Here is a 442,535-nt window from a genome sequence, read left to right as displayed (position 1 = left end):
ATGTGTCAGTTTGCTTTCCAAGTGCTTACTGCTGATGAGCAGCTTCAAGGTTCTTCTGCTGCCTCCCCCATCTCATGGCTCTTCATCTTTGAACTGGACTTGGACCAGACACTGCTTCAGACAGAAGACTGTCCTTTACAAAGCAGGGCACTTGGCCAGCCTATTATGTTCAGAGGGCTTATGATAGCTCCTTGCACAGGGAAGCTTGGAAGACCCAGGACCTGAGTCCTCTGACAATCAAGTAGTATTCTTGTGAATAGAGCTGTCAATCCTGTGCTCTCTTATTCATGTGTTTGTTCATTATTTAAAAATAATAATAACAACAAATTTAGCAAAGAAAGAACAACAGAGAAAGCGGGGAAGGGAGTGGACATAAAAAAATTAACCAGTTCACATTGAGAATAGAATCATAGAATCATAGAATCATAGAATCATAGAATCATAGAGTTGGAAGAGACCACAAGGGCCATCCAGTCCAACCCCCTGCCAAGCAGGAAACACCATCAAAGCATTCCTGACAGATGGCTGTCAAGCCTCTGCTTAAAGACCTCCAAAGAAGGAGACTCCACCACACTCCTTGGCAGCAAATTCCACTGCCGAACAGCTCTTACTGTCAGGAAGTTCTTCCTAATGTTTAGGTGGAATTTTCTTTCTTGTAGTTTGAATCCGTTGCTCCGTGTCCGCTTCTCTGGAGCAGCAGAAAACAACCTTTCTCCCTCCTTTATATGACATCCTTTTATATATTTGAACATGGTTATCATATCACCCCTTAACCTTCTCTTCTCCAGGCTAAACATACCCAGCTCCCTAAGCCGTTCCTCATAAGGCATCGTTTCCAGGCCTTTGACCATTTTGGTTGCCCTCTTCTGGACACGTTCCAGCTTATCAGTATCCTTCTTGAACTGTGGTGCCCAGAACTGGACACAATACTCCAGGTGAGGTCTGACCAGAGCAGAATACAGTGGTACTATTACTTCCCTTGATCTAGATGCTATACTCCTATTGATGCAGCCCAGAATTGCATTGGCTTTTTTAGCTGCTGCATCACACTGCTGACTCATGTCAAGTTTGTGGTCAACCAAAACTCCTAGATCCTTTTCACATGTACTGCTCTCAAGCCAGGTGTCTCCCATCCTGTATCTGTGCCTTTCATTTTTTTTGCCCAAGTGTAGCACTTTACATTTCTCCTTGTTAAAATTCATCTTGTTTGCTTTGGCCCAGTTGTCTAATCTGTTAAGGTCATTCTGAAGTGTGATCCTGTCCTCTGGACAGTAGACATCAATGCATCCATTTTAATTTAAACATACAAATCGATATAAGCCACCCAGAAAGGAATTAACATGAAATGGATGTTCATAAGAAATGTGTTTGAGGGTAGCCAAGGCAGCGAGGACCTCAGAGTACTGCATAATGGATCGTGGGTGTTTTCTCCTTCCAGAACTGAAGGACAAATCTCTTGCAAGAGCTTGTTGTCCTGTTCTTAGTCCTTGTGCTGCAAGAATGTACAGTAATTTAAAAATTCATCAGCATCATCAAATGTCAAGAATTTCACCAGTACAAAATCAATATGGACAACAACTTCAGACCAAAAAAGGATATATTGGTGGACAAGACTTCTCCAGGGTTACAGCTCAAACATCTGCCTTCCTGTTAAGTTTCAAGTCTAAGGACACATTATGTATACAGTAGATTTGAAAGCAATTTCCCATTATTTTTTGTTATATAAAACACAGTCTATTCATACTCTTCTGTGGTCAGGAACAAACCCACACTACTGATGCAATCTGGGATGTTTGTTTCCCTGCTCACCCAATACTGGAGAAATGGCAAAGGCGGGGGTGTCGGTGTCGAATAGTCAACCACATGCACAGAGAGATCTTTTTACTTTGTGCAACCAACATCACATTCCCTAGTGGCTGCTGAATGAAACACTGACCTGTTCCTGAACTATAATTGTGATCAGATGTTATCTCTTCTCATTCAAAAGTATCTGGCATGAAATAAGCAAAAACTCCACCAGGTGACCTTGATTCGCTTGTCACATCGACATCTACACCACACATTTAAAGCACATGGTTTTCCCCAAAAGGTTCCTGGGAACTGTAGTTTGTTAAGGGTGTTGGGAATTATAGCTCTGTGGGGAGTAAACTACAGTTCTCGGGGTTTTGGGAGGGTAGTCATGATGTTTGCTGCGGATGTGATAAAAGAGGATAGACTATGTCTGGTCTTTTTTGAACATTTGTTCTAATTTGTTTGCTGTGAGGTTATAGCAGACTTGAGAACTCATCCTGATTTGCTAGCACAGTGTTTATACATCTTCATGTTCATCATTTGCAGTTTGCAGTGGGTTTCCACATCACTTTCCAACCAGCAAAATTTTAAAAATGGGGTTTTTTGGCGCCTAAATTTCTGCTATGCACTTCAATGCTATCTGCAAAACACTAGCAATCTGAAAATGATCCAGGACCATGAGCCAGGACTGTCTGACCAAGAAGCTGACTTTGGGAACTCAAGTGGCAGATCTTAGGGCTCCTTACCATATCACTCATTATTTCAGTCATTATTATATTATTTTCTGAACCAGAGGGGACAACTGGATTTTCTGCCTCAAGCACCAGACTGTCTTGGTCCAGCTTTGCAACAGAGCTTTTTTACTTTCTTCCACCAACACAGTGCTATTACTGTGCTTAGAACATGAGCAAGAATGAGTCATCCGTCGCTACATAGGGTTAAAGTCACTTCCGTTTTCCGTTGCCATGGGGAACTCAGTGTCCTAGAAATTTGTCCTTTCTCCCACTCAAATGTGTAGGAGTCAAAAGCCCAGCAGAGCCAAAACTTTTCATTATTATTATTATTATTATTATTATTATTATTATTATTATTATTGCCTCCCCTGCCCCCCCCCAAATAAGCAAACTCTCTTTCTGGCCTTGCAATGCCATGGGACGGTTCCAAGAACCATCAAATTAATGGTGTCATTCCCCTCAGCTTGCAAAAATTCTTTTAAGCAGAGTTTAAGTAAATATTTGAAACAAAGCAATGTAAAACATTCGGCTTAATTTTAGTACTTAAACTGGTCAGGGAATTGTGGGGGTGGAGTGGGGACACAAGGATATATAACTGCTTTTCCAGTATTCTGGGTGCCAGTTGTTCCATTGGGATTGGTAGGGAAGGGAGGTCAAGAGTGGGCGGGGCCACAGCCAGTGAGAGGCGGAGCCACAGCCAACAACAGGTGAGTTTGGTTTCCTCCCTCCTGATTTCCAGGAGAGCAGAACTGAGACTAAGGAGGAAGATGTTACCTCTAGACAGGCCAAGTCAAAGGACAGGCAGGTTGGAGGTCTGGCTGGTGGCAGAGTGAGGTTAGTAACACGGCACCCCCACTGCTGGGCACTGGCGGGAGACGTAATGCAAGCAATACCAAGATGTGAAACTTATGTCAATCAGCTAAATGTGCATTACGACATCACAATATAGAGAAGGGATAGCTCAATTGGTAGAGCACGAGACTCTTAATCTCAGAGTCATGTGTTCAAGCCCTACGTGGGGCAAAAAGATTCCTGCATTGCAAGGGGGTTGAGCTAGATGACCCCCCACGTTCCCTTCCAACTCTACAATTCTACAATTCTAAGCACCACGCAAAACTTTAAATTCATGAGGATCCTGCTGGATGTAGAGGGCTGCAGGAGGAGGATATACATCTCAAATGCATTGATGCAGTGACACCTAGTGTTCTTCTTAAATATTTCCGCATTTTATAAGCCTCCTGTGAAAGGGATGCTAGATAAACCGGAGCTGAAATTGATAATACTCTGAGCTAGGGTAAGATCACAACGCCGTGGTTTTTATTTTGGGGCAATGGATTGATTCTGGTTCAGATTCAGAGGTTGCCAGGGAGGACTTCCAAACTGGGCTGGGTCTCTCGCCAATGGCCCATTCATACATACAGTGGTGTTGAGTCACTTCCAAACGTGGCAGGCTCGCATGCTGCCGCCACGGGATCATTCCCTCTATTTCCAGGCTTCAGGGAAAGAGTGCTGCAGTTGATGTAGCCAAAACAGCACCACCCATGCACCCAAGAGAGGTACCCGCAGACTCCAGGAAGCACCAAGGTTTGCAAAAGCACAAAGGATCTTCCAGGGAGAGCAGTGGTCAGCAAGACTGAACATGTTGTATCAGAAGGGGTATCGGAAAACAGGGACGGAGGGGGAATGGGATGGGAGTTTCTGACTAAATGTCAGGAATAATTTTCTGATGGTTAAGAGCTATTCAACAGTGCAATAAACTCCCTCGTGAGGTTGTGGAGTCTCCTGCCTTGCAGGTTTTTAAGCAGAGGCTGGGTGGCCACCTGTCGTGGATGCTTTAGTTGAGATTCCTGCATTTCAGAGGGTTGGACTAGATGATCCTTGTGTCCCTTCCAACTCTAAGATTCTATGGTTCCCAGACTAACTCAATTCAGTAACCATACTGATCCAACTGGGGGCAACAGCTGCAGCCACCAGATACTAGTACAAGTTATTTTTTTCTCATTTAAAAAACCCTCGTGCAGTAGGTATCTGCGATCTCTCATCTCTATTGATGTCCCTGGTTGCTGTAACCTCCACTGGAGGCAAGGTGTGTTTCAGAGCAAAGCAAGGGCTAAATCCTTGCCAGCTCCCTGTATGAAAGTCTCCAGGTGTCTGGGAACGGAGCTCAGCCCTCTGATGACTGAAACTAGAAGGGGAACACAGAAGGAGAGAATCATCCCGGCAGGAGGAAGCCCGGTTGAATCCTCACTGCCAATACAAAGATTACTCTGACAAACACAAAGCAACACATAGGCTAACAGTAGGCTAACAATATTTATATGACACTATTGAACTGTTTTTTAATTCACAATCAGAAAACATACAATATGTACCGTACATGGAGTCACAAACTAATATGAGTCAAGTAGATATTCTATGAAAAGAAATGATCAGATTAGTATCTGACCGTAAAGAATCACTGAATATTGAGGCTAAACGCCTTCCAAAGTTAATATCCTATACAGATTTTTGCCAAGAGTGAGCTGGAGCGAGATGGTGCTATAAGCACAGCAACACAGAAGAATGATGGTAGGTGCTCCAAACACAGCAACAGCAACAGCAACAGCAACAGCACAGTCCTTTCAGGATAATAGACTGTTTCAATAAATGTTCTTCGCCAGCTGGCAATAATATAAAATAAAATCCATTACAATAAAATACAGTGATTGAAATGACATACCTGCATATTCTATAACGGGTTGTGATACAATAACTGATACATTACCAAGTCAAATGCCCACAAAGGTACACCAAATAACTGTGGATCAGCTGTCACTCAAAAGTGAATGATATTAGGTACAGTATTAAAAATTTGTATCCCACTCCTTCTCCCAAAAGGAGCCCAGAGAGGCAAACACACAAATCGCAAAACAATTAAAACAAAACAATGAAAAGACATTGGGGGGAATTGCATCTAGGTGCCATAACACTTGAATATTGCGCAGAATCATATAATTGGAAGACACCCTTAGGCTCATCCAGTCCAACCCCCTACAATGCAAGAATATGCCGCGGTCCATTACAGGGATTGAATCTGTAGCCTTGGCATTATGAGTACCACGCTCTAACCAACTCAGCTATCGGTGAGTGGATCCCTTGATAATATGGTACAGTGGTACCTTGGTTCTCAAACACCTTGGTTCCCAAACGTCGAAAACCCAGAAGTAAGTTTTCGAAAGCTGAACGTCCGATGTGGCTGTCGGCTACTGTTTCTGGGATGCCTGCAAGAATCGGAAGCTGTGCCTTGGTTTTCGAACATTTCGGAAGTCAAATGCACTTCCGGAACGGATTAAGTTTGGCGCTTTTGTTTTTGCTATTTATTTTGTGTTTTTGTTTTTGAGGCTGGAACCCAGTCAGCTACTGAATGATTGTGTGTGTTAAAAGCCCCCCATCCAAACAATTACTATCATCAGTGCAGGTAAGGATTTTTTTTAAAAAAAATATCATCTACAACACTGTCTTATTTATTTTAAAAGTACAATACATTGATTTGTGGTCTCATTAGATAGTAAAATTATGTTAAATTGCTATTTTAGGACTTGTTTTTTAAAAGTCTGGAATGGATTAATCCTTTTTTGCATTACTTTCTATGGGAAAGCGTGCCTTGGTTTTGGAATGCTTTGGTTTTGGAACAGACTTCCGGAACGGATTAAATTTGAGAACCAAGGTATCACTGTATCTGCAAGAAGGTCTCACCTGCAATATACAGTGATCAGCTGGCTACATTATGGGTGAAATGATATTTCAGGCTCCTGATCCCCAGTTGTATCACTTTCTTTACACCAAAACCATTACCTTGAACTTAGCCCAAGAGCTAATTAGCAGCCAGTGCAATTGTTTCAGAGGCAGTAAACATAGTGGTGATATCCTGGCCCAGTGAGCAGTTAAGCTGCCACATATTGCAGTAGCTGCAGCTTCTGGGCCAGCCTCAAGGGCAGCCCCACACACAGTGCATTGCAGTCGTCCAGCCTGGAGGCTGCCAGCGCATGGATGACTAGTGGTCAGGCTATATGGGACGTCAAAATATACTTGGAGTCGAGAGTGAATTTCATGCTCTTTATTCAGCTTATGGTAGCAAAGGAGAAGAAGAGAAGAATGGCTCTTTTCCCGAAACGTCTGCTTATATACATTATTTACACAATGGGCCTTGTGTGATTGGCTACTTCAGGGCTGCACCTGTAGGCCAATCAGGTTGCAGATTCACTTTTGCCAGCAGCCTGATTGGCTGCTCCTGCAGGCCAATCAGGTTGCGGATTCACTTCTGCCAGCAGCCTGACTGGCTGCTCCTGTAGGCCAATCAGGTTGCGGATTCACTTCCACCTGGAGCTGGATTGGGTGGCTCCTGCGAACCAATCAGACTGCTGCATTTTGGATCCTATTGTTCTAGGATTCAGCTTAGTACATAACAGACGTGCAAAGTCATACTATGTGACCGGATCTTCTCTCCTGCTTACCTCCCCAGTGAAGGCATGAAATTACATTTCCAATCTGCATGTGACATTTCTGCATCTTTCAAAGGGGTTGTGGCCTCTTGAGTCTCTGGCCTGCCTAGATGAGCGTGTGTGCAGTCTTGTGTAAAAGATCTGCTTCTAACAGAGTCGCTAAAGTTATCATTTTCCGCATGGATCGCTTTACCAATTGAAGAGAGGAGAATTTATGATTAAGTCTGAAGAGGACAAAACGCGCTTTTGCGAGTGCACGAGTGCGTGAACATTGCCGGAAACGGCAGGGGCTTGCTAAGTGTCGTTTAATTAAGACCAGGACTTTTGCACCACCCATTTGACTGACAAGGACAAAGCTATATTTGTGGGTTTTGATATGCTATGGTGAGAAGAAACAACTAATAATGTAGGAAGAAAGCTAGACTACCCAACATTTGCATAGAAATCTTCATGTTGTGGGCGCCATTGAACAGTTAAAGCACACAATCAAAGCAAATGACTTCCCCCCCAAGAATCCTGGGAACTGTAGTTTGTTAAGGGTGCTGGGAATTGTAGCTTTGTGAGGGGCAAACTACAGCTCCCAGGATTCTTGGGGTGGGGAGGTATGCGCTTTAAATATATGCGGTGCGTGAAGCATTGGGAGATAAAATCCCAGTAGACCAGGGGCATGCATTCTGTGGCCCTCTAAATGTTTTGGAACTATAATTCCCATCGTTGGACAAATTCACGGAGCATAGGCCTATGGAAGGGAGCAACACATGGCTGGAGTTGCTAGGCCTTTGGGCTGATCTAACTGGGCTCTTATGTTGTCAGAAGCAGAACAAGAGATCTGTAAATTAGGATCTACCACAGGCATGCGAGAGGGACCTGTGGCCTTAGAATAGAATCATAGAATCATAGGGTTGGAAGAGACCCCAAGGGCCATCCAGTCCAACCCCCTGCCAAGCAGGAAACACCATCAAAGCATTCCTGACAGATGGCTGTCAAGCCTCTGCTTAAAGACCTCCAAAGAAGGAGACTCCACCACACTCCTTGGTAGCAAATTCCACTGCCGAACAGCTCTTACTGTCAGGAAGTTCTTCCTAATGTTTAGGTGGAATCTTCTTTCTTGTAGTTTGAATCCGTTGCTCCGTGTCCGCTTCTCTGGAGCAGCAGAAAACAACCTTTCTCCCTCCTCTATATGACATCCTTTTATATATTTGAACATGGCTATCATATCACCCCTTAACCTTCTCTTCTCCAGGCTAAACATACCCAGCTCCCTAAGCCGTTCCTCATAAGGCATCGTTTCCAGGCCTTTGACCATTTTGGTTGCCCTCTTCTGGACACGTTCCAGCTTATCAGTATCCTTCTTGAACTGTGGTGCCTTCCAGAAGTTTGTAGGACTACAGCTCCCATCATGGGCCGACGCATGGGAGTTAACAGTCCAGCAACACAGATTCCTTAAGCCTTGAGATACTTTTAACCCAAGAACTGAACCTGAGCCCTCAGAGAGCAACCCCTTCCGGCCCCCATCACTGTTCCAACCTGTCCGCTCCAGGTAGCGTGGCCAGAAAGCAAGGATGATGGGATTTGTAGTCCAGCTACACCTGGAGGGTCTGCATCCCTTCTGCAGGCTGGCCCAGGGGATGACACTAGCCTGCTCCTTCTCAAAAGCAGGGGCGGTGGAGCGTTTTCCCAACACAAGACCCACATTTCAAGTAAGCTCCGGCTTACTTGAATCCAGGCCAAGCCCAAGCCCTAGAGCTTCTGAGCAGAACCGCAGGCAGACGGGGCTCTTGAGAGAGAATTTCAGGAACTACAGCTTATCTCTGCTGCGGCGCCTGCCATAATTCTCCGCTTTGCAGCAATGAGATGTTTACAGAAGCCTTGTTCTCTGTTTCTCGTGCTGGCTGAGGCTGATGGGAACTGTAGTCCAAAACATCTGGCGAGTGCCATGCCAGGGAAAGCTGCTCTAGATGAATTTTGATGTTGGCCCAAATAGAGATGCAACACTTCTGGAAATTTTGAAGCCATGGAAAAATATGTCCCGTCCCCCCCATTCTGCCCCCTGGCTTTCACATCTCTAAGGCCCAAAGAAGAATGCTTCATGTATTGAGCAGAGACAGCCGACGGTAAACATAAAACACGAGAAAGCAACATTCTCTCTGAGGCTCCCTTAACCAAGCTTTTATATTTAATAACGACAAGCGAGTGCTAGCTCAAGCTGAGAACATACTTTCATTTCCCTGCTTTTCTGTCAGTCAGTATTATTGGCTTATTTGGATACATAGGATGTTGGTTTTTCATCTTAGCTCCGCAGAGCATAATTGGAAACAATGGCTGTGACTCAGCCAGAGTGTCAATAACTCTGTGTACACCAGGAAGTGGTCACTCCTCATGGGAAAATGGGCAAAAAGGTTTACACAATAAATCAGCCAAGTTAAGGATGATTGTGTCTTAAGTTCATTGCTTTTCACTAATAATCTTAAATTATTTGTAACTCAAGACTGAACACATGGTCCAAACATCCTGATTCTATTAATGTTACGATTTCCATTTCCATTTGGGATTTTTGTTAACCCTTATTTGAGCCAAGCTGGAATGATAGTATTTCTGATGGTGCTCTGCTGCCTGAGGATCTTTTTAATCATCACCTAAATGACGTGGGGTTTTTTGGGGGGGGGGGTTGCAGTTGCAGTTTGAAAACAAAACCAGATTTTACAAAAAAACACTTCGAATGCAACCCATCTAGGTATTAGCAGAGTGACTGGGATAAAGTAGGTGGGGTGCGGGGAGAAAAGAAACTGATAATACTTCACTGAGGTAAACTGAACAAAAACAGCATATAACATGCGGAGGAATAAACCAAAAGTTTTTTCTTTCTTAGGTCAGGGCTACACAGGAAGAAAACTAGTTCAGAACCACTCCCCCCCCCCACCGCAAATCCTCCAGCTGTTAAATCTCAACTGTCTTCCTCACTGACAGCTAATTCCCAACTGACCAGAATCTCATGCCAATAGCCTGCTGTCAGCCAAACCAATAGCAGAATTACCCCCAAGTTACAGACTAGATGGTCCTTGCTGTTGTACTTCTAGACCCACCTTGAGCTGCCCATGGGGGGGTCCCTATAGGGAGTACTCCTAAACACACCCCTATTTCTATTTCCCAGCAGACCTCAAGTATGCATATGTTAATGCCAAACATGCCACAATGAGCGTGGCCCTTGCCGTGATTGTGAGGGTTTTCCACACCTCGTGTGTGGAGAAGCTTTTCGGTACTCAACTTAACCCCACATGGATGAATTCAGCAGCTTCCTTGCCTCCAGATCCCTGTGTGCATGGATAACCTGGAAGGGGAGCGTGGCATTGAATACTCTGTGAAGGGCAAAGAGAAGCCACACTTTCACTGAATTATCTGGCAGCAAAAACATCCTGGCTGAGGGTCAGTGGAAGGGGACAACACCATATCCTCCAACATTTCTCCAAAGAAAATAGGGGCGTCCTATTCAGTTCTTTTTTTCTGGGGGGATGCAGGGGGACGCATACCCCTAAACATTTTGTGAATCTAAGTTTGGCCTCATTGAGGGGCAGTATTTCAATATTTAAAGTTCCGTATAGTTAAAGCTATGGTTTTCCCAGTAGTGATGTATGGAAGTGAGAGCTGGAGCATAAAGAAGGCTGATCGCCGAAGAATTGATGCTTTTGAATTATGGTGCTGGAGGAGACTCTCGAGAGTCCCATGGACTGCAAGAAGATCAAACCTGTCCATTCTGAAGGAAATCAGCCCTGAGTGCTCACTGGAAGGACAGATCATGAAGCTGAGGCTCCAATACTTTGGCCAACTCATGAGAAGAGAAGAATCTTTGGAAAAGACCCCGATGTTGGGAAAGATTGAGGGCACTAGGAGAAGGGGACGACAGAGGACAAGATGGTTGGACGGTGTTCTCGAAGCTACGAACATGAGTTTGACCAAACTGCGGGAGGCAGTGCAAGACAGGAGTGCCTGGCGTGCTATGGTCCATGGGATCACGAAGAGCCGGGCACGACTAAACGACTAAACAACAACAACATTTCAATATGAGTAGGAAAATGGGAGTAACCCTAAATATTTTTTTAGAAAAAAAGCACAGGTTCTATATACAACAACAACAACAACAACAACAACAACAACAACAACAACAACAACCCATCTGATTGGGATGCCCAGCCACTCTGGTTGGCTTCCAACATATAATGTTTAAAACATTAAACATTAAAAAAACTTCCCTATACAGGGCTGCCTTCAGATGTCTTCCAAAAGTTGTATAGTTACTTATCTCCTTGGCTCAGGTGTGTGTGTGTGTGTGTTACATAACTCTAAACCCTCCAACATTTCTCTGATGAAAATAGGGACGCCCTAAAGAAAAGCGGGATATTCCGGGAACAAATCAGAAACCGGAGCGGCTTCTGTAAATCCGGGACTGTCCCTGGAAAATAGGGACACTTGGAGGGTTTGCTACACTCTCTGTGGGAATCCCCACCCCACCCCCAGACACAAAGTTGTGCGCAAGGGATGGATCATATTCTTTATAGGGTGTACTAAGAGGCTTTGCTGTCCGAATCTTTTTCAATGCCTTGGGTGTGTTTCATTAAAGGAAGCAAACAACGAGAAAGTATCGTGACTACCGTCTCCAAGACGCTTGGTGTGCCCAGGCTCCTATTGCAAAACCTTGGTGCAAGCAGAGAGCGAGAAGCTCATAATGAACGCAGGCTGCCTTTTTGTGGTGACTGGAAGAATGCTGATTTCCTTTGGGATTCTAAGCATCGTCTCTGGAATTATTGCCTTCTTCCCTGTTCTGTCCTATAAACCGTGGTTTGCTGGATGGAGCGTTCGCATTGCTTCTCCCATCTGGAGCGGAGCTTTGGTAGGCAGAACTGAATTATATCTAAATTTATATAGCTGTATGACTGGGAAAGGTTAGTAATGTTGCTGCTGATCAGCCTCGTTGCTGACATATAATCTGGAACCTTTTAAGGTTCTGGAATTTCTAGAATGGGTGAAAGAAATCCTTGCCGAGTGTAATCTACATGGCTGGTAGCCATTGATAGGCCTCTATCACAAGATGAGGCACATACAATTTGAATGGCTATGTCCATGAACCTTGGGGGGGGCTGGCCCCCTCAAATATTTTCTTGGGGGCAATGGGAGCTCGCCCCCCCCATAATTTGGCTCCTATGTGAGAGAGGGTGAATGCACATAGCTACAGACATCTCCCCTGAATTTTCCATATCGATTTGAAATATCCCACCCAATCGCCAACCTCTGGACTATACTTCTACTAGTGGAATTCAGCCCGTTTAAAAATGGGCGCTAGAACGCTGCTCTGTGCAGCGCCGGCATGGGACGGAGCTTCAGAGGTCTCCGAAGCCCCGTCTCATGCCGGCGCTGCGTGCCGAGGCGGCGGGGGGGAGGAGCGCTTCTCCCCCCCGCCTCCTCGCCGCGCACCTCCCGCATGAGACGGGGCTTCGGAGAAGGTCTCCGAAGCCCCGTCCCATGTCAGCGCTGCTTGGTGAGGCGGCGGGGGGGAGCGCTTCTCCTCCCCCCCCCGCCGCCTCGCCGCGCTCGCCAAGCCAGTCCCCGAGCCAAAGTGCGGCGCGGCGGGTGCTTTTCGCCGTTTGCCTCCCCCTTCGCTCCGGGAAGGCAAACGGCGAAAAGCCCCCGCCGCGCCGCACTTCGGCTCGGGGACTGGCTTAGTGGCGGCGGGAAAAAGGGGAGGAATTCCTTCCCTTCTTCCCGCCGCCGCCAAGCCAAAGCTGGCTTCCCTCGGCGCCCGCTGCCGCTTCGGCTTCCTCGGGGAAGGCAAGCAGGCGGGCTGTCTACCTGCTTGTGTTCGCCGAGGAAGCGCAGTCCCATGCCGGCGGTGCGCAGCAAAGCTGCCGGAGGGGCGCTTCTTTCCCCCGCTGCCTCACCGCGCACCTCCAGCATGAGACTGGGCTTCGGAGCGGCAGTTGGCGGAGCGGCGGTTGGCCGTTGTCCCTCCGTCCAATCCCTGTGTCTCTGGGGGACATGCGCAGTGACCCAGGGACACACGGGACAGCTTGGACGCAGGGACAACTTGGACTTTATTATATAGGATGTTATTTTGGAAGCCTTTGGCCTGGACTGAATGTTCTCTGACTGCGCAAGCATACGGGAAAGAATCGCGGCTGTACAATATGACATCGTATGCAAGAGCTCCATGGTTGTGCAGCCGGTTGTTGCGACAGGAAGTGCAGGATCAGGGCAATCCATTGCACAGCCAGCCACAAGAACCAAACTGGCTTCTTTCGCACAAGCCATTTTTGCTGAGGGCAACTAGGACACCGTTAAGGGCTTTGAAGCAGTCTTGGATCCCTCCTCTCCCTTTGTGTTTAGAGATGAAAACAAAATGTTAGGGCTCGAGGGGAGAAAAAGCAACAACATTATCCGTAAACAAGTGCGCAGTTTTGCAAAGTTTGGGATAGAAAACAAGGTTGCTGGGCAGCACATTTGCAGCAAAGTTGAAATTGATCATGTAACAGTTGAAACTCCCCGGCTGGAGTTGGCCCACTTCTGAGGATGAACTAATCCCTCCTGGCTCTGTTTCTCCCTGTTCCCTCCACCACATGTGTAAATTGAGGGAGTCTCGCTTGGAAAAAGCAGATGGGAAAAGAGGTTTGGCCACTCTTGCCTCCTACATTGACTCGTCCCAGTGTTGCTGTGTTATTTGTTCTGGCTAGAACCCCTCTTGGACCCTGTGCAACCTTTCTTCCTTTCTTTCTGCCTGATGAATTTTGCCAACCGTTCCCCACAACTCCAGATTAGCCTTCCCCAACCTGGCGCCCTCCAGATGTTTTGGACTACAGCATCCATCAGCCCCAGCCAGCACAGTTTCTCCAGATGTTTCTGCTTTCGTTCCTGGGAACTCTCTACACTAGTACATGGTGCCAAGACCTCAATTTCAGGCTCCTTTTGCTTAAGAACTCTCTTCAAACTTCTGTTCTCAGAGGGAAGGGCTGGGGAAGTTGTGCTCCACACTGTGTGTTATGGAGTTCCACAGGGGTCTGTATTGCCCTTGCATGCTTTATTTATTAAATTTATATCCTGCCCTGCATCCCAAGAGAGCTCAGGGGGAGAGGGCAAGCAGCAAGCAATACTACAGTTAAATTGTTTTTAAAGCATATTTAATACGATTCCAATACAGATGCAGTCTGGGAAGATCTCAGCTTAAAAAGCTTCTTGAAAGAGGAAACTGCTTGAAACTGTTGGGGAACTTCATCCAAAGGCTTGGGCTGCAGGGGCGGGGTGGTGGCGGCGGGGGTGGGAATCAGTCAATTTTCAGTTTCTCATTTTTCCAATCTGAAACTCTGTTCTCTGCATTTTTCCAGCAATTCAGGGTTTGCTTGCTTTAAGAAAAAATGTTCGCAAAGATTCTTCAACCATTTTGGTGCAAATTTCTTTTCCTAAACATATTTTTGTACTCAGTTTAAACAAACCTACGCATTTTTTGCAAGCAATTTCTCCTAACGTCATGCATTTTTCGTATGCAATTTTCACTAGCATGTTCACTTTCATGCACATTATCCACTAGTAAATGCATTTCTGTAAACATTATTTGGCTGGAGAACTGCATCGCAAAATCTGGGAATGCAGGAAACCTTTGCCCAACATGGGGCTCAAACCCACGACCCTGAAATTAAGAGTCTCATGCTTTGCCAACTGAGCTATCCTTTATGCCAGCTTTGTGTGCATAGGATTTACTCCCTTAAACAGGATCTATCTGTCCTATAGTAGTAGCCTATAGAAGGGCTTTCTTAAAAATAGAATGAATTATTTTTCATCAGCTTCTGTCTTTGCATGCTACATATAGTGGATTTGTGATTTTTTTTAAGGAGTCTGTTTTGCAAAGTCCTTTGGAGAGAACAAAGGCCTATTAACATTACTAACTTTATTATGTGTAACCATATGTTTTCCCCTCTGTCTGTCTACAGGCTGTTATTGCAGGTGTACTCATTGCTCTGGCTGAGAAACAATGGACCCAGAGATACCTGGTAAATTTATGTGGTTATTCTATACAGTGCCACATTTTAGGCAGCAGGCAGGCAGAGTTAATCCAGGCATAGGCTCTCGAGAGGAAGAAAAGGCACACAGCTGTAGCCTTAAGCTACAGATCAGATAAAGAATACAGGGTTTAAAGCAGGCACACTTTAAAACATTCTACCAGATTTACAAGACTGAGCAGGATCCAGAGATATTTCCTGACTTGAAAGAAGGGAATGTTGTTAGAACCAATAAAATCCATCAAACTAGTGGAACCTTCTTATTTTTAAAAAAATTATTTTTCAGTTTCCTTGATATATGGAAAGTGCATAAATAATAACCCCATCCTCGCAAAATGATCCTTATGGGTTTTTTGCAGGTTTAGGTACATCTCTTGTTCTGCCATAACAAAAGGTGGTTGTTGTTTTGAAGAAAGAGGTTATACCTTACTTTACCCCCAACAAATGCCCCATAAACAATGCATATGTTGTTGTTTTGCAGTGCTACCCTCCCCTGCCATTTATTGTTAATGTTTACTGATTTGCTTTAATTAGTATTGCTGTCATAAAGGCTTTTTAGTATCCTTTTTTTAAAATAAACTATAAACTGCCTTCAGGAAGCAGAGCTGGGGCAGACTTCCTCTGAGACCCTGGTTAAGTTAGAGGAGTCAATAAAGAAGGTTGTGTACACACCATAACTTTAAAGCACATACGAAGCAAATTTTTCTCCTTCAAAGAATTCTAGGCTCTAGAGTTTGCTAAGGATTTCTGGGAATTGTGAGGGGGTAAACCGCAGTGCCCAGACTTCTTTGAGGGCAGCCAGCATTGTGATAATAATAATAATAATAATAATAATAATAATAATAATAATAATAATAATAATAATAATAATTTATTATTTATACCCCGCCCATCTGGCCGGGTTCCCCCAGCCACTCTGGGCGGCTTCCAACAAAACAAAAATTCTAAAATACAGAAATCCATCAAACATTAAAAGCTTCCCTAAACAGGGCTGCCTTGAGATGCCTTCTAAAGGTCTGGTAATTGTTGTTCTCTTTGACCTCTAGTGGGAGGGCATTCCACAGGGTGGGTGCCACTACCGAGAAGGCCCTCTGCATGGTTCCCTGTAACTTGGCTTCTCGTAGTGAGGGAACCGCCAGAAGGCCCTCGGAGCTGGACCTCAGTATCCGGGCAGAACGATGGGGGTGGAGACGCTCCTTCAGGTATACCGGACCGAGGCCGTTTAGGGCTTTAAAGGTCAACACCAACACTTTGAATTGTGCTTGGAAACGTACTGGGAGCCAATGTAGGTCTTTCAGGACCGGTGTTATGTGGTCTCGGCAGCCGCTCCCAGTCACCAGTCTAGCTTCCGGGTCACCTTCAAAGGTAGCCCCACGTAGAGCGCACTGCAGTAGTCCAAGCGGGAGATAACTAGAGCATGCACCACTCTGGAGAGACAGTCAGTGGGCAGGTAGGGACTCAGCCTGCGTTCCAGATGGAGCTGATAAACAGCTGCCTTGGACACAGAGTTGACCTGTGCCTCCATGGACAGCTGTGAGTCTAAACTGACTCCCAGGCTGCGTACCTGGTCTTTCAGGGGCACAGTTACCCCATTCAGGACCAGGGAGTCCTCCACACCCGCCCGCCTCCTGTCCCCCACAAACAGTACTTCTGTCTTGTCAGGATTCAAATGTGCCTTAAAAGTATAGTCCGTACACAGTCTAAGAGAGATGGTTTGCAGCATTATACTGTTCTAGGATCGCAGTAAGATTGCTACAAAGGAGTCTGGGTTTGTAGGGGGGAAAGGTTAGGGCAGATTCACACCATTCCTCAGTCTAAAGCACGTAATATATCTCTGCCATTAGCCAGATATGACAAGATGCTTCTGTTTCCATTCCAGTGGGAAGCCGCTTTCACCTTTGGCATCTTGAACATCATCAGCTCTCCGGTTCAAGGTGCCATCGCCTTTGCATCCCTCCTTCTTGGACCTTATTGCTACTACTCTTTTGCTGGAGTTTCGGGTACGAACTACCTCGGTTATGCTGTCCTTTTGCCCTTTCCTTATGGCAAGTATTCTTCCCTGTGCAAGGACCCTGCGGGCTACGAGTGGTACCACCTGGCGCTGCAGGTACTAGACGCTTGCTCCAGTCTTGCCATGCTCTCGGCATCCTTGGCCATTGTGATCAAACTCACAGCAAGGCTGCTCCAGTTTGGACACTTAAATGTGAGTATTACTCAGTGGCAGGGAAGTAATGATTAAGAGCAGCATATAAGTATTCTTATTTGTTTGTTTCGTTTATTCCATTTAATGCTCATCTTTTATTTCATTGCATTTATATCCTTTCTCCATGGAGCTTTCGGTTTCCCCCTTTCCCCACAACAACCCTGTGAGGTAGGTTAGGCTGAGAAGCAGTGATTGGCCCAAGCTTCGTGGTGGAGCAAGGATTTGAACCCTGGCCTCCAAGGAGCTCAAGGTGGCATACTTCTTCTTTGTTTTATCCTCACAACAACCCTGCGAAGTAGATTAGGCTGAGAGATTGTGACAGGCCCAACGTCAAGCAGAAGTTTCCCAGGTTCTGGCCCAACACACTAACCACTACGCTACATTCAGGGCCGTCTTAAGCGCCCCGGCGCCGTGGAGCAACGGATCCCTCCGGCGCCCCCCCGCCCCGTTTCCCAGCGCGGTGGGTGGGTGGGTGGGCGGGCGCCGCTGCGCAGCGGGCGGGCAGGCACAGCACGGTTGCCGTGGGTGCAGCTGCGCGGCGAACCGGCGGACCGGCCAGCCAGCGGGTGGGAGCAGCTCGCGGCGCCCTCCTGGCGGGCCGGCGCCGTGGTGCCCTGCGCCACCCAGCCTGGCCGTAGGGCCGGCCCTGGCTACATTGGAAGTTGTTTGTTCGGATTTTATCCTGGTCATTGGGCCTGCAAAACATTGTGACCCAGCATACCAGGCACTGCCCACTAACGGTGTATCATCTCCATACAGGGAGAAGCTAACAAGGAAAGACAACCGAGCTGAGCTGCCACATCACATGGGTTTCAGGCTGCATTTATAGCCTGGAGGACGTCAGGGGCTGCCAGCATTAGAAGCAGAAAGGTATCATTCTTGTAGGTTGCTGTCTTGTGTGGCGATCTCTCTCCTACAGGGTTGGACTATCCCCTGAAAGCTAAAGGATTCCTAGGCTTCAAATTGACATTGCCAACCCAAGCTTCCCATTGGCTCCCACTGACCTGGAAGGGCTATAAACACCTCCAGGACATGACACACAGAGGTGGAAGGGACCACGTGGAGCATTCTAGTCCAGCCCCCTGTAATGCAGAAATCTTTCACCCAACGTGGGGCTCAAACCCACAACTTTGAGATGAAAGGTCTCATGCTTGACAGTGGATCTCAAGTTGCGAAGGGCTGGTCTAATGTTACCGGAACTGAATCATCTTTGGTTGGCTGTTAGTATGCAAATCCCTTAACAGCTTGTGACCACTTTGCACATAATAATCGTTCCACAGTTGTACGAAATCAATCTTTTAGCAGCAGCTACACTGTGGAACTCCCTGCCCTTTGACACCAAGCCAGTGCCTTTGCTATTCTCTTTCCAGTACTTGCTTAAAAACTTTTTTGTTTAGGCAAGCTGATCCAATCATGTAGAAGTTACATGGGTTTCAGTCTGTTTTTAGTTCATTGCTGATTTTAACTGGTTTTTTTAAAAAAAACAAACAAACACACACACATTTGAAAATACCTATTTTTAACTGTCTTCCGTTGATAATTTTAACAGTGTGGTTTTTTTTTGTTTGTTTGTTTTTTGTAAACTGCTTCGATGTTTTATTACAATCAAGTGGTGTATAATTTTTGTTAAAAAAATAAAATACCGGTAGAAATAAACATGGGGTCCAGTGTTCTGGGACTACTTCTGCTAAAATGTGCCGCAACTTAACTGTATCTTTTGTGTGTGTGACGATGAATGGCTTTTGGCAAATTAATCTGACTAATTGACAGGTCCCTCTGCTGCCAAATCCTCAGGATTGTGCTCTAAGTTAACTTAGGGAATGGCCACACACTCCTCCTGGCTTGCTGAAATCACTGCACCTGAGATTTGAAGATCTCTTCTTTGTCTAGCAGCCCTTTAACTGAACCTGGGAATGCTGGCCAAACCCCAGATCTAGTTTGGCCACTATCTCCTGGGGCAAAAGAAGACTGAATTCACTTTATTTGTTAGGATGCCCTTATTAAATAGGAAAACAAGGCAAAACACTATTGCTTCCATTTATCTGGGGCATGTGGAGGAAGAAAAGCTTGACGAGGACACTTTTGAGTTAAAGAGATGGGCGTTTGGAAACGAGGACGGGAAATCTGCAGTGCAGAAAAGCAGGCAGCTGTTTACATCTCCCAGAGGCCTTATTTATATTGTTCCTAAATTTTCTGTCCTCTCTGGTCTCATCAGAGGACCTCAGCTGACACTTTGCCATTACCAGGGTCACTGGTTTCTCCTCTGCCCCCCCCTTTTCCTGCTCCAGCTGCAGGATTAACCCTCTGCCTCTCTCGTCGCCGGCCATGCAATGTGAACCCTGCGGCCGCCGCTCCTGCCCTTGAAGCCAAGCGCTGGGCTTAAGTGCCTTGAAAGGCAGGATACTCCATCTCTCACATGACTGAGCATCAGGTTGCCAAACAGCCTGTGATGAGATGAGGCGCTCAGGAGGAGCTCGAGAACTTAACTGCAGCAGATGGTTTGTACTGCGGCTGCTATCTGCCCTATCAGCTGGTTGGGGGCTGATCTGGACCTAGACGGTGCCAGGTTCACTGGGGGTGGTGGTAGTGCTGAAGCAGTGAGCCGCTGTTGCTTACTGGAAGGGAGATGAGGAAGAGAGGCGGGGTGGTGCAAATGCACCAGTGCTGCTTAGCTGGAGAGAGAGGGGTGGTGCAAACAGGCAGCAGCAATGCATCTGCTGGGCAGCTAGCACGGCAATTGCTGAGCAACCTCTGGGAAATGTCAGAGGCAATGGCATGGGGCTACATAACCCAGCATCCTCCGCAGAAAAATTATGATATGAATGTCTATTTCTGCAGCGTGGGAAGGTCTCTTCCAGATGTTAATTGCTTTCATTTTGGCAACAGGGATGCTGGGAGATGTCGCCCCAGCCCCTTCCCCATACGGAAACAGCAACTTAAAAGGGTCCGTCGCAGCCTTTCTGCTGTTGCAATCCCATACCCTAAATGCCCCCTGTTTTTATCCGAGGAATGTTGGAGGGTACTCTAGCCCCGACTTTGAGCTCTTCCTGGGCACACCCCATCTCAGGAGACCTGTTGATTCCCACCCCATAAGTGCAAGCTGCCGTGCTCGGTGTCTTATTGATGAGCCAGGATCAGATCTCTTCCTGCTGCCGGGTGCGACAAGGGTTAAAGCAGCCGCATTTCACCACCCAGCCTGTGTAGCGACTGCCACTGAATTGAGTTAACGCACATCGCAACTCGACACCGAGATGCCAGGGCAAAGGTCAACATTGGGCTCTCTGGAGCACGTTAGTGACCTGGTGCTGTCTCGGCTTGCAGGGGGGAAATCAACACAGTAATGAAGGTTTTGCACTCCACTTGAGCTCTTGCTGAAGCCCTTGCTCAAGCCATAGCTGCCAAGTTATCCCTTTTTTAAAGGGATTTTCCCTTATGCTGAATAGGCTTCCTCGCGAGAAAAGGGAAAACTTGGCAGCTATGGCTCAAGCTATCTGGAATGATGGACTCAAAGGGGTGGCATCTGAGTGCATCTCCTCCACCTTTTCCAGCTCAGGGTGCAAGATGAGTTGCTCCAAAACCCATCTTTATGCTCCAGAGGGTCAACAATGTGCATAGCTGCCAAGTTTTCCCTTTTCTCGCGAGGAAGCCTATTCAGCATAATGGAAAATCCCTTTAAAAAAAGGATAACTTGGCAGCTATGACAATGTGCTTGCATTGTGGTGGCTCAGGCAAGAGAGAAAATGGAGCCACTTACGATAGATTTAATAATATATTAGCGAAGAAGCGAGACACTTTCACGGGGCCTTGCGATGTAACCTGCTTATGAGGGTTTGGAGGCTAAACTGCATGGCATGCATTTAGTTGCAGCTCGACATGCACATGTTTTTGTTTTGTAGATGTTACTCAATAAAAAAGATTGAGGGGGCCCAAGCAGCCTCGGCTCCCTGGAGCCGGCACCTGGGACACGGACCCATTGTTTGCCATCACCAGTTCCCAGGCTCCTGTTGCTTCCTACCTCCCTTCTCAGTTGGCCTGTGATCTTACCCTCCAACATTTCTCCGATGAAAATAGGGATGGGCTAAGGAAAATCAGGACATTCCGGGATCAAATCAGATTCTGTGATCTACACCTGTGTGTTCTCACTCCACTGAGTTTTTAAAGGTCAGATTTTCTGAGCTCAGGAAAGAAGGAAGCCGAGGAGAGGGCAAAATGAGAAGGGAATGTTTTGTTTACAGTGCCATCCAGATGCACCGGAATAGCCTCCACACTGATCTATGATTGCCAGAGTTCCCTGGCAAGAAAGGGGTTGGTTGTTAAATCACCCTATACACTGCAGCTCTCTTAAGAGGGACATGGGTCTCATAAGCAGTCTCAGCACCTGTAAATAGGTGAGTTCCTCTGTCTTGATCTTACTCTGTTTCCCAACACCCACTCCGTGAGGGTTGGCGAACCTGCACCTGATTTCATGCCACTCTTAGCCTAATTTCATGCAAGTGGGGAAAGTCCAGGTGGGAGAGAAAGATGACAAGTAGGGTTGCCAGACTCAATAGATTGCCCTGCTCTCTTTTGAGTCTGGAAACCTTAAAGAGAAACCAGCAGACCCTTTGTTTAATTTCCAAGCAGGGCCATTAAGGCGAACTAGGCAGTTGCCTAGGGCGCCAAAATGGAGGGGGCGCTGGTGTGTCTCCCCACTCGCAAACGCTCTCTCTGCCACCGCCGCTTTCACTCCTGCTGCTGCTTGCTGCTGCAGAAGCGCTTTCCTGCAATGCCCTGCAGGGGGCGCCGCACGATGGAGCCAGAAATCAGGGTGTGTGTGTGTGCTCAAACCAATCAATCGAAGCAGACGGGGGAACCTGAGCACGCGCACACCCAGTTGTTAGGCAGACGGGTTTTAAAAAAGGAAAGGAAAAAAGAGTGAGCGGCCTTCGGGGCAGTGGAGGACACGCTCCACACTCCAGGCTCCTCCCCTCACGTGCCTCCTTGGCCAATCACCGAGCAGGAAGGCAGGGGGGGGCACCAGAAGGTGATCTTGCCTAGGGCGCAAAAAAACCCTAGCACCGGCCCTGTCAAGCAAAGGGTCTGCTGGTTTCTCTTTAAGGTTTCCAGACTCAAAAGAGAGCAGGGCAATTAAAGGCACAGAAGTCCTGTCCTCTATTGAGTCTGGCAACCCTAATGACAAGAGTGGGAAAATTCTGCAACAAGCCAATACAGAGGGAGCAATGGGAAGATTTGGGAAAGCTCTCTGAAAGCGATCAATTCAGACTTCTGGCGAGGAGTAGAAAATGGAGTTGGGGTGGAAAGCTGAAATGGATGGTGTGATGGGAAATTATCACATCATATCTGTGGCAAAAGTGATCTGTCTCCAGACAGTCTCGTGCGGGGTGGGGGGAGAGAAAAAGTGGTGCCCCCCTCGAGAGAGATATTACCCTTGAGCAGAAAGCAGGTTTCTTATGCCCTATGTGGTTCTCCAAGGATGGAAGTTATCATCACACTAATATGCATAGGGGAAATTACTTTAAAAGACCAACTTGATCATCTCCGAGGGAGTCCAGCACACCCAATGGCTGCAGCGTCTTTCAAATTAATCTGCACAGAGGTGGGGAGGGAGGGGGAATGACTGCACAAGTATAGCCCAACAAACTCGTAAATCCCTCACCAATACGAGGTTCCCTTGGAAGGGGCTCTCAGCTTCCACACAAGGCAAGAGACACGTCAGAATGCTTTGGAAAAACCAAAATAACGATAGGCCAACAGCATGCAGATGACACTGACCAAAAAAAAAAAAAAGCGTCTGTGAAAAGCAGAGGGTGAACTTTTATGGCCGTGTGTGTACAGACCCTTAGGAACAGGGTGAGGTGCAGCTGGTGGGTGTACCTTTCAAAAGCAGGCTGTTCCCCCTCCTTCTTTTTCACCTGTCAACCACATGCTGCAAGTACAGTTTAATCTAAATATATGGCTCTGACCTTTTCAAGATCACAAGCTGTTGCTGCGCAAAGATCAAAGCTTCTGGAGTTTTGAAGTGGCGAGGCATCTCATTTCTATTGTTTGTCCAAGCTAACACACCTCTGTTGTGCACGCCGAGACCGTTCACACACCTACGGCAGCCCCCCAGGTGAGCATCCCACCCTCTAGGGTTGCATGTGTGTGTCTTTTGTGTGTGGCGAGTGTGTGCGTTGCAGGGTTGCTGCTGAGCCAGGGGGCCTAATCCGGCCTGCTGCTCGGTTTAATCTGGCTCCTGTGGCAGTATATGTCCTGGGGTAAAAAAAGCTCAACAACTTTGGTCGGCCCTCACGCATGTTCACTTCATCAAATCTGGCTCTCTTTGAAAAAAGTTTGGGTGTGATCTCTGAAAACATGGGGACTGTCTGGGTACTCTCCAAGCATTTACGTTTGTGAGCTGCCAAAACTATGCAACCATCATAATACGTATTTATTCAAGAGGGCCAAAGGTAGAACGGGAATAAGGTGTGAAAGGGTGGTTTAGTTCCAACTGGGGTTGTTAGGCCTTTAACTCCAGCAATCAATAAAGGAAAGTTTAACAGTTTAACAACGTATTTCTTTTCAGTGATTGTACTGAGCAGGATGCGAGGGTTTGCCCCAAGAGGCATCTTGTTGTTGTTGTTTAGTCGTTTAGTCGTGTCCGACTCTTCGTGACCCCATGGACCATAGCACGCCAGGCACTCCTGTCTTGCACTGCCTCCCGCAGTTTGGTCAAACTCATGTTCGTAGCTTCGAGAACACTGTCCAACCATCTCGTCCAATAAGAGGCATCTTATTGATATTTAAAATAAATTGTTTTTCTTCATAAGCAGCTAAAGGCAACAGGCATGGGGCTTTCCCAGTTTACCCCCCCCCCAACACCCCTGTGAGGTAGACTAGGCTGAGAGTGAGCGACTGGCCCAAGGTCATCCAGCAAACGTCACGAGTGAAGGGATATCCCCTGATCCTAAATAGCAAGTGGCTTTGTATATAAGCATTCACACGTCATTCCTATTCCTTTGCCCCATATATTGGATTGGCAGAATTGTGACCCATGTGTGTGTTTTTAATAAAGAATTCAGCAGCATATAATGAATTTTACGTAAGGGCCTTGAAGATAATGAGAAAAGTATCCACATGAGGACAACGTGAGGCTACCTCTTTATCCCTGCCAACAAATGTTTGCTGTCCGGACGGTAAAGCCCATCTGAGCCTTCTGTAAATGTATGTCCCTGTTCCATTTAAATTCCATTTGCTTCTACATTGAAGTCTCGGAGCACAAGAAGTGATTCCCCCCCCCCCCCCGGATTATTTTACTACCTAAAAGAGTTCCAAAGGAGAAATGTTGTTGTCCACTGCATCGGCAATACACACAAAAATGTGCCCAAGACTGCAAGTTTGGTATTTTGGGTGGGGTGGGGGTCAGGGATTCAATTCATTTTGCATTTAAAGCTGGTTCTATGAAATCTGAACTTTCTGAAGCAAGGTGGGAACAGAAACACAGACAAATTCGTACTTATCTGAATTTTGCGGTGCAGTTCTCCAACCAAAATGAAAACATTAAATGGCCTAAAATATTAAATGGCCTAAAATAGCCTTTATTCCTCTGGTCTTGTTAGCTAATCTCTACCAACCTCTCTCCAATGACTACCAGTCTCTTTTGTCCATGAACAAGCATTCGCTTTTGTCCTATGCTGGCGAATGCTGAAACATTAATCCTTGAGGCCAGAGATAGTAATACTGTAACCTAAAAAAAACAAAACACCATCCTTATTAAAGACCCTCATTCAACCTTTTCCCTCTCTGAGACACCTGCTAATGATTTATTATTGACAAACTAGTTCCTGCCTTGACTCAACATCAAACTTTCCTCCGACAGCCCGTCCGTCGCAAGAATTTGTTCATCTGCTCTCATCTTTTGCCTGCAGGGCGATTGAGTTTAAAGTTGAACCACATGAAAGAAGGTAGCATTTATCAGCATTTACGGTGATATATACGCATGCATATATGTCTAATATGTTCCCCCCCCCCAAAAAAATGCAATTTTTGTGTAGCTTGTCTGATACTTAACTGAGAGCTAAGAACCTAAGAACAATTCTGTATGCGTGCAACGTGGGGAGGTGGGGAGCCGGTGGAAATGCACGAAAAAGATAATAATACAATGAAGTCATCGACGCTGGGGGGGGGGGTGAAATTCCTTCACAATGATCAAAGGTTTTTAAGGCTGTCTGCTAATGGCAACACTTTCCTAAAACAAAACAGAAAAATCCCTTTGAAGAAGACAACAGCTGAGTGAAGAAGAAGGCTCCAGTGAATGTGGTTCTTATAATATGCAGCTGCAGCCAGGGAGGGGGGCAGGGGGGGAGGGAGGGAGAAGCAGCAGCAAGCATGGCGCACCCTTGAAATATCAAAGCTTTTGCCGGGCATTGTGGCTAAGCCTGATCCAATTCTACAGAAAGGTGCTTGCAATTAAGGTGACTTCACTCCACCAAAAATAACCCCTAGTCATAGACTCCGTATGCCAGCTGTTTTAGAGATCAAAAGGAAACGCAGCTGAATCATGTCTTGCGCTTTTTGAGATACGAGAAACAGGGGGTAAAGGTGGGGACACTTAGATGACCGACTTTAGCTAAGTTTTACCCTGTTTCAGTTTGGAGCAGGGGGAGTTGGGGGGAGGGGGAAGCCTTGATAATAAAGAAACTCTTCATTGCTTAAGAGCACCGTCTGGTAGTTCCAAAACGACTGTTTGGCATCAGGTCTGGTAGATAAATGTTTATCTTGGCGCTATGAGGTGGATCTGTAATTTTAAGGCCTAGCGGCTTGATCACCCAGATCAAGAATTCAGGGCACCATATCACATGGAAACTATGGGGAAGCTCGTGGCAATTTCCCCCTTTTGTTTGCGAACCGTAACGTGTGAAGCCTACCAAGCAGCAACAGCTTTGCTAACCATAAACTCTCCGTGTGCTTTGGGCTCCTTCAAATGACCTGCTTATTGATTATTTTTATAATGATTACATTTGTATCCCACCTTCCCTCCAAGGAGCTCAAGTCTGTGTTCATGATTTCCCCCCTCTTTTGTTGTCACAACAACCCTGCCAGGTGGGGTGGCCTACAAAATTGTGACTGGCCCAGGGCCATGCAGTGAGCTTTCTGGTTGTGGGGATTGGAACCCTGGTCTCTCAGGTCCTAGTCCAATTCTCTAACCACTGTACTACACAGCTCTACACCACACTGCTTATTGATTATTCATCCTGACTGGGTTCCACAAAGTTTATGTGGATGTAAGATGATATCCTGTCCTTATTGAGCATTCCTTCTGATTTGTTTACAGGGAGGTTACACCACAAAAAGCCTTCCTCGTAATCTGCTAGTAGGGTGTTTATACATCTTCCTATTAATCATTTGCTTATTCCACACTGTTCAATGCATTTGCCTATCACTTCCCTGACCACAAAAAGGAGGTTTCTTTTTTAAAAAAAAAAAAGATTTGTTGCGCTACAACAGCAGACAGCTTTAATCCACAAAAATTGCACAAACCTCAATTTCCCGGTATGCACTTGAATTTCTCTGGCAAAATACTGAAAGTCTGGAGGTACCCGTTCAGTTTTTCAAACCCACGAGAACATTCCTTCTTTGTTCCCCTGGTTCTCTTTCCAAAGCTGATATCGTATACTTCCTCAAAAGCGCAGATTACCACACTAAATAATACTGATAACGCTAATAAAATGGCTCCATATTTAGGGGCCATTGGAGACAAATGGTTACAGTCTGCATGTGAGCCTTCAGAGGCTACCTCATGTTGGACCCTCCAAGTGAAGAAGAAGAGTTTGGATTAGATATCCAGCTTTATCACTACCCGAAGGAGTCTCAAAGCAGCTAACATTCTCCTTTCCCTTCCTCCTCCACAACAAACACTCTGTGAGGTGAGTGGGGCTGAGAGACTTCAGAGAAGTGTGACTAGCCCAAGGTCACCCAGCAGCTGCATGTGGAGGAACGGGGAAGCGAACCTGGTTCACCAGATTACGAGTCTACCACTCTTAACCACTACACCACACTGGCTCTGTGTCCTTATTTACAGTCCCGGATTTACGTTGTGCTTTCCCATAGGATGTCCTTATTTTCATTGGAGAAATGTTGGGATGCCCACATTTTCATCAGAGAAAGGTTGGGGTGTCCCTGTTTTCATCAGAGAAATGTTGGCGGATATGGAAAAGGGATTCAGAATAAGATGGACTGTTATCTGATCAACCGAGCAATTATTCTGTTCATTTCTTTTGGCGTGGGGCGGACAGACCTCATGCTTGTCAGATCTATTTGGTCTTTTACTGGACTTCGAAGCCCATCAAGCGAAGTCCAATGCAAAATGGCGACTCCAGGGTTGAGCCAGTGACCTGCTAGACTCCATATGCCATCCATGGGGGAGAGGCTGTGGCTCAGTGGTAGAGTGTCTGTCCTGCATTTGTCAGGTCCCAGGTTAAACTCCCCAGGTAGGGCTGGGAAGAACTTCTCATGAGGTGACATCTACTTGAGGGGTGTGTGTAAATGAATGATTCTGCTTTGTTTTGATGCAAGGCTTTGCATACAACCACGACCTCAAAGGAATCTCGTCTTTCTGCAACCCTTTTCAATCTGGGTAGGAAATGTAAGTTGTTCTGTTTTTGCATATTACCCTCTCTGGCTAAAAGCACAGATAATTTAGATGCATGGGAAGTCATAAATGTAATGAAATATCACTGTCAAATGCCTAAAATTGGAGGAGGTTCCTTGGCAAGCAATCTGCTGGGGATGGTAAAAACAGATAGGCGGAGAATTATATTTATTTACTTAAGGCTAGAGAAATATCAGGTTTCACTTGTAAACATGCAGAAATACCTTCAGGTGTTGAAAGGTTCTCATAGAATGATAGTTAAATAAACAGCTTGTAAAAATAATAACAATAATGAAATAAGCTAGGAATTAAACAGCCTGGAGGTGGTCGGTGGGCCCATTTCACAAATTCACCACAAAACAGTCAGATAAATAGGTTGTCTCTCTTGATTCCAGAGTGGAAAAGGGGTTTTTCCCATTTTAATAAGCCTGCAGGGATATCAGACAATTATAGTTCATCAAGAACTTCTCAGCATTATTTTCTGCTTTAATTGGCATGTGTTACTATCAGACTATCAGAGAACACATTGCTACTGACAAGAGTTTTCCAGAAATGGCCCCTGGGGTTAAAATAAGCAACACAAATCCTCAAAGCTTAAATTTCCACAGAAATTCCACCATGTTTTGGTCTCTCTCCTAGAGCTACGGTTCAGTCGCTAACCTCTGACATGAAATTCCGATTAAAGAGAAGAAATGTCCAAGGTTTAGCCATGTCTTTTTTCCCCCTCCCTCCCAACCTCTAATTTAAAGAAGATAAACTGAACTAGCCTTGCAGTTTAATTTTATTGTCTTGTTTTCTGTGCGTTACGCTTTGGGCTAATTTATAATTATTTAGCATCTACAAATGAGCAACAACCTCTTGTTTTCTTTTCTCTGAGAGAAAAGGTCAATTTATATTAGGTCAACACACTCCTTAACGTACACACTGTGCCTTTAAGGCACTTTCGAAAGACATTTACCCCCTCAGAGGATTCTGTGCATTGTAGTTTGCCCCTCACAAAATTACAGTTCCCAGCAGCCCTTAAGAAACTACAGTACCCAGAATTCTTTGAGGGGGGAAATGCGCTTCGAATGTGCATTAATGTGTACACAGCCCCCAAAATGTGCAGGTCCTAAGAGAAGCCATGAAACTCGCTGCATAATCTTGGTGTCCACAGTAATCTGTCTCAGGGGGTTGAGAGGATAACATGAAGACCCTGTGTGGAAAATAATAATAAATTAGGGCCACCGTGTGAGGTATACATCAACAAATGTGCTCACATGATTTCATCCTGATAAAGATTTGGGAGGCAAGCATGATAGGAATTCTAAAGTCAAAATAATGGTTGGAATACATTACATTAAGTGGGCAATCTTTTAATACTTGTATAAAACTATTTCAAAAAGTAAATACCAGGACACCACAAAATTGAAGACCCGGAAGTTGGTGAGGTTTTTTTAAAATACAAAAATGCCAAAAAACAACCCACAATTTTTCTTTTCGATAGACTCGCCAGGACAAAGCGCCACCTTTCGGAAATTCATCAATTCTGCCTTTGATATCCCGGTAATGTCTGAGAAAGGATATTACTGCCTGCCTAGGAATATTTTCATAGAGTCTCAATATTTAGGCTCTTAATTATATTAGGTTAGCAGAAAACAACGGAAGTATTTAGAAAATTTGTTAACTGTCAGTTGATTTTTGTTACTGTACACATATACAGGGGTAGCTAACATGGTGCCCTCCAGTGTTGTGGACTACAACTCCCATCAACCCTGGGCAGCTTGGCTAATGGTCATGGGTGATGGAAGCTGTAGTCCACGACATCCTGAGGGCACCATTTCGGATACTCTTAATATAGAGACACATGCAGATATATTAAACAGAGTACCGTAGCCTCCAAAACACTTCAGTCTTTTTGCCATACGTTTGTTTGGTCAGGGTGCTGAACACTGGATGAGGGCCTGCAGGAAGCCACGATTTGCCACGATGGGTTGGTTGCTTCTGTTCATAATAATAATAATAATAAATTATTACTATTCTCAGCAAAGTTCATCTCAGCCCTAAGGGTTGATCTATAAATGTGTGGCAGCTGCATGATTGTAAGCATTGCTGCAAACTCTGGTATGCTGCAGTCATGGAGGGGGGAAATCCAATTCATTTTTAAACAAAAGTTTCATTGTAGTTTACATTTGTTGACCCCAGTTTTAAAAGACACGGTGCTTTTATGTAGGGTTTTTCTTTTTCTTTTGCCTTCTAAAACACCACCAAGTTAAAATGTGATTATTATTTTTTGGAGAGGAGGCTATTGGGTTGTTGTTTTTCTTTTTATTAGGTATTTTGCTGTTTATATCTTGATTTTATTCTGTGAACCGCCCTGAGACCCCCAGGTATAGGGCTGTATATAAATTCAATTAATAATAATAATAATAATTTGACAATTTAGGGTTGATGCGGATGTGACACTGGAGAGCCATGATCTCCCAACTTTAAAAATAAGTAATAATAATAAAAGCAGTTGGTACTGTGGGAGACTGAGCTGGATTGGGGCAAAAGTGATGGTGGGGTTAAATCAGGCAACCCCAAACTTCGGCCCTCCAGGTGTTTTGGACTACAATTCCCATCATCCCTGACCACTGGTCCTCTTAGCTAGGGATCATGGGAGTTGTAGGTCAAAACATCTGGAGGGCCGAAGTTTGGGGATGCCTGGGTTAAATCCTCCCCCTCCCCATGCCATTACCTTGATTGAAACTGCCCTTCCCATCAAGCTGTGAGTAGCTCAAAGTTAGGACTGATTAGGAGCTTTAGGAGAGGAGTGATCTTGACCAGGAAAATGACAAAGAAAGTGAGGCTTAACCCCCTCCCCACTCCCCAGTCTTGATCCAATCACCCACCTTCGCAACAGTTTAAAGTTTCATTTAAAGGGGGGAAATTGAATCATGGATTTCCCTGCAACATGTCCATCATGACCCTCTGGATCTACCCTAAGACCACCCACCCCCACCATGGCTGCCTTGAAGTTTAAAGTTTAGCTGAGAAGGGTGGAATTGAATCACAGGTTTAGCTTTGAAGGAGGGGATTTAATCACAGGTGCCCTACTTTGTGTCCATTCTGAACCTAAACATTCACCCAAATAGTAAGGGAGGGAGGGTAAACAAGTTTACAGATAGTGGGAGGAAAAAATAAACTTATATTCGGGACAAGGGGAAGTAAGGACTTTTGGGTGGGGGTGGGGGGAGAGAAAGATAAAAACAAGCGTCATGCAAGTTGGTCTGATAATTGTTCTGTTTGTTCATGTTGAACAGTTAAGCTGATTATCTCCGAGTTAAACAAAGGTCCTCCGGTATATGATGTCCATCTTCTTGTTTTCTCTGTAAGAGTCCTCTGATAGTGTGGTCAGATAGCACTGATCTGAGGGGTGTTGGTGTTGGTAACTGGCTGACTCAAGAGACAATGGAGTGTGCCTCCGGGGGCAAGCCTAGGCAGTGTGTATGGAGGTCCTGGGCTGCCCAGATGACAAGACCCCACTCTCAGCCTTGCTAATGCCGTCCAAAGGAAAGAGCAATATGTTTGGCACCAGTTTAGCTGCAGGAGTTGCCGGAAGGAGGCGTACAAGGTGCCATCCAACTGCCTTAGGGACTCTACTCTGGATTTGTAGATTTCCTTAGCCTTTTCTTTTCCTGAATATATCTCGCAAGGCAGCAGAGGTTTAAGATTGGGGTCTTCCTTCTGTTAGATGAGCTATGTTCCCAGGTTGATGAGCCCCATCTGCCCCTCACTTCCCTCTACAGCACTTGCAGAAACCACCTTGTGGACTGTTGGATCCACTTTTGGTCTTGTCCACTCAACCCGCCAGAGCCTGTATTCGCCTGCAGGGAAAATCCCTAACTCACCGAGGGTTTGAGACCCATCGGCTGCCCTCACCTGGTTTAGCCGGCCAGTCAAAGCTGTTTCCTGGGTATGGCTGATGTTGCATGCTATCAGCTTCTAGGAGCCACAGGTGAGAGCTGAGTGTGGAGCAGGACCAAAGGTGGACAGACTACCTCAGAAGGGGCGCAACATGTCCCCATCCAGAGGTACTACCCCTAACAGATATACAATATGGACACAAATCAATGAGCTGTACATTCAGAATGATTCAGATGCACTACTCAATAAGTATACAGTTTGGGTACCTGAGCACACTGCAGATGAACTGTACAAATCAACAAGTGTACACAGAGACTTGTACGTGTGTAGAGACAGCTTGAACCTGTGTTTCCGTATAACGTGTGAAGAAGCTCTAGGGAATCAGCAATTTAACCTGTCAAGTTTTGGCGGGCTAATTCCTTTCGCAGTTAGGCTTGCACACAGTCTACATTTGTCATGACCTGTTCATTGAAATTCCTGCATTGCAGGGGGTTGGGCTAGATGACTTTCAGGATCCCTTCCAACTCTATGATTCTTATGGGATTGAAGTATAGTCTTTTGGAGAGATTGCAAGGCTTAGGAAACCAAGCTGATCATGAACAAAAGCCAGAATTGCGAAACTACTGGGCGGTTCTGAGATCATATATAATGTTCTTTAAACTGTCTGCCACATCAACAGGATGGAAAATTTCTCTTGCCCTTTCTGTGTAGAATTTGAGGCCAGGGCTTTCGACGGGGAGTTTTTGCTGCATTAAGCACAGTCCTCAAGCCAAAGGTTGATGGTTTAATAGGACAGAGAACTGTTTTCCTCGGTTGCTTTGCATTCCCCTCCCCTCTTATTGTTTGCAGTGTCAGGTTTTCTAAGTGGTTGGATAGTTTATCCAGGAATATAGGGAGCAGCCTTATATTAGGTTAGGGCATTGCTTACAAACAGGGTTTGCTGACTCAGAGTTTTAAATTCCTGCTAATGAAGAACAGAACCAATATTATTCCCTAAGTGCAGTTTAGCTTCTTTGCAACGTCCACACTAAAAGCTGACATATCTCTTGAGGTCTTGCGTCCAACACAATCTGCCGCCTGGCTTTCTGGGGTCTTAAAGATTGCCGCTTGTTAAGAACATAGGAGTAGCTTGCTGGATCATGCTAACGGCCCATCTTGTCCAGCATTCTGCTCTCACAGCAGGCAACCAGGCTCTTGTAGGAAATCAAGGAACAGAAAATGAGCACAAGAGCACTCTTCCCTCCTGTGGCTTCCAGCACTGCGGGCTCCAACCATGGAGGCAGAACATAGTCATCATATCTAGAAGCCATTGATAGCCCTATCCTCAAATTTGTCTAGTCCTTTTTTAAAGCCATCCGAAGTTGGTGGTCATCACTGCCTCCTGGGGGAGCGAATTCCATCATTCGACTACGCTCTGCCAAAATCTCCCAACATTCAGCTTCATTGGATTGAATTCTAGTGGTATGGGATAAGGAGAAAAACATTTCTCTGTCCTCGTTGCACAGAAGCTAAGCTGCACTTAGGGGGGGGCGGGGATACCGGTTCTGCCATCACTATTTTTGGCTGGGATTCAATCACTTCGCTCCAAATTCAGGTTGCACAATGGCAGCTGACTAGGAGGTCTTGAACAAACAAACCCAACTTCTGCAAGAGACTGGGTGTTGTTGTTTTTTTGCGATGAGAAGGAAAATGCACTGGAAAGCATGGGATGGAATGTGCAACATGCTAGATGCAACAGTGGCTAACCTCCCTGTAAACAAATCGAGATGTGAATGCTCACTAAATAGGCAACTTGCAAAGCAGTTGGGATGAATGTTTGACAAACAGACTGTCTAACCATTTGTGTGTGTGTGTGTGTGTGTGTGTGTGTGTGTGTGTGTGTTTGTTCTAAACAGCTCAGGTAGCAGAACTTTGCCACAGAATCACAGAACTGCAGTGCTGGAAGGTACCCCAAGGGTCATCCAATCAACCCCTTGCAATACAGGAATGGGAAGAAACAATGGGAGCTGCCTTATACTAGGTCAGACTAGTCATGCATCTAGCCTAATATTGTCTACTCTGACTAGCAGTGGTTCTCCAGGGTCTTAGGCAGAGGTCATTCCCCATTTTTATTGTATTTGCAGATTTATAAACTGCCTAAGTTACCAGAGTGGTTTGCAATAAAAAAGTAAGATAGAAATGTAAATGATTACAAGCCCATGAAACTAAAAGGAAATAAATCCATTTCTACAATAGCATGATTATCATTCCTTTAAAACAGGCATCCCCCAACTTCGGCCCTCCAGATGTTTTGGCCTACAACTCCCATGATCCCTTGCTAACACGACCAGTGGTCAGGGAAGATGGGAACTGTAGTCCAAAACATCTGGAGGGCCGAAGTTTGGGGGTGCCTGCTTTAAAAGAATGGGTCACACCTGGAAAGCCTCCCTCATTGATGGGAAACCTGTGGCCTTTCAGACATCTCCAGACCCCTCAACTCCAACCAGTGTGGCCAATGTCAGGGATGACGGAGTGCTGCAGGTCTCCCAGCGCTGTGCTACTTGATATTTGCAGGGACTGAGAGGCGGGAGGACATTTCCAGGTGACCTGTTTATCAAAGCATTCATCCTGATTGCAAGAAGGTTAGACAAAACTGGCTATTCGGCAAGCGCCTTTATTTGTTTGGGGGCAGGGATTAGACACCGTTGCATCAAACAATGCTATCCCACACTTTCCAGTGCAACCCCCCCCTGCTCCACTATCCTTATCTCAAAAAAAAGCCAATCTTTCCAGGAAGCAGGTTCGTTGCACGACAAGACCTTTCAATCAACTGTAATTTTGCAACCTGAATTTTCCAGCACGTGATTGAATCCGACTTGAAAAAACAGCAACAGCAGGGAAGTGCCCTGAGCCTGGGGCTGTCTGTAAGCAAGGCCTTTAGCTAATGTTGCTCCAGTCCCCACACAAGGGGAGAGGGTTGCGTGGAATACTAGTGGGTGTTACCAAAAATGTCTTAAATGGATAGTCACATTACAGAGCTCCTTCAGGGTGGTACCTAGGCCTAGGGACATTTTGGGTCATATTCATAGAATCATTTTGGGTCATATTCATAGAATATGGGTCATTTTGGGTCATATTCATAGAATCATAGAGTTGGAAGGGACCCCAAGGGTCATCTCATGTAATCCAAGCCGCTGAAATGCAGGAATCTCAGCTAGAGCATCCATGACAGGTGGACAGCCACCCTCTGCTTACAAACCTCCAAGAAAAGAGAGTCTGCCACCTCTTGTGGGAGACTGTTCCACTGTTGAACAAGCTCTTACTCTCAGAAGGTTCTTCCTGATGTTTAGTCAGAATCTCCTTTCTTGTAACTTGATGCCCATTGGCTGCAAGAGCAGGAGAAAACAAGTGGATTCCCTCTTCCATGGGACAGCCCTTCAGATATTTGAAGGTGGCTATCATATCTCCTCTCAGTCTCCTCATTTTCCAGACTAAGCATATCCAGTTCCTTCAATCGTTCCTCATAAGGCTTGGTTTCCAGAGCCTTCATAGAATCATAGAGTTGGAAGATACCTCAAGGGCCATCCAGTCCAACCCCCTGCCAAGCAGAAAACACCATCAAAGCATTCCTGACTGATGGCTGTCAAACCTCCGCTTAAAGACCTCCAAAGAAGGAGACTCCATCACACTCCTTGGCAGCAAATTCCACTGTCGAACAGCTCTTACTGTCAACTTAGCATCACTCAGAGTAGGCTCATTTAAATTAATAGACCTAACTTCGTCATGGTTTTTCATTCCAACGGGGCTACTCTGAGAAAACGTTTGCTGAACGCCACATTTTTGCTGCGTGAGGCCCCTTCTCGTTCCACATATAGAATCCAGCTGGACTGGCAGTGGGACAGTGAGTCGCCTCCACTGTACCAAGACGCAGCAGGTTAGGTTAGGAGGTGGAGGTAAAGTCTGTTTCCTGAGGTAGCTGTTTCACGTTGCCTAATGGTTGGGCCGGCCTGGAGCACTACTTTGCTTTATGTGTGCTTTATGATCCCAATACCATGGAAAAGATGTTAGCTGTCCCCCTTGCCAAAATACTTACAGTAGAAAATGTGTGTGTGTGTGTGTGTGTGTGTGTGTGTGTGTGTGTGAGAGAGAGAGAGAGAGAGAGAGAGAGAGAGAGAGAGAGAGAGAGAGAGAGAGAGAGAGAGATCCTACCCTCTGCATCCCTCTTTACAGCATGGTTTTGTTTTCGAAGCAGCAAATTAATTGAACCCCAGTGAGGATTAATCACCCACCCTTCCGCCCCAATGCATGTTGGCTGTGAATTAGAGAAACAGAAGTGGCATTGGAAAGGTCTTTAAACGTTTTAATTGTGGAAAATTAATTAAGGTGCCTTACCCTGTGGGCTGTTTGTTTGGATTCAGCGCAGCTGATCGAGAGATATTACCAGCTGATGGCGGGTTAGCATCCTGCTGGACCGCTTCCTGTGAGTCACTTCTGTGGCACCAGGGTGGGCATAAAAGCCGGGGCTGTTCCTTTCAACATCAATCCTGCTTTGTGGATAAAGGGACGCTTCAAACTTCAGGCCTGCTAATTTGCAGCATTAAATCGGAAAGCCCGGCTCAGACATACACATGAGTAAACAAACACAACTTTGCAGCTTTGTGACGCCAATGGCAAAACTAATATTATTTCCTAAAGCTTAGCTTACCGTTAAAAAACCCCCGAAACACCCAGAAACCTAGTAGCAACCAACAAAATGCTGCTTGTGTATTATTTAAACAAGCTTTAATCAGAAAGTGTTCAGGGTGTGTTAGACCTGGAAGTTGTTGCTGTTCTTCTTTAAAAAAAAATCCTGATGAGAAGAGATCGACAACGGCATCTTTCATGGGTTAACAAGGGTTAACTGTTCCCAAACTGCTGCTGCAGGTCCCAGACCCAGCCTATGTATATTTTCCTTATTTAGTGTTACACTTATACACCAACTTCTCTCAAGAATCTAAAGGTGGCGTACATGCTTTGTGCCTCCTCCCTATCTTATCCCAACAACCCTGTGAGGAAGTTTAGGACAAGAGAGGGTATCTGGCTCAATGTCTCCTAGTGAGCTTCATGGTTGAGTGCAGATGTGAACTCGGTTCACCCAGGCTCAACACTCAAACCCATGGGTAGGCAAGCTAAGGCCCAGGGGCCAGATCCAGCCCAGTTGCCATCTAGACCCGGCCCGCGGACAGTCCAGGAATCGCCGAGTGGATCAGCATGGATCTGATCGTTCGGGCTGCGCTAGTGCACATGTTCAGCATCACCTCCTCCCTCCCTCCCTCCTGGCTTCTGCCTGCCCTGCCTAGAGCCGAGAGGAAGGGGGCTGGCCTTTGTTGGTGCCAGCAGCAGCAGGGTTAGCGCTCGAGTGCCCGCCAATGTAAGCAGGCTCAATTCAGGCTTTGTTGCTGCCAGCCTTTCGCTCGCAAGACACAGGTAAGCAGCCACTGGGGATCGGCCGGTGCTGTGGAGAAGGAAGGGAAGAGTCTTGGGGGGGGGTGGCTTATCTGAGTAGAATGTGTCCTTTTATTTAAAATGCATCTCTGGGTTATTTGTGGGGATTCGTTCATTCTTTTCTTTTTCAAAATATAGTCTGACCCCCCACAAGGTCTGAGGGACAGTGGGCTGGCTCCCTGCCGAAAAAGTTTGCCGACTTCTGCTCTAACCGCTACACCGCATGAAATGAGAAGGGGTTTGGGAAAGAAGGAATTCAGGAAAATGGCTGCCTATTTGCTATACAGTGGAACCTTGGTTTACGAACACCTCAGTTTACGAATTTTCAGTTTACGAACGCCGCGGACCCATCTGGAACAGATTAATTCACTTTCCATTACTTTCAATGGGAAAGTTTGCTTCAGTTTATAAATGCTTCAGTTTATGAACAGACTTCCGGAATCAATTACACCCATGCTTCGGGTTAAGTACGCTTCAGGTTGAGTACTCCGCGGACCCGTCTGGAACGGATTAATCCACTTTCCATTACTTTCAATGGGAAAGTTCACTTCAGTTTATGAACGCTTCAGTTTAAGTACTCCCATGCTAGCTTCAGCAGAACCTGACTGCATCACTACATTCATTGAAAGCATGGAAATACTCCCAGAGCGGCTGATAAGTCTACCTTGCACATTCAGGCCACATATTACTGAATTTCAGTGGCGCCACTCATTTGGCTTAGGGCTGAAGTGTCAACTTTAGCTGCTGTCCGTTTAGGTGCCGGGAAGTTAAGTATCCAGGTCATGGCTACTTTTCCTTCCTTTCCTTGATTGTTCTCTTGCTGACTAGTAGTAAAATCTCTGCTGTTAAGTGAACAGGAAAAGCTACACTGCTTCTTCTTTCAATTTATAAGCTCCTCCAATGTTCAAGGAGCAACAATCCCGTAGGAAACGTTGGCTGTTTCGCCTTCAGCGCACACAGAGACAATGAGCTGAGAGCAGGCCCAGCACCAGAGCTCAGCCAGGTCGGGAAGTAGCTCTGCTCTGCCAGGTCTCGTGAAACTTTGGCGAGACCTTGCTGGAAACTTCTTGAGCTTCATAGCTGCCCCCATGTTGGTAATATAAGTGTGGCAGTGGCACAGCAGCAAGGGGGTTGGGGCAGCAGTAGGTGGGGAGGGTGGCATGTGTCTGTTGCACCTCAAACAGCGAAATAGGAAAAAACCTGTTCAGTTTCTGTTAATTGGTTCTCATGGGAAACTTACAGATTCTTGCTTCATACAATTAACTCAAGGCAGTGTCAATTTACTCTTGGCAGAAAGCCAAGGTCTGCCTGGCCTGGAAACTACTCTCTGATTGGTTAATGACCAGCACTGAACTCTGTTATCTAGGAATGCTAGCACAGTTGTTTCTGGTTGGGTGTTAGGAGTAGGAGTGCTGCGTATGGTTGGAGAGAGAGAGACAGAGAGGATTTATTTTGCTTTGCTTTGTATGCAGAAACTCTGCTGCTTTTATTTTCTTTTAATAAATCCTGTAAATAGTTATTCTGCGTCTAGCCGACTAGTCATTTCCACCTCAACTAGCTTCTGCGCTGTGCAGGAAAACTCTGCTACGTTAGGGTAAAGCCACTAGAGCTATGCCTGACACTTCAAAATTCTAAGAAAACCACCCCTGATCCAGAGCTATTTCAGTTGTGGAGTGGAGGGGCTGCCACTTCTTAATGGGAATCAAGCTTGGCTGTCATCTGTGGTAGCTGTCCGCCATGTTTAATGATCCAGAATGCGATACCATACCCTCCAACATTTCTCCGATGGAAAATAGGGACGTCCTATTCCATAATTGGGACGCGCATGGCACTGTGGGTTAAACCACAGAGCCTAGGGCTTGCCGATCAGAAGGTCGGCAGTTCGAATCCCCGCGATGGGGTGAGCTCCCGTTCCTCGGTCTCAGATCCTGCCAACCTGGCAGTTCAAAAGCACGTCAAAGTGCAAGTAGATAAATAGGTACCGCTACAGCGGGAAGGTAAACGGTGTTTCCGTGCGCTGCTCTGGTTCGCCAGTAGCGGCTTTGTCATGCTGGCCACATGACCCGGAAGCTGTACACCGGCTCCCTCGGCCAATAACGCGAGATGAGCGGCGCAACCCCAGAGTCAGTCACGACTGGACCTAGTGGTCAGGGGTCTCTTTACCTTATTCCATAATAAAACACGAACTATTAAAACAAAACCGACAACTTCCTTATACAGGGCTGCCTTCAGTGTCTTCTAAAAGCCGGCTGATTGGGATTCATTCCCACAGATCTCTAGAGTGGGTGGTGTGCCTGCTATTATTCTGCCAGGATCAGGAAGCCGGGTTTTAGGAAACAGCTCTTTTTGCGCCTTGAGGCTTCAGCAAAAGTTAGCTTCTCCTAGTGCAGGGGTGGGGGAGGAAAAGTTGGCCAGGCCCAGACGCTGACAGATTTATCATTCCTGTCAGTGATGATAATGGGGTGATTACTGCCCAAAAAAAGACATGTATAGATTCTGAAGGATTCTGAAGGGCGACATCCATGTCCGTTTCATGGACTACAAATCTTAGGGAGGAAGCAGGCAGGCAGGCTGTGCATCATAACTAAGTAAGTGTTTGAAAGACCCACCTTTGTGCGGCTTCAGATCTTGCACAGGGGCCTCTCAAGAGTCCAGATTTATTAAGCCCTCATCCTGTAAAGAAAGGTAAAAGACCCCGGGATAGTTAAGTCCAGTCAAAGGCGACTATGGGGTTGCGGCGCTCATCTCGCTTTCAGGCCGAGGGAGTCGGCGTTTGTCCACAGGCAGCTTTCTGGATCATGTGGCCAGCATGACTAGACCGCTTCTAGACCGCTTCTGGCGCATGGAAATGCCATTTACCTTCCTTCCGCAGCGGTACCTATTTATCTACTTGCACTGGTGTGCTTTCGAACTGCTAGGTTGACAGGAGCTGGGGCAGAGCAATGGGAGCTCACTCCGCCACAGGGATTCAAACCGCCAAACTTCTGATCAGCAAGCACAAGATGCTAAGTGGTTTAGACCACAGCGCTACCTGCGTCCCTTCCTCATCCTGTATCACCAGCATAAAGTTTGGCCTTCCTTGTGCCTTCGTTCTCATTTGATTTCAGGGCGGTTATACGACAACGAGCATTCATCCTGCATTTATCATCGGTTGTTTGTGGGTTGTACAGACACCTTCCAGGTAATCATCTGTTCATCCCACACTTTCTAAGACTTGAATTTTTTTCCCCAAGTGGATTTGTTGCACGACAAAGCACTTTAATCCACTTCAAATGTATGGTGTGTGATTGAATCACTCCCACAAAATACTGACAGTCTGTTTGCTTGTCCTCTTTTTCTGCATCTGTGAATGGCCTTGGCATAGTTTTCCCTCTGAGTGGGCATCCACAAAGGTATAGGCTTACCTGAGCATGCACACTTTTCTTTTTTCAAAAACGAAGAAGCTCAAAAGCAACAGCAAAAGAATGGACCCCAAATGAGTGGTGGTTAATTCTAAACTGGTCTTTTCCTATTTTGTGAAGGGAACAAGCAGTTTCTCCACCTTGCAAAAGTAGAAAGTTTAGCTTTGGTTTGCCCACCAGAATCATCTTCCTTTAGCAGGGACCAAATTTAAAATTATGACTATGGCTTCACATGACTGTCTAATGTGCACATGAGCTCTCCCATTCTTCTTCTTCTTCTTCTTCTTCTTCTTCTTCTTCTTCTTCTTCTTCTTCTTCTTCCTCTTCCTCTTCCTCTTCCTCTTCTTCTTCTTCTTCTTCTTCATTCTTCTTCTACCCCACCCATCTGGCTGGGTATATTTTAAAAAAAGTCAAACATTAAAAACTTCCCAATACAGGCCTGCCTTCAGATGTCTTCTAAAAGTTGTGTAGTTCTTTATCTCCTTGACATTTGATGGGAGGGCGTTGCACAAGGAGGGGGGCACCACTGCTGAGAAGGCCCTGGTGGAGCAACTCCACACAGTACGGTATATTTATGCAAAGCTTTCCTGGTATTACAATGAATAGGGAGTCCCTCATACATGGGGGGACTCCATGTTCATGCTGGAGCTTCTGCACATGCCAAGGAGCTCCTGCACCAGTGTTTTCAACTTTACATCTTCAATTGCATATTTTTGGGAGGCTGTATTTCGGAGGCTGTATTTGCTGTCCCGGCTTCATTTCCTTCCTCAAGAGTTGCTTCTAGCGCTTATCTTTCAAGTATGTCAAGCCAATGTGACAGACTCCAGGTATAGGAATGAGAGATTACGCAAGTGCTTGTTGCTAAGTGTGCCAGTGTTCCTAAGACACCGTAGAATCTAAGAAGGGGGCATGGGGATTTTTAATTGAAAAGACGAGCTTTATCTCCCTGGGAGTCACATAGACATAATGCAAATGTTTGCCTATCTGGCTCTCGCTCCTTCACAAAGCCCTCCTGGTTTCAATGGGACAGATAACAGCACTGTGCGAAAAATGGCAGTTTCCTGGAGAATTCGTGGCAGGCAGGCAAACCAAGGTCAAAGCAGTCACACAGACAGCCCAGAGCCTCTGGATTTTGGGGAGGGCAAAAGTAAATTGGAAAAGGACAATGGTGGGTAAAATGGAGAGCAGCTAAAGGGCAAACGGGTACTGCTCCATCTCAAAAACCAAACCTAGCGTCACCTGAGTGCTTTTTAATAATGATGTCAGTCCATATGCTAATACTGTCTCCATTCAGATGCCATGTCGCAGGCTCATGAGAGTCTCTGACAACAATGAATCCTGTGTTTCTAAAAGTTCAGGGGTCAGCAATTTATTGGGGTGTGTGTGTGTGAATACAACAAAATCCACATTTGGTAAGTAGCTCCCCCCAAAAAGAAACTCCCCAATTGGTGCATGGGATGGCCGGTCATTGGAGCAAATGGTTTATTATGGTCAGAATTCATGTGACCATTTATGGAACGTACTTTCAGTATCTGCTAAGGTCCATTGGCTAGTTGGGTTACAGCGTGCTCTTCCAAGTTTGAACTGTGAGAAAAATCGAGCAGATTGAACTAAAGCTATCTAAACGCGGAGTGCATTCAGAGGTTTTCTGCATTCGTTTTCCTGGTTATAATGCTAGTTATTAATGTCCTGTTCTCTAACGTTACTTTCCTGCCGTGTTATGGAACTATGGCTTTCCGGCCTCCTATGCCGGCACGTCACACAGGATAGTGTGGGACAACCATGAACGTTAGTGCGCAATGTCACTGGTCCCCCACCCTCTCTGCCCATGTGTGCTTCTGTTCCCCCATGATAACAGCAGGAAAGAATTGTATACAGGTGTGCCAAGCGGAGAGTTTTCAACTTTCATCACTTTACTCTTTGCAGCCAGTAATTGCTGCCAAAGGGGCCCAAACCAAGTACTGAGTACATATGCATGCTTCTACTTTTCAGAGGTCCAATGTTGTTCTATTTGCAATCCTTGTTTTATTGATTTCATTTAATATTTTAATTTTCTGAGATTGTGAATTTGGGGTTTTCTTCAGCCGTACGCCATAATCATCACAATTACAACAAATAAAGGCTTGACATATCTCGCTTTGCATGTCACGAGTCTATCTCCTATATTGGTTTCACCTTTTAAGTTGAATTACTGATATAAATGAACTTTTCGACGATATTCTAATTTTTCGAGTTTCACCTGTAGGTCAAAACTAGTACTTTGAATTGGGCCTGGAAACTGATTGGTAGCCAATGCAGTTGGAGTACTTATGAGATTCCCAGCAACTTGTATTCGGAGCTATGCCACCTCCAACAGTAGAGGAATGCAGGCAACGTGTAGTTTTCACAGAGTCTTCTTGTACTGTGCTTTTGTTTTTGTTTCCCCCACACACAAAGGCTTCCCTTTTTATGTTGATTCTTCTTCTGCTGTTAACAATCAGCACAGAAGGTACCAATGGCTTAATTTTGGAGCTTTGTAGTTTGTCATGCAGTAGTTTGTCATGTTTTAATGTCGGTGTTGGAATCCTGGATGCAGCCTTGGTAGTGGCGCCCGTCCTGTGGAACGCCCTCCCATCAGATGTCAAAGAGATAAACAACTACCTGACATTTAGAAAACATCTGAAGGCAGCCCTGTTTAGAGAAGTTTTTAATGTGTGACATTTTAATGTATTTTAATCTTTGTTGGAAGCTGCCTAGAGTGGCTGGGGAAGCCCAGCCAGATGGGCGGGGAACAAATAAATTATTATTATTATTATTATTATTATTATTATTATTATTATTATTCTATCCTTTAGACTGGAATTAAGGCTAACATGCCTAGGAAAACAAGCGGGCAGGAACCACACAGTATGCCCATTTATGCTTTCCCCCAATTGTTGTTTAACAGCAGGTTCACCTTAAGTCCTTAGTACTCTCCCAGTCCAATTTTGCGTAGGCTAAGTGATACTCTGGTTGCACAGGGGCAAGAGCATAACACAAGAACATAAGGAGAGCTCTGCTGGATCAGGCCCAAGGCCTATCTGGTCCAGCAACCTGTTCCCACAGTGGTTAACCAGATGCTGATGGGATGCCTGAATGCAGGGGGCATGTTCATGTTATACCCCTGCCAGGGAGTGCCAGGGCTGGAGTTAGGCGTAGGCCATCAACAAAGCAATAACTCACCCAAGGCCAGGAAACTTAACTCTTTGTTCAAGGAAACAACCACAGATCAGGCCTTGTAGTCTCGACAATTCTTTCCAGGAGATCGTGCCCTGATGAAGCAATGGGTTCCCACCCTCCCAGTGTCCACAAGGACTCTTCCTCTCCAGGGTCTTTCCCATGCAGTCTCAGGCTGCCACCCCCTGCCCTGCCTATTTCATTTCTCTTTGAGTTCTAGGAGACCAGGGAAGAGGGAAGGTGGTCACAACAGGAGGGGGAGACTCCCTGGGTTCTTCACTCTGCCTCTTGGCCAACCTCCCCTCCAGCCTCTGCTTCAGCCTCAGAGTCTGAACTGCTGTCTGCCACAACCTCTTCCTGCTCACTAAACCCTGTCACCTCTTCTGCTGCTGACATCACCTCCTCCCGGCCTGCTCCCTCTTCTCCGCTGACCATTTGTTGTCGTCCCATCACCAACCCCCCCGGTTCTGAGCCTTCTCCTCCTGGGGGTACCCTAGAGGGTTCTGCAGCTGCTGCCTCCCACCACTCTTTGGCATCCAGCCAGTTCATGACAGGGAGGCCTGCCTGGCACCAGGCAAATATGTTTTTGTTTTATCGAGCGTTTGGGCAACACCAATGATATTTATATGTATTTTTATTAACAAAATATAGATACCACTTGCTTGCAATAAAACCTCTATAAACAGGTTGCAAGAAATACATAAATTATCCATGAAAACAGTTCCAAACAATTAAAATCAACAGCAAAGTAATTCTATTGTATTGTTAAATCTGCTTTAAATGGGTTTGTGTGATTTTCATTATTGCACCTTTCACTCAGTTGAAAATCACTTTCAGATTTTATTTTATTTTTTTAGTGTGAAGTGATACATGAATTGCACAAACCTGACCTGACCATAGCCCAAACCCTAAATATATTTCCTCTGCATTGAACTGCTGAGTTCAATGGGGCTCGCTGCCTGGTGATTACGCTTTGCACTGCAGCCTTAGACAGGCTGTAAGTTGCTGCTAGAGTAGGAATAAATCAGAAATCGTAAAAGCAATATGTTACCCCATCTATTGCTATCCTGAGAGAGTCCTTGGGAATTCACTTTATTGATTCCAGCTGATTAACAGATCAGTGTCTTCCGCCTGATGCTTCTCGGAAGTCCGATGTATGAATTCTCATGTGCAGCCTAGTCTCAAATGAGGCATGCCCGGGAGCTGAACAGAATAAGGGTTCAGAAGTTGACCTGCAAAGGGGGTATTTGCATTACAAACTTTGTGGTTGTGAGATTTTAATAGACCCAGAGGGAAATATCAGACGATTCTGACATTTACTACTAGACGTCAAAGCCAGCAGTTCCCCCAATAAATGTCCAAATGTCATCCTCATTTCTGGCTAAATGACATTTACTGGGCTATGGGTGTACATGTCAAAAACAAAGCTTTGCGGTACAAGGATTTCTGACCCTTGTCACTAGGTCTATTACAATGTTAACGCTGACTGTTAAATGTCAACGCTGAACAAATTTCTGACACCGTAACTAAAGAGTTTGTTTTGTTTTTACAAGGTTGGCTTTATTTTCTTTAACATTTTGAAGTGTATATTTACCTAGAACATAGTTGCATATCTACATCATCTAGGAATTTTGGGACAGATGAAGAAGAATGTAGCTTTTAAAAAGAACAGAAGCTCTATTTTGTTTGTAAAAGGCTGGTCACTTCCCTGCTTGAGGAGATAATATCCTATTGAATAAAGAAACCCCATTACTAATAGGAAATATCTGTTCTAGAACAACCAGAGAAAAGAAATAAAATAACCCTGCTTTCAAATATGAGACACTTGGGTTGCAAACACACGACCAGTGTTTTTTTTTTTCTGGGGGGACGCAGGGGTATGCATACCCCTAAAGATTTTGTGAATCTTTGTACTTTTGGCCATTTGCTGTATTTATTTTCCCCCAATTCGAACTATAAAATGGTGATTTTCTTGAGTCAAAATGAGAGTACCCCTAAACATTTTTTAAAGAAAAAAGCACTGCACACGACTACATGTTTAAGGCACATTCCCCAACCCCCCCCCCAAATCATGGGAACTGTAGTTTACTCCCACAGAGCTACAGTTCCCAGCATCCTTAACAAATTACAGCTCCCAGGATTCTTTGGGGGAATATACTTTAGATGTGCCTTATGATGTAGCCCTGACTTAGGCAATGTGGATGAAATGCGTATTTAGGGAAAGCCTGTGCTTGGGGAAACAGAGAATTTCAGAAAGAACAAATTAGCATTGGACGGTGCAGGACGTGACATGGAGCGGTCCTTTTTCTGCTTTGGTTTTGGGTTACAGGAAGCCAAATAAGCTACGATACCATTTCTTTAGGCAGCTGGGCCTTGCCCCCGAGGCCAAGACTGGCACTGCCAATTTCCTTATTGAGTGCTAGGTTTCTGGGCCAAGAATGGGTTTGTTTTTCTTAAGCAATTTCTCTTCCTCTCTTGATCCAGCCTCTGACGGGTCTCGAAAATATTTGGCAGTTCCCCCCCCCCACTTAGTATGTTTCTCTGTTCTGGACTATAGGGCTGTAGTTCTGTTGGGTGAAGCTGCACAGATGCATAGCCCAGCCTTGGCAGAAGCAAAGTGCAGGGAGAGAGGAGAGCTTGGCATTAGGAGGGCTGGACAGTCACCTTTCAGCTCATCCACTCACGGAACGTCTAAACAACCCAGAAACTTAAGCAAGTAAATAATAGTGCCAATCCCTAGAATCACAGAATTGTAGAGTTGGAAGGGACCCCAAGGGCCATCCAGTCCAACCCCCTGCAATGCAGGAACCTCAGCTAAAGCATCCATGACAGATGGACACCCAACCTCTGCTTAAAAACTTCCAAGGAAAGAGAGTCCACAACCTCCCAAGGGAGTTTGTTTCACTGCCGAACAGCTCTCCCCTGTTTTGTTTTGTTCTATTCCATTCACTTTCCTTCTAGATGAATGACAACGGATGTCTGTCCACACAGTCAAATCATTAACCACATGGTATTATCATAGTAAATGCGGGAAAAGAAATTATTATTATTATTAATCTGCCAATGTAGGTACATTGGCTAATGAATAATAATAATAATAATAATTTATTTATTTATTTATACCCAGCCCATCTGGCTGGGTTTCCTCAGCCACTCAGAATATGAAAAACACGATAAAACTTCAAATGTTAAAAACTTCCCTAAACAGGGCTTCCTTCAGATGTCTTCTAAAAGTCCGATTGTTGTTTATTTCCTTGACATCTGATGGGAGGGCGTTCCACACGGTGGGCGCCACTACCAAGAAGGCCCTCTGCCTGGTTCCCTGTAACCTCACTTCTTGCAGTGAGGCAACTGCCAGAAGGCCCTTGGAGCTGGACCTCAGTGTCCGGGCTGAACGATGGGGGTGGAGACGCTCTTTCAGGTATATGTAGTATGTTGGAGATAACTGGAAGAACTAGGGTTTTGCTGCAGCAGATGTGGAAATGTTGGTATGCGTCTCCTGGTGTGTCTCTCCTAACAGAAGGGACATTCTGTAATAACCAAGCATTTCCTGGGAATAAGTTGATCTGTGGTTTCAATTCGGTATGTGGTTTCCATTTTGTGTTGTGCTTGTATAATTATTACAAAACGTTTGGATACTTCCCCCCAGGAAATTTCAGTATATAAGTCTCTCTCTCTCTCTCTCTCTCTCTCTCTCACACACACACACACACACACACACTCACACATAGGCACCTTGCATGCTCCTCCCTGGTCAAGAGTGTACGGTATTTTTTGTTTGTAAATCATTCTTCTCCAACATGGGTGTGCTGGCTGAGATTGATGGGAACTGTAATCCCAGATGTCTGGAGGGTGCCTGGTTGTCAATGGTTGCTGTAGTAAGATGCATACCTGCCAAGTTCCGGCCTGAGAAATAAGGGACTGGACCGGAAGTAGCAGACCGGAAGTAGCGCTGCTGCCATTTTGGAACTGGGCGGAGCATGCTCAGAAGTGACTTTTGATGCTGCTCTGCCCTGTTCCAAAATGGCCGTCGCACCAGAAGTCGCGCTGCAGCCATTTTGGAACTGGGCAAAGCAGCATTAAAAGTCGCTTCTGAGCATGCTCTGCCCAGTTCCAAAATGGCCGCCGCGCCAGAATAAACCGGGAAAAAACAAAAAAAAATCCGTTTTTTTCGGCTGGGAACAGCCGGAAAAACGGGGGTTTCCCGGGGAATACGGGAGACTTGGCAGCTATTGTAAGATGGTAGTTGGAACAACTACTGGGAAGGGCATCTCGGAGGCAGCATTGCAGTCCGGTGATGAAGTACGTGAGAGGAGGCAGGTACAGCAGCCCGGAAAGAACAGGCTGGCGTGAAGCACTCAAAGGAGACTTGTGTGCGAAGGCAAGGTGTCTCAGCTCTATGTCCATATTTCACTAGAGCACGGGTGTCAAACACAAGGCCCGGGGGCCAAATCCGGCCCGCCAGACCTCGTCATGTGGCCCGCCGAGCGCCCCAGCCAGCGGGACCCAGCAGTGGGACCTTGCTGCTGAAGCGCCGCGCCAACAAAGCGCCGACAAACAGCTGGGGCCGGGAAAATGCTTTTTGGCCCTGGGTCACTTCGCGCTCTTTTCTGGCGCTGAATCAAGGCGGCGACCCCCCCTCCCTTTCTTCCTCTCTCTCGTTCTTATTCTTTCTTTCCCTCTCCTTCCTTCCTTCTTTATCTCTGTCTTCTCTCCCTCTTTCTTTTTCTTTCCTTCTTTATTCCTTCTTTCCTACTCTTCTTTCTCTCACCTCTTTCCTTCCTCTCTCCCTCCTGCTCCCTCTTTTCTTTCTTTCTTTCTTTCTTTCTTTCTTTCTTTCTTTCTTTCTTTCTTTCTTCCTTACTTCCTTCCTTTCTTCCTTCCGTCCTTCCCAACTTTCTTCCTCTCCCTCATTCTTATTCTTTCTTTCCCTCTACTTCCTTCCTTCTTTCTCTCTTTTCGTCTTCTCTCCCTCTTTCTTTTTCTTTCCTTCTTTATTCTCTTCCTTATTTCCTACTCTTCTTTCTCTCCCTTCTTTCCTTCCTTCCTTCCTTCCTTCCTTCCTTCCTTCCTTCCTTCCTTCCTTCCTTCCTTCCTTCCTCTCTCCCTCCCACTCCCTCTTTCCTTCCTTCCTTCCTTCCTTCCTTCCTTCCTTCCTTCCTTCCTTCCTTCCTTCCTTCCTTCCTTCCTCCCTCCCTCCCTCCCTCCCTCCCTCCCTCTCCCTCTCCCTCTCCCTCTCCCTCTCCCTCTCCCTCTCCCTCTCCTCAGAAACATAGGATGCTGCTTTATACTTCTGGCCCTTAAACCCTGGAACCAGGAGAGCAGCTTCAGTGAGTCAACCTCAGCTAGTCCCTTTGGTGAAGGGTGGTGGGTCACTGGCAGAACATCTGTCCTGCATGCAGAAGGATCCCAGCATCTCCAGGTACTAGTAGCTCTGCAAAGGTCCTGCATGAAACCCTAGCGAGCCTCCACCACCCAGTGCAGTTACCAAAAATCATTTCTCAATAAATTGTACAATAATTGTACATTTGAATATCTATCTGCCATTATTCTGACTATGTTTCTTCTTTCAGAGCTAGTTATTACTTACATTATTACAAAAAACAGTAATAATTGAATGCAGTGACAATAATTTATGATAATAAAGAGTGGACACATAGTCCTACAGATACAACCGGCCCTTTGAGGGTGACCAAACTGCTGATGCGGCCCCCAATGAATTTGAGTTTGACACCCCTGCACTAGAGCCTCCTGCTTTTAGTCTGTCTGCACTTGTATACTGCCTTTTTTCGTAGAAAATAAAAGTTCAGGCCAAAACCAGAAAGTGCAGAGCTATGCAAAATATACTAAAATAACAGGACGGAATATTTGAGGACACAAATGAAAAGTTTGCTTTGGATTCGCTTCAGATTGTTGGTATGAGGAATCGGGGTCAATGCTTACTTTATCCAAGCTGGCTTTGCCTCCTCCGAACCGATTCTGGCTTTGGTGGTCTTGCTTAGGAGGAGAAATGTATTACGTTGCCAGCACTACTCTATCAATTCTCCCAGCTGCCATTTCTCCTCCTGTCGTGACCTGTGGCATGTATTGTGTGTCTCTGTATTCCAGTAAACCTTAGAAAACAACAGGCACAGTTTCCGATTGCTTTGTGACAGTGATGGGGAATCTGTGTCCTAATCGCCACACCCAGCTAATAATAATAATAATAATAATAATAATAATAATAATAATAATAATAATAATTTATTATTTATACCCCGCCCATCTGGCCGGGTTCCCCCAGCCACTCTGGGCGGCTTCCAAAAAAACAGAAATTCTAAAATACAGAAATCCATCAGACATTAAAAGCTTCCCTAAACAGGGCTGCCTTGAGATGCCTTCTAAAGGTCTGGTAATTGTTCTCTTTGACCTCTAGTGGGAGGGCATTCCACAGGGTGGGTGCCACTACCGAGAAGGCCCTCTGCCTGGTTCCCTGTAACTTGGCTTCTCGTAATGAGGGAACCGCCAGAAGGCCCTCGGAGCTGGACCTCAGTGTCCGGGCAGAACAATGGGGGTGGAGACGCTCCTTCAGGTATACCTAAGCTAAGAAGTTGCAGGGCTCAGCCAGCACAGGCCATGGTCAGGGATAATGGGAGTTGTACTCCAACAACACCTGCAGAGCCACAGGTCCCCCTCATCCCTGTTTTATAAGCATAGATTGGAAAACACTAAGCACAGATTGCAGCTGTAAACGCTTCGGCACCAATTGGAACATGGCAGTTTGGGGACAGTAGACTTAGTAGCTGATGCTACCCAAGTGTCAAAGAGCAAGCTGGCAGTCAACCGCACCCTTCAAGTTGGAGTTAAATCTTTATTAGCAAAAGCTACATGAGCTCCTTAAGTTGCTTTGCCTGGCTGGAAGGTGTTCTGGAGCGGTTTGCCTAGATTGAGAGATGTGGGTGTTTAGAAAGCTCTGACCTTTGCAAGGCTAGAACATTGCACAAAGGACAGGCCAGTCATCTGTGCACTTTCTCTCTAGCCCAATCCACTGTTACCTGTGACTACACCCACCATTTGAAGGGGCGCGGGTGGCGCTGTGATCTAAACCACAGAGCCTAGGGCTTGCCGATCAGAAGGTTGGCGGTTCGAATCCCTGCGACGGAGTGAGCTCCAGTTGCTCAGTCCCTGCTGCTGCCTACCTAGCAGTTCGAAAGCACATCAAAGTGCAAGTAGATAAATAGGTACCGCTCTGGCGGGAAGGTAAACAGTGTTTCCGTGCACTGCTCTGGTTTGCCGGAAGCGGCTTAGTCATGCTGGCCACATGACCTGGAAGCTGTACGCCAACTCCCTCGGCCAATAGAACAAGATGAGCACTGCAACCCCAGAGTCGTCCGTGGCTGGACCTAACGGTCAGGGGTCCCTTGGCCTTTACACCCACCATTGGCATGCAGGATCCAGAAGGTTGCTGCCCTCAAGGGAATGAAAACCTTAGGTACAGCAGTTTATCTCATCCCATGCCCATATGATGTTCTCGTCCGTAGAGCCATTTCTCTCTTTCAGCTGAGAAGTTCTGGCTTATTTCCACACTTGTAAGTTTCTTGTTGAGTGTAATATCCTGCATCCCATTCCAGTCACAAAGACCGGGCGGCGGCTTTGGATGCCTGAGGGCCATATTCTCACAAGGGTGGCCTTCTGGGGTTGGGCTGGGGGGAGAAATTAGATTCAATTCTCACTTAAAAGCCAAGTCTACCAGATTTGCGCTTTCCAAAGGAAGATGAGAACTGGAACACAGTCACCCTTAGAAATTCACAGCTATGCAAATTTTGCAGCGGAGTTCTCCAACCAATATCTACAGAAATACACAGATGAGGGGGAGTGTGCTTAAAAATGAATACAGTAGTGAAACTGATGTGCAAAAAAATGTGTTATTTTAGGACTGTGTTGTTTGCAAAAATGTGTGCCTTCGTCAAAAATGTGTTCATCAGATCACCTGGAATTTTTGTCAAGATTTTTTTAACACCACACATTGGTGCGGAATTGGGGGGGCCTGAATTTAAGGTTGGAAAAACGGGAAACAGAGATGGCCACAATGAATAGGTTCTTCCATTCCTCATAGTGGGATATTTCACTCTCCCCACCAACTGACCCTCCTCTCTCTCTCACACACCCATTTTTGCATGAACATCCCACAGAGCATTTCCACTCCCCCCCCCCCGCTGTCACCGCTGCTTTCACTCAGGATAAGGGCTGGCTTCTCCTCCCAAAGCTTGGTAGCAGTCGCACTGGCAGGGGAAATAGGGAGATTCTGGGGTCAAATCAGAAACCAGGATGGCTTTCATAATTCCAGGACTGTCCCTGGAAAATAAGGGCACTTGGGGGGGTATGCATTTTCCACTGCCCACTTGCTTCTGGAATGTCCTGCATAGCTAGGACTTGGGTCTTGCCTTTCGAAAACGAAAAGCGAAATGATTCGGGTTTCACGTTCTGCCTCAAATTCCACATTGTGCCACCCCGTTTCTGTATTCTGCAAATCCACCTTGGTTAACTTACCCAAATGTATGCCGGACGTTGATAATATCTCATTCAATGTTTTGTTGCCGTTGTGGAACCTGAATGTGGGTGTAGTCGTTCTAACGCTTGCTAGATATTTATCTGCATTGGCTTTGTTTTATCCATGTGTTTGTGCTTTCCCCTGAGCCTTTGAGGTGGACTTGGCTACAGATCAAAACGGTCAGTCCTGTTTAAACGTACGCCAGTTTAAGAGTACACATTGGCTAGCATGGAGCATGAGATCTACACACACACACATTCTGCAAAGGATGTGTGTTTGTGTTTGTGCATGTCTTTTATTGGGGTGATTTACAACAAGCCAGGTGGGAACCTCGTAAGGACCCGACACACCTAAAATATCTAAGATTAGTAGGAGCTAGGACAGGCCCTCTCCTTTGAAGCAGTATGGGGATTGTGTTTTTAAACGACTATAAAGAGCAGTGAAGATGAGACATTAGCCTTGTCCTCCATCCCGAGTACTTAAAAGAAGCGTGTGAGGGGCTGGGGGAGCATTTCCTGGTGTCTTAATGACAATATGCTCTCTGGACATCTGAGCCCAGCTGGATCCTAACTGCCAGGACATGTCTAGCTGGGGGAGGGGGGGTGCAATCCATTGCTGGTATGAAAACGCAGAAATACAAAGCGGAGAGAACTAATTACTTCTGTTTTGAGGAGTTAAAAGTTGAACGGCCGCGTTGCTATAGTGACACTGTTCTGTTTACAATACGTTCTTGCCTTTTCCCGAGCAGTTATCAAGGCAGCAACTAACAAGAAACAGGACTCCCATCTCCCACGTTCCACTGGGTCTATATAGAATTTTCAAGTTGGTTATCTGTGCAAGATTCTCTCCCACATGTCCGAAATGTGTTGCTACGGATCATTGTTGGTGGCACCCATGGGTGTTGCTGTATTTTTGGAGGGGTGTGAGTGAGGAGGACTTTTTCTTTTTCTTTTTTAAGTCTCTAATGCGGTATTTCAGTTTGTAAAAATTTTAATGGAAGAGGAAATACAGTAAGCCCCACAACTTGTACGCATTTAACTTGTGTGTGTTCAGCTTCATGTGTGTGGCAAATAAAATAAAATAAAAAGAGGGCAGAAAGGGGGTGGGGTTTATAGGGGAAATGACTTTGGCAATCCCAAAAGTCATTGAACCCAATGGGTTTGGACTATACACAATTTTGGCTTTAGGTGTGATACCTGGAACATAAGGGACCCAGGTGGCGCTGTGGGTTAAACCACTGAGCCTAGGCTTGCTGATCAGAAGGTCAGCGGTTCGAATCCCTGTGACGGGGTGAGCTCCCGTTGCTCGGTCCCAGCTCCTGCCAACCTAGCAGTTCGAAAGCACATCAAAATGCAAGTAGATAAATAGGAACCGCTACAGCGGGAAGGTAAACGGCGTTTCCGTGTGCTGCTCTGGTTTGCCAGAAGCGGCTTTGTCATGCTGGCCACATGACCTGGAAGCTGTACGCTGCCCTCGGCCAATAATGCAAGATAAGCGCGCAACCCCAGAGTCGGTCACGACTGGACCTAATGGTCAGGGGTCCCTTTACCTTTACCTGGAACATAACCCTTGTGTGAGTTGTGGGTTTACTGTATTTCTTAATTTGTATGTGTACATGTTTGTTTGTTTGTTTGTTTGTTTGTTTGTTTGTATATAAAATTAAACAAAAGGACTAGAAGGTGTGATTATCCCAAACAAGTAGGACTGAACATGGGTGTCGCGTGGCTGTGCATAAATTGATATAGGCATCTCCCAAACATGCCTACGGCGTGGTAGCATATGCAAAAGACTCACTGCACATGGTACATATTTATTTTGTTTGAAGTATATGCTTCCATTTAGCCCTCATAAGGTGGAAGAAGACAACTGAAGGAGATCCAGCTGAGATGTGAATGGCTGGAAACATTAGGATCCAGAATTGTAAGGCAGTGCCAAGTATAGTGGTACCTCGGGTTACAAACACTTCGGGTTATAGACTCCACTAACCCGGAAGTAGTACCTCGGGTTAAGAACTTTGCCTCAGAATGAGAACAGAAATCATGCACCGGCCACGCAGCGGCAGCGGGAGGCCCCACTAGCTAAAGTGGTACCTCAGATTAAGAACGATTTCAGGTTAAGAACGGACCTCCGGAACGAATCAAGTTCATAACCAGAGGTACCACTGTATCAGGAATCGGTGACCTAAAAAAACATGGTTAAGCTGCTTGAGAGGTTCCAGAAGAACCAATAAAGTTGCCCTCCTTCCAGTTCCTAGCACAAGCCTTCCACCTGGCTTGCTCCGGATCTTGTTTTCACAGTGCTTCTGGCTTGGCTGGAACCAAGAATGAACCCCAAACTCCAAATCAGCAAAGTATTATATGAGAATCTCTCTCTCTCTCTCTCTCTCTCTCTCTCTCTCTCTCTCTCTCTCTCTGTGTGTGTGTGTGTGTGTGTGTGTTTGTGTGAGTGTGATTAGGCCTCACATTTGATACACACCATTTGTCATACCCCCCTATCTCCAACATTCCTCAGATGAAAATAGGGACATTCCTCACTCCGCCCCCCCCAACTCTCCCTTCTTGATCCCCCATATTTCGTGTCCCTCGCACTCTGCAGAGCATTTCCTATCAAAAGAAGGACCATCGCTTGGGACAAGTGTCAGCTCATACTTCTCCCTCAGCTTGGCAGCAACGGCACTGGCAGGGAAACAGTGGCATTCCGGAACCAAATCAGAAGCTGGGGTGGCTTTTGTGATTCTGGGACTGTCCCTGGAGAATCGGGGCAATTGGAGGTTATGCTTTTACCTGGCTGGAATGTAGCCTTGTGTAGGAAGGCAAGAGTCACACCTGTTGCTTCACTGTTTTGGCTCTGGCCCCACCCACTTTGGACCCTGAATGGTTGGCAAAATGGGAATGCGATCTTCAAGCTGAAAAAGACTCCCTATACCTGACCCTACAACCCACTCTCATTTGTGCAAAGATACCAGCAATGTTCAGGGGATATGCTTCTAAGTTACTATGCTTCGTATTGCTGCTTCAGACCTCATGACAGAATGCAGGAAAGGAAATTCTCTCGGAAACACTGGCCACCAGCCATCTAGGCATTTCGCAGATCACAGTCAGTACCTTGAACTAAGCCTTTGGCTATGCACCTATCTATATATTTATTAGGTCCCAAATGCAAAATCACATGTGCTTGAAATCCAAGCTGCAGTCAGGGAATTCAGGGTGTGATTCAGGAATCTCATCGGTCCAAGACTGGAATGCAATGCAGTAACTTGCTCAAGGACTGCGTGTGCTCAGAATCATTTTCAGGCATGGAGAGGAATAGACAGGGCCCAAGCACTGGGCAGGGGTTTGCCTGGACTTTAAGCCCACTACAAAAAAAGAACAAATCGAGATATTAATTTGTGGATCATCTTTGACAATGTTTACTTAGTCCCCCATATCCATACGGACTGTCCAGACCTTGTCAGAGCTTGCGAGATTCCAAAGTATGAGTGGCAAATCCAAACCTGAGCTACACATCAAAAATCTGGCACAACCAGGCACTCAAATCAGTGATGTTTACGGGGTGGGAGGACCATACTATTGAGTTCTGCCTGCGCTGGATTTTATGTGCGGAAGCCAAACCCAGGCATCTTATCCACGCAGAGAGGGTTGGTGTGAGGAAGACTGGTAGCTCCTGCTCTGTTCCACAGCAAACCCCGAAGAGTTCATCCAAACTGCCCTATGGGAACAAAACAAGGAATATGTTGAACAGTGAGATGCTTGTCTAGGCCTTTGTTCAATATGACTTATAGGCATGTCCAGTATACCTGAAGGAGCGTCTCCACCCCATTGTTCTGCCCGGACACTGAGGTCCAGCACCGAGGGCCTTCTGGCAGTTCCCTCGTTGCGAGAAGCCAAGTTGCAGGGAACCAGGCAGAGGGCCTTCTCGGTGGTGGCGCCCGCCATGTGGAACGCCCTCTCATCAGATGTCAAAGAGAAAAATAGCTACCAGATTTTTAAAAGACATCTGAAGGCAGCCCTGTTTAGGGAGGCTTTTAATGTTTAATAGATTATTTTATTTTATTTTTCTGTTGGAAGCCGCCCAGAGTGGCTGGGGAAACCCAGCCAGATGGGCGGGGTATAAATAATAAGTTGTTGTTGTTGTTGTTGTGAGACACAGAGTGTCTCCCTGTGCAACATGATGTCTCAGGGACTATGAGTTTCCAGGTTCCTTAGTTCCTGCTAACATTTCCTCTACGCAGGCACTAGGCCCTATAATAAATATAAATATAAATGAATTAAGCCTCTGGTCTCCAGAGCGCATTGAAAAAAAGAGCACTCGATCCCAGTGATTGAGGATGGTGCTTAAAAGACTTTTGCCATTTGTGTGTAGTTAATATATATATGCATTCTGCACTGCCTTTTTTGGGGGGGGGGATGAGGAATAAATACCCATCAGCCAGCCAGAAGGAGTGGTTTCTATGAAGGAAACTGAAGGACACCAAACTATCCTCCGTTTCTCAAGACAGGCAAAGACTTGTGTAGAAGGGGAGAAGGGGTGCAGAGAAACCATGCTTTGACATTGGCAACGGAGAGGCAGACGCCACCAAACAGCTTGTTTTGTTGTCTTGCACGATAAGGCCAAGTAACAAGTCATAAAAAAGACTTGTTTTTTTAATGTGCTTAGCAATTTAGAATGTTATGGCTTTGTATTTTTAGAAGGGTTCGCTGGTTTAAATTATCTCCTTGTAAACTGCCTTGAGAGTTCAGCTGGGAAGTTTTCGGTTTTTTAAAATTGAGAACTAAGCAGGCACACATCAGCCCCTGCGATTGTCAGAACACCAGCCTGGAAAGGGTCCCCTGTTCACGGTCCTTTCCACTATGGTGAGAGGGAAGGATTGAACACCTCTTTAAATTATATGACTTCTAAATCTGCATCTGTACATATGAATTAGCATGTGCCGATCTCACACAAATTTGTGTCCTCTTCTGGTGACTGCCCTGACCTCAGGTGAGCGATAAGTCAGTCTTTGCTTACCTGCTGGCTGTGGCTGATGGGAGCTATGGGCCAAAACAGCTGTTCTCTTGTTGGATATGTAAATGCACTCAGCGCAGTTGCTTTCTACATCCGCAACGAAGAAAGCTTCGTGATGCTTTTACTGGATTTAATTACCAGTACTTGTTGAATCCTGCCAGTTGTCTTAAAGTCCCCTTGGCCATAGAGATACTTGTGACATTTTCATGAAAATGTTGGACTTTATGGAACTGGCAGAATTGACAGGAAGACTCCGAGATCCAGCAGATGAAAGAATAGAGGAAGATTGGAGAAAATTCAAATTATATCTAGGGAACTATTTTTGAGAGTTGAAAGTTTGAATATCTAGGGGAACACAGAAGTTAAGGCAATAGGGAGAAAAGAGGAGATTATAAAGCAGGAAAACTGAGCTATAAATAAAAAGAAGGGATTAAGAAGAATTAAGAAAAATATAGGATGATGAAAATTAAAAGTAACGAAATAGAAACTGTTATGGATGAATCTAGAATGAAAATCAGATAGAAGGGATTTGGGGAAGCAAAAGGGACAATGAGTTAAAATGAGGATGTAAGATGATGTTGTGTTTTTTTACTTGTATTGTTGTGTTTTTGTCTTTTTTGTGGTTTATGTTTTGTTGAGATAAAATTGTTATGTTTTTATGTTAAAAAAACTTTTTAATAAAAATTATTTTTTTAAAAAAGAGATACTTGTGACTGGCTGTTTCCTCACCTGCGGCAGCTTGTGGCTGCATTTATGAGACTTGAGTGTTGTTCCTTGCGCCACAGCAGTGGTATGTGGTTGTATTTCTGAGCCTCAGTTGTGGGAACATTTCGCATCGGTGAAAGCAAACCTGTCGGCATGCTAAAGTAGTAAATGGCATAGCAATAACCTTTACTTTTCCAAAATGTTACTAATGTATGGCCTCAACCCACATGGATTTTTGAAGGTGTGTTGATTACACTCCTGGTTTTTAAAATGCTGCCCTCTGGATGCCCAGAGAGTTGCTTTGTTCCTGCCAAATTGCACCAACCTTCTGGCTTTACTAGCAGTTGTGGGCAAACCAATACATGGTGAGGAGTCTTTAAAAAATGGCCATATCCTGAATTTAGCTCTAGGTTTTGTAGTTCTGAATTGTTTTATTTATGATTGCACATTATTTATTTATTTATTTATTTATTTCCCCCCAAAGAGCTCAAGATTGCATCCATAGTTCTCCTTTCCCCCATCTTATTCTCACAATTAACATGTGAAGTTAGGTTGAGAAAGTGGTGACTATCCCAAAGGCGCCAATTGAGCCCCATGGATGAGTGGGGATTTGAACCCTGGTCTCCCATGTCCTGTTGTCTTTGTCCATGGAGTTTTCTTGGCAGGGATACTGGAGTGGCTTGCCAGTTCCTTCTCCAGGTGGATCACGTTTAGTCAAAACTCTCCACTATGACCTGTCCATCTTGGGTGGCCCTGCATGGCATAGCTCATAGCTTCTCTGAGTTATTCAAGCCCCTTCGCCATGACAAGGCATTGATCCATGAAGGGGATCACTGGTCCCACTGGTCCAATGGCCACTGGTCCCATCACCTCCTGGCAAATAGAAGGGGAAGAAATGGAGGCAGTGAGAGATTTTACTTTCCTGGGCTCCTTGATCACTGCAGATGGTGACAGCAATCACGAAATTAAAAGACGCCTGCTTCTTGGGAGAAAAGCAATGACAAACCTAGACAGCATCTTAAAAAGCAGAGACATCACCTTGCCGACAAGGGTCCGTATAGTTAAAGCTATGGTTTTCCCAGTAGTGATGTATGGAAGTGAGAGCTGGACCATAAAGAAGGCTGATCGCCGAAGAATTGATACTTTTGAATTATGATGCTGGAGGAGACTCTTGAGAGTCCCATGGACTGCAAGAAGATCAAACCTATCCCTTCTGAAGGAAATCAGCCCAGAGTGCTCACTGGAAGGACAGATCGTGAAGCTGAGGCTCCAATACTTTGGCCACCTCATGAGAAGAGAAGAATCCTTGGAAAAGACCCTGATGTTGGGAAAGATGGAGGGCACTAGGAGAAGGGGACGACAGAGGATGAGATGGTTGGACAGTGTTCTCGAAGCTACGAACATGAGGTTGACGAAACTGCGGGAGGCAGTGCAAGACAGGAGTGCTTGGCGTGCTATGGTCCATGGGGTCACGAAGAGTCGGACACGACTAAACGACTAAACAACAACAACAACTCCCATGTCCTAGTCTCACATCCTAACCACTGGTTTTTTGAGGGGGAATACAGTAGTAGGAATTCTACATTGTTCCATGTTGCTTCCACATTTTGTACAGATCTGCTTGCACATGCAGCCGCTTTGTTCCTCACTTCACACTAGCCAGCAAACTAACCAAGAAGGCCTCCGTTAAGCATCCGAACTACCATACGTTGAACTGCTTTGGAAGAAACCAGGATATCAAGCCAATTTCAAACCATGGTTTAATGTCCTTGCTTGCTCTGGAGCTGTTAACCATTCTTTCTTGGTTTGGAGGAAACAAGGAGCTATAGAAAAGTGAAATACTTTTGTTTGCCTGCTTGAGCGAAGGGCCAGCCTGCCTGCATGGGGAAAGCTTCAGACATTGTCAGTTTTTTAAAAAAATAAATAAATGAAAGGGAGCCATTTCATAAAAGGAATGTTGTTTTCCTTCAGAGATAGGGCTGTTTCACCAGGTGCTATAGCTAATTACCTGAAAATAATGAGCTGCTGTCTAGGAAGAGGAAGCGACAGCAGAGCGGCTCCAATTAACTGATAAAAAACCAAGGTCAGGGTGAAGCAATGGGAAAGGAATCCCAGAAACACTGGGATTTTCGAGTCCACAGAAAAGGCGAGAAAGTGAAGGACCTTTTCCTCCAAATATGAGCGGTTCACTGCTATTTGCTGCATGGTGTCAATAGCCCCAAGGAGTGGACAAGGTAGTAAACAAGATCATGGGATAATCATAAATTGCACCTGCCCATCTCAAGACACTGCAGGTCAAGCGAAGGAACTCCCTTCATTCAACCAGTGGCGAGTAGTGACTAGTGGGGTGCCACAGGGTTCTGTCTTCGGCCCAGTCTTATTCAACATCTTTATCAATGACTTGGATGATGGGCTTGAGGGCATCCTGAGCAAGTTTGCAGATGACACCAAATTGGGAGGGGTGGCTAATACCCCAGAGGACAGGATCACACTTCAGAATGACCTTAACAGATTAGACAACTGGGCCAAAGCAAACAAGATGAATTTTAACAGGGAGAAATGTAAAGTACTACACTTGGGCAAAAAAAAAAAAAAATGAAAGGCACAAATACAGGATGGGTGACACCTGGCTTGAGAGCAGTACATGTGAAAAGGATCTAGGAGTCCTGGTAGACCACAAACTTGACATGAGTCAACAGTGTGATGCAGCAGCTAAAAAAGCCAATGCAATTCTGGGCTGCATCAATAGAAGTATAGCGGCTAGATCAAGGGAAGTAATAGTACCACTGTATTCTGCTCTGGTCAGACCTCACCTGGAGTACTGTGTCCAGTTCTGGGCACCACAGTTCAAGAAGGATACTGACAAGCTGGAACATGTCCAGAGGAGGGCAACCAAAATGGTCAAAGGCCTGGAAACGATGCCTTATGAGGAACGGCTTAGGGAGCTGGGTATGTTTAGCCTGGAGAAGAGAAGGTTAAGGGGTGATATGATAGCCATGTTCAAATATATAAAGTGATGTCCTATAGAGGAGGGTGAAAGGTTGTTTTCTGCTGCTCCAGAGAAGCGGACACGGAGCAATGGATTCAAACTACAAGAAAGAAGATTCCACCTAAACATTAGGAAGAACTTCCTGACAGTAAGAGCTGTTCGACAGTGGAATTTGCTGCCAAGGAGTGTGGTGGCGTCTCCTTCTTTGGAGGTCTTTAAGCAGAGGCTTGACAGGCATATGTCAAGAATGCTTTGATGGTGCTTCCTGCTTGGCAGGGGGTTGGACTGGATGGCCCTTGTGGTCTCTTCCAACTCTATGATTCTATGATTCTATGAATGCTTCATGAACTCACAATAGAAATGAGGAACCTCAGACCTGAGGGCTAAATATGGGCCTCGGGATTTCCCTCAGGCTAATTACCCTCCCTAGCTCCGCCCACTCTCCCTAGGCCACACCCTTCCTTGGCCCTGCATTCAGAACCTCCCTGAATGTTTTTGCCTGGCTGGAGTGTGTCCTCGGTCTCTGATAAAGCCATTTGCTTCTCTGGATGGGTAGGGAGCATAGCTGCCAAGTTTTCCCTTTTCTCGCGAGGAAGCCTATTTAGCATGAGGGAATTTCCCTTAAAAAAAGGGAGAACTTGGCAGCTATGGTAGGGAGGGGTGCACGAGTTTGTGTAAAACTAGTCTGCCGTACCCATTGTTTTGCCCTTTGCCTCTGGCCCCAGCCACCCCTGGCATGTGGTTTCCGGATGTTTGCCTAGCAAGAAGGCTGAAAATTTTTATCCACCCTTGAACTACAATGGGTCTTGGTTTCGCCTGTGTAAACTGCTCCAGAAAATCTAGTTTCTTAGTACCCTCTCTGTCCACACTGATAACAGTGACCATACGCCAATCTAGCCTCCAGACAGGATCCCTGAGCTTAGTGCCTGTAGCTTGTGGGCTATCTTCGCCCCCAGAACGCTCGATCTGGGGTTCTTTGGGGTGCAGCGTCGCTCCCGCTGCTCCCCCCCTCGCAAAGTCAGGTCGCCTCGGAGCTCGAGACGGACCCCGCCAGACGGCGCTGGCGCTGGACCGGAAGCCCCGTAGTGCCTGTAGCTTGTGCCTATAGCATAGCAGGCATGATAACAAGCTTTTGGTATTAATAGTAGGCCTGCCCAAGCCAGATTCTTCACATTGTCTGCCAGTTATTGTTGGCGGTGTATATCTGTCTTCCTTTCTGCACCTAAACAGGGCACAAAAGCAATGCTTGGATATGCACAGTCCACACTGCTATGCTGGACCTGAGGCATTCTGCACTAGACGTGAGCTAGACTGTGCTAGACCTGAGCCTCAGACGATGAGGTTCCTCGTTCTCAACCACCCGCATCCCTAACAGAGTTATCATATAACCAGATATTACTCAAGGCGCTAGATTCTTTTTAATGGAGATAGTCCACACACTCAAGCCCCCAAGCAGTGGTGTTATTACTATTATTATTTTATTCAACTTTAATTAGTCACCGTTTTTTTCCCTTTACAAAAGTTACTCAAAGTGACTTACAGCAATAAATAAATTACGCATGTATTAAAAGCTTCAGAAAGCAAAACAAAGAAAAATCTAAAGCTCATATTTTTATAAGGCAGTGTCTAAAACATCCCAAAACGGATCTTCATGTGTTAATTGGCCCTCCATGTGAAGTAGCAAATGACTCAGTTTGCAGTTAACACTTCGTTAAAACCAACAGGGAAAGTTCACACTTCCTCTGGGGTTGAGGGGGGGTAGGCATAGCCTGCTTTAACTTCGGTGACCTCTGACACAACTGCAGCGGTTGGCATTTTATAATCCTAAAATTCTGTGAGATTTTTTTGGGGGGGGGAGGTGGTGTGGGGTTGTGTATTTCAAAAATTAAGAACGCCACCACGTGTAGCCGATAACCCAGCTTTCAAACAATGGCTATCCTTTTGTTCTTTGAACTGCAGAGGCCTGAGCCGCTTTGTTCCTTTCTGGTTTTTTCCCCTATGGCATGCTGTAATCCGAAGGATGTGACTTAAGTGGATGAGAAAGGGGAAGGAGAGAATGTGCCGATTGCCCTAGGACAGGGAGCTGGAACGTATTATCTTCAGGTCCAGTTGCAGCCTTATGAAGCTAGTCTCTCCTCTCTTTTTTCCTCAAGCTGGAATTCCAACCATGGACCAGCAGTTGCAGAAAATTAGGCACATAGAGCTAACATGTTGAAAGCTTTGTCTGCATGCAGCTTTTCCAGGTAGTCTATACAAATGGGGCATTATGAAATACAAGCAAGTGGTACTTCCTTCCACTTAAAATGTTGCCTATCCAAGGTATGCTTACCCAGAAGTAAGTGTGCATAGGATTACGGCATCAAGGATTTGAATGGGCAAACGTAAGAATCCCATGTACAGTCAAACCTCAGTTTGCGACCGCCTCCGTTTGCGACTGCTTCGGTTTCCAACCACCGCGGACCCGGAAGTGTTTACATCCGGGTTCCGCGGCGCTCAGATGCGCAGAAGTGATCTGTGCAGCTTGCGCATGTGCAGAAGCGCTCTGCGCAGCACGTGCATGCGCAGAAGCGCTCTATTGGTGCTTCGCGCATGCGCAGAAGCATGCCTCGGGGAGCAACGTTCTCAGGGAGCGACCAGCTCCCCGGAACCAATTGTGGTTGTAAACGGAGGTATGACTGTACATAACTCTAAATAATATGAGAAAGCTTTGTTAATTTACAGAAATCAGGGAGGTAGAAAGATTGATTTATACCGTTGTGCAAATTAACTGAAACAAAGCATGTTTTCTATCTTACTTGTTGCGTGTTCACACCCAGAGACCTCCCCCCTAAATAAATTCACACTTGACTCAAATTTTAGTTTGGGTTTTTGGCAGAATTTAGGCCACAACTTTATTGATTACAGAAAGTGAGTGGTTGCATAGGCTCTGGTTTGACTAGCTCCCTGCACACTTGCAGGTAGCACTCACCCAGGGTTCCAGCATAGGTCAGCCAAGGGTGAACACCTGGATAGGTAAAAAGTCGGAAACAGACTATGTCCGCCACCCAGACATAGTATACAAGAAGACTTTACATTAGGGGAAAAATTATGCAAATGTGTGCATCATGTGTGCTTCATTTTTTAAAAAAATGCAAACTGATGAGTAAATGTGCAGAACTAAAGATAAGCCTAGAAAAATTAGAAATGGGGAGAAACTGAAATGGACCAATTTGCCCATCCCTAGTGCTGAAGGTGTCACAATCTGACTTGGTATAAGGCATCTCCCACTGTTCCCTCATGTGGAAGTGGAAACCTTGCCTGCAAGCTCCTTGGATCCTGTCCCAGGGGTAATGCGACACATGCACAAGCTCTGCACATGAGCGCTCTCCGCTTTTAAACACATGCCGCTCGTAGGAAGAACCCAGCCCAACAGAGCCGTCGAGTCAGCAAAGCTGCCCTCCCAAAACACAGATCTTGTCCATAATCAAATTTAATCCTTAAGGATAGATAAGCCTCTGCAATCCCTTTTTACAACGAGGCGCATGAACCACTGCCGCTGCGGTTTATGTGAACTCTTCAATCTGTAGCGGATTACTTCCCACAATAATGACAGGGCTGATATTGTGCTTGTTATCTGCCCAGCGCTTGGGAGAGGTCTGTGATTAGGAGGTTGCATGACAAGATAAACAATGGTGTGTGGCATTTGTTTGATAGCTTTCAAACTTGCCACTTTGCAGAGAGAGGATGAGCTTTATAGCCTGGAGGAGACATTGCCAGCATGTTTGCAGAGGAGGTAAAAATTCCCCTGCTGCTCTTTCAGCTTACTGGGATTCGTTGCCAGAGGCTGCTCAGAAAGAGGGACTTGAAGAATCGGGTGAGGAAATACAGTAAACGGCATTTAGTTTTTAGAGGGTTATTTAAAAACACCTTTGTTAAAAAAAGTGTGTGTATGGATGCATACATCTTCCTTAAGAAATTATGTTTATTGCACATTCATGGCCATCTGTGTCCATGATGATATTGGGATGACCACATGTGACCCCACTTTTGATACTGTTTACACCTAAAACGTTTTTGGGGTGGTCACGCTGCTTCATTTCCAACCAGTGCACATCCCATAACTTCTTGCTGAAATTCCGCAACTTTTGTTATGCCACAAATGTTCGGGTTTTATTTTTGCCCCGCTTTTGTTGTGCTATAGCCCTTCCACACGGCAATAATGTGGTAGCATTGAGGAAGCATCGCAGAACAAACGAAAGCAGAAGAAACCCACCACTAATGGACCATTATTGTGGTCAAGAGCAGGTTGGAGAACATACCTGCAATAACACACCTGTCTGGAGGGGCCCTAAATTTCTACTTGCAGGCTTTGGTCTTCATCAAAGAAGCTCCTGCAAGGGTAGTGTACCTTGCCTTTGAGACTGCTGTTTAGAAGACAATGAATGAATTGATGGTAATAACAATCATCCTCTTAAAATAAGCAGCAAGCCCCATTGAATACAGCAGACCCTCCAAGTGTCCCTATTTTCCAGGAACAGTCCAGGATCTACAGAAGCCATCCCAGTTTCTGATTTGATCCCAGAATATCCTGCTTTTGCTTAGGACATCCCTATTTTCACTGGATAAATGCTGGAGGATATGGAGTTTAGCAGCCCCCGAGACCAGGAGATAAGAAACTATACAACCTTTAGATGACATCTGAAGATAGCCCTGTATAGGGAAGTTTTTAAATGATTAATGTTTTATTATATTTTTTAATATGTTGGAAAATGACTGGGGCAACCCAGTCAGATAAGATAGGTGGGGTGTATATTATTATTATTATTATTATTATTATTACTACTACTACTACTACTACTACTACTACTACTATTATGGGGAGCAATTATTTTTCATTTTCTGTTGCATGAGATTTTTCAACTGTTCTTATATGTTTCTTCAATGCTGATTTCATATCTGAAGTCAGTTTTGTTTTGTAAGCTCTAGGGTTTTTTTTGCAATTCATGTTTTTCACTTTTCACCTGAATATTCGTTTTTCACAATGCACGAATTAAATATTTTATTAAACACATAGCCAAAGTAGTACAATATGATTATAAAGACTTATATAGCATTGAACATGACATATATAGCATTGAAAATGATATGTATATCTATGCACAGTTGGAGGTATGCAAAAAATGTATTCCCTTGGGATACAATATATACAAGCTGTTGTTATTCAGGTAAGAATTTGCGCTTGTATTTGAAAACATTTACCTTCAGTATTTAAGGCCTTCACGAACTGTTTCATCAAGCTATCTTCTTTCATGTCTTCTATGTCAAATACGGACAGCTATACGTTCAGTAAAGCTTCATTCGCCCACATAAAGGCAAAAGGCCTTGAGGTCAATATTGGTTTATGAGATCCTGAACCGTAATAATCTGCAAGATCTCATCCTTACCTCCTATGTTGCTTTTCAAACTCCAAATTAATTCTTTTAAATCCATCTCAGAATCAAATCCAGAATTCCTCCTTCCATGTCACAATCAACCAAAAAGATGGCTTGTTGAAACAGTTCGTGAAGGCATTCAATATTACTGAAGGTAAATGTTTTCAACATATACGGTAGTTGCAGCTTTTCCCGCTTTGTCTTTCGAGAAGATCAAAGCAGGTGTGTTCGATGGACCTCAAATTTGTGCCCTTGTTCGAGATGTGGAATTTGTCAGGAAGATGAATGGCAAAGAGAAGAAAGCGTGGCAGTCTTTCGTGGCAGTTATCAAAAACTTCCTTGGCAACAAAAAAGTAGACAACTATGAGGTTGTGGTTGGAAAAATGTTGTTGGCTTTCCACAATCTTGGGTATATGAGTTTGAAGCTCCATTTCCTGAACAGTCACCTAGATCAATTCCCCAAAAACCTTGGCAGTCAGTGTATGAACAGGGAGAGCGCTTTTATCAAGACCTGAAGACAATGGAAGAGCGTTATCAAGGGCGACGGGACAAAACTATGATGTCAGACTACTGCTGGACCATCAAACAAGAATCCCCTGTGCAAGTCCACAAACGCAAGAGCTACAAGCGCAAATTCTTACCTGAATAACAACAGCTTGTATATACTGTATCCCAAGGAAATACATTTTTTTTTGCATACCTCCAACTGTACATAGATATACATGTCATTTTCAATGCTATACATGTCATTTTCAATGCTATTTAAGTCACTTACATTTATAATCATATTGTACTACTTTGGCTATGTGTTTAATAAAACATTTAATTATTGCATTGTGAAAAACGAATATTCAGGTGAAAAACATGAATTGCAAAAAAACCCCTAAAGCTTACAGAACAAAACGGACTTCAGATATGAAATCAGCACGTTGAAATTAGGTTAGAACAACTGCAGGTGTCAATGCAACAAAATTTTTGTTCCCCAGTGATGATTATTATTATTGAATAGGACTTCCCTATTTTCATCAGAGAAATGTTGGAAGGTATGATACAGTGTGGCTTACTTTTGAGTAGACATACATAGCCTTGCGCTGCACGTGTGTGATGCTTATATTTCCTGGTATTATATCCGCCACTTTGAATTTTATCGGGTTTAGATGCCGATATTCCTACAGGTCTATTTCATTTGCAAATTTTAAAATCTATATTGTTTTAGTATCATGTACAATTTTACACCTTCTTTTTTAGTCCTTTCTCAGAAAAAGTGTTAACAACAACACCGTTCAGGCCCAGCCCAGGACGTTTTGCTGCCTGGGGCAAAGGACAAGATGGCATCTCTCAGCCATAATTCAACCAGACTGGGGCAACTTCCTCCACTATGCCTGAGGCCAGCAAACTGGCTTAAGAGGTACAGAGGACCAGTGGAGAATAGTGAGGGGAACTGCTGCCACCCCTTAGCATCTGCCTCCTGAGGCAGCTACTGCCCTTTGCCCAATGGCAGGGCCAGTCCTGATTACACCTAGTATTCTCGATCTAGCATTGTAAGGACAGTAAGTCTGGTTTTATTACTGTAAACTGTTTGGTGAACAAGCATAGGTAAACAGCATTCTACAGCTGTTGCAATATAGACAAATGAACCCGACGTTTTTCTTTCTTTCTTGTTCTTTCAAAAGCAGCATTTTTTTTTGTCTCTCACTAGAGCATATATTTGTGCAGGTGAAGACTGATGCAAGTCCTTCCAAAAGATACTACATCACCCTGTTTATTCACAGGTCGGGTGCAGTTCAAATTGCCCAAGCAGACAACCTCAACTTTGCCACTGACCTTAAATGTGACCTGAATGAAAGATAGTGACCTGAGTTAAGTATATAATCATGCCCTGTTGACTTATGGCATAGGGCAGGCATTGAAGGTTTTATTCCTATGCACTGTGTCCAAGCACCTTGATGGAATTTTGAAACTCCAGCTCTGTGCGCTGTATCACCCAAAAAGAGGTCCTCCCAGCCTCTGGAAAAAAAACCCCAGCTAATTCATGAGCCTTGTTTCAGAGAAGAGAGGACTTGCTTCCTTGGCAGAGCCAGCGTGGTGCATTGGATTGCAAGTTTAGATGAGATGTTAGCCTAGTTTGGGGACTGACTCTTCCATGATCGCCCTGATGGACAACTCCTATTATGAGAGAGTAACCGTGTGACTCTATTCCCTCAATGGCTTTTGATGCCATTGACCTGGCCTGACTGTTTAGGATGGATATTGGAAGCATGGCTGGGGCAGTGGGAAGATCCCCACTCATGTCCTAATCAGGATTCCCTTGTATTTTCTCATTGATGCAATTTAACATTTATATCTTCTTGTGATTTGTGTGGAAATGGTTCAGTTTGGCTGTGTATTTTTTGATGTTTTATTTATGGTTTGTGTTCCCCCCCCCCCCCCATGTTGTAAGCCGCCCTGAGCATGATTTGAACTGTGGAAATGCTAATAGTATAATAATAATTTTATTATTTGTACCTCACCCCTATTATTTGTACCCTGTCCCTCACTGTAAGAAGTGAGGTTACAGAGAACCAGGCAGGGGGCCTTCTCCGTAGTGGCGCCCGCCCTGTGGAACGCCCTCCCGTCAGGTGTCAAGGAAATAAACAACTCTCTGACTTCTAGAAGACAGCTGAAGGCAGCTCTGTATAGGCAAGCTTTTCAATGTGTAATGTTTTATTATAAAATAAAAAATTCCTTCCAGTAGCACCTTAGAGACCAACTAAGTTTGTCATAGGTATGAGCTTTGAAGGGTGGTGGGAATGGGTGATTGGCTGATAGGAGTGGTAAACCTGTTGATGACTGTTAACGACTGCAATTGGTCTTGCAGGAAAAAGCAAGGGCTGAGGTGCTAAAGAAAGCTTGATCATGTATAATGAGATAAGAATCCAGTGTCCTTATTCAGACCAGGTCTCTCCATGGTTTTAAGCTTGGTAATGAGTTGTAATTCAGCAACTTTCTTTAGCACCTCAGCCCTTGCTTTTTCCTGCAAGACCAATTGCAGTCGTTCACAGTCATCAACAGGTTTACCACTCCTACCGGTATCGGCCAATCACCCATTCCCACCACCCTTCTGAGTAATACCCCTCCCCACCCTCTGACTATACATAAGGGTCTGGTGACTTCTGTTTCAGTGTATCTGAAGAAGTGTGTGTGCACACGAAAGCTCATACCTATGACAAACTTAGTTGGTCTCTAAGGTGCTACTGGAAGGATTTTTTTTATTTTGTTTTGACTGCATCAGACCAACACGGCTACCTACCTGTAACTATGTTTTATTGTGTTTTTATATATGTTGGAAGCCACCCAGTGTGGACGGGGTATAAATAAATTATTATTATTATTATTATTATTATTATTATTATTATTATTAAGCTGGGCATTTCATGACACCAGTCGCATGTTGCGGAATACTCTTCCAGGAGAGATCGCGTAAACAACATCTGATTGGAGCTGCAGAGAGGCTCACACCACTGAGCTCAATCTCCTAGTTGCTAGGGAAGGGAATGTTCACCGAAAAGTCTTTGCTGCAGGTAGCTCGGCTCTGAGACTGCATCACCAATTTTTCCAGCACCCTCTGAGCCCCTAGCAGGATTGCCAGAAGGGGTGTGTGCTTTTTGTAGCTTAAGAAAGCTTTGTCCAGAGGCAAGTCCCTTCTCGGCTTCACCCAAATCACCATCTTTTTGGTACAGTCGGGTATTCCAAATGGTTACTAATTTATGTTCACAGTTGATTGTGCCGAGTGTGCATGGTACAGGTTCGAGGCCCTGTTGTTGAAATATGGCAAGAAGTTAGCAGCTAATCTCCACGGTGAGAATGGCGCCTGCCGTGCCATGAGGCAATTGACGTAATGTGCTTTTCCACTGAAAATTGAAATATAAGGTGCTGCTGAGGAACGAAATGTTAATTTCGGCCTGAAGCAGGTTGTAACAGTATAAGGCCAAGGAAATATAAGGCAATGTTCTACTGATGAGTCCTAATGAAAAATAAGTGGTACAGTATGTGGCTGTGTTTATAGGATTTGATTGTTTCCCCTTTACGATAATTCTATATGAGATAATATTTCACAATCTGGCTCCAGTCACTAAAGGTGCATTTATAGCTCAAGGAACAGGGCAGAGAACAACATTTCTGTATTATTGGTTGTCATAATAAAACTTTATGGATCGATAGTGCCTAACGATGGTCTTCATTTTATTCATTATGTGTGCATATTACTCATCAGGGTCATATACAGGCATGGCTGACTCTCAAGTTTGAAAGGCAATTGGAAAAACTCCATCTGGTGGGAAGGTTCTTACCTCAGCAGGTCTTACTTTATTGTGGTTGTAAGAAACAATAACAGCACCACAGGGTGCAGGTAGCGCTTCTGAATCCCCCCCCCTTCTAAAAATACCCATGCAAAAAGAAAACTAGTACATCAGGGAGTTACTAGATCCCAGCACCCACTGTGCTGGCTTTCTACTTGCAGGGACTTTTTCAACTATGTGATCACTCACCTGCTGTCTGAATGGATACAGTCCACTCTGCCATCTTTGCGATACTCCATGTAATTTTTCTGCATAGAGGCAGCTGCAGATTTTGCAGAAATGATTGCACAGCCACATGCATAGACCAGCATACTTACTAAGGAGCAAACCCCATTAAGCACAGCAATACTTTCTTTGGAGTAAATAATAATAATAATTTTATAATTTATACCCCACCCATCTGGCTGTGTTTCCCCAGCCACTCTGGGCGGCTCCCAAAAGAACACTAAAAACAGAACAAAGCTTCAAACATTAAAAACTTCCCTAAATATGGCTGCCTTCAGTTGTCTTCTAAAAGTCAGATAGTTGTTTATTTCCTTGACATCTGCTGGGAGGGCGTTCCACAGGGCGGGTGCCACTACCGAGAAGGCCCTCTGCCTGGTTCCCTGTAGCTTCACTTCTCACAGTGAGGGAACTGCCAGAAGGCCCTTGGCGCTAGACCTCAGTGTCCGGGCTGAACGATGGGGGTGGAGACGCTCCTTAAATGCGCTGTTAAGAGGCCTTGAGTGGTGACCACCGACTCCAGTTCTCTTGAAGAAAGAGAACTCTGGTCCATCACTAGAAACAACCATGCTTCGTGTTTTCATTTATGTAAGGAATGCAGTGCTATACCAGATCCACTGAATGCCAGTCCAACACCTGAAGTTCTCCCTCATAATCTAATACCTTGCTCTGTCTTTGCTTTTCCCCTTCAGGAGATCTGGTACCTTTTCCCTGGGAACTAATAAATATTACTTCAAAGTCTTTCAGTGCATTTTGAAAAACAAATGTTTAGGATTCCTCCATGCTAGAGACCCAGAAACCCTTTATCTGTTGCACCTCCTACAAATCCAGGCCCGTCTTAACCACATCGAGAGCCGTGGCGCAAAGGTCCCTCCGCTGCCGCCCCCAACTCACTGTGGACGCAGAGGAGGGACATGGAATGGGCGGGGCGGGCGCTGAGGGTGGGCTGGGCTCAGGGGAGCCGCAGCGGGTGGGCCGGGCTGCCTGGTTGTCCTCTGGGGCGCCGGCGCCTCCTTCTCCTGCGCGGAGGCCTCTGCTGGGGGGGGGCGGTGCAGCGCAACGCCTGGCCTCTTGTCCTCCTCAGGCCGGGACTCGAACCCGCGGCAGGCGGGCAGGCGGGCGGGCGGCAAGGAGCAGGGTTCAGATCTCTGCTGAGGCCTGCGCTTGCCCCTCCAGCAAGTCTTTATTGAGCATTCTGATTGGTTTGTGGGGAGTTTATATGACAATGATCGTCTGTCCTTTTTTGATTGTGCAGTGTTTATATGTCTTCCCCTTAATCATTCATTCATCCCACACTTTTCAGTGTACTTTCCTGTCACTTCCCTAACCGCAAAAAAGCCTTCTTTTAATGTAGATTTGTTGCACCAGGGTAACAGAGTGCCTTAACCCACTTAAATTGCAGAAATCTAAATTTCCGGTGCGCCCTTCAATCTCTGCCACAAAATACTGACAGTCTGGAGGCGATGTCAGAACGGCAGTAATGGAAAGGTGAAAGGGAGTCAAGGGAAAGTTAGAGAAGGAGGTATGAGATGGCATAAATTTGCAAGGTGTGCAGAGCTGAAGGTTAATTCAAGGTCTTCACCGAGGAGACTTGTACACCTTGAGCTTCTGAAGCCTGTTAGTATTGCTTACATCCCCAGAAACTGAACTTCCAAAACATGTGGGAGGACATGCTATAGAGCCAGCGCGAGTCCTGTGGTCCAGGAACATCCTGATCTCTTCCTATTATCCTGTTTTCTTTGGTTTTACAGGAGGGAGAAAAAAGGGCATAATTATACGCGCATCTATAAAGGGTTTTATATAAATGCAATCGGCAACAAGGAATGTAATACAACAAGCATAGGAGGATTTTGACCCGCTCCCCTTGCAGAATACAAAAAGTTGACTTTATGTTATTTGTTTTAGACCAGCTTTTCAACTTGTTTTCCAACAACAACAAAAATCAAAGGGGGGGGGGAGGTTAGATTCTCAGATAAGTTGCACATCTTTGACTTCAGCAATACGCTAAATCTTAGTTTAGCCTTTCTTTTCCTTTTTGCTGTTTGCTTTGCCATCTGCACCAGTATCCAATCAAGGCAGCACTGTGGGTCCATTATCTTTCAAGGTAGGCCTCTGAAATGTGTGTGTTGGCCTCCTAGCATCTGTGCTTGCCATCCAAACATGAGCGCAGCCAACGCTCGCTCACAAAAGTTGCCTTTCCCTTGGAAGTCAAAAGTGCCTCCAATGCAAACGGCTCACCTAATTATTACTTTAAGCCTCAGAGGCATAAGCGGAGAAAATTCGTTCAGCCCAACGAGGCGAATGTTCTCTCTAAAAATACTTTGTGACTCGATCCAAGGTGGCTTTGCATGCATCTCTTTTAACGCTGGATTAAGTCATGTTGAACCTAGGCCAGTAAACACTCGGCACTATTTATCTGAGCGCAGACCAGGAGTTCAGCGTGAATACTCCCTCAATGTGGGATCGCAGAGCAAATGTTCCAGAAATAATTGGGGAGAAGGAGAAAAGAAGGGCCCCTGAAAGGCATGCCTTTATGCCAGCTGCCTTTTCCTCATTATAAACTTTGCGATAGCAGCAGTCCTTTAAAAAAAAACAAAAAAACTAAACGCTGAGTTTATGAACCTAGTGTCTCCTTGTCTGGTGATAAGGAGAGGTCTCGAGAAACTTTGCTAATGATTTCTGGGACATTGAGCTTTCCCTCCAAACGAGACACCCAAACAAGTTCCTAGGAGTCTAAATAAGATAAATGGTTTGATCTGATTTCTGTTTGGTAGGAATATTCCTCTTGCCAATGAAATTAGTTTGTGGTTTTTGTGTGTGTGTGTGTTTTTTAAAAAATTGTACCCCGAGGAACCCTTTTCAGTGGGCTGCCATACTTCCAGTTTTTCTAAGACATTATTGGAATTTCAAAGGCGGAATCGAAGTTTGGGGAGAATTTCTGAAAGGCGGTGCTTTGTCCTGGATCTTAGGCAAGTCAATCGAAAAAAATATGTTTTTGTAAAAAACAACAACAACAACAACCAAAAACCAACTCAACAACTTTCGGGTTTTCCTTAAGAAAGCTTAGCAATTTCGGTGGTGTCCTTAAAAAAGCTACTTTTCAAAACACTTTTGTAAAGAATGTTGCTCTGCGAATTAGAATGCACCCTAAGAATGCTTCTCTAAGCTATGGATTGCAGGGAAAGATTGGGCACCTTACCAACATTACTATTTATTTATTTTAAAGCATAAATAAATATTTATTTTATCATCACTTTTTATTCATTTCAAAACATTTATAAAATGCTGGATTATTATTATTTTTATTTTAAAAAAATCTAAGCAGTGCGCAACATAAAAACAATAAACAAAAGAGATGGAGAAGTTTCGCCGCACAAGCTTTGTGAAACTTTTTTTTGCAAGTGATTAATAAATGAGGATAATATTCCTGCTGGTAGCTCTTCTCCCTTTAAATAGAGCTAAGCATCCCATTGGGCCTTTCCTCGGCTTGTTCTTTGCTGTTGGTCTCAAGGGCGGGGACTAGATGGCTTAACACTGTTTTAAAAATAGGCCGATGTAACACATTTCACGGCAGTGTAATTTGGCCCTTCGACACCAAAGCAATACCAAAAAAATATTAAAAAAAATAGGACAGCTAATGCCAAATGCAAACTATCTCAGGGCCAAGATGTCTGGAAACTAGCTGTCAAAAATGCAGTCCCTCATAAGGCAAGGAAACTTTTCTTGGCCTAAACTAAGGAAAAGTGTCTAATTCTGCTCTAACCCAAACATCGTTTTCAAGAAAATACGTTACAGAGACCTGTCTGGTCTTCCTTCAAAGTGCCACCAGCCAAGTCAGAGAACAGTGGTTGATATTTGTCTGTTGGTGAAAACTTGTGTGCCCCCGGGATTTGGCATAGGAGAATGGTAAAGTGCTGCTATATACAATGTGCTCGGCACTCTAGTTATCCCGAATTTAGCTCCCCTAAATATAACTTGAAAGCATTCCTGAAAAATTAAAGGCTCAGAACGGTTGGCAGACGCAGAGCTGACAGAGTTCGCCCGCGCTTCTTCGTACGTCGGACCCCAAACTACATGCTGCAGTGCAACACACACGTAATGATAAGCATGCAGCTAAGGATAGCTTTTTACAGCAGGGAAAGCTGCAGCCGGTGAGGTCAATTGGGAACAGAGAAGGGGTGGGAGGGAGAGCATGTAATGTTTTCCTAGCATCAAGCATCCTCTCAGTGGAGAACGCGGTGCTGCTTGGCTGCCCGAGGCGGCACCCCCTGGGGGCGGGGCATTGCTCTGCAGCACACATGCGTCCTGACGCATGTGTTGTGACATCACGACACACAACGCACACGCCAGGATGAACGGTGCATGCGCAGTCTGTCCAGGCTGGTGCTGCTCCTCCTGTGGCAACTTTACAATCCACAGAGCAAACGGCAACTCATAAGGCTGCCCCGTCCATGCTACTTTTCACACGCAGCAGCCTTACGAGTTGCCACTTGCTCGGTGGATTGTAAGGTTGCCGCGGGAGCAGCAGCATCAGCCCAGATGGACTGCACATGTCCACACATGCGCAGTCTGTCCGGGTTGGCGCTGCTGCTCTGCTCGCCAGCAACCCGCTCCGTAGCGCATTCTGCTTCTTCCTGCTCGGGCGGAGGAGGCGAGGGGTGGGCCAGGGGCTGGGGGCCCCCGCGCACTGCCCCTGCCAGTATGGAGCTAGGGGCGGCCTGCCCCCTTCGCCCCTCCCTTGCTACATGCCTGCATCCTCCCTACCCCCCTTTAGCTTTCTTTGGGGCAGGGGGTAGGGTTGTCATACGTCTGGAAATTCCTGGAAATAGCCGGAAAACGGCAGTCAGAAGCAGTGTCTGGGTGGAAATTGCTGGAATGTACTGGGGAAAAAAATATGGTGCTGGAGGAGACTCTTGAGAGTCCCATGGACTGCAAGAAGATCAAACCTATCCATTCTGAAGAAAATCAGCCCTGAGTGCTCACTGGAAGGACAGATTGTGAAGCTGAGGCTCCAATACTTTGGCCACCTCATGAGAAGAGAAGAATCCTTGGAAAAGACCCTGATGTTGGGAAAGATTGAGGGCACTAGGAGAAGGGGACGACAGAGGATGAGATGTTTGGACAGTGTTCTCGAAGCTACGAACATGAGTTTGACCAAACTGTGGGAGGCAGTGCAAGACAGGAGTGCCTGGCATGCTATGGTCCATGGGGTCACGAAGAGTCAGACACGACTAAACGACTAAACAACAACAACTGGAAAATCCAGATGCATGGCAACCCATGTCAGAAGTCTAGATTTTGCCGAACATCCTCAAAAATGGTTCAAAAACAATATATATAATTTTTTTATCTTTTATTTTTTGCAAAACTAAATTTTGGCAACCTTAGGCAGGGGGAATTCAGTGCACGCTTTTCCTGCTCTAAAAGGGGCACCCAACCATCCTTACATGCCTTTTTATGTATTTTTCTGTTTGAATGCCATGGTGACATAACACGTCTCTCAATAGAAGTGTCCCTTTTAGAGCCCCATGCTGCTGTGGATCAGGAAGTTTTCCACTTGTCAGTATTCAGTCAGTATGCATTTCCCTTCCGAGTGGCCTAGTATTTGCAGAAAGGTTTCTGAATACTGACAAGAGGAAAACTTCCTCATCCAGAGTAGCATGTGGTAATGCCAACCTTGCTGTGATTTCAACAAATCTGGCACCCTCGGTGGCTCAGAGAATAATTGTTGAGTTGGTATAGAAATCCCTTTGTCCTTTTGGATCTGGCTAGCGGGGAAAAGATAGCAAATGAAAACATTATTAAATAATGTCATATGCAGAGCAATTATGAAAGTATAGGGGGAAGGTGCAGGTTTCAACTTGTGCTTCTGCAATCTCTTCACTATGATTTAATGTTGCCAGAAATCATTCTGATTTGGACTGTGGATTTATGAATACAGACCCTCCAAGGGTCCCTATTTTCCAAGGACTGTCCCGGATTTACAGAAGCCGCCCCAATTTCTGATTTGATCTCATAAGGTTGCACTTTTCCTTAGGACGTCCCTATTTTCATTGGAGAAATGTTGGAGGGTATGGAGTTATCTGACCCCCAGCTGTCTGAAGCCAATCCTATATAGAGGTGTTTTTTTTAAAAAAAAAAGTTTAATGTATTATTATTATTTATATATACAGTGGTACCTTGGTTTTCGAACATCTCAGAAGTCGAATGTTTCAGTTTTCGATCCCTTAACACCCAGAAGTAAATCCTTCAGTTTTTGAACCATTTATGAAAATCAAATATGCTACGCAGCTTCTGTACAGTGGTACCTCGCAAGACGAATGCCCTGCAAGATGAATTTTTCGCAAGACGAATGCGTCTTGCGATCTGATGGTGACTCGTGAGACCAATTCGTTTTGTGAAAAATTCATCTTGCAAATCGCGGTTTCCCATAGGAATGCATTGAGATTTAATTAATGCGTTCCTATGGGCAAAAAAAAAAAAGAAATTTCAATGCATTCCTATGGGAAACCGCGATTTCCAAGACGCATTTTTCGCAAAATGAATTGACTCGTGGAACGAATTAAATTCGTCTTGTGAGGCACCACTGTATTGAGTTTTCCATAAGTGGTACCTTGAAAACCGAGGTACCACTGTATATATGTTTGAAGCTGCCCAGAGTGGCTAGGGCAACCAAGTGTGACAGGCATAGGCAACCTTCGGCCCTCCAGGTGTTTTGGCCTACAACTCCCATGATCCCTAGCAAACAGGACTAGTGGCCAGGGATGATGGGAATTGTAGTCCAAAAAATCTGGAGGGCCAGAGTTTGCCTATGCCTGAAGTGTGGGGTATAAATAGTAAAACTATCATTATGGAATGGGGTGTCCCTATTATCATCAGGGAAATGTTGGAGGGTATGTGACCAGAAACAGGTTAAGAATAATGCAGGAATAACGTATGCTGAATAGGGAGGTCATATGTCCTATCTTGTAGATCAGGCATGTCCCACAGGTAGATCGTGATCTACTGGTAGATCACGGGGTTTTCCTGGTAGATCCTGGTTGGTCTCTAGCCCCCCAGCAATCTCCTTAGAAAAAAACAAAAAAAAAAACCTTTGGCTTTCTAAGAAAGCTCCACAACTTTGCCTTTCTCCAAAAAGCTCCACAACTTTGGTTTTATGGGCATACCTGGGGGGCAGGGGGCAGCTGCCCCCCTAGAAGCTTAAAAGGGGGAAAAAGAGACAGCACGCGGCGCACGCTTTTGTCCTTCTCGGTCAGGTACACAATCTTGCTGCAGCGGACACAGCATAAGACCCCAGTGGAAGGCAGGCAGACCCCAGCAGGCAGACCCCAGCGGAAGGCAGCGGTGAGAGTTGCCCCCGGCTGCCTGGGAAAGGCTGGAAAGCTGTGTCTGTGGCAAGGCTTGTAACGCTGCAGAAGCGAGCGGGAGGAGGAAGAGGAAGAGGGCAGGAGTGAGGGAAAGCGAGAGAGAGAGTGCACACACCAGCCTACCATCGGCGCACGCTCTTTTTTTCCAGGGTAAAAAGAGCAGAGGCCGGCGGGGAAGAGTTGCGGAGAACTTGGATGTTGACCACGCCTCCTGGGAGGATCCCGGCCACGTCATCGCCAGCCAGCCAATTGGGTGGCTGGGGGTGGCGGGGGCGTGGCTTGCCTCCCCCCCCCAGTTTTGATCCTGGGTACATCCATGTTTGGTTTCCTAAAAAAGCTCAACAACTTTTGCTTCCCCCAAAAAGCTCAAAAACTTTGGGTAGATCACTGCTAGTTTTTTTTGTTAACAACAATGGGTAGATCACTGCCAGTTTTTAAATACTGTGGGTACATTGTGGTCTATTGGGAGTTGGACATCTCTTTTGATAGAGGACAGTCCTCTCTTTGAAGGTATCCTCTGTTTCAAAGGCTGTCCAGTCCTAATCTAGTTTGAAGATAAAGAGACATAGGAATGGAAGTTACCCACCTCCATTCAGCAGACTGAGCAGGCACACAGGTCACCATCTTCCCCACTACAGTGAAATACATAGTATTTCTATTTACAGCAATTATTTCTTCTGCATTAGCGTGTGTGTGTGTGTGTGTGTTACCATATGCAATTTTAGTTTGCCTTCTCTTCTGATGATGCTTACCTCTTTGTAATTGAAGTGCAAGTGACCTCCAATTTAGTTTGAATATATATAAGATTGAGTACTAATTCTCTTTGATCAGTATTTACTAGAGTTGGGCAGAACTAGAAATATTTTTAGAACATGAATAACCTTCGAAAATATTTTGTTAAGCAGCAAAATCACAGAAAGTTGCACTGTCAGAAATTTGTGTGGTTATTCTAAAGTTAAAGATTCCCGATTATAGATATAAAAAAAATCAGAAGAGAAGCGTAATATGAAAATATATTTAATTATTTTTAAAGATGTATACCCTTCATTTCACCTTATCTGGATCTCGAAGCAGCTTACAAAGAATAAACATGTACATATTATAATAATGCACAAACATTCATAAAGTGACTATAAATCAGTTGTTAGATGCAAAGTCAAAGGAAAGTTTCATTAAGATAATGTATTTGAGGTATGGCACCCTTAAAATTATTTTAAAATACACACATTAGCCAATTAATGTTATTGGGAATGCAAAGAACAGAGAGCAGGTTTAAAGCACACCACTGAGCCTAGGGCTTGCTGATCAGAAGGTCGGCGGTTCGAATCCCTGTGACGGGGTGAGCTCCCATTGCTTGGTCCCAGCTCCTGCCAACCTAGCAGTTTGAAAGCACCTCAAAATGCAAGTAGATAAATAGGAACCGCTACAGCGGGAAGGTAAACGGCGTTTCCATGTGCTGCTCTGGTTTGCAGAAACGGCTTTGTCATGCTGGCCCCATGACCTGGAAGCTATACGCCGGCTCCTTCGGCCAATAATGCGAGATGAGCGCGCAACCCCAGAGTCGGTCACGACTGGACCTAATGGTCAGGGGTCCCTTTACCTTTACCTTTTACTGGTAATGTAAGCCTGAGGGTTATAGTCAAAGCAGTCTTAATTAATTGAATGTTCCAACTAATTACGACAGAACCTTTTCTCCTACTGCAATGCACTCCCTAAATTCCAAATATGCCCAAAGATTGAGCTTCATTATCTACAAACCCTGAAATCTGGGATCCTTTCCAAACTGGCGCCAAATTTTTCAGTTGTTTTGCAGAGCAAGCCCCGTGTTTTGGGGAGAAATCCCCTTGTGCTAGAGCTAATTTTTGCACTAGTGCAAAAGGTTAGGTGAATACAGCCCATAATTTTTTGGAAACATTACTAATCAGACTACAGGACAAATTGTAACTTTAAACCCTGAAGTCCTGTTGTTGCTGAGACTGTTTCAACCACCTATATAAAAAAAGGAAATCAAAGAATATTCGTAAACTGACGTCTCACTGGTTACATATTGACTGCAAAACACTGGAAGAAATAAAGTTTACCTGCATAGGACAAATAGCTTTAAAGTGCCCAGTAAACTATTACGGTATTTAAAAATAGCCTATAATAAAGATTTAGGTAAAGGGTAAAGGGGCCCCTGACCATCAGGTCCAGTCGTGTCCAACTCTGGGGTTGCGGCGCTCATCTCGCTCTATAGGCCGAGGGAGCCGGCGTTTGTCCGCAGACAGCTTCCGGGTCATGTGGCCAGCATGACAAAGCTGCTTCTGGCGAACCAGAGCAGCGCATGGAAACATCGTTTACCTTCCCGCCTATTTATCTACTTGCACTTTGATGTGCTTTCAAACTGCTAGGTGGGCAGGAGCTGGGACCGAGCAACGGGAGCTCACCCTGTTGCAGGGATTCAAACCGCCAACCTTCTGATCGGCAAGCACTAGGCTCTGTGGTTTAACCCACAGCACCACCTGGGTCCCATAATAAAGATTTAGTATGTTGTAATTCCTTTTTCTGGTGAAACAAATTGTGCTGCCTTCTTTTTTGTTATTTTATGAAAATTGCACAAATAATTAAATACAAAAAAAACGGATCTGGCAGATGCTCACCTTTAGACCTGTCATCCTTTCATCAACAAGCATTATGGCTTCTGGCAACATCTGCAACTTCACTATGTTTTAAAACATTTGGTGCGAAACCATCTCTTGTTACTTTGCCAAATCTCATAATATAAAGCACAGCCTGGAATGAGATAAGCATGCATACATATTAAGCACTTGTTTATACAGCTTTAAGACTACAACACCCATGTGAGGTGCAACTGCGAGAGAATACTCCCAAGTTAGAATCACTGTGGGTGGAAGCAGCTATATGGCTGCTAAATCTACAATGTACTACATAATGGAGGAGCGAAAACACATGTAAAAATTCTAGCTCATTTGGAAGAGACTCAGCTAGCCTGAGTCTCTTAATCTCAGGGCCATGGGTTTGAGGTCCATGTTGGGCAAAAGATTCCTGCATTGCAGGGGGCTGGACTAGATGACCCTCATGGTGCCTTCCAACTCTACAATTCTGTGATTCATTGATTCTAATGAATTTATAAAATAAAATTTTTATTGTGAAATGAATAACTTGAATTAAAGGAAAGAATGAAAGTGCATCATTTGTACATCCATGTATATATTTGCAGTCAGGAAGGCTAGGCTAGAAACACTTTTTTGTCAGTATTCAGAAACACTTATTATATCCAAATCAGGCATTGAAAAACTCAACAGTTTTGGGGCAACCCTGATAATACGCTATAGACTGCCAGGTTGCTGATCCCTCCCATAAGAAGACCAGGAAAGCATTTTTAAAAACTGTTCCAGTTCACTCTAGAGAAATAAATTGGTATTTTGTTAGATGTATTTTTTAAAGCCCACTTTTCCTTCAGCTTCTGTGGTGGAACATAGAAATTAATTTTAGCAACCTCCTTATGCTACCGGTACATAGAATCATAGAATCATAGAGTTGGAAGAGACCTCAAGGGCCATCCAGTCCAACCCCCTGCCAAGCAGGAAACACCATCAAAGCATTCTTGACATATGCCTGTCAAGCCTCTGCTTAAAGACCTCCAAAGAAGGAGACTCCACCACACTCCTTGGTAGCAAATTCCACTGCTGAACAGCTCTTACTGTCAGGAAGTTCTTCCTAATGTTTAGGTGGAATCTTCTTTCTTGTAGTTTGAATCCATTGCTCCGTGTCCGCTTCTCTGGAGCAGCAGAAAACAATATTTCTCCCTCCTCCATATGAGATCCTTTCATATATTTGAACATGGCTATCATATCACTCCTTAACCTTCTCTTCTCCAGGCTAAACATACCCAGCTCCCTAAGCCGTTCCTCATAAGGCATTGTTTCCAGGCCTTTGACCATTTTGGTTGCCCTTTTCTGGACACGTTCCAGCTTGTCAATATCCTTCTTGAACTGTGGTGCCCAGAACTGAACACAGTACTCCAGGTGAGGTCTGACCAGAGCAGAATACAGTGGTACTATTACTTCCCTTGATCTAGATGCTATACTCCTATTGATGCAGCCCATAACTAGCAGGAAATCAACTGGCGCACCTTTTGAATATCTGCTAGAAAGAAAGTGGCAACAATAATAATTCACATTAAACAAATTCAAAATAAGAATTGTTCTGCAGTTCTGCATGTCTTTGGTTTTGCCTCTTCACTGTGGCTTTTTCTATTAAGATGTACAGGCCAAGGCTTTTTGTTTCATAGAATCAATAAAGCAGGTATTTAGCTAAGCTCCATCCTCTGGGCCACACTGCAATATCAATATCAATATCAATATAAATATCAACAATATTCTTCAAGAAAGAAAGAAAAATGTTCCAAAGAACTAGGTTTGACATTTATGCAAATACAGAAACTACCCAAAAGTTGACATTTCTTCAAAGCTAGCTTTCTCCTCTTGTTTTGACTGCAGGTCTTGAAAACACACATTTGACATTTCCATAGACATCAAAACAATTTCCCCTTCCCTCAGAACTGCCAGAGCTGTTTTGGCTGATCAGAACACTACACGTCCACCTTGAATTTCATATCGCTTGGTGGCAATTCTAAATGTTGAACATATCATATCATCCAACGAGATCAGCACCACTTTTATAAGACTGGTAATTTTACTCCGTTTTCAGGGAGATGACAAAACTGTTGATGGAAAAATCCAGAGATGCTTTAGAAAACCAAAAACCCTCGCACAATGAAAAGATATTTTTGAACATCTCCAATTGCTTTTTCTGTGTCATACTTGGTGAGTCAGACTTCAAGATAATCTCCGGACAGTTAATTCAGTGATATACTTAAGCTCTGCCCTTCTAGAAAAGGATATTGGCGCTTAGTCAGCCTTTGTTGTTGAAGACTGAAATAGTCTTTAACCTTGGAACAGTTAAATGGCAGGTGGAATATTCAATTACCCTCCAGATGTACCTCAACCCTGATACAGAGGATATGCACTCCTGTGAGAATTTGGATAGCTTATAATTTCAATTACCAGGTTAGCATCTATATTCAGATCTCTTAATTTGAAGTAAATCAGCTCACAGTTATATATGGATGTATACATTTCCAGAACTCGAGTGAAGCTTTCTCATACTTTTAAAGGTCTCTACCTTTAAAAGGGACACGGGTGGTGCTGTGGTCTAAACCACAGAGCCTAGGGCTTGCCGATCAGAAGGTCAGTGGTTAAAATCCCCGTGACAGGGTGAGCTCCCGTTGTTCGGTCCCACCTCCTGCCCACCTAGCAGTTCGAAAGCACGTCAAAGTGCAAGTAGATAAATAGGTACCACTCTGGCGGGAAGGTAAACGGCATTTCCGTACATGGCTCTGGTTCACCAGAAGCGGCTTAGTCATGCTGGTCACATGACCCGGAAGTTGTCTGCAGACAAACACCGGCTCCCTCGGCCTATAGAGCGAGATGAGCACGCAACCCCAGAGTCGTCCGCAACTGGACCTAATGGTCAGGGATACCTTTACCTTTTACCATAGACACTTGGCTCACACCAGATTACTGACGTCTGGTCTACATTGATTGACAGTGCCTCTGCAAAGTTTCAGAGGGGTGTCTTTCCCTGTCCTACTCTGGAATGCAAGGGAAGAGCAAAGAAAAGGAGGACATGGATATTTTCTTGCACCTGAAGGCTCTTTGGCATAGATGCTACCAGGAAAGTCATGTGTGGGCACATTTGTTGTTGTTGTTTAGTCGTTTAGTCATGTCTGATTCTTCGTGACGCCATGGACCATAGCACGCCAGGCACTCCTGTCTTCCACTGCCTCCTGCAGTTGGTCAAACTCATGTTTGTAGCTTCAAGAACACTGTCCAACCATCTCGTCCTCTGTTGTCCCCTTCTCCTTGTGCCCTCCATCTTTCCCAACATCAGGGTCTTTTCCAGGGAGTCTTCTCTTCTCATGAGGTGGCCAAAGTATTGGAGCCTCAGCTTCAGGATTTGTCCTTCCAGTGAGCACTTGAGGCTGATTTCCTTCAGAATGGATAGGTTCAATCTTCTTGCAGTCCATGGGACTCTCAAGAGTCTCCTCCAGCACCAAAATTCAAAAGCATCAATTCTTCGGCGATCAGCCTTCTTTATGGTCCAGCTCTCACTTCCATACATCACTACTGGGAAAACCATAGCTTTAACTATACAGTGGTACCTCGGTTTATGAACACAATTGGTTCCGGAAGTCTGTTCATAAACTGAAGCGTTCATAAACTGTACGGACCTTTGTTGGCAAGGTGATGTCTCTGCTTTTTAAGATGTTGTCTAGGTTTGTCATTGCTTTTCTCCCAAGAAGCAGGCGTCTTTTAATTTCGTGACTGCTGTCACCATCTGCAGTGATCAAGGAGCCAGAGAAAGAATAGTTTCTGTCTCATGCGTCAATTTCACCCTCCTTTTCTGTTCTTGGACGCACAAAGAAGCCTATGCAATTTCCCTGCCTGGGATAGCCTCGTCCAATGTTTTGGACTACAGCTTCATCCTTCGTGTGGATGGGCCATGCTGGTTTGGGTTGATTGGAGTTGTAGGCCAAAACATTTGGAGAGTCCTAGGTTGAAGATACCCAGTAAAGGAAGATGGGTGGTTTGGGTTCATATCGAGAATGTCAGGAGCTAGCCAGAGTATGAGTTGCGTTTGCAGAATCAAGATTGGGGAAGGCAGCTCTTGTCATTGTTAGGTCTGAAATCAGGTCCAGACAGGTAGCAACTGGGATCAGGTCCAGGTGTCTCCCGCAGACAGCTTTCATGTTGGTTGAAAGTGGATTGGCCATCTTTCAGTTTGCTTAAGGCCCTTTCCCTGGAGTAAACAAGACGAAAGTTAACAATCCACTGGGGTGGGGAGACGGGGGGGTTACAGTAGATGCAGGAGGGGGGCCCACTGTGCAGGTGGATTCTAACAGGACAGCTGTTTCCTGAAATGTTCCATTAAAAATATATATTTAAAAACACATGCAGTAAGCGGGGCACGCGGGGGGGAGGGGATTAAGCGAAGCCTTTTAAAAAAGAAGAAGTATGTGCTTTGTTGCAGAAATCCCTTGTATAGTGATGGAAATGCTTGGAAGGAAAACCGCCCTGGGGTATAAAGCGTTGCTCAACTACTGGATTGTCTGAAAGAACCTGACCAAGACTGAAAGAGGTTTCCAGCTCCACTGAGCTAAAGCTGTTGCACTAACAAACATTCGTAGCCAATGTTTGCAGAAGCCAAGATAATAGTTTCTCTGGAACTATTAATTTCCTTCTTCCTTGATTTTTTGGAGGATTATCAGAATTAAATCTCATAGCTGAGGGAGACATTGTAAAGAGTCTGAGAAGTGCTTGTTGTTTCTGCTTTAAGTTTCCTGTAAGTACATAGGCTCGGGCCAATTCTGGCTATTAGTTAACATAACTTGCATTTGTTATCTTTCATAACACACACACACACACACACTGATATTGTGTGGTGGTTTTAGCCAAAGTGAAGCTTTGCACTGCTAGTGCTGGTAGATATTTTATCAAACTTATTTTATCGTGCCTTTCTTTCACTAGCAGAGCTAAAAAATAAAAATAAATTCAGAATGATTTCTTAAAGGACGGGTCAAAAAGGACAGAATGTTACAAGGAACCTTTTTTTGAAAGCATCGGGGGAAATCAGCAAATTCAATTCACGCTCAAGATAGGCAAATCCCCAAAGGCAGATGTTTGCTATGCAGGTGAAATTATACAACTGTGGGGCCCGGTGGGCCTCCCAAGGTAGAGCTTACGCAACAAGGAGATTGACACCACAGACAAAGAGGTAGAAATGTTAAGGACCATTCTCATTCTAGTTTGCCTTTGGCTAGTGGAACTGAGCTCCATTTTCCATTGTCTCCCACTCTTCCTTCACTTGCAGAAGCCTTAGGTTGCATGCAATCTTGCACAAATGTGGGCTGCTTTCAGATATGGGGTTTATAGTGTTTGTTTTCCTGATTGTAATGCTAGTACTCCTGTTCAATTTCTAACATTCCTTTTGCACTGCAGAACAGTCGCACGCCCTTGTCTATCATCCATCCAGGCAAGCCAAAGGCACATAAGAGTGTGAACTGGAACCTTTTTGCATGCAAAGCAGATGTTCTTCCATAGAGAAGCAGCCCTTGACTATCCAAGCTCTCCCTGATTTGGAATGTTCTTACGGACTCTTTTGCAGGGCCGTCTTAAGGTCACCTAGTGCAGGGATCCCTCGGGTGCCCCCCCTCTTAAAAAAAGGAAAGCTCTTACCTGGCGTGCCGGGCGACGGGGGCGGGGGCGCCTGTCCGATGCCGGATTGAGTAGGGGAGGGGGCGCCGCTGCTGCGCACGGCCTTCCTCCCTTCTCCCAGCGGGCCGGTTTGCCTGGGCAGGCCGCGCCGCGACTCCGGCGCTTGCTGGAGTCATTTCCTTCCTGCCAACAGGGCGCTGCATTTCATTGGTAGAGGTGCTGCCATATGGCGTCGCCTCTACCAATGAAACGCAGCGCCGGGGTGAGGGATGACCTTGGCGCTGCAGAGCGGAATAGAGTCCTAGTGCCCCTGTTCCACTCGCTTACCTCCCTGCTCTCCCGGCGTGGCTGGTGGAGGGAAAAGGGAGGCCGCCATGCAGCTCCCCCACTTGCTGGGGCGCCCCTCAGCACCCCTCAGCGCCCCCTAATCGCCCAGGCACCCTGGCGCAACGCGCCACTAGAATCAATGGGCGAGCCGGGCCTGCTCTTTTGCATTGCAGCAGGGGAGCAACAACTGGCAGTGTGCGGCTTCTGGTGCCTCTTGCATCTGGAACCTGATTCCTAGTGTGTCCTGTGAGCAGCTGCACCAGGTCTCAGGAACCAGCCACAAGCCTCAAGTATGTCCCGTCGTGGCAGAAAAAGAGCATTTATTTTTTTATAGCAGCATCGGAAACATCCATGCTGCTACAAGATTTAATCTCTGCAACAAAAAACAAAAAACTCTACTCTTGCACAATATAAAACCTTACTCAACAGGAAGAAATATGAATTAGAATATGATAGGCAAAATTGGAGTGAAGAGATAGGGGTACAGATAACAACAAATGATATATGGGAGTCAAGTATAAAATCAACAGAAATAGCATCTATGGATCTAAGACTAAGACATATTCAACAGAAAATAATATTCACAGTCCACCATTCAAAAGCTGAAATGTTCAACTTCTGAAGCACTCAACAACCGAGCTTCCATTCCACTGTAATGAGTACCGACATTTCCAGTGAATTCAATTCTGTGATATGAATGCCTTTCTACCTTCTCCTGACCAGGCAGAGTCAATGACTATGAGCCTCCTTCCACATGTTAATGGGAGGAGATTTGTAGATATCCAAATATCTATTCCCACCCCAAATTTGCAGTGTTACTATTGTTTTGCTGTTGATTCGGTTTAATTTAATGCTTATGTTGAACTGACCCATTAAACCCTCAATGCATGTAACCCTCTATACATCCTTGTCTTGAGCAGGATCTAACCTGCCCTGGATCTACACGGATCCTCTAAACAAAGGCAATGTTAGAAATATCTGTCAAGGTAGGATATATTGCAATTTGTATCTTAGCTCTGTAAGGTTTAAGCTGTGCTCAGGAGACAAAAATGAACATGGCAAATTATTAGGGATGGGGGGGGGGACGAGCAGTGTCGTCCTTTCATGTCTGGATGAAGCACAAATGTTTCCCAGTAACAAGGATAAAGTTTCAGTGAGGACACTTCAAACTAGGAATAATTTGTTCCCCTACTATGTTTCTTGACTGATGCGGCGCTATAAATTGCACTGAATTGCCATGCAAATTATTGGAGTGGTTTATGGCTTGTGTGACGTTCGTTGCTTGAAGATTATTTGCATGTGATTATTACATGTATTCTTGGATCGCTCCTTTACGATCCCAGACTAATCCCGGATTCCTGAACTGTATTGCTGAGGAACAGTTTGCCATCAGAATTTAGGCATGCCAGCTAGAGCAGCCTTTCCTAATCTGGTGGCTTCCAAATATTTTGCAGTCCCAGCCAACATGGCAGATGTTTTGGACCCTACTTCCCATTGGCTAACAGGATGTGCAGTCCGAAACATCTGGAAAGTATCAGGTTGTGGAAGGGTGAGCTAAAGGAAAGTGCAGTTATATGTCTGGTTTGGTCATAGAGTTACCATTTGCTGTCTTTTCATGACATCCAAAATAGGCTGCTTGAAGCAGCTGCTGTGCTCTGGCTAATGGTAGGGCTGGCTCTTTATTCCACCTTACTATGCAGCCAAAACATTGTGCATGGAAATTCTGCAGATGACTATCTTGCAACTGTTGTATTTTTGACTTTCCTCCTACCTTAAAGTGAGGTCTCAGAATGGTTGACTTTTTGTTTCCCCACCCCCCACATATTTTGATTGCCACATATTTTGGGAAACGGTGTGTGTGTGTGTGTGTGTGTGTGAATGATTTGTGAGGGTTCTTTTTTGTATTCTATGTTTTTATGTTGTATTCTTATGTTGTGAAGTGCTCTGAGATCTATGGATGAAGGACGGTATACAAATTTAATAAATAAATAAGAATCTTCCCCCACTTTTGTGAGCTGCCTTTTACATGTGTCAATCACCTGAGGTAATTCTAACAACAAATGATCGACAGGTGTTCCTGCCCACCTGGCAGTGTTGGGGCAAGTGGGTGAGGGGAAACAAAGATCTTGCCCATTGGCCCCGAAAGGTCCACCACCACCCCCGTCTTATAGGCTGATTCACCATAGCTCAGTTGGTTAGAGAATAGTGCTGATAATGCCAAGGTTGCAGATTCGATGCCTGTATGGGACGGCTGCATATTCCTGCATTGCAGGGGGGTTATACTAGATAATCCTTCCATTCCATTTCTACAATTCTATGACACTGTGATAATGAAAAACAATATTATTTATTATCTCCATTTTACAGATGGAAGAGTTGAGGTCGCATTGTGAGTTCAAGACAGAGATGAGATCTGAACTGTGTATTTCCTGTCGCACATCTAAAGGGCTCCTTGACCCCAAAACACTTTTGGTTTGTTGTTCTTCCAGATATCGTGTCTCTCCAGTATGCAGTTTTCTTAGTGATCGCTGTAGGGGACTGTAAGACTGTTCTGAGTGTCTAGAACAGGCTTTCTCAACCTTGGCCCTACAGATGTTTTGAGGACTACAATTCCCAGCATCCCTGAGTACTGGTCCTGCTAGCTAGGGATCATAGGAGTTGTAGGCCAAACACATCTGGAGGGCCAGTGTTGAGGAAGCCTGGTCTAGAAGTTCTATCTGAATTACCGTATTTTCCTGTCTATAAGACGCCCCCATGTATAAGATGCCCCCTATTTTGTGGACTCAGGTTTAAGAAAATGGGGGTAGATGTATCCATGTATCCAGACGCCCCCTAATTTTTGACATTAGTTTTTAGGGAAAGAACCTAGTCTTGTACACAGAAAAATATGGTATGCAGCTATTGCGAGGGGTGTCGGGTGTGGGTTTGGAGGGATACAAACCAAAGCAAGCAGGGTAGTCATTTTTCTTCCTGGGTGAGTGCTCCGGTGCACCTAACACAAGGGTGGAGGACCATTGTCAACCCAAGGGCCACATTCTCTTCTGAGCAAGCTTCCAGGGGCCACATCAACAGTGGGCAGAGCAAATAATGCGAATGTTACCTTTGTTTCTTCATACTCAGTCATTCCTCTCCATCCTCTATCCAGGCAAGTTAAGAAGTGTGATCAGAGATCGCATAGGGCAAGTTCTAGCCTGGCAATAACATCCTAGGAAGGTTCAAATTGGGGCTGGTGAGGGGGTGCCCTGGGAAGAGTTTCGAGGCCCAGAGAGAGAGGCCTGGCCTCTGGGCCTCAGGTTCCCCATCTCTGATCTAACAGCAAGCAGGAATTCAGCATCTTCATATCAGGGGAAAAAGCCTTTACCTAATACCTTATACAGTCATACCTCGGTTTAAGTACACCTCGGTTTGAGTATTTTCAGTTTAAGTACTCCGCGGACCCGTCTGGAACAGATTAATCCACTTTTCATTACTTTCAATGGGAAAGTTCGCTTCAGGTTAAGTACACTTCAGTTCAAGTACTCCACGGACTGTCTGGAACAGATTAATCCACTTTCCATTACTTTCAATGGGAAAGTTCGCTTCAGGTTAAGTACGCTTCAGGTTGAGTACTCTGTGGACCGTCTGGAACAGATTAATCCACTTTCCATTACTTTCAATGGGAAAGTTCGCTTCAGGTTAAGTACGCTTCAGGTTGAGTACTCTGTGGACCGTCTGGAACAGATTAATCCACTTTCCATTACTTTCAATGGGAAAGTTTGCTTCAGGTTAAGTACGCTTCAGGTTAAGCATAGACTTCTGGAACAAATTGTGTTTGTAAACCGAGGTACCACTGTACCTGTGAAAGGCGTAAGACTACAGCTGAAATAAATATATTTAAGTAATCCTTGAACAAGAGAAAGGATGGAGGAGATACATTTGCCTATGTGGGGAGTAAGTGCATTAAAAATGGCCAGAACTGCAGGGGGGCGTGTTTGGATAAAATTATATTGAACCATTGTTTAAAATTAGCAGAGGTTGTTAAGCTTCTCTGTAGTTTTCCTTGTTTGCATCTCGTCGCCTTCCCTCTCGACTGAATTTCTAACGGCAAAGAAAAGACAAATGGAGAAAGTCGCAGAGTGCCGGAGGGGAAACGGTGAGGATATAAATGCCTAATTATGAATTTCCTGAATGTACAATATTACCAGGAGCAACTGGATAAGATTAGTATTACAGTACAGTTTTCATCTCCAGCTGTTTCATGGAAACAAAGCTTGGGGGGGGGGGGGAATATGACTAGGCTGTGGTGAGCACACTTCTGGAAACTTGTGTTTATATTTAACCAGGCAAGCAATTGTCATTTATTTCTGCTGTGACGTGATGTGCAGGCTCCTAGCTTGTCCCTTATGGGATCCTGTAGAGAGTCAGTACAGAATGTGGAAATTAAGCTGGTGGAAGCTGTTCTTTCCTGTCCCTAAAAAGGTTCACAGCATTCTTACGCCAAGATCCTATACTGTACTTCTGATGGGGGAGGTTGCCTGAACTTAAATCTTCTGTGCAGAGAAGCAAAAAGCAAATCTATAGTGCTAAAGGAATGTGGCCTACATGTGGTCAGAACAAAATTAAAATAAAGATTTGCTAGGCACGGAACCCTGAGGTTTCAAGATTGACAGCTATGCTAACTTGTTCACAGACCAGTCAGAATTGCTGGTTGTTACAGAATTGCTACACAACATGGTGGATCTTTCCATTCCAAGGCACAGAGGCCGACCAGTTGACTCTCGCCTTGACACCGATGACTAGCGTTGCCAGGTCGGGGACATCCCAGACCCTGAGATTTCGGGGCCCAAACCTGAGGCCTAGGAACGGCTCCTGGTGGTGATGTGCAAGACAAGTAGAGATTGTAATCTTAACATTCAAAGTGAGGGCAAGAGGAAACAGGGGAAGAGCATGCAGTTGTTTCACCTGTATACCCTTAAATAATAAATTCAAAATATACAGGTGTCTCAAAATAACTATTTCAGTCACCTCATTAAATAAGCTGCTAATTCCTTCCTCTATCTTGTATATTATTTGCTATCTATTTGCCTAGCACAATTTGTTCTCTCTCTCTCTCTCTCTGTGTGTGTGTGTGTGTGTGTGTGTGTGGAGATGTGTGTTGCTAGGGAGAACTAATAAATGTAATTGGCCACCAGCATAAAAATAAATGGGGGGGGTGCTTTAAAAGTAATGACAGGAATGAAGGCAGTTTCATTGCAGGGCTAATTTGATTTTTGCTGGATATTGAAGTGTTGTTGAGTTAGATGTTGCATTTACCCACCCAATGAGTCTTTTCCTTTTCCAGCCAAGGCTCAAGGCTGATTCATACCGTTCTTTCCGTGTCCTACCTCTGCAGGGCTTAGTCACCATGACAATTTTGGATTCCACCGCAAGATATTCGTCATCTGGAGTCTGTGCACTCCATCTAGTCACATCTACCTTTTGCTCAACTTCATCACTGCTAGGATGCACTGGAAATGGACTCGATAAGGTAATAGAGCACTTTTAGGATGATTCTGTATATATTTTTTACATGTGCGAGCCTTTTCAATGTGTTTCATGGGCCTTACTTCCTACTATGGCAGCCTTACAAATGCTTAGTGTTGTACAGTATTCTGGTCCGATGCTAGGATAAAGCCACAAGGCTAGAAGCTCATAGGCAGCTCCAAGTCAGCAACTTGCTGTGGCAAAGTTTGGGAGTGGACTGATGCCTTTTCAGCTTATGTCTCTAGACCACCTCCTCCAGGCTCCACCCCCTTGAGAGAACTTTTGTGCCTTAAAGGGCCAGCTCTGGCCTGACGACAGCATTCCTCCTCTGTTCTATAGCCTCCGGCCTGATACGCTCCCTCTGCCAGGGGACTGCTGAAGTGTGGTGGGAGGCATCTGTTTCTTTGGGGAGAGATGTCTGTGAAGGTCTAGTCTCCGGCCCTATAGGCCCTGGGAAGGTCCTCTGGGGTGTGCTGTCCAACTGCCTCAGGTGCAACGGTCGTCTTGGTCATCAGCTCTGAGCCCTGAACCTGAGCTTTTTCTCCCTTGCGTGCAGCTGCAGCTGCCAACTCAGTGCTCGATTCAGCGGTCACGACATTTGGGAAACGGAGGATTGACCAGGAGCACAATTTGACGCAAAGGGCACAAATACTCATATTGCACGAAAAATAATAGATGTGTCTCAACATCCATGAAATATACTCGGAGTCGCAGTTCCTAAATAGATGGAACTGGCCATCAGTCTTGGAAATATGCTCCCAGAAGAAGAAGAATATGTACAGTGGTACCTCGACTTACAAAGGCGATCCGTTCCGCGGCGCTCTTCATAAGTCGAAACCTTCGGTTGTCAAAGCGTCCATTTTGTGCATGCGCAGACCCTGAAAAGACTTCCAGGTTTGCCAACTTTGTAAGTCGAAACCTTCGGAAGTCGAGGCATTCGGATATCGAGGTACCACTGTAAATAGCAATCCTCTTGCTGCTACCGAAGTGCCTGGAACAGAGTTGGGGAACCTGTGGCGCTCCATATCTTGCTCTGGGGAGGGCCTTAGCTCTGTTTTGTAGGCATAAGGTCCTTGGTTCAATTCCTGGCATCTCCAGGTAGGGACGTGACAGGCTCCCATCTCAAAACCCCACTGCCAGTCCGTATAGGCAGTTCTGAGCTAGATAGACCAGTGGCCTGTCGCAGTAGAGGGCAGACTCTCGTGTTCCTATGATTTCCTATCAGCCCTTGCTAGTGTTACTGATGGTGTGGGATGATGGGAGCTGTAGTCCAGCAATGCCTGGAGGCCCACTGACCAAAACTCTAGAGCAGCCACTTGCTGAACAGCATTTTCAGACTTCCTGCCTCCACTTGCAATACTCCTTCCGCCAGAAGGATTTTATGGATCCTTTACCATTCTCACGAAAGGATGCAGCCAGAGTTCTATAACTCTCCATGCCAGAGACTCATCCAGCTTGGGTCTTTTTTTATATATAACAGTATAAGCACCATGGCGTTGCATGCAACTTGCAATGGAAAGTTGCTTCATAGCCCAGTTCGGATATTTACCTAGTTGTCGATTCTCATCTCAGCTGCACATGGGTTCGGTTTCCACCTGTCTGTGGCAAATATGATTAAAGCCAGGGCTTTTTTCCCCAGCTGGAACTCAGTTCTGCCACCTCTCATTGTAAGAGAACGAGAGGTGTTCGTGGTGAGTTCCGGGACCTCTTTTTTTCTAGAAAAGTAGCACAGATCAAAAGCAGACTTGCAATAAATTGCATTTTAAAGGTTTGTAGTGCTTTGGTTCATGGTGGCATAAGATTGTTGTTGTTGTTGTTGTTGGTTTTTAAAGTCTGGAAACTGCACATCCCAAGGAGAGTAAAAGGCAGCACCTCAGCTGATTAAAATGTTCCCTTCATCCTTTCAGTGAATCAGAAACCATGTGAGGGGAAGTTGCAAAAGTGCACTAAGTGCTAACGTTCTAATTGCGCTAGAAAACCAGGACAAGGCTATACCGGGAGAGTAGAGATTGTTCATTCAGTGGTGACATAATTTTCTTTCATGCTGACAAATTGGGCAGTTCACATTGAGACGGAGTAAAATAGCAGTCGTTTGCCCCTTCAAAACCCCTCAGAGGGTTAGAGAGGTTTGTGTGGAAACTAGCCTAGGATACAAAGGTAGAATTAGACGTCCAGTGTGCCTGCTCATGCTTGCGTCGGGGGACCCACACACCACTGGCATGTGGCCCTTGGAACATAGCCCAGAAGGGAATGTATGTGGCCCTCAGGGCGAAAGAAGTTGACCACCTGTTTTAAGAGCACTTGTTGCAGTTGCTTTACATGCTTTACATGTAGGAAACTCACCGTAGCATGTCGAAAGCCAATTTCCTCTTTGCATACACAAAGGCTTTTATTGTGTGTGATTTCGGCAGCTCGTTTCTAGAGCCACTTAATTGCATAGCTGCCAAGTTATCCCTTTTTTTCAGGGATTTTCCATTATGCTGAATAGGCTTCCTCGCGAGAAAAGGGAAAACTTGGCAGCTATGTTAATTGTTTATAAGAAGGGTCCCCCGAGTAGGTAGAAGCAGCAAGTGGCCGCGATGTGCAGAGGTTCTCCTCAAGCATTAGGTCTGAAACACAAGGGGAGGATAACCCCCACCCCTTAAAATGACTGACTGGCACACAGGAGGAGAGGCCTACCGGATCAGACTGAAGCTCCATTCTTTCCAGCAACTTGTTTTCCAAAATGGCCAACCAGGAGCCAGCCGCAAACATATTTCCTCTGCACTCCATACAATCAGGGACCTGTGGGCCAGAAGTGGACTAATGAGATGCAATACCTTCTCTGGCCATTGTGTGGGTGGCACTGCAGCACAGCAGATCTCAGGCCAATGGCTCCCTCTCCCCAACATCTTGCCCCGGTGATGTAGTGAGTAAGACCCTGGGACTATGCTGGTTGAAATCCCTATGCACCCGCCCTGCCCCGTGCCTTCCATATAGGGCTGATCAGCTGGCCCAGGAGTGTCTAATCCTGTTTCAAGTAATCTAAACTAGTGACCGCCACCACATCTTTGTGAGTTCCATAAACTGGTTACACATCTTGTGAAGAAGTGCTTGCTTTTGGCTTACGCCAGTCAGTTTCTTTGGGTGCCCTGGGATCTAGTACTGCAAGGGAGAAGAACTTCGCTCTATCACCTTTCTTCACCTGCACATAATTTTCATGGAACTGCAAAGAGGGAATGCAAAATCCTATACTGTAGTGGATTAACTAGATCTGTAGTGATGAGATGCTCCTATTGAGTACCAATCTGAAATATTTAAACTGATTTTAGCCACACCACACACACACACACACACACACACAGAGAGAGAGAGAGAGAGAGAATTTGGTGGGGCTTATTCTCGGGTAAATGGGATTAGGATTGCAGCCTAAGTAACCCATAATTTTTATAGACTGCATTCCTGTATGTACTTAACTAGGAATAAGCCACGTTGAAACTCACTGGGATTCACTTCTGGATAAATGTGTATAGGGTTGCACTTTTTGGCAGTGTATACATTAGTTCATTGGTTCTCAAAGGATATGATGTTCCTCATTGGTGTGGCAGGTGAGGAAGATTCAAGGACAATTTTTAAAAAAAACAGTTAAACATTTTGTTATAGTATAGTATCTATCTATCTATCTATCTATCTATCTATCTATCTATCTATCTCAGGGGTCAGCAAACTTTTCCAGCAGGGGGCCGGTCCACTGTCCCTCAGACTTTGTGGGGGGGCGGACTATAGTTTGGGGGAAAAATATGAACGAATTCCTATGCCCCACAAATAACCCAGAGATGCATCTATATATATAAAAATGTAAAAATCGTGAAATTCCGTTCGACACTTTTCTCCGTAACCGCTTGACTGATCGTCCTGAAATTTTGACACAACGATCCAGGCCACTCCTAGAGTGTTGTTGGGGGCAAAAATCCCTCAAATCGCACACCTGCCCAGGTACAGATCTGCTTTTCCACCAAGTCAAACAGCGCCCTCAAGTGGCGTAGTACCCTCCTCCACCCCCTCCCTTCCTGAGAAATCTAAGCCACACCCACAAACCAAATGACATCATCATCAACCAAGCAACTGAAATACACCAAGGCAGCCATTTTATCTAGGCCTTTGTTTTAGGCCCCTGACAGGCTGCCAGGCCTCCACTAGGCCCGGGGAGGGGGATAACCCACAGCAACACACTTGGGGGCACGGCAAGGGGTTTTACTTTACCATTTAGCAACACTACCCCCACCAAAAAAAAAAACCTCATCAGGAGGGCTTTAAACTGACTTATGTGGGGGAGGGAGACAGTGGTCCTGAAGGTAGGAGTCTATCAAATGCTGAAGATGATCATCCAAATGTCAAGGACCAAATGGAGCAAGCAGCATGCAGACCTAGTGGTGGGACGAAAATATCCTTAAATAAGAGACATGGGGGAATGATCAACGGTCTTCAATGTCTGTATACTAATGCACAGAGCATGGGAAATAAACAAGATGAACTTGAGCTCTTGGTACAGCAAACTAAATATGACATAATAGGCATCACTGAAACCTGGTGGGATGAGTCTCATGACTGGAATGTAGTAATAGAGGGGTACAATCTATTTAAGAGAAATAGACCAAACAGGAAAGGAGGAGGAGTAGCTTTATATGTTAGGGATATGTATTGTGAAGAGATCCAGGATTTAAAACTTCAAAGCCAAATTGAGAGTATCTGGGTCAAAATTAAGGGAGAGAAAAACAACAGTGATCTCATTGTGGGAGTTTACTATAGATCCCCAAGCCAAACTGAGGACACAGATGATGCCTTCCTGGAACAGATGGCCAAGCATTCCAAAGGAAGTGAGATAGTAGTAATGGGGGATTTCAACTATCCTGATATTTGTTGGATGTCAAACTCAGCCAAGAGCATAAGGTCGAACAGATTCCTCACTGGCCTTGCAGACAACTTCATTGTCCAGAAAGTGGGAGAAGCAACAAGAGGATCAGCCATTTTAGATCTGGTCCTAACCAATAGTGATGACTTGGTTAGTGGGGTAGAAGTGGCAGGATCATTAGGTGGGAGTGACCATGCTCTTCTGGAGTTTATTATCCAGCGGAAAGGAGCAACCAAGCATACTAAGGTCCAAATTCTAGACTTTAAGAAAGCCAACTTCAGAAAACTTAGGGAAACGCTGGGTGAAATCCCATGGACAGTAATACTAAAAGGGAAGGGAGTTTATGATGGTTGGGAGTTTGTTAAAAGGGAGATATTAAAAGCACAACTTCAGGCAATACCAATGAGACGGAAACATGGAAGGTGCCTAAAGAAGCCAGGCTGGCTATCTAAAGAACTTTTGACTGAGTTAAGATTTAAAAGGGATATGTACAAAAAATGGAAAAGGGGGGAAATCTCCAGAGAGGAATTCAAACATATAGCCAGCCCGTGTAGAGACAAAGTCAGAAAAGCTAAAGCACAGAATGAACTCAGGCTCGCTAGAGAGGTTAAAAGCAACAAAAAGGGCTTTTATGGGTATGTCCGTAGCAAAAGGAAAAACAAGGAAACAGTGGGGTCACTCAGAGGAGAAGATGGTGAAATGCAAACAGGGGACAGAGAAAGGGCAGAACTCCTCAATGCCTTCTTTGCCTCAGTCTTCTCCAAGAAAGAAAACAACGCCCGACCTGAAGAATATGGAGCAGATGATTCAGCAGGGGAAACACAGCCCAGAATAAGTAAGGAGGTAGTACAAGAATACTTGGCTAGTTTAGATGTATTCAAGTCTCCAGGGCCAGATGAACTACATCCAAGAGTATTAAAAGAACTGGCAGAGGTGATTTCAGAACCACTGGCAATAATCTTTGAAAATTCCTGGAGAACAGGCGAAGTTCCAGCAGACTGGAGGAGGGCAAATGTTGTCCCTATTTTCAAAAAGGGGAAAAGAGAGGACCCAAACAATTACCGCCCAGTCAGCCTGACATCAATACCAGGAAAGATTCTAGAGCAGATCATTAAGCAAACAGTCTGTAAGCACCTAGAAAGAAACTCTGTGATCACTAAAAGTCAGCATGGGTTCCTGAAAAATAAGTCATGTCAGACTAATCTGATCTCATTTTTTGACAGAATTACAAGCCTGGTAGATGAAGGGAACGCTGTGGATGTAGCCTATATTGATTTCAGCAAGGCCTTTGACAAGGTGCCCCATGATATTCTTGTAAAGAAGCTGGTAAAATGTGGGCTAGACAATGCTACCATTCAGTGGATTTGTAACTGGCTTACTGACCGAACCCAAAGGGTGCTCATCAATGGCTCCTCCTCATCCTGGAGAGTAGTGACTAGTGGGGTGCCACAGGGTTCTGTCTTGGGCCCAGTCTTGTTCAACATCTTTATTAATGACTTGGATGATGGGCTTGAGGGCATCCTGAGCAAGTTTGCAGATGACACCAAATTGGGAGGGATGGCTAACACCCCAGAGGACAGGATCACACTTCAGAATGACCTTAACAGATTAGACAACTGGGCCAAAGCAAACAAGATGAATTTTAACAAGGAGAAATGTAAAGTACTACACTTGGGCAAAAAAAATGAAAGGCACAAATACAGGATGGGAGACACCTGGCTTGAGAGCAGTACATGTGAAAAGGATCTAGGAGTCTTGGTAGACCACAAACTTGACATGAGTCAGCAGTGTGATGCAGCAGCTAAAAAAGCCAATGCAATTCTGGGCTGCATCAATAGGAGTATAGCATCTAGATCAAGGGAAGTAATAGTACCACTGTATTCTGCTCTGGTCAGACCTCACCTGGAGTACTGTGTCCAGTTCTGGGCACCACAGTTCAAGAAGGATACTGATAAGCTGGAACGTGTCCAGAAGAGGGCAACCAAAATGGTCAAAGGCCTGGAAACGATGCCTTATGAGGAACGGCTTAGGGAGCTGGGTATGTTTAGCCTGGAGAAGAGAAGGTTAAGGGGTGATATGATAACCATGTTCAAATATATAAAAGGATGTCATATAGAGGAGGGAGAAAGGTTGTTTTCTGCTGCTCCAGAGAAGCGGACACGGAGCAACGGATTCAAACTACAAGAAAGAAAATTCCACCTAAACATTAGGAAGAACTTCCTGACAGTAAGAGCTGTTCGGCAGTGGAATTTGCTGCCAAGGAGTGTGGTGGAGTCTCCTTCTTTGGAGGTCTTTAAGCAGAGGCTTGACAGCCATCTGTCAGGAATGCTTTGATGGTGTTTCCTGCTTGGCAGGGGGTTGGACTGGATGGCCCTTGTGGTCTCTTCCATCTCTATGATTCTATGATTCTATGAAAACCCACCAAAGAACCAACATTGCCAAGTGAAGGTCGGGGCCTGCCGGGGGGGGGGGGGGTTGCCACAGGACGCAGCACGGCCTTTGATTTATGTAGGCCCCTACACTGCAAGGGGTTTTACCATTTAGCACCACTACCCCCAAAAAATCCACAAGACAAAAATAAATATGACTTATTTTATGGGTATGTCTTATTTTAGGAGAAACAACTGATTGTAAGCCTCTGTGTCTTTTTTTATTATTAAAAAACAACAACAACCATTCACTTTCTCTCCCCAGTTTAAGTCCTCAGATATTTGCAGGGCACACACCCCACCCCATTTACAATTCCCTACCTTCCCCTTGCCACTTCCTGGGTTTTTTTTATGGAACTGAACAACTCGGGTACTTCAGAATGCGCATTCTGTTGCCAGGCCCTTGCAGGGCCAGACAGAGGCCCGGTCCAGGTAGATAAGATAATGTGTCCCTGTTTTTAACCCTTTTGTTACTTTTTTCATTTTACTGATTGTGAATATGCTGACCGAGGCCCCCTTTGGATTCGGAGGCCCGCGCCAAGTGGCCCATATGATCCCCCTCCTTCTGTCTGGGACTGTCTGTTGCTACAGGGCTGTGGGGCTTTGCTATTTGCCCCCCCTCCCCGGGTTGGGATTCTTTAAGTAGTTCTCTGGGTCCCAGGGCACATCATCACCCCGATCCTTAATCTAAACATATAGAAATGTTCACGATGCGTGCGCAGGGGCCAATGTATGGAGATGCAGGGGGGAGGGGACAACAGAGGGCTCAGACAAAAGTAAATACTGGGAAATGGAACCCAGAAACTTCTCCAAGGATGGGGGCCAATGTAGGAAGATACCAGGGGTAGGGGCCAACACTCCCCAGGAACAACAGAGGGTTCAGACAAAAGTGCATGCTGGGAAATAGAACCCAGAACCTAACAGTTCCTTTTCGAGGGTGGGGGCCAAGGTATGGAGATACAGGGGGGAGGGGCCAACACTCCCCAGGGACAACAGAGGGAAGGGTATCCTACGGAAACACAGGGATGAGCCGGGGTGGAGGGAGGAGGGGCAGGATACGTCATGGATCGGGACAGGGTGGGGGGGAATCACAGGAAAGAACCACAGCAATGCGTGGCCGGGTCAGCTAGTTTTAAATAAAAGGACACATTCTACTCATGTAAAAACATGCTGGTTCCTGGACCGTCCACGGGCCGGATTTAGAAGGCGATTGGGCCGCATCCGGCCCCCGGGCCTTAGTTTGGGAATGCCTGATCTATCTGCGCTCTCTCTCTCTCTCTCACACACACAACCAGAAATAATATCCATGCCTTCAAGAGCATGGGCTATTATTCTACAATTCCCCACATCATGTTGTTGTGAACAGGGATTTTCAACTCTGACAAATACGAAAGTTCAGAGAAGAGAAAGACTTATTTGTGTTAATGAGGAGATGAGAGCTTGTTTGTCTCACATTAGACCTAATATAAATGAGATTACCTGGCAAAAGCAAGCTCACACCTCTCATTGAGTCTGTCTGTATCAATACTTAAGGTACATATATGCAAGAGGCTTGTTCTTAATTATATTTTAGGAATGATTCACGTACTTATGTGGCTGCACTGTTACATACTTTATGGATGATCATGGGTTATATACCCATGATCATGATCATATTATAAAGTAGTTGTGTTCTATGTTTTAAACCAAGCACTGCAGGGAGTTTGTTTGCTTTCATTTCCTAGTGTATTTCTTATCAATAAAATATTCAATGTGGCGTGGGCAAATTTTTATTCTGAAGTGTGGCCCAGAGAAAAAAGTTTTGAGAAACACTGCATAAAGTGCAGTGAGGTCATTTTAACACCTCACTACTTTTCAATTTAAATGGATGCGGGTGGCGCTGTGGGTTAAACCACAGAGCCTAGGGCTTGCTGATCAGAAGGTCAGTGATTCGAATCCCTGCGACGGGGTGAGCTCCCGTTGTTCGGTCCCAGCCCCTGCCAACCTAGGAGTTCGAAAGCATGTCAAAGTGCAAGTAGATAAATAGGTACCGCTCCAGCAGGAAGGTAAATGGTGTTTCCATGTGCTGCTCTGGTTCGCCAGAAGTGGCTTAGTCATGCTGGCCACATGACCCGGAAGCTGTACGCCAGCTCCCTCGGTCAGTAAAGCGAGATGAGCACCGCAACCCCAGAGTCGTCTACGCCTGGACCTAATGGTCAGGGGTCCCTTTACCTTTTACTTTTCAAACCACATTTTGCATGCTGCTGTACACACCAGAGAGAGGATGGGGATGTCTTCGCCCAATGTGCATTACCCTGCACCTGTAACAAACTCCAATGCACAAAAATGTCATCTGTGCATGTACAATGGCTGTGGCAAAGGTACACACCTTAGCTTGACTGCTAAGGGAATGTGGCTTATGATTTCCGACCAGATGGAAGCTGTTTTGAGGGGAAAGGCATCAAACGGCAGTCTTTCTCCTACAGGATAGATAGAGATTGCGGCTAACATCACGGCTACAACACCAGTAGGAGTGCACTGCAGCCAGAGCTTACCTTCCAAGTTCTGGACTGCAGAATCCGGGACCGGCAGCCATTTGACACCGGAAGTTGCGTCGATGTAACTTCCGGTGTCGCTTTGCCCTTCTATGGGCACCCAAAATGGCCGCCGCCGGCTTCGAAAATCGCTTGTGCGCATGTCAGGAAGTGCTCCGACGCTACTTCCGGTGTCGCTCCGCCCATCTATGGGCACCAAAATGGCCGCCGCAAACACCGGAAGTGACGTCTATGCACTTCCGGACATGCGTACATGCGGCTTTTGAAGCTGGCGGTGGCCATCTTTGGTGCCCATAGAAGGGCAAATCGGAAAGAAAAAAAATGGCCGCCGGCAGGAGAAAATAACGGAGAAAAACGGGAGACGAAGTGATACGGGGGACCACCGGGAAAAGGTAAGTAAAAAAGGGGTTTCCCCGGGGAAAACGGGAGACTTGGCAGCTATGAGCCAGAGTAAAGGGTAATGTGTATAGAGGCTTAATTATTCTTTTCTGTTCCTCTAGTGCAGGCACCCCCAAACTTCGGCCCTCCAGATGTTTTGGACTACAGTTCCCATCATCCCTCACCACTAGTCCTGTTAGCTAGGAATCAAGGGAGTTGTATGCCAAAACATCTGGAGGGCCGCAGTTTGGGGATGCCTGCTCTAGTCCCTTTACAAGTCTTTATTGGCCTTGTGGTAGGCCCAGCTGCCCATTTTATGATCCAGCAGAACTTTACGTTTTTTTGTGTTTGTATACAAAGAAAAACCCACTTCATGATAAGGTATTTTCAAGTTTACTTTAAAATTCAGCTTAATCTTCATTTGGTGGAATGAGTGCCAGCCATCTCCTCAGCATTCGAGGGACTGGGAAGTACCCAAATGCTTCAAAACATCTTTTTTTTTGGGAGGGGGGGGTTCTCCATAATTAATACAAAAATGTTCCAAAAAAAAAGTGAGTTACGAAATTTCTCGATTTCCCACCTACTCTGCTACGCAGAGCGATGGGCAAGGAGCAAAACAAAACAACAAAGTCAAGGGGCTTGTACAACACAACATCTGCTTCCTCTCCTCCTGTCACCCCTTGCCCCAAACTCTAGATCCCCCCACAACCCTTGGGAGCTGATTTTTAAAAGCACACAGGGGGGGGGGTGAAAAGCAAAGGAAGGCAAAGTTCCATTTCGTAAGAGGAAGGCAGCCCAAATAAATTACCAAACGATGCTTGTATGAAGTGATGGTGAAAAATGCCAACGTAATTTACCCGCGGAAAGCTACACTTGGGCACTGCACAGGAGTGGTTGGGGCACTGGTGTGCTGCCATGAGGTGGGGGCAAGGTGGGGCCACCCCATTTTGACAGCCATTCCATATTTGCTTTGCCAGTGTGTCTGTGCAGTCCCTTACTTTGTCACCTTCCTTTCCCGCCCTGTTCCTGTAAGCAACAGCAACCCTGCTGGTGGGAGGATGGCAGTGCAGCAGCCCTCCTTTGCCCTGGATGTTTCTGGTCCTGCAGTAAGCTTGACAAAGAACATTCAAAATGTATACAACATTTGGAGCAAATAAAAAAGGCAATGAAATCCGGCGCAGTTTCTTATTATGAGGAAATGAAAGCTAAGTCCCTGCTAGGACATCTTCAACCATGGTTTGATAACCGGCTGACCGAACTACACACCTCGTTTAAAAGCTATAGTGGAATCAGCAGTAAAATGGCAGGATATCACTCACAACCCTTTCAATATTTGCAAATGAGACGTACGCCTAATTGGTTAGTGACAAAACATGGCTCAATACAAGAGATAATAGGGTTTGAAAGCTTAATTTCTAAAAGGCAGACACAAAAGCTGTTGAGCAAATTATACGGTATGCTATAATACAGGCACTTCCAGGATTGCATGCCAGAACAAGCGGGATATTGGGGATTGGAAATAGACCCAGAGGTATGGAAATGGCCGTGGCAACATGTTTCCCAACAAACTTCAAGCACAGATCTTTTCTGATGGCATTTTTTCACCTTCAGGGGGTTAACTGGGTATACACAGAATCAAAAAAGGTTTTGTTTTATGCACCCCGATCTCTGAGCAGTGAGAGACCATGGGGGTTTGTGTCCTTACCTGGCGGTGTCTTTACAATATACGGTTTTGTTTAAACGGATACGCATCCAGAGCACAGAATGGAAGGGCTCACACATTAACACTCTTTAACAAATTCTGCCTCCCCATCAGGTTCCCAGGGAATCCCCACAGAGGCAGGTTGAGAGCAGCATGACCCACTGAGTGCTGAGCCTAGCAGGCACTGCAGGGCACCACAACTATGACAACTATGAATTGAGCCAAACGGAAGATGAGAGGTGGGGTGCGCACCAAATTTTGGATTCACACAGAGTACTGCTGAGATTTGAAAGACCAAAGTCCTCCCCTGATCCCCAGGGCATAGATTTGGGTCCACCACAGAGCAAGACAAGACCCCATGACTCCAGCTTCCAGCATCAGCCAAAAACTCTCTCAAACATCGCCCCCTTGGGCCTATTGATCTCATCCTAGGATGTCATGACATCCAGCCAGGTGAGAAAGTGGGGGAAATGCCCATCCCCTTCTTGAAGATCGCCATCACTTAGTTGTTGCTATGGCAACGCATGGCCCACCCCTTTAGTCATGCAAATAGGGTCCTTAAAAAAGTAAAGGACCCCGACAGTTAAGTCCAGTCGCGGACAACTCTGGGATTCCTGCGCTCATCTTGCTTTACTGGCCGAGGGAGCTGACATTTGTCCACAGACAGTTTTTCCGGGTCATGTGGCCAGCATGACTAAGCTGCTTCTGGTGAACCAGAGCAGCGCACGGAAACGCCATTTGCCTTCCCGCCAGAGTGGTACCTGTTTATCTACTTGCACTTTGACGTGCATTCGAACTGCTAGGTTGGCAGGAGCTACCGTAGGACCGAGCTCACCCCATCGCGGGGATTCGAACCGCCACCCTTCCGATCAGCAAGCCCTAGGCTCAGTGGCTTAGACCACAGCACCACCCGCGTCCCAATAGGGTCCTTAGCTGAGCGATTAATAAGGCATTTAGTCAAATAAAGGAACTGGTTGGACTAGTTCAGCCTCTGCTGCTATGAGATTCTAAACCCCAAGAATACAGAATCACATGCCTGCAAGGGTCCCACAGTTATCCTCCTGAGTAACCCCCCTGCACAGACAGCCTATAATAGTTTTTAGGAGATGCCGAAGAGCATGTGGCAATATGGCCCTTATATTGTGGTCCTGCCCCAAACCCAAGTCTTTTCGGACAGTTGCAATCACCAAAACCAAAGGTAAAACAATATATGATATGTCTGCCAGATAGTATTGCTGGAAAATGGAGGAATTGCAATCCATTTATTAACAGCAGCATCTGTGATCATCTGTTTCAAATGGAAAAAGTAAGAACCACCCTAGATTATTGAATTTTGAAGAGTTGGGAGTTAGTGAATATTGTAAGATTAACTAATATGCTGTGAGTAAAGGAAAACGTTGTTTTTTTTAAAAAAATAGAGTGTGTGATATATCGTCATAATAGAATGCACTAGTGTGCTCTCAGTGTTGGGATGTGTGCTTGAATTATAAAAAGAAATATGTTTTATATTATGACCTTTCTTCATTTTTTATGGTATAATGCATTTATGTGGTAAAACATAAGTCACTTGAAAACTTTTTTAGGTAGCAAGTGATTAATAAGTAATAACAATATATTCAACCATATACACCATCGGGAACATTATAAATATGGTTTTCAGGAAGAATTTCATGGTAATTGTAGAGGGGAATGTAAAAAGACAAGTAAAAAGTTTATAGGGGTTTCAGAGTTTCTAGGGAGGCATTGATTTTTGGTTTGAGGCCTGCACCTTAAAGAAACCCAACTCACCATCTTGGACCCCTAAAATTAATCTGCGGTATTCCTAGACCATCCACGCATACTTTTCTGCATGTAATTGTGTAATTATAAAAAAAGTTTGTAACAAATTAAAACTTTTAAAATATATGTTTAACAACAACCAAATTTTAAATACCTTAAAGGTTGCTTCTCTGTCATACCCCACATGCAGACAAAAAAAAGGTGCAGAAGAAAAAGAAAAGAAGAAGAAAAAAAGGAAGAAATAACGAGGAAGGATGGAAGAAACAAAGGGAGAGATAAGGCAGCCATATCAAATATTCTGATATTATCAGGACTTTTTTCAGCCAGAACTCACCAGAACTGAGTTCTGGCACCTCTCAGGTGGGTGCCCTTGCCATTATAAGAGAACAAGGGTGGCGTTCATGGTGAGTTCTGACACCTCTTTTTCTAGAAAAAATAGCACTGGATAAAACTTATTGTAATTTGATGCCAACAGGGCACATGTATAAATTGTGCCAAGCCAAATTTTCAATCTCTTCCCTTTGTAAATTATGTAATCTGAAGGAAAGGTGAATGCTGGAAAATCTGCCTGTTGTGTAAGTGGCTTATTTTTTCTTTCTTTTGCCAGGCAAAAGGAAGAGAAAAGTCAGCTGCACACAAGTCACTGTGACCTCGCTCTCTGAGTAATGGAGGTCATATAATCCCCGCCCTCCAGCCTGGGTTCTGGGATTTCATCCAGAGACTTCTTAAAAGTTTTTTATGTGACGGCTAGAAACTTACTCCTTTCTTTATCCTGTGATTAATTCGAAACTTCAGAAAACTTGCTCAGTTAACAATTTGATATATGAAAAGAGGAGGAAGCTGAGGTTTTGAGAATGTTTTTGATTTCTGTGTCGAGTTCCGTGCTTGTGCTAACAACAGACACATGGAGGATATGTAGTCCTTTGATCTAGGTGCTGCTCTGCGGTTTTGCTGCATTGGTGCTAGATAGGACATATCAATAGGTGAGACAAAATACTTCAATTGCTTATCTTCTGTTGGGGGGGGGGGAAGCATGCAAATTTTTGAATTGCATGGCGGGCTGTTCCTCAGGCCAGAGTTAAAATATTCCTGCGTTCACTTTCACATGCTGACACCTTCCACAACACTCATTTTTAAAAACAACAACAAATTTAAAATAAAGATCTGTGCGATTATATCCTTTGCCTGAGGGGCACCCAAGCCATGTGAGTCGGTCGCAGCAAAACAACAACAAAGGATATTGCAGTACTAATAAATACAAGATGGCGTGAAACCTTTGCATTACTATGGCATGAGATTTTGTGGGTTCTGGTATCCTTCTACATGAGATCCATCTCACTCAAAGTACGCATGCCCTCCAGAAAGGGTTCTGCGTAGTGGATTTGGAAATGGCAACCCAAACTGGTTTCGAAACCTTTTGAAATACCCATTTTCATATGGCTCCCAGTTGTTTGCATGGGATGAGAGTGTGGACAGACTTCCATTGTGTCAGACCAATGTAACAGCTGCTTCATATTATTTTGTTGGTGGATGTTACAGGCCTCCTGGACACTGTTTCGAATGCCAAGGCACAGCTGGGATGTGCTGGGATAAGAGGGCTACTCCTAAGCATGTTCAGAGTGCCTTTTCCAGGAAACGGTCCCAGTCCCACCCCCCACACATCTGGGAGCAGCAGGGGTGACTTCTCAGGGCAGCTTTCTGATTTATTATTTAAAAGAGTATGTTTGAAAACAAACAAACAAATGTTGCAGGTTTTTTTCAATTTCAAAGGAAAAAACTATATAAAGGAGCATTGCAGACATTCCATATATACTGAGTCATTTTTAAACGCAATTCTGTATCCATTTACACGGGAGTAATCTGCATTGAACTCAGGACTTACTTCTGAGTAGAGGTGTATAGGATGGCATTGTTAAAAAAAACTTAGGGTTTTTTAAAAAATAAAATAAAGAGTGCTCCCCAAATCATACTTCCAGTAGAGAATAAACTGTTTCTTTGAACATAGTTAAAGAACAGGCATAATTAAGATTGCGGTGTTACACACACAAAACTCTTGTGTTATTTTGGAAGAAATGACCAACTTGGTTTTCAACATGCAGTTGTTGGGGCAATTATTCTGTATCCTCCTCGTTCTGTCTCCAGCATGGATGGGCGGGTGAGATTAATGTTAGGGCACAGCATAACTAAACCGTATTAATTGATTTTGTTTTATGTGCCCTGGGGGGGATTATTGCGGGGTAGCAAACCGCAAACGGGGTGTGGGGGTGTGGCGGATGAATGGGAGAGGAATGAATTAGCGCATCCTGGGAGAATGCGGGAGGGGGCGTGTGTTCAGAGGCCTCCTTCCTCTTCTTCGCAGTCTGATCCAATGCACGCTTGTACTGTACAGACTGAGGAACCCCCCTCAAAAAAGGAAAAAAGAGTGCATTGGTACGCAGCTCGGACCTGTGCGCTCTTACTCGAGGGTGCATAGCATTTCAAGCCCATCCTATGAATGCTTCCTTGGACGCCCTTCCCCAAGTTCAGTAAGGCTCTGCAAAGTGTGTGCCAGTAGGGTTTACTCTTAAGCAAAGTGTGTTGGAGATGGCAGTCTGGGTAGACTCGCTTGCTCCTAGCATCATCTTGCTATAATTTTTTTAACTCCTCAGTCTTGCTGGAGGGGAAAAAAAAGAAATAAAGGGAGCACTCCGTGCTTTATTTTTTAACGCAAGGCGGTTAATAAATTTGCAAAGTGCCTCTTTTCTCTCTCTCTCTCTCCCCACCCTCTCCCTTTCCTCCTCCAGGCTCTGGTTTTTCTGCGCCCGCCTCCCTCCTCAGCTGATTTCTTTTTTTCCCTCCCCCTCTCCTTTCCCACAGTAGCTTCTAATCCAGACTGTATGGTATGTGGGCTGGTCACAAATCCCCATGTGGTCCGACATCATTGACATGGCGGAATCCCCCACCAAACCCTACTGGTAGTTATTCCAGCTCGCTCGCCTGCCCGCCCAGCCATCCAGCCCGGGGATTTACCGGACTTGCCCGCCTGCCTGCCCGCCTCCCTCTTCCGAAGAACGAGCAGGGCCATTCTCTCCAAGACAGCACCCCCGAGCCCCCGTTTCCAACACAAGGTAAGCGAAAAGGCTGCTCTCGTTAGGCGTCTTTCTCTCCTCCCCACCCCACCCCCATATCAAACCCCCCCAGGCTAGAAAATTTCAAGCGAGAGGCGGATTTCGCTCCCCTCCCGCCCCGGTTTGCAAATGCAAATAAAAGATTCGCTCCGGGGCTTGTATTCTGATTGCAGTTTTTTTTAAAAAAGGACGCCGAGTTTAATATACAGTAACTCGGAAATACTGGAGCTTCTCCCCCCCCCCCCATACCTCTCTGCCTTTTACTATTCTGAGTGTTTTTTTTCCCTACGCCCCCCCCCACGCCGTTTCCCAATCCGGATTCCTTTTGTTTCCGAAGTGGAAACTCCCCGAGTGTGAACGGTGGGTGTGCTCAAAAGGATGCGTCTAGCCTGGGTTTGCCTTGGGGGTCCTTGGGGATCGGGATCGGGAAGGCGGTGGGGAGTAAAGTGGGGCGGCAAAGGTTCCCTGGAGAGAAGGGGCAATGAGACATCTCCGGAAAGTTTTGGGTTTTATCTCTCTCTTCCGATTTCCAGTTTTCTCCTTGCCCGGCGCCTTTAGGATCTCTCCGATCCGTGCGCCCCTCTCTCCCCCGCCGCCTCATTGCCCAATTACTCCTCGTTTAAGTTACACCACTATTTTCCCCAGTACTTTCGGGTCCTTGCCTACGCAAACTCCCTGGAAGGAGCAATGAGGGACTCAAGGCTTGCTCAGTTCTTCTTTTTTTAGGGGAATGGTGATAAATGTTTGGGGAGGGGGGGAAGCCGAAGAAGAGAATGTGAAGTCGGCTCTATTTTGGAGAGGGGGGGAAGAATGCGTTTCTCTCCGGGTGCTCTTGGTTGGGCACCGATTTCCTCGCCGTTGCAAATTCAGAGTGGCAGGAGAAGTCCCTTCCTTCTCTCGCTCCCCCCCCCCCGCCCATTTCCTGGAATTTGGCTTGGGAACGAGGCCTTGGATGCAAAGGGTTAGTGGCAGAGACGCGGGCGCCTGATATATATATTTTGTGGGTCTGGTTGCGTGGAATGGAGGAGGGAAGAAAACGGTTTGCTGCTGGTGCCGGAGCCCATCTGTAAGGGAGCCAGCCTGAGCGCTAGAGCTGCAATACGATTTCTCGTGTGTGTGCATTTTTATTTTTTTTTACTGGGAAGGCGAGAGAGGGAGACAGACACACCATCATAACCTAGCAATCCAGACAGGCTCCTCGCCGCTGCCTTTTCTGCCCGGCTGCCCGCCCTTTTGCTTGGGCGCACTTCCTATCTTGTGCTTTACACAGAGGCTTCTATCTCCGGCCTCCCGGCTTGCCCTCAATCCACATCAAACTTAAAGGATCGCATTATTTAAAATATTTTTTTTTAAAAAAAGCAACAAAGCAACGCAGGTTTCAGTGCAAAGAAAGCAACAACACACCCAACACCGTTGGGAAGTGTAAAAATGGGGTTTCCCTTGTTTCCATATGGGATCTTATCTGTGTGTGAATGCAAACTGTACCCCACCCTGCCAACGACCCTGGGGGTTGTGTTGCGCGGGGAGGGCCAGACGGGGGAATGGAATCCGGCCCGCGCAAAGGCGAAGGTTTGGCCCGGGGTTCCCCTGCTGCGCGCCAGCGTCGCGCACTGCCTAGCAGCCCCCTTCTGGATGATGCCTTGGAGGGAGGAGGGATTGATGCCCTTCAGGTGGAGGCAAACCAGCTAGCGCTGCTGCTCCTTCCTGTCGTTGCGACGCAGCCGGAGGCTTACCCCCCATGTTTGTTATTAATTTTTGCACGTTGGGAAGGCGAGCCGAAGCCTTTCCAAAATGTCTGGATCCAGGGGGCACGTTGGAGAAAAGAGACCGAGACACACGCAGACGTCTCTCCTCCAGCCCGTCCTCCCACGAGGCCCCTCCCCTCCCTCGCTGACGCCACTGGCAAACGGAGGGGGGGCGGAGAAAGGGGGGAAATTAAAAAAAAAAATAATCTGGAAACTTTTTATTTCCCGTGCCAGACGCTCTCTTCTCCTACCCACCCCCTTCGAACAAAATGGCACATTACCAGGAAATGGAACGCTGGAAGAAGGAGGGAGGAGGAGGAGAAAAAACTTTGTGAAGCAAAACTCTTGCTTCTCCCTCCCTCCCCATCCTTTAAAACATTTCACTTAATTAGATCTTACTTTTATTTATTTTTGCCCCTCTGATGATGTGCTCTGCCATTCCGTCAAAGGGAAATTCACTCGGACCGAGGCCAACGAGTGTTTTTTTTTTTTTTGGGGGGGGGGAAGCGCTTTCTCTGAAGGCAGAATCTTTTAATTGCTCCCCTTCTCTCTCTCATTTTTCTTTTCTTTTCCGCCAGCAGTTATCTTCTGGCGTTTGTTCAGTTGAGATCTTGTCTGTGGGATGGAAGGGGAAGGCTGTAGCAAAGGAGGGGGTGGAGGAGGAGGAGGAGGAAGAGAAGACTCAAGTGTCAAGAATGTGCTTCTTAAAAAAAACTTGTGGGGGGAGGGCCCCCCTGTTTGAAACCTGGGGAAACTGGTGTTTGAAACTGATTTCTCTGGCTGCAGAAGTGTCAGACCATTGAGTTTTGCAGTCTTTGGCATTTTCAGACCTAGGACCCACCTATAAACCCATTTCTTTTGTTTTTTACAGTATATTTTTGTATAGGAGTGCTGGTGCTGTTGTGACTCACCTGGCATCAGGCTTTCAGTTGGAAGGGCCAGCTCATTTCTACATCTTTCTGGGGTTGCAGGTTGGAGATTTTTTTTGGGGGGGGCATTGAACCCATAGCTTTCTGGATGCAAAGTATGCACTGTGCCAATCCTATAACGGTTCCCCAACCATCTCCTTTGTATCCTGTCTGCTCAGAACTGATCTCTCATGTAGAAGTGGTACAGTAATTGTAGGTGCAGCTAGGAATGTTTGGAATTTTTACCACTGATTTCCTTCCTACCCGAGAGGCCTCTGCTGAGTGCCTCTGTTGAGTGTGCTTCAGGGCTTGCAATTCCTCACTGGTTAGCCTCACTGTCGATCTGCGCACTAGGGGATTCGCTTAAAAGATCTGTTGCCCCGTAGGCCTGGAAGTGAATTCAAATCCTGACTTTGCTGAGTGACTATGGGGATAAGTTAATCTCTCTGCCTCAGATTCGCCAAGCGTAACAGCGATATATGCCCAGCGAGATAAAACAAGGAGGAGTGTGGAAACCGCTGCTAAATGGACCGTATTTCTTCGGACAGAGCATCTTTGTCAAACCTCCTGTTCATTTCAGAGGGGTATGGGAACTGCAGTTGCCACAAGAAGCAGGAAATGGAGGGAATCTGGGATGAAGTATAGCCCAAAAGGCAAAGGCAAAGTTTTTTCCTCAGGTGATGTTGGGCACCATCCGTTTAAAACACAGTTATATCACTTTAGCAGTCACGGCTTCCTCCAAATAATCCTGGGAACTGTAGTTTGCCCCTTGCAGAGCTATGTCCCGGCGCCCTTAGCCAACTACAGTTCCCATGATTCTTTGAGGGAACCTATGAGTGATAAAATGACACTGCTTTAAATGTGTAGTGACCACCGGTTCTTGATGTTAGTGGGGTGTTTGTGGCCTGACTTTTTTCTTATGGTTTTGGTCTTCATACTGTTGCTGGGCGAGGGGGCAGCTGCATTACTGAATGTTCCTTCATATGAAAAATACTGTAAATAAATCCTGTTTTACAGCTATATGAAGGCACGAGGCCTGTGAGACATGGATTCTCTCTACCAGGTTCTCCCTTTCGACCCAGTTTCCTCTTAGGTGGAGTCAGCAAACTTTTTCAGCAGGGGGCTGGTCCACTGTCCCTCAGACTTTGCGGGGGGACGGACTATATTTGGGGGGGAAAAATGAACTACGGTAATTCCTATGCCCCACAAATAACCCAGAGATGCATTTTAAATAAAAGGACACATTCTACTCATGTAAAAACACGCCGATTCCTGGACCGTCCAGGGGCCGGATTTAGAAGGCGATTGGGCTGGATCTGGCCCCCGGGCCTTAGTTTGCCTACCTATGCTCTTAGGCAGGCATAGGCAAACGTGGCCCTCCAGATGTTTTTGGGGACTACAACTCCCATCATCCCTGACCACTGGTCCTGTTAGCTACGGATGATGGGAGTTGTAGTCCCAAAACATCTGGAGGGCCGAGTTTGCCTATGCCTGCTCTTAGGCCTTGTTACAACCCTCCTGTAGAAAACTGGCATGTGGTGAAGGGTTCTAGCCTAATATTCAGTGCTAATGTCTGTTTTCCTCTTTGTAGGAAGAATTGGGGATAGGAAATGGACATTCATTTTCTTTGGCAGGGAGAAGACTGTTTTGTGGATTATTAATATTATTTTTTCCAAAAAGGTGGATTCTTGGGGTGGGGGGGGACTTGCAGATTAGTCAGCTCTTGTGTGGATCCCAGGGAGCATATTTGTGGGAGGCAGACAGGAGGTGTTTTGATTAAAATACCTGTAATAATAAGTGGCATCTTGTCATCGTTAGAATATTCTCCCATAATACTTGTGGGTGGTTGCGTCGCGGAATCCTTCCTGCAATGGTGCTGTTGCTGAATTTATTTTGCACGGGGCAGAAAAAAACTCCAATTTAGTCCACTAAAGCTTGCAATCTAAGGGAACTTTTCCAATTATTCATTAGGGAGTTCATTTTTTTAACTTGCCATAAGGGCATACCATCCCTTGTCGTATGCGTAGCTTCTGAGATAACAAGGCCAAGTGAAATGGGGTTTGTGGGTCTCATCCTCTCCCTTGCTTTTCTCTCTCCTGGGGGCTGTTCAATGTAAACAAGTAGCTGAAAGGATACAGGACAGAGACAAGGCCAAAGAGGTTAACAAGGCTTGAGTGTGTATTTATATCTTATGAAGTAGTAATCAAAGGCTAGGGGGGGAAAATCCAGGCACCTAAAAATGTGGTGCCTATGGTAGAAATTATCTCTTCCCCACACCTTGGTCATCATTCCTTGACTGAATGCATTCCATTTCAATTTCCCTTCATGTTTTGCTGCAAAGGGAAGATTACTTTGCCATTTATTGAACATATGAAGCTTTAAAGAAAGACCACTGGTGCATCTATCTCGGCATTGCCTACTGGGATTTCAGCCAAGGGACATTCCCACCCCTACCTGAAGATTGAAGCCAGGATCTTCTGCATGCACAGCTGACGTCCAGCCACTGAGCTACTGCCAATAAGAACTGTTTTGCTGCACTCAGCAAATTTCAAAACCCCTCTCAGGGCTCTGGTTTGTGGGAAAGCCATGTTAATTTCAGAAGATAACAGCCAGCCTTTCCTCCTTGTCGTATGGACAATGCACAGATTAGAAATTGATGGCTAAAGATAATGGACCCTAGTTTGATTTGCTTTTAAGTGATTTGCTTTTAATTTTTACACCACAGCTCCGCTAGCAATTTAAAACAAGCTTTCCCAGTCTTGGGCTATAAAGTGCATGATTATGAAAGGGAATCGGACGTCTGCTTCAAAAAAAAAAAGGAAAAAAAAAGCCTGTCTTTTGCACCTGCAGCTTGTGTGACTGTTGTGTTCCTGAGGCAATTAAATATCTGGCACGATAGCTTTTCATTCTTTAAATCAGGGGTCGGCAACTTAAGGCCCAGGGGCCACAAGCGGCCCACAGGGGTCGTTTAAGCAGCCCACGAGCTGCCCCCAAACAGAGCTGCCCGCTTCGAAAGTCCCCGCTCACTGCGTTAAACCGCCGCAGCGTGGCACGGGGACTTCCACGGCACCGGAAATCGCATCTGCGCACATGCAGACGCCGAAAATCGTGTGTGTGTGTGTGCGATCCGGCCCACGGAGGGATCTCCGCTGGAGTGAACTGGCCCAGGCAAGGTAAAATTTGGCGACCCCTGCTTTAAATACAGTGGCTCAGTTTGCACGACTCAGCTCAAGTAGGCAGGCTCCTGGAGAGGAGATTGTGGCGGTTTTGCAGCTCCTTTGGTGCTACTGCTATTCCTCTACACCACAGTTTGGCACAGTGTGTCATCCAAGTTTGTGGTTTGTCTCGATCCAGACGAACCATGAGCTGTAAACCGAGGTTTGTTCTTAACGCATCAGTGACTTAGACCTGCAGGAGGCAACTTCCTATGTTTTTTAAAAGCAGAAGAGGAATTCCCTGCATCACAGAATTCAACTTGAATTTGGATTGCTTTAGCACAGTATCTGCTTACTTATAATGGTTAGGTTTTTCTGGCTAAATAATTATGGAGATAGTGGAATCATGGAAGTCTTTCCTCTCCCAAGAGAACAAGATGGCTTCTGACCGTATTTTCTGGGCAGTGTTGCTGATGTTTCTCCTTGCCTGTGCCATCATCGTCTTCTTGGTCACAGTTCTCTCCTGGCAAAAAGCTACGGAGAGCAATCCAGACGTTCTATGCATAATCAGTCCAATAACTGGTGTGGTTGGATAGCTTGCGCTTCGAACATAGCTCATGTCTGGTCTCTCATGGAAACTGAATCACTTGCCATTTTTAAAATGGGTGAGCTCATCCACCGATCTGAGGTCATTGCTGGGATAGTGATGAGACGTTTCTTTTATAAAGTTTTCCAAGCCCATACCTGAAATGTTTATAGGCTGAACTGCATGCATAACTGTCCTGCTTTATGGAGGCCAGATGAATGGTGGCGTTTGGTGAAATTTGGAGTATTGTATTTACTCGAACGTAATGCACCATCGAATCTAATGCGCACCTTGGTTTTCAAAACCTTGAAACAAAAAAGGAAGAATTTGGTAGTGAATGTAAATGTGCCATCTAACCACACCCTAATTTTCGTGACATAATTTGGGCAAAAAAGTGCGCATGATGTTCAAGTAAATACAGTAGTTTTGTGGGCCCACCCGAGGGGCACTTTTTTGAGGCTCATATTCTTACTTGGTATTTTAGAACTGGGGTTTCCTCTTGGCACATCTTACAGCGGGGCAAAGGAGTCTTGTAGCAGGGCTGCCATCTAGCTGGGATTGGTCAGTTTCTTCGAATGTCTATTTTTAGCATCTACTTAATGAAGCCATTATTTTAGTGTGCCAGCACATGATCTCTGGAACTCCCTGCCTGTTGTCCTTAAGTAGGCACCCTCGCTGTACTGTTTTATAGGCCTGCTGAATACTTCTTTGTTTCAGCGGGCCTGTGTGGACATGCAATTCAGGCTTTACCTTTGTTTTCCATGATGGTTTTTATGCATATTTGATTTTTATTTTCTTGTGTTTCAGTCATGTTTTGCATACAGTTGGACTTGTACACCGCTTGTTGATATTTTTTTAGCAAGTATTTTATAAATGTGCTGAGTAAGTAAGCAAATAAACGAATAGCATCACATGACGCAGAGTTGGCGGAAGCTATGTGCAAGGAGGCATCCATAATGAATAACCCGCCTGTTCTTTGCAGACACCATCCTTCATTAATCCAGTGACCTTTTTCAGAGGTTGCCATAAGTAGATGGCAGGCCTCCTCCTTCTCTATTCTGCTGATTTATAAAGGTGTGTGTGGGGGGAACAGCCCCCCGCAAAGTCAGTTGCCATAGTGAAGCTTTTGCTCTCGTAGTTGTTTTGTAAGCTAGCACAGTTTGCCAGAGATAAGTTATACCATTCATTTAAAGATGGGTCTGTGCTCCCCCACCCCCAAAGGATTCTGCCATTAGCTGGTCAGGATGCCCGGGATAAAAAGGTAAAGGGACCCCTGACCATTAGGTCCAGTCGTGACCGACTCTGGGGTTGCGCGCTCATCTCGCATTATTGGCCGAGGGAGCCGGCGTATAGCTTCCAGGTCATGTGGCCAGCATGACAAAGCCGCTTCTGGCAAACCAGAGCAGCACATGGAAACGCCATTTACCTTCCCGCTGTAGCGGTTCCTATTTATCTACTTGCATTTTGACGTGCTTTCGAACTGCTAGGTGTTTTTTTCTTATTCCTTTAAAAAAAGTTGCTAGGCCTGGTTGATCCAGAGATACAAGACAGAACGTTCAGGTAGTATTCTACCCAATTTTTTCCATTGAGAAATTTGCCCACTTCCGTCTCCCAGTTGATAAGGGAAACCACAGCTATGACATGCGAGTTAAGCAATAACGTTCTGTGTCTATTTGCAAAAACACAGGAAAGGATGAGAAGGACAATTCAGTTGTCAGTCACTGCTGGCATGGCCAGCACAGATCAAGGATGGTGGGAGATCCTAAGAGCTACAACTTTCTCATCCCTGATGGAAGGGATTGGAGATGCCCAACAGACTTCGCCAGAGAACTATGTGCACAGAGAACATGCATGCCTTCTACAACATGCAGAGATGCCTCTGCAGATGAGTTGATGCTGAAAGAAGAAAATCTGAAAACCCACTGGCTATATATGCTCAGTTTTGAGAGTTGGAGTGAACTGTTTGTTTTTTAACATTAAGTGGTTAAAATGCATGTTCTCAGTTTAGGGCATATTTTGTGGATATTGAAGATTTTGATATGTTGCCTTTTGCACCATGAGAAATACTGGGTTGTGGTTATTTGGAAGAGAAGTTCCAATGAGGGGAGTAGAAGGGGGGAATGTTCCAGGTTTGAGGAACCACAGCAGTAACAGAACACTGCAAACTCCTACTCAAAATTCATAGGAATTCATGAGTCATTGTTCTGGTAGCTTGTAGCTTGGCATCCATGATCCTAAACTCATGACTTGGATGTGGAATTCATTTATTTCAGTAAAGCTTGTGGTTGTGCTGTGATCTGTGTGGAAAGTAAGATCTGAAAAGATGTTGCTTGCATCAGGAAATGCCTATCAAGGTATTGATAGGAGACTTCGCTGGGGAGAGGTCTCATTAAATTCTTATTAGAAACCTAAACATTTAACGGAGTAAATGGGTTGTTTAATTGTACCTATTACGTGATTAATGCTTTTCCCTCTGTAAACATTTGCCTTGCCATTTTGGCATTACCCAGTTGTTCGTAATTGTGCAAAATGAGCATTGTGTAATGCTTATTTTTCTTAATTTGTGCCAAAGTCATTTTGAAAGTTAAAAGCCTAAACTAGATATAACTTTTAAGTTAAGTGGCAGGTTCATAGAGAAGGTAAAGGCGGGGGTTCCAAAATATGAAAGCCTGCAAAAGTTTTGCCATTCTTTCAGTATGGGACTAGAACTTGCTGAACAAAAACCACAATTTACCTTGGAATTTCCTCTCCCTCTAACAGAGCAGAAATTGCGAATGAGCTGTGTTGGATATCTCCATCCCAGCAATAATGTACGGTTGTGAAAAACCTTGACAGAAATCCTGGCACTTATTTTTTCAAGGTCTCTCTCACGTTGTACCAGCTATATAGAATTCTTTCAAATAGGAGTCTAGTGTATCAAAAGCTTGCTTGTTTATGGCTGAGGTTTAGTGTCACTCTGTGATCTGCCCCTGGAGACCAAAGGTATGTGGGAAGAGAGGAGCTTTTCAAACAACAAAGGGGGAATAGGAGCTGATAGATATACAATGATAACAGGCCATCTACAGGCAGGAATGTCCCTCTATTTGAAAACAGATAAAGTCTTTCAACATTCTCTCTTTCTTACTCCCCGAAATTTGGTGGATGGCCTTTTCTTCTTCTTCTTAAGAAGCTGCTGTCTATGTGCCTTATGTGCGAGAGCAATAAATTCTACTGGATAGCGAGAAAGAAAGATGGCTTTAAAGTGCATTTGTTCTTGAATTTGTACTAACACCGCCCAGGAGAAAACATTCAAGCAGTAGCTGAAAGCACATTTTATATGGAAGTCGGTTCTATTGTAAACAGTGAGTTCTGTGCCGGGCATCACCTCCCAGGAACTCCTTCCAAATTAAACCTGCATGCAAGCTGCGTTCATTTCAAGGGGGTTTTCGGTGCTGGAGATATTCTTGGTGGGTTGCTTTTGTTGTTATTGATAGCAATGGTTTTCCAGCTTTTCTGGGGAAAGTTGGGGGTTCCTGGTTGGTCTTGCGAACAAGATCCTGCAAAAGACAGGAAAAGACAGAATGCAATTTGCAGGGGGAGATGGGCACATTCTGATGAAGAACCAGTATAAGACTGCCCAACATGCAATGAAGGGTGTGCTCGGTCCTAGAATATCCTCTAAAGCACCCAGGTGCTGAAATCGTTCCTTGGCAAACGGGGGTCTGAATGGCGCAGCTCAAGGCTTTTAAATGTTGGTCTTAGAAAGTGGGAGGGCTGTCTGCTTCAGGCAGCAAAATGCTTCAAGAAGGGGCAAAGCTTAAGTGATTGGTTTAAATAGAATCCGGATGTGTATCAGTGATGTAGGTTTAATGGGAATTGGTGGGGTGTACAGTTGATTGCAGTTGGAGCAAACAAAGTGTGTGTAAACGGAGTCGGTGAAGTCCGGTGGGAAGAACCGTGCAGTTTGCTGCCTTCTGCAGGGAAGCAGAGTTTTCTAAGGACATTGCACTGAAGGCAACGATCTGCAAGGATGAATTGCTAACCTTTGTAGTGTCAGAGGTTTTTTAAAGATTAGAAGGAGCTGCTGTTCCAGTGGTGTTTGTTCTGTGATTTTGCTAATAGGGTGTCTGAAACGGTGTCCATTGAAGCTAAAGCCCCAACAAGCATCAATGTGTCTTTGCTGTATTAGATTAATAGGACTATGCTTGTGACATATGGGCTAATCTTCAAGTAGCAGCATTATGGTATAAATTGGAAAATGTCGCATAATAATTTAAAATGAATGCCACTTCGCAGTTTATTTAAATTTATGTACAGTTTATATTGGAAGCTGCTCAGAGGGGTTGGGAGATGGGTGGGGTATAAAATTGTATTAATTCCTTCTGGTACTGGATGCAGTTCTGTGTTTCTGAAAGCCTCTTAAAGCTAGTCAGCACTCAAATTTCAGTTCTGCGATCCACTTCCGGAGCTCTCAGGACCCAACAGGTGGGTCTTTGTCCCACTGTGAGGGAATTCCTTGTACCAGGTTGGGCTGTGTATGGAAACGAGACATGAATGAGGGTAACATCGTAATGCAGACATCCAGAATACTGTACACCAGAACAGTGGAATGCTTCTTTCAGGCCTGTTTTCGGTGGGGACGGGACAAGGAAGGCTTTTTAAGGTCACTCAAGCACCCATGGATGTCATATTGGCTATCCCTATCCTATAAGCTCCTTTGGGCCTCCGGAGTTGGAGAGAATATATGTTTACCTGAGTCTGTAGTATAGCAGCCGTTGTTTTCTTGGCAAGCTGGGCAGATTTTGCTGGCTCGTTCCCACTGCCTAGGAACTGCTTTTGGACAAAAACCGACAAGAATTTGATTTTGGCAGTGCTGCAGATCTGAAAGAAATGGGGGGTGGGGTGGGGTATATGTGCTCGGGTGCACACACTTTAACCACCACAGCAAAGTGACATTTACTCGCTTCTGGGAGGGGGGGGCAAAAAGCGAGGGTCAGTAACATGCCAAGGTTTCTGAATTAAAATGCAATGGTAAACCATGGTTTGGTGGTGAGACTCTGCAGTCGTCGTCATGGGATTGCTGTTTAGGTGGAATGGGGAAATGGCAGGGGGAGAAAGGGGGAAGAGCCCTACCCTAGAAGCTCATCGTATAACAAGGCAGATAAAAATAGATTTCTAGATCAGGTAAAGGTGCTGTTGGTATCAAGGCCTAGAGAGATTTGGACCAGTGACCTTTAGCTGCAGTTAATAGAACAGACACATTGCACACACCTGAAGTCCACCTGCTATGGCTTATGGTCGGCCGAGCTGCAGAAATGGCATGATGTGGGCTGTCTTTTCCGTGATGCCTTTTGGTAGTCTTCCAAAGTAGACGTGCTCAAATGGTAACTCATTGTGCATTTTGCAAGCTGCTTCAGGAAGAATGTCTCTTAAATCCCATTATAGCGCTGTTAAATTACAGTACTGTGCTCTGCAGACTCCCTTGGCTCCTGCAGCTGCATATTTCGAGGGAACATGAGCAGTGGAGGAAAAGTCCTGTATTGGGGAAGCTTCTTGCACTGAACATAAATTTTTGAACCCTCCACTTTAGATGAGCAGGAGTTTCAGGAAAAGCGCCCCACGTTCTGATTGGGAATAGTAGATCCACTGGGGATTGCATTCTGTGGTTCTAAAGCTATAGAGCAGGAATGTCACACCAATCACTCGCCTTGCTTCATGCCTTCCCTGCATGTTCAAATCATAGAATTGTAGGGTGGGGAAGGACTCCGAGGGTCATCTAGTCTGACCCCCTGTGTCCTTGAACTTTGATAATGCCTCAAGGTTGCATGGATGGAGAGAGGGTTGTAGACACTAGCCTAGACTCATAATCCCAAGGTCATGGGTTCAAGCCACACATTGGGCAAAAGATTCCTGCATTGCAGGGGTTGGACTAGTTGACCCTCAGTGTCCCTTCCAACTTTACAAGTCTGCGATTGTCAGTAATGCTCAGATTCGTTGTTGCTCCGCCTTCTTTTTGCGTCTTGCCCGCCCACGACTGGAATATGCTGCCTGGAAGGTGGCCCTCGGGGCGAAAAGGGGTTCTCTGGCACAGTTAGTTCAGGAGATTTTTCTGAGTGAAACAGTTGGAAAACCCATCTGTTGGGACAACACTTTGCGACTCTTAGCAAAAGGTGAGAGGTTTGTTTGCTGGGGGGGTCAGATGACAACAGCAAGATTTTCATATGCTAGTTTCCACTGAGTCATCTGTAGAGTTCAGGAGGGGAGTGCTTGCAATCTGGTGTCATGCACAGGCAAGACGATTAGGAAATACTTTGTTTTTAAAAGCCAGCCGCCCTCCTCCTCCTCCTCCTCCTCCTCCTCCTCCTCCTCCTCCTCCTCCTCCTCCTCCTCCTCTTCTTCTTCTTCTTCTTCTTCTTCTTCTTCTTCTTCTTCTTCTTCTTCTTCTTCTTCTTCTTCTTCTTCTTCTTCTTCTTCTTCTTCTTCTTCTTCTTCTCCTCCTCCTCCTCCTCCTCCTCCTCCTCCTCCTCCTCCTCCTCCTCCTCCTCCTCCTCCCAAGGAAGCTCTTGCATGTTATAGTTGTGTAGCCGTGGAAGGTGTTCTCTCGGAATAAAGAGCTCCTTGCTTTTAAAATTCCGCCGTGAGAGCTGGTGAAATGACAAGGAGGAGGTCTCTGTGGGATGATTGTTTTTTTTCACCCACTGCCAACCGTTTCTTGTCTAAGATTTATGCCTGTAGTACGTACTAGCACAATTCTGTATGTCTATTTCTAAGAGAGTCCCACTGTGTTCAGAGTGACTTACTTCCCTGGTCAGCATGCATAGGATTGCAACCTCACTGTTCTTAAACTTGTCTTCCATCCTGTCCAGTAGGCTCAAGGCAGCATGCTTTGTTTTAAAATATCATTGCCCAAGTCACACAGAGAGGGTCTATAACCAACCCTTCTGTTCCTTCTCTGCCTTGGGTATATATGCTTTAGGGCTGGTTCCAGCTTTGCAATACAGTGGTACAGTACCTTGGTTTGCATATGTTTTGGATTACAACCCTTTTTTTTTTTTTTGAATTATGAAGAATTTTTGGAGGCTCCATTGGCGAAAGTGTGCCTTGGGTTACAACCTGTTTTGGTTTACAAACGGACCTCCAGAACGGATTATTTTCGTAAAACAAGGTATCACTGTACTTTACTTGCCGTTGATTAGTTCAGAATCATTTAAATATCCTATCGGCCATTACAGCCACCTTTTTTTTTTAATTGCAAAATCTCTGTATCATTACAGGGTCCCGGCCGCGGGATCACATTCATCCAGTGCTTTACCAGCTGCACTGGCTCCCGGTGGAGTACAGGATCAGGTTTAAGGTGCTGGTTTTGACCTTTAAAGCCCTATGCGACTTGGGACCCTCGTACCTACGGGACCGCCGCTCCTGGTATGCCCCGCGGAGGACCTTAAGGTCCACAAATAATAATATTCTGGAGATCCCGAGTCATAAGATGGCTAGATTGGCCTCTACTAGAGCCAGGGCCTTTTCAGTACTGGCCCCAACCTGGTGGAACGCTCTTTCCCAGGAGACCAGGGCCCTGCGGGATTTGTCATCTTTCCGCAGGGCCTGCAAGACAGAGCTGTTCCGCCTGGCCTTTGGGTTAGGCTCAGCCTGACCCCTGTGTTTTTCTCCCTCATGGCTTGGATTTATGGCCTACTTGAAATGAGGCTGCACTTTAAATTTTAATACTGTATTTTAATCTGTATTTTAATTAATTGTTTTTATGTTTTATTGTGGTTCTGTTGGTGTCAGCCGCCCTGAGCCCGGTTTTTGACTGGGGAGGGCGGGGTATAAATAAAAATTTATTATTATTATTTATGATTTGTTTTGGTATGTGGTGTATGCTTTGATTTGTATTGTTTGGTTTATATGGCTGATTTGTATGCTTATTTTAAATTTGTTTAAATATGTTTCTACTGAAGTCAGGGCCTTTTCGGTGTTGGCCCCCATACATATATATATGTATATATATGAATCTAAAAAACAAGCAAAAGAGCTGCCTGGAACAAATGAAATTAATTTAACGTACAAAAATGCCTGGGCAATAATAGGTAGGTTTTCATCTGTTGCCAAAAAGTAAGCGACATTGGCACCAGTTGTACCTTCTTGGGGGAGGGAATTCCAAGATCAGAGGGCCTGTCTTGGGTAGAAACATAATGTGCTTCTACTAAAGGCGATAATTGGATGGGGTCTCCCAGGTATTAGATAAAACGCAATACAAGAAAATACAGCAATAATAAGAAGCCGTCTATCCAGCCCTAGCTACTGTGGTAACACTGCTGATCTCCACCTGTCAGTTTATTGGGAGGAATTTAAACTTCGTAGTGCTTCATGGCTAACGCGGCATTAGAATAATTACTCCCATGTACCTTTGTAAAGGTGTTAGTCACTTGCAGGACTAAATCAGGGGCAGATGATTCAGCAACAGGCCTTATCTATGTTCCCTGCAGCTTGCTTTCCTTCCCCCCCCGAAAGAACCAGGATTCCTGCTTTGCAGGGGGTTGGACTAGATGACCCTTGGGTCCCTTCCAACTCTAGGATTCTATGAAAAGCATGAGGTTTCGGGGTGGGTGGTGTCACGCAGGGTTCTCCCATTTGAATGCTACAAGCGACTGACAGAATAAACCTCAAAGGTCAGCAGGGGTTGTGTCATCATTATATCTTGAGCAGTTCCTTCTAGGAAAGGAACTTGCCCCTGAGGAAGACATCCACTCAGTGGACTGGGCCTCAAGTCAGCTGCGTTGTTCCTTAAAGTCTGTATAGAGTTTTGTGGCATCTAAAAGTCCCCTGAAAGATTTGTTGTAGTGCAAGCTCACTTCGTCAGATGGTCTTCTCTTCTGCACAAAAATAAACCTGGGAGGTTTTTATCAAGAATCTCTCAAGAGCAGCAGACCAGGGCTGCGTATACACCATACATTTAAAGCACCTCTCCACAAGAGAGTCCTGGGAACCCTAGTTTGCCTCGCGTGGAACTACAACTCCCAGCGCCCTTAACAAACCACTTTCCCTACATTATTTGGGGAGGCGGATTCTTTAAATATATATTGTGTACGCACCCTAGCAGTACGACCTCTCTGGAAACATTTAATATTTCTTGGGCACCATCTGAGGGTCCTGTTTTCTCCTGTTCCCTGGACCGGTTCCTCTCCTTCTCATTCAACTTGGCTTCTGTGCTATCCTTGCTTCTGTTCTAATAACCGCACAGACGGCCTGTTTCCTGAGGCGGAGAGACAAAAAGTGATAAGGAGAGGAGCTTTACCTGATAAACGGTAGCCAGGCCAGGCCAAACCTTTGTGGACCGGATGTGGGCAGAGGTGCTTGTGTCTCTGAGCGCCACGACTGTTCTCGATTGCAATCTCTTTACGACACAATAGCCTGCGCTTTTAAGTTTCTGTGCAGTGCGGCAAACATCGCGGTAGAAGCTGGGCAGTCGAAACCTCCGCAGCCGCATGCTCTAAAGTTGGGATATCGAAAGTGTCCCCCTGTTTTTTCCAAATAGGAAGTGGGGGTATGCTGCCGTGTCATAAAATGTGCTGCCTTGAGGCAGGCCACCCTCACCTTTCCTAATAACAGGGACATACACCCCCTTGCTCAAAAATGTTAAGGCCCATTTGTTTTCGCACAAACCGCAGCGTGCAACTTTGGGGATTCGCTTCCTGAAGTGCTCTGTCCACCCGGCTGCTTTTCTGCTCTGCCCACGCAGCCTCGTCCCCGATTTCAGCCAGCTCCTTGTGCAAGCTGCAAATTCTGCAGAACTGTTTACCAATCCACTCTGGCCTGCCCACTTGCTGAAATCTGCAAAAAACGTTATAAGTCATGGACACTCGGGGAGGGGGAAGACCCTGACTCGTGATGCCTCCGATCAGATGTGTAGCCCTGCAAACTGTAAAAAAGAATAATAATTTGATTTTGTGTGTGTGCGCTCGTTTGCACACCAATATTGATGTGCAGGAAGAAGCAGGGGGGCGGGGTGTTGGCTCAGGAAAAGAAAAGAAAGGGGGAGAAAATAGGGAGGAGGAGAAGAAGCAATAGCTCAAGGGAGTGCTGGGCTACAGCCCTTCCTGGAAAAGACGGATATGACCACAGCAATCCTTCCAGATTAGATTACTGTTAACGAAAACAATGCAGTATCCACTTTGCAGTTAAGAAAGACAATCCTATTAAAATGCCAGAAAGTTCAAAACTGTGAAGAATCCCCAGGAGGAGAGGCACTTAGAAAAATGACTCAAACGGCACCAGAGTATATATTGTGTTAAGAATCTCAGCCGACATTAAGATGTATGTTGTTCATCCCCAATACTATTATTAAATAGAATCATGGAATTGTAGCCTGGGAATAGATCCTGAGGGTCATCCATCCAGACTAGAGAATGAGACTTCTCTTTAATAGGCTCCTGTCTTTGGAACACTTGCCCCAGAGAAGCATGCCTGGCGCAAACATCATCGTGCAATATGGTGGCTGCTTGTGACCTGCCGAGCCAAATGCAGTGGCCTAAGTTGAAGAGGACAGCAAAAACCCAAACATTACTTTCACTCTTCCTGCCTGCAAATGCTGTGAGTAAGAGAGTGGGGTGGGTGGAAAGGGGGCGCTTTGAAGGCGACAATACATGGTTCAGCTTGGCGTGTCACAAGTTGTGCATGCATGCTTGTGTGTGCTAGGTGCTGTAAACTGTGGCTGAACAAAATATATCGGTCCCATTTGGAAGAGAACACTGGTTGGGAGTGAATGCCCAGTTTAAGCTGGAGAGAGGGGATTGCATGGTAGGCTGCTTTTAGTCACCTTGTCTCTGTGCTTGTGTGCTACGCACATGCATTTAGCAGGTTGAAATTTGATATATAATAAATGCATTTAGTGCCAAGGTGATATTATGATGCCACCCCGTGCTGTATTGTGCAATCCTGTTGGGGACAATTTAGCTTACTGTGCAAATAGCAGCAGATGTTCCTTCTGAGGCATGAACCATGCTGTGTTAATAGGTATTCTATTAGATGTTAGTGGAGCAGTGGAACAAAACTCTTATTGCATTAGGGCATTAAATCATTTTAACAGGAGAGGAGCTCATGGTTAAATCTGTTTTTGTCAGCGTTCAGTATGTTGCGGCTTCATTCACAAAAGCCTACATACAGTAGTTTTCTAATGGTACAGTACATATGGGGTCGGGGCTGGTTGATCCTCAGTGATAATACAATAATGTTCTTCCTTTTACTTTCTTTATTAAAGTCAGGGAGGGGGCCTGCAGCAAAACAAGCCCCACAGGATTTCGCCACCACTGTTCTTAACTGGGCAAAACGTCATCACGTGTTTAACTTAACACTGTATGTGTGTGTTTGTATGTGTGCAATCTGAAACGCTAGGTAAATACCAGTAATAATTCCCTATGTAACCTTAAACTTGCAGGTACAACACATTTATTTTCAATATTTATAGGCTGCCTTTCCTGAACCAAGCCAACTTAAAATGGCAAGCTTGTGATAGAAGCAGAATCTCAGTAGCTTTACATTATTAAACATAAAAATGTTTCCTATGAATAATCATTTATCGCTAAACAATTTGCCATATGCTATAGGAGATACTTAAAAATGCATATGTGTTGCTGCTTCGAAAGCAGAGAAATTCCTAGCGGATACATCTGTTTTCCCTTGCCACCAAAAATTCATCTCCGCGCCAGTTTTTCTGTATAAGGAACTCTGGAATGGGGCAGCCGCTGATAAGTTCTTTGCGGGCTTATCATAAAAAGGACAAAACAACAAAAGGGATGAGTTCAGTTTCCAACCCCGCAAATATAAAACTTCAACTTAAAACAGTACAGTATATCCGGAAGAACCACCCAGAACAGCAGAGGGCAGGTGACTGCCAGGTCCAGGGGGGCCTTTTTCTCAGGCTGTCTACTCTGTTCAGCAGCTGGAATCCATCAATCAATTATTGTTTATAGCCAAAAGGCCTTTACAATGGATGACGGAGAATAAAAGAAAACTTTCACCTAAAATCATAACACGTAACCTGTAGCAGTTGACAACACAAAAAGAAATCTACAAATTTAAGACTTGAGATTGGAGTGCATTCACATAGCTGGAACGGAGCTTTTTGGCTGCCACTGTGAATTTGGCTACCTGGTGTGTAATATACAGATGTTCATCTGCTTCTGCTAGGAGTTTCACTGTCACTTCCTGTGCAAATTGACCTGGAAGCCAATTAAGAGTTGGCAATATAAATTTTCCTCTGGGCGTTGCATACAGGGGGGATATCAGCAGGTAGTGTGTGAGGTCCTCTTACCTGATTGCATCCATGTATACATTTGCGATCCGTATGGGCAATTCCCCAGTGTCTCCCCTCTCCATATGCCAAGAACACCTGTTGAAATCTTAGTTCTACAAAGGCCCCTCATAGTTGGGAAGGTCAGAGTCTCAAGGTAAAGGAGTCTTGAGCGATGGGTCTTCATTTGGGGGTAGCAAGTAGAGTAGCAGGCATCAATGATGGATGCTCTTGTCTTGGTTGGCATCCTGATCAAAAATCCAATTTCTAAGGTCACATGGGCTAAGGGCTAAGTCGTTCTCCATTTGGAGATTATAAGCCCTAATCTTAACCAGGGTGGATAAAAACCAGTGGTTTAAAAAAATAAATAAAATCGGATTTTTAAAATTTAAATCGGATTTCTAAAATAAAATGCTTTTGGAGGAAAAATCTTTCTAAAGAAAGTTTTCTATTTAAGTTACATTATAGTCCAAAGGGTATTCATCAGGAAATAAGGATTCGTTTTAAGTTTTTCATGTGTGCTAAAACTTAGTCTATTTTTTTTTAAAAAAAGGTTCAACCGCATCAGTTAACAAACATGGATACATATGCTATACTATGTTTTAGTTAAATAAATTGTTTAAATTGTTATTAAGGAAATGATTATTTTTCTCCTTCCAATAAAGTACAGCAGAAAAGTTGTTCAAATATAAACAGTCAGCTTATTAAACCTCACAATCGTTCCATAATTATCTGTCTATGTATTTCTAACAGTATAACCAAATCAGTAATTTTTGATATAACTGTAAAAACTACTGAAAATTTACTATTCCAAAAATGAAACCTTCACCTGGTTGTAAATATTAAGATTATGCCAGCAAGAATGCGTCTTTCTGTAAAAATAAATAAATAAATCAAGTCTTACTGACTAGTAATTTAAATTGTGATTTAAATCAATTTGATCTAAATCAAATCCACCATGAAGCTTATCTTGGCACTTTTGTGCCCAGCCCCCTGTCCTTAGTTGCTCTAACCAACACAGCTTAGTAAGAGTAGGATCCTTGGAAGCATTTAACCTGCACTCGTATCTGAGATAGGCTAGATCAGGGGTAGGCAACCTAAGGCCCGTGGGCCGGATGCGGCCCAATCACCTTTTTAATCTGGCCCGTGGACGGTCCGGGAATCAGCATGTTTTTACATGAGTAGAATGTGCCCTTTTATTTAAAATGCATCTCTGGGTTATTTGTGGGGCATAGGAATTTGTTCATTCACCCCCCCCCCCAAAATAATTATAGTCCGGCCCACCACATGGTCTGAGGGACAGTGAACCGGCCCACAGCTGAAAAAGGTTGCTGACCCCTGGGCTAGATCAATTCTGGCTGCTCGCGAGGGAAGGGCCAACTCTGCTCTGATTTGGGTAGCCGGTGTCCTGCAGGTAAAACAAATGGTTCACCTTCAATGAACAACAAATAGCTTTGCGTTAATCAGGGCCGTCTTAAGCATACCTGGCGCTGTGCTGCGACGTATCCCTCCGGCGCCCCCGCCCCGTTTGTCAGCCTGGCATGCGGGCGCAGCGCGGCTGCCGCCTGGAGGACCAGAGCCCTGTGCAACCCAGCCTGGCCGTAGGGCTGGCCCTGGGCTAGGGGGCACTGCCCGACCCCTGTTGCGACGCCCCGGCGCGCGGCGGAGGCGGCCCCAGGCCCGCGCGCCTCCGGAGAGCCTAGAGACAGCCCTGGCGTTAATGTTTTTTTCTTTTTTAAAAAATGGAGTTTTGCAACATTTCCGTGCCTGTTAATTCTGTGAGTGATTGCAGTCAAAACCACGCACACAAATTTATCGTCCTGTATGACAGCGATAAATTGTGCACGCAAAATTGTGCCTCAGAGCTGTAAAATGGGCTACAATAAATGGGCTCTATTCAAAAACTCGGGGAATAGAAGAGAATAGATACCAAAGCTGTTGGCATACTGGTAACTGTCTTACTGTCTTGCTTGGATATAGTTGAGCATAAAGTTGGTATCTATGTGCTAGGCCACAAACTCTTTCAGTAGGCTTCGCTTTTTGCTGACTTGACCTGTTTATTAATACTAACTGTGATAACCAGCAGTTCATGACTTCTTCTCCAATACCTTGTTTGTGCTTGTTAAGTAAACCTGAGAATGCTTCTTGTGACTCACTTCAAACAGATTCCGTGAGCTAAGAGACACAGCAAATGGCCTAGGCCTTCTTGATAAGGCAGTGCACTTTTCTGGAAATGTAGCCTTGGAAGGAGGAAAAGAAAGAAAGGTCTGGTAAACCTGATTTCCTATTTTTTTGTTTAAAATGCACTTTGAAGTGCAGGGCATCCTGACAGCCAAGTTTCTTTTCTCTCTCTCTCTGGTTTCATGTTTTCCCCTCCCAAAGTGATCTCAGCAGGATCATCAAGGTCTGCTAAATTGCTTGGCGCAGCAGACAGGAAATGGATCTGTTTGTATAAGTTATGCAACCCTGCTGGGGGAAAAAAGGAGCTTTGGGTAACAACCAAAGGGGATGAGTCTGATAGTTTAAGCAGCAGTTAATGTGGTTCGGAATAATAACCTTAAGAGGCGCAAATGAGAGAGAAGTTGTTGAAAATCACTTGCACCATCGCAGCTGCTTCTAAACTGTGAATTGGCTTTCAGCTTAGGTAACTTATGGGCTTCTTTGGAAAACAGTCTGTATAATGCTATTTGGCATTCAAAGCTCTGAAATTTGGGTTATTGACAACAGTTACGTAACAGGGGTTCTGGTTCTGGATGCATTTGGGTGCCAACTAACCAGGAAAGCAGATTTGCCTGTTCCTGTGACTTTGCTTGGTCTATAAGAACAGGGGCGGCTAACTTTGGCCCTCCAAATGTTGGACTGAAACTCCCACCCCCCCTGACCATTGGCCATGCTGGCTGAGGGCTGGTGGTGGTCACAAACAGCATCTGGATGGCCACAGGTAGCTACTGCTGCTGTGCTTAGCAGGTGAGGCTTTTTACAGCATGCAGGAAAGTGTCCATTAATTGGCCCCTGACAATGTCATCATAGGCAACCCTGGGTGGGAGAGCAGAGAGAGAAACTTGAGTTTGTGTGTGCAGAGGAGAGGTGTCAAGATTTGCAAGGCCTGCTCTTGGGTATCTTCAAGATAATGCTGGAATTTCTTCGAGCTTTAGGTGTCCTTAATAACTATAGATTCTAGGTCAGGCATAGGCAACCTTGGCTCTCCAGATGTTTTGGAACTACAACTCCCATGATCCCTGACCACTGGCCCTGTTAGCTAGGGATCATGGGAGTTGTAGTTCCAAAACATCTGGAGAGCCAAGGTTGCCTATGCCTGTTCTAGGTGTTCTAGGGCAGTGTTTCCCAACCTTGTGCCTCCAGATGTTTTGGGACTACAACTCCCATCATCCCTAGCTAGCAAGACCAGTGGTCAGGAATGATGGGAATTTTAGTCCAAAAACAGCTGGAGGCACAAGGTTGGGAAACACTGTTCTAGAGGAATGAATTATTCCCTCATCACCTCTGATAGGCTTCGTAAATGACAATCTTTCTTAATTACGCACAGTCGCTGTGAGGTTACATAAGGTGTAGGCTTATTTTCTGCCTGTGGCCGAAGGGGCTCATCCTATTTTGCAGATAGGGTTCAGTCACATCTCGGCAAACTCAGGTTGTGCAGCAAATCTGCTTTTTTTTTTATAAAAAAAGAGGAAAACACAAGAATTTTTGAAGTAAGGAAAGTAATGAGAAATTGTACCAGAAAGCATGGGATAACAATTGCTTGAGACGGCTTTGTAATGCTGTCAACAAATTGTACTGAATGTATGCTCAGCAAATAGGCAACACAATATAAACTTCTCACAAAGTTTGTGCAAACAAATTGGGATGACTGGTCAATAAGCAAGTCATCTGGAAGCAACTTCAAGCTCTGGTAAAAGTTCCTGCGTAAGAGTTTCGTTTTCCTCCAGTTACCGTGCTATTGCACAATTTTTCTGACGCTGACCAAAATCTATTGTTTGTACAGTGCCTATCTGAGCTGACTGTTCTGTTCCTTCATTCATCCGTCCTTCCTTCCTTAAGCTTATTTGTGAGCTTCTGTTGTTGTTTTTTCACCATGTGATTTTAAAGAGAAAGGTCATTGCCCTTCAGAAAGGAGGGGGAAGAAGTAACCCTTCGTGAGCATTCCTTCAGCTTTTATAAATTGAGGAAAAGAGAATAGGAAGCTAAGAAGACTGAAATTAGAGGTTCCTTGCAGGGTGGAAAAAAGTTCTGCTATGCTGCTTAACTCCATATCTAATAAGGGAGTTTTTGCCTGCACATAGTTTGATCTGCGTTTCTTACAAACTGCTACACTATTCAATTTATTGAATGCAAAAAACACTTGTGGGATCTTAGAATTGCCCACTACTACCATACATTCACCACCGCTGTTACCCCGCCCCCCCAAGGTCCTCCAAACTTAACTGTGAAATGGGATGCAGCAAAGACATGATGCTCCCCAGCCGAGCATCACAGTCCCATTACGAAGAGCACGCAGGACTACATATCCCATCATGCCTGGTGGGAACGAGATTCTAATGGAGTTCATTTCCTCGGGAATTGCGAGGAATGGAATTGCGTTCCTCTCCCCTTGCTCCAAGTTGGTCCTTGAGGGAGAGACACACACAAACACACAGTGGCTTGAGGTATGAGATGAGCAAGGGCACCCCTAACACACACACACACACACACACACACACACACACACACACACTTGATACTCCCAACTCTGCCATTTTGAATTGGGTTCCTTTCTCCTGACTGTTGGAAGAGCCCTGAATATCTGGTATAAAAAGGTGGTCAGCCATAGCCAGTTGCAGAACGTGGCTTGGAGGGGGCCATAGTTGACTTGTTTGAGCTCCATGAGAGAAACAGCCAAGCAGGAGTTTTGAGGAGAACGTAGAGCTCTGCTAGGGTGTCATCGCTGCAGAAAACTTGCTTCTCGCCTCCTCGCTAATTGCGGTAACGAATGCAGCCTCTGGTTCTCCTCCTGCTGTGCCGAGCGCCCCACTGTTTCCCTTTGAATGGAATTGGCGAGGTGCGGAAGGAACAGGTCACATGAAATTCTAGCAGCGCAGTAGGGAAGGCGTGGGTCTGTCCGGCACCGAGTCACGAAGAAGGGAACCACGCTGTTAAAAGAGCAACATTTCGTTTATCCACCTCCGCCCCGCTCCCCGAAAACTGTATTTCACAACACTTCTAATTCGTTCAGCTTGATTCTTTTTCTATTTTCAGTTGCGTCAAACCATGTTTTCAGGTTATTCTTCCATCCTTTGATTTATTTCCCCTTTTTGGACTGCAACGTGATCTGAGCCTGCTCTTATACTCTGGGCAAATATTAATAGAATTATGTAATACACACAAGTCAATAATGTGTTGACGCTCCACAAAGTGGCTGATAAATAGGACTAAAGACTTGTATGCATAACAGCCAGCCTGGGTATTTGTGTGTGTGTCCCCGGGTTATAATTTAAGAGCTGAGCTGTAGCAGGACAGGCATCTAATCCAGTATCCGGTTGCCAGCAGTGTCCAGCCAGCTCCTTCCAGGAACCACATAAACAGATGCCCACTTGTGCTGCAATCAGTGCGTATGGCTGTTAACCAGAAGGTTGCTGATTCGAGCCCGCCCTGGGATGGCTCTCATCCCTGCACCAGAGCACTGGCATAGGAACTTTTGCCATTGTGAAAGCAGCTTACTCCAGTTGTGGGATAAGTTCGCCCAGGAACTTTTGACTCTTTCAGAGGCTGCTAAGGGACCCCTGACCATTAGGTCCAGTCGTGACCGACTCTGGGGTTGCGCACTCATCTCGCATTATTGGCCAAGGGAGCCGGCATATAGCTTCCAGGTCATGTGGCCAGCATGACAAAGCCGCTTCTGGCAAACCAGAGCAGCACATGGAAACGCCGTTTACCTTCCCGCTGTAGCGGCTCCTATTTATCTACTTGCATTTTGACGTGCTTTTGAACTGCTAGGTTGGCAGGAGCTGGGACCAAGCAACGGGAGCTCACCCCGTCACAGGGATTCGAACTGCCGACCTTCTGATCAGCAAGCCCTAGGCTCAGTGGGTCCCAGAGGCTGCTATATGATGCCTATTTAGCGGACAGCCAAACTCTATATAATAATGTCTTAATTTCTTCAGCCTCGGAAATAGGCAACCTAGGTGGTACCATTAAACAGACTGAACCAAGCTGGATGTGCTATAAAGGCATCCTGATTAATTGGGAGCTCTTGAATATCTTCTGGTGTCCATTTTTAGACAGCCTTTTTGTCCAGGATTGCAGATATGGGTGCAATTTGGACTTGCTAGGCTAGGAAAGAGCCACATGAGAGGAGCACAAAGCAGTAAGCCAGCTGATTTCATAGCTGAAAAGCTCTGGGACTCAACTGGCATGAGAGAGCATCTTTAGTCAGCTAAGCTGGTGTTAGTAGATTCCTCCTCAGTCTGTTTTGATTAGAGCAATGCCCTGTGATCTGTTTTCCCATATTCTCACGCTCTCTGTTTACAGCCTGGCTTTTGGCTATCTTCTCTCAACGCCCCTCTGTGTTGCTGCTCCAGCTTCTTGGGCTGGAGGAGGAACTCGAAGCGACTTACTCTCTGCTCCTGTAGCCATTGGCTTTCTCCTCTTCCCCATCCTCTTGGGGAATAGGGAAATTCGGCACCAAAGAGCAGAAATGTCCCACCCGCCATCTTTTCACATGGGGCAGGGGAGCAAAAAGGGCGGAGGGGATGTATGTATGTGCCTTTTTTGTGTGCTGATTCATTGCTCCTTGCTCTCCGTTTGCCAACTGCCTAGTGAAACTTCCAGGCGTCCAGTTTTGGCTGCAGGCCAACCTCAGGGGTGGGTGTCACGGCCAAGAATCTTACCTCTTGAGCTTCCTTGCATTTCCTTTTAAGCAGATACCAGTGGGGCACCAAAAAGTCTCAGTTATGGGAGATGCCCATTTGCAAAAGCGGCTTCGGTGTTGCAGAAGGAGTTGTCCTTCCTCACATCTGTTAAAAGGAAGACTCTGCTGCTGTCTGGAATTTTTGACTGGCTCTTGTTTTGAGGAAATTTATTGCTTTTTGCAAGAGGGACGCTTACTGCTGTTTGCTTCTGAGCTAAAAGCAAGATTTTGCACCACAAACCATATCCTCTCAAATAATGTGGCCTAGTTCATTCTTACAGTGCTTCTTGGAGCTTGAATGTGTATTTAGACTGAGCTTCTAGGCTGCTTCTGTTTCTGTATTTACAATGGGAATCACAAAGTAGTCTGGGAGGGTTTTATGCATAAGCTGTTGCTCAAGCATTCTGCCTAGTGCTTGAAGAGTCTCTTTTCTCCCTTCGCTCTCCCAGGCTATCCATCATTCCTCTCCCCCCTCACTGTTTACATCCAATTTGCATACACTATTCTTCCAGTTTAAGGACCAGCTGTCTCTATTTACAGCACTACAAATATTACTGGTGGTTTGAACAATATTGGGGCAAGCTGCTTCAGCATATTTGGTTCCCCAGTAGACACCAACAAGTTGACTTGGCCAAAGCAGATAATCTTGACTCTTACTTGTCCTTCCCTTTTATCATCTTTACTGTTCTTCATTGCCACCCCGCTGCAGGTTCTTTGGAAGAGCTTCTGAGTGTTTCAGTATTGACAAGGACAAACAACTTGTGCAGAAATTTCGCTAACCGTTTAAGGTGTGAAGGCCCCAGGACTAGAGTCAGCAATTAATATAACAACTGGAGAATATACGCCAAAGTAGTAAACTTGCGCATTTGAGGGCTTTAACAGTATTCGGCAAAGTTTTTAACCCGAGGGAAAAACATATATTTCTTTTACCCCCTCCTAATGTGGTAGGGGGAACGCGGTCCTGAAAGAAACTGTTATCAATGGTGGCAGTGAGCCGAGTGTTCGGTTTTTTTAAAAAAATAAAATGCTGTGTTAACCAGGAGACAGACTCATGAATTTAATTTCCCACAGGTCTGCTTTGTGGACACTTTATGTAGCAATAACAACAGTCTTGTAACACCTTAAAAATTAGCACATTTATCGTGGCACAAGCTTTCATGGATCAGAGTCCCCCTAAAGCTTGTGCTGCAATAAAGTTGATTAGTCTATTAAGGTGGCACAAGACTCTGTTTTTGCATGAAGCAGGCTAGCACAGCTGTCTCTCTGGAAGGCACTAACAGGGACTGTGTAACCCATCTGATGATTTGCCTTGTGTTGGGACTTTTTAGTTTAGAGAAAAGGCTAGTAAGAGGCAACACGACCAAAGTTTATAAAACAATGCAAGGCATGGGAAAAGTGGATGAATGCTAATGCCCCCCTCAGTCCCGCCTCGTAACGTTAGAACTCGTGGACATTAGCACTTGAATATTGGAGGAATATTGGAGACCCAGGTGGTGCTGTGGTTAAACCACTGAGCCTAGGGCTTGCCGATCAGAAGATCGGCGGTACGAATCCCTGTGACGGGGTGAGCTCCCGTTGCTTGGTCCCAGCTCCTGCCAACCTAGCAGTTCGAAAGCACGTCAAAATGCAAGTAGATAAATAGGAACCGCTACAGCGGGAAGGTAAACGGCGTTTCCATTGTGCTGCTCTGGTTCGCCAGAAGCGGCTTTGTCATGCTGGCCACATGACCTGGAAGCTATACGCCGGCTCCCTCGGCCAATAATGCGAGATGAGCGCGCAACCCCAGAGTCGGTCACGACTGGACCTAATGGTCAGGGGTCCCTTTACCTTTACCTTATTGGAGGATTTAGGGGACGGAAAAGAAAGTAGTTCTTCACGAGGCACGTGGTTAAACTGTGGAACTCACTGCCACAGGAAGCTGTGACAGCCACCAACTTGTGTGGCTTTAAACAATTAAGAGTATAGATAATATGAGGCATTGGGGGAGGGGGAACCCAACAGCAAACATTTTTAAGAACATAAAAAGAGCTGCTCATTTAGTTTTAGTTCAGCATCCTGTTCTCACGGCAGCCAGCCAGATGTCTATGAGATGCAAACCCAAAATGCAGCGCCTAGAACGATGCCATAGGAGACAGGCTCCAGGATTAAGTAATTGGAGCCTTCTACGCTGATTGTTAACAGCAGCAGCAGCACAGAATCGATGATGGATGCGAAGAAAAGGCATGTGTGGAAAAGAAACCACAACACAAGGAGACTCTCTGAAATTTGCACAATGCCCCTATTCCTCCTCCACGGTTGGAGACAGTATGGCTATGAATATAATTTGCTGGGAATCACACAAGGTAGTAGTGGTGGTGGTGGTGGTGGGGAAGTACTCTTGCATTCAGGTACTGCTTGAAGGATTTCCAAATGGCATCTGGTTGGCCACTGTGAGAACAGGATGCTGGAATAGACGGGCCACTGGCTTGATGCAGCAAACTCTGCTTATGTGGCACACGGTGACAAATGTGGTGAGATTAGACCACAGGGAGCTGGCGTCTGTGCCATGTAGATAGCCAGGCAGTGGGACTGGTAAGATATGGAAGCTATTTCTTTGGGATGCTTCTACAACAGGAGAGAAAAACAAACATAGTGGTGTGTGTGTGTGTGTGTGTGTGTGTGTGTGTGTGTGTGTGTGTATTTAAAGCAAAGGTGTTTTGCGAAAAATTCGTCTAGTGAATCCCATAGGAATGCATTGATTTTTTTTTTGCCCATAGGAACACATTAATTGAATTTCAATGTATTTCTATGGGAAACCGCGATTCGCTAGACGAATTTTTCACAAAACGAATTCGTCTTGCGAGGCAACCTCCGCTCGGAAAATCTCTTCGTTAAGCGAAAAATTCGTCTTGCAGGGCATTCGTCTAGCGAGGCACCACTGTAGTTTCTTTTGATATTCATTCCCCCCCCCTAAAATGCACTCTTGGAAAAGTTTATTTGGGAAACCATTTCAGCGGTCTTAACTACCAGGCTGGATTTAGTTGACTTGCCTTCAAGTATGAAACTTTGCAGAGATGTGCTTCAGACAAACTCTTTCCTTCCATGTGAAGAAGAAAGAAGAAGAAGAAGAAGAAGAAGAAGAAGAAGAAGAAGAAGAAGAAGAAGAAGAGGAAGAAGAGGAAGAAGAAGAGCTAAAAACTTTACTTCCTTGAAGTGTGTTGAACTAATTAAAGAGAAATTCCAGAAGATCAACTGTTGTCTTCTTCCCTACAGAGCTGAAATTCCTTAGCTGTCCAGTGAGATCGACAAGACGGACTTTCAAGTCTTGTGGGTTTCCTTTCAGTGGGATCAGCATATTTTGCAGCAATTAAATGCACCTTGCATAATTATTTCAGGATTGATTCCTCATTGGCAAACTTTGCTTCTGCTAGTTGAATGATGGAGTATGGGAACCCAACGGATGCATGCTCAACACTTTGTTTCCAAAAAAGAAAAAAATAATATTTTTTCTGTAAGCCTAACCTAGAGCCCAGCCGTCACTTGCCCTCCCTTCTAATTCTTGCCCTTGCTCTGTTCCTGCAAAGTGGGGGCTTGTGTATGATTTTATCAACTACGAATATCAGTATTGCCTGATGCCACCAATTTGCTTTATTTGAAAGATAATTTCGTTTCACATTCCATCTCCTTTGCTCTGCATCCCGTTGCCTTCAAATGGTCAAAAAAGAAACCATTTGAAGATCCAGCACAGCCCTAACATTGGTATCAGAATAAATCATTTTTAAAACCATCCGCTGTTTAAAGTGCAGCTTGTTTCAGGTCAGATAACTAGTGTCTGTGCAGACTGTGGGTGGATGTTTTTGTAATGAGTGTTAACAGTGCAATTCTGTCCACTTCTACTCAGAAAGAATTCAGCACACAGCTTACTCCCAAGTAAGTCTTTAAAGGATTGCAGCCCTAGCACATTTCTTTGATGTCTTTCTAACGATGCTTTAAATACACGACTGTTGTCTGACTGATGTATTGATAACATGAATTTTTCTCACCGGTCATAGGTTGACACTAACCTCAGATGTTGGTTGTTCTTCATATAATGCAGTTCCCCCCCCCCAAAAAAATCACTCAAATTTCAAATGCCTAAAATGATATCTGAGTACCCTTATGATAAAAATTCTTTCTGACTAAAAAAGCATGCCAAAATGTTAATTTGGCACAATGTTACGCAATTATTCCACTGGCTTGTAATAAAGAATGACACTTTGTGTAACAGAGGAAATCTCTGTGAAAGACAAAAAACATATTATGTTAACCAATTGTGTTGAACTAATTGGCCCGAACAGTGAGCAGTTGTCTTTAATTCCTGCCCGTACTAACTTTTCTGATGTTCCACTGCTGGCTGTTGCTGAGTGGCGGAGATGCCAGCTTTCTAGGAATCCCTTGCCTGCATTTATTATGCAATTTTGCTCCCCGTGCTTAATATTCACCTTCTGCTTGCGGACAGGTAAAGGTAAAGGGATCCCTTACCATTAGGTCCAGTCGTGGATGGCTCTGGGGTTGCGTTGCTCATCTCGCGTTATTGGCCAAGGGAGCTTCCATTTCATGTGGCCAGCATGACAAAGCTGCTTCTGGCGAACCAGAGCAGCTCACGGAAACACCGTTTACCTTCCCGCTGTAGCAGTACCTATTTATCTACTTGCACTTTGAGGTGCCTTCGAACTGCTTCGGGGACCCCTGAGGTAGGGTCTCAGCCTGCGTACCAGATGGAGCTGATAGACAGCTGTAATGGGCTATACATTATAAAGTAGATTAGCCTTAATACAAAAGTGGTGGAGTGGACCCTTCTTGTCAGAGGGAGAAAAAGTACACCTACATTTTTCTTACTAATAAATATAGACCTATTTTTGGAACCCTGAGGAGACGTCCCATTTATTTCAAATCAAGATGCTTTTGTGTAAAGGTAGTTTGGCCGACAGCCCCTCTACTGTGATCTTTGCAAATTAAAAATAAATATATAAACCTGCAAGTCCCACTGAAACGGCTGCTTCCGAGCGGAAGCATCAAGGACTCGTGTGACAGCCTATTCATCTCCGCCGCAATACTGTGTTAACTGTTCCCCCCCGCCGGTTTGCATTTTTACAAAATTTATCATTTTAAAGCTTTGAAAACGTTCAGCATGTGCAAGAGAGCGCCGAAGCCTATAAATAATATCATTTTCTGCCCGGACGCTGTATGCTGTAAAGGCAGTGCAGTGAACTATTCTTATGCAAATTGTCTGCCAGCCATATGTTGGTGTCAGTTTCGGAAAGACACACTGCAAAAATGCATCTAAAAATACATTAATAACGACAACCGTTCCTAGTGTCGGCCAGGATCACATCCCATACAGTACTTGTAAAATGCTAGCTTCTATATATAAAGCTGTTTGAGCCCTCGTGGCTGTGTCAGAATTAAGGCAAGAGAACAAACTAAAATTTGGGGTTTCTGTAGCCCAAAGTGCACCGATCATTTAGAGGGGTCCTTCAACTGAAAGCCTCCTTTACATCACCCTTCGAACTCATGATGTGGAATATTTCTTAGGAGTCAGCGGTTGCACAATGCCTGCATATCTGTGTTGTGAAAATGTCTGGCTAATAGGCTTTTTAACATTCCTGGAATAACAAAAGCGGCGTTTTTAATGCCAAGGCGGTAAGCGGGAAAAGCGTGAATAACGCTCAGGCTTTGTGGCAGCCCATGCGGAGTGCAGTGTGTTTCTTAATCCAGAAATGAGTCTGCACTGGAAGAAGGCAGAGCACTTCCTCTCTCTTCCTTAGCTGACACAGAGTGAGCCCTGAGTCGCATGACTGCCTCATCCTGTAGCAGCTGTGGTTTTCAGAGTCTGTTGACATCCGGGCATGTCAGCCCATAGAGAGGTGCGCATGCAAGGTTTGGCACAGACTGGGCTTTCTTGTGCCGCGCTATACCTGTCCTGCGTTTGAGTGGCTGCATGCACAAAGGTGATCTGTACCTGGCACATGGCAATCTTGCTGTGAGATGCCCCCAAATCCTAGGTGGGCAAGTTTCTTATGCTTCCGTTGAACTTGAATCGAAAGACTTTTAAAAAAATCTGGACCTCCCAAGTCTTCCTGTTTGTTTGCTTACTTGCTTTTTTTTATGATTACCTACTTTCAGAGCTGAAATGTGTTTCTCAGCATGTAGGATTTGATAGCTGAAAATGGGCCGTAAGGTTCTTGGCTCTGGCATAAACTCTTTGCCAACCTGGTGCCCTCCAGCTGTTTTGGATTAGGGCTGCAATTCCCACAATCCCTGGCCAGCATGGGGCTGGTCACATGATTTAAACCACTTGCTCTCTCTACCTCTGTTTCCCCACCCACCCACCAGCAGTATGGTAAGGATAAAACTCACCTTGTTTAGGCCTGCCTGCCGTGATAGCTGACACTGGCTGCGGTCACATCCACACAATGCGTTTAAAACACCATTATTCCACCTCAACCATTAGAGCAGGCACCCCCAAACTTCGGCCCTCCAGATGTTTTGGACTACAATTCCCATTATCCCTGACCACTGGTCCTCTTAACTAGGGATCATGGGAGTTGTAGGCCAAAGCATCTGGAGGGCCACAGTTTGGGGATGCCTGCGTTAGAGTCTTGGGAATTGTAGTTTGTTGAAGGGTAACGACCCACCAAGCTACAGTTCCCAGCACCCTTAACAAACTGCATCTACTGGGATTCACCGTGAGCGCTACAGTGGTGGTAAAGGACCTCTGACCTTTAGGTCCAGTCGCGGACGACTCTGGGGTTGCGGCACTCATCTCGCGTTATTGGCCGAGGGAGCTGGCGTACAGCTTCCAGGTCATGTGACCAGCATGACTAAGCCGCTTCTGGCGAACCAGAGCAGCGCACGGAAACGCCGTTTACCTTCCCGGCCTGGAGTGGTACCTATTTATCTACTTGCACTTTGATGTGCTTTCGAACTGCTAGGTGGGCAGGAGCAGGGACCAAGCAACGGGAGCTCACACCGTCGTGGGGATTCAAACCGCCGACCTTCTGATTGGTAAGGCCTAGGCTCAGTGGTTTAACCCACAGCGCCACCCACGTCCCTTACAGTGGTTATAATAGTGCTTTAAATGCATTGTGTGGGTGTGGTTCATGAAAAGCTTTTAGAGTTGTCAGAGTGATTTTTTTATATATATAAATGCCAAGTATGATGATGAGCGCTTGTCACATTTCTTCCCTCCACATCATTTGTGGTCTCCACTGCTGTCAAAATATTGCTGTTAAACCCCTTGGGGGCAAGGGCCTGTCTGTCTTGCTTTGTTGCTTTCCAAAATGCTTTGCGATGCGATTGTGCCCTGTGAATGCAGGCGCTGATACGATTGAGTTTGCTGTGATTGAGACCCGTCAGGCTTCTCGAATCAAGCTGCCAAAGTCTACTGCATAATTTGCTTCTCAGGCAGCGGTGGGAAAGCCATATTTTGGCTTTTATTTACTTACCAGTACCTTGGGCATTTGGGTGGCTTACAACAAGGTTAGAAGCAAACTGAAAACAAACATGTAAACAGGCCAGCAGCAAAAATGCATAACTGCAGCATGAAAAGGAGCAAAGATGAAAAGGTTAGGACTGGATCAGGTTGAGAAGACCCAGCATCTAATTGACAATAGAGCATCATCATCATCCATCTACAGCCCTTCACCTGTAAATCTCAGGGTGGTTCACGACATAATAGTACAACAAAATAAGGCTATGTGAGCTGTTCTCAGGAAAGCATTCTGTAGTTGGGGTGCCACCACCGAGAAGATCCTTTCGCCCTAAAGGGACATGTGCCTTGTTCCATGCGGCACCCAAAGAACAGTTTCAGAAGGAGATCGTAAGGATTGGCTTAGATACATCTGTAGAAGGTGCCCTTCAGCTAAGTTCTGTTTCAGATGCAGGCTATCATTTGTAGTAGCCATAGATGACGCAGTTCAAATATGACAACAAACTATGTTTAGCATGGACCAGGAAGGGGTTTTTTTTTGCAGGGAGAGGGCGGGGAGGGGGGGGGACATACCAGGACTCAGGCATGTCCCAGATAGCCAGACCGTGACTGAATCGGACCAATAAAGCGTTTTGGGGATGTGACACTGCCCTCTAAAGCAGATTGCCTTTCTGTGCTCAAACTCGAGGAAGTATTCTTGTGAAGCTTTAGAACTGCTGTAGCTCTGTGGTTAATTTTTGGCATCTGTGGTGAAGAGGAAAAGGTGTCTGACAAGACCCTGGAGAGCTGCTGCCAGTCAGTGTAAACAATACTGAGCTAGATTGGACGATAGACTGACTTAGTGGGAAGGCAGCTTCTCACCTCTGTTCTTAACATGTGTGTGTTTTTGAGAAATATATTTAAGGTGGCGGAGGAAGGAAACGATTTCCTAAATACTAGGCATACAGAACTTGGCAGATGCCTTCAGCTATTAAAACCAGAGGCACATGAAATCTCCCTGCCTCCCAGTACCACCTTTTCATTTTATGATGGGGACCGACTGGATAATAAAAATGACTTTTCCGTCTCTTCTACACTTTCCCTGACTGACTTGCTTAATTTAAGGTCTTTTTGGTCAACCCCTCTCCTCGTGAGATACAAAGAGGACCTCAGATCCTGCCCCCCTCTCCTGCCTTGAGCCACCAAATGACAAATGAGCTTTGTGACCCTGTCACTTCCACTTGTGTTCGACAACAAAAACCAACTTCCTGATTTCCAAAAAACCATTCTAAGTCTGGAACGGCCTCCACGCTATTTCCTGTGTGTGCAGGGGGAGGAACAATTTTGAAGTTACAACAGCGGGAGGAGGAGGAGGAGGAAGGATGTTGGCATCATACCGAGCTTTTGTGAACGAGACTAGGGTGGACCACTTCAGGTTGCAGGTGACTCAATGCCGTCCTTTAGAATAAAACTGGGTACGTAATGGAGGAATTTGACCATTCTAAGGGAGAACATTTCTTCCTTCTGTGCCGGCTAGAAAGTCCACTAGCCAATGTTGCATAGGGGTCGTTGTTGAACTAGGAGTGGATTTAAGCCATAAGTTCACTGAGCAACCTTAGGCTAGTCACTATCCGCCGGACTAATATTATCTTCTAGGGTGGTTGTGAGCAGTGTTAGAAACTCGAGGTATATAAGCTGGGCGCCAAATGGCTCCTTAAACCAAGGCTGCAGTTGCCAAAATGGGATGTCTAGTTGCCATTTTGGAGCAAGACGGCTCTAAATTTTTATTTTTCGAAAGAGAGACTGGCTTTGGTTGATTCTCAGTTAAACTTCTGGCTAGTTCAGATGACCACCTTGAACTAGGTTAAAAGCTTAGAGAACTTAAAAAGGAAAAGTCGCTTGATCCAGGGACAGTCAGCATATACTGTATATGGAGACACAGACCATTCATAATGTCAGAATCGGGGTGGGGTTGATTTAAATTAAATTGATTTAAATCACTAGTCATTAAGACTTGATTTAAATCATTTTTTACAGAAAGACTCATTCTTGCTGGTGTAATCTTAATATTTACAACCAGATAAAGGTTTCATATTTGGAATAACATAGACAGATACAGTCGTACCTCGGCTCCCGAACACCTTGGGCGTCAAACGCTCCTGCTCCCAAACGATTGAAAACTAGAAGTCAGTGTTCCAGTTTTCAAATGTTCTTTTGGAAGCTGAACGTCCGATGGGGCTTCTGCGGCTTCCAATTGGCTGCAGGAAGCTTCTGCAGCCAATCGGAAGCCACGCTTTGGAAGTCAAATGTTTTGGAAGTCGAATGGACTTCCGGAACAGATTCTGTTTGACTTCCGAGGTACGACTGTAGTTATGAAATTATTGTGAAGTTTAATAAGTTAACTGTTTATATTTGGACAACTTTTTTGCTGTACTTTATTGGAAGGAGAAAAATAATCATTTCCTTAATAATGATTTAAATAATTTATTTAACTAAAACAATAACGTTGTAGCATATGTATCCATGTTTGTTAACCGATGTGGTTAAACAACAACAATAATAAAAATTAGACTGAGTTTTAGCACACATGAAACACTTAAAACAAATCCTTATTTCCTGATGAATAGCCTTGAACTATAATGTAACTTAAATAGAAAACTATCTTTAGAAAGATGTTTCCGCCAAAAGCATTTTGTTTTAAAAATCCAATTCAATTTTTTTAAAAAAATCTGATGTAAATAAAAAATCGATTTAAAAAAAATCATAGATATTTATCAACCCTGGTTAGAATATTATTCACAAGTGAATAATTTCATTAATCGTTACAACGATTAACAATAACGTTCACCACTCCTGCTCAGACTGCACAGAAAAAGCATTTTGGTTTCTGAAACTCATTCCAATTGTGCAGATAAAATATAATGGATTGAATTCTACAGGTTGTGGTATTAATGTGTGAAAACAGTCCGGGTGCAAGGATCCCCAGCCAGGCATCTACCAGATGGTGGAGACGTCAGGCGCCAGCCTGGCTCCCAAGCATCTCCACTCGGTTGCAAGTGGTTGAAACCCAGCTGTAAAATGCGCCTGGCGCCTGGCTAATTTCAAACACCGATTGTGAGGATAAGAGGTCATGTTGGGGAAGAGCTATGTTCACCATTTCTGAACTGCTTGGAGGAGAGAGGAGATAAAGAATGAACAAGGAAGTGTTGGGAGAGGGAACTGAATGCTGTGTCTCAAAACAAAACCCCAGAACCAAATTATCCCTCACCCCACCAGTTTATTTAAGAAATGTAGGATCTTGCTTCTATGTTTTGATGCTGGATTTTTCTGGTATTTTATAGTTAAGATGTAGGATTTAACTCCGGCCTCAGTTGAATGTCCAAATGGATATACACAGCGCAAAGCGTTTGGCTGATACGCCTTTGGAGTGTGTCAGGAGATAATACCACCCAAAATGTAACCCGGAGGCCTGACATGAGGCAGCTCAGCTGGGATTCCGCTTGTTGTCATATAAAGGAGATCCTTAGCACGAGCAATTGTAGGGCACATAATTTCAATGAGAAACCTAACCTCTTCAGAAGATTTATGAGGAGGAGTGTCAAGGCTTGTTAGGAACACTTGCGAATGTCCCTCAAATTCTATAACTCTGCTTGTTTATGAACTTAACAGTTCTGCTTTGCATACTGTTGGCGGTACTTTCCGAATCAGTGGTATAAATAGCTTTCTTCCATTTTGGGCTTTTACATACACATCCTCTCCTGCTTTTGGGGTGCAAAACTGGTTATGGTGAAGATTTTAAAAATACAGACCAAAAAGTTTATAACCACATGCTTTCCCCGGCCATCAAAATAGTGCCAAATTAAACTATTATTTCTGAACAATGACCAGTCTTTGGTTTTGGGGGGGCGGGGCGGGGCGGCGGCTCCAAAATGCTTTTACCAGATGCTTGTGCAGTATGTTTTGGTGAATGGAAGGTGGCGTTAAAAAAAGCTACTCAGAGCTGCTTGTAGAAAGTGGTGATTTGAGGTGGTACTAGGTTTCTGGCTTGGTTGATTTCCCTTGTTGTGTCTGAGTGGCTGGAAGTGTTTATCTTCCTAAGTGATCCGCCGTCACCTAGAGTGTTTTGATATTTGAAAATTCCAAAATGGATGGCCATCTGTCATGGATGATTTAGCTGAGATTCCTGCATTGCAGGGGGTTGGACTCCATGACCCCAGGGTCCCTTCCAACTCATTCTTAAATTCTTTGATTCTAATGTTTATCTTGAGCAGGTCTTCTTCAATTAGTGCTTGCTCTGGTTTTGACATATGCCCCATGGCAAAAATGTAAAGGGCTCAGATGCTTTGGTGGGACTTGGTGCCTAAAAAGTGCACCCCGTGCGCCCAAAATGACACAAAAAGGAGGTTGTATGAGCAGACTTAACAGAAGCATAAGCAAAGAAAAACCAAAAACCCTTTAGGAAGAATTCTAAGATGTGGCCGTGGAATCCTGGTTGGCAGCTGGGACCCTGAGCAGCAGCACTCCCCGCTGCAACATTTTGTTGCAGGGCTCTTGTGTAATATGATGGGCTGAAAACCTCCTCCCCCCATGCCAGTGTTTCTTTTGTAAGCAAGTCTGCTTGAGATCTTGGTTGCAGTGGGTGTTTAAGAACATACAGGTGAAAGGAGCGCTCCCTGCCAGTGGTTTTGGGGAGGGAGTGTGGGTCAGTGGCATGCAGAAGGTTCTAGGTTTGTCTTACATCTCCAAATTCTCTGTCTAGAACCTAGGAGAGCAGCATTGAACAAACACCATCCGGGGGGGGGGGGGCAGGCCTAAAAAACCACAACTGTACAAAACATGGAACTTCAATAAAATAGTTTGAATGACCTGCTGGCTGTTGACAACACCACATCAATGGTCTGACTTTGGTAAAAGGCAGTTTCCTATGTTAAACATTTTAAAAAACGTGCAACTTTTTTGTGCACAAATTCCTATGCCCCACAAATAACTCAAGAGATGCATTTTAAATAAAAGGACACATTCTACTCATGTAACAACACGCTGATTCACGGACCGTCCATGGTCCGGATTGAGAAGGCAATTGGGCCGCATCTGGCCCCCGGGCCCTAGGTTGCCTACCCCAGCCATAGAGGTTGTGGGCACACATTCTGCATCTGAAGAAGTGTGCATGCACACGAAAGCTCATACCAAAATAAAAACTTAGTTGGTCTTTAAGGTGCTACTGAAGGAATTTTTTTTATTTTACTTCGATCCAGACCATCACGGCTACCTACCTGCATCTGAACAGAGCAAGTTAGTACCTGCTCCTCCTAGAGTCTTGAAAATGAGAAATGGTAGTTAGATGCGCAACTCCCAGCTGCGGTATAAATATCTCGGGGAAACACAACTTTGGCTTTATTGGTATTTCACACAGGAACCGAGTGAAGCGTGACTGATTTCAGGTGGTTGGCATTTGAGTAATCTGATTATGAATCGCAGCCTTGGCCTTACTGATGCTGCAAAGCTGCTGGAACATGAAGCGGCGGGAGTGTTGGGGGAATGACTACAACCCTACGACTTTAGAAACCATGTGATGGGGCTTAGGTGGAGCTCTGCTTCATCTGTAAATGAACAGCTTCCCAAATGGGACAGCCATTTAAGCTAGATAAGAAACTGTGAACCGGGATAGGGGTTTGCTATTTATAATTGTGGTTAAAAAGGGCTATCACCTGGTAACATTCTTGGGCTATGTGTTCCTCTATTCTGATCTTTCGCGTTTCTGCTCAGTTTAGAAATGCAAGGGAAACCAAACCAACCCCACCCAGGAGTCATTAGACCAGCCATCTCTAAACTGGTGTTTTGAAGTAAGTTTTTTGAACTACAACCTGGGTTTGAAGGTAGCTGGGAGCCCCCAAAACATATGGAGGGCTCCAGTTTAGGGAATACTATGTTAGATCAGTGAGTGTTTCGTCTCTGTCTTGATGTAAACCAGGCATAGGCAAACCATGGCCCTCCAGATGTTTGGGACTACAATTCCCATCATCCCTGACCACTGGTCCTTTTAGCTAGGGATGATAGGAATTGTAGTCCCAAACATCTGGAGGGCCGGAGTTTGCCTATGTCTGACGAAAGCACTATCTGCACCATCCCTTTCAAAGAGCCCTGGGAGCTGAAATTTTGTTAAGAGTTGTTGGGACACCCCTATTACCCTCCCAGAACCAGTGTTCGAAACGCCCATTGTTCTAGGTGCATTTTGCAACAGGGAATTTAGCACAAGCAGTTTCTGAGCTTTGCGCCTAAGATTTCAGATTAAAGCTGCAGAGTGAAAGGAAAGGAGGACCTTTTTCCTGCCTCCCCACTTCCAGCTACTCTCTGAAGACTGGAGAAGAGACCCCCTTAAGAATATTAGAGGGGTGGGCAGGGGAAGGACTAGACCAGGTGAAAAACGAACATAATATTTTAGCTGCAGTTCATTCACTTTCAGCTTTGTATTCTTGTTATTAAAAAATTGTGCCTAGGTAAAGGACCCCTGGACAGTTAAGTCCAGTCAAAGGTAACTATGGAGTGTGGTGCTCATCTCGCTTTTCCAGCTGAGGAAGCCGGCATTTGTCCACAGACAGCTTTCTGGGTCATGTGGCCAGCGTGACTAAACTGCTTCTGGCACAACAGAACACCGTGATGGAAGCCAGAGCGCACAGAAACACTGTTTACCTTCCCACCACAGTGGTACCTGTTTATCTGCTTGCACAGGTGTGCTTTCAGACTGCTAGGTTTGCAGAAGCCGGGACAGAGCAAAGGGAGCCCACCCCGTCGCTTGGATTTTAACCGCCGACCTTCCGATTGGCAAGTCCAAGAGGCTCAGTGGTTTAGACCACAGAGCCACCTGCTCCCCCTCTGTGCCTTAACATTCCATAACCTAGATTTAAGGTGCCATTTAGCTCCTAGCTTTCATATCTGTGGATCTGTGGAAAGGAGTAGGGCCTCCTAACAATTCTCTCAAAGCACCCTGAACAAACTACAGCTGCCAGAATTCTTTGGGATAAGGCACAACTGCTTAAAGTGACATGGCACTGCTTTTAATTAATTAAGTCATCACCTGTGGTAATGACTACTCTGCTCCGCAGCATCTTAATAGGAGGTGAGGGGGGGGGGGAACCCTTTGCAGCATGAACTGTTGTCTTACCTGACCCAACTCCCTCCTTCCAACCCCTCATTATGGGGTGGTTGTTGGAGCAACCGTGCAGCTTTGAAGTCCTTATTACTGACCGCAGACTCGCGAACCGTGGACCAGGCTTACCCCTGTTACCCCTTCACCTTGTGAGAGCCCTGAACTGTGTTTGGCTCTTCCCTTGCTGCTGAGTCAGGATTCCTCACCTCCTTTAATAAAGCACCCTTCCTTTGCTTGTATGCACCTGCTGTCGTGTATTGAGCAGGAGCCGGGAACTTTCTGCCTAGAGCACAGATCGACTCTACCGCTGAGCTACAATGGAGGCCCTGTTTTTCCTAAGCGCTTAGAACCATAGAGTTGCAAGGGACACCAAAGGTCCTCTAGTCCAACCCCCTGCAATGCAATATTTTGACCAACATGGGGCTCGAACCCATGACTCTGAGATGAAGATTCTCACGCTCTACCAATGGAGCAATCGCAGCTTCCTCAACTTTGCCATTCGTATCAGTTTGTGGGCTGTGCTTGCACACGTGTGTGTGTGTGTGTGGGAAATCTTGCTTGCTTTTTTCCATCTCTAGCAACTCATGTGGATGAGCAGCCTACAGAAAAGCAGAGAACAATATTTCTAATACAGTGGCTGCTCATTTACGCGGCTTGCTTTAAAAACAACAACAACCCCATAATCCTGCAGTTACGATTCGGAACCGTTTTAAACTGGATGTGCCATTTCTAAGCAGTTAGCATCCTGAATATAGCCCCTCCCCTCCCACCCCATTGGGCCTGTTTCCAAATCTGGCTTCTTTGGCGCCCTCTCAATTGATTTCTCTGCTTTGCACTTTTTTTCTCATGGCAATAAAGGACAGGAAGCTGCTTCGGGGGTAAGGATGTCTTAATAAAGGCCTTTAATCCCCTTGAACGCAGATGGACCTTGTTAAGGTTACTCCATTGCTCATTAAGAAACATGAGCTGGTAGCTGCTGGGGGGGGGGAGGCGAGAGCTGTGAAGTCATCAGTTTTAAGCGAACAACAAAGGAGCTCGAAGGCTTCAATGGAAAGCACGTCTAATGAGTTCACAAGATCAGCTGATGAGTCATGCACACGGGAAGACATGACGCCAGAACTACAGCATCTGAATTAATTACACACACACACACACACACACACACACCACACACACACACCCCTCTCCCAAGTACTTCAAATGCAGCACGATGATGTTTTGTTTTTGCCTGTAAGCAGGGCAGTGTGGATGCTGCTGTTTAGCCGGAGCTTAACGGAGTATGAAAGGTGGCGATGGGTAGACAGCCTGAGAATCTTTGCTTATTATTATTATTTTTAAAAAGGAAATAATAATAAGGTTTCAAAGTGGGTGACGGCTGCCATGAAACTTCAGAAGCACTTCCACTGAATGCCAGCTGCCGGCCGGACACCACAGAGATCTTCTGCTCTCAGGTCCAGCTTGCCCATGGCATCTGGCTGATTTCCTGTGGGCGCACCTGGTTGGCTACCACGAAAACAGGGTGCTGGGCTAGATGGGCCTTTGGCCTGACCCCGCAGGGCTCCTCTTCTGCTGTTATGGCCGGAAGCCCAAGCTGAGTTTGAGGAAGCTGAGGCAGGGCGCTCGCTTCTTTGGGAGCTGCGTGCTGTGTAACAATTTCCTTATATTTCCCTTGGCTGCCTTGGTGCACATTCTCTTGGCTTTGCAAATGGTTTGCTGCTAATGAAATGCTAGCCAGATATGGGACCTCCGACACTGCAATGTCGTGTCGTGTCTGTCTGTCTGTCCTACATTTTAGTGAAAACACTTGCTCCTGTTCCTTTACAAAGTGGTGCAGAATGAATTGCAGCCAATTATGTAAGCAAAATGTGCACTCGTCAGTAGCCAAAGGAACTGAATCCGACATGTTGGAAGTACCCTTTGGCGGGGGGTAGGCAGAGGGGAATTCGGAAATGCTGAGGTTGCATTTCCGAGACTGGCATGCAGTTGTTAACATGCTGAAACAGAACCCTAGCATTGAAGAAAACGTTGGCGCTGTTCCGGGAGCTACCCAAAGTTGTGATACTGGACTTGGTTCTCCTTGAAACAGTGCATGGCATGTTGAGTTTGGCTGTTGGGCTTGGGCTTGACAAAGAGGGAAGAAACAGGGTGTTGGGTGCAGAATTGTGGGAACCTGGGTCTCCCCTTTTCCACCCTGACTGCAGTGGAAGCTGGCGAGGGCTTGGATCAGCCAAAGTTTCAGAGATACCACCAGTGAGTTGTCTGGGTGGACTTTTGGTGACTGGTGGGAAGCTGGATCATTGGGGAGAGGGATGCCCCGGCCTGTTCCAGCTGGGCCTGGCATTGGAAAAGCTTTTGGATAGCTTTGTTATGTGTTTAATTACAGTGGTACCTCTACTTACGAATGTTTCTACTTACGAATGTTTCTACTTACAAATGGAGCTCCGTCCGCCATCTTGGATGTGGTTTAGATAGGATTTTTTCTACTTACGAATTTTTCTCCCAATGCATTCCTATGGGATTCGACTTACAATTTTTTCCGACTTACAAATGTGTGTTCGGAACGCATTAAATTCGTAAGTAGAGGTACCACTGTAATGGGAACTTCAGGGTGGTGTTGAGGTGAAGTGGATGCAAAGCACTATTTTTCCTATTGAAGAAAGAAAAGGCACATCTTCCAACATCTTAGCTGAGACTTTTTCCCTCTGTCCTCCCCAAGTTATCTTAATGTTGGCAGTAACCTTTCACCCTTAATAGCCCCCCACCCAAAAAATAAATAAACAAAAAAAAATCAAACCTGCAGCCAGCAGTTCCCATAAAGTGCCTTTCGAGCGTTTGATGCCGCAGTAAGAAATATGTGCAATTCTGAGCGCTGAGGCCTGTTTTTGTTTTCTGTTTTCTCTTTCGAGGCAATGGAAAAAAGTGGCTCAGAATTCATTCAGCATGAGCGCATTTCCTTAGCGAGAGAGAGAGAGGGGATCCGCGCAGCTGTCTGCAGAGGCCTGGAGGGCTTCCCTGGAATATGAGGCAGTGCTTGCAACTCCATCAACAGGGCTTTTTTTAAAAAAAAAGCAGGCTTTTTTTCGGACGGGGTGGGGGGTTGGTGGTGACTCCAGGATTCACTGGAAAGAATTTGCCAGCCTCCCCCCCCCCATGTGTTTGAGGAAACAAATGGATATTGAGGGTTTTTGAGAATAGCAGCCTTTCATTTCGTTCGACGGCGGCTTCATTTTTTAGCTGGCTGCGCGCTGAGGTCATCGGAGAAAGCTTGGGCCTTGATCCGGGCTCCGAAGCGCAGCGCGTTGTTGGTGCCCATGTGCAGCGGCCAGGAAACATGAAAGGTACTAAATGATGCTCTTCCTCTTGCTCAGCTGATGCTTTTCCCCTCCTGGATACACCTGCCAGGTGTTGCTGCAGCAGAGGCTGCTGTGTTAGGGTCGGAGGAGAAATGCCACCCCATCAACTTTGTCCTGTCCCCAGAAACCTCCCTTCTTATTTATAAGCAGCCCAGTTGGCAGAACCAGCCACCAACTTCTTAGTCCCTAGTGTCACACCCATTAGGGCTGGGAACACTTAACGCTGCTGTCCCAAGAGCCATGCAGTTTTATTTCACATTTCCAGGCTTTCACATTTCTGAAGACACCCCTCCTCTCCAGAGATGATCAAGGGCACGGGTCAGCAAACTTTTCCAGCAGGGGGCCAGTCCACTGTCCCTCAGACCTTGTGGGGGGGCGGACTATTTTTTTGGGGGGGGAAATGAACAAATTCCTATGCCCCACAAATAACCCAGAGATGCATTTTAAATAAAAGCATACATTCTACTCATGTAAAAACACCAGGCAGGCCCCACAAATAACCCAGAGATGCATTTTAAATAAAAGGACACATTCTACTCGTGTAAAAACATGCTGATTCCCGGACCATCCATGGCCCAGATTGAAAAGGCGATTGGGCCGCATCCAGCCCCCAGGCCTTAGTTTGCCTACCCATGATCAAGGGTCTGGAAACTCAGCCTTACAAGGAACCAGGGTGGATTTGATTTAAATAAATTTTCAGAGTAGTTTTTACAGTTACAGTATATTAAAAATTACTGATTTGGTTATACTGTTAGAAATACAGTACATAGACAGATAATTATGAAATTATTGTGAGGTTTAATAAGTTGACTGTTTATATTTGGACAACTTTTCTGCTGTACTTTATTGGAAGCAGAAAAACAATCATTTCCTTAGTAAAAATTTAAACAATTTGTTATTATTGGCGAGACAGTCTGCGGGCAGGTAGGGTCTCAGCCTGCGTACCAGATGGAGCTGATAAACAGCTGCCCTGGATACAGAATTGACCTGCGCCTCCATGGACAGCTGTGAGTCCAAAATGACTCCCAGGCTGCGCACCTGGTCCTTCAGGGGCACAGTTACCCCATTCAGGACCAGGGAGTCCTCCACACCTGCCCGCCTCCTGTCTCCTGTCTTTCACAAACAGTACTTCTGTCTTGTCAGGATTCAACCTCAATCTGTTAGCCGCCATCCAACCTCCAACCACCTCCAGACACTCACACAGGACCTTCACCGCCTTCACTGGTTCTGATTTGAAAGAGAGGTAGAGCTGGGTATCGTCCGCATACTGATGAACACCCAGCCCAAACCCCCTGATGATCTCTCCCAGCGGCTGCATGTAGATGTTAAAAAGCATGGGGGAGAGGACAGAACCCTGAGGCACCCCACAAGTGAGAGCCCAGGGGTCTGAACACTCATCCCCCCCCCACCACTTTCTTAACACGGCCCAGGAGGAAGGAGCGGAACCACTGTATAACAGTGCCCCCAGCTCCCAACCCCTCTAGACGGTCCAGAAGGATGTTATGGTCGATGGTGTCAAAAGCCGCTGAGAGATCCAGCAGAACTAGGAAACAGCTCTCACCTTTGTCCCTAGCCTGCCGGAGATCATTGACCAGTGCGACCAAGGCAGTTTCAGTCCCATGATGAGGCCTGAATCCTGACTGGAAGGGATCCAAAAAATAACATTATAGCATATGTATCCATGTTTGTTAACTGATGTGGTTAAACTTTTTTTAAAAAACAAAACTAAACCCCAACTTAGACTGAGTTTCAGCACACATGAAAAACTTAAATCCTTATTTCCTGATGAATAGTCTTTGGACTATAATGTAACTTAAATAGAAAACTGTCTTTAGAAAGATTTTTTTCCTCCAATAGCATTTTATTTTAAAAATCTGATTTAAATTAAAAAACCCGATTTAAATAAAAAAAACCAATTTAAATATTTTTTAAAAAAATCTGACTTCACTACAGCCTCCTGAACTTGTTTGTATTCCTGAGTCTCCTTTACTAGTAAAGATTTCTTTGATTCATTGATGTGTTGGGTTCAGTGCCAAGGGAGAACAGCTTGACAGCCATGTTACGAAGAAATCACTGGATACCACTACTGTGCACGAACTTCTCTCTACCCCCCCCCCATGTGCTGTAAAATCATTTCAGGTGTGCCATTCGGTATTTAACACTAATGGGCCTGTGTTTTAACTTGGCACCCGAAGCAACAAACAGCTTTTGACTTGAAGGCAGCTGCCTAGCTTTTGGACTAAATGTTGCTGCGGAAGTGTAACCACCGTGGGGGGGGGGGAGGCAGTGGCATCAATCTGGAGATGAGGAGGTCTCAATTCTTCTGGAGCAGAGCTTCCTCGAACTGGCCCACGGCAGTTCCATTGATTGGTGTGGGGATTCTGTGCTTCCCCCCCCCCCCCGCGGCGCCAATTTTTTTCTCACCGCGGGGACCGACTTCCTGGTCGGAAGAGCGCTGGAAGTAGCTAGACCACACGCATGGGCGTGCACACTCTGGCCCACCGAGAGGTCTGCTGGGGAGTGGAGCGGCCTGGCCTCAAAAAAGGTTGCCAACCCCTGTTCTAGAGGACAATCCGTTGCAAAACGCATTAAAGCTTTTATGCAAGAGTGGTTCTCATTTCCAGTTCTTCCAAGAAAAACCAGTTATTGGAAAAAGCCAAGTCATTATTTTGTGACGATGCAGAAGACGAAACGGTTTTGGTTTTCCATGAAAGAGTTGTCTTAACTCTGTGTTGGACAATGCATTCTATTTTGTGCACCTTTGTGCATTTATTTGAGGTGTCCTCTCCTGTCATCCCGATACAGTCAGTCAGTTATTGGTTTCGAAGGAGGCGTGGCACCTTGGGTCTTCCTTGCATGTTGAACCTCTCATAGGAACATAGAAGCTGTCTTATAGCAAGTCATTCCTCCAGTCCACCTAGCTTAGTATTGTCTATACTGACTGGCAGCAGCTCCCCGGGGTTTCAAAGAGGGAATGTTGGGGATTGAACCTGGGACTTCTCTTGCTGAGCTTCAGCCCTTCTCACTTCCCTCGCTATTGATTGCCCTGGGGATCTTGCAAACCTTAGCCATGCTTCCTCCGGTCCGGTCCTCTAACAATTCATTCCCATATAACTAGTTCTTGTTTGCTGTTCTGGGTGCTAACGTCTTAATTAAAATCGGCGCTTTCGGGGTCCGGCGCGAAAACTTTACTATACAAATGTTCCATGGGTCCCCTGATGTCAATTACATATCCTGGATTTTTCTGAGGTGGGGAAAAAAACAAAACACGGAACAGGGAACCCTTTGTGCTGTTTCACCGAAATAATGTTACTGTCAGGATGTGAACAAGGTGTTAATCCTATGTCTGTGGGAGATGATAAACTGATTTTTTTAAAAAATAAAAAACCCCAAACTTCCAATCTCTCTCTACTAGAGTTGCTGAAATGCCTTTGACTGTTTCCTCATTAGAAACATGGGTTCCTTTTCTGTTCACCTTGAAAGTTCCCAGTGCCGAAGTCAGAATTTGAGGGCAATTTTTCCACGCACAAAGAGACCATTCATGGTTCGGTAACCAGTAACTACTGGGGGGGAAATAGCCCCCAGTGATGCCGAGTGGGCATACGGATTGAGGAGCATCTGTTTCTTCTGGCTGCTTGCCACTCGGTAGATTTTCAGCTAACCCAACAGTGCTTGGTTGTGTGTGGAAACACCCCTCTCTCTCTCCCCCCCCTTAAACCTCCAGTGGAGTTGGTTTTCTAGTTAAATGTCACCCATTAAATAGGTGTGCTACTTAATCACTGCAGGCAGAGCTGCACACACATTCAAATTTTCATTTTATTTTATTGCAACAAGCCAGTCTTCCTCTCGAATTCTCCATTGCACTGATTATCAGCACCTTGGAAGCCTCTGAGCCAAAGGGCTTTTGAATTAAGCATGCTTCCGATAATAGTTTTTAAAAGGTGAGAGTTATACTTGCAAATTCTATCCTTGAGCTGGGGCTTACAGAGGAGATGTTAACTTGCCTAAGGCTACTTTATCTGCTGGAGTGTTAGGACTGCGGGCCCCGCCAACACAATTTCTTGCTTGTTCTTTTTCCTTTTTAATATTTTGTTGATTTTATTAAAAATAAAAATAAAATGGCAACTTCCGTATTTTAGGCTGGGGCTAAAGCAGGATGCTAGATCCAAAAAAAGGGGTATTAATTTGCTGCCTGGGCTTCTCTCCTGATGAATCACTTTGCACCAGAAGTTATTTCTGGTGTGCAGTGTCCCAGAAATCAACACGAGAAAACCAAACTTCTTTGCTTTTTGATTGCAACACGCTAAAGCAGCACAAGGAGCTGTTTTAATCCTTCCTTTTTTCTTCCTCTCGGCCCTGAAAGGCATTCGTTTATGTTTCAGCCCGAAATCCAGGCAATTAGGGCCCACAAATGCAGCTCAACATTTCCACTGGGTGAGGAATTCCTCCAGCCAGTGGCCAGAGGTGCTCCATTCTAGGGGATGCCCCGAAATCTCTCTGTGAATGGCTATTGTGGGATGCCTGGCTTGAATGAGAGACTTGTGTGAAGTGCTTTCCCACAATAATACAATGTGCCAATCACTGTCAGTGTGACTACAGCCATAGGTCAGGTTAGCAGCCAGCAATGTAAAAGAGTTTTTCCACACTGAGAGAAGAACAATTGCGCTGCGGAAAAATTGTGCTGTTGATCTTAGTAAATTTTACTTCTTTTAAAAAGAAGTGGTATTAAATATATATTGGGGGGGGGGCAAAATTATACACTCTTTCAGATTTGTGTCTGAAATTTTTATGTCAAAAAAAAAATAAAAAAAAATCCTTCCAGTAGCACCTTAGAAACCAACTAAGTTTCTCATTGTTATGAGCTTTCGTGTGCATGCACACTTCTTCAGATACACTGAAACAGAAGTCACCAGATCCCCACATATAGTGAGAGGGTGGGGAGGGGCACCACTCAAAAGGGCGGTGGGGAACCCGGACTGCTTATGACTGCATTTGGTCTTAACAGGAATTTTTATGTGTTTGCCACAACAGATGATTTGCACAATAAAAGCTTTTTAAAAATTTTTTTGACCTGTTCCCTGCCCAGAGAGCATTTCCAGGGTTTGGAAAGTGTGATAATCATGTGTAGGATTGTACAGCAGTCATGAAATTAAAAGACGCCTGCTTCTTGGGAGAAAAGCAATGACAAACCTAGACAGCATCTTAAAAAGCAGAGACATCACCTTGCCGACAAAGGTCCGTATAGTTAAAGCTATGGTTTTCCCAGTAGTGATGTATGGAAGTGAGAGCTGGACCATAAAGAAGGCTGGTCGCCGAAGAATGGATGCTTTTGAATTATGGTGCTGGAGGAGACTCTTGAGAGTCCCATGGACTGCAAGAAGATCAAACCTATCCATTCTTCAGGAAATCAGCCCTGAGTGCTCCCTGGAAGGACAGATCGTGAAGCTGAGGCTCCAATACTTTGGCCACCTCATGAGAAGAGAAGAATCCTTGGAAAAGACCCTGATGTTGGGAAAGATTGAGGGCACTAGGAGAAGGGGACGACAGAGGATGAGATGGTTGGACAGTGTTCTCGAAGCTACGAACATGAGTTTGACCAAACTGCGGGAGGCAGTGCAAGACAGGAGTGCCTGGCGTGCTCTGGTCCATGGGGTCACAAAGAGTCGGACACGACTAAACGACTAAACAACAACAACAACAGGATTGTACATAATTTGTGCACATGGCTAAAGAAGCCATAACTGCTTCTCCACCCCCCACTCCCAAAGTGATAAATGAAGAAGCAGATTAGCCTGGAATCGGATGTTTCTAGCTCAGGTTGGGAAGAGGAACCACATTTTCCGCAAGCAACCCAGCATATTCAGGACTTACTTAGTGTTCTGCATCTGCTTTAGAATGAAAATTCCCCTTTAAATGCAGCATGATGAGAATGCAGGGCCCCCACTGCATATTAGGCAAATTGAGAGAAAATATGCATAGGATATTGTGCCAGAACAGACATTCCACATGAATCCATTATAATTTTTTACCCTCTTCTTTTTGCTTAAATGCAGCTGCTGAGGCTGTAGTGTTGAAAGGAAGAACCATCACCCAGGGGGAGGAGCGAGTGGCTTATTAACTCTCCTCGGTGTTCTTTGCCAACACAAAAATTATGCCCCCAAAGCTGCTTTTACCTTTCCTGGGGATAAGATACAGGTACAGCGTGTCTCCTCTTCAGGGAAATAAAAACAGTTGGTGAGGGGCTGTTTGTGTATTCAGCAGCAAAGGATTATGAGTAAAGGTTTAAGAAACTTCTTCTCCTGTACAGTCGTACCTTGGTTCACGAACACCTTGCGAGTCACATGTTTTGGCTCCCGGACGCTGCAAAACCGCAAGTGAGTGTTCCGGTTTGCGAACGTTTTTTGGAAGCTGAACTTCCGATGCGGTTTCCGCCGTTTCCAATTGAGTGCAGAAAGTTCCTGCAGCCAATCGGAAGCTGCTCCTTGGTTTTCAAACGTTTTCAGAAGTCAAACAGACTTCCGGAACGGATTCCGTTCGAGAACTAAGGTACGACTGTACTCCCTTCCCTGGTTGCAGCTCCAGTGACTGTTTTGGGGTGTGCAAGCAAAAAGGCTGTAAAAATATCATGGAACTATGAACATATTACAATTGCATGTAATACTGCTGTTTCCCTTGTGTGCTATTGTGTGCTATTCAATTCCCTGTGTGACGTTGACTTGGTTCACACATAATTCTAGGCCAAACTGTGGCTTAGCGCGAATAGGCAAGCACGTGGAGACACAGAGCAGAAATCACAACTGCAACTGCACAACTGCAAACGCAGGCTGTGTAGCCAAGGTTTTTTCTTTGTTTTCCGCTTGTGGTTTGTTTGAGGGGCACAAACCATTAGGATGGCCTCACATGTCATGCTAAGGCAAACCATATCTCTGTAGGAACAGGAGAGGAGCAAAACAGCCATAATTTTAGCTTTGGTTTGCTTAGCATTTTGTATGAACTGGGCCAACATAGTACCATGGCTACGGTAACCCGGAAGCCGGAAGGGGGGTGGTATAATGTATAATAATAATAATAATAATAATAATAATAATAATAATACCAGTGAGTCTGAATTGACCACCAGATTGATGTTTGCTCCTGTTAGGAAATACTAAAAATGCTTATTCCTCTGTTCTTTGGGTAAGATTTACCCGTTGTTCAACTATTTATTATAAAGTCCGGAGTGCCTCCTGTGCATTTTACATGTCAAAAGGTTTATATGCCACTTGTTGAAAACTATTGCTGCTTTTTGGGACCCAGGTGGCGCTGTGGGTTAAACCACAGAGTCTAGGGCTTGCTGATCAGAAGGTTGGTGGTTCGAATCCCTGCAACGGGGCGAGCTCCCGTTGTTCGGTCCCAGCTCCTGCCCACCAAGCAGTTCGAAAGCACATCAAAGTGCAAGTAGATAAATAGGGACCGCTCCAGCGGGAAGGTAAACGGCGTTTCCGTGCACTGCTCTGGTTCGCCAGAAGCAGCTTTGTCATACTGGCCACATGACCCGGAAGCTGTCTGCTGACAAACGCCGGCTCCCTTGGCCTATAGAGCGAGATGAGCGCCGCAACCCCAGAGTCGGACACGACTGGACCTGATGGTCAGGAGAACCTTTACCTTTTTATTGCTGCTTTAAATTTTTTTGTTTTTACTGCTCTGTGGTTAGGCAACAGAAACTCAGGTTCGAAGAGAGCCCTTCTCTGAATGAGTCAAGATTCCCCAAGTAGCACTGGGTACTTGCTGTCTTGATTATTGGATCTTGTCGAAGGTGTCCTCCTGATTAATTTGGTCTGCCTCATGAAACAGGACACTCTTGTTTAATGCCACTTAAAACTAATCTCCTCATTCCTGAGATTCCCTTTGTCTGGTGTGCTTGCTAACTGTACCTTGCATGTCCTGAGCTACTCTAACAGCGGCAGAATTTATTGGAATGTCAGCTTTCCTCCTAATTACTTTGACCTTTGTGAACTAAACTCATGGGAATGTCAAGACACAGAACGGAGCTAAGCTGCAAAATGAAAAGGGAGCAGGGCAAAGCTCCAAAGTGGTGCCGTAAACTTTGCTTTCAAATAAGAGAAAATGGGAGGTCGGCAGCTGGAAGCCCCAGCACCCAATCTGCCCCTTCAAGTGTTTTGCTCTAGTTGGTAGAGGCAAAATAATTGTGTAAGGAGAATGGTGGCTGTGGCAAGAATACCTGCTAGCGATCCACTGTGTAGGAAGGAAGGAGGGGAATGACGCTGACTCTCTTCAACGTGAGTCAAGCACACTTGGTGGGTTGGCACCCGTCTGTCTTGGGAGGCAGTGGAGAAGTGCTCCTTTGGGGGTGAAGAAGCATCCATTGGGGGGTGAAGGGAGCTGTTGGAAGCTTGCAGGGCCTGCCGTGGCTGTAGAGACCGATGCGGGAGAGACATGTTTTGTTGCAGCCAGGGAAGATGGAGGCGTCCGATTGTGCTGCTGCAGATGTAGCATAGCGCTTCTTATCTCTATTGAAATACACTTAGATGGCTTGAAAAGGGGCTTGCTTGCTTGCTTGGGGCTGCTGCTCCCATTTGTCTTGCTTACCAACTCCACCTACCTGCAGAACTCTCCTCCCTTGGCACCTTGCCTATTCTGTCCCAGGTTGCCCCAACCTTCTCTTCTCACAGCTTGGCCAACCCATGCTCTCACCCTGCTGCTGCCATCACTGGCAGGAAAAAGAAGCCTGCTTTAAAAAAAATCAAATAAAAAACCAAAAACTTATTTTTAATTAGTTCATTTTATAAAATTTATATATCGCTTGATTGCAAGGGGGGGGGAACCCTCAAAGCAGTCCACACAGAAGATAAAACAATAATGTTATCACTTTTTAAAAAATCCAATTTGAAACACACAGAAAGTTTTAATACCACAATAAAATAAACAAAAACGTTTTTGGCAGCTTTCAGGCTAAAAGAGTAGTCAAATTCACAAGGGCCTAAAAAGGAGTCCTACTTTAATCAGGCGAACACACTATATAGCCCAGCATCCAGTTCTCACAACCAGATAGATGACAATGGGGAGCCTGCCAGCCAGACATGAACACAAAGGTATTTGCTTGCTCATAATACCCATCAAATAATATACAGCCCCCAGTATTAGAGGGACTGTTGTGACTCAGACATTGGTAGATATCGTTCATGAACATCTCTCAGGATTTGCTGCGTCAGTGTACGATTAAATAGCACGATCCTTTGACTATCATCTGCCTTGTGCATTGTTTGCACATAATTCCTAAATGTTGTCATGAATGGGTCCTGTTGAAGTCTGATATGTTGTATTATTGACAGTTCATAATGTAGAATGGATTCATCCAGTCCAGTCATCATGCGAAAGGCTGGACTGGATGAATCCCAAGCCGGAATTAAGATTGCCGGAAGAAATATCAACAACCTCAGATATGCTGATGACACAACCTTGATGGCAGAAAGTGAGGAGGAATTAAAGAACCTTTTAATGAGGGTGAAAGAGGAGAGCGCAAAATATGGTCTGAAGCTCAACATCAAAAAAACTAAGATCATGGCCACTGGCCCCATCACAGAAGGGGAAGAAATGGAGGCAGTGAGAAGTTTTACTTTCTTGGGTTCCATGATCACTGCAGATGGTGACAGCAGTCAACGAAATTAAATGACGCCTGCTTCTTGGAAGAAAAGCAATGACGAACCTAGACAGCATCTTAAAAAGCAGAGACGTCACCTTGCCAACAAAGGTCCATATAGTTAAAGCTATGGTTTCCCCATAAGTGATGTATAGAAGTGAGAGCTGGACCATAAAGAAGGCTGATCGCCGAAGAATTGATGCATTTGAATTGTGGTGCTGGAGGAGACTCTTGAGAGTCCCATGGACTGCAACAAGATCAAACCTATCTATTCTGAAGGAAATCAGCCCTGAAAGGACAGATTCTGAAGCTGAGGTTCCAATACCTCATGAGAAGAGAAGACTCCCTGGAAAAGACCCTGATGTTGGGAAAGATTGAGGGCACTAGGAGAAGGGGACGACAGAGGACGAGATGCTTGGACAGTGTTCTTGAAGCTACCAACATGAGTCTGACCAAACTGCGGGAGGCAGTGCAAGACAGGAGTGCCTGATGTGCTCTGGTCCATGGTGTCACGAAGAGTTGGACAGGACTAAATGACTAAACAACAACAACAACAACAAATGCAGAAATGCATCCTTTGTTTCTTGTAACGCTCCCTCTGGGGAGCGGGTGGTCGTAATTTACAAATAAATCAATAGATATTTTGTCACCACTTCAGTTTCCCTGATTACCTTTGAGTTTCAGCAGAATAAAAGCATCCACAAATTTAGATATGGTTGACCTTCTGTATGGAGTCCTGGATATTTGTTTTTCCTAAAAAGCCAAGTAGCATTTGTCTGAAGTTGCTGGTTTTATGGTGTGTGTTTGTGTGTGTGGATTGTTTGTTTGTTTTTTAAATAAAAAAGAAGTGTCATCTGAAGAAAAATGGTAGCTTTTCAGCAAGATGTTCTTTATGCTAATTGCTGCAGTTTACAGAAGACAAACCCTTTTGTGTGGGATTGTTACAAATAAAGTGGTTTTGTTTGGATGCTTTCAGATTAATCTGCCGTGCTTGCAATTAGGTATACAAAGAGTTCTTCTAGGGTTAAGGAGGCTTTGAAGTAGATGTGATGCAACTATGCTAATGAATGCACATCAGACAAGAAGACAAATTCCAGGCTCTTTTGTGCCTTCACCATCCAGCTGTGTACACACCTCTAGTCACCCATGCCTTATCAAGAGCTTTTTTTTTCTACATGAACCATTATCACCGCTCCTCCCTGCACTCAAAACAGCAAGCTGTGGCACGAATCTGTCTTCCATGCAGATGTGCTCTTTGTTGCTAAATTAGGACTTTCTTTTTCTCTTGTTAGATTTTTGATGAAACAAGTGGCAAAAAAAAACCCTTCCTGTATCTGCATTCATGGGGAAACTTAATTTTCATAGAATCATAGAGTTGGAAGAGACCACAAGGGCCATCCAGTCCAACCCCCTGCCACAAGGGCCATCCAGTCCAACCCCCTGACCACAAGGGCCATCCAGTCCAACCCCCTGCCGAGCAGGAAACACCATCAAAGCATTCTTGACATATGGCTGTCAAGCCTCTGCTTAAAGACCTCCAAAGCAGGAGACTCCACCACACTCCTTGGTAGCAAATTCCACTGCCGAACAGCTCTTACTGTCAGGAAGTTCTTCCTAATGTTTAGGTAATTTTATGAGATGTTAATACAGTGGTACCTTGGTTTGCAACCGTTTTGGATTACAACTGTTTTGGATTACAACCACGTCAAACCCTGAAGTGTGTGTCCCTTTTTTTGGATTACAACTCATTTTTGGGGGATTACAACCAATTTTTTTGGAGGCCCCATTGGCAAAAGCGCGCCTTGGGTTACAACCTGTTTTGGTTTACAACTGGACCTCCGGAACGGATTATTTTTGTAAAACAAGGTATCACTGTATACAGATCTTACTTTCTGACCAGCCCTTTGACCTGGGAATTCCACCCAAAACAGGCTCAGAGTTTTGCAGACCTGTTGGGTGCCCGTTTTAGTTGGTGTATGTTTTTCAGCATTAGCCTCAGTTCTCTGTAGTAAATTCCTAATTCTGCAAGTGAGAAGCAGCAGCAGCATAATTTCAATAATAATAATAATATTAATAGTAATAATTAATTATTTATACCCCGCCCATCTGGCTGGGTTTCCCCAGCCACTCTGGGCGGCTTCCAGCAAAATAGTAAAATACAATACCATCAAATATTAAAAGCTTCCCTAAACAGGGAGTAAATTACCGCTGTTTAGTATAGGATCAATAACATGCCTGGCTGTTGATTGTAAGGCTGAGCATCTCTGCCGTTGTCGAGATGTCACAGGCTGGGCGCAGACATCCTGTCTCTTAAAAATTAATGGTGACCGTTGACCCCTGTGAATCACATTGTCTGTTTATTGTATTTAGGAAGCTCTTTGCCGCCCAGTCAGCAGTGCCTTGTAGGTGGTTTATGAAGGATGAAGTGGTTCGTACAGAGGGAATGGTCTTATTCTGTCACGTTGCCATGTGACTCAGTTCTTGTCTCCGTCTATCTTAACGGGATCTATTTCTAGCAACTTTGGGTGTGTCAGGAAGTCTCCATGCATCTACAATGCGTTTTGGGTACCAAAATGTTAATCAAGAGGCTTGCTATTTAAAGGCAAGAGCCTCCTTGGGCTAGGAAACTCAGCTCAGTTGTTTTATTTATAGCGGGCAGTTTGTGTCCATTGTCAGATGAGTCTGTAAAGAATTTTTTTCTGAGGACAAACATCTAGATGGCAAGCAGTTCCAGGTTCTGACCTTGTTGAGTTTTGGAAGGGTTAAACAGAATTGTACATGCCCCCTGCCCCAAATTCAGATCGAGGTTGTGCTTCTGTTTTCACAATCCAAATACCTCCCTTCCTTTGGAGATTTAATTTGGATTCATGTTGAGTTGCATAAATTGTTATTAATAGCTTTTCCAGTCAAAATTCGGACATGGAAGTGAGGAACATGTTTTGGCATGCATTAAGAGTCAAGACGTTTGTTTTTCTAGGGAACTTAAATTCTTATGTATGGTATATTATGGGACTTGAAACATCCTTGCAACTCCTAACATAAGCTAACACTTGACTCATTCATTCAGGTTAACTGGCCATAGATGGACATTTCTTAGATAAATGCCGCTCTAGTCTGTTGGGTGACTTGTCTTTCCCCATACGGATCTAATAAATATATAGTGGTTGTTGACATCTTGAGTTAATTTCAGAGTTCCACCCACAAAAAAGGCACACAATTTAACTAAAGAGCTGTAGGATATTGCATTATCAATTTGACACACAGGTTGAATACAGTGAGGGTCAAATGGCAAGAGGATTGGTTTAGGATGGTTCCAACTTTCAAAAAGTTGGAAGCATATCTTGACTTCCTGGGTCTACAGCTTAAGTTTAGCAATATTATGAAAATCCCCCCCCCCCATGCCATGGATTTAAGTGAGTTAAGACATATGAGGATTAATTGAAAATTAGTATTTCTCATACACTTCCAGTCAAGCACAAGGAATGCACCTAAAATCTGAAAGTGAAATTTGTTTCAGTCTTTTGTAAGTATTTTGCAGCTTTGGTCTGGTCTGGTCTGTTTTGTTTCCCTGCTACCCCAAAATGCAGTGGAAAATGTAATCTGCCCCTAGAGACTCAGCTACTTCCCTGCATTTTTAATTTTGTTGTTCCCAAACTTGCCCTGTAATTGACAATGCTGTTAAGCAGATTTAGTTTAGCTTTCGCCCAGAGAGCGTAATGATGGCTGGATTTGTGTCCCACAGGTGAAGTATTTAACATAGCCGTATCTTGTCAGTCTTTTAACCTCCTAGAATCTCCTTAATGAACTTCTATAGGAAGCCAGAAGTAAATTGGGAATTCATGTGGTTTTGACTGACAGACCTTTAGAAGGAGAGAAAGAGAGAGACCTATTTTTTTTGCAGACGCTTCCATCAATCATGCAAAGGAGAGGGCTATCATGAGCATGCCAAGCGGTTCTTGAATATGTTATTAGTGAATGCCTACGGTAATTTATTTTTCTAAAGTTGGGCAAATAATGGAATCATCCACTTCCACACCATCCCTGGAAAACCGTATTTTAACATGTCAAAAGAAAAATAACTCATGAATGTAAAAACAGAACAAAAGCCTAACATGAGTAATCTGCGGTTTTGCAAGAGGGACTTGTAAAAGCAAGGCTGTAGGATAGACTTCTCTTGTCCTTTGTGCCTCTTAAAGTGGGAAATTGTGGATGTGGGGAATATAGAAAATGTAAATGACTGGAGCCTCCTTGTGGGCCTTTGATAGATGGGTCGAGTGAAGGTGATTGACACTTGAGCGAGGAAATGTTTGTTTATGTTTTGGGGCAGAGAGGAACCAGTGAAAGATATGAGGTGCTCTCAGATTAAGGAAAATAAAAATGCAAGTTCCATTCTGCAGACTTTGAATACCACTTTCAAAAATGCTTGATTTCTGTCTGCTTCAAAGAATTCTGTATTACCCTCTAACTCTGCAATCTTGCCAATGTTGATTCAGTCACTGCTTCTATGTTGGATAAATGCCTGGTTGTTCGGGGTCAATGTGTCGTCTTTTGATTGGTTTCATGTCTTAACTTCTCATTCCATGCAGCACCTGTTCTTAAGACACACTTCCTGGTTCCAATCTTTTTACCCCAGTGCAAAGATTACTGCGGTGTATTGTGGCAGCTTAACCACGGTGGGCCTGTTATTCAAGGAGGAAATAAATTGTGTAGTCTAGGGAAATAGTCTTGATCTCTAGAAGCTACTACTGGATCATGCACTGCAGGAGAAGAGACCAGAGGTGGCTTGATAGGTTACGTTCAGGCACTAGGTGCTGGAAGTATATAAAGTGCTTTTTCTGGTTCTTTGTCGAAGTATCTATTTCCTTAACCTGTGGAAGGACTTCATTTGTGTTCTGCGGTGTATTTGCTAGAGAGTCAGGATTATTGCCTTGTAAACCAGTGTGAAGGCACAATTAACATTGAATTTATAAGACCTGTTCTTGAAATGTTGCCAGAAGTTCTCTTTGATAGTTCCAGAAGTGTTGGCTAGGGTGTCAGCCTGAGAACACTGCATTGCCTGGTGTCATCCAGGAGGTCTGGTTTTCTAAATATTGGAAATACTTGCCAGGGCATGCTTAAAAGTTCTCTCCTACCCCACATTCCTTGTGGCTCTGTAAATAATCTATATTGTGCGCCCTCCTTTTTTAGGGGGGTGCACCCAGTTTGAAAACGAAAGGCTGATGTGCTTCCCCAAGAGCCATCTAACTCCTCTCTGCTTGAACTGTTATTTAATGATCACCACTGATAAATTTGTACTTTGGGAAGGGTTAGCTGGCATTTTATTTAATTTTGTTTCGGTTACGGTTGAGACGTTTGTAAAATCATGTTTGTACTTCGTTCTGTGCATTTGAAACGTTGCAACCTGCCCGAAACCTCGGGATAAGAGTATGGGTGCAAACTTTTAAATCTAACCCCCTCCCCCGCATGCTTTGCAAATGTTTTTCAAGGCAAGCTGCCATGTCTGAATGCAAAGTATATAAATGATAAAAAGTTTGGCAGCAATTACATTGAACATACCCGGACCTTGTCTTTGCTATCTGAAGACAGTTTCCAGGTATCCCTGCTGAGCGTGGCCTGTAGGTTGGTTGCAAGGGAAAGGGCCTTTTCAGTGCCGTCCCCCCCAGCCTGACTATGGAATGCTTTCCCCAGAAAAGCCCACCAGACATCAACATTAACATTTTCAGTGCTGGCTTAAGACCTCTGTTCTCCCAGACTTTTGAGAGATTATGATAATCATACTTACTGCATCTGTGTGTGAGAGTGTTGGAGGGGGTGGTATTTTATTGTTAAACTTGGTGGTTTGTGTATAAGTTGCCTAGAGATGTTTTGTATTACGATCCAAACTGAATTATTACTATTATTATTATTAATTTTAAGTATTCTTGTTTATATCACACACACACACACACACACACACAAACAAACAAACAAACAAACACACACACACAGGACAGAGAAGCTTTACTTAAGGGATAAGATGCATGCAACATTTTATGACATGGTGCTACTATCTTAATAACCACTCATACGTTAAATTGCATAAAAATTATTAATATATAAATGTTTCTCTGAGACAATGTCTGCCGAAAGTCGGTTTAAATTTTATGTTTTAATTTAGAAAAAAAATCGAAAGCTTGAAAATTCTCCCAAACTGCTTTGAAAAGGACCATATAAATATATATTTTAAAATGGTGGGTGATTAACAGAGCTATATAGTTCCACCTTATGCATGCAGGAATCAGAACACACTGTTCCCCCATCTAATTTGAAACCATTCCGGACCTGTCTTAGCTTTGCAAATGTGCTAGCAGTTTTACATGATGTACTTGTCCGAGAGGCTAAAAGGGTCCTCTGAGCCTAGGCTTTGGGTCATTCAGAAGTCTGGGTAGTATCAGGGGCGGTGTGTGTATGTGTGTGTGTGTGTGTGTGTGAGAGAGAGAGAGAGAGAGAGAGAGAGAGAGAGAGAGAGAGAGAGAGAGATCAATTCACCTGTTGATTATCTGATGCAGGAACAACAACAACAAAATCTGCCCACAGATCTTGCACAAGTGATAAAATCTTATTGGTACTGAAGTAAGAATGAAATTCTCAAATGTTATTACTCAAGATTTATATATGTGTGTGTTTTTCTTTGATGTTTAGGAGGCCCGCTGAGGAAAATTCTCCATGAATGTACGTCACAATGATGATGACCGACCAAATCCCACTGGAGTTGCCATCGTTGCTGAATGGGGAGGTAGCTATGATGCCTCACTTAGTCAATGGAGATGGGACTCAGCAGGTCAGTAACTTCCGAAAGTGACCGAGTTGTTGAAGAGCCAATTGACTTATTTTGAATGTGCATGGCTTCAAAGGATCGAGAGAATCTTTCTCTTTGTCTTATGCGCAGTTCATGCCCATGTTAAGAAATAAAACCTGTCCTCGTTTTAGTAAGAGACTCAAACATATGAACTCTGAGGCTCGTGAATGAAATAATATAGCATATGACTCACTTAAGGTATGCCACTTTGTCCACATTACCTTGTGGGTAAGATTACCTTGTGCTGCAGTGGCCTCCTTTTTTTTGGGGGGGGGGGAGGTCGGGATATAGGATTAGGAAATAAAAACAAATAATGGTTGTGCTTACTATTTTTAGTTCTTTAATTTGTATTACAGTGGTGCCTCGCTTAACGAATGCCCTGCTTAACGAAATTTCCGCTTAACGAAAGGATTTTTCGAGTGGAGCTTGCCTCGCTAGAAGAATGTGTTTTACGAAAAATTGGTCTAGCGAATCGCGGTTTCCCATAGGAATGCATTGAAATTCAATTAATGCGTTCCTGTGGGCAAAAAAAATTTCAATTTTTTTTTCAATGCATTCCTATGGGATTCGCTAGATGAATTTTTTGCTATGAGAAAAGACCCGTGGAATGAATTAATTTCGTCTAGCAAGGCACCACTGTATAAACATTTCGCCTCCTTGCTCATATTTTCTTTAAATACCTTGGAGTGCATAAACTGCAGCACTCTGTTGCGGCGTAGCATCTATCTGTGTGTGTTTGGAAGCAAGTTCCACTAAGTAAAATGGAACTCCCCAATGAGAGTAGGTAGCACTGCATGTTTAGCATTCATGTGTTTCTTTTATTCCACTGTTTTTCTGTGATGGAATTCAAGGCACTGCACATAATGTTTCTTTTATTTTATTTTTTGGGTGGAGGGGCAGGTTCCCATCCAAGCCTGTACCTGTTTTTAGCCAGGTTGCTGCATCACGAACCTTCAGACCATAGAAGTGTTGCACCATTAGTGTTGCACACCAGGAGAGAACATTATAAGTTTTTCCTGATTTACACGTGTAAATGGCCAGTTTTGTGAGTGAGTGGGGGTGGGCGGGGAGGCTTAAACACAGCAGGGTTAAAATAGTCATGAGGGTGGATAGAGGCGGGGGAGGAAGAAAATGAGCATTATTCTCATTTTGGAACATCTGCATTGAGTGCCTCTCTTTATGCAAGCAGTTTGCCAGTCAGACAATGGCAGATGGTCATTTTTCATTATCCAGAGAGGATCAAAGAGGACCCTTTGTGTCTGACGTCAAACTTTGCTTCACAGTCCCTGACTAGAATACTACCTTGTACTGCATAAACATAAATTAGGAGGATGAACAGCAGAATCTTCTGTACCAGTGAAGCAGCGCCTTGTGAATAAGCCTAGACCCATCCTACAAATCTCCCACCTAGTGATGGAATGGTAGTCGTCAGCCTTTTCAGGACCCAGCTCCTTATTTATGTGAATGTGTTGTTTTTTTAAAAAATAAAATAAAAGTAACCCAAAATCCTATCTTCCTGGAAGTGTCCAGTGGAAACTTAGTTGGTTAGCACTCAACAATTATTTTTCAAAGAAACAAAACTTATTATTAAAAAAACCTAATAATCTGTATGTGTTTAAATGAATCTAGATGGTGTAGAAACTAGATTATATTAAAATGCATGGGGGAAAACATAAAATAATCAATTTTTTTTTGGGGGGGTGTTCTGGCCGTAGACTGAGAAGAACATGTTTATAGTTAGAATTACAGCATGGTAGAGTTGGAAGGGACCCCCAAGGGTCATTTAGGCCAACCCTTTGCACTGCAGGAACGCGGGTGGCACTGTGGTCTAAACCACTGAGCCTCTTGTGCTTGCCGAGCAGAACGTCAGCGGTTCAAATCCCTGCGACGGGGTGAGCTCCCATTGCTCTGTCCCAGCTTCTGCCAACCTAGCAGTTCAAAAGCATGCCAGTGCAAGCAGATCAATAGGTACCACTGTGGCGGGAAGCATTTCCTTGCACTCTGGATTCCGTTACGGTGTCCTGTTGCACCAGAAGTGGTTTAGTCATGCTTACCTTTAACCTTACTTCAGGAATCACAACTAAAGCATCACCCAACCTCTGCTTAAAAACCTCCAAGGAATTGAAGTCCACCACCTTCCGAGGGAGTCCATCCCACTGTCGGAACAGCTCTTACCATCATAAAGTTCTTCCTGAAGCTTTTTTCATACCAGTAGGGTTTCCCCAGGCAGCGGCATTTAGCAGTTCTGCTACTTGTTTTAACTAGAGAGGCCAGCAACCGAATGTGGTTCTTTCTTGTATGCAAAGCTCATGCTCTACTGCTGAGTCACGGCCCAGCATTCTGGTCTCTGTCACTTTGCTCATTTCCTGACCTTCTGCAGCTGCTCATTGCATATGGTCCAGGGCCCTTTCCCCCCTTCTCCTAGCATCAGATGGCTTTTCAACCAAGGCAACATCCTGGTTTCTAGTTAAATGGATGTTGCTCCAAACATAATCTAGAGGCTTGCCAATTAAAACAACCCAATACTTGCTCATCAGATGGGGAAATAGCCAAAATATAAGCTAAGTTATATGGGACGCGGGTATCGCTATGGCTTAAACCACAGAGCCTAGGGCTTGCCGATCAGAAGGTTGGCGGTTCGAATCCCCACAATGGGGTGAGCTCCCATTGCTCGGTCCTAGCTCCTGCCAACCTAGCAGTTCGAAAGCATGTCAAAGTGCAAGTAGATAAATAGGTACCGCTACAGCGGGAAGGTAAACGGTGTTTCCGTGTGCTGCTCTGGTTCGCCAGAAGCAGCTTTGTCATGCTGGCCACATGACCTGGAAGCTGTACGCCGGCTCCCTCGGCCAATAACACAAGATGAGCGCTGCAACCCCAGAGTCGGTCATGACTGGATCTAATGGTCTGGGGTCCCTTTACCTTTACCTCTAAGCTAAGTTATGCAGATAGCAGAGAAGAACCTCTTTCCATGCATGCACTTATATATGTACACACACACACACACACACACACACACACACACACACACACACACGTTATTAGGGCGAACCTGCAATCTGTTCTGTATTGTAAATGGAACAAACTGACTGTAATGGAGAATACAATGATGAAGTCTAATTCTAACAAGCCTCAGCCACTGTGCTTGAGATGTTCCCCAGAACTGAGTCAATCCAGAGGAGTTCGCAGGTAATAGGGGATGAGATTAAAAACCCAATGTAGTTGAATGCAGACATTAAGTACAATTCCATTATAACACAGTACAGTGGTACCTTGGTACTTGAATGGCTCGGCTCCTGAACAAATTGGCTCCCGAACGCTGTAAATCCAGAAGTAAGTGTTCCGGTTTGCGAATGTTTTCCAGAAGCCGAATGTCCAACAGGGCTTCCATGGCTTCCGATTGAGTGCAGGAAGCTCTTGCAGCCAACCGGAAGCCGTGCCTTGGTTTTTGAATGGTTCCGGGAGTTGGATTAAGTTTGAGAACCAAGGTACCCCTGTATCCTGGGGAAATGTCCTTGGGTTAGGTCTGTTGTGTGCTCAAAACACACCTGCTTAGAAAGGTTTCAAGCTCCACCTGTTTCAAAGCCCAAGATTTCTGGTTACAGAGTCGTGTGTTTTAAGTTCTCCGTTTCACATGAGTTCAGGTGTTGTCCCTGGCATGATTGACAGGTGTGTGTAAGTGAGAAGTGGGACCCTGCTTACTGATCCCGCCTCCCTTGCCATCCATGCATTTGGGAGGGCGCACATGTCTGAGGAGGGGGGCCTGGTTTATGCACACAGGCTCCCCCTGTGATTTATAACTCTGTACAACCAGGGTCCAAATCATGGGGTCACCTACCTGCACAGAGAAACTCTGGGCATAGCAGGCTCTGCGGATGAGCCCTCCATAGCGATGGATTAGGAAGCCAGAAACCACTCTGTAAATTACATGGAGGGTATAGTTTTTTTAAAACTACAGGTTGCATGATGTTCAAAATCAGTGTTCAAAGTTAGTCAGGCACCAGGTGCATTTTGCCCAACATGGTGGTTTTTCTCTCTGTCGTGTTCACTTTCTTGAACGCATTGTGGTTTTTAGGGGGGTTCTGGTATGGAGTAACATTCAGTGCAGGCTAAAGTTGTACAGTCATACCTCGGTTTAAGTACACTTCGGTTTGAGTATTTTCAGTTTAAGTACTCTGCGGACCTGTCTGGAACAGATTAATCCACTTTCCATTACTTTCAATGGGAAAGTTTGCTTCAGGTTAAGTACGCTTCAGGTTAAGTACAGACTTCCGGAACCAATTACACTCATACCTCGGGTTAAGTACGCTTCAGGTTAAGTACAGACTTCCGGAACCAATTACACTCATACCTTGGGTTAAGTATGCTTCAGGTTAAGTACTCCGCGGACCCATCTGGAACGGATTAACCCACTTTCCATTACTTTCAATGGGAAAGTTCACTTCAGGTTAAGTACGCTTCCGGAACCAATTGTGTACTTAAACCGAGGTACCATCGTATAGCCCAGAATCTGGTTTACTCACTCATGCGCTGTGTGTGAGAAAGAAACCACGGGGTTTGAGGCTTGGGGAAGATTCAGTAGTTGTTGTTTCTTTAATCCTTTGCCGCTTTACCCATCTCTCAAGCCCCCGGGTGCCTTCAGATGAGACAAAATCTTTAGATCACTTAGGTGTGGCCTAACGAGCTTGAATAGCTGATCAGGTGCTTAAGGGTTGGCTGTCCTCTGATGGTTGCAACCACTGGAATGCAATACCCAGTGCAGCACAAGAGAAAGGAACACAGCCAGCTAGGAGGGCATATTTATTTATTTGCAATTTGAACTTGGGCAGGACATGCAGATGGAGATCTGGGAGACTGTAACTGGCAGAGGAATTCCAACAGGAAACGTAACACATACAACACACTTGAATATTTGTGGCGCACTCACACCTGAAAGCTCTTTCCAGAGTATCAAGTGAATCTGTGTAGGTTGAAGGGGTGTGTGTGTGTGTGTGTGTGTGTGTGTGTCTGTCTGTCTGTCTGTCTGTCTGTCTGTTTCTGGAGCCCACGGCCACGTCATCCTCCCAACTAGTTCATTGCATCCACATTGGAAAACTGCAGAGGTCTTTTAAGGTCTTGCTGGAAGGAAGATAAGCATCCGTACACAATAAGCCTTAATTTCCTTCTGTTGCCGCAGCATTCTTTCCTTAATTTTTAAGTGAACACTCCATCTTTTTGGGCTAATTATAACGTTCAGTAAACAATGAATTCCCTTTTAGAAAGAGCGAGAAGGAACAAAAATAAATAAATAAATAAATAAATAACCGCTTCGGCTCCCTATCTCGGAAAGTTAACTTTGAGCCCCAAAAAGTAGTTCCAGGATGCAAAATATTGTTTTGGAAGACTTGGGAAATAAATCTTCCAAGTGAGCTTGCTTACCACCAAGGCAATTCTCGGTCGCTGTGTATAAACAAAAGGGAGCACAATGCGCCCCGACATTATTTGTCCCAGATGGAGTTCTAAACTTGGCTCCTTCTGCCGCGCTGATGTCATGGTGTAGCAGCAAAACTCTGGAGTTAAAAGACGTGCATTGCATCCATTTTATTCCTGTGTGATTGGTGTGGGAGGGGAAGGCTCAGGGGGTGTTGGGTGGAAAATTTGTTTCATGGTTTCCCCTCCCTTCTCTGTTCTTGTGGAGGATGGTGGTAAGGAATGTGGGGCTCATGCCAAGGAAGAAACAGCGTTGAATAGTGGGGTGTTCTTGGTTTTGTTTCCCCCCTCTCCGTGTACCTGTATATAGCTTAAGAGGAACCGAGAAAGGGCTTTCTTGGGTAGTTGATGTGTCTGAATAGCAGAGGGGAGGAGCGGGTTGTCAATCCTCCCTTGCAGAGCTTAAAGCAAGACACACACATTCTTGCTTTTTTCCAGAATCTTACTCAGAGCACAGCTTTGTGGGGTTTTCTCCTGGATTTCACAGTGCAGCAAACCAGAATTCCAGGATGTATACAAGGAGCCTTGTTTTAGACCAGGCCAGGCCCGTGGGTGGGTTAAGAGAGACCCGTCCCTTCATGTTTCCAGACAGGGTCCTCTTCAGCAGCGCTCTTGGAATGGCCGCAGTTTTCTTCCCTTCAAAGTCTCTTGCTGCCCAGATCTTAGGCCTGGAGAGCCTCCAGTTCTGGATTCCTGAGGCCAGGTGGCTTGAACAAAGTTGGAACAAGGCTGGCATCCGAACCTGGCATCCTTGGACACTGGCCAGGGTCTCAGTGACCTGACACAATTCACTGCTCTGCTACATTCTTTCGGGAGGGGAAAGCCCCCTTAAATGATTTTCTCGCCTAGCTAGGCTAGTTCCAGCCACCATTTGAATTTCTGACAGGGCTCCCAATCTGGGATTATTCTAGGGCAATGTAAGGAATTTCCATTCGTAGTTGGACCCAGTTACTCAGTTCAGCCCAGAGTGCTGCTGCTACTACCAGGTATGCCTGCCTGGGCCTACCAGTTTTCCCACAGCCCCCTCAAAGCAAAAGCTGACTCTGAGCCGAAGCCTGAAATAAAGCAAGCCAAAAGTCCGGCTCTAATTGACCAGGGAGAAGACCAGGCTCCTCATATTTATAGGACACACCCTATAAATGACTTGAAAATATTGGCTCAGCAATTGCTTCTGACTCCCACTAGTTACTAGGAGCAGCAAAATGCTTTCTCTTTCCTCAAATCAAACTCTTGAGGCCTTTGGTCTCCGCTGACTTAGATTTGCAGATTTGAACTTGGATATGCAGATCATCTCAGTTTGGGGTTCAGGAGGTAACTTGAGGACCACCTCTCTCCATATGAGCGGACCCGCACTCCGCAATCCTCATCTGAGACCCTTCTTTGTGTGTCTTCTCCACGAGAGGCCCAGAGGGCAGCAACGCAAGGACAGGCCTTCTCTGTGGTGGCTCCCCATTTGTGGAATGCTCTCCTCAGGGAAGCTCACCTGGGGCCTTCATTACATATCTTTAGGTACCAAGCAAACACATTCCTCTTCTCCCAGGCCTTTGGCATAATGAAACAATCTACGGCCTTTCAAGCTGTGGAGGGTATTGCTTTTGTTTCATACAGTATTATGTTATGTGTGGCCCTGTGATCCCCAGATAAAGGGCAGTATATAAATTTAATAAATGAATAAAAGTAATTAACAAGAACCACCCCTTGAGCTACCATTTTGCGCTGGGTTCTGGTTGGTGGACCTGGGTCTCTGTTAAAAATCACAACAGTTAAACAGGTGCTGTGATCCTGAGGTCCGCCTAGATCTGTTTATTGAGCATTTATTTTCAACCAGTGGGTCAGCTCCCCCCCCAAGTGAGCTGCGCTTTGACTCAAGGTGGGTCAAGCAGTGAAATCGCTACCCTTTTAAGAAAACAAGCGCCTTTGTGACACGTCTAGCCTGGCGCATTGCGCTTCCCGTGGAAATAAAAGACTTTTAAATAATGATTGAAACCTCCTGGGATGCTCTGAGCAGACCATGTTTATAGTTGAAGCTGCTTCCCACGTGCCTATGGGAAGCCCGCAAGCAGGACTCGAGGGCAAAAGTGACTGTTGTATAGAGCCATTTTCTTCCTTAAAAGAGAAGTTGGCTGGAAATGAAATTCAGTAGTAGGAGCCTTCGGTCCCTGCAGCAGTTGGGTAGCAGAATGAATTTTCACTCCTGACAAGCTGCATCTACAAATATTCCATCTATTAAAGGCACAGGAGGCCTGGTGATCCTTACAGGGTATGGTTTAAAGTTTAATATTGGGTCCCATGCCAGAGATGAGAGAAGCCAAAGGCCGCTGGTTAGAGAAACCTTATCCAACGCAACTTGTGCTGCTTATGCTCTCATGGACTAGCACCGAGTGATACCTGGTTTTCAGCATCACAATATATATCACCAGCTAAACATCGCGATCATATCACAATGTCTGAAATAAGGATGGAACTATGTAGAGGCAAACAGTAGGGTTGGGTGATAATCTGGTTTTCAGCTTCATGATATATCACCATAAAGCAGGGGTCAGGAAACTTTTTCAGCAGGGGGCCGGTTCACCGTCCCTCAGACCTTGTGGGGGGCCGGACTATATTTTGAAAAAAATAATGAACAAATTCCTGTGCCCCACAAATAACCCAGAGATGCATTTTAAATAAAAGCACACATTCTACTCATGTAAAAACACCAGGCAGACCCCACAAATTACCCAGAGATGCTTTTAAAATAAAAGGACACATTCAATTCATGTAAAAACATGCTGATTCCCAGACCGTCCACGGTCTGGATTTAGAAAGCGATTGGGCCGGATCCAGCCCCCGGGCCTTAGTTTGTCTACCCATGCCATAAAGCATCGTGATATATCACGATGTCTAAAATAAGGATGGAGCTGGCTTTCAACTTCCAGCCCCTTTTTATGTCTATATTTTAGTTTATTGCCTCAGCGAGGAGCCGTATTTGGGTGGCTGATCTTACGGATATTTTGTGTGCTCTTTATTGTTTGATTATTTTTAGCTGAATGATAACCTGCGGTTATGAGGTCATACAACGCCACTGGGAATAAAGTAAACGAGATAAGGGTAGACCACCCACAATAGGCCACCCACAGTGGCAGAGATTGGCGGTAGCATGCACCAAAACCTGACCAGTTAGCAATCAATGTCTGCAGTAATGGAGAGAGAGGAGACTTCATTGCCCCGCCAGGTCATCTCGCCCCACCCCAAAATTGGAACAGGAAGCCAAAGTCCTACTACCTGTGTTAGATAAGGTCTGGTCTGAGACAGAACCACGGTTGCCGTGGAATTCTAAGCTGCCCCAGGCAAGATGGCTTCTGCGTGGATTTATAAAATGCCAAAATAGATAGGGAAACTGTTGGCACACCCCACAGCCTAACAGAATCCTAATCCTGTTTTTGAGAGCCAGACAATAGTTGCAGATACTTGAAACTGGCGGATTGCTAAATGGACAGGAGGATAGAATTCTTCCCGCCTACAGTGCCAAGTTGGTCCTTGCCAACCGTAATGATATATGGAAGGTTTTTTGTTTTTTTGTTTTTGGCGTGTTTGTTCTTGTTTAAACATGACAGTTCCTGCATTCTAGGTTTTGCCTTTTCCTAGTGTTCACAAGAAGCGGAACCTGCCCACCAAGTTCTGTGGGCCTCAGCAAAACGGACTGTTGGGGAGATGGACAAAACTTTTATCCCTGTGCAGCCAAGAGGCAGGAATCGCTAGGAACTTGATGCAGCCTTTCGTTGCTCATTCCAGCGATGCTCATTCCAGCGATGAACCAGAACCTTGTACGTTCCCCTGCATGTGACTACCAAGTTAATCCTGTGGGAATGTGGTTGCAGCGGAGCAACATCTTCTTCCACCTGTCCATGGCCCAGTCTCTGCTGAAAGAGGCGTGTGTGTGTGTGTGTGTGTGTGTGTGTGTGTGTGTGTAGGTAGGCTGCATTTTATCCTCATGCAGAGCACACATATGCATTGCCCTCCTTTGAGGCCCTTATAGCAATTAAATATATAAATAAATACGGTACCTGCCACCATACATGCTCTGGCAGTTGCAGCTAGAGATGTGAAGGCCCGGAAAAAAACGGAAAAATTTGGGAAAAACCCGTCGTCGCGCCCCCCCCCCCCCGTTTTTTTCCTGAAGCCTTTTTTGTTTTTTTCCGAAAAATTGGGGGGGGGGGGAAATAGATTATGGAATGTTTTATTTTAACATGATGAATAAAATATTTTAAGATAAGGGGTTCAAATATTTTATAGATCATTTTTAAAAAATACGCATGGTATCAGATTATTCTAATTTCTGTGAGGACAAGCAAGTCCTAGGTTACAAACTGAACTCTCCAATGCAAGAACAAAATACATTTCTTCCTTTAGGAGGTGCTGTTGTCACTAGAAAAGAAAAAGGTTTCAGTTTTGTTTTTGCATGCGTGTGGCATGCATTGGTTCTGTTCCTCTTCACTAGGCCTCAAAGCACTGGAAGATCATTACACCTCAGAAAATGATTCTGATTAAATTTCATGCCCATTCATTGAAACTTAGTCCCACTTCCTTCTTCCGTTCTTTATATGAGAATGTTTTTTTAAAAATACTGTGAAGAGGAAATATGAATAATTGTTACTTCTGGATTTTTAAAAATTCTTTTGTGGAGTTTTTTTTGTTCCACATAAACTAGTAAACAGTTCAGGAGATTGTTGCTCCATTTGTTACAAATGTTATTTTAAAAGTAAATTCTGTTTGCAGTAATTGTTTGGATACACTATATTTTTAAGGAGGAACATCTAGTCCAACCCCCTGCAATGCGGGAATCTCAGCTAAAGCATCCTTGACACATGGCCACCCAACCTCTGCTTAAGAACCTCCAAGGAAGGAGATTCCACAACCTCCCGAGGGAGTCTGTTCCATTGTCAATGGCTTTTACAGTCAGAAAGTTCATCCTGATGATGTTTAGTTGGAGTCTCCTTGTTTGTAACTTGAAGCCATTGCTTCAAGTCCTACCATCCAGAGCAAGAGAAAAAAACAAGCTTGCTCCTCCCTTCACGTGACAGTCCTTGAGATATTTGAGGATGGCTATCCTCTCATTCCCCTCTTTTCCAGGTTTGTTTTGGGAATGGTCTGGGAACAGTAAATGTAAGCCCGCCAGCTCAGAGCCGCAGTATACAGAGAGGTTACTGGCTGAATCCAGGGACTTGCACTACCAGTACTCAGTAGCCACAACTCAAGTCCGGTAGGAACTGAAAAGCTATGGTTTGAGTGTGCATCATCTCAGGAGCATGAATTGCTGGTTAACCTGTAGTCAGCAATACACGGCAAGAGATTTACCCTAAGTTGAGGTCTCTTCCTTGTCCCCGATTAGTGTTCTAGCCTTCCTTTCACAGGAAGCAGTGGAAAAATTCCACAGTTGGGACTGTGGTTGGCTGATTATAGCGTTGGAGCAAAATCGCGTTCCATTTTTCCGTTCAGAAATGGGCTGCTTTAGCTTTTGGGAATACTGCAGTTTCATGGCAGAGCAGCAGAGTTTTCAAGTGATCGGGGGGGGGGGGGAAAGGATGCCTCCAAAGGAAATCTGAAGGCATAATATATCTTTTTTCTTCTAAACTGCTTTTGTGTTTAATAGAATGTTGCAATACTAAAGTGGAGAATTGGAAATGGCTGTCTCAGTGGCAGCAGCGCCACAAAAATGAAAGAGGGTAAGCTTTGCCAGAAACTTGCTTCCTGAGCTGCCGTGGTTGTTGGAAATGGCTGCTTGGAAAAACTTGCCTCTGGTATCTCCCAGCTGCTGTGTGATGTGTTGGAAATAGCATGCAACCTTCATAACTGGATCCGTAGGAGCTAATTTGTAGGAGCCGACATCCCTTTGGCCCCCCAAAAATAAAATATTCAAGGTACCCATGACCTACCTGCAAAGTTGATGGGCATTGCCATTCAAATGAGGTGTGTGTGCTGCATCTTGTGATTGATTATGTGGGGGCAAGGCTTACCTGTCCATCCGTCGTTGTCCCCCGAATAGTTCAAGTTGACACCGCTGTCTGGAGGTGTGTCGCATTCCCATGAAATCAGTTCTGGATTTATTTGTTCAACCCACTTGGTGAAAGGGGATGCAAATAGGCTTAGAACAGTGGTTCCCAACAGGTGGTCCGTGGACCTCCAGGGGTCCGCGAGCTATGCCAGAGGGGTCCGCAAGATGCTATTAGAATAAAAAATATATTAAATATATTTCGTATGATAACAGATTTTTTGTTTTGTCCGCTTCCTGCATGAGCAGAGTCTAGCGCAAAACTAGAATTAGATAGAGGCAGTAGTTCTGCTGTATGCCGTTAGGTGGCGCTTTACAAACACTACTGTTTTGCAAAGAGGCAGCGTGCGCATTCTACTAACGCTCACCTCCCCAAGATGCTTTGCACGCGTCGGCTTCATTTGTGCGCTACTGCGCAGGTACCCTGTCTTCTCCATTCCCCTCCCCCCTCCCTGGCGCGTGCTGCCTCTTTGCAAAACAGTAGTGTTTGTAAACAAAGCGTTGTTTTTCGCGGAAGCTACAGTTCGCGTAGTTAAAAATGGACCGTTGGTTAAAAAGTGGTTCGTTAAAATCACAAAGGCCTACAGATGAAGAGGAAGAACTGTAAAAAACGTATAAATATGAAATATAAAAAGACTCTTAATTTGGCTCTCACTTTTTAATTTTAGGATTAGGAATTAATGGGGGTCCTTGTCACAATAGCAGCTCGATGAGGGGTCCTCGAGAAAATTTTGTTGGGAACCCCTGGCTTAGAACATGCTCTGTGAGCATGGGCCATGGTGCGTCAGGATCCCTCTGGGTTACCCTATCTGGCAGTGGGGCAAATCTCTTGATTGTTCTGTGCAAACAAGAAACATGGCAGCAGATGTGCATCTCGGTTTCTTGGTAGGCTTCTGTATCTGAAAAACCCCCATCCATGAGCAGTTAATCCTATGGTAAACAGGAGCAGGAATGAAACGGGCTTTTGTCTTGACTTGCTTAGATGCGATTTGTTGAGCGAAAAACATTCACACCCTGGTGCACAATAAACAAGGGAGCACAGACCCTGTTAGGTTAGAAAAATGTTGGGATCATACCTTTGTGAGGATGGTTCTCTTAAGAAAATAAAATCCTCCCTTTTTTGCCAAATGAAACTTTGATTCTACTGTAATAATCAAGCAGTGACATGTCTGTTAATGGGCTATTTCAAGCCACAGATGGAAGGATAGGATGTTTGAATATTTTAATCTGTAGAATCATAGAATCATAGAGTTGGAAGAGACCACAAGGGCCATCCAGTTCAACCCCCTGCCAAGCAGGAAACACAATCAAAGCATTCCTGACAGATGGCTGTCAAGCCTCCGCTTAAAGACCTCCAAAGAAGGAGACTCCACCACACTCCTTGGCAGCAAATTCCACTGCCGAACAGCCCTTACTGTCAGGAAGTTCTTCCTAATGTTTAGGTGGAATCTTCTTTCTTGTAGCTTGAATCCATTGCTCCGTGTCTGTGAACATGGCTATCATATCACCCCTTAACCTTCTCTTCTCCAGGCTAAACATACCCAGCTGCCCAAGCCGTTCCTCATAAGGCATTGTTTCCAGGCCTTTGACCATTTTGGTTGCCCTCCTCTGGACACATTCCAGCTTGTCAGTATCCTTCTTGAACTGTGGTGCCCAGAATTGGACACAGTATTCCCGGTGTGGTCTGACCAAGGCAGAATAGAGTGGTACTATTACTTCCCTTGATCTGGATACTATACTATAGATTTATCTGTTGATGGATGGCCGTCCTGCCTCGGCCCCGGACACATTGACCAAGTGCCTGGAAGCTGTTGCTGGATGGCTACGTGGGAGTCGGCTGAAGCTAAATCCTTCGAAGACAGAGGTCCTCTGGCTGGGTCGGGATGACATGGGGCGGGGGGGGGGCAACTTCCATCTTTTGCTGGGGCCCAATTAGTGTCAGCCCCTTCTGTCAAGAGCTTGGGGGTAACCTTGGATGCCTCCCTTTCCATGGAGGCACAGGTTGCAACCACAGCCAAGGTGGCATTTTTCCATCTCCGCCGCATTAAGCAGTTGGTCCCCTATCTCTCTCAACCTGATCTGGCCACAGTGATCCATGCGATGGTCACCTCTAGGCTTGATTATTGTAACTCGCTCTACGCGGGGCTGCCCTTGAAACTGACCCAGAAACTCCAGCGGGTGCAGAATGCCGCGGCGAGGCTCCTTACGGGGTCCCGGCCACGGGATCATATTCATCCAGTGCTTTACCAACTGCACTGGCTCCCGGTGGAGTACAGGATCAGGTTCAAGGTGCTGGTTTTGACCTTTAAAGCCTTATGCGGCTTAGGACCCTCGTACCTACGGGACTGCCTCTCCCGGTATGACCCACAGAGGACATTACGGTCCACAAATAATAACATATTGGAGATCCCGAGTCACAAGGTGGCTAGGCTGGCCTCGACCAGGACCAGGGCCTTCTCAGTACTGGCCCCGACCTGGTGGAACGTTCTGTCTCAGGAGACTAGGGCCCTGCGGGATTTGTCATCTTTTCGTAGGGCCTGCAAGACAGAGCTGTTTCGTTTGGCCTTCGGACTGACGCAGTCTGACCCCACGGTTACCCTCCCCTAAGGTTTTATTTTATAATGGTTTTATCTTATTCGTAGATTTTTAATTTTAAAATTGAATTTTAACATTGTATTAATCTGTTGTTTTAACTGAATTGTTTCTTTTATTTGAATCATAGAATCATAGAATCATAGAGTTGGAAGAGACCACAAGGGCCATCCAGTCCAACCCCCTGCCAAGCAGGAAACACCATCAAAGCATTCCTGACAGAATTTGTGTTGATATTATTTGTTGTTAGCCGCCCTGAGCCCGGTCTTGACTGGGAAGGGCGGGGTATAAATAAAAATTATTATTATTATTATTATTATTATTATTATTATTATTATTACTTCTGCAACATAGAATGGCATTTGGTTGTATCCCACCAAGTCCTACTTTAGTTTTTTTTTTTGGTGCCGGATCCCACTGTCAACTCGAGTTAAGCTTATGGTCTACTAAGACCCCTAGATCCTTTTCAAATGTACTACTGGCAATCCAAGTGTCCCCCATCTTATATTTGTGCAGCTGGTTCTTTCTGCCTAAGTGTATTAGAACCTTACATTTGTCTCTGTTGAAATCCATTTTGTTAGTTTTCCCCAATTCTCCACTCTGCTACGGTCAATTCGAGTTCCAACTCTGTCTTTAGATACTGTGTACTTCAACCACCAGTCAAGGACGACACTGCAGTGCCACCACTTCAGGTGGTTGGAGAAGGTATTGCAGCTGTCAACCAACCCAGTTTTTTTTTATAAAACTGTTTGAGCCATACTCCATTCCTCCCTGATGGTTTTGAGCTCTGAGGACAGGCAGACTGTATAAATAGTGTTCTTCCCAACAGTGGTGAAATGGATTGACTGGAATTCTGAACACCAGCACTGCGCACTGCAACATTTTATTCCATGTCACCCTCTTTTTAAAATAATAATAATAATAATAATAATAATAATAATAATAATAAATTAAGAAAAGGCTTAAGTGTAATAGAATCCTCCAGTATCTTAGATTCCTTGCATCAGAACTGCTTGATGCGAAAACACATTACTGTCACATCAATGCTGGCTGTCAGGGAAGTGACTCTCTCCTCCCCAGCTGTTAGATTGCAGTGAAGGAATGGAATCAGCAAAGGTCTTCTCCCTGACCTCACTAAAACAAATAAGCTGTCTTTTCTTGATGGAACATAGCTGGCATTGCATCGCAGGGACGACTGGAGACTTGCGAAGGATGACAATGATTTGTGTGCGCGCACACCTTTCTGTGTGAAACTGCTAGAAGTGGAGATTGAGCATTCGGATGCTGGAACTGAGGGCTTGAGGTGGCTTGCTAAATTACTGCCTGGTTGCCATAGTGACTCAGCAGGCCCGAATCACACAAGAAGTAAAAAAGCTTTTGCAAAGGGCGTGGAAGGCCTTTTCTTCTTCTTCCTCCTCCTCCTCCTCCTCCTCCTCCTCCTCCTCCTCCTCCTCCTCCTCCTCCTCCTCCTCCTCCTCCTCCTCCTCCTCCTCCTCTTCTTCTTCTTCTTCTTCTTCTTCTTCTTCTTCGACTGCTCCCTTTGCACCCGGCCAGTTTCTGCGACTTCCAAGGACGGCAGTAGGCGAGAGCGCTCCTGAGCATGTGCAGAATGCATTCCCTTCACCATTGAAGGGTGGAGGAGGAAAACGCTTCTGGGTGACATCGTTTGAACCGGCACATCGAATGCCAAATGGGAACGTTGAAGTTTCCTCTTTGGAGATCGGAGCCCTGGCCTTCACATCTAAAACGTCCTGTGGCTTGAAAGTTATTGAAATGCTATACAACTTTAAAATAACATGCGTGTCTTTAAGGAGCGACATGTGTTTTGATCTCCCCGGCTCCCTCGCTTTGTTTTCAATGGTATGCTTTATTTTGAGGAAGCTATGACCCTTGTGAATAATGCATAGAAGTTTGGAGGCTGGAAGGCAGATGTCTTTCACTGCTGATGGAGTCGAGGTCACAGATGGACTGGCCTGGCTTTTGTCAGTTTATTTTTATCTCTTCTGGGACTTTGATTGTGGTGTCTTTACTGTCCCTGTCTGCCCTGATCAGTGTCTTTAAGAAAGGCTCGTTGCAAACCTCGCATAATTGGCCATGTTAGCATTTCCTCTCCCTCTCTCCCTTTCTAGAACTTGTAATTTTAACACTGACAGTGGGTTCGTGCAGAAATGTTCTCCCCTCCCCCCCAAAAAGCTTAGATATGCAATTCTGTAATTTCTTAACGTGCGCCGATCTTAATTTCCAAACATCTTATTGATGTTCTGAAACGGGGTCTTTTGCCTTGATTATCAGTGGAAAGATCATCAAGCTTAACGCTAAACATAGCATGGTACCTTGCAGTAACGCCATAGTCTCAGAAGGACTTCAGGAATTTTGACTGGAGGGGTTGGTGCTCTCTCTCATTCTTGAGCATCGTGGAACCAACGTGGCATTGTGCGTTGAGCTGAAGATCAGAAACGGGGGCTGTCTGGGAATCAGGCCTGGAGGCGGCTCAAAACCATTGATGGGTTTCCTGTATAAAGGCTTTGGAAACGGCTGTACCTTTTTGGGAAGATGCTGGAACTAAAAGGCTATTGGAGATGCCTGGCTGCTGCCAAAAACAGCAGTCCTGTGCCATTGGTCTCTCTGTCTGCTAACGTTGCTGCGAACGGCGGCGTATACACACCATCCATTCATGCAGCTAAGTGACAAAATGCTCTGTGTGATGTCACTCCGGTTTGGAGTTCCCCCAGCTGCACTTTAATCGGTTGCTACATAGAATTGTAGAATTGGAGACAATGAGAAAGGTCATCTAGTGCCCTATCTCCCTGGAGTTTTTTGGGCTGTGTTGTGGTGAGGAGAACGTAAAGGTCTTCCTCTGTCCCCAGGTGCCATTTATTCCCCTCGGGGGCTTGAAAATGGCAAGGACAACTAGAGGGCGAAACCTGGCTCACTCTTGTGGGATTACTGTCCGTTTGCCCATTTAGTGCAGATGGTCCATTTCTCCATTACTGCAACCGTGTCCCCATTGCCTGCAACCAAATCTTTTAACTAGAAATGCAGGGAACTGGACCTGGGGGCTTTCTGCATACTTCTCTGTAGTATTAATGCTTTGCTTCCTACCCCTCCATAGAAGTGAATGGCAATCATTTTGGTTTGCAAAAGGGAAATGAGGTAGATGAATGAATCATAGAATCATAGAGTTGGAAGAGACCACAAGGGCCATCCAGTCCAACCCCCTGCCAAGCAGGAAACACCATCAAAGCATTCTTGACATATGCCTGTCAAGCCTCTGCTTAAAGACCTCCAAAGAAGGAGACTCCACCACACTCCTTGGTAGCAAATTCCACTGCCGAACAGCTCTTACTGTCAGGAAGTTCTTCCTAATGTTTAGGTGGAATCTTCTTTCTTGAAGTTTGAATCCATTGCTCCGTGTCCACTTCTCTGGAGCAGCAGAAAACAATCTTTCTCCCTCCTCCATATGAGATCCTTTCATATATTTGAACTTGGCTATCATATCACCCCTTAACCTTCTCTTCTCCAGGCTAAACATACCCAGCTCCCTAAGCTGTTCCTCATAAGGCATCGTTTCCAGGCCTTTGACCAATTTGGTTGCTCTCTTTTGGACACGTTCCAGCTTGTCAGTGCATTTTGCAGATTCCACAGGACAGAAGCTGAGCCTGTGTCATGGACTGGCTGGATGTAGAGGAGTGGGGAGGGGGCAGCAGCTAGGGAACCCCCAGGGGAAGAAGGCTCAGAGCCAGGGAATTGGTGGTGGGATGGCCATGAGTGATAAGAGGGAGCAGACTGGGAGGAAGGGGAGGAGGTGTCAGAAGCCGAATAGGTGACAGGGTTTAGTGAGCAGGAAGAGGCTGGGGCAGAGAGCAGTCAAGAATCAGAGGCAGTAGCAGAGGGGGCCAAAGCGACAGAGATGAGGCAGGCGGCTGAAGAAGCCAGGGGGTCTCCCCTTCCTGCTGCGACCAGCTTCCCTCCCCCTGGTCTCCCAGAACACGAAGAGGAATGAAGAGGGTGGAGCAAAGAGAGACAAGATGAAGGCACCTCAGGTTGCTGGGGATGGAGCCTTAGACCTACTGGGAAGACCTACTGGGAAGATCACTAGGCCTGAGCTGCTTTGGTTTCTTCGAGTAAAGAGTTAGCTTCACCAACATTGGGTGTGTTATGGGGTAATGTTGAACTGGCTCCCCCAGATTTTGTGATGCACCCCCCTTTTTCAAGTACCCACATTCTGTTATCTGATCCTTCAACTCTACAGGATCATTTGCTTCGGACTCTGTAAACTTTTGTGCCATTAAGATATGACCCTTTCAGACACTGGTGACTAAAATAAACCTAGACAGCCTCACACTGCGCTCAGGATACTGCTGCTTGCGAAGATGTGCAATGTAAACAGTAGCTATAGATAGCTCTTTCCTCCTTGTTTGTGTTTGGAAGCCCTTAATACAGGAAGATGCCACGTCTTTTGAAAACGGCTTTTCATGTCAGATGTTCTTGTGTGCAATGAAAAGGGCGACAGCTGTGACTTGGGTGGTGGTGGTAACCCTCTCTAGCATTGCCATGTCGGAAAGCAGTGGACACAGAATGGATTCCCGCCCCCCCCCCGCCCCAGTTTTTTTTTTAAAAAAATCAGATTAAATAAAGAGAACAAAAACTTACGCATGCGTTAACTTAGCATGACTATAACTCAACAAATGCTGTAGCGTGTTTTCTTTGGAAGCTTTCAGTCTAGGTTAACTGAGAGATCATGTTTGCAGTCTCTGAGAGCAATAATCATGTTCTATGCCACTGAAGCAAAACTAACAGTGTTCCATGTTTTTAGTCATTCTAATCATTTTTTGTAGGCAAGACATCACCTTGCCAACAAAGGTCCGTATAGTTAAAGCTATGGTTTTCCCAGTAGTGATGTATGGAAGTGAGAGCTGGACCATAAAGAAGGCTGATCGCCGAAGAATTGATGCTTTTGAATTATGGTGCTGGAGGAGTCCCATGGACTGCAAGAAGATCAAACCTATCCATTCTTAAGGAAATCAGCCCTGAGTGTTCACTGGAAGGACAGATCGTGAAGCTGAGGCTTCAATACTTTGGCCACCTCATGAGATGAGAAGACTCCTTGGAAAAGACCCTGATGTTGGGAAAGATTGAGGGCACTAGGAGAAGGGGACGACAGAGGACGAGATGGTTGGACAGTGTTCTCGAAGCTACAAACATGAGTTTGACCAAACTGCGGGAGGCAGTGCAAGACAGGAGTGCCTGGCATGCTATGATCCATGGGGTCACGAAGAGTTGGACACGACTAAACAACAACAACAACAACAAATGCCACTGAAGCAAAACTAACAGTGTTCCATGTTTTTAGTCATTCTAATCATTTTTCAAAATCTGCGTTTAATGGGCCTGGAGCAACAACATGCGCCCTGCCTCTTCCACACACCAGTTTTGTGTGCTGACAGTTTTGTAGTGAACAATATAACCAAGCGTTATGAAACAGGTTAATGCACCTTAAGGAGATAGTGTGCCCCACTAAATCGTGCAAATAATTGCTCGTATATTTGGGGGGGGGAAGAGAGAAAGATTTGGGGTGTTTTATGATGCATAAAATTGCCTCTGGGCGTGCTAAATGTGATCGGGGTGTGCTCCCAGGCACCTGCACACCGCCCATTGGCAATCTTCCCTTGTGTTCATTGAATTACAAGATTACTAATGGGTGGTACTGAGAGGAATGAGCTTGCACGAGATCACCCTTCCACGAACAGGAAAAATTGCAGGTTGTGGTTTGCGATGATGGAAGCGGAGGCGTGATCTCTTTTGATGTTATGCCGCTCGTGCAAGCAGGTCATTTGAGTGAGTAGGGGCTGCTGCAAAAATACATTCTGCAGCAGCCCCCCCCGCCCCCCACTCCCAATAGCATACTGTTGCATGTACTGTATGTTCAATAGTGCCATCGAAGTGCATTGCTCTCTACAAAATGTAAGAGGGCCAGTCCCCTGCCCTAAAGAGCTGGCAGTCTAGAATTGGGCACAGGTGAGACTGCAGAAGAAGAGAGGAGGAAGATGATAGCAAAGCAGACCTGGGTGGAGTGTGCATTTATTTAGTTAGGTATACAGTACCTTCCTTTCTTTGGCCTTTCTGGCCTAAGGGATTGCGCCAAAGGTTTTATGCTGCTAGAGGAGGGAAGGTCGCAGGGCAGGGATGGAACAGGATACAGGAAAAAAAGTAAAGAATTGGGTGGAAAGGTTACAGAGGCTGTTACGATGTGGATGAGGAGTATTTGCCGATCCAGGAACAGACAAAACGGCAGTGTTGGGATTTAAGGAGCAATATTGCCGGGGTCTGGTCTTTAATGAAATTTCTCTCCATTCCCCAGTCTTTCTTTACACTACTGTATTATTTGTTATTGCATAGTACCATTGCTTCCCTGGCTTGTTTTCTGCTTAGCATCAGTTAAAAAAAAAACATCTCCCCCCCCCTTTCAAATGTTTGGTCTTGGCTTGCCTTACTGCAGATTTATATTTTAGCTTGACGGAACATGTGCGTTTTTATTTCAGGCGAGATTTTTGTATTCTAACACCATCTATTCTGTTGTTCAGTCATGCCGGCTTTCTTTTGTATCAATTATTGTTATGTCATGCATTTTTGAATTTTTATATTGTAACTCCCCCTGACCCTCAGATGAAGGGCTATATAGAAATTTAATAATATATATATATAATTCCAGGACTTCTCTAGTTTATAGCTGTTGGCCTCCCAAATGTTTTGGGCTACAACTCCCTTCATCCCAGATCATCCGCCATGTTGGCTGGGGCTGATGGGATTTGGAGTCCCAACAACACATTGAGGGTTTCAGGTTGGGAAACAATGATCTAGTTAAGTCCCCCAGTCTCCCACCCCTTTCAAATATCTTGTTTCATGCCTATGTTCCGGAGAGAATGCATACAATTCATGGATATGTTCTTTATAAGATTTTGACACCAGGTTCTTTATTTTGGCAGGTCATTTTTGTCCAAGTTAATCCAGGTGAAACTTTTACAATAAGGGGAGAAGATGGGACTCTTCAGTGCATTCAAGGTAAGGAAGCCTTTATTAAGAGAACATTCCTGGTTGGAATGTGGAAAATACATTTCTGTCCAGTTAATATCCTTGGCCGATCACCCGTGGATTCGTTGCTTTTGCTCTATCCTTTCACCAATGAAAATAAAGCAGTGTTCACGAAGGTGCAACTGACAGCCTTAAATATTTTCAGTTTGCCAAACTTTTAGAGGAAGCATGGATGACTTGCAGTTCGGCTTCGCAGCCCTCAAAGACGCTATTTTATTTGGAGCTGGGCCACTGCTCCACCCCTTAGATAGGTGCATGAACTTTGAGAAGGTCCTATTGTCTTTGGCTATTGACCATGGTGGCTGGGCTGCTGGACTTCCTTGAGGCTAGCCCAGAAGCTGCAGTAGGTGCAAGATGTGAAGGGTCAACTACTCACTAGGATGGACTAACCCCATGATATTACACCAGCGCTGAAAGAATTGCATGGGGTACCAGTTAGCTACTGGGCTGGTACTGGTGCTCAAAGTGCTATGCAGCGTGGGACCAGGCTGCCTAAAAAGTCACCCTGTTTTGCAGGAGAGGCCATCCTGCAGATGCCATCCTATCAGAAGGTCTACTTAGCACAGCATCAAATTTGGGCCTTTAGTTGGGGTGGCACCAACCTACCTTTAGAACTCCCCCCTCCCCATTGCATACCAGACGTGCTCCTTCTCCGCTGTCTTTTTGGAGTCTGCTCCATGCATTCCTCCTTCAACGAATCTTCCGGAATCTTTACCTCACTCAATAGCTGCCTTGGATTTGAACTGATTTTGTGCTGTTCACCTGTTTTTTATATACTGTATGTATCTGTTTTATGTATGTTGCATCGCAGATCACTTTGAGGTACCTTGTGGGAAGAGATGCATAAATGAAGCAACAACAACGGGAACATCTTGAAGGACAAAATGTTTCCCAGCCCCCGTTCTTGTTCATTTGGGCAGAAGTTGGGGGTCTTTGAGCAGAGAGTGGGCAGCCATTTTTTGGAGGGCTTCCAGGCAGAAGGTTGACTTAAAAGGCCCCCCCCCAACTCCTTGACTACATAGGAACTGCCATATTTATGGTGAGGAAGGAGGTAATGCGGTGGAATGGCTAGAGTGCAAGTCTTTAGCCTGGGAGACCTGGGTTCAAATTCCTCTTCGTTGTGAAACTTAACTGTGCCAGTCACTCTCTGCCAAATGGAATCACTGTTCTGGTTTGTAGTGAGGGTAACATGGGTGGTTCAGATACATACATTATGTGCCTGCGGACCTCCTCTCGTCATATAAGCCATGCCAGACTCTTGTGATCATCACCCGAGGCTCTTCTTTGTGTGCTTCTTCCACGTAAGGTGTGGAGGTTGGCAAAATGAGAACGGGGCCTTCTCTGTAGTGGCTCCCCATTTGTGGAATGTTCTCCCTAGGGAGGTACTCCTGGCGCTTCATTATGTAATTTTTAGGCACCAGGCGACAACGTTCCACTTCAACCAGGCCCTTGGCTGATGGATATTCTGCAGCCTTTTAAATGCATCTGTGGGAAGTGGGGAAGGTTATTGCTTTGTTGCCACTTACGTTCTTGTATTTTATTCTGTGAAACGCCCAAAGATCTTGTGATAAAGGGAAGGATAAAAGGATAATAAAATCCTCATCTTACCCAGTTTAGCATACAGGAGGTGGGCATTTGATGTGGCAACTTCAGGTGGATGCCCCCCAGCTGTGACAGTCCGGAATCGCAAGTCCTATCAAACCTCTGCCTTTAATAATATCACACATTGTCCCTAAAGAGAGGCGAGGAAAACCAGTAAGCAAAATGTCGGGTTAGATTTTCTTCACTTTGGCTACATCTGAGGTGTTGGATCAATATATAATTCATGCCTAATGCTGAAGAAAAGCGCATTTGTGCTTCTTTCTGTAATGGCGAAACTTTCCCAAGCGAAGCTCACACCTTCACCACTTTCATTTAAAATTAAAATTAAAATGCTCCCTGTAACGTTGCCAGTTTTGGGGAAAGGTTGGTGCTCGCACTCATGCATAACTCTGTGTGAGTCATTCATGGTAAATAAGTCTACCCAGGGGCTATGGTGCTTTATACTTTATTTTTCCCCTCCTTGCTTGAAGCCAGTGATCATGAAAGCAAGAGAGCTAATCATTTGAGCTCAGTATTAAGAAAGAAGCAATTCATTCGTGACCTGCAGTCGAATAAGCTCATCAAACGATTTCCATTTGTGGTGTGCGTGTGTTTCCACCTCACCCTCCCTCCTTATAAAGTAGAAATGAAAAGCAGCTAATTGAGATGGCTTGGACTTGTGACTTACCTATTGATATCCGATGTTCAGGATCCATGGCCCCAGGCCCTAGTTGTAGCTCCAGGCATTGCAAGTTGCCAGAGTTTTCAGTACGGTGGTACCTCGGTTTAAGTACACCATTGGTTCCGGAAGTCTGTACAGTGGTACCTCTACTTACGAATAACTCTACTTACGAATGTTTCTACCTACGAATGGAGCTCCGTCCGCCGTGTTGGATGCGGTTTAGATAGGATTTTTTCTACTTACGAATTTTTAGATAGGGTTGCTTCGACTTATGAATTTTTTCTCCCAATGCATTCCTATGGGATTCGACTTACAATTTTTTTCTACTTACGAATGTGCGTTCGGAACGCATTAAATTCGTAAGTAGAGGTACCACTGTACTTAACCTGAAGGGAACTTTCCCATTGAAAGTAATGGAAAATGGATTAATCCGTTCCAGGTGGTCCGCGGAGTACTCAATCTGAAGCGTACTTAACCTGAAGGGAACTTTCCCATTGAAAGTAATGGAAAGTGGATTAATCCGTTCCAGATGGTCCGCGGAGTACTTAAACTGAAGCGTACTTAACCTGAAGGGAACTTCCCCATTGAAAGTAATGGAAAGTGGATTAATCCGTTCCAGATGGTGCGCGGAGTACTCAACCTGAAGCGTACTTAACCCGAATTATGAGTGTAATTGGTTCTGGAAGTCCGTACTTAACCTGAAGCGTACATAACCTGAAGCGAACTTTCCCATTGAAAGTAATGGAAAGTGGATTAATCCGTTCCAGATGGGTCCGCGGAGTACTTAAACTGAAAGCACTCAAACCGAAGCGTACTTAAACCGAAGTATGACTGTATTAAGGCACTTGAGTGTGGCTTCATAGGAGAACTGACCTGCAGCTCATAAGATGCAGGAGATCTGCTGTTTCAGCATCCTTGATTAGTCACCACTGCTTAAAAGCCTCTAACAATTATTGTTATTATTTATTAAATATGCACACCGCCCTCTATCCCCCCCAGGTCTCAAGGTGGTTCACAACATATATAAAAATCACAATATAAATAATAAAACCAAAAACAACCCAATACTCCCCCTACCCCCCCCCCCAAGAAAAACACACCACATTTTAAAAGGGCGTTGGATTTCAGCCAGCCCAAAGGTCTGGGAGATGAGGGATGTTTTTTTCCTGGTGTCTAAAGGTGTGTAATGCAGGAGCCAGGCGAGCCTCCCTGGGGAGAGCGTTCCACAAACGGGGAGCCACTGCAAAAAAGGCCCTGTCTCATGTTGCCACCCTCCAGAACTCTCATGGAGGAGGCACACGAAGAAGGGCCTCAGAAGGTGATCTCAGGGTCTGGGTGGGTTCATATGGAGAGAGGCGGTCCTTGAGGTACGGTATTACTGTTTAAGGCTTTCTGGGTCAATACAAGCACTTCGAATTGGGCCTGGAAACTAATTGGTAGCTAGTGCAGTTGGACAAAGGAGAGTACACCGCCTCCCTAGGCAGTTTGTTATGCTGTTGACCAGGCCATACACTGAAGAAAATCTTCTCAACATTTTGTTAGAAGTTCCCTTCCTTGTAATTGTAATTTGAACCGGTGTGTTCTGGTGCAGCATTTGAACACTGATCCAGGGCTCTTAATTCCCATGGCTGCTGCCCATTTTAGACAGTCACAGCAACATTTTTGAAATGCTGTTAATTGCCTAACAGTGAAGTCCAGGCATGGGTTTTTTTGGGGGGGGGGGAGGAAAGGCCAAGCCCCTACCTAATTGCAGAGCTCTCGCCACCCCGAGCTCTGGCCCCCTGTACGTAGCTCTAAATAAAAACGTCCATGTGCGCACATTCCATTTATGCACATGTGTTTAAGATTATGACATTTCTGTATAGAGTATTTTTATTGAGTCTTTCTCGGTATTCTTTTCAGCTCTCGGTCTTGAAAAGCCAGTGACATTCTCCGATCAGTCAGATCCCGGTCTCAGTTGGTAGTCTGGCTGTAGTGTTGATTGAATTTTAATGGAAAACATTTGTGTTAGCGTTTTGAGTTTCGGCGCTCCCCTCCGTTCTAAACACTCGTACCCTTCAAGAAGAAAGGCGACGGTGTGTTGAAATATGGGCACAACGGGTTGCCTTTTGGCTAGCTGCAGGCTGGCCTGACTGGCCGCCACCCAAGCGTGTGCCATTTTTGTTTTATTTTTAAACCTGGCACTAGAACCAGACAAAATGGCTGATGGAGATAGAGATAAATGAAAGTTTTAATGCACGTGTCCCATTTATAGCCTACCTGCCTTAACATGAAACTCACGGCGGTGCATATATAGGGTTATAGGTTATTATGTGCGCTTCGCTGTTGAGCGAAAACTTCCACCCCATTCCGTGCTATGCACAATCATGGTTCTGGCTTATGTCAACACAATGCTAAAACTAACTAGGGTTGGTGATTCACCATCAATCACTTTCCAGTCCCTTACCTCTGCACCTGTCCCTAGTAACTTAGCAGCCGGAAAGAGGAAACAGGATGCCTGTATAATTGTGCTTCAGGGGTCGTTAACACCAAGCAAAGAGCAGTAGCTCTTTATCCCTTGCCAAGGATGATATCTATTGTTGCAGAATTGGGCAGTGTTCTGCCCTCCTATTTTGGATCCTGTCTATCTGTGAGGCTTGTAGGTTCTTGTCAAGTGTGCTAAAGGTGTCCTTTACAACATAGGGGGATTCCCTCCCCCTCATAAATGATTACACAGCCGGAGTTTCCGGAGTACAGTAAAGCGCAAGTCGTAAAATATCTGCCATGTGTCATTTTCCTGTACATGAAAGTGAATCCAGAAGCTTATATGTTTTTAGTGCCTTACTGGGTTTTTCCTTCTTCTTAAGTGCACATCTTTTGAAAGGGGATTTGCTTCCCTGAAAACCTCAAGGAGAGTTTATGGTTAACTTTTAGGGAGAGGCTTTTGTCAGTCTTATCTTGTTTCACTCCCCTGTTTCCTCCACAAAATCAGAGTACAGTGGTAACTTGGTCGTCAAACGGCTTAGCTCCTGAACAAATCGGCTCCTGAACGCCGCAAACCCGGAAGTCAGTGTTCCGGTTTGTGAACGTTTTTTGGAAGCCGAACGTTCGACGCGGCTTCTGCGGCTTTCGATTGAATGAAGGAAGCTCCTGCAGCCCATTGGAAGCCGCACCTTGGTTTTTGAACGGTTCCGGGAGTCAAAACAGACTCCTGGAACGGATTAAATTTGACAACCAAGGTACCACTGTAAATGCAAAAAGGTTCTCAAGCTAGGAGGTGTCATCTTGTCCTGCTGCTGCCACCTATAGCCATCCTTGCTCCTCCCAGTTATTCAAATTAACCCCCCCCCCAATACCTTTGGATTAACAATGGTGACAATGATGAGATGATCCCTCCCTCTCCTCCCTCCCCTTTCCATGGTCACCCCAAGCAGTGTGCCCTCAAACAAGCCAGAACATCCAGAGTTCATTGCACTGGCCATTATTTTGGGTGATGATGGATTGGAGAGCGGGGGAGCAGAGTTGGAGGGGAAGCCAAAGAGCCAAGAAGTTGTCACCTTTACTCTTCCTTCTTAAGAGAAGCAGTATGTTTTGACTGTTAGGGTGTGGCAGGACGAGTTTGTGGTGGTAGAGGTGGACAAGGCATGTGGGGCATCCTCTTCCAAGTGCCCTCATCCTGGTCACCGTGGAAGAGGAATCTCATGTGTCGGAAAACTCACCTGCAGTTTGGGCTCTTCCAAACTCCATGACTTCTCCTCTGAGCCCAGTTCGGCCCACACAATCGCTAATCAACTTGCTGGGTTTTTCTGCTTGAGGCGCTTCATAATAGTTCCAATAAATTATTCTGCAAACTAGCACACACAATATAGGTTGAGGTCAGATCCATGGTTGTAATGAAGAATGTGATATCCCAGGACAGAAATGAGCAGAACATATGAAGTAGATGATAGCTTATATTAATAAGAAATGTATTGAACAAATGGTGACAAGATGAATCACCCGTACCTCTGTAACGCATAAGGAACAATGCTGCCTAGCAATGATAATATTGATTTTCTTATAGAAGCTCAAGTACATAGTAACCACATTCTGCACAGAAGGATTTCTCCTGCCCCCCGCTTCCCGATTTTGGTAGAATTGCCAACTTTATAGCTGGCCTAGGGCCTTAGTGGTGAAATTGCATCTCTCCAAACATAAGAAGCTTCACCTGCTAATTTCTTGCCCAGCTGGAAGAGAGGTTGATGGGTGGGGAGGGGAAATTCTTGTCTCTCCCCCCCCACAAGAAGCAATTGGTGAATGATTCAGAAGACACCCTCCCTAGTGTATTAGACCTAGCAAACCGGTCCTCTCCTATTCCCCCCCTTTAAATTCCAGCTACCCCAACTTGTGCATGCTATTGAAGCTCAGTGGGGCATTGAGGTGCATCGCCAAATGCCATTGATGTGCTCAACATTCCTGGCATATTCTGATGGCCAGCTGGTTTCAGGACAATGTCAGTACCTGCCAGTAGAGCAGTAGCTGAAGTGAAAGTCTCCTGGTGGCTAATATACTCACGCATTTGATGGGCAGTGTCTGATGAAAATCACATTATTGGCCTATTCAAAACCTTTGCCAAATTCTTTCAGAACGTAATACTGCACCCCAGGCTTGCAACAGGCCATGCAGTTATACAGGTGTAATAATAATGAATTATTCCACTGCACAATAAGGATAACAACAACAACAACAACTATTATTATTATTATTATTATTATTATTATTATTATTATTATTACCTCGCCCATCTGGCTGGGTTTCCCCAACTACTCTGGACGGCTTCCAACAAAATATTTAAAATACAATAAAACATCAGACATTAAAAACTTCCCTAAACAGGGCTGCCTTCAGATGTCTTCTAAAAGTCAGATAGTTATTTATTTCCTTGACTTCTGATGGGAGGGCGTTCCACAGGGCGGGCACCACTTCCGAGTAGGCCCTCTGCCTGGTTCCCTGTAGCTTCACTTCTCGCAGTGAGGGAACTGCCAGAAGGCCCTTGGAGCTGGACCTCAGTGTCTGGGCTGAATGATGGGGGGGGTGGAGATGCTCCTTCAGGTATACTGGACTGAGGCCATTGAGGGCTTGAAAGGTCAGCAGCAACACTTTGAATTGTGCTTGGAAACATACTGGGAGCCAACGTAGGTCTTTCAGGATCGGTGTTATGTGGTCTCGGCGACCACTTGCAGTCACATACTTTCAGGATAGTTAAAGAGGGCATGAAGCCATTAACCATTGGATGATGTGAGCCCAGCAGAGACCCTTTCTACACCAGGACCAAGTCTTCTTGGGGATGTAGTCCTAAGCAGGCAGCAAACTCCACCTAAGGCTTAAATTCTGGCAGGAGACAGCCATCCATTTCACTCTCCCTTATGGATTGTTTGCTTTCTGCTTGGACTGACCATGTGTGAAGGAACAGGATGCCTGTAAAATGAGTAGAGGAGATAAGTTTGGTAGATCTCAGCTGCATCCGGCAAAATCTCCTCTATTCTACTGTTTAGCGCCTGTGTGTATGAGCGAAAGGATCACTTATATCTTCGTTTAATATGCTGACATACTATTGACCAAACTTGTCCTTTTGTCTCTAAAGCAGTCGGACAATATTAAATTTTCACTCCTTTCTTTTACCCTGCCGCTCTGGCTCTGATGTTGTTTTTGAAGGCGGATAGTCAGACATAAAAGTTCCTTGCAACTACCTGAGACGTTCTCCTCATGAAGTATTTTTCGTCTTGTTGCTGCCTCAACACATAAATAACCTAGCATAAAAACCATTCTTGATTCCTTGGCTCTACTCATTGATTCCATTACAGCGAAAAGAAGCCTTGCACTGATTTTTCACTAGGATTTTATTACGGGTTTCCAGAGAGAGGTGGGGAGAGGGAGAGGTGGGAGGGATGGGTAATAGTCTGAAGAAAATGGAGCCTCGTTTATCTAAATAGCCTTGGAACATCAAGAGAATTTGGATTAGCTGCATACAGCGAAGACTTTCTCTTTGCCTTTGATTGCATTCCCATCTTACCAAAAACAAGCAGTTCATTTGCTAAACTTGGAAAAGCAACACCTGTCCAGTTTATCATTTGTCATCTTGGTGATTGCCTGATTTGCCAGTGCAATTCAATTTTTGTCGATCCTTTTGTTGATCAAACTTTACACTGTATCAGATGCCTGGTCTCCAAAGCTACCTTGGAGGTCTGGAGCCCCGTCCAAACAACATGTGATTGTATTTGTCCTGTGCTCCTATCCAAATGGTCATACTGTGTTAGCCAAAATATTTATGTCTGTTCTGTTTGCAGACTCCATATGATTCTTTGTGGGTTTCTTTTTTTAACCGGGCTTGTGTGGTTTTGTTCTTTTTGGTAAATTATCTTTTCTAGCATTTTAAAATTCCTTGATTTTCTTCAGCTGGGTCAGCCTCATTGGAATAATCACATCAGGACATTACCTTATTAAAACACACACATAGTTGCCGCGCACTATTAATTACACATCGTTCTTGCTGGGTTTAAATATTTTTGTGAGATTTGCCCACAGATTGACTTTAGCTTGGGGTGGACCAACCACTGTATTAGCAAGAAGGTTTATACAACATTATGTTACGTAGATATTGCATTACATTGCAGGGTTAGACTTTCCAGTAGTATTCGTCTGCCACTTTCCTATTCTTTCCCAGCGTTTCCACACCAAGTAAACCTGAAATTACAAATCTGCAAGACTGTCAGTTTTTTTTTTCTTATCTACTAAAAGCACATTAGTGAAACCTGGTTGGAGCAGCTCCTTTTGCGACTAGGCAACGGCGTTAATGATTGAACAAGGTGATCTGCTGGGTAGCTGCTTTCCGGTGGGGCTGAATTATGCTTGAATTCTGGTTTTGACATTCTATTTATTTATCAGATGTTGAAGAATAGTCCTTTGAAGATGAACATGGATGTTCAACATGTGCCTAGTTCGAGATGGGCAGCATTACAACATTTCCTTATGCATTGTGGCTTTTTTAAAAAAATAGTAGTACCTTAGCAGTTGCCAGTGTGATCCACAATGAAACTTGAAATATAGGCTAGCTTGCAAATGCGACACATGCATACAGAAGGATGTTTTTTCTTGCCATGAGGATACATTACTTTGTCTCTCTATCTCTCTCCCGTCCCCCTTTTCAAGGCTTAAATTTAAGCCTGGCAAACTACCGTAATCACACTCATTGCTTGAAGCAATTGCCCAGTGCTAAAGGTAAAGGTAGGTTAGGTCCAGTCGTGGATGACTGTGGGGTTGCGCGCTCATCTCGCTCTATAGGCTGAGGGAGCCAGCGTTTGTCCACAGACAGCTTCCGGGTCATGTGGCCAACATGACTAAGCCGCTTCTGGCGAACCAGAGCAGTGCACAGAAACACCGTTTTACCGTCCCGCCGGAGCGGTACCTATTTATCTACTTGCACTTTGGGGTGTGCTTTCGAACTGCTAGGTTGGCAGGAGCTGGGACTGAGCAATGGGAGCTCACCCCATTGTAGAGATTCAAACTGCCGACCTTCTGATCGGCAAGCCCTAGGCTCAGTGGTTTAGACCACAGCGCCACCCTATGCCCAGTGCTAGTTAGCTTTAAAAAAAAAAAAAAGCTGCGAAGTTTGATTTGGCTTATATTAATCTTTTCCAAATATCTCTGCTTGGCTGCTGTACAGTATATATTCGAAGACTGGGTTGGGGGGGGGGAGGAATGGATATTCTCTGTGTGAATGGAAATGTTTTTGGAACTCTGGAATATGGAAACTTCGAGCATAAAGTTGACGTGAAACCATAGATTATTCTGTATGTACCTAGTAGCGACCAGCACATTCATCGCATCGGGCTCCTTTCCAGGACGTTTGCAGCTTTTTTTCATTTGTGGAAAGTAGGAGGAGGAGGAGAGCAGGACTTTGTGCTGCATGTGCTGTACACTGACTGCTCCAGACAGTCATGTATGTGACCTGGCAATCAGCATGATTTCCTGCTGACGTGGCTTCCCACAACTGGAGCAGAACAGAGCAGCTACAGTGCGCTGCTGCAGAGGAGAAGGGCAAAAGAATTAATCACTCACAGGATGAGAAATAAATTTAAGACTCCACAAACTTTCCGGTCGTCCAGGTTTAACGGGCCGGTCAACACGAAGGCACCTTCTTTTTTCCCTTTGTTTGCGCATGGTGTGTGTGTGCGCATGCGTGCACAATCAAGTGGGGGGGGGGTGTTTGCTTAATAAATGCACTCCCTCCTGCCAACGATTTTTCGGTCGTTGTGGTGACCTGCCATTAGGAGATAAATTTGGAATGGAATTTCCCCTACTGTTTGATTTGGACAATACGGTCCATTAGCCCTTGAGTCATCCTCAGTTTAGTGTTATTTTCTTCTTCCTGTCGCAAGATGTCGCAGAGATTCAGGCAGCGTAGCCTGGGCTCCTGACTTTGCACTAGTAGTATTTTTAGTAGTACTATTGGAATCATCGTTATTTGGATACTGATTAACGCCAAAATAGACTTCTGCCCATCGGAGGAGCAGCTTGCAAACGGGAGGGGGCTTCCAGCCTGAGCTCTGCAGTTTTGCACCGCTGTGTCGTGCGAATCCACATCCGGGTAGTTCAGGGAGAGACTCCTCTAAAACCTTGCAGAGCTGCTGCCAGTCAGCATAGGCGACATTGAGCTAGCAAGACCCCAATAGGATGGATTCAGTGAAAGGCAGCTTCCTATGCAAAACTAGCAGTGCAGGGCCCCTCCCAACAGAAAGGTTAGCAGATTCCACGAAGGCAATTTGTAGGACCTCTTCTGCAGATATTAACCTGTGCTAGAAATTAGCCAGGCACATTTTTGCGACTGGTGTGGGTCCAATTGCGGCCATGTGGCGTCCCCGCAATTGCCCCCATGTGGCGCCTCTGCTTAAAGACCTCCAAAGAAGGAGACTCCACCACACTCCTTGGCAGCAAATTCCACTGCCGAACAGCTCTTACTGTCTTACTCTTAATTGTTGGTGGTGCCAAGAGTTCCAGTAGCTTCTGGGAGATATCGATTCCTGCATCCCCCAATCACTCTTCCATCTTCCTGGTCTTCATATAGGTACTGTATACAGATCACATGTTGGGGAGAACAGTCTCTTTGTGTAAATATTTCTGCTGCCTAATAAATACTTCCTTTGCCAATAACACAGAATTACAGTCAGAACCCACTTGGATGACTCAACTTAAGGTTTTGGTGTTGGTTGTTTGTTTTTTCAGATGCTCTGTGTACTCTTTTTGAACACAGACAAGCATTTCTGAGTTCTGAGTTCACAGTGCACTTTAGGCAAATGCATGGTCCAAACCGAGTTGATCCACAGGATTACGGCGAAACCCTTGGTTTAAGTGCTTTGCTGGTTGAGTGCCAAAGGCGCCCAGGACCTTACAGGATGAGACCCTTGGAAAAGCAAATGAAGATTGTAAATTAGCTAGGCCTGCTGTGCTCGAGTCTTCTGTTCTTTAGATTAAGGTAGATCTCAGCTTGTATTATAATACCGAGTGAGCTGACATCAGCTTTTGCTCAAAAGAGAGTATCTTTATCCAGACATAGGGGGCAGTTCGGTCTCTGCGGTGGGCCCCCTCTAGAAAGCTTGAACCATATGGCGCTGGCTTATTTGTCAAAGAACCTGCTGTCCACTCGGATTTAGTTAAAACCATCAAATTACAGTAAGCAAAGACCTCAAGTTAGGGTGGAATAAATAGTTTGGGTCAGTAGTCTATTTGTGTTTTAAGCTAGTCACTAGTTTAGACATTCCAGTGCAGTAAACCTTTTATCATGGGGATTGTATGGTGTGTTCTGGAGAAGGGGCAGCGTCTTGGCAGAGAAGCTCTCTAGGCCTAGCCTTGCAAGCTCTGCAAACTATTGCAGTCGTCCTGTGATGTCGGGATTTGGGTAGGATTCCTGCATCATTTTACCAAAGGTTGAAGGCAGCTGCCTCGTCAAGGCAAGCGCTCATATTCTCCCCTACCAAATAGTAACAACAACTGCTAACTTCAGCACTCGTATGTCTTCCATTGTGCCTCTTCTTGGGGCCTATTTTTGCATTCAGATAACACAATCCACATAGCTGTTTTATTCTTATGTAGATGAGTGTTAATTTCGGGGTGAAAAATTGGGTTCAACCAGCTACTTAACCCCCTGCCTCTTCCCACCACCACTGCCACCCCTTCCAAAGGCAGGAAGGGTAAAATTATCTCCTGCTGATTATGATGCAAGACTCGTGGGAGATGCATTTGTAAATTTATTTATTTGGTTTTTCAGATTCAAGTTTTACAATCCCATATCTAACATACATAATAAAAACATGATTCCAAAGAATCTCATAGACTTCCCTCCTCCCCTTTGTGGGTCCTGTTGTTAGTCATTTCCTCCTGCATCCTTTATAGTAATCCAAATCTTTTACATCTCCATTATGTCCTAAATTCACCATTAAACTACAAGTGTTATTCCAGCCCCGCTAACGATTTTAACTGTTTGCAATGCTTTTTAAGATAAATTATAAATTTCCCCCATTCCTTATTAAAATTTTGGTCTTCCCGATTTCTGATTCTTCCGGTCATTTTTGCCATTTGGCATAACCCATCAACTTAATCTGCCATTCTTCCCTGGTCAGGACTTTATCTTCTTTCCATCTCTGGGCCAGTAACATCTGCACAGCCGTGGTTGCATACATAAATAATCTTTTCTGCTCCATTGGGATTTCGGCATCTAGAAAGTGGGGGGTGCATTTGGACTTGTAGGCCGCCTTGTAGGCCTTGAGTTTTGCAGCTGAAAGCCTCTTGTGGTTATCTTTTTTAATTTATTTTAATGTTACAATCCGTTTGTGCAAACATATGGTTTTTGCCAGGGCACGGTGTTCATGGAGCAGTTACTGAACCAGTCAGAATGCCAAAGCAGTCAACTTACGATGGGTGTCATCATGACATTGGCAAGTCAGAATGGCTGTGTCTGTATTCATCTTGCTGCAGCGGCTGCTTAACCTGATTCGCTTGGAGAGCCCCCTGAATTGGTAGCTTGTGGTGGGCCTGGAGGAGTCCACATGGGGATAAATACTGTGCTCAGTGGTAATGGTAAAGGTAAAGGTAAAGGAACCCCTGACTGTTAGGTCCAGTCATGACCGACTCTGGGGTTACGACGCTCATCTCACTTTACTGGCTGAGGGAGCCAGCGTACAGCTTCCGGGTCATGTGGCCAGCATGACTAAGCCGCTTCTGGCGAACCAGAGCCATGCACAGAAACACCGTTTACCTTCCCGCCGGAGTGGTACCTATTTATATACCGGTAGGTTTTATTTCAGTTCCGGTGAGAAAAAGAGACTAGGCCAAGATTTCGTGGGAAAGATATCTGAAGAAGGTGGTATGTATGCACTGTGGAAGTGAGACACACACACACACAAACAACACATTCTCACCTAACAAAGTGGGTGAGGGAGAAAGCCTGGGTGCCCTTCCCATCATGTTTAATGGATTGCAGGGCAACACAAACTGGTAGGAACACAAAGCCTTTAGCTAAAATGAGCTCTCCGTGTTGGTGTTTCTGTCTCTGCCAAACTCAAATCTATTTCTGGGTTCAGCTAACACATTCATTCCAGACATGATTTATCACTGAAGCTCATAAAAATAAAGGCGGGAAACACACTATATATGTGTGTGTGGAAATGGACTCAATTGTACCAGAAAACAGTTTTAAAATATTCTGCCTAAGGGGGATGCTTCTTTTTTCTGATTCCAAAGCCTTTGCTTCAGATTTTGGATGTGGTCACTGAGCGTTTCATATTTCATAGGCACATATTGTATAATATTGTGGGCTTTTCTGAAATTTTAAAATTATAGTGAGTTGCGTTTTTTTTTAAAAAAAGAAACTGTTGGTGGTGTTTAGTTTAGAACATAATAAGGGTTTGCTGGATCAGTGGCCCTTCTGGTCCATCACCTGATTCCTAGGTGCCTATGGGAAGCCCAGCAGAAGACATTGGGTGCAATAATGCTCTTGTAATTCCCAGAACACTGTCTCTTGACCAGGAGACAGAGCACAGCCATTGTGGTTCATTTAAGTCAGGGTGGCTTAAATCAGCAGGAAGAAAAGGCTGGTACAAAATAATGGATTTAAATCAACTTTTCCACTGGTACTATTTTATTCGTTTCCCCATTCAGTGGTGCAAATTTGTCCACCGAACTATGTTAAATTATAACTGACTAGAGTGATTTGTGCTACTTCGTTTGTACAACCAGGCCTTGAGACTATCGCACTGTACATCTTGCATATTTTCATTTTTTTCACCTGGAGAGGGAATGTCTTTAAAATATTCTGCCTTGGGGGTTTTCTTAGATCTAGCAGCTGTTGGAGTTTATGAGGTAAAGTATGGAAAGATAGGAACTCACAAACAGTGCTATTGTGTATTCTGCTCTTTGTAGCAGTTCTCCTTTTTGATTCAATCAGGCCTTAGATTACTGCAGGTCTATCCTAGAGTATGACTGTTGGATACAAGCAAATGCCATTCTAGGCTGCATCAACAGAAGTTTAGTGTCCAAATCACGGGAAGTAATAGTACCACTCTATTCTGCCTTGGTCCGACCACCCTTGGAGTACTGTGTCCAGTTCTGGGCACCACAATTTAAGAAGAATATAGACCAGGCACCCCCAAACTTTGGCCCTCCAGATGTTTTGGACTACAATTCCCATCTTCCCCAACCACTGGTCCTGTTAGCTAGGGATCATGGAAGTTGTAGGCCAAAACATCTGGAGGGCCGCAGTTTGGGGATGCCTGATATAGACAATCTGGGACGTGTGCAGAGGAGGGCAACCAAGATGATCAAGGGTCTGGAAACTAAGCCTTATGAGGAACGGTTGAGGGAGTTTGGTATGTTTAGCCTCGAAAAGAGGAGGCTGAGAGGAGGTAGGATCTTCAAACATCTGAAGGGCTGTTACATGGAGGAAGCTTGTTTTCTCCTGCTCTGAAGGCTAGGACCCAAACCAATGGATTCAAGTTAGGAGATTCTGACCAAACATCAGGAAGAACTTTCTGACAGTAAGAGCAGGTTGTGGACTCTCCTTCCTTGGAGGCTTTAAAGCAGAGGTTGGATGGCCACCTGCCATGGATGTTTTAGCTGAGAATCTTGCCTTCCTGGACTCTAGGGTCCCTTCCAACTATGACTATGATTCTGCAATTTTTACCCTCTGTGAGTTCAGTTTGACTCAACTCCCAAGTAATGCAGAATTACAGCTGTTTACTGCACCGGCTTCTAAAAGATGCTAACTCAGCATAGAGCTGTGAATCTGGCACAATCTTTTTCTGAATGATGACTCGTACGTTTGAATTTTGCCAACTTCTCCTCCCCTTTTAAACTATATATTAAAAAAATCCATAAGTAGCAAGAAGCATTTTTATTTCCCCTGGGACGAAATGACCTACATTTTGAACGTTTTAATCATTCAGCTGCCAAGTTGAATATATTTAATTGGTGACTAATGAGTTTGTAGAATTGTGAAATGAAAGAGAGAGAGAGAGAAAGCAGCAGAACCTGAAACCTATTTGGGCTAAGCTAAAAGGTTACTTTACTTGTGCATGAATATCGAGTAGCATGGGGTATATAAAGTAGGAGAATATCATATAATTTTCTTGGCTCCCTCCCCTCCCCCTTCCTAAAATAGCTGGTATAGACTTTGCCATCCTGTTAGGTGGTGCCTGCTGCATTTAGGTCTAGAGAATTATAAAATTACTGTGTTTACTTCTGGCGCCTATGTGTAGGAGGCCAGGAGGATGTTGACTGGGAAAAGGGCTGGAACTGCCACCGCAAGCAGCATTGTCTTTTTGCACTTTGTGTAAAATGTCTGCATGTTCAACTTTTGAGAGATGCCTTTCATTTGCAGTAGGGAATGTGGGGCCCCCAAAATATGGGCCATTTACAGAGGGAACTTCTCTATTTGAAAGTGTCATTTGTTTGGCATGCTGCCCAGTCCAAGTTCTGTTTTAAGATATTGTAGGGAGAGCCAGGTACCTTGAACCTGCCCATCAGGAGTTAGCACCTGGGCAACAGACAGGATTGTATTTCCTGTTACTTCTATGCATATGCAAATCTGCATTCTTTTTTGGTTTATTTTGCTTGCATTTCCTCTCCTGTTGGCAATATGGAAACAGCCACCTTACTACAAAACAACTTTTGCTTTACTTTAAACAGCAATAACTGGAAGTTAAATGCGCAAATTATTTCCAAAGGGCAAATATGCCTACGGTAATTGACAGAAGCAGGAACCACAGACAGGGGGTTTGAATTCTTCCCATTTCTTGGAGTGTTTCAAGCAAACTTTCTGTGACAAATTTATCGTCTGAAGACGTTGCCATGATTCTGCCTATATCCCTGGTGCATTTGACTCCTCATATTTAAAACTCTTGAATTTTATAAGCTGTTCTGCTCTGCCATTTTCCTCTGTTTTCTGAAATAGTGCTTTTATTTTGTTGTCTGTATGTAATTTCGTTAAGCAATTTTTGAGCGATTTGGAGAGACAGGGTAATAAACAAACAAACCCTGCCTCCGCCTGAGCAGCAGTTAGGTGCCATATTTGCAGAGGCAAGGAATTGCAATAACAAATGCATGTTGCAGAGTTGTGATTATGTGCTGAGCTCGCAGCCAGAACGCAAAAGTTTCAGCTGTTTCCCTGCAGGTGCTGAAGTGGTGTTTCTGTTTTGCATATCCTTTTAGTCCCTATATCCAATTGTAACAGAATCAATGCATATTCTTCCACAATGTACTCTTGCCTCCAATTCCCCCCTTCCTATTTCAAATTTTAGGTAGTAATCTCCTCAGGGCAAGGACTTGTCCTATACTTGTGAAGTCGCCTTTACAGTGGTACCTCTGGTTGCGAACAGGATCCGTTCCGGAGGCCTGTTCGCAACATGAAAAGGCCGCATCCTGAAGTGCCGTGTCTGCGCACGCGCGTGACGCAATTCGGCACTTCTGCACATGTGCATAGTGCGATTCAGTGTTTCTGCGCATGCACGCGTGCCGAACCTGGAAGTAACCCATTCCGGGACGTCCAGGTTTGGTGTGTCCGTAACCTGAAAAGACGTAACCCGCATCAGACGTAACATGAGGTATGACCAGTGGGGACCAGTATGAATGGGGCCATAATAAGATAAATACAGTGGTACCTCGGTTTACAAACACAATTGGTTCCGGAAATCTGTACTTAACCTGAAGAGTACTTAACCTGAAGCAAACTTTCCCATTGAAAGTAATGGAAAGCGGATTAATCCATTCCAGACAGGTCCGCAGAATACTTTTTCAGCAGGGGCCCAGTCCACTGCCCCTCAGACCTTGTGGGCGGCTGGACTATATTTTTTGGGGGGGGGGGAATGAACGAATTCCTATGCCCCGCAAATAACCCAGAGATGCATTTTAAATAAAAGGACACATTCTACTCATACAAAAACACACTGATTCCCGGACCGCCCGCGGGCCGGGTTTAGAAGGCGATAGGGCCGCATCCGGCCCCCGGGCCTTAGTTTGCCTACCCGTGCTATAAGATAATGGCTGTCATTAAGAAGGAAAAAGAAGGGATTTCCACAAATAGATCCTTTGGGGATGAAACCTTGCTCATGATGTCCATGTGACTCTGGGATAGTTTGTGGGCTTTGCCCTCACCCAGCCATGTTCCAAATCAGGGGTGTACGTAGCGAAAGTAAGGTAAACATAAATGGTCAGGATTAGGACCTACCACAGCCATGTGTAACTAGCCCTTGGGACCCTCAGCATGTACAACCCCCTGTATGTTTCAGGGGAAGCTTAGTACACTGGGGAAATGAAATGCTGGATATTAGTTTCTTATTCGGTAAAAAACAAGTACAAGGAGGGGAAAGAGCCAAATGGACTATTTTGGAAAGTTTCTCCCCCTAGATATTATAGCGTAGAATCTGTTTTATTTACTATGAGCTAGATTAAATTAATGAAGAATTACAACTGGTTAATCATGTTTAACCAGTATACAGTGGTGCCTCGACTTACCAATTTAATCCGTTCCGAAGGCACCTTCGTAAGTCGAAAAAGACGAAAAACGCCATTGGAAACGCGATTTCCCATAGGAATGCATTGGAAACGGAAAAATTCGTAAGTCGAAAAATCCCTATCTGAAACCGCCGCAGTTTTCCCCCGGATGTCGAAAAATTCGGTTGTCGAGTCATTCGTAAGTCGAGGTGCCACTGTAGCTAATTACTTAAGGGAGTAGAAAGGTGTCCGATGGAATTGCCGTGTTTTGTGTTGTGCTACTTTCAGTACGGAAATTTAGTAAATAAAATGAATGAATGAATAAAAACAGCTTGGCCCGCGGGAAAGGGAGCTTCCTTCCTTCTCATTACCAGCCATCTCACTGCAGAAAAGACTAATACGGGTTTTCAGGCTCTTCTCTTTGGAGACGTTTTCTTTCCTATCCTTTGCCCTTGTTGTCCTTGGCCTCCCCTGCCATCTCTTTCGGCTGTGGTGACCTCCCCTCCCCCCAATGTGATGTTATCAAGGCCTTCTACTAACATGATGACATTGTGGACGCCTCTAAACAGAACCATATGCATCGTCACAGCCAATTGGATTCAAATAGACGTGTTGGCAAATGAGGTCAAGGGTGGTAGGTTCCAAGAGAGCCAAAGAACGGAAAGGTGCTGATGTCATTGAACAGCTTGAACACGGAGAGGTTTCTCTGTACGTCTTTCCTCTATTTCTCCTCCTCCCCCCAGAAATAATTTGTTTGGCTGCATCAGATGTGCAGATTTTGAGGAGGATGCGGAAAGTCCTAGGTATATAAACCCAGCTCTTTGCTCAGCACTGTTTCCTAGCCTTTTCCCGGAGTATTTTCCCTGTGGTACCCATGCTTCGTTTGAGCCAAATAAGCAATCGCGTTTTCATTTACTTTTGCTTATGCTTTGAATAGTGATGCTAATTTTTTTTTATTAAAAGTCTTTTCTTCATTTCACTTTGAATAGGAACCCATAGGTTATTCCGTTGGTTCCCAGGGATAATGGTCTCAGAATGAGCAGTAACTAATGACGTTTGTTCCTCTGTTGTGTTAGTAGGAAAATTAACTTCCAGAAAATTAATTGCAGGCATGGTTCAGAGGGTTCAGATGTGCTTGCTGTTGAATCTGGAGTACTTATCAGATAATGGCTTTATTGAGCTACAAGCTAGATGCACAGAGATAAGCCCCGTTTCATTCTGTGGAAAAAACAAAACAAACGGAAGCAGGCCCTGCTGTAGTAGTACATACACATACTATAATAACGACAATTGCTTGCAATTAGAGGATAATTCACATAATTTGTTGCTTTGATCTCTACTTAACAGTTCAATTGTCTTTGGGACTTAAATAAACATTTTAGCTTGATTGCCTGGTATCCCCACATGGGAACACACAGGGGGAATTGTAGGTCAGGGTGCAAACTTGAATCAAATGGTTCAGTGTTGATGGGAGCAGGTGGGGATTTTATTAGCACTGGGCTTTTTCTCCTTAGAACCACGTGATTACAAAATATCAGGAAGAACCTGTTAAATGTCAGCTTTTAAAGTACCATTGGTTTCGAAATATAATTGTACTGGACCTCAAGAGTGCTATTTCAGATTTCAGTGCTATACTTGTGCAGGAGATTCGTGACGACATGGTTCAAAGGGGCTTATTCGTGGATATATTGAAGTTTAAATTGTCCCCATACAGAGTATTTGTTCCCTTCACTTTTTATGTAGCTCATAGTAACTGGAGATGACGTTGCTCCTCAGGAGTGATCAAATGTTGTTTGAAATACCTGGAAGAGGAACATCAGTTGTGGAACATCCATTAAGGGCTCCCCACTGACTTCTACACAAGCCAGACTTCCGTGCTACACCCATGTAAGATTTGAGTTCTACCCACAACAGGGATGGGAAAATTGTGGCACTCCAGGTGTTTTTGGACTACAGCTTCCATCTTCCTTGACCAGTGACTGTGCTGCTTTGGGCTGATGGGAGTTGGGCTCCAGTATCATCCGGGTAGTGCAAATTCTAGAACAAAGGCCTAATGATTTTCAGCGTTCCTGTATTGAAAGTCTAAGTTTCTCTTAATATCTCTGGAAACTCCCAAGCATTGCCCATCTTTCCATAGATGGTCAGCCCCAGATATATTGGTGCTAAAGGGATCAATCCACAGCATTCCTCTCAATAATTAAGCTGGTTGTAATTAATTTAGACTTATCTCTTGTGAAAGACTCGTTGACGCAAACGGGAGTAGGGCAAAACATGCATGATGCCCCAGTGGATCACATTGCTCTGTGTCCCATTCTGCTCCTCTTCATGATATCAAAAATCTGGTGCCTGAGGTAGCCACCTCACGTTGCTTTGTGAGAAGGCCATCACTATCTCAGTATGCTAATTGTTGCTTGCCTGTAGAGAACGTTTATCTTACCCCAAGGCCTTTTAAAATGGAACCAGCCCAGAAGCGAAAATCCACAAAGTGAAGCAGGTCTGTGTGTATTTCATATCACAACTGTTTGCAGAATATTTTTAAGGTCAAAATGTTCTGTTGAGCAAAGAGTTAGCTCAGGCTTCCCAGCCCTCACGATCAATTTACTGTGTTTCATTCTGCCCTGGCAGATTAAAATTTAAAAGTTTGCAGAAGTTGAAAAGAAGAGCCTTCAGTTTGTAACGGTAGAAATCAGTCCTAAATCATGGGTATTTTTTTGTAGCAAAAGAACAGACCTTCCAGTTGAGTTGGTGGGTGTTTTTTTTTGTGGGGTTTTCTGTCAGCATTTGTGAGAAATTAGTTATTGCGTCAACTGTGTGTATGAGGAATTACTTAATACGAAGTCAGCACTTTGCAAAAGTTGACCATTAGAACATTGCACATATGGTGGGCGGGGTGGGGGAGAACCCACCAGCAACAGTAATAACAACCCTGCCCTCTTGGAAAAATGCACTTCGTACGCCATGCCAAGATTCTTTGGATGGGAAACTATAAGGAATGCATTCCATCGCAAAACTAAGCCGCCCTATTTTACTGAGGGAAAACTATAACTGAGCAGAGGAATCCCTTGAAGTGGGGCTTGTTTATGAGGGTGGGTATTTCTTAAATCTTGACCGTGTTTTGGAATATGGCAAAAAGCGATGGGGAAGATGTTTCGGTTGCTTCTTCTGTATCTGGGTGTTCAGAAAGCCTTTGAAAAGATCCCTCTTCCCTACCCTATTCAGCGCCTACCGAAAGAAGTCGAGGGAGGTGGCAATGGGAGAGCTGCTCTTTGTGGGTTATTATTATTATTATTATTATTATTATTATTATTATTATTATTATTATTTACAAAACAGCAGCCTTGGGGAAGCAATTCAGATGAGGGGTCTCTGGGTCTGGGGAGATGTGGGGGTTATATCACCCTTGGTATTGGCAATCTGAATTTGCCTGGAGAAAAATATCCAAATCTTGGGGCTTCTTTCAAATTGAGACGGAAGTCGAAACACACTGAATGGTCCCCAGAGTGTTTGCTTCTATTTGCAGCAGGGGCCTAAAGTGACATCTTTTGTACCCCTAACTTGGAAAAAGAAGCTAATGATGAGTCATGAATTTCCTGGCTTCCTGATCAAGGCAAAATAATTGGAAACAACTCCGTGGGCTGGCCAACTAAGAGAAGGATGTTTCTCTGGGAAAATGCTTTTAATGCCACCCACTTCTTGGAGATGTTATGGCTAGGTTTTGTTAGAACGTTCCCAATAGGGAAAAGACCATGAAAATAACTGATAATGGGGAACTTTGTGGGTTTAACTGGGTGATTAGATAGCCAGTTGTATCCACAAACTAAGATGTGTGTTTCTAACGTGATGTTTGACACCCCTGAATGTTTTGATATTGTTAGAACTTGGTATTTCACAGTGTAGTGGAATGCAGACCATGGGAATCCATGGGGAATTGCAGCTGGGTTAGAGAGTGTTCTGTGTCCCATAAGGGCTAGCCTGATGCCTCTGGGAAGGTGAGCTTGCACCTTGGACCACAGTCTGAGAACAACATCTTCATTTTCATTTTTTCAAATGCACTGGAAAATTCACAGCCCGCTTTTCAACAGTTTCAGTTTTCAGAAGTGCTATTGGCAGAGTGGTGAGCAGCAGATACGAACTCCCGGTCAAGGGAAAGCAACAAGGACCAAATTTAACGCACGCTGCTAATGGCTGTTCCTGGATTGCATGCAATCTATCGGCTGCCCGTGCATTGGTCACCTCCTGGTTGAATTACTGCAATGCGCTGCATGTGGGCCAACTCTTGAGTTTGGTCTGGCAGCTGCAGCAGAATATGGCTTAGTGGGGGCCCCACCACTGCCAACACAAAAGGTCTTGCTTGTGGGATCTGCAATAGCGGTCAGTTTGCTACTGGGCCAAGTTCAGGGTTTTGGTGCTAAACATGTATGACCCTATTTTATTTTGCACCTTGCCTTGTGGAGGTGCTGCGTGCTGATTAACACCCAAGTAATAGTAGTAGCAGTAGCAGCAGCAGCAGCAGTAATAAAAACACAAATTATGTACTTGTCTCTCTGTATTCCTGTTCCATTTTACGATGTTCACAAATGAAATGGAAGGAAGCTGCAGTGTATACGTGTGCAGAAATGGGCTCGGTTAGCTCCTTCCCCTTCCAGCAATAATGCTTATTTGTTATCTTTCCTGCACTTTGTCATTTCACGGTAGCAGATAAGTCATGGAAGCCTAAATGTCACCTTTGCATGGAGAGAGTGAGATAAAATGAAGGACATTTCATGTTATCGCTGACATTTAGACGAACATGTTTGTGAATCAGGCCAAGAGTCCCGTTTGTAACCTCCAGGGTTGTTGATTCAGGTTTGATTTTTGAAAATTACCTCTCCCTTTTAATGGTTGTTTTCAGTGTGTGCAAACAAGAATGACAGTAACTGTGTCATATTGCCCCATTGGCAAGGCACCTGTATTCTAAGAACAGCACTGTACAGATCCTAGAGGTGTCTATGTTTGAAACGTTTAATAATCCCATCTCTATAGTCTATAGCTCTGTGTCCTGTGCTATGTAACAAAATGGTTTGCTTAGAGCAGGGTTTCCCAGACTTGGGCCTCCAGCTGTTTTGGAACTACAATTCCCATCATCCCTGATCACTGGTCCTGCCAGCTTCGGTTGATGGGAGTTGTAGTCCAAAAAAGAGTTGGAGACCCAAGTTTGGGAAGCCTTAGTTTAGAGGAAGGATAGCATTTGGGCGGGTGGGAGAGCAACATCTGTATGTCACATGGAAGAGCTTGGAGAATGGATGTAATATAAATGAAACAGATGAAATGGAACACGTTTAGAATTTAAAGCCACTTTTAAAATTCTTGTTTAAACATAATATAAAAGAAGAGTTCAATCAGTGGTTTAGAGAAATATGCAGCAATATGGGAAACAAAAACTCATAGGTGTCGTTGAACTTTTCCATTCCCAATATGTTTCCTTCCTTCCTTCCTTCCTTCCTTCCTTCCTTCCTTCCTTCCTTCCTTCCTTCCTTCCTTCCTTCCTTCCTTCCTTCCTTCCTTCCCCTGTTCCACCTCATCAGTCTTTTAGAAAGTTGAAGAAGTCTAATGAGTGATCTTAGCAAAACAGAGATGCTCTTCCTCCTTTCCCTGCTAAAGTGGCAGGCCATTCTGAAGGAAGGACCTTGAAACCTTCTCCAGACTTGGAACCAGACTCCTTTGAATAAGGAAGGGAGGGCTATGGAACCATGGGACAAGTCAGCTGGTGGGCACACTCACTGATGGGTTGGGCCAGAACCAATGATGGGCGTTTTCCAGATCGTAAAACTGTGTCTGTATGTATATATGTATTCCACACACTCTTTATGCTGCTCATCTCTGAGGGCCACATGAAACTAAGTCAAGGGTCACATGCAGGTTCTCCACCCCAAGGATATATAGACCCCAAAAGACTTTCCAAGTCTCTTTGTGGACTTGGTGTGAGTATGTAATTTGTCTTGGAATGTGGTCCTATATCATAATGCCAGTACTGTAGTCCTATATCATAATGCCAGTACTGTAGTCTTCAGCCTTTTCATACCCAGGACCCTCCTTCAACCCATAGGTGCATTTGGTGAACCATCTTCTTCTTCTTTACCATGTATTTTTACATGGTGGTAGTGCTGCTGCAGCAACCCACCTGAGATCAGACCATTGTGGCCTGACAGTGGCTCCCTCCCCACCAACAGAAGACCATGCCATAACAGTTGCGTATCATGAGCATACCTCATCAGTGGGATTTAGTGTTTATGTTGTCAGATAAAGGTTCATATCCACACTCGGCCATGAAGCTAACTTGGGCCAATCATACACATGCAGCCTAACATCACTAGGTTGTGGGTTTTTGTTGTTGTTTAGTCGTTTAGTCGTGTCCGACTCTTCGTGACCCCATGGACCATAGCACGCCAGGCACTCCTGTCTTGCACTGCCTCCCGCAGTTTGGTCAAACTCATGTTCGTAGCTTCGAGAACACTGTCCAACCATCTTGTCCTCTGTCGTCCCCTTCTCCTAGTGCCCTCAATCTTTCCCAACATCAGGGTCTTTTCCAAGGATTCTTCTCTTCTCATGAGGTGGCCAAAGTATTGGAGCCTCAGCTTCACGATCTGTCCTTCCAGGGAGCACTCAGGGCTGATTTTCTTAAGAATGGATAGGTTTGATCTTCTAGCAGTCCATGGGACTCTCAAGAGTCTCCTCCAACACCATAATTCAAAAGCATCAATTCTTCGGCGATCAGCCTTCTTTATGGTCCAGCTCTCACTTCCATACATCACTACTGGGAAAACCATAGCTTTAACTATACGGACCTTTGTCGGCAAAGTGATGTCTCTGCTTTTTAAGATGCTGTCTAGGTTTGTCATTGCTTTTCTCCCAAGAAGCAGGCGTCTTTTAATTTCGTGACTGCTGTCACCATCTGCAGTGATCAAGGAGCCCAAGAAGGTGAAATCTCTCACTGCCTCCATTTCTTCCCCTTCTATTTGCCAGGAGGTGATGGGACCAGTGGCCATGATCTTGGTTTTTTTGATGTTGAGCTTCAGACCATATTTTGCGCTCTCCTCTTTCACCCTCATTAAAAGGTTCTTTAATTCCTCCTCGCTTTCTGCCATCAAGGTTGTGTCATCTGCATATCTGAGGTTGTTGATATTTCTTCCGGCAATCTTAATTCCTGCTTGGGATTCATCTAGTCCAGCCTTTCGCATGATGAATTCTGCATATAAGTTAAATAAGCAGGGAGACAATATACAACCTTGTCGTACTCCTTTCCCAATTTTGAACCAATCAGTTGTTCCATATCCAGTTCTAACTGTAGCTTCTTGTCCCACATAGAGATTTCTCAGGAGACAGATGAGGTGATCAGGCACTCCCATTTCTTTAAGAACTTGCCATAGTTTGCTGTGGTCGACACAGTCAAAGGCTTTTGCATAGTCAATGAAGCAGAAGTAGACGTTTTTCTGGAACTCTCTAGCTTTCTCCATAATCCAGGTTGTGGGTGGTTGGGTCCAAAACCAGTTTGAAGTCCATATTGTGAAATCAGTTCAGAATTTTTGATCTGGCAGTATATTGTGAATGACAAATGTGTGCACGCAAAAATCACAATATGAGAAAAACCGTGTAGCCAGCCAGCGCCTCTACATAGCTCATATATCAGTATACAGTGGTACCTTGGTACTCAAATGAATTGGCTCCTGAACAAATCCGGCTCCCGAACGCCGCAAACCCGGAAGTAAGCGCTCCGGTTTGCGAACATTTTTTGGAAGCCGAATGTCTGACGCAGCTTCCGCTTGAGTGCAGGAAGCTCCTGCAGCCAATCGGATTTTTGAATGGTTTCGGGAACAGGTGAAGTTCGAGAACCAAGGTACCACTGTATTGCAATGTTTAGCTGGTGATGTATTGCAATGTTGAAAACCAAATATTGCCCAGCCCTAGTGGGTGGGTAGGGGAGAGTCAACCATATACACTGCCTTTATCTCCTTGGAGAAAAAGGCAGGATATACAGTAAATGAAATAAAAGAATAAAACTCTTTGGTGATGAGCCTGTGACCTCTGATCCTCTGGAAATCAGTTGTGGATTGTTTCCTGCAATTCCCCACAGGGCAAGCTGACTACTCAAAAAGGCATTACTGGGGAAGAGGGCAAAAATGGGCAGCCATTTTGTAGACATATCCCGGGCGACGCAGCTGCGTCCTATTGGCCGCTTGAGAAAAAAATAGCTCTCGACTCAAGTTGGCCATTGCCTTCTTGCACGTCGCATAAAACAAGAATGCTTTGCACAGATCTGGTATTGTTTTAGCGGCGGCAATCACGTGACCCATAATATTGTACCATATCTACCGTAAGACGATACCACTTGTTGCATTTTGGTCTCTGAAGAAAGAGGCTTTTCGAAGTCCTCTGCCGGCAGAGAGACAACCATCTGGAACGGTGACACAAAGGGCTTCTGTGCTCGGTTTTGTACAGCTCTACAAAGGGTGTAAGCTGAGCCGTGGGTTGGGGACAGTCCTCCGAAATGGGTCTTGTCTTGGGTTGCAATTCAGGTATGTCGGAGGGCGGAGGGATGCATTGCCCACTGAAGTCTACGAGTTCAAGGTTGAAACATAATTAACATTTCGACTTGGGAGCTGAATATGTTGAGTAGGAATTCGTGGAGGTTTTAATGAAAAATGGAGTGACATTTCCACACCTCGGCTAATCCCAGCTCCCCTAAACCTGTTAATAGACAAGAGGGTTCCCCCCTCCTGTTTGATGACAGATGCAGTTTCTTTTAAGTTCCTATCTGATTTTTTTTTTATCACTGTGACCAGAAAAGATACACGATGGCGACGTTGGTTCACTTTAGCCGCTCCAAAAGGAAAATTACCACTCACTTGGTACTTACCACACTAAAGCAAATAAGATCATAAATGGTTTACTTGAAGGTTGTTCCCCCCTCAAATTTTTTTTTTTTGCTTTGATTTTATTTGGGGGTGGGGAGCAGGACATAAAAAGTTTCCCTACAAATGTAAGAACTTGTTTCACATTAAAGGTTGGTCTGTTCAGCCTGATATTGTCTTTTAGGGCAATGGCTCTCCAGGATTAAAATGACTGCCGGTGGCTTTTCAGGTAAGAAGCTATTGGGTCATTTGAATTGGGAGATGCAGGGATTGAACCTGGAGGCTTCCTCACCTATTTATTTGGTTGTAAGTTGTTCTAAATTGTTTTTAAGGTTGTGCTTTGATGCTGTAACCTGAAGGGGTGGGCAGTAGATAGATTGATAGCTTAGTTTGAGGGAGCTGACTCTGCCTACAATTTGAGTGCCCGATCTTGGCTACCCTAACAACTTCAGTACTTCCTCCTTCGCTCAGCTGCTTGGCGCGTGGTGCTGACAATGTCAAGGTCGCAGGTTTGATTCCTGTATGGGACAGCTGTGTATTCCTGCCTTGCAGAAGGTTGGGCTAGAGCAAGCATGGCCAAACTTGGCCCTCCAGCTGTTTTGGGACTACAGTTCCCGTCATCTCTGACCACTGGTCCTGTTAGCTAAGGATGATGGGAGTTGTAGTCCCTAAACAGCTGGAGGGCCACGTTTGGCCATGCCTGGGCTAGAGGATCCTCAGGGTCTCTTCCAGCTCTGTGATTCCATGATTCCTTGCATTCCGCCCAACATAGAGCCAGGCTAGCAGCTTTCAAGATCCGTGGCTGCCCTGGTGGCCCAGAAGAGAGCAAAGTGAGCTGCCAGATTCCCTCCGTTCAGAATGCTTCTCGGCGTTTCACTAAAGGAAGGGAGAACATTCTTTTCCTTTTGGAAAAGTGGCATCTCCCTTGATAAAACACATTGCAGCTGAATAGGAGAGGTGTGGCATAGCTTTGTCTGCAATTGGTTTGCTTTTTGCGAAAACGTTGCGACACCGAACAAAACAGCTGTATTCATTACTAATAGAGGCATTTTGACAAAACACCAGCATGGATCTCCCCCCCTCCCCACAAGGAACAGATGTGTAAAGTATGTTTGCCATTTCTCCCTTCCTCTCTAGCTCCTCGCCCCCCTTCCCTTTTTGCTTATTTATTTATTATTATTTTACTGGATACAGCTGCGAGCAGTGTCGTTCTTTTCAGAATAGTGTGGTTGTGGTGTTCGCAGTATAGCTGTCAAGAAGGATAAATTTGTGATAACAGTTTGATGGGATAATTATGCTGTGACTCCGGGTGATCTGTCAGCTGAAAAACCTTAAGAGAAAATGTTTCTGGCTTGGCACTGCCTTCTCGTTTGTTATGTATATGAATGCATGCATGCATGCAAATGCAAGCACCATATTCTGTTTCTGACACATCCGAATCATTGGTCACGATTGCCAACCGGTAAAAGAATGATTTAATGTTGTTTACGGTGTGTGGCATGCATCAAAAAATGCCCCGCGGAAATGGAATGTGGGGCTTAACGGTTTGTGATTATTGCAGAATACCAGCTTTTCCCTCTGAAGAGTTCGTGGGAAAGCATTTTGGGCAGACACTCGGTTTCTCATCCCCAAACCTTAATATAGAATTTCTGCCCCCCCCGCCCCATCTATTAAAATTATCATTTTATTATTTGTACCCTGCCCATCCGACTGGGCTGCCCAAGCCACTCTGGGCAGGTTTCGGCATATACAGAAACATAATCAAACATTTAAAACTTCCTTATACAGGGCTGCCTTCAGGTGTCTTCTAAAGGTTGTATAGTTACTTATCTTGACATCAGATGGAGCGCGTTCCACAGGGAAGGTGCCTCTACCGAGACTGGTTCCCTGTAACCTCATTCCTCACAGTGAGGGAACCGCCAGAAGGCTATCGGAGGTGGACCCCAGCATCTGGGCTGAACAATGGGGGTGGAGACGCTCCCTTAGGTATACTGGGCTGAGGCCATTTAGGGCTTTAAAGGTCAGCACCAACACTTTGAATTGTGCTCAGAGTCAGAGCAAATGTAGGTAGCCCTGTGTGAGAATATGCCATTGTTTTTGGCTATAAGGTGCCTCAGTTTTGGGTTGCTAACTGAGGATGGTATTGAGACAGAAGTAGATTGACTAAGGAAAGAACTACATATAATGGGAGTTAAGGGGCTGCTGTGGAAAATATATATATTTGTGGCTATTCCTTTCCCTCACACTTCTAATGTGTAGTTACCCCCAGGTTGTGATGATATGTTAAGCGTTTCCATTTGCTACCACAAGTAGGAAACCTGGCATCAGGACCGGTAATGGGCACTCCAATTTTATGAGAGAAAGGGGAAGAAATAATTCATTTGGTGGTGCTTTAGCAAGGATTTTGTTTTCTGCAGCGTATATTTTTAAAAGCTGCAGCCCGCGTCCCATTTGAAAACCTACCTTCTTAAAAAATAGGTTCATTCAGTTAAAAAATAGCTTTTAGAGGTTGGTTTTTTTTTAAAAAAAAAACTTATAAAAATTCAGTGTATTGAAGCTCGCTTGGTTTCCAGTGTTTCTGGGGTCATCTGCTTCCCAGCTGTGTCTCCAGCCAAACAATTGCTCAACTTTTATATCCTACATTTTGGGAAGGGCCTCTCCTTTTGTATATCCTTGTTTATCCTTCAAACCCAAGAGGGAAGGGGAATGTGAGACGTTAAGAAGTGTCTTTCAGCACACAACTGGATGTCCCTCATAAAGTTCTGCAAGCAGAGATGCATTCTGGAGGAGAGAAGAACACAGGATTAAGTGCTTCCAAGGCAGAATAGCTACCAATTCAAATCCTCACAAGAATGAAGAGAGCACAGTGATGAATTGTGCTGTGTCGTTGTGGTTGTTGTTGTTGTTGTTTTGTAATATGAAAACACACTTTGCTGCTCCTTCTAGAGGCTGAGCTTTTAGGCTAGAGAATCAGCAATCCCAACTTCTTTTGGACAAACCTCTAGTGATAATTTGTAGTATGATTCATAGCTTTTTGGACAAAGATAGCTAGAAGGGGAAGAAATGGAGGCAGTGAGAGATTTTACTTTCTTGGGCTCCTTGATCACTGCAGATGGTGACAGCAGTCACGAAATTAAAAGACGCCTGCTTCTTGGGAGAAAAGCAATGACAAACCTAGACAACATCTTAAAAAGCAGAGACATCACCTTGCCGACAAAGGTCCGTATAGTTAAAGCTATGGTTTTCCCAGTAGTGATGTATGGAAGTGAGAGCTGGACCATAAAGAAGGCTGATCGCCAAAGAATTGATGCTTTTGAATTATGGTGCTGGAGGAGACTCTTGAGAGTCCCATGGACTGCAGGAAGATCAAACCTATTCATTCTTTAAGGAAATCAGCCCTGAGTGCTCACTGGAAGGACAGATCGTGAAGCTGAGGCTCCAATACTTTGGCCACCTCATGAGAAGACAAGACTCCCTGGAAAAGACCCTGATGCTGGGAAAGATTGAGGGCACTAGGAGAAGGGGACGACAGAGGACGAGATGGTTGGACAGTGTTCTCGAAGCTACGAACATGAGTTTGACCAAACTGCGGGAGGCAGTGGAAGACAGGAGTGCCTGGCGTGCTCTGGTCCATGGGGTCACGAAGAGTCGGACACGACTAAACGACTAAACAACAACAAGCTTGGCAACAGTGGTCCACACACTGCTAACCTCTAGGCTTGTTTTACTCTTATGCATTTCACACGGAGCACTTTGTAGAGTGCCGGAAGCTGCAGCTAGCACAAAACGCTACTGCCTTGTCCTCTCCGGGGCAACCTGTCAACAGCACGCAACACCTCCGTCCAAAGTGTTGCGCTTGAACATTGCTGATGGTCTCAGCAGACCACTTAGGGATGGTTCTGCCATTGTAGCGTGCTGTGCTGTGGACGCTGCGTAATTTTTAATTGCATTGCCTCATTTCTTAGCATTGTATTTTGCCGTGTTACAATTTGCATTCCGTAGAGTTAAAATTGTAATGCAACGAAATACAGCATAAGAGATAAAGGAAGCAATAAAAATGCAATTAAGAATCAACATGAGAATTTAATGCAGGCATGCCATGGAACACCTGAGCAAAGCTTACAGGCCACTGGTGGTCTATGGTGTCTTAGGGACTGGCCAAAGGTGGAGGTAGCTGACGTGGAAGATGAAGGAAAGAGAAATAGGAACATGATTATAAGCAGGAAGCAAAGGAGGGACACTTATAGCATTCATACCTGCTATTCTTGCATTTTATGGTGGAGCATAATCAGTCACTTCAATCACTGAACCACACTGCCAATCATAATAGAGACTTAAGAGACAGTCAAGGTCTCTTTGCATGTTAAAATGCAATTTGTGTGTCTCTTGAGTCCTTAATGCTAAATAAGTGATGAGAGTCCAGTTTTGAAACTTAGTTGAGGATAGGTGAGATAATAACATGTAAATGGGATGTTGAATACCATTTGCTGGGGAGAAGGTTGTCATCTTTGTGGAGTCCTTTCCAGGTTCCCAGAAGCATCAGGTTGGCCACCGTGGGGAATAGGATGCTGGCTTAGATGTACCACGTTAAGATACATGGGGGGATTTGGGGAAGTCACCCAATGAGGTTAAGAAAAAGTAGAAAATTGCAAGAATTATTGTGTGTTGTGTGTTGTTTTCTTTGTTTTTGTTCGTTTGTTTGTGTTCTTATAAAATGAATAAAAATTATTTTTTTTTTTAAAAAAAATAGATGTACCATGTTCTGTATCCATCAAGACTCTTACAATCTTTGGCTCCAGCTGCCTGCCTTCATTCCTTAACTAGCTAATAGTTCTGCATAATCAATTGGGAAGACTCATTACATTGATAACATATGCAAACTGGTTTTATTAAACAACAGTGCCCTCCACGAAGTTGTTTTCTCTAGAATTCTCATAACTGTTGTCCTAAAAGCAGCTGTTTCAAAATTGAAATGCAAGACACTATTACTGTAGGGAATTAGCTCTGTAGGGTTGCATAGGAAAAAATGTGGTGACCAAAGTAGAAATGAAGCCTTCTGAACAGAAAAACAGCAAAAAACACACACAGTGTAGATCAGTGTGTTATAAGGGGAACGCTTCTGCAAAACAATATTTTAATCTCTGTTCAACCAGAGCCATGGGTTCTTTCATGCATCAAGCGGCATGTGTGCTGCGCACATGGGAACCTACAGATGTGCACCTCCTAAGGATTGACCCAGGGTTGTGGCAGGTCCTAGAAAGTAGAGATAAATCACTTCTTTTCCTTCTCTCCCTCTCGCCTCCCTCCTCATCCATTCCCTTCCTTCCCATTTTAGACTTTCCTTTCAATATTCCAGTCTTTCTTCTCTGGTTCCCCTTTCTTACTTGGCCTGTTTCTTAATCAGAGCTCAGCAAGTTGGGTCATTAATGTTCTTCCGCATTTTGGGAACTTCAAGGGTCCCCCAAAATGAACCGCTTGGGAAGAGGGAAGGTGGAGATGGCAGCCATTGTGTCCAGTCCTCCTGCTCCAGTCAGAAACAACACTCCCTTTTTTAAAAATAAAAAAGTTCTGTATATATAAAAAAATGAAAAGTCAATTTGTTTCCCTGGAAAGCAAATTGAATCTCCACTTTCTCCTGTGAATTTTAGCTCAGAATTAGGTAGCGGTATAGAATCTGCTGTGAAATGCTTACAGAAGACATATTGATTACCAAAAATGTAAATGATTGTGGTCTGTCTCAGGAGAAAATGCATTCCAAGTAGACCGGCCTTTGAATACCAGACATTCAGTTAACGCTTGTGGTTTTTGAACTACCTTTGATTATTTTTTCATTGCAGGAAGCTCATTACAATTTTTTTTTCCAAAAAAAAGCCACAGTTGCATGCCAATAAATGCTTATTAAATAGAGACGGACCCACGCTATTGGAGCAAGTAGCCTGGCAAATAAACATAAAGATTGTTGGCAGGATGCTGCCATTTACCTCTTATTTGGTTGTCAGCAACTGGGATTTTCATGAATTCTGTACTGAAAGCCAAGAGAGAAGGTGTTTGGCCAAGCCCATAGGAATGTTACTCGAATTCCCCATATTTTAAAACTGCTAGATGGTCATTTTGTTTAGACTCAGACTGTGAGGAATCTTTTCTCCCCTCAGCCCTTCATTTCCTGAACTAAAAATCCTCCTTGGATCTCTGTGTCTTGTACTCCCTCGCTCTGCCACCAGATCTTTCAAGGCTCCCAAGTCCCGCAAGATGTTTGCTGCGTCCAGCCGGCCAGCTCTGTCACTGACTCAGCTATAGAAATGGACAGGCAATTCCTGAGCTCACCTTGAAATGTACCGTATATTCTGGCGTATAAGACGACTTTTTTACCCAGGAAAATCTTCTCAAAAGTTGGGGGTCGTCTTATATGCCGGGTGCTGAGGAGGGAGACCCGAAAGCCCCGTGCGTCCCTTCGGCTCTCCCTCCTCCCTTCTCCCTGCACGGAAAGAAAGCGGCAGCCCCTTACACGCGAGTAAGCGGCTGCCACTTTCTTTCCGTGCAGGGAGGAGGAGGAGGGAGAGCCGAAAGCCCCGTGTGTCCCTTCTCCCTGCATGGAAAGAAAGCAGCAGCCACTTACTCGCGAGTATATCCCAAACTCTATATTTTAACTGGAAAAGTTGGGGGTCGTCTTATATGCCCAGTTGACTTATACACCGGAAGTTGAGATTGGGGGGAAATGTGTGCGTAGCCTTTGTCTCCTCGAGGGTCCCCAAAAATGAACCCCTTGGGAAGAGGGAAGGTAGATGAGGCAGCAGCATCTTAAGGCACTCAAGGCCCTGTGGGGCAAGGGCAAGGGGATATAGCTGGAGTAGTAGCTATATGATCATGCTAATTGGATATTGGACCAGCGGGGCATTCCTGTTTGCAAGCAGCCTTCCCCCCAAATGCTCAACATACTGTATCTCTCCCTAGCAGTCTTCCAGATAAGAACATGAGAAGAGCCTGCTGGATCAGGCCAATGGCCCATCTAGTCCAGCATCCCGTTCTCACAGTGCCCGACCAGATGCGTATGGGAAACTTGTAAGCGGGGCAAAAGCACTCTCTCCCCTTCTGTGGTTTCCAGCAACTACAGTTCAGAAGCTTACTTCCTCCAGCTGTGGAGGCAGAGCCTAGTAGACATCGGCAGGCTTCTCCTTCATAAATATGTTGAATCTTCTTTCAAAACCGTCTTGAGTTGATGGCCATCACTGCCTCCTTGGGGAGCGAGTTACATACTTTAACAATGTTTTATTGCCTTTGGTTTTTAGAATGGTGGTGGAGGTAGGGAGTTTAGGTGAGTGGCCACATAGACATCAGTGACCCAGGTGGTTCCATGGTAGAAAGGTAAAGGGGCCCCTGACCATCAGGTCCAGTCGTGTCCGACTCTGGGGTTGCGGCGCTCATCTCGCTCTATAGGCCGAGGGAGCCAGCGTTTGTCCGCAGACAGCTTCCGGGTCGTGTGGCCAGCATGACTAAGCCGCTTTTGGCGAACCAGAGCAGCACACGGAAACGCAGTTTACCTTCCCGCCGGAGCGGTCCCTATTTATCTACTTGCACTTTGATGTGCTTTCAAACTGCTAGGTGGGCAGGAGCTGGGACCGAGCAACGGGAGCTCACCCCGTTGCAGGGATTCGAACCGCCAACCTTCTGATCAGCAAGCCCTAGACTCTGTGGTTTAACCCACAGTGCCACCTGGGTCCCTTCCATGGTAGAATGTCAGGCATATAAACACAACATGTCAGCCCTGCGGATAAGAAGAATTTTCTTTTAAAAAAAAATCTGTTCAGAAGAAAGTACTTCCTTTCATCCGTCCAGATTTCTTCCAACATTCAGCTTCCCCCGTTGTCCATGAATTGTCGTGCTATGAGAGAGGGAGCAAAACGTTTCTCTGTCCGCTTTCAGTATGCCATGCATTGTTTTTTAATAAACGATTGCCATGCCACCTCTTGCTGATTCTTAACTTTTTTTCTTTTCCTTCTCTATATGCATATTCCAGGCATGGCTGGCGTATGGTTGTTTTCAAAGTCACTAAGCAGCTGTTCCCGGAATAATCCCCCCCCCCTAAGAAGCTAAATGGGAATCTGTTGTTGTAGTTAACTTGCTGTATATTATTTAAAGGGCGGTGGCCCGGGGTGCGGGTGGGGGTGGTTAGAGATTGTCAAATTTATTGAATTTAAAGAGTTTAGCCAAAAATGCCCCTATATAATGGCTTACAAAAACCAGTTGTAAGATGTTCCCAGCTGTTGGGCTGATAGTTTAAAAAGACTCAAGGAAAAGGGGGTGGAATGGAGGAGGGGCAAAGCGAGCTTATGCACTATAGTTGATTATGACACATTTGTGTGGTTCTGTCTTCAAAGGTTCTGCATGTCTAGGAGTGCACCACCTCCACATAAAAAAAACAACCGCCCCATCTTATCCCCTATCAGAACTAGAAGTAGAGCCAGGGACAATGTGCAGAACAGGTTTACTCCTGCCATACAGTGCTTTCCTCCCAACAGTTGACTGAAGTTGGAATTCCCAATCCATGGTGCTTAGTTGTCCATTTTATGGTGGTTTATTTGTTTGTGCTAACTTTTCTTTTTTGAACATTTTTTAATAGAGACTCTAGTGTGGCTGAAGCAAGATGTGTAGCCCTAAGGGATAGCTCAGTTGGTAGAGCAAGAGATGATGATGATGATGATGATGATAATAATAATAATAATAATAATAATAATAATAATAATAAAAAATGTTTATTATTTATACCCCGCCCATCTGGCTGGGTTTCCCCAGCCACTCTGGGCAGCTCCCAACAGAATATTAAAAACACGATAAAGCATCAAACCTTAAAAACTTCCCTAAACAGGGCTGCCTTCAGATGTCTTCTAAAAGTCAGATGATTGTTTATCTCCTTAACATCTGATGGGAAGGCCCTCTGCCTTGTTCTCTATAACTTTGCCTGGTTCTTAACCTCAGGGCTGTGGGCTCGAGCCCCACGTTGGATGAAAGGTTCCTGCATTTAAAGGGGGTTGTACTAGATGATCGCTATGGGCCCTTCCAACTCTGTGATTCTATGTGGATTCTATTCTTAAGGAGTGTCCGTGCGAACAAGGGAGAGGTGAATGGTGTGCATGATCTGGGTGTGTCCGTTAGCATAGGTTCTACACGGAAACAGAGCTGCAATGACAAACAAATGCAGATTCCCGTAGGTCTCCACCAGTCCGCTTGTCTGGCTGCTTTTCTTTTTACTTTCTTGGAATGATTAAGGATTGGAGGTAGTGGTCAACTTGGGAGGGTTCTCTCCTCTTTCCCGTTCTTAAAGCACTTAGAAGGACTCTTGGATTATTAGAGAGCCTTCACTTCCCTATGAGAAGTCTATGAAAGGAATTTCATTGCGGCTTGCAGCAGCTTGAGATCAAGTTCTGGTGCTCACAATATAAGTGGCGATTCCATTTTGGGGAATAGCATACCCAATCTGGAGCGGGGAGGATGGGGGTCCGAATCACTGAGTCTACGGCAAGTCCTCTCCAGGTGCTTTCCACCTGATGTGCTCCAAACCTTTAGATTCCTTGCATACTTGGCACGAGTCTAATGGAACAGTTGCTGCCAGAAAAAGTAATTATCAGATAGCAAATTGCCTTAGAAATGGGCTGTTGAAGCCACATGTAACATAAGCCTGTTTTCGAAAGTGGGTTAGTATGATACCACTGTAAACATCAAATTACTGGGATTACTTTGCACATTCTTCTTCTTTTGGGGGGCTTAGAAAGGGCCCAGAGATAAAATTCTTGAAACCTGGCTTCCATTTAGTATAATCTTAAATAATCTTTAATATAGAGAATGCTATAATCTCTTCCACATTTGCAGATTTTCCCGTTTATTACAAAAGCCACTTTGTCCATATGGACAAACACATTGGTCACGGTTAATTACGAAACCTATTGCAGATCGTGAAATTTAGTGGTTTTAAAATGTGGATTAAAGTATTGAGACTTTGCTAAAGCTTTTTTTTAAAAAAGCATAGAAGTATTTCGAGCATTTAGTCTACCCTATTGAGAGTAGAGGAAATAAAAAAAATTCCAGGTTGAGTTCCGATTCATAGGTGTCTTCGAACCAGCAAGCAAGTTAATCCTAGAGCTTTAGTGAAAGAGTTCTATTGTGTTGCTAAGCAACACTTTGCATTATGTTGCTGGGTTGTCATGACGAAAGAATGGCCGCTCTCCGTCCTTTGCAGACTACGGAGAATCTATTACTCATCTCCAGGGAGCCACAAAGGCTTTTCATTTCATATCTAACTTTCCTTCAGAAATGACAATCTGGTTTCCTTAATTGTCCTTTTCATGAAATGGTTTCTGTATGCCAGCATTGTAGGTATCCATTGGCATTCTGTGTCCCAACTTGAGGGTCATGCATTTATTCTGAATTTATTTGCGTAGATGATCTAGTTTGTCTAAAAACCCCAACAACTTTAAAAATAAATAAATCATGGGTGGTGTACAATAAAACAATTCAAACCTCAAAATATTACGGAGCAATCCTAACTACGCTAATCCAGCGTAGTTCACACCAGCAGAATTTATGGCAGTGCGAGTTACCCCTTATTCAAATCTCCATTCAAGAGGAGTTTGACTTATAACACACCCTTTTTGCAGGCTTTTCCCACCTGCCGGGTTGCTAGGTCATGCTGAAGCTGAAAGGTGCGTGGAACAATTGTCTTCTTTCTTCTTCTTAGCGATCACTCATAGCCGAGTAAGATTGTCTTCCATGAACACGGTCTTAATAGTGAGTCTGTAAGTGACTGTGGAGGCCAGTTCTGGATCCACACGTTCTTCCACAGTGGGGACATAGGTTTCCGGGTGGGAGTTGATCACGGTGAGGGTTTGCCAAATCTGCCTTCCTCTTAGCACATTTCTCCCTTTCATCCTGAGTCTGAGCATCTTCAAAGCCCACCTTGCCTCATCTCATCCCTGCCATGTCCCTGGCACGTCCATTTTTGGGGATTTAACTTCTGCTGGCTGAGCCTCAGCTGACCTGGGGTGATGGTTTCATTGTTGTGATCGCCTTGAGTGAGTCCTTGCTCAGCTGGATGAGTCCACAGGTCCCTGAATCCAAACTCTCTTATACCGACAGATCTTGCATTTGGATTGTGCTGTAAATAGTATCACCTACATAAGTGGGTTGGCATTCTAAACATTTCATGGATCCCTTTGCATGTTGAGCTCTCCATATGGTAGATGCAGCACGACTGATACTTGTTTCCTTGAGTTTTGTTAGATATAAAATTATAAAGTAAAATATGAAAGGGAGGGGAGAGACAGGGCGTTTTTTTATCTAGAAACAAAATCCTGATACAGTGGTACCTCGACTTACGAACGACTCGACAACCGAATTTTTCGACTTACGAATGGGGCAAATGGCCACACGCTTATGAATTTCTTGACATCCGAACGGAAACCGCAGCGGTTTTAGATAGGGTTTTTTCCGACTTACGAATTTTTAGATGGGGTTGCTTCGACTTACAATCGCGTTTCCAATGGCGCTTTTCGACTTACAAATTTTTCGACCTACCAAGGTGCCTTCGGAACGGATTAAATTCGTAAGTCCACTGTAATCCATTCATTCACTCAATTTCTCTAACAATTGCATTCAGTGCTTTAAGATTATTTACTTGTGTTTTATCTTGTGTTTTATTCTGTGAACTGCCCTGAGATCTTTTGATGAAGGGCTGTATATGATTGGTTGAGAGTAAGGTTCCCTGTTTATCAAGGAGGTAAAGGAAATTACGCCGAATTCTCACAAAACATTTTTTTTATTTAAAAAAGCCATTATTTTGATCCATTGCTAGCCATTGTTTTGTAGAGGTGGATGCTGAAGAAATCAAGTTCTGGAGAATAACCTTACTTTTCCTCTAGAGCACCTGCAGTGAGGGTGAATGGTCTCGGACCCCGATTTGTCTCTTCCAAACGGAGGTGAAGGCAGAACAAGATTTGTGTGAAACTTTCCATCACACCAAAGCTGTGAAATTGCTGTGTGTGGATAGCTGGCCACATTTAGCCTGGTGAACAGCAGGGGCAGAACCAGAAACCAGAAACTCTGTGTGCTCTGCTGCCTTCTGGGGCAGAACCAGAACCAGAAACTCTGTGTGCTCTGCTGCCTTTGAACGATTTACGTAGGAGGTAAAAAAAAAAAGATTCCTATGCTTCAAACCGACTCTGCCAATTTCATGTCGCCCATTGTCTGCCTCTGATCTGGAAGGGCTTGTAAAGGCTTCTGAGACAGGACGGGAGCCTGTCTGGGGCATAGGAAGTTGACTTATACTGAATCAGGCCACTGTCCCAGCTAGCTCAGTAGTGTTGACACGAACAGACAGCAGGTCAGACAGCAGACAATCCTAGCCCTGCCTAGAGATGCCAGGAGAAGAAATCATGGCTTCTCTTATGGCTTGTAATGCTGGTTCCAACTAGCATTTATGGATTAAAGCACCTGATTCTGCATTCCACTGGTAGCATGTGGTGTCCATATTTAGTATAAAGCAGTGTTGCAGTGCAATTAAATAGGATTACAGTGTACCTATTTTTTAAGGTAAAGGTAAAGGACCCCTGACCGTTAAGTCCAGTCGTGAACGACTCTGGGGTTGTGGTGCTCATCTCGCTTTACTGGCCGAGGGAGCTGGCGTTTGTCCGCAGACAGCTTTCCGGGTCATGTGGCCAGCATGACTAAGCCGCTTCTGGCGAAACCAGAGCAGGGCACGGAAACGCCGTTTACCTTCCTGCCGGAGTAGTGCCTGTTTATGTACTTGCACTTTAACATGCTTTCAAACTGCTAGGTTGGCAGGAGCTGGGACTGAGCAAACGGGAGCTCACCCCGTTGCGGGGATTCGAACCACCGACCTTCCGGTCGGCAAGCCCTAGGCTCAGTGGTTTAGGCCACAGCGCCACCCGCGTCCCTATTTTTTTTAAGGTAATATTTGCTTTAAAACGAAGGTAGTAAAAAGGCAGGGAAAGGGTGCAGGGAGCTTTTGGTGGGAATGCTGAGGATGTTTTGTTCTCTTTTGAGGGGTTTTATCCTAAGGAATGACAACAGAAATGTTTTCCACTGTCTGAAGTATCTTTTCATCCTGCTATTCAGGAGATGGGTGGGGGGAAGTGTGTTGCTTTTGGATTGCGAAGTCCAGGTGAAATCTTGAAGCTTCCCATGAAGAGTTCTACAAAGCCACCTTTTTATGTAATCTAATATAGTTTGTGTTTTAACATGTTTTCAAAAGGTCATTTTCTAGTGCAAATGATGTCAGTGTATAGCCTAGTTTGTTTAAACAGAGTGCTGAAGTCATCCTGAAGAAAACCTGGCTTACGTTGCCATCTTAATTCACGTGAGTTGTTTCAACAGCATTCCATGGTTCCAGTGGAAATTTGTATTTTGCCGTTTGGCCAAGAATATGCTTAAAACTCCACATTTTTATGGGAACTTTCTTTCGCTCACTTTGGTGCTATTTTTTGACACTTGGAATATACACTTTTTTAAAAAAACAAACCTTCCAGGAACTGATTGAAGCCTGCAAGAAGAGTGACAACAATTGAAGTTCTACTCAGTCTTAAGATATATAAACTAGGGTTGTGGAGAATATTATCCACATCAGAATTTCAGGCAGAAGCTGGTGATTTTGCTGGGTTAGGCCCACAAATTGATTGTGTGAAGGTTCACTTTTTTGCCGCTCATTTTCTGCTGGTTCCCTGGCATGCTGTTTATTTCTCCATCCATAATTAGTCAGATGAGTGGTACCCAGTCAGAGATTGGGATTGTTAACAGAATGGATTTGCAGCACTGTGTAGCCAATCCAGTTTGGTTATCCCGAGGGCAAGTGAAAGCAGGGTAAGTGAGGGCAGTGTAAGTGCAGAGGGGAAAAAACCATTGAGGGGGTTTTAGGAAGCTTTTTCACTGTGCCCGTCTTGTGGGTATTGAATCCCACTCCTCTTAGTTTTTATTGTAGTGGACAGCCTGTTCATAATGGCAAATAATGGTGGAAGAGGAAGTATTTTTTTGCACACATCTTGACCCCCTTTCTCCTTTGCTGCGTTGGTTCATTCTATAGTCTTCATAACTGTTCTGCCACCAACCTGATATTAAGTGGGCAAGCTATTTTAAGAGCAAGCCATTCTCAAGCATAGTAATTCCCCTGGTAGCCTAAATCTGTGTTGTGTCTGTGCCACTTGGTGCTTCTGTTTGTTGCCTGTTTTGCCACCAACTCCAGCTGCGGTTTTATCTCCTTGTCTTATAACTCCTTGTACCACAAATCAAGAAACGCAACTTGCCTCTTAAAAGCAGTGTGGTTTCAATGAATCAAAACTCAAACTATCAGAAATCAGATAAAAATAAAACTTTTGGTCACTATTTTAGTTTATAAATTTATGTACTACATGTCATGGAAAATAATTTGAGGCTTTTTATTTGTTCTGCCAATCTGAAGGAAACCAGTGGCCTACACTGGAGTAAGAGTGAAAATTGCAGCAAAGACTGAAGACTGCTATTCAGATTTCATGCATATTATTATCCGAAAATCTTAACCACATTACTTGCACGTTGTTGTTGTTGTTGTTGAAACCCAAAACATAGTAATAAAGAAAAACAACCACACACACACACACAGTTTAAAGGCCATAGATTGTTTAAGAGGAAGCTTTTCACCCTGGCGCCTAAAGATATGTGATTTCCACAGTATTTTCCCATCTGTTTTTAGGTTTTTATCGCCCTAAAACATAGTCCTTAAAACGTGAGCGAGAAAGGGGCCTGGTGAAAGATGTGGGCTTTATTGAACTGTAACTTTCCGATTAAAGGCTTTTTTGTGCTACCTTGAAGCCCGTCCCGGTGGGTTACTGGAGGCGCACAGTGTCTGGTTCTCGTTGCTGTGGACTCACAGGAATCTTGGTGTTTGCCGAGTGGATGGCTGCACTTACTGTCCAAACAGATCTGTGTTTGCGAACTGTGAGCATATTGCTGTCTTCTGTGAGGCGCTCCACCATGACTTGAATGGCTCCTCTTGTTCTCAGGGCCTGAGACTAAAATATTTCAGACTTTACTAAGCCATTCACAGTCTTGCGAAACCCTTAAAACACACACACACCGAACAAGAATGGAAAGATTGCTTCTCTCTGGTCTTCTGGGTTGAGACTTCCTAACGTCGAGGGTGGTGTGCCTCTCGTCAGCCAATATGAGGCAAGAAACTTTTGACAAATGCGCTCTGATGATGATACAGTTTGATCGCTAACATGCTGTCATCCTTTTAAGGAGATACTCCAAAGTAAGTTTTTCCACGGATGGTAGGTTAGCATTTGCCAACTTCTTAGCTAATTGGGTGGTAAATTTATCCAAATGAAACTATACAGTACTATATTTCATTCTCATTTTTATTTTGAGGGCACATTGCTTCCAGGGATTTCTGGAAAAGGCAGTATGATTGGGTACTAGAATATACTTCAGTCAGCTAAGGTTACAAAATCTACCTGTTTGGTATGAAAGGGTAGAGAATTGTCAGTCTGTCTGCAACACACACACACACACACACACACACCCTGTTTCTCTGCATTCAGTTACAGTGGTGCCTCGCTTAACGAATGCCCTGCTTAACGAAATTTCCGCTTAACGAAAGGATTTTTCGAGCGGAGGTTGCCTCGCTAGACGAATTTGTTTTATGGAAAATTCGTCTAGCGAATCGCGGTTTCCCATAGGAATGCACGGAAATTCAATTAATGCGTTCCTATGGGCAAAAAAAAAAGTAAAAAAAAATTCAATGCATTCCTATGGGATTCGCTAGACGAATTTTTTGTTATAAGAAAAGACCCGTGGAACGAATTAAATTCATCTAGCGAGGCACCACTGTATTTGCTGAAGACTTCAAACACCAATGTGAGCAGCTGGAATTGGGCTCAGAAATAAACTGCATCTGCTTTACAACACAAGTTATACGTTCGTTCTAGATGTTATTGTTCAATAATCTGGCCATTGCATTCTGGGCTAATTACAGCTTCTGAACAGTCTTCAAGGGGAGCTCCATGTAAAGCACACTGCAGTAGTCCAACCTAGAGGTTACCAGAAGCACGGAGAACAGAACACAAGTCATGTTTTCAAAATGGGGTTGTAGCTGGTGAAGCAGCCATGGCTCACACATGAAAACCATAGCTTCCAAAACACATGGCTCTCTAGGAATACCATGAACCTGCAACACTGCTCCTTCTCAGACCCACGAACTCAGAACACTTCAGTCGTAACTGGATTCGTCTTAAATTTATTGGCCCCTTTGCAACCCAGCACTTCCTCCAAGTGCCAGTCCAGCACATGAGCTTCGTGATATGGAGAGGGACAGCTCCTAACAGCTTTATATAGATGTCAAATAACATGGAGAACAAGATGGAACCCTATGGGATACCACAGGATAACTTTCATAGCTCTGAACAGTAGCCTGCCATGACTGCTCTCTGGACACAGTCCTGAAGATAGGAGTAGAACCAGTACGAAACTGTGGCCCAAATCCCTACCTTAAGAAGTTGCTCTAGGAGGAAACTGGCCAACTGTATCAAAAGCCACCGAGAAGCCAAGGAGGAGAACACGGAAAGTCACACTCTCCCCACAAGTGTCTTAAGGAAGTTTTGGTGCCAAGCTTGAAGCTGGACTGAAATGGGTAGAGATAACCAGTTTCCTCCGACTGTGTCTGAAACTGAGCTGCAACCATTGTTTCAAGCACCGTGCCCCCAAAGCACATGTTTGTCACTGGGCAATAGTTCTTGAGTGCTTTTGCATACAGGGATGGTCCATTTAAGGTGGGAGAACACCACCTCCATCAGGGCAGGCAGAATCTCCTGCTCCTGTAATGAGGCATTAATCACTCCCTGGATATATATAGCCAGTGATGCCACTTGAATTAGCTCAAATAAGGCAAAATGGGCAAGGCTCCAGAGCCCAGGTGGTTGGCCTGCAATCACCCTCAGGCTGGACCAGAAAGTGCTCTGGATACCTCTGTAGCATTTGTTCTAACTAGTCTCATTCCTTCCCAATCTGAGCAATTTTATCCCCAAAGTCCTAGCAAACTTGTCATTGCAGAGCGTCAGAGCAGTGCCCTGCTGGCTAGATGACAAAAGCCGATTCTCTGCTTGGAAGAGTTTTATTTATTAAATTTGTATACCGCCCTTTATCCGAAGATTGCAGCGCAGTTCACAACATAAAAATACAGAATATGAACACAAAATGCATAATAAAGCAACAACTCCACTCTCATGAGCATATTTTAAAGGCCATAGGATGTTAATCAGACAAAGGCCTAGTGGAAGAGAAATGTTTTCGCCTGGGGTCTAAAGATACGTAATGAAGGTGCCAGGCAAGCCTTCCTGGGGAGTGCATTCCACAATCAAGGAGCCACTGCAGAAAAGGCCCTTTCTCCTGTTGCTCTCATGAAGGAAGCGCTCGAAGAAGGGCCTCAGGTGATGGTTGCAGGGTCTGGGTTGGTTCATATGGGAGAGACGACCCTTGAGATATTGTGGTCCTGAGCCTTTTAAGGCTTCATAGGTCAAAACCGGGACTTTTAATTGGGCCAGACTGCTATTTGTGGATGCTGTGGTGGTGAAAAAAGTAAGCTTTTCTTGCAGTCATCAGCACCTCATGGCAGGTGCAGTAATGTTCTTTGAGCCATGTTTGATCATATTCACATTGGGATTTATGCCACTGCACTTTAGCTGTTGAACTTCCTGCTTCATTGCATGCTGGTCGCTATAGTATTAAGATGATATGCACACTTATCATCGAGGACATCTCTCAGTTCCATCCCAAGAGAAGAATCTCGGCAGGAATGTCGACCGTGTCATCTGGGAAGCTCCTCAGAACATTGAGGAATCTCTCAGACCCCATAAGTCTCTGGGGGCAGACCATCGTAATGGATCCCGCACGCCTACCAAGTGGGGTAGATGCTCCCAAGCCAAACCTCTCCAGGAAATAAACCGTCCATCCCAACAAACCCCACAACCAATTTATATTCTCAGACTCCCCCCCCCCCCATACACACACAATTCCCGCAGAAGAGGAGTATTACTTGGATGTGTTTTCAACACAGTGCTTTGCTAGAGCTCCAAACTATATTTAGCTAGCAAGATTATTCAGCCGCTTTCAAAAAATAGAGCAGTTCTTCACAAATAGAATGACATTCCTGTAAACGTAGGTGTAAATAGAGGTGAATTACAGAAATAGTCGTGTCTCTCCCCCCCCCCCCAAGAGTATTGCTTTCCTGCTTTACATGTTTCGTTTTTCCTTCTTCTGTGCAAGCTGATTCTCACAGATGTGCCGCTCAGAGGTGGGAAAACAGAAGTGAGGGGGAGTTATCCGAATCCCTCCAAAGCCATGGAGGAAATTGGTTTTAAAACTGGGATTAGCAGACACTTGAATCCTCTGTCCTGGTCTCCAGGATCACAGTTCTTCCCATGGTAGTGAAGGAAAACAAGGACGAACTTGTTGCATCGTATTTGCTGGAAGAAGTCACTGTGCAAACAACTCTATTGTTTCTATAGTAACAGATGATTGAGAAAAGATCATGGTTAAGCTCACTGAAGTGTTGTTGTTTTTTTAAAAGGGGGGGGGAACTGATCTACAGTTAAGTGGAGAGGCACTGAAATATTTGCCTGAAATTTCACATGCCTCCCACCCCCTTTCTTGCATCAAAAGTTGATTGTCCCATCTGTACGCACAATTTTATAGACATTTCACAGCGCATTATAAAATGTAGCAGACTTTAATTCATTTTCTAAGGTTCCCATAGCATCTCTGACTAAAAAAAATGTAACTGGTATACTTACTTGCGTAATGTAACTTCAAAACGCCTGTCTGTTGGATGGATTTGGGAGTTCAGACATAAAATCCAGACAAGTTGTTTGATTTTGCACTCAGCATTTTTTAAATACTACATTTAAATGCAGGTGTGTGTTCATGTCAATAGTGAGGAATTTTTTAAAAAGTCCAGCTCACATACACCAAAAAATAAGTACCAATTTATAATAAATTAATTTCTAATATAAATTTATATAAAAAAACAAAAACCAGACTTTGTTTGCATAGCAAGGGATGTCGTAGTACCTTGGTACCTTCTGCCTTGGTCAGACCTCACCTGGAGTACTATGTCCAGTTCTGGTCACCACATTTCAAGAAGGATATTGAAAAGGTGGAATGTGTGCAGAGGAGGGTGACCAAGGTGATAAAGGGTCTGGAAATGATGCCTGATGAGGAACAGTCGAGGGGATTGGGTATGTTTAGTCTAGATAAGAGGAGACTGAGAGAAGATCTCTCAGCTTGTTTTCTCCTGCTCCCGAGGCTAGGACCTGAACCAATCGATTAAAGCTACAGGAAAGGAGATTCCGATTAAACATCAGGAAGAACTTTCTGGTGGAACAGACTCGCTTGAGAGATGGTGGACTCTCCTTCCTTGGAGGTTTTTCAGCAGAGGTTGGATGGCCATCTGTCATGGATGCTTTAGTTGAGATTCCTGCATTGCAGGGGGTTGAAATAGATGGGGTCCCTTCAAACTCTACGATTCTATGAACCTATTAACTTTTGCATGCAGAAGGTCCCATGTTCAATCTATAGCCTCTCCAGTTAGCATTGGGGCAAGACTCCTGTTTGATGAAACACTGGATCACTGCTTGCCAATCAACTGCTACTTGGTGACTCCAGATGCCAACATTTGTTGAGGGCAGTTGCGCTTGTCTGATTTTGTCTTTCTTAAATCCTGCCACATCACAATTCCTTTCTCCAGAGGATCAAGGTTGCTAGATGGAGATGTGTCTTAGAATAACAAACCCATCCTTTTTTTTTTCTGTGCGTACTCCAGCGGCCACCAAACAGCTGTCCATATTTCTGCAGGATGTTTGTAAAAACATTTGGAAGCAGCCGCTGGAGAACGTGGAGGATCGATGCTGATAAAAACTTGGATGGCTAGTTGTGAAGCAGGGAGGGAGGGAGCAGAAAGTTCTTCCTGCATTTCTGAGCAGAAACAATTGTGAAATTCATATGTAGCACAGCTGGAGGAGCCTTGGAAGCCATAACATCTGCGGCTGCAGAACACTAAATTGTTTGTTTCAGTTTTGAATCTTGGCTTTACAGTTCTTCTCTCTCTCTCTCTCCACCTCAACCCCAGGCCTTACAGTAAATCGCCTTCGCGTTGCAACATGCAAGATGGGTTCTAAAAACTGTGTGCAGAGTTTTGAGGGACGTGAGAAAATGGTCATTCAGTGCATCCATAACATCCATTTTCGTGTTCTTGTAACCTTTATACCTCGCCTTTTATTCTAAGGGGGTGTAAATGCGACAATGCCGTTCTACTTTAATAACGGCCCTGGGAGGCAGGTTAAGTTGAGAGAGGCAGAGAAGAGATGCTGAGACTTGCCCTCGTCAATTTAATGGTCCAACAGGGATCTGAACTCGCGTCTTCCTGATCCATGCCCAGCACTTCATCCCAGGGGTGGTTGATGTGGTGCCGTCCAGATGTTTTGGACTGCAGCTCCCATCACCCTCGGCATAACTAATGGTCACGGATAATGGAAATTGTCCAGAGCATCTGGAAGCCACCATGTTGACTCCCCTAGCGTTATCCACTGCCACACACAGACTCTCTACAGATCATCTCCCCAGTGTGGTTGTTTTTTGTAACAGGAAATAGGTTATTTTGGTCTATGACAACAAATTATCTTTATGAGATTGCTCTCTGTGGGTAGGTGACCCAAGCACTACTATAAAATCTCCAAACTGCTTTGTTTTTTCCCAAGAGGGAAGACAAAGGAACCCAGTTGCCCATTCTAATCCTAAATTCAAAGGAAGGCATCTACAGGCAACATTACTTTACTCATCAAAAGGTACATTTTAAACGAGTTCTTGGTGGCTGGCAGCTAGAAAAGGAATACAGTGGTACCTTACGAACGACTCGACAACCAAATTTTTCGACTTACGAATGGGGCAAATGGCCGTACACTTATGAATTTCTCGACATCCGAACGGAAACCGTGGCGGTTTTAGATAGGGTTTTTTCGACTTACAAATTTTTAGATGGGGTTGCTCCGACTTACGAATTTTTCTGTTTCCCATGCATTCCTACGGGAAATCGCGTTTCCAATGGCGCTTTTCGACTTACGAATTTTTTTACCTACAAAACTGCCTTCGGAATGGATTAAATTAGTAAGTCGAGGCAGCACTGTATAAATATAAAATGCCTGCTTTTTTTAAAAAAAATGTTATCTGGCATCAAGACCATCTTAAACAGTTTTATGTAGCAGTGAAATCATACCTAGCACATAGCTGGAAATCTCCCAAGCAACCTTCTAAACAGAAGCGGCTCGATAAAACTCGGGAGACGTGAGGATATTGAACAAAATAAGCAAGAATGACAAAGAAAGAATTCCAATATTTTAAAAGGCACTGTGGCACCGTGGTTTCCATTTTCCAGCCTCTTCAAGCTTTTGACCACAGTCCAATCAAATACAGATGCATTCTTCTCCCTGCTTTCCTGACTGTGATTCAGTTACACATCCATACTCTCAGCAAACTTCACCTCAGGCTGTCTTAACTATCCCACAAGCCAATCCAAGCAGTTTCATTTCCCCATTGCAGTTAATTAGTGATCTTGTTGTATTGATGTGTGGTGGTCTGCCTGTCTTGTTGCCTGTACTCCCAACTGAATTTCAAAATAAAAACTTCGTTTTATCAAATAAACAAAAAGTAAGCCGTAAAACCACTTGAACCGGGGCGGGGGGGAATCAAGATGTTGGCTCTGCCCAAAAGCTTAGCAAAGAGAAAATATCTTAATAGGTATCTTTTTAAAGTTTATATGAGCCAGGGGAAGGATGCAGGTATAATGGCCTGGTTTGCATGTCCCAATAAGCCAAACCATGGTTTAGTGTGAATACAATGTCTATCGGAGAGAGAATTGCGGCCATTTTGCTCCTCCCCTCGTTGCTCTGCTGAGCGGAGCCATGTTTGACTTAGTGTGTCATCTGAATCCAAGCTAATGACTTTGCTTTTCTGGATAAACTACAAGCCATAAACCTTGCTTACAGCTTGTGATTAGACGGGAGAGAGCTAAACCTGGGTTAGGATGACATGCTTCAGCCAAGCCATGGCTTAACTCAGAACAGCAGCAGAATGACTGGGTTAGGAGCAAAACAACTGCAACATCTCCTCTCCCAGAGTCTCTGTATTTGCACTAAACCAAAATTATTTCCCCCCTCTTCCATGCCAGCAAGGAAATAATTCTAACAATGATGGACGAATTGCCTTTTACAGGTGATTTACATACCACAAGCACAGCTGAAAATAGTTTTTTTAAACGGTACAAAAAACAGAGAGGTTTCAAAACAGTACAAAATAAACACCTTTCGCCCAGAAGGATGCTAGCCTTTCAGCAGGCTTTAGAGAGAGGGAGAGAAAATTCCCCTGCAGGCATACTAAGTTTTTGTGATCTTGTTTAAAAGACTGGGATAGCAACCACTTTTCAGAATGCGTTTCTCTGCAGGTTTTGTCATCAGACATTTTTTTTTCCAGGGTCAGAGCAAGGCCTTGCCTCCGGGCTGATTAGTCTATAGCAGCTCAAAACCAACATGGTCTGCGGAAGGGAAGCACTGGAGAGTCTTTACGGGCATGTGACTATAATTGACATAAAACAACCCCCGGCTCATTCAGTAGGTTAAGGATGAATGTGCATTCCACGCATATCTGTTGGGAATACAAACATAAAATGCAGACGCTATGTAATGCATGAATACTTGATAGGTGCTCCAAGACTGTGATAGTGCTCATGTGACTTCCCACTAAGTGTGACTTCTCACCACCACCACTACTCCAAAATCTTAATTCTGAGTGTCAAGTTTCAGCCTAAAATCTATCCCATAATCAACAGGCTGCTAGTTTCAATTCACTGAGAAATGTTTTGGCTTTTGTGTGTTGGTGGATTAATTTGATGTAGCTGGTTTTTTGGTTGTTGTTTTTTTAAGATACTTCCATGGACTTCCCTCTTTTTTTTAAAACAATAGTTAACCTGATTTCTTTAGCAGCATTCACTGTCCTAGTTAGCTGATTTTAGACAGATGTTTATCTCTTGTCTTACAGTCTAGACAGATGTGATTTACAAAGTGTAGCCCAGCTGGTAAATTGCCCTGGGATCTGCAGCCTCATTTTCGATGCATAGAATATTGTGAAATAAATACTTCTTTTGCAAGTGCTTTTGCAGCAGCGGAGGCTGAGCCAGCAAAGGTTTATTGTAGCAGCTGAAGATGTCTTTTGCTTTATTCTTAAAAGTTGTCAACGCAGGTTCTATTTTCCAGTTGCAAAAGTATAGGGAACTGGTCGGTGGGGGAGGATATTTATCCCATCAAATCTCTTATCAGAAAAATCAGTTCCCAACATTCCATCATGCCGTAGGTTGTGACCAAGATGCAGAAACTGGGATGGAGCTATGCAAATAGGATTTGTTTCTCACTGGCATGGATCGCCACTGCACCAGGATTAGGAAAGCCAATTCAGCTCCAACGTGCCCTTTAAGACTGGAAACATATGAAGCAACAACAGCGTGGTTATCAGACAGACGGCTGTTCCATGCAGCCCCAGTGCCATCCATTCCGAGTTGCGGCAGCTCCTCAGCATCGCAGACAGATGGCTTCTCCCAACTGCATTCGCTGAAATCCTTTTTTAAAAGCTGCCCTGGCCTGCTGTTTTATCTGCGACCTTCTGCATGAAACATGTGCATTCTGCCACTAAGCTCTGACCCGCTGGCAGAGGAACAGGGGTGCGGCGGGAGCGGGCCGCCCCCGGCACCACTATTCCTGTAGGATGCCATCGCAGCGCCCCCCCCCCCCCCCCCGGACACGCGCCACACACTCCCCCATGTGCTGGGAGCCATGCCCCCACAGGTGGCGCACCATGCCCCCTGCGGTGCCAGCCACGCCCACGCCTGCTCTCCGCCCCCGGTAGCGGAGATTACATGTGACCTGAAACAAAGAAAATCTCATATTCTCAAGAGTGTCGTCCTGTGCTTGGAATACTGACATAACTTGTCAAATATACATGAAGTGTATATTTGAAATAATAATAATAATAATAATAATAATAATAATAATAATAATAATAATAGTTATTTATCCGTACCCCACCCATCTGGGTTGCCCCAGCTGCTCTTGGAAGATGCATAAATAGACCAGTTAGTTGCTCAAATGGGACCAGTAAGTATATTTTCTTGATCAAAAGCAAAAGGAACATTTTATAGTCTCCAGCTTGCTTTTGAGGTCAGCTAGACCTTGGCTGCGATCCCAAGTTTTGTGTCCCTGCCACAACCCCCCCTTCCAATTTTCACATGAGGACTGTCTGTCCCAGAATTGCTTTTTCTGCATGAGGTAAACTCTCTACTTGCTTTCTTAGGCCATCTTTGGCTTCCTGCTTCATCACTTTTGATCATCTGTTTTGGTGGAGCGTGCAAAGAGAGGCAGACTGACTTCACCATATCGAAGGCCAGCTTCCTGCTGTTTGTACCCTGTCATGTGGAAGAAAGAGCAGCACTTATGACATAATCCTTTTGGGTGCAGTCTGCCGAACCACACACACCGAAGACAATTAATTGATTCTGCTAGTTACACCAGTGGCTTCCAGGCTTCCTTCTGTCGCAGAACCCTTTCCATTCGTGGTTGCCGGGGACCTCCTGCATATTGGAGCGGACTCTGGAGCTTGTTCCACAGCACATTGTTTGCACGTCTTTTGAACTCTCAAAGACACCCTGTGAGTGGACTTAGAATGCATCCAGTGTTCTGTGGTTGTGTCTTGCACGGAGCTTTCCCGGTGGTGGACAAAGGGTGCATTCAGACACGGGGAATAGTGCGCTAGTTTCCTTGATTGCAGTACTAGCATTTCTGCCTGATCTTCTCAGGCTGCTTTCACACAGCAGATGCTCTTCCAATGAATAATAATAATAATAATTTATTATTTATACCCTTTCCACCTGGCTGGGTTTCCCCAGCCACTCTGGGCGGCTTACAACAGAAAAATGAAATAAAATAATTAAACATTAAAAGCCTCCCTAAACAGGGCTGCCTTCAGATGTCTTCTAAAAGTCTGGTAGCTGTTTTTCTCTTTGACATCTGATGGGAGGGCATTCCACAGGGCAGGCGCCACCACCGAGAAGGCCCTCTGCCTGGTTCCCTGCAACTTGGCTTCTCGCAATGAGGGAACCGTCAGAAGGCCCTCGGTACTGGACCTCAGTGTCCGGGCAGAACGATGAGGGTGGAGATGCTCCTTCAGGTATACTGGGCCAAGGCCATTTAGGGCTTTAAAAGTCCTGGGTATGAAGTTGGAGAACGAGTGCAGCGTAGCATTCTTATAGTTTCTTATGACACACTCTGTTCTGCCCACGAACTACGAAGCACAGAAGCAAAAGGGAACTTTAAAGGGCTTGGGCCGTCCCGATTTGGGTTGTACTGGGTTTTGAGCTTCTCAGGGCTCTATGTTTAGCACCATGAGAAAGTTAAGTTGATGGTGCAATGATGGTCCAAGCCACCACAATCGCTTTGTTACTCTACAGATCAGGTTTTTGACAAGTGAAACAGCTGGTGGCAGGAAAAGCTTTGCCAATTGTGGGAGGGTGAATCAGAAGACATTTGGGTTCTATTCCGTATGTCCCGAAGCAGACTGATGTGGCTAATTGAAATGTAAAAGAGACCACATGGTTGCCCATATTGTATTTTATGTTGTGTAGGACTGGGTGATATATCAATATATCGTCCCAAACTGGTCCATATTGTGATACAGTGGTACCTCAGGTTAAGTACTTACTGTAATTGGTTCCGGAAGTCTGTTCTTAACCTGAAGCGCACTTTCCCATTGAAAGAAATGGAAAAGTGGATTGATCCATTCCAGACGATGAAAAATACCCCCTAAAACAGCAATTTAACATGACCATTGATCCATAAAATGAAGGCAATAAACAATGTACTGTACTACTATAAAATAAATAAGACAGTATTGTAGATGGGGGGAAAAATAACATTCCCCCCCCCTTACATCCACTGATGATAGTCATTGTTTGGATGGGGGGCTTTTATCCATTTCTGCAATCACACAATCAACCAGTAGCTGAACTGGGCTCCACACAACCCCCAAAACAAGGCAGAGTGCCCCAGAAGTCCCCCAAATGAAGGAGCAAAGGCACAGGGCAGACTCACAGAAACAAATCCCAAAATCCCTTGCAGAATCCCAAATTTTTTCCCCTCCCACAGGGTAGGTGGGCTTACCTGGTTAGGTGCCACCCATCTTGCTACAGCTGGGGGGGGGCAAGGGTTTGTAAAGGGCTTTTCGGCCCAGACTCGTATTTGCTGTCTTAACAGCTTCGGTGCTCTTGGTCTTTGTTAGGTTAAGTGTTCCTTACCTAACCTTGGGGCTGGGATGCGACCTGCTGGGCATCCTGCGGATGTCGGGGCTTGGCTCCGAGCAGCGGCAAGGCCTCTGAGAGCTCGGAAAACTCACTTCCGGGTTAAAAACGTTCGTAACCCGGAAAAACCGTAACTCGAGGCGTTCGTAACCAGAAGTACCATAATTGGTTTAATAATTTTTGACCCAGCAATACATTGCGAATCATGATGTGTGTTGTTAGGGCTGGGCTATATATTGTCCAAAACTGGTTTGAAGTCAATCTTATGATATTGGTTTCATAATTTTTGACCTGCTAATATTGTGTGTGTGTGTGTGTGTGTGTGTGTGTGTGATGCAAAAATCACAATGTGGGGTAAACCGTGAAGCCAGCCCAATGACTCCACCCTTATTTCAGACATTGTGTTATATCGGTATATCACTATGCTTAGCTAGTGATATATAATGATGTTGAAAACCATGTATCTCTCAGCCATAATGCTGATTGCTGGTGAGGAGTTAAAAAGAGCGGAAAGCTAATTTAGGTATGTTTTAGGGTGGAACTTAAAATTAATTGTAACATTGTAATGGCAGGCATTAGAATGGTCTTTTACAAATAAGTTTCTATAGAAGGAAATAAACTGGGAAAGACTTAGAATAGCAATGTACAGTAACCCAGATAACAGAAGGCTGGGGGAGAATTTGGTAGAGGATGCCCACACAATGCTAGCAGCAGTAGTAAAGAAAGTTAGCAAAAGGGATTTAATTAATGTGTACAAGGAAATTATATGATCCCTGCTCTCCCCCCCCCAAAAAAATAATAATAATGTGTCTTTGTTACAGTCCTTTCAAAAAAAGGAGAGGTTGGGGATTAAAGCTGGGAAGGTGATTAATTAGACAGAATTTCCTGAAACAAGACATGACTTCATTCTAGAAGAGAAAAGAAAAATAGGCAAGGGATATGACCACTCTCACTGCTGCAGAATTGAGATTGCTTCTGGAAAATGATGGAAATCTGAGGATGTGATCGCCTTGGCTGGATTTCATCTGCGCATTCGCTCAGCCAGGCTGTGTTGTGCTAATAAGGGCACTGCCAGAATGTGTTATTTGCTGCTGCTGTTGTTTTAGTGCTTTTAAATGTGTGAAATGCCTCACAATCCTATTAACTTATTCTTCCTCACAGCAATCCCGTGAGAGAGTTGGGGGTAGCCTGATGCAAATTGGGTACCTTGCAAGATACAGAGATCGCCATTGTTTTAGGAGGCTTTTTTTAAGAGAAAGAGAGAGAGATTGCTCATATTTATGGAAGTAGTTTATGTCTGTCAGTGCCTGTATCCTATTGCCGCTAAATGGACCTTCCATATGCATAGGGTGTCTGTGTATAAGCATACATACATAATACATACATACATACATACATACATACATACATACATTATCTATTTGGGATGAATATGATAAGACCGTTCCTTTCATGTCCACTATTTGAAACAGAATGGTCCAACTGATCCAGCAATTCATATGTCCACAGTAGAGGATGTGCTTTAATAAATAATAATAATAATAATAATAATAATAATAATTTATTTATACCCCACCCATCTGGCCGGGCCTCCCCAGCCACTCTGGGCGGCTTCCAACAGAAATATTAAAATACAATAATTTATTAAACATTAAAAGCTTCCCTAAACAGTAGTTTTATAGAAAAGGGAATTCTGGCATTTCCAAATTACATTGGCGAGAATGGACAGAATCACTCCTCTCCTTGACAAGCAGCACATCTCAAAATGCACAATCAACAATATGAAGTATAGGGCCGGGTGATATACTGTCAGTCGGTCAGTCAATGTTTATTACAGCAAACAGCCAGCATTAGGCGATATATTGATATCTCACCAAAAACTGGTTTGAAGTCCATATCATAAAAGTGGTTTCATAATTTTTGACATGGCAATATATTGTGAATCATGGTGTGTGTGTGTGTGTGTGCGTGTGCGTGCTCCATGCAAAAAAATGTGGGGAAAACCATGAAGCCAACCAATGCCCCAGCCTGCATGGCCATTGACTGAAGTTAATGGGAGTCCAGCAACTTCTGGAAATCCACAGGTTCCCCATCCCTGATTTAAAGAAACCACAGGCGGGTGATTAGCTCATGTGAAATCATCTGACTGGGAGATGGCAACGTATACCCTTTCAAGAAAAGTATGCCCAAGTGTGCCATGACTTAACATTGCAGACCCTGAGGCTATGCTCCTTGCACTTAATTATGCACCTGGGGGCCATGCCTTGAACATTTCTGATGCCACCAAATCAAGGGGGTGGGTGGTGGAATAGATATGGAGACCAATAACTCCCAACATTGTATATATCATGGAATTTTGCTGTAGGAGCTCAGAAATAAGAACAAGCGTATTCCTATGCATGAATGGAACCGAATTATCAGGTAAATGTGTATTAGATTGCATCCTAAATTTGGAAATATGTTTGTCGTTGAACACCTTGGCTTTGGCGAAATGCTGTAAACCTAATTTAATTTTAGTGCTATATATACAGTAAAAGTAACTAGGCTTGAGGTTTCTGGCCACATTCCAGGTTGACCCCAAAACAGGATGGGGCTTGGTCCTCTAGGACAGTGTTTCCCAACCAGTGTGCCTCCAGATGTTTTGGGACTACAACTCCCATCATCCCTAGCTAGCAAGACCAGTGGTCAGGAATGATGGGAGTTGTAGTCCCAAAACATCTGGAGGCACACTGGTTGAGAAACTGCTCTAGGATCTCTGCACCTTGTCTTGTCTTTCCTCCACGGTTGTGGAGGTAAGAACTTGAAATGAATGCTCTGGGGTGGGGAGGTGGGAGAGGGGAGATAGCCAGCCTGTACCCCCTTTCCCATGAAATGAGCCAACATTTACATGACTTAATGGGCACAAAGTTCCCCAACAGAGTTGGGGAGAAGATCAGCACGGAGATGGATCTAGGAGCCTTGGTAGACCATGAGTCAACAGTGTGATGCAGCAGCTAAAAAAGCCAATGCAATTCTGAGCTGCATCAATAGGAGTATAGCATCTAGATCAAGGGAAGTAATAGTACCACTGTATTCTGCTCTGGTCAGACCTCACCTGGAGTACTGTGTCCAGTTCTGGGCACCACAGTTCAAGAAGGATACTGACAAGCTGGAACGTGTCCAGAAGAGGGCAATCAAAATGGTCAAAGGCCTGGAAATGATGCCTTATGAGGAACGGCTTAGGGAGCTGGGTATGTTTAGCCTGGAGAAGAGAAGGTTAAGGGGTGATATGATAGCCATGTTCAAATATATAAAAGGATGTCATATGGAAGAGGGTGAAAGGTTGTTTTCTGCTGCTCCAGAGAAGCGGACACAGAGCAATGGATTCAAGCTACAAGAAAGAAGATTCCACCTAAACATTAGGAAGAACTTCCTGACAGTAATAACTGTGCAACATTGGAATTTGCTGCCAAGGAGTGTGGTGGAGTCTCCTTCTTTGGAGGTCTTTAAGCGGAGGCTTGACAGCCATCTGTCAGGAATGCTTTGATGGTGTTTCCTGCTTGGCAGGGGGTTGGACTGGATGACCCTTGTGGTCTCTTCCAATTCTATGATTCTATGAGATTTCATCCCTTTCCTGGCCGGCTTTCATCCCTTCCTGATGGATAAATCTGATCTAATTCCTTGGGGAGCACAAGAGAATTGGATACAACTTTTAGAAGACATCTGTAGGCAGCCCTTAATGTTTGATATTTTAATATGTTTTTATATTTGTTGGAAGCCACCCACAGTGGCTGGCGTGTGGTACAAACAAACAAACAAATTACAAATTGCTCCTTCCTTACAAATTGTTCCTAAGTGCTAAGTTCTGTCCATTCAGGAAACGACTCTCGCCATTGATATTTGTAAATTCTTACTGTCTTCTTGCAAGCCATTGCAAGCCATCTTTGGCATATACAGGTGAAACTTGGAAAATTAGAAAATCGTCGAAAAGTGCATTTATTTCAGTAACGCAACTTAAAAGGTAAAACCAATATATGAGATAGATGCATGACATGCAAATCAAGATACTGGTATATGTCAAGCCTTTATTTGTTGTAATTGGAATTATTTGCCGTTAGGCGGGTGAATTATAAATGGAATGTAATTAATGAAATGTAATAGCGATGTTTATTTTTGTTTATTTTTGTATTGTTGTAACTATTTGTTTTATTACTGTGGAATTTCCAAAAGAAAGCATTTGTAAAAATTAAAAGAAAAATAAAAAAATAAAAAGTGGCATTACTGAAATGCACTTTTCGACGATATTCTAATTTTCCAAGTTTCACCTGTGTGTGTGTGTGTGTGTGTGTGTGTGTGTATGCATGTGCAAAGCAGAGTTATTTTTTAAAATATATATATAGTCAAAACCCACGGTAAAACAACAGTATATAAAATTGCAATGTTTCTTTCTGTGAGTTTAGCATTCATTTATGTGGGTCGTGTTGCCAAGGCCAGTCTTTTAATAGATCCACTGAGTTGTCCCAGGCAGGAGACGGTTTCTAGGTCTAACACACAGTCCCCACTTCCAAGTTGTTTTGATAGCGGCAACGGGAGACGAGAAGTGAAATGTATGCTAAAGTCATTTGCCTAGCCCTGAAATAGAGGCAGCGAAGAAAACATCATATAGCAGTAAATCATTCACCTGTCCAACATTCTTTAAAGCCCTTTCCCCAAATGACTTTAACAGTCTGAGGGGTCACACCTGAGGTTAAGAGTCTGCTTGTGCAGAGCACTTCTGACGATGAAATGCAATTTTTAAAAACATTGGATCCGAGGCATTTACAGACAGTGGAGTCTGTTGCGTGTGAGAGTTCGGTTTCATCCCGAATGGCGGCTGTTACTTTATAGACGGATTGACAGATGCTTCTCAGACAGGTTCTATGTTGTTGTTTAGTCGTTTAGTCGTGTCCGACTCTTCGTGACCCCATGGACCAGAGCACGCCAGGTTCTATAACGGGGCCAATTTGAGTGTCAAAGCAGTTAGTGCCTGCTTAGGTGTGAGAACTTAATGCAGAATCACTTCTAATTCTCAAATTGCAGGGCATGTGTGTTAATTTTGAGGAGATTTTGACATATCTGATAGGGACTTGTTAATAAGGAGCAGTGCTATATTTCTATACTCATCATGAACGCCTCCCTTGTTCTTTTTGAATGGCAATGGCACCCACCTGAGAGGTTCCGGCTGGGGGAAAAAGCCCGCATAAGGACGTATTTTAACGATAGATGAAACATGATTGGGGATGGATGTGTAGCCCAGGACAGCTTTTGAGAAGCTGATGAATTAAATGCTACACTCTTCCAGCTAGAGAAAGCCACACTTGCAGGCCTAACCATGTCTACTCAGAATAAGACTCAATTCAATGAGGCATTGGGGGGCAGGGTTGCAGCCTAAATTCCATATAAACTAATGGTGCGTGTCTGACTTTAATTCCCATTGCTTCTAATGGGTCCTCTAATTAGGGACGGCTAATTTTAACTTGATGGAGACCAGAAGCTTTTAACAACTGTTTCAAGGTGGCGTGTGTTTTGTCTGTGAGTACCTGTGTCGCTCCTCTTTGCCTCAGTTTAGGACAAGCCTTGTAAATAAATGCATCTGCAAAAGTTATGACCTATGTACTCCCAGCTGTACTTATAGGAAACATGGGAGGCTGCCTCACATTGAGTCAAACCATTGGTCCATCAAGCTCAATATTGACTACTGGCTGGTCGTGTTTCTCCAGGATTTGAAACGGGACATTCACAGCCCTACCTGGAGACTCCAGGATTGAACCCGAGACATTCTGCATGCAAAACAGATACTTCTATCACTGAGCAATGACACAGCCTGTCTCATGATAGAATGCAAGAAGGAGAGACTTTATTTCTGATGTTGTGACCAAGGCGTTTTGGTCATGATAACTAGAACGCCACCAATTTGTAATTTAGGTTCGTGGAAAGCCTGCCTCTTGATGGTGAAATTTCCAGACCTGGAATTTTAGACGTCCTGCAGCATTTCAGTTAGAACCATTGTAGAAGTAAGACATATGGTGCCTTTAAACCATTCCCTGTATGGTTTCCTATTTTCCATTTTACCTAGATTTATGTAGCTCGGCACCCTAATGCTTATGGCACAGGAGCTGCTGTATTTGCATTTGATACTTCAGAAAGGAACTTTCGACATCCAAGGTTGGAGTTTTGAGTGGAAACTTTTAAGTCTCTTGCTTATATAACCACATTCCTCGGTTAATCCAAACTGCTGAGGTAATGAGTTTCGTGGTCTTCATATGTTCCTGAGGTAGTTCTTCACATATGTAAAAACTGAACGCAATCGGAAACTTTTGGAAGGGAAAGTTTCATCTAGGCCAGTGGGTTACAAACTGGAGATCCTTGTGTACGGCTACTTGCTTTGCTCCTTTACTGTACTGTACCTGTTTGCTCAATAGGTGTCAATGCAGATGCCACACGTAGGCTTGGAATTAAGCAGCAACCAGCTCACTTGCCCAGGGACAATAATTTTGTGCCGAGTATTCCGCCAAGCTGGAATTTGCATGCTCAGACCTTCCCCCAGTATTATCCATCTGATTTTGTGAGATTGTGTGTGTTGTTGTGATAGCTAATGTGTGCCTGCAGACCTTTGTGAATGCCAGTCAGTGTGTGTGGATCACTAAGCAGTTTCAAGAACTGACGTAGCACAACGGCTAAGAGACTAAGGTGCAAATTTGGAAAGTTTGATCTCACTAGGTTGCTTTGAGTGAGCCAGTGTTTTTCAGCCTCATCCCCCCCCACAACCCCCATTTGTAAGAGGGGGTACAATAATACTGACCTACTGCATGGGGTTCTAAGGATTCCAGCATTATATATGTGAATCCCTTTACAAACTCTAAAGTGATTTATAAATCGTAAAATATTTGCTAGATTATTATTTACTAAGGGTGGCTTGTTGTGAACTTAGACCTCCAGAAGAATGAGTATGACCACTTCTAGGGTATAGTGCCAGGCTACTGCCTTCTTGAAGGCCTTCTGTTGCACCCAGCCTAGTGCCATCCAGATGTTTGGGGCCAAGGGGTGGTGTAGACCAAAACATCTGGAGGGCACTGGCTTGTGGGAGTCTGGTGTAGATTTTGAGGGGCATGGTAGAAGAGCTGGTAGTGTTGCATTTTGGCTGAGGAGACTTGCTCAATTCGCTGCCCAGCCATGAAACTTACTGTCTGGCCTTTGGAAGTCAACATGTGTCAGGTTTGACCTGGAGGTAAAAAATAGTGTGATTTCAAGTATGCCACCCTAAGCTGCTTGTGGGAAACAAATGTAATAAATCACTTGTTCACAAAATTGGCACTGGTGTTTGCTGATTATAATTCTAGAATAGTGACTGTAGATTGAATATGTTTAGAAGTTCTAATAAAAACACCAGTTACAGTGGTGCCTTGGTTTACGAACTAAATCCGTTCCCGGAGTCCGTTCTTAAACCAAAGTGTTCTTTCCCATAGCAGTGGTGGACTCAATTTACAAATGGAACACACTCAACAGGAAGCGGTACATGTTCTGCCTCCAAGGCATGGACGTAGGCAGGGGGCAGGAGGGGGCAATTGCCCCCCCCTAGAAGCAAAGGCTGAGGGGCGCAGTGTGGCAGCCCCAGGCTCCCGCTCCTGGCGCGAAGCTCCAGAGTCGCGCAGAGAACGCGAGCCTGGGGCCGCCTCCTCCGAAGACCTGGGAGGCGCAGGCCACGTGGCCCCGCCCACATTTCCGCTGTGGCCCCTCCCGCCCCTTGCCCCCGCCCCTTGCCCCCCCTAATTTTGATCCTGGCTACGCCCCTGTTCCAAGGCCAAGTTCACAAACCAAAACCCCTACTTCCGGGTTTGCAGCGTTCTTAATCCAAGTAAACCAAGCAGTTCATAAACTAAGCAACCGGAGTAATATGGCTGCACCCACTTTTGCCTGGAAACACGTTTATATTATTACTTTCACTTTATGTTTATATATTCAAATAAACAAACAAAAACCTTCCAGTCAGATTGTTTCACTTTAAATGTTTATAAGGTGCACTCGTGGAACATGTTATATCTCTCCCAAGGGGACTGGTGTTGCTCAAGGGTTATGTAAATATGCCAGGAAGCCCAACTGCATGAGTGGAAGTTCTTAAACATTCCTGGAGTGATGTGTGAGGAGCAATTGAGGTGGTATCAGTTGTGCGCTTCCAGGGAGACAATGTTTGGCATGTTGATATCAAAACTGGTTCTACAGATGTCCTACAGGACACATGAACATAAAGCATATCTTAATCGTTTGGTTTTCCCTCTTTCTGTCTTAACAGGACCCGCAGAGGTTCCCATGATGTCGCCAAATGGATCTATTCCTCCCATACATGTGCCTCCAGGTTATATATCACAGGTATGCTTTTATTCAGCAAGAGAATTCGGGTACTGGCAGGGATGTGTCAGTTCAAACATTTGCACGGAATTCAACATCCCGCCTTCTCTCTCTCTTTTTGTGCGCAAGCTTCTAGCCCTCATGGCGGCGACCTGATCCCACCTATGAAGGCACCAGTAGGGTTCTAGGCGACAAAATTGTGTACTTCTTCTCCCTGCCTCCAGCTCGAAATGCCTCTTGTTGAGTCCCTCCTGCTCATAGCTGCCAAGTTATCCCTTTTTTAAAGGGATTTTCCATTATGCTGAATAGGCTTCCTCGCGAGAAAAGGGAAAACTTGGCAGCTATGCTCCTGCTGGCTGGTCAAAGCCACCCTCCCATGGAACTTTGCAGGAGGAATTGGGAAGAAGGTTGGGAGATCTGCTTCCTCCTCTCTGACAGATAGAGGCAGAAGGGGAAGATCTCTTCCAACTATCCCTGGATCATCTATTTGGACGTCCCCATCTGATCTTCCTCCCTCCTCCCTCCTCTTGCATCTAGGGCTGCTCTACATTACCACGAAGAGTAAGCATTGTGAAATTAGCCCTTTAACATCTGAATATAGCAGCTGACCGTGTAGTCATAGGAAAAGCTATATATTGTCTCTCCCCCCCCCCCACATTCTCCCCGTTGAATTGAAACATACTTCCCGCCATGTGGAAAACGAATGTTCTGTTTTTTCAAATGACTTCATACCAAGTAACAGCTTGAAGCACGTAGTAGTCACTTGGTGTAGCTTTTCTGTTGTTGTTTGTTGGTGCTGATGTTATAATAGCTGTGTTCGCCTTATTTGCTCTTACCCGGGCTCAGCGATGTCAGTAATTAATAGGACTATTGAGTGATTATTTAATTTGCCTTCTGTTTGTTTTGGCACTGGCATGACAAGGATGTAAAGGAAATAAGAGCATTCCAGCTTGCAAACGAAAACATATTTTGACTTCGGTTTGGTCGGCCCTCGGAAGGCTGCGTCTCGAGAGCCGGGCAGAAAGCAGATACCCCTGTGGATAAATAACAAGGCCTATTAGGTGAAAGCTATAAAACCCACCCCACCCCATTTTGTTACACCAACCTTTCGGTCTACGGAGTTTTAGCCTCAAACGTTACCTTTGCTGCCCACTGATTGAAGCTCTGGATCAAAGCCACCTAGGTCCTGGAAAAATGATCCGCAGACATTTGTGGTGCGAGTTGGGCTTCATTGACAATCAGCAGGTGAACAGCTTTAAAGCAGAAAGGGGCACAATGTTTATGGGGTTGCAGGATGGGGACTCCTCTTCCGGCTGCTCTGCGATCCCGCCCAATCCTTCGCTTCTTCCTTGTAGATCCCCCTTCCCTCAACTCCCACTGTTTCTGAAACACAAAGAAGAATGGAAAAGCCTCCTCATAGAATCATAGAGTTGGAAGAGACCACAAGGGCCATCCAGTCCAACCCCCTGCCAAGCAGGAAACACCATCAAAGCATTCCTGACAGATGGCTGTCAAGCCTCCGTTTAAAGACCTCCAAAGAAGGAGACTCCACCACACTCCTTGGCAGCAAATTCCACTGCCGAACAGCTCTTACTGTCAGGAAGTTCTTCCTAATGTTTAGGTGGAATCTTTCTTGTAGTTTGAATCCATTGCTCCGTGTCCGCTTCTCTGGAGCAGCAGAAAGCAACCTTTCACCCTCTTCCATATGACATCCTTTTATATATTTGAACATGGCTATCATATCACCCCTTAACCTTCTCTTCTCCAGGCTAAACATACCCAGCTCCCTAAGCCGTTCCTCATAAGGCATCGTTTCCTCTGTCTCTTTCCAGCCTTCCCTTTGTTTCTCCTCACTGCTGAAGCCTTAGTTTTGTAAGCTACTTGCAGCTGACAATTTGTTTCTTACTGCCCATTCTGTAAAACATCCCGTACTTTGATAGTGATACACACACACACACAGAGAGAGAGAGAGAGAGAGAGAGAGAGAGAGAGAGTGGTACCTTGGTTTTCGAACGTCTCCGTTGAGAAACGTTTCGGCTTTTGAACGCCGTAAACCCAGAAGTAAATGCTTTGGTTTTCAAACATGCCTCGGAAGTCGAACAGGCCACATGGCTTCCGCTGACTGCAAGATCCTGAGGTCTAGCTGTCGGCTGTTGAGTTTTTGGATTTTGAACATTTCAGAACTCGGAATGGTCTTCCGGAATGGATTACGTTCGAAAACCGAGGTACAGGTACCACTGTATGCTTAATTTGCAACCCAGAAGTTTGAAAACATACGCCACAGGCGGTCAGTACAGAGCCCCTTCTATTGGTTGTGTTTTCTTTGCTTGCTGAGGTGCTGGGCTTCTCATTGCATTTCTCTTCTGAGGCAAGGGAACTGGTTTTTTTGTGTGTGTGTTCTGGTTTGCTCAAGTCCGTTTGCTGCGTGGCCACAGTGTGGATGTCTTCCCTTGGCTTGATTACTTGGCTATATGAGGTGGTGTCAACTTTGGAGTGCTTTGCTGAATTGCTTTATGTAGGGCAGGAGTGGAGAACCTCGGGGCCAGATGTTGCCCTCAAACTTCTCTCTGACCCTTGGGCCTCTCTCCAAGCCACGCCCCATCTCCCCAGACCACACCCCCTCGCTGTTGTACCACAATTGCACGCACCCCTGTTGTCTTTACCTGGCTAAAATGGGCCTTTGAATTCTGATAATGCCTTTTGCTCATCTGGGTAGAGCATAAAGAGGAAGGGGTGGGTGTGTTCATACGTAGAAACTAGCCTACTGTGGAAAGACAAATTTTACATATGAGTTTGAATGGTCATCAGTCGTGGATGCTTTAGCTGAGGTTCCTGCAGGGGGTTGAACTAGATGACCCTTGAGGTCCCTTCCAACTCTACAATTCTATGATTCCTCGCTCCTCCTACTTTTACCTCTGGCCCCACCAGCAAGTGGCCTTCATAAGGTTGCCCAGAAGTGAATGTGGCTATGAATAAGTTGGCCTATGTTTTACCTATTCTTGAACATTCACTGAAAGTTGGGGGTGGGGTGGAGGGCTACACTTTTCAAAGCTGGCTGAAGTATTCATGAAAAGTGATTCCTTTTTTCTTGGCCCAGCTCTGTTTCCAACACAGTCCAGAAAACCTTGTTCTCTTGGGACGGACAGTGGGAGGAACTCATAGCTTATATAGACTCAAAAGTGCTGGGCTGTGTGAACCTGTAAAGTCAGACAGAACATTATCTAAGCCTGAAGGAAACGCAGATATGATTTCTTTATGATGTCTTGGGTAAATCTATTCAAATGCGCGAATGTATTGAGTCTCCGTTAATTCCCAAGGTCACAATGAAAATACAATTTACCTTTTATAAACATGACTATAAACTTTAAATCTCCCCATAGAGAACTTTCCCCCCCAAACATACCCAGAGTCAGAAGTAATATACCGTTATTTGTCAAAAACGTTAGGCATAACCTAGCCAAAACTAAGTTCTTGGCGATTGTTTTCAGTGGGGAGAGCTAAGCACGAACGTAAGAAGATCTCTACTAAATCAGGCCAATTGCCCACTTAGTCCAACACTTTCTTTTTACAGTGGCCAAGGAGATGCCCATTATGGGACATGAACCCTATTAACACACACACACACCCAACTAAAACTTGGAACTAGGCGCTTTCTGCAGTACAAAGTAGATGTCAGGCACATCTTGTGTGCTTCAAGGACATGCGGAAGGTGACTGAGCTGATTTAATTATTAAAAAGAGGTGTCGGGGTCAGCTCTGGCTCCAGGATAAAGGGGTATTCTCATGTAGGATATCCACAGATGGGCAGTCCATTTGAATATAGAAAACTGCCTCGTGCAGAGTCATGCCATCTATTACAGGGGTAGCCAGTGTGGTTCCCTCCTGATGTTTCATAATACAACTCCTATCAGCCCCAAACATGGATCATGGATGATGGGAGTTATAGTCCATAACAAATGTGGAGCACCGTGTTGACTGCCCTTGAATTATTGCGTACTTGGGATTGGCAGGGACTCCCCAGATTTAAGTCATCCCCTGCTACCTGCTCCTTTGAACTAGAGATGCCAGGGGTTAGACATGGGTCTTTCTTCATGCAAAGTATGCATTTGACCACTGATCTATGGCTCCTCCTTCCTCCTTTGCTGCCATCACCTTCTGCCTCTAGGCCTAGTTTCCATCACTACCCAGAGAGTGAGGGCAGCTCACTCTTCCCCCCTCCCATTGTGATTCACTCGGGAAGGACAGTTAAGCCAGCATCAATTGCAAGAAATAGCAGTGATGGAGGTATGGTGGACCAAAGCAGGTCCCCATTTGAGATGTTAGCTATGGTAGATCCCCAATTATACCAACCTATAATGCCGCCTTTGGTCAAGAGAAGGGAGCTAAAGCCACCGCAAATCTGGCCAACCTCCTCTTCCCCCAAGTACTGAAATAAGAGAGGCCCCATCTGTATTGGCATTCCGCCGGCTTTTGAAGGCATAACTATTTACACAAGGTTTCCCTTGATCTCTCAACTAGAGTCGCCGGTTTTAATTGCTGTTTGGGACTGCTTTATTGCATAATCTAAGAATGAATGTTTCCATTTTAGTGTGTGTGTGTGTGTGTGTGTGTGTGTGTCATTGGTTCTTTTCATACTTGTAAACCACTTAAGCCTGTTTTGAAATTAAGCTGTGTATATATTAATGAATAATACCTTCATCTCCCACAGTTGCTTCCCACATGGCATATTGGAAAGGGGCTATTGGGAGCTTAGCTGCAAATGGTGGTTGGGGAGCCTGCACTCTCTACCTGCGGTGCCCCTTCTTGCTTTTAAAAACAGATACTACCCCCCACTTTGTACAGTCATGATGGTGGCAATTCCGTGTTTAAACATATCTGCTGCTGCTGCTGCTGCTGCTATGCCCAGTTCAGAACTGTGTTCGATCCTAATTTATTGTTTGCCCGTTACAGCTCCTTTATCCAAAACGGTGGATTCTTAACACTTTTGGTTTCTTTTTTTACTTGTTGCAAATAAACAATGCATTATTCACCATTAGCTCTGTCCATGCTGTTCGGTGTTCATGAATAAGGGAAGGTTTGTCCATTCAAAGGGGCCACCGGTGCACGCATTTCGGTTTTCCTTTGATCTCCATTCAAAATTCCATTGATAAAGCAATTACGGAATGCCTTGCTATAATTAGTGTGGCTGCCTGAGTGTCTGCTTTGAATGACGTCACCACCAAAAGTGCTGGCGCTTGGATATGGACATTATTCTTACTAACCATGAAAAGCTTTTTATTATTATTAATGGGAGTAAAATCTGTGCATCTTAAAATTATTTCACCTGCGAATTGCATCCATTATATCAACCTTGCTGCCTCCTTTTTTTCTTTTCAGGTAATAGAAGACAACACGGGTGTTCGCAGGGTGGTGGTCACACCTCAGTCTCCGGAGTGCTACCCTCCCAGCTACCCTTCTGCCATTTCTCCAACCCACCACTTACCCCCGTATCTTACTCACCACCCGCATTTCATACATAACTCCCATACGGCTTTCTACCCGCCGGTGACTGGGCCTGGAGACATGCCACCCCAGTTTTTCCCTCAGCATCATCTCCCCCCTACAATCTACGGAGAGCAAGGTAAGAGGACACTGGTGTGGGGTTTCTAGCCTAGCAGAAGCAGCTCGCTGGGTGCGATGCTAGCCTCCCAACAGGTGGGTCGCTGTTGCTCACAGGGAGATGGGCACACTGCAAACACACTGGCAGAGCCAATCCACCACCCCTGCCAATGTGTTTCCACCATGCTGCTCTCCTTTCTGCGTCACCCTCTCCTTCCCTATAAGCAACGGCCACATAACTTTTGGGAATCAAGCATCATGACTCTGCCCTACCCTGTGAGCCTCTTCAAACCATCTAGACTGTGTATTTTGCTGTTTTTCCCCAGCATGATCGTATTTTGCACTTATTTTTTTAAAAAAGAAACAAAATGTGTACAATACGAAGCGGATTGAAGTTGCATGTGTATTACGAGGAAGGGATTTTTTTTTTAAAAAAAATGTCCGCAGTATTTGCTCCATTATCAATACCAGGCTTTGAAGTTGTACAAGTCAGGACCTGCTGTAAAATGTTGCAGTTTGCCCCTTCAGCTATAAGAGGAGCAGCGTTCGAAACTCCCGTTGTCCTAGGCGCATTTTGCGACAGGGTTTTTCATTAGCACAAGCAGTTCCTGAGCTCTGGGCGCAGTGCTGCGCCTAAGATTTCAGATTAAAACTGCAGAGTGGAAGGAAAGGGGACCTTTTCCTGCCTCCCCACTTCCACCTACTCTCTGAAGACTGGAGAAGAGACCCACTTAAGAATATTAGGGGTGTGGGCAGGGGAAGGACTAGACAAGGTGAAAAACGAACATAATACTTTAGCTGCAGTTCATTCATTTTCAGCTTTGCATTCTTGTTATTAAAAAGTGTGCCTAGACATTCTGTTGTTGCGCCCATAACCTAGGTTTAAGGTGCCATGTAGCTCCTAGCTTTCATATCTCAGTTTCTCACACTGAAGAGGAGTGCTGCTCCTTGCGACTCCAGTCATCTTAGAGCTTTGTCGCACTGTTAGGGGCTCGCTGGCTGGGAGGGACTTCAGGAGATTTGCTTTCGAGGAAGCATTAGGGAGAAATTTCTAATTATAAGACTAGGGGAGTTGGAGGCAAGATGCCTCTGGATACTAGTTGCCTGAGAGTTGCTGTTGGGTATCTGGTTCGGGGTTGTGAGAAAAGACTGGCCTTTGGCACAGCTTTTCATAAACGGGGAATCGCTTTTCTTGCAGGCCTTCAGAAAGAGGCTGGGTAAGCATCTGAGGGACCAAGGCTTCCTACCATCCGGGCGAGGGGTGGTGGTGGTTGTGCTTGTCCGGTGCATTTGAGTTTAGCCAGCTGCAGTCAGGTTAGCAAAGAAAATTAGATCTGACAAGCCTTGCCCTGCAGGCAAGGACCACTGTCAGAAAGAAGCAAACACGAACCCCCGTTTTGTCGCTAATGAATAGAGACAAAGCACCTTTATCCCTCATGTCATGTTAAGTCATGCTGGTGGCTTCTCAAAAATGGAAAAGACGAGAGGTGTCATTTATTTATTTTGCAAAAAAAACCCCACACAACTCCCAACAACCGTCTTTTGCCTTCTTCTCGAAAAGAATGTGCAGTGGGTCGCTGTGAAACTGTCTCATGGTCCCTGAGGGTAACAGGGCCATCCTTATTGTGTGTGAGAGATTTGAGCAGTTTCTTGCATCAGAGATGCTTCTCTTCATGTGTGCTGCGAAGGGAGATCCTTCCCCATTTATGATAGGTCACCAGAATGGAAGACATGCAGCTGAAAGCAATTGAGAGCAGAATTGTTTCTGATAGGTGTGGTTGATCTGCGTCATACCCAAATGGTAGAATTCAAAACAGAAGCAGGGACTTTGCAGTGAGTTTCTCAACATAGGAAGCTGCCTTATACCAAGTCAGACCATTAGGTCAGTACTGCCTGCCCTGGCTGGCAGCAGCTCACCAGGGTTTCAGGCAGGGGTCTCTGCTAGCCGTGCTTTGGAGAAACCAGATATTGGATCTGGGACCTTCTACTTGCAAAGCAGATGCTGTTGCCCCTGAGCTAGGTCCCTTCGCCCCAGGTGTTCTGAACGATCACATCTTTTCAGAGCTCATTTTCCCCACTGATGGGATTGTTGCTTCCTTTAGGGGGGGAGTCCCATGAGCTATATAGCCTTTGGTGCAGATGAAAATGCTTCATTATTAACTGTTGTTTAAATAAAACTGCCCTGAGATCTATGGGTATGGGGCGGAATACACATTTATTGAATGAATGAATGAATGAATGAATGAAACAACACGATGGAAGTATCACAATTTGTTATGACGATATAAAGGTAAAGGGACCTCTGACCATTAGGTCCAGTCGCTGACGACTCTGGGGTTGCAGCGCTCATCTCGCTTTACTGGCTGAGGGAGCTGGCGTACAGCTCCCGGGTCACGTGGCCAGCATGACTAAGCCGCTTCTGGCGAACCAGAGCAGCGCACGGAAACGCCGTTTACCTTCCCGCCAGAGTGGTACCTATTTATCTACTTGCACTTTGACGTGCTTTCGAACTACTAGGTGGGCAGGAGCTGGGACCGAGCAACGGGAGCTCACCCCGTCACGGGGATTCGAACCACCGACCTTCCGATCGGCAAGCCTAAGGCTCTGTGGTTTAGACCACAGCGCCACCCGCATCCCGTTATGGCGATATACTCAACCCTAAAATATCCAGTAGACAATGTAAAACCCAAGATTTAGAAAAGCTTTAAATAAGTAACGCCCACAAAAGCACATTTTTCCTAAGCCTTTAAGCCAGGGCTCCGTGAGCAGGGTGTTGCGTATATTTGGGGCCATTACTGAAAAAGCCACACTTTCCACATAGCATTTCTTACCTCCTTTTTCATTGAGAGAACTGTGAGCAGGGTCTCCGGTGGAGACCTCAATGAATTGTGCAGTATACACAGCTATGCCTGGCATTACCGCCAGTTTTCCATGTGGCTGCAGAGGAACTGGCAATGCCATGATGCTGAGCTTCACCCTGTGGTCAGAGGCTACTGCCTCCCCATGGAGTTTCAGATGCCGCACAGTAAATTTAGGTGAAGGTTGACTTGGCCCAACCTATAATTTATGGAAATAAAGCCCTTTGACATGTGTTTAGAATTAGGACATGAGAGGCATAGCTTTACCATCCAGAGAGTTATGAATAGTAGTCTTCCATTTCATTCCTCGATGCTTTAAAGTCTTTTAGGTCTTGGGATATGCTTTTAGGTCTGGAGCGAGTTTGGAAAAAGTCCACGTATCATTATATAAGCTATGCTCACAACTCTAGCATTTTATGCTACAATATCTCCCAGATTCTGCAACTACAGAAGATGTGTTTTGCAGTTGAGCAGTTGTGCATGGATGAGCATACAGTGGTGCCTTGCTAGACAAATTTAATTCGTTCCACGGGTCTTTTCTTATAACGAAAAATTCGTCTAGCGAATCGCATAGGAATGCATTGAATTTTTTTTTGAATTTTTTTTTGCCCATAGGAACGCATTAATTGAATTTCAATGCATTCCTATGGGAAACCGCGATTCGCTAGACGAAAACGAATTCGTCTAGCGAGGCAACCTCCGCTAGAAAAACCCTTTCGTTAAGCAGGGCATTTGTTAAGCGAGACACCACTGTATTCCGTGCTCTTCACAGATTTGATGCAAATGTGCTAAATATATAAAGGAATGACGGGGATCTATCAAAGGAGGTGCCCACGTATGAATGCACTAACTGAAGCAAGCCCCACTCCCTCCCTCTCAGCTACTTCAGTGAAGATACAGTACAAGTTGTAACAAAACATCTGTTGTTGTGGTCACCTGCGGTTCTTGGCTGCATTTGCTCGAAGGACATTTTCAAATTAAAGGATGGCCAGTTTCTTTTTTTAGACAAGAATGGGCAAGATTATCAGGATTGGCTCATGGTGCAAAACGTTAATTTCAGGCATGTGCATTTCTAGGGCTCTTGTTGGCATTATGTTTGGAAACCTGAAATAAAAAATATTCTAGGTTTGAGAGATGCCTACTGGCTCTATGAGACACCTTGACTTGAGGCTGAAGCATTTGCATGTATTTAGAAGAGTACAGTGTTAATAGAAGGCATCCCCAAACTGCGGCCCTCCAGATGTTTTGGCCTGCAACTCCCATGATCCCTAGCTAACAGGACCAGTGATCGGGGAAGATGGGAATTGTAGTCCAAAACATCTGGAGGGCCAAAGTTTGGGGATGCCTGGTCAATAGGATGCAAGTATTCAGTGATCTGATTCACACAGCATGGTAAACCTAACTTGTTTACCATGCATACAACAAGTATTTTTGAAGCTTCAGCAATAACATGGAGTGCAATTTCACTCTGTTCCTCCCTCTGTCCTTTTTTTACTGCTGCACAATGTTGAGCCAAGGCAAGGTTTGGTTTGCATTTCATCTAAGCTGAGACTTGTGGTCATGCTGTCTCCTTAACCAAGAACAATCCTTGGCTACAGCTCATGGTTAGTGAGAACAGAGCTTCACCACCACTCCTGGATTGGATGATTTGTTAAGCCAAGTCTTGGCTCAATTCAGTAGGAAAGAGGGCTTGGGAAGAGGAAAGCAGCTACAAGCTCCTCTTTGGGAAATATCATGGTCCTTGTAAGTTTAGCGTTGTGTGGAAACGCAAGCAGTGTTTTTCATTTTGGTGGTAAATGAGTGCTGATGAAGCTAACTTTTGGAGTCTAAGACAAACCTGTTTCTTTTCTTTTAATTTCAGAGATTATACCACTATATGGAATGTCCAGTTACATAACCAGGGAAGATCAGTACAACAAACCACCGCACAAAAAAATCAAAGAACGGCAGATCGATCGCCAAAACCGTTTGAACAGCCCCCCCTCGTCCATCTACAAGAGCCATCTAGGAAACTGCTCCACCGTGTACAATGGCACCATCAAGGCTCACAATGGAGCCGCAAATGGGGGAGGAGGAGGAGCAGCCGTGCCTGTCGTGAAAAAAACCGAACGCAGAGCAAGAAGCAGCCCAAAGTCGAGCGAGCAGGAACTGCACGGTAAAGTTAGCTGGTGCTTCTTTGTAATATATTCAAGGTTTTTAAAAACCATACTCTCAATGAACTAAGCTGAAGGGGGCACCAATGTCGTTCATGAAGCATCGGACGCATAAGCAGAGTTGCTTTTGTTTTGAAGTTCGGAAAAGATTGGGACAGGGGAGGTTGGATAGAGCTTTGCTTGTTCTCTCTTTGTGGAGCCACTTTGTGCATTACAGAGTAACCTGGGCTTTCCCATAGACTGTACACTCAGCAGGGAGCTGTAGCTAAAGGGAGGTGCCTGACAAGTGTCCCTGCATTTTGTCCTTTTTGGCAAAGACATCGGCCACATTTTTTAGGTTAAAACATCGGCATGCCACCTATAGTGAATCCCGGAAACAACCCTTGAATGCTATCTCGTACCAGCATTAAAAATAGCTTCTGGGTTGTATCTAATGCTGCACATGCCATGTTCTGCTCGTGTAATGGAACTTCCTCTTGCCCTTCTCCCCTGCCTCCTGCAAATCTTCTCCAAGAGGTTCCCCAAGCCTAGAGTGTGCGGGGAGAGGGGAGGAGGCTGAAATTCCATTGGGCAAGCAAAAGTCTGCTGTGCCCAGTGGTTGGCTCCATTGGATACAAGTGCTGGTTTTTTTATTTAAAAAGTACATAAGATTAGATAGCTTTCTTGCATGTATGCTCACTTGGAAGTAAATTTTATTCAGGTCACTGGGACTTACTCCCAAGGAACTACGTGTAACTGCTACCTGTGGGCTTTGTTCAGTTCCAAGCTGTGATTTGAATGCCAGAGTTTAGATATGTGAAGAAGTACTTAATTCTGCCCGCACATGCCTTTCCAACATTCAGCTTCATGGAATGGCCCTGAGTCAATAAGAGAGGAAGAAGCACTTTTCTGGGTCCACTTTCTCTGCACCATGCATAGTTTTGTATAGTTTTTTTCATTTTAAAAAGTTAACCTTTTCTATATGCATTAAAAGCCCCTGCCCAATAAGGAGTAGAGGGCAAGTCTTTTAACTGCATTGCAATATTACCCCCCATCAGTTGCAACTCAAATTTGTAGCCATTACAGATTTGTATGCGAGCGACACAACGGCCGCCCCCACCAAAGACATTATGCTCCCTCTCCTGGAGATTAAAGCAGGAAACTGAATGTCTACAAATCTCTGGAGGATATAATTTGGGGCCAGCTCAGTTTGGCCCACTTTGACTTTCAGCTCTCCAGCTGATGGACACTGGGACATGTTTTCAGATTTGCTGGGTGCTACACGTTCTAAATGATTATGCAGAACCAGCAGCCCTTTTTGGCATAAAATATACCTTTTGGCTGAAGCTCTTCTGGGTACATATGCAAGTAAACACCCCTTTCACCACCTGCGAGGTCTACACCCTCTTCACTTGCAGGAAAGATGAAGGATGATACCTTGGAGCTATCTGGCAACTCTGGTCGCTTCCTCTTTCCCCAGACACAACAAATGAGTTGCTCAGGCCATAGAGTGAAGCGTACATCAGGGCGTGGGTGTAGCAAATGCAGGAGGTGCCCTGCCCATTGATTTGCTTAGTACCCAAACCATTTCTTATGCCCAGGAGTGCTACGTTTGTCCTGTGTACTTGGCTTCGCTACTTGAAAAGATCAAGCAATAGCTGATCGAAAAAGACCCTATATTATCATATGATATATATCAGGAATGTCCAACTCCCAAAGGACTGTAATCTACGCCCGGGGGGGGATTGCAGTGATCTATCCATTGGGGGGGGGCAGCCAAAGTTGTTGAGCTTTTTTTAGGGGGAGATCCCAATTTCTGTTCGTTTTTTTTGGGGGGGGGGAATCAAGCCGTTAATCGCTCACATACATATAAACCGTGCAGCGATAACTCCATCTTCCGCTTTTGCAATAGCTGCTTGGTTTGCAAAAATCCTGACATGTCTCTGTCTGAGTTGCAAGCATGTTATCCTAATACTGCAAGTGTTTGTGTGTGACACAGGGTCAGCGGGCACCCTTGGAGAGTTGCTATCGCCAAGGTCTCCTTCCCCTTCTGACTTAGTGGCCCCCAAGGCATTTATGAAATGGCACACCTGTGCCCAGGTTCACAATGCTCCCCTTTGTTTCCAGTAGTGATGACTCACGTCAATAAGGGTCTGCATGTCAGAGCTACAAAGGTTCGTCTTTCTTCCCTCTCCCCTGTTGGAATGCTTGGCCTTGCCTTTGACTCCAATATGCAGCTCCTAGTGCTGAAGTTTCAGGAGGGGAAAATGAATGCTTTTCTTTTCTTTTGGTTTGTTTTCCCAAGCTGGCAGAAAAAAAGTGTAGCTGTTCTCCCACCCCACTTTTTTTTCAAAGGGGCATTGTGCTTCAGCGTTTGTTTGCTTCAGTCTCGCTGGTCTCCGCAAAGATCCCTTTCGAAATTTACCGATGGCACAAGCAAGCACTGCCTTGGAATTTTTCTGCTTCTCAAATCTCGCTTTTTTCTTTCAACAAATTCTGGCTCGGCACTTAGTGCTGCAGGAAATAGTAGCTTTAATTTAATTTTCCTGGGCAAAGCTAGCTCTCCTGTAGAACAAATGGGATTTTTGCATCGGGCACCAGCTGTTGGGGCTTCAAAATGAGCTGATATTCCTGAGCACGCAAGTTCAGCTGTCCTTGTTTTAACCATGAACATGTAACCGCATCATATATGTATATAACCTCTGTATAGCCACTGCTAAACAGACACTAGGCTTGGCCCTCCTCTCGTGTTTTTTGGGGGTGGGGGTAGGGATGAGGAGGACAAGAGTGACATTTGCTCATCACTAGGCACGATGCACAGGCAAATGATAGTTGTCTAGCAATTTCTAGTGACTTTCTGTGTTTACCTAAAAACCACTTTACTCTCTGCCCCACCCCTTCCTGTCCCTGCCCTTGTCCTATCCTATCTTGGTTTTTGGAACAGAACAGAAGAAAAATGGTTGGGTGGGGCGATGCAGCGCTGGTGGTTGATTTGGAGCGGTGCTTGCTACAAAATGAGGTGTGGGGTACCAAGAGGCATCAAGCAAATTGGGGGGAAGGTATCTGGAGGAAGCTGGCAGAAGAAATACCAGGCCAGCGCTTGGCAAGGGAAAAGTGGGCACACTGATTTTCTAAAGGAGGCATTTGGTACAGAAGAAGCCGTAGCATACAACTAGCAGTCTCATGGGACAGAAACTTCTGCCATTTTCTTTGAGTAGTTCTGCTTGTTTGATGGATATATTTGTGTTGCTTTCCATGTGAATAAGTGCTCAAGGAGTCACCACATCAGATAAATGGGATGCGTTTTATTACGAGGGAGCAGCATGCGTGTTTCTGGGTACGCAGCATGGCTGTAATTCTGACCAAAGATGGAAATCTCAATACTAATCGAACGCCAGTTCTGGGGCTGGGCCAAAGCCATATCAAAATTCTCCAGCTACTTTGGGGCATATGTTATGAAATATTGAAAACTTCTGTGTGGCGGGGGGCGGGCAGGAAGACAACGTGTGAAAATAAAAGGAAGACATTTGTAACATCTGAATGTGAAAGTATGTTTTGGCGGTGAACCTCAGGTTATTATTTCGTATTTGAAAAGTTCTTTGGATCATGCCGCAAGACCTCATGGAAGTTGGTTGCTTCTTCTTCTTCTCTGCCATTCTTCGCCTAAAAGAAGTGGACTTGTTTTCTTCTGCCCTGGCTCTGATTAGAAGATATTTTGAAGCTACATTTTTCTGGGAAGTTCTGCAGGCCGCACAGCTGTGGAGCATGATCATGGCTAGAAGATGCCAAGAAAACAGAATGAAGTCAAGTGTTGGAACGTTCACTGGGTCAGCTAGGGAGTGCTTTTTAGTTAAAATTGCACAAAGGAAAAGGACAGAAAACAATGCAGGAAACGTTAATCAAATTGGTGTGTGTCTGAGAGGAGGCTGGATTTATTTACTGCCCTTTCAAATAATCTTAAAAGGAAGAGGACAGTCTTGCCTTTCGGATTCTGGTTTTGCAAAGTTTGCTCCCTAATGAAACGGCAAGTCGAAGAATCTCAGAAATACCTTCAGCTCCTAAGATCGGATACCCTGTAAGCTCTGAAGTGGAAAACTAGGGAGGAATTTCCCAGTGAAGGCAAAGAATGTGCATTTCCCAAAGCCATGGAAGCTCTTCCTGTAAGGCCTAGAGCCAAACGCACCAGAACGGGGATGTTTAAAAAGCCTCTTGTGGGTCGGCTGTCTTCCTATTTAAATTTACTTGGGACATCTTGCCATTGCACCTGACATTCTTCACAGCAGGATATTGCGAGGAGGAGTTCTTGGATGAGCCCCATTAAAGCACAAACTAATTTTGTCCAAATGGCCCAGAGAGGGGAAAGGGATGTGCATAATGCAAAACTGTGTGACCCTCAGAAGGTCACAGGTCCGCTGTTCACATAGTGTGGCACCAGCAATGTGTTCAGCTCTGAAAATCTGGAGTCGTAGAAGCTGGCAAGAGATTGCTTGAGTTGGGTTGGGGTAAGGAGCCAAACCTACTTACTTAAGAATGTTTGGAGGTAGAGTAAATTGCACCTTGTCGAGTAGATTCTGCTCTTTTTTTAAAGTGTTTCCCATAGCATCGCTGAGAGCGTTTTGTGGTGGTGCGTTGAATTAAAGAGCCCTGGATTCAAATGATAGCTGTGGTCTGTCTCCATTGTTTGGAAACCTCAGCTGGTGCAGAATTTGGCAGCCAGGTTGCTCACCAGGGCAGGATGGTTTGAGCATATTACGCCGATCCTGGCCAGACTACCCTGGCTGCCCATTAGCTACCAGGCCCAATTCAAGGTGCTGGTCTTCACCTATAGAGCCTTAAATGGCTCAGAACCACAACTCCTCAAGGACTGCCTCTCCCCATATGAACCTACTCAGATCCTGCGATCATCCTTTGAGGCCATTCTTCGTGCGCCTCCTCCACGAGAGGTCTAGAGGGTGGAAACACGAGAAGGGGCCTTTTCTGCAGCGGCTACCTGTTTGTGGAATGCTCTCCCCAGGGCGAAAGTGTATAACGAAGGCGCCAGGAGAAAACGTTCTCTTCCACCAATGCCCTTTAAAATGTCTTTGTGGAAGGAGGGGATTATTGGTTTGTTTTTGTTCTTGTTTTCATTATGTATCTTGTTGGGTTTTTTTATATATTGTAATTTTATGTTGTGAACCGCCCTGAGATCCATGGGTGAAGGGCAGTATACAAATTTAATAAATAAGAATAAGAATAAGAATAATTGTCAGGGGCAGCATGCCTCGTGAGTACAAGATGCTGGGAATCATAGGCGGGGAGCACACTGCTTCTGTGCTCTTTTCCTGTTGTGGGCTTCCCACAGGTATCTGGTTGGCCATGTTGAGAATCGGATGCTGGATTAGATGGGCCACTGACTGGCATCCTTGCTGCTCATACATTCTTAAGCCCCAACTGCAGTGACCCTAAAGCTGGACCCTGACCTGTTTCCCATGTCTAATAGAAATCCAGCATCACCTCCACTTAGATCAGTGTGTGCTCTCACAGTCGTGAAAGTTTAAGAACTTTAGTTGCTGCACCCAGAGCAACTAAATAATATTTTTTACAGCTGGTTTAGTCCGAGTTTGACAAAATATCTTGATAAAGTTATTTGCATTTTAGGACGCAGGAGGGAGCCTCCGCTATTCAAAACACGATGGGGTGAAAATAAGTTTTAGAGGAGACTTCGAAATGCAGCCGTTTGCATGCACATTCGCACAAAGCCGCAATGTGTGGTTTGTTAAGAAAGTGAAAAATTCAAGCAAAAGCAGCATTCGGCATTTGTAAATGAAGTCCACGGTTTAGCTGACATGTGTATGACATGGCAGCTGGCAGCCTGCTTCTGGATCTCCGGAGCAATCTGAAGAGCCAGCTTCTGCGATGTGATTTTGGCAGGCGTGTTGCTGTCAAACAACAACAGTCTTGTTGCCACACAAGCTGCTAAGGAATGGTGCTTCAGGATCCCTATACATAACTGGTGCTGAAATTCTCTAGGACTGGATTCTGCTTGCACTGTAAAGTAGGAAATGGAGCTTAGGAGAAGCGGGAAGGGTTTCCGTGTAATAGGCAGGCTGCTTAACAGAGTTTTGAGGTTTTGAAAAGCAACTGCGACATTTTGCAGGCTTTTCCGGACGACATGGTGTTTTGGTTTTTTTTGCACAATAAATACACTAGCCGTTTGCTGCAGGATCTTCTTCCCACAGCTAGCGCACCTGTTGTGGGGAAAAAATGCACTTTCCAGCTACTAAGACAAATGTGTCTCTCCCCCCCCCCCAAAAAAATAAGATTTTTGTCCAGGTAACATGCTTACAGGTCACTGCTACAGACCCCTGTCACATCTGTTTTGATAGGTAATGCTGTTCTTTTCCCACCCTAAGACATTTTATGACTAACATTTTATTTATATATATATATTTACAAACTTAGAGGCTGAGCAAGGGCTCAGATAGCTGCAGTCATTTGTGGCAAGGTTCATGAGCTCTTTCGAAGCATGCAAACATGCAAGATACGAGTGTGGTCAGTTTTGTGTGTTCTGACTCACCAGTATGGGAGCACACATTGATTAAACCATGGCTTAGATCTGTTTTTTTCCTTCCATTCTTAAGATGATTAGCATTAGGCTTTGCAAGTTCACTTCTGTCTTCATGGTGCTTCCACCTCTGGGTGTATAGCAATGGCTATAGCTGTAATTTGTAAATTCATGTGTCATGCCAAACCATAGACTGCACAGACTATCGTCTCTGTAAACTGACTTCAGTTCAAGAGTTCCAATTCCAGTTTGTCAGCCGGTTGCAAATAACAGCTTATCAGTTCAAATGTCAGGCCAAGCATAATTATGATTTGTTAAAGATGGTTGGGTGTCTGAAGTGAGCTGAAGGGTTGGTTCAGAGATTATTCTAAATTATTTTTGCGCTAAGTGCAGCGATTGAAATCATTATTTGCTTTTGAAAATGTACTGGCAAACTATGGCTTATGCAGTTTATGTCTGCCCCAACCTTCCCTACAACCCTACAAATCTCCACACACTGTGCTAGACAGTATTATTATTATTATTTATTTATTTATTTATTTATTTATGCCCTGCCCATCTGGCTGGGTTTCTGTGCCACTCTGGGAGGCTTCCAACAAATAACAAAATATATTAAAATATCACAGATTAAAAACTTCCCTAAACAGGGCTGCCTTTAGGTGTTTTCTAAATGTCAGGTAGTTGTTTATCTCCTTGATCTCCGATGGGAGGGCTTTCCACAGGGCGGGCGCCACTACCGAGAAGGCCCTCTGCCTGGTTCCCTGTAGCTTTGCTTCTCGCAGTGAGGGAACCGCCGGAAGGCCCTCACGCTGGATCTCAGTGTCCGGGCTAAACGATGGGGGTGGAGACGCTCCTTCAGGTATATAGGACCGAGGCCGTTTAGGGCTTTAAAGGTCAGCACCAACACTTTGAATTGTGCTCGGAAACGTACTGGGAGCCAATGTAGGTCTTTCATGACCGGTGTTATGTGGTCTCGGCGGCCGCTCCCAGTCACCAGTCTAGCTGCCGCATTCTGGATTACTGCAGTTTCCGGGTCACCTTCAAAGGTAGCCCCACGTAGAGCGCATTGCAGTAGTCCAAGCGGGAGATAACTAGAGCATGCACCACTCTGGCGAGACAGTTTGCGGGCAGGTAGGGTCTCAGCCTGCGTACCAGGTGGGGCTGATAGACAGCCGCCTTGGACACAGAATTAACCTGTGCCTCCATGGACAGCTGTGAGTCCAAAATGACTCCCAGGCTGCGCACCTGGTCCTTCAAGGGCACAGTTATCCCATTCAGGACCAGGGAGTCCCCCACACCCACCCGCCCCCTGTCCCCCCCAAAACAGTACTTCTGTCTTGTCAGGATTCAACCTCAATCTGTTAGCCACCATCCATCCTCCAACCGCCTCCAGGCACTCACACAGGACATTCACTGCCTTCACTGGTTCTGATTTGAAAGAGAGGTAGAGCTGGGTGTCATCCGCATACTGATGAACACCCAGCCCAACCCCCTGATGATCTCTCCCAGCGGCTTCATATAGATGTTAAAAAGCATGGGGGAGAGGACAGAACCCTGAGGCATCCCACAAGTGAGAGCCCAGGGGTCTGAACACTCATCCCCCACCACCACTTTCTGAACACGGCCCAGGAAGAAGGAGTGGAACCACTGTATGACTGTCCCCCCAGCTCCCAACCCCTCTAGAGGTCCAGAAGGATGTTATGGTAACCTTATCTCGTGAGTGGTGTGGATTGTCAATGGGATAAATAGGATTTTGTGGCTTGCCTTACAAATCTGGCTACTGGTTTGCAAAACACAGTGCAGCTGGTGGTACCAATTAGCTCTAAGGAGTTAGACCAATTCCTTATGCAACCTCTTCTTTCCTATTCCTATTCCTATTCCGATCCAGTCTTAGGAAACAGATTTGGATGCCCAGCCTTAAGTGCCAGCAAAACTAAACACTTAGCTCTCCCCCCCCCCCCATTGCTGTTTTATAGTTGTCACAGCAGGCCAGTCGCTGCCTCCTTGCAGCAGTTTGACTTCGCCTCCAAAGGCACATTCTTCCATTGTCTCCCAAGACAGACAGATGCCAGCAACAAGAATTTCAAGTAACAAAACATACCCATATAAGGAAAAGAGAGCTTAGCGGTTGTACAGGAAAGATGGTTGTAGTTTTAGATGTTCCAAGAAAGGCCATCAAATGAACGTGTCTCTCCGTAAGATTCTGTGAGTTGATGGACGGTGAAAAGCATGATCAGTTGTCTCAACAAAGTCAGTAAAAAGGATGGCATGCCGTATATAAGGTGTGATTCTTCCCCCACCCCTGATCAATATTCCTTTTGTGAAATGGTTAATTTGTACATAAACACGATGTCCCATACTTGCAAAATTCAGACTTCAAAAAGATTCGCATTTAAAGTCATCCCAATTATTATTATTTTGGCCATTATTAATCTAGCTGCGGTTAATAAAATGGAGGGTGGGGTCTTTGTTGGTTTTATGTTCTTACTCTGAGGAGTAAAGCAACATAGTAGGGCTGATGCTGAGGCTGGTTAAAGCGCTTTTGAGGCTGGTTGTAGCAATTGCCCGCAGTAGGACCACATCTGGCCACCCGAATGCCTCTTGCAGTTCCAGTTGCCAATCCATAAGCAAAAGAGACACAGAGAGTGTAATTCTTGGTGGAAGGTCACCTCCCTTCTCAGAGGAAAGCCCATTGTTGACCAGGGTCATGGATTACGAAATGCGGAGGAGGAGAAAATGCATTTGCTGGCTGAGAAAAATTGGACATTTGGAGCTGTGGGCAGGCAGGCTGAAGGTGTATGTAGAAGGGAAGAGATTTCCCTGTTGTAAAGAGATCACTAGCCTAGTATATACAAGGAGGACTCTTATTTAAAAGCTTAAAGATACATCATCGTTTCAGGCAGGGTCTCTTTTGCTTGACAGCTGGTGCTTCGCCAGGGGTGTGTTTCTGTGAATCTTGCCAAAGAGTTTAGTCTGTGATAAAATAGCTGAACTTACATACAGAGGAGGCCCAAGACATTTGCTGCCTCAGGCAGCAAATTCCACTTGACAGCCCCTCCGCCATGGTTCTGAAAATCATAATAATAGACAAGACAGTTGGCATGCTACTTAGCCTGAAACGATACCTGCAAATCCCCTTCGCCCTGCATAAATGTTGGAGCTGGCCTTTTTGCTTAAATGGTAGGGCTTGTCCTTGCATAATATTACTGCATTTTCATAGATTCTTAGTATGAGATAGCATCCTTTGCTGTGTTAACTTGCTGCGTGTGGCGAGAGCCGAGAAGCCAAATTCTCACTGAATGTGGATGACTAATTTTTCACAATGCTTCCTCAGCCGTATTTCCTGCTTTCGAACTACAGAGTTCCTGTCTTGCAGTTTCCAGCTCTTCCCCCGCAACCCCGGTCTCCAACCAAAAGCAGGGTGAAAATTGACTTTTGTCGCGTCCATGATTAGTTTCGCCTGTTCTGCCATTCTTTTGTATCAGGGAGATAATGGAAACAAACCTTAGGCATTTGATCATAGCCTATTGCCATATTTGGAGGGCAGCACATTAACTAGACATGGGATTAATCTTTAATAAAAAAAAACTAACTAATGGGAAGGGGAACCATTGGCCATGCTTGCTGCGGCTGATGGGATTTGGAGTCCATGGATACCTGGAGGACCACAGGTTCTTATCCCTAAACTTATCCCACAGCATGAGAAGAAATTCCAGTCTTATATCTCGAAATCTAAAATACCAATCAATGGCCTACTGCAGACATTATGTTCCCAACCTCTCCAGCATAGTTAGGAAGCAGGGGACCCTGTGTGACCCTGTAGGGCTTCCCTTTTCAGAACCAAACATGGTGCAGCGTTGCATTTTCACCAACTGGAGTGGGCTGACCAGGGTTGTTTTCATGCCCAGGTTCTGTGGGTTTTGAGCCTGGTAGGGTCAAGTCTGTTTGCAGATGTTACCCTGCTTTATCATTTGGGAGGTGATCTGCATGTGGCAGAATTGGGAGTGAGGAAACTCCGAAAGTTGCTCCCGCGGGAGGCAGTGATAGACGGCAACTTTTTGATGGCTTTAAAAGAGGATTAAGCAAATCCATGGAAAATGAGGCTATCAGCGGCTTCTAGCCATGATAGCTGTGCTCTGCCTCCACGGCCAGAGGCAATATGCTTCCGGATATCAGTTGCTGGAAGCTGCAGGAGCAGAGAGTGTTCTTTTGCGCAGGAACTGTTTTGAGCAGGCATAGGCAACCTTGGCTCTCCAGATGTTTTGGAGCTACAACTCCCATGATCCCTGGCCATTGGCCCTGTTAGCTAGGGATCATGGGAGTTTTAGTTCCAAAACATCTGGAGAGCCAAGGTTGCCTATGCCTGGTTTTGAGCTTCTGTAGGCATCTAGTTGGCCACAGTGATAACAAGATGCTGGATTTGATGGGTCTTTGGCCTGATCCGGCAGACTCTTCTTATAATTCCTGGGGTATTATAATAATTCTTATAATTCGGCTGATCGCCGAAGAACTGATGCTTTTGAATTATGGTGCTGGAGGAGACTCTTGAGAGTCCCATGGACTGCAAGAAGATCAAACCTATCCATTCTGAAGGAAATCAAACCCGGGTGCTCACTGGAAGGACAGATTCTGAAGCTGAGGCTCCAATACTTTGGCCACCTCATGAGAAGAGAAGACTCCCTGGAAAAGACCCTGATGTTGGGAAAGATGGAGGGTACAAGGAGAAGGGGACGACAGAGGACGAGATGGTTGGACAGTGTTCTCGAATCTACCAGCATGAGTTTGACCAAACTGCGGGAGGCAGTGCAAGACAGGAGTGCCTGGCGTGCTATGGTCCATGGGGTCACGAAGTCGGACACAACTAAACGACTAAACAACAACAACATCCTGGAGAAAGTGGAATGGACCATTATAAATTAATATTTTTTAAAAAACCAGTTCCCCAGCTTCTGTGGCCTCATAGCTCTGGTCCCACCTTTGAATGGTTGCCATTTGCCTTCCTGTCTAGATTTGGGAACCATTTCCCCCCCAGCCTTGCCCTGACAGCTCTCTCTTAAAAGGCAGGTGCCAGACGCTGGATCGGCATGAAGTTTCGGAGCAGCCATCAAGGGCAGAGTCACATGGATGCTGCATTCATTGCAGAGATGTGTGCTTTTTTTATATATATAAAAAACAACCCCAAAAAACCCAATTCTGGCAGTGAATGCTAAGGAAAAGTTTTGAAGGGCCTTGGGTTCTCATGGTGTGGAGCAAGCTGCAGTTATTAAAGGGGATTAGAGTACACAGCTGGTGAGCAGATGGAATGCTTGCAATTTCAAAGCCGCACTCAGCCGTAAAACAAAATTTACACAAAACCTATTAGCTTCCCCCCCCCCTTAATTATGACTAGCTCAGTTCATTTACTACTTACTACCTGGGCCTCTTAATTCAATTCAAATTTGAGGCTTTACGTAATATTCTCAAACTGAGCCCTTTATCGCTTTGGCTGCACCCTAGTGTGGTCTTGGGAAGGGGGGGGGTTCAAAATATTAATTGAGAGAAATGGTTAATAAACTCTGTTTTCTCTGTTTCTTGGGTAATAACTTGGCTCAGGCTATCCTATTAGCCTCTACTTGTCTGCTGCAGAATTTCCCCGGTCCTCTCCCCACAAAAGCCAAGTGCCTCTTGCAACAGATGAATGAGGAATCAAAAGAGACTAGTCTGGACTTTTCAGCTTCCTTTTCATCACCCTGTGATGAAAACTTGCATCTTGACTCTAAAGCAGACACTCGAAATTCCTTCTCACCAGCAAAAGAGAGAGAGACAGACAGGGAATTCTTAAGGCTCAAGTCTTCCCTTTAGCCTTTGGTGAAATATCCAGCAAGATCGAGGGCGTCGGTTCACGAAATCCCCCAACCCATTCTTAAATTCGAAAGCAGCTCTCCGTGGCTTGGGCAATCATCATGAAAAATCTAACACAATGAATTGAAAAATTCCTAATTGGGTATAGTAATGTTTCACAGGTGGGTTTTTTTTTAAAGTTTCTTTTTTTAAAGAAGCCCAGGTTTGTCTCACCAAAGCATTTTGTGAAACTTCTACTTGTCCAAGTACCAGGAAAACCTGCTCTGCAGATGGGATGCCTGTTTGTGTCCTGATGCACACCCAAATTTGCAGTGCATATCTGGATGCAAAGTTGGATGGTGAGAGCTTCATCTGCCTGGTTGGAGATACTGCCCTTGGTGATAATTTTGCATATTGGTGATCTCTGGGGTATTGGACTAATTTATAAAGATAATGTAACTTGTTGTGATAAGAATCTTCATATTTTATTAGGATGCTTGTTACCTGTTGTGAGGGACGAGGGATACAGGGAAGTCCCTCCCATCTTAAGTTCCAGCCCATCCCCAAGCGCGGGAGAGAGTAAGGAGAGCTCTGCCTCCAGCGGAGAGTCAGGAAGTGGTGTCCGAGGCTCAGGCAAGGTTGTGGAGCCCAGGCCGCAGGTGGGACAGGAAGTAGGACGCACAGGGGGGAGGCCAATTCCCCCAACTCCCGAATTGCGACGCAAACGTAGGGGGAAGAGGTTGGGTCTACCAAAGCTGTGGTGCTGGAAGAAAACGCGCCAATCGCCATTCGGGAGTTCAGACACCTCACCTTAAGGATGCATTTTTACTGCTCTGAACACTGTAAATAATCAGCACTAAATAAAAACCTTAAAAGACCATGCTGGAGTCGTTACTCTAGAGTAGCCATACCAGGCCCTCTGACAGCAACTCCCGAATCTTTTTTTTGGCTACTTTGGAGTGCAGCGATGAGCGCTCAAGAGGCTGAGCATTGGAGGCTGGAGGCCGAAGCAGCGAAGCAGGAGCTGCAGAACCTCACAGCGCACGCACAGCAGCAATTGCATGCCGCTCAGGAGGAAGCGCGAGGGGCGCAGGAGGAGCTGAACAAGCTGGTGGACCAGGTGAGGACAAAAGAGGAGACTGAGAAACAGCTAAGGGTGATGGTTTTGGACCTACAGAAGAAGTTAGAAGAGGAGAAAGCCGCTAGAGGTGGGGGGGTGCCCCGGCCGCAGCTAGTCCAAGTGAGAAGGGGACAGAGCCTAGTCACCAAGTTTAGCGGCGACCCTAGGGAGTACCTAGGATTCGAGACAGAAATAAATTATGCGCTGGAATTGCATGCAGCAGAATTCCCAGATGACGCGCACAGAGTCTCCTTTATCATAGAGCATTTGACGGGGGCCGCCCGAGAATGGGTAAGACCGCTCATCGCGCAAAAAAATCCTTGCATGAAGAACGCAAAATTATTTCTAGAAGCTTTAAAAATAATGTACGCTAGTGACAGTGAAATGGAGGCCACTAAAGAGGAGCTTCATAACTTAACACAAGGAAAATCGACAGTTAGGGACTACTGGGCGAGATTCACCATGCTGGTGCACAAACTGGGGTGGGATCTGCAAAGTGAGCCAGTGAAATCAGCCTTCTACATGGGTTTGCACGCAGACGTTAAGGATGAGCTGGCAAGAGGTCCCAAACCGCGAACTATGGATGAGTTAAGCAAAGCGGCGCTAGCGGTGGGGGTGAGACAGGAATCCAGATGGAATGACAAACAAGCGACGCGCGCAGCAAAACCTTGGTTCCCACGCTCCCAGGACAGACCACATCACCAAACCCCACCCCAGGGCCCGCCCCCACACCCGCCCAGGCCAAGCCCAGAGCCGGAACCGATGGAGATCGGGGGAGCGCGCGCGCGGGCTTTTCAAACCCCGGCGGCGCCAAGACGCAAGGAGGGAAGAGGCGGGAATTGCTTTCTCTGCAACTCCCCCAGGCATCGCGTCAGAGACTGCCCTCATCGCAGAGAGTGGCAAGGAAAGGCGGGAACGGTTGTACCTTCCCCAGCTGACGCAGCACCACAGCAGGGAAACGAGACAGCCTGGCTGCAGGAGACAAGGGGGAGCGGCCAGGCACAGTCAGCAGACAACAGCCCCCGCCCGCCCACCCGCACAGAGAGGAGCACAGCCAGCCCACCCCTCCCAGAGCAGGAGTGGTTCTAGAAGTCACGCTCACGCTCCCAAATGGCTATCCCCTGACAGTCCTCGCCTTAATTGACAGTGGTGCCTCAGCCAACTTCTTCTCGAGAAACTTTGCGGAAGAGCACCAGATCCAACTTCTGCAGCTGGATTTTCCCCTGCACGTGGCCACCATTGACGGCAGAGAGCTGCTGGGAGGGGCCATCACGCATCAAACCCCCCCCCATGAGAATGACGGTGGGAAGGCACTCAGAGACACTGGCTTTCAACGTCACAACCATCTCAGACCCCCCCATCGTCTTGGGCATGAGCTGGCTGACGCGCCACGACCCCTCCATAAGTTGGCACCAGAGATGCATCACTTTTGGATCGGACTTTTGTCTGGAACATTGCATGCAGCACCAACCAGGGGAGGGGCCTCCGATAGCCACGGTGGCCACCATGCACGTCAAGGGGGGTGAGGCAATACCCAAGCCGTACTGGGACCTGCAGGAGGTCTTCAGCGAAGCGGAGTCCGACCACCTACCCCCACACAGGCCTTTTGACTGCCAGATCAACCTGGTGCCAGGGGCAACTATACCCCCAGCCAAGCTGTACGCCATGTCAGATCAGGAACTGGAGGATCTGCGCGCTTTCATCGACAAGAACCTCAAGCGGGGGTTCATCAGAGAAAGCAAGGCAGCAGGGGGCAGCCCGGTCTTCTGGGTGGACAAGAAAGACACGCAACAGCGCCGTCTGGTGGTGGATTTTAGACGGCTGAATTCGGTGACAGAGCCAATGGCTTTCCCCATGCCCAGAGTGGATGATCTCCTGACAGCGGCACGCAGGGGCAAGATCTTCACCAAGCTCGACCTAAGAGGGGCGTACAACTTGATTAGGATCCGGGAGGGTAATGAATGGAAAACCACGATGTTCACGCCTCTGGGCTCTTTTGAATATCTGGTGATGCCCTTCGGGTTGCAAGGGGGCTCAGCATGCTTCCAGGCCTTCATGCACCACGTCCTGGGGTCCCTCCTCTTCAAGAACTGCTTGGTCTTTCTGGATGACATCCTTATCTACTCCAATGACCCAGTGCAGCATGTGAAGGATGTCAGGGAGGTGTTGCAGCGCCTGAAGGACAACCACCTGTATGTGAAGCTGGAGAAGTGCAAGTTTCACACCAAAGAAGTGGACTTCCTAGGCTACAAGCTGTCAGACAAGGGGCTGGCGATGGACAAGGACAAGGTGCAGGCCATCCTGGACTGGCACAGCCCCAGGACGCGCAAAGATGCCCAACGCCTACTAGGCTTCGCGAACTTCTACAGGAAGTTCATCAAGAACTTCTCTCGCGTCACGGCTCCTATCACCGACTGCCTGAGAGGCAAGCAGAAGTTCCGGTGGACACCAGAGGCGCAAGCAGCGTTCGAAAGCCTCAAGAGGGTATTCGCTTCAGACCAGCACCTGTTCCACGTGGTGCAGGATGCGCCCCTACGCCTGGAGACAGATGCTTCGGACAAGGCTCTGGGAGCGATTCTGTTGCAACTGGACGCCAACAGAGAGTGGAGACCCTGTGCCTTCTTCTCCAGGAAGCTGACCCAGCCGGAACGCAACTACACAGTGTTTGACAGGGAACTTCTCGCGATCCACGCTGCGTTCCAGCACTGGCGACACTTTCTGGTGGGCGCCAAGCACCCCATCCAGGTGTGCACAGACCACAAGAACCTGGAGTTCTGGAGAACTGCCAGGGTGCTCAACCAGCGGCAGATACGGTGGGCAGAGTTCTTCTCGAACTTCAACTTCTCCATCCACTACATCCCGGGAGAGCAGAATGTCAGGGCGGATGCCCTCTCCCGCAAGCCAGAGTACATGGAGGAGGAGTTGCCACCGGCACCCAGGCATATTTTCCCCCCATCAGCATGGTCCTGCGGAGCAACAGTGGTGAGCGAGGCAGAACTCACAGCACTGACAGCAGCTGATGAATTTGCCACCCGCATCTTCAGAGAACTGAGAGGGGGGGGGAGCAGGCCAAAGACTTTGAGGAAAGGAGGGGTTTGCTTTTTTACAAGGGAGCCCTGTACCTGCCAACCAAACAGCTGAGAGGTAAGGCCCTCAAGCAGATGCACGACAACCCAACGGCGGGTCATTTTGGAAGGGACAAAACCACTCACCTAGTCATGAGACACTTCTGGTGGCCAGGGGTGCGGGAGGATGTTCGGGATTATGTAAGGGGATGTGACACCTGCCAGCGAGCAAAGGTGGTCAGAGCGCCACCAGCTGGTTTGCTGGAGCCCTTAGCCACACCGCACAGGCCGTGGGAAGTAGTGTCCATGGACTTCATCACAGACCTGCCGTCGTCCAGGGGCAAGACCGCAGTGTTGGTGGTGGTGGACCTCATGTCCAAAATGTGCCATTTTATACCGTGTGCCAGGGCGGTCTCGGCAGAAGAGACGGCCAAACTGTTTGTTGACCACGTATTCAGACTGCATGGATTGCCTTTAAGGGTTATTTCGGATCGTGGCCGCCAATTTGTTTCCAGGTTCTGGAGGCGGCTCATGAACCTCCTGCAGGTGGAGGTCAGCTTGTCGACGGCTAGGCACCCGCAAACCAATGGACAGGCGGAGCGGGTCAACGCCATTCTGCAGCAGTACCTGAGATGTTACGTCAGCCAGAGGCAAACGGACTGGGTGGATCGCCTGCCACTGGCAGAATTTGCCTACAACAATGCGGTGCACGTCTCCACAGGGGTGTCGCCCTTTAAGGCCAACTACGGGCGCGACCTCAGATCTTTCCCGGAGAGGGAGGGGGAGGAGGAGGAAGAGGGCCCACAGGCAGAGGATTGGGCAGAGGACCTGGAGACGGTGCACCAGCAGCTCAGAGAACACTTGGAGAGGGCCAAGGAAGCGTACAAGAAGGGGGCAGATCGCCACAGGCGACCGGGAGAGGTCATCAGGGTGGGGGACAAGGTTTGGTTATCCTCGGAAGGTCTTCCCACCAGGGGGCGATGCAAGAAGTTAGCACCCAGGAGGCTGGGCCCCTTCACGGTCACGCAACAGGTCAACCCGGTAGCCTTCAGGCTAGCACTGCCGGAGGACATGAGAGTGCACCCAGTGTTTCATAGATCGCTGCTGTCGCCGTACAGGGAAAGTACCAGGTTCAGGGACAGCGATCAGCCTCCAGAGGGAGGGGGGGAGACGGGAGACGCCCGACAGCTCAATGAGGCAACTGAGATTTTAGACTCAAGGAGAGGGGTGAGAGGACTGGAGTACCTGATAGCATGGGAGGACACTCCGCCGTCCCACAATGAGTGGATACCGGCCACAGAAGTACCTGAGGAATTTTTAGTGGAAGAGTTCCACGCCCTGTTCCCCCACAGGCCCAAGCCCTGGCACATGGAAAGGGAGGGAGAGGGGGAGGGGCAGGAGGAAGGGATAGCAGGCAGCAGCTCTCCATGGAGATGGGAAGCGGAATTTGAGGACACGGAAGAAGAGGTGTGGGTTTCACCGAGGTCAACGACGTCAGAGGCAGGAGAGGACTGGCAGAACATTTTTACTCCCACCAGCTCTGACGCCACTGACTTCTTGGGATTCCCGTCTTCTCAGGGGGAAGGAGAAAGATCGCAGGATTGGGGGGAAATTTTTACACCCACAGGCTCGGATGCCACAGACTTCTTGGGGTTTCACTCGTCCCCAGCAAGCGGAGAGCCACTAGGAAGGGGGGGAGAGGAGCCTGGGAGGGGGATGGATGTGAGGGACGAGGGATACAGGGAAGTCCCTCCCATCTTAAGTTCCAGCCCATCCCCAAGCGCGGGAGAGAGTAAGGAGAGCTCTGCCTCCAGCGGAGAGTCAGGAAGTGGTGTCCGAGGCTCAGGCAAGGTTGTGGAGCCCAGGCCGCAGGTGGGACAGGAAGTAGGACGCACAGGGGGGAGGCCAATTCCCCCAACTCCCGAATTGCGACGCAAACGTAGGGGGAAGAGGTTGGGTCTACCAAAGCTGTGGTGCTGGAAGAAAACGCGCCAATCGCCATTCGGGAGTTCAGACACCTCACCTTAAGGATGCATTTTTACTGCTCTGAACACTGTAAATAATCAGCACTAAATAAAAACCTTAAAAGACCATGCTGGAGTCGTTACTCTAGAGTAGCCATACCAGGCCCTCTGACAGCTGTATATAGAACGGTGTTCGTTATCACTGTTGTTTAGAACATAAGAAGAGTCTGCTGGATCAGGCCAGTGGCCCATCTAGTCAGAATCAGAAGTGTAGAGTTAGAAGGGACCCTGAGGATCCAGCCCCCTGCAATGCAGGAATATGCAGCTGTCCCATTTCAGAGACCTATTCATCCGACTGGGAAAGCCTGTTGGAACAATTTTGGCTTCTTGTAAGGCACTAAACTGTCAGCAATAGTCCACTGAGGGTAGACCAGATCTGGTTCCAGCCTTCGGACTAAAAAAGGTCCTCAGCGCCTGTACTATAAAGCAACTGTTGTTGTTTTTTCCTCATTCTTAACTTTTTGCACTGGGCTCCTAAGACAGATGTAAGGGGGAGAGAGTATAGAGAACCTCCCCCTATCATCAGGAGCAGCTCCTCCCCAAGCAGCCACAGAAGCGCAGGGTCTGAAGGAGGGAGTCAGGAAGCAGAGAGGGAGAGCCAGCAGGGAAGAGCCCCTGCTCCACAGGCGGGAAGAGAGAGAGACGGAAAGGGGGGAGAGGGAAAAGACGGAGCGTAGACCCTTTCCCCCGGCAGCGGAATTAAGGAGGAGGAGATTAAGGAGGAATTAAGGGAGGAGATTCGCTGTCCCCAGGCTCTTATGTTGGTCCAAGGGGCGGAAAGGGGCAGTGCCAGATTCTGACACGGAATAGCGTGGACATGAACCCGACAGCTCATCACACTGTAAATAATGTGCACCAATAAAGACTCTGAAAGACAAGTTTGTGGAGAGTCGTTACTCAGGAGTAGCTGCAATAACCTCTGACAATTTTCAGTGCATGGTGTGTAATCCGGAACCCTAGCCTAGGTTGAAATCAAACTAATCACTTGATAATACCAATTTATTAGACTGCATGGGCATGGATGAGGGAAAGAACAAGCCCCAGATATTCTTTGAAAGCTTTTCAGGCTTCTTTTTTATGCACAGTGTCTAGCTTTTGCTCTGCCATCATTTATGCTGTTGTCTTAAACCCAATGGCTTTGTGTGATCCTTTGCCAATTCAGTTTATTAGTTCAGGCTAGAAACCTCTTAACCCAGACCATAGTATGGTTTCCTTTGGAATTCAGTTGAACTTCTCAGACCAATTTGCATTTACTGTTCAAAGGAACATATTGCTCAGTTTTGGATGTGTCTTTTAAATAGCATGTTTGTTTACACACACACACCACTTCCCGCTAAAGGGCATTAAAGCTGATGGTCCAAGAATACTCTTATCTCCTTGAAACCTTGCTTTACAGGTGTGTGATTTCCTTCTTAGAAGACTGATCAGGATGAGGCAATGTTAATGAAACAGAAGTCAGAGGAATGACATTTTCCTAAGCCATTTGCAACCAATAGCTGTAAACCTAAGAAAGCAACACTCAGAGTTTAGATGACAAAATTCTGGCTTAACAAGTCACGATACGAACAAGCCTCTTGTGCTCTCACAGAGGTCACTGTAGTTTCCCATTACATCCAAACTCAAAAATCTATGTTTAATGACTTCTAAACAACCCAGAATATGACGGCTCCATGTTCTATTTTAACTGGGGTCTTCTTTATTTATTACAAATATTTATATTCTACCTTCCAGGTTACCTTGCGAGAAATGTTGGTGGCAGGTAGTCCTTCTCGCTTGCACAATTGGTTGCATGCAGGGGACAGCTCACTCCAGCAGGGAGTGAGACGCTTGGATCTCAGGGTTGTGGGTTCAAGCCCCACTTTGGGCAGAAGATTCTTGCATTGCATGGGGTTGGGCTAGACCAGTGGCATTCGGTCAGTGTACTAGAGGAACTAGGTCAGTTCCTTAAATGTTTGCTGTAAATTAGGGTATCAAAGCCTGGTGCCTCCTTCCCAAAGCCAGGGAGAAGCTTCTGCCTGGCTCAGGGAGGGAGGCGCAATGCTCCAATGGGTCCAAGACCCCTCTCACCACCTTCCGAAAGCCCGGGAAGCTTCTGCCTGGCTTAGGGTAGGGTAGGGTTGCCAGACATCCCCGGGGGACAGTCCCCGGATTTGCAAATCTGTCCCCGGGAAACGTGGCAGCAGTAGCCTCAGCAGCCCGGAGCCAGCCTGGTAGCGCAGTTGGCTCTTGCTGGCTCCGGGTTGCTGACTGCCACTGCCAAAGGGGAACCAGGGACGGCCGGTGGTACAGATCTCCTTCCCCCTTTGTTTTGACTGATGGGGGAGACTGGGTAGTTGCAGGTGGATGGCCATTGGCCAGGAGGGGTGCATGGTGTGCAGTTTCTCTGCCCTTCTTACGCACCCTTTAAAAACTGGGCAATGGTGTGCCGCCTGCCCATGACTCCCGAGCCTCCCCCGATCGTCTGCACCCCCTGTTTGGACAGATCAGGGGAGGCCCGGGAGCCGCAGGCCGGCAGCCATTGCCCAGTTTTTTAAAAAACTGCACATTTATGTTTCACAGGGTGCGAAATAAGGGCTTTGCACCTTTATACAATATGCATGTGTGCTTGGGCCCAGGGTCTTTTGCCTCACCACCCCCACTACTGACTCCCTGTTGCTACTCAGCTTAAAAAAAAAAAGAGTAACCATAGGATAGGAGGCACGCTGCTCCGACAAGGGAGGAAGGTGTGATGCTCACATATGCAGCCGCCAGCCTCTGGCTCTGACTCAGAGCTCAGCAACCTTTTTCAGCCATGGGCCGGTCCACCATCCCATTCACACGAAAACCCATTCACATGAAAGGCCATAGCTTACTGGTAGAGCATCTATTTTGCATGCAGCCGGTCCCAAATTCTGCCCCCAGTATCTCTAGGTAGGCTTTAGAGAGACCCGTGCCTGAAACCCTGAAGAGCCTTATAGACAGTACTGAGCTAAATGGACCAATGATCTACCTCCGTGTAAGGCATCTTCCTCCATTCCTATGGTTTGTTTGTTAAGTCGAGGTTCATTCATCTGACCGTGGCCACTGTGTGTGAGTTGTTGCTTTCTTTCCAAGACGAAGTCTGAAAAGATTGTCACATTTCTCCTTGGCTGTCCCCGCAGAACCGAAGTTCGGATGCTATTGTTATTTGAATCTGTGACCTGCTCTGTCCTATATTCCTGGAGTGTGTTGCTATGTGCCTAAAAAAAAGAACTATAAAAATAAGCAAAATATAATGGGAGTAGCATTGCTACCCCGTGTCACTTTTCACAGCACAGCTTCTGAAAGTTGGAAGCAAATATATTCTCCTAAAAATAGGTCATTTGCAAGGATATGTGGAGCAATTCGTTTGCAAACCGCACAGCAGCCTTTGCAAATGCTGCAAAATAAATGCTAATTTACAAATTTCTGCCGCTGCTGTCATTCATTAGACAACTAAACGGTTAAGCGAGATGCTTAAAAATAAGATTAAAAAGTTAAAAGCAATATAGTTAAGGTGGTAAGTTAGGGAGAAACTCACTGATGAAATCCTGGAGAGCTGCTGCCAATCAGTGCAAACAGCATTAAGCTAGAGGGACCAATGGTCCGACTCAACATACAACAGCTTTCTATATTTATTACGTTTTTATTTTTTTAGTCTGTTAACTACTTTGAGCTCCCGAGCAAAGGCAGAGCAATTCTTTTAAGAAATAATGCGTAGGATGGCCATGGGTCCTGCTTCACAGAGCCATTTCCTGTAAAGTCATATGGAGTCATCCTCTGTTTTAAGGGCTATCTGGCCCAAGCCTGATTTGAAGACAGAGAACTATAAGAAGGGAGAGCAGAAGCCTTGGATTTTGCCAACCAACAGGTAATACTAGGACTGCAAGCACACAGATCATCCGGTCACAGCATTCCGCACTATGGCGAGATGAATCGTATTTCCCTTTAAATTATAGTAATGATTTCTTTAAACTTGCATGCATATGCAGAAATTAGCATGTGCAAATTTTATACAGGTCTATGCCCTCGTTGTTGTTGTTGTTGTTGTTGTTGTTGTTGTTGTTGTTGTTGTTGTTGTTGTTGTTGTTGTTGCATTTCCTGCATTTACTTGCCAACTACTAAGGGACCAGCCTAACAACACGGCTGTTGTGAGAGTCATAGCCTTGTTGTTTTGGATGGCTCAGGGCTGAAGCTGAGACTTTTCTGAGCCAAGGATTTCAAAGCTCACCATCCCCAAGCTAAGATGGCTGAGCAGCTCTCCAGCCTGGATGCATTCAGAGCATTCCAGACAAAAGTTCTGTTTCTCGCTGTAGCCACCAAGAGGCCACCTAGCTTCCGAGTTGGTGGTTAACGTTGAGAAGAAAGGCTAAAGTTCAACCCGCTGATTCTGGACTTGCCTTTTATCCATGTATGCAGCTTCTGTATTGCTGTTTAATTGGCGGATGCTTCAAAGCCGATGAGCCGTGGCTGTGCTCCATGCTGTGTATCTGTCGTTCCCCTTTGCAAGGCAAAAAGCATTCCTTCAAGGGGGCAAAACACATGTGGTATCAGCTGTGCTCGCCCTCGTATATTGTCATAGGCAGCACCACATTACCAAGAAAGCTTTGCTTGGCCTTCAGTTGGCCAGCTGTATGTTGTTCATTGCAAGGACTGGCTCAGATCTTGGGCCAGTAATATTTGCAGGGGGTGGGTGTCCGCTGTTGCTGTATTTAAGCAGTTGTAAAAAAGGAGGAAGGAAGATCATAAATCCAAGCTGTGACCTTCATGCTCGTGCCACCCAGAGTTCTGTTTCATGTGCTTCAGCATCCTACTTCCTTCTTCACCTAAATCGCCACCCAACTTTGCTTTCGGAAATGAATATAAGCAAAACGTCAAAAATATTCAGTGATGTATACCAATCACTGATCCTCTGAAATCATAGGTTTCCTCTGATACCTGTCACCATCGATCTTAGATCCCCATGAACAAGCTGGCCAATTGTGGTCTCAGGTATGGTGGTGTTGGAGAACCTCAAGTTGTTCTTTGTTTGTTTGTTTGTTTGTTTGTTTGTTAATTTTATTTTCAATGCAAAATTACAAACATAAAATCCAAAAATAAAACTAAAAAACCAAGCAGAACAGACAAAAAACCAAAAGAACAGAGAACAGAGTTGTTCTGTGGGACTTGGACATTCACACTAAGACAGTTCTCAATGGTCAGCTTGGGACTTCTTGGCCGCCATGAGAACCATGCGGTTTTCTCAAATGGTCCATTGGCCCAACTCGCAAGGTGGAGCATAACTTCAGATTGGTCCTTGCTGCAGAGCTTGAGTGGGATGGTCTGGGGCTGTGATTCCTCTGTTATCCTGGTCAAACCATTTCCTGGCATGCCTGGTCTCACAACAACAACAACAACAGCCTCCTCTGCTAGGGTAGAAGACCATTAAGTTGGTCTGCCTCCAAATGCTTAAGGATTCTTGAATGCCTATTTTCTAGAGAGCTTACAATCCTATCCAGGTCTTAGTCTTGGTATGGAACGGAATGGTGCAATGGGCCAGGCACCCTCTCTGGCCCTGCAGAGCCCAGTTTGCCGCTTGAAATACTAGGGATTATCTGGGGTGATGGAGCAGGTGGGGTGATAGCTAGAGCACAAGTACATAAAGCTCACTGAAGCTGGCTAAACACACGTTAAAATACAGAATCATGCCTATTGCATGATGGTGACGGCAGCAATGAAAGAAGGTAACTTGGCCTCCTGGCAAGGGATGTAGCTGCACAGGCAGGTATATGGTGATTTTGGTTGCTGGCTCCCAAGGTCACGCAAGCTGAGTGAAGGCATGTGAAGTTTATGGGATTCGGACAACCTACTGGCAGCTGCCATGAGAGCACGGAAGCATGTGGGGGGGCTATTAGGAATCGACCTATGGGGACGACGACACACTCTCTTGTCTAGCAAATTGGAGGCTACACTCTGCATCACCAGCGAAAGGTTTCTGCCAGCAATTGAAGTGGTCACGGCCTCTGGAAACCTGGAAGAAATTCTGAGCGCGCAGATGATGTTATGACTGGCATATCTGCAAGCGAGGAACCGCGCTTGGGAGTGAGGCATGCAGCATAGAAGGACCCAGTCCTTATGTCACCACCCTGGAATGGAGGGGCTGCTTGAAACAGCAACTACTTTTCTATCGCCAGGCTGCTAAGTGTCTAGCTGGACCTTTTCCGTTTTTGCTGTGAAGGAGTCGAGGTGGGGGCAGGGGCCGGGCAGAGAGAAGCCCTTAAGCCGTGTTTACAGTGGAGATATTTTAATTAGCTTTTGGGCTTGCAATTCAAACAATTTGCATAACACAGCTGCTCTCGGAGCAAACATGAGAACCGTTCCTCCCCTCGTGGGAACTTGATTTGGTTTGCGATGCATTTACTTTACCCACCGTCTGTTTATTGTGTGCATGGAAGTCCGTCCTTGCTTTCATAAAGGATTTCTGCGAGGGTGCAATAAGCAGTAGGCATGTTCTACTCTGAGGAAGCGCAGAGACATTGCGTAGCTGAGACTTTTAACAAGCTCTTTTTTTTATTGCGTACCTGACTCTGGCACTGTAAATTCCCCATGCTGGAGGTTTTCGAGATTTCTACCCTCAGAGACCCTGCGCCACATGGATTTGTCTGTTGAGAAACTCCTACATATCTGAACTTCACAACATCACAGAGGATTCTGGAGCCTATTTGAAGGCGCCCCTCTCACTCAGGCAGAGGCATGCCTGAAACGTTTCCTACAGTCTTTGCCATGGCTGCAGGACAGAATCAGTACAGGTAGGCAGGCAGTCTTCATCTGTCATTAGCTAATCTCCTCGCAGCCAAACGGCATGTGACGGTGCAGTCATGCATGTCCCTGTCCCTGTCAGATACATAGGCAACATGGTTTGGTGGAGTCTGGAAAGTGAAATCCCGATTGGCTTTGCTACGTTTTGCAGCTTTAAGAAATTCGCCACCGGCCACTCAACTCTTGATTCCGGGAGCGAATAGGGGGAAACAGCTTAAAACAGCCTTCCCTAACCTGGCGTCGTCCAGACATTTTGGACTGTTAACTCCCATCAGCCCTGAAAGCTGCCAGTGTAGGCTAGGATTGGTGGAAGTGGTAAAGCGAAATGCCAGGTTGGGGACAGAGGGCTTAAAAGCAACGAAACCTTGGTGTTATCAGCCCCATGTGCTATCCCTGCACTGATTTTGTGCGTGCGTGCAGGGGGAGTTGTTGCTTTTTACATCACATCCCTTGCTCCCTCCATCGAAGGACCTCTGGTATGCTTCCGAGGACCTCCAGGGCTCAGCATAGCATAGTTTTCAAGCCATTGGCTCACATTCTTGAGCTGCAGTGGTTGGACTAGAATTACCCTGGTGGTCCTTTCTGACTCTACAATTCTGTGATTCCTCTATGATCCTCAACGCACATAGCTGGAAGTAAATTCAGATAAGATCAATGGGGATTTATTGCATATTTTACTATTTTTTGTTGGGAGCCTGCCAGTTAGATGGGCAGCATATACAATTATTATTATTATTATTATTATTATTATTATTATTGCTGTGCAATGCGGTTCCCAGGCCTGGATACAAGATGCTGCTCCGACCTTCTCCTTTCTCACCTTGCCTACACAGGAAAACAGGAAAGATCCCGAACGCTTCAGATTAGACAGGTGGTAAAAATGCAGACAAATCAGATGCCACAGTCATTAAGCCGAATCCTGCTTCCTTCTCATCACCGCCCGCCCTTTGGAAACCTACTCAACTTGGCATTTATATTTGCTGTGTTTTTGAGAATTGGTCCCGTCTGCGTGGCTTTCTAAAGTTCTTGTACTTTTCTACCCCTCTGAGCATTAAGACGGGATCTTTCCCCATTCCTGATGTCGCCTGCAATGCAGGGCATATGATGGGGTGGTGCTGGAGGAGGAGAGGAGAAGGAACTATTTTCAACAGAACAACTCAGCTTGCAGAACTTTGGGTAATAATCCTTTTCTGTTTGTTGTTGATCCAGGCCAGCGTGTAGGCGTCCTATAGGCCTCGTAAAAATCCATCTGGTTCGTAAAAAGAAGCTTTAAAACCAAGAAACGTGACAAATCAGCGCAAGGTTCTAGGGGGCTTCGTTTATTTTTTGAGGCTTTGCTGAGAGCCAACACCACTAAGAGTCACCTTTCCTGTGCCTTCCTTCATCTTTCGCATTCGTCTAAACTCAGTTTTGCCACATTTATCTTACTCCACAGGGAACGGAGGAATGAAAGTTACCGCTTAAATTATTGCAATTCTTCTTGATCCTCCTCACTCCCCAGATTTCCTTCCCATTGGAGTTATGGGGTTCCTGTTTTAACATGGAGCACTCCATTTGGCCAAGGGACACGAGTGGCGCTGTGGGTTAAACCACAGAGCCTAGGGCTTGCCGATCAGAAGGTCGGCGGTTCGAATCCCCGCAACGGGGTGAGCTCCCGTTGCTCGGTCCCAGCTCCTGCCAACCTCACAGTTCGAAAGCACGTCAAAGTGCAAGTAGATAAATAGGTACTGCTCCAGCGGGAAGGTAAACGGCGTTTCTGTGTGCTGCTCTGGTTCTCCAGAAGCGGCCCATGGTTCTGGTTCTCCAGAAGGCCCATGGGCCGGAAGCAGCCCAATCGCCTTCTCAATCCGGCCCACGGACGGTCCTGGAATCAGCGTGTTTTTACATGAGTAGAATGTGTCCTTTTATTTAAAATGCATCTCTAGGTTATTTGTGGGGCTTGCCTGCCTTGGTATGGTGCTGTGGTCCAAACCACTGAGCCTTGGGCTTGCCGATCAGAAGGTTGGCGGTTTGAATCCCCACAACTGGGTGAGCTCCCGTTGCTCGGTCCCAGCTCCTGCCAACCTAGCAGTTCGAAAGCATGTCAAAGTGCAAGTAGATAAATAGGTACTGCTCTAGCAGGAAGGTAAACGGCGTTTCTGTGTGCTGCTCTGGTTCTCCAGAAGCGGCTTTGTCATGCTGGCCACATGACCTGGAAGCTGTACGCTGGCTCCCTCGGCCAATAACGCGAGATGAGCGCCGCAACCCCAGAGTCGGTCACGACTTGACCTAATGGTCAGGGGTCCCTTTACCTTTACCTTTACTCCATTTGGCCTCCCCCAGAAAGCTTAGGTGTGCTTAGCTAGACTTCGAGTTCTCCTCTTCTTCATCTTCATCTTCACAGGGTTGTTGAGGATAAGGCGGGTGGGAGGAGAACCATGCATACCACTTTGAGCTCCTTGGAAGAAAATTGGGGGGGGGGGTATAAATGCAAAAAATAAATCATGCACAGACAGGCAGACCACTATTCTTCCTTTGGCAAGCTGGCAGCGTAGTGCAGAAGGGAGAGACTCCCGAGCACATGCTATGCATGAAAAGAGCTCCAGATTCAGTTCCTGGTTTCTACAGGTAACACCAAGGACGATCTACATCTCAGAAGAGCTGATGCCACTCAGTATAGACAGTATAGATTCTGAGCTGAAAGGAAATAATGGTCTGACTTTGTGTAATGTCTATGCTCCATAGTTTCTTCCTGGATCTTGCTGTTAGCTTAGTTCAGGGTTTCGAAACTTGAGTCCCCAGCTGTTTGGGGACTATAACTCCCATCATCCCTGACCACTCGTCCTGCTAACTAGGGATAGTGGGAGTTGTAGTCCAAAAACATCTGGGGACCCAAGTTTGGGAAACCCTGGCTTAGTTCAAGAGTGCTGGTGCCTTGCACCAAGCACTTTTTGAAAGGGCTGTAAGTGATTCCCCATGCATTGCACAGAGTTGCTATTCGTGATTTTAAAAAAGAAAGAAGAAAAGTTACACTGACCACAGGAAGTTCATCACACAGTCCTGTGGTTTGTGGCTTATGTCTAATATCTGAGGATCATGCCAATCCTGTAAAATACTGGCACACTGGTTTATCTGCTGCTGATAAGGATGAGGAGGCCAATTGACCTCAGTTTGCATTTAAAGTTGCTCCTAGCTAATTCGCACTTGGTGAAACCCTACAAAAACTATTAAAAAAACAGCCTTCCATATTTGCAGTTATCCGAATTTTGCAATGTAGTTCTTCCGCTCAAGTCATATGTACAGTGGTACCTCGGTTTAAGAACAGTCCTGTTTACAAATGATTCGGTTTACAAACTCCACAAAACCGGAAGTAATGTCTTGGTTTGAGAACTTTACGTCAGTCTAAGAACGGAATCCGAACAGGGAAGGGCACCAGTGGAGGGGTTGTTTTTTTATTATTATTTCTTTATACAAAATATTTATATTCTGCTCTTTTATAAAAGAGAAATCAGAGCATTTTACAACAACAGCACATAAAACTAGTCAATAAAAGAACATTAAAAAGTTTGGAAAGCCAAACTAAGGAATGGAAAAATGAGGCATTGAAAGGAACCAGAATTGATAGATTACCCCATCCCTAACATTGTCCTTTTCTCCATAGTTGCACCTCCCATTTTGCCATAAGTAGATGCATTTTATAATAAAAGGCAAATCTGGAAACAATGCAGAACTTTCTCACTGGTCCTATGAAGGTTAGAATCATGGGTGTGTTTCTTTGATGGGCATCTTGTTTCTCTAAGCCTTTGTGGAGTCATGTGTAATCTTTTATTTGCTCCTGTATCTTTTCGGTGCTTGGTTCGCTTCATGATCATTTCAGAAGGTCCTCCTAGCTCTCAGCTGACCTCTGCTGGATGTAGAGCTTTTAACAGGCAGATAAATGTATACCTGGGACTTGACCCTGCTAACAGGACTTCCTGGCTGCAGAACAAATGTGTCTTTAGAGCATGTGGAAGAGCAGTGCGCTAGGAATGCTTGAGGAATGGTGGATCTGAATTCTGAAATGGGCCCACCTGATCCTGGTCAGAACATAGACCTCCTATGGAATCAGGACTCCAACAAATTCCACAAGCAATCTGCCTCCAACAGCTAACAGCCCCAGGGAGCAGCTAGAGCCGCAGGTGTTGAAAATGGGTCTGCAAATGTCCCAGGGAACAATAGCATTTAATGTTTTGCCATCCCTCCCGGGGACATTGAAAAAATATAGCTGTACTAAAAAGTTCGGCTTTGTTTTCTTGAAGAATTTCTTGAAGGGTGATTTGTTTGTTTCTTCGCTTGTTTTAATCCACATGCGAAAATGGGCCAGTACAGGCTTTGAATAAGGAAGTTTTAAATGTTTGATGCTTTACTGTCTTTTGATTTGCTGGAAGCCGCCCAGAGTGGCTGGGGTATCCCAGTCAGATGGGTGGCGTATAAATAATAAACTTTGCGGTTTACTGAATACTTATTCATATTTCACTCTTCGGTGTGTCTCGTGCCCATTTAGATGTGCTTCTTCCCTCCTTTCCCAATACCATTTATATGTCATTTGTGCTGCGGGATGTTAGTACCCAAAATGTGCGAAAGTGTTATGGACCAAATTTAGGCTGGCAAGTCCACCTCCTAACTTGCACTCGATTTCAGTGGTTGGGAGCAAAGCCTGATTTATCAATGAGTATTTTTATAATTAATATAAATACGTGCCATGAGCTTTTTAAAGCTGGAATGGGGAACCTGTAGCCCTCCAAATGTTGTTGGATTACAACTCCCATCATCCCAACTATTACGTCACGCTGGCTGATGGGAGATGGGTGTCCAAACAACTTCTGAAGGCCAACAGGTCAATGAAAGGGGCCTAAGGAAGACAAGGCCTTTTGTGGTAGGAGGAAGAGGCCTATGTTACACATTTACAGTGGTACCTCTACTTATGAATAACTCTACTTACGAATGGAGCTCCGTCCGCCATCTTGGATGCGGTTTAGAGAGGATTTTTTCTACTTGCGAATTTTTAGATAGGGTTGCTTCAACATGAATTTTTTCTCCCAAAGGGATTCGACTTACAATTTTTCCGACTTACGAATGTGCATTCGGAATGCATTAAATTCGTAAGTAGAGGTACCACTGTATATCCTTCCCAGAGAAATGATATTTGGCCACCATTTCCCCCTGTCTGGGTACAGCAGCGTCATAGTCCATTCTTGGGCCTCAGCCCTTAACAATATGACCCTTGCCAAAGTCATAACAGGAATCGGTCATCCCTCACGGGAATGTATGTTTAGAGTTCTGTTCCCCACCCCTTTAATATCTAAAATAACCGCCATGTTTGTTTTATAGTCCCTGTATCCTATTTTTATCCAGTGCTTCAGCTGGAGTGTGCTAGTCATCAGTGACTTGAAAAGGGTCAACGCTGAGCTTAGTTACTGTAGAAAATTGTCACTTTTTCCACATGGAGAGGGAAATGAAATTTCATTGAGCTTTGTGGGTTTATTTTTATCTCATCTCATTACTGAGTGTGACAGGAATCCCAGCTATAAAGTAATGTAAAGAGAGAAAATCTGGTCCACATGTTAAGGATTAAAGGTCAAGAATGATTCAGCTTCAGCTTCTGGCAGCTAAGGTGAAGTAATAAGTATAAAGAATTTTGCAGTGAGAAAGAAAAGGGGCATTTGATTATCCCCCACCCTGAAGATTTCAGGAGGAAATGCCAGATCCACTGGGTAGTCATTTTAAGTTATTTCACATCATTTCAAATTTGCACACTGCCTCTCCATATTAACTGTACTTGAGATGGTTTACAGTCCATAGAAATTGCAAAATACGTGACAAAAATCACTTTGCCATTCTGTAGCAATTCGAAATATGGCTGAAAACAGACGAAACAAAAATTCAAGAATCCACTTTGCATACTGTGTTGCAATAAAATAACAGAACAAAATTATCAGAAAGCAAAACAAAAATTCACCCATCATTAACAAATGCAAATAAAACCAATAAATACAACCCATAATAAAACAAAAAAACCATCCACACCAATTCCAACTAATTGAATAATTACATAATTACAATACACCGTTTATGTTGAGTTACATCCAGTGTTTCTTAACATTTAGTGGCTTGTGGTTTTACTGTTAAGATACATCTATAAGAAAATTTTGAAGTTAATATTGTTACCTAACAAAGGGAGCCTCCATTACTGAGCCATATGAATTCTTATTACATGGTACTTTCTTCCTGGAAAATCCATTTTGTTCAGAATTCATCTGTTTCCCATTGTGGTCAGTTGTGATCGTATCAATACAGAGCTCCAAATGTTCCATGCATTCATAGTTGTACTGCATCATTGGTTGTGAAGCCTTGAGACTGTGGAGAACTTTTCACACGTGTATATTTCACTTACAATGTGTTTTTTGCATATTAAGTGGTTCATTGAAAGAATGCAAATAGTTTGGATCTGGATTCTTAAAGTACTATCAGAATGGCCTTTGGGATTTTCAGAGATTAGTAGCTTTCCGTCCACATTTTGGTGTCATGATCTTTGGCAGCCAGGCGATGTCATGTGTGATCCGCTTGAAGATTATTTTCTTGGAAAGCACTGCTTTTGGTCAGGTTCTTTATTTTCTTTTTCAAACTGAACTATTCTTGTTATTAAGTGGACAAGCTACCACCATATCCTTTCCTGTTATGAGTTGAGTAGTGATGTCTTATTGGCCTTGAGCTTGAATTAACTCAAGTAGAGAGAGAAGAGGAGCAATTTGGGAGCAAAATTGGGAGCACAAATCCAAAGGATGGGAGATAGATGGTATAATCAGGATTGAAAGGATTATTACTATGGAATGTTCCCATAAACAAGGGCATAAAGATCTAATTGGCTTTCTTCTGTGCCAAAGTAGGCAGAATCAGAATGATATGTAAGACTTGTTATAGTTGTGCTCCAAATGCCGTTCGGAGTCTTTGCCAGAGGCTGAATAATCATCCTGTGTTCCTTCCTTTCGAAGGAAATTGTCTGAAGCTGGCAGACCAGTTTAGCATAGTCTGCCTGTCTCTGAGCTCAACAGTGTCGCCATGCTCAGCCATCCTTAAGTGTGTTGTCTTCCCCTAGTAATGTACCTGGAAAGATGGCTTGTCTGCTAGATGGTTCGAATGCAAAAGGAAACAGGCCAGCATTCCGCTTCCACAAATGGCAGGATCAAGGCATTTTCAGCCCGGTCAACAACTATAGATCTTCCGTGGACAAAACTATACACAGCTTCATAATTCTTCTTTCGTAGCCAAATTCTGAGGACTTTCCTGACACTGAATTATTAAACCTGCTTTCTTACTCATGATTCTGTGCCCAGTTGTTCATCTTCCAGATGTCACAAAGACAGTTCTTTTGCCTACCTAATGGCCTGGATCGGGTGTGGGGAACCTTTGGCCTTTCTGATGCTCCTGGGCTACAACTCCCATCACTCTTGACTGTTGGCCATGCTGGCTGGGGTTGATGGGAGATGTAGTTGAGCAGCAACTAGAGGGCCCAAAATCCTGCCCCCAGGCCTCTCAGTGCATACTAGATTAGGTTTTGGGCAAAATACTCTGATTCTAAGAGGGACCTAGGAAATTCCTTTCACCCCCTGCTCCTTACCTAGGGTTAGAGGAACAGAATGGCACTTTTCTCCAGCACAAATTCCCTCACTCCCACCTTAACCATAGTTCACCATAGCCTTCCACTGGCACCAAGCTTTAAACCCTGGCTTCATAATCTGGTTGAGATTAACTTCAAAACCTTGTATTTTAAGATTGGCGGAAGGGCCCTCCTGGTAGTTCTGCTGCCTTCAGACACTCGGGTTTGGGGTGGCCTAGGAGGAGGGCATTTTTTGTGGCAGCCCCTAAGTTGTGGAAATCCCTCCCTACAGAGGTGTGTCTGGCAACTTCATTATACATTATTCCGGTGTATAATATATACACAACTTCAGGTGTATGTTTTCAGGAAGCAGCCTATTTCCTGTGATTTCATTATTATTTTTAATTGTAGGTTTTTAAAACTGTTTCCAATGTTACATTTTAAATGGTTGTAAAACACCATAGGACATTAGGGTGAACGGCAGGTAATAAATTAAAATGACATAAACAGCAGTTCTTGACTTTGACTAAAGCTGACATCCATTTCTAATCTGCACCTTGCATTTTACTGTGTATTGTTATTCTAATACATTGGTTTTTATATGGTCTTTCTGTGATGTGTTGATAGATCCCCCCCCCCCAGGTACATGCCACTTTGGAATTCTCTCAATGAAATGTAGTTAAAAGAGGTTCGGAATAAATAAATAAATAAATAAATAAATAAATAAATATAGTTGATCTCGGCATGAGCCTTAGAATACTGGTCGTAGTTTGCACCGGAGAAGGAAGGAACTATCATAGCTGTCAACTTTAGGATTTAAAAATAAGGGATCACTTGCCGAGTGCTGCCAGAAATCGCCTCTGCGCATGCCGGGGCATGTGCAGAAGTGATTTCCGATGCTGGCTCTGCCCATGTGCAGACATGCACAGAAGCGATTTCCGGTGCCCAAACATGGGCAGAGCGGCACTGAAAATCGGTTCTGCGCATGCCCGGGCATGCGCAGAGGCAATTTCTGGCAGCACTCGGCAAGTGAGCGAGCAGCCAGCCGCCAAGCGAAGCATTTTTACCGAGCGGCGGCTGGCTGTTTGCTCGCGGGGGGGGGGGGCGCTGAGTGGAGCCTCCCTGACCGGCAGGGAGGGACAGGAGCTGCTTCCTTTAAAATGCGGGAGCTTTACAGGATATTTTACAATCCGGGCTGCCAGCGGGAAACGGATTGAAATAAGGGGGTTTCCCGCAAAAAACGGGAGGGTTGACAGCTATGAACTATACGCATAGGGAGCATGAAAGTTCACAGTGCCTCCCTTTGATCCATGGTTAAAGCTTTGCCTCTACATTACCTCTCCGATACTCGCATGTGGATGATTTCAAAACTTGGTTGACGCTCTTCCTGCTGAAGCAAAAGTTGTAACTAGTGTCCTCTTTTTTTCTTTCTGCACAGAATGCGACACAGAAACAAAAAGGGTTCAAGATGTCCTTTCTGGAATTGAAAAACCGCAGGTATGTGATCCGCTGGCCTTGGACGAAAAATAATAATTACACAGCAGTGCAAAATTGAAGATAGGGGATGGGATCTAGTGTAACATTAGTGCAAAGTAGCTTTGGAGTTTATGTCATTGGTAGCACACAAGCTTATTTTTCACAGTGTAGGGGTTGCTTAATAGTAATAAATTTATAATATTATAATAATAAATAATATTATAAATTATTGTTATTATTATTATTATTATTATTATTATTATTACCATCATCATCCAAGTTCACAGCTCCCATTGGATTTCACTGATTCCACTGTTGTGCTGTGAAGAACGAGACTCCCGCTGGCAGAGTGGCTGCTGCAGACGTGGGCTGCCACGATTGGGTATCATCCAATATTGATACATAGATATTTTCCTGTAATTAAATGAAGGCACCATTATTTTTCATGCCCAAGAGGATGTGCCCCGTTGGCCTTTGCAGTTGGCAAGCAGGACAAAGCCTCTCGATTGCTTTCATCTATATAGAATGTGTGTACAGTATATAGAAATCTAGCAGTAGCTGCTGTACTTCAGGCTTGCTTCAGCCTCTTAACTATCTGCCCAGTAGACCTGAAGGAGCATCTCACCACCCCCATCGTTCTGCCCAGACACTGAGGTCCAGCTCCACAGGGCGGGCGCCACTACCGAGAAGGCCTTCTGGCGGTTCCCTCCCTGTGAGAAGTGAGGTTTACAGGGAACCAGGCAGAAGGCCTTCTCGGTAGTGGCGCCCGCCCTGTGGAACACCCTCCCATCAGATGTCAAAGATATAAACAACCACCTGACATTTAGAAGACATCTGAAGGCAGCCCTGTTTAGGGAAGTTAATGTGTGACATTTTAATGTACTTTTAATCTTTATTGGAAGCCGCCCAGAGTGGCTGGGGAAACACTGCCAGATGGGTGGGGTGCGAATAATAAATTATTATTATTATTATTATTTGCTAGCTGAAGCTGCGTGCTCCAGCCACTGACCTCAAGGACCCCTGAGCCAGAGCAAAAACACCCCTGGTCTAGGTTGGGATGTAGTCATCTAAGGGCGGACAAATCTGTCCCGTTTCCGATCTGTGCTACTTTCATATATTTTTCACCCGTATTTCTGCTGCATTTCTGCCATACCTGCCAAGTTGCTGTCGGAGAAATAAGGGACCAGGCGGAAGTAGCAGACCGGAAGTAGCGCTGCCGCCATTTTGGAACTGGACAGAGCATGCTCAGAAGCGACTTTTGATGCTGCTTTGCCCAGTTCCAAAATGGCCGCCACGCCAGAAGTCGCACTGCAGCCATTTTGGAACTGGGCAGAGCAGCATCAAAAGTCGCTTCTGAGCATGCTCCGCCCAGTTCCAAAATGGCTGCCGTGCCAGAATAAACCGGGGGGGAAACAAAAAAATCCATTTTTTCAGCTAGGAACAGCTGGAAAAACGGGTATTTCCCGGGGAATACGGGAGACTCGGCAGCTATGATTTCTGCACTGGTCTGCATTGTTTGAAATAAGATATCCTATTTAGGTAGGGAATTTCAGTATGAGAAGTGCATCTCAATCCAGTAGTTAGCTAAAGCTGTAATCTTAACACCACTTCGGAGTTTGAATTGCACTCAGTCCTTCAAGCATCCCTGTGGTCATTACTTCCTTAGCTAGGTCCCATCTCAGCAGTTGCCTTAGCCACGAGGCTGCTTTGGCGCAGCTGTGCCTCCTTATCTTAAAACACGTAATTTCCGCTGCAGCTCATGCAATCAGACCATTAGTCATCTGGCTTTTTTTTTTTAAGCGAATGTACAGAAATAGCCCCCGTAAACACGTAAAATGTTTACAGCTGCATTCCTTGCATTATTCCTAGCTTTCCTTTCACATGTGTGGCATGCTGAGATTATGTAACAGGGCAGTCTGGTAGAAAGGTATTTACGGGCTTTCGTTTGAGATGGCCTTAGCGTGCTTCGCTGATGACTTAGGCACATATGTGAGCACGTGAATTAGTAGTTGCATGCATGATCTCATATTTGTTGTGTGCGAGTCCAAATGAGAGAGAGAGAACCATACAGAAGCAATCCCGTTGTAGAAATAGTAATACCAGCCTCGTCGCTGTGTTGCTTAATTGGCTATGTTTTTCGGTTAAGGGGGTGCATTGCAAAAGAAGGAAAGGGTGATTGTTCAATGAATAGTAGACTAGAGAACCAGTAAGAAAATCCAGTGAATGTTGCCTACTGACCTACCTGCTGGTCTCCGTATTTCAGAGACATGGTTGAAGTACTGCTTATAAGAGCAACCCTTTTTTTACAGGGTCTGAGTTGTGGGTTGAAATTTGGAGATGTGATGTGCATACACACAATCAGTACCAGGATCTTGAAATTAAAATGTTTCTGTGGCAGCTGAGAAAACTTGTGCTAGACATACTGATTAAAGAAGCTCTGCCGTGAAGGGTTCTCCCCTCCCCCCCCCCAAAAAAAGTGCAATTAAACTGCAATCTGCTTACTTCATTCCTTCTTAAAGTGGGCATTTTTATTTGGATTATTGTTTCTAACAGACAACTTTGGGTCTTTATCATACCGGATGAGCTATTGTATGGCTAAAGGGGGAAATTAATGTGTGTGTGTGTGTGTGTGTGTGTGTGTGTGTGTGTGTGTGTGTAATAACAGACTGAATAGTTTGGATTACCCAAGCAAAGAAAGGTGCTTTTTGTGATTCTCTGTTCTAGCTGTACAAGAAGAAACAATTTCTCTCAACCTAGATGTATGGCCCTGTGGTATTTTAATTAGGGCACAAACTATATTAGAAATGAATCCAAGCTATGCAATAAGTCCAGCTCTCATTCATTCCGGATGGGGCTTTCACAGGAAAGTTTTCCAATGGAGTGTGCATATAGTAGAGTCTTAGGGACGGGTTGTTTTGCAGCAAATGTCAACTTGCATTCAGCATAGACTGCTTGGTACCTTGTGGCTCAATCCAAGGTACTTAGATGGGTCAGTGGAATCTATTTTGACTCTCCGGTTAAACCAATGAAGCTGCCTAGCACCTCAAGGACCGCCTCTTCCCAGGTGAACCAACCTGGACTCTGCAGTCATCGCCTGAGATCCATTTTTGTGTGCCTCTTCCATGAGAGGTCCAGAGGGCAGCAACACGAGAACGAGCCTTCTCTGTGGTGGCTCCCTGCTTGTGGAATGCTCTCCCCAGAGAGGCTCTCCTGGCACCTTCTTTACATATCTTTGGGCCTCAAGTGGAAACATTCCTCTTCTCCCAGGCCTTTGGATAATTAAAACAACCTATGGTCACTGGTCCCATCACCTCCTGGCAAATAGAAGGGGAGGAAATGGAGGCAGTGAGAGATTTTACTGCCTTGGGTTCCATGATCACTGCAGATGGTGACAGCAGTCACGAAATTTAAAGATGCCTGCTTCTTGGGAGAAAAGCAATGACAAACCTAGACAGCATCTTAAAAAGCAGAGACATCACCTTGCCGACAAAGGTCCGTATAGTTAAAGCTATGGTTTTCCCAGTAGTGATGTATGGAAGTGAGAGCTGGACCATAAAGAAGGCTGATCGCCGAAGAATTGATGCTTTTGAACTATGGTGCTTGAGGAGACTCTTGAGAGTCCCATGGACTGCAAGAAGATCAAACCTATCCATTCTGAAGGAAATCAGCCCTGAGTGCTCACTGGAAGGACAGATCGTGAAGCTGAGGCTCCAATACTTTGGCCACCTCATGAGAAGAGAACAGTCCCTGGAAAGTGAACTTGCCGCAGCCAGCCAGCAGGGGCTTCAGAGACAACCAATTCTCCCCAGGTCAGGACGGTGCACAGGGAGGAAAATGAGCCCGCGATCTACCGCTATCACCTGGGGATTGACCTGTTGATCGAGGTCGACTGGTTGGACATCCTTGATCTATAGGAGGCAAGTCAGCCTCCTTCTATTTCATCGGAAGCTGTGATGCCACCTTCTTCTCCCAGAAAACAGAGCTTTAACCTCCTAGGAGAACAAACGACATAACTTGCTGCCTCCCTGTGTGAAATTCTCCTCTTTCTCCCTGTTTTCCAAGATTTTCTTCCCGGGACGTCCACGGGAATTGCTATTCGTTTTGCTCTCTGGATTGTGCAAATTATTAAAGTTTATAAAGGGATACCAAACTTCTTCTTTTTTTGTTTTTAGCCATATGTTCTAAATGGATACGTGTGTCCTAGCTAGTGATCATAAAGGAAAGAAAGCATTCCAACAGAACATTGGCTGGATACGGTATATTAAGTTCCAAGTCCTTGTCTGAATTTATGCAAAACAGTTATGCAAGCATGTGTCCATAATAAACAAAACCGGGGGGGGGGGGCTCTTTTTAGTTGTGCATTAAAATAAAAGAAAAAGAACCTCCCCCAATCCAATTTGGTTGTATTTTGTCCTCATTTTGACCTATAAAACGCCTAATTGATATCAAACATTTTGTGTAGGGGCTTATTTCAGCTGTAAACATATTTTATTCTTGGCTACCATTTTATCCCTGAGGCATTTTAATTGCACCGTCTCATTCGAGACATTGAGCTTTCACTGCAGACGTCTGGCTTAATTCGATGTCAGCTTTAATCATTCCAGGTGTTTGAAGCAATCACCGTGGTGTTGGTTTTTCCCCCCTTTTCTTTTTTTACATAAGCTCAGAAAAATGTTAATGCTACGTGAACCTCCTCCTTTGCCTGATAAACATGGCCCACAAGATTTATTAACTCGTTTTCGGAGTGGACTCCAAATAAGATCATAAAGTCATTTGTGGACCTTTTCAGGGTTGCAGATGTTTTGGTGCGGGATAAGATTAAGTGCGTTTGTGGATAATAACTTCTCCGGTATCGCTGTCTTTGTTGGCTCGGCGAAAGGGCTCAGAGATTGAGCTTGGCACGAAACGCAGGCTTGGTGTGTCTGGGTCAAAACCAGACATGATGTGGGCGACAGTGATTTTTGGCAGCCCCACTTTCTGTACCTGTCGCCTCCCCCTCCTCGTGTTAATAGCAGCAGAGAGGGCATGGGAGGAAAAAGTTACACGTCTCCCTATGGGACTGCTGATTAGCAGAGGAAAAACATGGGAAATCCTAATCCTATATCTCCCTAAACCAACTTCCAGGCATGTGTCTGTGCACAGGATTCATTTACCGTAGAGGAGGAAGTGGGGTTGAGTGTGCTCAGTCTGCCCCATCAGTGGAGGGCCGTATCTCTAGAGCAGAAGGACTCTGGTTGAGTCCCAGCACCTTCAGGCTGGAAGAGAGTCCTTGTCTGAAACCTTGGAGAGCTGATGCCCTCAGGGAACGCAGCTCTGAGCCAACTGTGTCTAGCTTCCAAGATTTGGAGGGTGACTGCGTGCAGTGCTCCTACTGTGAAGAAAACTTCAGCGCTCCTGTAGGCTCCCTGTGCATTCTAGAAGCCTACCCAACCAGAGCAGGCTCCCACTGCAGAAAGTCCCCCCCCCCCTGAGTCATGAAAGACGATGGGGACAGAGGAGGTAGAATAAGCATAGCTGCTCCAGCTTCTTCCACTAGTTTTAAGGGGGGTGGGTTGTGACTCTTAATATTGCAAATGGGATACCTGAAGAAGGCTTCGGTCATGGGCAGGGATGGGTGCAACCGCTTGGTTCAGCTGCAAAATGTTTCTAGTAGAGCGCAAGCAGCAGTTTATTTGGGGGTTTGAGTACCACCACCCTAACTTTGGTGATGCCGTTGGGTGTCTTCACCTCTTCTATGCATACATGCCCACGATTCATCTCGCCACTGACACTAACGCCATCTTCTTTTGTCTCTCTAGGTTTCCGATATCCAGGCGAGGACAGTTTTGCTCACATGGTCTCCTCCAAATGACCTTCTGAGTGTGGATAGGCACAGCAACGGTTTGCCTTATACCTGTATTTACGAAGTTGCCTTATCAGACAAAGGGAGGGATGGAAAGTACAAAATGATTTACAGGTAGAGAATATGCAAGTGCTACGATTTTTACATGGTGTTTTTTTTTTTAAAGAAATCTAAGGTAGTTGGGGTGGAAGGGTAAAGAGAAGCTGCCATCGCTGTTTTTCCAGAGTGAAGCACAATGTTCCTTCCACTTTCACAGTTGTTGTCATTTTGCCATTTCCTCCTCCCTTTCAGCTCCCCTCCCAGTGTTTTTTTCCATAGTGTTCACCAGCTGGAATAGCCGTCTGCTGTGTGTGTGTGTGTGTATCCCAATGACTTCCAGAGTGGAATATTGGTGGGATGCCAACTTGACTACTGTGTAGTCCACACATTTCATCTAGAAAGAGGCCATTTAGCAAAGAAATTTACGAATTCGCCTTTTGCCTTTGAGAGCATTTCCATAAGCTTGGATGTCACTGAGTTTTAATATGGGAAGCAATGGGGCTTGTGGAAGTGTGGGCTTCAAGTCAAGTTCAGCATCATACCGCTTTGAACAGTCACAGCTTCCTCCAGAGAATCCTGGCGGCTGTAATTTGTTAAGGATGCTGAGACGTATTGGAAGATCCTCTTCCGAGGGAACTGTAGCTCTGTGGGAGGAAGAGGGGTCTCCAAACAACTTTCAGCGCCTTTAAGCAACTACATTTCCCAGGATTCTTTGGGGGAAGCAGTGACTGTTTAAAGTGGTATGGCACTGATTTAAATGTGTAGTGCAGATGAGGCCTTTCTGTTGTAAGTGCTCTGGACTTGGAACGAGTTTAGAACATAGTGGCTGGGCACAATGGGTTGGCTTTCGTAACATAGGTTACATGTTGTGAGCCTGTCACTGTAGTCACACAATCCATATTTTGTACCAATTGGTTCCCGAATGGCTTGGCTCCCGAACAAATCGGCTTCCGAGCGTCGCAAACCTGGAAGTGAGTGTTCCGGTTTGCAAATGTTTTTCAGAAGCTGAACGGCTGACGCACCTTCCGCAGCTTCTGATTGAGTGCAGGAAGCTCCTGCAGCCAGTTGGAAGTTGCACCTTGGTTTTCAAACTGTTTTGGGAGTCAAACGGACTCACAGAACTGATTAAGTTTGAGAACCAAGGTACCACTGTACAGTACCTTTACAGCCATACCCTGATGTATTCCACTGCTTTAAAACTCTCCATGGTATCCAAGAAGGCATTTGTAGTAGTATTTTTATTTTGCCCTTTAAGAGAGGTTTACAAAACGAATGAAACAATGAGCATACGCATACAAAATATATATTTTGTAAAAGCTGTAAAAAAGCGCCAGAATTGACTCGAGAATACCCAAAAAGAAGAAGAGTGGGGTAAGACTGATTTAGGCCTCTAGCCTCCATGATCCATTGATGACCATTTTTCTCTTTGGTATCAGCAATATGAGCATGCCTGGACTGTGTTAGACATTGATTAGAGGTTGCTCTGTCTTTAAAGAAAGAAATATTTACAGTGTGTGTACTCTGTAATGAAAAATAAAACCTGGGATTAGCTCTATTGTGCTTAGTTGCATTTTGCACTGCTTGAAATTACTACTTTTCCTTATGAGGCTCTTTCTTTATGTCTTTAGAAGTGAGGTGTGCTATACATTTATGTAAATTGGCACTCTTTGTATGAATGTTACCATTTTTCATTTCCTTTTTCCAGTGGAGAAGAATTGGAATACAAACTGAAAGATCTTAGGCCAGCAACGGAATATCATGTCAGGTGAGCTACATTGGTTGGGAAGATTTTGCAGTTTCCATCCATTCGGTGGTGGATGTTGCAGCGGACTGTCCCAAACTTTATCGTCGCTGACATTTACATGTGGATATTTAATTATCCGGCTTCATTTTGTAAGCGCTTGAAAACAGAATCTGTTTCCCCCTCTTTGGGGACATAATCCAAGTCAATGTTGGCAACTGCGACCAGCTTGACCGATCGTTGGTGTTCCCCAGTGTATCACTAAGTTTGCAGATATTAACAAAAGTTATCTGGGATTGTCAATATTTGGACGGTCACTGTAATGTGAGTAAACATAAAATACTGGAAATGTTCTGTTTTTCTCTTGACTACATAGGTCAAGGATAAGACCCCTTTTCCACACATGTTTAAACAGGTTGTGTGCTCCAGATCTCTCCCTGCCTATTTAGATTATTTATTTCATCGTTTTACATTCCATTGCTGCTTTTAAAAAAGCTCCTAGAATGGTTGAGTGATAATAATAAGGTAGACTCCTGCCTCAAAAAAAGAAAAGAAAAAAGAATATTGTGTCTCAGTCTTGCTACAGCAGGGTTTCCCCAATCTTGGGCCTCCAGTTTTGGGACTACAATCCCCATCACCCTTACAACTGGTCCTGCTAGCTAGGAATGATGGGATTTGTAGTCCAACAAAAGCTGGAGACTCCAGCACAGGCTTTCGCAGAGTATTAAAAACAAAACACAAAAAAGCACCCCCCACACAAAGTAAGTGTCTCCATTTCAGCCCAGCTGAGTTTACTTGCCCCACATCAAACATGGACATGGCTAGGCCCAAGCAGCCTCACAGCCGAATGAAGAGCCTTGGTGGGCTCAGTTAGGCCTTTGGGCTAGAGTTTCTCCATGCTTGAGTTAATGAATGTGGAACCAACGGATGGTTGTCAACTAAGGTTGAGTTCAGACATGGAGTTTATTGCATTAGTTTTACTGTATATGTAACACTAGTATTTCCGTCCCAATTTCAACTGCCCTTTGCACAGCAGTACCTTGTTGTATTGTAGAAATGTGGCTTTTTGGTTAATACGCCACCATGCTAAATTTTAAATGGCCAGAAAGAACTACAGGCTGCCCCAGACCTTATCAGCACAAAACTCCCACCATTTTCCAAGTTAAGGGAGTTGCAAAATGGTATTTTCCTGGAAACGACACAGAAATGCGCCTTAAGCTTCCACTTGATTTCCAGGAAATGGCTTTTACATTATGTGAAAAGTCACGTAACATGCAAAAAAAAACAGTTATGGAAATGCCTAAGTTTTTCTTAGAGTAGACCCATTGAAATTAATTAGCCTAACTTAGTCTTGTTCATTAAACTTAATGGATCTGCTCTAAGTAAGACGTAGTTGGCTAACTGCCCAAGTTCTCCCCAAATACTACCAGACCCCAGAGAAGGGGGGTGAAAGAAGAAAAGAGATAAATCCCCAAACAGGTTACTGGACCTGTGCTAGATTGAGGGCGAATGAGCAGCTGGTGGGCTTTTTGTTTCTCTGCCACCACCGGAACTCCCTTCTCTGGCATGTCACAGTGTGAGGGAAGCGTTCTTGTCCAGCCGTCGGTTCCCTTTGGTTTAAGGGAGGGAATTGCTTCGGGTTGCCTTGCTACGTTTTGGCAAAGGCAGAGAAGCTGTCTCCTTTGCTTGCTCCATGTGTCGTCTTCCACATTCACACACCAATAAAGAAGGCATCCAAGAGATACGGCCTAGAAATGATTCACAGAGGAGGAAACATACGGCTGGATCCAAATTGCACCCAAAACGACAGCACACCCAAAGTTAAACGGGAGAAGCTATTTATGTGTTCATTTGGTTGCCCAGTTTAGACGAGAGAGCGCAAAAGCGAAGTCAAGAGTGTCTTGACCTTGGCAACCTTTTCCAGAGGTTGACATTTTCAGAGGGATAAACTGTTCTGGAATATGCCTGTGGTTTTTGCTGCGGTGCCTGAGAATCCTACACTATAAGGCTTTCCAGCATCTTGCATATGTCACTCCTTTGTGAGCGCAGGTGTCTTATTTCTTCCCAAGGAGATGTCACTGTGGGTCATGTTCAGCGCTGAGTAGCGTCAAATAGAAACCCACACAATTTTCTTATACGGTTTCTAGTTGCTTTGTTTTGTCTGCATCCCTTTTAAAGGAGCTTTGCAGTCAAAAGATACACGTACAAACACGTAAACATTTGTGATAACTCATTCATTTTACAATGTAGTAGATACAGTGCACATATTGCCATATGTCAAGGCGAACTGATGAGCGAACTGATGGCTGAGGCAAGATTTGCACTGGCTCATGCCTATACCAGTTCTCAAGGAGTGCTAGTCTTCCTTGAGAACTCCAAGCCAGTTCTTCAAAGCTTCCCATTCTAGAACTTCAGTATAGTCATGGGCATGCCTTGCCAAATGGATGGCGCAAATGTTCTTGCCTCTCACACCAGCTTCTGATTCACTGCTCAGCCTGCAAAAAAAGAGAGAACACTGAAACTCAAAATATGGAGAAGCTCTTTGGCATTGTCTCCCCCTAGTCGCAGGAGGCCATTTTTGAACCAAGATAGGGCCATATTGATGTGAATAAATAACCTAAATTTAGCTGAACTTTCTGCTGGCAAGGGGGGCTTGTCTGGACTGAAGATGGTTAGTTTCTGGTTCCGTTCCCCTGCATTTGGTCTGCATATTGAGCTTGTGCCTTTGAACTTGAACTGTTCCGACCATAGCTGCCAAGTTATCCCTTATTTTAAGGGATTTTCTATTATGCTGAATAGGCTTCCTCGCGAGAAAAGGGAAAACTTGGCAGCTATGGTTCCGACTGCCCGACAAAAGCTGGGTCCACTCTAGCAAAAAGAGTCTCTTACACAGTAGCATATTTTTCATTTAATTACTTTTAAAGCATTCCTAAACTGCTTAATATTTCTTTTTTTAAAAAAACTGTTTTAATTTGTATACAAAAATGTAACAGTAAAGTGTATACGAAGCATAAAAACCCGATAAAAGAGTATTATAAAAACAGGAATTCACTAACAGAACTTTCCAACCTTATGGGTTGGAGAAAGCAAAATGATAAAATTCTTTACCAGACATCTAAAACAACTGATGCATAATAACTGGTGCATGTATGGCAGAGAGAAGGGCATTCAACAATGCAGGAGCATTTTAATAGTTTACTTTCAGCTGTTGCCTACAGATTATACAGACACATCTTGGGCTTGAGCTGTGTCCTGTTGATTCATTATTAAGCCAAACCTCCAGATGAGAGCAGCCCATAAAAGGACTTAATTTGTTCTAATACTAACCAGCCGTCAGTCAGGAGATAGTAACTGGCAGTTCTGGAAAGCATATTTCAGCTGGAGACAATAACCTTGACCAGGATTGAAAATAATCTGTATAGATACAGGGATTGGCTCCCTCCTGTTCTTTGGGACCTATCCTCTCCCCTTGGAAGCAAGGTGGGTGGCAATGAGCTAGAGCTCTTCCTGTTTTGTTCCTCTTGTTGGGGGACACATACAGTAATGTATTCCTGGCCCCAGGCTTGTTCCCTTTTCAGACCTTGCAATATACGAAGCCATAGATCTTAAGATCTATCCGCTTAGTGAATAACTTTCATTAGTTGAATGTTCTACTGTATTGTGGTGGTGTTAATTTTCTTCTATAGGTTCCTTTGAGAGCCTATACTGCTGAAAAGCAAGATACATGGGGTCACGAAGCGTCGGACATGAATAAACGACTAAACAACAACAGTGTATTGATTTAACAACCTTCAGTGACTGCATGACCACATAAATGAATCGCTGTGGGTTAAACCACAGAGCCTAGGGCTTGCCGATCAGAAGGTCGGCGGTTCGAATCCCTGCGACGGGGTGAGCTCCCATTGCTTGGTCCCAGCTCCTGCCCACCTAGCATTTCGAAAGCACATCAAAGTGCAAGTAGATAAATAGGTACCACTCCAAGCGGGAAGGTAAACGGTGTTTCCGTGTGCTGCTCTGGTTCGCCAGAAGCAGCTTTGTCATGCTGGCCACATGACCTGGAAGCTGTATGCCGGCTCCCATGGCCAATAACACGAGATGAGCGCCGCAACCCCAGAGTCGGTCACAACTAGACCTAATGGTCAGGGGTCCCTTTACCTTTACTGTAATATACATACACAGCATGTCTGTATACTTGTGCACAAACTGCTCCTGCAACTTATCAAACATCCACTTGTTTTCAGAAAATACATGTCTGTGTGGTATTTATATCCTGCTCCTACATTGGCTTCCCAGTCATTTACCATCCAAGGCTCTAATAAAGTAGATTGGGGGACGGGGACTTGTGGCCCTTCAGGTGTTCTTGGATTTGAACTCCCATCACCCCTGATCATTGACCATGTTGGGGGTTGTGGTCCAGCGGCATCTGAGCAGGTCACGTGTCCTTCATCCATGCAGTAGGTGCTCGGCGAGGCTGCAGCGTCAGATAGCGCTAAGTTGTTCACGTCGCCCAACACCAAACTGCTAAAACAGAGACATTCTAGTGAGGTTGGCGAAAGGAGCCAAGGAGACACTCCTCCTTCAGCTGCAGCCAGATCAATAACGCCTACTTACAGTATTTTCCCCCTTCAAACTTTGTTCTCTATTTCAGGGTATATGCCGTCTACAATTCAGTAAAGGGATCCCGTTCAGAGCCTGTTAGCTTCACCACGCACAGCTGTGCCCCGGAATGTCCTTTCCCACCCAAACCTTCGCACAGGACCAAAAATTCCCTAACGTTACAGTGGAAGGTAAGCAGTGTAAAAGCTCTGAGATCCTTTTTGTGCTGTATCCTTTCAAAAAACAGATTGGTGGACTGTTTCTGGCATATACGAGCAAGGCAATGGAAAGTACATTTGCGTTGACAATAAGCTGTTTCCTATGTGGGCCGGGACTTTGCACCATCACAGAATTGTAGAGTTAGAAGGGATCCCAAGAGTCATCGAATCCTTCACCTTCTGCTAGGCTCGGGGCCCTTCCTATGGACATTCTTAAGGAATTTTTTGAAGGGCTTCTCTTTATCTTCCTGCCTTTGTCAGGCTTCCCTCCTGATCTTCTTCCTGTCTCCCAGCTATCAGTGACTGGCCTGGTTCACCTGTAACAATAAGCCATGGTTTGTTTAGGCCAGGGGTAGGCAACCTGAGCCCCATGGGCCGGAAGCGGCCCAATCGCCTTCTCAATCCGGCCCACAGACGGTCCTGGAATCAGCGTGTTTTTACATGAGTAGAATGTGTCCTTTTATTTAAAATGCATCTCTGGGTTATTTGTGGGGCCTGCCTGCCTTGGTATGGTGCTGTGGTCTAAACCACTGAGCCTTGGGCTTACCGATCAGAAGGTTGGCGGTTTGAATCCCCACAACTGGGTGAGCTCCCGTTGCTCGGTCCCAGCTCCTGTCAACCTAGCAGTTCGAAAGCATGTCAGAGTGAAAGTAGATAAATAGGTACCGCTCTAAGCGGGAAGGTAAACACCGTTTCCATGTGCAGCTCTGGTTTTGCCAGAAGCAGCTTAGTCATGCTGGCCACACGACCCGGAAAAACTGTCTGCGGACAAACATCGACGAGATGAGTGCCGCAACCCCAGAGTCGTTTATGACTGGACTTAACTGTCAGGGGTCCTTTACCTTTACCTTTTATGAACCATGGCTTGTTTTAACTGATGCTGCGTCCAAATCCAACAGCCTTGCCTAACCACCCCAAGAGGCTTACAAAGCAGCAGCAACATGAGGCAAGAGCAGCTGGAGAACAAGCCAAGCTTTAGAGAAACCAAGCCATAGCCTGTTTGGTCGCCTTTGAGGTGATTCATGGTTTGTTGAACCAAAATGCGGCTAAAACCAAACCATGGCATATTGTTACGTCACTTCTCGTGTTAAACCCATCAAGCCATTTCTGCTGAGAGGAACTCCATTGTAGCGTTTTGTGTGGGGAAGTTAAAGACGTTTCTGTAGCATTTGGGCTCAGAAAAGGGAAAATTCAGCAATGTGGTTAAAACTGGCTCAAATCGTGCAGGCTGTTTTATGCTTCCTTTGTGGATTTTCTGCTCAGTGGTCGCCACACAGCTGGTGTGATGTGTGAGGCAATCTTCAGGTTTGCTTCAGAGGGGGAACAGAATTTCTTAAGAGTATTGCTTATGGCCGCCAGAAGAGGCACAAATGAAGGCACTTTATAGCTGATGTGGTAGAACACTTGTTCAGCCTCCGGCATTCCCAGACCCCAGTTTGACACTCTGGAGAGCTGTTGCTGGTCAGTGTAGGCAATACTGGCCTAGATGGTCTGACACAGTATAAAGTAGCTTTCTGTGTTTCTATATACATGATGATCATGAAAGTGTAAATGGAACCCATTTACTCTTTCCAGGTGCAACATCTGTTTAAATTTTTGCTGTGGGGATTTCTAAGAGTCGTTTTCCCCCTGTAAGCTTCCTGCCAGTTTCCCATTCTGTTCTGTTTTCCCCCCCTTCATACACAGGCCCCTATCGACAACGGTTCAAAAATCACCAGCTACCTTTTAGAGTGGGATGAGGTAAGTGAGCATCAATCAGGAAAAACAGCAATAAGCTTTCTGTTTTACCATAAATCTGTTCTATAGAGAAGCACGAAATCCTTCAAACGCAGGAGAATGGAATTCTGGAGGTGTAAAGTCAGCTTTTTTGTGGTTATACCCTGTAAAACATCTTCGACAACATGTAAATAACGCAATTCAGAAACACCAGTACAGTACAAACCATGCAGGTTATTATGGCTGCATATGCACCATACATTTAAAGCACATGACACCCCCCAAAGAATCCTGGGAGCTGTAGTTTGTGTAGGGTACTGGGAATTCTAGCTTTGTGGGGGGATAAACTACAACCCCCAAGATTCTTTGGGGGGTGTCATGTGCTTTATATCCCAGGTATTAAGGTCTTAAAGTCTTTAAAGTGAGTGTAAAATTGTATACCTGAAGGTAGCATCTCCACCCCCATTGTTCTGCCCGGACACTGAAGTCCAGCACCGAGGGCCTTCTGGCGGTTCCCTCGTTGTGAGAAACCAAGTTGCAGAGGGCCAGGCAGAGGGCCTTCTCGGTAGTGGCACCCGCCCTGCGGAACACCCTCCCATCAGATGTCAAAGAGAAAAACAGCAACCAGATTTTTAGAAGACATCTGAAGGCAGCCCTGTTTAGGGAGGCTTTTAATGTTTAATAGATTACTGTATTTTATTTTTCTGTTGGAAGCTGCCCAGAGTGGCTGGGGAAACCCAGCCAGATGGGCGGAGTATAAATAATAAATTGTTGTTGTTATAAAATTGTATATTTTTTGTATTTGCTGACTTCAAGTGCGTTTGCTTTTTTTTTGCTGCCTTAAATGAGCTGTCATAAATGTTAGTTATTTCAAAAACTCTACAGAGGTGATCTTTGTAAGCTCCTGAAAGAAAACGGTATTGTGATTGAGACACCAAGTTATTTCTCAAGTCTGCCAGCTTTGGATACAGAAGGAGAAGCTGCCTTTTAAGTTTCTTTAGAAAATAAATAAATATGACAAAAGGAGAGTTAAGCAGGCACTTCAGTGTAGCCTGCTTAGTGGCAAGCTGTCCAGGAGCTCCCAGACTTGCCGTCGGCTCCACCAGCTTGTTCAGGTGCAAATTTTAACCCAAAACCGAGGCTTTAGTTTGTTGAGGATGCCGATCGATCAATCAAAGTGTGCAGCATAAGGTACATGCAGGCATTGCACAGAAAGAGATGTGCACATGTGCATTTTTTTAACGACGATAAGCAATTAGTGAAAGATTGTCCAATTTTGACTTTGGAAAACGTGACATTTATGAATCCATGTTAAGTTTTGTGCTGTTCTCTTTCAGGGAAAAAGAAGCAATGTTTTCAGAGAATGTTACTTTGGGAGCCAAAAACATTACAAGCTGACGAAGCTTTGTCCGGCTGTGGGCTACACATTCCGATTAGCAGCTCAGAATGACATAGGCATGAGGTAAGTTGCACCTGATCACAGCTGCACCCACGTGTTTCGCTGGCCTCCCAAACTGAACTCTTAAGAATTATAAGAAGAGCGCTGTTGGATCGGACCAGAGGCCTGCCTAGTCCAGAATTCTGCTTTCTACATTGTCCAACCAACTTTGTTCCAGTAGAGCCTGTGGGGCAGCTAGGGTGGATGGCAGGGAGACCAGCAGTCAGGGGAGCCTGAGTCAGTGCCAGGCAGAGCCTGTCCTCCTCCCTGCTATGTTATGTAGGGGCAACACTGAGACTAAGGAGCAGGGTGGATAAAAATCAATGATTTTTAAAAAAAAATCAGAAAAATTGGATTTAAAAAATTTAAATCAGAGAGCCAGTGTGGTGTAGTGGTTAAGAGCGGTAGACTCGTAATCTGGGGAACCGGGTTTGCGTCTCCGCTCCTCCACATCCAGCTGCTGGGTGACCTTGGGCTAGTCAAACTTCTTTGAAGTCTCTCAGCCCCACTCACCTCATAGAGTGTTTGTTGGGGGGGAGGAAGGAAAAGGAGAATGTTAGCTGCTTTGAGACTCGTTTGGGTAGTGATAAAGCGGGATATCAAATCCAAACTCTTCCTAAATTGGATTATTAAAATAAAATGCTTTTGGAGGAAAAATCTTTCTAAAGATAGTTTTCTTTTCAAGTTACATTATAGTATGCAGTATGCTTGAAGGGCCAAGCTCTCCCTCTTCTTTTGCTCCTTAGTGGCTTCAGCCAAGAAGTTGTATGCTACACATCAGGGAATATTCCACAAACCCCTTCTGCACCGAGGCTTGTCCGTGCTGGGGTCACCTGGGTCACCCTGCAGTGGAACAAAGCAGAAGGCTGCACGCCAGAGGAAGTGACCACCTACACCCTGGAGATTCAGGAGGAGGATAATGTAAGTTCTGATTTAATGCAACCGAATCCAGGAAGGTCTGGCATGAACCTGAATACAGGGGAAAGTCCGCACTGGATTGAAAATCCAGGGCACCCCCTCCTCTTGGTGTTTCATTGCAGGTGTATTCTGCAACATGTTCGTAACACGATAATTGTGTACTAGTTGTCCTGCAAGGCTCCCCCAGTGCTGCCGCATTATTGCTGCCCAGAGAGGCTAAGTGCAACAAAAGCGGGACAAAAATGTATTGGAACATTTGTGGTACAAAATGTTACGGGGTGTGACTGCCCCGATAGCATCATGAGCACAAATCGTCCCGGATGTGCAGTAAAAACGAGGTGTCCTTTATCCTTTGGAGGAAGGTTCCCAAACTGTGTGGTCCATGAGCATCATTCAGGTGGTCCATGTCATGCTTGCATTAAATATCCATACTTGTAAGGGGCTGGGTTTACAGGGAACAGCCATCCCCCATCAAATCCAGCTCTTCTAATGGCTCGGACAACAGCGGAAGGACAGGAGACAGGAAGGAGGAAGTGAGTGGAGCGGGCCGGGGCTCAGGCAGCATACAAGAGCCCTACCTGCAGTCTGTGATATCAGCAAGGAAAGAGGGGCCAGCAGAGAGTTCCAGCAGGGAAACAGCAGGGGGGGTGTCCTTTCAAATTCACCCCGGAACTGAAGCAATCAGCGGCTCGCAAACGCAGGGGGAGGAGATTTGGGGCCCCCAAACTACTCTGCTGGGGGAGGAGCTGAAAAGCACCATTGGGAGAATCTGATAGTACTGAGTAGACATGTTTTCATGAAGCTCTTGCCTTGTAAATAGTTTTCACAATAAAAGCACTAAAGACAAGATGGTTTGGATTGTCGTTGCTCGAGGGTAGCCAGCAACCGCCTTGACAGTACTGATTTTAATTTTATATTTATTGCTTCTGTTGCCATTTTGTATATTGCATTTTATTGTATATTATAGTTTGATTTCTATAGAATGCAAAGTGCAATGCAACATAAATAAAAGAAGGAATAGAAATTCAATGATGCAGCATCTCCCAAAGTGAATTAGAGTTGCCACAACAGGCAGAAAAGTCATTTAAGTGGTCCACCAAGACCATCAGAAAATTTCAAGAGGTTGGTGATGAAAAAAGTTTGGGAACTGTCAGGATACGTCAACACGATAACTCTGGGTCAGTTGACATCCACGGAAGTTGACCAACTCCTGAGGAAAACCACGGCTCTGGGTTGAGCAAAGGTTAATTCTTTCAGGTTGGCAGCACATAACTGCCACCCATGCTGTGTCTTCATGGTAGAGAAGTTGGGAAAGAAGTGGAATAGTTCTGTGTCACAGAGTCTCCAGCAGAAGTCTTGGCTGGGATTTGTTTGCTCCAAGTAGACTTTGGAGCTCATGAAACCACGAAGCAAAACTCTTATACTTTCATCTGTTATATGTCATTTGATAAATTAAATAGTGAGCTCATTCTATCGGTGTGGATCCTTTATGCGGCCAAAATGCCACACACAGAGACAGAGACAGGGAGAAGGATATATTAGCAGGCTTGGGGAAAACCTACCCTTTGCAGGAAGGAAAAAATAAAGGTTTTTGGGGGGGAATCTAGAGGGCAGTGGGAGAAAATGAGGGGATGATTGGGGAAGGAATACTCACAGATTATTGGGATGATGAGGCAGGGCAGAAAGCCAGGGCTAGTGTGGTTGGAATGACACATCCTGTAAGGGTTTGTGGGTGGCTGTTGCAGCACTCCATGCTGCAAAGTTTTGTTGCAGGCCCCACTAGACTGTTTTAATAGCTACAGAGGCAGAAATTCATGCAGCTGCACCAATCTGAATAAATTGGGGGCTGCTGCTTATTGAATTGTCTTCCTGGTTGTTACTGATAGAGCCTCAGCTGAAAAGTCGCAACGCCCCGGAATGTCTCAAGGGCCTTTTATAGCATTTGTATAGGTCTTCGAGTCCATTGTGAACAGAGGGTTATATTAATAATAAGATCTCCTATCAACCCGTAAAAAAAGTTATATCTGAATCCAAGCCTGAACCTTCGTCATCAGATGTCCTGGGCTTAAAGTGCTACACTTGAGCGTTCCTATGAAACCTTCGCGACACAAAACGTTTCGCTATGTGGTACCATAGAAACAACATTGAAGGGACCCAGAAATAATGGTGTCCTTGGCTGCAAGGGACAATCTATGCATCCTTTGTGAAACCAGACCAGGGAGTGTTGGAGGCGGAGAGCTTTTTCTGAGTACTTTCTATGTGTCCTTAGTTTCCACTGCGCTTTGCTTAAATTCCCCACCCACCCACCCCCTTTTCTGGGCAGCTCTTCTCTTCGCCCCTGTTGCAGGCTCCCGCATCAACATGTGTGAACTTGGTATGTGTGCAGGGCTGCACCCAAAATGGCTCCCTGTCCAAAGCAAAAGAGCAAATGGGTCCAATTAGAGGCAGTCCTTTTATTGCAGCTTGTCACTGTATGTCAAGCACACACACTGGGGGGTTTTTTGGGGGGGAGGGGGATTAAGGACAAAGCTCAGGTTGAGTCGCTTCTCTCCTGCCCTATCTCAGTGCAACATGGTGGGTCCTTTGTAGCCCCCATGAGTCATCCTCTAATGGTGATGAAATAGCATCAGGGTCTTCTCGGTAGTGGCGCCCACCCTGTAGAATACCCTCCCACTGGATGTCAAGGAGTTAAGTAACCATACAACTTTTAGAAGACACCTGAAAGCAGCCCTGGGTAGAGAAGTTTGTTTAATGTTTTATTATGTTTTTAATATGTTGGAAGCCAACCAGAGTGGCTGGGGCAACCCAGCCAGATGGGTGGGGTACTATTATTATTACCGTATCCTTCCATCTATAAGACTCCCCCGTATCCTTCCGTCTATAAGACTCCGATTTAAGAAAGCGTGGGGAGACACTATCCGTGTATAAGGCGCCCCCTAATTTTTGGCATTGTTTTTTAGGGGAAAAACCTAGCCGATGGTGGTGCCTTAAATCATCAGCTCATGTTTGCAAGAATTAGTGGCTCATACCAGTCAGGCTTGCCCAGTGTTTTGGAATACAAATCCCATCAACCTCGTGGGCTGGGGCTGATAGGAGTTGTAGTCCAAGGCACCTGGAAGGCACCAGGTTAAGGAAGGCTGGCTCACACAACCGATGCACAAATATGAGTATTTTACAACTATTCCAGGTTTATCACACATTACGCAGTGTTCTGGCTTGTTTGATAACCTTTGTAGTGCACCATCAGTTTACAGTGGTGCCTCGCTTAACGAATGCCCTGCTTAACGAAATTTCCGCTTAACGGAAGGTTTTTTTCTAGCGGAGGTTGCCTCGCTAGACGAATTCTTTTTATGAAAAATTCGTCTAGCGAATCGCGGTTTCCCATAGGAATGCATTGAAATTCAATTCATGCGTTCCTATGGGCAAAAAAAAAATTCGAAAAAAATTCAATGCATTCCTATGGGATTCGCTAGACGAATTTTCGTTATAAGAAAAGACCCGTGGAACGAATTAAATTCGTCTAGCGAGGCACCACTGTATAAGCAAAGCATTGGCAAGCAGGTAGAACTGAACAGAACAGAATAGAATAGAATAGATCTTTATTGTAATTGTCCCCTTGCGGGAACAACGAAATTTCTCGGTTTCTGTATCAACTCAATTAAAACACTCCACATGAATTAAAATACTAATAAGCACAATACAATACAGAACAGTAAACAAATGAAAATGAAATGACTTGAGACCACTTCTCAAAATGCAGGGCGCTTGGTGCCACATTTGCAAGTCATCTTTCTTGACAGAAGAGGGCGGTTGCCTTAGATTATCAGTCTAAGGATAATCTTTAAAGCTCATAAATGAGGCTTTATATTCATGCTCGTGAAAAGAGCCTCCCCTTGTGAGAAGGTGCCCACATGGCTGGAAGAGCCAACACTGGGTTGCGCTCTGTCTGCTTGGAAGTTTGGTTTGAGTGCCGCAGTTGTTTGAGGAGGCAAACAGGCTACGGTAGCCCAGGAAGGTTTGATAAGAGGGCAGGGTCTGGTGCAGTCCTGAGAGGTATTGCCAAGTTCTCAGCTTGTTCCCTCGCTCTCCCTCATCCCCTGCTTTTTAAGCCCACAACAAATGTGCCAGAGACATTCTGCAACCAGCTAAATAATAATAATTCAGTCCTGGGAGGAACCTGGAGGATTTTGCCTGCATGAAAGGCACATTCTGCGATAGAGAAGATAATCTGTCGTCATGGGGCAACAGTGCCTTTTCGCTTAGCGACGTAATGAGGTTGACAGTGTTCCTTAATTGCCTCTGTAGTTCCTGTTTAACTTATTTCCTCCTTTACGCCTTAGGATAGTGTGTTTCACCCAAAGTACACTGGAGAAGACCGAACATGTACTGTGAAAAATCTTAAAAGAAGCACACAATATAAATTCAGGGTAGGTGCGCTCTCTCCTTTTTCACACACACCCCCTTTCTATTGCAGGACTTAACTCTTCATATTGTGATGTTATATTTACATGGATCATATTAGATGTTTGGAGAATTGGGATTATTGGGTTAAAAGATGGGGCAGTCTGGGGGAGTTAGCATGCCCCCTGCTGTCTGCTCCAGCTACAGGTGATGGCATCCCCACTCTGTTAAATCCTGTTGCTCCAGGATTAGGATTGCAGCCTATTTTGTTGTCAATAGATATGTATCTTCGATTTCTTTTGCTCACACTCTGAAATATCGTTATGCTATCTGTTACTGAAACAGCAATGAAAATATTTTGGAAGAGGGGTAGAAGCAAAAGTCCGGAATTGGCATCCGGAGGGTGGGGTTTCCGAAAGGCATTTTTGTGAAGAAGAAGGGGAAAAAGACTGAACAATTTTGGGGTCTTCCCTAAAAAAAGGTTTGGTGTGTCCTGGTCTTTACTTTTTGAAATATGGCAACCTTACCATATTTGGCAAACCTCCGTGCTCAATGCATGGAGCAGGTGGAAAATAGCTAGCAATTTAATAAACAAAAACCAGTTTTAAAATGGTTAGAAGGAAAGGCCATATTGAATTTTAGCTTTTTTGCTCTGCTACCCTAACATGTCCGAACCAAAATAGCATTTAAACGAAACCTTTTATGTCTTTCACTCAAGTTATCATTGACATTGAGTTCCTACCAATTAATTAAAAATTGATTTATTTAAAAACTTTCATTCCTATTTAATTTACATCTGCTTGCTGCTCCTCGTTGTGCTTAGAATTTGCACCCACAAAAAAAAAATCTGGATTTAATTTTAGTTGTAATTTTAGTATCTGACCACTAGATGATGCCCTAACTTTGTTTTTTGAGAGTTTATACTTTATGTACATGTAAGAATTCTTAGCTTGATTTGAAATATATTTGTGTCTACAGAAATAGTTACTTAGCAATATGAAAGCAGCTCCATTGTTGAAATTCCGTGTCAGCTCTTACACAGTTGCTCAAAGAAGTAGCAATTAAAATGCCGTGAAATATTCAGAACGAAAGACCTATCTCCTGTTGATAACTATTTTAAGAGTCTATTTCCAGGTGGGGGAGGCAGACAATTTTTGCAGGAATTGAAAGCAGTTTAAAATGGGAGTTGCTGCTTCACTTTCACCTAGCAAACAAAATTTGCAGGTTTCTATGTTGTTTCAGAAACCTTCGAAACCAGTTTCAGTGCTGAGGAAGGAATTTGTTGTTGGCCTGTTTACAATTGCTCAGTTTTGTGATAGAAAATTTACAAGTGAAAAAAATATGGAAAAGTAATTGAAGTGTGTGAAGGGCTGCTGTACATTCCCTCTCGCACCCATTTTCCATTTTTATCTCCGCCCCGCCCCCGCCCCCCAAAATCAGCCAGGCAGCCCTGTATTGGGAAGTTTTAAATGTTTGATGCTTTATTTTGTTATATATACAGTATTCTGTAAGGCACCCAGAGTGGCTGGGAAAACCCAGCCAGGTGGGTGGGGTATAAATAAAATGACTGTGGTGGTGGTGATAATAGTTGTTATTACTATTATTAATCATTCCGTGGACATTGAGCGCACTCAGTCCTTACTGAACAATTTGTTTGTCATTTGGGGGTTTTGCCTTTGTCCCCTCCCCTCTCCCCCTCCCCCCACTGGGAGATTATACCTGCAAACCTTGGGTTCCCACCAAGCTTAATGAGACCCTTCTTTTCATCGGAAAGTGCAATAAGAGAAATTAAGTGACTTGGAAATAAATATGACTAATTTCATTCAGACTTAATTCCAATGAAGGTTCTGTTCGCTTCAGTGGGTTGTATTCAACTAACTTACATTCAGAGTAGACCCACTGAAATTAATAAGTTGAGTAATATCCATTGTTTTTAATGGTTCGACTCTGAGTAGGACTAACATTTGATACAGCCCCAGTACAAAAAACCTATGGTGGTTTGCACCCAACATCTTTCAGATCCTGGTGTAGGAGATGCTTGCTAAGACTGTGTGGGGAAGGCTAGCCAGATAGGCGGGGTATAAATATTATTATTATTATTATTATTATTATTATTATTATTATTATTAGTTGGGTGGCCTCTGAGACACTAAAATCCACCCGTAGACTAGTTGGCTAGGTTGTACTTGAGTAGACCCACTGAAATGAATGAGGTTCATTGATTTCAGTGGGTTTTGCTTTGAGCAAAACTTAGTTGAGGTGCCACCCATATTTTACTTTCTCTCTCTTTTTTTAAAATCATCTTAATTTGGTTAAAATACACATATATATACATACATAAGATCAAGAAAGAGAAATAAAAAGTTAGAACAAAAAAGGAGAAAAGGAAGGGAAAGGGGGGAAAATAGACACAGCATACAAAACCATAATTTACAGTCATATGGATTCATTTCTCAAATAAAGAAAACTTCCAATTCTTCGCATTGTACCATATATTCCGGCGTATAAGACGACCCCCAACTTTTCCAGTTAAAATATAGAGTTTGGGATATACTTGCCGTATAAGAAATTCGACCCGACATATAAGACGACCCCCGACTTTTGAGAAGAGTTTCCTGGGTTAAAAAGTAGTCTTATACGCAGGAATATACATCATTTGTGTTTTTCTTTTTTTCTTTATACTTAGCGCACATCCTTATACGGCAGGGGTCCCCAGACTACGGCCCCCGGGCCGGATGCGGCCCAATTGGCCTCCCAATCCGGCCCGCGACAACCCCCCGCCCGCTCTTATGGCGCGGCGGCGATCTTCAAAATCGGAAAAAAAAACGCCGAAAATCCTTTGTGCGCATGCGTATGGGCCTCTCCCGACCCAGAAGAGGTCATTTCTGGTGCACTTCCGGGTCGGGGGAGGCCCATACGCATGCATGCGCACAAGCGATTTTTGGCGATTTTTTTACGACCGTGTGCGCATGCGCACGGGCGCGCACTCCCCCGCCCTCCGGCCTGCTGCGCGCGCACTCCCCTGCCCTCTGGCCCGCCGCGCGGTCGGCGCAGCGGGCACCGGCCCAAAGCCCGGTAAGTCTGGGGACCCCTGTTGTACGGTATTACTCCTGCTTAATCTTCTTGTATTCTCATCTCATAACAATTATTCAGTATGCTTTACAAGGATCAGTTTAGTTCCGCAATATGTTTTTAGATATTCTTTGAATATTTTCCAATCTTTATATACTTTCTGGTTTAAAAGCCCTCTTACTTTACTTTCTCAAGTGATTCTTTCGGGTCTCTTGCACAAGGCAACTTATAATTTGGAACACAGAGATAATCACGTCCATTTTGTTGCAGCTCATTGCCTCCAACGTAGAAGGGAAGAGCAGTCCCAGCGACGTCTTGGTCTGTACAACAAGCCCTGACAGGCCGGGGCCTCCCACCAGACCCACTGTGAAAGGGCCAATCACATCTCAAGGCTTCAGCGTCAAATGGGGTAAGGTGCCTTTTGCGTAATACTGGGCTTTCGTCGTCTCGCATCTTTAAATTGTGGAATCAGGAGGGGGTCTGGAGTTGCAGGAAGGTGCTATTGTAGTGGTTTCTGTTTGGCATTCCATTTTCCACTATGAGAGAGACTGCACACCTGTCTGTATGCAGGTAGAGAAAGAAATCGGAGAGTGGCGTAGCAAGGAAGAGAGGAGGGGGGGAAATGGGCAGAGGTGCACAGATAAGGGCCAACTAGACTGGTCCAAGAAAGAGACTAGGTCTCAAAATAGAGGGGCTATACTAGTTATATGGGACCCAGGTGGCACTGTGGGTTAAACCACTGAGCCTAGGGCTTGCTGATCAGAAGGTCGGCGGTTCGAATCCCTGTGACGGGGTGAGCTCCCGTTGCTTGGTCCCAGCTCCTGCCAACCTAGCAGTTCGAAAGCACGTCAAAATGCAAGTAGATAAATAGGAACCGCTACAGCGGAAAGGTAAATGGCGTTTCCATGTGCTGCTCTGGTTTGCCAGGAGCGGCTTTGTCATGCTGGCCACATGACCTGGAAGCTATACGCCAGCTCCCTCGGCCAATAATGCAAGATGAGCGCGCAACCCCAGAGTCGGTCACGACTGGACAGGGGTCAGGGGTCCCTTTACCTTTACCTTTTTATACTAGTTATAACATATAAGGAAAAGGAACTCATATGGGAAATGTTTGTTGCTCTGTAGCAGAACACCTGCTTTGCATGCAGAAGTTCCAAGATTCAATTTTCTGCATATTTTTTAATGCGGAAGTTTTTTATAGCTTAAAAAACAGAGAGAAAATGATATGCGAAAGTTAACACGAAGCACATAGCTGTCAACTTTTCCCTTTTCTCGCGAGGAATCGTATTCGGAATAAGGAAATTTCCCTTTAAAAGGGGGGGAAGTTGACAGCTATGATGAAGCAACAAGCATTTTTTTAACATGAGAGAGAGAGAGAGAGAGAGAGAGAGAGAGAGAGAGAGAGAGAGAGAGAGAGAGAGAGAGAGAGAGAGAAAGAAAGAAAGAAAGAAAGAAAGAAAGAAAGAAAGAAAGAAAGAAAGAAAGAAAGAAAGAGAAGGTGGATGTTGTTCCAGGAACGGGAAGGAGCAAGCCACAGAGGCAGCAGATTGGCAGGGAACCTGAATGAAATATCTATGCTTAATGCAAGTTTTGGCTGGCTTTATAACCTGAAAGATCCAGTAACAAGGTGGTCAGCTGGAAGTTTAGTAGTACAATCAAAGATAAAACAATAATCATTTTAGAACACGGGTATCAAATTCCTGCGGGTTGTATTTGAGTAAGTATTACTCAGAGTAGACCGTTGAAATTAAAGCTCATGGTGAACTTAGATCCGTGACAGCAATGCTTCTGAATGGCAGCTGCGGGAAAAGGAGAGAGCTCTTGTGTTCGAATCCTGATTGCTGGTCTTCCCACAGGCATATGGTTGACTGCTGTGAGAACAGGATGCTGGGTGAGATGGGCCATTGGTCTGATCCAGCAGGCTCTTCTTGCGTTCTTAATTTCTGTGGGCTTACTTTGAGTAAAAGTTGAATATAACCCTCCATACTTCTCTAGCATGTGTGCCTCCAACATGGGGCAGTGGGCATGAAACCGAGGGTTGGGAGTGGAAAGAGTAAAGAATTGCACGTGTATGTCCTTGATTCCCATCAAGTCAGCATCAGCTGAGAATACGCCAGTGCAGCTGGGAGTTCCTACAGCTGCTCTGCTGTAGCAACCCATAACTTGCTGGGTTCATTCCAGTGTCTTTGGCCGCTGTGTGGTATTTAAGATGGGATCTGGTGGATGATCTTTGCACTGTACAGAGGGGATCCAACATGTCAAAAAGAATAGATTCTGAATCTACTAGTCACCTGTGAAGAATTCATGCCTGCCCTCTTCTGTAGCTTCTGTAACAAGATCTTTTTTTCCTTTTTTAACAGACCCTCCTCAGGATAATGGTGGTTCAGAAATCCTAAATTACCTGTTAGAAATTTCAGAAGGAAGCTCTGAAGGTAAATTGAACTATTGCAAGAAAACATTATTGAATATCAACAGTTGAGAAGAGGGTTATAATAATTATCTAAATGAGGTTGTATATCAAATATTTTAGATTGTATCAAACTATTTCATTTGAGTTATCGCCCAACCAGGATTTTTTTTATTGTGGATTTATTTTCCATTGACTAAAGGAGCAGGAAGTATGAGACGTGTTGTTGCATTTGATAATATTTTTATTTTTTTATATTTTTTTATATTTAATTCGATTCTGTAGCAAACAAGTGAACAGCGAATGGCATTTTTTCCTGATTTCACTTAGAGGTTTCTCACTTTATATTGCTAATTGGATACCTGGCAAATTAGCCACCCCCTTTAGGAAACAAACAAACCATAGTTAAGAAGTTTTAAATTGTGTCTAGGGTTTGTTTTATATAATGCCATTAATAGTTATTTTTTAGAAGAGAATAACCCTATATTTTAACCTTTGGGTTTTTGTTCTGCCTGTCACAAAACTTTGAATGGAGGCTTTTGTACAAAGCCAGCAAAACAAAATGACCACCTGTACCTTTTTAATGGAGAACCACTTTCAGGAAGCCTTTTCAGTAGGTAAATGAGCCTTGGTTCATTATTTTTTTGGTTTAAATCTATAGACCACTTCTCCCTATAAAGCAACCGTTTCTATTAATTACTGGAAGGCCTGTGGCTTAATGAAATCTAAATAGTACCTTAGCCCTATAGTAATTGTTTATCAGTTACCTGAGCGAGCCCAATTAACCTTTCAGCAAATCAATGGGAAGTGGCTTACAGAGGATCGGCTACAGAATGTCCGTGTACTTACTTGAAACCAGGGACTTTGTATAAGCTCCGGGCATGCTGTATTAGCACTGGTGGACACAGTCAGGTAAGTATGGCTTAACAGTGAAAAGTACCTCTCCTCCTAGCCCTGCTGCCATTCACCTAATTAATTATGGGGAAGCGGGGAATTCTCTTTTATTTCTCCCCATCTCACCCCACCCGCCACATACCTGTTCTAAGCACTGGTTGAGATATCAAGCTAGTGCTTTGTATATTTTTATTTGAGGTTAGGAGAGCGCAGATCAGTCTTTATTTATATGTGCACACAAAATACGTGTGGGGTTGCATCTTCTTAATGCGCCATTGTGACTTCAAGACCTAAGGCTATCCAGGGATTCCCCGCACCAGAGTTTATTGCGTGCTTGCAGCTGTGTGCGTTCTCCATTTCATTTCCAATCCATGTGACATTACTGTCAAAGAACACCAGTCTCTATGCTTTTGCCCTGTAGATTCAGGTTTACCTGATAGGGAGATCATCTTTTTAGCTGGGGAAGCTAATAAACTCCACTTAGGGTCTCAGACTATTGGTTTCGGTGTCCTGAGGTGAGCGGATTGGTTGTTTTTTCCATGCCACTCAATCCCTTCATTTTTATTTTTCCTCGCTGTGCTCATATAGAGTGGTGCCTCGCAAGACGAATTTAATTTGTTCTGCGAGTCAATTCGTTTTGCGAAAAATTTGTCTTGTGAATCACGGTTTCCCATAGGAATGCATTGAAATTTCTTTTTTTGCCCATAGGAACGCATTAATTAAATTTCTATGCATTCCTATGGGAAACCGCGATTCGCAAGACGAATTTTTCACAAAACAAATCAGATCACAAGACACATTCGTCTTGCGAAAAATTCGTCTTGCAGGGCATTTGTCTTGCGAGGTACCACTGTAACTATTTCGAGTGCATCGTCCAGTGGTTCTCAAACTCTTTTCTCTGGGCCACACTTTCAGAATAAAAATTTGCTCGTGCCATGCGAATTTTTTATTGATAAAGAAATGTGTTGGAAAACAAAAAGAAATAACTCCTAGCAGTGCTTGGTTTTTAACATAAAACACAACTTCTTTATAATACGACAATGGGACATCCAGAACGTATAAAACTATTGTTATTTTTATTATACTGCAACAAAATGTTTAAAGGTTTCTTTAATTGTCCTTGAATCTTGCCATCCTCTCCTGCCACACCAATGTGGCACACCACAGCCTTCGAGAACCACTGACATAGCCTTATACTTTGCCTTTTGATCTGTCAGATTCGTACAGAACCTGAAAACTGCAAAAGTGTGTATCGTCGTACCTTGGTTCTCGAACAGAATGCGTTCTGGGAGTCCGTTCGACTCCTGGAACCGTTTGAAAACCAAGGTGCGACTTCTGATTGGCTGCAGGACACTCCTGCAGCCAATCAGAAGCCGCACAGGACGTTTGGCTTCCAAAAATCGTTCGAAAATCAGAACACTCACTTCCGGGCTTCGATCGTTCGGGAGCCAATTTGTTCAGGAGCCACGATGTTTGAGATCCAAGGTACGACTATACGGAAAATCTGCAATTGCCTGACTGTACTTTTGTGCACATCCTGGGTGGGGAAATTGGTTTTTTAAAGAAAAACAAGGGCAGGTATCCGCAGGCAATCCAATTAGCGAGCTCAGTTAAAGCCCTATTCGGGGATTCGCTCCATGTGAGGAACCGTCATACAGAGTGGGAGAATGGAGCTGTGCTTGCTTGCCCCCATCCCTCGCAGATTCACTCACCTGCCCACACAGCCTGTTGAGGAGGAACACCTGGAAAGAGCAGCCCTCTCTGCATGCGCTGCTCCAAATCACTGGGAAAGCCCATGAATTTTTTATTATTATTACAGTGTTACCTTGTTTCTCGAACTTAATTCGTTCCGGAAGTCAGTTTGACTCCCGAAACCATTCAAAAACCAAGCGCGGCTTCTGGTTGGCTGCAGGAGCTTCCTGTTCAAGCAGAAGCCGCGTCGGACGTTCGGCTTCCGTAAAAAGTTTGAAAACAGGAACACTTCCGGATTTTCGGCATTCGGGAGCTGATTTGTTCAACAACTAAGGTTGTTCGAGGACCAAGGTAGCACTGTATTTATTTCCTTAGATTTATAATTCCGCCATTCTTCCGTCGTGGAACCCAAGGCAGCTTGCATTTTCTGCCCCAGTTGGTCACTCATCCAGGCACTGGTCAGATTCAGACCTGCTTAGCTTCAGCAAGGGGATGGCCCTCATGTGCTTTTGGACTCTGTGCCACATGTAGAAGGCTCCCCCACCCACCCCACAGACAATTCCTGTGCACACAAGCACCGTAGACGGCTGGCAGGCTGGTAGCCACCCCCTCTTCCCACCCCCTCTCCCTCCACTGTGTGAAGTGAATGCCCAGATGGGTCTTCAATCTAATTTGCATTGCTTCTTTTTCCAGTGTTCCGAAAGTTTACTTGTCCGTACACTAAGCGTCGCTCCGGGCCAGTGTCAGCCACCCAGAGTACTTGGCAAACCAAAGCATAAGGAAGTGCAGCTGCAATGGGGTAAGCTGGGAAGAGGAGCTTGCTTTCGTAATTGGTTTTCTCCTGTTCCAACAGCACAGGGTTTTTTTTTTGTTTTCGTTTGTTGAAAAGGTACCTGCAACTACAGTAAATAAAAGTCCATCTAACTCAGTATTGTCAACTCTACTTTGGGGGTTCAAACTGCAGCTTTTTCCCAGCCAGAGGCGGCAAGCGGTGTAGGGGGGGAGATAATATAATAATATATAAAGATAAAGGGACCCCGGACTGTTAAGTCCAGTTGCGGACGACTCTGGGGTTGCGGCGCTCATCTCGCTTTACTGGCCGAGGGAGCTGATGTTTGTCCGCAGACAGCTTTTCCATGTCATGTGGCCAGCATGACTAAGCCGCTTCTGGCAAAACCAGAGCAGCGCACAGAAACGCCGTTTACCTTCCCGCCAGAGCGGTACCTATTTATCTACTTGCACTTGACATGCTTTCGAACTGCTAGGTTGGCAGAAGCTGGGACCGAGCAACGGGAGCTCACCCCGTCGCAGGGATTCGAAACGCCAACCTTCTGATCAGCAAGCCCTAGGCGGTGTAGTTTAGACCACAGCGCCACCCGCGTCCCTCATAATAATATATAGGATTACTATATTGTAAATAATTAGTGTTAGATGTCTAAAGGGTTTCCATAGGAAATTGAGATTTTAGTAAATAAAACTGTGCAATTTGCGCACTTAATTTGTGTGCTTTAATATACAGTGGTACCTCTGGATACGCATATCTCCGGTTGTGTATCCTTCAGGATGCAAATGCGGCAAACCCAAAAGTATTTCCCCAGGTTTTGCCGCATGCGCAGAAGCGCTCTACTGCGCGCATGCGCAAAAGCAGTCCTTCCGGTTGCGGAAAGCTCGGGATCCGATCAGAGCTCTGGAACAGATCCTGTACGCAACCGGAGGTACCACTGTACTGCAGCAACAAATGCATTTGAGCTGCAGCTGAAGGACGATGGGTTTTATACAACACATTTTATAGTTCACCCTTGTTTTCAAAGCATTCATGGCCCTTCCCGCCCCCCGCCCCCATTCTGCTGGCCATTAGTTTTAACCAGAAGCTAAATGGGGAGAAAGCTCCGCTTGCTGACAAGGAAGGAATCAACCTTGCTGTGCGCTTGAGTGTGCTGTTCAGTTGGCTTGAATGCAGTTTGAGATAAAAGTGCAAGCCGCTTCGTTACCCAAAAAGAGCTGCTGTGCAGGTGTTGCAAGAGACGAAGAAAGAGAAGAAAAAAGTTCCGTTTTCTTGAAATGGAACCTTCACTGCAGACCTATTCTCACAATAGTCATGGACTGGCCTTATCTTCAATAGTGGTGGAGGGAAGGCTCTTCCTTTCGCCCCATCGCTACTGCTGGGACATCTTTCTGCAACAGCTCTGTGGTTGCAGGGAAATTCAGGAACACAAGGTTCCGGGCAATCAGGACACCTGGGTACAAGGGTGGGGGAACCTGACGGTGAGGTAAGGTTAAAAGGGTAGCCTTACTGTTTATCTCCCGCTTGGACTACTGCAATGAGCTCTACGTGGGGCTACCTTTGAAGGTGACCCGGAAACTACAACTAATCCAGAATGCGGCAGCCAGACTGGTGGCTGGGAGTGGCTGCCGAGACCATATAACACCGGTCCTGAGAGACCTACCTTGGCTCCCAGTACGTTTCCGAGCACAATTCAAAGTGTTGGTGCTGACCTTTAAAGCCCTAAATGGCCTCAGTCCAGTATACCTGAAGGAGCGTCTCCACCCCCATCGTTCAGCCCAGACACTGAGGTCCAGCGCCAAGGGCCTTCTGGCGGTTCCCTCATTGCGGGAAGTGAGGTTACAGAGAATCAGGCAGAGGGCCTTCTCGGTAGTGGCGCCCACCCTGTGGAACGCACTCCCATCAGAAGTCAAGGAAATAAACAACTGAAAGCAGCCCTGTCTAATCCCTTTTTTAAGCCGTCCAAGTTGGTTACCTGCACCACATTGCATCCTGTGGATTATCTGTTTTAGCTATTGCTCTTATCAGAGGAGTTAGTGAAAATTCGCCACCGCCACTCAAAAAAGGGGTGGGGGGTGCTGTGTGCTTCCTGGCACAATGCGGGAATATGATACTGTTACGTCAATATGTGGGCAGGAATTAATAAACCAACAGCTAATGGATAATGGGGAAGGAAGACAAAAATTAATAATTGTAGATTGAATATAAGGAATGAAAGGTGAATTGATATAGAATATCAGATAAGAACATTGGCAGGATTATTGTAATAACCTGCAGTTTTATAAGAGTATATATTTAAAGTAGATGAATAAGTCAGTTTGGTAAATTAAGTTAATTTGGGTATGCAGAAGATATTAAAAATAAATTTAATGAACCGCAGAAATGATTGTAAAATTTGTGAAATGTACAAACTTGAAAAGCATAAATACAAATGTGGGGACACATCTTGGACGAAGAATGGGAAGTCAGCTTTGGTGGGGTTATTAAATTTGATGTAATTTGGCATTGATTTGTTTTAAAAATTGGAAAACTAATATTATTTGGGGGGGGGACACACACACACACACCAGCTTAATACAGCTTCTGGAGGATGCCCTTCTTTACTTTGAGGCTTTTGACACTTATTATTTTAGGACCCACCTTATTTTTATGGTTGTAAGTTGTTTAAAACCTTTTCCCTTGTTGTGTTTTACTATTGTGACCCACCCTGGGACCTTAGGGTGAAGGGCGGGTGATGAATAAATATTAAGAATATAGTAATTATTATAATGTCTTTTTTTATCCAGACGCTCCTCCTGTGTCAGACAGCAGTTGTCACATCTCGGCATACAGTGTAGAAATGACTGGCCCCAAAGAGGCGACATCAGAGGTGTATCATGGTCCGGGTCTCGAGTGCACGGTCGACAATCTCTTGCCTGGGACAACCTATCACTTCAGAGTGAGGGCCCTGAATGACGGAGGGGTAAGCCCAAGCGTTGGAATGAGTCCATGGGGAAACCATTGGGTTGAAATTGCAGCTCTGATCAGAAGCTTGTGAAGAAGAAGAAGCATTTGGATTTGATATCCCGCTTTATCACTCCCCTTAAGGGGTCTCAAAGCGGCTAACATTCTCCTTTCCCTTCCTCCCCCACAACAAACACTCTGTGAGGTGTGTGAGGCTGAGAGACTTCAGAGAAGTGTGACTTAGCCTAAGGTCACCCAGCAGGAGCGGAGATGCGAACCCGGTTCACCAGATTACGAGTCCACCGCTCTTAACCACTACACCACACATTGTGACAATATTCCTATTTATTTATTACATTGCAAGGCCTACCTTCAAGGAGCTTAATGTGCCCCTCCCTTTTTTATTCTTAACAACTCTGTGTGAGGTAGGTCAGGCTGAGAGGTACTGACCAGTCCAAGGTCTCTGACCTAGACCCTGCAATAATCATGAGGTCCTTCTTTGTGTGCCTCTTCCACCAGAGGTCTGGGGGGGGGCAACATGAGAATGGGCCTTTTCTGCAGTGGCTCCCTGTTTGTAGAAGACTCCCCAGGGAGATTTGTCTAACGCCTGGATTATACATCTTTAGGCACCAGACGAAGCGCTCCTCTTCAACCAGGCCTTTGGCTGGAATTATTTGGTGGAGGGGATCCACGATGGTTAAAATGGTGCTGTTTAAAGTTTAAACAGATGGCGTGGATATGACCCATGTCTCCCTGGTCCTTTCCCTCAGTGATCGAATGTAGGGTTGTACACCACAAAGCCATACTCAAGAGTAGGCTTACTGGCATCAATAGTCAACGCCAGTTTCAGTGGGCCTACCCTGAGTGTGACTTAGTTGAGTACAACCCAACTTATGCAACAGGCTACAAGCTAGTTTCTTTCCTTGACTGTAGGCTAGGCTTCTGGGATGCCACACTGAATGTTCAAGAGCATTATATCTGTGGAGAAGGAGGGTTCGCTAGCAATCCTGAGGTACTTGCTATGAAGGATGGGAGACTTGATTTTAGCCAGGAGGGAAAGAAATCCTCTTATTGGGCCAAGAGGTTGTTTTGTGAACGGATATGGCTTTTGAAGTGTGGGGAGGAAAATGAAGAGAAATGTCAATCAAGATCCTTCATTTAAATATACTAACAAATAATATGTGTGGTTTATATTGTGTAATAATATATATGTTTTATTTTCCTTCCTTTAGTATGGGACGTATTCCGAAGCCACAATACTCACAACCGCTGCTGGGCCCCCCGGGCAGTGCAGAGCACCTTCCATTGCCTTCATTTCCGATACAAGTGTACTTGTTAGCTGGGAGGTAAGAGGGGCGTTTTTTAAGTATCGTAATTTTCAGTTTGCAGCTCCCACCTAGGGCTTATCCACACTTAACCTTTCCAGGCACGGGTCTGCACTGTTTGGGTGTTGTTGTTGCTGTTTTTGCCCCTGAGCTTTCCCCATGTTAAAGCCACTCTTTAGCACTCATTCGGAACAAACGTGAATTTGAGTTTTCTGCAGATTGCTGTTTGCTCCGTATGCAGAGTTTGAAAGTTTGAAATAAACGAGTGCAGGTTGTGTAATGATCACAATACATAGCCTTTCATTCCTCGAGAAAACAATAATTTAGCAGACTGAATCTTAAACCACTACTGTATTCCGAAAGCCTAAATGTGTGATTGTAGAATCCTTTCCTGGCTGGAGTTTTGTCTATCTCCTTAGCCCCTTTTTTTAATGCGTCCTCCTCAGCATCCCCGCCTGGCAATGTGACCCAGATGTGTAAGACTAACCCCTTTCTCCTTGGCTGAAGCCAAAAGGGCCTGAGGTTTGCCTCACTCTTCTTCCTCCATAGAAGCCAACTTCTAAGAGCCCTTTTTGTTTTTACCGAATCACTATTTAACTCTTCCTTTCCCTTAGAAACCCAAAGCAGACTGAGAACCGAGCCTGCCCCCCCCAAAAAAAACCCACAATTCTGGATGGCTTAACTTTCTGTTCCTCAGCATTTCATATCTTGATTAGGTCTCAGCTTCCTGCTGATTTCCTCTCAGTGGAATTCCGCTCATTCCTGATTTTTAAAATCTGCACTGAAACGCAGCTAGAACAGCACTGCTGGAGACCGCCAGTGCTAAGAAAAAAAGGTTTAAATCAGGATGGACCTCCATTCTTGAGACTCTTAGCCCCTGCTCAGCCACACACCCAGGCACAATTTAAATGATCTCAGTTTTGTTTTTTAAGCACTTTCCTTCCTTGTTAACCTGTGTTAAGACCATTTTAGGCTCAGATTTGACCCAACAGGCGTGTGTTTGTGTTTCAGAGTCCTGAGAGCTTTGGTGCTGACATCTCAGAATACAGACTGGAGTGGGGAGAAGACGCAGAGTCCTTAGAACTCGCCTACAGTGGCACAGGCAACTCCTTTGAAATCAGCCAGTTATCAGCCGCAGCTCACTATTTCTGTAGGCTACAGGTAAATCGAGACGCTTAACTTTAGGATCATGAAGAGGGTTTTATTTGTATTGCTGCCGGGAGGTAACCTCCTTTCTTCTTTATGCGAGTGTATAATAATGTGGGTTTTTTGCGAACAAGTTAGGATCTAGGTAGAATTAAAATGGAATTTTAGTTCCAAATACTACAAGCTTTAGTTCTATGGATAATTGCAGGTCTGTAAGGTCATCGAAACCAGAGCCGGCCCAGCCATTAGGCAGAGTGAGGCTGCTGCTTCAGGCGGCAGAAGCATATATCTCTATTCACCGAAAGGCCTTGGGTGTAAGTAGCACTTGATGTAATGCAATGAATGTTTCACTCCACAGGCAATAAACCAGGCAGGAGCAGGACCTTACAGTGACCTGGTGACCTGTACAGCCCCAGCGTCAGTCCCTGATGCCGTGACCACTCTCTGTGTATCCGATGATGAGCACTTGGATGCCTCTCCAATTTCACCCTTTGTGTGCCTTGTATTGAACTGGGATGAACCGTGCAATAATGGGTCTGAGATTATTTCTTACAACGTCGACCTCGGCGATGTTATTATCCCGGTGGGGAACGTCACAAGTTACGTCGTTAGCGACCTGCTTCCAGAAACCACATTCCGGTAAGTGCGGGTTTAAAACTGCAGCCGTTTTTGGTCCGGTGGGCGCATTTTGAATTTTGAGAAAGTGCTGTTGTTGGGTGCCAGTCACAAAATGGCTGCCAGAGGGGACATGGCATAACACAACATTTTAAGAAAGCACATTCATTGCTGCTTCCCCCTTGTGTTGTGTTGTGTTGTATTATGTCACTGCTTCTTTATGCAAAACCTTTTGGTCTGAACATCCCCCAGAGCAATGAACAACATATTAATGCAACACAATAAACAAAACAACCAAGCAATCCAAATAGTTTAACATAGCAAAATCATTGTCACGTCAAGTGATTGACAGGCACAACAAACACACATCCAACACACACAAAGAGCTCGCAGGACAGGGATAGACAACCTGGGAGTAGCATTGCCCACAAGCCCCTCTCACTTGTAGCTACCGTGTTTCTCATATTATAAGACATGTCTTATATTTATTTTTTCCTCAAAAAAACAACACTATGGCTTATTTTCAAGGGATGTCTTATTTTTTTCCTCCTCCTCCTGCCGCGGCCAGCATTGCTGCTGCGCCTATCACTATGTCTTATTTTCGGGGTATGGCTTATATTCCTTGAATGCTTAAAAATCCTGCTATGGCTTATTTTATGGGTATGTCTTAAAATATGAGAAACAGGGTACCCATGCTTAAGATTGTGGGAGCGTTTCATGGAAGCCCTGGGTCAGTCTGTTTACTATCATCATTCACTCAGGGTTTTGACCTTCTTTTTGGTCTTTAGATGTTTGGAAACTATGATAGCTGTTCCAGCATTGCTGTGCAAATGAGAACAGATTGAACTAATTATAGCGTACATCCTAAATATGGGAAACAATTAAAGGTTTTGCTGCACGGTGCAGTGTGCTCATTTTTCAGATTTGGGGCAGTCATTATTAAGTGTGCATATTAGCTCTGTTAATGTATCTTTGTGGATAAATAAGTGGCTTAGCTGATAATTATTATGATTCTTCTTCTTTTTTCTTCCCCTGTGGACTTCTGAGAAATTATTTTAATTTAGGAATGAATGTCGGTAAAAGGTCGGCCGGCGAATGTTAATTCTAAGATTGCTCAAAGCTGCCCCATCCTCGGGCCTCTTTCTAATGGCTCTTCAATCCAAATTATCTCTAATAATGGCAAGGGACAGGGAAATGCACACTGAATTTTATTATTAGTTATTGCCTGCTAGGTGCTCACAGGGTGCTTCATGGCCATTAGGGGACCATTAGTATCAGCCCCATAAAACGGGGAACAGAGGCTTAGGGGAATTATTTACCCAATGTCATTCATAAGAACATAAGAGGACAGGGCGAGTGACCCATCTAGTCCAGCATGCCGTTCTCACAGTGGCCAACCAGATTCCCACGGAAAGCCTGCAGGCAGGACCAGAATTGGGGCATTGTCCATTTGTGGCTACTGCTACACAACACCCACTCAAGAGAATGGCAGCTGTATGGGGTGAATGCCGAAAAGAAAGGTTGTGTTAAGCATTTATCGCAGAGATTACACGGTGCAAAGAAATCTGGGGGGAGATGCTAGACTAGATGAACCTTTGTCCAGCAAGCCTCTTAATATTATTATGAAGAAATAGCTCCTGAAGATGGGTCAGCAGTAACTCTCAAGGTGCCAGTGAAATCAACTCTTTATTCAAATAAATAAAACAGCTCAGGTCTAGTGAGCACAGCAACTCTTGCCCCTATGTCTATGAGGTGATCGTGGGGACTGAAGATCTCCGCCTTCTCCAAGTCTCCTCCTTCCCTGAGTCTTTCTCAAGCAGCCTGAGACTTTGTCGCCTTGTCTGTCCCTGCTCCGACCTCTTCAGACCTCGTTTGGTTCTGAGAGACCAGCAGGGAGGGGAGCAGGAGAGCAGACCCCCCCCTGGCTTCTTCAGCAGCCTGCCTCTGCTCTGCCTCTTGGGCCCTCTCTTCTCCAGCCTCCACATCTGCCTCTGATTCTGGGCTTCTCTCTGCCACAGCCTGCTCCTGCTCACTAAACCCTGTTACCTCTTCAGCTTCCGACACCTCCTCCTCCCAGTCTGCTCCCTCTTCTCCCTCTGACCACTCATCATTGTCCCTCCACCAGTCCCCTGGTTCGGAGCCTTTCTTCCTTAGCTCATGCCTCCCTTCACTCCTCTGCTTCCAGCCAGTCCATGAAACTTACAATGCTGGACTGGTCATTTCTTGCTCCAGGATTTGGGTGATTAATGGCACAAGCAGTATATACACAGCCCTGTTCCATGATGCTAATCTTTAAAACTTTCTGCCTTACATTCTGTAGGCGAATTGCTATGATGAGGTCATCCTGCAATTTCTTTTTCAAAAAATTGTTTTCTTTGAAATGTATTTTCCCCCTTAAATACTTAAAAATAAACCAAAACTTGCTGATATTTTAAGGAATATGCTTGTCTCTTTTGTTTCAAATCAGGGGTCAGCAAACCTTTTCAGCAGGGGGCCAGTCCACTGTCCCTCAGACCTTGTGGGGGGCCGGACTATATTTTTTTTGGGGGGGGGAATGAACAAATTCCTAACATAACCCAGAGATGCATTTTAAATAAAAGGACACATTCTATTCATGTAAAAACACACTGATTCTCAGACCGGCCATGGGCCGGATTTAGAAGGCGATTGGACCGGATCTGGACCCCGGACCTTAGTTTGCCTACCCATGTTTCAAATGAACAACAAACTTAAAAGCATTAACTAGGTATTCTGATTGAAAAGACTGCTGCACTTGATCTGTCTGGTGAGAAACATAAGAGATTATTGTCCAGACAGAAGCAATGACCCAGGACAGGACATTTGTATCTTTTTAATGTTCTCCATCAGCTTTATGTTTGCAAGTCCAGAAGGGAGCTGTGGGTGTCCTTCAAGGAATGATGACCAAACCTTGGGTGCTCTGTTGAAATCATAAAGGATGTCATTTTAAATCGCGAATGTAACATTTAGCAAAGGCTGCTGCAAAATTGTTCTGTGTTGCTTGTCTTTGTAGCCACCGCAGCAACTTTAGCTCCTTCTCCATCATTCTTATTATCACTTACATAATTTTTATACTGCTTCATATTTCAAAGCGACATTATGCTTTTATCTTGCATCTTTGCAACTGCTGCTTCCCGCATTGTTTTTGCTGCAATTGTGGCACCAAAGTGACCTCTTTGGGGTGCAAGCCTAGGCAGAATGTATGGAGGTCCCAGGTTGCCCAGACGACAAGGCCCCCCTCTTGGTATCATTGATGTGGGCCAGAGGAAAGCAGAGCAATACATTTGGCACCACGTTCATTCAAGATTAGTTATACTCATAGTAGATTCATTGAAAGTCCATCCGTCGATTTCAGTGAGTCTACTCTGAATATAATTGGATATCACCCATAATTTCCTCTGCACTTACCATTTTACAATAGTTTACTCAGTGTGCTTTTGATTCATTTATTTATTTGATAATTTCTGTCCCATCCTTCAAATACGTTCCCCAGGACACATCACAAAACCACCACAAAGACAATAGGATATAAACTTAATGCAAAAAGCTAAAACAGCATTTACAATGCAAATCATGGTTTAAACTGCTCTTTTAAAGGCTCGTGAAGTAAAGCAGTTTTTGCCTGGTTTGGAAAAAAATAAGTCGGTGGCTATATTTGCATGTCGTGATAAACCATGGTTCATCATGACAAGAACAAATTCAGGCATACTTTGGGCTCTTGTCTCTTCCAGTGTGACTGTAAGGATGATTTTGAGGCTTGTACTTCCTTTTTCTAATTAAACAACAACAATTCATGTCACTTAAACCTCTCAAACGGTGCTAAATCTTAATTAGGCCATGTCTGAAAGAAGCAAACTCAGTCCATAGAAGGCGGCTTGCTTTAACAAACCATAGTTAAAATTACCCAGAGATGGAAAGTGCAGCAGAGGAGTGTGCAAACCCAAAACTTGCCCAGCCTTACTCCTGTCACAATAAACCATAGCTTCTGCATGGCATCACAATGCAGCCAATAGGTCTGAAATATGACAAGGACTTGCAGTACATGGGAAATTGACCTCCATTTTTTCATTTCAGACTGACATCCAGTAAATGTAGTTAAATCTTGCTCACATGCCGACTTGAGATTTCAACTGATTTTGTGTATCCAATGAATAGCCAAGTCCTTTATATTTACAGGAGTCCTGTTGAGCCATTAGCATTTTGAGTTAGCCACACACAAGTAATGGCCTGTTAAAAATTATTTGGAAAGCGGTATGACCTTGTCATTGCAAAAAGACATGCAGCTTTTCTGTATGAGTCGATGCTTCTTGTGTTATTTAAAGAAGGAAATGGTCCAACTGGGCAATTCATCACTTACACCAGGAACTTTGGTTTTTATATTTCCCAATATGCAAAGCATTGGGCCAAGTCAGCCAGCCAGAAAATTGATAGTTCTGGTTCTGGCTGAGCTGCTTGGCAATTGGGTTCTCATAAATAACGTTAACCGCTGGTTAATGGGTCTGATGAAGATGAAATATTTGATTTTGTGCCCCAATGTGGTTAGACCTTTCCGGCATCATTGCATTAATTGTTTGCGCAGAGACAGCCAAAACGTTGTGCTACCTGAGGCAAAATCATCCGAATCACTTGCCCCATGATAAACATGCAAATCAGATAATTAACAGTTCACTCCCCTGTCATGGTACCTCAAAATTTTCTATCTTGAGATTGCATAATGCAGAGATTGCCATCTATGCTGGTGACACTCGTTTAATTTTGGGAGGAGCGTCTTGGAATTTATTTTATACATATATATAAATTTCTTTTTTGCTGGTACCCACAGCAGCGCCTCAAAAATTGAAATGCCCTTGTTATTTGGAAGAGGTTGGTGTGCCCTGATGCAGACCATGGAAGTTTCTGTTGCTCCAACCCCATCTGCACCATGGCCAAATGGCTAGTTTCATTTACCAGTAACTCTGCTCCTGCTCTCATATATTTTCGAAGAACAGTTTCTGTCAACCTGACTTAATGCAAAAATACATTACAAAGTGCTCTCCTTGACTTTAATATAGCCCCATGTTAAACCTTTTCACCAATACACATTTAGACATTCTCATTTCAGTGTCAATTAAGCCATTATACTTCACCTTTTCTGCATCAAGTGAGGGCCAGAAAGAAAACTGATAGGCTCAAAACCAGCTTTTAACGTACAGTGGTACCTCGGTTTAAGTACACAATTGGTTCCGGAAGTCTGTACTTAACCTGAAGCGAACCTTCCCATTGATTGTAATGGAAAGTGGATTAATCCGTTCCAGACGGTCTGTGGAGTACTTAAACTGAAGCGTACTTAACCTGAAGCGAACTTTCCCATTGAAAGTAATTGGAAAGTGGATTAATCCGTTCCAGACGGGTCCGTGGAGTACTTAAACTGAAGCGTACTTAACCTGAAGTGAAGTTTCCCGTTGAAAGTAATTGGAAAGTGGATTAATCCGTTCCAGACAGGTCCGTGGAGTACTTAAACTGAAAGTACTCAAACCAAAGCGTACTTAAACCGAGGTATGACTGTAATTCTTTTTTCTCTTCCACCCCAAACCCCTTGGCTGCTTTCCTACCATAGGATCCGGGTTCAGGCTGTAAATGGCATCGGAGCGGGACCTTTTAGCCACTCGATTAAGGCCAAGACCAGGCCTCTGCCGCCCTTACCTCCTCGGCTAGAGTGCACTGCAGCGGGTCCTCAGAGTCTGAAGTTGAAGTGGGGAGAGAGCAGCTCCAAACAGCACACTGCCGATGACATGCTGTACATCTTGCAGATTGAGGACAAGAACAAGAGGTAAGAAGAGGAAAGAGGGTGAGGCCCGGTTGACACCCGTCTTCTGATCTGCAGCTTTCTGTAGGCACTGAAGTCAGGAAAGAGGTGCTTCACTCATTCTGCTTAGAGGTGCTGGTGTGGCAAGAGTTTTATTTTGGCCAAGCCAAAAAGGGGGGGTCCTAGTCTAGGTTAAAATGCAGTTTTAAGTGATAGGGTGGGAAAGTGGAAATGGGTTCAAAACCATTAGTGACCTTGCTGAAAACAGTTGCCGGGATTCACCACTGGCAAATGGAATATAGGTGCTTCCCCAAAGTACATGTTGCATTCAGACGGATGTTTAGTTGCTGCTAGATTTGCTGCTGCCCTCCATGTTTGTAGCAGTAATCTTCTTACAGCAGAATCATGATTTATTTGCACGTTGTCTAATCAAGCGATTTCCAAGAATATGCTGCTAGATTTTCAGAGGGGATCAGCTTGCCACCTCGAGTCCCACAATTTTAGCTGTACTGGCCCATTAGTCGCTCTAAGGAGACTGGCGGGAACGGTTCTGTCTCATGCTTATTGCCTGCAATTCTTTCCTTATAAAGCTGCATAATGATAAAAGTGCCTTGAGCAACATATGAGAGCCCCACATTTATAGCAATCATGTCACCCTTTATGAATGTAAGACACCAGTTGGATTGTGCTCCTTGAAAGATGGCTGGATTTGTCGTTTCTTGATCCGTTTAAGAAGCAGAAAATGAATAATTCATAGCATAGTTTTGAATCGCCATATAAGCAATGCTTGGGGCAAACATATCTTGTTACTCATTGGCCTAAGTACTTCCCTTAGCCAAGCGTTAACTAGGTCGCACCATCCCCAAAAGGATGTGCTTATTATCTTACAGTAAACAGAGTATCTCGCTTCACTGGGCTCCCTGATCTGGACCAGAACTATACAGCCAGACGTGAAAAACATTAAATAGCTGGGTTTGAATAGGATTGGGGTAGAGGGAGGAGAGTGAACAAATTGTAGTAATTTGTTCTAATGGGTTTAATTCAACCTTATTAGAACCAGCTTCATCAAGCCACATGTTGCATTCATCGGGAAAGGTCAGAAATGTTGTTTGAGCTCTTCCCATGCCACGTAAATGACATATGAGCAACTGCTCTGGAGTTGTTTTGTAATATAATGCCCATTGCTCACCTCTTCCCACCTCTGATGCTGGTGTTTGTCTCAAATGACTTTTTTGAGATTCACTTTGGGAAGCAAGCAATATGCAGACTTGGTCAGAAATCTCAGTTTTTGATTTAGATTCATTTCAAAATGTAGCTGTCATGACCGGACATGTTTGCCCTGGCTTTTTCTTTTTCTTCGAAGAAATTGTTCCTGCTTCTGTTGTAATTGCTTCACTTTGTTCATTTGCCTGCTGTGGAAAGAACTAAGCGATTCTAATTCAGAGTCAGTTACATTGAAACCATGATTGATCTTATTATGTCACATGTTTATTTAGGATGTCATTTCCAGAGTTTAAGGAAGCTCACAAATCATAAGTATAGCATCACTGTTAAAATAAAAAATGTGCATATTTTTTATTTTATTTTTTTTTAAAAAAATTATTTGCCTGGGACTTTAATGTTGATTTTATTTTTTTAATGGTGTTTCAGAATGTGTCAGTTTTATTTTAGTTTCATACTGCTCTTTTGATATTTTATTTTTAAAAGATTTTTGTTGTATGAACTATAATTTATACTTGGTTTCTAAATTTGCTGGCAGTATATATATATATATGAAGAAACCTAACCACAGTAAAAGTAGAACGAGCATTTAGGAATAAAAACCTAATAGGATTTCCATGCATTTCTGAGATTTCCATCCCCCCCCCCCCAGGCTTATTTCATTTATTTTTATTTACTGCGTTTCATATATTCCACTTTTCTGGTAGTGTGTATTTGGTTATATGGAGAAGAGTGAAGGAGCCCTCATCCTAACTGCAGAGAATCAAGAAGCTGCTTTAACCTCACTGCATTCACATTGCCTTTTGAATCACTTAGAACAATATAATCTTAGTATTGCACCGGTACCCGAAGGATCATCTAGTCCAACCCCCCTGCGATGCAGGAAGACAAATTTGTTGGTATGAAGACAAGCCCATGGTTTGGTTGGACCAATGCCAACCCATTGCCACTGCATCTGAACTGGCCCAGTATGTTAGCCTTGAAATGATGCTCTGGGTATAAGCAGTTTGTACGTAAAGCTGTAAACAGACCCCACAAAACACACAGTCTGCTTTGCCCAGTGATGAATACAGTTAATACGCAGCTGCCGCAGGTTTTCAAGGAGTCTAATTAGGAACCCGTTTACACTCTTTTAATTGAATCAAGATCATTAACACCCACTTTAACAGCAGTGCCTGCTTTCAGTCCAGCACCGAGAGCGCCGCGAGTAGATTCTCTGGAAAATACAAAAATAGGTGCATTATCATATTCATTCATAATAATCAGCATGCACATATTTTAGGCTTTGGCTAGCAAGTAAGGAAAGGAAATTGGCAATTAAGACAGAGCCATATGGTTGCTATAGTATTCCGAAATAGCCAAACTCATCAGGAAACAAAAGGACAAAAAAGGGAGTGGATGACACCCTATTTGTCCGAAAGTATTAATTCTATGATATACCTGTGGTACATATCCCATGGGTATGTTGTACATACACACACACCTTTTCTGTTTTCATCTTGTCCTTCATGTTGTCTATTAATTGAGATTCTTTGTGTCCTCTGATTAATACATGAGAAATGTGTACTGTGTCTGCAAGGCGGACTTGTGAAATACTCTTCTGCCATGGTTTGAACTGAGATTCTTAACTCTTAACAAAAGCCTATAGAAAATGATCAGACTAAACAAATTGTAGATTTAGTTTGGTACACGCCATACATTTAAATTGCATTTTCTCCACCAAAGAATCCTAGGGACTGTACTTTGTTAAGGTTGCAGGGAAATGTAGTTCTGTGAGGGGCAAACTAGAGTTCTCAGGATTCTTGGGAGGGGGAGTTGCTTTAAATTTTTGGTATGTGCATAGCCTAAATCAGGGGTCAGCAAACTGTCCCTCAGACCTTGGGGGGGGGGGTCGGACTATATTTTGGGGGAGGGGGAAGATGCAAGAGCACCACAAGCTGCTTACCTGTGTCTTGTGAGCAGCAGGGGCTGGTGGCGGAAGGATGATGAGCAGCGCGCGAAAGGCCTCCGGAGAGGGGCTGCTTAACATCGCAGCCGCTTGAGCGCGATTTTGCTGCTGCTGGCACCAACAAAGCCCAGCCTCCCTCCTCCTCTAGGCAGGGCAGGGAGAAGCCAGGAGGAGGGAGGGAGGGAGGAGGCGGAGGCGCTGTGTGAGGGAGAGGGAAAGAACGTGTGCGCTGGTGATCCACGCAGCGGCTCCCGGACAGTCCGCAGGCCAGATCCAGAAGGCAATTGGACCTGATCCGGCCCACGGGCCTTAGTTTGCCTACCCAAGGCCTAAATGCTGGCCTGAGTTACTGTGCTGCTGCTGTAAGCAAAGCTCAGAGCTCTTCTACGTGCCCCCAAAGAAACTTAGAGACACTTAATTCTCACAATATAACTTGTGGCAATGAATTCCTTTTTTTTTTGGCCTTTATAATAATATTTTATTAATTTTCCAAAAAAAGAGGGGGGGGGGAATTCACAAGACAATAAAAAAACAGCAAAATAAAAAATAAAATACCAATACAAAAAGAAGACAAAAAACAAAAACATTTAAAACATTATATCTTATCTCCTCACATTGTACATTTGGGACCTCCTCGGGTTCCCGTTCCTGTGCTTCTTATATACATTTCTAATTAGCAAATTCTATATCAGAGTATTCACCTCATAAAAATTTCTTCTTTCCCTATAAATAACATCTTCACATATTCCACAGTTTTAATTACAACTTAATTTCTAGTCTAATATGTTACTTTAGCATATTTTTTAAAATACAATTTGAAATCTTTCCATTCTTCTTCCATCGCTTCTTCTCCCTGGTTGCGGATTCGTCCGGTCATCTCAGCCAATTCCATAAATTCCATCATCTTCATCTGCCACTCATCGATCGTTGGTAATATTTGTTGCTTCCAGTATTTAGCTATCAAAAGTCTTGCTGCTGTGGTGGCATACATAAAAAAGGATATCTTCTTCTTGGGAATCTCCTTTCCTACAATGCCCAGTAGGAATGCTTCTGGTTTCTTAACAAATGTGTTTTTCCACACTTTCTTGAGTTCATTATAAATCTTATTCCAGAAGACATTCACTAGTGGACATGTCCACCACATATGATAAAATGAGCCTATTTCTTTCTTACATCTCCAGCATTTGTTATCATGGTTGTGGTATATCTTTGCTAATTTTACTGGTGTAAGATACCATCTATACATCATCTTCATAATATTTTCCTTTAGCAAACTACACGCAGTAAATTTAATATTCTCATGCCACAATTTCTCCCATTCCTCAATCATTATATTATGACCCATATCTTTTGCCCACAAAATCATAGCATTTTTTGTTTGTTCATCTTTCGTATGCCACTCTAGCAACAATTTATACATTCTGGATAGTATTTTCATCTTGTTGTTGTTGTTTAGTCGTTTAGTCGTGTCCGACTCTTCGTGACCCCATGGACCATAGCACGCCAGGCACTCCTGTCTTGGTTCTAACAATTCTGTTTCCACCTTTGACTTCTCTGTTTGAAAACCAACTACTCTGTCCGTTTTAAACACTTCATTTATCTGGTGGTATTGGAGCCAATCATCTAATTTACCTTTTAACTCCTCATAATTTTTTAACTTAAATTGGTCTCCATCTTCAATCAGCAAATCTCTATATTTCGGCCAACCGGTCTCCGTATTTAACCTTTTACGAGCCTTGGCCTCCAAAGGCGATATCCATTTAGGTGTTTTCCTTTCTAGTAAATCTTTATACCTGGACCAGGCAATGAATTCCGTAGGTAATCTAAAAGTGTCATTTGCTTCCTGTTGCAATAATGTCCTGTAGGTTTAACTAAGGCAGATGGCATTTTACAACCCAGAATCATGTTTGCAGACAACTGTTTCGTCAGTTCTATATAGCAACCCGATTTTAACATCATGGGTTTGTAGCTGGAGTTATTTCTACTGAAGAGTTAGACCCACTGCAGTGTCCTTGGCTTACTTGGGTCTATTAATTTCAATGGATCTGCTGCAATGTGGATGGATATACAGTAACTTACAGCAACCTAGCCAATTATACCCACAGTTTGTGTACTGGTGAATTTTTTTAAAAAAATACTTCTATAATTTTAAGTAAGCCCCCGGGAGTGTTTTTAAAGTGGGAAAATAATAATTCTGTTGGTTCTGTAAATCTCAGGAAACAAATACTGCATCCCAGATGGGCATGGTATAAATTTTATATAGAGAGATCGAGATTGAGAGATAGATATACACCTCCTGGCCACTGTAGAAATGGTTTGGTTTTCTTAAACTGTGTTGTTTACATTGTTAAAGCAATTAGCACTTGTTAAAACTCTTGCTACATTGTTTGCTTGCAAAGAGGCTCTGGAAAACAACTTCCTTGCCTGCCGGTGTACCATCTTCATTTAAAGGTTTCTGGGCGTTCAGCAAGTCAAGGGTTTGCCTATATTACATCATCTAATGATTTGGCCCCTTTTTTTCCTACTTCAAGCACTTCTCAAAACTTTGTGCTCTTCAGTTCATTGGCAAATTATCTGCTGCGGTTTTAAAGCATGGAATTAGATGGGGTGGGGGTGGGGGGGAAATCCCATAATTAGCTGCAGGTTCGACATTAATTTCTTTCAAGAGCAGGAGAGATGTGAAGCATTTATTGTCTTAAAACTGGCACTTCCCTGCGATGTGAATCGCATCTCATTTAACTATTAGCGATTGCTGCTTAGTGAGGTGTGTAAACCTCCCTTTCAAATGCCCAGAGAAAACAGCCTCAGGTCAACAGGTTAGCTCATTGGGATATTAATTCTCTCCTTCTTGCTTCCCTTTCTCTGTCTTTTCACCTGGAGTACAAAAAGAGAGAGAGAGGTTGAATTTGCACCTAGTGAGTGGAGCCATCGCTCATCACATTTTAAAAAAAATCTATGCCACTGAATTTCACCTGGTGTTTAAAGCTTGCAGGCTTAGGGTGCTTACCTTTTAGAATGAAGTTGTTGGGAAGAGGAAAATCTCTCTCCGAAATAGAAAATAAAAAAAAGGGAGGAGGGAATCCTGAATAGATGTTCAAAAGCCAAGGGTACAGAACGGGAGTTTGTGGTTTTGTTCATAATTCCCAAGTTTGACTGGAGTGTCTTAAAACGTCAACAGGAAATTCAATGCAGTGGCATGCAAAGAGTTTCCTGGAAGATCCTTACGGAGAATAAATTTATATTGACAACCGCATCGCAGGCTTGCCATCTCCTGAGCCTTCTTTCTAGGAACACCGTGTTCTGTATGTGTGTACATTAATGTTCTTTTTGATATTAGAATGCCAGCAAATAGGGCTGGTTCTCGTTAATGCAGAAAAGATACGAGGGCAGTTTTCTGAGGATCGTCCCCTCCGTCAGTTCATTGCTCCCTGAGCTTTATTAATTTAGACTTTTCAAAACCTGAGCTCCCATTAAAATGTAGCGTCAGTTGGTGACAAACCCGTTGCAAAGTCAAGCTTGGGCTCTTTTGGCTCCCCCCCCCCACACACACACACCTTCATGGCCTTTTCTTGTTTTAGCAAAGTACCTGAAAGTTTTGCTGCTATTGGTTTGCATCCTGGCTTTATTTAGAAGCAGGTGATGCTGAGCAGTGCAATTGGCATCAGGGACCCCTGGACTTGGAATCTGAAGCCTTGCGGCATGAAGTCTCGCAGGTGCTAGTACGGTTCGGTTTGCATTTTGATGGATTCTCTTTTAATTGTTTAGCTGCCTTGAGCAATATAGAAACCAGCAGCGGGGAGCCCCTCAACAGCAAGCCTATATGCCATGGCCACCTGGCGTCCTATATAACGGGACAGGTAACGTCACAGCCCCTGTGCCATTGTTGGTCTGGTTTTATTTCAAGCTGCCCCAGGCAAAGGGGAGCAGGGTTTGGAGAACTCTGCAAAACTCTGAGCCTTTGCCCGTGTGGTTTGAAATCAAGCCACAACAGGCAAAGGAAGATGCTTCTTCAGCCATCATGGTGGCATAAGATATCTGACAGGTGTTCAATATAAAACCATATATCATTTAAACAAAAAATGCAACCTAAATTGGTGTAAAAGCAAATAAAACATATTCAGGGGGTTCATACACATAAAACAGGGCCCAGTCTTGTGGATCAGGGAAAGGCCTGGGCAGAAAGGTAAGTCTTCACAAGTTGTCTGAAGCTGCTGGTGGTTTCAGCTTCACTTGTGGCCGAGGGAAGGGCATGGAAGAGGGGCATCAGTGATGTCATGCACATGTGACGGTCTCTTCCCCCCCCCCACAATGTTGGGAGGAACTCAGCACACCTGATTAGGTGCATCTCTCACCCACCCCACCCCATATCTAATTTCTCTTGCCTAGGGAGCAGCCAGCCATTCTGCTTTGAGATGTGACAAGGAGAAATTGTCAGGGAATGCAAACTGCGTGCTTCAGACCTTAACTGAATTGCACAGCTTTACCTAAGAGATCGGCTACCTTTTGAAGCTTCAGTGTTCATAATAAAGATGGAACTTTTTGTTGTTACTGTTTAATCACAGCATGAGTTTTCCAGGCATAATCGAGATTACTCGTTGGGGCTGTTCTTCCTCTATTTAAAACTCATCGCTGAGGGAAGCCATTTCCTTTCAGACTGTTTGGACTGCCGCCGTCTTGCATATTAGAGATCCAGTGTGGCATAGTGGTTACAGTGGTACCTCTACATACGAATAACTCTACTTACAAATGGAGCTCCGCCCGCCATCTTGGATGCGGTTTAGATAGGATTTTTTCTACTTACGAATTTTTAGATAGGGTTGCTTCTACTTACGAATTTTTTCGACTTACAAATGTGCGTTCGGAACGCATTAAATTCGTAAGTAGAGGTACCACTGTAGTTGTGTTGGACTAGAATCTGGGAGACCCGAGTTCGAATTCCCTTGGGCCAGCCACTGCATCTCAGGCTAATCTACCTCACAGATTTGTTGGAGGAACTAAATGAGACGGGGAAGAGAATTGTGTACAGTGCCTCGAGCCCCTTGCAGTAAAGGTGGAATATAAATGTGAGTTAGAAAATTTAAAAATTGGAGTTGATTAGCTGTTCTCGACCAGTGCCATATGTCTGACATTGCATCCAGGTTTAAAAACTTGGCCTCCAAAAGAATCAGGCAGGTGATAATTATGCATAGAAATGATAATAATGGATGGTGCTGGAATAGACTGAGGTTTGCCTGGTCCAGTGTCTCATGTTTTCAACCATGACCAGCCAGGTGTCTCTGGAACCTCAAAACCAGGGCACAATATTGAAGGTCAAGAGTTACAATACGTATCTGTTACCATAAACGAGTCTGCTTGAAACAGATAAATGAATGAAAGCAATATTGGAAACTATATTGAAAGCCTGACATTGAAAAACTTACGAGTTGGGTCCAAAGGCACCCTTCTGCGTAAAGGACAGACTGATGCAGAATTCCTCTTTCGCTATAGGACGTAGTGACCCTTCACACTAGAGCCCTGCGTGAGAAAAGTGAAAAAGCTAAATCCAGAGATAATGACAAAAACACGTAGCACGGGGACAGATGCTACACCTAGCCTTCGTCTTATGGCACTAAATGAACTCTTGCACAAGCTCTTCTGGAAGTGCTTATGGAATATCATTAGTGTCTTTCCACTCCTCTGTCCTCTGGATCCAACCCAAAATAAAGACGTAGTCCTAACTGGGCCCATTGTTGATTAGGCAGTTCTCCCTTACTTTATTGTGCACATGATCTGCAGAGAAGATTAGCAAGGCACCTGTGCAAGGACAGCATGACAATTCAATAAGCTTTCCATTTTCCGTAAACTGCTTGGGTTTTCTTTTATGCCAGAAGTGTTAAGCAGTATATACATTTTCTAAATAATATTTTTAAAAATATTTTATCTGCCTAGTGGTGTGCGCTGCTAATCGATGACATATGGGGTGCTCAGGGACATAGGATGACACTGGGCTACCTACTAAACATACTCTTTTTACTTTGGGCAAGCTAGTTTACACCAAGGGAGTAAAAACCTAGGTTAGGACTGATTAGCACAACCAAATTTGCCTTGAAATCACAGTAGCTTCTTCCACAGCCACTTGTTGATGGAAATGAATTAGTAGTAAGCAGTTGGTGCTTCCTGGGTATTTAAGGTTTTTTTAAAAAAAAGAAAGAAAGAAGAAGGTTTATGTTTGTGGCACCATGGTCATCGGCAGAACTTGCAGCAAACCATGGTTTTGCCAATCGTAAGCCGAAGTCAGAAATCAGTGCTCCCTCCACCTCTCATGTCTCTTACAGTGTAAGCTCCACCTTTGTTTGCCTGAGAATGGTTTTCCAAGGTGTTAACCAAGGTGAACACTAACCAGAATTCAAAACCAGGGCTTGAAGTGGGTTTGGACATCCAATTAAGAAGAAAACTGCTTAGCGTCAGCACGGTCACCATCATAGCAGATGCTGGCCTTTAACCATGGTTTACTATAACGAGGTAAACAAAGGGTTGCTTTGCAACTGGGGAGCAGGGTGCTCTAAGCCTGACTTGCAAAATTTGCAGGAAGTCAGTTTTACATCTGCAACTGACCCACTGGGTACCCGACTTTCTACAACCTCTCTTTTCAATCCCCATTGTAAGTGTCCTTTGCAGTAGTTTCATCTTGATTCTGAAACATTTTTGGCCACTGAGCTGCATTATGTTTGAGCCCAACCCTTTTACAACCATTTTAATGTTGTGGATCCAGATATATTCCGAGAAATAATTAGTATTCGACTACTACATGAAGCTATGCTCCTGCTGTTGATCATCAGGAGTGCAGAACATCAAAGCAGTGGATGTCCGGACAGTCCAAGCAATCGCTAGATCCAAACCCAAAGTTCACAGCTGTGTGTAAAGAGCACATTGAGTTAATGAAACACGCTGAAGCAGTAAATAGTAACTAACTTGGTCTTCTCTCTCCCCTTGTGTTTTTTAGATTTATTCCAATCTATAGGGGACCAAGTCACACCTACAAGGTACAACGGCTGATGGAATTCACCTGCTTCGCTTTCAGAATACAAGCCGTAAACGAAGCTGGGGAAGGACCTTTCTCCGAAGTGTTTACCTTCAGCACAACCAAATCCATTCCGCCCGCCATCAAAGGTAAAAGAGACACACCTCCTGGTTTGGGCTGTGTGGCTATGGAAGTAAACTAACCACCTGACGCTTTAGATTATTATTAATACCCTGTACAGCACTTGTAGCATACACTATGATTTCATAGTCACTGTTGAGAGGACATGATTGTTTGCCCCATTTGATAAAAGAGGGGAGTAAGACAGAGGTTCTGGAGCTACCCTGATTTTACACCAGCTAGAGCAGCCCCCCCCCCAAAAAAAACTATGGCCCTCCAGATGTTTTGGCCCACCACTCCCATGATCCGTAGCTAAGAGGACCAGTGGTCAGGGATGATGGGAATTGTAGTCCAAAACATCTGGAGGGCCGAAGTTTGGGGATGCCTGAGCTAGAGCTTCATCAAGGGACGTGGGTGGCGCTGTGGGTTAAACCACAGAGCCTAGGGCTTGCCAATCAGAAGGTTGGTGGTTTGAATCCCCGCGATGTGTCCCAGCTATTGCCAACCTAGCAGTTCGAAAGCACATCAAAGTGCAAGTAGATAAATAGGTACCGCTACGGCAGGAAAGTAAACGGCGTTTCCGTGCGCTGCTCTGGTTCGCCAGAAGCGGCTTTGTCATACTGGCCACATGACCTGGAAGCTGTACGCCGGCTCCCTCGGCCAATAACGCGAGATGAGCGCCGCAACCCCAGAGTCGGTCACGACTGGACCTAATGGTCAGGGGTCCCTTTACCTTTACCTTAGAGCTTCATCAATATGAGTTGTTTTCTTAGCCTCCTTTTAGACCATTAAGTGTAACGTATCCGCCCAGGTCTCATTAACACCTGCAGTGAGCATGGAAATGTTTGTGGGAAACCCACAAGCAGAACCTGAGTACAACAGCACTCTCCCCTCCAGTGGTTTGCAGCCTCGAGTACAGTCCTACCTTGGTTGTCGAACTTAATCCTTTCCGGGAGTCCATTCGACTCCCGGATACGGTTAAACCAAGGCGCGCCTTCTGATTGGCTGCAGGAGCTTCCTGCACTCAAGCGGAAGCCGCGTTGGACGTTCGGCTTCCAAAAATCGTTCGCAAACCAGAACACTTACTTCCGGGAGCCAAAACCCCCGAGTACCGAGGCATTCGACAACCAAGGCACAACTGTATTGAGAAGCCATGGAGTCAGAGCCATTGCAGCTAGTCTGTTTTTACTTCATCACTGAGGGTTGTGGTTACACCCATTCATGAGGAAGGCTTTAGGGGTAAACCCCAAGGAAAATCTGTACCCACTGCCTTGTGGGACGTCTTCAGGAGAAGGAACAGCTAAGGAGTAAACCCTACATAAATCTGGAGTGGAGTCCCTAAGGCCATTGGATGGCAACTCCTGCAGCCAAACGTAGTGCTCCGCTTTCCTTCGGACCCCATCAGAGGGGAATCTTGTCATCTGGGCAGCCCAGGACCTCCATACATACTGCCCAGGTTTGCACCCCAGAGAGGTCCCTTCGGTGCTGCTAACACAGCAAAAACAATGCTGGAGGCAGCAATTATGAGTTTTTGCTGCCTCAGCAGTCGCAGAGTTGGGTGGCGGTTTGACTTTACCCCTGGCAGCACACTCCATTGTCTTTCAGGGCAGATATAGGCCAACCATGCAGTACTGAGCAGCTGATAAATTATTTGCATAACTTGGATTTGCCATGATGGCAGTTGAGGTTTCTGCCTACTTTCCATTGACCTTTTGGTGTGTTTTGTCCAGCAACCACACACTCCCCTCACCCTTTTATTCCTTTTAAAATAAACATTTCTTGTATTCCCCCACCCCCTCGGGGTGGAAAACTTTGGGATAACCAGAACATTGCTGCAGATGGTTATAGATGATCGCCATGGGGACAGAAGCATGGCTGTGCGGTTGTCAGCTGCTTGAAAGCTTTCTGCTTTATTGAGAAATCAGATTCCTGTAGCTGATGGGGCCCTAAGTGACATGCAATGGCTTTTGCCTTGATGGAAGAGGATTTCTCTCCCCCCCCCCCCAAGAGTAACAATCAGCTTGTGCTAAGGGCAGTGCAGTGTGAGCTGATAACAAATCATGCTTCCCTCCGGGGCCCAGACTGCATGCTGTGAATCTGAATTGCAGTCTAAAATCGGCAAGTTCCAGAAGCTTTGCTTTGTTTGCCTTTGGTACAGAAAGAACAGCAGAGTCCCTGTGCCCATCCAAGAGTGTAACAATTCCATTAGAATCTTGAAAGGAGGGGAAAGGCTATCTGAATGCCAGTTGCTGGAAACCACAGGAATGGAGAGTGCTCTTAAGCTGGGTCCACACATTTGGCTGGCCACTCTGAGAACAGGATGCTGACATGGGCTGACATACGTCCGGATTTTTCTGGACATTTGGCCGCTTTCCACCTGGACGCTGCTGACGAATGCAGTATTCCGGATATGTCCAGGAAATTCCGGACGTATGGCAACCCCAGCTTAACCATATCTGGTATCTTCAACAAGGAAAGCCACATTCTTCCACATGGCTCTCTCTTTCTCTCCATATATCTCCTCCATTCGTTTTCTACTTTTCTAATAAGAAAATATTTTGGATTAGGATTGGGTATGCATGGGTTACTGTAAATTGAAAGAAACATTGCAGATACATTCTGTGTTTCAATCCATTGGTTGTCTGTTTCACCATACCATCTATGTCAAGCATCCCCAAACTGCGGCCCTCCAGATGTTTTGGTCTACAACTCCCATGATCCCTAGCTAACAGGACCAGTGGTCAGGGGAAGATGGGAATTGTAGTCCAAAACATCTGAGCGGCCAAAGTTTGGGGATGCCTGATCTATGTTCTATTCTCACTTATTTTAAGTCGGATGGGTGGGAGGAATGAATTAATTGTATTTACTATATCTCTTGCCTTTAGCCCCTCGAGTGAGACAGCTGGAAGGAAACGCCTGTGAAATTGCTTGGGAAGCTGTACCCCCCATGAAGGGAGATCCTATCAGTTACATTCTGCAGGTCCTGGTTGGAAGAGAGTCTGAGTACAAACAGGTAGGGAAAGAGGGCATTTTTACCCAAAAGTCAATATGACAATACTAGATTTCCTTATGTTTCTTTTATAGTTCATATATTATTCTAAATCATTTGGCTTGTATAGGAGTATTGGATGATCTTTTTAAAAAGTGAAGTCATGTTCAGAATAGAAAAGCGGGTGGCCTCTTGGGCTTGCTGATCACAAGGTTGGCGGTTTGAATCCCCAAGACGGGATGAGCTCCCATTGCTCTGTCTCAGCTCCTGCCAACCTAGCAGTTCGAAAGCACACCAGTGCAAGTAGATAAATAGGTACTGCTGTGGCAGGAAGGTGAACAGTGTTTCCTTGCGCTCTGGTCTCTGTCACGGTGTTCCATTGCACCAGAAGTGGTTTAGTCCTGCTGGCCACATGACCCGGAAAGCTGTCTGTGGACAAACACAAGCTCCATCGGCCTGAGAGCGAGATGAGCGATGCAATCCCATATTCGCCTTTGACTGGACTTATTCATTATATCCTGCCCGTGGATGAGGATATTAATCCCCTATCTTATATTTGTGTAGCTGCTTTTTCCTGCTTCAGTATAGAACCTTACATTTCTCTCTATTGAATTTCATTTTGTGAGTTTGGGCCCAGTTCTTCAATCTATTAAGGTCATCTTGAATCCCAGTTCTGTCTTCTGTGGCATTGACTACCCCTTCCACTATGGTGTCAACTGAAAATGGGATGAGCATCTCCTCAATTCCTTCATCCAAGTCATTTACAAAGATGCTGAACAATGACGGACCCAGGACAGAACCCTCTGACACCCCACTTGTCACTTTTCCCCAGGAAGATGAGGAACTATTAGTGAGCATCCTTTGGGTTCCAGCTACAAATCCACCTAACAGTTACCTCACCCAGCCCACATTTTATCAGCTTTCCCCAAAAAATATCCTGGGGGACTTCACCAAATCAAGACACGTTACGTCCACAGCATTTTCCTGATCCCCCAAGCTTGTAACACTATCAATAGAACTGAGATTAGACATTAGGCATTTCAGTGTACTGTATTTGAATATATGCCTACCCTTTTTTCCTAGTATTACATATTTCTCAAAATGAGAGTCGAAGGTGAGCCCTTCCCAATGTTATTTGTGAGCAGTTAATAGAAAAAGGGGCAAGAAAAGATTGGGTGGGGAGGGGAACAGTCTGTAAAACACACAAGGGAAAAGTTAACAAAAAAGCCAAAGGAACAATCTGAATGCCTGCACACTTAGGAAAATGAAAACCAGGGCTTTATTCAGGGGAAACTCATCGGAATTCAGTTCCGGCACCTCTCAGGTGGCGCCATTGCCATTCTAAGAGATAGGGGGAAGCGTTCATGGTAAGTTCCGGCACCTCTTTTTCTAGAAAAATAGCACTGGTCAAAACTATTTGAAAAACAGCTGCAATGGGTTGGAGGATTGGTGGAATGGGTTGGAGGGTTGGAGGATTGGTGGAAAGAAGCACTAGTTAATTGTGTGCCCTCCTCAACTGGGTTTTCACCATTCAACTGGAACCACTCAGGTTACTGGCAGAAACATTATTTCCCTAGAGATTGTTCTAAGACGGGGGGGAAGTTGTTTTCAGAGCAGTCTAGGCGCTCCTTTACTATTCTAACCCTCCTTTACTAGTCTTAAAATGTTGTTTGTGCTTGCCTTCACCCTTTCATTGCCAGTTTCAGATAACGGGGAAGCTCGGTAGATTTGAAGGGGAACATTTCCATTGATTCTTTTTCCAAGGTTCATTTTCACTGATGACCGCCTTCAGGCTGCCTCTCCTAATATCCCCCTGCAAATTATACAAATGTCTTCTCGGAAGTAGCACAGCGTGATCACCATCTGTGGACCTAGCCCCCAGCAGGTTCACACCAACGATATGCAAATGGGAGAGTAACAAATAATATATGCAGGTTAGCTGGGTCCCTCAAGCCTGGATTGCAGACATTATGTGTGCAGTCCTTCGGGCTGATGGCATTGTACGTTGCTGTTCTATAAAGCAAGTTTCTAAAGTACACATCTTATGTCTTTGCTCTTAAAGTGGTGCAGCACTAAACTCAGAAGATGATCTGTGAATTGCTTGAAAATAAATTATTATTATTATTATTATTATACTATATAAGTATATTTTTAAGATTATGTAATGCCTAAGGATAACACCCATGTTGGAGCAATAAAGCTGAGAAATGTTTACATCACCTTCAGGCATTGAAAAGAAAAGAAAAGAAATATTGGCAGTGTTACGTGGATTTCTTGTAGATAAGCAATGTTCCCCCCTCAAAAATTTCAAACATGCTAGAATTACATTTTGCTTCTTGGATTCTCACAACCCTTTAACATAAAGACTTATTTTCATATTTTTAAAAACATTTTTATTGGTTTTTACACCTATTTTCCAGCATATCATCCTTTTAAACATCATTTCAAAGTCTTTGGCTATCACAGCCTAAGACTTCCTTCAACCCCAACTGATGGTTTTCTAAAATCCTTTCTAATTATGCATTTTGTTACTACAGTTATTGCTATAAATTCAAATCTTAATACCTATCCTTAATTCTTTTCACAATACTTTATATATTACTCCTTACAAAACCTCTTTTAACCCTACAAGCGATGTCAATTGGTTACAGTTTAGGAAAGTCTGGTCCTGCTGGTTCCGAATTTTCCCAGTTAATCTCGCCATCCCAGCATACTTCATCAATTTCTCTTGCCACTCTTCTTTAGTTGGCATTTCTTCTTACTTCCACCTTTGGGCTAACAATATCCTTGCTGCAGTTGTCACATATAAAAACAATTTTTTATCATTCATATGAATTTCTGTACCCACAATACCCAATAGAAGGGCTTCTGGTTTTTTAACAAATTTATATTTCAACATTTTTTTTCAATTCATTATAAATCATTTCCCAGAAGTCCTTCACTTTCTTACATTCCCACCAGATATGGTAAAAGTACCCTCCTTTTCTTTACATTTCCAACATTTGTTATCTGTTTTGTACATTTTTGCTAACTTCACTGGTGTTATATACCACCTGTACATCATATTCATAATGTTTACTTTCATATTTATTTTTAGCCCCTTTATCATTATTCTTCCAACATCTCTTCCTTATATGACTCAAGACAGTTTGGCAAGCATCCAGCGTTGAAACGGTTGCCCCCTTACTCCTGGTCTGAAACCGGGTACTCAAAAGGGAAACATAACACACATACCATTTTATGTTTTTGTCTTTTCTGCTCTTTCAGGCGGGGCGGCCATTTTGTGTTGATACCTAAGCCCCATGGCAGCCATATTGTGACCGGCGCCCACAGCATTTTCTCAAAATTTCAGATAGGTGCACTGGCCTAAAGCGGTAGGCAGCCTCTGCTGTTGCGCAAGCCTGTACTACTGCGTTGGAATGATTGGCCTGTCAAAAGTGATGCCTTTCAAAGCAATTAAAACAGAACATAGTCCTATACAAGATAAATAAAAAGGGGCATTTTCCTACCATAACTGCTTACAGACAGATAGATACCCAGTCATTCATTTCTCTCTCATGGCAAGCCAGTGTGGTGTAGTGGTTAAGAGTGGTAGACTTGTAATCTGGGGAACCGGGTTCGCATCTCGGTGACCTTGGGCTAGTCACATTTCTTTGAAGTCTCTCAGCTCCACTCACCTCACAGGGTGTCTGTTGGGGGGGAACAAAATAAGAAAATTCCTTCAGTAGCACCTTAAAGACCAACTAAGTTTATATTTTGGTATGAGCTTTCGTGTGCATGCACACTTCTTCAGATACACTAGAAACAGAAGTGTCAGACCCTATATATATACAGAGGGTGGTGGGTGTTGTGGGGGAGAAAGGGAAAGGAGTTTGTTACCCACTTTGAGACTCCTTCAGGTAGTGATAAAGCGGGATATCAAATCCAAACTCCTCTTCTTCTTCAAGCCCTCCCAAGGCAGCTCACAAAATAGCTAAAATCATAAAATTCATCCAAACATAACATGAAAAGCACAATATTTGCTAAAACACCAAAGCCTCACAGGGTATAACCCCCAGCAGAAGTTTGAAGCACTACAGATACTAAATTAGCAGCTGAAAACCGAGGCATGAAAGACTGAGGCGGGTTAAATGCAAAGCTTTGAAGGAGTAGTTTAAAAAATCAGGTTAAAAATAGGTTTTTAGGGGTGTTTGAAAACCAGCCCATACCATGCCTGCCTAGGCAAGGATTCCATAGGCATTTCACAAAATGTAGGAAGGTCAGTAGAAGGAGGGGGCTTGGATATAAGGACTCAAGGGGTCCTTAGGGTATCCTAAGTTGTTCAAGGCTTTTTATATTGTTTTCCAGAAAGAGTAAGAAAATTGAGCAAGGTATCCAAGGGCAAGAGAACATGCACACACAAGGAGCATTAAAAATGCACAGTCCATGGGTATGGATTCTTCAGGATTTTTCACATTCCACCGTAAGTTGGCAGCTTGAGCTGTTAACAAATAAGGGCAGTCCAGAAGCACAAAATTCATAGCAATGTATGTGCTCTCGTGAAAGAGGAGGAGAAGGTAGCCATGCACAAAATAATAGTGCCTTTTAGTGCTGGGAAATGTAATATTCCCTCAATCCAGAGGTAATGTTGAGAGAGGGCGTTTGGGCAGTACATCGCCAAACGGATAGAAGCCACACATTTTATCGTACAAGCACTGGAAAGGCTTTCCGTTTGCGCTCTCCATTTGCCACTGCTTTTTTGAGGGAACCTGTTTACAGCCAAGGCTCTCTCTGGGTAAATTGGCAGAGCGTGTCGCTGCTTACAACCCGGGGGTGGGTGGCAGGCCTGATGATTTCACCTCAGTGGCTGTTACTTGCTTCTTTGCACACTTGCCACCGTGCTTAGAGCGACGGTGCTCGAGTTTGTGTGAATGGAGGAGAGGCAAAAAGGCCTTCCTGCAAAATAGACGCAAAGACTGAAAACACTTGTTCCCAGTTAAAAGGGACCGAAACTTTTGACTGCCTCCCAGAGCAACTGCGTAACGAAAAGGCCGAGCTGTAAGAAAGCGGACCATGAGCTAAAATTTCTGTGTAATAAATAGGAAGCATGCAGCCACATGCTCTTTTTTTTACTACTTATTTAAGCAGAAGCTGCGAGCAAGGGATCGTGTTTAGCTTTGATGTACTGTACCGAAGTCTGAGGTGCTTCGGTACATCTTCTCCCTGCTTCCACCGCCACCCTGTCTTGTTTGCAGATCACTCAAGCACATTTATCGCTGGGGTTATTTTGCTGTTAGCCTTCGCAGCGTGGATATAAAAACGGCAACAGCACTTTAAATGTGAAGTAATACCACAATAAACAGCAAACAGTACAATTAACATCACTGAACTGTTACAGCATTCCCAAGGCCGATTGCATGAAGCTCACAACACCAGCTCTTCCTTCCTGTCGCTCATGCCGTAATTATTTTGTCGGTCTTTAAAAGAGCCACGAGGCTCCCTTGTCTGTTTTGCTGCAAAATACCTCAAGGAATGTCACGAGAGGCATTATTTGTCAAAAAAGCAGATCTGAATTTGGTAGAGGAACGTGCATATCTTGATTACAGTACCAGCTTGCTCTTGCCCATTGATTAAGATATTCTGTCTTAAGATATTGATCAGAGCTGCAATTGTTAGTGACGTATCTCTCTTGAATAGGTGTTTGTCTGGCAATCAACTGCAACTCTGAGCGAGATAATAACACTTCCTCTTCAAGAACCGTTTTGTTATATAAGTGCCCCCTTTCTAGTTTTTACGAGTGTTATTTTTTGCCTTGGGTATTGAGCGTAGGCTCCACGTGTATCCTTTCGCCAGGAGTGATGGCCAGTATTGATCCCAGCTCTGATCCTCTGCTGCTGGTGGTCATGTGTGTGTTTTTTGCCTCTTTAATGCAAACATCTCTCCCTCTGCTTTGTTTGGCTGCTTTGAGGAAAAGTCAGAAATGAGAGGAATTAGTTTTATACAGCGCTGCTGATATGCAAAGTTTTAAAAGGCGTTAAGTTAATAAGTCATGCAACATTTCTCTGCAGTGGAAATTAGGACGGGGGGGGGGGGTTGTATTAAGATGTTGGTAGTCACACCATGCAGGGCTTGTGCAGGATGAAGAGCTGGGTATCTTGTGTGTACAGAAAGAGAGAGCATGCTTCTAGTCTTTAAGGCTGCTTTCTTTCAGACCTATCTCAATATTGTCTGCTCTGACTGGTAGTGTCGCTCCAGGGTTTAAGCCAGAACTCTGTCCCTGTGCTAACTGGAGGTGCCAGGGTTGAGTCGTGGACCCTGTGCATGAAAAGCAGATGTTCTGACACGGAGCTGCAGATTCTATAGGGATTCAATTTTATATAATTTCAGGCACAATCATTGCAAACTTGTTGCATAATACAGACATAGGGTGCATTGAAGGGGGGGGGAGTGAGCAAAGCAAATTGACCCTGTTTGCTTTTCCAAATGGATGCAAGCTACTTGCAAAGCAGTTGTCCTGAGATGACACAAAGCAATGGCACATGGGTGAGGGGAGGAAGGGCGATCACCTGCCTCTTTCTCACTTTGCACCTGCCTGCGGCACAAAAACAAAGAGGACTAGCTTTAAAGGAAACAAGCCCCCCTGGTGGTTGCAGAGGGGCGGGGAGCTCTCTTGGCAAATTTGCGTAGAAGTGGATGGGGTTTTGGCACTTTCCCATGCATGCAGATGGCGCTGCAAGGTTTGTTTTGTTGCTGTAATTGCCTGATGATCATGCTTTTAGCGTGCGACAGCGAGGGCGTGTGGCGGTGCAGTTGGCAGGCACGATTTCAGACGTAAACAGACCGAATGAAGAAGACAAGCTTGGTGCTGTACTTTTCCTGAGCCTAGTAGCCATTCTCAGCTATGCCTTTCCCCCTATCAGCCGACATGGGGGTCGAAAACCAAGCAAGAGTCGTGCAAGACAGCAGGTGACCTTTTCTATCGCCAAAGCTCCAACAAAGCAGGAGTGGAGGGCAGGGGGTGATGAGGAATGGTGCAAAAATGGTCTAGCACAATCAGTAATATGGTGATCGTGCTGGTCAGCACAACAGAAATCCCACACGATTGAGCCATGATGGAGCGCAGATCACAAGGGCTGGCTGAGCACCAAAGCATGGGCAGTATGTGTTAGTGTTGCCCTAAGGCGCAACGACCCCCAAAGAGGAGGGCAGAGGAGATCACAGTCTCTTTGCTCTTCCCTGATAGGTTCACTGGTCTTCCAAACCTGGATTTGTGGTTTAACTTTCTCTAGACTAACCATGAGTTATAAAGGTTTGTCTGAGAGAGCCCAGGAACCACAAGCCTGTGCTCGAACGGTGGGCTAAGCCAAACCATGGTTTAGCACAACAGCAGAACAACTGACAAGCTGGAACGTGTCCAGAGGAGGGCAACCAAAATGGCCAAAGGCCTGGAAACGATGCCTTATGAGGAACGGCTTAGGGAGCTGGGTATGTTTACCCTGGAGAAGAGAAGGTTAAGGGGTGATATGATAGCAATGTTCAAATATATAAAAGGATGTCATATAGAGGAGGGAGAAAGGTTGTTTTCTGCTGCTACAGAGAAGCGGACACGGAGCAATGGATTCAAACCTCAAGAAAGAAGATTCCACCTAAACATTAGGAAGAACTTCCTGACAGTAAGAACTGTTTGGCAGTGGAATTTGCTACCAAGGAGTGTGGTGGAGTCTCCTTCTTTGGAGGTCTTTAAGCAGAGGCTTGACAGGCATATGTCAATAATGCTTTGATGGTGTTTCCTGCTTGGCAGGGGGTTGGACTGGATGGCCCTTGTGGTCTCTTCCAACTCTATGATTCTATGAACTGGAGAAGAATGGTGGCTGCAATCTCCTCTCCCAGGGCTCGGAGAGTCTGGCCACAGTGATCCATTCACAGATGACCTCAAAGCTGGGGCTGTCGTGGAAGTTGTGGCTGGTGCAGAATGCAGTGGCACAGCTGTTGTGTGGTACAGCCTGTTGGGAACACCTTTGTTCAATCACTGGCTGCCTGTTTGCTACCAGGCCAGATTCAATATACTTATAATATTGACATGCACCTAGTAGCTTGGAACCAGAACTCCATGCCACAACGTTCTGTTGCATCTCCTGTTCAGCCGATAGAGTTCTTTACACCGAAGCAAATCTGAATCTCTGCGGTGTTGAAAAAAGGAAGCTGATAAGAGAAGGTGGCCATCCCCCCCCCCCAAAGAGACTGTAGCTTTTAAATCCAGGGCTTAAGCAACAGGTGGCACGTCATAGCACTTCACTGTTAAAATTTAAAATATTGACTACTTGCTCCCTAAATTGTTGAAAAGTGGTTTGTTATTTACAAAGGTTGTTGCAAAATCCCTATTGGCTTTTTCTGCCACCTAAATCTGAACACCCCGTGCCAGGCATTTATGCAGATTCATATTTTCTCCCACTTAGTGATTCATATTCACTGAGTCATAGCTTCCCTGTGTTTCATTAGCCTGTATTGGTGAAATCTCAGTAGCAATCTTAATAATGATACCAGTAAATGCACCCGAGAGAAACTTTTTTACATTGTTTTCCTACCTGTCTTGTGTACATAGGAGGGCAACTCTACTCACCTGCAACTCTTTGGGTGGAAGGAGTAATTCATCAATTGCTATCTAAAAAATGAATAATGCCTGCTATGATACATGTATTGTGTGTGTCAAGTGCACATTTACTCCCTGTTTGTCATTATGGCAATTATGTGTGGTTTGCAAATGCAGATTACTGATCATTTCATTGCAACATTATCTGACAAATACATACGGCAGTGAATGGGACCTGGGGTTGGGGGAATTATTTAACCCTCCTTTTTTGAGTCCCCCATAGGTCATGCTGTCTGGTATAACTTGTGGCTGGCTCTCATTGCAGCATTGCACATGAACGGACAGAGATTTTGTTCCAAGCTCTGCCAATGCATGATTACCCTCACAGGACAACAATCGCCCTTCCATCTGACAGGAAAACCCTGAGTCAGCTTTTGACAACTCATATCCCATCTGTAATAAATGCCATGTCTAAGGAGTTTTCCACTACCCCTGCAGAAAGTCAGGTCTGATTGTTGGTCGCTGTGTGTAAGATAAATGACCGAAAAGCAACTTGTATTGATAAGGAGGGCTTGCCCCAAACATTGCTTTAACTGCTAAAAGCCTTTTGGGACATACATATCTTGTACATGCCCAAGATGAAATGCGTACAATCCCTGGGATGATGCTCCATGATCCAGCCACCCTGTGCCCAGTTTTGCCTCCTTCCCCTGTAATATGCAGTTGATAAAATGCAGGGTGCGGCTTTATACAGTTTGCTTGTTCGTATGCCTCACAACAGCAAAGTTGTCTGGGCATCTTGTTGTTGTTGTTTAGTCGTTTAGTCGTGTCCGACTCTTCGTGACCCCATGGACCAGAGCACGCCAGGCACTCCTGTCTTGCACTGCCTCCTGCAGTTTGGTCAAACTCATGTTCGTAGCTTCAAGAACACTGTCCAACCATCTTGTCCTCTGTCGTCCCCTTCTCCTTGTGCCCTGCATCTTTCCCAACATCAGGGTCTTTTCCAGGGAGTCTTCTCTTCTCATGAGGTGGCCAAAGTAATGGAGCCTCAGCTTTACGATCTGTCCTTCCAGTGAGCACTCTGGGCTGATTTCCTTCAGAAGGGATAGGTTTGATCTTCTTGCAGTCCATGGGACTCTCAAGAGTCTCCCCCAACACCATAATTCAAAAGCATCAATTCTTCGGCGATCAGCCTTCTTTATGGTCCAGCTCTCACTTCCATACATCACTACTGGGGAAACCATAGCTTTAACCATATGGACCTTTGTAGGCAAGGTGATGTCTCTGCTTTTTAAGATGCTGTCTAGGTTTGTCATTGCTTTTCTCCCAAGAAGCAGGCATCTTTTAATTTCATGACTGCTGTCACCATCTGCATCTTAGCGTCGTAATGAAAAAAACATTAAAATTAAATGTTTCATTTCAGTTCACTTACTTTGTGGTTTTTTAAGAATCATTCCTGTGCGTGCACATGTTTTTCGGCATACGAATGGGTTGCTGCTGCGGAGCCTCTGCGAGGAAGTAAAGCAGACATTTTATAAATAAATAACAGATGGATAAGTTGTGCAGCTTTCTACAAAGTATTATTTCCCATTTTTCAGCAGAGACCGGCCATCCTTCCTTGTCTCCTGTTTCACAGCATTTAGCCCCCCCAGTATTTGGGAATCGAAAGTTTCCGAGATACCTACGGTAGCTACCAGCCATTAAGTGTATGTGTGTGTGTGTGTGGACTTGATCCCTGAGCAACCTTTTTTTTTTTTTTTTTTGTCGTTTGTTCCCCAAAGGTGTACAAGGGAGATGAGACGACGTTCCAAATCTCAGGCCTTCAGACAAACACAGACTACCGATTCCGTGTGTGTGTTTGCCGCCGGTGCTTGGATACCTCACAAGAACTTAACGGACCTTTCAGCCCATCTGTTGCCTTTCTGCTCCAGCGGAGGGAGCTGATGCTCACCGGGGAAATGGGAAGGATAGATGACGCAAAGACGAAAAGTATGATGCCTTCGGATGAACAGTTTGCCGCCCTCCTAGTCCTCGGCTTTGCCAGCGTCTCCATCTTATTTGCCTTTATACTACAGTATTTGTTTATGAAGTAAAGATTCCCATTACAAAAGTATCATTTTAACTAATGCTACGCATTATCCACATGTTTTATTCAGATATTCCTCTTATTGTTATTATTATTTTTCTCCTTCTCTTTCCCCCGCCCCCAGTGGTGTTTTCCAATACATTTTATACATTTTTCCTGGATTAATGTGGGACGGGGTGGGCATAGGGATAAGCCCTATTTAGGAAATATTGGGAGTTTGGGTGTTCCTTTTCGAAACTCAGAAGACTAGGAATTGGTCAGAAATATCCAGGGCATATACCAAAAGCAAGTAGCCTGTTTTTGCCTTTTTTATTTTTATTTTTTTTAAAAAATAATCTATTCTGTATTTGTTACTTTGCTTTCAATGGATTCAGAAATGTAACCAATTTTGCCTTCACTTTCTTGGGGTTGTTTTTGTTTTGTTGGTTTGTTTGCTAACATCATTGCAGTCTTTTAAGTTGCAAGTTTTATTACATTAGAATAACTGCTTTCAGCTCTTCCGCATCTACAAGCCTTAATCACCAAGTATAGCATCGCGGTTAGAATGTGGCGTTCGGCAATACACAGTGTTGGACAAAAACAATGATGATTTAATCAACTTTGCATACAATGATATCCACTACATTTCTCTCCTCCCTCCTTTTTTCCCCCTTTCTTTCTACATGGTTTTTTTATTAAAAAAAAAATTAAACTCCGCTACATTATCAACTATATATTTAGCACATTTCAATCCAAATAATTTATCCTGCAACATGAAGTTCATTTAAAAATAATAATAATAATCTCCTTATTCCAGTTGTTTGCGCACTATGAGCTGCCTGCATAACAGATCTGATAACCAGATAGCTTTATAAGTGACAAAGCATTACAGTCCCTACCATTTCTTATTTTATTTTATAGCAGTAATTTTAAGAGGGCATTGTGCAATAGTTACTCCCGTGTCCAGCTGGTCTTTTTTTAAAAAAGAAAAAGAAAAAATAAAGCTGCTTTTAACTTGTTTGCCTTTGTATATACTCTTAATCCAATCACTAGATATATTCACCTTGATTTATATGTTTAGAACTGGCGAGAGAGAGCTTGCTGCCTTTGCTATTTATATTAAGTATTATTACCTTTTTGACGTTAAGTAATTGTTCAGTCAGCCACTTAAAGGGGGGAGGGGAGAGACGCCCATCTGTTGGGGAAACCTGGGAATGAGTCCTCCTCAGAGGCATAATTTGAATGCGAGGCATTGCAGAGCGCCATGCCCATAGCTGCCAAGTCTCCCGTATTCCCCGGCCGAAAAAACTGATTTTTTTGTTTTTGCCCAGTTTATTCTGGCGTGGCGGCCATTTTGGAACAGGGCAGAGCAGCATCAAAAGTCGCTTCTGAGCATGCTCTGCCCAGTTCCAAAATGGCGGCAGCGCTACTTCCGGTCTGCTACTTCCGGTCCAGTCCAGTCCCTTATTTCTCAGGCCGGAACTTGGCATGCCCTGCTCCTGCTCCTCCCAGGAAGCACCTGCCGCGACAAAACGCAGGGTGTGACTTCGGCGCATTGCAAGATGTCCTCTAGCCCCACTCAACTTCTCAAGGCTGCTGCTTCCTGGGCAATGTTTCGGGGCACACATATCACCCATGTTGCAGTAAGTAGGGAGGAACGGAAGAGGAGAAGGCAGGGCGGCCGCTAAGTTCAGTGTACATCCCGTAACATCTCAGTCCAGCCTTAAGCTTGCGCTCTTCCCACAGCAAATGTGACCCATTGCAAGAGCCAACGTCAAGGTTGTGTTTTTTTCTTGTCTTCCTTTCAGAACATTGTCTTTACATCGCTGGCCCAGATGGGCATGTTTATCCAATCCATCAAAATCCTTGATATATATACATATATATATATATATTAAGCATTTGAATCATTGGCTTATTTATACAATATCAATGTTGTCCAAGTGCCTCAGGGGATATTGATAGGCAGGAGGGGGGGAATGGATTCCAAGAGGGCGCAGCAGACACAGGCCAGGAACTTCCCCTTGTACCACAGCCCCAAGTCGCAACGGACTCAAGTTGTGTTTCTGCAGCGCTTGCACAGGGCAAACGCCTGCCTCACGACTCCTGGCTTGGCAGGGCAGCTGTTGGGAAGTTCCAACACTTTGCATATCCCTGCTTTTTTAAAAGAGAGGGGGGAAACACACATAAAAATAATCGTTTTGTATATTTTTGCTGTCTTTGGTTTGGCTTGGCTCGCCTGTCCTCTATGTTAGCTACAACACAAGTGTCCCTGTAGTAGCATATATTCCCATAACCAAAGTAATGGGGGAACCAACATTATTTTTGATCTAGGTTTATTTATACTATATACTGCATACAGTACTTTAAATGCCAATTACAGTGCAATCTTATTATTTATTGTAAAAAAATAAAATAAAAAGTGTACTTATGTACTAAATTTCCCCCGCCCCCTTCCTTTGTAGCATGTTATATTTTCAATTTTATTTTATTGTCAGTTTTTGTTTTATATAAGTGTAGGTCTACCCACATCAGCATTCCTAGGATTATTAACCTTCTTACACTTTTACTTGCGCATTTTGGGGGAATGGGAGTGTCTTAGTATATTAATTGCCAAAAATAATGAACCCCTCCCCTCCGATATGGGGTCTGATAAGCCAAGCAGCTTGCTGTGGAATGGCTTCGAAACTGAATTAATCTGTGGGGTTTTGTCTAGTATCAGAGCTTGTTGAATTATACGCTTGATCAACGACCGAAAAGTTTACATGTAGCCAAAGCTAAAGTGAAACGCAAAACATGACCATCTCTTGGAAGGATATTCTAAGGTTTGACGAATTATTCTTTGTGCCTCTCTAGATGTAGCAAACTAGTACAAAGGTTCTGTATCTTGTTATTGACTATCGTTAGTTTATAAATTTGCCTAGAAAACTAATGGTCTTGAGCTTAACTTGCCTCTTTTTCTCTTCCCCACTTCCTTTGGCCAAAGTCAATGGCTTGTCAGATGTTCCTTAGTGGTGTTTATATGTGTGCGTTTTAATTTAAATTTATTTCTTGTGTGGAATTTGGGTGACCACAAATATAAGTTCCAGACATGCTGTTTTGGTGAAATTTTGTCTCTTTAAGGGGAGGGGGAAGTGCCCCTTTTAGAAAAAGTTAGTTATGCATAAATTTCATTGAACTTAAGGGGAGAAGTGAGTCCTGGGATGTTGGGCTCTCATGGCTTCTAATGTCTAAGCAATGTATCGCCCTTGGTCTTCGCTGTAGCTAACTTTTCTCCGGAGTGGGGCCAGCTGGTTTTGAAAGCTGATGATTCAAAACGCCACAATTTTGTAGAGGTCCCTTCCCCCCCCCCACTCTTCCTCTTCCACCACCCCCACCCCACAAAAAAAAAATCTGGTTCACTACAGCAAAAATCTCTCAACACCTTTAAAACTGAGTGGGAAACAAACTACTGTAAACTTTGTAAAGGCGCTCTAGAAATTGAGATTTATACATTTTGAGTGTTTAAAAATAAAAGATATGGAATTGTAGTTTTACATAAGGTTGAATAAATGTGCCGAGGAGGGAAGTCTGTAACACTTTATTATCGAGAAAGTATTTAAAATAATTTGTTACGTATTTTTATTGTAGTTTTGAAAATCAAATGTCTCTTCCTTAGCCCTCTCCCCTTCCACACACACACTGCCATGATCCATGAAATATCGTGCGATGACATGTATGGTTCTCTTTGCAAACACTGCCATTTATGCCATAGGGATTGACTAGAACTAACCTCTCTGATGCAGATGTAGAAGAAAAGTGTTGCAAATCCAAATCATTCCTGATTCTGCCTCCGTAAACAGCAGACTTGTTTCTGCTTATGGCTTTGTTATATTTCCTTATACTGTACGTCTATCCTGGCCCAAATCAGTCTCGGCTGTGTACAGGCAAGCTCCCCATTCCCAACCCTGTAGACTTTAAAGAAATTGTAAAAAAATTAAAAAATGCAAAGTTGGGAAAGTATTTTAAGAAACTATTTAAGAGGAAAAGAAACATTTTTATATTATCTGCCTTGTCCTTTATGAACTTGAAATGTTGTAGTTTTCTAATCCTGTTTTCGTCAGCGACAGTAAATCAGTATTCACTGTTATCATGGGGAAAGTGCCCTAAATTGAATGTTTCCGAACGTTATCCTTGCACAATTCTTTAAATTGAAAAAATAAATAAATAATAATAAAAGGGTTGGGGGGTTTTTTAGGTTGGTTTTTTTTTTACCTCACTAATAGGACATAAACATTCCAAGCTTTTCAACTCTTGAGAGAAATAATCCTAAGTTTTCTTGTATTGTAAATTTAACTATTTCATACGCATTGTATTAAAACTGCCATATCGATTTTAATGTATAGATTTTTGCAAATATTACGCTATGTATGTATCTGTATCTGTAGTGTATATGTAATATATTTATGCCCAATAAATGTTTTAATTCTTTATTGATAGCAAGATTCCTTTTTCTGTGGCTGGTTGACCACCGATAGCCTTATAAGTAGGTTGCAGTGGCAAACCTATGGGCCGCCGAGTCTATGGGGCTGTGGTCCAGTCCTGTTAATTTTGCTCAGCGGAGAACTTGATCCATCTCCTTTCCTTCCATTGCGTAAGTGTCAAGGTATTAAAAACTTGTCAACTGGAGCTTGGGGGGCTATTTGTAGCCTGTTTCCCACCTTCAGTCCTTAACATCTTCTACAGATTCAACAGAGTGTTGATTCCAATCTTCTCCCACGTGTAGCGAAAGACAGTAGGGGGCTGCTGTAGACCCTACATTGCATTCTTTACGTCAATATAGAGCAGGCAACAATGTGGAAATTGACTGCAAAGATAAGAAACCCATCGACCTCAGGCCTGGCTCCCTGGGAGGTAGCTTTCACAAGGAAACAACAGGGGGTGAATGCTTATGAGCAATCAAGGCCTTCTAAACAAACAGTCTGTTTTCAGGATCAAAGCTGGTTAGCAGCTTGAACATCACTGTCGCCTTAAAGAAGCAGGTTCTGAGGACACACGTCATTCTCAGAGCTGCAGTTGGGTGACCTTGTACCATTTAGTGTTGTATCTGGTGTAACTCTATGCAGGGGTGTACCTAGAGATTGGCTAGGTTCAGTGGTGTAGCGTTGGGGGGGGGCACAGAAGTGGTTGCCCCAGGCGGGAAATTGTTAGCGGGCACAAAATTTCGACACCCGGCGCTGCCTCAACACAGCTGTGCTCTTCTGTTGCTGGGCTGCAGTGTGGTGTAGTGGTTAAGAGCGGTAGACTTGTAATCTGGGGAACCGGGTTCGTGTCTCCGCTCCTCCACATGCAGCTGCTGGGTGACCTTGGGCTAGTCACACGTCTCTGAAGTCTCTCAGCCTCACTCACCTCACAGAGTGTTTGTTGTGGGGGAGGAAGGGAAAGGAGAATGTTAGCCGCTTTGAGACTCCTTCGGGTAGTGATAAAGCGGGATATCAAATCCAAACTACTACTACTACTCCTGGGTGACGCAGACACCTCTAGGCAGTTGAACAGGGCCGTCCCCGCCCTCACAGCACGGCTTCGTCACGCAGTGCCCCCCCCCTGCCGGCCCGGCGCCCTGGCGCCCTGCACCACCGGGACTACACCTAGAGCCGGGCCTGCAGTTGAACATACATTATATAATAATAATAATAATAATAATATAATAATAATAATAATAATAATAATAATAATAATAATAATAATAATTTATTATTTCTACCCTGCCCATCTGGCTGGGTTTCCCCAGCCACTCTAGGTGGCTTCCAAAAGAATATTAAAATACAAAAATCTATTAAACATTAAAAGCTTCCCTAAACAGGGCTGCCTTCAGATTTCATCTAAAAGTCTGGTAGTTGTTTTTCTCTTTGACATCTGATGGGAGGGCGTTCCACAGGGCGGGTGCTACTACCAAGAAGGCACTCTGCCTGGTTCCCTGTAACTTGGCTTCTTGCAACGAGGGAACTGCCAGAAGGCCCTCGGCGCTGGAACTCAGTATCCGGGCAGAACGATGGGGGTGGAGACGCTCCTTCAGGTATACTGGGTAGGGGTCAGCAAACCTTTTCAGCAGGGGGCTACTGTCCCTCAGACCATGTGGGGGGACGGACTATATTTTCAAAAATAGTATGAACAAATTCCTATGCCCCACAAATGACCCAGAGATGCTTTTTAAATAAAAGCACACATTCTACTCATGTAAAAACACCAGGCAGGCCCCACAAATAACCCAGAGATGCTTTTTAAATAAAAGGACACATTCTACTCATGTAAAAACATGCTGATTCCCGGACTGTCCGTGGGCCGGATTTAGAAGGCCTTAGTTTGAGGACCCCTGGTTTAGGGCTTTAAAGGTCAGCACCAACACTTTGAATTGTGCTCAGAAACGTACTGGGAGCCATTGTAGGTCTTTCAAGATTGGTGTTATGTGGTCTCGGCGGCCGCTCACAGTCACCAGTCTAGCTGCCGCATCCTGGATTAGTTGTAGTTTCCGGGTAGCTTTCAAAGGTCCCACATAAGAGCGCATTGCTGTAGTCCAAGCGAGAGATAACTAGAGAATGTACCACTCTGGCGAGACAGTCCGTGGGCAGGTAGGGTCTCAGCCTGCATACTCCGTCTGTTTCCCTCCCACCTCTCTGTGCGGCCCCGGGTGCTTGCAATCAATGCTACGCCACTGGCCTCCACCAAGGGTACAGGCCTGGGAGTGGGTCACAAAAATTGTGCCTCTCCACTCTGGCTCAGAGTGGGCTAGGAGCTCACTAGCCCATCCACATGCTCCCAGGGCTGCTGCTCCCCTGCTCAACGGATGGCGATGGCCCCAATGTAGCTCCTTGCCAAGACCACAAGGGAGCCTGGATACGATTCTGACTCTACTGACCCCAGCTTGCTTTATGCCAGCTTCTTGTGCCTAGGGTTGTTCCCCCAGAGTGGTCTGACTTAGTCCAGGCTGCTGCATTGTGCTGAAGAGGGACAGGCAGCCTCAGCCTGGCTGATAGGCTTTGCCGTGAGTAATGGAAGCCTCCACAGTGTGAAGGGAAGTTCTCTCTGGCTCATTAAGCCCTGCAACCTTGCTGAAATTGGCAGCAAGGAGAAGGATTGTAAAGGTAGGAACTTCAGCTGCAAAATGTGGAGGCAGGCGAAGTGTCGTCTCAGATGCTGTGCACTGCAATTACAAGGTTGCCTCCAGACTGTCCTGGTTTTGTGGGAGGGAATTCAGGTGCAGACCAGAAATTTAGGTTTGCGCAATTAATGAACTATTGTCGCCCTGGTACAACAAATCCACTTTTGTGTGTGTGTTTATTACTTGTAGTTAGGAAATTGATGGGGAAATGTGGTGGAAAGTGTGGGGCGAATGGATGATTAACAGAAAGATGTATAAACAGACCATAAGCAAATCGGGATGAATTCCCCCTGTCATATAACTGCCCTGCAAACACATCAGAACTCAGTAAAGACCAGACATTGTCTAACCTCCCCATAAGCAAAGCAGGATGAATGTGCAATAAATAGGTCGTAGGGAAGAGCCAAAGGACTCTGGGGATGCAGGGACGAGCCATATGAAAAACAATTTGTCAAGTGAAAATGACCGTGACATTATTCATGGGATCAGTACGGATGGTGGCTAATGTTATGCTGGGGGAACGGAGCCTGCTGCACCAGCCAGCCTTACAAAGTGGCTCAGGGAGGGTGGCACGAGGTGGTCGCGACAGCCACGTGCCCTTCGATCCCAGCTTCGCAAATCGCTCCTGTGGTCCTACGTTTTGCTACAACAGCAGAACACCCATTTCTTCAAAGGCAAGTCAATCAATTTCCCATCCAAATCCCCCTTTAATTAATGCTCTTCCCATTAACCACCCAGCCAGGTATTTGGTTTATTTGTACCACATCCCAAATAAGTTCCTCTTCTGTTAATTTACACACACGCTGAGCCCATTCCAAATCAAATTCCACCCCTTCAAGAATTCCAGTAGGATTTTCTGCGCCCAGTTTACTGAAAGTGGTTTGATCCCTTCATCTTCTCTGAAGGAGAAGTACCTGGGCGGGGGGGGGGGGGAGTACGAAAATTGCATCGTTTTTGGAGGAAGGGGGCTATTGCATGAGGTGGCCGAGTTGTTAGGTGGTGTAAGAACATAGGGAGGTGCTGTCCACTGAGTCAGAGCTCTGGTCTATCTAACTCAATATTGTTCACACTGAGTGTCAGAAGCTTTCCGGGGATTTTGATAAAGGTTAGGACAAGCAACAAAAGTTGAAATAGCAGAATTAGTGGCAGGATTAAAGCAGACTCGTCATCCCCACACAAACAGTTTCAAATGTCTGAGGGGCCTTGATTTTGTTTCCCCTTTGGAGATATTTGAAAAGCAATGTTTTGAAGTAACAGGTGAAGGCAAGTTTTTAGCAAGTTAAAGCCACATATAAAAAAAATTCATTCAGTAGCACCTTAAAGACCAACTAACTTTTTGTTTTGGTATGAGCTTTCGTGTGCATGCACACTTCATCAGATACACTGAAACAGAAGTAACCAGACCCTTATGTATATTCAGAGGGTGGGAGGGTGGGGGTGATGGGAATGGGTGATGGGCTGATAGGAGTGGTAAACCTGTTGATGACTGTTAACGACTGTTAATGACTGCAATTGGTCTTGCGGGGGGGGGGGGAAGCAAGGGCTGAGGTGCTAAGGAAAGCTTGATTATGTATAATGAGAAAAGAATCCTATGTCTCTGTTCATTCCAGGTGGCTCCATGGTTTTAAGCTTGCTAATGAATTGCAATTCAGCAACCTCTCTTTCAGAAACTTTCCTTGCTCCCTGTGCCTCTGGGTAAATCTCTGGGAAGAATGGGAATGGTCTTGTCTGCATGAAAGGACTCTATGAATTGAACAGGTAATATAAATAAATAAAAGGAGGCAAGGTGTGCGGCATACAGCCCAGCTCAAAATAACTTGGGGCCGAGCCCCCATCTCAGGACATCCCCTAACAATGGCCAGCTTCTTTCTTATAACAAAGCGATGGCAGTGTTGCGTCACTGCAATAACGATGTGACAACAAGCTTTGCAACATGGAGCAAGCACTCTCTTGGTGCCCTGCCACTTGTCGTGCCTCAACAACACAAAGTTTGAGACCCATCCACTGACATCTTTCCAGCAGGCATCCTGTGACAAACTGTCAGGTGATATACCTGTTTGTGCGAGTCAGCCCTAAGCGTACATCACCAACATTTCCGTGTAATTTTTATTTTATTTTTCCTGAGCAGCAGCATTTGGCTATGATTAGGATGAATATTGCAAACCTGGCAATCCTATAGTGAACAAAAAAAGAGAGGGGGGAAGCTAAGGTTCTCACTGACCATTCTTTAAACATTCATTGCTGACATTCTGTTCACTCATATTGAAAGGCAGCAGCTCTCTAGAGTGTGTCAGCTATTGTATAGAAAGGAGCTGCATCGTTTTGAAATGTGTGTGTGTGTGTGTAAGAATTGAATGGAGACACTTTTTGGAGCTGTCAGTTGTAGCATTCATAGGAACAGGGCTGTCCTGAGACTTTAATGTTAACATCCTCTCCCTGCTGCTGAATCGTGGATATCCTATGCTTGTCAACTCTTGGCAAGATCTCATTCATTCTCCCACTCTCACAGGTGCCCCACTCACCTGTAAGAGTCCATATTGCATCCCCTTCAATCCACAACACTCAGAGAACGTCTAGGTCCACACATCCCTCCCCGCCCCCTTGCATACAGATGTTCCCAGACCCAGAGCCTGGAAAGCTAACTTCAAAAAGAAATGAGTTCTGGTTCAGCTTCAACATGTCTAAAAAGGGATTCCAGTTCAGGCTCGTCCATTTACAAAATGAACTAGCTTAGTTCACAGTCAGTTCACAGCTCGATTGAAGTTCACCCAAACGATCCTCAACAAAAAAAAAAACACCTTTCATCATTCAGAATGTTACAAACTACTGTGCTGATGCATAAAACATACTTAAGGTGGCTGCAAAAGCATCAAAACACAAAGTGGGATGTGAACGGTTTAATCAACTCCCCACAACAATTGCGATATTTAAGATTAAATGCCCAGAGAATTTAAAGAGTAAAAAAAAAAAAAACCATGTAAGAGTATGGACTTGAAGATGAGCTAGAAATAGTTCAATGTTCTTAATTCATGGTTGGTTCACTCAGCAATTATGGGAGCTTGCTTTCAGGTGCAATTTGGAGATTTCTGAACAAATTCGGTGAATCCAAACGAACTCATTCCAAACTCTGGAGGTGCCCCAGAGACACTGGATTCTGCATTCACATTCCCTGTCCTTAGCCAGTCACATGTGAGCATCCGCTGCCGCTTGGCAAATCAGTTGAGTGACGATCAATAGGCTTTGTTTGAAAGAGATGCAGGAGAAGAGAGTTCCCCTACCTTGGGCATGGCCCTGACATCTTTACGGGATCTTTGAAATGGGAACAGGAAATGAGCTCTGTGTATCCCTCTAGAATTTCCTTCATTGCTCTTCCTGGGCTCTCTGTAGCACCACACCCCATCCTGGCTCTGCCCAGCTCCTGCTGCTTGCCCCACCGTTTACCACAGCCCTATTAGCCCTATTAGCTCATGTCCTGCATCTTGTGGATGGCAAACAACCTTTCTTCCCAGTGATAGAGAATCACTGAAAATGGTAGAAAAGGTAGGAATTTTCTCTCTCTCTCTGCTGATGTTTATTATGCACAAAACTTATTTCCACAATACACTCTCCACTCCACAGAAAGCTCCACATCGGAAGCTGCCTTCTACGGAGCCAGGTCATCGGTTCCATGTAGCTCCATATAGTCTACACTGACTGGCAGCAGCTCTCCAGGGTTCCAGACTAGATACGCTCCCAACCCTACTTGGAGATAAAGGGGGTTGAATTTGGGACCTTCTACATGCAAAGCAGATGGTTGACCAGGGAGCTCCTTTAACCTGAATATATTTCCCCTTCTATTGTGGCTTTAGGTGACGGCTAGGTCCAATCCGCGGCGTCATGTTTGTCTGACACTGGACTCTGCCCACACTGGAGATCCTGCCTCCTTCAACCCCAACAGCCTTTTCTTCCTGTGTGTCTTGATGCCGAAGAGCCTGTAAGCCGCCTTCCGGTATTTCTTGGACATGATGTTGTACAGGATTGGGTTGATGGCGGCACTTAGGTAGAAAAGGACAAACGACACCAAGTTGCAATATTGGCTGATGACAGCTATTTCCAGGGATCCGTCCTCAAAGGATTTGGAAAACAGGTAACGTCCGAGGTGGAAAGGCAACCAGCAAAGGATGAAAGCAAAGACCACCACCGCTAGAAGAGGAGGAGGAAGAAAGAAAGAGAAAACATACATGTCAGGGAGAAATGGAGATATCATATTATTTGCTAGCCTTTCTCCTTCCACCCTGCTGATTTACAGAGGTGGCGTAAGATATTACCGGTAGTGAAAGGTCCAGCTAGAAATATGGTGTTGGAAATCTGCTGGAAAGCAGGAAGAGGTGTAGTTTGCCTTAGAAAAGCAGCAGCTGGGAGGGGCTGCTTGACCCTTCCACACTTTCCTGGGCATCCATCTTCCCCTGCTACTTTTCCCTGCAACACCACAAACACCCTTCCACAGAACTTCACCCGAGGGCGCAAGACCCAAAACAGCAGGCTCCCCCACCCTGCTGACGATATATGACATCTGGGGTGGGTGGCTGTTCTAGTCCCACAACATCTGGGGAGCCACAGGTTCCCTGCCATAAAATAAGGTCTGGGCTGCAATCCGACGCACACTTCCCTGCAAATAAGACCCACTAAACACAGCCAGACGAACACCTGAGTCCATCCACATGCTGTTAATTGGATCCAAAGTTCATGGGGACTTGCATTTGCCTAGAAGCTTTGGATTAGGGAGTGTTACCTAAATTGCATGAGAAATATTCTGCCGTATATTCATTTCTCTCTTCAATGCTCAATTCTTTATAGCTAAGAAATGACTAGCAACAGCACTAAGACAGTGGGATTGTTGTCATTAGAGAAATGGGTTCTGCCCAGGTTTTCTTTTAAGCCCCAGAGTCAAAACATAACACACAAACCTCTCCTCCATCAAAGGTATTTACTGTATTTTCCCGTGTATAAGACACCCCCTATTTTGGGGGACTCAAAATTAAGAAAATGGGCAGAGATTGCCCCCATGTATAAGACTACCCCCTCCCTTTTTAACATTATTTTTAGTATATATATAGGAAAAAAACCCTAGTCTTATACACGGAAAAGTGCGGTAATCTCCTTGCAATCCTGAAAATCCCTCTGCCCAGTTCTTATGATGATAAATCATACAGAGTTTCCACAGTGCAATCCTCTGCATGTCTACTCGGAAGTAAATCCCTTGCAGCTCAATGGGGCTTACTCACAGTTCCAGAGAAGTGTGTCTAGTGTTACAGCCCTAATTGCCCAGATTTAATTTAACAGGACAAACATAGGCCGCTCTGTAGCAATTTATGGCAAGTAGCAGACATTAATAAAAATGAAGTCAGTTTAATTTCCTCTACGCAGAATCAAATGACTCTGCCAAGTGTGGGGGCATGACTGCAGTGATTATTAGGCTTTTCTCTAGACTGCCAACCTCTAACACTTCCCTGGGAGTAAAGTCTCAGTGAACTAAATGGTATTCGAAACCCCCATTGTTCTAGGCGCATTTTGCGACAAGGGATTTCATTAGTTTCTGAGCTCTGGGCACAGTACTGCCCCTAAGATTTCAGATTTAAACTGCAGAGTGGAAGGAAAGGAGGACCATTTTTCTGCCTCCAAATTTCCAGCTACACTCTGAAGGCTGGAGAAGAGACCCTCTGAATAATATTTGGGGGTGGGTGGGCAGGGGAAGGACTAGACCTGGTGAAGATGAACATAATCTTTTACCTGCAGTTCGTTCATTTTCAGCGTTGCATTCTTGTTATAAAAAAAAGTGTGCCCAGACATTCCATTGTGGCGCCCATAACCTAGGTTTAAGGTGCCATTCAGCTCCTAGCTTTCATATCTCAGTTTCTAACACTGGTTAGATCTGATTAGATATGCCTAGGATTACGCACTTTAAAAAACAACAGTTTGTGGAATGAATTCTGTAATGACAGTTGCCTGAGGTGACCGAATTTGTCAAGGGCCATGTATATTTATCACTTTTAATAGTAACTTTACATGTGTGGGGTGTTTTTGTTTAGAACAGCAAAAAAAGAAAAAAGGAAGCAAAATTGGAGCGGGTGCATTTTCTTGCGAGAAGTCCCACACAAATATATCCATGCGCAAACATAACATAAACACGTATTGATAAAGTTTGGTATAAGTAATTTCTGTGTTGGTAACTTGTGGGGGCCTGGATCCAGAGTTCTTTGGATTACGCTTATTTAAAATATTTATATGTGGCCTTTCAGAGGAGCTCTGCGTGCATTCATTACTGAATTTCTATGCATAAGTGCATCGGGCATGTGAAGCTGAGTCAGATCTCTCTGTCCTCCCAACTGTTCTGTCCTCCACTGTTCAAGTAGAAATTCACTACAAACTGAGTTAATGGTTTAACAGACTTGATTCTTGATGAAGCCTGGGAGCCCGCACAGAGTAGAAATAAACTTCGCCACCTAGGACACAACTCTGAGACAGCTCTCTCTGGGAGCTAGCCTCCAGGGACCTGAACATTTCTCATAAAGGGGCCACATGCCAGGCATTTAATTGATAATGCATGCATTACAATCACCTAAGAGAGCAGAAGGACGCAGGAAGAGCCTTCTGGACCAGGCCAGGATTCATATTCCCACTTGCCCATGAAATGCACTTAGTGATATTGGACCAGTCATTGCTTCTCTACCTAACCTACCTCACAGGGTTGTTGTGAGGGGGGACGGCGATGTACACCACCTTGAGATCCTTGGAGAATATTGGGATATGAATGCAATAACAAAAATAAAAGGTGTAGTCGACTTAACCAGCTGATGCTGATGATAGGTGACGGGTGACTGGGAGTGGCCGCCGAGGCCATATAACACTGGTCCTGAAAGACCTACATTGGCTCCCAGTACATTTCCGAGCACAATTCAAAGTGTTGGTGCTGACCTTTAAAGCCCTAAACGGCCTCGGTCCTGTATGCCTGAAGGAGCGTCTCCACCCCCACCGTTCAGCCCAGACACAGAGGTCCAATTCCAAGGGCCTTCTGGCGGCTCCCTCACTGCGAGGTTACAGAGAACCAGGCAGAGGGCCTTCTCAGTAGTGGCACCCACCCCGTGGAATGCCCTCCCATCAGATGTCAAGGAAATAAACAACTGAAGGCAAAGTATTTAATGTTTGATGTTTTATCGTGTTTTTAATATTCTGTTGGGAGTCGCCCTGAGCGGCTGGGGAAGCCCAGCCAGATGGGTAGGTTATTGTTGTTGTTGTTGTTGTTGTTGTTGTTGGCAGTCCTTGCCACAGAGGCCACCTGGGCCTCCAATGATAAAAAATGGTTCCAAGAATAACCTCAAATGCCAAGGTGAATTAAAAACTACAAATAAGAACTGTCCAGTGGTTAACTTTGGAAGGAAGGAAGGAAGGAAGGAAGGAAGGAAGGAAGGAAGGAAGGAAGGAAGGAAGGAAGGAAGGAAGGAAGGAAGGAAGGAAGGAAAGAAGGAAGGGATAAAATGTCATTGCCTTGAAGATTTCCTGAAGATTTTCAGGAAAGGAAGTCATATGGACCTCCTTACTTGGTCCCAAGAGGTCCCATCAGTATTGGCACTCTGCCGGCTCCTGAAGACACATTGATCCCACTGAATATCAGTTGCAGTAGAAGCATAGCATGGATGGGCCATTGCCCATTGTGACGGAGGATAAATCTCTAATCTGTTGGAGCAGTATGTATGAGGGAGGCTCAGCTCAAACAGTGACTGGCTCACAGCACCTAGAGAACGCCACAACTGATCAGGGATGTGCACCCAGGTCTTCACTAGCAAAGTAGACATTGATGCTTTAGCACAGTGCTAGAACCTTGGGGTTCACGACCCAGCATCCCCAGGTAGGGATGGGAGGGACTTCCTGTCCAAAACCTCAGAGAGCTGGTGTCAGTCAGTGTAGACGGTAGATTCCTTTGCTACCAAGGAGTGTGGTGGAGTCTCCTTCTTTGGAGGTCTTTAAGCAGAGGCTTGACAGACATATGTCAAGAATGCTTTGATGGTGTTTCCTGCTCGGCAGGGGGTTGGACTGGATGGCCCTTGTGGTCTCTTCCAACTCTATGATTCTATGATTCCTTTGTTCTTCAAGTCCAACAATCTATCCAATACAACTGAGGTGCCCAGCATGGTGTCCTCCAGATATTGTTGGACTGCAACTCCCATCTTCTCCCCCCCATTGGCCATGGCTGATGGGGCTGATGGGAGTTGGAGTCCAGCAAACATCTGGAACTCACACTGGCTACTTCTGCTTGCTTTACCTGCTGTGGGATGCCATGCACTTTGAATTTTACCACAACGCCACTGGTATTGCCCACATGTGCCGCTTCTGGGCTTCCCTGAAGCATCCAGTCGTGAATCTGATAGACCTTTGATCAGAATCCAGTGGGGATCCTTTCACCTACTTATTATGCCTGGGAGTGGTGAGAGAAATCTACACTGCTCAGAGGCTATGATCATAATCAATAATAGCATTTTCATACACTCAGGAGCTTCAGTCCTAGTTTTGCTCCTTCATTTGAGTACAAATTGACGTACAGATGGAGATGACCCATGCATTCTATGCCGTTTGCACTGAGCTTGCAAGCACACACCTGAACATGTGTGCACATGCAGGCTCCTGTAAAGCTCCATTTTCCAAGGGACCAGACCATGCACATGGGAGCCTGTGTGTGCTCAGTTTTGCATGTGTTGGTTCTGTGCAAACTCTACCCCTTGAATGCATGGAAAGATGTCCTACCAATCTGCCCTTTTGCATGTGCTCATGCGACCCAGAGCAGGAACCTCGTTCCTTTTGCAACACAACAGATGCCTGCTATTTGCACTTTCCAGAAACCATTGAAGATTTTTTTGTTGTTGTTCTGACAAGCCTTCCCAGCTGGATGAGCGAGACTCTGCCATGGATGTCTAATGGATTTTTCATTTTTTTTAAAAAAAAAAAAATCTGCTGCTATTTTCTACATTGTCTTAAAGTGTTTTAGCTGCTTTTGCTGCATTCTAACCATTGCATCGAGATGCATGTGGAAGGCAATTAAAATATAAACACAATAATTCCAACTTAGTCATACTCATAGTAAACGGAAGATACATTTGCACCATCTGTTCAAAGCGCTATGATACCACCTTAAAAAGTCATAGCTACCCCGCAAAGAATTCTGGGAGCTGTAGTTTGCTAAGGGTGCTGAGAGTTGTTAGGAGACCCCCTGTTCCCCTTGCAGAGCTACAGTTCCCAGAGTTCCCTGGGAAGAGGGATTGCTAAACCACTCTGGGAATTGTAGCTCTGGGGGGAAACAGGGGTCTCCTAACAGCTCTCAGCACCCTGAACAAACTACATCCCCCCGCCCCCAAAAAACCTTTGACTATTAGGAATCACAGTGCTTTAAATGTGCAGTGTGAAATCAACGGACTTAAGTTACCATGAGTGTGACTGATGCTAGATATCACCCCTTGTAGCTGTTCCAAAATTTCACATCTCGGGTCTACAGCAGCAGGGTTTCCCAAACCTCCTTCCCCAGCTAGGACTACAACTCCCATTATCCCTAGCTAGCAGGACCAGGGGTGATGGGAATCATAGTCCTAGCTGGAGACCCAAGTTTGGGAAACTCTGGTCTACTGGGACACACCATGTCAGAAACAGAATCAAATTACCCTTACCTAGCATTTTCACTGTCTGCCTGTTGTACTTGTCCCGGATGGATGTCTTGGGCCCGATGTCCTTCCTCTTCCTCCTCCAGAGCTTCCTCACGATGAGGCTGTAGAGGACGGTCAGGCAGAATACGGGCAGGAAGAAGAAGACACTCGAGGTCCACACCATGATGGTCAGCAGCCCCGACTGGATCGCGTACTCAGTGGCCCGGCACTCGTTGGTGTCCGACGGGTTGGTCCCGTTCTCGTGCTCGACCCCGACCAAGACAAAGATGGGCCCAGCGCTGGCGAAGGATACGGCCCAGAGCACCAGGATGACCAGCTTGACTTTGCCCTTGGTTACGACCACCTTTGCCCACAGCGGGAAGCAGACGGCCAAATACCTCTCCACGCTCAGAGCCGTGATGTTGAGGATGGTGGAGTAAGTGCAGCTCTCGCTGACAAACTGGAAGAGCTTGCACAGGAGGTCGCCGAGGTTCCAGGGCCGGTACTGCCAGAGGCGGAAGAGGTCCAGGGGCATGCAGAGAAAGATCAGGAGGTCCGAGAAAGCCATGCTCGACAGGTACAGGTTGGTGGTGGTCCGCATGTCCCGGAACCTCGAGACCACCAGCATCGTCATCACGTTGCCCAGGATCCCGACCACAAAAAGAAGCACGCAGGTGACAGTGACGCTGGTGAGGAGAGGCGCGGGGAAGAGGTGCAGAGGGTACTCGGGCAACGTGTCGTTGTCGCTGACGTAATCCATCGCAACCTGCAGGCTGCTCTCGTTGTACATCCCCAGGGGTTCTCGCCGGGGCACAGGCTGGGGCAGTGGGGCGGTCTGAAAAGGCTACATCAGCTGCTGCTCATGCCCGAAGCGGAACAAGGCAATTGTGGTGGTGGCAGCGACAAATGGCACGGGAGGTGCTGTATGGAAACAAACCAATAAGCTGGTTAGGAGGAGGCCTGGATCTAAGGGCTTAAGTCCCAGGGAGAAAGGTGCTGGTTGGAGCTTCGTGATGGACTTCAGCAAAGGAAGCCATTGCCAGGTGTGCTGGGTGGGCTTTTCCTTGTTTGAGATCTTCGAGCAGAGGCTGGACAGCTGTCCATCGGTGATGCTCTAAGCCAGGCACCCCAGACTTCGGCCCTCCAGATGTTTTGGACTACAATTCCCATCATCCCTGACCGCTGGTCCTGTTAGCTAGGGATCATGGGAGTTGTAGGCCAAAACATCTGGAGGGCCACAGTTTGGGGGTGCCTGCTCTAAGCTCTGGTTTCCCTACACTTAACAGGGGGTTAGGCAAGTTGACCTACAAAGGCCTCTATAACAACCCAAACCAGATGAGCAAGGCTTTCAGGAGCAGAGGTATGGGAGTCAGAAGAGAGCCTGAATCTGAGATAAAAGCTAAATTCCAAACTTCAGGTGCCTTTCCATTGAGGCCACACAACCGATAAGTGAACTCATGTGGAATAGCAGTCGCCCTCGATTCCTGATGGGCAGACAGTCAGAATTAACTATAATCACATGTGCCTTAATTCACTTGATTGCTCTACACCTGGCGATGGCTATTGTGTGAAAGTGAGAATGGACTCGTTTGAAAAGCACTGATGGTCATAATAAGGACAAGACGGATACTGACGGACACAGTTCAAGAAGGATACTGACAAGCTGGAACGTGTCCAGAGGAGGGCAACCAAAATGGTCAAAGGCCTGGAAACGATGCCTTATGAGGAACTGCTTAGGGAGCTGGGTATGTTTAGCCTGGAGAAGAGAAGGTTAAGGGGTGATATAATAGCCATGTTCAAATATATAAAAGGATGTCATATAGAGGAGGGAGAAAGGTTGTTTTCTGCTGCTCCAGAGAAGCGGACATGGAGCAATGGATTCAAACTACAAGAAAGAAGATTCCACCTAAACATTAGGAAGAACTTCCTGACAGTAAGAGCTGTTTGGCAGTGGAATTTGCTACCAAGGAGTGTGGTGGAGTCTCCTTCTTTGGAGGTATTTAAGCAGAGGCCTGACAGGCATATGTCAAGAATGCTTTGATGGTGTTTCCTGCTTGGCAGGGGGTTGGACTGGATGGCCCTTGTGGTCTCTTCCAACTCTATGATTCTATTCTATTCTATTTAGATTACGTGTCCTGTAAAGAAACGTAGAGTCGGAAGGAGACCCCAAGGGCCATCTAGCCCAACCCCCTGCAACGCGGGAATCAAGTTGCATTAAAAACCCCATGGCAACTTCTAAGCATGCGTTGATGTGGGGGCACAGGACAACCCGGAGCCTTTTTGCCACTCTTTAAGCCCCCACCCACCCCAGCCAGGTCAGCAGCGCCAGTCAAGAAGCAGTAGGCAAATTGATCCTTTCAGGATGGCTACTCCCTCTCAATGGGCAATGGCTTGGGAATCCCAAAGCTGATTTGAGAGTGGGGGGGGGAGCAGAAATCCAGGGCCCCACTCAGCAGAAAAAGGTTGCCTCCCAATGCAGCAGGTCCTCCTCATTTTGAAGCAAGGTAAAGCACCCTCATCATCGGACACTGTGAGAACATTCGAAATAGTAGCGCACATTACAGGCTAAAGAATGCCCCCTCTCCACCATGAATCCTAGCGTGCAAGTTACCGAAATGACAACTAGTCTGAGTAATTTTTTTGAAAGGAAGGAAGCTCTCCCTCCCCCTTTTAACCGCTCTAGTTCTCTTATTAGGAACACACAGAATAAGCCCATTTGGTCTCCCTAGGCCAATGCTGTCTACAATGACCGGCAGCAGTTCTCCACGCAAACAGCCCTACCTGGAGATGTCAGGACTCGAACATGGGACCTTCCTCTGCATGCAGACCCCTGAACTGCGCAGCCCTTCCTTCTTTATCCCAGCCGCTTCTTCCGGCGTGCTCCTTGCACCTCCCTGCAGAAAAAGCCTTGGGCAGGCGAGTCTCCCTCTGAGCAGGTGCAGAGCGCCTCCAAGCTGGGGAAGGAGGGTCGGGCTTGCAAGAAAGGCGCGGTCCAGGCAGCTCCCGGGCTCGCCCAGGTAAGCGGCGGCAGGATCGAGGGCGGAATCGCCGCCTGCTCCTAAACCTCTGAGCGGCGATGAGCAGCGGCGCCCGGCGCGCCCTCGACGCGTCTCCAGTCTAAGGAGAAGCAGCTGGGGAGAAGCAGCGCGAAGCAAGCCCCGCTCCGCTCCGGAGCCAGCGACTCTGCCCGCAAAAGGATCTCCAGCCCCCCGGCCTCCGCCTCGACGGCTCTGGCGAAGGAAGCGGTAGGTGCCGCGTGCTGCGCGCCGAGACGACGAGCCGGTAGGGGAATGAGAAGCGGGAAGAAATGAATGAATGGATGAGGGAAAGGGGGCGTGGGGTATTGGCGGAGAAGCTCGTTCACACGTCACGCGGAACACGCTGTCGCCGCCGCCGCGCCCGTGTCAGGGCGAGAGGTGGGCGCACGCTCGCGGGCATTCGCGCGGGGCGAGCCTTATTTGTGGACGCACGTTGCGCGGCCGTTGAACGTAACGTGTGAACGGCGATTCTGGTCCTAAAAAGGGGGGGTGCTCTGACTGTGCGCTGTCGTCCGTCCGTGTTCTGAGTGTTCACCAGTGTTCATTCATTCATTTATTCTGTTTTCCGCTGTATTTTTACTCCAGAGGAGCCAATGAGGTTGGGGAAAGTGAATTAGAGATGGGGGGGGGGGGGCTAGACAAATCCATACCAGGCTGTCAAAGGGTTTGACTTTGAGCCGCTAAGACTGTGTTCTCGCTCTGCTGTTGGAGTCAGGGTGCCTCTGGAATGACAAGTGGGGAAGTCCTTCAATTGGGCTTCCCGTGGGCAACTGGTTGGTCACCGTGAGAACAGGACACAGGACTTTGGTCTGATCCAGCACAGCTCATTTTATGTTGTTGTAACCCAGCGGCAGAGATAGCATTCAATAAAACACAGTGCGCGTCGTCAAAACTAGCATTTAAAAAGACACTCGCACACAACACAACGCAACGCAGCAGCGCAGTTAAAAGGGGGGGGGGAGCCTTCAGCATCCCCAAGCCCTTTCTGAAAGAGAATGGTTTGTGTGATAACGTGCATAAGGAGGGAAAAAATCCTCTGCACCAAAACCGATGAGAGGTATTGCGTGTGCCAATGAGAAAGGAAAGTATAGGTGTTTGTATCAAGTGCTAAACTATATTTGTGAGTAGAAAAAAGCAAGGGTCACTAATTGAGATGTTTCAAGAGCAGAGAAGTTGCCATTTGGCAACTGCGTGCTGTAGGGATTTGGAAACAGAAAAGAGGTGTGTGGGGGGGGAGACAGAGCACCAGGAGACATTCGCAGAAGCGGCTTGCAACCACAGGGTGAGAAACAGCACTGCTTCACCAAAGAAGAAGATGATTTTACATCATTTGTGGACCCATGTACTTGTGAATCACTAAAGCAGCAGGGAATGGGATGATTCCAGGGCTGCATCTTTAAAAATATGTGCCCACAATTAGCGCATGCCTTCTTTTGTCTCATGCCTATACCAGCTTTGCCTGGTCAGCCAGCTGTGGCAGAGAAGTGATCCATGCTCTGATAACCGTAGAGCTGGATAACTGTAATCCATTACACATGGGCTGCCCCCTCCTACGCCAGACTGCCTGCACTGTTAAGATCTTCAGACGAGGTCTTTCTCCGGGTACCACCAGTTGTTGAAGCACACTGTGTTGGTACACGGTAGGAGGAGCCATAGCTCTAAAATGCCCTCCCCAGGGAGGCTTGACTCCTGCTGAAGCTACTTTATTTTTTGGCGCCAGGGTAAGACATTTTTCAGTTATCTATCTATCATCTATCTATCTATCTATCTATCTCATCTATCTCTCATTTACCATCTATCGCATATCTGTATCATTGCACATCACCCTGGAAATCGTCAGATCTGGGGAAGCACTGTAGCTCGGTGGTGGTGGATCTGCTTGGCATGCAGGAAGGTCACCGGTTCAAGGCACTGCCAGTCAGTGTAGGCTGTACTGAGCTACATGGACCAGTGGTCTGACTCAGCCTATGTTCTGTGTTCAAAATCAACAGAATTGTAGAAGGGGCCGTAAGAATAGTCTAGTGTAGTCCAACCCCCTGCAGTGTGGGCATTTTTCAACCAGCATGGGGCTCGAACCCATGACCCTGAGATAGCTCTACTATCAAATTATTTCTCATGAGCTTAAGGCAACCTAGCACACACAACAGCCTGCTATAGTGACTACAACACACTGTTATTGCAGCCCTGAATCAGTACTTTATTTTAATCCAGGCTTCCTCAACCTCAGCCCTCCAGATGTTTTTTGCCTACAACTCCCATGATCCCTAGCTAGCAGGACCAGTAGTCAGGGATGATGGGAATTGTAGTCTCAAAACATCTGGAGATCCGAGGTTGAGGAAGCCTGTTTTAATCTGTCCTGAATCTTCCAACATTCGGCTTCATTAGCTGCCCCCGAGTTCTAGCGTTATGACGGAGGAAGAACAACTTCTTCTCTCGATCTACTTTCTCCTTGCCGTGCCTGAATTTATAAACTTCTGCCATGTCACCTTTGAAGTAACCCGAGAAAGATAATTTCATTTCGATTCCCTGCACTTGATTACCTGATTCACACACCGCGTCGCTTGAGAAAGGTCACTGTGTTATGTTTCTTCCAGCAGAAACAAGCAAAGGTGTCTCGTGACACCTTAAATGAAAGACGAAGCAGTTTTATCATGGCGCAGAGATGCGCAGTGTGTTGTCCTAATTTAGCAATTTTATAGATGCACATGAGTGCAGAGACAAACATGCATAAACAACAGGGTCAAAAGGGTACAGGATGCTCTAGGTACACTTTGTGACATCTCTGTGCAGGGCTCAGCTAGAAATGTCACAAGCTGTACCCCCTGCATTCCCTGGCCATTTGGACACCCTGTTTATTAATTCCTTTATTTCTCCAACAGATCCAGCCTTACCATTAGGCAGTGTGTGGAGCAGCTGCCTCAGGCAGCAGATGAGAAGGGGTGGCCTTAGAGCAAACAGATCAATCAACATGATCTAGTGGTTAGTGCAGCCGTCTCCAACCTGGTACTGTCCATGTGCTTTGAACTACAACTCCCATATGCCTTAGCCAGCTTTCCCCATGGTCCGGGGTGATTAGAGTTGCAGCCCAGCAGGTACCAAGGTGAGTGAAGGCTGGGTTAGAGTGCCTAGGCATTGAGGGGGCCTATGGAGGAAGGACAGGAGGAAAGTGAGAAATGTGTTAAGAAAAGAATGAGATAAGTTCAGATATTAGGCATAGATATTGGAATGGTTGTTTTAAGAATAAGAATTGAAATTGGGATGAAGAAGTCTGCTATGGACATTATTAGAAATTATGAAAACCAGGAAAAGGGGATATGAGGAAGTCACTAAGTCAATGTTAAGAGATTTAGATATTTGATGGTTTGTTTGTTTTTTCTTTTTCTTTTCCCCCCTTTTTTCTTCTTAATCTTTTATTCTTTTTCTTTTAGATATTAATGTAATCATGGAAAATTAGCTGGGTGGATACCCGTCCTCACCCTTCCTTATCATACTGGAGCCTCTGGTGGCAGGGGGGTCCTGGGGGGGGAGGAGTGAGGAGGGGAGAAGCTCAACTATAAAATGGACCACCTTCGACTGCTCACCTTTTATGAGACTCTCTTGTGGCAGAAGGGGACTCGTGGAGGGAGGGAGGGAAGAAGGGGGAATATGTTTTGTATTTTCTTTTCTTTATTATGTAAAATTAATAAAAATTATTACAAAAAAAAATAGTGTGCCTAGGCATTACTTTGTGGTGACCATAACCTAGGTTTAAGGTGCAATTTGGGTGATTAGCTTCTATATCTGAGTTTCTAACACTTCTTGGGTCCCCAGATGTCGTCAGAGTACAACTCCCATCACCCCCTGACCATTGGGCCTGTTAGCCAAAGATGGTGGGAGTTGTAAGCCAACAACATCTGGGGACTCAGTGCTGAGAAATGTTGCACTAGAAGCAGGGGTGGCCAACTCCCAAGAGACTCTGATCTACTCACAGAGTTTAAAAACTGGTTGTTGAGCTTTTTTTAGGGGAGCCAATGTTGTTGCGCATCTTTGGGGGGAAGCCAGTGATCTACCAGTGATCTACCACAGCTGTCCAGTGATCTACCAGTAGATCACCATCTACCTGTTGGACATGCCTGCACTAGAGCAACAGGACAAATTTGCTCCATCCTCTATGTGACAGTCCTTCATGTATCTGAAGACAGCAGTTTTCTGCATGCAGGGAGATTTAGAATCCTAGAGGAGCACGTTGTTGCTATTTTAGTGACATTCTAACTCCACCCTAGTAAAAGCCACAGCCCATTGTAACACCTCAAGGCTCGATCATTTAATTCTGCTGCGTTCATAGAGTTTAGACAGCGCAGAGCTGGAAAAGCATAAAGGTGAGCAAAGGGTGCCTTGTTTTTGCTGCGTAACGCTCAGCCAATCAAATTGTTCAAGGAGGAGTTGATGGCCCTTGAAATTGCTTTCCGGTTGCTCCTTTGTCTTCTGGGTTTCTGGGGGTTTTCCTGTTGTTATTTTGTCTCCCCCATTAAAATTATGGACTGGTCATTTCTTCGTCAAAGGGCAAACGGGCAAATTTAGCAGGGGATCAAATACTTTTCCTCCTCACTGTACCTACCTGCTAAAGCAGGTGATCAGCAGCAGAGGCAAAACCACCCTCTGTCCCTCCCCGCCCCATTTTTATCCTGTCCTAGCCGAAGAGGTGGTCATGGCATCTCAATTTGTCGCCATAGAAATATTTTCAAACTCCGTGCAATCATTGTGATTTCCTTTGGAGGATGATAAAAGGAGAGGGAGGAAAAAAACATGACCATCAGAAAAGAGCCGGGAGTGAGTGAGTGGCGGCGCAGGGGGGGGGGGGAGAGAAATCTACCTATATTTTGAAATGACATTATTTCCATCAGCTCATGGAAAAGTGGAAAGGAACGACGGCGTTATTTGATTACTGGATGTAACAGGCTTCTTGCTTTTGCCTAGTTGAAAGGCGCCACGTTTGATACAGCCGCAGTACATCATGATTACGTTTTAATGGCTTATGATAAGTTTGCCACTCGGGAGGACAGTGTGCGCTCACATTTGGCATATTGATGTAGAGCTGCAAAACCGGAGAGCCTGTGCCAGTCACTGCAGACAATAAAAAAAGGCAAAGGACCCCTCGATGGTTAAGTCCAGTCAAAGGCGACTATGGGGTCGTGGCACTCATTTCGCTTTCAGGCCGAGGGAGCTGGCGTTTGTCCATGGACAGCTTTCTAGGTTATGTGGCCAGCATGACTAAACCGCTTCTGGTGCAACGGAACACTGTGACGAAAAGCAGAGCGCACAGAAACGGCGTTTACGTTCCCACCTATTTATCTACTTGCACTGGTGTGCTTTCAAACTGCTAGGTTGGCAGGAGCTGGGACCGAGCAACAAGAGCTCACTCCGCCGTGGGGATTCGAACCACCAACCTTCTGATCGGCAAGCCCAGGAGGCTCAGTCATTTAGACCACAGCGCCACCCACGTCCCAACTGTAGACAATATTGAGCAGCCTGCCTGGTAGTTTTTAGAATAACCTACATCTTGACATGCAGTTTCCCAGGCTTCTGGGAAGCTAACAAGGACATCATAGAATTTCAGAGTTGGAAGGGATTCTCGAGGGTAGTCTAGTCCAATCCCCTGCAATGCATGAAGAGCATTACAATACTGCTCCGTTTCTCTTGTATTTTCAGACACACTTCTGCCAATTTCACATTAAGCTTTTAGTAGGCAGGAGATGGGAAATCTCAGGCTTGGGGGGGTGGGGAGAGAGAAATGCTGCCCTCCAGACTTCTCTCCCTGGCTCCGGGGACCCTCAGCCACCATTCTCTCCTCAGACCACATCCCTCACTGGTGTTTTGGCCATTGCAAAACTGAATTTGCTCCCCCCCCCCTATTTTGCTTGGTTCCAAGATTGGGCACCTTGCCTGCCCTTGCTGAATAGAGGGGCAAAGATTCCACTGAGCACAATGGTGAGCCAAGGCAAGTTGTCTCCCCAACTGAAGGAGGAGCATTAGCAGGACACTTTTTGTGTTCATGCCAGATTAAATGTGGCAGCCATTTTGTGCTATATTCCAACGAGCCCGGCATGTCTAGAAATCAATCAGTGTTCACTAGCGGTTGAAAACAGCAGAATATATTAAGAAACAAGAGGATGGTACTAGATTAAAACAGAAAATTAAAAGCGCAATTGTATATAATTTGAGTTCTAAACAATTATTATTATTATTATTATTATTATTATTATTATTATTATTATTATTTTAAAAAAAGAGTATTCACCAGTGATCCATGCCACATAGCTTGTGGCTGCAGATTACATAAATTGTGTGTTTCCGGGGAAACATTTACTGGGACGGTGTCAAGGACTGGTGGACAGAAGACTGGAATGGTGGAGGAGGACAGTATATACAATGGTGGTTTGCAGGTCATGACTCTGAGACAGAAGCACAAAGCTGGAGATAATGGAAGGAGAGGAGGGGGTAGCAGCAGAGCCAGAACAGCTGGCTGACACGTTATCATTAGAAAGCATTCCAGACCCCGCTTCTCCTAGGACCAGGGCGGCAGTGAAAGTGGGAGAGCAGAAAGCGAAGGGCCTCATGTAGCCACCATATAAGGGGTGGAGCTGCTGACGACAGAGTAAAAGGGGAGATATTACTCGGAGCAATGCCATTATCCCAGAGACTGTATCCCACGTCTCTATGTGAATACTGAATACCTTGGTAAGAGCTTCTTGTATAGCTGTACCTTGGTTTTCAAACAGCTTAGTTCTCAAACGTTTTGGCTCCCAAATGCCACGAGTGTTCCAGTTTGTGAACTGTTTTTGGAAGCCGAACGTCCGACGGGGCTTCCGATTGGCTGCAGGAGCTTCCTGCAGCCAATCAGAAGCCACACTTTGGAAGTCGAACGGCCTTCCGGAAGGGATTCCATTCCAACAACCAAGGTACAACTGTATTTCCATTACTGGCAAGCTGCCATGAATGAGGGTGGGTGATCGGGTTCCCTGACATTCAAAGGGCTCCCTAGGAAGTGGCGGGGCTGAAGGTGGCACCTTGCCAAGCCCTGCCCTGCGGTGATGCAGCTATAGCCACATGGCTTCCCCATGCTGCTGAGACGCCACTCAATACTGGAAGCGAAATCAAGTGTGTGATCCCACTTCCCCTAGGATGATGCGTGACTACAGTGGTACCTCGGTTTATGAACACAATTGGTTCCGGAAGTCTGTTCATAAACAGAAGCGTTCATAAACTGAAGCGAACTTTCCCATTGAAAGTAATGGAAACCGAATTAATCCGTTCCAGATGGGTCCGTGGCGTTCGTAAACCGAAAATTCATAAACCGAGGTGTTTGTAAACCAAGGTTCCACTGTATATCTATCAATGGGGAGCTCTTCCCAGCAGCCTTTTCAGTCATCTCATTGGTCTTGTTTTAGCAACTCTCTAAGAGATCTTGCTGCTTTTTGAACCTGTTCCTGCAGCTGTCAAACAGCAAAATCTGAATTGTGGCCATTACAAGGCGACTTTGAACGGTCTACTTCCATGTCATGAAATGCTTCACTTCTTTCTCTTTCTTTCTTTCTTTCTTTCTTTCTTTCTTTCTTTCTTTCTTTCTTTCTTTCTTTCTTTTTTAGGGCAACCATAGGTTTTGGTTTTCTTTAAAGGACTTCCCTGCCCTGGCAGCTTTAAAACAGATATAAAATGTTTTTTTCCCTATGTTTTTAGCAGTTCTTATTTTTTATGTGTAGGCTGCCTTGAGTATCTGTAAGGGTAAAAAGATTAGTAATAATTATAACGATAATAATAAATAATAGGCCCAGATGCATGATGATGAAAAGACACACTTTTGTAGAAATTTTTGTTTTAATAAAAAAATATTTACAAAATTTGACAATCATCTTAAGAAAACTGCATGTTGGATTTGTTTTATACAAAATTCTAAATAAAAAGAAACATTACAAACGGGGTGCATATACTTGGGAGGGGGCTCGGTGACAGACCCCCCCTCTCAACATGTTGGAAGAATACATGAGGGGGGCATGCAGGCTTAGCTCCACCCTGTTGCACGCAGTGGCCACGCTCCAGCCGCCCACTCCACTGCCTTGAGAAGGCGCTCACGCACATTTGCACACAGGTGCCGGCCTCAAGTTCCTCCAGGCTGAGGGCAGAATCTGGCTCAATCAGGATTGCCCCTTGCATGGAAGTCAACGAGCCTACATCAGGACACACACAAAGCCCCTCTGATGGCACCTGAATGTGCAAGAGGGCGGGGGGTGAGACTGTGTGAGCCAATGGCCCTACACATGCACTTTCAATATGGAGGCTGGAGGCTGACTTAACACCCACACGCCCCCGACACAAGGCACAAAATTTACTATTTTTATTCATATATGACCGAGGGATAGAGAGGCTCACATATGGCTCCAGCACTATGCAGCCTTACTTGGGAATAAACACTCATTGAGCATTCTGTTTTGTGTTTAATAACTGAGGGAAGCTTTTGACCTATCTAGTCATAAAACACCCCCCCCCCCCGTCGCCTCTCGTGATCCTGGAATTCTGAGAACACGGAGCAGTAATTGTAAAAGCAAACAGCTGTGTTTTTCTGGGATGCATGGCAGGGTCACCTGTAGCCCGTCAAATGAATATGAGAGGCCTTCAGGGAAAAACCAAAGTCCAATCGCCAGTTAAAGAAAAAGATAAAATGCAGGCAATGTGTTACTCATCTTCAATACCATTAACTCCTGTATTTGTATCTCACTCAAAAGCACCCTCTGGCTCAAAATGTATGTTGTTTTTCAACAGTATCTCCCTGAGAATGGTAAATGCCACAGGTGGTTGCCACCTTTTTAGAGATGCTGGGGCTTGCTGTGCATGTAACGCTAAACCACAGTTTAGTGCACTGATGGGGAAACTGTGGCCTTATGGATAATATCACACTCACAATTCCCATCAGCCCTGTCTGTCAGTGGTCTGCGATGATGGGAGTTGTGGTTTGACAGCATCCAGAGGACCTCAAGTTCCTCCTGCTGCAGTTTAGTGCCATGCAGACAATCCTCAAGACGACTTAGCAAAGCCTTTCTCCTCCTGAATGGCCAGGAGAACTCATGCAGTTTCTCTTTTCACTTTTAAAAGAATTTGGGATTAATGCGGGCATAGAGAATGCGCAGTCCAACCCCCAGATTGGAATGCAACAACACAAAGGAGGCCACGTGCTCCCTATTTCCTGGCGTATCGCTATGTGAAAACCAGGAAACCGTGGTTCAAATCAAACTCTGGCTAGTCCCAATGAGCCAGCTTCATAAACCATGGTTTGAAGTTGACTTACTATCGAACTGTTCCAAGTGTTTGGTTTAAACGTGGATTCCTGGTTCATATGCAAGCTAAGCCACAAGTCTTTAAAAATGTCACTCTTCCCCCGCCACTGCGAAAAAACACAAGATTACTCACTTCTGCATCACATACTGGATACACCTTCCAGTTGAGATTTACCAGCTGTTTTTTTAAACTAGGCCCTGTTTTTGTGCAATTAGCGTCAACCTCATCAGTCAGAATGCTCATCTACATCGGAACTGGTTTCTGTGCAGCTCAAATGCTGTTAAAGGCAACCTTATCTCCAGTGTTCAGGCTTGACTGAATTGAAGTGGTCTGTGCATGTGAATACTTCTATGTTATTTATTTGCTTAATTGTTTTTTTAAAAAAAATATTAACACGGGCTTAAGGTTTTTTTATAAAAAAAAATCAGGGTACCAAGGCAGAGTAGCCTGGTTTTAAAGAGAAATATTCAACAAGTGGGCAACAGTTTGCAGCCTGCGATGTGGGTCATTTCCCCAATCTTGTGTATAATCAGAGAGCATAAATTTTGCTCTCTTGCAGACTTTATCAATAAGATGATTGGTAAGAGGTGAACAGCAAATATGGGTATGTCACATGGTGTAGCCCTTCTGGGACTGTTCCTCTTCAGACAGCGTAAAACAGACCCCATATTTTAATGCCTCACCTCCCAAACATTCATGTGCAATGTTGACATGTCAAGTAGTTTAGCCTTCCAGTCTTATCTCTCCCCCCGAACTCCAGTATGAAGTGGTCCAGTCCTGGGAGGGCTCTTCCACGTGACAGTTCTCAATATGTATCTCCGCTCCTCCTGCTTGTGGAAGGTTTGCAGTGGAAATATCCTGGCCAGAGGCAACCGACTGTTTATCCAACTCCTGAACGTTCCCATTGCCAAAGGCCACCACCTCACTCCACCCAACGCAACCTGCTACACAAGAGGGACAACCGTCATCTGGTGGTGCAGGAAGAACCTCACGCCTTGCTCCGTGTGGTTTCCCAGCATGCAGGAGCAATGAACTGTATGTAGTGGTTCTGCAGGCTATATCGTTCTCAGGGGACAGGGCTAGTACAGCCCTATCCTCTTCCAAAGTGAAACTGGATACACTTTCTTACAAGTTCCATATACATGGCATGGCAGCCATTAGCACCCGGTCTTTCTTTACAGACATTGACAGATAGATGAGGTTTGTTTTATTTCTTGGCAACTTCAGGCTCTCGCTGGCAGTTAATCTGCCAATAGGATTGCACGGGGGCTCCATTTCTGCATGCAGAAAACTGGAGAGTCAGTGTTGTCTTTGTGCAGTTCAAAGCCAGGTCGTTTTCTTGTCCGATTCAGTCTGTCTCCCCCGCCCCCTTTTTTTTAAGAGACCAGGAAGGCTCCAAAGAAACTTGCTTCTTTATCCATGTCCACGAGCGTCATATCACTGATAGAGACAAAAATCCGATCGTTTCTCTTTAGCTGGAACACTCCCCCTTGGTAGATAGAGTAAAGTCCGTATTCTGCCCTTTTCGCCCAACAGCTAGTTCTTGCGCTTTTCATCAGCAGAATCGGGTCTGGGTAAGTATCAACGCGCTTGGAAATGTACTGAACCATTTGCCTGGCATTCCTGACGCTGTCCGAATCAGGGTCGGAACGGCGTTCGACATCCTCCTCTTCACGGAACCGGAAATACGTTTGGGAGTAAATGTAGTAGTAGCCTGCTTGCAGTATAATCAGCTCCCCGTCCAACAAGCCTACATTGTGGAGGAAAGAATGAGGCCTGCTGGCTGTCTGCCACGTGCCGATTTTGACTCCAAAACGGCTTCTGCTCGAGGAATCTGCAGCGGGTTGGTAAAGAAGGAAAACGTGTATTTTAGGTGTGTAAAAAATAAAAAATCTAGAGCAAATTCCAGACCTTTCAAGTACAAAATAAACAGCTAACAGTAATAATGATAGCGATGATAAATTAATTGCAAATGTGTACTTTTGCAAGTTCTGGACAACTTTTTATTTCAATCTTGTCTCTTTGCTCACCCTAATGCTTCTAAAGACATACAGCTCACCATTCATTTTGATGGTGTATGTTGTTGCTTATTGCTGCTGCAATATACAAGTGGGACTAGAGATGTGAAGGCCCGGGAAAACCCCGGGAAAAAAACAGGTTTTTTCCAATTTTTTCCTGAAGCCTTTTTTGTTTTTTTTCCGAAAAATTGGAAAAATTGAAGAAATAAAAAATGGAATGTTTTATTTTAACATGATGAATAAAATATTTTAAGATAAGGGGTGCAAATATTTTATAAATCATTTTTTAAAAAATACGTATGGTATCAGATTATTCTAATTTCTGTGAGGACAAGCAAGTCCTAGGTTACAAACTGAACTCTCCAATGCAAGAACAAGGTACATTTCTTCCTTTAGGAGGTGCTGTTGTCACCGGAAAAGAAAAAGGTTTCAGTTTTGTTTTTGCATGTGTGTGGTATGCATTGGATCTGTTCCTCTTCACTAGGCCTCAAAGCACTGGAAGATCATTACAGCTCAGAAAATGATTCTGATTAAATTTCATTCCCATTCACTGAAACTTAGTCCCACTTCCTTCTTTTTATGAGAATGTTTTTTTAAAAAAATACTGTGAAGAGGAAATATGAATAATTGTTACTTCTGGATTTTTAAAAAATGTTTTGTTGAGGTTTTTTTTGTTCCACATAAGCTAGTAAACAGTTCAGGAGATTGTTGCTCCATTTGTTACAAATACAAATAAATATTATTTTAAAAGTAAATTCTGTAATAATTGTTTGGATACACTATATTTTTAATATGCTAGTTGTGATAATATTATGCCCATTAAAATTATCCATAGTTATATTTTATGTTTCTAAAGTAACAGAATGACTTTCAATCTGGAAAAGAAAAAAGAAGTGCTAATATAGCATTTCCCCCCCCAAATTTCCTGAAAATTCCAGTTTTTCCGAAAAAAAACTGGAGTTTTTTCCTCGAGCTTCAAAATTTCCGGAAATTTTACATCTCTAAGTGGGACCTGCAGCTACGTGTTGCGATGTACAGTGAGCTCTTGTTCTGTGTTCCAGCCAGCCCTTTCCCAGGATATTCCATTTCATCCCCCACCAAGACACACAGCACTCTGTAGCCACCGAACATGCTTCGCATCGGGCTGTTTTTTCTCCCCAAGACTTTCCCACCACTTATGTTTTCTTTCTGAAAATCTGCTCCTGTAAATCCTGGGGAGTTTCTCCAAGCTTGCCAACGATGCCCCTTTTCTTGTGTGTGGATGATGCCCATTTTAACTACAAAGGGATCAACCAATCAGAAAATTCTGAGTTCAACCTTAAGAACATATAGGACTGGTGTGGGAATCTCTGTTGCTGAACGACAGTTCAGCTCAGCCCCAGCAAGCGATAGCCAATGACAGCGGATGAAGGGAGCTGTAGTTGCTGAATATCTGGAGAGCCAAAGATTCTCCCCACACCAGATAGAGGTTATCTGTTCTGCTCAGAGAGCCCTCAAGAGTGGCTTATGTTTTGCTTTTGTGTTTTTATGAATTGCACGTGTTTCTGTATAAATGCGTCACATTGTAATGCATTTTTAATTATGTTTCAGCTACGGTGCAAGTCACTTGGAGACCTCTTGTGTAACCATAATAACAGCAGCAATAATAATATATAAATACGATTAAGCAAAATAAAAAAATGTCATTTAAAACAATAGCCACTTAATATTTAACACAGCGGCAGAATCGCACATTAAAAGCAACATCCAAATGCTTTTCTTTTATTACCTAATTTAGCAGATGCATAAGCTGATTGTCGTAAAAAAAATAGAAGCATACTCTTGCCGGAATAACATAGCGACTTACTCTGTGTGCTCCAAACACTTTTCCCAATTCGGCTTCCAGTCAAGTGAGCTGCCGTTCTGGGGACGACACTCTGACTCGCCGTAGAATCTACAGTAGAAGCATCGCCTTGGATGAAAGAGGAAGAAAGGTCAGGATTTTAATCTTGAATTACTATCGCAACCACAGCATTGCTGCAGGCGAGACAGGATTTGCATATGGCCTGTGGTCCTCATTCTCCCTTTGCAGCTTGCAGCTGAAACACCTGGTGTCATACGGCATGCCTGGTGTCGTATGGCGCCAGGGGAGCAGCAGGTGGCGAGCCCTACCCAGATCGGACGCAGCCCTCTGGACAAAAGCAGCCAATGGGGAAAGATTTATGCCTCAGGTCTTGGACAACAGCTAATAGTCAAAGGCAGATGGTGCTTGGGCTAGAAGATAGATGGCTCTTGTGGTTCCACCTGAAGCAGTTTCACATGTCAGGTACATTGGTGCTCCAGACTTTATGTTCATTTAGCCCAGTGCTGGCTACTCTTGACTGGCAGCAGTTCTTCAAGAGCTTTAGCAGGTCTTTCCCATCGGCTATGGCCTGATGGAGGAAAACTGGAACGGGGTCAGAGGAAGGCAATGAAACATCCGTCAGCCAAATGGAAAACAAACCCAGGTAGGAGGAGAAGGATGAATGAACTGGTCATGAATGGCCTGGAGAACATGTCAAGAGGACATGGCAGCTCTCTTCAAATACCTTGAAGGCTGTTGCATTGGAGGAGTCAAATACCTGGGTCTTTTCCACCCCAGAGGTCAGGACTAGATCTAACAGGCTCAAGTTATAGATTTTCAGCTGAGCATTCCTGCTACTGAATGGCAAGTGAATGGACCAGTTGGGCTTTGCAGGCAGAGAGATAGACAGCTATCTGTTGAGGGTGTCTTAGTCCTGGCTTCCTTGCGTTAGAACAGGCAACTGGATTAGACGGTGCAGGCCCCTTCCAACATTATGGGTTGTATCCAACTAAGCACAGACTCATTGAAATGGATGGACCTAAATTAGTCACGTCTGTCATCGTCAGTGGGTCTCCTCTGACTTGGATACAACTCTGCGTATACCACCCTGGGCCACCAACCTCTCTCGCTACAGATGAAACGTAACAAGTGAATAGAAAGAGAGCCCGTCTATTTGATGCTGACACGAAACCCCACAAGTACACAGCAAAAAATATAAATTTTGCCACCACCCCTCCTCTCCCCCCCCAACTTCTTCCTGACCTTATAACTGTATTCAGTACTAATGTCTCATAGCAAATAGAACTGATCTGTAGAAAAGACTCTAAGACTTGAACAAAGGGATAAGGCATGTACTTTTATATACCTGAAGGAGCGTCTCCACCCCCATCATTCAGCCCAAACACTGAGGTCCAGCTCTGAGGGCCTTCTGACGGTTCCCTCACTGCGAGAAGCGAGGTTACAGGGAACCAGGCAGAGGGCCTTCTTCGTAGTGGCACCCGCCCTGTGGAACGCCCTCCCTTCAGATGTCAAGGAAACAAACAGCTATCTGACTTTTAGAAGACATCTGAAGGCAGCCCTCTTTAGGGAAGTTTTTAATGTTTGATGTTTTATCACAGGCATGTCCAACAGGTAGATCATGATCTACCAGTAGATCACTGGACGTCTGCGGTAGATCACTGGTAGATCATTGGCTCCCTCCAAAGAAGCTGAACGACTGTGGCTCCCCTAAAAAAAGCTCAACATTTTACCTCCTCCCTGAAAAAAACTCAACAACTTTGACCCGAACCCCCTCAAAATGGGCCCTCCTCCTTCCTAAAAAAGCTCAACAACTTTGACCTGAATCCCAAAAAAGGGGGTAGATCACTGCCAGTTTTTAACTCTGTGAGTAGATCGCAGTCTCTGTTTTATCATGTTTTTAATATTCTGTTGGGGCTGCCCAGAGTGGCTGAGGAAGCCCAGCCAGATGGGTGGGGTATAAATAATTTGTTGTTGGTGGTTTACAACAACAAACAACAACAAGAAAATGTTTAATAATAGTAGTAGCTACACAACTGAACCTCCAACACACCTTTTGCATTCGAAGTAGAGAGCTATGGTGCTTCCCCAATGACATTCTTTGCCTTTTCTACTGATGCACTTCCCCCCCCCACATACACACGACTTGTCTTCCACCACAATCTACACATTCAAGTTTCCAGTGGATTTAGCCATCAGGCATCTGCAACACCAGCATATTTACTGCTCATATCCACCCCCGTTCTCCAGCCCAATACGGTGAGTAAATATGTTGCCTGCATCAATACCTTGGACCGAGGAGCTTGCCACTTCCGCTTGGTTCCTGGCCATCATCTGCAAGTGCAAATACAATCAGTTAGCTTTCCCCCAGCCTGGTAAATTAGCGGAGGGGCAAGGTGGAATTCCATTCTGTAAGGTGATTGTGAGTCACCAGTGAGCCTTTTGGGGAACTAGGATTCTTGTCAATAATGCTGGGCACGGTGGGCATTGTTCATTTAAGAAATGCATTTGCTTAAAATTATTTCTTAACTGCCCTTCGTCAAAAGATTCCAAGATACGAACACAAAGCTATGAGCAAAACTATTTGCACAACGTACAAATGCAACAAATAACATCGTAAGTGATGTTAACTGTGCTGTCATTATGACTTTTCAACTGTGCGTCTTTTCGATGCCTTTGTGAACCTGTCTATAAAGTCCCTTTCTACAGCAGCCTTTCTCACGCTTCGGTCCCCAGGTACTGTTGGACTACAACTGCCATCCTTCCTAGTCAGCAGGTATTGTGGGAATTGGTAGTCTGACAACATCTGGGGACTCGAGGCTGCTCTACAGGAGAGTAGAGACCTTTTAAAGCAAGACTAGACGTTCCGGTTTACTTAAGCAGAATCAGTATGCCTTAGACGTAAAAGAGACACCTGTGGATCTGCTCTGGCTTTGCGCACTGTCTGTGACATCATGCTCGAGGCTGCAATCCTATACACACTTACTTGGGAGTAAATCTCAACTCAATGGTGTGGGCTTCAGAGTAGACATATACAGGTATAGGATAGGAATGGTAGAACCATTTCATACATTAAGTGGAGGCAAAACCAGTTTTGCCATAGAAAGTATGCCCCACAGACATAGCCCGTTATGGCAGCATGGGAAATTTACCTGTATAAAACACACAGTGTTTCCAAGTTTTTGTTGCATTTATTACTACAGTGGAACCTCGGTTTATGAACACCTCGGTTTACGAATTTTCGGTTTACGAACGCCACGGACCCATCTGGAATGGATTAATCCACTTTCCATTACTTTCAATGGGAAAGTTCGCTTCAGTTTATGAACGCTTCAGTTTATGAACATACTTCCGGAACCAATTACACCCATGCTTCGGGTTAAGTACGCTTCGGTTTGAGTATTTTCAGATTAAGTACTCCGCGGACCTGTCTGGAACGGATTAATCCGCTTTCCATTACTTTCAATGGGAAAGTTTGCTTCAGTTTATGAACGCTTCAGTTTAAGTACTCTGTGGACCGTCTGGAACAGATTAATCCACTTTCCATTACTTTCAATGGGAAAGTTCGCGTCAGTTTATGAACGCTTCAGTTTATGAACAGACTTCTGGAACCAATTGTGTTCATAAACCGAGGTACCACTGTATTGCTATTTATTATATCAGCCCCTGCTCTTTGGCCTCTAATAATTACTTATGGCCTGCTAACATAGCAAGTAATAATATTTATTTCCTTGCTATGAAAAAGATTCACTCTGTTCGATTCCTGTGCATCATCAAGCTGTTGTTGAAGGCGTAGGAACACAGGGCAGCTGTTCTTTTCCTGGTCAGTTGGCAACCCTGTCAAACGCTATTTGTTCCACCTGTACTTCCTCAACCTGGCGCCACCCCCCTCCAAGGTTTTGGACTACGGTTGCTATCATCTGTGGCTGTTGGCCATGCTAGGTGGGACTTGTAGTCTGGACAATTTAGAGGGCACCTGGTTGGGGGAAGAGTGCCTTAGATCTAAGTACACCCTTCAGATGTTTAAGGTACTCAACCTACAAAAACTGCAAGCCCTAAGATTCTTGTAGCAAAGTTCTTTTTCTGATTTCACTTGACACAGATATTACAGACGTACCTTTTTTATTAACCGTAAGAGCTGCAACTTGACCTGCCAGCAGGGGTCGCCCTCTTCGTTGTAATTGGTATCATCCAAGTCTTCCAGGGAAAAGTTTTCTCTGGTAAGGCAAGCATAGCCGTTCTTGGAGTAAGAATCTCGAAGCTGTGTTTGGGAAAAGAAGAAAAAAGGAAGTGTAAGACAATTGGGCAAAACTCCAGAGAGGTCGGGAGATGTGCAATATTTCAGTTAAGTGAACATCAGAAATTTCTTCTGGAGGGAGGGAGGGAGGTAGCAAAGCCCTTTCTGTTCTCCTTTCTGTTTGCCATTTAGCTGGTTTGGCAGACATTTTTAAGCACAAAGCAGTAAGTAGCGATCCTCAACAATCCAGAAAAATGACTAGGTTTGTCTCGACAGAAGTACTGTGAGGGGGAGAGCTTTATTTGCCATTTGTCCAGATTCAGCTTTAAAGAGCAGGTTTCCTTGGGGATAGTGGTGTGGCAAAATAAAATTAATAATAGTAAATAATAATAATAATAATAATAATAATAATAATAAATTATACCCCGCCCTCTGGGCAGCTTCCAACACATTTTTAAAATAAAAAAACAAGTAATAAAATACCAAATATTAAAAACTTCGCTATAAGGGGTTGCCTTCGGGGGTCTTCTAAAAGTTGTGTAGTTGTTCATCTTCTTGGTATCTGAAGAGGGTGGGTGCCACTACAGAGAAGGCCCTCTGCCTGGTTCCCTGCAACTTGGCTTCTTGCAATGAGGGAACCGCCAGAAGGCCTTCGGAGCTGGACCCTCAAGTGTCTGGGCTGAACGATGCAGGTGGAGACACTCCTTCAGGTCTACATAAAAGCGGGGAGACTCTGACACAGAGCTTTAAAGCGTGAACCCCGAACGTAGACAGTGTGGTGCAAAAGCAAAGTGTGGATCTACTCGCTTCCTTCACTGCGCAAAGCTTCAAGTCCGGTGGATTCCAGCGATCAATTTCTCCAAATTATGACAATATTTGTTTATGTTGTCATAAAATGAATTAAAAAAAAGGGGGGGAAAGTGGTGTGAGTGAGCCCCAACTCTTGAATTGCTCAAAATACAAGAGACAGAAAACAGCTCAGCACAGGAGTAGAACAAACCATCAGTCCTGATATAGACTGTTCATATATTCAGTTATGATGTGTATGGAATCTTCTTAGGACAATCAATTCAACAAACTCAATGACGCTTACTCCTGAGTAGACATGTGTAAGATTGCACTGCTGAGCACCTACTGCAGTTCGCATCCAATGAGATTCCTCCCCATCCTCACCATGGAGGGCAAATGCACCCGCATCTGATGAGCAAAACCAGTATAAATGATGCACAGCAACAGTGTGGAATAAATTGTGCAAATTTGTTCAATAATATATGCACGTCACTGGATTTTTTAAAGACTAGATCCCCCACTGTGTTCCCCTTAGGAATCCATGCTCGATTCTACCGCGTGGCTCATTAGAAGAAGGAGTTTGGATTTAATATCCCGCTTTATCACCACCCAAAGGAGTCTCAAAGCGGCTAACATTCTCCTTTCCCTTCCTCCCCCACAACAAACACTCTGTGAGGTGGGTGGGGCTGAGAGACTTCAAAGTATGACTAGCCCAAGGTCACCCAGCAGCTGCATGTGGAGGAGCGGAGACGCGAACCTGGTTCCCCAGATTATGAGTCTACCGCTCTTAACCACTACAATACACTGGCCTCAGGATTAGGATTCCCCACCCCTTTTTTCCAATCAAGGATTTCATAGATGTGGAGGACTTGTAAACAGAGGTTGGTGGCACCTCAGAGCTATGCATCCTTGTGCTGAGAGGCAGCCAAGGAGAGCCCCGCCGGCTGCACCTCAGGGGATCAAACACAGCTGGATGTAAACACAACTGTGCCACAGATGACCTGGCTTGGCTGCAGGTACAGTCTGAAGAGGCGGACTAGGTCCCAGGCGATAGGGTGCGTTGGAGGAGGAGAGCCAAGCAGAGGCGGCAGCAAAAAGGGAGAGGAAGGTTTAGGAGGAATGTGACCACAAGATTGAAGCCAGTAAGGGAGCTGAGAAGAGGCAGGTTGGAAGACTCTGAGTGGAGCAACTGTGGTTGGAAGGGAAAGAGTGTACAAACCTTTGGATGGCGACTAAAACAGCAATAAAGTCTCGTGGAAGAGGCTAATGTATAAATAAAGAACTGTCTCCCCAAGTTGCCTCTGTAAACTTAAGCCAACAAGGGGGTCTATTAGGTGGGTTTCAGGAACTATTGACAAGGGCAGCGGCTCCCAAACTTTTTGTGTTGTGGAGCACTTTTCAGGAGAGAAATCAGTCATGCTTTCGTCACCCTTATACCAAAGGCACATATTTATTTATTTTTCTTTCCAACGACTTTGTGGAGCAGAGTTTGGGAACCACTGGACAAGGGGGCAAGATGTAAAAATGATCTGTGCAAAAGTTCAGCACTGAAAGGAAGATTCTCAAATCTGCAAAAAAAACAAAACCCGTTGCTCTTGGCAGATGTCGGAAGGTGGTGTGAAGAACTGGAGTGAAACCCAGATTCAAATCACCGGAGGCGCACACCATTGTGAAGAAACGAAGAGGGGGCCCTGTAACTGGATCAGGCCGAAGATCCACCCGATTATGTGTACTCTTGTGACTAACCAAATGCCCCAGGGAATCCCAAATGAAATGAAAGTATGTTTGCAAAACACTGGAAATTCTGGAACTCAAAGAAAACCAAAAGCAGACACATTAAAAATAAATACAATGAACATTTTATTAATCGGAGCAGAGAAAGGAGGGGAGAACCACCAAACAATAAAAAATAAAAACCTTCCACCCACCCTGAAAACAGTATTAAGCAGTACTATGGACTTTAATATTGGACCTTTGGGAGACTGGATGAAGGAGGGCTTATCCAGCGTTGGAAGAAAGTTGATGTCTTCCTGGCAGCAGCTCGCTCTTCATTCCACCTGTCGCTGTGTCCTTCATTCGTTGGCCACTATCTAAAAGTGAAACAAGGTGGAGCATTTAGCAAGCCCTTCTGCCAGTCGCATCTGCTTGCTCCCTCCCTCCCTCTTCATCAAACATAAGGCCAAACTATCCCCTAGAAGTTAACCTACCCAAGCAATCAGTGTGGGAAGCTTGCCAGCCACCGGAAGTAGATTCTTCTTCCTTTGGCATGATTTGGAACCTCTTGAGGACCTGTCAATTCACAGGGAGAAGGGAAACAAAGCCTTCTTCAGGTTATAAACCGGGAATGGGGAGCCTGTGGCCTTCTATATGTTGTTGTAGTACTACAACTCCCATCAGCTGTGGGAAGATGGGAGTTGCAGTCCACTAACACTGGGAATACCACAGGTTCCCCCGTCCCTGCTATAAATACTGCCATCACACCACGTCATGGCTCTTTTCTTTGCCCTGTGCAACCCCTTCTGGGTTCCCACCAATAGATACGTACCCATTCATGCATTCAGTGGACGCCGCCGCCCTCTGCTTTCCTTTTTCAGAGAATTGGACCTTTTTTTGCATTCCTTTCCAGCAAAACTCTGCAGCAGTTTGCATCTCTCTCTCTTTTTGTGTCTCAAATCTCAGGGTCGTGGGTTTGAGCCTCACATTGGACGAAAGATTCCTGCCTTGCAAGGGGGTTGGACAAAACGACCCTTGAGGCCCCTTCCAACTCTACACTTCTGTATGGAGAATTCTGCACAAGTTTTGAAGGCATTCAGGAAGAGCTCTGTGCAAGCTTTGAAGCACAGCTCAGGTCTTTGGAGGTACCTTAAAAACCACAGGGTGGCCAAACAAACAAACAAACAAACAAAAACCCTCACGGTCAACCAGTTGAAGCTCTGTCCAAGCTTAAACTTCTTTCTCTGTCATGGAACTAAGCCAGAAATAGCAGCCAAGCCCATTTCCTTTCTAGCCCAGTTTGTTATGACTTGGCTTCACCCCAGGGCGGACTGGGTGGGGGAATTTTCAGCGTCATTTTCTGCCGGTGGGTAGTTTCTCACAAACTGTGAGCCAGAAAGTTGCATGAATGCTGGGCAAGGAAAAATACAGAGCTGTGAAGAAAAAATCAGCACACAGGCCAGCTCGCTCCTCCTGACCCATCAAAACCATTCTACCCCTGGGGCATCTCTGCATTCCTCAGCTTAAGGTAAAAGCCAGAGGAACCTGGAGGGGGGAAAAAGAAGGAAAAGCAGAGAAAACAGGATGTCTCCAATGAGAAGAGCATGCCTCGCACTCTTCCTTTGGTCCAGGTAATAAAGATATCTCCACATTCCAAACCCTTCCACCATCAGGCACAAAAACTTGCATGGGTTAAGGTCCTTTGCTTCTCCTGCTGCTTCCAAATCCCAAGACTGGTATCAAATACGACGAGATCCGTGATTTCGTTCAAGGAATGTGATCTACACACACACACACACACACACACACACTAAAATCATTTGTGGCTGGCTTCCCTTTTCATTTTCTTGCAGCATCCAAAAAATCAAGTGCTTATTTGTTTTCTTCGCAACCCCATTGGGAGCGAAACTTGAAATCTCAAAATCCACATTCGGTAAAAAATGCCTCTACGACCAGCCAAAATGTTCCAGAAGCTGCATGCAGAGTTTTCGTGTTCTCCAGAACGCAATTGTCCAGAAGGAACCAACTTGGTTACTCATCCACGATTTTCCTCTTGGGAGGTGGGACCCAAAAGAGAAACCTCAGAAGAACCAATCCACTCAGCAGATTCACACGGCTGCATTTTCACCCTTCCGCACAGCAAACAAGGTGCGGAAAGCATTTTCATACGTTAGACCAGAGTTTCCCTTCCATGTAATGCCTTCACCGAGAGCCCTGCAAAGGGGCCGCAAGGAGGAAGCTGCTACCGGTGTCAAGAGACATTTTCTTTGTTCCCCCTTCCTGCAGGAAACCCCCTTTGAACAAGGCTCTTAGAACCCCTCAACCTTCGAGGATGTGGCCCAGAGCTATGACGTGGCACTTGATCAACCGCAGAAAGCAGCCAAATTCAGTGGGTTGCGGGAAGGCAGAGGGAAGCGTTTCCATAGAATGGCGGTGCACTTTGATTGGCGGCCCTGCGCTTCCACTGCGAGAGCCTCCATAATCAACTGTGAAGCCTAGCGCCAAGCTTAGAAACTCGGATATATATAAGCTAATCGGTGAAAATCGTTGTCGTCATTAAATTTCATTTCTCTGCCGCTTTATATTTTAAAGGGGGAAAACTCAAAGCGGCTTACAACACACTGAAACGACCCAGTGACAATAAATTTCCATGGATTAGCCGGCAAGCCATTGCACAGAGTAGCATCTTTTGTGGAGAGCAGTCGCCAAACCCGGCACCAAGACACCTTCACTTGGTTGCAATTGGACCCACGCCAGTCGCAAAACGCGCCTGGGGAATTTCGAACACTGCTCTCTGTGTGTGGCCCTCAGGACTCTTCCAGACCCCTTTTCTCCCCAGTGCTGCTCCACAGCCTCCTTTTGAGTACCTAGAATGTGCCCTGGAACTGTGGAGATGCCTCTTTGCTTGCCTAGATGGAGAAACAAGATTTGTGGGTATGTAGAAACCTCTGGGCTCCTCTGTAGCTCCAGTGTGACCAGCCAAGACAGAGAAACTTATTTCACCCACTTCCCCCTTGCCCAGCCACCACTTGGAAAGCGGCCAATGACATCATGCAGCCTTCAGAGTGAAGAAAAAGTTCCCCCGTTCTCCCGCCTAGCAATTCTCTTTCCCCCGAAACTCCCGCAACATGCTGTCGAAAGTCCGACATTCTGTAGCTATGCTGTGTCTCAAGAGTTTTCGCTTTCAGAGCGGTTTTTCAGCCCACATGGATGACTCTTGCAATTAGCCAGAATGCTCTGCATGGGAGAGCTTCATTCTCGGCAACAACTGGAGCTTTATTTAAGGTTATGGTGTGTGGGTGGCTGGGTGGCCGAGCCGGCAGATTCATATGACTCCAGGAAAAAGCATCTAGCCAGGAAAACCACAACAGATCTTCTGCCTGGATGGTTTTGGAATTTTATTTTATTTTTTAAAAACTATCCAAAATTTTTTCCCATTGTCTAGATTAAGTTTTTTATGAACAATGCAATAACTATCCACACCCCCTCCCCCCAAAAATGAAAACTGATAGAAAAGGAAAACAAGCAAGAGGAATTGGAAGAGGGAACAGTGGGAAGAGCAAGTTAAAGTCAAATAATAATAATAATAATAATAATAATAATAATAATAATAATAATTTATTATTTATACCCTGCCCATCTGGCGGGGTTTCCCCAGCCACTCTGGGCGGCTTCCAACAGAAAAATAAAACACAACAATCTATTATAAACATTAAAAGCCTCCCTGAACAGGGCTGCCTTCAGATGTCTTCTAAAAGTCTGGTAGTTGTTTTCCTTTTTGACATCTGTTAGGAGGGCGTTCCACAGGGCAGGAGCCACCACCGAGAAGGCCCTCTGCCTAGTTCCCTGCAACTTGGCTTCTCGCAACGAGGGAACTGCCAGAAGGCCCTTGGTGCTGGACCTCAGTGTCCGGGCAGAATGATGGAAGTGGAGACGCTCCTTCAGGTATACTGGACCGAGGCCATTTAGGGCTTTAAAGGTCAGCACCAACACTTGCAGCTTGGTCTATCACTAACAGTTTCCTTTCTTCTATTCAAGGCTATCTGCTCCTTAGCTATCAAGTCCTCTTACCATGCTGCATCTGAAACACTGCATGAGTGTTCAGGAACCAATCCTGGCACTTGTCCTGGACTTCCTCCTCCCACCAATTGCACAATCTGGCACAATGAGTTTGTTTTCTTGTGAAACAGCAAGATTGCAGGATTGCACCATAAATTGCCGGAAAATTTACAAAGAAGCAGGTAAGAGTTTACAGCGAGACAACACCTGGGCCTTGCGGTTTCCAGAACAATTATGTAGTCAGGTTTAGCTTCTGCTAAAAGCAGACAATACTAGCAACATGTCTGGGTAAATAGGTGCACAAGGAAGTCGCTTTGAAAAAAAGATGAGCAGTGACCTAGAAAAGGGACAACAGTACAAGACTTTTAGACCAATTGTGTGTGTTGCATTCAAGCACAAGGAATTGGCTCTATGCTGTTAGTATTGCTCCTCCAAGCACAATTCCACCACTTCCTCCCTTACCCCACCCCCAGTACAGATGTGGAAAATCTCCAGATGGTGCCAAACCACAGCTCCCATCATCCTTGGCCATGCTTGCTGGGGTTGATGGGAACTGTAGTTCAGGAACATCTGGAAAGCCAAAGGTTCAAGATGTTGGGAGTACAACTCCTATCAGTCTTGTGCAGGCTGGATTTGATTTTAATCAAATCGATTTAAATCACTAGTCAGTAAGACTTGATTAAAATCATTTTTTTAACAGAAAGACTCATTCTTGCTGGTATAATCTTAATACAGTATTTACAACCCCGATGAAGGTTTCATTTTTGGAATAATAAATTTTCAGAGTAGTTTTTACAGTTATATCAAAAATTACTGATTTGGTTATACTATTAGAAATTTATTGTCAGATAATTATGAAATTATTGTGAGGTTTAATAAGTTAATTGTTTATATTTGGACAACTTTTCTGCTGTACTTTATTGGAAAGAGAAACAATTTAAACAATTTATTTAACTAAAACAGTAACAATATATATGTATCCATGTTTGTTAACTGATGTGGTTAAGCTAAAACCTTAGATTGAGTTTTAGTACACATGAAAAACTTAAATCCTTATTTCTTGATTAATAGCCTTTGGATTATAATGTAACTTAAATAGAAAACTACCTTTCTTAAGAAAGCTTTTCCCTCCAAAGGCATTTTATTTTAAAAATCAAATTTAAATTTTAAAAAAATCTGATTTAAATTTTTTTAAAATCTGATTTTTTTATTTTTGTAAAAAAAAAAACCATTTATTTTTATCCACCCTGGTCTCATGGCTAATAGTCAAGGAGATGGGAGTTGTAGTATAGCAGCACACCTGGAGGGCACCGCGTTGGCCAACCCTGGTGTAAGAGAAAAGCCTGTCTGCAGGCTTGTATTAAGAGCCCTGGCAGGAAGCTGTATAAAAGACCACATGGGGAATAGATTGTGCAATCAAGGTTCAGCAGAGACCTGCAGGGAGTCTGCACCACCAGTTTAATACGCTATACCAGTGGTTCCCAATTGGTGGTCTACCAGAGTTAGCTAAATTTTCAAAAGTACGCAGTCCATGTTCTTGGCTCTTGGAAAAATAGGGGGTCTGCAGTACTTAGCTAATTGGGAACCACTGAGCGACACAATTAAAAGCACAATTCTCTGCCAGTTTTACCCTGAAACTGCTCTTCTGTACCAACACTATAGACCAGGGGTAGGCAACCTATGGACTGCAAGAATATCAAACCTATCCATTCTGAAGGAAATCAGCCCTGAGTGCTCACTGGAAGGACAGATCGTGAAGCTGAGGCTCCAATACTTTGGCCACCTCATGAGAAGAGAAGAATCCTTGGAAAAGACCCTGATGTTGGGAAAGATTGAGGGCACTAGAAGGGGACGACAGAGGACGAGATGGTTGGACAGTGTTCTCGAAGCTACAAACATGAGTTTGACCAAACTGCGGGAGGCAGTGGAAGACAGGAGTGCCTGGCGTGCTATGGTCCATGGGATTACGAAGAGTCGGACACGACTAAACGACTAAACAACAACAAGGCAACCTAAGGCCCTGGGGACCGGATGCAGCCCATTCGCCTTCTCAATCCGGCCTGCGGACGGTCTGGGAATCAGCGTGTTTTTACATGAGTAGAATGTGTCCTTTTTATTTAAAATGCATCTCTGGGTTATTTGTGAGGCATAGAATTCGTTCATCCCCCTCCCCCCAAATATATAGTCTGGCCCACCACATGGTCCCACGGCTGAAAAAGGTTGCTGACCTCTGCTGTAGACTAACTAAAGGGTTGCGTTTTTGAACATTCAGAAGGAACACTACAAGTTCTCAAGATGCCAGGTCTCACTGTAAAACTCTCAGTAAAAATTAAAGAGGCAAAAAATTAAAGAGGCAATGTTTCATGCTACTAAGGCATGCTACCCAAAGACCTCCTTGAAGCGATGTGTGACTTCAGTTTGACAAATCTGTCCTCTTTTCTAAAGTGAGGTTTAAGGAGGACTCTGGGGAATTTCTTCTTAAGTGCATTGTTTTTTTACTCTGGGCTGTTTGCTCTTATGCACTTTCCTGGAGTAGGGGGTCTTCCCCACCTTTCCCAAAGGATGTCAAACAGACAAGACTTAAAAACAAACCAACAAAAACTCTCTCTAGGCTAATAACTCTATTGTTTGGAAGACTTCCTGGTTCCTTTAAATGCATTCTCCCCTCCTTTGCAGTATAAGTGACAGCTGCCCAAACAATGGGAATGGGAAAATCCAGGATTGTATTTGTGATCGCACAGCCATGTGTCCCCACCCCTCAAAAATGAAAGTAGAACCAAAGACTTTTTTCCAATTCAGGAAAACATCTTATTTCATGCGGAAAAACTTATTTTTTTTTAAAAAAAAAGTTTTGTGGTTTTGTTTTGTTTTTAACCCTTCTTCCAGTGAAAATAGAAAGTTTCTGCTGCTATTATGCCCATATTGCAGAATGGAGTGGGGTTCGGGCTCAGTGTATATTGCTTTTAACACCCCTGCAGTGTGGTCCAATGTTAGAAGTAAACATGAGCGTGAGAGAACTTCCTCAGCAGTCCTGCAACGCAGTCCAGTATTTCTGAGCCTATACTGTATTGCAAAGCAGGGATTCGAAGATGGAAGTATATAACAACAACCCTTCAGTGCAACCCATTGTTATGTCCAGTTTTCTGTTGTTGGTGTTTGCTTGTTTAAGGAAAACGCAGGTGACATTACAAAGTTGCACTTCCTTTCCCACCTTTGTGAGTCCCCCTATTCTCCCCACCACCCAAGCAGAAAAGCAGCTGGAAATGTATTTGGACCATGGAGATATCCCTTCTGCAGAGCCTCAGATGCAATATTGGCACCCTTTTCCCACAGGGCTACATTTCCCTACAAAGACACACACTCAGAAAACCCATTAGTAATCCAAGCCACATGGTTATTACACAAAGCTTAATAATGCTAGTCTGCAGGTTTATAATGACCCATACACTCTTGCCTCTTTCTGCCAGGCATTTGTTTGCACCACCACCAAGTACATCCCAGTTTTGCATCTAAAGCCCAATGTAACAAGATTGTGGCTGGAGACTCCCTTCCCAGCTCAAATTTGGTTGCATGCCGACAGAATAGCAGTCCTCTGACTTGCATGCAGTTCCGCTCCCCCTAGCAAAGCATGGACAGGAACGATCCAAGTCACTTTGAGCAGTGTGTGTCAATCTGACTTTCTTAAGTCTATGGTAGAGAGAGATGTTAATTCTGAGTGGGAAATGCAGGCCCCAGGTATATAAAAAGTGCAAGACCAGTCAAGATAAATAAAGCAGTAAGGCGCACCCCTCCTCTGCAAGCCCTCCAGGAATAGCTCGCGATTTGCCCATGTGAGCAAAACACTTGTGTGCCCAAACAAGAAATCGTAATAAAGCTATGCCCCAACGCTAGTCAGAGAGAGAGAGCATTTATCACATTGGTAACTTGGGACTTGATCCTAGTTGCTCAGGGCTGACAAACCCTGGTTTGTCTCATTTGTCTTCACAACAACCCTGTCAGGTAGGCCAGGTTGAAATTCCCAAAGGCTTCCACCCTCCCTAGACAGCAGGGTAATTGATCAGGGATGATGGGAGTTGTAGTTTATCAGGTGCTTTAGGAAAACAGTAAAGATGTATCTGAATGCCTCTTCCTAATAAGAAGGGCACTTCTGTTCATGGAAGTGGAGAGAACAGAGAAAAACGCAAGTGGAGGTGTGAATGGCCCTCTTTGGGGTCACAAGAGGTTGTTCGGCCTTCTGTACCAATGAGAACTCTTGTGTATGAAGAGCACAGGTGTGGAAATCAAAGGTCTTCTATAGTCTCCTGCCCGTGCCAATGCAGGAAATCCAGATATTTATTTGTTCCTAAATAACCCTTCTGGACTGTACACAACTGCACAGACCAAGATTACGCTTAAGTCTCTGTGAGTATTATCAGAATCCACCTTTGCTCAGGAGTCCTGATGGCTGGGCTGGATTTGCATGAGCAGACAGAGGTTCTTTCACTATATATGGAAAGGTAACTTGGTGGGATGTTGCTACAACTGCAACACGAGCTTGTACTACTCAGGCGTACAGTATTACGAATGAGAGATGCTTGGCAATTTTATTTGTTTTTATTACAACCACTAAGAGAGATTTTTATTGCATTGTTTTTTATGTAACAAAAATGACACACACACACACAAACATGCAAAATCTTCTCCAGTTCAGAATGTAAGAAACCACGCAGCCTTATTTTTGGAATGTGCTATCAATCTGGGAAGATCCTCAGTTATTTCTTGCTTAATGTTTGCTGTTATTTGTGTTTGTATGTTTGTTGAAAAATTACTTTCTAAGAAAAAAACAAAGAAAAATACCACTGTTGTCCCCCACCCAGTTCTAAAACTCTCTTTTTGTGATGGATGTTTTTTGTTTTCTTAAGGAAAGGGGAGGAGTCAAACTTCCAAGGATCTTGCCACCAAAGTTGGTTGTAGGTACTGTTACAACTGGGCTATTTGATAAGGAATGCACAAAGCAGGCTGCCATTCCATGCAGGATCTCAGAAAAACTGCTCATCAAAACAACTTGTAATTTCCAGAGCCAAATGAAGAAAGAGGAGTTTTCCTTAGAACTGGCTGGCATACAGAGGTTATCCTGCAAACAGAACCCTTTATCTCCTTTGGAAAGATAAACAGAGATACCAAGGGGAATTAAGCAATCAAAGACTTCTATTTTCCAATGAGCCTTTTGTTTACGCCAGCTCAAAAAAATTATGACCACGTTTTTCTTCTCTTTTTTAACAGAAGGAAGCAAAACAAAAACAGGGGGACTTGTTGGTCACAGCTTGAAACGCCAGTTGAGTTTAGCCACTGCATTTGAAAACAAAAGCACTGTGTTTGGGAAAGAGCTTCGAAAGGGGGGGGGGAGATGAGCCCTTTCTGTTTTAAGAGAGGGTTATGGAGCCATTTAAGGATCTCTCTCACACATCAAACCATTTGCCCCTTGCAGTGTTTGAAAGCACATTTTCAACAACAGCAAGAACTTGGGGAGGTAAGGAACATTTGTGGTGTACCCAGGGGTGAGGAAGTTGTAGCCCTATTCCTAGCCATTGGCCACATTGGCTAGGACAATAGGTCCCCCTTTGTAAAGCATGAATAGCCAGCTGTTCTTCACCTCTCCAGCTTCAGCTACAGCCAGCTTAACCAATGGTGAGGGATGATGGGAGGGCTGGAGTGCCAAAACATCTGGTTCGCCATTGATGGTTTAAGGTAGAAGAGCCCCTCTTTTTCCTTTTTCACTTGGCCATCTGGGGGGTCATCCATTCCGGCAAGAACAAAGACTACAGCTGTCGGACCCCCTTCCCCAAAAGTGAGCAATGGTCCCCCCCTTTGGCATTTTGTCAGGGGAGTTTTCACAACAGGCAGAATCGAAATGCAAAAAAACTTTTCCTGCAGCTCCAAAGTGGCCGGCTGCCAGGGCTATGGGAGGGAGCTGCATGTCTGGAATGCGCACAACCCACACAATGAAAAGAAGACCCTCTGCCGGGAGTGGGCAAAGTTTGACCTATTTGCTAGACTACAATTCCCATCATCCTTTGACCATGGGCCAGTATAGAGGATTGCTGGGGGTTGGAGTCAAACAACATCTGGAAGGCCACAGGTCCCCCACCCACCCCCGCTCCAGATGTTGCCCAAATCCCTGGCCATTTGCCAAGCTGGGTGGGGTTGGAGGGAGGCCCAGCGAGAGCGCCACATATACTTCCTAATTTGGTGGCGGTGGGGGGGGGGAATTTTTGTAATATATCTCGCATTCAAATCCTTTGCCTCGTTTCCTCGGAAGCAAGTCCCGTTGTGGCCAATGCAACTTGCTCGCAAGGAACTTACTCGCAGAGCACTGGGATCCCGATCCTGCCGGAAGCATTATAGCCTCAATGCAGCAGGATTACTGGAGAGTTAAGTTGCATCGGGTTGCAGACGTGCAATTTCCGTTTCCTAGGAAATAAGCGCGCGCGCGCGCGCTCAGGGGTGCAAAACGAGCACGCCGCCGCCCCATGCACTTTTACTTGCAAGTAAGCCCCACCAAAATCAGTGGCACTTACTTTAAGGCAAATAGGCTTAACCTCTGCCAAACTTTTGTTTTCAGGTAAATGGAACCCGTTGCCTGCTAAACGTCCCCCGTTTTTCTTTGTGCGGCAAGGAAACAAACGGTTAAATGAGTTTGAAGAAACCAAAACAAACCCGCAATTGAAGCATTTTCCCCGTTTTTATTATCCTCTTCCTTCCTAGTTTTACTTCAAAGTAACCCTGGTGAGAGGATAGCTGGGATCCCTCGAATTAACCACGCCTCTCCGCCTAATGGCAGAACTTTCCTTTTGCTTTACGAACAAAGGAACTAAGAAAAAAGGCAGGCAAGTTTGGGCGCGGGAGCGATCCGGCGCTTAATCCTGATAAACAAGCCCGACCTGTTGCAACTCGCGTGGGAGCGTAAAGGCAACGCTGCAAAATGAAGAAGGAAAAAACCATGCATTTTTTTTTTTTTGCATGCACTCCCAGGGAGCTATGCCCCAGTGAACTCAACGGGGTTTACTCCCGAGGAGACCTCTGCAATATTTCTAAATATACCCATAGGCTTGCACTGCGAGGAAGCTGCAAGGGTCCGCCCTCCTGCGGCCGAGGAAAAGAACCCCCAACACGGATTCCCCACGCGCGAATTTTCCACTGACCTGTTGCAGCTCGTTTGAGAAATAGAGGAAAGTAATAGCCACGCATATGGACTGCAGGAGCAGCGAGAAGATGAGCACCAGGCCGCAGGTCTGGCCCATGCTGGGGCCGCTGGAAGCCAGCATGATGCTCGCTAGAGACAAAGGGGAGCGCGCGGAGCCCCACTCATCTGCTTGCGTGTCTCTCTCGGTGGGGCGGGCTGGGGGCAGAGGCAGACAAGGCGGCGGCTGTGCTGGGCAGCCTCCCCTACTTCTCTCTTTAAATGAAGGTGGAGCCACTTCCCGCAGTTCAAACACTTTTATGACTCCTCCTCCTGCTGCTGCTGTTCCTTCCGCCTCCCAGGCCACAGGAGCCTTTAAGGACTTTTTAAAGAAACGAGAGAGGAGGAAGAAACAGAAAGCTGCGGGCAGCAAGGCTAAGCCGGATTTATCGCTAACGCTCCGGAACGAGCTGCTGCGCTTTTTTGTGTTTTGCAAATCTTTGCACACCCCTTTTGCAAAAGCAGTTCGTCTCCCCGGGGATGCTTTCGGCGTAAAAAGGGTGCCCCGTAAGCGTGGTGCTGAGTTCAAGGGTGCAAAGCCAGAGACAAGTATAAACAGGAGGGGTCGAAACAGAGATGGGGCGCCTGTGGCACCTCGGGGTGTCTAGCCAGTGTGGAACATGGTCAGGGACAGAGAGTTCCCGTGGCAAGAGGTGCCACCCCCATGTAGTCTCCTGGCAGCGACCCGTGTAGTGTAGTGGTTAGAGCAGGCATCCCCAAACTTCGGCCCTCCAGATGTTTTGGACTACAATTCCCATCATCCCTGACCACTGGTCCTGTTAGCTAGGGATCATGGGAGTTGTAGGCCAAAACATCTGGAGGGCCGCAGTTTGGGGATGCTTGGGTTAGAGCGTTGGACTAGGACCCTTCAAATCCCCACTCAGCCATGTAGTTCACTGTGCCTCTCAGAGTCTAACCTACCTCGCAGGGTTGTCCTGATTGTAAAATTGGAAGGCAGTGGGTGGGGAAACCATGTTATGCCACCCCCTTGGGCCTCAGGTGGGGGTATAAATGCAATTGTGAATAAATAAACCACTGTCAAAATCTGTTTGCTTGCTATTTCCACATTATTTCTTCCACTCCTGCTGTCTGGAGCAATGGGCTGCACACAACTCTGGGATAACCAGTATCACAATATCAGCAACACACTTAAAGTCTAATCAATGCATGAAGGGTTAATACCATAGAGCAGGCATAGGCAACCTTCAGCCCTCCAGAATTTTGGCCTACAACTCCCAATGATCCCTAGCTAACAGGACCAGTGGTCAGGGATGATGGGACTTGTAGTCCAAAACATCTGGAGGGCCGAAGGTTGCCTATGCCTGCCATAGAGTAAGCTGTCCTGCTAGGTTAGCTACATTGCTTCCCTTACCTTGGAAGGAAAGAGGTATTCAAGTCTACCAGAGAAACTCATTGTTTAGGGAAGTTGGAATTGGTTACTCCAGCTCAGCTGCATGGCTATCACCAGCCACTCTAGAGTATAAATAATCTAGGAATTTGTATCACTTTGTAACTAAGTTTTACTGTCTCTGCAACTTTTCTCACTCATGTATGGAAAAGCACATGAATCTGACCTGTGATCTTGGGGGAAGAAGGAAATTCTGGAACACACTTGGAAGGGCATATTTTTAAAGTCTAACAGTCTATATTTCCAGGGTTTACTTTGCTGCATATTTTGTGACTTTAAAACTTTTCTGGGGGTTCTCTCACCAAAGAGTACTTGCCCCAAGTTTGACTCTTGGCATCCAAGAATCTATAACTATCTATATCTATCTATCATCTATCTATCTATCTATCTATCTATCTATCTATCTATCTATCTATCTATCTATCTCTATCTATCTATCTATCTATCTATCTATCTATCTATCTATCTGCACCAACACAGATACCATACAGTACATTTAAAGCACATGATTCCCCCAAAGAATCCAGGGAATTATACTTTAAGGGTGCTGAGAATTGTAGTTCTGTGAGGTAAACTTACCCTGTTTTCACTAGGCCCCTGAGTAAGCAGCAGCAGCCAAAGCAGTTTCCAAGGCCAGAATCCGAGCAAATAAACAGAGACCCCCAACAAAGGGACAGCCAAGAGGCAAAGTTTGAAGTCAGGTTCCAACAGCTCTCCCAGCCCAGCTCTGGGGTTTTTGAGCTGGAGCTGCTGGACCCCACAGCTCACCTTCAGCAGGCTCCTATCAACTCCTATCATTCTCTCCAGAGGTCTCCTTGAAAGGAGTGTCTTACTCCTGTGAGGACCTTTCCTCCTGAGGCACCTTCACCAGTAGTCACCAGTAGTGGGCCAGCTTCCCACCTGATGTTTAAGGGGCTGCCTTCCTCATGGGCTGGGAACCCATTTGGCTTTAATGTCATTCGCCCTGGGTGTGGACGGACCCTCCTCATCCATGATCTTGGTTTTTTTGATGTTGAGCTTCAGACCATATTTTGCGCTCTCCTCTTTCACCCTCATTAAAAGGTTCTTTAATTCCTCCTCACTTTCTGCCATCAAGGTTGTGTCATCTGCATATCTGAGGTTGTTGATATTTCTTCCGGCAATCTTAATTCCTTAATTCCTGCTTGGGATTCATCTAGTCCAGCCTTTCGCATGATGAATTCTGCATATAAGTTAAATAAGCAGGGAGACTCATGGCCACTGGTCCCATCACCTCCTGGCAAATAGAAGGGGAAGAAATGGAGGCAGTGAGAGATTTTACTTTCTTGGGCTCCTTGATCACTGCAGATGGTGACAGCAGTCACGAAATTAAAAGACGCCTGCTTCTTGGGAGAAAAGCAATGACAAACCTAGACAGCATCTTAAAAAGCAGAGACATCACCTTGCCGACAAAGGTCCGTATAGTTAAAGCTATGGTTTTCCCAGTAGTGATGTATGGAAGTGAGAGCTGGACCATAAAGAAGGCTGATCGCCGAAGAATTGATGCTTTTGAATTATGGTGCTGGAGGAGACTCTTGAGAGTCCCATGGACTGCTAGAAGATCAAACCTATCCATTCTTAAGGAAATCAGCCCTGAGTGCTCCCTGGAAGGACAGATCGTGAAGCTGAGGCTCCAATACTTTGGCCACCTCATGAGAAGAGAAGAATCCTTGGAAAAGACCCTGATGTTGGGAAAGATTGAGGGCACTAGGAGAAGGGGACGACAGAGGACAAGATGGTTGGACAGTGTTCTCGAAGCTACGAACATGAGTTTGACCAAACTACGGGAGGCAGTGCAAGACAGGAGCGCCTGGCGTGCTATGGTCCATGGGGTCACGAAGAGTCGGACACGACTAAACGACTAAACAACAACAACAACAAGCAGGGAGACAATATACAACCTTGTCGGACTCCTTTCCCAATTTTGAACCAATCAGTTGTTCCATATCCAGTTCTAACTGTAGCTTCTTGTCCCACATAGAGATTTCTCAGGAGACAGATGAGGTGATCAGGCACTCCCATTTCTTTAAGAACTAGGGAGCATGCAGATAGCACCAAACTTTTCCTTGGGGTACCCATTCCCATAGCAAGGTCTATGTGGGCAACCTGGCCCCGCCCATTACAGTTCTCCTAATCGAGGAACCCCAGATATGTGTTTAATTAGAGAAAATCAATGATTGACATTTATTAATGATTGCAAAGCCCTTATGGACTTTTTGCACAAAAAAAATGGAAAAGGAGTTTGCGATAGCTGGGTTTGAAGGTTGAAAAAAGGTTGGTTTGCGGAAAGAAGAGTTGGATGTTATTATGGAGGAAGAGTTTTGCGTAAGTTTTTAAATGCTGATAGCTGGAGAATTGGAAGTCTTTTATTTTCATCTTTATGTTAAGAAAAATGCTTGATATTTGCTGTTGATTTCTGTATATTGTTTTTTCTTTGTTTTCTAAAGCTTTAATTAAAAATAGCTTTTAAAAATGAACCCCTGGTACATTTTCAAGAAGAAACAGAGAACTGTTTGAAAATGGATACTATCTATTCTAACTTATCTCTCTGGTTCCTGAATATCTGTTCATTAAAAAATATTAATCTGAACTTGCAAAACATTTCCTCTACCCTACTCCCCTGACACCTCTACTTTCTCATAACAAACATTTTGGTTTTTATAGATTCCTGCATCTGACTAAGCAGACTCTAGCCCAAGGAAGCGCATGCCATTAAACATATCTTTTCTGATTTTGCTCCAACAAACTCAACACAGGCGTTTGCAAAAGGCAGACTTGTATGTGCAAGCAAATGAAACCTTGAAAATTGTGCTTTAATGTGGGTTTGCAGTGTGGTTTTAAAGGGAATAGTTCCACAAATATTTGGTGTTTGTTTTCAAGTAGGAATGGGTCACTATAGGGCTGTCCTAGGGATAAGAAACATCAGACCCTGACCCTAGGAACTTCTCCCAGACCACACAATTTCCACAGCCTTTACTGGCTCTGCATTGACTCCTGAGTGGTTTTGTCTGGCTGGGATGTGCTATTGAACTCTGATAATACCTCTTGCATGTCTGGACGGAAGATACATAGGGTTGTGCACATAAAACTGGCAATCCTTGTTCCACCAACTTTTGCTTCTGGCCCCAAGGCAATGTGGTCCTGAGGCTGGAAAAAGTTCCCCATCCCTAGGCTAAGGAACTATCAAAGTATGATCCTAAAAATGTTTACTCAGAAGTAGAATTATAGAGTTGGAAGGGACTCTTAAGGGTCATCTAGTCCAACCCCCTGCAATGCTGGAATATTAACTAGTTCATCCATGACAGATGACCACTCAACCTCTGCTTAAAGACATCCAAGGAAGGAGAGCCCACAACCTCCTGAGGTTGCCATTCCGCTGCTGAACAGCTCTTACTGTCAGAAAGTTTTTCTTGGTGTTTAGTTGGAATCTCCTTTCTTGTAACTTGAATTGATTGGTTTGAGTCCTACCCTCCAGTGCAGGAGGAATCAAGCTTGTGCCTTCTTTCATGTGACAGCCTTTTATATATTTGAAGATGGCTATCATATGTCCTCTCGGTCTCCTTTCCCCCAGGCTAAATATACCAGGCTCCTTCAACCATTCCTCATAAGGCTTGGTTTCCAGATCCTTGATCATCTTGGTCAGCCTCTCTGCACACATTCCAGCTTGTCCGTGTCCTTCTTAAATTGTGATGCCCAGAACTGGACACAGTATTTCAGGTGGAGTCTGATCAAGGCAGAATAGAGCAGCACTTTTAGTTTCTTGGAACTGGACCCTAGATTTCTGTTGATGCAACCTAGAATAGGATTAGCTCTCTTTTTTTGCTGCTGCTACATCACACTGTTGACTCATGTTCAGTTGGTGGTCTACTAAGACCCCTAGATCCTTTCCACATGTACTACCAGCAAACCAGGTGTTCCCCATCTCATCTTTGTGCAGTTGGTTATTCCTAAATTCTCCTATCTGTTGAGGCCATCTTTAATCCTAATGTCCATTGTACCATCAGATGGGGTAGATTTCTCTTTCTAGGATTGAAGTGTTAGAAGTTTGGCCACCATGAGTGCTCTTGGAAGCCAGTTAAGTCGTCCCTCTGCCAGGTTCCAGAGGATTGGTACATAATCCAGTAGAACATTAACATCTGTAAATCTCAAAGAGGTACCAGAAACAATATTTATCCAGCAGATGACTTCTGACCAAAAGACTGTGACTCTAGCACAGAACGAACGCCTGTGACACCAACACTCATCAATGCTAGTGAAAGTTTTCCTAAAAAGAAGGTGCAGGGTCCAATAAACTCTGAAAATGGTTTTTTGTTGTACCCAATGCAATCAAAGATCTGTGGCCAATATTTTTTCCCCATTGCCAGATGTGAACTGTATACTAAGGCACTACCCTGAGTCCCTCCGGATCTGATTTAGAGCTGTTCATAAAGGTTAGGTAAAGACGCATCATTGGCTTAGGGTGTAGTTTGGAAACCTTTAAGTCCTCCAACAATGTAGGGGTCTCTGAGGTGCTTAGTGCTTCGTGGCCAAAGTAACAAATGTTTTGATTGCAAAAAGATCTGTTAGAAAGAAAAACACCTAAATGGATTTCACCTTTGGAGGCTAAAGCACATAAAAGATTGAACATGGAAACCAGTTGGTTAAAATATAGGGATATGCTGATACAAGAATGAGACCAATTTAAGTTAAAAACATATGAGCAGTTGAAGAATAAGCTTGATGATTGGCTCCAAGATCATCAGATCAATGAAGTATTTAAATTGGATAGGAAACTTGGCTTCCATTCAGAGAAGTCAAAGTTGGAAACAGAATTGTTAGAACCAAAAACAAAAATACTTTCCAGAATGTATAAGTTATTGCTTGAGTGGCATATGAAAGGTGAGCAAACAAAGAATGTCATGATATTGTGGGCAAAGGATGTGGGACATAATATCTTGATGGAAGATTGGGAAAAATTATGGAAACAGAATGTGAAATTTACTGCGTGTAATCTTTTAAGAGAAAACATAATGAAAACGATGTATATATGGTATCTTACACCAGTAAAATTAGCTAAGATCTATCATAATCAGGATAATAAATGTTGGAAATGTAAGAAAGATCCTTTTACCACATGTGGTGGACTTGCCCACTAGTAAGGGATTTCTGGGAGAAGATTTATAATGAACTATAGAGAGTGTTGAAAAACACATTTATTAAGAAACCAGAATCCTTTCTATTGGGTATAGTTGGAAAAGAGATTCCCAAGAAAAATGTTAATTTCTTTATGTATGCTACAACGGCGGCAAGAGTATTATTAGCTAAGAACTGGAAAACCCAAGAACTACCAACAGTGGATGATTGGCAAATGAAAATGATGGAGTACATGTTTTTATTCTGACTTTTTTTATTGGATCAGATGGTTATTAGGTATGTGATCTCTGCTGTCTGTTTGTTTCTTCAACTTGTAAAACACCTTGTGTGCAGTAATATAGAAAGGCAGTATACAAATCAAAAGTGAAATGAAATGATTCCTTCAGGTTAGAAAAAGGGGATAAGTTCCTGTCCACACACAGACACACACCAGCATGCAGCCCCCAAAAGATTAACTCCAAGTGAATGCTGCCCTCAACACAAGGTCCCCCTGCCCCTACTATGGACAGTTACCTGGGAATAGGTTCCAGAAACTCAACACTTGCCTCCAAGTAAAACATGTAGGATTGCACTGTTTAATGTAATTCTGTTGGTTAGCAGTTAGCAACAGGGGGAAGCAGGCAGTGAGTTCAGGAGATAAGGTGTTTGTATATTGGTGTGACACAAGCGACGTAATCTTAGGTGTTACTTTCAGACTGGCTTAACAGAGATTTTCAGCTTCCCTCCTCCCCTTGTGCTAAGCCATTTTTCTCCCAGTAGAGGTTCAAGACTGAAAGTACCTCCAATTCAGGAAAACAAGCCGATAGCCGGAAACAGACAGAGTTTTTTGTGTGGAATGGCACAGATTGTGGGGTGTGGGGGTGGAGTTCTGTTTCTTTCTTTTGCTCACCCATGCCAAGCTCTTAAATTTCAACTCACCCCCCAATCACCCATAACGAATAAGCAAGATGCAAAAGCGGTCCTACCATTATCATCTTGCAGCACCCCTAAGAACATGCCCCAACGAAAGAGTTCCCTGGAGAGCAAGAGGGAAAGTACATGTGAAGTCACCTCCTACACTGGTGCAAGCCTTGGGAAACTCCTAGACCAAAATTTAGCTGTAAAAATTAAATGGATAACTGAACGCTACTCATGTACAATGGACATTACGTACTCACGCAAAAGGTGTTAAAAAATAAATTAAAAAGAACTTTCTTGTTATAATGACAGGGGGAGTTCCTCACCACTTTATAAGTCTTCAGAGGATAATGGTATATATATATATATATATATATATATATATATATATATATATATATATATGTTTATTTGGTTTTCAGATCAAATTTTTACAATCACCTATCCAACACACAACATAGAAACAAGATTCCAAAGAATCTCCTGGACTTCCCTCCTTTGTGGGTCCTATCCTTTTACATCTCTGTGTGGCTTTTTAAAATCTTTATAAATCCCCAGCCTGTTTCTAGAAAAATGAAACTTTTTGCGTGCCCAAGATAACGGGAAACAAAAGTGAAACCAAGATGTTGAGTCAGAGACAGAAACCCAGGGCCTTTTCACTACCGGTATCACCAGCATTCACTTGATTAGAGCGTGGTGCTGACAACGGCAAGGCTGCAGGTTCAATCCCTGTATGGGGCAGCTGCCTATTCCTGCATGCAGAGGGTTGGACTAGATGATCCTGAGAGTCCCTTCCAACTCTACAGTTCTATAATTCCATGATAACATTTCATGCTCTTTGGAACCCCAACACCCTGAAATAAGACCCCAACCATCCATCGTGTGGTGAAGGTTGGGCCTGTAGCTCAGAGGCAGAGCACATGCATTGGGCACAGAAGGTCCTTGGTTTCATCCCCCTCATCTCCAGGTACGCCTGGAAAGACTTATATTTGCAAACCTGGAGAGCAGCTACCAGTTAGTGTAGACCAGGCATGTCCAAAGTCCGTTTCGGGGGCCTAATCCAGCCTGCTGGTTGGTTGTGCCCTTCCACAAAAGCTTATGCAATCTGAAAGTTTCCCACTCTGGAGGACAACCCACTCTGGGTTGGTATTATTATTATTATTATTATTATTATTATTATTACTACTACTGCTGCTACTGCTACTACTACTACCCTGTTTCCCCTTTTTTAATACGTAGTCGTAAAGTAAGCCATGGCAGAGTTTTTAAGCATTTGAGAAGTATAAGACATACCCCGAAAATAAGGCATACTTACGCGCTGCGGAAACCAACCCCCACAGGCACCTCCACTCACAGAGTCACTCCATGCGGCCGGCACTGCAGGAGTGCGATCAGCTGTGAAGTGGCGCTCCAAGAGCTCCGCTTAACAGCTGATCGCGCTCTCGCCTTGCTGGCTGCATTCCCGCGCTCCACCTTCTCGTCCACAGTCATCCCTGCCGCTTCCATGCTTGCCGCCACCACTGGGCTCACTGCTTCTTCCTTGCCTGGCCCGGCCAAGGAGCTTGGAGCGCCCTGCAGTGGCAGGCGGAGCGCCTGAGCCAGCGGCCTCCACCTGGCCCGGCCAAGGACTCCTGCAGCCATAGCTGCCAAGTTTTCCCTTTTCACGCGAGGAAGCCTATTCAGCATAAGGGAAAATCCCTTTAAAAAAGGGATAACTTGGCAGCTATGCCTGCAGCCCCGCCACTCAGAACCGGTGGCTGCTGCAGCGCCGAGCACTCAAGAGAGCCCAGCAGCGCCCTGAGCCAGTGCCCTGAGCCGTAAAAACCGTACCAGTAATAAAAAAATAAGACATCCCACCGAAAGTAAGCCACCCTGTGTTTTTTTGAGGAAAAAAAGTTATAAGACGGTGTCTTAAAAAGGGGGAAACACGGTACTACAGTACCCAGTCTGTGGGCTTTAGAGTTTGGTCTTTTCTTATGCACCAACACAGCTATTGTTGGTTCCCCTCCCCCTACAAGGAGTCTATTAGTCTTTTAAGGTGCCTCAAGACTTTTCAACCTTTTTAGGGCAAGAGAAGGCAATTCTTATGTAACTCTTTTGTGGTCATTCATTCACAAAAAAAGGGGGGAAAGAACACATGTTGGTGAAAACGAAGGCATCCTGGCATTAGTAAGCTAATTCGGACATTAGGAAAAAGGGTTCCCCTCCAGGGAACAGCACTGAATTGCTTAGTTGGTAGTTTCACACTGCAGATTCCTAAAACGTATAATTTCTCAGCTGAAATGGACCAATGGTGTGGCTTTAACACTGTTTGCAAACAGAGCTGAAACTCTGCTTCCTTGTCCTCGTTACTACGCTGAAGGTATCTTGTTGTACTTCCTCATATACTAGATTCAGAGGCTTCGCTGTCCACTCATTCTGCAAAAGAGGAAGCACAGTCTATTTCTGAGAACTGGTAAAAATAGAGCTGTGTGGGAAAGCCCCTCTCTTGGCATCATGGCTGGGTGTTATGAGCTCTCCCAGGGTCTGATACTGGCAACCTTTATTGCAAGAAAGAGCTACCTTTCCTCATTGCTAGCTACAATAAGAAGCCCATCAAGTCCTTGGACTCTGTTCTGACCAGGAAAAAACATACAAACACCAAAACAGCTTAATAAGAACAAATGTGCCTTTGAGCTAGCCCCATTTACTGACATTTGTCCTCACCTATTACTTTAAAACATGGCTTTGCAAAGATCATCACTCCAGATTTAATATTTCGAAGTACAGTAAAACAAAATCAAAGCCCCTCTGGCATTTTGAACAGGGTGTGGGTGTGCATGCACGCAGGCACGCACAAACGTGAATCTGCTTTAATCCTGCAGCTATCTCCGCTATTTCAACTTCTCTGTTGCTTATCCTAACCTTTCGAGTAAACAGTATTGAGGAACCTAGGTAAACAAGATGAAAGAAAGAAAACCATTGTGCAAACTTTGTTTTCTTCGGGGAAAGCTGCAGCTTAGCGACATGGCATCTGTTTTGAAGGCTGAAAGTCTCAGGTTCAATCTCCGGCATCTCCGGAGAGCAGCTGCCAATCAGTGTAGACATACTGCGTTAGATGGACCCAATGGACAAACTTGGTGTAAGGCACCTTCTAGAAAGCTCCAAGGCAGTGTGTCAGGTCCAAAAGTATTAGGAGGTAGGCAACCCCACAGATTAATTCTGTCTTATTAGAATAACAGAATCATAGAATTCTAGAGTTGGAAGGGACCTTGAGGATCATCTATTCCAGGCATGTCAAACCTGCGGCCCTCCAGATGTTTTGGCCTACAACTCCCATGATCCCTAGCTAGCAGGACCAGTGGTTGGGGAAGATGGGAATTGTAGTCCAAAACATCTGGAGGGCCGCAGGTTTGACATGCCTGATTCCAACCCCCTGTAGTTTAATAAAGGTGCTGAGAGGTGGCCAGAGCTATAATTCGCAGAGTCCCCTTCGAAAAGGGGAAACCACTCTGGAAACGGAAGCTCTGCGTGGGAAATAGGGGTCTCCTAGCAGCTCTCAGCATCCTTATCAAACTACAGCTCCCAGTGTTCTTCGGGGGGAAGCTATGATTGTTTAAAGCAGTATCATAGCATCTTGGTTCTCAGAGTGGCTGGCCAAATGGATATGGGAAGCCCACAAGGATGTGAGGGCAGTTTCCCAGTTTTGCTGTTCTCCCCAGCACCTAGTATTCAGAGGCATAATGCTTCTGGAGGTAATATACATGCATTGACTTGTAGCCATTAATACCCATAATCCTCAATGTATGCCTCACCACAAAAATTCCAGGTTCCAGATAATTATTTGCATTTGAGGCACTGCTCCTGCTTGTATTCCTTTGCCTGTTACAACAACATAAACCAAAGTTACTTTAGGGCAGGATAGTGTAACATTGCCATTACATTCATCTTGTTTTGACGTGGTTTTTTTTGGGGGGGGGTAGGCCTGAGACCCTTCTAATTCCTGGATCCAGCATGGGTTGCAAATCTAAGCAAGGATTCAAATTGCTGGCACACGTGCTAAACCTTATCTGTGGTGCCTACCCTTTCCCCAAAGAATGAGACAAGGGACCAGAGTATGGGTTCAAATTGGCCACAACTTTATTGAGCCTCAGAAGTGGGAAACTTGGCATAGGCCTTGGCAGGTAACCCTCTCAGCCCGTCTGGCTGAGGATATGCAGGCTGATGAGGTGCAGTGGGAGGGGACTGTAAAGAAGTAGAAGAAGAAGAAGAAGAGGAGGAGGAGGAGGAGGAGGAGTTTGGATTGGATTTGATATCCCGCTTTATCACTACCCAAAGGAGTCTCAAAGCTGCTAACATTCTCCTTTCCCTTCCTCCCCCACAACAAACACTCTGCGAGGTGAGTGAGGCTGAGAGACTTCAGAGAAGTGTGACTAGCCCAAGGTCACCCAGCAGCTGCATGTGGAGGAGCGGAGACATGAACCCGGTCCCCCAGATTACGAGTCTACCGCACTTAACCACTACACCACACTGGCTCTCCAGCACAAACTTACACAGCATGCCCTTCCACTAACCTCGTCCCAGGAGTTTGACCTACATGCTGCCGCTCTAGGGCCAGGGACTCTCGGTTTTGCCCTTTAACGGGCCCTGCAACCGCCACCACGTGTAAGGGAGCATGAGCATGAATGCATCCCCCCAAATTGATGATAGACTAAAGGATACCTTGCCAAGGCCTAAAACCGCCACCCGAGGCCCCTAAGGGCCTCGCCGCCAAGAGTCCCACAACCGAGGAACAATCACCCATGCTCTGCCATCAAACCTTGCTGTCTACCCAGTCCCTGAGGACTTGTCGCAAGTCGTGCAGCCAGAGGTCATTACCAAATGGTGTCAGATGCACTCCGTCCGCCCTGAATAGGCCGGCCGTATCTGCCCTGATGGGGTGTGGGATAGAGAATCCGCCAATCAGCCACATGGTATTGCGCATGGCCCTGTTGATTTTTCCCACCGCATAATTGATGCGAGAGGGATTGGAAACCCCTCTCCAGCGCAAGTGGGAGAGGAGATTGGACCAGCTGCTGTTGCTGTTCTTGCTTGCGAAAGATGTTTCACGGGGTTTGTAGTGTGTACCTAATTTGTATCTATTACTGGAGTGTCACCCATGCTGCAGTTACAGTGGTACCTCTACTTACTACTACGCACATTCGTAAGTCGAAAAAAATTGTACGTCGAATCCCATAGGAATGCATTGGGAGAAAAAATTCGTAAGTCGAAGCAACCCTATCTAAAAATTCGTAAGTAGAAAAAATCCTATCTAAACTGCATCCAACATGGCGGACGGAGCTCCATTCGTAAGTAGAAACATTCGTAAGTACTGTAGAGTTATTCGTAAGTAGAGGTACCACTGTATATGGATGGTCAAACATCAGGTTTGCTTTTTCAGTTAGCTGAGAATGCTGATTAAGTGAGTGTGAGTGGACTATCTGGAAGTGCTTAAATAAAACCTCTCAACTGCAATCAGCTCCGCTCTCTTTCTGAGCCTGCTGTCTCCTGACAAGGCAAGCCTTTTCATGCTTGCAGATCCAGCCCAAACAGCTCAGTGTGGAGGTTTCATAAAAGTCAGGGGAACCCCCAGGTTTATAGAAGCAGGAAGAATCTCAAGAGGGGGCCCAAGAACCTCAGAATGGGGAGGTGACCCAAAACAGCCCAATGAGGACTGAGCATGCCCAGTACTCTGGAGGGGAAAAGAAACACAGGTAGAATGGCTGGCATCCTGAAAGAGGGAGTGCTCTATTTTGCATAAAGTCCTAGTTGCGAAGATAAACATACTGATTTACTTTTACCAAAGCTTTGGAAAAGACTCCAGTCCGAACGGGTGTAAAGTACTTTGGTTATTCAAGGAAAGTACTATTTATACCTTAAGTACAGTGCCAGATTTGGCAGAGACAAATGTGTGACAGGTTAGCGGGGGCAACAAACAGCATCCTGCCCTGAGCTATGTGGATGGTGTTATTTTGCTTATTACAATGGTATAGTCCTCCCAGATTGTAGGGAGTCATCAGTGCCTCACCTTTCCTCCTGCCCCACCCAGGTCCCTATGTCAGCCTCCCAAGAGCCAATGAAAGGAGAGCATGTGAGCCACGCAGAAGAGTCTTCTCACTTGGCTCTCAGTGGCTGGCGCATGCCGCCACTTGCATGCTCAATGGCTCCTAGAAGCTTGAAACATCCACAATGGCAAATTCAAACCAATGGAAATGGCTTGGTGGTGCCAGATAAGGGGCTCCCCCTCCCCACTTGGTTGGCTAAGTGAGTATTTCTGCCTGTCTGGCATTCCCATTACTCACTTCCTCTCTTGCCAGCTGGGCAGCCAGCCACGTTCATTAGCAGGCATAGATGCAACACAGCCAGTGCCAGATTTACATATAAGCTAAACAAGCTATAGCTTAGGGCCCCACTCTCTTGGGGGCCCCTAAAAAATGTAAAAGGAAAGAGAACTGGATATACATTTCCTACATACAGCAGCAGTGTTTTGTGTTGTGTATGGACCTATTGAGTCCATAAATTACCGTATAGCATACAGTATATTAAACACAAAAAACAGTGACAAAGGACGCTGGACATATAAAGGGCCCCATTACCTTCAGTAGCTTAGGGCCTCATCAAACCTAAATCTGGCCCTGAACACAATAGGGTTATCGTACGTCTGCAAAAACCCAGACATATCCTCTGTTGGCGAGCCAACATGCCCATCCAGGCAGATTTTTTACATTTTAAAGGAAATGTCCAGGGGGGCCTCTGCCAGCCCAAGCCAGAGAAAAAGGCACACCTCTTTTTCCCAACTCGGGCTGGCAGCAGCTCAGGCTGCCCTCTTTTTTTTTGCTCTTCAATATATGGCAACCCTATGCACCCACCTTCAGGCAAGTTGGGAACTAACTTCCCAAAAGAGGGAAGAGGAGAGCTGCCACAGGTTTTCTCTGCAATCCAGCCGCGTGTCAAATTTTGTTCAATAAATAAATAAAAGCATATGAAGTAGAACTTTCCGTTATTCGTATCCAGCATGTTGCAAACACTGTGTCCATCTTAACCTCTGAACTGAATCCAACTGCCCCACTCTTCAACCCAAGGTATATATGGAGTTGTTTTAGAATCTAGGACTGAGGTCAGAGGTCTCTTCCTGAGCCCTTTCTTTCATTTCCCTCCCTACTCCCTACGGTACTCCCAATTCTCAGTACAATATATACAATGTCTTTCAAAGTCCCCTGTCTCCGTTGCTCATTTACACGTCTTGGACATGCTTTTGCAAGTCACCTGGGCCTAACCAGGTGATTCACCACATTTGTGTATTTGGTGGAATAATTTTAACTCACGCCTCTTAACCTTAAAAAAATCTCAATGCGCTTTTGCTACTTGCCTCAAGAATCTCTGCTGAACTGAGCAGAGAGGTATGCACGCCACAGCAAAGAATGGCCTAATTCTGAACTTTAGAATGACCTAATTCTGAAGTTTAGAATGTAGGGCATTGCTATGGTATGCATCCCACATGTGCCCTCGACCTAATTTCATGCAGCCTGCAGAAATGGGGATGGGGAGAAAGAATGAGAACTATACTGTAGAATCATGCAGTACAACAAGCAGGCTCAGTTTTGGCTCTGGCTCTACCCGCCCAATAGGCTTTTCCCATTGGTCAATTATTTTCCTAGGAAAGGATTCCCACACCATTTCTAAAGGATTTTTTTTAATGTTTCAGCACTTCCAGCTTCCTCAGTTCACACAAAAAGCACACGAGGTGATTAGAACTGTTATCAAACTTCAGGGCCAAGAAGATTAAACCTATCCATTCTGAAGGAAATCAGCCCTGAGTGCTCACTGGAAGGACAGATCCTAAAGCTGAGGCTCCAATACTTTGGCCACATCATGAGAAGAGAAGACTCCCTGGAAAAGACCCTGATGTTGGGAAAGATGGAGGGCAGAAGGAGAAGGGGACGATAGAGGACAAGATGGTTGGACAGTGTTCTCGAAGCGACCAACATGCGTCTGACCAAACTGCGGGAAGCGGTGGAAGACAGGAGTGCCTGGCATGCTCTGGTCCATGGGGTCACGAAGAGTCAGACAAGACTAAACGACTAAACAACAAACTAAATTTGGGGGTGCTGGGCAGATCTTTGCACCCTGGCGGCGCATATGCTAAAGACAGCCCTGACAGAAACATTTTGACAAGGCAGCCCCTAAGACCTCAAAAATTTGGATCAGGGAAGTGTGTGAGACGAGGGATTTGCGTAATGTGCAAAGCTGCAGGTCCTTATTCTCTAAGAAGGAAAATGCCTTTTGTGGCAATCAAGAAGGTATTGGTGCCTTGACAGCATGAGATCTGCTGATAGCCTTATCCCAGATGGGAGGTCTCTGCCTTCTTGCCATCTAAAAGAGACAGACCTTGCAGCAGCATCATGCCTGATAAGGAAAGCAGAGATTTAAGTTCCTTGCTGCGACTTGCTGCGTGTGGACCTTTGAGATAACTGGGGATGGGAGAGATGTTGCACAATATTTGTGTATGCGCACAGAGTATTTATTTATTAATCTTATTAGTCGCTGGTCACCTACAAGGTCTCCCAAGGGACTTAGACTGAGGAACACATTATACATAAACACATTATAAAACAGAAGTGGGTTAAACATTAACAAGCAAAAGCACTGGCAACACAGGGACACAGATCAAATAGAATTATACTCCCATTAACCTGAAGAGATAAATTAAAGATCAAACCCTGACCCTTCCTAGCACAGACATTCCTAACCTGAAAGTCACATCATCTTCACACCGCTGTGTCAAGCCCAGTGTTGTAAATCAGTGGGGAAGGTGATTCCTCTCTAGATCAGACAGCGGCAGCAAAGGGTTAAGGAATTGTTTCATTCTCCCCGCAATCGAACTGTGAAACTTAATAAGTTTTGAAGAAACCTTCCTTCTTTGCCTCCCCCTTCTTCAACTGTGTGTGTTTTAATTAAATTATTTCTAATGAATAAAACACAGGGTTGGTATATTTATAAAGTGTCTATCTATTGGGATAGAGAATGTAGCAGGCTCAGTGCCAACTTGCCCTCACCTCGTGCTTTCTCTTAATTTGTTACTGGATACCTAATAGTGAATTAAAATTCCGATAAAGTTGGAAGGACCCTTGGTCCAAATCCTTCCCCAACCTGGTGCCCTCCTGATAATTCTCCCATCATGCTCCATGGGGGTTGATGGGTGTGGTACAGAGGCAGTGGCCTCTAGTGGTTAAAGCAGGGGTCACCAACATGTCAACCTCTGGATCTGGTTGGACTACAACTCCCACCACCCCTGGCTATTAGCCATGTTGGCTTGTGTTGATGGGATTTGGGATCCAACAACATTTGCAGGGCCTCATATTTGGCTAGGTTCCCAATTAGCTAATTACTGAGGACCCCCTATTTTTCAAACGCCAAGCCATGGAATCCCCACTTTTTGAAAACATTGATAACTCTATTGTAGTTACCTGTGCAAAGCAAGTTTTGAAAGAAAATGTGGGGCAGCCCCTAATAAGCAAGAGATTTTAGGTATGCTAAAAAAACAGACCATAAATTAGTCTCCATTGCTCCACTACAACTGAATAATAAAAAAAGCAATTGTGTCCTTAACTTGCTAGTGTTCTAGATGCAGAAGGCTATTTACCAGTATATGACAGAGTATGCAAACATGCTATTCCTTACTTCTGATCTGAGGTGGTACATTTTAGCAAAACTTTGCAGCATGTGGTTCCGCTAGCTGAGGGATCTTGCACCTTCAAGACATAGGTGAAGGCTTGGTCAGGACTTGATAAAGTATTGGTGAAGACTGAGTAGAAAAGAGCTGGAATTTTGTAATGTTGGTAGTAGTAGTTGTTGTAGTAGTAAGGCGGGAAGAAGCAGCTGAGATTTAGTGCTAGGGCTGGGAGATACTTTCTTTTGAACATTGTTCAATGTCAGCAGCTAAATACTGGTATATGCTGATACATCACGATGATTCCTGGGCATCGTGATTCATCAGAGGGTGATCGTAGTGGTATTTGCTTAGTTATTTCCCTTGCTGGACTTCCAAGATGAGACCCGAATCCCAAACTCATAAGGCAAGATTCACTGAGAGTCCTCTAAACTTGATAGTCCTTGAAAGCAATCACAGTGGTACCTCGGTTTGCAACCGCAATCTGTTCCGCGGAGCCGGTCGCTCCCTGAATCGGTCACTCCCCGATGCACGCTTCTGCGCGTGCGCAGATCGCTTCTGCCCATCCGAGCACCGCAGAACCCGGATGCAAACACTTCCGGGTCTGCGGTGGTGGGAAACTGAAGCAGTCGCAAACGGAAGTGGTCGCAAACCGAGGTTTGACTGTAGAAGTTATTTTCAGTTTAAAAGTAGAGAGCAAGGGGAAGGGGAAGGGATTCCTTACATGAGCGTAGCCGGGGCATGGGGCAGGTGGGGGGGCAGCTGCCTCCCCCTAAATCAATAAAAATCAATAAAACTACAAAACTAACTGAGGTTCTGCTCAGCCCCAACAAAAGGTCTGCCCCCCCAATCCTGTCTACACCCATGATCCCTTACATTTTTAATGTGCTTTCAATATACGGCGTGGGTGTGACTGAAATTAATAAATGGGTGCCTATGTAGAATGAGACATTTAATCAACACATTTGAACTAACATAGCACTCCCCGTCTAGATATGCCCAGTTTATCTATAACTAGCATAATATTTGAGCAACAATCTGGAGGCGTGTTTGGAAATAGATGCCAACATTTCTGTTGCTGAAGTTGCACTGTATTTATTTTCATTTCTTTTGCTGTTTCCCTCTTGTGTGCTTTTTTAAAACCTATGTGCGATAAGCTTTATGCATCCGCAAACAAAGCTTTAGGATGTGATAAACAGAGCCCTCCCGTCCTCATCTTGTTCCAGACAGGATTTCCCTATTCAGCAAGCTGTCTTGTGGGAGTGCAATCTGACATGACAAACACAATTGCTGAATTATCGGTGTTTTGTGGGAGGCAGAGCAAAAAGAACAACTTGCTGTGTGACCGGGAGCCTTCCATGGACCTCAAGAGCTGGGTGAGCCAGCCGCGTTCACCGCGAGAGTCGAATGGGCATGGCTTTGAATAGACATGCAAACATTACACTCTCCAGCATTTCGCAGGTTGTACATTTCTAACACTCCAGTTCTTCCATCAAGAAGAGTTTCCCAAGCTCCTTCCTGTTGCTGGGAAGCATTTTGCAGGTTGTAATGGACAAGATGTTACACGTTACCACTTCAAGCCACCATCATGGCTTCTGCCCAAAGAATTCTGGGAGCTGTGTCAGTGGATTTGAGGTCTGGATGCATAGAAAGAACAGAGAAGAGGCTCAGGCATGAAGTTCAGTGGCTGCTAAATCTCCTGCTGCAGATTTAATGTTAAATCTAAAACAATGTTCTCGAGGCCTGAAAATCTCATTTTGTGTGTGACATAGTTACTGTGTCAGAGATAACCCTGCACACATTTTCCCCAGCGTAGCAAGCAATCAGATTTTGTAGCTTCTCGGTATAGGCAAATTTTACTACTTCCAAACCAAACATTGTGAACTACTGTAGGTCAAGACTATTAAGACCACTGCACCTTATTTTCCAGACCTCTCATAAAATAATTATGGGCCTCAAGATCAGATGTAAAGAGCAGTGGGGTGGGGGAAAGCATGAACAACATGTTTGGCTATAACTCTCTCTTGCAGGTAGAGATGTCAGAGAATTCTGACGAAAATGGAAGCAGGCATGGAACTTGCTGGTGTTCCCTCATCTGTCCCCTGTCTGGAACCGATACCAATCCAGCAAATACAATTGGTGTTTGCTACCGTTGCCTTTAGTCTACAAATGGTATGCTATCGATTGTGTGCATTCTCCCGCCACCATTTGCATTGCACATCGCACATCCTTTGCAATTAAATGAACAGGGTGGAATAATGTAATGCAGTTTACAAAATTCCACCACAGCAGACTTTAAGGTGAATTACAGTCATACAGTACCTCGGTTTAAGTACACTTCAGTTTGAGTACTTTCAGTTTAAATACTCCACGGACCCGTCTGGAACGGATTAATCCACTTTCCATTACTTTCAGTGGGAAAGTTCACTTCAGGTTAGGTACGCTTCAGGTTAAGTACAGACTTCCAGAACCAATTGTGTACTTAAACCGAGGTACCACTGTACGTCGTTTTTTGCAGAAGCTGAACTGTAGTGAAACGGAAACAGCGATGCACGTGACGAATGCAACTGAATATCAGTCGCTGGAAACCACAGGAAGGGAGAGTGTGGTTGTGCTTCTGTCCTGCTTGCAGGGTTCCAGCAGGCATCTGGTTGGCCACTGTGAGCACAGCATGCTGGACTAGATGGGCCATTGGCCTGATCCAGCGGGCTCCTCTTGTTCCTTTCTAGGAAACCTGCAGTGAGTGTTGTGTGGATAGTGTTGTTACTCTTCTGTTCCTTGATGAAAACAATAAAGTTCTTGTCTAGCTTCTTCACTAGTTTGCTCTCTAAGGCAGGAAGGAGCAGGAAACATGTAGCCTTCCAGATGTTGAACTCCCATCAGCCCCATCAGCCCCAGCCAGCATGGCTAATGGTCACAGATGACAAGTGTAAACTTACCGTATTTTTCCATGTACAGTGGCACCTCGAGTTACAAACGCCTCAGGTTACAAATTCCGCTAACCTGGAAGAGTTCCCTCGAGTTGAGAACTTTGCCTCGCCTCAAGATGAGAACGGAAATCGTGTGTTGGCGGCGCAGCAGCAGCAAGAGGCCCCATTAGCAAAAGCACGCCACTAGTTAAGAACAGTTTCAGGTTAAGAACGGACCTCCGGAACAAATTAAGTTCATAACTAGAGGTACCACTGTATAACACGCCCCCGTGTATAAGACACCCCCTCTTTTTTAGTACTCCAAATTGAGAAAATGGGGGGAGATTGCCCAGAGTTGTTGAGCGTTTTTGTGAGGGGGGATTGCCCAGACATCTTGAGCTTTTTCAGGGGGTTGCCGAAAATCACTCACCTGCAGGACCTACACAGCCAATCGCATGCACATCGACGAAGCAACCAATCAGCTGCACGTTCGATGAAAGCAAGTGCCAATCACCCGCCCAATTGCCGCAGTAGCCAATAGCCAGTGGACCTTGCTGCACCCACCAATCACCCGCAAAAACGCCACTGACAATCTCCTGCTCGCGGCAGCCACCAATTGCCCATCCCATCTCTCCACTTCTGTGTATAAGAATGACCCCAAATTTTTAGCATAATTTTAAAATAAAATAACCTCGTCTTATAAACTGAAAAATATGGTACGTTTGCAACTTCTGATCAAGGAAACTGAGTTAACTTAATGGCTTCAGATATGCTGAAGGCCTTTAAGCTGTAATGATTGCTATCAAAGACTGAGATTGTTTTACTGCAGCAGGTAGTAATTATCTCAAAAAGGCAGTCGAGGAGTATCTGAAGTTTGTACAGGCCAATAAAACTAACCCTCTATGGAAGGATAACTTGCTGAAGCAATAGCATCATTTCCCTATAACTGGAATCAAGGTATATTTTGGATAGGTGTTTTGTTTTGATCTTTCTCAGCTCCACTGTTGATCTTTCATGAACTTGCTTGCCCAGCCTCTGGCAACAGTTTAGCTCTTTTTAATAACAGAGGCATTATAAAGCATGTAGGAAGAATTGGAGCTGGCTCCATCTTTCACCTTGAGGGGCAAAGTCTGAAGGAGACTTTTATATGTATATTCCCGAATGTGCTCGCACACTTCCCCTTAACCAGGAACTAATCCAACATGGGGAAATGTCATATAAATTTAAGCTAAACAAACAGGTATGGCAATAAAACGTTGCAGTATGCAGTGCGAGTGTTACGTTTTCTAACCAGCCAGCCATATCCTATGTTGATTTACTCCATTCCATTTCCCATTCTTCTTGGTTTCCCATTCCTTCTAAGGTGAATCATTACTGTATTCCATGCTCACTGCAACCATCGTGGGTTCTCCTCCCTTAGGTATTCTTCCTGAAGTTTATTTCTTTAATTATTTCTGCAAACGTTCCAGAAACATTACCTCCTCAAGCCTGCTAAGACTTGCTTCTTCCATGTGGGTGATGGAAGTAGCCTTTTGGCTACTTAGGCAGCAACACTTAGCCCTGAATGTTTATAAGGAAGAGGGGATGACTTGAACTGACTCTCGTTCTGACTCAGATCATGTATCCGTCTGGTCCAGGACAGTATTTTTGACACTGACTGGCAGTGGCTTTCCAGGGTTTCAGACAGGGTGATGATCTCAGCCCTGCCTGAAGATTGAGCCTGAAACCTCCTGCATTCAAAGCAGATGTACCACTCACAGCTATAATTCTCTCCCATAGGAAGTGTGGCTGAGAGGTAGGACATCTGCTTTGCCCACAGATTCAGTTGCCAGCATGTTCCATTAAAGGATGGGAAAGACCCTCTGCTTGAGACCCTGGAGATTAACTCCCAGTGAAGTAATAAATATTGGGCTAGGCCAGGCATCCCCAAACTGCGGCCCTCCAGATGTTTTAGCCTACAACTCCCATGATTCTTAGCTAACAGGACCAGTGATCAGGGAAGATGGGAATTGTAGTCCAAAACATCTGGAGGGCCGAAGTTTGGGGATGCCTGGGCTAGGCTGACCGGTTGACCTGCTACAGCAGTTTCCTAAACATAATTTAAGCTGGTGAGCAAGAGCCGATTGACAGTGGAACGGGCTCCCTCAGGAGATTGTGGACAAAGCTTGTTTACTAAGCTATTGTACTCCCAACTTTAACTGTATGCTTGTGAAATGTGGACCACTTATAAATACCATCTCCAACTCCTCGAAAAATGTCACCAGTGGTGTCTCTGAAAATTTTTACACATCACCTGGGATGACAGGCAAACTAATTACAGTGTACTGGAAGAAGCAAAGATCACCAGTGTTGATGCAATGGTTCTTCAACATCAACTTCGTTGGACTGGTCATGTTGTGCGGATGCCTGATGATCATCTTCCAAAGCAACTACTCTATTCCAAACTTAAAAATGGAAAGCGTAATGCATAAAAGAGGCCCTCTGCCTGGTTCCCTGTAACTTGGCTTCTCGTAGTGAGGGAACCGCCAGAAGGCCCTTGGCGCTGGATCTCAGTGTCCGGGCTGAACGGTGGGGGTGGAGACGCTCCTTCAGGTATACAGGGCCGAGGCCGTTTAGGGCTTTAAAGGTCAACACCAACACTTTGAATAGTGCTTGGAAACGTACTGGGAGCCAGTGTAGATCTCTCAGGTGGTCCCGGCAGCCGCTCCCAGTCACCAGTCTAGGTGCCACATTCTGGATTAGTTGCAGTTTCTGGGTCATCTTCAAAGGTAGCCCCACGTAGAGCGCATTGCAGTAATCCAAGTGGGAGATAACCAGAGCATGCACCACTCTGGCGAGGCAGTCCGCCAGCAGGTAGGGTCTCAGCCTGCGTACCAAATGGAGCTGATAGACCGCTGCCCTGGGCACAGAATTAACCTGCGCCTCCATGGACAGCTGTGAGTCCAAGATGATTCCCAGGCTGTGCACCTGGTCCTTCAGTGGCAGAGGTTGGGTGGCCATCTGTCTTGGATGCTTGGTCTGAGATTCCTGCATTGGGGCTGGACTAAATGACTCTTGGGGGTCCCTTCCAACTCTACAATTCTTTGATTAGGTGGTGATTTGACACTGCAATATGGGGAGTGTCGCCTCCTGGATTTCTGCTTGTCATGCAGCTGTTAAAGGCACACAAACCATGCCCAAAAGTCAGTCACCTTCACTCCATTACTCTTTTTGACTCTAGAAATGACTGTCAGGTCTCCTTTGCTGCCCCTTCCTATTGGAACATCATTTCTGGGAGCATCTGCCCAGCTACTATTTCCAATTCTCAGGCCATTTTTCATTCATCTGTTCCAATGGTCCCTCAGCATGCTGGAGGCACATGTGGAAATCTAAGAAACTCTTCACGAAGCTGTCACTTGCGCAAGCACACCGGTGACTTCAAATGTACACACCTCAGCTTCATGGAAGTTGGTTTCTGGGAAAATGCATCAAACGGCAACATTTCTCAAGAAACCACAGGAGAGATATGGATTGTGGCTAATGTCATGTGCTCATGCCTTCAAATGCTAGCGTGTTTCCGAGCGGTGGGAACAGCGATGTGTACACAGACACAGAATTTCCTTCTGAGAAAATGCCAAGAGGAAGGACATGGAATTCTCACTAAAAGTCCTGTATTTATTTGGAATAATCAGCCAGATCTTGGGCTGTTGGCTAGTATATCCTTCTAAACAGCTACTTCCTCCCCCCCCCCCACCAGTGGAGGAAGATTTTATGAACGTGGACTTCACAGTATCCGTGACAAGAACCTTTAATCTTGCAGGCATGTGGTTTTTGTGATTCACAAGTATTTTCAAGCAATTTCATATTTCTAGTATATGTTGAGTTTGTGGCGGGGGCAGGAGAGGGAGAGATGGATGCCCCCAACAGTCTGTCAGTGGCACATTTGACTTCATTACCCTTGTTCTCATCAATATCCAGGGTTACCTTTCTGTCCAGCTGCGCACAATTCATTTTGGCAAAGCCTTTAGCAAATGAAACGTCTTCTCAATGATCTCCAGGTTCAGGACCCCAATTTAGAGTGTGCACTTTCTTTGATTTATATTACAGACAGAAGAAGCACCGGAAGGAAGGGCAATTATCTTCAGCCTTTGGCTCCCAGAATTAAATTAGAAAATGCCAGTTAGCAAAATAATGGTGGCAGATGTACAAATAATAATAATAATAATAATAAAACATTATGTGTTGACAATATTTTCTTCCTTGTGCTGCTAATTCCCTCCTTCAGAGCTTCCCGAGGCAGTTAGAGCTGAAAGATGTATAAGTTTTATCCTCAAGATGCCATTTTAAGGAGACTATACCCATTTGCAAGAGAAAAGCAATGACAAACCTAGACAGCATCTTAAAAAGCAAAGACATCACCTTGCCGACAAAGGTCCGTATAGTTAAAGCTATGGTTCTTTTCCCAGTAGTGATGTATGGAAGTGAGAGCTGGACCATAAAGAAGGCTGATCGCCGAAGAATTGATGCTTTTGAATTATGGTGCTGGAGGAGACTCTTGAGAGTCCCATGGACTGCAAGAAGATCAAACCTATCCATTCTTAAGGAAATCAGCCCTGAGTGCTCACTGGAAGGACAGATCGTGAAGCTGAGGCTCCAATACTTTGGCCACCTCATGAGAAGAGAAGAATCCTTGGAAAAGACCCTGATGTTGGGAAAGATTGAGGGCACTAGGAGAAGGGGACGACAGAGGACAAGATGGTTGGACAGTGTTCTCGAAGCTACGAACATGAGTTTGACCAAACTGCGGGAGGCAGTGCAAGACAGGAGTGTCTGGCGTGCTATGGTCCATGGGGTCACGAAGAGTCGGACACGACTACGACTAAACGACTAAACGACTAAACAACAACAACACCCATTTGCAAAATAAAAGGGAAGTCTGAAGAGGGAGGAGAGAAGTGGGGGAGAATGGGAAAAAACTTTGAGAGAGCTTCCTTGACCTCGCATTGAACTAGGATGGATAACTTTTAAACTGGCCCTTGCAGCATGAATGGGCATTAAACGGTGCAGCAAAGGAGTATGTGATTATGTGGAGCAGCTCCTTGATATAGCTAAAAACTTTCACCCGCTTCTTTCTGTGTAGCAAGCTTCCTTCGAAGCCAGAGGATCAGGCCCCACTACTTTATTTATGGCCAGTTGACAACACCATTTGAGACCTTTTTAAGGGTGGCATCAAACAAAAGCAGCCTTATATTGGGGGTCTATCTGAGAAGTATAGCCTTAGATTGGGGTGGGGAATCCTATGGCCTTCAGATGTTATAGGATTTCACCTCCCGTCAGCTCCATCCACCACAGCCAGTGGTGCAACCTTCTTTGGAGGTTTTTAAGCAAAGGTTGGATGGCCATCTGTCATGGATGCTATAGCTGAGATTCCTGCATTACAGGGGGTTGGACTAGATGACCCTTGGGGTCCCTTCCAGCCCTACAGTTCTATGATTCTCTGGTGCTATAGTTTGCCTGGTGCCTAAAGGTGTGTAATGAAGGTGCTAGCTGAACTTCCCTGGGGAGAGCCTTCCACAGACAGGGAGCCACTGCAGAGAAGGCCCTGTTTTCGTGTTGCCACCCTCTGGACCTCTGAAGGAGGAGGCACACGAAGAAGGGCCTCAGATGATGATCTCAGGGTTTGGGGAGGTTCAGTTGGAAAGAGGTGGTCCTTGAGGTATTGCGGTCCTGAGCCGTTTAACTTTAACACCATCATCACCACCACCACCACCACAAGTGGAGCAGAATTAGGTTTCTGGTGTTGTCTTCCCCTCCCTCCCTTTCCTGGGCTTCTTCTTTCCCCAATAATTTATTTGTTTATTGAGTTTATATCCCAGCTTTTTCTCCAAGGAGCTCAAGGTGATACAGTGGTACCTCTGGTTACGAACTTAATCCATTCCGGAGGTCCGTTCTTAAGCCGAAACCGTTCTTAACATGAGGTGCGCTTTCGCTAATGGCGCATCCCACTGCTGCCACACTGTCGGCGCACGACTTCCGCTCGCATCCCAGGGCAAAGTTCACAACAAGGGGCATCTACCTCTGGGTTAGCGGAGCTCGTTACCCAAAGCATTCGTAAGGAGGACGGTATGTAACACGAGGTTCCACTGTACATAGTATATGGTTCCCACCTTTCTCATTTAATCCCAACTACCGCCCTGTGAGTTAGGCTGAGAAGCAGCGACACTAGACCAAAGTCACCTAGTGAGCTTCACGGCCGAGTGGGGATTTGAACCCTGGCCTCCCGGGTCCTAGTCCGACACTCTAACCACTATGCCACATAATACTGGTACTAAGATGAACTAAAAGGTTTACATCTGAACCATTTTAGCTCCATTGTCATTGTGCTGGAGAGAGTTTATGGAACTGAACAATCTGCACTTCTGAGTTGTGGTTTAAGGGAAACTTATCAACAGTCTTGTTGCATTTAAGTGTGAGGTTGAGATTAGCTGTAGACCAGGCATGTCAAACCTGCAGCCCTCCAGATGTTTTGGCCTACAACTCCCATGATCCCTAGCTAGCAGGACCAGTGGTTGGGGAAGATGGGAATTGTAGTCCAAAACATCTGGAGGGCCGCAGGTTTGACATGCCTGCTGTAGACAATGTTTTATGATATTTAATCGAAGAGGTGTGCATCCTCGCTCCCTGCTGAATCCACTTTGCACCTTTGGAGAAAAGAACATCAAAGGCTCCTCCGGAATCTAGGAGGCAAACAGATTTATCATAGCTCAGGCTTGGATGAACCAGTCTCCCCTTCAACTTGATGCATGAATTGTTATCCTCAAGTTGGCAGGCACATTTGTTTTTGCTGCAATGGACTAACTCGACTACCTCTTTCAAAAAAGGAAAAAATAAATCACTGCTTTAAAGCCCAAGAAATGGAAGTAGCCCGTGTAAACTCCTTATCCCCCACACCACAACTATTAGAAAGCAAGAGAAATGCTCTCCCCCACAAAAAAACAAAAACAAAAAACCATTTGTGTAAGTTTAGAAACATACCAAATGCTGAAATTGTGGGGGATGAGTTTGTTGACAAGTCCTGAGCAATCAGAAGCACTTATTATCAACATTGTCAGTTATTTATATCCACAGCCCCAAAGACTGGAATGACTCTAATCTTAACTTTCTTTCCCTCCTTGCGAGCTTAGAGCCCAAGCAAACAAAGGCTACATTCAACAAATTCTTTGTGTAAACCAGAGGCTACAAACAAAGATAAAGCAATAGAGGTCGCTTTTGGACAACCTGTTTATTGAGCATTCATCCTGATGAGTTTCCACAAAGTTTGTGGGGAGGTTGAACCCGGTTGGCTATTTAGTTCATTCTGATTTAGGAATATAGGAAGCTACCTTACACAGTACTGAGTCAGAACATTGGTCTATCTAGGGCAGTAAATCCAGGGGTGGCCAACTCCCAAGAGACTGCGATCTACTCACAGAGTCAAGAACAGGCAGTGATCTACCCCCTTTTGGGGGGTTCAGGTCAAAGTTGTTGAGCGAGGAAGGCCCATTTGGGGGGGGGTTCGGGTCAAAGTTGTTGAGTTTGTTCAGGGAGGAGGTAAAATGTTGAGCTTTTTTTTTAAGGGGAGCCACAGTTGTTCAGCTTCTTTGGGGGGGAGCCAATGATCTACCAGTGATTTACCGCAGACATCCAGTGATCTACTGGTAGATCACGATCTACCTGTTGGACATACCTGTAAGATGGGCAGCAGCTCTGCAGAGACTGGGGATACTGGAAATAAATTTAGGATCCTCTGCATGAAAAGTAGATGCTGTACCACTGAGCTGTGCCCCTCATCCTTTGCTTGTGGGTCAAGCAATTGTTAACCCACACTTTCCAGTGCCTTTCCCCACTCCCCTTATTGCAAAAAGTCTGGGATTTGGGGCTCTGTGGGTTTCTTGCGCAAGAGTGCCAAATCAGCCTGCATTTGCCTGTTTGTGACTAAATCTCACCCCAAAACAGTGGCAGTCTGGAAATGCCCAGTCTTGAGGCACCTTAAAGATTAGTAATTTTATCTCAGCATCAGCTTTTGTAGACTACAGTCCACTATGTAAAGTGGTTGTTCTGAGTTCTAGGCACCCTGAGGTTCGTGAATCACCATTAATAGGCAACTGTGATCGTTCCCCCCCCCCCCCAGCCTGTCGCTCGGCCAGTTGTCTTTTGAAGTTCCTTTGTTCAAGGATGACCACGGTTAACAGAGTATCCTGGGAGGGTAATGTTCCTATAAAAGGGGCTGAGGGCCTTTAAATTGTTTAAAGAATCTGAGGCTCTTTTTTTTGTAGAGATTTTTATTGATATCAGAAGCAAGAAGCGTGCATAAGAAACTTCAAGATTGCTGCATGTTGTTGTTATTTCTTACCCACCTTTCACAGTTAGGTCCCTGGGCAGGTTACATCAGTATTAAAAACAATTTTAAACAAAAATACGGGTGCAATAACAGGGTGGGTCTACACCCCACACTCCCACCTCAGGTGTCAAAGATC

The 442,535-nt window shown here is 45.0% G+C and overlaps 4 protein-coding genes across 5 annotated transcripts; 2 read left to right on the top strand and 2 right to left on the bottom strand.

Moving 5' to 3' along the window:
* Window positions 1–11,701: 11,701 nt before the first annotated feature.
* On the top strand, window positions 11,702–24,002 carry TMEM212 (transmembrane protein 212). Its single transcript, XM_035133807.2, has 4 exons — window positions 11,702–11,891; window positions 14,977–15,036; window positions 16,925–17,248; window positions 18,008–24,002. Exons 1-4 carry the CDS (start codon window positions 11,727–11,729, stop codon window positions 18,038–18,040), a joined length of 582 nt encoding a protein of 193 aa, XP_034989698.2. The 5' UTR covers window positions 11,702–11,726; the 3' UTR covers window positions 18,041–24,002.
* Window positions 24,003–108,965: 84,963 nt separating this feature from the next.
* On the top strand, window positions 108,966–367,437 carry FNDC3B (fibronectin type III domain containing 3B). Of its 2 annotated transcripts, none has more exons than XM_035132789.2 (26): window positions 108,966–109,318; window positions 169,135–169,273; window positions 190,367–190,442; window positions 252,356–252,432; window positions 257,787–258,030; window positions 262,728–263,021; window positions 297,420–297,478; window positions 303,256–303,413; window positions 305,044–305,103; window positions 309,728–309,866; window positions 311,580–311,633; window positions 312,947–313,071; window positions 313,794–313,968; window positions 318,306–318,392; window positions 321,709–321,847; window positions 323,799–323,870; window positions 324,639–324,757; window positions 327,125–327,230; window positions 330,002–330,177; window positions 331,391–331,504; window positions 332,495–332,644; window positions 332,988–333,268; window positions 338,859–339,071; window positions 349,199–349,365; window positions 352,222–352,349; window positions 362,676–367,437. In XM_035132789.2, the coding sequence occupies exons 2-26, from the start codon at window positions 169,163–169,165 to the stop codon at window positions 362,985–362,987; spliced, it is 3,636 nt and encodes a 1,211-aa protein (XP_034988680.1). In that variant the 5' UTR covers window positions 108,966–109,318; window positions 169,135–169,162; the 3' UTR covers window positions 362,988–367,437. The 2 variants fall into 2 exon arrangements, with proteins under 2 accessions (XP_034988680.1, XP_060130348.1); XM_060274365.1 differs by lacking the exon at window positions 108,966–109,318 and adding an exon at window positions 123,545–126,281.
* A 6,511-nt stretch (window positions 367,438–373,948) lies between these two features.
* On the bottom strand, window positions 373,949–380,552 carry GHSR (growth hormone secretagogue receptor). The gene is made up of 2 exons (XM_060274190.1): window positions 379,794–380,552; window positions 373,949–374,235 (listed from the first exon to the last, which is right to left on the bottom strand). Exons 1-2 carry the CDS (start codon window positions 380,523–380,525, stop codon window positions 373,972–373,974), a joined length of 996 nt encoding a protein of 331 aa, XP_060130173.1. The 5' UTR covers window positions 380,526–380,552; the 3' UTR covers window positions 373,949–373,971.
* An 11,608-nt stretch (window positions 380,553–392,160) lies between these two features.
* Window positions 392,161–414,218, bottom strand: TNFSF10 (TNF superfamily member 10). Its single transcript, XM_035133102.2, has 5 exons — window positions 413,950–414,218; window positions 400,088–400,231; window positions 398,259–398,304; window positions 395,977–396,081; window positions 392,161–393,946 (listed from the first exon to the last, which is right to left on the bottom strand). Exons 1-5 carry the CDS (start codon window positions 414,070–414,072, stop codon window positions 393,489–393,491), a joined length of 876 nt encoding a protein of 291 aa, XP_034988993.1. The 5' UTR covers window positions 414,073–414,218; the 3' UTR covers window positions 392,161–393,488.
* Window positions 414,219–442,535: the final 28,317 nt, after the last annotated feature.

This window comes from Zootoca vivipara, chromosome 5 (assembly GCF_963506605.1).
Source record: "Zootoca vivipara chromosome 5, rZooViv1.1, whole genome shotgun sequence".
NCBI lineage: Eukaryota > Metazoa > Chordata > Lepidosauria > Squamata > Lacertidae > Zootoca > Zootoca vivipara.
The sequence above is the reverse complement of the archived record's forward strand: the minus strand, read 5'-3'. Positions and strand labels throughout refer to the sequence as shown.

What these genes read in the sequence shown, in the direction of transcription:
- FNDC3B (XM_035132789.2), top strand. Translation starts at nt 169,163, where the DNA reads ATGTACGTCACAATGATGATGACCGACCAAATCCCACTGGAGTTGCCA. An exon ending in CCCTAACGTTACAGTGGAAG is followed by an intron (nt 309,867 to 311,579) that starts GTAAGCAGTGTA and finishes CTTCATACACAG; the next exon opens with GCCCCTATCGACAACGGTTC. An exon ending in CATTCCGCCCGCCATCAAAG is followed by an intron (nt 349,366 to 352,221) that starts GTAAAAGAGACA and finishes TCTTGCCTTTAG; the next exon opens with CCCCTCGAGTGAGACAGCTG.
- TNFSF10 (XM_035133102.2), bottom strand. Translation starts at nt 414,072, where the DNA reads ATGCTGGCTTCCAGCGGCCCCAGCATGGGCCAGACCTGCGGCCTGGTG. An exon ending in GGCAAGCTCCTCGGTCCAAG is followed by an intron (nt 396,082 to 398,258) that starts GTATTGATGCAG and finishes CTTTCATCCAAG; the next exon opens with GCGATGCTTCTACTGTAGAT. An exon ending in AAGTGTTTGGAGCACACAGA is followed by an intron (nt 393,947 to 395,976) that starts GTAAGTCGCTAT and finishes AACCCGCTGCAG; the next exon opens with ATTCCTCGAGCAGAAGCCGT.
- TMEM212 (XM_035133807.2), top strand. Translation starts at nt 11,727, where the DNA reads ATGAACGCAGGCTGCCTTTTTGTGGTGACTGGAAGAATGCTGATTTCC. An exon ending in CCATCTGGAGCGGAGCTTTG is followed by an intron (nt 11,892 to 14,976) that starts GTAGGCAGAACT and finishes GTCTGTCTACAG; the next exon opens with GCTGTTATTGCAGGTGTACT. An exon ending in AATGGACCCAGAGATACCTG is followed by an intron (nt 15,037 to 16,924) that starts GTAAATTTATGT and finishes TTTCCATTCCAG; the next exon opens with TGGGAAGCCGCTTTCACCTT.
- GHSR (XM_060274190.1), bottom strand. Translation starts at nt 380,525, where the DNA reads ATGGATTACGTCAGCGACAACGACACGTTGCCCGAGTACCCTCTGCAC. An exon ending in ACAGGCAGACAGTGAAAATG is followed by an intron (nt 374,236 to 379,793) that starts CTAGGTAAGGGT and finishes TTGCCTTTCCAC; the next exon opens with CTCGGACGTTACCTGTTTTC.